Source organism: Dipodomys spectabilis, unplaced genomic scaffold (assembly GCF_019054845.1).
Source record: "Dipodomys spectabilis isolate Male_0828 unplaced genomic scaffold, ASM1905484v1 ptg000095l, whole genome shotgun sequence".
NCBI lineage: Eukaryota > Metazoa > Chordata > Mammalia > Rodentia > Heteromyidae > Dipodomys > Dipodomys spectabilis.
The window spans coordinates 34,792,382-35,345,841 of NW_024870772.1; the positions used below are offsets into that span (position 1 = coordinate 34,792,382).

At 40.3% G+C, this 553,460-nt stretch overlaps 3 protein-coding genes, 1 non-coding gene and 1 pseudogene across 5 annotated transcripts; 2 read left to right on the forward strand and 3 right to left on the reverse strand.

Moving 5' to 3' along the window:
* The first annotated feature begins 100,944 nt into the window (after nt 1-100,944).
* Fry (FRY microtubule binding protein) lies at nt 100,945-466,091 on the forward strand. Of its 2 annotated transcripts, XM_042685416.1 has the most exons (62): nt 100,945-101,216; nt 235,105-235,304; nt 260,778-260,831; nt 278,780-278,919; nt 286,129-286,219; nt 286,437-286,516; nt 286,637-286,717; nt 295,357-295,525; nt 299,460-299,552; nt 299,648-299,746; nt 302,210-302,311; nt 315,003-315,106; nt 315,983-316,091; nt 319,641-319,727; nt 322,435-322,606; nt 324,873-325,005; nt 330,254-330,361; nt 336,640-336,898; nt 340,124-340,306; nt 343,510-343,596; nt 345,928-346,187; nt 347,576-347,765; nt 348,363-348,487; nt 350,769-350,826; nt 351,705-351,796; nt 352,118-352,290; nt 354,355-354,515; nt 356,323-356,433; nt 359,404-359,558; nt 367,284-367,383; nt 367,579-367,750; nt 369,665-369,921; nt 370,877-371,023; nt 373,117-373,285; nt 374,557-374,647; nt 377,504-377,586; nt 383,747-383,897; nt 384,817-384,920; nt 386,500-386,685; nt 388,596-388,794; nt 389,914-390,035; nt 392,030-392,217; nt 393,550-393,644; nt 398,372-398,979; nt 400,372-400,469; nt 400,799-400,969; nt 403,122-403,262; nt 408,741-408,920; nt 412,612-412,773; nt 413,919-413,993; nt 417,312-417,482; nt 422,111-422,119; nt 426,189-426,389; nt 426,975-427,136; nt 430,924-431,090; nt 432,814-433,003; nt 434,070-434,219; nt 435,500-435,598; nt 437,928-438,011; nt 449,092-449,202; nt 462,497-462,699; nt 464,656-466,091. In XM_042685416.1, exons 1-62 carry the CDS (start codon nt 101,012-101,014, stop codon nt 464,912-464,914), a joined length of 9,186 nt encoding a protein of 3,061 aa, XP_042541350.1. In that variant the 5' UTR covers nt 100,945-101,011; the 3' UTR covers nt 464,915-466,091. The 2 variants fall into 2 exon arrangements, with proteins under 2 accessions (XP_042541350.1, XP_042541351.1); XM_042685417.1 differs by lacking the exons at nt 100,945-101,216; nt 422,111-422,119 and adding an exon at nt 182,092-182,176.
* On the reverse strand, nt 377,751-378,513 carry LOC122112568 (annotated as a pseudogene).
* Nucleotides 466,092-475,054: 8,963 nt separating the features above from the next.
* Nucleotides 475,055-486,039, reverse strand: Zar1l (zygote arrest 1 like). Its single transcript, XM_042685854.1, has 4 exons — nt 485,389-486,039; nt 484,537-484,629; nt 480,790-480,864; nt 475,055-475,321 (listed from the first exon to the last, which is right to left on the reverse strand). The coding sequence occupies exons 1-4, from the start codon at nt 486,037-486,039 to the stop codon at nt 475,178-475,180; spliced, it is 963 nt and encodes a 320-aa protein (XP_042541788.1). The 3' UTR covers nt 475,055-475,177.
* Nucleotides 486,040-487,596: 1,557 nt separating this feature from the next.
* Brca2 (BRCA2 DNA repair associated) lies at nt 487,597-551,326 on the forward strand. Its single transcript, XM_042685667.1, has 27 exons — nt 487,597-487,641; nt 488,163-488,268; nt 490,644-490,868; nt 495,381-495,480; nt 497,093-497,142; nt 497,229-497,269; nt 498,068-498,179; nt 500,124-500,173; nt 500,470-500,581; nt 501,771-502,874; nt 504,011-508,822; nt 511,013-511,108; nt 515,553-515,613; nt 519,771-520,189; nt 521,580-521,761; nt 523,571-523,758; nt 528,958-529,128; nt 530,106-530,451; nt 533,888-534,043; nt 534,155-534,299; nt 537,713-537,834; nt 540,749-540,947; nt 541,202-541,365; nt 541,459-541,597; nt 545,946-546,190; nt 548,224-548,370; nt 550,474-551,326. The coding sequence occupies exons 2-27, from the start codon at nt 488,202-488,204 to the stop codon at nt 550,993-550,995; spliced, it is 9,975 nt and encodes a 3,324-aa protein (XP_042541601.1). The 5' UTR covers nt 487,597-487,641; nt 488,163-488,201; the 3' UTR covers nt 550,996-551,326.
* Trnaa-ugc lies at nt 521,021-521,089 on the reverse strand. The gene has a single exon. It is a non-coding gene; the product is annotated as a tRNA-Ala (tRNA).
* Nucleotides 551,327-553,460: the final 2,134 nt, after the last annotated feature.

The window sequence follows — 553,460 nt, forward strand, 5'->3', positions numbered from 1 at the left end:
AAGGGGTGGGGAGGGGAGGGATGGCTGAGAATGTTGAAAGCAGTGACTTTGATCAGAAAACTGCTTTGCTACATGGCAACTCCTCTGTACAACTACTTAAAGATAATGATAAAATTTTACATTAAAAAAGAAATAGAAGACACTATTAGTAATAATAAGAGTACTAAAGGCTCTCCAAAACATGGCTCCACCCTTTGTTCTCAATGTCTTTGCCATTCTGCATTTTGGTGGAGACACTCTACACCTTATAATATCTAGAGTTGCTTAGTCACACCTACCCTCAATATAGAAAGCCATTTTTGCTTTGTGTCAAAAAAAAATCACCAATTTATAACAATAAACACGACTCCATGAGCAGTTACGTCAATGAATTTATAGCATTAATTTTTCGTGGAATAGTGTTTTTTTTTTTTTTTAAAGAAAGTCCCCTAAAACAGCATACCCCACTTAAAAGGTCTTTTTCCTTAAAAGATGCCTTTTGTTCCCCTGCATTTCAAGGTACTCTGTAGCTAATTGGGTTATAAGAAAAGGGTCACTGCCCTCTGGTTACATCTTGGATGCTAAGAAGGGTAATTTTGATTTAGGAACTACAGAGCACTTATTTCTGAGTGTGTTCTCCCTCTTGGCTTTATCAGTGGTGGCTCCCTCAGCAGTAGTGGTGATTTAGGCCCTTGGGACCATTGCAGCCCATTAGAATAAGCTATCAATAATGTTAAAAGCTTTCCCAGATGCCATCTTTTGCCAGCACTTACAGAATAGTGCAAATTGGATGAGTGCCTTCTTGATGTTTTCAATTTCTCCTCACCGTTTGTTAAACAGTCAGGGGCATTTGTCAGAAATGTCCATGGAACACACATATTAGGCGTTTGCTCCTTGTAATTTTTGAAGAAAATGTAGAAGTTGATTTCTTGTGGGATTATATCCTTTGCATCAGAAAGGAATACTGGAGTATTGCAAAGAAATTCAATGTGATTCACCCCAATAGTGGAGGAGTGAACCTTGGCACAGCCTTTCGAGCTTCCAGCCAGGGCCTACTGCTGGAGACTGCTGATCAGGAGGTAGCAAAAAGAAGGAGCCTGGATCTGTGCCCTGCTGCCAGTTACCACTAACACAGTGGTCTAGGCCCACAGCCCAGGGCCAGGCTGGGGCCTGTTAGACTCTAGGCTCAAAAATATGGATGTAACTCAAAGCCAGTAAGGTTTCTGGGGGAGAATGCTGCAGTAATGCTGATTTCATTTGGATCCTGATTGAGATTTGGGACATCAAGGACTTCTACCTTGATGTCAGGTGAAATATGGGCAAAATAAATACGTCCCTTTGTCCACTCCACTTCCCCCTTCTTCCCTTCTCCTTCCCTTCTTTTTCCCATCCCTTCTTTTTTCTTCCCTCCTACCTGTACTTTTCTTTTTGCTTTTTTCTGTCCTTCTTTCCCATTCTTTCCTCCTTCACTTCCTTCTTTCCCTTTTCCCTCCATTCTTTTCTCCTTCAAAGAAAATCTGTTATCTTTGATCAAGGTCTCAAAGGAATCCCTAATGCTATATATTTTCCTCCTTTAAATTCCCCCCTCCTCTAATACCTTCTCCTCCTCCATTGACCATTAGCATATTTTACTCAGCTTAATTCTGGAAGGGAAGACATTTATGATGGTATCCTAAATACTTGAGTTCAGCAACAAGTAGAGGCAGGAAAGAAGGCCTTTAAACCCAAATGTCTATCATCTAGAGACTCTACAAGAAATTATCAGACTGGAGGAGGGTTGGTGCTATGCACTGGTGATGCGGGATGAAGGCAGCTGAAAGATGCTGAACTGTGCAGTGAATAGTTCCAGCTGGCTGCCAAACAACATTTTTTGTGTATGTGCTGGGCCTCACATGTATTTGTCTTGCTTGCTTGGTGCTGTATCACTTGAGCCATACCTCTAGCCATGAACTTTGCTGGTTAACTAAAGATGTAGTCTTACAGTTTTTTCAGTAGCTAGTATTACAGGCATGAGCAGTTGTCTCTGGCTACGATCCAGTTTTACTTTATTATATTGGCTCAAGAGGACTAAGTTCCCAGAACTTTGGCTATAGTTCTGAACATGTAGTCTAAATCTACCTTCAGAGTTCTAAAATATACCTTTATAGTGCAGTAATTTTATTTTTTATTTATTGCTGGACGTGGGGCTTGAACTCTGGGGGAGGGTGGGTGTGCTGTCCCTGAGCTTCTTTTGCTCAAGACTCTACCCGTTGAGCCACAGTATCACTTCCAGCTTTTTGGTATTTATTGGAGATAAGAGTCTCACTGACTTTCCTGCCTGGCCTGGCTTCGAACTGCAATCCTCAGATCTCAGCCTCCTCAATAGGTAGGATTACAGGCATGAGCAACTGGCACCTGCCAATGCAGTGATTTTAAAATGTATGTTCTTATGGATCATAGGTACAGTGAGAATTGATTGTTTTTTTTAAAACACTTAGGATATTAGTTCCTTATGAGTACTCATGATATGAATGACATAAACATATTATCTCCTTTTAGAAATGACTAGTTGACATAATATGCATGAAAATGATGTGTAATACTCTAGCACTGTTTTCTGGGGTCAGTTAGACTGAGTACATGAGGACAACTCTGTCTCATACTGTGATTGATTAATATATTCCAGAAATATAGAAGTATGAGGCTTTCAGAGTGTGAAGTTTTTAATTTTTTATTTATATTTGTTATTGTTAAAGGGATGTACAGAGGGGTTACAGCTACATCAGTAAGATAAAGGGTACATTTCTTTTTGGACAATGACACCCCTTCCCTTTCTCTCTCCGTTTTCCCCTCCTGTCCGCACACACAACCTGTATAGTTCATTTTCAACATAGTGTCCAGTGAGTACCACTGCTACATTTCTTTACCTTTTGTCCCTCCATTTCTTTGCTCACTTACCCTCCCCAAACAAACAAGACAACGTGAAAACAACAGCAACAAAGAAAACAATCTCATTTCCATTTCCTAGAGTTTATTTTGATAAATATGATCAGATGTGATTTTTTTAAAAAACTGAATATGCTGTGCACCAGTGGCACACTCCCAGAATTCTAGCTACTCAGGTGGCTGAGATCTGAGGATCACAGTGCAAAGCCAGCCTGGGCAGAAAAATCTGTGAGACTCTTATCTCCAATTAACTGCCAGAAAACCGGAAGTGGTACTGAAGCTCAAAGTGGTAGAGTGATAGCCTTGAGCAAAAGAGCTCAGGAACCTAAGCCCTGAGTTCAAGCCCCATGACTGACTAAAAAAATAAATATAATGTCAATATTATAAGGATGAGATTCTAAGTAACTGTTACTTTGCATTAGCTATCTATCTGGTGAATTAAATTCCCTTCTAACTCTGAGTGCTCCTAGATCCACTGACAAGGCCTATTTGTGAACTTGGGTGAAGTTGGTGGATTTTCTGGATGGACTTATTTGTCTCAGATGCTTTGCAAGGTGGACTCTTTTTTTCTTTGATATGAACAAGAGGTATGCTTTGTTGAAAGGAAAAGATCATCACTGAGGATTAACCAATCAAAGCTGAAGAACATGGGGAATGACCATGCTGATCTAATTATTTCCTAGTTGACTCTAAGCCATTCCTGCTTACATATGTATTTGTAAATAAACCCTTCTATTTAAAAACAGACTGTACTTTCTTTGGCATCAGTGCTAGCTTAGTCCCATTTGGAGGGCCTATGCTCTCTCCTTTTATTAAAAGTCATATCATGCTTATTTTAAAGTGCTCTGGGATGGAACCTCGTGCCTTACATGTGTAAACATTTGCTCTACCATTGAGCTACATCTCTGGCCCCTCTCTTCTCTGCCTCCAGTTCCTTTTCTTCTTTATTTATGTTTTGAAGTATATAATTTACCACTTCCAGAGTACAACAAAGGGTCACTGATTTTAGAGGAACGTGTTCCAGTGTGCTCGTTTTTTGGATGACTTGTACTTGATCGTGAGACTTTACTAAAACACTGTTGCCCTCCTGTGTTCTGGGACAGTGCTCACTTTCCTTTCTGTGTGTGAGTGGCTGGGCCATCTGTGGATATAGTGATGGGCCTTTGGGGGTCTGTAAACCTATGAATGCAGAACTGTTTGCCCATTAAACTAAGTTAGCACAGATGTGTGTGCTTTCTTTTACTGAGTCTCTCTGCTTTTATAGCCTTTTTATCCTCGATGGATTGTCATGGTTACATGGCATACCTGCCCCAGCATCCTCCATACACAGCTATTCCTTATGCTTTAAAATGCTGCACTTCAAAGATTACTGAGAGAAATAAGGTCAACATCATTTTAGTTGGGCAGGAAGGCATTTAATTTTAAGTGGGGAATTTAATTTTCAGAATAGCCTCTGGTTTTTGCCACAATGAAACTAGGAAGTTTTGGAAACACACCTTTCAAATTTTCTAAGTTTTGAAGCTATCCATGATATATCTTGAGAAGTTACACATGCTAAGTCTCTCATACAGCTCTACTTGAAGTCAGCCTGCTAGTTGCACCATATCCAGAAATTGAGGCTGAATTTATCTTACATATTGTAAATAATATGAGTAACAATTAAATGAATCAGAGCCTAAAATTTGATAAGTGGGATTTACATAATTGTAACTTATTGTGATTAGTAAGAGAGATTTAAATATATTTAGAGTTATTTGTCTCTCAGACATAGGTACTGTCTAGGAACTAAATGACTTGACTACATAGATAGATAGATAGACAACAGACAAACACAGACAGATATATAGACAGACATGCACTAAAGAAATCATCTTAATGGTCCCTAGAGGCTCATGCCTGTAATCCCAGATACTCAGGAGGCTGAAAGCTGAGGATAAATACTCAAAGCCAGCCCAGGGAAGAAATTCTATGAAACTCTTAGCTTTAATTAGCTACCAAGAAGGAGAAAGTGGAGCTGTGGCTGACGTGGTAGAGCACTAGCCCCAGGACTGGCACACAAAAAATTAATGAATCATCTTTCCTAATAAATGCTTAAGAATCCAAAAATATTTGTTATTTATTTTCAATTACTTCTTTCCTGGAATGGATCCAATGCCTTCATATTTTATTATACCTCAGAATATTTCTTCCATTGTTCTCTTTTCAGTAGTTCAAGTAGATGTATTTTAGCATGTAAGAAATCAAACAGCTACAGTTTGCTTGCTTAAAACACCTATGTAGTTATGCTGAGCATGGCTGTAAATAGCATAATTAAGTGCTATTTTGTCGATGAAAACATATTTTAGTTAAGTAGAGAAGTCTGGTTCTATCCTGTCCCAGTGTGACATTTAACTTTCCCTTTTTTAGTTTAAGCCTAGACTTATTCATACAGTTTTTTGTTTCTTGGGTTTTTTTTTTTTTTGTTTATTTTGTCTTTTTTTTTTCTTGTATCAATGCTAGTGGAGGCAGGATAGTTGTTTAACAAAATGGTTTCTTCTACTGGTTTAAACTTAAGTCCCTGAACCATTCTGGACCCAAAAGACTTAATTGTTTTTCGTTACTGATCAAGTACATAATTACAAACTGTTCTTTTCCTTTTTGTAGGTTTGTTTATAGTATAAAAGTTTTACTTTCCTATTAAATTGCGGTCCATTTGATACCAACAGGAAAAATTCACAATCATTCAGTACCTTGTATACTTATTTTTCTGCCAAACTATTTCTTCTCCCTGTCTTCCTCACACCCTCCCAGTGAGCCTCTCCTGGGATTTGACAGTGCAAACTCTTGGCCTAATTGGATCTGGCTTTGAATGATGAGGAAAGGCAGCTCCTCCAGATTACCACGCACAGACATTTGACTTGGGGACTAACTTTCAAAGACACTTGAGCTATCTGGTTTTGGGGTTATGGAAAAATATAGATTTGTTCATACTTTCTCTGAAGTTTGGTCCTTACATTGGTGAGGGTCAGTGGTCAGCAAAAAAGAGGCGGAGAATCAACTGCTAAACAGTGGAACCAAGACCATGCAATTCCATGCTTTTTACCCCTGTGCTCAACAACTAATCTCCCCCTACCTCCTTGACCAGAACCTAGTGCATAATAGGTGCTTTGTTTTCTCATCCAAGATGATGATCATAATGTGTCTTTTGTAGGGCTTTTGTAGGGGGCCAATGAAAGAGGATGAACAGACAGTACCCCATGGAAGTAAGCCCTTTATCTGATGGGGGAAAAAAAAAGTAGACCTGTGAGAGCTGTAACCAGGGTATGGGCTCTGTGACTCCCCTGACACCATTCTTGTTTGTCATCCAGAAATCACTTAGGGGACACCACTGCCTCTGCTGTACTGGTGAGGGAGCCATCTTTTCGCCCATACCCTAATCTGCTGGGAGGGAGAAATCAACCTGGCAGAATGATTGTGTTGGTGGTGGTGAGTGGGTGTAAGTGACATCCTAATGACTCTAAAAATTACCCCAGGAAGAAGCTCTGGAGAGTTAGGCTGTGCTGAATTCCCAGTGTTGGGCTGTCTATTGTGTTTCTGCAGTTCTAATTGGATTAGCTGGAAAGTTGAATCATTGGAATTATGTGTTATATCTTGAGAGGGAAATGAAAAGAAAGACTAATGTTACTTGAGGAAATGGTCTGACTGGCTTTCCTCAGGAAGTGATTTCCTCTCACTTAGTTCAGTTCGGCCTACAGCAACCCTGCTCTGGGCTGTATATAATTAGAAATATAATATTCAAATGCAGATGCCAGGAAAAATACTGGTCTCATTTTCTCCACCCCCACATGTGCTATATTTATTTGGTTTTTTATCTTCCTGCTCAATGAGGAACATTTATTTAAATATGAATGTTAGAAAAAATCAAATGAGATGATTCATGTTGTTTACCACTTAGGATATATTTGACTTTTATACTAGTTAACGATGTTTTGGAACATAAGGCACAGGAAAGGTTTTCATGTAGCATTTATATAATGAGTTTTTTGCACATTGACATGTGTTCTATTGGAATCCATGAGACACGTATACTTCTATCATGGATACCTGCAAGGAAGACAGTGATTTCTTGTGTGTGGACCTATGTTTTGAGGATTGCAAGGCCTTGGATGCTAGCAAGTTGGTTTTATGTTTAGATCAAGCATTAGATCCTGAGGTATTTAGAAATTAACTACTACCAAAATGGCATCATGTTCACTAAAAAGCAAACTATAGCCTTATAATTTCTCAGATAATCTTTGTTAGATTCTTTTCCACAGCGGATTGTGGCTAGGTGATTAGAGTTGATGTTACAGTATTACTGACAACACTTTTCTTAGACTTCATGGTGCATCAAAGTCGTGTATGTTAATAGGTCATTCTAGAAGAATGAGCGTTCCCTTGGACCTCAAGGCTTTGCCCTTAGAACTTGCTCACACTTCTCAGCTAGCACACACCTGGGAGGCACAGTGATCAATTAGTATGGCTGTGCATCAGATGTATGCTGCTGCCTATGGAAAGTGGGAGATGATGGCCCTGGAGAAACTCAAGGTCATTGTACAGAGAAGATGAGCCTGTAAGAAACAATGACACTAGAAAATTAAGTATTCAGTTGTGAGAGGTTTAAAGTTGTTTTCATGTTCATAGGCATGGATTTGAATAGGCTGCTTTTGTCAGACACAAGGAAGGCCAAGCCTTATAACTCTCTGGAGACGACCCCCCCCCCCCCCCCACATATACATGGTGATAGGATGCTAGCACCAGAACCTGGCACCTTAGTACTGAAGTGTGGTTTAGTGTCTATCTACCTGATGGTAGATCTTGCTGGAATATCCTAAATTGTGTACTTAGATCTGTCTATGGTAGTTTAAAAAGAGCTGGTTGGCATCAGCCAAGAAGCTGCACTTGATCCTACAAGAAGCTGAGAAGCTTCATATAGATTGGTGACCTCTTTACTGAAAATGGCTTGATAAACAAAAAGTTTGTCACACCATCCTCCCAGAATTGGTGTGGGGAGAAGAAGAGGAGAAAAGAGAGAGAATACAGACACATGGGTAGAAGGAAGAAGGAGGAAAAAAGAAGGGGAAAACTAACTCATTGGTGGCTCATTCTTTCTAGAGAAATTTCTTACTGATTATAGCTTCTCAATTATAGAATTAAGTACGTAAATATGCCTGTGGTAGATTGGTGACCTCTTTACTAAAAATGGCATGATAAACAAAAAGTTTGTCATACCATCCTCCCAGAATTGGTATGGGGAGAAGAAGAGGAGGAAAGGGAGAGAACACAAACACATGGGTAGAAGGAGGAAAAGGAAGAAGGAAGGAAATAAGAAGGGAAAAACTAACTCATTGGTAGCTCATTCTTTCTAGAGAAATTTCTTACTGATTGTAGCTTTTCTTAATTTTAGAATTAAGTACGTAAATATGCCTGTCGTAGCTAATTTTTTTCTTTCAAGTTTTAGCCAGGATTTATTTTAATAGAACAGAATAAAATACAGACAAATGGAAAAGGCTCTAATGGGTTTTGTTTTTTGTTTTTGTTTTGTTTTGTTTTGTTTTTTGTCGGTCATGAGGCCTAAACTCTGGGCCTGGGGCACTGTCCCTCAGCTCTTCAGCTCAAGGCTAACAGCTCTACCTCTTGAGCCATAGCACCACTTCCTGTTTTTTCTGCTAATGTGGTACTGAGGAATCGAACCCAGGGCCTCATGCATGCAAGACAAGCACTCTACCTGAGCCACCTTCCCAGCCCCGTCTACTGGGTTTTGTTTGCTTGTTTTTTAGTGATGCTAGGTATCAGACTAGGACCTCATGCACACTAGACAAGTATTCTTATCAGCCTAGGAGTACCCTACTAACTATATCCCTAGCCCTGTAATGTTGGCTTCCACATCTATTTGATTTAGGACATCAATAGGGTAATGCAAGAAAAAGTGTGTATTGGTGTATGTTCAATAATAATAAAGAATACTCTGTGTCTGCCTCTTAGTTTGTGAATATAGAATGCATTCTTCCTGGAACCTTTCTGCCTGGAATACTGTACTCCAAATAAACATTGAACTGAACTATTTGTGCAGACTAATCAGACCCTGTAAAAACTTCTGGATCATTTGCTATAAAAGTTCCATATTTCACATGCTGTCATCTTCTGTTCACAATTTCTTTGCCAGAGTGTACCTTTAAATGATGCTGGGGATATCTTTTTTCTTCTTAGATTCACCTTTCTTTCCTTGTCTTAAGTGATTTTCAGTGGGGACAATAATCTAACACACCGAGGTTCCGTGTAAACAGGAAGTCTGGCAGCAGTAACTGGACCAAGGATTCACTTTGCAAAGCCAAGTTTTAATGAGTAATTTGCAAAGTAATTAATCAGGAGGCCATCATCCCTAGAAAATGGGCTAAATGTATGCCACACTGACTTGGTGCCTCTCTTGGCTGCTTGATGCTCCAGTGTGCCATGGTGTGATTTCCCTTGTATCCAGGCAGCCTTTTTTTTTTTTTTTTTTTGAGTAACCTATTATTTCTAAGATCCAAGAGGAAACACTTACAAACTCTAGAGATTTTGAGTCATAAAAATATAGAGAGCATGAAGCATTACTGCCCCATCAGTGAACTGGGAAATCAATGTAGTGAATCAAAGGCAGCTATTTTTAACAAAATTAAATAGAATAGATTAGAACTATCAAAGTGTATCATGTGTTGGTTTGTCAGATGGTTTGCAAACACATTTTTATACACATGTAAGTACGTGGAGATGGGTTGTGACACAGAATGTGTTTCTTCCCATGGTTCTTAGCTAAAGAAGTTAAGACCATTAATTACTTGCCTAGCATTTTTTGAATTCTTGAATTGCTAGCATTTTTGAATTACATTTTAGATATAAGGATACATAGGATAGTTATTTTTTGTGCTTAGATAGAAGATAGAGCTCTTTCAGGGAAATAATGAATTGGTTTAAAGTTGTTACATTCAGACAAAGTAACTGGATATGCTTATGTTGACCTCTAAGAACTATGAAAGGAAGCGTAAAGTGTTTGATATACGATTAGTTTAAAGATTCTATACTTATGTTTTGTTAAAGTAATATTCAAACTCATAAGGATGATACAAATAATATTTAATATTAAATAATAAATATTAAAAAGAATTTAAGCATCTTTAAAGTCTCAACAATAAAAAGAAAGAAAATCAAATATAAAGGCAAGAATAGAGTAAATCTGTAGTTGTTTATATTTTCAAGCAATACATACCTGAGCTATAATCAAAACTGCCATCAAAATATAGTTCGAGGGCTGGGAAGTTGGCTCAGTGCTAGAGTGCTTGCCTCCCATGCATGAGGCCCTGGGTTCGATTCCTCAGCACCATATAAGCAGAAAAAAAGCCGAAAGTGGCTCTGTGGCTCAAGTGGTAGGGCACTAGCCTTGAACTGAAGAGCAGAGGGACAGTGCCCAGGCCCAGAGTTCAGCCCCCATGACCGACCAAAATATAATCCCTTATATGTCAAGGTGTCTTGGAAAACCCTGTTGCTTGTAGTATTTGAGCAGTTTTCTTCACAACTGTTTCTTGTACAATGGAACATTCCTGTCCTGCCTTTCATTAAAATAGTATTATTTTTACAGAAAACATGTAAGACAGTACATAGGAATGTGCACACCAGATGTACGTGGGTGCAGTAACCTATCTCTTGAGCCGCAGCTCCACTTCTGGCTTTTTGCTGGCTTATTGGAGATAAGAATCTTGTGGACTTTTGTGCCTGAGCTGACCCTGAACTACAATCCTCAGATCTTAGCTTTCTGAGTAGCAAGGATTACCGATGTGAGCCACTGGCACCCCGCTAAGCCCGCTTTCTCATCCACAAAATGGGAAATAGCAGTGTGTGTGTGTGTGTGTGTGTGTGTGTGTGTGTGTGCGCGTGCGTGCGTGCGTGTGTGTGTGTGCGTGTGTGTGTGTGTGTGTATTACATGAATTGCTAGGTCTTTGCTGTTAATGCCATGCTTACTAAAACTTCAGGCATCCTGCAGACATTCACCATGTAAGGAGTGCAGTGGTCCAAACAGATTCCTACACAGTTGAATAGAACAGTTTGGAGTTGGGCCCGGGATATATTGTAATGGACTATTGGAATAAAATCTAGCTTCTTTAGCTCAGTGCTATTTCGACGGCTAACATGAAGTCCAATTTTTTGACATTTCCTTTGGACTTTTTCTCTGTCTAATTCCTGGCCTTTTCTTTCCTTGTGCCAGTCTCTCTTGTCTAAGGGCTTGGCCTTAATGGAGTTGTGAAAGGGCTGGAGTCCTGCAAGAGCTGAAGCTCATCATGTAGGACCTTGGTGGCAGTTGTGATTCCCAGAACCTATGCCAATCACAGGCACTACTGGATTTAGAAAGGGGAAATTCTGCTCTAGTTTCCAGACTTTGTTTCTATATCTTCCAAACCATCTCCTATGCAGTGCTTTAAGTACTCTTTAATCATATTGGATAAGTGGCACATGTCATCTGTGATTGTGTAAGCCTTGGAACATGCTGATTTCTTAGTAATTTGTCCCACTGTGTGTTTCCTCTCAAAGGTGATCTTACAAAATGGAAATTGTGCATGATTAGGATTGAAAGAGTTCTTTCAGAAAAGTAGATAGATGTCTCCTTGCTTAACTACTTTTGACCTTCAACTGTAGCAACCTGAATAGCAATCACTAGAGAGGCTCATGGTGGGACAGGGGAATCGTATTGGGCCCACACACGTGGAATCACAAACACGATTCTGTGATGGCTCAGAGGAATGGACGGTCAGTTGTGTTGGGCGAGGTAAGGATACTATTAGAGACACCTCCCCCCTCCCCCCTATTAATTCATTACCACAAGTAGCAGCCAGCACCTAGTAACTGAAGACTGATGTAGGTCACAGCACCTGGGGGCAGTATTACACACCATGATGGAGGGAGGGTAGGCCAAGGAGCCCAGAGAGCCACAGTGTGCCCAGTCCTGTTCACCCAAGGTTCCAGCTGAACTGAGGTAGTGTTACAACATCACTACACCTTCATTCACATTGTTTCCATTCCTAGATGGATGGCTTAGATATTATAACCATGAATACTGAATACTAAGAGTGACACATACTTTTGATCAATTTCTTTTCTTCCTTCCCTGCTTCCCTTCTGATTTTCCTTCTTTCCTTCCTTCCCCACTTCCTTTCTCTCTTCCTTCCTTTCTTCTTTCCCTCCTTTCTGGGGATCAAATCTAGAACCTTGATCATGCTAGACAAGTGTTTTACCACTGGACTATATCCCTAGCTCTTATTTTTTGAGACAGGTTCTCACTATGTAGCTCAGACTGGCCTCAAATTCATGATCTTGTTGCATCTACCTCCTTAGTGCTGGGATTACAGGCCAGCACACCCTGTTAAGATTATGTTCTTCTTATATAAATGGGTAATGAATACCTTGCTCATGTAACTGTAACCTCTCTGTACAGTATTTTTACAATAAAAAAGTATTTAAAAAAGAGTAATGAAATAAAAGTAAACAAATGCCTACTAAAATTACCCCAACTATCCAAATTACCACCGACATCACCACTAAAGCACAAATATGGTCCATACACAACCCTAGAAGGCTAACAATGGAATAGAAAGAGAAGCTTTGGGAGCTCCAAGTCAGGTATGAGAGATGTTCTACATGTGAAAAATGAATGTAAGATTGAAACTGAAAATAAGAATGCTAATTGGATTCAAAAGAGGAAAAAATTAAACTGAATAAAATGGAACCTGATTCATTAGGTGTTCAAGGTGCAAGAGATACTCAGCAGTTCCATCTGGGAAAGAGGAAGGGAGTTAGCTAAGGGGCCCAGTTGTGATCAAGTTGAAGGGGAAAAGGGGAAAAGCTTCAGGAAGAAGAATAAGGAGCTCCATTCATTATGCTCTGAAGAGAAATTTCAGTTTGGAATTAAGGAACTACCATGATGGAATTAACTCAGTTTACTGTGTGTGAAATAGGGTTAAAGCAATATGAGACAATTCCTTAAGTGTGGTGACAGAATATGTGTGTATTATGACAAAAACATCTAAGGAGGTCTGATAAGGGGCATGAAGTATAAAGAAAACAATGTTCAGGCACTGGTGGCTCACACTTATAATACTAGCTACTCAGGAGGCTGAGATCTGAGGATTCAGGTTCAGAGCCATCCTAGACAGGAAAATTCCATGAGGTTCTTATCTCCAATAAACTCCACAAAGCTGGAAGTGAAGTCCTAGGCTTAGCACCAAAACTTTAAAAAAGAGAGAAAAAAATAACAATGAACTGGGGGCTTATGGCTCACTTGAGAAGCTAAGAATGGGAAGTTTGTCACCCAAAGTCAGCCAAGTCAAAAAAAGTTCTCAAAACCCCCTTCCACACCCATTGCTGGGTACAGTGTCATATGCCTGTCATCCTAGCTATGTGAGAGGCTGAAGTTGATAGGTTTGTGGTTCCAAGACCAGCCCAGGCAGAGATTCTCCCTCAATAGAAGAAGCTGGGTGATAGTTTAAGCTGTTGTAACAGCTACAATAGGAAGACTGAAATAGGTGGATCATGGTACTAGAACTGACAGAAAGCAAGATCCCATCTCAAAGACAGCCAGCACAAACTAAAGGGCCAGAGTCCTAGTTCTCTGGTAGGGTACCTGCCTAACAAGCATGAGGCCTTGAGTTCAAATCTCCATACTGCCAAATAAAAGTAAACAATGACAAGAAAACCCTAACTTTTAGAGCACTGTACATATATAAGGTTTATGAATCAACTATAAGGCAAGGATTACCTCGTATTCTAGTCATACCAAGCCTCTGGGTAAACCTATCCATCTTTGCCATGAGTCTGGAAAAGATGTCAGATCTGAAAATAAACAAAAAAATTTTTTTTTAAAAATAAAAGATTCAGAGATGAAGGTTTTGATCAACTCAAGTATGGAATAGAAATAGAGAATGTCTTGGCTGCCAGAACACAGACAGTCATTGTTTTGTTTTGTTTTTATGTCAGCATTGGGGCTTGAACTCAAGGCCTGAGCACTGTTCCAGGCAGTGATAACTGTTAAGACTAATATACTACCACTTGAGCCACAACTCCACTTCTGGCTTTTTGGTGGCTAATTGGAAATAAAGAGTCTGTGGACTTTCCTGCCCAGGCTGGCTTTGAACATCAATCTTTAGATCTCAGCTTTATGAGTAGCTAAGATTATAGATGTGAGCACCTGTGTTCAGCTGCCCAGTTTTTTAAATTTTTTTTTGTAAGAATACTTTACAGAGGGGTTCCAGTTACATGAGTAAGGTAATGAGTACATTTCCTATTGAACATTGTTACCTCCTCCTTTGATTTTTTTCCCTATCATCCCTTCCCTCCCTATCCTCCACTGTTCATTTTCAACAGTGTTTTGTACATCTCATTGTGACAATGGGTCAACTTGTATCCTTGTTTCAGCATTTTGTTATTTCCCTTCCCCTCCCCAAATTAGAAAAATGTGTATATAAGATGCAGGGCACTGGAATCAAATACAGTGAAAACAGGGGTTATATCATGGGGAAGAACATACAAAGAAACAAAAATCACATAGTACATTATAAATATGTTAAAAAATAGCAAGAAAGAAAACCCCACTTATATCCCTATCTTGGGGTTCATTTCGCTTAACATCATCCTATATGGTCATATATACATAGCTTTTGAGCTGGTCACTTTTGACAGTAGGAGAAACTAGACCATATCGTAGGGTCCCTGGACTCCAGGCTTAGGGCTGCTTCTGTCTAGCCCTATGGGCTTATGAGGGAAGCACCCAATGTGTTTCTGCACTCTTGCTTATGAAAAAAAAGGAAAAAAAATAAATGAACTCTAAGGTCCTTCTGTACTTAGAGTACATAAAGAGCAGAAAAATATAGTGAACTCAGTTCTCATGATAAGTTCAGAGTAGTTTTGTAACTCAGGAAGTAAGCTATTAGGTTTCTGTCATTTAGTTAGATTCACTTACCTTTCCCACATTACCAACTCAGTCCTTACTCAGTTTCATAAAAAGAGAGAGCAGCCTTCTCTCAAAATTGAGCTGTTCAGAAGACTGAGATCTGAAGACCATGTTTTGAACCCAGCTAGGAGAGGCAAGTCCATGAGATTCTTACCTCCAAACAGCAAAAAGCTAGAAATGAAGCTATGACTCAAGCGATAGAATGCCAGCCCTGGCACAAAACAGACAAACAACAAACAAAAAAAACTTAGCTGTTTTCTTGGAATTCCATATTAGTTTCATAAGACTTCTTTCCAGTTTTTACAAAAATGGGCTGAAAATGATGGTATCCATTTTACAAGATTGTAGCTCTGGTACAAACGCCTGCTTAGGCATGCTAAAGCCTTGGGTTCAGCACCCAGCATCACCAAACAAAGAAACAGTTACAGCTATCATTTTCTTATTTTTCCAGATACAATTCTTACATGTTCAAGTGGCCTTAGACACACATTTGTGTGCACAAGCATGCATGCTTTTGGAAAAATAAACAGGAGCCTTTAGTAGAACAGTTTTAGTCATTTATTTTAAGTCTTTTTTCTAGTTAGGTGCCGGTGGCTCATGGGTCTAATCTTAGCTCCTCAGGAGGCTTGAGATCTGAGGATCAGAGTTCAAAGCCAGCCTGGATAGGCAATGAACTATGGAGACACTTAACTCCAATTAACCATAAAAATGCCAAAGTGAATCTGTGGCTCAAGTGGTAGATCACAAGCCTTGATCAAAAAAGCTCAGAGACTGTGTCTAGGCCCAGAGTGCAAGCCCCAGGACGATGAAAATGATGACGACGACCACTACTGCTGCTACTACTACTACTACTACTACACCACACACACACACACACACACACACACACACACACACACACACACACACACACACACAGAGTCTCTTTTTTTAAATGAAAGATATGAAAGATTTATAAGTATTTGATTTTTTATTGTCGTCCATGGGTACACCATAATTAACTACTATTAGTAAACATTTAGGCTTTTGCTATGCTTTTGCTATTATTGTACACTAAATTGTAGTTAGCATCTCGGTATTTTTACCTGTGCACATTTTTGAGTAATTTTTAAGAGCAGAATTGACATGTCAAAGGACATTTTTGAAATTTCTCAAATATTACCAAATTGCCTTTTTAAAAAGCTGTGTCCACTTTTTAAAAATCCAGCAGTGGCTCTAACAAGAACAAAATGGATAGGACACAGAATTTGGATGTATTGTTCCTGTCAGAGACACTTCTAGAGGGCTAGGACCCTCTCTGGGGCTGTCACTGTGTCAGAATGTACTCACCAAGAGTAGTAGAATGTTGCTTGATAACATCAGTTCTATTTATAAATGATCGAATGTAAACCATGAGGCACAAGTTGCCTCAAATAGTCTCTCTCCAATAGAATGTGATCACAACACAGCAATGCACATCACAGACCAAAGGAGGGGATGCCATTTCCACTGGCCAGTTAAACAGGGAATCATGCTGACATTGTGTCTCTGAGGTGCACATGCAACCCTCAGGTATCAGAAAAGTCTCTCTTCTTTAGAGGATCCAGAGAATGACAACTTATCAATAAGGACATTCCAGAGCTTTCCATAACAGCACAGCTTTGGTTTGATTGAGGCTCTGGGGCCAGAAAAGGGGCAAAATAATCACTGAGAAAAGTTAGAGGAAGATGCTAGAAAGGGGAGTCCCATGAGGAGCCTCAAGGGAAAGTCCTGTTAAGTAGTCCAATCTGGTCAGGTTACATTTGAATTGCTGATGAGCTGCCTCAGAACATGCTGCTGAGATGCCAGCGGCAAGATTCCTCAGGATGTTGCGATCTGGGGTGGACTGTAGGATTGGGGCCCTGCAAACGTAATGGTGGATGATTAAGTGCAGGTAACCAGTCAAGAACTCAGGGGCTAGACCAACTGTGGAAGCTATTCTAAAGAACCAAACCAAAACAAAACAGAGCATAAGAAGAAAAAGCAAAGTCTCTAAGGCTATGTCTACACTAAACTTGCAAGTGAAATCAGAGGGCCCAGGACATCTTTCAGTGTTCACTGCCATCCTACAACCTGGAGTTGCCCAAGAAGTTTTTGAAACGGATGCTCCGTCTGCATGCCAGGTAAGATACTTTGTAAGCTTGCTTGTTTACCTTGATTCCAACCACCCCCCCTCAGGTGAATCCCAGCAAAATGAATATACTATTCACTTTGATCTAAAAATCAAATACTCCATTTGATCTGTAGACTATTGGATTCCTTTGGAATCTGAAATATGAGCATTCTAATGTGGTTAAGGTTCTAAGTAACCTGCCATTGAAGAACAGTGGACAGGCAGCACTATTGAAAAAAGTGCCAGTCGAGAGACTCAGGAGATGCAAAGTCTATCCTACAAACTTCTTCCTATTGTGTGATGAAGATAAAGGTATAGCAGGAGCAATTGATATTATTTTTCTTAAATCCAGTTACTGACATTGGAAATTAAAAAGGTAAGTTAAAGAAAAACAATTAAAAAACATTTAGAAAACCACCAGAGAAGAAAGTGATGATTATTAAAGAATGTAATCATAGGTTTTTATTCAAGGGGAGGGGGAAAAAATGTGTCAGCCAAATGGCTAGTCCGGCTGTTGAAATCAGAGGAAGTTTTCATGGCAAAATTTCTCTGTGAAAGTGACGTGCCTAATTGAGGACATGGAAAGTAATAAAGTATTTCTTGCTGCTCCATTTCGTTGTTCAGTATTGTGTAAGATATATCAGGGTGCTCAAATTGTACAACATTTGTTAGCCTTTAGGTTGAATGCTATATATAGAACTGTTGGTTCTGTTTTGAGATTCTTGGCCTAGGTTGCTCTCATGAACAGAATTTTTTTTTGTCAGTCCTGGGGCTTGAACTCAGAGCCTGGGTGTTGTCCCTGAGTTTCTTTTGCTCAAGGCTAGTTCTCTACCACTTGAGCCACTTCTGGCTTTTTCTGTTTATGTGGTACTGAGGAATCAAACTCAGGGCTTCATGCATACTAGGCAAGCACTCTACCACTAAGCCATATTTCTAGCCCATGAACAGAATTTGAGATATATTAAATGATAAACAAATGATATGTCCTCCCCTTGGAGTTTAAATGAGGCCTAAAGCTTTCTTCCTCCCACCCTCCCTTGTCCCCGCACATCTCTCTCTCTTGTTCGTGTGTGTGTGTGTGTGTGTGTGTGTGTGTGAGAGAGAGAGAGAGAGAGAGAGAGAGAGACAGAGACAGAGACAGAGACAGAAAAAAACATGAGAGCGAGAGCAAGAGAGAATGAGTACTAGGACTTGAGCTCACTTGAACTCAGGGCCTGGGCACTGTCACTTTGTTTTTTCACTATGGCTAGTACCCTACCACTTCAGCTATAGCTCTACTTCTGGCTTTTTGATGGTAGTTGGACATATGACTCTCATGGACTTTCCTGCCTGGGCTGGCTTTGAACCATGATCCTCAGATCTTAGTCTCCTGAGTAGATAGAATTGCAGGCATGAACCACACTGGCTCATACCTCTTTTTTCCTTTCTTATTCCACAAATAAACTCTGTGAGTTTAAAATATTTCTCTTTTGTAACACTAAAAATATTCACTGTGTTGGCAGAGTGAAGGCTCAGTTGAAATTTTAACTCTTGAGATAGACTCATTTTTCCCTGGGCAGTACAGGCAAATCTACAGGAACCTTTTGTTGCCAATCAAATGGAAAAATCCTATTTTGAGAATCAATGCTATTTTTATATAGCTTTCAGTTGTTTCTGAAGCAAAGGCCTAGCTCTTGATTGGTTGCTGAAAGATTAAAGAAATATCTGAGCTTCAAGTGAAATGTCCAGAAATACTACTTTTTTTAAGGTGAAAAGTTATGTGGTTAATTACCTCTGAAGCATCTGAGATACATTTGTAGCCATTTATTTTTATTTTTTTTTTAATTTTATTTTATTTTAATTGAGAACATACTGTACAGAGGGGTTACAATTACATGGGCAGGAAAATGCATACATTTCTTACCAAGCATTGCAGCCTCCTCCTTTGTTTACCCTTCACCTCCCTTCCCAGCCTCCCCCCTCCCCCCCACCCAATCATACCCCCCCTCCCCCCCCCACCGACATTGTAAAGCTGGTTTTGACATGACATTTTGTACTTCTCATTGTTGCAACAGGTCTACCTGAATCCTTAAACGACTTGTTTGTCCCCGTCTTGTAGCCATTTATTTTTAAGGGATTTTTTTTTCCTGTTTTGGTAAATGTTTTTCTTCCATGCTTTTAAGTACTTTTTGGTTTATTTCATGAAAGGAGCATTCAAATTTAGTTTGATAATTTATTTACATTGAGATCTTTTAGCTGTGCTAAATAAAATGATTAAGACCTGGTTTGAAATGTAATGTGTCAAATCATGACCATGATTGATAGCTGAATATTTCCAAATATACCCATGCCTTTCGCTTAGGTGTAGTTTAATTGACTGCAGATTGAATAACAAATGGAACTGAGATGCAGGGGAAACTTGAAGCTCAGTTAGATAAAGAGCACTAGCATTACCCATTACCTGTGTGTGGACCAGAGTGGAGAGGAATCTGGGATTCTCATGTGATAGCTAACCCTGAAACTTAATGCCCCTAGCCTGTGAGATCTCATCATGTGTATGTACAATATTTCAATAGGAGTCTATTTTGAAAGGATTCTTTATGACTGTCTAGAGGATCAATACATCTAGATCATAATGTGTGTGTTAATAATAGTATTTTCAGAAATAAGAAGGAAGTATGAGAATATGCAGTTTATGTGTATGTCAATGTGTGTATAGATGTGTATTCACACAAAGCTGTGTGTGTATATTAATATTTTTAAATATATCCCAGATGGCTGGAAATTTCTCAAATTGTTTCCTTTCTTTTCAAATGCATTTCTGCACAACACAGAGGTGGCATATAGTTGTAAATATCCCAGACTCCCATACTATAGTGAAGAGAACTAGTACTGGATAGGCAATGCTTCAGCTTAAAACACATTTTTATGTTTTCTTTAATGGGTTTCCTATGAAACATAAAGCAATAGGAAGGTTGCTAAGTGAATTATTTTTGGAATTATTTTATTATTTCAGTTTTATGAAATGAATTGTTCTCAGGCCATATTGGGGGTGGAGGGTGGGGGGTAGAGACTTATCTCCGGACCAAACTCCTATTCTATTTTGAGATTAGCATTTCTAAGTTTTTTAGCATTTCTAACACTTCTAGCTCTGAAATGTAATTTCTCTAGAAGCTTATGGGTCAAATTTGAAGTGCTTAGGCTCACATCTGGAGCTTTCAAATCATTGTGAAGGGTTTACTATGATGAGGAAGAGCACCAGCTCTATGACCAGGTGAAAGCAGGAGGTGTGAGATAACCACCATTCTTCTGCATGGGATTTATCATTGGCCATTTCTCACTGGCTCTGAATCTATAACTTCTTCCCCAAGACTCTAGAATTGCTTCCAAATTATAGATAGGCAAGTGCACGTACCTGGCTTGGATACTGTGGGTTATTTCTCAGTATACCTTCAAATATGATTGTAAATATATTAGAAGGAAAGTAGTCAGGAACAGAGATAATGTAATTAGCTTTTTGATTGCTCCAATCATCAATACAGTCTTAATTCATGCACAGTTTGGAGCTGATGATTTGAATGAGATCTTAAAGTCCTCAACTTTTAAAATTGTATAATAGAAAAAATAAATAGCATGGACAAGAAGTCTTTCTTGAGGGAGTGATATAATCTATGCCTCTAAGAGCCATGTACCACATATGTGTAATCTGACTGACTTCAAGTATATTGGAGGTAGTCCATGCATACATTTCACCAGTGAGAAAGCTGGGGCTTAGGCTTTGAATGACTAGTCAAGGTTGTGTATCTGAGGAAGTGGCCTGAGAATGTACATTCAAGGTTTGGTGCTTCTTTGAGTACTGTGTCCAAGTCAAAAGACATTCATAATCCCTAACTTCCTGGCCAGTACACCAAATATGTTACCAGAAGGTTTAAGACAGCTAAACAACCTCAGTACTTGCATATGGCAAGAGAAAATTCAAGCCAGATGCAATTATTAGATAGAGATGATAGAAAACTTTATTAGAAAAGAGATATGACAGAGAAAGAGAACACATGGCACAAACATGCTATGGGAAGACAACACTTTAGACCATGTGAGCCACCTTGTGTCATCATGGGGGTGGGGAAGGGAGAGATACAGAGCGTGGCCTTGGGTTCAGTAGTGAGATATGGAGTCCCAGAGATGCCTTTCTGATTGGTGGGTCTCCTTTGTTTATCTTGTAAGGTCATGACACCAAAGATTTAGTGTCCCCTTCTTATTTCCTCTTTTGTCCTTTTTACTTCTGTGGCCCTATTTTATTGTCAGGCAGGTTTTGGTTTAGCAGCTTATCCTGCTATCTACATATTCTATAAGCCTCAATTCTCTGATAGGCTATTCTTCTACTAACTCCATTAGTACCATGCTGCTTCATAAGTCCCTAGAGTTTTTATTATTTTCCTTTTCCTTCCTTCCTTCTTCCCTTCCTTCCTTCCTTTTTTTCTTCCTTTCTTTGCTGGTCCTTGAACCACAGCACCACTTCCAGCTTTTTCTGAGAAGTTTATTGGAAATAAGAGTCTCACAGACTTTCCTGCATAGGCTGGCATCGAACTGTAATCCTCGGATCTCAGCCTCCTGAAGTAGCCAGGATTGCAGGCATATGCCACCAGGGCCTGGCTGGAGTTTTCCTTCTTTCATTCAACAGATATTCCCCAAGCAACAGCATGGGCTCATTGCAAGCAATGTTTGTTTGTTTTTTTACTATACTTACCAGCCTCCTTTGGGCACCAGAACAGTTCTCTTACACAGACTTCCTAGACAGGCAGAGACTCTGTGTCTGCATCTGAAATATTCATATCCTAGCAACTTATTCTCTTGAGACTCATATATATCCCCTTCGTTTAGCTTGTATGATCCTGAACCATTTCGCTAGATAGAGTCACTATTCACCATCAGACAGATTTATAGGGAAGATGTCACAAGGGCCACATCTTCACAGCTGTTGGCAGAGATGGAACATTTTCCTGCACTGAGAGCTGATGCTAGGATCAATAAAAATTTCATTGAATTTCAAGGAGGCAAACCTTTAGACTATTTTGAGTGTCAGGTAGGAAAGAAGCTATGGATATGTGTGCTTTTTTTAAAAAACAAGAGCAAAGACCCCCTGAGTTTGTGATACCTGCTTTATGGTCCAGAAAAGAGTTGGTATTTCTGATGGTTGAGTTCATAACAGAATGTAAAATTTCTGTCTCAGTTCTGGCTTCATTGGGCCCTTAGGTTCTTCAACTCCACCCCCTTCTTTTCTCCTATTAGTGTGACATAAACACAGTTAGTACTGAACTATACCAGATGGCCATGCATGGCTCTTATGTCATCACAGGACAGAGAGGTAATCTTGCTTTTCAACACGACTGTTATGATCATTGGGATTTCCTTAAAGTCTTTCTTGCATCTTTGTGACACCCTAAATTCTGAGAGCCCCACTGAAATGTCAGTGAATGGAGTTAAGCATGGACAGCAGCTACATTGGTATAATGAGACTGTAGCATTTATTGTTTAGGAAAAATAGCTCAAGAGATAGCTTATTTGCACCTATACCCATGTATATTATACTATGTGTGTGTGTGTGTGTGTGTGTGTGTGTGTGTGTGTGTGTGTGTTAGCACTAGAGTTTGAACCCAAGGCCTTATACTTGCTAGGCAGACAATGTGCCACTTGAGCCATTCCTCCAAACCTTTTTAAAAAATTTATATTTTGCTTGACTGGCACAGACAATGATTCTACTATACACAGCCTCTGCTTAGCTTTGATCACAGCTGTTTACTACCATGGTTACCAGCTTGATCCTCTCCATTTCCACCTCCTGAGCGGGTGAAATTACAGGTGTGAGCCACTACACTGGGTCTGACCTCACCATTTTCATTTCACATTTTTATCTTGGAAGAATAGAAATTTGTCATGACAAAAACCTCCAGGCCTATTATAAGCCAATGGGTTATGTTTTCCCTCACACTACTGGTTAGAGAGACTTGTGCCAACAGAGGTAGATCTAGGTAGCCCTATGCCATGATTTCATCTGTCCTGATCCATTGCATTAAGTACATTGTTTCATGTCCTGCTTTATAGTTTAGATCTGGGCTATACCTTAAAGGCTTAAATATTAAAAGCTTGGTCCTTAGCTTGGTGCTATTGAAAGGTGGCCAGAAAATTATAAGGAAGGGGATGGTGTTGAATGACAACTCCTTTGTGCAAGTAATTAAAAATAATAAAAATCTGAGCAGGGAGAGATGAGAGGGAGGGAGGAATGAGGAAGTAAGGGAAGGAAGAAGGAAGGAAGTACCAATCAAATACATAGAGTGCTCCTTTATAGAATAATTTGTGGCTCCTAGAATCTGGCTTCAGGTTATCTGGACATAGTAGAATATATATATATATATATATATGTATGTATATATATACACATATATATATGTATGTGTATATATATACATACATATATATATGTATGTATATATATATATATACATACATATATATATGTATGTATATATATATATACACATACATATATATATATATATATATATATATATATATATAAAATAGCAGGTCAAATTGGAAGAAAAGGGAACAGGAGAGCCAGAGCAGGAGGGGTATTTAAAAAAATACAAACTTCATAGTTTGTCTTCTTCTTGGGGAGGCTAGATGCACTTTCAGGAATTTCTCTCTTAGTTAAATGAATAAAGCAACATGAGAAATTGTACAATCTTCAGGTAAATGAGATGGGTGAACCAAAGTCCTGGCCAAGACATGGTTTTGCTTCAGATTGTATTTTTATTTTGGCCGTTTCTCAACTGACCACCTCATTCTCTCACACCTTTGTTTCCTTTGTGGTTTAAGTGAGTGTCATTTGGAAACATGTTTCCAATTATACATTTATGAGTTCTACACAGAGAAAAATTAGAATCTCAACTGATCTTAACATATTCCATTTCTTAAGGAAGTAGTAATAATTTCTATGGTTGTATCTCTGCCTCTCTGTTCTCTCTATCTCTCTCTCTCTTTCTTTCTCTCTCTCTTTCTCTCTCTCTCTCTCTCTCTCTCTCTCTCACACACACACACACATATGCATGCATGCAAGACCTCCTTATTCTTTGCTAAGAGTCTTGTACCACACCTGCTGGAAATTAATTTCAATTATCCTTTATTTAGTGAAATTTGAGGTCCTAGTGAAGTCCTAGAATAATGGCCCACTATGAAATACTAACTATGCTGGCAGTGTTTAAGTCTTTAGTGAATAGAATAACAACAATGATACTCATAAGCCACTATGTTGGAAATGAACTTTACAACTTCAGCGGTGGGGGGAGGAGTAGGGTAAGGAAGGGATAGTAGGAGAAAAACAAAGGAAGGAGTAACTATGTTCAACAAGAAATGTACTCATTACTGTACTCATGTAACTGTAACCCCTCTGTACAGCATCTTTATAATAAAATAATATTTTAAAAAGAATTGTAAAAAAAAAGCTTCTATGTAAATAGATTAGATTTCACTTTAAAGTGCAACATGTGACATAAACAAATCTGGAAACTTGAGTTATAACTTAAATATGGGGGAAGAAATGAGGGCTTAGGGCAAGGTATAGGTGTTATATTTTAATCACTCCATCAGAGACAAATAAATGGAATTTAAAATGACATAAGACCTAATGATGTCAGATTTTTTATGTGATCTATAGTTTATATGAATGATCAATTTCCCCTTGGGATTATTTTCTTGATTAATTTATGAGATGTGTGGTTGTACATTATAAGAAATTAGGCTGAAATTCACATGATAATTTCTTATGGGAGAAACTTTCAGATAACATTGCTCCAAAGAAGTAAAACATGACCGTGTATGCAATTAAAAAAATTTCAGTAGTCATATTAAAGCCATCATATATTAATACCTTTTTGTAATACTGTATGTGTAAAAAATTATCATTTCAGCATGTAATCAATATTAAAAATTATTAGTGGGATTTTTTCCCCCAAGTCTTTGAGATCTGGTGTGTGTTTTACACATTCAGCATATATCTCAGTTCATACTGCTATGTTTCTCTGTTCAGTAGCCATGAGTAACTGGTGGATACCATATTGGATTCCATAGCTTTAGACAAACACCAATGGAATAGAGCAGGCAAGAGAATAAAACTTATTGGGGTCACTGCCTGGGTCCAAAGCTGCCAGATTTTCTGATTTTTGCAATGACCCTAGAAATTAAGAGTCCTATAGGACATTCCTACTTTCCTTCTCCCCTCCGCTCCCCTCCCTTCCTCTTCCCTTCACTTCCCTCTCTCTCTCTGTTTCTTTCCTTCTTTCTTTCCAGCAGTACTGATGTTCTAAATACAGGGCCTTGACCTTGATAGGCAGGTGCTCTACCACTTAAGCCATGGCTCCAGTCCTTTTCACTCTAGTTATTTTTGATTAGGGTCTCAGATTTGTGTCCTGGACACCCTGGACCACAATCCTCCTATTTATGCTTCCTTCATCAAGGGAATGACAGGTATGCCTCATCATGCCCAGCTTTTTGTGTTGAAATGGTATCTCATGAACTTTTTGCCTGCACTGGCCTCAGCCTCCTGAATCCCTATTATTACAAGCATTAGCCACCGTGCCTAGCTGAAATTTCTTGGCTTGTCAGTGGTAGCAACTAATTTGAACTTTCTGAAGTTCATATTGAGTTGGGTGCCAGTGGCCTGATATTTTAGCTGCTCAGGAAGTTGAGATCTGAGGATTGCAGTTCAAAGCCAGCCCAGGCAAGAAACTCCATGAGATTCTTACCTCCATTTAACCAGTCAAAAGCTGGAAGTGGACCTGGTGGCTCAAGTGGTAGAGTGTTAGGGTACCAGTTAGTGGCCTCTGCTCCTATAACTCATGTAGGACTCCCCCATTCATTTAACATGCTATTGTAGATTTAGTTAAGGATAGCTGGAAGATCTCCTGTTTTCACAAAAACAAATACGTTTGAGGATATTTCAAGTTGTGTGCTAGCCCTTGACGCCTGTGTGACCACAGAGCCCACACCTGGGAGGGTTCATGGGTAACACATGTTATTGTTCCTGTTCTCTGCCTTCCTTTAAAATGAAAACAAACAAAAAACCCCACCCCATCTGATTGTTCTGGGTCCCTATTGCACATCAGACAACAGGGTTCTCAAGGTCCAGCTGGCCTCTTCTACCTGAGCCATGCTTCCAATCTAGCTTTCTGCTGATTATTTTGGCAATGAAGTCTCACAGGGTTTTCTGTCCCTGATCCTCAAGATTTCAGCTTCTTAAGTAGCTGGGATTAGAGATAATGTACCACTGGTTCCCAGCAACACAGATGAATTTTTAAAGCATTCTGCTAAGTGAAACAGACTTATCACAAAAGGGTAAATAATGTCCAATTCCACTTACATAAAGTAAAAATAGTGAAACTCATGAAGCCAAGACAGCAGCATGGCAGTTTCCAGGGGAGAGAGAAAGAGGGGGAAGGGGCAAGAGGAGGATTTTATTAATGAACATAGAGTTTTGACTTCAAGTTCCATGGATCTATAATCCTGGTGTTTGCACAGCAATGGGACTGTACTTAATCACTGAACTATATGCTTCAAAATAGCTAAAATAGTCATCTTTATGTAAATTTTAACATAATTGAAAAAAATTATTTAATAATCCAAGCAGGTTGACTGACTCATCTAAGATTCTAATACTCTCGTCTGGTGCTTTTTAAGCTGTCCCAAGCCATTGGTTAGCAGTGCGTGAGGGCACACTGTAGCAAAGGAAAGACAGAGCTGGTAATTTTTAGACCCAGATCTGGGTAAATTAGTTAGCTGGTTCTCTCATGCATCCCATCCTGTTCCTAACCAGTAAAATTACAATGATAAAATGTATTAGTTAATCCAGCTATTGGTGACTCACACCTGTAATCCTAGCTACTCAGGAGGCTGAGATCCAAGGGTCGCAGTTCAAAGCCAGCCCTGGAAGTAAGTTCAAGGGGCTTTCTCCAATTAATCACTAAAAATCCAGAAGTGGAGCTGTAGCTCAAGTGGTACTAGCCTTGAGTGAAAAAGCTCAAGAATAGCACCCTGGCCCTGAGTTCAAGCCCCACAATGAATAACAACAACAAAAACAGAATTAGACATAAGAAAAACATATGTAGCATATGTACTAGATCCACATGGGCTGGATTTGCTAGATGCTAGGAAAATGAATGTGCTATAGAGGTTGAAGGTCCCCTGATCATGAAGTAACTATGTAAGAGCTTCATTGAACTGAATCCCCAAAGTGCTCACTGTTCACTTCTAAAAATCCACTGAAAATAACATTTGCCCCAGCCACAGGGGACATGCTTTTCATCTTTATTGATGGTTTTATCTTTATGATGACGACAGTGATTTTATTTCTTCATCTTCCCTGTGTGCTGAAATGTCTTTGGAGTTGAATTCTTCTCTTCCTCTCAGGGTAAAGTGAGGTGGAAGTGAATCCCATATGTAATAGGATACAGTCTCAAGGCAGCCTCTTCCCCCTCCCCCTTCACCTCCCCCCCCCCCCCCCCCCCCGCCCATGCCCCCTTTGCCCAAGCCAGCATCTTCAGGCCTTCCCAGGCTCCTTGGCTAAGTGAATGTCTGGTATTCAAAGTCACCAGATTTCAACAGAAAGGGAAAAAGACATGACACAGTTACTATTTTATTCTCTAGAGATTTGCTCCGGTAGGAAAGCACAAGTCTCAGTTTTCTGTCACATGCTAGCATGTGCTGTAGTTGTCCGGCCAACACAGAGAAAGCAAACAAGAACCTACATTATCTCTCAATATTCGGCCCAGTTTATCCACACTGGTGTTGTAAAAATGAATGTAGTCCAGTGCCTTGCAAATTGCTACTTTACAGGTAGATTCTTCCCACTGCTCTGAGAGCCTTAAGTCACATCATGAACCAAAGTGAATTGAAGATTGATTTAAAAAGTTGAAGCAGAAAACAAAATCAAGAAGATCGATAGAAAACAAAAACTTGGTTTAAAAAAAGGCTTTCAAAGCAAAAAATCAATGAACAAGATTGCAAAAGGGGAAATTAATGAAGTTGACAACATGCAATGTAGTTCTATCAAAACTATGATAAAAATGTAAAGCAGAAAAAAAAGGTATTTGTAGCTAGGTGTATGCTGTACTCTAAGCATTTGAGAGGCTGAGGCGGGAGGATTGTGAGTTCAGGTCCAGCGGGGCTACACAATGCGCTCTGTAGGCCAGTGGATTACACAGGAGAGTCCATCTCAAAAAGAAAAAGGAAAAAAAAAAAAAGGAAAGGAGGGAGGGAGGGAGGAAAGAAAGAAATACAGAAGGAAGGAAAAAAGGTAGGAAAGAAGGAAAGAATAAAGGAAAATTGAACATACTTGCAAACATGATACAAAGCAATTAAGTCTTTCAAATCATTTAAAATCCTTTACCATCCCAGTGAAATAATGAACAAGAGACATAATGAGGGATAAGATTTTTCTTCAGAGAGAAGAAATGTAAATGGATTATCAATGTGAAAAGTTATTGACTAACAAGCACTTAGAACTTTAAGTATATAAGAATAATGCATAATGAACCCCAAGATAGGGACACAAGTGTTTTTTTCTTGCTATTGTTTCTGACGTATTTATAATGTACCATGTGATTTTTTTTTTGTTTCTTTGTATGTTCCTCCCCCATGATATAAAGCCTGTTTTCACTGTATTTGATGTCGGTGCCCTGCATCTTGTATATACACTTCTCTAATTTGGGGAGGGGAAGGGAAAAAACCATGCTTAAATAAGGATACAGGTTGACCCATTGTAACAGTGAGATGTACAAGACATTATGTTGAAAACGAACTTTACAATTTAGGTGGAGAAGTGGGGGAGTATAGTTGTGGAGGTGGGAGGGAAGGGATGGTGAGGGAAAAACAAAGGAGGAGGCAACAATGCTTGATAGGAAATGTACTCATTTCCTTGCTCATGTAACTGTAACCCCTATGTACAGTATTTTTACAATAAAAAGTATTAAAATAATGTGTAAAACTATAAGCAATTGCAGTTTTAAGAGCCTGTTCCTAGAAAATAATTGGAAAAATTAACACAAAGTTAGAGGTAGGATGTTCACTGCAGATTTGTTTGTAGTTAGGACAAGTCAAAGATCACCCAGCACAACAGATGTTAAATTATAGCTCATTAATGCTGATGCTAAAAATTAGGAGTTTTAAGAACAGTATTTATTAAAATAAATTCAATGTTTATTGAATGTAAAAATGTTCATTAGAATGTATTCAGTGTCATTTGTGCACAATAGAATAATGTGACATTGTGTAGGATTGGTGTATGAATGTATGTGATTTGGTATATGACTATATATGGTTGTACAACAGATATACTGTTGGTACACAGAAATATAGTGATGTTACTAAATATGTGTTATGCACTGAAAGAAAGCTAAATGGAAATCAGGAATATTTTGGGAACAGTTGTCTCTAGATGGCCAGATGATGAGTCATTTCAATTCTCTTTGTACTCTTGTGCTTGTATTCTCTAGAATAGAAGCATACTATTTTTATAAATGGAAAATAGGTTTCTAAAGAACTGAATTGTTTAGAGAATAGATTTATTATAAAACAGTCTCTTCTCTCTCCATAAACTTACCCCTCAGGCCCTCATTCACTTCATAGTTAATGACTCCATTTGTACTTCATTTCTGGAAAATTACCAATTCCTCCTCAATATGTATTTTACCTGGCTTTTCCTTTCCCCTCCTACAGTAGCCCAGTTGCTTGGTTTAGGTCCTTACTACTTCTTTGTTGGTGAAGAAGTCTTCTTTGGCTAGCCATTGCTCTTGCTTTAAACACTGACTAGTATTGGCCATTCTCAGTGCATGCTTCAGTCTCAAACCCCCCCGCCCTACCCCACTCCAGCCAGACTGTCTTGACACATACCTGTGCTCTCATCATCTCTGAGATGTTTATTCTTCTAGTTACTTTTCATCATCTCTATTCATTCAGCAGACATTGAGCAAATTTCATGGGCCAGGTGCTCTGGGGCACAGCAATATACACAAGTTTCTATCTTAAGAAAGGCTCCCGGGGAACTTGGGGGCATGTATTAGTCAACTTACTGTCACTACCACAAATACCTGAGATAATAACTTACAAAGAGTAAAGGTTCATTTGGCCCCACAGTCTTGGGAGAGGTTCCAGTCTGTGCTTAAACCCATAACTGCCTGTGATAAACAAGCCATCATGGTGAAAGTAAGCAGCTCATGGTCAGGGAAGAAGAGGAAGGGACTGGTGGTCCACACTCCCCAATGACCTGAAGACCTCCTGTGATTGGTTCTCCAACCCAGTGGCCTTTGGGGTGCATTTAAGATCTAAGTTATAGATGGCAGGCAGACAAATAAACCACTAGTTATATATTATACTTTGTATAATATATATATTATATATATTATATTAAACTGCAGCTGAACCTAGGTTTGAAGATCTCTGAAGCCATTGTGCTCCAAATGAAGGAAGGTACCTAGGTATATGTAGAAGGAGTCATAGGAGATGGGGCTGCAGTATTTCCCTGTGCATCCAGCTGAGGCATTAAAACTACATTCTGCATGGGGCTCCAATGGCTCACACCTGAATCCTAGCTACAGTTATCTTATCTCCAATTAACTATCAAAAAGCCAGAAATGAGGCTATGCTAGGATCAAGTAGTAGATCACCAGCCTTGAGTGAAAAAGCTAAGGGACAGTGCTCAGATCAAGTTCAATTCCCAGTACCCACATAAAGCCAAAACTAGAAAAACAACAACAAAACTATCCTCTTTAAAACTCAAATAGCAGTAGATAATAGCTAATACTCTATGCCAGATAATAACTAGTACTCCAAAATACTCTAAGTACTTTGTACATACAATGCAGTTAATCCTTACAACTTCATGAGGTAAGACAACTCTGTCTCTTTTGACAGATCAAGCAACTGAGGCAAAGGATGATGAAAACGATTATGCAGTATTACATATTATAAACTTCGCAGTCTTAACTCTTTATTGCTGTGCTTTGATAATTTTCATGTACTTAGTTGTCTTATTTCTGCAAATAGACAGTAATGAATGGCTGGAGACTGTCATAAGCACTTTTGTATCCAGCAGAGCTCAATTTTCCTAAAAGCACCATCATGCACATCCATTAAATACTTGAATGGAATGGAACCAGAAGTTTTCAAAGACTCTACTTTGATAATGATCCAGACCAATATTGTGAGGGGAAAGTGAAGAGAAAGGGACATTATGAATATTCTACATTGTTTGTCTGCATGAGACAGGGTCTTGTTACATAGTCCAGGCTGGCTTTGAATTCCAAATCTTCCCAGGCCTCAGCTTACCAAGTGCTGGGATTATGGGCCTATCCACCACACCCAACTATTCCACATCCCTTCAGAAATAGATAAGAAATTTGTGTTGACTGATTCCCACTCTAGAATCCCCATGTTGTAGAATCGGAGTCTCTTCAAGTTGCAAGCCATTGTAGCAGTCTGTTCAAAACTGCAACTACACTGAGGGCACTAAGAACATGATTCTGAAATGAGAGAGACTGACTTCCAAAAGTTTTTTTCTAGACCTGCAGATTTGGGGAGAGAGGTCGAGGAGAGAAGGGAGAAGGGAGAGGGGAAAAGAAAGGGAGAAGAGAAAGGAGAATGAGAGGGAGAGGGGGATGGAAGAGAAGGGGGAAAGAGAAGGAAGAGAGGAGAAAGAGAGAGATTTGTGTAAGTTTAAGGGGATGCTATGCAAAGGAACACTTGTTTCCCCACTGAGCTTAGAGATGTCAGCAACAAGCGCATAGACCATGCTGAATTTTGCACTATGTGGATTGGTGGGTGGAACTGCACAGCCACAGTAGGAATGTTGCTACAGAGTTGTGTGCCCATGTGCACAGAGTAAAATATGCTAAGCTCTTTCTCCTCACCCCTTGCCCTCACCCAGGCTCACAGTTGGAAAAGTGTAAGTTGTCATAGGATTAAGATCCTATAAGGATATTCTACACTTCTCATTCCAACCAGAGCTTCACAGGAGGGTGGAGGAGAGAGGAGGGAAGAACATGTTCCACACTCACCCCTATACTCCATGGCATCACCATAGCTTAATAACTGTTTTAGTCAGTTGCCAGAAATAAGGTTTTCAGAGAACTTCAGTGAATTGCTGAGGTCCCAAAGCCAGGAGCTGGAAGAGCCACGGCTCACATCCATGCTGTCTTCCTCTGATTTCAGGCTTTGGTCTTTTGTGCTCTGCTTTCTTAGCCTAGAAACCTCTGACCTCCAAATTCTCCCCGCTTCCTCCTCCAGCCAGAAATCATCATTCTTCCAGATTCCCACAGTGCATTAAGCTATGTTCTTTTTTTTTTTTTTAAGGAGACTTACCAATTTCAACAGCTTGTCATTGTAATGTATAAAATGGTTGCTTTTCCTTTGTAACTGGAGCATGGGAGCAGAAATCAGTCCTTATTCCGTGTGTGTGTGTGTGTGTGTGTGTGTGTGTGTGTGTGTGTGTGTGTGTGTGTGTGTGTGTGTGTGTGTGTTTCATGGTTCTCATATGAGCACCTGCCTTTTCTTTATCCATTGTTATTATAAAGGTGATGTTCAGAGGGGTTACAGTTACATAAATTAAGAGTACATTTCTTTTTGGACAGTGTCATCCCTTCCCTCACTATCTCCCAGTTTTTCCCTCCCATCTCTACCCATAAGTTTTTTGTATCGTTCATTTTCAACATAGTGTCTAGTGAGTACCACTGCTGCATTTGTTCACCCTTTTTCCCTTCATTTCTCTGCCCCCTCAAACCCTCCCAAAGACAGATAAATGAACAATCAAGGCCAAAAATAAAAGAAAGAAAACAACAGCAAAAAAACCCTCTTGTTTCCATTTCCAGGAGTTTATTTAGACATTATTTTATATGATCAGGTGCACACAAGCTTTGGGCCTTTTTTTGTTCCTCTCCTAAAGAGTATCTTCCTTTGGTCTCACTGTGTGTGAATACCTAGAGTCCTGTATCATTTACCACATCCCAGTATGTGTTAGATCTAGCTTCGGCATATGAGAGGAAACATGCACCATTTGTGTCTCTGAGCTTGGCTTACCTCACTTAACATCTAGGCCCATCCATTTCCCTGCAAATGATATATCGTTCTTTCTAGTGGCTGCATAAAATCCCATTGAGTATAGATACCACATATTTTGGATCCACTCATCTATTGTAGGGTTGTTTCCATAACCTACCTGTTGTGAATAGTGCAGCACAAACCATGAGTATTTAGTATTTACAGTATCCTGGCTTGTGATGCTCTGGGTAGATGCCCAGGAGTGGGAGCACCTGCCTTTTCACAGTCTGTAGTCATTCTTCAGTGCAAACTTGTGGTTTACTTTTTCTGCAAATAGGGCTCGAATATGGTACCCATGCCTGCCAGCTTGCCTGGTCAGCTGGTCTGTGCCTCCAAGCCCAGCTCTTTGATGGTTGATTGAAGATGTTTTGCTCTAGCTGGCTTTGCACTGTGATTCTATGCATCTCAAACCTCCTGAGTAACTAGAAGGGCAGTACTGAGCTACTAATACCTGGCTCAGATGTAGCAAGAAAGACAGAATCATGGTTTCCTTAATACATCAGGTAAATCATATGGCATGGCCTTTTCCTTAGTGTACTGGTCCCTTGCTGTTCTGGCAACACACTGTTCACAACGCTTTAGTGTCCCAGTCTGCTAGGAACTGTTCTCGTGTGTGATTCGGATTGGCTGCTTCTTGTCTGTGAGTTGGCTTTGTAGCAGCATTGAGACTTCCTTGGGTCCTTTATGGCGAGCTGCAGAGAAACCTCCATCTCCCTGCTTCCCATTCACACGCTGATACTGTGTTACACAAATTGGTATGCCACACCAATTTCAAATCCTTCTGCAAAAATGCATGCTGCAGCTGTTCATTATGCCAGAACTGCCCACTCTCCACTTCCCCTCTCTGTTTCCACCCATCTCCTTTGCCCCTCTCTTCCAAGCCGCTTCCCTCAGATCTTGCTTCTTGAGCTGTGACAAATGAGGAAGTGCTTCAGTTCACATCCTGATCCGGTTATTGGCAGAAAGAGAGTTGCTTTGAGGATGAACACAACTCTAATATCTCCTGTTTGCCATGCTCGACTGTCTTTCTCGGTGTATGGCTCAAGATATTTATGTTTTTATTTTTTCCCCTGCTTAACCATCTCCTAACCACTGTGTCTGAGCAATATTGGCACAGGATTGTGTTCATGATTTTGCATTAATATTTGTCAATAAATAAATCAGCAGGGGGGTGGTGTTGAGCAACAAAAACGCCCAGGTTCATGAGTAGAAGCAATGCTGGCCCTGCTCCTAGAATGAACACTAAGCAGATGCCCTGTCATAGAACCAATGTTAGTTCATCACAGAAGTGCTTAAACCTGTCCTGAAGTTAGCTTTGATACCTGTGCCACCTGATAGGGAGCACTGTCCACAGCTGGCCCACATTTTGCGGCCACCCACATCAGCATAGCAAAGATTTTTTTGAGTGGGTAATGTCCCTGCATCTTGCTTCAGAAAGCCACATACTCTTCTTTCAAAAGGAAAAGGATAGAATTTCCTCTGTGTAATGCTGGCTTAAACAAAGCTGAAAATAAAAGTATGGGCCATGTACCAGTGGCTCGTGACTATAATCCTAGCTACTCAAGAGGCTGAGATCTGAGAATTGTGATTCCAAGCCAGATCAGGCAGGAAAGTCTGTGGAACTCTTATCTCTAGTTAACCAAAAAAAGCTGGAAGTAGTATTTTGGCTCAAGTAGTAAAGTTGCCTTTGGGCCAAACCAGCTGTGCAGTCATGTAAATAGGGGAAGGGACCTCAGTCATTGAGTCCCACATATGTATTCCAAGTCACTTATCTTTTTATTTGTATTCATCTCTTTAGAAAATGAGCTGGGTATAATTGCCTTATGCCTGTAATCATACCTACTCAAGAGGCTGAGATCTGAGGATTATGTCTTGAAGCCATCCCAAGCAGGAAAGTCTGTGAGACTCTTATCAAGTGGAGCTGTAGCTCAAGTGGTAGAGTGCTAGCCTTGAGCAAAAGAAGCTCACGGACAGAGGTGAGGCCCTGAGTTTAAGCACCAAAATTAGCACACAAAAATAGAAAATGATTCATTACTGATATAAATTGTTCATGAAGAAATGTTTTCAGAACAATATTAATTTTTTTCCACATATCCAAACTTTTAATACATAAAACTGTTTATCTAAAAACAACGCAGACAGCCACGATCTAGCATTTCTCATGTAGAACAAGTCAAGCAGAAATTAAGATGACTCTAAGAACTTATTTAAACATGGTACATTGTGCCTCACTGGTGTGACACAATATGTTTAATAGTGCAGAAGTAGAGCATGACTGGGTGCCAATGGCTCCTGCCTATAGCTACCCAGGAGGCTAAGGATCACAGTTCAAAGCCAGCCTGGGCTGAGAGACTGCCATCTACGATTAATCTGCAAAAGAGCCAGAAGTAGAGGTATAGCTCAAGTGATAGAGCACCAGTCAAGCAAGAGTGCAAGGGTCTGAGTTCAATCCCCAGTGCTGGAAAAGGAAGAGAAACAAAAGGGAAAGAAAGGGAAAGGGGAAAGAAGTTTAATGTGGGACTTCTGTTTTTCAAAAAATGCATGCACGAGCTGGATACCAGTGGCTTATGCCTGTAATCCTAGCTACTTACAAGGCTGAGATCTAAGGATTGCACTTCAAAGTCAGTTGGGGCAGGAAAGTCTGTGAGACTCTTATCTCCAGTTAACCACCTGAAAACTGGAAGTGGAGCTGTAGCTCAAAGTGGTAGAGCTTTAGCCTTGAGCAAAAAAACTCAAGGCAGTGCCCTAGCTCTGAGTTCAAGCCCCAGGACTGGTAGGTGCATTCACACACACACACACACACACACACACACACACACACACACACACACACATACACACACACACACACACACACTGGTAGGTGCATTCACACACACACACACACACACACACACTGGTAGGTGCATTCACACACACATACACACACACACACACACACACACACATTAGTTGGGTACTGGTGTCTCATGCCTGTACAGATCTGAAGATTACTGCTCCAAGCCAACCTAGACAGGAAAGTCCATGAGACTTTTTTTTTTGTCAGTTGTGGGGCCTGAACTCTGGGCCTGGGCGCTGTCCCTCAGCTCTTCAGCTCAAGGCTAGCACTCTACCACTTGAGCCACAGCGCCACTTATAGCTTTTTCTGCTTATGTGGTGTTGAAGAATTGAACCCAGGGCCTCATGTATGCAAGGCAAGCATTCTACCACTGAGCCACCGTCCCAGCCCAGTCCGTGAGACTTTTATCTCCACCTGAAACCATCTAAAAAAACAGAAGTGGAGCTGTGGCTTAAAATGGTAAAGAGCTAGGTCTTGAGCAAAAAGCACAGGGACGGTGCCCAGGGCCCCTGAGTTCAAGCCTCACAAGACTCTCTCCCTCCCTCCAGGGAGGGAGAAACTCTCTCTCTTTCTCTCCCTCCCTCCTTCCTTCCCTCCCCTTCTCTCTCTCCCTCCCTCCCCCTCCCTTCCCCTCCCTCCCCTCCCTCCCCCTCCCTCCCCTTCCCCTTCTCTTTCTCTCCCTCCCTCCCCCTTATCTCCCCCCTCCCCTCTTCACTCACTCCCTCCTCTCCCTCCCCTCCTTCTCTCCCTTCCTCCTTCCCTCTCTCTCTCTCTTGCTCACTCACTCGTTCACACATGTGCACACACACACATTTAAAAAAAAAACCCTATCTTTGTGTATTACTTGCAGCAAGCCTCAGAAATGTTTAGAGATGTTGCAGAAAAGCTTCTTCAATGGAATTCCTGTCTGGAAGTACAAGTGTTCAGGGGCACATGTAAACAAGTAATGGGATATTTGTAAGATTGGCAAAGATTCACTCCTACTAAGCTCCTGCACTCAGCATCTGAGTCTAGGAGCTGCTGTTGGCATGTGCACATCACAGGCTAGGAGACACTCTCGTAACTTCTAACCCTCATTTTAAATTAGCCCAGCACTTAGTAACTATCAGATATGACAATTCATTTCCTTAAGACTGACTCAGAGTTGAAAGGAGATAAAATGAAAAGGAATACAACAGAGCCAGGTCTCCAGCCATTTCCTTTGTGCTTAAATATTAATAGACACTTGGCATGAAGCTTCCATAGCTTGGAGATCCCTGAGGGCAGTGGCAGGCTTCTGATTGGATGTGAACAGTTACTCAGCACATCGCGATGTCCTGGGATGATAGTGTGACAAGCCAGTGTCATTCAACAGGTAGAAGCCTGCGAAGGTGAATTTGCTATGGCACCAGCTTCTAGCTCTCCATAAAATATAAAGACAGCTGGGCACTGGTGGCTCATGCCTGTAATCCTAACTACTCAGCAGGCTGAGATCTGAGGATCGCAGTTCAAAGCCAGCCTGGGCAAAAAGGACCCTGTGAGACTCTTATCTCCAATTAACCACCCAAAAGCTGGAAGTGGCACTGTGGGCTTAAGTGATAGAGTGCCTGCCTTGAGCACAAAGAGTCTCAAGAACAGCGCCTAGGTCCTGAGTTCACGCCATACAACCAGCAACAAAGACAATCCATTTTTTAAAAATCTTTCCTTATCATTGTTTATAGAATAGAATACAAGTATTTCACTGAGGAGGAGAGTGGAGGTATAGATTTTATAGTTTGGGGTTTTTTTTGGTGTGTGTCGGGGGGAGTCATTCTGGGGAAACACTGGGAGTTGAGCTTAGGGCCTTATGCTTGCTCGGTAGGCATTTTACCACTTCAGCAATTCCTTGTGTTGGCTATTTTGGAAATCAGGTCTCTCTTTATGCTCAGGCTGGGCCTACACTGTGATTCTCACATTTGTACTTCCCTGTACTAGCCATTGGTTGCCATGAATGTTTGTGAGCTTTTTGTCTGTGCTGCCCTTGAACTGGGATCCCCTGATCTTCACTTCCTATATAGCTACAATTACAGGCTTGAGCTACTATGCCCAGCTAGGCTTTGTGTGTGTGGTGTTTTGGGGCTTTGTTTTGTTGTTATTGGTGTGGAGCTTGAACTCAGAGCCTGGGAACTGTCCCTGAGCTTTTTTGCTCAAGGCTGACACTCTACCACTTTGAGCCACAGAGCCACTTCTGGTTTTCTGGTGGTTAGTTGGTTACTGGCACCCAGCTAAGTAATATTTTAGATGCATTAAAAATGCAAAGCCTGCCTGGTGCCAGTGGCTCATGCTTGTAACCCTAGCTACTCAGGAGGCTGAGATCTAAAGATCACAGTTTGAAGCCAACCCAGGAAGGAAAGTCTGTGAAACTCTCATCTTCAAATAAATACCAAATAACTGGAATTGGAGAGGTAGTTCAAGTGATAGAGTACTAGCCTTAAGCACAAAAGCTTAGGAACAGTGCCCAGGCTCTGAGTTCAAGCTCCAGGACTGGCACAACAAAAATTGGTAATAATAAATTAGAGTATTACTTATCCATTGCAAGTAGAGAAGATTTTGAATGTAATCAACAGTTAAGAAACTGCTGGTAATACAAGTTGTTCTGATCACATATGTACATCAAACTATCACATTTGCATTCCCACAGTTAGGTACAAGTATTATGTCAGTTTAAAAAGTATTCAAGTAAATACACATTCCCCAAACAAATCCCTCTAGTGGAGGGGGAGGCGGCAGATTTAGGAGCCATGCCCAGACCAGCCAGGTGATGGTAGCCTGCTCACTACCCTCTGGATGTCTCTCTACAGCGTCTTACAGAGTCTGCAGAGGCATGCACACCTGGAAAGAATCTTGACGCTAAGCTTCTTGTCACCATCTGTTTTTATTGTCCTTTTATTGTCTAGTTAACAATGTTGTATAACCCCCATAATCTAACACGGATGGCCGCTCTACTGTTTCCCTCTTCCACAGATCTCAGGATTAATCGTCTAGAACTCTGTAAAAACTGCAAGACGTGTTGGTTGACAGGCCCCTCTCTTCCTTTTGAGCCTTTGTAGACCCCACCACGTTAGGATGAGCCTGGAAATTAGCTTTGAGCTAATCTTAAAGCCTTATCAATTATTTACCAGCCTGGCTCCTCCTTTATTTTATCTTCTAGAACCCACTGGGAACACCGCATCCCATTTCTTAAGCCTTAAGCTGAAAGTAATACATTAATATTAGATTTCTGTAGCCTTACATTAGTCTACATGTCTGCTGATTCTGGTTTTTTTTTTTCCTCCAAACTTTACTTACATGAAAGTTGATGTGATGGTTAAGAATCTAAAGCTGAGCACGATTTTCTACTTTTTTAGTGTCAACTAGATCCTACTTTTTAAAAAAGAAAAAGAAAACCTCGAGTTTGAACTTTGGATCTCACACTTGCTAGGCAGGTACTCTATCCCTTGAGACATGCCTCCAGCCCTTTTTGCTTTATTATTTTTCAGATGGAGTCTCATGTTTTGTTTTGTTTTTGTTTTTGTTTGTTTTGTTTTTGCTCAGGCTTGCCTGGTCTGTAATTCTTCTACAAACTAGGTGTGTACCACCACACCCAGCTTTTTTGGTGAGTCACAGTCTCCACCTCTTGAATTGCTGGGATAATATACATGAGCCACCACTGCCACGTATATTATACTTTTAGTGTATCAGTCATTTAACTGTAGAGAGAAAGGATGCCCTATATTAATAAATTCTGCTTAGCTTTTAACTACCTCATTGTTTGCAGCTTTGAATGAAAGAGTATGACATGTGTTCACTGAACTTTTCAAATAAATGTAATTTGGAACTGCACAGGTTACTTCCATCAACTGTTATGGCATATGAAAACAATTAGGTAAAATATCAGATTTCTAGGGATTGCATATAGGAAGCATAATTAATGTTAAGTCCATGACTGAGAAACAAGTGATATGGATATAAATTCATTCCATTTATCATTTTCATTCCCCTTGTCCCCATACTTTTTTTCCCCCCATGGATACAAGCAAAGTCCCATCTGAGGCTGGGACTGCGTGGTGCTATCAATTAGCTTGCCTCACAGGATAGATAATTACCCTCTAAATGTCTCATATAAAAGACCTGATGGTTCCTAGACAGATTTGAGCCAGTTCAGGAATAGGAGCAGTGGCTACAATGAGAATGTTAATTGTCTCAGTGTGTGTGTGTATGAGAAAGATAGAGAGAGACAGACAAACAGACAGAGATTTGGAGTGAGGCAGGTCCCCACGGTTCCCGCTGTCTTCAGTGCTAGGTGACTCCCACTCTGTAGTAGGTGATTTCTCATGAGAAACACACCACTGTTTTTATAGACACATGAGTTTATCAGTGCATCTGAAGATGGGCCCATGAGTGTGGCCTGTCACTCGGGTTGCTGCTGATTTGCTCATATTGGGAGGAGAGGCAATGAGAAGACTTTCTTAGTCTGAACAGCCAGAGATTGGAAGGAGCAACATTTCAAAAAACCAACAAACAAAATAAAACAGGCTTAAGTCAACCAACAGTCTACTGAAGGAAACTGGTAAAACCATGAATGAACAACATGGAATACTCTGTCCATACTCTGACATCCTCAGAACAGCAAGTATATTCTAAAGGCACATCTGTAGTGCCCTGTTACAGAACCACAGGCTGGGTTTTACTTTGCGTTTGGAAGGATACACTGTAGTAAAAAGAATATTTTGGAGTATTTCCACTTCTATGAATAACTGGGTGCTACTTTTCATTTCTCCTTCAAAGGAGTTTACTGGAAGGAAATTTTGCCAGGTGAGAGTGATTCCTTCCTATAATCCTAGCTACTCAGGAGGCTGAGATTTAGAGAATACAGGGTGGAAGCCAACCTGGACACACAAAAAAATTGTGAGACTCCTTATTTTTCTTTTAAAATAATTGTTATTATAAAGGTGATGTACATAAGGGTTACCACTTCATAAGTCAGGGAAATGAGTACATTTCTTTTTTGACAGTGTTATCCCTTCCTTCATGCTCTCCAAGTTTTTCCCTCCTGACTCTATCCACAAGAGACTATTTTTACTTAATCCCTAAAATGCTAAGCTGAAGGCATGGTTCAAGTGGTGTAGTGCCAGCCATAAGTAACCAAGCCAAGCAACAGTAGCAGTCTCTGAATTCAAGCTCTTGTACCAGCACTGAAAAGAATGTTCTTTGTTCAATAAACTTTTATTGAGCATCTAAGCTAAGCTCTGTTATGGTTGGGATAATGGTTTGTTAGTTCATAATGCTTGTTACATACAAGACTTGGTATTTAGTCCGTAATTGTATACAAAATGAATAAAATACACCCTTTAGAAACTTGATGAATTTATAATCTAGTATCTAGGTTGGGAGATGGAGAAGAAAGATACGTATTTAAAAAAAATCACAGTGGGGCTAAGAGTGTGACTCTAAAATAGAGCACTTTATTAGCATGTTCCCTAGCACCAAGAAAGGAAAAATATATCCAAAATGATGCTCAATTAAGGGTTGTAATAGATACTAAAAAGTATTGCAAAAGCAGGTGCTGGTAGTTTGGGCCTGTAATTCTAGCTACTCAGGAGGCTGAGATCTGAGGATTGCCATTTGAAGCCAATCCAGGATGGAAAGTCTGTGAGACTCTTATCTCTATTAACCACCAAAAAGGCAGAAGTGAAGCTGTGGCTCAAGTCCAGCCTTGAGCAAAAAACGCTCAGGAACAGTGCCCAAGCCCTGAGTTCAAGCCACCTTCTCCTCCCACCCCCCCCCCCCCCCACCTCCAAAAAGGAGTTACAAGTCAAAAGATGTAACCTGGCATTTACATTGATAAAAGTTTACTTCCAGAGGTACTTAGAGTTATAGCAAATTTTGTTTACAGGGGAAAATAAAGTGAGATATGATCAATATTACTTTCTCAGAAACAAGAATAGAATAGGAATTTGCATTTTGGGCACTACTAAGTCTTGAAGTTCGAGTTCATGCTCTCACTCAGCTTGCTTGCTTACTGTTGGTACTCTACCACTTGAGTCACCCCTCCAGCCCTGCTTTATGCTGGCTAACTGGAGATGGAGGCTTATGGACTGTTCTGCCTGGAGCTGGTTTTGAACTGAGACTCTCTAAATCTCAACCTCTTGAGTAGCTAGGATTACAGACATGAGCCACCCGCGCTCCATTAGGAATTTGCATTTCTAAAGTCATAATTCTCATGTTTTCAAATAATGGACAGAAATATCATGTGTAATCAAGCATTTAGCTGTAGTTAATTACCTACTCTTTTGTCTTATAGATTAACCTGTCATTTGACATCACATTTAAATTACATGATGTTCTGTTGAAGTTTCACCTTTGATGTTCCTTTTCTATATTTAACTACACTTGTTCAAAAGGTTAGGTAACATATAGAGTGGTAGAACTGATATTAAGATGGGTAGACTTTTTTCTTTTTTTCTTTTTGGTCATGGGGCTTGAACTCTGGGCCTGGACCCTGTCCCTGAGCTCTTCAGTTCAAGGCTAGTGCTCTACCATTTGAGCCACTTCCAGTTTGGAGATCAGAGTCTCACAAACTTTCCTGCCTGGGCTGGCTTTGAACAACAATCCTCAGATCTCAGCCTCCTGAGTAGTTAGGATTACAGGTGTGAGCCACCATCGCCCAGCTGGGTAGACATTTTTTGAGGGTAATTTTTTTTAATACTTAAGGTTTCTTGACAGCTTGTTTGAGAAACTTAGAATGCATTTTCTTCTTTGCTATCTCTCTCCTGTTGAAATGAGGTGAAGTAGGAATGCAGTGTAGAAATCTAGCATTGATCTGTCTGTGAAGACAAAGCCTTTTCTGGGTAATGTCTCATCTGTGTCAGCTGTTTTATTTTGATTTCCAATTAAAATGCATTAGGTGACCTGGGTACCAGTGGTTCATACCTCTAATCCTAGCTACTCAAGGGACTGAGATCTAAGGATTCAGGTTCAAAGCCAGCTGGAGCAAGAAAGTCCACAAGACTCTTATCTCCATTTAACCAGCAAAAAGTTGGAAATGGAGTTGTGGCTTGACTGGTAGAGTACAAGCCTTGAGCTAAAAAGCTAAGGGACAATGTCCAGGCCCTGAGTTCAAGCCTCAGTACTGGCACACAAATACAGAAAAATAAAATACATAAAGTGACATGACTTCATGTTCTAGTTTTGTTACTGATTCTTTACTTATAGCATGTTCATTGCTTGTACTGCACATATCAGAAATGTTCATTTAAACAGTTCTGGGATTAGATTTGCCTCCCAGCTAACCAACCAATCCTGCAGCTTTGGAGTGGGGTCCCCCACCCATAAAATGAAACCAATAAGGTTTTAAGAGGGACTAAGACAACTAATTGATGCTCATGCTGTGCATAGCACAGTGCCTTAATAGATGTAAATGACCAAGTATACCAAAACTGAGAAGTATACAGCTGAGCAGCTCTCAGTGTCAGCCCTGGTTAGTAGACTTTTGTTTTGCTCTGGAAGAATAGTGATCTGAGATTCAAACACTTGATTTCTACTCAAGGATTTTAGACCAGGCTTTTTAAGTTGGAACTTTAAGTTAGCAGAAACTTTGGGAAACAAATATAGTCATGCATGTCAGAGCAGTCAACCGTGGGGACTTGTTAGGAAAATCCTCCTCACTCCACCCCCCACCCCTGGGCCCTCTGTTGTGAAAGTGTCTTCCTTCAGAGGTGCTCATATAAAGTGACACTGTCCACAGAGCCAGGCCTGTAACCCCTGGTCTTTGTCTGTGTTCTTTTGAGAGGCCCTCAAGGCTCTACTGTGTGACTGACAGTTCCAGAAGAAGTGGATGCTCTAGTCAAGCAGGAAGTTGGACCGTCTGATGGCTTACTCTCCATAGCCCTGGGAGCCAGAGCATTTTCCCACCATTCGACTAGGACTCCACCCTGGAATTAAGTAGCCTTCAAAAAGGCTTAACTTGGTATCCCCCTGGGACTTCTGGGAGCAGGAAACCACAGCACAGTTTTGTCCCCACTGGGCATGGTTCTAAGACAAAAAGAGATCATTTTAGACCATAAACTTTGACCTTGTGTGTGATGTGAATAGAGAAAAATGGGGTAGAAATAACTCCTAACAAACAAAAATAATAGTAGGACTTAAACTGCTAGATTCTAAGATTTGACATAGTTTGGCTTTGTTTGTTGTTGTTCTCTTAATTCCCTGGGAACTAATATTAGAGAGTTTAAATCTTAAAGTGGCTGTCATTACATTTATTTATAGTGCTCTATGTATTAGAAACTGTCCAATACTACTATTTTGAAATCTGTTACTGCTTTACATTTTGCTTTGTAGAGACAGTACCTCATGCCCTACATTATCCTACTTTGAGTATATTAGGTTTCTCTGGCTGCTATAACAAATCTGACTATTGAGTGTTGCGTGAAGCAACGTGGATTCATTCTTGTATGTTTTTGGAGGTTAGAAGTCTATACTGAATCAGGTTAGATGTGCTTCTTCTAGAATCTCTAGGAAAGGGCCCTTTTCTGGACTATTCTAGCCCCTAGAGGAGGCCTGCATTTCTCAGCTCATGGTCCTATCCAGTCTACCTCACCCTATCTGACTTTGATTCTGTGGTTGGATTTTAGGATCTATGAGCCAATCCAAGATAATCTATCTCCCCACCTTAACCACTTCTACAAAGTTCTTTTTGCCATATAAGACAAATTTTGTTGATTAAGCTGTGGACATCTTTTAGAAAATCTGAGACCTGGGAATCCATGAAGACCAACAATCTAGACTAAACTTTAACAGTGGAGAAAGGGTGAAATACTGGAAGTAGAAGGTTATGCGGGCTAAGTTCACTCTTGTATAGAATTCCTTTCTTTAGTGAATGTGCATGTCACAAAGGAAAATATATTCAAGCCAGGTACTGTTGGCTCATGCCTACAGTCCTTTATACTCAGGAGGCTGAGATCTCAGGATCCCAGTTCAAAACCAAATTGGGCACATAAGGTCCATGACACTCTTACCTCCAATGAACCAGCACAAAGCTGGAAATAGAGCTGTGGCTTAAATGGTAGAGTTCCAGCCTTGAACAAACAAGCTAAGGGACAGCAGCATGAGTAAGTTCAAGCCCTAGTCCTGACTCAAACAATAACAACAACAACAACTACATATAGAAAGGAGCTTCTCCCTGAGTAAATAATTAAAGATGTGGACCCAGACCCTCCTTATTCTTCTACTGTTTGATCCTCCTTCTAGAATAACTAAGAGCCTGCTACTCAGTGGGTGCCGCTGTAAACACCAGGCAAACCACAGTCAAGGCAACTCATTTCCTTTGGGAACACATGGTATATTTGCCTTATATTTAGCATTGAAATTGGTTGTCAACCCTTTTCCAGTGACATGAAGTAGAACTTAGCATGCCACGTCCTTTGATGAACAGTACTGCCTTTCTGGATTTCCCTTGTGGCTCATGGAGCAGGATTGTGTGGAGATCTTCAGGAAGAGCATCCTCCTAGATGGGGGGACCACTAGCTATAGAGAAAGTCCTATCCCCACTGGAGCTGCTCTACAGAGGTCCTGTGTTGAGGTAGAAGGAAGGACTCTGTGCAGATGTGTTACTCCCTGGACTGTGAAGCCTATAGTACAAGCCACCTGCTGATCCTGAGAGCAGCAAAGTTGGGTACAGCTTGTTGCTGCACTGGAAGTACTTGCAAGCCTTGTCTTTCTCCATCCTGTCTCCCCACAGCTATCCTGGAAATAGCAGAGCTGCCCTTCTGGTGGACAGTGGGAAAACCGCTTGTGTCTTATGAAATTGTACTGAAGTTGTCATTAAATCCATCAAGCACAAACTTTGCTTGCCTTTGAGCCCATTGAGTGGCTTGCTGAATACTGGGTTGAACTCGGTGCCTGAGGTTTACAAGTCTAGTGCTCTACCAGTTGCACTTAATTTTCAAGCCAACGTTTTGCTGGTGTGTGTGTGTGTGTGTGTGTGTGTGTGTGTGTGTGTGTGTGTGTGTGTGTGTGTGTGTGTGTGTGTGTGTGTGTGTGTGTGTGTGTGTGTGTGTGTGTGTGTGTGTGTTGTACCAGGGCTTGAATTCAGTACCTCATGCTCTTGCCCAGCTTGCTTGCTCATGGCTCATGCTGTACTACTTCAGCCATGCCTCTAGCACAGCATTTTGCTGGTTAACTTGAGATGGAATCTCACAGACTTTTCTGCCCAGGATGACTTCAAGCCTTGATCTTCTGGATCTCAGCCTCCTGGGTAATTAGGATTGTAGGCATATGCCATCAGTGCCCAGCTTGAGTAAAAATTTTTAAGAAAATTCTAATGACAATGCAAACACTTATGAGGTAATTACATACATAAGTTTATTAAAAGCCCTGAGGAAGGATTTAGGAGATGGTGATGGCTGACATTAAGAACAGTTAGTAGCAGAGTAGGGATTGTAAGCTAGGTGAGCTATTCTATCTCTGTGCTGTAATAAGGAAATACACTGTCACTGTGATATAGGGGCAGCACTTAAGTTATATGCTAAGATAAAGGAATTGAATAAGATTGTGCAAAGCACTGTCATTTATGATACACAAAAATGAGTCCGTGAAGAATAGGTCTCTTTCCTGTCATTAGGGAACTTGCAGCTGAGCTAGAAGGCAGAGGAGAATTCATGGCAAGAGAACTTGAGGCTCTGGTCCTTCAGATATGTTACGTTCTGAAAGCACCAGGCAAGTCCACCCACCCTATTGACTTTTCCTTGGTTATCTGTACATATATGACAGTCTTCTTATCAGGATAATTTGTTGTGCTCCACAGAGAATAAAAGTCTCAGGAAATGTAGAACATGGTGAGGGTGTGGCTTACGTTGCAGATAAGACACATTCATCAGCAAATGGAGGGAGGTGAGGCCAGCACCAGAATCAGTAAGTGCGAATGCAGGGAGGCAGACAGGACTACAACAGGACTGCTCAGAGGGAAAGGAGGAGAGCCACGGGGAGCTGAAGGATGTGAAACACATTTGTAATGGGCAATAAGAGTAATCCTCCAAGACCTGTAACAGAGGGAGGAAGAAATGAGTGACTATGGAGGTGGGAAAATGATCATGTGTCTGAGGTTACATTTTTTCCTTAATTCTTAGGACAGCTTCATCCTGAATTCCATGTTATAAAGAATAGTTAATGAAAGAGTGGGTTGCATTTTTAATTTATGATGATGACACATGTGATTTGAGGGCAAGAAAGTGTTTTTGGAAGAAAGAAGATACATTCATGTTCTACTGCTGTAGGAAGAAAGACCATGCAGTGACAGAGGAGAACACAAATTTCTTCACAGTTGAGTAGATCAGAAGTTTAGCATGGAAGCCAGGCACTGGTGACTCACACCTGTAATCCTCACTACTCAGGAGGCTGAGATCTGAGGATCACAGTTTGAAGCTTGTCAGGAGCCGGGTACAGCAGTGCACTTAGCCCTCTAGAGACAGAGGCAGGAGAATTGTTGAGTTAGAATCTGGCTTGGTCTATCTATAGTAAGCTTCTGTAAAAAGAGGAGGGGTTGTGGGGAAGAAGGGAAAGAAAGAAAATAATGCTTATCAAATAAAAATGCTTCTAGATAAAAACGCGTTTTTATTGTTCAGAGGAAGCAAATTGTGATATAGTTATAAAGACACTGAAGAGAAAGACACAATTTATTAAGCTGGGCAGAGTGGGCAGAGTAGAATTGCATGTTGTTGTAAAGGCCCAAGATCTATTATATGTGTAGAATTCTGTCCTCCATATTTACTTTGACCCCATTATCGCAATGGGAGAATAGAAAACTTGGGCTGCACCAAATACCTGACACTCGCAGCAAAACAGGTTTCCATGAAAAACAGAAGATACAGGCAGATGGTCTTCTATTTATTTGTGCAAATTGCCTTCATCTTTCTTGATTTATTTTAAAACCCGGGTCGTGGAAATGGAAACAAGTAGAATTTCCTTTGTTGTTGTTGTTGTTTCCTTTTCTTTTCACCTTATTCATTCGTTTCTCTGTCTCTGTGAGGGTAAGGGGGTGGTACAAAGAAATGGAGGGACAAAGGGTGAACAAATGCAGCCGTGGTACTCACTGGACATCTGTGGAAAAATGAACTACAGCTTGTGGGTGAGGACAGGAGGGAGAAGATGGGAGTTCATGAGGGAAGGGGTGACATTGTCTAAAAAGAGATGTACTCATTACCTGACGGTTATCGCTCTATCTATCACCTTTACAAAGACAATAACAAGTTTTAAAGAACCAGCTCACAGGGCACTAGAATTTATGTTTCTAATTAAATATATCCAGGTTCTAGGTCAGATGAGGCAATCACTGCTAATTCTAGCTCAAGAGATACTTTTAAGTCTTCATATTCTAGAGCAGGTAGGCAGTCTTAGGCTGCTTTTTGCTTACTTGGTTTTATGTGTTTGTGTCAAGCACTCTGCTGGCCTTCCCTGTTTTCACATCGGTATAGCATTGGGCGTGACAGTATGCCATCCTGAGAGGAGCAATTCCCATCCCTTTACTGGTCTTTCATTCTGGCTTTGCCTTTCTTCCTTGACCATATGTAGCTTCAACCCTTCTCTGATGAATAACTCCTTTGGCTCAATGGCTAAGAGAAATGAAGTAAAACTTCACCCTCAAGTGTCTTTTAGAATTCCATTGTTGTTTTTTAATCAGACACATGAGTAAAATTCTGTCAACAAGTAGGACCAAAGGCTTACATTTAAATGCTTTTCATAAAGCATTGCCATGGTCTGTAGTTTTGTACTCTAGAACATAGGATTAGTAGTACCTTCCTTTCTGCTTCAACCAAGTGGTACAATATCCCCTAAATCATGGGAAAAGGACTTGTTTGGGATAGTAGTTAAAGGAGAGTCTGCTCAGGGAAAAGGCTTAACAGTGTTGGAGCTATAAATTTCAGACATTCTCTCATGATAGAAGTATAATGCTGGGGATTCTAGTCTGAGATGGATTAGTAATGCCTATATGGGTGCAAAATTTGAAAATGGAAATTATATATGTATATATCACATATTTTTCACCCTTGATAGATTTGCATGGCATCATCATATAACAGTCTGTTTCTTTCCTGTTTTATTATTAGCATGATTTAGCAGAAAAAAAAGAAGTTGGGCTCTGTTTGCAGATCAGTGAGAATCTACATTTTAATTACATCTTGATCTGGTTGCATAACATGCTAAAAGCCAGTTGCCTCTTCTGCTGTCTATAAAACTGGTATAGTAATATCTGTATTACACTGTAGTTGCAATAATTAGAACAATGCCCGTGAAGCCTGCGGAATCTTGCAGAGCCTTCACAAGGACTGTTGCACTCATTATTTCCATTGATCTTTCCACACCAACTTTGCAAAGAAAAGCCCTCAGGCCATCAGGTTCTAGTGAGAAAGAGATTGCTCAAACTATACCCATTGGAGGCTGTGCAAACATCAACTTCTGATTCCATTCACCTTCTCCTGCCCCTGGGGAACCTATGAACTTCAGCCTGGGAAAGAGAGGCGTTTTACTTCTGTTAGCATGTGGCCACAGGGATGTGGGTTCTCCTCCATGTGACAAAGGCCTGTCTGCAGGGGAGAGAATGGAGTTGACACAGTAGAAGACAATGGTTCCTTATAGCGGGGCCTCTGCACCAGACTGGACCTTTTCCACCAAGGCTGGAGAGTTTGGTTATTTTTTCCTTTGCTTGCTTGCTTGCTTGCTTGCTTCCTCCCTCCCTCCCTCCCTCCTTCTCTCTTTCTCTCTCTCTCTTTCTCTCTTTTGCTCAAGGCTAGTACTATACCACTTGAGGCATACCTTCACTTCTGGCTTTTTAATGGTTAACTGAAGAGTCTCAGGGACTTTTGTACTTGGGCAAGCTTTGAACTATAATACTCAGATCCCAGCCTCCTGAGTGGCTAGGATTACAGGCATGAGCCACCATCACCTGGCTTTTTAAAAATGTTCTTCACTTTAAAAAATTATCTTTTAAGTAATTGTACAGAGAGGTTTCCATTTAACGTGTCTGTTTATGAGCACAGTGCATCGTGATCCATGTTACCCCTTCCATCTTTCTGCCTCATCTCCCAGCCCCCACCATTCTCACATATAGACATTGCATATTATGACTGTTCATAAGCCCCTCCATTTTCCATTCATCTGCCCCCCGCTCTTGATGACCTTTCTTCCTGACAACACATGTTTCAGATTCCTAGTGTTCATTTGATTAAACTCTAAGTTAGCTGTTGGAAGGAGTTATGCCATTACAATCTTCCCTTGGGCATCCATCCTTAGTTCATATATCCAGCTCCATCCTCCACTCCCACCCCTACACCTCACCGGATGCTGAAGACATCTAATAATCTCTTATAACTTTAGGCTATATGTAGCTTCAAACTGGTTTTGACTTTTACACTAATGGTTATTATGCTAGGTTTAGGAAGTTTGATTTCTGTAGATCTATTATTTAAAAATGCTTCCCAGCATTTTTTTTTCTGTTTTCCCAGTATAGGGAAGCTTCAAAGTCTTCAATTACTGCCAAAAGGCTAGAAGTTGAGTTGCAGCTCAACGGTAGAACATCATCTTTGAGCAAAAATGCTAAGGGACAGCATCCATCCCTGAGTTCAAGTCCCAACACCAGCACACACACACACACACACACACACATGCATGCAAACACACACATACAATCTGATACAAAATTGTGCAAATCAAGCCAAAGTTCACTGAAGTAGAGCTTTAGTGGGTGCCCAGGCACGTGAGCTGTCCACAAGGTAGTGCCACTCCACTTCCTGGGCCCCCTGGGTCCACAGGGCCATCATAAATGTGGGAACTGGAATTGTTGTTCAAGGTCATCCAACTCCTCATCACCCCCCTTCTCCATTATTGGGCTGTGGTGGTTTTTCAGAAGTGTCTGACCATAATGAAAATAGAGAAAAGCACATTACATAAATGTATCTTTTCCTGACTCTCACCCCCAACAATGACCAGCATCATTCTGTCTGGCTCTTCTACATTCAAAAAAAGAATCTGTTCTTAACTATGGTAAGAAGAAATTTCATTTCATCTCATATTTCAGTCTAAATAGATTGCTTTTCTATCAAATCTGTTACCTTCAGCTTAACACACACATACACACACACAAACACACACACACACACACACACACACACACACACACGCCTTTGAGAAGTCTTCCATATTGTTTTAGAAGTCCATACACATAAAATGGTTGGAAAAGTCACAAATTCACAAGCTCTCATTGTTAAAAAAGCTAAACAGTGACAGCCACAGAGCAATCTTTTCTTTTCCATTTTTCTTACCCCGGTGTTAACTATGAGTAGACTTAATGTTAATTTATAAATTTATACTTTGACTGAATGTCCCTTGGTCTGTAATAGCAGCCCAATTCATTATTATAAAGAATCAGAATCGTTCTGAATAATATGTAGATGAAAAGAATAATTCTTTAGAGACTCTTCATGAACAAAATTTTAATTGTGCTTTGGTCATGATCCCTCAATTCCTCGATGTGTAATGATAATCTTTGATACTTGATAACTGCGTAGGGAGTCACAGGAAATGACTGTCAGGAACCCGGAGTCCGGTGGGAAATGCAGGAGAAGCTTGAAGATGTCTATAATTTCCCAAAGAGCATTCAAATGAATAATTTACTAAGCTTGCACTTTGAAGCTGCCATAGGTTGCATTGCGCAGGATGGCTGAAGGGACTACACAGAGCAACTGAGTGTGCTTGGGATCTGCTTAATCCAATTTCAGCCTTTTGTGAGCCCCAAGTCCTTAATCAGAATTCTTTGCCCTGAAAATGAGGGAACTGAAGTTCAAGGGAGCTGGGACCTCCCACAGCCACACACTTGCCTGGCCAAGGGCTGGACCTCAGACCCTCAAACTCCTGATTACTACCTTGCAATAATAATAATAACAATAATAATAATAGCATAGAACATTTTGCATAGTTTATCTGCTTGGTGTCACAGGGCTATTCAGTGTTAGAGGAGACAGTAGTGGCAGAGGCAGACAACCTGGCTTTGTATCCCAGCATTCCATCAATGACTGTGTGACCTAAGGAAGGTCACTCTGCCTTTGACTCTCATTTTCTTATCTGCAGCAAGATGCCAACCAACAACATATGTGTATAAACAAGCAGCGAGGCACCAGTGGTTCATGCTTGTAATCCTAGCGACAGGAGGCTGAGATCTGAGCATCAAGATTCAAATACAGACTGGATAGCAGAGACCCTGAGACTCTTAATCTCCATTTAACCACCAAAAAGCCAGAAGTAGAACTGTGGTTCAAGTGGTGGAGTGCTAGCTTTGAATGAAAAAGCTCAGAGACAGTGCAAAGGCCCTAAATCCTAGCCCAAGACTGGTGCACGTGCACGCATGCATGTACACACACACACACACACACACACAAAACCCATATATGTATATAAAATCATTAAAGCTCCAAGGGAAGATGAAGTGTTCTTTTTGTTGCTGAGACCTATTACTTCGAAGACTTTGTTGTGAACATCTACCCTACAGAATTTCTGGTATTTGAAGATGTCCACTGAGGAGATGCAAGATACTGCTGATTTTACTCTGCTGTTTGTTGAGGGGTGCACTTTGAAAATATAAAAGAGAAAGGCATGGTAGCACATGCCTATAATCCCAGCACTCTGGAGGCTGAGGCGGGTTGGTCACAAGGTAACACCACCCTAAACTACATAGTAAGAGAAACCCTGTCTCAAAATAAAAGGAAAATAGAAAAGGCTACTTTTACAGGAAGTTTTTCACAGAAATGTGCTTTGTTAAAAAAAAATGGCTTTCCATTTGAACAATCAAGAAACATAATGAAAAACCTGATTACTTTTTCAGCCAAGTATCCAAAAGATTTTTTTTTTTTACTATTTCCTTTAAGAATGGTTCTAATAGGTAACTTTCATTTTCCATCTCAACCCTTTGTTGAGTTTGTGCTCAAATCTGGCAGTTATGTGTGAATCTCAGTTAAGGCAGATAGTTCCCACACACCACTGGAAATGTTGACTGGATGCTATTACCTGCCAATTGGAGAGAACTAAATTAGGCATTTGGGAAGGTCTCTGCAGAGAAGTTCAAATATCACAATAACAATAATAAGGATAAGGACTGGAAACCAGGCCATCTCAGAGGCCATGGCTCCTGTGTTCCGATTAAAGACAGGATCAGCCACCAGCAACTTCACTCAGGGCTCCCAGAAATGGAATATTCCTTGGGTTCAAATGTGGAGAGAGTCCAGCCTCTAATAGCAGTTGGGTAAATAACAATATGAAGTGAGAGTTCCTGGATGGACATGTGTGTGTGTGTGTGTGTGTGTGTGTGTGTGTGTGTGTGTGTGTGTGTGTGTATACATGTGTCCATGTACTGGGGCTTGAACTCAGGGCCTCACACTCTCCCTTAGCTTTTCTGCTCAAGGCTGGTGTTGTACCACTTGAGCCACACCCCCACTTCCTCCTCCTCCTCCTTCTCCTCTCCCCACTCCAATCTAACATAGCCAAATCTATGTTACTGGCCCTGGTATTTCTCTCAACTTGTCAACTTAACAAGGCCAAAATAAAATGATTTTCTCAAATGCCTGTCTGTTCCTCCCCAAGACTTCCCATTTCAGTCTCATCCAACAACAATAATAAAACATCCAAAAGGAAAATCAGTCTTCTCCTTGATTAACCTTCCCCCCTTACTCAGCCATCCTATCCAGTCCACCCAAAGCAGACTGCCACCCACCAGCTCCTTGCTACTCCTAGCAGCCGCACTCCAGCCCTTGACACTAGTGTCTCTGGCCCTGACGTCTTGCAGTAGCTCCCACTTTTGTCTCCTTCATTGACTTGCCCCTTCATTGACTTCTCTGCCCAGAAGCCACAGTTATACCTAAAAATCACTAGTAATACTGTGTCACGCCCTCTCTTGTCTCTCTTACCATTATTCCCCAGTGGCATCCTGATACTACCTAGGCTCTTTTCACTGCTGATTAAAGAATTATTAAGGTGTTCAAAGCAGATGGAGCAAGGTTTTTGTTGTTTTGTTTTCTTTTTTGGAAAGTGAAAGGAAAGCAATGAAACTGACTTGACACAGACTCTCGGTAGAGAGGAGTTCCAAGGTGGGAGTCCACTGGAGTCCTCTTGGAGGACGGTTGTTATAGTAACAGGGCTCCTCCTATGTCTCCTCCCTTGGCTTTGCACTGATTACTTGAGGGCTTTGTTTTTGTATGTGTGTGGATCGTGGGCTTGAACTCTGGGCCTGGGCGCTGTCCCTGTGCTCTTCAGCTCAAGGCTAGCACTCTACCACTTGAGCTACAGCCCTACTTCTGGTTTTCTGGAGGTTTATTGGAAATAAGGGTTTCATGGACTTTCCTGCTCAGGCTGGCTTTGAACCACGATCTTCAGATCTCAGCCTCCTGAGTAGCTAGGATTACAGGCGTGAGCCACACGGGCACCTGGCTTGCTTGAGGGCTTTTGCTGCTCAGCCCCAGCTCTTTCCATTGTTGGAACAGGAACCCAACATTATGGGAAGAAGAAGCATCATGTGTTATCTGCCACGTTGTGTCTGCTATTTTTTTTCCAATCTACCTAATCTTTCTCTTTCTTTCGTTTTTCTTTCTCTCTCCCTACCTTTCTTTCTTCTTTCTTTTTCTTTCTCTTTCTCTCTTTTCCTTCATTTCTTCCTTTCTCCCTCCCCTTCCCTTCCTTTCTTTCCTTCTTTATATTTATCTATCCCAGCTCACTTGCAATACAATCTGTTCTTTTCTCTGGTTTACAAAGCATTTGCATCACCTGGGCCTGTCTTGGTTATCCAGTAGTATGTTGCATTTCTCTTCCCATTTTACAACCCACAAGTGTCACCCTGCTAATGTCACTGTCTGACACTTTTTCTGTTTATCTCTTGGTCTTCCTGTACATGCACACACAGGTACAGGAGAGCAGGCCTTGTTGGTCTTTTTTTGCCTCAATAACATCAGCGCTTGAAATGTAGTAAATGCTAAAGAAAAATATGATGAACAAATAACTGCACCAGGAAGAGCTGGTAAATGGAAATTGGAGATATTTTCTGTTTTATTTTCTAGAAAGATCTTGGTTGGCCATTCTAGTTAAATTCCCAAGGCCTAATGAAGAAAATGATGTTGAAACTCACTGTCCTTTGATGGATTTTGGTTCACTGGGAGCCTTTGTGATCCAATCCTCCTTTATAAGAAAGATACAGAAGGACCCTGTCAACCTGACACCTTTCTGACTAGATACTTGGAAAGTATCTAGTGATACATTCAGTGACATGATCCTTGTGATTTTACCTTGTTCATGGGATAAGATAAAACCGTTAACTCCGGGAAAGTTTTGGCAGGAATGGAAAGCTTGAGTACTAAGAACTACTTCCCTGTATGCCCCAATTCTTTTCCTGCTCCCCTGCTTTTTGCTGATGGTGCACTTTTCATTTCATTTTACAAGCCCCGTAGTGGGATCCAACCTGTGTGGCTGCAGGTGGGTGTATTTTCTCTGATTCCAAGCTAAGCTATATCTTTCCCGGAAGATATTTCTGAGGCCAGACCCAGGTACAGAAATCCAGAGGGAAGGATTATTCTGTTCATTTGTCTTCCAAGCCCTGTCTACGGCTTTCTAATCATTTGGCAATCTGACGACTGTAATTCCAAGTTTGTATTTGAGGAAAATATAGAATGGATTTTTGGTTTGACTTATGCTTTGAGGATTTAATATTGAAAGTCCTTTTATCTCTCCCTTCATCCCCTCAAAGCTAAATTACCTGGCCTTTGGCCAGTTCCCCATCCTTTCTTCTCACAACTGCAGACTGCTACTGGGTAGTTTCCCTTTATTTTGAGCCCTACCCTTTCTGTTGCTAAGCAGATGAACTGGATTATATAAATGAGAGAGTTCTCAACTGTGACAATTATTTTTTAAAAGGCAGCCAGGCCCAGTAATCCTAACTTCTCAGTAGCCTGGGGATCTTGGTTCAAAGCCAGTTTACACAAGAAAGTCCCTGAGGCTTGTATCTCCAATTAACCACCACAAAGCTAGAAGTGGAACTGTGGCTCAAATGAGAGAATGCTAACCTTGAGCAAAAAAAAAAGCTCAGGGACAGCACCAGAGTCCCGAGTTCAAACTCCAGGACCAGGACCAAAACAAAAAAATTAAAAATCAACAACAAAACAAAAAACCCAAACAAACAGACAAACACAGGACAGTACAGCAGTTGCCAGAATGAACACAGCTACTTTTGGTACTTGGGATTTAAGATTTGATGCTGAAGAGAACCAAAATCAAAAGTAAATTAATCAGAAACCAAAAAGTTGATGAAGTCACATACTAGAAAGGTTTGGGAACAGAACAACAGATATTCTCTCCTTGTTTTGTTTTCTTTGTATATGTTTTCAGAATTCCTGAGCAAGCACATTCTCCTTTTGAGATATTTATTTCCTGAAGTTTCTTCCCCATTCTGAAAGTAATTTCCTATATAATAGACAAAAAATTGCCTATGTCATAGGGAATTATACAAGAAAAAATGGACATGTAATAATTCTGCTAGTTTAATACAAAGCCTTATGGATTATGCTAGTTGTAGTAGGGGAAATTTTTGAAAAAAATTTACATGTTTGCACCTAGGTATAATTTTCATGCCTTTCCCCTTTATTTTAGAATATACACTGAGTTGCAATTATTTAATATTTCAGCTTAGTTTGACTTCTAATATGAAGTCAGTTCTAGGAATTATTCCAGGGTTTATTTATTGGTTGCTGTGTTTTGTTTGGCAATTCTAGGGATGGAACCCAAGGCTTGACAAGTACTCTACCACCCAGACCCTGAAGGCAATTCCAAATCTATATGTTTCAAAGCAGTGTCTTTGCATTTCTGGTCCACAAAACTGGACTAAAGTGACTTTTTAGCAATAAATTGCTCATTCACTCAACTTTCAGTTTACTAAAGCATGTTTAAATCAAGTCTCTGCTAAACTGTCTGCTCTCATCAAATCATTTGTTGCTTGCCTTGCAAATTTTCCACCAAACAAGTACTGCCCAGGATTGCAGAAATTTCCTTTTGGACTTTTACCAACTCTGCTCACTTGTGCAGTTCTAATATGCATAATGTGGCTCTGGCTTCCCAGAGCAGGGTATGTGTGCCCTGGCAAACAAGCACTCTGCCTGCTTGTGAGCTGTGAGGGATGTGGACATTCCTTGCAGACAAATTAATCGTCTCCTAGTATGCAACCACAGATGAGCTCAGAGCCGAGCTGCAAATAGAACACCAGAGGGCGCTAAAGTGCCATCACAATGTGCCTCAGCTGCCGGCCCCTGAATGCTGCCCTACGAAAGAAAAAAGCTTTGTCCCTTGAACACATTTATTTCAAATTAAACCACGTATAGAGTAAGAGTTCTATTCTTTGATTATTGTCATCATTGGTTTTCTCAAAGGAAGATCTTCACTCCTATGCAGAAACTTTAAAAAGAAAGGAATTGTAGCAACTGTCTCTTCCCAGACAGTTTTTAAGAACAAAAACCATGTTCTTATGTTCCCATGACTTTGCTGTCTTCAAATAGACAGCAATGTGTTAGAATGTTCCGTGTTCTGGTTCTTGTCTGCTGCCTATTGAAGAAATGCATCATTTCCAAAGTTGCTTTTAGAATCCAGTCCTCTGACCAGTAGTTGTCCATTGTTGAATTTAAAATCAAGATGAAGTTTCAGGAATGGTCCAAAGCGTGATTAGATACTGTAAGTACACTAAGGAGAATGCTACCATTTCAAGTCTAATTTAACTTAGCCAACAAATTTATATGTGGATATAATTCCAATCCTCCCAGATTACTAATATTTAAGGAAATTAAAAATATGGACTTCCTTGTGAAATCTTTCAATTTTGAAATACTGTAAACAAGCCTGCACAATTTCAGTAAACACCAAATATACAGTTTGGCAAAACAAATGCATGAGAAACACATGCAATGTACAATGTGGTGGGTAAATTTAGAGAATATGTACCTTCTGATGAGTAAAGCAGATGTTTTATAATTAAAAAAATCTTAAAGAAAAAAAAAAAGAAAACAGGCTGACAAGCTGGCACTTGGCTCAAACCTGGAATCCTAGCTACTCAGGAGGGTGAGATCTGAGGATCATGGTTTAAAGCCAGCTTGGTCAGGAAAGCCAGTAAGACTCTTATCTCCAACAAACCACAAGAAAAGAAAGAAAAAGAATGAGAGAGAAAGAAAGGAAGGAAGGAAGGAAGGAAGAAAGAAAGAAAGAAAGAAAGAAAGAAAGAAAGAAAGAAAGAAAGAAAGAAAGAAAGAAAGAAAGAAGTTTTAAATGGGGCTGTGGCTGAAGTGGTCAAGCATTGACCTTGATTGAAAAAAATCTCCAGGACAGTACCCATGCCCTGAGTTCAACCCCCAGGACTGACACAAGAATGGAAAGAAAGAAAAGAGCTGAAGAGAAGAAAGCAAGCAAGCAAGCAAGAAAGAAAGAAAGAAAGAAAGAGGAAGGAAGGAAGGAAGGAAGGAAGAGAGAGAGAGAGCTGATACTTATTCACAGACAAGCATATTGGTTTAAATAAAAGGCTGTACAGTGTCAACCCATCTTAAAAATTGGAAACTATTTTTGTCCAACAATTATTTAAAAGTCTGTATCGAGTGTCTGCTGGTCATATGCCTAAAATTAGTTTTGAACCATCCCTGCCTCAATCTTGGTAATCAACTTAATGCGACAAAAGATTCATATAGTGACTTAAATAATTCAAGAGATAAATAACACCCACCAAAACGTAAAGAGATTTTGAGGCAGGTGCAGGTAGCTTACACCTATTATTCTAGCTACTCAAGAGGCTGGGATCTGATGATTCTGGTTGGAAGCCAGTCTGGGCAGACAAATCTGAGAAAGACATCTCCAATTAACCAGCAAAAGACCAGAAAGGTGAGATCTGCCTCAAGTGGTAGAGCACCAAACAGCCTTTGATGAAAAGCTAAGAAAGACTGTGAATCTCTGAGTGCAAGACTTAGTAGTGGCACACATACACACAAACTTAACAGAAGATGGAGATTTGATAGTGCTGTACGGCTGAGTGGAAGAGCTGGATGGTGGGATGGAGTTGGGAGAGAACATGACTGCAGAAGAGCCACACATCCACAGAGAGAGGACAGCAAGACACAGGCACCTGCAGTAGGTCACGACAGGCATCCTTCCCATAAGAGGTCCCAGGCTGAAATGAAAGATGCCATTGTTTTCATGTTAGTGCTTTTGTGTTTATGTTGAGTTGATTTGGGTGTGGGAATTTGTGGCTTTCCTTTTTTTGGTTTCAGTGTAGAATGAGCTCTGTGCATTGTAGTAGTGATATACTCTTCAGGAAAAAAAAAATCAGGAAATGGCCAAACCCTCCCCCATTTCTGATGTGGCCATGCTTACGTGTTCATTGTTGATTTTGTTTCTGTTTTTGTGTCAGTACTGGAGCTTGAACACACTCTCTACTTGGCTTTTAAAACAAATAAACTTGAGATTAGGGCCCTACTACTTGAGCCACAGCTCCACTTCTGTTTTTTTTTTTCTTTTTTGCTGGTTAACTGGAAATAAGAGCCTCAAGACTTTTCTGCCCTGGCTGGCTTCAAACCATGATCCTTGGATCTCAGGCTGGCCAGTGCCCATCCAGTGCTGTAGTTTTTCTGGCCTTTCATAGCTCTGTCTCAGCTGGAGATGAGTGGATATGCATGTATCCTTGTGCTGGCCAACTGGGAGGTGGTCTCCGGGAGGCATGGGTGCTCAGACCCTCTGCCTTTCCATGACATATCATCCAAGTGATGTCACAGCCACACAATGCCCACACAGTGTCCAGTGTCCTGGGAATTCATCATTGCTCTCCAGAGAATGGAATTCCCAAGGTAGAATTGGGTCCTGATTGCAGTAGTCTTATGGTACTGTACCTGTTAAGAACTCAATAAATAATTCTTTATTTTAAATAAAAATATCTTTCTAAAACAAGAGCAATAGAAAAGTAGGAAATTTTTAAATGTGTATCATTAAACATTGTCTTGCAAAGAGGTGACATGAATCAAGATGTATTCTATTCCTAAGCTGCTTTGTTGAATGGCTATGCGATTGTACAAATCCTTAAAAAATAATAAAACGATAATTATAATTTTTTTAAGTTTTAGAAATAACTGTAGCATTACTATCTTAGTGCCTTCCTCTAAACTTTCTCTCTCTCTCTCCTCTCCCCCCCTCTCTTTCTCTCTCTCTCTCTCCCTCTTGAACTTGAACTCAGTAACTGAGGCTTACTTTTGCTCATTGGCTGGCACTCTAGGACCCGAGCCATGCCTCCAATCCCGTTTGCTCTCTTTCTGTTTCAATCTTTCTACTTTTCTTTTTCTAAATAAGGGTTTACAAATACACACTGTTTTCTAGCCTGTGATTTTCATTCTGCCCTGTCTCCATTTCCATGTAAGAACTGATCTCTGTTGGATGATTCCTCTCCATAAACTTGCTAAACATGCCCTGGAGAATTCCTGCTAAAAGGCAGGTTCCTGGTCCCAAGACTACATCCGCAGCTATACAGTCTTTAGGGATGCAGCTTGGTACTTTAGCAACCATCACATACCCACAACCCAGTCTCAGATCCACAGCATCCTTTCAGGGAGCCAGAGATGATGCTGTATATGCAGGACATCCTGCCCTTGCTTACCTAGTCTCCAAGGTTCAATTTTCTATTATTATGTTCCAATTGGCAAATATCGTGAAGTGATAAGCAGTGTGTGTTCAGATGGTAAAAATGCTAATTCCTTATAAGTATCAACACTGATCATAATTGTGCTAGTATAAAAAATTTAAATGCTCAGTAAGGAGTCTGGGAGATTTGTGATTACAATACCTCAAGACAAAAATGAATATAAAATGGCTTAAGCTAGATCCTGCCCTGGCAGCTCATGCCTGTAATTGTAATTATTCAAGAGGCTGAGATCAGAGGATGGAGGTTTGAAGTCAGTTTGGGCAAGGAAGTCCCTAGACTCTTAATTCCAATTAACCAGCAAAATGCCAGACATGGAGATGTGGCTCAAGTGGTAGAGTGCTAGCCTAATGAGAGTTGAAGGCCCTGAGTTCAAGGCCCTGAGTTCAAGTACTGGCACAAGAAACAAAAAATGGATTGAACTAAAATTACTGCCTGCCTGCCTGCCTGCCTGCCTGCCTCCTTCCTTCCTTCCTTCCTTCCTTCCTTCCTTCCTTCCTTCCTTCCTTCCTTCCTTCCCTTCTTTCCTCCCTCCCACCTGTCCCCACCCCAGTTATGGGCTTCAGGAATGTTAGCCTGGATGTGTGGTGTGTGGTAGCCACCTGACTCAGGTCACCCAATTTAGTGATTCAGTTTCCTCCTCTAGTTTCTGTGGACACTCGGTGAATCCCTTTGACATCTGCTGACAGATTTCTTTCTTACCACTGATTAAGTTATAATCAAACAACTCTGCCCAGCTTATATTACTTCATCCTAATAGGTGTTGCTATAACTATTCACTCCCAAGTTTTAGGCTGCCCCCAGGAAAAAGCCCAGAAGTTTGTTCTATATAGCTTTATCCTTGCAATTATTTCTTGTATTTCTCCCAGTTTTATGATGCAATGTCATTGGAATTAAGCTTGAGTAGCTTCAAGTTAAGTAATTAATTCTATGAGGCTTCAGTCATAATTACTAATTGGCCCCCACCTACTTGGGTGGCACCTGCTAGTGGTGAGTTTTATAGTTTCTCAAAGTGCAGATGGTTAAGCTCCATGTGACCCATGACTTACAGGACACTAGTGGCTCACGCCTGTAATCCTAGTTACTCAGGAGGCTGAATCTGAGGATTACAATTTGCAGCCAGCCCAGACAGGAAAGTCCATTAAACTCTTTTCTCAATTATCCACCCAAAATGCTGGAAATGGAGTTGTGGCTCACGTGGAAAAGTGCTAACCTTGAGCAAAACCTCAGGGTCGGTGTCTAGGCCCTGAGTTCAAATCCCAGGGCTGACACACAAAAAAAGTCTGAACCATCTCAGATGACCATTTATCGAACAGGCTCTATATGAACACCTATGTTCTATTCAATGCTCTATTACTGGATTCTGTTTGAACACAATGGGTAAGTTATTACATATCTGTTCATTTGTAGTTACTGAGATCTCATCTCTGGAAACTACGCTAGGCACTGGGTATTCTGTGGTTTAAAAAAAGGGAAATGTCCACCTCACAGAGATTTTATAGCCCATAGGGCATCAAGACAAAAGTCCAGGACCTTCCCATTGCACACAGGAGAGTATGTATGGGAAGGGCAGTTCATCTAATCAGTGGTCGGAAGATCTCTCCTGTTGTCCAAGGGACAAACAGGAATAGGTCTATAGAGGGCAGGAGACATCAAAGGCAAAAGGAACAGCATCTACAGAAGTCCAGGAGTCACCATAGCTCACTCAAGGGACTAGAGCATGGGCACTATGACGGGCACAGGGGGCAAGTTTAGAGCTGAAGCGATAACCCCGGGGAGAGTTTGGGTTTTATTATAAGAGCCAGGAGAGCCACAAAAGGGCTTGAAGGTAAGACTGTTTTCATGCTTTTGTTTTCAAAAGATCATACTTGTTGGATGCTGGTGGCTCATGCTTGTAATCAGGACACAGATCTGAAGATTGCAGTTTGAAGCCAGCCTGAGATGGAAAGTCTGTGAGACTCTTGTCTCCATTTTTTAAAATTTTTTTATTGAGATTAGGTGATTACATGCATTTCACATATTTCACAGTATTGTGGAATAGTGATACTTAAAGTCACAAACACATTTTAACCTTCACAAGGCAAATTGTCATTATCATGGTCTATAAAGTTGATGAATTCTATGAGCTTTGACAATACAACTATTTTTTCCACATTGGGTGATATGTACATTTCTTTCCTTTTGCTTAGTGTAAGCTGTTCCCTCTTTCCCTCTCATTCCCTCCCTCCCATCGCTGCCTTTGAGTTGCTTAGTTCATTTTCATCTTTGTCCATTGCAGCTGATGGGCCCCTCTGTTGTATGTTTGTCAGTTTCCCTCTGATTCTGTGTCCTCCTCCTAGCTTCCCTCAGATGCATGCATTATACCATACATGTGGTCAAAAACATGGAGTCACTTAGCGATGATATGACAAAATGAGTGGAAGTCCTTTGATTCTTGAATCCTGTTTACTTTGTCATATTTCCTTGCATTTTGGTTTTAGCATCCACATATCAGGGAGACCATGTGCCGTTTGTCTCTTTGCCCTTGGCTTACCTTGCTCAAAATAATTTGCTCTAGTTCCATCCATTTCCCTGCAAATGCCATTATTTCGTCCTTCCTAATGGCTGCATAATATTCCATTGTATATAGGTACCACAGTTTTTGGATCCACTCATCAGTAGTGGGGCATCTGGATTGTTTCCAAACCTTGGCTATTGTGAGCATTGCTGCAATGAACATGGAGGTGCATGTGTCTTTGTATACTGCTTCCTGTTGTTCAGGGTAGATTCCTAGGAGTGGTATGGCTGGGTCATAAGGGAGGTCTATATTTAGCTTTCTGAGGTACCTCCAGATTGCTTTCCAGAGCGGTTGTATTAATGTACATTCCCACCAGCAATGCAGTTAGGGTTCCTCTTTCTCCGCATCCCCTCCAGCATTTGTCGTTGGCTGAATTTAGGATGTGGGCCATTCTGGCTAGGGTAAGGTGGTATCTCAGGGTTGTTTTAATTTGCATTTCCTTTACAGCCAGGCATGATGAACATTTCCTCGTGTGTTTCTTTGCCATTTTTATCTCTTCTTCTGAGAAGTCTCTCTTTAGCTCCCTTGCCCAGTTAGTGATTGGTTTATTAGATTTGGGAGGGGTTAGTTTCTTGAGTTCCCTGTATATAATGAATATTAGGTCCTTGTCTAATATATTGCTGGTAAATTAGTTGGCTGTCTTTCTAGTTTGGTTGCTATTTCTTTAGATGTGTAGAAACTTTTTATTTTAAGGTAGTCCTATTTGTCCAGTCTCTCTCCAATTTGTGTGACCCTGGGAGTCTGTTCAGGAAGTTCCTGCCTGTGCCTTTAAGTTCAAGAGTCTCTCCTACTCTGTCCTGCAGTAGTTGCAGAGTATCAGGTTTGATGTGAAGGTCTTTAATCATTTTGAGTTGATGTTAGTCTTATCTCCATTTAACTAGCAAAAATCTGGAAGTGGAGCTGTGGCTCAAGTGCTAATGTATCAGCCTTGAGTGATAAGCTGAAGAACAGAGCCCAAGTCCTGAGTTCAAGTCCCAGGACCAGCACTGTGAATGCATGAATAAATCAATAAATAGACCACACTTGCCGAAGTTGGAAGAATGAGTTGAAGAGTTGCAAGAGGAAAGGCAAAGAAGTTAGCTGAGACCAGTCTTCTGATCCCAGAATTAAGACTGATGAAGCAGTCTTCTGCTTTCATCAAGTAAGTCTATTTTTTTTGCGGGGGGCAGTCCTGGGGCTTGAACTCTGGGCCTGGGTGTTGTCTCTGAGCTTCTTTTCTCAAGCCAGCTCTCTACCACTTGAGCCACAGCACCACTTCCAGTTTTGTGGGTTTTTTTAAAGTAGTTTAATGGAGATAAGAGTCTCAGAGAGTTCCCTGCCAGGGCTGGCTTCAAACCACAATCCTTGAATCTCAGCCTCCTGAGTAGTTAGGATAACAGGCGTGAGTGTGCTTGGCTGTATGTAACTTTTTAACATAGCACTTGCCTTGTACATTTACTGCCAGAAGCCAAGCAATGTTGTGTGCGAGAAGTCTCTGTCCTTTGCAGTTTACATTCTGAAGATGAGTGATAAATGATAACTGGTAAACACTTCTTCCATTGTTTTCCTCTGATGGGTTTTCTGTGTAGCCCAAGTTAGCTTCAGACTCACCGTCTTCCTATCTATTCTGCCCAGATGCTAGGATTCCAGGCATGTGCCACCACATTTTAAAAATTAATCCAAGAGCAGCATTATCCACAATAGCCAGTAGGTAGACATAACTCAAAAGAATGTTCATAGAAAAACGTGGTATTACCACAAAATGAGATATTATTCAGCCTTCTTAAAGGAAAGAAATACTGATACTTGTCTTAAAGACATTTTGCAAAGTGCAATGACCCTCTCCAAAGGGGCAAAACCATGTGCTGTTATCCGTCTGGAGAACAGACATAATGAAATGCAGAGATGAAAGTAAAACAGTGGTGGTCAGGGGCTGGGGTAAAGAAGAATGGAAAAATTACTGTTTACTAATATTAAAACCTTACTCTTGAGCTTGAGATATCTTCAAAGAATTTATTACAGATAGTAGCCAGAAAAAAATGGACTGTTCTTGGAACGAGTTTCCTTAACTACCAGCAGTAGATCTCTGAGAAGCTGCAAATATGGACAAAACCATTTTTATGTGGTGAAAATTTGGGGAAGGAAGGTATAAATTGTTCACCTTAAACCTACCCTGGTATAGAGAAGGGGTGGGATTATGCAAAGTGGAGGAGCTTTGATATAGGAAGAAAACCCATAAAGAAAAGTGTGTGCTGCTTCTGGATTGGTTGGGGCTGTAAGGAGGATGGGACAGCATCTCTAGGGAGTTGTGATGGGATTCCAGTTAAGATGTTTATAAACTGGCAGAAATGCTAAGTGGTCTTCTATTCTCTTCAGCCTATGGTTTATTAACTAGTGTTTCCATTTCTTTTCTTCCATCCCCTGACCCTTGTAATTAAGTTTAGAACATTTCAGAAGTTTTCCTTCATCCATCGGTATAGGGTTTCAGTTTGGAAAAATGAAAAGCATTCTGCAGATGGATAGTGGTGATTGGCAGGTGAATGGGAACATACTTAATACCAGCTGACCCATACATACACTTAATACCAATTACAGTGGCAACATTTGTGTCACTCTTTCCACAAGTTAAAAAATCAAAATAAATTTTGAAGAAATCTCATTCTCAGCTGGGTGCTGGTGGCTCAAGCCTAGCTACTTGGGAAGCTGAGATCTGAGGTTTGCAGTTCAAAGCCAGCCTGGGCCCCTGCCCAGTCTGTGACTCTCATCCGGTTAACCAGCAAAAATCTGGAAGTGGAGCTGTGGCTCAAGTGGTAGAGCACTGTTAGCCTTGAGCACAAAAGCACAGGGACAGTGCCAAGGCCCTGAGTTCAAGTCCCAGGACTGACAGGAAAATTAAAAAAGAAGTCTCATTCTTTCCCACAGACAAATTTTTTAGTAAGGTATGGTTTGTAAAGTAGATAGAAACTATGTTTTCAGGTATATCTGTTTCTAGAGGAAGAGTTAATACAAACGGTGATGGGCCCTATGCGAAGGAAAGCAGATTCTGGAGTGGACAATAGTTTGGAGTTGGGCAGGAACCAATTTGCAAAGCCTCACAGGCATGGAAAGGAAGTAGATCCTGTTCACTGTCCAGTGGGAGCCCTGAAAGTTTTTAGAATAGTAGAAATCAGATCAGATTTTTCTGAGAGAAGGTGAAGTGGGTGGGAGGACTCAGGTGTGACCCAGGGAAGGCTGGAGGAGGGCACCGCCCAGAAGGGGAGCTCCAAGGAACTCAGTGCTAACCTGATTCCTGAGGATTTCTGGATGAAATTGGGTGCTGCTCTGCTGGTCTACTGTGAAGCCTGAGTTTAGAATCTGAATTTGGGAGGAAACGTTAGGAAAAGGCAGAGCATTGGCTTCAAAGTCAGAAGGAAGGCACCTACGGACGCTCAGAAAGATGTTCTGTAATGTTCACTTGCTAGTTTGAAATGGAGCCAACAGAGTAAAATGCATAAGATGCAGTGGAGACCCTAACAATGATATATATGTCCTTTCTCTTTGGAGAGAACCCCCCCCCCCACCCCCACCAGTCTCATCAGAGGAAAATCATGAGCTCAAATGGGAGTGGTTTACAATCTTATCTAGAGGGTCAGGCAAGGGGATAGAATTCTGACAGACAGTTTCCACATGTCCCTACAGAAGCTGGGGGAACAAAGCCAACTAGTACACCTTAGAGAATCTGTGCTCCAAGACCAGCATATACAAGGTCAGGTAACAGACATCTACAGCGGTCTGACATCAACAACACAATGTTAAACCGTGGTGGAGCATGAAGATCTTATTTGTGATAAGAATGGCTAAAAGGTACTTAGGATGTGATCTAAAAGATATTCAAGTTCTTTTAGGGAAAAAGGACAAGATAGTGCTGTCAATAAAGGAAATGTGCTCCATATTTTTAGAAGGGAAGGTTCAGTAGGAAAGTTACTTCTTAGCAAATTGATTTAAAAACTCAATAAAATTCCAATCAGACTCCAAGCAGGCTTTGTGTGGGCATATGGAGAGTGTGGGATTTTACAAGCTGATCTTGAAATTCTGGTGGAAAATGTCAAAAACACAGAACAACAACAACCAACTAGGAAAGGCGTTTGAAGACCCGTAAGGAGAAAAATTTTTCCTATTAGAGATCAAAAGTTATTTTAAAGCGTTACTTAAGCCAGGTACCAGTAGTCCATGCCTACCTATAATTCTAGCAACACAGGAAACTGAGATTTGAGGATCAAGGTCTGAAGCTAGCTTGGACGGGAAAAGTCCAGGAGACTCCTTATCTCAAATTAATCACCAAAAATCAGCTCAAAGTGGAGGTGTAGCTCAAGTGGTAGGGCACAAGCCTTTAGGGGAACACTAAGGGACAGATCCCAGGCCCTGAGTTCAAGCCCTGATATACATACAGGCACACTATGCAATGTCTCCTGAGCCTCATCTATTGGGGGCTTCATTGCCAACAGAGGAGCTTTGGATTCTGAGGACTCTGACCTAACCAATGGATTAATCCTTTGATGGGGTTATGTTGCCATCGTAACACTTATTATGTTACCACTACAACAGGGTGGTTTTATTGGGAGTTGGTGAAAGAGAGGAGGTGAAAGTAGGAGATGGGCCTAATTGCAGGAAATAGGTCGTTGGGGTCATGGCCTTTGGGACTGTGTCTTTTCGGACCCATCTGTATCCCTTTTCTTTGCTTTCTGACCACCATGATGGAAACTACTGTGTTTTACCATTCTCTCTAATGGGTTGACACCTGTGAAACTTTGAACCAAATAGGTCAGTTTTTAGGCACTTTGGTCACAGCATTGAGAGCCACTTAATACAGTGGCTAAAGCTTTTAGGAGATCAAAATTGGGCTAGAATTCAGTTCTTAACACAAACAGGGTTTTGGAGGAAGTAAAATTTGGTTGAGTTTTGAGATGGAAGGTCCAAAACTTAGCCATGAAAAAGCCAGGGATCACCCCAACTAATACATAAGGGAAATCTTAGGAAGCCAGGTGGTGATTAAAAATGACTCATCAACCCTAAAGCACATTAGTAATAGGCAAGCTGAGCCTCACAGGGGAAGCAGTGCCTCTGGAATGATCTGGAATGATCTAGAATCTGGCCACCTCTGGCCCTGCTGTAGACCTTTCTCAGTCATAAAGAGAACTTCTAAAAGCCAAAAGTGGTATCACCCACGCTGAAAATGGAGTTTTTCTAGGTAATGCCTTTCACTCATCCCCTTAACTCAATGACTAGCACTCCACAGGCTTGGGAAACACCAGTGAACAACACAGAGACTTCTGTCCTCCCAGAGGTTACATTCCTAGGACCAAAGGATCTTCACAAATAAGTAGGTACATTACCCTAGGTCCTACTGAGGTAAAAAAGAATCTACATGTTAGTGAGTTCCTCTAGTGCTTTGTCTGCATAGAAACACTTTGAGTAACACTGTGTCGAGACTCACTGGCTTGTCCTTATGCAAATTCCCAGTCAGGTGAGTGCAGTTGACTTGGCTTCCTCCCAAACCCACCTCCAGCCCACGCTGGCTACAAGTGGTTGTGACATCCCACAGAGGTGGTAGTTGGAAGGGAACTTGGGAACCTTCTGATTGTAGGGCTACTTTGTTTTCCCTAAATGTGCTTGGTGCTCAGGCTAAGTAACCAATAGCTGGAAGTAAGGCAGTTTTTAAATAGCAGTCAGTGATTTTCTGATTTTTATTCACTGGGGTATTTTTTTAAATTGTTGGTTATGGAGCTTGAATTCAGGACCTAGGCACTGTCTTTAAGCTTTATTTCTCACGGCTAGCACTTTACCACCTTGAGCCACAGCATCACTTCTGATTTCCTGGTAGTTAATTGGAGAATCTCATAAACTTTCCTGCCCTGGTGGGCTTTGAACCATGATCCTCAGATCTCAACCTCTTGAGTAGCTAGGATTGGATTACAGGCATGAGCCATCAGCTCCCAGCTATACTTGGGTATTTTGAAGCAATTTATTTTAGTTCTGGTTTATCTGATTGTACCAAAACAAAACAACAACAACAAAAAATTTGCTAACAAAAGACATTTACTGTTTCCTTCATTATTATTAAAAAAAGAAGCAGCTAAGATTTGATCTCACTCAGTAAGCATAGCCATCATCAAGAATATGAACAACCATAAATACTGATGGGAATATGGGGGGAAAAGGAACCTTATTGCACTGTTGGTGGGAATGTAAACTAGTGCAACCACTCTGGAAGGTGATTTGGAGATTCCTCAAAAAACTGAGCATAGGGCCAGGTGCCAGTGGCTCACACCTGTAATCCTAGCTACTCAGCAGGTTGAGATCTGAAGGTCATGGTTCAAAGCCAGCCCAGGCCAAAAAAAAAAAAAAAGTATGTGAGACTATGATCTCCAATTAGCTAACAAAAATGCCAAAGTGGAGCTGTGGCTCAAGTGGTAGAGTTGAATAGAAAAACTCAGGGACAGTGCCCAAGCCCTGAATTCAAGCCCCAGGACACACACACACACACACACACACACACACACACACACACACACACACACACACACACACACACACACACACACACACACACACACACACACACACACACACACACACACACACACACACACACACACACTCTCCTAAATGTAGAACTTATTATCCAGCCATACCACTCTTGGGCATCTACTCAGAATGTTACAAGTCAGGATATAGTAAAGACACTTGCACATTCATATTCATTGCTGAACTATTCACACTAGCCAACTTATTGAAACATTCCTACAATCGATGCATGGATCAAGAAAATGTGAATTATTGATATAGATACTATATACACTTATATGGAGAATTATGTATTTTATACTATATAGAATTATATATAACATATGTTACATATAATTTTTATATATTATATATAGTATTCTTCCTCATATTTATGTACATTATGATATGCCAGTTGCATGGAAATGGATGGACCTGGAGAAGAATTATGTTAACTGAAGTAAGTCAGGCTCAGAGAGATAAAGAGTGCATGTTTTCTCTCATATGTAGCATTTAGAACTAAGGTATAAGCATACGTAAAAACATGAAATGAAGAGGCTGGCAGTATAGAGAGCCAGAGCTGAGCAGAGTGGTTTCAGGTGCTTTTTGACCTCCACCACTTCCAAAATGTGCTCCATTCATTTCCTGCCAGTTTGAATCCTATCCATCCTTTGGCATCCAGTTTCTTATTAGTCCCTTCCATTGCTCTCTTCATGCCCATCCCCAGATGAAGCAATGTCTTTCCCTTTCAGCTCATACAACCCTTACTATCTCTCTGATTCATTTTGAAATGAATCATCAGTGGACTTGCCATAGCTCTGTGAACTATGTCATTTACATCTTACGAAATATCACTTCAGCTTATATGATCACACTTTTAGACTATGTCGTCCCAGGTATCTCCTAGAGACAGGTACTAAAAAGTGTCTTCACACTCACTTTTTTGTGTGTGCTGGTCCTGGAACTTAAACTCAGGGCCTGAACCTGTCCCTGAGCTTTTATACTCAAGGCTATCACTCTACCATTTGAACCACAGATCTCCTTCTGGTTTTTTGGTAGTTAATTGGAGATAAGAGTTAGGTCGAAAAACAAACTTTACTTTGGTGGTTTGCTGGGGGGGGGGGGTCTGAGGGGGGAATGAGAGGGCAGGGATGGAAAGGGGAAACAAAGGAGGAGGCAACAATGCTTGATAAGAAATGTACTCATTACCTTGCTCATGTAATTGTAACCCCTCTGTATGGTATTTTCACAATTAAAAAACAAGAGTCTTCCAGACATTCCTGCCTGGGCTGGCTTCAAACAAGAATCCTCAAAGGCTCCTGAGTAGCTAGGATTACAGCTCAAATTCACCTTTTAGAAGTGCATTGTATTAGTCATTCCCACACAAACAGTGCACTAAAGGAGGATACTCTATCTATGGAAACGAATTCCAGGAACTGGAAATACGTTTTGTTGTTGTTGCTGGTAATGGTGCTGGTGGTGACACTTGATTTTGCTATTTTGTTGTTTTCGTTTGTTTGTTCTTTTTTCTGTCTTTTGGGTGAAAGGACAGAAACAGAGGGAGGAAGATGAACAAATGCATGCAAGTAGATACTGAAACACCAACTATGCAATGTGTGGGCAGAGATGGGGGAGGAATGCACAGAAGGAGTGACATTGTCCAAAAAGGAATGTCCTCATTACTCCTCTGTACTATACCTTAACAGTAACAATAAGATTATATATCTATTTTTAAAAGGACATCGTAAGCCTGGAACCAGTGGCCCGTGCCCATAATCCTAGCTACTCAAGAGGTTGAGATCTGAGGATCGCACTTTGAAGGCAGCATGAACAGGAAAGCCCATAAGATTTTTATTTCTAATTAACCAGCAAAAAGCTGAAAGTGGAGCTGTGGCTCAAGTAGTAGAGTACCAGCCTTGAAATAAAGCTAAGGAAAAGAATCCAGGCTCTGGGTTCAAGTCTCACTACTGTCATAAAAAAAATGGTGCATCGTACCCAGGTACTGGTGGCTCTAGTCATAATCCCAGCTACTCAAGATCTGAGGATTGTGGTGCAAAGCCGCTTATCTCCAGTTAACTAGCAAAAAGCCAGAAATGGAGGTGTGGCTCAAGTGGTAGAGCGTCAGCCTTGACTGAAAAAGCCAAGTTAGAGTTCAGAGCCTTGAGATCAAGTTCCAGGTTTGGCACAAAAGAAACAAACAATGCATTGTCTTATACAGAGGAGGCACGTGATAAACGCTAGTTGATTTTTAGCATGTGTTTGTTCTATGGGCGAAGACTGTTCTTGTAAAAGATTAGAATAGAGTTTATAACTTACACAATTTGGGGCTTATGGCACACACATATTTCCATTTCTCTTGGCTTTCAGCTTTAGGCAGTATTTGAAGGATTAGAGCTGAATCATACTTAGCTTGGAATGACATTTCTCAGTTTGCAAAATCAGAAGTCTATAAATGCTGGTGAGTTCTTAGAATGTGAGGTAGATGACAGGAGGTTCGAAGGGCAAAGGAAGTAAGTGTCCTCCACCATTAAAGGAAGATGGAATTCAAATTAAATGCCAGTCATAATTTTTAGCACCATGTAACCTGCATAATGTCATCATCTATAAGCCAAGTCTAAGCAGCGTTATCACAAAAGCAGAAAGTATGAAATAGTATTAAGAACTTTTTCTTCTGTAACATTGTAGAAAGTTGTATAGTTTCTAAGTAAATAGTCTAGATCACTACAGGGAACTGTCTAATCAGTGTATGCTTAGCTGTGCAGTTCACTACAGAAGGAAGACTCAGAAAGAAATGACTCAGAGATATCCTAGAGCAAGATAAAAGCTTATTCCTTAGCCAGGCGCTGGTGGTTAACACCTGTAATCCTAGTTACTCAGGATGCTGAGATCTGAGGTTCCCTTTTCAAGGACAGCCTGGACAAGAAAGTCTGTCACAGATTCTCAATTCAATCAACCACCAGAAAACCAGAAGTGGCGTTGTAGCTCAAGTGGAGCAAAAGGAGATCAGGGACAGTGCCAGGCCCAGAGTTCAAGTTCCAGGACTGACAAAAAGATAAAAAGAAGAAAAAAGATTATTCCCTATACATAACATATGTTTACTATATCCCTTTTCTTTCCAAAGATCTATCTTTATAATGATGGAAGAAAAGAAAGCAAGCTATACTACTCAGTTATTTGTTGTTTTTGTTTCATACTGGTACTAGAGCTTGAACTCAGAGTATGAGTGCTGTCTCTTAACTTATCTACTCATGGCTGGTGCTCTACCACTTGAGCCACAGTTCCACTTCTGGCTTTTAGGTCATTAAATGGGAGATAAGATTCTCATGGACTCTTCCTGACTGCTAGGAAGTTTTCTTGACTTTTCCTGAGTAGCTAGGATGTTAAGTGTAAGCTACTGCCTCAGGCAGTTTTTGTTGTTTTCCCTTCCCCATAGTACTGGGGTTTGAACTCAGGAGCTTATGCTTGCTATCTACGTATTCTACCACCTGAGCCATACTCTCAGACTCTTCTGTTTTCCTTTTTTGCTTCATTTTGAGGTAGTGTGGTGATTTTGTCCAGAGCCATTCTCTGACCATGACCATATATATATATATATATATATATATATATATATATATGAAATTGTGAAAATACCTTACAGAGGGGTTACAATTACATGGGCAAGATAATGAGTACATTTCTTTTTTTGTTTGTTTGTTTTTTGGGGGGGTCTGGTTGTGGGGCCTGAACTCTGGGCCTGGGCGCTGTCCCTCAGCTCTTCAGCTCAAGGCTAGCACTCTACCACTTGAGCCATAGCACCACTTCTGGCTTTTTTCTTTTTGCTTATGTGGTGCTGAGGAATCGAACCCAGGGCCTCAGGCATGCAAGGCAAGCGCTCTACCACTGAGCCATCTTCTCAGCCCAATGAGTACATTTCTTATCAAGCATTGTTGCCTCCTCCTTTGTTTCTCCTTCCCATCCCTTCTCATAACCCCCCTCCCCCGCCCCCCTACCCCATCCTCCCCCCCACCACCAAAGTTGTAAAGTTCGTTGTACATATAATCTTATATTTTTGTCTTTTAAGTAGTTGGGATTATAGATTTATACTACCACATCCAACTTACTAAGATTGAATCTCACTAGCTTTTTGCCCTGAGCTGGTCTCAGTCTTTAATCCTCCTGATCTCCCCATCGTGAGCAGCTGGGATTATAGACATGTACCACCACACTCAACCCTGCTCAGTTTATTCTTGAAAGCCTAACACATCATTTCTGCTACATTGGGCCAGTTGGAATCTCACTATATACTGAACTGCCAAACTTTTAAGTAGGATGAGCTGAGTTGTCTGTAGAATTAAATTTTTGGAAGATGGGAAAAAGCAAAAGAAAAAATCTGTACACTGAAAGTTTATTTTGGAAAACATATAAATTCCTTCTAGTCTATGACTTTTCTGGGATTTTTACACTAAATATAAAGTTTCATCTTATAAAAGCATATATCCCCTCTTCATGTAGCCCAGATAGGATCTTTGTGACACACTCAGTACTTTAGAAATCAGATTGCCCCACATCCTAGGCCTATACATTTCTTCAAGAGGTGGGAGAGCTGGGTACTAGTGGCTAATGCTTGTAATTTTAGGTACTCAGGAAACTGAGATCTGAGGATCATTGTTCCAATCCAGTCTGGGGAGTACGTCCTAGGTTCATAGGATTATAGTCCGTGAGATTCGTTTTTTTTTTTTTTTTTTTGGTCCAGTCGTGGGGCCTGAACTCTGGGTCTGGGCGCTGTCCCTCAGCTCAAGACTAGCACTCTACCACTTGAGCCACAGCACCACTTCCAGCTTTTTTTCTTTTTGCTTATGTGGTGCTGAGGAATCGAACCCAGGGCCTCAGGCATACAAGGCAAGCGCTTTACCACTGAGCCACCTTCCCAGCCCTAGTCCATGAGATTCTTATTTTCCATTGACTAGCAAAGAAACTGGAAGCTCAAGTGGTAGAGTACCAGTCTCGAGAGAAAAAGTGAAAGGATAGCAACTAGAACTTACAGGATGCTTAAGTTAGAACTTAACAAATCAAGATCTAGAACTAAATCTGTTTTTTCAAACCTACATATTTTCGGTTTAGGAAATCCTGTCTATACTGTGGACCTGGAAGGAAAAACCTGTAGTCCAGGAACTTGGGAGACTGAGGCAGGAGAATCCTGAGCTCAAGAATAAGCCAGGTTACAGGGTAGTAAGACCATGTCTTAATTAAAAAAATGAGTTATTTCTACTAATCTTAGCAACTATGACATATATGCAATACTTACATTGTTTTATTTTTATTATTAATTTGGTCTTGAAATTTATATCCCAGCCAATTATTGCTAGTATGTAGGAGAGCAATCGATTTTTCTATATTATTATTTTAGTGACTATTCTGTGTGTGTGTATGCGTGTGCGCTCGTGTGTGCTTGAATTGTGGAGCTCTTACATTCACTTGGCTTTTTTACTTACGGCTGGTGCTCTGCTACTTGAGCTACACCTCCACTTCCAGTTTTGTGCTGGTTATTTGGAAATAGGTGTCTCTTGGGTTTGTCTGCCTAGGCTAAATTTCAACTGTAATCCTCAGATCTCAGCCTTCTGAGTTGCTAGGATTACAAGTGTGAGCCACCAGCTCCTAGCAAAACTATATTTAACATTAACTTATAAAATAATTTGGCACAAATGACTTTAAGGATAAAATAACTGTCTTTTTTTAATAGTTGCTGCACTTCCTTCCTTCTTTTCCTTCCTTCCTTCCCTTTCTCTCTCTCTTTCTCTTTTTCTTCTCGTTCTTTCTTTCTTTTTGTGTCAGTCTTGGGGCTTGAACTGAGGACCTGGGTGTTGTCCCTGACCTTTTGTGCTCCAGGTTAGTACTCTACCACTTGAGCCACAGCTCCACTTCCAGCTTTTTGGTAGTTTCATTGGAAATAAGAATCTCACAGGCTTTCCTCCCTGGCTAGCTTTGAACTGCAACCCTCAGATCTCAGCCTGAGTATCAAGGATTACAGGTATGAGCCACTGATGGCAGCTGGTTGCTGCCTCTTCTTACATAATTACTGGTATGTTGGGACATCAGTGTTTCTTGTCTTACTTTGGTAAGATTTACTGTAAGGGTGTCTATTTATGTAAGTGCAGTGATACACCTCTGCAATCCCAGCACACGGGAGGCTGAGGCAAAAAGATTTTTAAAAAAGTTCATGTCTAGCCTGGGCTATAGAGTAAGACCCTGTCTCACGAAACAAAAGCAAAAGCCCAAACTGATCTAGGTGCAGTGGCTCACATCTGAACCCACTGCTACTTGGGAGACAGAGATTGGGAGGATGAGGTTGGAGGCCAGCCTGGGCAAAAGGATTAATAAAAGCTGGGTATAGTAGGTCATGCATGTAATCCCAACTTTGTGGGAAGTATAAATAGAAAGGTGGAGGTCCAGGCCAGCTGAAGCAAAATGTGAGATGCTATTCAAAAAGTTGACAAAGGCAGAAAGGGCTGAGGGTGTGGCTGGAGTGGTAGAGCCCCTGGTTAGCAAGGCAAGGTCCTGCTGCGCCCACCAAAACCACTAAGAAGATTATCAGTTCCTGACAAACTTTCAGACTGACTCATCTAAAGGATGTGTATTGTTGCAGATCAATTTCTGACCAACTTTCCCATTATTCAGTGGAAGGATTTGTGTTGTGCTTTGCTTTGTGGTTCCATTTCCCTTTTTGTTCCTAATGCAGTTATTTCTCCTTTCTCTCCAGTTAACTCTTTATTTTTTCCCAGATGTCTGGATCTTTTGTTGCTTTGAAGAGTCAGCTGCCCATTCATCATTTCTGAGTTTTTCTGATTTGGTAATTTTTGATTATATACAATCTTTTAAATCTTTCCTTCCCCTACCTCATTCATATCTTTACGCTATAGCTTTTCCTTCCTTATAGGTTATTTCTGTTGTCTTAACTCCTCATTTAAAAGTTTTACAAACACATACTTGGGACAGGAGGGAATGTCCTGCCAAACCCATATAATTGAAGCCATTTGTAAAAGTCTTGTCCAGAACATGCTAGGTGCAGAACTAAACTAAGGCTCAAGTGATTGTCCCAATGATCTGCTCTTTCCACTCCATCTGCTTCTTAACCCCAAAAGACAGGAGCATGAAGTGGGGGGGGGGGGAGGGGACGGAGGGGAGAGGTGAAGCAGAGGGCAGCGAGGGTGCATTTCAGATGGGATGGGACCTGCCATCACAGCCAATGGCCAGCTTAAAGTCTCAGCAAGCTTTTTTTTTTATCCCCTGTCTGAACACTGAGGTTAGTTCCTGTTGACCCAAGGTGAATAAATAAAGCTTGTGTTGATTCAGGTAAGGTTCAGAGCACCTGTCTTAAAGGAGCCATGGCGCATTCTTTCAGGTGTCCAGCTCAAAGCCAGACCTGCAGGTGAGGGAGCCTCCCTCTGCCCACTAGTGTTCCGGGAGAGACCACACCCTTCACTGGGTGTGTGGGCTCCCTCAGAGCCTCACTCAGTGTTTACCCAGAGCCACCACTGCAGGTGACTGCCAGCCTGCCAGTGGGAGCCAGGCTGAAGGGAAGAACACACAGGGCCTGAGCAAATAAATCTGCCCAGGTGACTGGCTGGTGCCCTGTGGCCTCTCTTCTCCTGGCCTGGCTGGCTGTAGAGAAAAGGTGAAGAGGCAGAAAACAAAGGAACAGGGCAGACCTTATTCAATAATGAAGCTTGCTTCCTTTTTTACTTGGAAAGTGATGTGATTGTTAATAATTTCATTTAAGATTAGATATTGATGAGCTCTGAAATAATGAAGGTATACAAAGATGGATGGGTGTGTAGTCACACGTGTACATGAAAATACATACATGCACATATATTTTCACACACACACACACACACACACACACACACACACACACACACACACACACACGAAAAGCCTGAAACCCAAGGTGGTCTTAAAAGGGAACATCTTCATGTAAAGTGAAGAGTGTTTTACTAGAGGAATAATTTTACTCTAAATGGTTTTTTTTGGGGGGGGGGGGGGTCTGGCTTTCCGACCTGTAGGTGTAAGATTTTAGCAAATTTCTTTTTGCTTGCCTTTTTTGTGGGGCTGCGATTGAACCTAGGCCTTTGGGCATGCTGATCCTGTACCACTGAGCTACACCCCAGCCCTCAATATGTGAGTTTTTTCAAAAGAAAAAAATATATGTTTTAATTGTTAAATTTTACTTTTGTTTACTTTTAGACTGCATGAAGATAGGGGATTTTATTTTGTTTTGGTTGGTGGTATCAGGGTTTGAACTTAGAGACTCGTGCTTGCTCAACTGTTGTTCTATCACTTGAGCCATGCCTCTACCCCAGCTTTTTGGTGATTAATTGAAGATGGAATTTCATGGAGTTTTCTGCCCAGGCTGGCTTTGAACCACTACCCTATTCATCTCAACCTTCTGAGTAGCTAAGAGTTCTTTTACTTGGAGTTACCTCTGAATTGGGGGATAGGGAAGGACTATTGAAGATTCAATCAACTGATATTTGTGAAGGCTCACTTCCATGCCAAGCCCTGTATCCTGGGACTTTCACAAGAAATATTTTGTTTACTCCCACACAACCACTTCCTGGGTAGTTGGTGTTGTCACTCTTACTGGCATGATGAAGACACAGATACTCGGAGAGCTGAAGATACTTACCCTAGATAACACGGCTGTAATCAATCCCAGATCTGATTTCAAGTTCAATGTTCTTTCTTCTGCCTGTCAGACCAAAATGATCACATACTGGAAGGTGGATTCCTTAATATCTAGGATCATGGATTGATTCCCTGCTAGCATTGCACCTTATTATCCTTGATTTTTATCACTGTATTACATAAGCATTCTTTGAGAGGCCAGATTACTATACTACAAAGCTGTTAAGACTATTCTTAACCATATAGAAAGAGTTCTTTGTTCTGAGATTATTCCAGTTTTTGATTTAGAATTTGAAAAGAGAGGGAATAAGAAATTGCTTTTATTTACTAACTACCATGTCCCAGTGACACTAAATAACTAACTCAGAGCAACTCTGCACTCTCTTCCCCCCACTGACTCAGTGTGGAATTCCAGTCTCTGACCAGGATGCTCAGAGAATCCTAAACACACTCCAGAACATCAGCGACATGGTGAACAAGGTGTTGGATATACCATGTGGAAAAGCCATCTGCTTTTCAGGACTTTTGTCTTCTAGTTTTATCATTAATTGATTAGATACTAATTAGACATCTTTGAAACAGAAGCAAATCTTTACCTAGCAGATTACTTTTAGGAATTCCTAGCATCTTCTTCCTAGGAACCCAGGGGTACCTCTTAAAGCTTTGTTTGAAGTTCTGAAACTTTTAAATTAGGTTTTTGTAGCTTTTTGGAAGAGATTAGTCCATATTTTTAGTACATGTTTGCAATCCAAAATACTGCATTTCCTACAGTCTGCAGCATGGTGTATACATAACCCTATGAACTTGAGGACAGTGGATCAGGCTGCTGTGTTTGTGAAATTCACTCCAAACCCTGGGTCATTGTTGGCACAAGAAATGCCCATCCATTTTTTTTTGGAATTCACTTCTCCATTAAAAAGGCAACTAAACACACCAAATGGAAACTGCCCTCTCTCCTTTCCCTCCCTCTTTTCCTGATCCATGGTATGCCCTGGCCTTGCTTTAGTATAACCAGGCAGTTAATCTAGTCTGTAGCAGTGTTCTCTTTCTTTCATGAAAGTGTTAAATTCATCAACTTTAGAAACTCTGCTTAATTCCTTTCTACTCTTTACACCAGGATGGATGAAAGAAGAGCCAAATAACCTGGATGCTGGTAGCTCACACTTATCATCCTAGCAACTTAGGAGGCTGAGATCTCTGAGGATTATGTTTTGAAGCCAGCCCAGGCAGGAAAGTCCCTGCAACTTTTATCTCCAATTATACAGCAAAAAAAGCCAGAAGTAGAGCTATGGTTCAAATGATGAGTAGTAGCCTTGACTGAAAAAGCTGAAGGACAGCTCTCAGGCCTTGAGTTCAACCCCCTATACTGGCAAACCCATGTGTGTATCCTCCACCAAAGAAAGAAAAAGCCCAATAAATGTTTGCTGCATTGACCAGGATGGAAGGATAACAGTTGGATAAGAGCCTCTTTTGCACATCCATGAGCCCCAGTGTGTGTGGCAGGCAAGTGCTTACAGGAGCAAAGTGGGGTCCATAGAGGCTCTTGGTTGTGGCAGTCAGTAAGTAGAGCAGAGTCGTGGCTTCCATAGTCCTGCCTATAACAAAGGCCTGAGCTTTAGTCCTGGCCTCTGCCCATCACAAGGGAATGCTGACATGGGCCAAAGCTACTTTTATTATCTAGAATCAAGATATACCAGTTCCCTGCTATACAACAGCTCTAGAATCTGCTTCCCTACCCCACTTGTACCCATAGTGGGGCTGGAACTCAGAACCTCATGCTCTTTCTGAGCTCTTTTTTTTTAAGTCAGGGAGATGTATCTCTAGTTCCACAGCCCAGCCTACAATTGCTAAGCACCTGCTATATGCCAAGCACCAGAGAAATAAGGATGTGTAAGTCATGAGTTACATCCCAGAGAGGCAGATTGCTGAAGTAAGCAAATAGTTGCAAGGCAGTCAATGTAGGAAACAGACTTCAGTGTGGATAGTTGTAGAAGAAGGGGGAGAGATCCCAAGAGAGCCAGAAATGGCTTCTTCTTTTTTTTAAAATTAATTAATTTATTTATTTATTGGTCATTGTGGGGCTTGAACCTGGGGCCTGGACACTGTCTCTGAGCTCTTTTGCTATAGGCTAGTGCTCTACCATTTTGAGCCACAATTCCATGTCCAGTTTTCTGGTGGTTAATTAGAGATGAGTCTCATCCACTTTCCTGCCTGGGCTGGTTATGAACTGCGATCCTCAGATCTCAGCCTCCTGAGTACCTAAGATTACAGGTGTAAGCCACCAGCACCCAGCTCTTATTTTATTCTATGATTACTTATTTTGTTTTTATATTTTGTGGGTGTGCCAATCCTTGAGGCTTGAACTCAGGGTCTGTGTCCTGTCCTTGAACTTTTGTACTCAAGATGAGCACTTGAGCTACAGCTCCACTTCCAGCTTTTTTTTTAGTGATTAATTGGAGATAACAGTCTCTTAGATTTGTCTACCCAGACTGGCTTTAAGTCACGGTCCCCAGATTTCAGCCTTCTGAGTAGCTAGAATTATAGGCATGGGTCACGTGGGTGCTTGACTTAATTTTACTATTTGTATGTCTGTGTGTGTGTTTATGTCTGTGTGTGGCACTGTTCCTTAATTTCTTGCTCAAGGTTTGCACTCTACCACTTGAGCCACTCTTCCACTTCCAGCTTTTTGCTGTTTAATTGGAGATAGGAGTTTTGTGGATTTTTCTACCCAAACCTTAATTCTCAGACCTTTGTAGATAGGAATATAGGCATGTGACACCAGTTTGTGGCTCAGAAATAACTTCTTTAAACATTGTTTTGAACTTTTTTCTTATTTTTAGGTAATGTATAATACCTTTGTGCAATTCAACATCTCAGTCTGTGAGTTCAGTGCAGAAATAAACCCTTAATGGAGAATCAGAAAGGGTGGGGAGGAAGACTATACAATCTAATCCAAGGAGGGAAGAGATGAAGGATTGAACAGGGAATTACATAGGACTCCAAGAAGCAATGAAGTCTGAGGCAGGTAGTATCAGAGAGCTAGCTAGGGTAGAAAGTACTTTAGGAATCCCTACATACATTTGAGTCCCTGAAGAGGCCATGGGACGAGATGGGAGTACTGAAGTACTTGGTCACAGAGGAGAGTTTTGCCATAACAAGATATAGAAATAGAATTGGTCCTGATTCTCCTCCTGTAACTTAGAGGGAACGGTGAAAACCATTTGGGTTAGCAGAGTGAACTTAACCATTTGCAATGTCGATTTGGCCATTTGGCACAGGCATTTCAGTTATGTCTGGGAGATGAAGATTCATGAAAGCTGGTGAAAATTCCAGGCAAAGGGATTCTGCCTCAGGACAAGGGTAACAGGAACAGAGGAAGCCAGGGGTTTTAAAAAGTAGAGCTGTGATCACTTATGTAGTAGTTGGTCCATGTAGTAATCGTGAGGGGATGGGATTTAAGCTGATTTCCTAAATTAGAAACTCAGAGACCAAGAACATGTGGGATGGGTTGCAGTGTAGAGATCAGGATGATTTCCCATGTGGGTGTGCTGAGTTGTAAGTGATCCAAAGTTTCCAGATGAGGCAGGCACCAGTGGCCCATGACTATTATCCCAGCTACACACAGAACTGAGATCTGAGCTCAAGGTTCAAAGCCAGCCTCAGCAAACAAACCAAAGAGATTCTTATTGTCAGTTAACTACCACCAAGCCATAAGTGGAGCGGTGGCTCAAGTGAGTCAGCCTATGGGCAAAGCAAGATAAAAGATAGCATGTCAGCCCTGAATTCAAGGTCCAGTGCTGGTGCACGTGCACACATGCACACACACACACAAATACACACATGTCCAGATGAGAAGATCAGCAAGTGGGCTGGCTCTAAGAATGCAAATCGGAAGCAGTAACATTAGTTTGAGAATCATGTAGAGCTGAAGAACGGACAGTTCAAGATTGAGAATGAGAACACCTATTTAAAAATCCAGGGCCACTGACACACAGACAGAAATACAGATGTCTAAATTTATAGATTTGTATGTGCGCATGCGTGCGTGCGTGCGTGCGTTCGTGCGTGTGTGTGTGTGTGTGTGTGTGTGTGTGTGTGTGTGTGTGTATGTGAGATTTGCAGGAGCAGTATCGACAAGACATATTCTGTGAAGCATTGCATCAGAAAGGCATTTGCTAGGAATGAAGACAAAAAAACAATATTAACCTCAAACCACACACTTGCTCCAAAAAAAGAATGATGTGGGGAGAAAATTATAGTTCTGAATTACAGCTCTTGTCAAGGAAGTTTTGACAGCTACAGGAGATGGGAAGAAAATTCAAATGACTAATTTGTTTAGTCTGATGAAAGATGGGAGTGTGTTTGCACCAAGTCAGAATCCCTTGTAGCTTGCACAGAGTACTTTAAATATACCCTCCAATCCTATGTGTTTAATATGCCTGCCAAGCTCTGGTTATTTTCTCCTAGTAAGTATAGAACTACAGTATATAGCTTCTATTTTATCTAAATGACTTCATTGAAATCCTTTGAGGTTTTTGAGCTAGAAATTCAATTATAGACATTTCCTAGGGAAAAACAAGTTGGTACATACCTGTAATACTAGTTATTTTATAGATGGCTATCAGGAAGATCACAGACCAGCCTAGGAAAAAAGTTGTCAAGATCTCATTCAATCAACAAGTCAGGTATGGTGATCCAGGCTTATCATTCCAGGTATGTGGGAGGCATAGGTTTGAGGATCACAGACTGAGGCTGTCCTAAGCAAAAATCAGGGAAAAGAGAAAAGCTTTCTAATGTGTTTTATGAGGTATGACGGTGGGAGAGGGTACAAGCCTCTAAATATAAGGCATTCTTGAACTGATATATATTATACATCAAATAATACAACATAGCATAACAATATAACATATAGCAAAGAAAACAAGGAAGTGACATGCTAAGTGATTTAGAGAACTTTGTGTTCTGATGCTTTTTCTCCTGGAGTGGTCAAAGAATAAACATTTCTAACAGTTGGTAAACATTATATTTGAGATTTAAGATTCCAGCCTCATTTTTTCAAAATTCTCAAAAATTTCCAAAAGTTCTAAATGTCTTGTTATGATCAACTTCTGAAAATATATCTCAACTTAGTCAAGAAAAGTTAGAAGAGCTACAGTTGAATACTTTCAGATAAATATTCAAGTAGAGGAGGGGAAAACTGATTTAAAACAAAAGAGTTTGAAGAACTCCCAGTGAATGTATTCTTTTGCGAATATGAGAAGAATTATTGTGAAAAACGGGAAAACCACAAAATAGTCGTTATTATTAACTAGTCAAGCGGCTGTGTGTCTGTTAAAGACCAAAGTAAAACCACAGGCAATCCTGGATGGAAAAACACTGACCTCTGAGTGGAATAGCTTTTCGTGAAGGTGGTGTGACAGCTGATCTTTTGTGGAGAAACTTGTTCAACAACAAGAAAAATACAGGTTTGTGTATCACAGGGCGATTACAGACTTAGTGAGAGCATTGTTGACTTGTAATTATTTTTCTACTCGAGGATTATCTAGGAAACCATAACTTATATTTTAACATCCTTTGCCCACCTGCTATGGTGAATATATGGCAGCAAAGTGAAAATTGATTTCTTTTTCTTCGTGTGTGTGTGTGTGTGTGTGTGTGTGAGAGAGAGAGAGAGAGAGAGAGAGAGAGAGAGAGAGTCCTGGGCTTGAATACAGGGTCCAGATGCTGTACTTTAGCTCTTTTGCTCAAGACTAGTACTCTACCACTTGAGCCATACCTCCACTTCCAGATGTTTGGTGGTTAACTGGAAACCAGAGTCTCATGGAGTTTCCTGCCCATGCTAGCTTTGAACTGTGATTCTCATATCTCAGCATTCTGAGTAGCTAAGAATACAGACATGAGCCATAGACACCAGCTGAAAATGGATTTCTTTATCTGCCTTATGTACATTAGAGAATAGAAGGCAAAACTTAAGGCAAATCCTAAAGTTGGTTTTTTTTCTCCCATAATCCCAAGTGGCCATTAACAAACTGGCTGTGTGTTTAAGGAGCCCTTTCCAAACTTTATTTTGCAGAGTGTAAGGTCAGAAAAATATTAAGAGTTGTTGCATAGGAAAAGAAAAGAGGAAAGAAAGTCTATATTCAACTAGGTTTGGGAAATACTGATGAGACAAAGTAAAGCAGTGGTGGTTTTTGGCTACAGGTTCCAAGAGCCTTGTATAGGACTCCTTGCATGGTGCATCTCCAAGAGAAGATAATGGTTTACAGAATTTTCTAGTCATTCTTTACCCAGATGTACCTTAGACACTGGGACATTCATGAATCCACTCTTTAAATCAAGTGAATTAAGACACTGACTCCAGATGTTCTGTGAAAAGTCTTCCTGTGTAACCCTAGGAAGAAGAATGGGGGGGAATAGAGACTCCATTTGATGCACAGTTTAGGCTATTTGGCACACTGGTGTTTTGAAAAACCTAAAGCCAGCCAGGCACTGGTGGTTCAGGCCTGTAATCCTAGCTACTCAGGAGGCTGAGATCTGAGAACTGAGGTTCAAGCCAGCTCAGGCAGCGAATTGGTAAGAGGTTTTTATTTATAATTAACTAGCAAAAAGCCATCAAGTAGAGGTATGGCTTAAGTGGTAGAGCACCAAATTTGAGTAGGGAATATACAAAAAGCATGATTCTGAGGTCCTGAGTTCAAGTCCTAGTTCTGGCACAAACTCTTCCTTCCCCCCCCCCAAAAAAACCCCTAAAGCTAACATTTGAAAATTAGGATGTTTTGTGATTTTTTAAAAATCAGGTTACACATCTCTCTTGAAGAACTGTGAGGGCAAAGCAAAATTGGATCTTCACTCCTTCAGAGCCACAGCCTGCTTGAAGATGCTGGGACCCACTGCCCTTTTCCAAGAGAGATGGTGGTTCCAGTTTCCATAGTGTTTTCTATGGAAACCTTATACCACAAAATAGTGGGAGATTATGTTTTTTGTTTGGTTTTATGTGTGCCAGTACCAGGGCTGGAACTCAGAGCCTCAAGATCTCATTTGTTTTTGTTTTTTGCTCATAACTGGTGCTTTGACACTTGAGCCATGTCTCCAGTCCTGAATTTTGCTGGTTAATTGTGAAGATAAGAGTGTCATGGACTCTTATACCTGGACTAACGTGGAACCTCAGTCCTTAGATCTTAGCCTTCTAAATAGCTGGGATTACAGGTGTGAGCCACTGGCACCCAGCCACAAAATAGTTTTGTTTTGTTTTTTTTTCTATTAAATGACTAGTCAAGCCTCCATGTCTGTATAAAGGCCAGAGTAAAAGCATAAGCAATTATTGGTGGACAAACACTGACCTCTCCCATAGGCTAGTATGTTGTAAAGGTGGTGAGACAGTTGCTCTTTGTGGAGAAACTTGTCTACCACCCCAGCTGCATTCATTTGGGTTTACCTGCACTTGGATAACTCCATTGGCTCCTCCCAGCCCTGTGATTCTCTGCAGGGCTGATTCCATCCAGTCTAACTGAATCAATGGTGGAGGGACTGACAAGTCTAGAGTCTAAAACCAGTTATGCTAAAACTAAGGCAATGCTTGTTTTGATTTATGTAATAATAAGATTTGTTTTTCTTGCTGCCTTTTTTTATTGTGAAAATACCGTGCAGAGGGGTTACAATTACATGGGCAAGGTAATGAGTACATTTCTTATCAAGCATTGTTGCCTCCTCCTTTGTTTTCCCTTCCCATCCTTTCCCATCTCTCCTCCCCCCCCACCCCCCGCCTGTGTCCCCCCTCCTCCCCCACTGTTTCCCTTATTTGCAATAACTAGTATATGTCTGAGACAAGCAGAAACGGTCAGATAAGTTGACGTTGGGCAAAATGAACCCCAAGATAAGGACTCAAATTTTTTTTTCTTTCTTGCGATTGTTTCTAACATATTTATAAGATTATTTCTTTGTTGCTTTGTATGCCCCTCCCCCACAGTATAACCTCTGCTTTCACTGTATTTGATGTTGGTATAATTTGTGGAGGGGAAAGAAAAAAACAAATTGTTTAAATAGGGATACAGGTGGACCCATTGCAACAATGAGATGTATAAGACATTATGTTGAAAAATGAACTTTACAATCTTGCTGCCTTTTAAGATTTCTAAATATCCAAAAATCATATGTTTCTTTTCTTATCAAAAGAGAGAAAAATGTGTGTATATATACATATGTATATGTGTGTATATATACTATATATACATATATACATATATATACTATACATATATTGATAGATAGATATAGATATATATGGAGTTGTTATCATGGGGCTTAAATTCAGAGCCTAGATGCTGTCCCTGAGCTCTCAAAGCTAGTGCTCTACCACTTTGGGCCACAGCTCCACTTCTGGTTTTTGAGTGGTTAATTGGGGATAAGAACCTCAAGGGGAGTTTTCTGTCTTAGAACTGAGATCCTCAGGGCTGGGATGTAGCTCAGTGGCAAAGCGCTTGCCTAGCAAGTGCAACATCCTGGGTTCGATCCCCCGTACCAAAAAAGAAAAGACAAAAAAAAAAAAACTGAGATCCTCACAGTCTCCTGAGTAGCTAGGATTACAGGCATGAGCTACTGGGGCCCAGTGAGAGAAATATTTTTTAAAAAGCTTTAAAAATCTGGGGTAGGAGTGAGGGGTGTAGCTGAGGAGGTGGGAGGGCAGGGATGGTGAGGGGAAAAACAAAGGAGGAGGCAACAATGCTTGATAAGAAATGTACTCATTACCTTGCTCATGTAATTGTAACTCCTCTGTACAGTATTTTCACAATAAAAAACATTTAAAAAAAGAAAGAAAAAAGAAAAAAACAAGAAATTAAATGATTGTAGATCAAAAAATCTGAAACGTGGATGTTATGAAGTATGTAGCTACTATGAAAACTATCCTCCTTGAAATTACCATTGCTAATAGTATTAGTAAAAGAAGTATGAATTTGATACAAAGAAACCAAAACCAAATCTGTTTCAAGCATTAATATTTTAAGATGCTGCCTCCAGTTCTCATCATACATTAATAACATAAATATATAGTTGATTTAGCTACTATTGAATGTGGTTCTTTTTTTTTTTTTTTGGTCCAGTTGTGGGGCCTGAACTCTGGGCCTGGGCGCTGTCCCTCAGCTCTTCAGCTCAAGGCTAGCACTCTCCCACTTGAGCCACAGCACCACTTCCGGCTTTTTCCTTTTATGTGGTACTGAGGAATCGAACCCAGGGCCTCAGGCATGCAAGGCAAGTGCTCTACCACTGAGCCACTTTCCCAGCTTGAATGTGGTTCTTGATATTTCAGGTTTTCCTACATTCTCATATATGGGATTCAAGTAAGCTACCTTTCTACCTAGAAAATGGATGGGAAAAAAGTATCTAGATAGGTAGATCTATCTGAAATAATGGCAGTGCAAGAATTGAAATTGAAAGGGAGGGCCGACCACCTTCTTGGTGAAAGAGTTCTAGTTTCAATCATGTTTCTAGATGCTCATTCAGGCTCAGTAGAAACAAAGAAGGCGTACATCAGCATCTTGCATAATACCTACATGTGTGTGGAATCTGAGCTGGGCAGAGGTAAGACAATGGTGGTGATTGTGTGTGTGTGTTCATTGAGAATCCATTTTGGGCAACTCACTGTACTATTAAATATATTACCTAGAGTGTCATAGAGCACATCCTTTCAGACCTGTGTGGACTTTTACACTAGCCAATAAGTTATAGTAAATAGTAAAACCTAAAAGCCAGGCACTGGTAGCTCATGCTTGTAATCCTAACTACTCAGGAAGCTGATATCTAGGGATCAGGGTTCAAAGTCAGCCTATGCAGAAAAGTCCATAAGACTCTTATCTCCAGTTAGCCATCAAAAAGCTGGACATGGAGCTGTGACTCAGTGGTAGAAATGCCAGCCTTGAGTGAAAGCTAAAGGACAGCAACTTAGGCTCTGAGTTCACACCTTAGTTCTGGCACTGGAAAAAGAAAAGAAAAAGATATTTAGGATTTTAAAAAGTCCTTATCCAGTTCCTTATCCCTAACCTCTTTGTTGACATTGTGGAGTTCACATTTTCTAGATCTGTACATAAATGGAATCACTCAATATGAATGCTTTTTGGTCTGGATCATGATTATTCTGAAATTCGCCTGTGCTAGAACATTTTTGTTGGTAAATAGTATTTTGTGGCCAGATGACCCAGGGTACCACATTGACTTGTTGATGGATGTTTTGTTTTCAGTGTTTGCCTAGGTAGTATCATTTACCTCCTTACTGTTCGTGTTAGTTACAAGTCTTTGTACAGACACAGGTTTTCATTTCTCATGAGTAAGTACCTCAGAAAGGAATAACTGAATCACATGGTAGACATATGTTTAGATTTTCCAGACTCTCTCCAACTTTTTTCCCCAAATAGTTTTACTATATCTCATTCCCACCAATACTGTATTGTGAATTCTGGTTTCTTCCTGTGCTTGATGAGGTCATTCTCTTCATTTTAGCCATCCTAATTGGTGAGCAGTGGTTTGTCAATGTTTTCAATGTGCCTTCCTTTAGTGATTAATGATGCTGAACACATTTGCATGGACTTATTTGCCTTCTGTTTTGCTGCAGTGCTTGGTCATATGGTCTGCCTGGCTTGTAATTGCATGGTTTATTGTTAATGTTGAGTTTTGAGATTTTCTCACTCGTTCTAGATACAAGCTCTTTATCAAGCAATGTCTTAGAAATACTCCCAGGACTTTGTCTTTGCAGTCTCTTCACAGTTATGTTTAAAGAGTAGAGATTTTAATTTTGGTTAAGTCCAATTTATTAACTTGTTTATGCATCAGAGGTTTGTATGTATTTTCTTCTAGAAAAGTTATAGTTTTAGAGTCTATGTTTAGGTCAGTGAATTTTTTTTATTGTAAAAATACCGTACAGAGGGGTTACAATTACATGGGCAAGATAATGAGTACATTTCTCATCAAGCATTGTTGCCTCCTCCTTTGCTTCCCCTTCCCATCCCTTCTCATCCCCCCCTTTCCCCCCACTGGGACCAGAGTTTGGGCTCAAGGCCTGGGTGCTTGGATGATATCCATTAGCTTTTTTGCTCTATCACTTGAGCCACAGATCCACTTCCAGATTTTTTGCTGATTAATTGGAGTTTCATAGACTTTCCTGCCCAGGCTATCTTTGAATCACGATCCTCAGATCTCAGCCTCCTGAGTAACTAGGATTATAGGCATGAGCTACCAGCACCTGGTAGTCTGTGGATCCTTTTGAGTTAGTTTTTCTATGGAGTGTGAGGAACAGATCAAGTCACCTTCTCCTCTCTTTCTTCTTTTATTTTCTTTGGCATAGATGCCCAATTATTCTCTCACTATTTGTTGACAAGACAACCCTTCTCCACTGAACTGCCCTCAATCTTATGAATTATTTGCTCACTTATTGTTCTATTTCTGGACTCTTTATTTTGTCCCACAGAGTCTCCCTTCTATTGTTATGTCAGTACTATATTGTCTTTGTTATATGTTTATGGCAAGCAGTGAAATTGGCACTATTAACTTTATCATACTTTTCTTTCACAAAGCTGCTTTGGCTTCTTGGGTACCAGTGGCTCACACCTGTAATCCTAGTTACTCAGGAGGCTGAGATCCAGAGGATCACAAGACAAAATAAGCAGCAAAAAGGTGGGCCAGGGGCTGGGAAGGTAGCTCAGCGGTAGAGTGCATGCCTTGCAAGCATGAGGCCCTGGGTTCGATTCCTCAGCACCACATAAACAGAAAAAGCCGGAAGTGGCGCTGTGGCTCCAGTGGTAGAGCACTAGCCTTGAGCTGAAGAGCTGAGGGATAGCACCCAGACCCAGAGTCCAGGCCCCATGACCGGCAAAAAATAAAAAATAAAAAAATAAAAAAAAATAAAAAAAAAAAGGTGGGCCAAAAGAATGGATTAACTGGTAGAGTTCCAGCTGAACACTCAAGCTGAGTATGCTTGAGGCTCTGAGTTCAAGCCCCATGATAATAATATTGGGTCCTCTGATATGGATATGATGTAATCTCTCTATTTAAGTTTTATTTAATTCCTCCTTAGTAATATTACTTCCTTGGTGAGGTTTATCCAAAATATTTAATATTTATGATATTGTCTAATTTAGAGTTTTGTATTGCTTATATAGAAATACAACTGACTTTGTAGCTTTACCTTTTATTCTTCAGCTTTGCGTAACTCACTTGATTAGTTTTGAAACTTTTTTTTTCAGTTGTGGGGCTTGAACTCAGGTCCTAGGTACTGTCCCTGAGCTCTTTCACTCAAGGCTGATGCTTTACTACTTTGAGTCACAGTGCCACTTCTGGTTTTCTGGTGGTTAATTGAAGAAAAGAATCTTTGGCCTTTCCTGCCTGAGCTGGCTTCAACCACGATCCTCAGATCTCAGCCTCCTGAGCAGCTAGGATTACAGGTGTGATCTGCCAGTATCTGGCAGATTTTGAAACTTTGCAACAAATTTTCTACAAAGACAGTTATTTTACCTGCAAGGACAGTCACATTTCCTCCTTTCCAATTCCTTTTTTCCTAGCTAGAGAGCTCTGCAGAACACTGTCCTAGGAACAGTGGTGAGGAGAAATGAGAAGACCAGACATTCTGTCTTGTTCCTGACCTTGGAGAGAAGAGTTTAGGTACAATGCCACTAGCAGGATTTTTGTAGATATCATTTATTTTTTTTAATTTTAATTTTTTTATTGTGAAAATACTTTACAGAGGGGTTACAATTGCATGGGCAAGATAATGAGTACATTTCTTATCAAGCATTGTAGCCTCCTCCTTTGTTTCCCCTTCCCATCCCTTCCCATCCTCCCCCCACCCCCCCCCCACCTAATCTTCCCTGCCCTCCCACCAAAGTTGTTAAGTTCGTTTTCAACATAAGGACTTGGACTTCTTATTGTTGCAATGGGTCTACCTGTATCCCTATTTAAACGACTTGTTTTTCCTCTTCCCTTCCACAAATTATACCTACATCAAATACAATGAAAGCAGGGGTTACACTGTGGGGGAGGGACATTCAAAGCAACAAAGAAATAATCTTATAAATGTGTTAGAAACAATCGCATGAAAGAAAAAAAAACATTTGAATACATATCTTAGGGTTCATTTATTAGGTTGGAGAAATTTCCTTCTGTTCTTCATTAAGTGTCTATCAGAAATATTACCCTGTAATGAGATGAAGTTTATAAAAGGTGATATTATAGTCATCAAGTATCGTGTCATATTTTTCTGGAAAATTTACTGGTGCCTTTTAGGGAGTGAGGATCAAGTGGTAGAGTACCTATCTAGTTCAAATCCTGGTACCACCAAAAATAATACCTTTTAGCATTTGTGTATATTCATCTAATTTCCAAGCTTGCTGTTACTTATTATCTATTTTATATACTTAACATTGTTTTTCTTTAATGACACTAGTCACTATTTACAAAAGTTACTTCTTTCTATAGATCAGAACATCTAGGCATCAGACTTTGAATATGCTTAAGTGGCGTAGTGATTTCCTTAGCAAGCACAATGCCTGAATTCACACCCCTTTCCACCAAAAATAGCTTAGTCTCAGTAAAAAGTGATTTGTTTATCCAGATCCAAAATGTATAGATTTAGTTATTTGTGTATGTGTGTGTGTGTGTGTGTGTGTGTGTGTGTATACTAGAAGCAGGACTTGAATTTACACTCATAGCTGTGTGTGCTAGAACCAAGACTTGAATTTACACTCATAGCTGGTGGTCTACCACTTGAGACATGTATCGGTCCAGTAGTTTTTGCTAGATAGTTTGGAGATAGAGTGTGGAGGACTCTTCTGCCCAGGGTAGCTTCAAACCAGTATCCTCAGGAAAGAATAGTCTGCAGGAAAAACTAAAAGTCATTATATTCCATTAGGAGATGCTGGGCACTAGTGCCTCATGCCTGCAATTCTCACTACTTGGAGGTTGAAATCTGAGGATCACTGTTTGAAGCCAGCTTGAATAGGAAAGTCCATGAGACAACTCATCTCCAGTGAACTTGCAAAAAGTCAGAAGGGGAGCTGTATGTAGTTCAAGTGGTAGGAGTTTACCTTGAGTAAAAAGCTCAGGGACAGTGCCTACACCCTGAGTTCAAGCCCCAGGACTGGCACCAAAAAATAAAAATAAAAAAGATACATAGTGTGCATAGTGTTTATATCTTTAAGGATTATCAAGGCTGGTTAGCACATCTGAAATATTCTTTCCCTTCCTTACCACCATTTAAAAGTAGGAGGTAGGCTAGCCAGGAGTAGTGTGCTAAGGTATGCAGGATCAAGATGCCATGTCAAAGGTGGAATGCATAAGGAGCTGAGCTTAGAAGTGGCCAGATCTGTTGGGAATCTCAGGCAATAGTTCAGGAAAGAGGTAATGAAAGCTCCCATTGGGTTGTAACAGCAGGGTGGGGGACACAAACCAACATATGTTTGAGAGGTAAATATGGCCTGCTTTCGTCAGCGTAATTCCAAGATTTCTGGCTTAGGTCACTAGGTAAATGGTGACACCCTGTCAGTAAAGTCAGTCATCCAGAAACTCAGGAGTGACAGGTCTGGGAGCCAGTTAGGAACACACTGAATTTCCACAAAGAAATGGGGAGATAGGCACTTGAACATAGAGACCTAGGACACTGAAGATACTTGTGAACAGGCTGGGCCTAAGCTGTCATCAATGTACAGATAGAAGTTGAAATTGCAAGTGAAAATGGCTGATGATGACAGAGCCAATAATGCTCCAATCAGCTCCTTTGAAATTCTCACCAAACTGGTTTGGGGAAACCACCTTTCTCCAGCACAGAAAATTTCAATCGGATAAGACATTTTAAGTCATGCATTGGCGACACACCTGCAATCCTAGCTACTCCTGAGACTGAACTCTGAGGATCCAGTTTCAAATCCAGCCAGAGCAGGAAACTCCATGAGACTCTACCTCCAATTAAACACCACTTAAGCTGTAGCTTATAGTGGTAGAGTACCAACCATGAATGAAAAAGCTAAGGGACAGAGAGCGCCCTGACCCTGAGTTCCAGCCTTAATACTGGTACAGTCAATCAATCAAATAAATATACAATCTTCCATTCTTTTATGGATGCAAATTTCAGTTCAATCTCTTAAACAGAAGAATAAGACATAAACTGTGAAGTATTTTTCCTCACCAGATGCATCAGAGGTAGTAACTGAGAGAAAGCATTGTATTGTATCCTCTTAAAGAGATCCACAGAAGCCCCCAAAATGTGCCCTTATGCTTTACTTTAGTTTGAGAAAAGGCCAAACAGTTACGGGTGTTTTGCTGAGACTTGCAAAATTGAATAAGGAAGAACATGAGCACAAATGAAGTTGGATTGTCAGTCAGTCGAAACTGGTTCTGAAGCTTTTATAGAATGCTACAGTCTACATGGCATTATAAACTCATGCCGAGTCTGCGCCAGCAAACCCATGCATCACAGTTTCTGGGATAAATAAAGATGGTTCACGAGAAAGGTTAGCGACTAGAGCTAGACTGTTTTTAAATGTCTTTCTTACATTTTTGTTACAAACTACCAACTTGGTTTAAGAAGTTGGTGCCAGGTTTTTTAATACACACTTTTAAAATGAAGTTATCTTCTAAATGTATAATTTAAGCTGGTGTTTGAAATATATATATAGTAACATCACTAATGGTTTTTCTTTCAAACACCACCCTCCCCCCCCCATCCTCTCCCTCCTGCAGAATCGCTCAAACTTGTTTTTCCTAAGGTGGGTATTTTGCATGATGGAAGGCCCTGTTGTAGATATAAGATTGCTAGGGTCACCCTTCAAGGAAGGGGCTCTAGAACCTTCCCCACAGGTATCAAACCCCTCAAGGCCTTTATAGAATTATAGGTGTGTCATTTGTGAAGAGTCTCGCCTGCACTTTAAATCATCTAGCATGATTATATCTTCTATAGAGTAAATGCTATGTAAACACTTGTTATGCATTGTCCACAGACAAAAATCTGTACACATTTAGTACTGATGCAATTAAAAAGAATCTTTTCAATCCACAGCTGATCGAACATGTAGATGTGGAAGTCAAGGGTAGCATAGGTTAGGGTACTGTCTGCAGACACCGCTGTGTCACACTTACAAAGGTCCCTTCATGTGCCTAGGATTTGAACTCCTCCTCTGAGACCCCTTCCCTGTCCATCCCCCACTCCTTGGGAAAGAGTTGACCAACTTGCTTTTTTCCGTGTCACCTCTGCACAGAGTAGTTACTCTGTATTTCAGTAACTTGGTTACTACTGGTCAGTTTCCTTCTTACTTTTTTGTCTTGTTTTGTTTTTGTGCCAATACTTAGGACCTGGTGCATTTCCTTGGCCTTTTCACTCAAGGCTAGTGCTCTACCACTTGAGCCACATCTCCATTTCTTTTTGCTGGTTAATTGGAGATAAGAGTCTCACAAACTTTCTTCCCCAGGCTGTCTTTGAACTACAATCTTTAGATCTCAGCCTCCTGATTACAGTCATGAGCCACTAGCACTTGGCTTATTCTTTTTTTTTTGGTTGGTCATGAGGCCTAAACTCTAGGCCTGGGTGCTATCCCTTAGCTCTTCAGCTCAAGGTTAGCGCTCTACCACTTGAGCCACAGCACCTACTTCTGGCTTTTTCTGCTTATGTGGTGCTGAGGAATCAAACCCAGGGCCTCATGCATGCGAGGCGAGCACTCTACCACTGAGCCACCTTCCCAGCCATTATTAATTATTTTTAAGAGTAGACACTATGAAATTTGCATGACACCAGACATGCATAGTAGGTACTTAATAAATGGACTTTCCAAAGGGAAGAAAGGAGAAGCCACTCATACACAAGAATTTGAGCAGAAGGAAACTGAAACAAAGGGAACAATAACTCACAAGAGATGATCATCACAGGAGAGCCAGAAACTTGACCAGTCCTCAGGCCTAATACTGCCAGTATTCTTATCCTACCCAGCCAGCTTGTCCTGACAATACCAGGAGGTTGCTGACCTTTCGAGAGAGAAATCAACGTTGTTGCTTGACGTGCTGATATGATATTCATCATCCTGACATTTGTACTATTTTCTCCCCCCTGGTGGCCCATCTTTTGGATAATAGTCCCTTTCAGTTTGTAAATTGTAAAATAATAGTTTAAAAACGAAACATTTACAGATGGGTCAGGCAAAGATTCAGAAGCTAGTTTGGTGAATCCTAATAGCCTAAAACCTTGATGGTAGATCATTCACAGGAAGACAAATAAAGAGGAAGAATGCTATAGGTAGAAAGTTAGATCAATTTCGTTGTAGCTTTCTAATGAAAAGCAAAACATCCATATGCTCATGGCTTAAACCTATAATACTAGCTGGATGTTAAGTTCTGAGGATTATGGTTTGAAGCCAGCCTGGGCAGGAAAGTCAGGGAGATTCTTTTATCTCCAAGCACCCAAAAAAGCCAGGAGTGGAGCTGTGGCTCAACTGGTAAAGTGCTAGCCTTGAGCAAAAAAGTTTATGGACAGTACCCAGGCACTGAGTTCAAGTGTTAGGACAGGCATTAAAAAATAATAATAATTCAGAAATGCTATTGAAAAGCTACCAAAATTCACAAAGAATTTATGGATACAAACTGAGAAAATGTTTATGTGTGAAGTATTGAAGCACTGTAAGTACTAAAGACTGAAAGCAGAAACTGCCCATGAGATGGTAATATCACTTAAAATATAAAATATACAACTTTTTTTCAACTTTATTTTTTTATTTTTTAATTGTGAAAATACTGTACAGAGGGGTTACAATTACTTGGGCAAGATAATGAGTACATTTCTTATCAAGCATTGTAGCCTCCTCCTTTGTTTCCCCTTCCCATCCCTAAAATATACAACTTTTTGAAGTATAAAAATTAGGATAATTTAAGAGATCAATCCATTGGATTTATAGGAGCATAGAAACCTTTGTAATTGTTACAATAAAAGAAAATCCAATAATATATTTATAATTACTTAATTATTGAATTTGATCATCTTGTTAGCCTGGAGTCTAATATCATCATCTTTTTTATTGGCTTCCTAGGGAGAAAAGAGTGAAATTTGACTTTTGGCTGTTAATTACAAAGAGCAATAGTAGACTGAGCATTATGGCGGAGGACAAAACCAAACTAAATTTTGTGTGGTTTGTTGATATTCATGTTACAGCCAACTTTAAAAAAAAAATATGGGTACTGGGCCTTGAACTCAAGGTCTGGGCACTATCCCTTAGCTTTTTTTTTTTGTTCAGGGGAGTGGGGGTGGGGGTGGGGAGGGACCGGGGACAGAGATGGTGGTCATAGGGCTTGAACTCAGCGGCTGGGGACTGTCCCTGAGATCTTTTGCTCAAGGCTAGAACTCTACCATTTTGAACCATAACACCATTTCCAGTTTGTGGTGGTTAATTGGAGATAGGAGTCTTCTCAAGTCTCACAAACTTTCCTAGTTGGGCTGGTTTTGAACCATGATCCTCAGATCTCAGCCTCCTAAGTAGCTAGGATTCCAGGCATGAGCCACCAGCATTTAGTGTGTCTCTTAGCTTTCTCAATCAAGGCTGGTGCTCTACCACTTGAGTCACTTCACTTCTGGCTTTTTAGGGGTTAATTGAAGATAAGAATCTCTTGGATTTATTTGCCTGAGCTGGCTTTGAAGAGTGAACCCCAGATCTCAGCCTCTTGAGTAGCTAGGATTATAAATATGAGCCACGCGCACTCAGCCCATGCTAGTCTTTTAAAAATCTTTTCAAAACCCTCTGAGTTATGGTGGATCAACTTTTCAAGGCCAGCCCAGGTAGACTAGATGGCTAGACTTCATCCTCAAATAACCAGAAAATAAAGCAGGGATGGAGATGAGGTTCAAATGGTAGAGCAGTACCAACCTAAGCAAGTACAAGGGCCAGGATTCAAACCAACAAAAACAAAAACAAAAACTTCCTAAAGTCAAGGATTGTTCTATAAAACTAGAGATTGTCAGTTCCTCTTAGATATAATTCTCACCCTACAATGCAGTATGTAGAAAAAGGTATTTGCATGGAGCTTTTTAAAAATATTAATTTTGTTCTTATTAATGACTTACCATTGCATAAGTCATGTAATGTGTATGTTGCTTTTTGGGAGAGTTTTACAGTCATGCGTAATCTGGACAGTAGGCTCTATATCTCAGGGTATCCATAGTGAAAAGGGATGAACTCAGTGAGCTCAGTGAGATAATATGTGCCAAAGCTTCCGCTTGGGACCTGATGGTAGTATTAACCTGCCATAAATGACAGCTATTATTACAGTGTGCTTAGATGCACATGTACTTAGCTCTGGGTGTCTAGGCAGCTTCTTAAAGGCAAAAGCAAATTATGTACATGCACTGCATAGATGTACCTTCCATTCCCTGTGGTTGATAACAGCATCTTCCACTCACTGCATGTGTGCTCTTATTTACTCCCATAATGACACTTGAACTAGGAAAGAAGTAGTCACTAAATTCTGTACTTGCCATATATTTCCTTACTATACCAGCCTTTTCTGCCCTAAGAAGTGTGTGTGTGGGCGTGTATGCGCACTGGGTCTTGAACTCAGAACCTGGGCACTACTGACTGTTCAGATTAACTGGAGATAAGAGCAGAGACTCCTGTTCCACCCTGACTGGCTTCAAATTGGGATTCTCAGCTCTCAGCCTCCTGAGTAGCTAGAATGACAGGCATGAGCCATAGACACTTGTGTGCCCTAGGACTCTTATTTTGCCATGTATTTGAAAATTCAATAGTTTTGATGTTTAAGTTATAGATTTTTTAATTATCATTATCTCAAATTTTGCAAAGTGCTTTACTTTTTAATTTCTTTACTAGGAAAAAAATTGTTTTTGTTCGAAGTAAGGTAGATTCAAGTCTCCTGGGCTTTTTTTTTTTCTTTTTCTCCTCCTTCTCTTCCTATTGCTCATCCTCCTCCTCCTCTTCACCTTCCTCCTCCTCCTTCTCCTCCTTTTTTCTCAGTAGGAGGTCTGGAACTCAGGGCCTTGTACTTATTTGTCTTGCTCACTCAGCTGGCATCTCATCAGTTAAGCCATACTTCTAGCCCAGGTTTTTGCTGGATTTTTTGTTTGTTTTGTTTTGTTGTTTTGATAGGACTGGCTTTGAACTGCAATCTGTTTTCAGATCTTAGTTTTCTAAGTAAAATTATAGACATAAGCCACCCACATCAGGCTCTACTGGACATTTAAGAATGATTGAATATAAGCTACTCATTTTTCAAAGCTTATGATGCATCAATTTGCCACTGTAGTTCTAAGGCTTCAGAGGACCACATGTGGGAGATTCTCCAAACTGGTAAAAAACGAAGTTAATAATCCAACATGTAAATATGACTTCAAGATTATAATAGTAATTCTAGTGTGAACATACTTGCGTAAAAAATGTTTCTCTTGCTGGGCACCGGTGGCTCACGCCTGTAATCCTAGCTACTCAAGAGGCTGAGATCTGAGGATCAAGGTTCAAAGCCAGCCCCGGCAGGAAAGTCCATGAGACTGTTATCTCCAATAAACCACTAGAAAACCGGAAGTGGCGCTGTGGTTCAAGCTCTCGCCTTGAGCTGAAGAGCAGAGAGACAGCGCCCAAGCCCAGAGTTCAAGCCCCATGACCGACAAAAAAAGTTTCTCTTCAGAAAAAAGATTCTGCCATTGTTTGAAGACCTGTTATGGTCAAGGCATAAGGAAAATAGAGAAAAAAAGACTTCTATTGGTATGGAAATATATCCTTGGTTAGGTAAGGAAATTTAGCTCTCAAATTTGAACAAATACTAATGCCTGCTTGGCATCCAAGAAACAAAGTAAACAGGGATCCTTGATATTATTTGTGCCTCCTGATCCCTGGCACAGGGAGGAAAAAAGATGATGTCATCTTCTAACTCACAGTATAACCAGACAGCAGCATGAGGGTATGTAGGGTGTGTGTGTGTGTGTGTGTGTGTGTGTGTGTGTGTGTGTGTGAGGGGGGGAGGGAGAAAGGGGGGAAGACAATGACACACACACACACATACACACATGCATTGCTGAAGGACACAGTCCTGGGGCATGATCAGGGAGGATAAATTATAGCTATAATGTAGGACATTGACACATAAATAGAGCAGAGGGGAAAGGGACAAAGGACAGAGAAATACAAACTCCAGAACAGAGGGAACAAAATAGAAATATGTCACCAGGACAAGTAGGACGTGGCTTGTGTGTTTGATCACCAGACCAAATGACTGATTTAGTTGGAAAATGGGGAGGGTCCCCATGGGGAGGGCTGGGCAGTGAGGGAGTAACATTTACCTTTTGTGCATGTGTGTGCCACTACAGGACTGGGGCTTGAATTTAGGAACTCCAGCTATTACTTGGCTTTTTCTGCTCAAGGCTAGTACTCTACCACTTTAGCAACAGCCACTACTTCTGGCTTTTTTGGTGGTTCATTGGATAAGAGTCTCATGGACTTATTTATTTATTTATTTATTTATTTATTTATTGGCCAGTCCTGGGGCTTGAACTCAGGGCCTGGGCACTGTCCCTGAGCTTCTTTTGCTCAAGGCTAGCACTCTACCACTTGAGCCACAGTGCCACTTCCACCTTTTTTCTGTTTATGTAGTGCTGAGGAATTGAACCCAGAGCTCCATGCATGCTAGGCAAACACTGTACCACTAAGCCATATTCCCAGCCTCTTGTGGGTTTTTATGCCCAGGCTGGCTTTGAGCCCCAGTCCTCAGATCTCAGCCTTCTTGTCTGTTGAGTAGTCAAACTGTCTGAGGACAAAGCTTGTTTCATAGATCTGTGACACCCCTTCCAGGCAGCATGAACTTCTGGCGAAGTCATCTGCACAAGCCCACAAGCAGTTGCTTCCTGGTCTCTCCAGCCATCTCTCATCTCCCTCTTCCAGCCAATGTCCTAGTCAGCTGCCTGCCAAATCATGAGGGGAGAAGGGCATTTGTCATGCATTTGCATGTGGTTTGAAACAAAAAAGAAAGAAGAGAAATGATTATAGTTCATAAACCGCTCTGTTCAGTGGCAACTCCTTTGTACAACTACTTGAAGATGATTTTAAAAAATGCTTTTCAGAAAAACTATTTCTTGAAGCATTAGGGAAATCATAGGGAATGTCAAAACTTTCGATGTGCTTTGGGATTTGTTCTTAGCAAGTTGTGTTTATTTTTCTGGCATTTACACAGCTGAACCAGAACTTCCATGTAGCAATCATGACATGAGTTTTATTGCCATCCACCACAGCTCAGTCTCTGGGTCACATCTGTGCACATTCCCCAGTCATTGGCAGCACCTAATGGGTTTGTTTTTGGTTTTTTTTTTTTGGATCCCTCCTTCTCTGTGCTATTAACTGTTAAGGGAGGAGCTACTTCGTAATTCTACACCTGTTCATGTCCACGCCCAGCTACTTGCTAAGCTTCCCAAACAAGTACTGGGCAAAGCATGAGAACCTCCCTTCTGGAGCAGAAGAGGTGGCACAGCTGCCCCGGGCTGGATTTGACTTTGGGGATTTTTGTTCTGACTCTCCAATGAATCTGCTACGATGGCTGTTGATGACAGTAATTTATATTCCAGAACGAAGGACAAGCTAACTTCACCCCAAAATGATTACAAATCGTCAAGAAGGAGCAGCCTACCCCCTGAAATACTCTTAGGAAATGACATTAGAGGAAGACTTCAAAGAAACATTAAGAACTTGGAACCTTTTCATCTAAGGCGTCCCAAAAAGAGACCATCCATCTTTCCAGGTAGGAATTACTAAAATGTATGCCTTCTAGTAGAATTAAGACAAAATAGAAACTCTGTATCAGTTATTGAAATCAGGTGTTAAAATTACCTGTTGAGAATGTGAAGTGTCCACATAAACAGGTCCTAAACAAGTTGGAACAGCTCTTCAGTTGGAAAACCTTCTCTCCTCCTTTTATTTTTCTTTATTGGTTGTGACATCTTTACAGATCTGGAAACAGGTGGCTATTTTATGACAGTGAGACTGATTTTCTTGCAATTCTGGAGACTTCTGTGTGGCTTGTCATTCTCTGGCACATCTTCTTTATTTTACAAGATTATTGAATTGCTGAGTGAAGTTGATGTTGATGTGCACCAGAAATTAACAACATAGCATACTTCCATGCATGCTTCAAATTCCTGTCTTGCATCAGAGCTTAAAACCATTTGTAGTAAAGGGCTCAATTAAACAATGTGGATGGTGAAATGTATTAGAGAACTGGAGACACATGGATCTCAGTCTTGATAAGGGGACTCTGATGTCTGCCTTTGATGTTCTTGTGTGGATGATTACAGATATGCAGACATCTGCTAGGACCCTAACTGCGCTAAGTGACCACTGTGGAGTGGGAATTTCCTTGACAATTTGATTTCAGTACAGGAACAAAATAAACTGGAAATGGCCTTTTTGTTGTGGTTGATGGATTAATTGGAGCTTTTGAAATGGAGGATAGATTTGAGCCAACTGCAGAGAGCAGACTCAGTGATAATAGAAAATGAGAAAATAATTCAGTCAGGTAGTATCATTTCATAAAAATGATACTGACATTCTCAATAGGTCACACTTTTTACCACTTTAAGAAATATCTAAAGGGAGGAATGAGAGGGAAAGAGGGAACAGCTTCCTCTAAGCAAAAGGAAAGAAATGTACATATCACCTGACATGGAAGAAATAATTGTATTGTCAAAGCTCATAGAATTCACAAACTTTATAGACCATGATAATGACAATTTGCCTTGTGAAGCTTAAAATGTGTTTGTGACTTTAAGTATCACTATTCCACAATACTGTGAAATATGTGAAATGTATGTAATCACCTAATCTCAATTTAAAAAAAAAGAAAAGTGAGCTAAGGAGTGGGTTAGGAGCAATGGGTGACATTGTTGTCAGACACTTTGTATTCATATACTGTTTTGTAGAATGGGAACTTCTTTGGACAACTACTTAAAGATAATTTTAAAAATTTAAAAATGAAAAAAGAAATATCTAGCTTGTCTGCCTCCAATAGCCCATGCCTTTAATCCTAGAAAGAAATATCTAGCTGGGCACCATTGGCTCATAACCATAATCATAGCTTCTCAGACCTGGAGGACTACATTTTGAAGCCAGCCTGGGCAGAATAGTTCCCTAGCCTCTGTCTCTAAAATAATCAGAAAAAAAAAAAAAAAACCAAAACAAGCAAGCAAACAAACAGGGCTAGAGGTATTGCTCAAATGGTGGAGCACTAGCTGAAGCCTGAAACTCTGACTTCAAAACTCCAGTACTGCCAAGAAAAAAAAGATCTAGAAGATGATTTAGAGATACGAAGCATCATGGACTAAAAGTTACATATCTTAAGGAAATTCTGTGTGTTTGTGTGTGCACGCCTGTGTACAGGCCAGTCCTGGGGTTGAACTTTGAACTTGGGGCCTCAAACTCTCTGGTAATTTACCAGTTAAGCCATGCTTCCAGTTATGGCTTTTGCTGGTTAATTGGAGATAAGAGTCTCTCAGATTTGTCTGCCCAGACTTGCTCATTTGGGTTGAGGGGGAGGAGGAAAAGCCAAGCCTGGACTGAGCCAAGCAGTATGAATTTGTAAATGTATTAAGGATTGAAAGGAGGAATATTTAAGTGTCTAAAGTAAAACCTTTAGGCCTGTTCAGGAACTCAGATCTAAAGCCCCTGACAGGAAGCATTTCATAGGAATGAGTTCACTCATCCTCCAGAATGTTTTTTAAGAGCTATTCTTCACCTTCTTCTTTTTCTTTCTTTTTAAAAAAAATTTGTTGGCTTACTGTATGTTACAATTCAACCTGTTTTTCTCCACTCCCACTACTACCAGCCCTGCCTTTACCTTTCACACCGCTGCCTCCTCCTTCCTGGTTCCAGGAGGACCCCTGGCTCCTGTAGTCATTGCTCTCACTTCCTGGGTGCTCGCTCAACCCTGTTAGCTGTAGCCACAAACCTGTGAAATGTCTTCCTGGCTTGAGCCTTACAAAAATTACCCTTCCTAAGAGCTAGCTGGCAGAACTGATTTGTCACAATGGAGTTTGGGAACAAGTACTGAAATTGCAAAGTCAAGTTCTGAACATTGTCCCCAACTACCTGCAGGAGCTTCCAACCCTTCATGGACTTATGTCTAGTGCTCCAACTGGGTCCTTCATTTTGGCCTGTTTCTGTCCTCAGGGATGCCCTTGGGGACATCAGCCAAAGATGGCCTCTTCCAACTCCTCTGCCCACTTGCCACCAGGTCTCCCATGGGCAAGTTACAGAGTTAACCTGCCTGAAGTTTAAACTACACTGGTTACTGGATTTCTAAATCCATGACTCCACTGTCCTGTGAGTTATAATGATAGCTTTCTAAAGCAGATGATTTTAAGACATTGCTGGGCTACAGATTCTGGCTCAGTGCCTACAGACCACCTGCAAAGAGAAATGTACACAGAGTGTAACAACACTTCCCATTTTATGCTGCTAATACAGTTGCATATAAAGAGTAGATGTCAGGCTGGGAAGGTGGCTCAGTGGTAGAGTGCTTGCCTTGCATGCATGAGGCCTGGGGTTCAATTCCTCAGCACCACATAAGCAGAAAAAGCTGGAAGTGGCACTGTGGCTCAACTGTTAGAGCACTAGCCTTGAGCTGAAGAGCTGAGGGACAGCGCCCAGGCCTCATGACTGACAAAAAAAAAAAAGAGTAGATGTCATCAGGTGTGGTAGCTCATACCTGTAACCCTAGCTACTCAGGAGGCTGAAATATGAGGATGGAGGTTCAAAGCTATCCCAGGCAGAAAAGTCTATTTAACCAGCAACAAGTTTGGACTGGAGCTATGGCTCCATGGTAGAGTGTCAGCCTTGGGTGAAAAAGTCAAATAAGAGTGTAAGGCCTAAGTTCAAGCCCAGTACTAATAGGAAAGAGGGGAGAGGGGGAGAAAGGGAGAGCAGGGGGAGGGGGAGGAAGGGGAAAGGGGGAAAAGAGTAATGGTTGTGGGAATGGAAAGTTGGAGAAATTCAGATGTATTTCACAACTAATAGATTAGCAAAACTAGGGATCCTGCCCAGGTCTTTTTCACATATCCGTGATTTCCACTATTTCACTACCCTCCATTATCAACCGTGGGGATAATTTGTCTTCAGAGACTCAGTAATTGAGGATCCATTGGTATTTCAATGAGCATTCATTCTGACCCCTTCACGCACGCAATTCTTGACTCCACATTCAGTGTCATGTTTCCAGTCCTGCACTGAACAACTGATTGGTTGATCCTTTCATTCATTCATTCACCAACTATTTACTTCATGCATTATGTTGGGAATAAGTCTTCCAGACTTTAGCTCCATATCCCTCCTCCCTCTTTTTTATTGGTGCTAGTACTGGGGCTTGAACTCAGGGCCTGATACTTGCTCAAGACTGGAACTCTACCATTTGAGCCACACCACCTCCATTTCTGCATTTTTGGTGGCTAATTGGAGATGAGAATCTCTGGGATTCATCTGCCAGGCTGGCAGTCTTCTGGGTAGCCAAGACTACAGGCGTGAGCCACCAGCTGCCAGCTCCCCTTTGATCTTATCCTTTTCTCCTCTACGCCTGCTCATACTGCACATAATCATCTACTTAAAATGAATATCTGTTTGTATGAGATGTACAAGACACTGTATTGAAAAGGAACTTTACAACTTCGGGGCAGGGGAGGGAGGAGTTGGGGAGGTGGGGAGGGAAGGGATGGTAGGGATAAAACAAAGAAGTAGGTAGCAATGCTCAATAGGAAATGTACTCATTACCTTACTCATGTAACTAACCCTTCTGTACAGTATCTTTACAATCAAAAATATATATTAATGAAAAGGAATATCTGTTTGTTTCCTTCCCTGTCTTAAGGTTTTGCAAAATGGAAAGTGGTACTGTAGCTCAAGTAGTAAAGCAGTAGCCTTGAGCACAAAGAGGTTATGAATAGTGCCCAGGTACCCAGGCCCTGAGTTCAAGTCCCACAGCAGACAAATAATAGTAAGATTTTTTTCAAGGTGACCTCCATACACAGGAAAAAGCTTAAGCCCTTTAACATGATCTTCCCTGGCCTCCATCCCCAGTCCTTTACCAAACATTCCTCCTTGTGATCCACAAACTCAGCCAGCTTCAGAGACCTGTGACCCCCTCCTGCACATGCTACCTGAAGTTCCCCCCAACCAGGTCCTTCCTTGGCCTCAGGTGATGATTTCACATCTCTTTCAAGAGGAGATTGGGGGCTGGGAATGTGACTCAGGGGTAGAATGTTTGTCTAGCATACATGAAGCCCTGGGTTCAATTCCTCAGTGCCACATAAACAGAAAAAGCCAGAAGTGGCTCTGTGGCTCAAGTGGTAGAGTGCTAGCCTTGAGCAAAAGAAGCTGAGGGACAGTGCCTAGGCCCTGAGTTCAAGCCCCAGGACTGCCCATTCCCCCCCCCCCCCCACCAAAAAAGAGAGGAAAGAAGAGATTAGGTTGGTACAATTGAGGCCCTTCCTTCTGAAAGGACCTTAGACTCTTTTCTCTGACAGCTCTTATCACCCTGTATTGTAACTGTGTGTCTGTGTGTCTTTATTTCCCCTTCCTCCTTGCCCTCCCTCCCCCACCCCCAGCCAGTTATCCAGTGCCATGACAGGCTGGTTATCCTTTGTATACCAAGTGCCTGGCACAAGGGCTGGTGCGTAGCATGCATTCAATAAATAGTTATCCAATGATCTCTAATTGCACTGAAGAGAATGTGCCCCTGATCTATCCTTTGTCCTTTCTGACTTCCTCCAGACACTGCTCATGGCATTCTTGTCATCTCCCAACATCACACACACACACACACACACACGCACGCACACACGCACACATGCACGCACACATACATACCCACATACATACTTGCACACTCTCATGCACCTGCATTCCTGTGAAGCCCTTTCTTGGATTCTCTGGAAGGCCCTTTCTAGTCCTCCATCTTCTACCACTGACCTCTTTTTGACCTCTTTGACTCCTTTATACCTTCTTGGCTTCAGTGCTACATTATAGTGGTACCTTTATGTATAGATTGTTTATGTAGAAACTCCATAAAAACACAGATTATGTCTTACTTCCTTAAATTGTTCAAAGTTGGTGTCCATTCACCATCTGGTGGTTAGTTACCTCATGTGTGGGGCATTGTACCAGTCTAGAGTTCTTATCTGATTCTAGCTCCAAGAAAGAATTGGTTAGCAGATAATCATTGTCAAAAGGGAATGACTTTATAGTGGTTCAATCACAGCTTAAACTCCAGATGGAGGAAAAAAGGAGGTAGGATTATCTCATGCATTCGTTTAAAAAAAAAAAAAAAGAAGTGTCAGAGCTGGATGCTAGGGACTCACATGGAGATCTGAGGACTGCAGTTTGAAGTCAACCTGGGCAGAAAGGTCCATAAGATTCTTACCTCCAATTATCTAGCAAATAGCCAGAAGTGGAGCTGTGGCAAATGTGGTAGAGTACCAGCCTTGAGCAAAAAAAGCCAGGTGAGAGAACAAGGTTCTAAGTTCCAGCCTCAGTACCGACACATACACACACACGCACGCACACACACACACACACACACACACACACACACACACACACACACACACACACACACACACACTCTGCTACAAGCCAGGAACTATTCCAGGCCTTGGGAACCAAGCAAACAGTGATTCTATTTTTAGTCCAGGCATATGGGAAATAATTTTTCTAACAAGATGTTTGTATATTGCACAGCTCAATAAATACCTCTTGATAAAGGAAGGAGAAACTCTAAAGTCCTCCATCTTAGATGAATCTTAGAAAACTACAGAGTAGAAGTTTTATTTATATCAAAACCAAGCATTTTATCTTCTTTAAGAGAAGATTTATCAATAGTCATTTGGCTAAGGGTCTGCAGTTCCGGGTCTCAGAGACTAAGCATTAGGATTTGAGTCTCCATCGGGCACTATTGGCTCACACCTGGAATCCTAGCTACTCAGAAGGCTGAGATCTGAGGATGGCAGTTCAAAGCCAGGCCAGGCAGGAAAGCTTCTGAGACTCTTATTTCCAATAAACCACCAGAAAAGTGGAAGTGGCACTGTGGCTAAAATGGTAGAATGCTTGCCTTGAGCTGAAGACCTGAGGGACTGCCTAGCCAGTCAATGAAGCCAAGTCCTCTGGACACCAGTGGATTATGCCTATAATCCTAGTTACTCAGGATGCTGAGATCTGACGATTGTGGTTTGAAGACAGCCCAAGCAGGAAAGTCTGTGAGACTTATCTCCAATTTAAACATTTAAATAAATGAATGAATAAATAAATAAATAAAAGCTATAATTGGAGCTGTGGCTCAAGTGGTAGAGTTCTAGCCTTGAGCAAATAAACTCAAGATTCAGAGACAACACCCAGACCCTGAGTTCAAGCCAGGACCTGCACCCCCCCCCCCACACACACAAATCATGTATCTAGAGAGAAGTGGTCTAATGTATACCACACCCACAGGCCACAGGCATACAAAGGAGCATCTCAGCCTGGAGAAAGGGACACTGGGGCCTAGCATCATAGGTTGTTCCTTCCTCACTTTTGAGCAAACAAGTTGTGTTTAATCAGCTAGTTCTTAAAATACCCTACTGCCTTTACAGTCATCTGTTGTATGAAGCAAGAAGCCATCTGCTTGGAGGAAACAGGCAATTCCAGGTATTTCCACGTCACGTAGGCCGAGGACAAGTGTGATTAAGAGCTCCTGGCCAGCAGGAGAGGACGCTGACCTGAAAGAACACAGCTGAATCACAACATGTGGCCAAACATTGTTTCTTGTTTTTAAAATCAAATTTTGGTTCCAAGCGAGGCTTAGTGGGACCTACCTAGAATCCCAGCCCTCAGAAGGCTGAGACAGGAGGATCGTAAGTTCCCATGCAGCTTAGGCTACATAGAAATTCTGTTCCTAAAGAATGTTTTTTTTTTTCTTTCAAATCCATAGTCTACAAAAAGTTGATTAAAATTAAGACTCTTTATTTTTATCAGTTGTAGGGCTTGAACTCAGGGCCTAAGCACTGTCTTTGAACCTCTCTGTGCTCAAGGCTAGCACTCTACCACTTGAGCCACAGCGCCACTTCAGGTTTTGGAGATAAGAGTCTCATGGGAAACATAGGTCCCATGGTTTCCCTTATTTGCAATAACTAGTATATGTCTGAGACAAGCAGAAATGGTCAGATGAGTTGATGTTAGTCGAAATGAACCTCAAGATAAGGACTCAAATGGTTTTTCTTTCATGCAATTGTTTCTAACATATTTATAAGATGATTTCTTTGTTGCTTTGTATGTCCCTCCCCTATAGTATAACCCTTGTCTTCACTGTATTTGATGTTGGTATAATTTGGGGAGGGGAAGGGAAAAAGCAAATTGTTTAAATGGGGATACATGTGGACCCATTGCAACAATGAGACGTACAAGACATTATGTCGAAAAACAAACTTTACAACTTTGGCGCAGTAAGATTTTTGGGAGATGGGAAGGGATGGTAAGGGGAAACAAAGGAGGCGGCAACAATGCTTGATAAATATACTCATTACCTTGCTCATGTAATTGTAACCCCTCTGTATGGTATTTTCACAATTTAAAAAAAAAGAGTCTCATGGGGACTTTTCTGCCTGGGCTGGCTTTGAAAACCATGATCCTTAGATCTCAGCCTCCTGAGTAGCTAGGATTACAGGTGTGAGCCACCGGCTCCTGGCAAAATTAGGATTTCTGAAGAAAAACTGCTTCATTCTTTTCTTTGCTAAATGAAGGTTTTTATTTGTGTCTGTTTTTGTGTGTGCCAGTATTGGGGCTTGAACTCAAGAACTGCTCACTGTCCTTTAGTTTTTTTCACTTAAGGCTGGAGCTCTACCCCTTGCCCCACAGCACTAACTTCCAGCTTTCTGGTGGTTAATTGCAGATAAGAGTCTCATGGATTTTCCTATCTGGGCTGGCTTGGAACCTTGATCCTCCTAAGTAGCTAGGATTACATGAGTGAGCCACCAGCAGCTTATACATGAAGATTTTTAGTGGGAGCCTGGTTCATTATCAGAACAATAGCAGCTAGTTTTGCATTCTGACCTCACTGCAAGCAGGAGATGATGAGAATAGACTTCTGGTCTAGAGGCACCAACACAGGAACAGCAAGGGACACATGGATTAGGCATGCTGACTCCAGGAGAGGTTGAGCATTAGTAATCCCCAAACTCCAAAACTACAACACTCCTAAATCCAAAACATTGTGAGCACCCACATGACACAAGTTAGTAGAAAATTCCACATCTAGCCACTTAGAATGGTCACACTCAAAACCCAGGCTCCCTAAAAATAGTGTATAAATTCACCTTGAGGCAATGCATGTAAATGTTGCATATGAAATATCAATGAATTTCCTGTTTAGACCAGAGTCCTGTTTCCAGAGAAGTCATTGTGTTTATGCAAATATTGCAAGTGTCAGGGCAGAGCTAGTCCCAAACATTTCAGTCAGACGTTACACAATGTGCACTATTCTCTATTTAGCATTCTGTCATCCCAGAGCCCTGGAGAGTGATGGGTTGGATGGGGTCAGTGAGATGGATAGACTCCATAAAGAGCTTGGTCAGAGCCCTTATGAGCGCTTGCTATGACAAGTGCTTCCTAGGTTGTGTGCTGTGTCCAGTGTTGGATGGTTATACCTTGTGATGACAGAAACTATGTCTCACACCCCCTGAGATTTCTCACAGCACCTACCCACAGTGTTTTGCCTATAGCAGGTATGTCAGAGCCGCTCAGACATGGTGGAAGATGTGCCTTAGGTCATGATCCCTCCACTTGCCCATCTCTGCTCATCTGGTCCCATGATTTCCTTCAGCATTTCACTTTCAAGGCAGGTCATGTTCGAAGGCTAAAGCCAAAGGGTCTCCCAGGCCAAACTTCCTGGCTCACCTCTCATCAAAGGATCACAGCCTGAGAAGTTCACAGCCAATAGCTACTTCTCATCCTGGTTCTCCATCTCACCAAACCCAAAATGGACACATCTCTCAGTACCTGTTTGGGTATCTGTGAAGTGGGATTATAAACAGCATTTATGTAGGTTGTGTAAAGCTCAGATAAGATCATTAGCATCATCATCACCGTCACCATCATCACCATCACATTGTGATGATCCTGGAGCTTAAACTCAGAGCCTAGGCACTATCCATGAGCTTTTGTGCTCAAAGCTAGCACTATACCTACTCAAGCCATAGCTTCATTTTTGGCTTTTTAATGGCAATTAGAGACAAGAGTCTCCCAGACTTTCTTTCTTAGGCTGACTTCAACCTTGATCCTCAGTTCTTAGCCTCCTGAGTAGTTAGGATTACAGGTGTAAGCCACTAGCACCTGACTCCAAATAAGATTGTGAATAGGAAATGATATACAGTTAAGGTTAACAGTTATTCTTACCTATTTTTAGTAGCAAAGGTTTGATTCTTCACAATGAATGCTTTTTCTTCTAATAAGTGGGTGGTGGTTACCAATACATCTCATTGGGAAGTCCTCTGTTGCTAATCAGTCTCTCTGGTTACGTGAAGTTTTACATAATGAGATACTAATAAAAGGCCCACTCACTTTAACTTTTTTCACAACAAATAGAAAAACCTCTTGTTTCCATTTTCTGGAGTTCATTTCAATAAATGTTATTTTAAATGACCAGAGGCACACAGGCATTGCGCCTTTGTGTTCCTCTCCTAAGAATGTCCTCCTTTTGTCTCACTGTGTGTGAATGCCTAGAGTCCTGTATAATTGATCATTTCCCCATGTATTCTAGATCTAGCTTCTGTATAGGAGAGAAAACATGCATCTTTTGTCTCTGAGCATTTAAAAAGGGGAAGGCATGGAAACTCTTATTTGTAATCAATATCCATATGTTTTCTCAGTGATGCTTCACTTTAAGTCTTGTCTTGGGAAGTCTCTGAAAGTCGGACAGTATTAGAAATTACATTATCTAAGTTTAATAATCCTACTGCATGTGATATTTTTGCTTAATTTTGTCTGATTAGAGCCCTGCTTTCAGAAGTTCAGCCCTCAACTTTTTCTTCGAACACAAATTTGGAGTGAGACAAAAACTCTTTTACAACCATGATTTTCAAAAGCAGCTTGTATATAAATATAGTCGACACTTGAAATGCTGAAATAGTGAGAGGCTAGACTTCAAAAACTTTGAAATTCAATACGACATTTTGACTTAAAATTAGATAATATGCACAGTGCTGATGGTGCATGCCTATAATCCTTGCTGCTCAGGAGGCCGAGATAAGAGGATTGCAGTTTGAAACCAGCCCAGGGAAGAAAAGTCCTTCAGACTCTTATCTCCAATTAACCAGCAAAATGTTGGAAGTGGGGATGTGACCCAAATGGTACCAGATTTGTGTGAAAAAGCTAAACAAGAGTATGAGGCCCAGAACTCAAGCCCCATACATACACCAAAAAATTAGATATTATGACATTTCTTTTTTTTATTGTGAAAACACCATACAGAGGGGTTGCAGTTACATGGGCAAGGTAATGAGTGCATTTCTTATCAATAGTACTGATGCAACAAAAAATGAGGTAACCTCTTTACTTCCATGATACCATTTATTTATTGGAGTGATGCAATTGCGATTTTTATCCTAAAGAAACAAAACAAACTTCATAAGAACATTATACCCAGCTATTTTTAAGTAAAACAAGATGATAATATTAAGATATATGATTAAGATGCATGATTTGTGTGTATATGGACAAAGGAAATATTTTATACTTATGAAGGGCATACAGTGAGCCAGTATATTAGATTTATCCCTCAATTACAGGATTTTTTCCTTCTGGTAAATATATATATATATATATATATATATATATACATATATATATATGTATATATATATATGTATATATATATATATATATAGTGAAAATATATGTACAATAATTAGATAGGTAGGTAGGTAGGTAGATAGATAGATAGATAGATAGATAGATAGATAGATAGATAGATAGATAGATAGTAGATGATAGATGCACAACTATAGTTCCAACTTTAGGGTATAAAGTGACTTAGACTGATCCAACCTAAAAGTAAGTTGCTTCCTTAAAGATTATGTATACTTAGATTTGAGTATTCCCACACAATTTCTTTCCTATTCTGAGATAATGTTCTACATATGTATTTGCACTGACTATAAAAATATATACAGACATATATGCATACATATACTTTCATACACATACATATACACATGTATAAATACATACTTTTATATTTAGTCAGTTTACTTTAATGGTACATTTTGAGTACTTGTCATTGTATAAGTTAATATACTTTGAAGAAAGAACTGTTTGGGAAGAGATCAGCCATTCAGTTATTCAGCTACATAAGAAATGGCTATACTCTATATACTCTATATAAATGGCTCTAGTCTTTGCACTGGTTGCTCTCACTTGTAGTCTTAGCTATTCAGGAGGTTGAAATCTGAGAATCACAATGCAAAGCAAGCTAGAACAGAAAAGTCCATGAGACTCTTATCTGGAAGAGGAGCTATGGTGCAAATGATGTAGCACCAGTCTTGAGCAAGTGTGAAGCTCTGAGTTCAAGCCCTAGTGTGGACAGGACACACACACACACACACACACACACACACACACACACACACACACACACACATGAATTAGAGGAAAGTGCTGCCTAAAGCATGTTTAGCTTCACTATTTAACTATAATGCCTTCTTTTCTTTGCAATCCAGAAAAAAAGTGGATTTGGAAAGGAAGTTTGCAGGATGAAAATAAATGGATGGTCACTTTAGGTTATGTGAATGTAATACCTCTTGTTACAAAGATGGTTAGGGTATTTTCAGTGATAAGTTTAATTTTTTTTATTTTTCACCCTGAGTGGAGTTAAACCTTTTGTGTTGAATAATAGGATTTTAGCTCTATGTCTGACATCCCACTGGTTCAAAATGTATGGATGGAGGGAGTTCAGGATGCTGTATGATTATGTATGCGAACATCTACCCATAAATATATATGTGTCTGCATATATGTAACTGGCAGTACTGGGGTTTGAACTCAGAGCCTTGAACTTTCTAGGCAGGTACTCTACTAATTAAGCTAGGCCTCTAACTGGTATGTGTTTTTTGTTAGATCAGATACACTAAGGGTGTTCCTCAATTGTCAAGTAACCTCTTTCCTACCAAGACACTTAAGAAAGACTGAAGTCATCTTTGTGAATAATTGATACAGGATTGAGTGTCAGAATAACTGTTTTATTTATGGATAAGAAAGGTATGCTTGTTTTTAGATGTTACGTGTCCAAAGGTAAATGCAAGGCATACATGAGGAAACAACATCGTAACTGCCTTATCCTATGAAATGCTGAGCCTGGACTCAAGAATCTAACTATGAAGACCTGGATGTTCAGGGATCTGATTTTCCTGTCTAATGTATTACCAGAAGAGCCGAGCTCATGCTTCTCTGGGACTAGCATTTTAGCCTACACTTCTAATGGCAATCCTGACACCACATTACCCAGTATAGAAGCCCTAATTAGCCATGAACTATTTCCCTACAGGACAGTCCCAGAGCGTCAGTTGTCCTTTTCATCAGGATTTCTTTGTGTTGGGGTGTGGTTTACTCTGTGTAATGTATGCCTTTTCCTCACCCTCTGAAAACTACCCAGTGAGAAAGGGCAGTGAGTCATGTCCCTTTTCCAGTCTTGCAAAGTTCTCTGAACTCATATGTGAGTTAAGCTGGTGTTACTAACATACAGCACTGTTTCTCCAACCATTGCAAATCTGAATTCTACCGGAATATTTCAGGAAACACAAGCCCTGGCCCTGAAGATCGGAGTCTTGTCAGTTTAGGTGCAGCAGACATGTCTGATAAGTCGCTGGTCACTAGTGACTTAGGTGGAAAAGATCCTAAATGTCTAAATAATCCACCTTTCATGTTTGGAAAACAGGAGGCAACTATGCCTTGTAGACCTACACCATACCAGGCCCTTGCCACAAGAAAAGCCCAGCATGATCTCGGGCAGAAAGATAATTTATGTTTTCCCAAAAGGGCTCTGACTTGAGGTCTATCATGTACGAATCTCCCTGGCTCCAAGTCTTTTTTATTTTTTCTGGGCCTGAGGCTTAAACTCTGGGCTAGACATTGTCCCTGAGCTTTTACCACTCGAGCCACAGCTCCACTTCTGGCTTTTTTTTGTTGGTGGTAGTAGTTAACTGGAGATAAGAGTCTCATGAACTTTACTGCTTGGGCTGGCTTTGAACCTCATCCCTTCCCACTCTTAATAACTATACAAGTAGAAGACTGGAGCATAGTTCTGGGCCACCCATCTCAAGGTGTTTATCCTAACTCCTGAGTACAGCATTGGGATTCTGTGTGATTCTGTGTCTCTTGATCAAAAGCTAATACCACAAACAATGTTACAAAATATAGAAGCACTCAAGGAAGAAGTTAATATCATTTGCAACTGCCAGTCCTATGCAGAAACTGCATTTGCAGAGGCAAGATAAACAATACATACATAAGTTTCTGGTTATTAAATCATATGCATCCAAAATAAATAGCAGTCTGTGCAACTTCTAAAAATAGTATTTCTGCAACAAGGATGCTACAAATCAATGTATAATGATTTATATAAAAGACAAAATAACCTTGTAAGATGTGAGCATTGCAAAGCGATGGCTTGCACAGTGCTTTAATTTTTGCTAACTTAGAGCTTCTCTATGTCAAATATACCCAAATTCTTCAGGTCTTCCTCAACAAAAAACAGCTGAGTGAAAACTATGCCCACTCATGCTTAAGGTAACATTTACAGTAATGACAGAAGTGATTTCATTGGCAATAAATCACTTTCTGACTTCTTCAGGAAACACTCCCACATGCACAAACATAGACAGGAGGAAGGGAAATAGAAATTATTTCCTTCAGAAACAGCCTAGATCTGTGAAGAAAAAAAAAAACCATGTGCCATTTAGGGATGTGGAAGAAAGAGAAAATAAACCAACTAGAAATGTGTCAGCAGAGAGAACTTAGAGAAACAATAGGACTACAACAACATGGCACCTGCCCACTTCCATGAGCACCTCCCTCATAGGAAATCCATGATGAGGTGTTTTGTTTTGATAAGTTTGTTGACACAGAAAGGACAAGACAAACGATGGCCATGGAACTGGGTGAGATGCTTGGCCGTGGGAAATGCAAAGCCCCCTCACTGTCACCAAGATGGTTAGAGGAAAGGGAAGCAAGGGTAGAATTGCTGCTTATGTCGCATACATGTGAAAATGATGATGAAAGAATGAAATGAGACAGGAAGAATGGAAAATTTGTTTTAGCCGCCCTCTAAAACAACAAAAACAAACAATAGATCCAGAGCTCTCTGCTGTGGAGATTTTTATAAGGTAGTTAGAGTATGTAGGGAGGAAAAGACAATGAGAGGTTGAAGGCTGTGAATGTCTAAGGCTTCTCTGTGTTTCTCTCCTCTTTGGGTGGTCTCCACTTTCTCTGTCCAATGTAGGATCTAAAGCTGCCGCCACTGGGCAGCCGAGGTAGACATTATTAATATATGCTGCAACTTTGGTGTTCAGATGGAAGTCTCACTGCATATTGTAGTTATTATGTGTGGAAGGAGTGTAAGTAAGTATGTGGAAGGAGATAAGTTAGGAAATCCACCACTACTTTTCAGGAACTATACTGGTTGTACTTTTTTCAAATATACTTGAGTGTTGCATTTATGGTTGTACTTCTTTCAAATGTGGAAGTTTGGGATTAATCAATAATATAAAATAGACTCGAAGGTAAAAGGTACGCACAAAGTACACATTAATCTGTTTGATGGAGTTCTGCCCTTATCCTGAACCACCGTGTTTATACACCCTTAATCCCCTGTACTCTGTAATTACAATCTCAATGTGTCACATTGCTGCACTCTGCTTACTGCCGAATGGGCTGCTGTTTAAATGTTGTGTAATATAGCTATGGAATAGCTTTGGGCTTTATTTCTAAGTTATAAAAATCTGAAAATGCCAGGAATTTTGTCCAGAGTGGCAACATTTCTCTAGTATGCTTTTAAAAAAATATGCTAAAGAAGTATGCTTGCCTTCGTCTGTTTTCTGCTACTATAATTGAATGTCACAGACTAGATAAATTATATATGACAGGTCTTTATTTGGGTCACAGTTCTGGAGTCTGGGGAATCCCAGAGTATGGTACTGGCGTGTGGCAATGGCTTCTTGCTGTGTCCCATAGGCAGAAGGGCAAGGGAACTCACGCGAATGAGGAAGGGTCATGCTGACTTACCTCTTACTGGAAGCTGCTCTATTCATGAGGCTCTTAAGTGTCCCACCTTGTGTGTGTGTGTCTGTGGGGAGGGTTGATATTGTTTTATTTTGTTGCAAGACAGGATCTCACCATGAAATTCAAGCTACCTTGAACTTGTAAACCTTCTGCTTCAACCTCCAAAGTGCTGGATTATAGGCATGCACCACCACCACTCCACTTAATACCATCACAGAGGCAGTTAAATTTTATGATAAGATTTAGAGGGGATATACAAACCATAGCAATACTCCACTCCCGGATTATTATAATTTAAGTTCGGGAAAATTACACGCTTGGGAAAAAGACCTGTGAGTTCCGTAGCCTTGTATCTTGCCCAGTGAGTCTGTCATCACCTATTCCACCAATGAAAAGGCATCTGGGAAATCATATGACATTTCCTCAAAAGTTTCACTCCGATTATTCTTCCTGGTTATTATTGTTATAAACAAGCCTTTGAGTTTGGGAGGCTCACTTTTTTTTTTACATGGATTTAACTGCAAGAAGTGTTTGGTGGTTGTGTTGAGGCATGCACACAAGGAAAAATATCCACCTGGCAGTGAGCACACTGGAGAATCTAGAAATAGATGAATTGTGGATCTGAAAGAAATCATCACATTAAATTCAGTGTGCTCAGTTGATAGATGAATAAATGCAGACTGACCAGAGAGCTTTCATGGATGGTCTCCTGACTCCTGCACTAGTCTATGATGTCATCCTTCATGAGATTATTGCAGAAATCCAGGTCATCTCTGGGTCATCTTAGTGAGGAGAAAATGACACCCACACCTTCCTTTCTGTTCCAAAGAATTATGGTTAGCAACCTAGACACTAACCTATGTTTACAAACACCCACATGGCCATCATTGTGATACAGGCACTAGGGTGGACAAGGAATGGGGGGGAGGAAGTGGAGGGTGGAAGTTTTAAAAAGCACATATCCATGATGAGACACCTATGAGGAGGGATTCAATCTAGTCTACAGATCAAGGCTTCAACAGATCTCTGTCCTTAAGAGGGAAAATCTGGGGCAGGAGACACGGCTCATTTGGTAGAGTACTAGCAAATGGCTTGAAAGTGTTAGGAACTGAGTTCAAGTTCCAGTCTTGGACCAAAAAAGAAAGAAAAAATAGGACAAATTTGTTTCTTTGTTGGAAATGGTCATCACACCAAAGAGAAGGGGTTTTAGTTCATGGTAATTTGAGTTGAAGAAAACCTGATTCTCTTCACAGATAGGATTCAGGAGGTTACTAGGCTCCTCGGTAACCTTTTTCTTGTAGGGAAATGGAGTAAGGGTGTGTTCCTTTTGAAAGGGAAGAGTCTACTTCATGTTAATGGCTTCAAAGTCAGAGAGACATTCTATTCCCATGTCTTACTGGGGAAGTGGGCATATGCAAAATGATACAGTAAATGCTAAGAACAAGTTCGAGACAGGGCAAGAATTGCAACTTTTTAGTTTTATGTTTACCTTCACACTAATTATTCTTTAAAGAATTTTTTCCTGTTCTTTTGTTCAAATAGATAACTAAAATCAGTGTTACAACAATATACTTTAGTAATTAAATTAATAAGGGATCATATTTTTACACATAGATCACAACCAAATTCCTAATGACTAACCAGTTAATACACCTCTTGATTAAAAAAGCAATGAAGGAAGGTGGAAAATTTGGTCTAAATATGGGTTGGAGCAGCTAGGGGGCTGCATCTGTCATTGAGCAGTGAGCACTTTCCTCATTTGAGAGAAATAAATTCATTTTATGCATTGTCAAGGTTCAATTTTAGCCCTTGATAAGGATAGCACCCAGCTGGGTGCCAGTGGCTCATACCTGTAATCCTAGCTACTCAGGAGGCTGAGATCTGAGGATTGCAGTTCAAAGCCAGGGCAGGAATGTTTGTGAGACTCTTATCTCCAAGAAACCATGAGAAAACTGGAAGTGGCGCTGTGGCTCAAGTGGTAGAGTGCTAGCCTTGAGCTGAAGAGCTGAGGGACAGCACCCAGGCCCAGAGTTCAAGTCCCACAACCGAGAAAAAAAAAAAGGCACCCAAGGCCAGATACTGGTATCTTATGCCTATAATTCTAGGTACTGAAGAGCTAAGATATGAGAATAGAGGTTCAGAGCCAACTTGGGCAGTAAAGTCTATGAGATCCTTATCTCCTATTAACTAGCAAAAGAAAAGATGAAAGTAGCACTGTGTCTTAAGTCATAGAGTGCCAACTTTAAGCAAAAAAAAAAAAAAAAAAACAGAAACAAAAACAAAAAAAAAAGTGTGGAGACCCCAAGTTCAAGCTCCAGTACCAGTACCAATGAAGAAAACAAAAAAGGTGGAAGGATTTTGCATGGCTTTTAGTTTGAAAAGATCTCCAACAGAAAGCTCTATGATGAGACAGAGATGTAACAAATAGTCATTGCTAAGGGAAAAGCCTTTAAAAAGAGCACCAAAGCAAATTTCAAAAACAAATACATACCTAATTTCCCAAAGTACAGTCAGTAATTTGTTGTTGTTTTTTGTTTGTTTTTCTGCCATTTCTGGGGCTTGAACTCAGGGCCTAGGCTTAGTCCGTGAGCTTTTTTGCTTATAGGATTATAGGCATGAGCCCCCTGCACCCCGCTTCAAAGTATAATAATTTGAAGAGAGCTTGTGCTGTGATTCAAATATTAGTGCAATTGCAGAAACAGACAAACAGACAGGCACACACACACACACACACACACACACATGGGTACTTGTTTCAGACTTTAAGTCTTGCTATTCCTGTTTTGTTCTTTGGGACTCTTAATGGGTTTTATTCATTATCGCTTCTGTTCAATATTTATCTGTTTTTCTCAAGTAAAACTCAACCATAAAAAGTGTCTAAGAAGTGGTACTGTGGCTCAAGTGGTAGAGCAGCAGCCTTGAGCTGAAGAGCTCGGGCATAGCACCCAACCCCAGAGTTCAAGCCCCACGACTGACCACAAAAAAAAAAAAAATTACACAAACTTTAAGGTGGGCACCAATGGCTCACACCTATAATCCTAGCTAAGATCTGAGGATTGCGATTCAAAGCCAGCCTGGGCAGGAAAGTCCGTGAGACTCTTATCTCCTATTAACCACCAGAAAACCGGAAGTGGCACTGTGGCTCAAGTGGTAGAGTGCTAGCCTTGAGCTGAAGAGCTCAGGGACAGCACCCAGACCCAGAGTTCAAACCCCACGACCAACAAGAAAAAAAGTAACTATATGCAGTGGAACCCAGGATTAAGATGCTTGTGTAGTAGAAACAGCTCTGATGTAATGGCAGTCCTTCCTGTTTGTATTTTGTTTATCCTTTTGGTTTTGACTTTTTTTTGAGAGTCTAGCTATACCTTACTAGAGCCCATGAGCCTCCTGCAACTGCTTCTAAGCACAAGGATTACAGCCATGCATCACTGCACAGGGCTGGATGTCTCTGTCCTTGAAAAGCTTTCTCAACCACTCCCCCATTTGCGATTTCTCGATACTTGTTCTATTGGTGTTCTTTAACGTCTGTCCCTCTTGGTGGGTTTTTCATCTTTTTCTTATATTTTCTGTCTTTTTCTAATTCCCTCCTCCTATAGTGTCCTTAGAATTTCATCTCTTCCCCTTCTGCTGTATTGGGCAATTCTGTTCTTTCCTGTTCTGACTTAAAGCTCTTTTTCAAAGCAGTTATTGCACATCCATAACTAATAGAGGTGCTTGTCAAAATGCAAAGGCCAGCTAACACTATGTCCTTTAAGTTTGTGGTCATCCTAAGAGTACATGAGAAGCATCTGCAAATCTCTTTTTCGTTGTGTTTCGTTGTCATTTTAGTTTTTTGCTTTAGTCTTGTTTTTTTTTTTACTAGGGTCTCACTATATAGCCTGTGCTGGCTTCAGACACCCTGTGTAATCTAGGCTGGCCTTGAATTCATGATCGTCTGCTTTGAGTGCCGATATTACAGGCAGCTTTCACCATACCTGGCTTGTAAGATAAATCTTGTTAAAAATTCAAATACTGAGCCACCTGTAATCCTAGTAACTCAGCAGGTTGAGATACAAGGATCACAATTCAAAGCCAGCTTGGCCAGGCAAGTCTGTGAGACTTATCTCCAATTAACCAGCAAAAGGCTGCAATTGGTGCTGTGGCACAAGTGGTAGAGTGCTAGCCTTGAAAGATAAAGCTAAAAGGCAGTGCCCAGATGCTGAGTTCAAGCCCAGTATCTCACCCCCACCCCCACCACCACACACACACATACAAATACTGGTTGCTAAGGTTTGGGGTTGGTTTAGGAATATGTACTTTTAATATTGACCATGTAGTTCTGTTAAAGGGAATCTTCATTCACTGGAAAGCTTTATAGTCTAACAAGATTTTCCTGTGCTGGAGCAATTGGAACTTAGGGCATTTCCCCCTTCTTTGTATATGCAGTAAAGCTGGTTCTTAGCCAGCCCTGGAAAGTCTGCATCATGACTAGGGATCAACCAAACCCCATATTCTGTTACCTGGACCATCTTGCTCACCAAAGATCACACCCTTGTTGGAAGCTGTCTGGTAAAACTTCAGTTCACTCATTATTAAGGGATAAGACTCAAATTTCTCCCATCTTGAGAGGATTTCCCTTGTTAGATGCCTGGCAGTGTTTCATTGAAGAGGCTCAGTGAACCATTTAGCTAAGGCCCAGGGAGGATGAAACTTGTTCTGGGTCAGTCCAGGAAGCTTAGGTCATAATCAACTCGTGAATGCAACTGAGCATAGTCTCAGAGTACCTTGGAGATGAACAGAGAGTGCTATTTTCTATTTTCAGGATTCATTGTAGTTTGTGGTAAGTTCACATCAAAACTACTCAATGAGAGTGTTGGGGTTTTTTCCAACTCAAATTATAGGATACCTGTGTTCCCTTTGCAAGGTAACTTAGGTATAAAGAAAATCAGAAACTGAAAAAAACATTTAAATACATATCTAAGGGTTCATTTCCCTAACATCACATTATCTGACCTTTTCCGCTTGACTCATACATATACTAGATATTGCAAATAAGGGAAACCATGGGACCTATGTTTCTTTGGGCCTGGCTTACTTCACTTAATATAATTTTTTCCAAGTTTTTCCATTTCCTAACAAATTGGGCAGTGTCATTATTTCTGATGGAGGCATAGAATTCCATTGTGTATATATACCACATTTTCTTGATCCATTCATCTACTGAGGGGCATCTGGGTTGGAAAATGAACCCTTAGATATGTATTTCAATGTTGTTTCTTTCATGCATTTGTTTCTAACGCATTTATAAGATTATTTCTTTGTTGCTTTGTATGTCCCTCCCCCACAGTATAACCCCTGCTTTCACTATATTTGATGTCAGTATAACTTATGGAGGAGATGGGGTAAAACAAGTCGTTTAAGGATACAGGTGGACCTATTGCAACAATGAGAAGTACAAGTTGTCATGTCGAAAACGAGCTTTACAACGTTGGGGGGGGAGGAGAGAGGATTGTGGGGGAGAGGCTGAGAAGGGATGTGAAGGGTAAACAAAGGAGGAGGCTGCAATGCTTGATAAGAAATGTACGCACTATCCTGCCCATGTAATTGTAACCCCTCTGTACAGTATGTTCACCAAAAAAATAAATAAATAAAATAAAAATTAAAAAAAAGAAAAAAAATCAGAAACTGATTAGAAGTTTATTGTTAAGTATATAAACTATTTACAGCATGAATTTATAAATTGTATATAGTGCATTTGAAGTAATATGTTAATATGTTTCACAAAAGGGTGAGGTAGACTTTCAGAAAAAGGTCAACTTGATTGTGTATATATATATATATATATATATATATATATATATATATATATATATATACACACATATATATACATATATACATATACATACATACATACATATACATAGTCCTTGTGTGCATAAATACATATAGACACATATATGAATGCACACATACAAATATACACATACAATGCATGCAATATGTAAACATGCATGTCATGTACATGTGCATATGTTCATATGCATATATTTTCATTGCATATATATACATATACATATATGTTCACATACATACACATACATATATGTATATACATTCACAAATAGATGTGCATACATTCCTATTGTGCATATATGCATGCAAGCACATATACATTATATACTATATATACATGTACATATTTATATACTATGTATACACACATACATATACATTACTTTTGTAAATACATACACATGAAAATACATGCATATACATATATATGTTTGTATGCATATATACTATATACATGTATACATAATAGGTTTCTTTTGTACATATATTCATATATATTCCTTGTGTACATATATACACATATACATCTTTATATACACATTTATACATATATGTGTGTCATGCTTCTGTAATAATCCTACTTTAAATCATAGTTTTTTTGAGTGGAGAAGATGTTTTCTACTGTTTGATCTTTCAGAGACCGAGTCATTTCTATCCATCATGAGTGCTCAGCTGGGGTAAAAATAGTAGGTGATTACAGGAATTAACCTCCAAAAAGTCGGGCACCATATCCCTGAAGTAGGTCTCTCAGCTACCCAGATTCATCTATTAAATATGGGATATTTTGTAACGTTCTGCCATTTTCTTTTGGGTCATGTCTCTCTCATAAAGCCCCTTTGCTTTAGAATCAAGCCCACATTCTTAAATGAGGCATGAAAGACCCAAGAACCTTCTAGCCTGGCCCCTTGCACAGATCAAAGGCTTGTGTCTCTGCTCCCAGTCCTTCCCTGAATGGTGCACCAGCCACACTGGCTTCTCTTAAACCTACAGTCCTTCCTCAGACTGTCTCAAATACTAATTTTGCTTTTCTCTGGTTCATATTCAATTTCAAGATCAAGCTCCACAGTCACCGTATGTGTCAAACTGTCTCTTACATTCCCACCCCTAGATCATTTACTTGAATTCTACTGTTTATTTCATACATAGATCTTTGAACACTGTTCTCTTATGATATTTAATTCTGTACATATTCTTGGTGTCAGAACTCTCAACTCAGGCACCAACCCATTTGAGGGCAGAATTCATTTATCATGTGAGTGGGTAGATGAACAAACAAATGACTGAATGAATACTTTGCTTGTCTCTCTCTTAGCCATCGGTAATATGCACAGAGCTGTCATTTTGTTTTTAAATGACAGGAGTCTTCCTTTGGTTCATTTTCTGTTATAATAGTTTCCTCTCTTCTCTCCAAATCCCTTATCACTTGCATTCCTCTTATTTTGCTCTGGCTTTAATATACCTCTGCTGAACAGTAACTTTGCAGTATGTTGTGACTTTAAGTCTTGTTCAGATTTATGTAACTGATAAATGGAACATAATACTCTCCAAATAGCATCTAAGCCAAATGAAATCTTTTCCCATCAAAGACAGTATTACTTTTTCTTTCCCCACCCCCAACCCTGGACAAAGCAGATGTCAGTTCTTCACTCATGTGTCAAGTTGCTTAACATTTTTGAGTCAGTACACTTTACTAATTTATCTGGTTCCCATGTATAACTGTCTACTTGGAAATTTCTTTTTTTGGCTTACACAAAATTACAAAATCAAACTCTCTCTCTCTATCTATCTCTCTGTTGCTAGTGGGGCTTTTTGTTTGCCCAGATGTTTTCTTAACGGGTGCTTTACCATATGAACCATACCCCCAGCCCTGCTTTTTGTTAGTTATTTTGAAAATGAAGCTTCTTGAACTTTTCTGTCCAAACCGACCTCAAACATTGATCCTCCAGATCTCAGCCTCCTGATTTGCTAAAATACAAGCATGAGCCACCATTGCCTAGTGGAAACTAAAGTTTTCTAGTGCACTCCCTCTTTACTCATATCTTGATGGGTATTGCTATTCAGAGTTGTGTTTTTAGGCAGGAACCCAGAAGAGCGATATGAAAAGATGAACATAGACTAGGCAGAGAGATAACCTGAAACTCCTCAGAGAATAAAATTGAATTTCCTAAAGTTAATATGGTGAAGAGTATACACAGATTCAGCCTTGAACAATCAGTTGTAAATTCTCAGTCTTAAGAAAGCTTATTTGAATTGATAATTCTTTAATATACGGAGTGAATTGTTTGTCTACTGAAGCAGCACAGCAGATCCCTCCAGAAGAACCTGCTTTCCAGCAGACAGCAAACCCCTGAGGGTAAGGACTTTATATGTTTGGCACAATTATACCCATTGTGCATTGGTGCTATTTAAATATTTAATCACAGTTCCTCCCACACCTATTCCTGGCAGGTCTGGCCTTCCTGACTTGTCATGTCCATAATCAAATATGCAGTTGTACATTAATCATTTGAGGTGTGGTGCCACTTTTAAGCCCAAGTTAGGTAAAAGATATATCTTGTCTAAGTCTGGCATCTGCTTCTGGTGACAGCAATATAGATAATTACCTATGATTATCAATCAGTGTTCTTTTTTTTCTTTTTTAAAATATTTATTTATTTATTATGTGCCAGTACTGGGGCTTGAACTCAGGGCGTGGGTGCTGACTTTAAGATTTTGTTTTTGTTTTTTTCTTTTTTGTTTTACTTAAGATTAACCCTCTACCGCTTAAGTCACATGTTCATTTCTGGCTGTTTTCTTGCCTGGGGTGGCTTCTAACAGTGATCCTCTGATCTCAGACTCCTAGGGTTATAGGTATGAGCCACAGGTGCCTGTCTCCTTTTCCCCTTCCTCCTCCTCCTCCTCCTCCTCCTCCTCCTCCTCCTCCTCTTCCTCCTCCTCTTCCTTCTCCTCCTTCTCTTTTTCTTCTTGTTCATCTCCTCCTCTTCTTCTTAAAAAAATCACCTAAATTAGCCAGGAGCTGGTGGCTCAAACTTGTAATCCTAGGTACTCAGGAGGCTGAGATCTGAGAATTGCAGTTCTAAGTCAGCCTGGGCAGGAAAGTTCATGAGACACTTATCTCCAATTAACAGCCAGAAAACCAAAAATAGAGCTGTCGCTCAAATGCACTAGCCTTGAGCAAAGGAGCTCAAGAACAGTGCCCAGGCCCTGAGTTCAAGCCCTGTGACTGTCAAAAAAAGTCACCTAAGTTTGAGAGCTAGATCACTTACAGAATGAGCTGCATTTCTGTCTAGATAAAAGAGTTACTGCTGGGCGCTGCAGGCTCACGCCTGCAATCCTAGCTACTCAGGAGGCTGAGATCTGAACGAGGTTCAAAGCCAGCCCAGGCAGGAAAGACTGTGAGACTCCTATCTCCAATAAACCACTAGAAAACCAGAAGTGGCGCTGTAGCTCAAGTGGTAGAGTACTCGCCTTGAGCCGAAGAGCTCAGGGACAGTGCCCAGGCCCAGAGTTCAAACCCTATGACTGACCAAAAAAAATAAACAAACAAAAAAAAAAAAAACAGTTACTATTTTGTTTTTGTTTGGTTTTATTTTCCGGTCATGGGACCTGAACTCTGGGCCTGGGCGCTGTCCCTCAGCTCTTCAGCTCAAGGCTAGCGCTCTACCACTTGAGCTACAGTGTCACTTCTGTCTTTTTTTGCTTATGTGGTGCTGAGGAATCAAACCCAGGGCCCCATGCATGTGAGGCAAGCACTCTACCACTGAGCCACTTCCCAGCCCCAACAGTTACTATTTTGGAAGGTAGCCTAGGACCTGGACTCCATCCTCCAGGCTTCCATCAGTGGTGATGTGACTTTGGGCAGCCCATATTTCCTCTCTGGAGGTCAGTTTTCATATCAGCAAAAAGATCCTTGCAGAGGAATCACAGTTGCGGATGCTTCCCTTGGAAAGTTGGAAGCTACTAGTCTGGTCTGGTGTTTCACGTTTTCTGACAGGAGTACCTCATCTGCATGGGCTCACATCCTCTGCCATCCTCTTGTGACTTTTGCCTGTTTCCTGGTATCTGGCCATGTTTGGACTCCCATTTTTTATCATTTTGTATGAGCATTACTAATCACTCCACAGAAGGATTGAATCTGCTGTTTGTTTCCATCCAAAGTACTTCCCAAAGGTTCAAATTCCCAAAGCTTCTGCTCAACATAAAATTGTTAAGGCCCCACGAGAAGGCTGTGACAAGTCTTTTAACTTTGCTCACCTGGCTTCCTCTCTTTTCTTGGAGGTCTCAGTCTCCAGTTTTGTTTGTGCATGCTGAGATTTCCAAGGGTGACTCAGATGAACTGCAAACGTTTGTTTTTGGTGCAAGCCAACATCAGGCTCATTTTTGCCAGTGGCTGCTTTCCCTTTCAGGGAGTGAAACTGGGAAGTGAGCCTCTCTTATGTTTTTCTGCAGGAACCATCAGACTCTGCTCTCACTCTGTCCTCGGCTAGGTAACCTACAACATCTAAAAGCAGACTGCTCAGCTTCCCTGCTGTGCTTTATGCTGTGTTTACTTTTCACATTCAAATTATTAATATATATATCAATGCATGGGCACACTCAGGAGCATGTATACCATGTACACATTTTTTAGGTACCATATGTCTTAGTTATCCTTTTGAACCCCTTTAGAAATGCATTATTATTCCAAGAAGTTCTAAATACTAATCATGACCTTTCCTTCATTGACTAAGATTAACTTGCCTAATCCAATCTTTTTCTGCTAATAGTGATTATAATTTTATTGTTATGATCATTTATCTTTGTTCTTTTTTCTGTCTTTTTTTTCATCAGACTCCATTATTTCAAAGGATAATTTTAAATTTCACTAATTCCTATGTCTGTGCACATGCGCATGCATGCGTGTGCATGCTGGTACTGGGGCATGAAATCAGAACCTGCGTACTGTCCCTTAGCCTTTTTGCTCAGGACTGGTGCCACTTGATCCATAGTTCCACTTCTGGCTTTTTGCTGGTTAACTGGAGATAAGAGTCTCATGAACTTTCCTGCCTGGGTTGGCATAGAACCGCGATCCGCAGGTCTCAGCCTCCTGAGTAGCTGCAGAACCACCTGCATCTGGCTGTTTTTTTCTTCTGCATATTCAAAACTGCCTCTACTGAGTTTTTCCTGTTGTTGTTGTTGTTTTGTGAGACAGTCTCACCATGTAGCCCAAGCTGGCCTCAAACTCATGTTCCTCCTCCCTCAGCCTGACTTTGCAGGAGAAGACTTGTCATAATACCACCAAGGGGCTCTCAGACTTTCTCTTGGGATGTATCTTCCCTGAGCCCTTGTGCATCATTTTACCCAATCCCCCCATCACCCTACTCCTCATATGGATGAATGCCTTTTATGTGCCCTCTCTTAAGCGTCTCAGCCTTGCTTCTTTGCTTCTTCTTGCTTCTTCTGCCCATGACCTCTGGTTCTCACAAGCACAGTCTCCCTGTGCTTCTCCCAACCCACTGCACCTGCCTCTCGTTCCTACCACCGCCAACCTGGGATCCAAATCATGCTTCCATTCTGTCTAGTACTGCTCATCAGGCGAGACAGAAACCAGTCCTTGGTGCAGCAGCCAGATCAGCGAGACCATGGCGATCAGCTTCAGCTCTCCCCCTCTGTCCTGCAGGAGGAAACTGGGACTGGGCAGCCCAAACACAGAGCAGAGGAGGGACGTGTACAGGCAGGGCCAGCAGAAGAGTCATGAAATAGCTTTTGGTTTAGAGGGCAGCTTTTTCTTTGGTGATGCATTCACTCACTTGCTGCAACTTTAAATATATATATATATATATATATATATATATATATATATATATAGTATTTTCATTATCATTATCATTAATTTCAGTTCATGGTGTCAGTTTATGAGTACAATGCATCTTGATCTATGTCAGCCCTTCCATCATTCTTCCCCATCTCTCTCAGCTCTCCCCATCCCTCAGATAACCTGGTTCTTCTTTCACATATATACATTTATATTTATAGTCTCCATTTATCCGCCCTTCCTCCCCTTGCACTCCCCCCCCCCCATCCTGACAACATATTTCATCTTCCTGGTATTCAGAGATAAGAGTCTCATAGACTTTCATGCCTGGTCTCACTTCAAAGTGAGATCCTTACATCTCAAGCCTCCTGAATAGCTAGGATGAGCTACTGGTGCCTGGCTGAATGACAGGTCTTATTAAGGTTTCTAAAGCTTATGTTTTTAGGCTTTCTGAATCTTACTTTTCTCAACTGAAATAGGACAGTTATCAAGACTGAACAAGATAACACTTGCACACATTTGCCTGTAGATAGCAGGCAACTGGATAAAGTTAGTTTCTTAACTTCCATACACTCTCCCTCACAAAGGTGTCTGGATCATGCAGCTCAGTGGTGGATGGTGATGCTACTAACTAGGTGCTAATAGAGGGAAAGTGAGACAGTCTTTGGGTTTGTTTTCACTTTGAACTCTCATGCTTTGCTAATGATATATATTACATAGGCAATGTAGAAGGAAGTATTTGCATCTATGCTTATCTTTTTCAAACACATTGACTGAAGTATCCTCAAAATATTATTGGAAGCTGGGCACCAGTGTCTCATGCCTAGAATTGTAGCTACTCAGGAGGCTGAGATCTGAGGATCAAGGATGAAAGCCAGACACAAAAGTCTTTGAGACTTTTATCTCAGATTAACCAGTAAGAAGCCAGAAGTGGAGATGTGGTTTAAGTGTTAGAGATCTAGTCTTGAGCAAAAAAGCTATAAGGACAGGGCCCAAACCCTGAGTTCAAGCTCCAAAACTGGCACCAACATACAAAATTAAATAATTCCCCAAGTACTGGCAGGGTACAAGGTCACTTTTAGCATACTGGCTGGCTTCAAGTTATTGGCTAATTTGGAGCAAAGTTATACACATAATTTCTGTCTTCTGAGACAATGCCATGTTATCAACTCATTCCTTTTAAGCATTCTATGACAGTGTTCTCCAAAAGGCTCTAATTTGACAAGTTTACAGCCAGGTTAATGCCACATGTGGATTTATAATGGCATTTTAGGTGTTTTCTTTAGAGATTGTGAAAAGAGAAATTGAAAAAAGAATTTCAGAAGCCCCTACTCTGCTATGGCACTGACCTTTGAATAACATTATGTTTCCATTGGCTAAGATCCAAATTTCCACCTGTACAAGACAGATAGCATAGGTATAAAAGGTATACAACATTGTAGCTCTCAAAGAATGAAAAAGATTCTTTTCATAATTTTTGTTGTGTTTGTATGTGTTGGTACTGGGCTTAAACTCAGGGTCTGGGTGCTATCCCTTGGCATTTTTGCTTAAGGCTAGGGCTCTTCCATTTGAGTTTTTTGCTGGTTAATTAAGAGTCTCACAGGTATTCCTACCCAGGCTGCCTTCAAATTGTGATACTTAGATCTCAGCTTCCTGAGTAGATAGACTTAGAGGTATATGTGACTAGTGCCTGGCTGTTCACATGCTGTTTTAAAAATAACCAGGAAAAGCTGGGTGCCAGTGGCTCACACCTGTAATCCTAACTATTCAGGAGGCTGAGATCTGAGGATCATGGTACATTTTTAATACAAAAAATAACAAAGCAAGGGTGGAATTTGCATGATTCTTTCTTCTTTTGTACAGAGAGATATTTCTGTGTAGCAAAGTCCTCAGTAACTACAGAGACTCAACTGTTGCGACTACTGACATCTCAGTCCATTGCCACATGTCACATTATGTTATTTGGATCACAAGGCTGTGGTTGTAAGCAGGGACATGGGACATACGTTTACCTAGGAAACCTTTATCTCCTAGAAGGCCTGGCTTAGATGATAAGCTTTGTACCAGAAAACCAAAAGTGGAGCTGTGGCTCAAGCGGTAGAGCTGTAGCCTTGCGCTGAGGAGCTGAGGGGCAGCACCCAGTCCCCAAGTTCAAGACCCACAACCAAAAAAAAAAAAAAACACAGGAAAATTGGGTTAGCACTTGATGAAGGACAGTTCCAACCTATGCATCAGATTTTAATAGGTGGTAGTGGATACCTCCAGATAGTTTGTTCCAGTAGGAGAATTATCTGTTGACACATATACTGTGCAAGTTCAGAGGTTGGGGTAATGCAGGCTTCTAGCTGGAGTAGATGGGCTTCTAGGCTCCCACCTGGGCTCCAACTTCCAAGCTATACCCCTCCTCCCACAACCACCCAACATGGAACTTTCCTGAGTCTTGCACTGCATCTATCATATTATCTATTCTGAATTGTTTTCAAGAAAAGCAAAAGATAAAAATATCAAATAGCAGCATTTTCTTTTCTCCTTATCCTGATGATGTGATGATACATTTCCTGCCTCATGTCTCATCTCATAAAGTCACCAAATATGTCAACTAAATGTCACCTCCCATAGCGAAGTAACAAGTACATTTTTAATACAAAAAATAACAAAGCAAGGGTGGAATTTGCATGATTCTTTCTCCTTTAGTACAGAGAGATATTTCTGTGTAGCAAAGTCCTCAGTAACTACAGAGACCCAACTGTTGCGACTACTGACATCTCAGTCCATTGCCACATGTCACATTATGTTATTTGGATCACAAGGCTGTGGTTGTAAGCAGGGACATGGGACATACGTTTACCTAGGAAATCTTTATCTCCTAGAAGGCCTGGCTTAGATGATAAGCTTGCCTCATGAGTCTGCTGGATTCCCAGGCTCCTCTGCATTCCAGAATGAGCTCTGAGCAGCTCATGTAGATCAGCTCACCCTGTCCTTCACCATCTGTGGCTCCTACGTGGTCATTCAGTACCTGCTCTCACTTCTGTGCTATGCCAAGTGACTGGCATAGACTTCCTCCCTCCCTGGTCCACCGGTGTCCCCCTTGTCTGTACAAATTTCAAGGCTCTTTGAGGACTCAGCTTAGAGGTAAACCCTTCTGGAAGTTACCTTGACTTCCAAAAATGTGTTGATTTCTTTCTCCACATTTCTTTGCTTTTTTTTTTTTTTTGGTCAGTTGTGGGGCTTGAACTCAGGGCCTGGGCACTGTCCCTGAGCGTACATGTATTCATATGACAGGACCATAAAATACTGCACTATACAGAAAATGCCAGAGACCCTTAAACACAAAAATGAAAAACAAATACAACTAATACAACAGCCCTATGCTGATCTGCTCATACAGATTGTGTTCTTATTCTGCTGTTATTTCAAAATCAAGATTACCCACAATGCTGAGCCTCCTGTAGAGTATTTCTTGTGACATTCCAACAGCACCTTCGAGTTTACAAAGTCAAAACACTGATTAGAATAGCCATGTGGCCCTCCATATTCTCCTCATCCATTCAGGATATAGCTTCCTTTGTTCTCTCCAAATTAATTGTGCCTTTTCCTGAAACCCTAAGATATGATTTCCTTGATTTATTTGTGTTCATATAGGATAAGGGTTTGGACTCCTCTGTGTGTGTGTGTGTGTGTGTGTGTGTGTGTGTGTGTGTGTGTGTGTGTGTGTGTGTGTGTGTGTGTGTGTGTGTATGCCTATAATATGAGCTTGAACTCAGGTTCTAGATGTTGTTCCTTACCTTTTTTGCTCAAGAATGGCACCCTACCACTTGAGCCACAGCTCCACTTCTAGCCTTTTGCTGGTTAATTGGAGGTAAGGAGTCTCATGGAACTTCTGACCCTCAATAGCTTCAAACTGTAATCCTCAGATCTCAGGTTCCCGAGTATCTAGCATTACAGGTATTAACTACCAGCACCCAGCTAGATTGAAAGTTTTTTCATTTAAATTATAAAGTACCATGCAAAAAGAAAGCTTTTCCCTCTCCCTTAAAAGATACTAATGTTTAAGAACTCAAACCTCATATAACAGCTAAATTTCCATCCTTTCCCTCATTCTTTCCTCCTAAGAGATAACTATAGAATACTGACATTGGTACTCTCCCTTCCTTTGGAGTGTTTTTGTATTTGTATATTATATGTGTATATTCAAAAATCATATAGTTTTGTTATTGTCCCAACACCCTATTCTTGCTTCCCAGTACTGGTTCACACACACCAAAGATTCTGTGGGTTGTGAACTAAGATATAACCTAAGATAATGATATACATTTAGGACCAGACAAAGGTTTTACTATACTTTACCTATCAGCACAATAGCATAATCTTACAGCAATTTTATGATTAAAAAAAGGTATTTCATTCCCCCTTTAAAAATATACTTCCTCAAACTGGCTATACATATTTTTTAAAAGACGTGATCATGAAGTATAAAACTATTTAATAAGAGAACAAGTTGGTTTTAGCAATTTTACATTCTTTTTCTTAATAGTGGATATTTTGTGTTTCTTTACTAACAAAGCTTACTTTTAGTCAAGGTCAAAATAACATGTTTTTAATTATAAGTAATTTTTTATGTATTTGAGGGAGTTGAGCCTGACAGACTACTAGAAGGACGAAACAACAAATTTTAGTGAAGAAGTTTCACCAAAACATTCTGTTCTGACAGAGTTCTTTTGCCTTTAAGAAAATCTGGCATGAGACTCCGATCCCTGGGCCAAATGACATCTATGTCTTCCAATGTCCCTGATGCTTTACTGCAACTTGTATGTTGTTTGCTGAAAGGCTTGAGATGTCCAGGAACTTTTAGCCAAAATGAAGAATAAAATTGAATAATTCAAACTTATCTCTGATTAAATGTGCATTGGGAGATTTGGGGGAAAGAACATGATTCTGGATCTCTGCCACCCATCACCATACACAAATACACAGCCACAACACTGTCAGAATCAGGGCAGCCTACTCTAGCAGTTCCATAATAGAGGTTTTCCATGGCCAAAGCTCTGAAAACCCAGGAAAAGGAAGCCTCTTCCAAGTTTTCCTGTCCTAGTAACAGAAATCAGCATTCAACTTCAAACCATGACTGTACTCTAAAAACAAAACAAAACAATAATTCCAGACAGTTTCTCCATTAGGAAAAAACTATGAAACACATCTTTTATTCACTTTGGGGATGACAACAAACCAGAAAACTAATTCTGGTGGAAAATAAAGGGCCTATGAAAAGGGACCCATGGTAGGATGATCTGGCAAAGGATTCTAGAAGATTTAGAAGATGTGTATGGGGGCAGAAAGCCTGGAGGGAAACAAAAGTCTGTAAGTTTCTTATCAAGCACCAGTAATTGGACTTCCCCTTTGGAAAACAGATAAAGAATTGAAATTCGGCCAGTGCTTGTGGCTCACACCTGTAATCCTAACTATTCAGGAGGTAGAGAACTGAGGATTGCTGTTCAAGCCTGAACAGGAAAATCCATGAGACTATGAGACTCTCATCTCCAATTAACCACCAATGGAACTGTGGCTGAAGTGGTAGAGAGCTAACCTTGAGTGAAAAAGCTAAGGGACAACACCCAGGTCCCAAGTTCAAGCCTTCCCCTCCAAGAAAAAGAATTGATACAGGTAACTTGGCTTCTAATCTTGACTTGGCTTCAGAATATCTATATCACATAGGGAGGATATAGTCTGTGTGGTCCAGAGTTTTCTTCCACTGGACATTAGGTGGGAAGACATGGTAAGTTGTTGCACATTTAATGTGCATATATATTTTGGATACCTCTCAAACACAAATGATTTAAATTGCTTCCACCTCATGGCCAATCACTGAGCCTTAGATGCTCCCTGGAGCCATATTGTCTCCTACAGCTCCATTTCTTCATGTCTTTATAATAGTTCATTGTTGACATTGACTTGTGGTTTTGTTTTTTTGTTTGTTTGTGGTACTGGCAGTTGAATTCAGGGACTCACACTTGCTAGGCAGACACTCTCTCATTTCAGCCACACCCATAACAATTCTCATCTAACTTAATTGCTCAGGACATCACAGCCATTGCCAGTGTTCCAGTCTCCCCTCCATTCCATTGATTTGCTCCTAAATAAAGTTATTTATTCATTCAACCAACATTAACTACCTCCAGTGTACCAAGTCTTCCATGAAGTTGGAATTTGGTATACAAACTGGCCAAAGAACACAGACCCTTAGGAGAGGATTCCAAAGGTGTAACTATCTTCAGCAATTAACTTATAGTTTAATAACAAAATGATTATGAAGATGCTGAAACTTGTGATAGTTGGGTAACATAATGGGGAGGGGTACACAAATGGCAGAAGAAGGGTGAAAGAATGCAGGCATGATATTCAAGTATATTTGTGAAAATGGAGTTAGGAAATTTGAGAAGATGGATGTGGTTAGGAAAGATGGGGGAGAAAGATGGAAGGGGAGACACTGATCAAGATGCATTGTACTCATACAACTGACACGTTGACTTGAAACCTCTCTGAACTGCTTAAAGATAATTTTTTCTTTAAAAAAAAAGAACACATTCCCTAGGCGCACACACACGTGAAATGTTTCAGGAAAGGTCATGAAGGTGACATGGACCACACAGGAGGCAGCTCTCTGCCCTATTTTGTATCTGAAATCAAAGATCTTGAGCCTTCTGGCCTTTCTATTCACTGTTAGCCAATGAGCCCCATTCCCCATCTTAACTCTTCATTTGTTTCCATATAATGGAATAGCTCCATTCTTCCTTATGGTCCACTTCCTATTGAAATGTAGTCACTTTCTTCTCCATCCTTTGTCAACGTCCTAGAGTATGTGGTAGTTAGATGGGGTAGGGGGCTTAAGTGGTGTAGCACTTAGAGAATGATGCCCTGAGTTCAAACTCTAGCACCGCCTAGACAATGATACCTACATTTATTTCTCTTTCCTCAAATGAATATCATGAGGAAAAATGTCACAAAAATGAGCTATGTTTGGAAAACAGGCCACACAAAAATTAGTTAGACTTTGTATTCACTTGTAAACCCATGCAAATTACAGATAAGATTTTAATTTTTAAGATTTGCATTCAGAATTTGTCTTCATGTGTCTATGGATATGTGTTCTAAATAACCTACTTTCGAGGTATTTTAATCCTGATCCGGTAATTTCCGTGATAGGAAACTTGCTTACAGTAGCTAGATGTAAATAGGAAAAGCAGGAAAAAAAAGAGATCTGAATGGAAACATGGTAATTAAAAGCTGTTTTCTGTAGACTCTCTTTAGTTTTAACTGTAAAAAAATATAGGGCAGTCTGAGCAAGCCAATGTCTGGTGAAAGAGAGTCACTGAAGGCTAACAGTTTAACCAATCTGAAAGTGAAAGAGAAGTTTAAGATTGAAAATAGAGTACTCAGGGCTGAAGACACAGCTCAAGTAGTAAAGTGCTTATCTAGCGCAAGCTAAGGCTGTGAGTTTGAATTCTAGTACTCCCTAGAAAGAAATAAAAAATGAAAAAGAAGGGCTGAGGGAGTGGCTCAAGTGGTAGAGCACCTGCCTTGCAAAGGATAGGTCTTGATTCTAAACCTCAGTACTAACTACCAAATAAAATAATAAAGGATGAAAAAAAAAAGAGAAGAGAGACAGAAAAATAAAGGAAGGAGGGAAAGGAGGAAGGGAGGAAGGAAGGAAGGAAGGAAGGAAGAAATGAAAGGAAGGAAGCAAGCAAGGAAGGAAAGAAGGAAGCAAGCAAGCAAGCAAGCAAGCAAGGAAGGAAGCAAGCAAGCAAGCAAGGAAGGAAAGAAGGAAGCAAGCAAGCAAGCAAGCAAGCAAGCAAGCAAGGAAGGAAGGAAAGAAGGAAGCAAGCAAGCAAGGAAGGAAGGAAGCAAGCAAGCAAGCAAGCAAGGAAGGAAGGAAAGAAGGAAGCAAGCAAGCAAGGAAGCAAGGAAGGAAGGAAAAGAAAGGAGACAAAAGAGACAGAAGACAGAAGGACAGGGGAAGAGAAGACTCAGCTCTTTGTTTCACCCCAAGAACGGCCTCCATAATTGTTAAATGGTTCTTCAACCTCGTTTGAAATGTTCACTGTCAAGGAGCTTCCTTCAACAAGTATACAACTCTTGTGAGAACCTTTTCTTCATCCTATAACCTATCTCCCCTACCTGTACCATCTACTGAATTCTACACTCTGAAGCCACATGGAGTAAATCTTGTCTTTCTTCTCCTGGACAACTCTGTAAATGCTTTAAGAAAGTGGTTGTGTTTTTTTTCTAAGTTCACCTTTTTAACTGAAAGTCCTCCCCCCTTTTTTTCTTTTCTTTTCTTCTTCTTTTTTTTTCTTTTTTGGTTGGTTGTTAGGCTTAAACTCAGTGCTTGGGCACTGTCCCTGAGCTTCTTTTGTTCAAGGCTATCACCCTTCTACTTTGAACTACAGCTCCACTTCCTGTTTTCTGGTGGTTAATTGAAGAGAAGAATCTCAAGGACTTTCCTGCCCAGACTGAACCACAATCCTCAGACCTCTGCCTCCTGAGTAGTATAATAGCTAAGATTATAGGCTAGAGCCACCCGTGCCTGGCCTAAAATCATTCTTTGTAAGAGCTTGTCTCCATAGCTGTTAATGTCTTTGTCCTCAGTCTGTTAAGATCCCTTTACAGTGGGGTACTAACCACAGTGGATGAGCACTGCCTATCTGGCTCAACATTCTATTTCCTTTGGAGGGTGAGGTCTGTTAAATTCATGTCTCTGAAGAGACATTAGTACTTCCTTCTCAACCTCTCTGAGCTTTGGATATATCTATTCAGTGTAGTTTTGTTTCTATATAATTCATAATCTCTAAAGAGCACTATGTTAGTTCCGGCTCAGTGTTGGGCCCTAGGGATTTAAGGTAAATGTAACATATCAAAACTAATTACAATATGCTGCTTGGTACCAATTTAAAATCAGTGCCCCCAAAGCATAGGATTCAGCATGAACTGCCTAGGGAAACTAGTAATGGTCAATCATTCATTCATAAATAGATACATTTATATCCACAATCTCCCATGTGCAAAGTACATAATACACATCATTTTTTGCTTATGAATCCCCCAAGTAATAGATCTGTGATTTGCAAGATTATCGTTGACCTTAAAGAAATATTTTTGTGAATTTCCATGCTACATTTGCGTGATATTTAAACCTAGCAGTTCTACAAGGATATGAGAAGAGGTAATTATGGTGCACAATTATGAGTTCCTAATAGCTGATTTCGAAGTGCCTAAAAACTATTTGTCTTAATGTTCCTCTGGGATGAATCCAGCCAGCTACTGATGGCTCATACCTGTAATTCTAAATACTCAGGAGGCTAAAATCTGAGGTTCAAAATTCAAAGCCGGTCCTGGCAAGAAACCTTTGTGAGATTCTAGTCTCCAGTTGACTGCAAAAGTGGAGCTATGGGGCAAGTAATAGAGTGTTAGCCCTGAGCAAAAGAACTCAGGGACAGTACACAGAACTCAAATTCAAGCCCTAGTACTGGTACACAAACACACACACACACACACACACACACACACACACACACACACACACAATTGAATACATATTATAATGTCTGTTTTAAAATTGTACATTTTTTCTTCCTTTTGGAATTTATCACTTCTTTCTTTGTTATAATTGGCCAAGACCAACAGCAGCAGCATTTTTGTGATCACATTTACAGGGTTTTTGCTGTTGTTGTTCGATTTTGTTTTGTTGTTGTTGTTTTAACAATTGCTCCTTAGTGATTTTTGAAGACTTTAGCTCTAGTTGGCACTGTATTCTTTTACTATCTCTTAACTTATACTTGGTTTCATCTCATTTATGCTGGTTTGTGATTTAAAAATAAAGTTCAAACTAGATGCCAATAGCACACACCTGTAATCCTAGTTACTCAAGAGGCTGAGATCTGAGGATCAAGGTTCAAAACTAAACTGGGCAGAAAAGTCCATGAGCCACTTATCTATAGTAAACTACCAGAAAGATACAAGTAGGGTTGTGACAGAAGTAGAGGAGTGGTTGATCAACCAGCTCTAGGATCATAGGCATGAGCCACTGACACCCAACATGGTAGGTGTTTTGAATTATACATGATCAGGACTCGGTAGCCACATGAGACTTTGGTACCATATTGGATATACAGGTCTAGATTAAAATTCAACTGGTCCTCTAAACTATGTCTTCTGTCCTTAGCACAAAATATGCCTGGCATGTAGTAAGTATTCAATAAATGTGGGAGACAAAAAGTGAAGGGAGAAATCTATACTCATATATATATAAACATATATAAAACGGGGTTCATCTTCATTAGGCAGCCTTTCTATTTTGCATTTTTACATATTAAATCTCTTCCTAGTTTATAAAGAGCACCTTTGTTTTGAGAGGGTTATGTTTGTTACAGTATAAATGCAAAACATAAAAAGGAATGTAGTAGTTAGATTATCTAGAATTATCAAATGTTTGGATTTAAGAAATTAGATTAAAATTGCGTATAGATCATATACAACCTAATTTGTAACTGGAATTTAGCACATTGAACCCAAATATTTCATAAAATATCTGAAAATACATATCACAAAGAAATTCATATTTTGTTTTACACTGTTCAGAGAAAATTGAGTTCAAGACTCAGTACCAGAATTGATTGATAGATGTTTTATAAATAAAAGAAAAAAATTAAAAACATTAAATTTTATATTTCGTATATTTCTTCATGTACTTACTGTGCTGCCTCTGAGGCTTGAGCTCAGAGCCTGGACAATGTCCTTGAGCTTTTTTCACTCAAAGCTAGTACAGTACCACTTGAGCCACACCCCACTTCTGGCTTTTTTGAGTCTTAAGAACTTTCCTGCCTGAGCTGACTTTGACCTTGATCCTCAGATCTCAGCCTCCAAGTAGCTAGGATTCCAGACTAAGCCATTTGATTTTTTAATTATAAATTTTAATAACAGTGGATTCTTCCTTCATGTTTGTGGTTGTGTGTGTGTGTGTGTGTGTGTGTGTGTGTGTGTGTGTGTGTGTGTGTATGTGTGTGTATACAAGTCCTAGGGCTTGAGATCAGGGCCTGGGAGCTGTCCCAGAGCTTTTTTGCTCAAAGCTAGTGCTCTGCCACTTGAGCCACAGCTCTACTTCAGCCTCTGTGTTTTTATTGGAGATAAGCATCTCACAGACTTTCCTGCATGGGCTAGCTTCAAACTGCCATCCTTACATCTTTGCCCCCTGAGTATCTAAGATTACAAGTGTGAGCTGAGGGTGCCAGGCTCTTCCTGCACTTTGATCTTTTGATGGGTTCTAAACTCTGAAAGAATGCTGTCTATCATATGCGAATGGTATGGCTGGATGGGAGGAGGGGAGGATTGGGCATTATGGAGTGAAGACAAAGGCTGGCTTGTTGCTTTTGTTACTAAAAAGGAACATTGTGGCCAGGTGGGGTTCACAGAATGAAGGAGAACACCTGAGCAAACATGTGTTGAATTCAGAGAATGCCTGCAAGTCTGTACAGGGCTGCATTTCCAAGGCTCCCAGTCCTGCCAGGCCCCTTCTCCAAAGCCAGCATCTCTCCATGTCTGCATGAGATGCTTCTAGAAGTCACCAAATCCAGTGGTTTTTGTTTTTTTTGTTTGTGTTTTTCCTACACACTTCATTGCACAGTTCTAAGCTTGTTAATTATATTCAGTGAATAATTTGGGATGGTGAAATGAAGCTAGCATTTCCCCCAAATCATGCCAATAGTTGTGGGTAAAGGAAATAAAAACTTGCAATGTACCTACATCTGAGAAACTGGACTCAGCCTCTCCATTCTGATGGCCCCTAGTGGGAAAACAAGTCCAAGGTGAATTAGAAGTAGTAATGTGAGAATACCATCAGTGAAATAAGAAACGGAACACCTTATCTAAATTCCCGATTGACGCTTAGCCTTTTAAATCATACATGGGGAAGCTTTGGCACTTGGCATCGCCTTCTGGAAAGTGCCACCTGTAGCCTCTTCACATTGCCATCTTATTTTGCATTGATAGAATGTAGAGAACATCCTGAGTGACACAAGAGCTTAACACACTGTTAGCCTGCAATGCAGGTGGGCCTTGGCATACACACTGGATGCCTATTGCATGGCAAATGGAGGTCGCCATCTTTCCCCACTGTGTGTGATTTCCCCTTATGCATTTCTATCCACTCAAACACCTGCATTCCCCATACTCTGGGTCACGATGCTCTCAAGAAATCAACTGGTAATTGTACAGAAAAGAAGCAGAGCAAGCTTTCTCCTCCAAGGCTTCACTCAAGAGTATTACGGGTTTCTGTAGCATATATACAAACATACATATATATATATACATATATATATATATATACACACACACACAAATATATACATATATATATATATATATATACATGAGCTGATTTCTCAGGGGACAAGGAGTCTGTCTGTCTGTCCTGCTCTCTGACCTTTTCATGGGGATAAAGAGGATGGATTAACTCGAGAGGAAGAATTATGACTTGCCATGGACAATGAGCTATTCTTTCTAAGAAGTAAACTGGAGTGGATTTGGGGACTTGGAGCCTCTCTCCTGGCTTGGTTTTCTTCTTTATGAGCTTCCCATTGAAACAGAGTCCAGTGTTGGGTTTGCGCACAGGATGGGGTGGGGATAAATGGAAAGCAGAGAGGTTCACTGTGGATCTTCTCAGGCAGGAAGGGGACCCAGCTGCAGGACTGGAAGAGAAGGAGCCCAAGAACTTGTGGATGCCGCCTGTGAGACAGGTCCCTGGGAGGGATGGGGCTTGGGCTCCTGTAGGCAGCCATGAGGCCTGTTCTTCAGAAGGCTCAGCAAGGCTGGCTTCACATAAACAAGGGGAGTTACTATGGGGAAATTCACATCAGAACTTCCCACTGTGCAAGGCATGAAGGGAATCATGTTCCATGTAGAAGAGCCATTTCAGAGCCCCCAGGGGCCCTGTGCCAAACTGCAGAACTCTGGGGCCGTGATGAGTTCAGAACTAACTTGTGATAAAAGTTGACCACTTTATGATGGTTAATTTTTAGGTATATGAATTCCACATCACTTTAACAAACAAAACAAAGCTTTATCTGTGAGGGTTCAACTCTGCTCAAGAATCAGAAGCCTGGCAAGCCATTTTTTGAACTCAAAAGCCACGGAAGCTTCTAGAATACTCCAAAGGTAGGAACGGAAATGCCCGAGCTCAGGAAGCATCAGTGAGAGCAAGAGCAGGTATCGGCTTTGATTTCACTGGAGAAGAAATGGTGTGATATTTATTTCACCCTCAGTGTTCTGGCACGATGTACATCTTCAAACTTCTAACAACTTGGGTGGCTCCCCAACCCCACAAAAAGTCTCAGACTACTTCAGCAGCATTGTAGCTCCGCTACATGAAGCTCCAAGTCTTTCCCCAGTCTTACTTCCTGCCATTTTATCAAACCATTGATCATTTTTGTCATTTCTTAACCCGATATGCTTTTCATTTGCCCAGCAATCATTCAACAAATCCAGCAAGGAATGTGCTGGGTTCTAGAGATACAAAGATATGGTCCCATGAAAGTCATGCAACCCTGAAGGAAATCAAGAGAATCAGTCCCCTAAGAAGGAAATTTACCTGGAACGTGAAACTTTTCATCCCTAATGGAAACTTTGTGGGGAACTACTGTGAACTATATGCATATGTCTGTGAAAAATGTATATGTTGGAGTTTAATCTTGAATGTGATAGTAGTTGAACTTGGGGCCATTGAGAGATGATTAGGTGTGGAAGGCAGAATCCTCATGAATGATATTTGTGCCCTTCTGAAAGGGGCCTTGGAGAACTCTCTTATTAGTTCTGTCTTTTGAAGACATTGGAAAAAGACTAGATGTTTATGAACCAGAAGCCAAACCTTTATCAGACACTGAATCTACCAATCCCTTGATGATGAAATTTCCAACCCCAGAATGTGGAAATGAATTTCTATTGTTCAAAGCCACTTGGTCTATGATAATCTTGTTATAGCAGCCCAGATGGACTAAGAGACAACAAATTCAAGATGCCAAACACCAGTGGCTCACTCCTTCAATTCTAGTTACTCAGGAGAATGAGATCTGAGAATGTTGATTTGAAGCCAGTATGAAACAAGAAAGTCCATGAGACCAACCAGAAGTGCAGCTGTGGCTCCAGTGGTAAAAGGCCAGTTTTAAACAAAAGAGCCTTGAGCCCTTGAGTAAAAAAGGAGAGAGAGAGAGGCCCTGAGCTCAAGCCCTAGTAGTGACTCAAAACAAAAGAAAAAGAAAGAATACGAATGACATAAAAATAGTGAAGATCTGTTTATGTTTACCTTATTGACACAATATTATTCAGTGAAATGATTGAGTCTTTCAAAATAATTCCAAGTCAGCTGTTTGGTGCCTTCTTCTTTTTTGTAGACACAGTGATTAACAGGCCACCGTCTGAAGTACAGTCATTCCCTTCCTCTTTCCAGCCTGTTGTATTTCTGCTAATCCAGTGCTCAGCGTAGTGCCTGACATCCAGTCAGCAAGTGGTGGTAGGAGTGATGTGGCCATAATAGGAGACCAAGGGCATGCAGGTGATAACTGGAGAGAATCCGGATGGAACCAGGAACACAAGTTCCTTTTAGGTGCCAAAGGAAGGACGAACAATGCCTTGGACTCTATCCAATTGGAATAAACATTATATGAGAAAAAAAAACAAAGACCAGAACTTTGATTTCCTGTAAAGATAAAAACCTGAGTGGTAGAGGTGACTGTGTCTGCTAAAGGGCAGACATCACTTGGGGAGATGTCAAATACTTCTCAAATTAATTTCTCTAGTTCTATACAAGTATTTTCCTGTGGAGTAGAGTCTATTGGTAGTTATTTATTGTGAAAAACAGAAGCACAATAAAATATCCTTAATTCTGTGTGTGTGTGTGTGTGTGTGTGTGTGTGTGTGTGTGTGTGTGTGTGTGTGTGTGTGTGTGTGTGTGTGTGTGTGTGTGTGTGTGTGTGTGTGTGTGTGTGTGTGTGTGTGTGTGTCCTGGGGTTTTATCTCAGGGCCTAGGCATTGTGCCTAAGCTTTCTTTGTGCATAGATAGCTAACACTCTACCACTTGAGCCACAACTCTACTTCTGGCTTTTTGGTAGTGAACTGGAGATAAACATCTCAGGAACTTTCCTTCCTGGACTGGCTTTGAACCTTGAGCTGCCAATCAGCCTCTGGAATTGCGAGGATTAGAGGTATGAGCCACTGGTGCCCAACTACTCTCCTATTCTTAAGAATGGTCTTTGTCTCAGCTCTTCCACCTCTTTTCTTGAAGACTTCCATCACTAGTATTCTTTGGGGAAAAAATAATAATTGAAGCAAACAGGCTGGGCCCACTCTGGGTCTGGGTTATTCTAGGACAGGGAGAATATCAGCATTTAGCCTGTGCCTCGTTTTGATCCATTCCACTTTAAAAAATAATACTTTTATCCTAAAGTACTCCATCTTGAGGGTTAAGTGCCAGCATGGGATGAGTTTGATGTTGTTTATGCAAGTCAACAATTACCATCTGTCGGCACATCGTGAGACACAGAACTGGTAAGCCATTTATTTATGCCGAAAAATAATTACATCAGGAAACATATCAAAACATATCAGAAACACCAGGTATGAACATCCCAGACCCAGTAATTTAGGGAGTTCCCTCATCTGAATTATATAAAAGGAGAGATTCCTGGCCCTGAGGTGACCTGACACCAGACCATCTGACTCCTCTCAATGTCCTTCTGAACACCACTCACTCACATTGTTGTCCCTTCAGATCTGAAAAGACTGGATTCAACTCTACTTAAAATCATCTCTTCAATTCAACTAGCACTGCTCCTTGAAGTAACTCTACATCTTGACACTGCCAAACCTCAACACCTCTGTGACTACTCTTTGAATTCTTACTAGTATCTACTGGCTCTCTGCTCTGATCTTTGGCCAGGCCTCTTTAAACCCAGCCACTACTTGAACTCTTTCTTAATCTTTCTGTAATCTCTCTCTTGTGAAGGGTACTGTGTGATCTGAGTGTTAATATTAGGAATTAAGATTAGAGCCAGATACTAGTGGCTCATGCCTATCATCTTCAGGAAGCTGGATCTGAGGATGATAATTCAAAGCCAGCTTAGGCTGGAAAGTCCATGAGATTCTTATCACCAACTAACCACCTGAAAGTAAAGGTAGGGCTCAAGTGGTAGAGCACTAGCTTTGAGCAAAAAGAGCTCAGGGGCAGTGCCCAGGCCCTGAGTTCAAACCTTAGCACTGGTACCCCACACAGGCACCAAAAAAAAAAAAGATTGGAATAAAAGAACCATTGTTGCCAACCAACTAGCCTATTGAGTGATCTCTGTAGTACTTGGCAAGTTAATACTAACAAAATGGATGTATCTTGTGATTTGTTGTTACTCAATAAATTCTGACACTGTGGAAAGACACAGCTGGCTGGCACAGTTGCGCAATCATGTTTGAACCTCTAAGATATAATATTTCTGTTCGGTCTTTTCTCTTTGCATACCTAGCAACCACCTTGTATCCGGGTACTTTCTGAGGGTCTTTTTTCCATCTCTTCCGCAGCATGAATTCTTTCTGCTTATAATTCAGTTTCATTGGCAAGCTCAGTGGGAAGAATGCTCAAGTAATATGTCAAAATGTCATTTCTAGTCTTCTAGAACTGTAATGAAATTTTGTGTTCACATTTCTTTTCTGCTCTCTTCCTTGTCTCTTAATCTCATTCACATGCTCTTTTCTCTGTGTCGCATTCTGGATTATAGCTTCACGTATATCTTCCATGCCATCGACTCTTCAAGCACTGTCAAATTTGTTCTTAAATCTGTTCATTGATTTCTGACTTCAATCAGTAACTCTTACTTCTAGAAGTTCCTTTTTCTAATATATTTTGATTTTTAAAATCACAGTTTCATACAGTTTCAAACCTGTCATTACTGATACATAGTAAATAGAGGTATTTGGTATGGTCTGTATCGAAAAAGTCCCATTATGTAATATCTTGGAGGAATCCATTTCTGCTGTTGTTTATGCAAATTGTTGTTCATCATTCCTGTTTCTTTAAAATATGACTTTTTTGTGCTCACTGTCTATTTTCCTTGGAATTTTATGTATGAGAATCCTTGAAACTTTGGGAAAAGAGAGTAAGACTAGACATATAGTCATACTGGTCACTGTACATATGTGAAAATTGTCCCGACCCGCAGGATGTCAATGAGGGCGATGAACCTAAGCGAGAAGGAATGAAGGGACAAGAGACACGAAGAATGACAGCAAGACAGGGATTCTGATCAAGCTGCAAATTTTTATTTTTCACACGGGTATTTATAGGCTTGGAATAAGGAAGCTTTTTCATTGGCTGTTAAGGAAGCTTTTTCATTGGCCGTAGCAGCTGGGGGATGTTTGCGTAGGGCAGGGTGAAAGGGTGGTCATTAGCAGGTGCAGGATGTTTGCGTAGGGCAGGGTGAGGGTCGGATTCCTGAGAGTGGTTCTGTAAACTCAGCCTCAAGATGTTCCGGTGAGATAGTCAAGCCTATAGACTCCCTTTTGGCTCCCGACAAAAATGGAACCAGGTAACCTGAGGGGATGTGTAGGATTGGGAGAGATGGAGCAGAACCATGAGAGGGATGACATTGAACATAAATGCATTGTGCTTGCTGGCTCCTACCTGTGATCCTAGCTGTTACTTAGGAGGCTGAGACCTGAGGATCATGGTTTGAAGCTAGTTTGGGCAGAAGTCTGTGAGACACTTATCTCCAATTAACCATTCCAAAGCCAGAAATGGAGGTGTGACTCAAGTGGTAGAATGCCAGCCTTGAGCAAAAAAGCGAAGAGACGTTTCTCAGGCCCTGTGTTCAAGCCCCAGTACACACACACACACACACACACACACACACGTTAGTATGAATTTGGGCTTCAAACTAGTGTAAAGACCAGCTTGTAAGTCCAGGTACCTTCTCCTTTTTTCTCTACTCAGTAGAGCTGAAACTCTAGGAGCACACACCCCTATAGGGTAGAAAGTAGGTGTCATTTTCCATTCATTTACCCCAGGGGCCTTTGCCTTCACAGTTTGGCTTGAATGCTGGAGAGAAACTATTATTAGCCATACTCCATCCCAGGGTTATCTCTAGGTTTTTTGCCTGCACTCTGTGGGATCATAAAAAAGCAAAACTGAGTAAAGTTCATGCAGTTTAACAAGTACCCCAGAAAAAAAGTCAACCACAGGTTTTCAATAAATTCCGAGTTCTTTTATTTAGGTTTTAGGTCCAGGAGTTATTTCCTATCCTGCTACTTCATCAGTGCACTTCAGATGTTTTCAGTGTTTTATCCAGAATTTACAAGCAGTATCCAGTACAGTGGGTCCAGATATATAATATAGAGATAACATATTTTATATATATATATATATATATTCCATTTTATCCCCCATATTTTTTGTCAGTTCTAGCTTTTCTTGCAAACTTTGTAGTACTGTCACCTTATAAAAAGAAACAATCCAATAAAAAATAAGAAATGTGAGTAAGCAAAGAACTTGTTACACCTTTTAAAATTTTATTCCACGGGGCTGGGAAGGTGGCTCAATGGTAGAGTGCTTTCCCCGCATGCATGAGGCCCTGAGTTCGATTCCTCAGCACCACATAAACAGAAAAAACTGAAAGTGGTGCTATGGCTCCAGTGGTAGAGCGCTAACCTGGAGCTGAAGAGCTGAGGGACAGTGCCCAGGCCTAGAGTTCAACCCCCTAGACCGACAAAAGAAAAAATGTATTCCTCCTGTGCACCTGAGCTAACTCTATAATTGCTGTATGAAAATGAGACACCCACACTGCCTTTGCTAAGGCTGATGCCCTATAGATTCACATTGCTCAGTCGCCAGTGTTCTAAGAGGTCTGAAAGCCTCCGCCTCTGGCGTGGTGGTGCCCAGAACTGCACAGAACTGCTCAAGGACTTTTCCCCCAACCAGGGCAGAGGGTGTATAAGAATAAGAATAGAATTGTTGGGCAAAGTGAAAGTTATTCAAGTTCTAAGATTAAAGGTCCAGCAGATACCTTCCTCAGAAAGCAGAGCCTGAACCAGGCATTATTGGCTCATACCTGATTCCTTGCTACTCAGGAGACTGAGATCTGAGGATCCTGGTTCAAAGCTAGCCCGGTCAGACAAATCTGAGAGACTCTTATCTCCACTTAACTACCAAAAATCTGGGAGTAGAGGTATAGCTTAAGTGTTAGAGTGCCGGCCTTGACTGAAGAAAAGCTAAGGGACAGTGCCTAGGCCCTGAGTACCAACACCAGTAGCAGTCCCAAAAAAGAAAAAGAAAAGAAAAATGAGTCTGCCATAATCAAGCTAATTAAGCCCCTTAATAGCTTGCTAGTGCTTTTTTTTTTTTCTTCAGTACTCAAAATCTACCACTTGAGCCCCACCAGAATTCTTTTGCTTTTTTGAGTTTCAAATAGAGTCTTGTACTTTTGCCTGGGCTAGCTTTGGACCATGACCCTTCCACCTCTGTATCCCAAGTGGCCAGGATTCCAGATGTGCACCACCCTGCCTGGCTCCCTGCTGCTTTCCACTGGAGATCTTCTCCCCTTGATCCTCTGCTTCCAAACAGCGACTTTCACCCTGTCTTGACAAGGCTTTATCTACTCAGCCCTCTGTTCTGCCTCTGCTCTGCTTCCCTAGCCCACCATCATTTATCAAGCAGAAAAATCTCCCTCTATAAATAGGCACGCAGATCTTCCTCTGTGGAGAAACTTTCATAACCTTCAGAGCAAAAGACACAGACATATTTGGAGTATGAGGTTAAGGCAGTAGTTCCAAGGTTTAGAAAAAAAATCTGGATTGGTTGCATGGTTAGAAAATGATTAGCACAATTATAAGAGTGTATTTACCTTTTAGTTTTCTCAACAGGAACATTTTTTAAAAATCAGAGGTGATTTAAAACATTCCATGCTTTTCTTGTTTAGGCCTGCTCACCTGGGGCTGAGTGGTTTTCACTCTCGGGTCCTGGACCATTGGTGCGTGCAGTGAGGAGGGTGAGGTCTGCCCGTACTCTCAAGAGGCCTACCCTGGCCTGTTCCTGCGGTGGTCAAAGGGTCCCCTGTAGGGCCTTCGCTAATGTCACAGTGGCCAGAGCAAGGCACCAAGACCAGCCCAGATTCCAAGCATAGATAGATTGTCCATCCTGATGGAGGAATTTCCAAGTCACATTGCATAGAGTGTATATGTGGATGAATTTGGGACCATTTGTGTTGCCATCTGTTACAACCAAAATCATCATTTCATAGAAAAACATCACGTTTCAGAAAAAAGGATACAAACTTTCTCCAAATGTATCTAGTTTTCAGGGGGTGGGGGGGGAGAGGGAAATAATATCACCACATTGCTTTTTTGTCTCTTCTTTTCTCTTCTCTTCTCTTCCCCCTTCCTTTTCCACTTTCCCTTCCCATTCATCTTCCCTTCCCCTTTCCCTTTTTTCCCCTTTCCCTCCCCTCTCCTCTCCTTTCCTCCCCTTCTCTCCTCTCCTGTCTGTCTTCTTTTAGGGGGTGGTACTGGGGGATTAACCTCAGCACCTCCTGCTTGCTTTGCAAGTGCTCTACCACTTGAGCCACTCCCCAGCCCCTTTTGCTTTCATTCTTTTTCAGATTGGCTCTCTTGCTTTTTGCCCAGCCAGCCTTGAACTTCAGTCCACCTGTCTGTGCTTCCCTTATCACTGGGATTATAGGCATGTGCTACATTCATCTTCTTTTTAAAACAGCTCATACCTGGATCAATGCAAGCTTCATCCCTATCAGCATTTTTCTAGAGAACAATATTTAGAAAAAATGACATGAAAAAACTGAATCTAAGGCAGGAGCTGGTGGTTCATGCTAGCTACTCAGGAGGCTGAGATCTGAGGATTGCTGTACAAAGCCAGCCCAAGCAGATAAGTCCATGAGACTCCTAGTTCCAGTTAATCACCAGAATACTGGAAATGGAGCTGTGGCTCCCAAGTGGTGGAATGCCAGCCTTGAGCAGAAGAGCTCAGGGATAGCACTCAGGCCCTGAGTTCAAGCCACAAGAACACACACACACACACACACACACACACACACACACACACACACACACACACACACACACACAAATAAAAGACTGAATCTGACAGCATTGTGCCTAGGATTAGGGGAAAAGGTAGGGACTCCAGAGAAGTCTAGATAAGAATCCACTTGAAAGATAAGGACAAGGTACAAAGTAGGTAAGTGAGCATGGGGACTGAGTAGGTGGGGGAACTATACCTTAGAAAACAGAGTTTAGTACCAGGACATGCTGTGTGTGTGTGTGTGTGTGTGTGTGTGTGTGTGTGTGTGTGTGTGTGTGTGTGTGTGTGTGTGTACATTAGAATATTAATTCTAGAACCTCTACTTGAAAATAACTCCAAAATTTGATAACCAGAATTAGAGGTAGGGTTCAAATGGTAGAGAACTAGCCTAGAACAGGAAAAAAAAGTGAGAATGGGAAGCTTTGAGTTCAAGCCCCAGTACTAGCACCCAAAAAGAAAAAGAAAAAAGAAAAAATTTGATAACCATCTACAATGATTTTCTATTATTATGTGACAAGTTGCTACTAACATAATTTTAAAAGGCACTCCGTATCTCAGAGTTACCATGGGTAATGACTCCAAGCATAGACTGTAGCCTGATCTTCTTTCTGCTCGAGCTCCCTCAAGGCCAAATACAAGATCTCAGCTATGCAGGGATCTTACCTGGAGACTCTTCTCCAGAGCAGAATCTGTTTCTGTAGTCCTAACTACTCAGAAGGCTGACAGAAGTCAGCTAAGACAGAATCCATGAGACTAGCAAAAAGCTGGAATTGGAGGTGTGGCTTAGGTCATAGAGTACCTGCCTTGAGTGAAAATACTAAGACACAGGGCCTAGGCCCTGAATTCAAGCTGTAGTACCAGTGTGTGTGTATACACACACACACACACACACACACACACACACACACACACGAGAGAGAGAGAGAGAGAGAGAGAGAGAAAATATATATTAAGAAGATTCTTTCATGAAAAAAATTCCTTTTTACAGTTGTGTCACCTTCTTATAGGATTATTGAAAAATGTGAATGACTAAGTCTAAGAAAAGGCATTGCACATGGAGAGCCCTTTAGGCCCCACACCACTCACAGTGAGCAGAAGAGAAGGACAGCTGTACTGGAGTTTGAGATTCACTCCACTACAGGCTGAATGGCTGCAAACATCCCTCTTTTCCTCTTTTATTAGTTGTCACCACTAGAGGTCACTTAAACACCTGGAAGAAAGATAAACGTTCCCAAGCCAGTTTCCTCTGCTGTAGAGACTAATTTGGGGGAGACCTGGGCTGCTCCCGAGTTGTGGATTTCAGAATGGGCCTCTCATTCCTGGGAGAATTCAGAGCCTGGCATGAGCTGCACAGTTGCCTTGGGAAGGTGCTTATGCAGCGAGATGCAGGTGATTTGCCCTCCTTCACCTTGATTCTGTGGTCCAGGTCAGAGCTGTGAAGTATGTTCCCTCTCTACCAGCTTCAGTGGGAAGGTTTGGCAACCTTGAGATAGGAGTGGATGGAACAAGGCCAAGGTGAAAAGCTAAATGCAAGCCAGGCACTGGTTGTAGTCCTAGTTGCTCAGGAGACTGATTTGGGAATCATGGTTCAAAACCAACCAGAAAAGGGCAGAAAAGTCCGAGAGACTCTAGCAAAAAGCTGAAAGTAAGCTGGGTACCGGTGGCTCACGCTTGTAATCCTAGCTACTCAGGAGGCTGAGATCTGAGGATTATGGTTCAAAGCCAGCCTGGGCAGGAAAGTCGGTGAGACTCTTATCTCCAATAAACCACTAGAAAACCAGACATGGCGCTGTGGCTCAAGCGGTAGAGCACTTGCCTTGAGCTGAAGAGCTCAGGGACAGTGGCCCAGCCCAGCCCAGAGTTCAAGCTCCATGACCAACCAAAAAAAAAAAAAAATAGCTGAAAGTAGAGCTGTAGCTCCAGTGGTAGACCACCTGCCTTTAGAGGAAAAAAGCGAAGTTAGAGTCTGAGGCTGCAAGTTTAAGCCCTGCTACTCACACACACACATACACACACACTCATGAAATGATAGCTTTCTTCCCATGATTTAAAATAGAGCTGGTCTTGTGAATTATTCCTAGAAGCAGAGGTCTGCAGCTTTTTGTGTCTGCTTTTGGTGGTGCTGAGCATCAAACCTAGTCCTCAGATGTGCTAGATCTACCACCACCACCACGCCCCACCCTGATCCCCTGCATCTTTTTTATTACTGTCTCAAGATACTTTATTACTTTCTCAAGAGCATTAGAATATGAGGACATGGGAAATAGCAGGAAAACAAAATGTTATTTGTGTTAAATCTCTGCCCAAGGAGCTAATGCAGCCACTAAATCAAAGCATGAAGGGCTGAGGAAGGCCTGCAGTCAGCTGCACCTGTACCTCAGCCTCCTGAAGAATCCACAAACCCTCCAGCCCCTGAAGCCTGACCTTTCTCTGGGCTGACCCACCTGCATGCTGGTAAATACCTGTTTCTCTATTTACTTGTGACCAGAACATTAGTAACAAGTACGTTCATCATCGCTCCCTTTCTATGAACAGAATTTATCATTTTACCCTGTCCTCAGACCTGTCTACTCAACCATGGCAGGCCACAGTGAGTCAATTAATTGTATTTGGTGAATGAGAGCTGTCCAGAGTTTGCAAAGGAATACTAGTGACTTGTGGCTATTCTTAGGGAAGTCACTAACATTTCAGCTATATGGAGGAACTGCTCATCTTTGTACTTTTCTTCAACTCCCCATTTCAAAGGCAGTACTGGTGTTGCAAAGCCTGAGCTTTCTACCTGGTAAATGACTCTTTTTCCTGCTTAAGGACTATATCAAACCTAGAAAGTCATCATACACAGACATGAGTATAATACATCATTTGTGTATGTGCATATGTGTGTGTGTGTGTGTATGTGCGCGCGTGCCTCTGTGTGTGTGTGTGTGTGCCTGTGTGCCTGTACTAGACCTTGAACTTCTTAGGGTCTTATAGCTGATGCTCTACCACTTGAGCCATACCACCAATTCCAGCTTTTTGCTGGTTAATTGGAGATATTAATTTCTCAGATTTTTGTCTGCCCAGACTGGCTTTGAACCTCAATTCTCAGATTTCAACCTACTGAGTAGCTAGGATTATCTGTGAGCCACAGATGCCTGACTACATTATGTTGTATCCAATATTATCATTAATATGATTATAGTTTAGAATTCAGCCTTAATAAATTGATGAAGCCTAAATTCCATTTTTCCTTGTAATTATCATGTGATTATTTCTGATACAGAATTCATTTTAGAGTTTCTATAAATATTGTGTTGTCTTCCTGGCAGAGATTTTCTGAGTTTTGTGTTTCCCGTGGAGAGAGAATTGGAATGGTGCTTTCCTTGTCATCTCTAAGATGGCATCTCTGGGAATATTTCAAGATAAATTCTTAATCATGTGAAATTAATTCTTGCAAGAGCAGAGGCCAGGAGAAAAATGTTTCCTGGCCTTAAGGGAGTGCCTTATTTGTACATGATAATAGCACTTGTGTTTTGTTGTTGGTTGTTTTTTTTTTTTTAATCCTCCCAGATAGTTTGAGAGTGTGGGTTACCGGGTTGAGTTATAAGAACACATTGAGAACACAATAAATCAAATCTCCTCACTTGTGCATCCTTGAGTGTCTCCTTAGCTCAGGGTCTAGCTCAGGTCTAGTTGCATAGCTTGAGCCTGCTAGACAGCGACAGCCTCAGTGTCACTTCAGAGATAGACAATGGGCCAGGATGTTCTCCATCCAGATTTAAAAGGGCCAGCAATGAAGGTGGATCACCCTCCTGATTCTCAGTACGAACTTTGGTTTTTCTTTCTTTTAAAAGAAGAAATGAAGAATTGTATTGGTCTCACCAAAAAAAGGAGACTTTTTTCTTCTCCCCAGTTAGAGTTCAATCTGTGTATAAAACACTTCTATAGCTAATGACACATCAAGAAGCCATTTTTGTTGGCTAGCATTATCTTTTTCTTTCCAATAAAATAAATTTTCAGCTGAAACTTTTGTTCAGATTACTAACTTGTCATGTTTTTCTAGCTTAGCCAGGATATTTTTTTATTTGGCCTTGGTATAGTGCCATGATTTTTAATATGCCTCAATTCCCACTGAAACTTCCCTAACTTAATATTTTACACTAATGCTAAAAGTTCAAAATCCTCAATATAATCAACATGCATTGACACTTATTTAAAGCAAAGGTTTTCTTCTTTCAAATACTTAGGATCTCATTTCTACTTAATATAAAATTTCTTTAAAAAGCCTGTAATTGTGGCTACCCAGGAGGTTGTGTTCTGAGGATAGCAGTTAGAAGCTAGTTTGGGCAGGAAACTCCATGAGACTTTAATACCAATTAGCTAGCAAAAAGCCGGAAATGGAGCTGTGACTCAAGTGGTAGAGCACTAGCTTTGAGCAAAGAAACAAAACAAAAAAAAACACTCAATGCCAATACCCAGGCCCCAAGTTCAAATCTTAGTTCTCCCTCTCTGTCTCTCTGTCCCTCTGTCCCTCTCTCTCTCTCTCTCTCTCTCTCTTTTTTGCTGGTCCTAGCACTCTACCACTTGAGCCACAGTACCACTTCCAGCTTTTCTTTCTCTGTTTATGTGATACTAAGGAATCGAACCCAGGGCTTCATGCATACTAGGCAAGCACTCTACCACTGAGCCACATTCCCAGTCCCAGTGTTGCTCTTGCTCTTGCCCTGTCATCTGATTCCTCCTGTATTGCATCTCAGGACGAACCATCTGTCTACCAGGGGCCAATCAGCAGAATCAGTCCTGGGAACCCTGTTTTTATAGGGTTTTTACAGTCTTCTCCATCAAATTCAGTTTACTAAATGTCAGGATCCTCCTTGTTTGCAAGGAACTGTATATAGTATTTTCATATTTAGTTTCATATTTAGCTCTAGGAGACAGGGATGTACCTTACAGTTTTTTGAGTTTCCATTGTTTAATAAACATATCTTAATGGCATAAATTACAGTATCTTCATACACTGTGACACCTTGTTTGACTGAAGGTTTTTATTCCTATCTGACTATACTAGTTTCTTCTTCTTTGTCATTAAGTTACTTTGAAGGGCCCAGAATTAAAGGTTTTCAACCTTTAGTTGTATCCAATGTTGTATCCTATCTCATTTACTATGCTGACATCAATTTTTTTCTTCTTTCTTTTCTCTTTCTCTCTCTATTCTCTTCCTTTCTCTCTTTCTCTCTTTTTCCCATCCTTCCTTCTTCCCTTCCTTCCTTCCTTTCTTTTTTGGCAGTAATGGAGCTTGAACTCAGGTCTTGAATTTACTAGGCAGATGCTCTACCACTTGAGCCATACCCAGCAGGTTACTACCTGAAAATTAAATGCCAAGAAAATTAAACAACCCTAGGCATATAACTTTTGTTTGTTCTTGCTATATAGACCAGGCTCCCTTAAAACTTGCAATCTTTTCCTCAGCCTCCAAAGTGATAGATTTATAGGTGTACCATCTTTCCCAGTTCATAACTAAAAAAACAAACAAACAAACTGCTGGGAGCCAGAGGCTCATGTCTGTGGTCCTAGCTTCTTGGGAGGCTGAAATATGAGGATCACGGTTCAAAGCCAGCCTGGGCAGAAAAGTCCCCATGAAACTCAAATCTAATCACTCAAAAACAGAAGTGAAGCCTTGAGCAAAAAAGCTCAGGGACAGCACCAGGTCCTGAATTCAAGCCCCCCAAAAAAGACTGGAAGAAAAGAACCAGTGTCGCCAACAGGCTAGACTATCAAGTGGCCTTGGTAATACTTGTCAAATTCATACTAAAAAACTTATGCCTTGCCACTAGACTATAGGCCTGTTGAAGGAAGTGGCGCTGTGGCTCAAGTGGTAGAGTGCTAGCCTTGAGGTGAGGAGCTGAGGGACAGCACTCAGGCCCAGAGTTCAAGTCCCATGATGTCCCCCCTCCACACACACACACATACACACAAATCTATTCTACTCTGGCAGAGTCCAGATAGTCCAATGTCATATCAGGCAGTTGGTACTCACTAGCTGTTAAATAAATAAAACCTTGCCAATATTTTCAGGTGAATTCATACTATTTTCATTAATAATAAGTACATTTTTAAAAGCTCCATTATTAAAGTGTTACTGTTATGCTGTTCAATGCTGAATTGTACAAGTGTAGAAAAATAGCAAAATAGCTGAGCAGAGCTTAGTTGCAGAAGTTCTTGGGTAACTATTTTATTATTATTATCATGCAAGAAAACAGATACTAGCAACATATATACAGTGAATTTTTCCTTTTAAAAAAGATTTCTCTTCCACTGTTATATAAAACTATTGAGAACGTCTTGGCTAGAACAGTTATGTAGTGAAAAGCCATATACATAGGCTCTTTCCCCAAGGATGATGTTATCCATTTAGAGAGGTGAACTGTACATCTAGAGTCATTAAGCTAATAACCAAGTGCCACATGGATAAATGATGTACATAAACATAGCAAAACATGCGGGAAGAAGTCAGAAGTCATCAGGATAGTCAGAAGGTTTCTGGAATGTAGGACTTGGCTACCATCTAAATGGTAGATAGAATTTTAATAAACTGATATTAAAAAATCTTAGGCAAAAGAGGATGCAACAGGGATTTATAGAGGTAGTTGGTATGGTAGGTGTGGAAGAGAGACACCAGACAGTGGCCAGGGAGGATTGTGGGTGGGAGGACAAATGTGCCTGATGGGGGAAAATGTGAAGACGGTTGGTTGCTTGAATCCTTATTCATTCTGCCTTGTTTCATTTGGGCCAAATTACTTTGAAAGATTTGATGTTAATTGCTTGCTGTATTTAAAAAAAAATCTTCAAAGGATTATTTGCTTGTTTTAAAATGTACGTGTGTCAGTAGAAATGAGAGGTTCATGGTTAGATTTTGGAATGAATGTGAACTAGTGCACACTAAGCAAATGTCCTTAGGCAAAAAATAAGCTACAAGAAAAATGTTAGCCTCAGATCTCTGCCTCTGGAGCAGCTAGGACTACAGATGTGAGCTACTAGTGCCCAGCTTTGATCTCCTTTTTAAAGTAATGAAGAGCTGACTGGCTTTTAAGAAAACAATTTACACCAAATGTCACTTAAAATTTATGTATTTATTTTTGAGTTAAGAGGTACCATGAGTGGATAATATACTCAGGTTTAAGAATGTAAATATTCAGTGTATGGAACTGATTTTTTTTTTTCTTTTTCGTGTGTGTCCCTATGACAAACTGAGGATTGAACTCAGGGCCCCACATTTTTACTTGGCTCACTGGTGGCTCACGCTTGTAATCCTTGCTACTCAGGAGGCAGAGATCTGAAGCCAGGCAAGAGTAAGATGCCTTGAGCTCAAACCTTAATACAAGCCCCAAACAGAAAACAAAACAAAAGTTATCTTGTTGTTATTTTATGATTATATCTTTTTACTCTAATACTTTATGGTTAGTATTGCCTTCGTTCAGTTCACTATGATAAAAACAGACAGGAAAGCTAGATGATAAGTGAAGCTTGAGTTGGAATCAAAAGTCATTTATGGCTCTGTTACTTTAGTTAATAACTTGACTGTGATGAACTTTGTTTTCTTGTCCTTAAAGGGAACATAATACTTCATTCATGAACACAAATATGGGTCTTTGGATTAAGGGCAAAAGCAAGTATTAAACAGCTCATGATGTGACATGTGACCCTCAGGCACAAAGTCCTCTCCCCTCCCTTCAATTCCCCTTCCCTTTCCTTCCCTTTTTACATGCCAGTACAGGGACTTGAACTTGAGTTCTTGCTTGGCTTGTTTGCTCAAGGCTGGCACTCTACATTTGAGCCACACCTTCACCTTCACTTCTGGCTTCTTGCTGGTGAATTAGAGATAATGAGTCTCATGAATTTCCTACCTGGGCTGGCTTCAAACCTCCATCCTCGGATCTCAGCTTCCTGAGTATGATTACAGGTGTGAGCCACCAGTGCCTGACTTATCTCCTGTTTCTCTTCATTGTCAGATCAGCAGCTCTAGGTGAGACTATACTTAGATTGAGGCTCTGGTTCTCAAGCAGTGTTTATATTCTGCCCACGGATTTCTAAACTGCATATGAGTCAACTTTTAAGGGGGAATTTGTAGGAAAGTCTTATACTGCAACAGCCCTTCATAGAGTTCCCTACTAGCCACCGAAGAGAAATCAAATACAGCCATTGAGTCTAGAAACTCCCTCTTGTTTTCTGTGCATGTCTCACAGCCTTCATGACTGCCCTGTAAGTGATGGAATGTGGGTGGAAAATTTGACTGCTACAATGTATCCCAACATATCTACCTTTTAGTATTGATAACTCTTCCCTGTAATTATAAACATGTTTGATTTATTGCCATCTATTTTCAGCCGACTTTTAAAATCTGATTGCCAACTAATATTAAAACTGTTTCTAGCCAAGAGCTCATGGTTCATGCCTATAATCCTTGCTACTCAGGAGGCTGAGATCTGAGGATCACAGTTCAAAGCCAGTCCAGGCAGTAAAGTCTATGAGACTCTCATCTCCTCCAACTAACCAGAAAAAAGCTGGATGTGGAGCCGTGGCTCAAGTGGTAAAGCATCTGTCTTGAATAAACAAGCTAAGTGAGAATGCAGGATCCTGAGTTCAAGTCCCAGTACTGGTACCCGCTTGTCTTCCCAGAAATAGTGTCTCTGGTATCAATGAGAGGGATAACATTCTATGATGATACATAGCTAAAGAAGGAGGAAAGTTTATTGCTAAAGTTGCTGCCCTAGAGTCATGTATAAGATTCCCCTGGACACACAGCAGAGCTTTAGCAAGTTGGAAAGAATGGAAACAGGCAAATGTTAAACATGCACCAAAGTGAATTATGAAACTATATATATATATATATATATATATATATATATATATATATATATGGAAAATGTTTGTACTTTTTCAATTACCTAAACGTTGTCCTTCTCTGTATTCTGAGCCCTGTGTCTTGACATTGCCATTAAACTTATGCTCTCCCATGGAATAGGGTGAGGGACTCCTGTCCTCCTTACTCTCTTGTTTTCAATGACAAGGCCTATTTTTTTCCCCAAAGCTCTCTAAGGTCATCTGCTAACTTTTGTTTTTAAATGCTGAATTGCTGGGAGAAAGTATACAAGCTCATCTGCTGGCTCAGAGTCTGTGCCAAATGAACCTTTGGAACAACAACAGCAAAATTCATGAGATTCCTGTGCGTTTCACTCTGTTATGTGAATGCTGGCTTCTTTTAAGATCTATGGGCAGCCACAGACAGGCACAGCAAGAACTGGCCACTGCCAGAATCTACCATCTGCTGTTCCTCTTGAGATATAAGGAAATGATGATAATTTGTAATATTATTAATTATTCATCACTAGATAGTTATTAAGTCTCCACAGTCTTCTGGTCTTCTTGGAGCTCAGGATCTAAATTAAACAGGCATAGAGAACTAAGGAGATTGAATAGAGGGATCAGCTTGTGAAGGATAAAAAGAATAATGAAAAGGGTGATACCATTCATGGTGCATTTACTCATAAATTGACAAAAGGAGCCAAACTGGAACCAGAAGTGTTGATCTCTTTTTTTAATCTTTTCTGCCTGAACTGGGGCTTGAATTCAGAGCCTGGGCGTTGTCCTTGAGCCTCTTTGTGCTCAAGGCTAATACTCTACCACTTGAGCCACAGTGCCACTTCTGGCTTTCTCTGAATAGTTTATAGACTGACTTTGAACAATGATCCTCAGACCTGAATGTATTGAGTAGCTAGGATTATAGATTATAGCACCAAGCTTTGATCTCCTTTTTAAAGGAATGAAATGCTGACTGGCTTTTAAGAAAACAATTTACACCAAATGTTGCTTAAAGTTATATGTTTATTTTTGGGTTAGGAGGTACCATGGGTGGATAATATACCAGGTTGAAGAATGTAAATGTTAAGTATACGGTGCTGATTTTTTTTCTTTCCATGTGTGTGCCTATGCTAGAACTGGGGGTTGAACTCCAGTCCCCACATTCTTACTTGGCTCAAAGCTAATGCTCTACCACTTGAGCAATACCCTCCACTTCTGGTTCTGTGTGTGTGTGTGTGTGTGTGTGTGTGTGTGTGTGTGTGTGTGTGTGTGTGTGTGTGTGTGTGTGTGTGTGTGTGTGTGTGTGTGTGTGTGTGTGTCTTAGGGCTTTGATTCAGAGCCTAAGCACTGTCCCTGAGCTTTTTTGCTCAAAGATAGCATTCTACTACCTTGAGCCACAGCTCCACTTTGAGCTTTTGGGTGGTTACTTGGAGAAAAGAGTTTCATGGACTTTTCTGCATAGGCTGACTTCAAACCATGATCCTTATCTCAGCATACCATATAGCTAGCATTACAGGTGTAAGCCATCATCACCTGGCTGGTGCTTAAATCTTGACTAGAGTACTTAGATGAGGACCACGTTTTAATGTACATATTTGTGATGGGGAATGGTGTTCATTCATCAGTTCAAGTCTGGGCAGAAGAATAAAATGTCAGCTTTGAAAAGGACCAACCCACTTTCATCACTCCTGCACACCTACAGTGTGCCTGATTGTATGGGGCTTATGTCTAGCCAGAAGAGTCAGACAATCAGCCATAAATCCAGTAAGTAATACGTAGATCCTAATACCTTGGGGGTTATTCCATTTTCAGGTGTCTCTTTCTACCAAAAAGTTTCCTCTTTTATTTTCTCCCATTAGGATGATTGTTTTGTTAATTAGCACCAATTAGTTGTGTACAAGGAGTTCATGTTGACATATCCATGTATGTGTATAAAGGATGACTTGGAGGTGCAAACATAAAAGGGATCCAAATAGGGAAAGATGAAGTAAAACTCTCCCACTTTGCAGATGACATGATCTTGTATTTAAAGAAACCCACGGACTCCATTCCCAAATTACTTAAGCTGATTCACAACTTTGGCAAAGTAGCAGGGTATAAAATCAACCCTCAAAAATCAATGGCTTTTCTGTATGCCAACAATGAGAAAAGCATAGCTGAAATCAGGAAAGCAACTCCATTCGTAATAGCCCCACAAAAAATAAAATACCTAGGAATTAACTTAACCAACGAAGTGAAGGACCTCTATGATGAAAACTTTAAAAACCTGAAAAAGGAAATCCAAACAGAACTTACAAAGTGGAAAAACCTCCCATGATCCTGGATTGGAAGGATCAACATTGTGAAAATGGCAATAGTTCCCACGGCTATCTACAAACTCAATGCGATACCTATCAATATTCCAACCTCATTCTTCAAGGAAATAGAGAGGGCAATCCAAAAATTTATATGGAACAAGAAAAGACCCGAATAGCAAAAACAATCCTTAACAGAAAGAACAATGCTGGAGGAATATCAATACCAAATTTCAAACTCTACTACAAAGCCATCGTAATCAAAACAGCTTCTTACTGGGCACAAGAACAGACCCCAGGACCAATGGAATAGAATTGAAAACCCAGAAATGAACCCACAGACCTATAGCCATCTACTCTTCAATAAGGGAGCTAAAAAGATAGAATGGAAGAAAGACAGCCTCTTCAGTAAATGGTGCTGGCAAAATTGGTTAATCACTTGTAGAAAACTAAAGCTAGATCCTTATATATCACCCTGCACCAGAATCAATTCCAAATGGATTAAAGACCTTGGAGTCAAAGCAGACACTCTGAAAACATTACAGGATGGAATAGGAGAAACCCTAGGTCTCCTTTGCATAGGCCGAAATTTTCTGAATAGACTCCCAGAAACACAACAAATCAAAGAAAGGTTGGACAAATGGGATTGCATGAAGTTGCAGAGCTTCTGCATGGCAAAGGACATAGCTAGCAAGATCAATAGAAAGCCCACTCATTGGGAGAAGATCTTCACTAGCCATACAACAGACAAGGGTCTCATATCTAAAATATATCTGGAACTTAAAAAATTAAATCCCCCAAAAACAAATCTTCAAAGAAACAACTGCTCAATAACTAAGTGGACTAAAGACTTAAAGAGAAACTTCTCTGAAGAGGAAATAAGAATGGCCAATAGACACATGAAGAAATGTTCAACCTCCCTAGAAGAAATGCAAATCAAAACAACATTGAGATACCACCTCACCCCAGTTAGAATGGCTATAATCAAGAACTCTAATAACAACAGATGCTGGAGGGGATGTAGACAGTAGGAAACCTTACTGCATTGTTGGTGGGAGTGTAAACTTGTTCAACCACTTTGGAAAGTAGTATGGAGGTTTCTCAAAAGACTCCACATAGAGCTCTACTATGACCCAGCAATCTCACTTTAGGGCAAACAATACCATACTAAAGCTACCAGCATGACTATGTTTATTGCAGCATTATTTACCACAGCATGACTATGTTTATTGCAGCATTATTTACCATAGCTAAGCTATGGAACCAACCCAGATGCCCCTCAGTAGATGAATGGATCAAGAAAATGTGGTATATATACACAATGGAATTCTATGCCTCCATCAGAAAGAATGACATTGCCCCATTTGTTAGGAAATGGAAAGACTTGGAAAAAACTATATTAAGTAAAGTAAGCCAGGCCCAAAGAAACATAGGTCCCGTGGTTTCCCTTATTTGCAATAATTAGTATATGTCTGAGACAAGTAGAAACAGTCAGATAAGTTGATGTTAGGCGAAAGAACCCCAAGATAAGGATTCAAATGTTTTTTCTTTCTTGCGATTGTTTTTAACATATTTATAAGATTATTTCTTTGTTGCTTTGTATGTCCCTCCCCCACAGTATAACCCCTGCTTTCACTGTATTTGATGTTGGTATAATTTGTGGAGGGGAAGGGAAAAAAACAAATTGTTTAAATAGGGATACAGGTGGGGCTGGGAAGGTGGCTCATTGGTAGAGCGCTTGCCTTGCATGCATGATGCCCTGGGTTCGTTTCCCCAGCACCACATAAGCAAAAAGGAAAAAAAGCCGGAAGTGGTGCTATGGCTCAAGTGGTAGAGTGCTAGCCTTGAGCTGAAGAGCTGAGGGACAGCGCCCAGGCCCAGAGTTCAGGCCCCACGACCGGACTCCCCCTAAAAAATAGGGATACAGGTGGACCCATTGCAACAGTGAGATGTACAAGATGTTAGGTCGAAAAACGAACTTTACAACTTTGGCCTGGGGGGAGGGGGGGTTGGGATGGGAAGGGATGGGAAGGGGAAACAGAAACAAAGGAGGAAGAAACAATGCTTAATAAGAAATGCACTCATTACCTTGCCCATGTAATTGTAACCCCTCTGTAAGGTATTTTCATAATAAAAATTTTTTTAAAAGAGTATGACTTGGATGCTTAAAGAAATGATGATGTCCTCTCAACCTCACTTTCAAGCTGTGAACTCCCAGTTGGCTTTAGGCAATTACTCATGTGTACTCATTTTCTAAAGATGTTGAAACACAGTACTACAAGCTGGACTAGACATTGATATGGTTCAGCTCTGGAGGCTGGCAGTCCAAGAACAAAGTGCTTGCTGGTAGGGTTGGCTCCTCCTCTAGCTTGGAGGTGGCTGCCTTTTCTCTGTGACCACACAGGATGGTCTCCCTGTAATTGTGTATGTCCTCATTGCTTGATCCTGGAAGTCACTATTTTTAGTATCTCCTCCCTTTTGCTTTATTCCTCAGTGTAGTAAGAACACCACCTCTGAATTCATCCCCATCATGAATAAAAACTTCAAACAGCTCAGAACAGTACCATCGTGACAGAATTAACACTAGTCACACTAGTTTCACATAGCTAGAGGTTTAACCGTGGCTTATTAGGGGGAACACTCATTAGAAATATTAACAAGATTAAAGCTGCCCTCAGCTAAGGTTGTTTTTTTTTCCTATTTCACTACCTGAGTCTTAAATGTCCTTCTGGCTGTGTCACATCTATAACCAAAAGCCTTTCAAGTTGTCTGCCTAATGATTATTAAAAGGTCAGATCCGTTTAGTGTTTTACTCTTTGTGTCTGGGAATGAAAGTTGTGTTAAATCTAGCCAGAAAGGATACCATTGCAAAAAAGAATGCCTACATTTTTTTTTAAATCACAAGACCCAAAGGTGATGTCTACCAACTCCCTTCCAGTGGGCTTAGTGTGCTCACCTAGAACCCCTGCAGAAACCTGAGGAGGGCCCACATTTCCCTGGACCAGGGCCACAGTGCTTTCTCTCTCCCCATTCTGGGCAGAACCACCAGTTCTGCACAGATTGCCTTGGTTCAACCTGCATGATCAGCCCCACCTGTGTTTCCTGCCATTGTACCCAAAGGTTTAGGGGAAAGACATCCTGCATCTCCCACCTGCCAGTCCATTTTGAATGACTCTTTTTAGTTAGGATAGGAGGAGAGGGTGAGAGTTCACCAAAATCAGAAGCAGATCATCGGAGCAGTCTCTTCAACCTCGACTGCGAAAGGATGACTGATGCAGATGCTTCTATCGGGATAGAAGTGACAAGAGGAAAGGTGTGTGGAGGTAGCTGAACCTGGACTTTACTTTAGTATAGCCCATAGACTGTTGCAGTATATAAGCAGCGAGGTACTGTCCCAAGCGTGTATTTCTGTAGCTATCATGTGACATTTGTCTACATGCTGATTTGGCATATTACATTAAGCACACAGTAGATTGCAACGAACTTCATTTCTTTGTCATTCATTCATTCACTGTCTCTCTAGCACCACTCATACTCCAGGTGTTGTCCTGGGTACTAGAATTTTAACAGAAAATGAGACCGCATCCCTGTTTTCACAAATCGTATAGTCTAGGGGTAGGAGAGAGACTATGAACGTGTAAAATATGGGTTGATCTGAGAATACAGATGTTTTGAATAAAATAAAGCAAGGGAAGGAGGTTGCAGTGACAGGCTAATGACATCTTTATGTCTAATTAACTGGGAAGACCTTGTTGATAGGCAGGAATCCAAAGAAAGACAGAGAACAAGTCATGTGGATATCTGGGGACAGAGAGAGTGAGTTCAGGTAGAAGAGGAACAAGTGCGAAGACCCTGAGTTCAAGCCCAAGTGTTGGCACCAAAAATGTGTCTCTAATGAGAGTGACAACAATTCTGTGAAAATATCTATTTTTGTGTACAGTTAACATAGGAAGGTACTTTCTGTATTCAAGCCTCCTCATGTTATATTGTCTTAGAGTCATATGCAGGATTCCATTGGACACATGGCAGAGTTCTTAGCAAGTTGGAAATGACATTTATGTGTGGACTTATGCTCTGACTATAACTGCTTTGATTTCTCTGTGAAATTTATAGACATTGTGAACCTTGAGGTGCATCAGGTGTATTAATTAAATGCCTTTTTGGAAAGGAAAGCATCCTGGAAATATGTCATTGTCTTCCTTGTTTGAGCTGCTGCTTTGGGACTAATCAGTAAATGTGGTCCAGAAACATGAAGCCTTGCTACTGACACTTGTGGGAGAAAATTATATAATGTCATAGGCGACAGCCTGCATCTGCCTCTTGGTTTTCTAATGGTCCAAACGTGGTACTTAAATAAATTTGTATCTCTTGGTTGGATATTTGAATACAAACAAGATATTCTAGATTGTCATGATTTTAGCTTTTGGTCTGTATGAAACAACTAGTTGTTCTCCTTTTGTTTTTGTAGATTTCTACTTTTAAAAAAATCATGTGAGCCAGGCACTGGTGGCTCATGCTTACATCCTAGCTACTCAGGAGGCTGAGATCTGAAGATCATGGTTTGAAGTCAGCCCAGGCAGGAAGGTCCATGGGACTCATCTCCAATAAACCACTCAGAAAAAAGCCAGAAGTGGGACTGTGGTTCAAGTGGTAGAATGCTATCCTTGAGGACAAAGAGGCTCAGAGACAGTGCCCAGGCCCTAATTCAAGCCACAGGACCAGCAAAAAATAAATAAATCAAGTGACAGATGCCCACCAAAAAAAATACATTAAGGAGGGGTGTGAGAAGGTGTATGAATGCACGCATGCCTATATTGAGGCTTGAACTTAGGATTTAGGTGATTTTTTTTTTTTTTTTTTTTTGCTCAAGGCTGCTATTCTTACCACTTGATCCACAGCTGGCTTTTTGGTAGTTAATTGGAGATAGGAGTCTCTCAGATTTCTCTTTCCTGGGCTGGCTTTACATTTCAATCCTCCAACCTCAGCCTCCTGTATTGCTAGGATTAGTGGCACCCAGCTGAAAACAGTAGAACGAATACTCTGCTTTGAATTGCATAGCTATGAGATGACTCCAATAGGGGGGAAATCTCTCCCTTAATTTGCTAGAAGTTACAGGATGGCCATCCTAGATTCCTTGTAATTGGCATTTGGCGGCATGCAAAAGGGCACTAGGTGCTTGACCTGAGGAGTCTCTTCCAGCCTAGCCTTGAGATTCTCACCCTCCTCTCCTGTGAATTTGATGTGGTGATTCCTGAGGGCTTCCCTTCCCAGGTCTACTTGATGTGGATCCCATCTTCAGCCTGTATGTTTTCTCTTTCTCTAAACCTCCCACGCTTGGCCTCTCTTCTCCCTCCATAGCACTTGTAGATTCCTGGTACGTGGGGTTGAACTCAGGTCCCAGTGCTTGCTAGCAAAATGCTCTACCACTGGAGCCACATCTCCAAGCCCTGTCTTGCTTTTAAGATGAGAAGTTTTGAATATGTGTCTCTAGAACCTGAAAAGGTCAAGATGCCAGAGACCGCCGGGAGGGAGGGATGTGGGGAGGAGGGAGACATGGGGTCAGAAGAAGGAGAGAAGATGGCTGTGGTGGCAAAGACTAGCAATGGCTATCTGGTGCCATGGAGCAGGCAAAGCCATTTCTGAGAGCTGCATGGATGGAGAAGCAGGAAGAGTGCAAAGAAGAGAATAACAGACAAGTCCTTCAGAGGGAAGGATGTTTGCTGACTCCAGAAAGGTCTGCTGGGGAGCTTGATTTCCTGTCCCTGCCCCATGGAACCCCTTCCCCCTCACCCCCCAAGTATAAAAAAACCTCCTTTTATGTGTGGTTCTGCATTCCTAATTTTCAGTTATGTACCGTTCCCATTACCTACAGTCAACCGTGGTCCAAAAGTACTACATAGAAAAGTCTAGAAATAAATCATTCATGAGTTTTAAGTGGCATGGTGTTCTAAATCATTTGCAGAAACCTCATGCCATGCTGTGTGTCCCACCTGGGATATGAATCATCCTTTTGTCCAGTGCACCCAGGCCATATGGGTGAACTGTCCATTAGTCACTTAGTTACTGTTGACATTATTGGAGAGATTATCACCATATTCAAGTGCTTCTGTTTGATAGTAGATAAGGTTCAATAAATATTCTTGGTTTGAAGGGAGTCTTGATGTCAGGCACTGGTAGGTTATACCTGAAATCCTAGCTACTTAGGAGGCTGAGCCCAGAGGATCACAAATTTAAAGCCAGCCAAGGCAGACAAAACTGAGACACTCTTATCTCCAGCTAAGTAGCAAAATGTAGAGATGTGGCTCAAGTGGTAGAACCCCAGCCTTGAACAAAAAAGCCAAGGGAGAGTGGGAAGTCTTCAGTTCAAGCCCCAGTGCTGCCACAAAACCAAACAATACATAAAACATAAAGAGAATCTTGGAACAGATCCTTCAAAGATATGGGGGCACCACTGGGATATATGTTTACTATCTTGATTTTATTTCCTGTCCCTTTTTCAATGCCAAATTGTACAACCTTCTAGGAGTTCCTATAGATTCTAACATGAGAACAATACTTTCTGCTTTGGTAATTGTACTGTCTATTGCAAATTAATTTCATGACTCTTTCTTCCATGCTTATTGCTTTTTGAATTGCTTGTGCTCTTTGGGCCCCATCATATGAAAATCTCTTGGTTTTATGTTTGTCTGTTCTGTAAGGAACCTATCACAATTCAGTCTGCCATCCATCCCAGTTTTATGGAACATGTCATAAAGTCAGAATATTTCCTGTAAACCCACTTGTAAATATATCCAAATGCATTGCCTTGTGTATGTTCATCTTAGCCTCTCCCTCCCTCTCCCTCCCTCTCACCACCTCTCTCACTCTCCCTCTCCTCTCCATCTCTCCTTCTCTCTTTCTCCCTCTCCTCTCCCTCTTCCTCTCCCTCTCCCTCTCCTCTTCCCCCCCACCTGTCTTGAAGTTGAAGTCAAGGCCTCTTGCTTGCTAGGCCAAAATTCTTAATAGCTGATCCCCTCCCCCCTCTCCCATTCCTCTTCCCCTCTTTTACCTGCAGGCAGCAGGCTTGGGCAATACTAGCTCTTCCTTTTCTTTCTCTCATCCCAATCCTGCTGGGCACCTGCTGTTCACTTAGGCTCTGCTGCTTTCATCTCTTGGCCTTATATTACATTGCATTTCTGTCCTGGGCTCAGTGCTTGTGCTTTCTGTTCTTCCAAGAATCACTCCAGATCCCTGCCACTTTGCTCCGGGAACCCACAGTCATTGTCTTTCTACCAAGAGCAGAAGAACTCTTGGAGGACTGTTTTAAGATTTGATAAGTCCTTTCCACATATCTTTAGAAATCCAGAAGAGGCTGGTGCATTGGATATATGGATATATATATATATGTATGTATGTATGTATATATATACAGAAAGGAGGCCATCCAAGGCTAGCCTCAGGCAAAAGTGCAAAAACCAGTCTGAAAACTAAAGCAAAAGAGATCTGGAAAGGCATAGAGTACTGTCTTGCAAGTACAAGACCCTGAATTCAAACTCCAGGACCGCCAATAATAAAAATAAAAAGGAAACAATCTCAGAGAAATTCAGTCACAGAGCCCATTCCTGTAATCTCATCTGTTCAGGAGGAAAAGATTAGGAGAATCACTGGGGCCTGCCTGGGCAAGTGAGACCCAAACAATAATCCTTGCATGGTGGTGCATGTCTGTGACATGGAAGACATAGATGGGATTGCAACCTGAGGCCAGCTTGTGCAAAACCTAGAGAGATGAAAAATAAAAGCAAAACAAGAAAGAACAACACACACACACACACACACACACACACACACACACACATCTCTTACATACAAAACATAGGTCCATCGCATGGCTCAAGTGGGAGAGTATCTGTTTAGCAAATGAGAAGCTCTGACCTCAAACTTCAGTACCACCAAAAGAAAGAAAGAGAAAAGAAAAGGAAAATTTAGAAGAGCAGTGATGAAAATAATTAGTATTTTGGGAGAATCTTGCCATATTAGGTGCATTTATCATCTATCTTTTTACGATATATTTTTATTGCTATTATAAAGATGATGTACCAAGGCATTACAGTTAAAGTGCAGTTAAGTACATTTCTTCGTGGACAATGTCACCTCTTCCCTTGTTCTCTCCTAAGTTTTTCCCTCCCATCCCCATGCACAAGTTATATAGTTAATTTTCCACATCATATCCGGTGAGCATCACACTGCATTTGGACCTTTGGTCCCTCCATTTCTCAGCTCTCTTTCATTAATCTTACAGCAAAAGAGGGGATTGTTCCCACTTTATTAGTGGCTTAAGCCAACTCCCCAAAGTTTTCAGTGACTTGCGAGAAATCTTTCAGGCCTGGGACTGCAACTCATCTTTTGGTTGCTGTTGTTGTTGTTGTTGTTGTTGTTAATTCCTGGCAAAAGATGGAAGTGGCTGATAGTTGTGCTTGTGCAGACATTTTACCTGAGGTGTGGGCACTGTCTCTATGTCAGGGAAGGGAACAGCCTAGTGTCCTGGTGGGCAGTCATCCTTAATCCTGGAGCCCCTGGAGGAAATGTTTCACCACTAGATGGGGATGGAGCAGCACATCAAGGGGACACAGTGCAAATGGAGACCCAGACATAAGCCTTCCAGAAGAAAATGGTGAGCTGAGTGCTGGTGGCTCACCTCGGTCATCCTAGCTACTTGGGCGGCTAAGCTTGGGAGGATCATGGCTCAAGGCCAGCACAAGCAGTTTGTGAGACCCATGCTCAATAGAGAACTGGACATGGTATGGCGTCTGCCTATTATACTAGCTATGGCTAGAAGTCTAACATGCATGTATCCCTCCCAGGCACCTGAGTGAGAGCATCAAACTTTGAGTTGAAAGCGTTAGTACTAGCATGCGTGCACGCACCTGTGTGTGCATGAGCATTCATGTGTACGCCTGCACACACACAAGTTAGTGGAGAGAGTAATGTGTACTTATTGCAGGTTCAACCTTTTAGCCAACAGATTTCTCCAAAGGCCTGCCATCGTCTCTTTCTCCCAAAAGTGTAGCAAAAGGCCATTGTCCTTGTACTTACTTTCCTGCCACCCGTTGTTGTAATAAACACACACATCAACTATGTGTGTAAAGAGTAAGATTCAAAGATAATGAATTCTTACATTTATAGACCAACAATTTCTAAAAATAGTTCCAAAGGATAAGGAAAAGAGAAACTTGCCTCGGGGAGCAAAGAAGGTGGAAAAAAAAAAAAAAAGGCTTGAGGTAGGGTGGAGTATTTCTCCGAATACAGTTTCCACCCATCCTGTATTTATCCAGAGACCAGAGTGGCATTTGGATAAGACCCAGGCAAACCACCAACACATTCCTGGAGTGGGTGACTGCTACTTACAAAGCAACACCCCTAGCTTGTCCCTAACCCCAAAACAAAACATTGAGCAGGCTAGAACAATGACCAAGAAGGTGCTAGTGTTTTCTTTAGAATGAAGAGATGAGGAGGGGCCAACCACCCTCTTATTTATCTTGCTCTTGTCCATGGATCCCTACACATCCAATAGTAGCACTCTGGAAATACAAAGGCCTTCCATCCTGAGATGGAACTTTATGTAAAAGGCAGACAGGTCACAGAACTAGGTGGATCACTGTCACCAGCACCTAGGAGAGTAGGGGATGACGCTCCCATAAGCTTGGATTTCTCCACTGCTAATACTTGAGGGAGAAATATTTAGACCCTCCATCTCCATCTCCACCTCCATTTCCCAGGGCCTCTCATAGTGACCTCATGCAACCTTGCCTGTCTGCAAAGCTCATTACTCACACGTCCCCTCTGACTCCTTCCTACTCTGAGCTGGGCATTTGGAGCTGCTCTCTCTCCCAGCAGCCTCCTCTGAGAAGGAGCCCCTCCCTCCTACACAAAGCTCTGCCTGTCTGCTCCAGCAGCTTGGTGATTTCCCACCCTTTCTAAAAACACGCCTTGCTAGACTGTCTGCAGACTCCACTTGCCCCTTCTCCTTTCTCGGTTACATTTGCTAATGCTTCTGACAAGGGGGGGGGGGGGGAGGAGATGTTCTTATATCTGGGCCCTGCTGTCCTCAGGCAAACACTAGAGTCTTCCAAAAGGCAGGGACGACTGGGTCTGCACCAGGAGGCGCTAAGAACAGATGGCCATTTGGAAGACTTGGAAGGTGAAATCCTTGCTGTTCAGGGAAGCCCGCACTTCTTTTTAGAGTGGACACTGCAAAGGAATGATGCTGCCCATACCTTCCGTTCTTCAGTGCTGCTGCCCTTCCTCTCAGAGATGGAACTGGGCTTTCAGCTTCTTTAGCTTCTGCTTGCTTCTTAGCTTTTAGCTTCTGACCCTCCCTTCTCCCACTCCTGTTAACAAGGACTTGCTCAGTATATCTATTCTATCCATTTCCTCGAAGCCCAACACACTACCTTGAAACAGCCTCAGTAATTTCATAGTAGATGCCTTGGTCATTTGCATATTATCTCTTTCTCATGCCCAGTAGTTTTTTTTAATTTATTTTCTTGCAAAGATGATGTACAGAGAGGTTACAGTTACGTCAGTAAGGTAATGAGTACATTTCTTGTCAAGCATTGTCACCCCCTCCTTTGTTTTTCTCCTACCATTCCTCCCCTCCCCAGAGTTGTTTCCAGCTAGTGTCTTGTGAGTATCAATTTTGCAATGGGTCATCCTGTGTCCTTTTTGGGGGGATCCTCAGTCATCTTCTCCTTTGAGTCACCCCATATGTGTATCTTCAGGGGGTACCCTTGACATTTCTTTATAAAAACACAGAGGCTCATGCTTATCATCCTAATTACTCAGGAGGCTGAGTATTATAGTTTGAAACCACCTTGAACAGACAAGTCCATGAGGTTTTTACTTCCAGTAAAAACAAAAACAAAAGTAGAGCTGTAGCACAAGTAGGAGGGCAAAAAAGCCAAAGGAGAGCAAAAAGACCTGAGTTCAAGCCCTAGTACTGGGGGAGGGGGAGAGATCAGAAGGCAAATCCATTGTCCCCAAATTAAATAATATATGCCAAACATTTACAGAAAAAAGTTATTATCTATTATTCTACTTCTCATGTGCTAGAGAGTTTCTACTCAAAGTATAGAAGAGGTTGGTTTTCCCAACCTCTTGATGAGATGAAGTATTCTACATTATATAGAAAAGCTTCCTTTTCTTTAATCGTTCCTTACTTTAAAAGTTCCTTCCTTTAATATTTTTTTACATGAAATCAAGAGTACTGGTGATTTTTTAAAAAGGAATATTTGCTCATAGTCCTAAAAGGATTTATTTTTTTATCAATGAATCCTAGAAATAGTGATCATTTAATCATTTGAATGCAACTAAATATTCATTCATGCAGGAAAGAACTGTTAGTCTTTGGGAAAGGGTGGTTATGGATATAAATAAATTGTTCTATTAAGCATTGGTTATCTGTGTACTTTCATTAAATATCAATATGCAAATCACGCACTGTCTTCTGTTGTGTCAGAAAGACCTAATCCCTTTTTGTTTCGTTTTTTGGTACCAGTATGGGGCCTTGACCGAGGCCTCTACCTCTCACTTGGCTTCTTTGCTTAAGGCCACTGCTCTACCACTCGAGTCACAACTCTACTTCTAGCTTTTGGTGGTTAGTTGAACATGAGAGTCTTCAAACTTTGGTCCTCAGAGCTTAGCTTCCTGTGTAGTAGGATTACAGGTGTGAACCTCCTGGCTCAAAACTTAATCTTTTATAACTACGTATTTACAGTCGGTATCCTTTGCTGATAGCTATGTTAAACCTGTTTGCATCTGAGTGTAAATAACTTCTCTGGTTGTTGCTGGTGTTTGCGGATAAGATATAAAGTTGTCAGTAATCTGGTGATAGGGGTGTTGGGAAAAACTTTTCCTGTATTTTCTCTCTGCATATATGTCCATAAATATAGTATTACATGTTGAGTATGCTGTAACTCAACTCTATAGATCTTTGAGGTCAACTCTTGGTATGGGCAAAATATATGTGAAAGATAGTCTTTCCTGGTTTTAACAATGGATTGATAATAGTCAAAGACACAGATAAAGTCTAAATTAGGTGGTATGTCTGTATATGTGTGTGTGTGTGTGTGTGTGTGTGTGTGTGTGTGTGTGTGTGTCTGTGTGTCTGTGTGTCTGTCTGTCTGTCTGTCTGTCTGTCTGTCTGTGTGACTGACTGTCTGGGTATATATTAAGCTAGAACTCAGGGCCTGGGCACTGACCTTTAACTTTTTTGCTCAAGTTTGGCATTCGTATCACTTGAGTCACACCCACACTCCCTGCTTTCCTGCTGGTTAATTGGAGACAAGAGTCTCATGTACTTTTTGCCCAGGCTGGCTTTGAACCATACTCCTCAGATCTAAGACTACCTGAGTAGTTAGGATTACAAGTGTGAGCCATCGATGCCTGGCTTAAATCAGGTTAATTTTGAGATGAATCTAAACTATCCAGAACCTCCACTCAGAGAGAGGTGAACACTGGGACCTCAGTTGCATATATATATAAATATATATATATATATATTTATATATATACTAAATATATGTATATATCATTTACCTTCAACTTTATTGGCAAGTCCATCTTACCTTTGTAGCCATCAGGGGTGACCGGGGATGGGGGATCCCTCTATAGTAGCAGCGTCCCTTTCTCTCTCTCTTCCTAAACTGACTATGGACTTAAGGGGACATTTTGTGCTATGTACTCTGGCTCCACTACTGCTAAGTGTGTATCATCTATCTGCACATTGGCTTAATCTTCAAAATGGACGCGATGAACACTAGTTACAGATGCTTGAAAACTGTGTTAGAGCAAAGACTCAGCTTTGATACACAATGTCACTCCCCTCCTAACAGCTTTTGAGTATTTGCCCTTGAAGTCACTATTCTGCTGCATGGAGCAGAGTACAGGAAGTGGTCTGATTTTCTTTTCCCAGGGCAGAGGCTTGGGATCACAAGCCTTGATGTCACAGTTCTGCTTCATTCCCATGAGGTCATAATGCCAGGTTTAGAAAGATGCCCAGCAAGTGTGCCCTTTCGTGCAGCCTTGTCCTCTGAGAGACAGCCGAGGCCTCAACAAAGAACTTACAAAATGTCAGTCTTTGCCTTGAGTGACAATGGTTTATGGGAGAGGGGCCCTCCATGCACCGAACACCAGTGGGTGATTCCAGCCTTTTCCCTTGCCCCATGTTGCCTCTTTGTTGTGGCCACCAGCTCCTTATAAAACTCCTTTGCAGAAGAGCTGAGTAGGGAATTAGAAAGGTAACAACAGCTGAGTATCAGTGACTCAAGCCTGTAAATTTTAGCTACTCAGAAAGCTGATATCTGAAGATCATGGCTCCAAGCCAGCCAGAACAGGAAAGTCCATGAGACTCATATCTCCAATCAACTACTAAAACAGTTCAAGTAGAGGAGTGGCTCAAGTGGTAGAGCACCAGCCTTGAACAAAAAAGGCAAGGGACAATGCCCGTGCCCTGAATTCAAGCACCAGTACTGACAAAAAATAAAGACAAAAATATCTGGGTTCTGCTGCTATTGTTTTTTGTTTTTGTTTTTAATGCAAACTATTTTAGGGAACATGAGTTCTTGTTTCTTTCTATGCAGAAACAGACTGCATCAATGAAATTCTGTGGTATTCAAAAAATTTAAATGTGCTCCATTGAAAAAGTTATTTGCAGTGGATAGTAATGAAGTAAATGTTTTCAAGACCTACAGATCTATTTTTGTGATGTCTGTATCTGTGTGTTGGATATTGTAAAGGAATGGTTATTGCATTTTTAGGCAGGGCTATGTGAGCACCGTGAGCATCATTTTTTTTTTCTCTACTGTTTCATAGAATGTGAGCGATCAGCCCAAACTGTGCATTTAAAGTAGGTCAAAAGAGAAATCTGTTACTTATTTTAACACATTGTTCTTCAGGTGATCTCTGCAAGGCCTCTTGTTCATTCTAGAACTCAAAGAAATATGAAATCCTTTCTCCGTATTTGTCACCAAATGATGTCTGCTGCTTTCATTTTAAACTCTCTAGGGGCTGCTTATTTTGATTGGAAACAATCCTTATGCAACAATGTATAATTGTACGACTCTCATATACTTAATTCTTTTTTAAATGTGAAATTGCTGATTGGATATTACTAATGCATATATATATATATATGGCTATTTTTTCTTCTAGTGATTTTTCTTTGTTGCTTGTGAGGCACATCTCTGTTATATGTATATGAATGTGGGTGTCACTCCATGACAAGGATTATACATGTGCACCCCTCCACTGGGAAAGGGGGCAGACTCCAACCCTAACCCAACAACTGGCTCTGTAGGTGGGCAAGCTTCCATTCTGCCTAGCTTTTGTTTCACTTTTTTCTTAACACTATGCATTTTAGCTTGAAAAAAAAAAGAATTCCAAGGTGCTAGGAAAGCTGAAATGAATCATGAATCAAAACACAAACCAGCCAGGCACCAGAAGCTCCCACTTGTAATTTTAGCTACTCAGGAGGCTGAGATATAGATATATATAGTGTGAAGCCAGCTACAGTAGAAAAATCTGTGAGACTCTTATCTCCAATTAATCTGCAAAAAGCTACAAGTTGAACTGTGGATCAAGTGGTTGAGAACAAAGCTTGAACCAAAAAGCTAACGGACTGCACCCAAACTTTGTGTTCAAGTCCCACTGCAGATACCAAATACAAAAACAACATATGCAAAAAAGAAAGAAAGAAAGAAAAGAAACCACAAACAGATTGCATTTCTTTTATTTTATTGTTTTTATTGTTATTTTAAAGGTGATATACAGACAGGATACAGTTATATAAGTCAGGTAATGAATAAATTTCTGTTTGGACAATGTCATCTCTTCCCTCACTCCCAGTTTTCCCTACCTGTCCCCACCCACAAGCTGTATAGTTCAGTTTCCACATAGTGTCTAGTGAGTACCACTGCTGCATTTGTTTACCCTTTATGCCTCCATTTGTGTTCCTCCCCTTACCCTCCCAAAGACAGATAAACCAACAAGACAAAAGGGAAAGAAAACAAAAACAGCAACAAACACAAAAAAGCTCTTGTTTTCATTTCCCGGAGTTCATTCCGATAAATATTATTTTACATGACCAGAAGCACATAGTCATTGTGTCTTTGTGTTCCTCTCCTAAGAACGTTCTTCTTTGGTCTCACTCTGCATGAATGCCTAGAGTCCTGTATATTTTTCATGTCAGATTGCACTTCTGTTGCATATCTTTCTCCCACAGGCTGCAGATAATCTTAGACAGGCATGGTCTGCCTGGTCCCTCACTCAATGAACATGTTTATTGCATGAGGACTTATTATGTGTGGCAAGCAGAGGGGATTACAAAATGGAGGAGACCCAGGTCCACTGGAAAGAGGAAAGGACTAGGAAGCATGGCAGGAGGGGGACAAATGACACCGATTGTGAAATATGGCCTCTTTTCCTCTTCTATGCTGTCACCCAGCAAGCTGAGGCATAGGGGATGTTGGTCATTATCTTCACTGTAGTCTCTTGCTCTTCTACCCTCTCTAGCCTGTTTGCCATCCTATACAGCATCCACATCACCATATAGGCTACCCTCCCTCTACATAGAGTCTTGAGCTTATGCAGTCTTGCATTAGTGTTCAGAGCCAATCCTCACCTATGACTACTTTGAGAGCTGAGCTCAGGCCCCATTTCTCACGGTGTCCCTGAACTTCTGTACTCTGGGTTAAGTATCCCTATAGGGACCAAAACCTGTATAATGAACCAAATTATTATGGAGAGAAAAGGAACTCTTCTCCCATTTCCTTCAAAAGACTACAGCCCCGGGGATCCATTTTTTTTTACCCTGGTAAAAGCTAGGCTGGAGGGAGGAGAGGAGTCTAGTAGAACAGATAGAACCTAAAGTCTCTTCATCAGTGATAATAGAAGGTCTTGACATCTCTTTCTGAAATTCTCTTAAGAAATTGATTCTCAACTTTCTTGTGATTCAAAAGTACTGCTATGACATCCATTGATGATGATGATGATGATGATTGGTAATGATGATAATGTTGGGGGGGGGGGAAAGTGACTCTAAATTGGCTAGACCTAGCATTTACCAGCCATATACTTTGACCTTATTTAATGCTTCTTTAAGCCTCAGTTTCCTTGTCTGTAAAATGGGATAGTAGTAAAATGTATCTCATAAGTTTCAAGTAAAGATTAAATATGATTTAGCCCAGCATTTGTGTTCAATGAATATAGATGGTATCATTGATCATTATGACTCAATATCTTCTTTCTACCTTGATGCCATTTCCTTACCCTTCTTCTGTTATCTTTCCCTCAGCTCCAATTTCTCAGCCTAATTTCCTGCTTAATGATACGTGGTAGGTTCACCCAAGATTTTAAAGGTAGGATCACTTGTTTTACAGGAATGAAAGCTCAAATAGCTTTAGGTCATTTTGAATGACTTCTGAAGTCAGGAAACAAGCCGGGGACAGATTCCTGAAATAAACCAGGATCTTTATTGTGTTTTAAAGTACCTTGGTCCAGGTGCTCCTACCAACCACATTATTTTAAATAAGTTCCCCCAGAGAAAGAGAGGGTCTATGCTTTCTTCTAGCTCATTGCAGGTGTCATTCTCTTTGATTTGCAGACCTTTCAACAGAACAAAGGCCTTTTCTGGTTGTCTTTTCCTTCCTTCCTTCCTTCCTTCCTTCCTTCCTTCCTTCCTTCCTTCCTTCCTTCCTTCCTTCCTTGTTCCTCCTCCTCCTCCTCCTCCTCCTCCTCCTCCTCCTTCTCCTCCTTCTCCTCCTCCTCCTCCTCCTCCTCCTACTCCTCCTTCCCTCTCAGAAAGTACTTGAATGAGAAAAAAAGTAGAGAAGCTTTGGGGATTGACAGACAGAAATCCATCTCCCAGCTGCTGAAACAGGCTTCACAGGAAGACCTAGATGCCATTAAAGACATTCCCTTCTAAATAGTATTTAAAATTTTATGATAGTTTCCTTTGAATTTATGTATGATTGGCCTTCTCTGCAAGTTAGTAAATTTATAGTAGTATCAAAAGCTTTAAAAAAAAAAAAAAAAAGCTAGTTCAGATCTCTTTTTATGAACACTTAGAGAATCTCTGTATGTTTTAGTCATGAGATGGAAGAGCTTGTGTGCTTACAGCAGTTGAGTTTACATGTCTCCACCTGCCATCCCAAATAGTTATTGTTGGTATTCCTGTATAAATGGTTTTTTAAAAAGTATTTTACTAGCCGGACATCAGTGGCACACGCCTATAATCCTAGCTACTCAAGAGGCTGAGATCTGAGGATTGAGGTTCAAAGCCAGCCTGGGCAGGAAAGTCCATGAAACTCTTATCTCCAATTAACCACCAGAAAACCTAACGTGGTGATGTGGCTCAAGTGGTAGAGCACTAGCCTTGAGCCAAAGAGCTGAGGGACAGCGCCCAGGCCCAGAGTTCAAGCCCCATGACCAAAAAAAAAAAAAAAAAAAGTATTTTACTTTGACTGGGAAGGTGGCTCAGTGGTAGAGCGCTTGCCTTGCATACATGAGGCCCTGGGTTCAATTCCTTAGCACCACATGAGTAGAAAAAAGCCAGAAGTGGTGCTATGGCTCAAGTAATAGAGCGCTAGCCTTGAGCTGAAGAACTGAGGGACAGCACCCAGTCCCAGAAGAGTTCAGGCCCCATGACTGACCCTCCCTCCTCCCCCTAAAAAAAGAGTATTTTACTTTAAAACAAAACAGGTTGGTAGGGATAAAAGTGGTGGACAGAACACGTGACAGATAACATGTGACTCAACATGATGCTCTAGTTCCCTAGAGGCCTTGGGCTCCTGCTCAAATGTTTCTTCTTCCCATAATGCTTTGAGTTCCTGTTCAAACATTTCTTCCCATAATGACGTTGGTGCCCACACAACCAATGAAAAGCACCAGGGCAGAACATGGACAGGACATCAAGCAATCATCACAAAGCATGGGGAGAGGAAATATGGGAGGAGCTCACACTATCATAAACTGCTTTCCAGGAGGAGTACACTGGCCTCCCCTTTTGGGGCTCCTCTCTTTGCATAGTCTTTTGATACTCTCCTTTCCTTGTCAAATATACTTGTTTAATCTGCTTTTTTAAAAAAAATTATATTCTTGCTAGGCCTGGGTAGCTCACGCCTGTAACCTTAGCTATTCCGAAGGCTGAGATCTGAGCATTACAGTTTGAAACCAGCATGAACAAGAAAGTCTGTGAGACTCTTGTCTCCAGTAAACTACTCAGAAAAAGCTAGAAGTATCTGTGTAGCTCAGGTGGTAGAGCACTAGCCTTGAGAAAGAGAATTTCAGGGACAAAGCCTAAGCCATGAGTTCAAGCTCCAGGATAGCAGGGGCATGTGCATACACACATGTGCACGCACACACACACACACACACACATACTATATATATATGTATATACACACATATAGATGTGCATATATATTCTTGAGTACTTAGGAATTCCTAATATGAATGAGCAGGAATAATAATAAAGTTTAATAATAAGGAATAGAATAGGATGGCATGTTTATATCAAATGGTAGCATCCATCCTGAGGGCTTTCCATACATAATGTCACTTACTCTTTAGGACAACTGTAGAAAGTGGGTCCAGAGATGCTAATTTCCAAGTGAAAGAAACAAAGCCTAGTAGCCAGGTTAGTAGCTTTCCTTAGGGCTAAAAGATAGGAAGGGCTGATGCCTGATGGGAACCTGGGGCCTTTCCTTGAGGGCCAAAGCACTGTGCCTCCTCTTTCATTGCCACTTAAAATAGGACAGACAGCAGCTAAGGGAGGAGGTTACACAAGTATTAAGGAGTTGAGATAGATGGGAACAGAAAATGATGTAAGGGGGTGACATTGATTGAGATATGTTATTCTCATAAATTGACATGAAATCCCTTCATAAATAAATATTTCAATTCATGAATGAGGGAAATTTCAGTTCATCAATTTGAATTGAAGCCTTTTTGTACTACCACTTAAAAGAAAGATCAAAAATTTGTTTTCAGATGGAGTGATAGTTTTGAAGTAAAACCTTTGGACCTTCTTTTACTTAGAATCCATAGGAAGTCCAGGAGATAAAAGAAAAGGAGTTCATCAACCTTAGCATGCATATGAATTAGAAAGAAGTCTATAGCCAGGCACTGTTACAGCCTGTCTATAATCCTAACTACACTGGAGGCTGAGATCTGAGAATGTTTGTTTATCATTAAACTTTATTTTAATGAGCCTCAAAATTCTTTTGACAGCTGTGTGTGCGTGTGTGTGTGTGTGTGTGTGTGTGTGAGCAGATTTTGATCTTTAAAGCCAGTAAGGGCAGAAAACTCCAAAAGACTTTTATTTCCAGTTAACTAACAAAAAGCTGGAAGTGGAGGTGTGGCTTATGTGGTAAAACATCAACCCTGAATGAAAAAGCCAACCCAGAACCTGAGGTCCTGAGGTCAAGCCCCCAAAGTTAGAAAGAAGAAATTAGAAAGAAAATTAGAAAGCAAGCAGGAAGAAGGAAGGAAGGAGGGAGGGAGGGAGGGAGGGAGGGAGGGAGGGGAGAGAGGAATGGAAGAACGAATCCACAAGGAATCAATCTGCTGAGAGATTTCATGAGAATAAAATGCTGTGAGCAGAGTCTGGAGGCAGAGTGGTCCAGCGCTTGCCTTTGTTTAAATGGAAAGAGTTTGGAAAGTGCATTTTCCTAATAAACTGGGACATTTCAGAACATAGCTCTAGAAATGCTATTTAGTATTCAATTGTTGAACCTGTTTTATCTTAAAAGCACCTTGGCAAGGTGCACTGTATTAATAAACCAACATGTTGAATTAAAACCCCTTTCTGGGGCTGGGAAGGTGGCTCAGTGGTAGAGCGCTTGCCTTGCATGCATGAGGCCCCGGGTTTGATTCCTCTGCACCACATAAGCAAAAAGAAAAAATAAATAAATAAAACCCCTTTCTGCAGATACTTAAAGATTTTTTAATTAAAAAAGTAAAAGTATATTCATTTTCCTTCCATTTCTTAAGATAACTGTGAATCTAGGAAGGTGTGTGGCGGGGAGGGTTGCCTAACATGTGTTATGTTAAATAATTTTCACATAGTCTTATTCTTTTAGAAAAGGTTAATATAAATGTCCCCATGGGATGGGGAGGGGGGGAGTTGAGATTCGCTAGGCCAAATATCACCTGCTCAAGCCTCAGCCTGTCATTCTTAAAATACACCAGTTTTCTCTAATACCCCAGTACAGCTGAATGATCATGTGAAACAAAGCTCACACTGAAATCAGAACACTTGATATCGAGAATTCATGAAGTTAAAAAAAAAAAGCCTTTGTACACCGAATGCTTTGGCTTGCTTCTCTTTTTACTACATATAACATCAGCTTCATGGGGCAGCAGGATTCTTAGAAATTGCGAGGATTGAGAAATAGGTCCGCGATGGAATCCCTGGCATTCCGTAAACAAGCAGGGTGCACATGTCAGGGCTTGGGGGGGCCTCCTTGGAAAAAGCCTCGCATTCTGGGAGTGAGCAAGCGAAGGCACACACCACCTGTGTGTGTGTGTGTGTGTGTGCGTGCGTGCGTGCGTGTGTGTGTGTGTGTGTGTGTGTGTGTGTGTGTGTGTGTGTGTAGCTTTTCCATCACCAAAGGAGGCTGCGACCAGATGCGATTGTGCAGCCTGGCTTACCGCAGCGTGCCGCAGTTGTGTAGATTTCAGAGACAGACAGCAGGGGAAGTAGCAGGCGGATCCTCTGCCCGGCCCGGCTTGGGCCCTGGAAGCTCAGAACGGCCCTGCTGAAGCCGGCAGATTTCCTCCTCCTCCTTCCTGCAGCCCAGGTTGGAGGCCGAGTGAGAGCGCGGTGGCCCCAAGTGGAGACCCTCACTGGGCAGGGGCAGGGACAGAGAGGGCAAGGGGCGGAGTTCCTGGGCCTGTCCCTCAAGCCTGGGTGTCTACGGTGTGTGGGCAGGGAGGAGGCTGGCCAAGAAACCCTCCCTCCCCTCCTCCCCCTCCTTCCCCCCCACAGAAAGCGGATCACGGTTCAGGTGGGGACTTCCTCGCTGCTACCCTACCTGGGTTGGAGCAGAGTCTGTGGGCGGACCCGCAGCAGGCATTTCTGGTTATGGTAGCCCAGAAATGAACACAGAGCCTGCCTTCTGGGAGGACTGCAAGGAGATAGATCAGCACTCGGCAAGCAAGAAGCCCGTCCTGGCCCCAGAAGAGGAGGAGGAGGAGGAGGAGGGGGAGGAAGAAGAAGAGGAGTGGGAGGAGCAGTGGCTGAGCATCCCTCTTAGGCTCAGCGATGGGCTTTAAATGAGGGCTCCCTGCCCGCGCTGGAGGTGGATCTGCAGAGCCTCCCTCCCCGCTCTGACCCGTCGCTTACATCACTAACCCGTGTGACAGGCGCCTCTCCACGCCTGGTACCTGCTCCTTCAGCAGCCTCCCGTCCGTCCGTCCCTCTTTGTATGCTGCAAACATGGCCAGCCAGCAAGATTCCGGCTTCTTTGAGATCAGTATCAAATATTTGCTGAAATCTTGGAGTAATAGTGAGTACTACAAAATAACCTTTGTTTGTGTGTGTGTTTGTTTGCTGGATGTTGCGTAAGGTTAGAGAAATCAGATCTGCACCACTGTTAACACATATCTGTGTGGGCCCAGGAAGTTTTATTTAATTATTTATTTATTTGCTTCCATCTGCTGTGGGGGGAAAAAATCCAAATGTCAGGGGCTCAACTAGCTTTGCTTAAGTGCTTGGGAGCTGCAGTGGAATGACAGACGATCTTGTTTGCTTAATTTTCAAGTGGCTATGTGGCCCTTCTGACTGGCGAGTGTACGTTCGGGCTTCGAGGGCTGCAGTTTCCTGGCTCGGTGTTTATTTGATTTGCTTAGAGCATTATCTAAATATTTTGTGAAGTGCAGTTTAATCAAAGGGGTGTGGCAGGGTTTCTGAATACTTTGTAATTGTTTTATTAGGGTATTGTCTGAAGAAAAAACACTCCTTACTAGCCCAAAACCTGAAGGCTTATCTTTTTATATTATTATCATTATTATCATTATTATTAATATACCCAGAGGCAGTTACATATGTTTTGTTTTAGAATGCCATTTAATACTAGCATTACAAAAATCTTCATGTTTCTTCTAGTCCAAATAAAGTGCATTTTTGTGAAATATAAACAAATGAGACTTGGCCCCAATCATTCATTCATTAGGCTATTCAGAGAATATTATGGCTTCTGAAGTTCTATTTCTGACCTACATATAGATTTTAGCAATACAATTTCAAGAAGGCAACCTCTAACCCATTCCTAATACAGGGTCAGACAAGAAAGAAAAGAAAGAAAAGAAAGAAAGAAGGAAAGAAAGAAAGAAAGAAAGAACTGAGGCCTTCAGGTGATCAGTGATGTCTTGTATTTCTCTGAACAGTTTAAAAACAAAGTCTTCTGTGTTTAACCAACAGTCTTTGTACATGCTTCAGATGAAAAGATTGGTTGGCATTATAGATTTTGAATTGCTTTGCATTAAATTTTTCCCCAAGAAAAATTTGAGTTTTATTTGGTATATACTAATTAGCCTACCTGAATCGAAAGAGGTGTCAATTAATGATCTCTACAAATGACCTGGGGCCAAGGTTGTTCTTAAGTAAACAAAACCCTAGTCTGGAGAAAACCTGGGTTTATAAATGGCTTAGAGAAAATGATGACAGTACCTTCATCCTGAAAGTATGGGATTATGAGGTTCTCAATGATATCCATAGAAACCATTTTTCCCAGGGCTTTTTCACACTCTTGTATACATTATGGAGCTTGTGTGCAGCTGTTTTTCTACAAATGGGAAGCCATTTGGGAGGCATAAGGTTGCCCAAACACCACTCTCTTATTGGTTAAAACCATAATCATTTAACTTGAATTCATTATGTGTATACTTCATGCTCAAGAATGAATCTTCCTTTGTCTACTCTTTGATTAATGAAAAGAATCTGATATACTAGATACCTTATAGCGCATTTTTTTACTGAAAAAAAAACTTAAGAGTTTGACAGTAGTGTGTGATCTTTAATCACCATTTAATTATTTCTGACTATTTTTTCCCCCATCAGTCTTTGTCATTGCCTAATTCAATCTTAAAACATCACGATATGACAATACTGAGTCTGGTGGGATTTCTTTTCAAATCACAGCCCTGATCTATTATCAAATGACTCTAGACAAAGCATAAGTTCTTTCCTAAACTCTTTTCCTTCTCCCAGCACACATATCCCAACAATGATTAAGAAGGACTGTTCAAGTCTCCTTCTAAAGTACCTGTATAGTTTCAAATTCTCCCAATTGCATCAGCCAAACATTTAGCTACAAGAGGTGGCTAAGGTACAACCCCAGAACTCTGTATCTTAATTCCTTTATCAAGCAAGACTGCCCTTTGGTGAATCTCCAGTGTTCTTGGGGGAGAGGAGGCCAGAATGTTTTTTTAGTCTTTTCTTGAAAGAAAAAAAATATATGGTCCATGTTTATCTTCTTAGAGCTTGTTACAACACTTGCCTGATTACAGCCTAACATAGTTTTCATTGCTAAGTTTCACATAGTTTCAGTAGCAAGAAGAAAAAGGCATTTGTGCTGAAGGCAAAGTAGGAAACAGCAACCTTAGGGCTCAACCTCCTCCTAACTTTGCCTGGAGGAGGCACTGGATGAGGCACTAATTATGCCTGCCCATGCTTGTCTACCAGCCGAGGTTGGAGAGGTAAAGGTGCCCGCCCACATACCTGAATGAAGAACCTTCCCCCTAATTGTATGATGTGATTATTTACAAAAGCACAGCAATTAAAAAGCAATAAAAACAACAGGGCACCAGTGCCTCACACCTGTTATCCAACTACTCAAAAGGCAGAGATCTGAGGATCACCATTGGAGAACTCCAGGAAATGCTTCTCTCCAGTTAACTATGAAAAAGCCAGAAATGAAGATATAGTACAAGTGGTAGAATGCTAGCCTTGAGCAAAAAAGATAAAGGACAGTGGCCAGCCCTTGAGTCAATCTCCAGTGTAAGCACCCCAAAAAAAAAACCCCAAAAAATACAGTGAAACAAGCTCAGTTGCTATGGCTGCTTGCTTTGCTAGATGATAGTAAGAGGAAAGATGATTTCCTAAGCATTTTCTGGTTAAAGTTTCCATTTAAAAAAAAATGTCATATTGTAGAGAAAATGTAATTTTATGTACCCGTGTCTCCTTGGAAGAATTAGCAAGCCAATTAAGTAAATCAGTCGTTCCTTGGCAAGTTGTAGAAGCTTTTTATTCAGTATTCAGTTTGACGTTCTCCTCTTCCTTGCCACGCCCATCCTGTCCGGCTGCCCTTTAAGTTTGAATGGGCAGAGCTGGAAATCAAATGCTTTGATGTCTGGAAAACGTGTCCTGTACACACCTCACTGAAGCACCTCCTTACGCCCTGGACACCTGGCTTGTTGCTCTTTCTTTCCTTTCCCCCCTCTTCCCCTTCCCCTTCCCTTTTCCCCTTCCTTCCCTCCCTCCCTCCCTCCTTCCCTGCCTCCCTGCCTTCTTCCCTCTCTCTCTCTCTCTCTTTCTTTCTTCTTTCTTTCTTTCTTTCTCTCTCTTTCTCCTCTTCTTTTCTTTTCTTTCAATACTGCTCTTGTCTAGCAGTCTACCACTTAAGCCATTAACTCCATTTCTAGCGTTTGGGCATTTAACTGGACATAAGAGTCACACCAGCCTTTCTTGCTCAAGCTGGCTTCCAGTCATATCCTCCAATCTCAGCCTCCTAAGTAGCTAGGATTACAGGCATGAGCCCCCAACACCTGCTTTCCTTCCTAACTCTTTTTTTTTTTTTTGGGTCCTGTCATGGGGCCTGAACTCTGGGCCTGGGCGCTGTCCCTCAACTCTTCAGCTCAAGGCTAGCGCTCTACCACTTGAGCCATAGCGCCACTTCCGGCTTTTTTCTTTTTGCTTATGTGGTGCTGAGGAATCGAACCCAGTACCTCAGGCATGCAAGGCAAGCGCTCTACCACTGAGCCACCTTCCCAGCCCCTCCTTCCTAACTCTTGTCCCAATCTTCCTCCTTGCAGAGCAGTACCCAAGCTAGTGCCCCTTGCTATCTGTGGCCACAACCACCCTTCTCAGTTTAATCTGGACTACTTAGTTGTGTCTTGATAAATGAAAGGCCCCTCTTCCACTGAGTGTCAGTGGCCAGCATTCAGGACCCTCTTTCAGCTCTAGGCATTCTTTTGTCTTCCTTTTGTCTTCTTCTCTGTCTTCCACCCACTGATTTGCTCCCACGTTCATTCCTGTGCACGTGTCAGCCCCTGATCTTCCACATCCTCACCAAGAGCACATAAGGTACACTGCCAGATGGGCTTGTTTCTGCTCCCCAGCTCCTGTACTTGTGTGGCCTTGGAGAGTTTATTCATGATTCCATGTCTGTTTCTGCATCTGTGAAGTGGAAGAAAAAAAGGGGGAGGGTGCTCCAGCAGAGCCAGTGAGGTGTGAAGATAGCACTTGGCATACTATCTAGCACACTGTAAATGCTCAATAAATGTTACAATAATACTTGTGTGTTCAAATGCTTTCTTCTCTGCTAAACTCACTGAAAAATTGGGCTTGGGCCATTCTTCCCTTAGCCTTGGCATCCTCAGTGGGTTATTTTATGAGTAGTCAGTTCTGGCTACACCACTGGAGAAGGGAGCTACGTGAAGAGATGCCAGTAAGTTATTTGCTTTGGGTGATTTTTTTCCCCCCTCAAGATCTACTTTTTAAAATCTCCCACCATTTTACTTTATTTTTAATTGATGATGATGATAATGATGATGATGTAGTTGCCCAAAAGCGTTATGAGGACAATGCTTCTTAGTTAATGTCACCCCTTTCTTCATTCTCCCCCATGTTCCCCTTTTCATCCCTGCCCATGAGTTATCTAGTTCATTTTTCATTCGATTTTATTATTTTCCTTTCGTGATACAGAGGACCAAACTCGGGGCTCTACTCTTTCTCAGCTACTATCAGAATATTCCTACATCCCCTAAGTACGTACCTTCTAGCAGCATAGGAGTTGGCCCAGGAATTTCTCAGTAGCAGAAAAATCACCTTGGGCTTTTAGGTTTACTACAGAGTGAAAAGTTCCAAGCTTTTTTTTTTTTTTCACAGGGAGGGATGGCTTTCCTGGCATTGCTGCACAGAGCTGGTGTGTGGGCTCTTGCAGTAGTCTGAAAGCTCTAAATGGCTTCCTTGTGTTTGTAACTCCCCTGCCACCCCAGGATGCCCAGTGAACACTGGCCCAATGAGTGAAGGTACATTAAGATCCATTCAACACCTTGTTTTTTCCACAGGGTAGTCTCCACCCTTCCTATAATATTTGACAAACCTTGCTACACCATGGTGGAAATCTTTTGCATGCACATTAACCTCTTTCAGGTTTGTAGAAGCCATTCACAAATAGTCGTGTGATGGGGGTAGAACTGAATCATCTTGGCAGTAGGCAGAGGTCGGTGTGCATTGTAGTAGGTCCAGCGTTGCTCTAGAAATACTTGCATCCATTCATTGAAGACTCAGATGCAGTGTTCTTCAGGTACGTTGCAGTAAGGGCATTTGTATTTGTGTTGGTAAAGAGATTCTGTAGCATAGAAATGTTGGTTTGTGTGGTGTTGAGTTTGCTCTGGAACCAAAGAGAAATTGTGGGCAAGTATGGATGTAATGCATCTTGAACTGGTGACAAAGCAGTGGTTTGGTTTTCTTTTTGTTTGTTTGTTCATTTTTTGTTGTTTTTGTTAGACCTGCAGCTTGAACTCAGGGCCTGGGCACTGTCCCTGAGCTACAGCACCAATTCTGGCTTTTTCTGTTTATGTGGTACTGAGAAATCGAACCCAGGACTTCATGCACTCTACCACTGAACCACATTCCCTGTCCCAAAGCCGTGCTTTTAATGCCTGGTTGTATGATGGCAGAACTCCAAGAATCCTATGAGAAAAACTTAAGAAAAAGTTAAAGACTAATGTTAGGTTTTTGTCATTTTGTTTTGGTTTTGATGTTGGTACTGGGGCTTGAATTGAGAACCTGGACCTTTGACCCTTAGCTTTTGTGCCCAAGGCTTATGCTCTACCACTTAAGCCACAGCTCCACTTCTGGCTTTTTGGCAGTTAACTGAAGATAAAAGTCTCATAGACTTTCCTGCCTAGGCTAGTTTCCAAATGTGATCCTCAGATCTCAGCCTGCTGAGTAGCTAGGATTACTAGCCTGAGCCACCTTACTCTAACGTTAGTTTTACTCTAACAATGAAACCTACTTCAAACATACTTTACAAGTTTGTTTTGTTTTATTTTGTTTTAAAGAAGGGGATAACTAAGAAGATTCAAAGAGTTGCCTAAATCCAGTTAGGTGGTATAGCTCCTGCTCTAGCAAGCACACATTACATCCTTTTGTGTGAGTGTTTTTGTGTGTACATGCTGCTCTTGTTGTTTTATTTTTTGTTTACTCTGGTTTGCCTTGGGTTTGTGGAAGTTTGTCATTTGTTTATTTGTTTTTGGCAGTGCAAGTTATGGGATAGAATGCCTCACCCATACTAGGCAAGTGCTCTACCACTGAATTATGTCCCCTGCTCACTTAGTCCTTTTTATTATTATTATTATTATTATTGGTGCTGGTACTGGACCTTGATCTCAGGGTTTTGTACTCTCACTTTTTTTTTTTTTCACTCAAAGCTGGGGCCCTACCACTTGAGCCACACTTCGACTTCTGACATTTTACTGGGTAATTGGAGATAATTATCTCTTGGATTTGTTTGTCCCAACTGTCTTTGAACCGTGATCCTTTGATCTCAGCCTCTTGAGTGGCTGGGATTATAAGGGTAAGCCTTCAATGCCAGGCCCACTTAGCTCTTTTCACAGAGGAAAGATCTAGCACTGTTCGGGCAGGGGAGTGGTTAGTGTCCCTGCAGCTTACAAGGTTGACTCAGTGGTTTCACTCAGTCTCCAGGACTGTTAGGTCTCTTCTCCTAGAGTAGCTTGCAGATCTTATGAGAAGTAAAATCCCATATCAGCGCTTACACTTTCCAAATGGAAAGGGGTTTATATCTCTGGGCTATGGTCAGGACAAATCAGAGATATTTGATTTCATATCAATGCATGAATAGCCCTAGAATAACAGTAACTGCCATCCTGTGTCAACTCTCATGCTTGGGACTCAGATATAGGGCAACCACATAATTATTCATTCAATCTGGGACAGTTGAAAGTGAAAGTTAATGATTATGCTGGAATATGGGATGTCATCTGCCACTGCCCTGGGAAAAAGGGACCATCTGACCTCTCTGCTTGTTGTCTTTGTTTTCTTCTATACAATGAGATTTTATTGTTAGCTACATTGAATGAGGGGTGGGAGGGTGGGGGGAGTGAAGGGGGGTAGAAGGGGTGGAGACAGGACTTAGGAAAATTATTTTCTCAAAACCAAGGGATCTTAAGTACCATGGACTCCCCCCTCTCCAGTTTCTCTCTCAATACAACAAATAATTTCACTGTTTTTGTCACCAAAGGGGAGAAGATCAAGAACACTGTTGGAAACTGTAGGTATTTACATTTTCATTGGCAATACCCCTCAGGCCCCTGAACGGTCTGTCTCTTCCCCTTATTATAAACACTCAAAAGTCTTCCTGTCCCTGTAATCTTTTCATTAAACACGTGTACACTCTCACAAAATAGTATTATAGTAACATGGTGTGCTTTTGTTAAAAAAAATTTTTTTTTGGTGCCTGCCCTGGACCTCAAACTTGGGTCTGTCCCTGAACCCTCTTTTTGGTCATGGCTAACACTATGGTATTTGAACCTCATGGACCCAGTACACTGCCTTTTTGGTGATTCATTGGATAAGAATCTCTGGCTGAGCTGAATCTGCCTGAGCTGGCTTTGAACCATGATCTCAGCCTCCTGAGTAGCTAGGACTGTAGGCATGGGCCACCCAGGCTCCTGGCTCTATTAAAAATATTTTATGTTGATTTTTAACAGGTGTACATGAATGTATAATTCAGATGGCTCCAGAACTGGGGTGGGCACCCATGGTGACTTACTTTGTCCATATGAGGCCCTGGCTTTGATCATCAGCCCTAATAAACAATAATAAAAAAAATTATGTGTTTGTGTATGTGTGTGTCCACTCACACGCGCATACATGTGCCATGAATACATTCAGGTCTTTATGTTTGCCTGCAATAAATGGCTAGAAGAACTAAACAAACAAACATCTGTATGGCTGGGTACCAGTTTCTCATGCCAGCTGAGATCTGAGGATCATGGTTTGAAGCCAGCCTGGTCAGGAAAGTACACAAGACTCTTATCTCCAGTAAATGACCAAAAAAGCCAAAAGTAGAGATGCGGCTGAAGTGATAGCGTTCTAGCCTCAAGCAAAAGAGGGTCAGGAACAGCACCTAGACCCCGAGTTCAAACCCCAGGACTAGCAAAAAAAAAGATGTTTTTTTAAAATTTTTGTTTCTTTTGATGCTAGTTTCCTTACATTGTTACATTGTTGAGATTTCTCTAATGGCTTATATTTCAGTTTAGGAAACAGTAGCAAACTTACTTTACCTGCTAGATATGGCCTGTTCCTCCCTAAATCCATCTACAAGACTGGCAGCACAAAAGGATTGAATTTCACCTTCTTTGCCCTCTTTTGCATGCTGCTTAGTAAAGTTGCCAACAAGAATTGAAATACTTCAGGGCACAAGGCAAAGAGCAGTAGGAGATGACCTGCATAACTTGACAATCTGGGAGAAAGTTGCCAGTATTTTCATGTTTCAGTGGATACAAATATTCTCTTTATGTAAAAGACATCTGTTTCAAAACTCATTTATTTACACATTTTAGAAAAGTGTCTTGTGTGTTGCAATGAAACCCAGGCCCTTGGGCATGCTAGACAAGTGCTCTACTACTAAACTAAGGCTCCAATCAGTACAGTTCAAGGACTTGAACTAATTGGCTAATATACAGATTGTCTTATGATGAATGGCTTCTGCATTTTCAAGTCTCAGGTGATTTTCAGAATGAGCTGAGCTCTGATGTACATTTGGGCCCATGAGGAATGACTATTCTGTAAACTGACAGCCCCATCCATGAGTTTTCTCTTTGTGCAGATATCTTATGGGTATTGAGCCTTACATTTATTTAGCTCCTGGTGGTAGGCTCAGTTGCTTCAAGCACCTCACCTCATTTGATGAGTGAGATGCACTGATTGTGACTAAGCCAGCTTCTTAAAGGTACCCAGTGAATGAAGGTAAGATTTGAGTCTTCTTAAGTAGAGTTTCTATGGTAAAAGATATTCGCATGGTGTATATTTCATGAAGTGTATAAATAAAATGTTCTTGGTCCACAACTTTTGTTTTGTTTTTTGTTTGTTTTTTTGGTACTGAGGTTCGAACTCAGAGCATCATACTTGCTAGGCAGGCACTCTACTACTGAGCCATGCCTCCAGCTCTTTTTTGTACTAGTTGCTTTCTTTCTAGGTACTTGCCTAGACCATGATCCTCCTATTTTTCACTTGATCCTTCTATTTTTCACTTCACACTGTAGCTGGACATGTACCACCATGTCTAGCTTCTTCCACTGAGATAGACTCTGTGGATTTTTCTGCTTATGCTGGCCTAAAAATGAAATCCTCCTTATGTAAGCCTCCCAAGGATTACCAGCATGGAATACCACAGTTTTAACCTTTGAATGAAACTTTATAAAATACAGTAAGGTTTGTATTCATCACTTCAGTTGTTAAGAAGTGAATCTATCTCTTAAGATATGTATTAAGTTTTTTTTTTTCTGGATTTATTAGCTTCTTTTTGTTAGAGGAGAGGGGAATCAACTCCAGGTCTTCCTGCATGCTAGTCAGGTACTCTACCACAGAGTTACACCCCAGACTCTAGCTTTCTTTTCCAAATATTTAATGGAGAGAGGAACAGAAGATGATTACATGCATAATGTTCAGATATTCACACTCATTGTATGTATATAAAAATGGAACTAGGTAATTTGAGAATATAGGACTGGGATAGGTGGGTAATAAGAGAATGATGCAAGGGGTAACACTGATCAAGATGCATTATATTCATAAATTGATAGGTTGAATTGAAGCCAATTTTGTACAGTTTTTAAAGATTAGAAAAAAGGTAAATTAAGCAAAAGACTTTCCACAATGTGGTATCTTCTGGGAGCCACCACTAAGAGCAAACTACCCCAATACAGAAGGCAAGAAGTTGTGGAACAAGATAGTACACAACTTAGCTGGCATTGGTGGCTCACACCTGTATCCCAGCTACTCAGGAAGCTGAAATATGAGGACTGTGGTTCAAAGCCAATCTGGGCAAGAAAGTCCATGGGACTCTTATCTCCAATTAATCAGCAAAAAAAGGTCAGAAATGGAGCTGTGGCTCAATAGGTGGTGCCCAGCCTTGAGCAGAAATAGCTAAGGGACAATGCTCAGGCCCTGAGTTCAAGCCCCCATACTGGCATGTGCACATGTGTACCCCCTCCATTCCTCCCCTACACAAATAGTACATAACTTCACTTCTTTCTTACTGATCTCTCCCTTGCTAGAAGCTATTCATTATGGTCATTTCAACAGTGCTCCATCTCAGAGCTGTAGGACACATGATAAGACAGCAATAGGATGGAAGGTTGCATATCCCTGGTGTGGAATAGCAATGGGGAATAGCCTTAGTCTATAAGAGCATCTTTTACCTACTTTCAGTGGTGGCATACACTACAAAACTTCTACCTGAACTTAAGTTTATGCTGGTTATTATGCCTGCCTGTTTTGCTATTCAGCAGTGTCTCAGGAGCACTTTAGTATCTGTTTACTACTGAGCTTCAACTATGGAGAAGACACATTCTGAGAGCTATACAGATGCACCATACTCAGATGCTATGCCGAGGCCCATGGACCCTCTTGTCCATCCTTGTTAGATTGGGAATTCAGGTCTTTTAATACAGAGGGACCCAGGCCTTTCAGAACTCTGGGGTGGAATAATCAAGTCATATTCCAGAGCCAATACAGATTCTGGAGGATTGTAGTTGAGAGGTTATGTTTGACTTTGACACTGACTTTACAGATTTGTACTTCTCCCACATCAGAGAAGAATCAGAAGGAAGCCTAATGCTGGCAAGCTGAGTTTTATAAAAGTGCTAAAATATTTCTCCTAGCAAGATGGCTAAAGAAGACATGTAAAACCATATTTCAGAATATGAGGCAGCAGGCATTTCAGAGAGACATTTTGTACATTAGAAAAATGTGAAGAGTTGCCATGTTTTTGTTTTGCCATCCTGTTGGGATCAGGATATTCCCAGGTTATTCAGACTGATCTCTTGACTAGTGGGCACTAGAAATCCTTCTACCTAGACCTTTAGAGAGCCAGGAATCCAGATATACCCAGAAAGTTTCCATGCATACCAAAATTTTGCACATGGGACAAACGTAAAGACTATTATCTATCATTCTGATTGGTTTTCTTTCTCTTACCTATATTTGGGAAGTTAAACAGGGAGGGGGTGAAGAGAAGGGGGTGAAGGAGAGAGGGAGACAGCTCCTTTCCTTCCTTCCTTCCTTCCTTTCTTCCTTCCTTCCTTCCTTCCTTCCTTCCTTGCTTCCTTGCTTCCTTCCTTCCTTCCTTCCTTTCTTTCTTTCTTTCTTTCTTCCCTCCTTCCTTCCTTCCTTCCTTCCTTCCTTCCTTCCTTTCTTCCTTCCTTTCTTTTTTTCTTTCTTTCTTTCTTTCTTTCTTTCTTTCTCGATTCCTTCCTTCCTTTCTTTCTTGATTCCTTCCTTCCTTCCCTCCTTCCCTTCTTTCCTCCCCTTTCCTCCCTTCCTTCCTTTTGTGTTAATACCAGGATTTGAATTCAGAGACTGGGTACTGTCCCTTAGTTTGTATTTTTTTTTCTTTTCTTCAAGGCTGGTGCTCTACCACTTAAACTACACCTACCTCTATGTCTGGATTTTTTGTTTGGAGATTAGAGTCTATGGGATTTGTCTGTCTGGGCTGGATTCCAACCTCAATCCTCAAATCTCAGTCTCCTAAGTAGGAGTACTGGCCTGTGCCACTTGTGCCAGGTTTGAATTATATATTTCTGCACATCAATTTTAATGATTATATATCTCACCCATAGTCCTACAAACATTTTCTCTTTTTTTTCAAGGAACATATAAGCACGTGTTAGTCACCCAAAATTCCAGATGCTAAGAAGTGGAAGTTTATATTCTGCCAGCATATCAGACTCTGTAATGAGTCTGATTTGTTTTAATTCCTTTCTACTGTTTAGTCATTTGATGAGCTGCAGATGGAAATTTAAGCCAAAGCCGTAACATTTCAGCTAATACTTTTTATACTGCTGTAAGGATTTGTTGTTGTGTCAATTTAAGGAAGTTGAAAATTTTTTTTGAGGAGGCATTCAAATCTACATTAAGTGCTTTTATCAACCCTAATTTGGTTGATAACTCTGACTGTTTCTGTGGTTCTTAATCAATTGCAAAGTACGAAGTAGTTCCGAAGTAGAAGACAGCTTTGAAATTCTAGGATTTCTCAGCTAACAGCACAAGTGCAGTATTATGGAACTATACAATTAAATTTTCATTACTTTTTCCCACTCTCTGAGCTTAAGAAACCTTTACTGGGGACCAGTGGCTCACACCTGTAATCCTAGCTACTCAGGAAGCTGAGATCTGAGGATCCAGGTTCCAAGCCAGCCTAGGCAGGAAAGTCCATGAGATTCTATCTACAATTAACCAGCAAATAGCCTGAAGTAATGTTGGGGTTCTAGTGGTAGAGCTCCAAGCTTGAGTGAAAAAGCTAAGGGACAGTGATCAGATTTCTGAGTTCAAGCCCCAGTACTGCCACCAAAAAAAAAAAAAAGAAAGAAAAAAAGAAAAGAAACTCTAAGGTGATTGGATTAGCCTTAAATAGTGAAATATGTACTTTGGTTACTATGAAAAGAATAGTGTATTAAAATTCCATTTGAATGTTATATTTATGCATACAAAACTGGACCAATTGATAAAATGGCTTGTTACCTAAGAGTCAAATCAATAAAAATACTGCAACTGTGCAAATAAGGATTGGGTGTTCTTCCTGATCTTTGGTTATCTTTTTCTATTTATGACCTTGGTCTTGTCCTGTCATTTCCAAATGAGAAAAGAATAAACCTGACCCTTCTCTTGCTGATGAACAGGAAGGGTTTTGAACTCCTCCACTGAGAAAATGTGGTATATGTAAACATCTTACTGGTGTGTGTTTATGTATGTATAATGGTAATGGGGCTTAAACACGGGGCCTAGGCACCATCCCTTAATATTTTCGTTCTACCACTTGATCTATGCTTATGCTTTTTGGCTTTTTGTTGGTTAATAGGAGATAAAAATCTCACAGACTTTCCTGCTTAGACTGGCCTTGAACTGCAATCCTAAAATTTCAGCCTCCAGAGTTACTAGGATTACAAACTTAAGCCACCAGTGCCCACCTGTAAACATCCTGTTTGCCATTTATTTATCCCATACCATTAAAGCCAGACCAAAGGAGACTGAGTCATACATTGTTGAACATGACTGACATATTGAGGCTGACTCTCAGACCTGGCTTTTCTAAGCTTGGTCTGCTTCTTAGACTAGTTTGCTTTTCAGTAGTCCAAACAAGTAAAAGTTGTCACCCTGTGCGGCGTTATCATACTCTTCCTGTTGTCATTTTTTTTTACAGCAAAGTGATTATGTATCTATTGTGGTAAATTGGAACACTCCAGTCTGAAGTGGCAGCGTTCTTGGTTCAGAGATACATGATTTGTTTCCTATGAACCTGCTAGCATTTTTGGAAATTGCTGGCAACCCAAGTTTTAAGATGAATAATGATACAGCTGAAGATATTCTTTTTTATATTTTTAATTTTATCTTTTTTATATATGTTTTTATTGTAAAAATACTGTACAGAGGGGTTAGAGTTACATGAGTAAGGTAATGAGTACATTTCCTATGGAGCATTGTTACTTCCTCCTTTGATTTTCCCCTTCCTTCCATCCCTACCTCCCTAACTCCTCCCCCCCCCCCCCAAGTTGTAAGTTTTGTTTTCAACATAGTGTCTTGTACATCTCATTGTTACAATGGGTCAACCTATATTCTTATTTCAGCATTTTGTTATTTCCCTTCTTCTCCCCAAATTAGAAAAATGTATATACAAGATGCAGGGCACTGATATCAAATACAATAATTTTTTTATTTCTTAACTTTTCTTTTTTTCTCCATAGCAATTGACTCTCCTAGCCTTATTTGAAAGGCATCTCAATGGTGCTATCTGCTATAGTTTATTTTTATTTTTAATATATATTTTTATTGTAAAGATACTGTACAGAGGGGTTACAGTTACATGAGTAAGGTAATGAGTTCATTTCCTATCCAGCATTGTTACCCCCTCCTTTGTTTTTCCCCTATCATCCCTTTCCTCCCCTCTACAACTCTTTCTCCCGCCCCCCACCCCCATGCATCTGAAGTTGTAAAGTTTGTCTTCAACATAGTGTCTTGTACATGTCGTTGTTACAATGCGTCAACCTGTATCCCTATTTAAGCATTTTGTTTTTTCCTTTCCCCTCCCCAAATTAGAAAAATGTATATACAAGATGCAGGGCACCGGAATCAAATAAAGTGAAAATGGGGCTTATAGTGTGAGGGAGGAACATACCAAAGGGAAAAAAACCCACATGGTACATTCTAAATACATTAAAAACAATAGCAAGAAAGAAAAACACTTGTGTCCCTATCTTGGGGTTCATTTTGCTTAACATCATCTTGTATAGTCTTATATACATAGCTTTTGACCTTTTCTGCTTGTCCTAGACATATACTAGTTATTGCAAATAAGGGAAACCATGGGACCTGTGCTTATTTGGGCCTGGCCTACTTCACTTAATATAATTTTTTGAAGATTATTCTTCTAAGTCTTTGTAGATGCCACTGTGCCAGTTTGACCCTGTTAAAATTCAAGAAAGCTTCTGGAGACTATTTTTAAAAATTGGAAACATTGTTATTATCATTGTTTCATGTCTACAACAAAGCAGAAAGTTCAGTAGCTGTTTTAAAGAATTTTAAAACGAAAAATTGTTGTATTAGGTGAATATATTGCCTATGAACTCAGTGAATTATATGGTTATTTTAATATTTACAAGTAAGAGCCACCAGCTATATGACAGTGAGTGGGAGCATGTTGCAAAACACTTATCTCCAAAAAAACAGCAAAAGCCAGAAGTGGACCTATGGTTCAAGTGGTAGAATGCTAGCCAAGCATAAAAGCTCAAGGACAGAGCTCAGCCCTGAGTTTAAGCTCCAGTACTGGCAGAAAACAAACCTGGTCGCTCATGTAACTGTAACCCCTCTGTATAGTATTTTTACAATAAAAAAAGTACCAAAAAAACAAACAAACCTGTATCTTATCCCCAGTTTCAAAAGAAGGAACACTTCTTGATGTCTGTCTGCCTTTCCTTCCTTCCTTCCTTCCTGCCTCACTCCCTTCTTCCTTCCTCCTTCCCTTCTTCCCTCCCTTCCCTTTCCTTTCTTTCCTTCCCTTTTCTCCCTGCCTCCTTCCCTGCCTCCCTCCCTTCCCCTCCAACCTTCCTCCTTCCCTCCCTCCTTCTTTCCTTTCTTCCTTGCTTTCCTTCTTTCCTTCTTTCTTTCCTTTTCCTTCTTTTGTTCAAATCTGGTGCTCTATCACTCATGCCACAGCTCCCTTACAGCTTCTGGGTGCTTAATTAGAGATAAGGATCTCAAGGACTTTCCTGCCCTGGCTGACTTTGAACCATAATCTCAGATTCAGCCTGCTAAGTGGCTAGGATTACAGGTATGAGCCACCAGTCCTCACCTTGATCCTTTCTTTCTTCTACCCACTCAAAAAACAAACAACAAAAAAAAAAGGTGCTCTTTAGGTGCAGCTCAAGTGGTTGAATGCCTACCCATCAAGTGTGAGGCCCTGAATTCAAACCTCTTCTGCCTCAACACAGAAAAAAACGTAAACTGTTTGGCAGACTGTTATTCATTTAGAAACTAAAAACTTTTAAGATTGTATCAAATTCTCAACTGGAAGAGACGAAAAACAAAGGAATATATTAGATCTACTGAAATCAGCACTTCTTGTAGAGGGTCATTATGATAGAAAATGAACTGTTATTAGTGATTCCTTTTTTTACTAAAAGGACAAAATATTTTCTTTTTTTTTGGGTCCGGTTGTGGGGCCGGAACTCTGGGACTGGGCACTGTCCCTCAGCTCTTCAGCTCAAGGCTAGCACTCTACCACTTGAGCCACAGTGCCACTTCCGACTTTTTTCTTATGTGGTGCTGAGGAATCGAACCCAGGGCCTCGAGCATGCAAGGCAAGTGCTCTACCACTGAGCCACCTTCCCAGCCCCGACAAAATATTTTCTTGCTTTCAGATATTGTCATTTTGTCTGGAAGTGTCAATATTTTCCAGTGGAGTTTAAATTTTAATCTTAATTGTTCAGACATAGTTATTAAGTTATAAAAGGTGTTATCATTCTGCCTTTTCCTCTCTAAGCTAGTTCTTGAAATGATTTAATAAGGAGACATTAGTAGCCTTATTGAAGGACTAGTATACTTCAGCCACAGTGCTAAACAATGTGCATTTGAACTTCACCAAATCCTACTGAAGTACGATTTTTCACAAATGAAAAACAAAAAGCTAATACTCTTTCTTTCTTTTTGGTGCCAGTATTGGGAGTTGAACTCACGGCTGACTATTGTCCTTTAGCTTTTTCTCTCAAGGCTGGCACTCTATCTCTTGAATCACAGCTCTTTCCCCAGATTTTTTAGTGGTTAATTGGAGATAAGACTCTAAGGGACTTTCTGCCTCAGCTGGCTTTGTACTAGAATCTTAAGATCTCGCCTCTTGAATAGCTAGAATTACAAGCAGGAGCCACCAGCACCTGGCCAAAACTAATATTCTTGTAATCAACTAAAGAAGAGCCTTCCCACTTTTCCTCTCCTTATTTCCCATCAGTACACCTGAATGATCCAGATGTTCAATTCCTTAGTCTACCATGCAAGATTGCAACTGAAATTCAGTTGCTGGAGAAACTTCTGGGGAGGATTTTTTTTCTGAAAATTAAAAAAAAAACATTCTGGTTGACTTGTTGCTTTCAGCTTTTGGAATATTTGTGTAGGCAGCAAATAAAATAAACTTGAATACTCAGATAGTTTAATATTGAACATAAACCAAGTTCTTGACCTTTAGAATATTGAATAAAAAAAAGATTGTGATGGTTAATCTTGATGGTCAACTTGATTTGATAGAGAACAGTCTAGGAGGTTACTAAAGCATACTTCTGGGTATGTCTTTGAAGTTGTTTCCAGAGACAGGATTAACTAAGGGGATAAGACTACCTTGAAAGGAACTCCCCTGGAAGAAGCATATTCTCTCTCTCTCTCTCTCTCTCTCTCTCTCTCTCTCTCTCTCTCTCTCTCTCTCTCTCTCTCTCTCTCTCACACACACACACACACACACACACACACTTTCCTCTCCTCTCCCTCTTTCCCTCTCTCCCTCTCTCCCCCTCTCCCCATCTCTCTCCCTCCCTGTCTGTCCTTCTCCCTCTCTCCCTCTCTCCCTCTTCTCTCCTTTCTCCCTTCCTCTATCTGCCTCTCCCTCTCCCTGCCCTTCTCTCTCTACCCACTCCCTCTCCTTCCCCTCTTCTATGTTCTCCCCAGTATGATACCCTGAAAAACCTAAAATCTTGCCCTCTTTTAGGTTGTTTATGTCTATTTTTTGTCACAGAGAAAAGCAAGCTACCTAATCCAAAGATCTACATAAATCAACAATTATGAACGATGAGCAGTCATCAACCCTATGAAATGTGAATGGTGTAGGGTATAAGAGACAAGTGTTTATAAATGAATATAACTTGGTCCACAGTTTCCCTGATATTTCCCTGTATTGTTCATTTATGTCAGCAGTGATGAGAAGCTATGACTTGGTTTCCCTTCCTCAGGTCCCTTATGGTGATAAATGTTGCATTTCACTATTAGAAACTGGAGCACCTTTCAACCTTGCATCCTTGGTTCATCCAGATCACTGCTAAACCCTGGTCATGTTTTCCATCTCAAATGACATTTCCCACATCTGGGTCTTTGTCTACATCACCTCAGCCAAGGCCTGGTTCCAGATCTTCATCACTTCCCATCCTGAGTTCTCACAACCCCTTGCCAACTTCCTGCCACCATTGCCATTCTGGGTGGGTCTAGTCTTTCCCATAGCTTTGAGTAGTGACCTTCACCTTTTCTCTTTTAATTATGTATCAGCTTCCACTGGCTAGGATTGCATGACTGATGCTTTTGATGTTGACACACCCAGTAACTACAATGTCATTCGGAGCCAGTCACCAATGGATCATGCCTATAATCATCGTTGAGATGTGAAACTCTCAGTTCAAAGCTAGCTCTGGCAGACAAATCCAAAAAAAACTCTTTATCTCCAATTAACCAGCATTTTGCTGGAAGTGGAGATGTGGCCACGTAATAGAGCACCAGCCTTGCTCAGAAAAATTTAAGAGAGACCTTGAGCCATGCCCTGAGTTGAAGATTCAGGATTAACATGTACACAGAAAATATATCATTAGGAGCTGCCAGTCATCTGAATTTATTATGGTTGTTGTTATTATTGTTATTATTATTTTGTAGTTGTAAAAAGAGGTTTCAATTTCCTAAGTCAGGTGATAAGTACAATGCATCTTGATCAATGTCACCCCTTCCCTCATTCTCCACCATTTCCCCTCTCCCATACCTGCCATGAAGTTTAGTAGCTCACCTTTTACATAATGTACTTTGAATGTAATGAGCACACTTACTCATCCTTGCTCCATTCCTGTGCTTGCTCTTTACCCACCCCTCAAAACATAATTCTGCTTCCTGGTATTCATTTTGTTAGCGAATTGTTAATTGTTTAGAGGAGCTGTACCATTAGACTCTTCCTCTAAATATGCTATCCTTTAGTCAGTTTGTTTTTGTGTATATACATAAAACCCCATATATGTTATCCTGCATGTTTATATTTTAGATAAATTCCACATGAGAGAAAACATGCACCATTTGTTTCTGTGATCCTGACTTACTTACCATAATCTTTTCTAGGTTTATCCATTTTCCTTCTAATGACATAATATTATTCTTTCTAGTGGATGAGTAAAATTCTATATGTACACGTACAACAGTTTCTTGATCTACGTAGGGTATCTGGGCTGTTTCCCTAACTTGCCTGCTGTGACTATTACAGCAATGAACATTGGAAGCGCAAGTGTCTTTATAGTATCCAGGCTTGTGATGTGCTGGTGGATGCTCAAGATGACAAGGTAGTTCTGTGTTCAGTTTTTTTTGAATCTCCACACTGCCTTCCAGAGTGGTTGTACAAGTGTACATTTCCACCACTAATGTAATAGGGTTTTCCCAGCATCCCACCAGCATTTGTTATTGTTTGTATTTCTCTTGTATTTTCCATGCTGGCTACTGGCTAGTCTTATCCCAATGTTGTTATGATTTACATTCATTTTTTATCCTAAGTATTCAAACCATTTGTTTGATATTCAGATGTACAGATTGAGGAGTTATGTGGGGCACAAAGGAAAGCTCAATCCCTAACTCATAACCTGTCATCCAAGTACTGATGTTAGCCAAAGAGTGTCAGTCATGGTGGTTGACCAGGACAGTGTAGGAATATGAATGAAATGCTGCAAACACAGTTTAGGGTTAAAAGAGGGGGGGAAAGCTACTACTACATATTTTTATGCTGGCAAGATGTAAAGTGCTTCAATTTTAAGTGGCATGGAGCAAACTAAGTAAAGGGCCAAAGGCTCTAAATAGAATTCTCTGTTTAATGTATGAAATGAGCTCGGGCAGAGGCCAGAACTGCTCATGAAGCGTACACACTCCAGTGATGGAAGGCCCACTCAACCAGACTGAAGTGTCCCTCATACACAGAATAGCAGCCATCATACTGATCCAGTGAGCTAACTAAATGTCATATTGTTCTGCCAGACAAGGCTTTTGTTTTAGGGAGTGACTAAGAGACTGTCTTCATCCAGGAGAATGAAAATACTCTTAGGGCTCTGGGAAAGGATAAATTGTTGATCCTGTTCCTAGAACAGTCCCTCCACATTTTCATATGCGATTGGGCTGTGTTTTACACTGGAAGATGACTGTGCAGCCCACTTAGTCAGCTGTGGGAATATTTATCTGTTTTTCTGTGCTGGTGCTGGTGCTGGTACTGAATCCAGAGCCTGGGTGTTGACCCTGAGCATTTGTGCTCAAGCCTGGCCCTTACCAGTTGAGCCACATCTCCATTTCTGGCTTTTTGTTGGTTAGTTAGATATCAGAGCCCCTTGGATTTGTCTGTGATCTGCCTATCTCAGCTTGCTAGGAAGCTAAGATTACAGGCATGTGTCACCAGCTACCCTCTTGGTCAGCTATGTTTTCATGAGGTACTTGCTATTGACCCAAACAAAGAAAAGAACTTTAGGATTTTCTTTATGGACAGTGTTAAATTGATGGTGCCTGGCAAAGTACTGTGAGCTTGGGGCTTGAGTCCAAGCCTCTGTAGCCTCTACTCAAAGTAGAAAGTTAAGACTCTGGAAGAGTCAGCCAGGAGTATCATCGCATTTGGGTTCTTTGCCTTTATTCTCTCTTGCTGAAAACAGAAGTGAATCACAAGATTCATTGAGCGTCTGCAGAGGGAAATGATGCAACTCAGGTCACATGACACAAAGAAGAAAGGCCCATTATACCAACCCGGCTCTTTATTGTGTGCTAGTGTAAGGAGAGGTTCTGTGCCCATACTGGGAAGCCATACACAGTTGTAGTCCTACCTTTTCAGGGCTGAGGAGTAAACCCAGGGCCTTGTGCATGTAAAGCATTTACTCTACCACTCACAGCTACATCCTAATCTGAACCTGGGATCTTTGTACATGAAGAAGGTATAAGAGTTCACTTATTTCCATCATTCTTTTAGTTTTTCTGACCTTGTAACCATTAGATCCATTATTTTTTTTCTCCTCCTCCTCCCCCTCCCCTTCCTTCTCCCCCTCCCCCTCCCCCTCCCCCTCCTCTTCCCCCTCCCCCTCCTCCTCCTCCTTCTTCCTGTCAGTTCAAAATGTGAAAAGAATTGAGCTAGGCTTATTTACCCTAGTTTTGCTAAGTAATCTGAAACAGGTGAAAAACTGTGCTTTGCCTCAGCCACAAGTGACCTTAAATTCTAATAAAAGCTCCTAAGATGAAGAGGCTATATATGATGGGTGTATTGTATTATATGTATGTGACATTTATATACCTACCCACAAATCCATAATATTTAAATGAGTTAATCTTTATGATGTGTTTGTTGTAATTGCTTAATAAATGATAGCCATTATTAATTTTCTTAGTACTTAAGGGAATTAATACTAATATCTCTAAAGAGTTAATGGCCCGTTGCCAAGACAATAGGACCCGGAACAGAAGAGTCCTGGATTGTCTTTGTGACATCGTCCTGGCTTGGTGTTCTGAACCTTACCGCTCCCTAGGGAGTACATTAGGTACCAAGGAATGTTTCTGGCATCTTAGGAAATCAACCATCTGAAGATGTTCAAGATGGAATATCTTTTCTCCATATCCACAGCTGGGCCTAGTGATTAAAAAGTAGCAAGGCAAGAAGAGTCTCTGCTATATTTGCAGCATTTTCTGTGAGAGTCACATGAATTAGACCTGAACAATGAGCCCTTCAGATCTGTACCAAACCCCTGTCTTATATGTGAGTTCAAGTGTCACTTTTGGGGTGCAGTCTTCTGACAGGACATATTTCTCCTACAGTTTCTAGGTACCTCTCTTGTAGCAATGAAGACATTGTTATGTAACTGTGTTTTATGTAAGCTCCTCTTGGACTAAGAACCAACTGTCATTTCATTTTTTATGCTCTCCGGGATACTCTAGAGCATATTGGCTCTTGTTAATAATGATAATAGTAATCTGCTCAATGTTAACTGAGTGGTAGAATCATCCGAATGAATGTGGTAAGTTTATGGACAAGATTAACTAGGATTTTATCTCTGGGGTTCTTTTTTACTCCAAGCACAAACTCATCATTGAATCACTATCAGCTGTGAAGTTTCCTACCTCTTCTTTCCCTCTCCTGATTTCTTGTCATGGATTCAACAAGCTAAACTTCAACGTTGTTCTCACAGAGAACCTGGCACTCAGAAAAAAAGTTGGAGTGAAACCATTCTTATGTGGGTGTTGATCAGCCAACTTGAGAGAGTATTTCTGAGATAATTTTTTGTTTGTTTTGTAATCAGTTGGTGCAGTCATGGATTGCGCTCTGTAAAAATATTAACTTCATCTTACATGTCATTTAAATTACATGGATTTAATTTACTTTCAAACCTTCCAGCCACTTTTGCCAAATTGGAAGGAAACTGTGCTCGGTGAAATCCACTGAGTTAATTTAATCCTTTACTGACTGATCAGTGTCTTTTTTTTCCACATGAAGGATGCTGCCATTTCATATTAATTTGGAGAAAAAAATGCCTTATTAGGAAAAATGAAAAGAAGGCCTGAAATCAAAGATTTTTATCACACTGAATAAGATGTCCAAACTCCACTCAAGCTGGACATGCCCAAATAAGCATTAGAAAATGCCTGAGAATGAATTACAGTTCTCCCTTTCCTTTCTTATCAAAGAAATAAATGTATATGATGTATATATAATGGTAATGATATATAATAATTATATAAAGAGAGGGAAAGGGGAAGAGAATACTGATACTGGGGCTTGAACTCAGAGCTTCTTGCTCTCCCTTAGCTTTTTCACTCATGGGTGGTGACTTAACTACTTGAGCCACAGCTCCACTTGTGGTCTTTTTGGTAGATTTTTGGGGATAAGAGTTTCACAGGCTTTCCTGCCCCGGCTGGCTTCCAATTCTGATCCTCAGATCTCAGCCTCCTGAGTAGTTAGGATTACAGGTGTGAGCTACTGGCACCCAGTTCCTCTTATTAATCCTTAATGCAAGACACTGTCGTAGACGGATTCTGTGGTGAATGGGCAGACCCAGCCTTGTATGGGGCTTTGTATTCAGGCAGTTTAACTCAATCTAGAGGAGATAAAGATGAGTTTAGATAAAACAGAAATGTTGATTAAATGGTTATTGTATCTGTGCCAGGTGTTTATGCTAGGACCCAGGGATACTGACCTAAATGAGCCTTCTGAAAAGGAAATAATTCATCATTTTAACTGTGGAGTCCTGGAGGCTGTGGCATTTGAACTTGAAGACAACCACAGAGCAGAGGAGAAAGGCAGAGGGAAGTGTGTGTGCCCTGCAGGGAGGAGAGAGAGAATGCCTCAGTGTTTCAGGGAGAGGACACGGGACCTCAGTGTCCCTGAGGGGGAGTGACAGATGGTATGCCCAGACAAGCTGGGTTATATGACTATGAGCACTGAAGGTCCTGCCAAGGGGTCCTGGCTTTATCCGGAAACACCGGACAACCTGCAGGTTTTAAAGAAAGGAACAGTGCAGTCACATTCCATTTTAGTCTGGAAGGCTTAACTGGAATGGAGGTGGGAGAATCTCTACCAAAGTGGCCAGAAGAGAAATAAGAAGGAATCTCAGTAACGGGATTCATAGAACAGGAGGTGAGAACTGGAGGAAAAGGCACATATTGAAGTTCTGGTCTCAGGTGGAATTGTCAGGGTTTCTTATGTGCCCTGGTTCCAACCTGTGTTTTATCTTAATGTGTGATTTTTAAAAAATATATGATTGTGTATATCATTGCTTTTAAAAAGTAAGAAAAGCCAGGCACTGGTGGCTCATCCCTGTAATCCTAGCTAGCTACTCAGGAAGCTGAGATCTGAGGGTCACAAGAAGAAGGAGGAGAAGGGGAAGGAGAAGAAGAGGAGGAGGAAGAAGAGGAGGAGGAGAAGGAGGAAGAGGGAGGGGAGGAGGGGGAGGAGGAAGAAGGGGAGGAGGAGGGAAAGCAAGAAAGAAGCTGGGTACCAGTGGCTCATACCTGTAATCCTAGCTTCTCAAGAGGGTGAGATCTGAGGATCCCAGATCAAAGCCAGCCCAAGCCAAATCAGTGAGATTCTTATCTCCAAATAGCTAGCACAAAGCCCAAAGTGGAGTTGTGGCTCAAGCAAAGAACCAGCCTTGAGCAAAAAAGCTAAGGGACAGCACTCTGGTCCAGAGTTCAAGCCCCAAAGCCCCAATTCTGGCATGCACACGTGCACGCGCGCGCACACACACACACACACACACACACACCATCATCATCATCATCATCTTAGACGTATCGGTGTGACATGTCAGCACATCAACTGAAAACACTCCTTAATTAGTATCTTTCATTCAAGTAAGCAAACCTATAGAGACTGAAGTATTAAGCAGAGGTTTGCATTCACATAGAAACATATTTAATGCTTTCCACCTCCTCTGACTCAGGAGCTCAAAATTATTTCATCTTAGGATGTTGTTGGGTGGAGAAAGTAACGTTTCCATTTTATTTGTTTAAGGGTGGTTTTGTGGGATATTTAAAGGTCTTTGAAGGAGAAGATAGGTTGGCAGGATGGAGGGAAAAGATATGTCAAGCAAAAAACAAAAAAAAAAACGTGTGTTTGAGAGTGGAAGAAGCTGAGGAAGGGAGTGGTGAGGTGGCTGGCAGGAGCAGATGGAAGGGAATTACTGAACTACTCACCGGATTGAGAAAGGAACCAAGGGAACGTTTGCCAGCTTGGCTTTCCTCTTGGGTCCTGGGCCTGTTTTCCCCAGCACTCACATTGGCCCTGGGCTTTCAGATGGACAATGACTCTGGACCACTAAAATTTCCTTGTACTTGTCATCAAAAATTATACTGTGGTAGTGGTGAGAGTCAAAATACTGAATGTGCCTGCTTGGGAAGTTTGTATTAGCAATTCAGTTCTTCAGTCCAGTTTTGCTAGCTTGACTTCCTATGTTGATATGTTTCTTTTTTTAATAAATAAATGACAGAGGCTTGGGGGTGGGTCAGGGAGTGTAATTTGTTAGTAAAGCTTGTGCTTAGCATGGGCCAAGCTGTGGATTCAATTCCAAGCACAAAAGAAAAAGAAAAAGACTAAAAATCACAGATTTAGCTGGGCACCAGTGACTCGTCCCTGTAATTCCGGCTACTTAGGATGCTGAGTGAGACCTGGAAGATTACATTTCCCAGCCAGCTAGGCAGAGAAGTCTTTAATTAGTCAGCCAAAAGCTAGACTGGAGGTGTGACTCAAGCGATAGACCACCAGCTGTGAACAAGAAAGCTGAGCAACAGCCCACAGTCCTGAGTTCAGAAACCGGTACTAACAACAACAAAAAAAAAATACTCATTGCAGACTCACTGTTGTGCATGCACTGTAGTAGTAGCCAGGTCAATTGTCAAGAAGTGGCAACTATTCTCAAAGAAGCAGCAAGGTTGAAATATAGACTTTAAAAATGTATGCATATAATTTATGTTACTTATATTTATATTCTTTATATATTATTATATATTATGTATTATATGTATGTAGTGTATAATATAAATATATAAATAAAAAATATAATCCAAGTGCTAGTAGTTCATGTGTATAATCCTGGCTCCTCAGGAGGTTGAGATCTGAGCATCGAGGTTTGAAGTCAGCTCAGGCAGACAAATTTGAGAGACTTCTTTTCTCCAACTAACCATCAAAAAGCCAGAAGTGGAGCTGTGGCTTACATGGTAGAACACAAGCCTTGAGTGAAGAAAGCCAAGCCCCAGTACTGGCACAAAAATAAATAAAAATAGATATGTATATATTAATAATATTTTATCACATGTTTGTGAATACTCATGATTGTATATGTTAACTTATTCATCAAAACACAGTCCTGTGGCATTTTCATAATGCTTTCCATATTTTCCCATGAAAATTCTTCCTCAATTGTCTTGACTTTATAAAGCAGCAATTGTTCTACAATAGTACATTCAATTGAAATATTATTTATGTATATATGTAAGTTTTACTGTCCACATTAAACAATGCTTAAATATTTTAACAACTTATTTTATCTACTTCAGTAGATCTAAAATATTGTTAACTAACACAAAAATGTTTTACAGTCCTCCTTGGAGGAAATAATTCTTCAGAATCCAATTTGTATTTTATCATATTGACCCACCTGAGTTTGAACACCAAATTTATCCAACACACTTGATCTGCATTTCAATTTTCTTAAAGATTTACAGTTGAGAAAGTAGTTTCACATATATAAATCGTGCTAGGCACACTAACCAGTTTTCAATCACTGAGCAGATGTTAATTTTTAATTTTAACTTAATTACAATGAAAATTAAAAATTCATTATGTTGGCTGTACTAGTGACATTTCCAGTGCTTAATAGCTACACCTATGACTATTAGTGCAGATCGAATTATTATGAATTGTCAGCTCTAGGACCTTTAGGTATCAGACCCATGTCATAATATAAAGTAATGGCATTCGCAATCTGCATTTCATTTTGAGAGCTGCCTTTGGTTGATGATGCTTAGTGGTTGATGTCTCTAACCCAGAGGTTCAAGAGACTGGAGTTATGGCTTCAGTGGTAGAGCACCAGCCATGAACAAGAAAATTAAACAAGAGGGGCTAAGAAGATGGCTTAGTGGTAGGATGCTTGCCTTTATGCATGAGGCCCTGAGTTCGAGTCCTCAGCACCACATAAATAGAAAAAGCCAGAAATGGCGCTGTGGCTCAAGTGGTAGAGCACTAAGCTTGAGCTGAAGAGCTGAGGGACAGCACCCAGGCCCAGAGTTCAAGCCCCAGCCCCCCCCCCCAAAAAAAAAACTAAGCAAGAGTCCAATGCCCTCAGTAGATCAAGCCCCAGTTTCAAGCACCCCAAAAGTTAACAAAGAGAAAAAAGTACCGAAGTCAGCACAAGCAACACCCAAGTTTATTTTATTTTTCAATTCCTTATTACAGTATATGTGAGGTTATCAGCTAGATAACTCTGTTTAAGAAGGGAACTGCATTTCATTTATCTAGGCAGTACTGGGGTTTGAACTCAGGGCTTTGTGCCTGCTAGGTTCACATTCTACTATTTGAGCCACTGAAGATGGAAACTGTTCTGTACCCTCCCATGCATCCCTTCACCTGAGGAAATGATTCTATAGGTTTCTCTGTAACTACTGTGCTCTGGAATCTACATTTTTTAAAAGCTTCTCAGCCTTGTAAGGCAATGATGTGTCACTGTGACAAAATGCCTGGGGTAATCAGTTTCTTCTCTCTTTTCTCTGTTCTGTTCCTTTCCTTCCTTCCTTCCTTCTTTCTTTCCTTTCTTCCTTCCTTTCTTCCTTCCCGTCCCTTCCCTTCCCTTCTCTCCCCCCTCCCTCCCTCCTTCCTTCCCTTCCTCTCACCCTTCTTTCCTTCTTTGTTTCTTTCTTTGTTTCTTTCTTTCCTTCTTCCTTCCTTCCTTCCTTCCTTCCTTCCTTCCTCCCTTTTTGATGCCAGTACTGGAGATTGATCTCAGGACCTTGTGCTCTCACTTGGCTTTTCTCCTCAAGGCTGGTGAGCCACACTTCCTCCACTTTATGATAGCTAAATGCAGATTATAGTCTCAGTATTGTTTCTGCCTGAACTGGCTTCCAACCATGATCGTCAGATTTCAGACTCTTGAGTAGCTAGGAGTCTGAAATAGGGGTGAGCCATTGGTGCCAGGCTAATTTGTACTTTTTTATAGAGCTCCCCAGCCATGTTAGGGAACACTGTAACAAAATTCACGAGAGAATCAATTTTTTAAGTAGGAAACATTTACTTTGGCTCCCAGTATAGAGGTTTCTGTCTGTGGTAGTTTGCACACATGGCTCTGGGTTTGTGGCAAGGTCATGTCAGGGAGCACTTAATGAAGTTCAGGTCATAAGGGCCAGAAAACAAAGTGATAGGGAAAGGAAAGGACCAGGGACAAAATACATCCCTCAAGGGTATGTCCTCAATAATTGCCCTCCGCCAACGGAGCCTCACCTTGTAGTTTTCACAGAGTCCCTTTAGACCTTTAAGCCATACATCTAAACATGGATCAATCCATTGATAAAGACAAAGCCTTTGTGATTCAGTCACCTCCCCTAAGGTCCCACTCTGGGCACAGCTGCGCTGGAGAGACATACGAGTTTTTCGGGGACATTTAAGATCCAAATCATGTTACCAGCTTTGGGTAAACTTTGGGCTTTTGTCAGGACCCTCTGTGGGAAAAGTGGAGTTGTAGCCAAGAAATGGCCTCTGTGCAATGGTAGAATAATGAGATTAAGAGTGAGAAGGGAGGGGGATATAAAGTTAAAAATGAACATATAGAAGCCAGGTGCCAGTGGCTCATGCCTGTAATCCTAGCTACTCAGGATGCTTGAATCTAAGCATCACTGGCTCTATGAGACTCCTATCTCCAGTTAACCACCAAAAATTTTGATGTGATGTGCCTCAAGTGGTAGAGCACTAGCCTGAAGAGAAGAAGCCAAGAGATAGTACTCAGGCTCTGAGTCCAAGCCCTAGTACAAACACACACACACACACACACACACACACACACACACACAAACTCACCTATGGGACAGCTTTGGGAGGTCTATAAGCTGATAAATGAAAATCATCAGGGAAAAATCTTTGGAGAAAAAGCATTTAGAAAACATTAGAAAAAAGCATTAGAAAAAGCATTTCTAGATGCTAAGTGCATTCACTTGTGTGTGTGTGTGTGTGTGTGTGTGTGTGTGTGAGTTGTGGGGCTTGAACTCAGGGCTTGGGCACTGTTCCTGAGCTTTTGTGCTCAGGGCTTAGTGTACTACAACTTGGAGTCACAACTTTACTTGTGGTTTTTGAATAGTTAATTGAAGAGAAGTGTCTCATGGATTTTCCTGTCCAGACTGGTTTTGAACCACAGTCCTCAGATTTCAGCCTCTTAAGTAGCTAGGATTATAGGCGTGAGCCACCAGCACCTGGCTTATTCATTTTATAATATAGAATTTCCCTGTGAATCTAGGATAATGGGGCCTGGTAATTTCCTGTAGGATTTGTGGCTCTTGAAGAGTTAACATGAGCTTCTATACAGAATTGGACCATCTGTACCTAACTGGTGTGGTGCAGTCATTGGAGAGAATACAGAATACTGTATAACCAGTGACTTGCTTCCAGAGGCCAAAACAAACTAGTATTTCCTAGAGGCTATCCTGGTAAACATTTTCCAGGTGCATGTGTTTGCCACATAGGTCTTTAGGTAAGGACATGCTTGCCAAATGCTACCTGCAACTAGAAGCTTGTTGGAAAGTCAGTATCTGCCTGCATGCACAATGTCCCATTGTCTTTTAGGGGCTGGCAGCTTTTATTCTTTTCCCTGGGGCAGAGCTAGGCTGCAGGTGATGTTTGCCCATGCCATGGCCCCCTTCCTTAAGGCAGCCTCAGAAGTACCTTGGCTCTGAAAGATTTCTTAACTCTAGAAAAATTGCAAAAAAGATATAATCTAGGCTATGGTATCAATTATTTTTGTTTTTGTTTTTTGGAGGGGGTGTTTTTGGTGTATGTGTGTGCTGGTATGTGTGTGGCTTGAACACACTTCCAGAGCACTCTGCCATAGCTTTTATCATTCTAGGATAGTTCTTGACCACTTGAGCCATACCTCCATGCCAGCTTTTTGCTGGTTAATTGACATAGAGTCTCTCCGACTTATCTGCCCCAGCTGGCTTCCAACTTTCACCCTCACATCTCAGGTTACTGAATAGCTAGGATTATAGGCATGAGCTACCAGCACTTGGCCTATTATTAATTGCCATATTTCCATGATAACACTTTAACACTGTCAACCAAGATTCTAGGAAAATTAATGTGTCTAAAATTAATGTACATATATATATATACAAATAAACACAAACATTATTGTTTGAAATATTTGAAATATTTTATAGTTGAAATATTTCATCAAGCATCCTGCAGAGTGGTTCTAACACCTGAGTTTAGAAATAAGTGTTGGGTTTATAAGAGCAATAATAAGGAAATAATAAGAATCATCACCTCCTAACATTTCTTCTCACTTTCGGGTTCTGAATATATAGGTAATGTTACAATGTCATCATTTTGAATATTGACTTCTCCATGAGTTTTTGTGTAAGCAGTGTTTCTTGTTTCCTACAATAGAATAGGGTGAGTAGACATTACCTGAAGGTAGGGTGGTAGAATTCAGTGGGTTACAATGAAGTAAAGAGAGAAGTTGTATAGAATACAGAGTAGGTAAGCATGATCAGCTTTAGGCTTCTAAGTAGTTTTGTTGGAGAGTATCCTTACAACACTGCTTCCAGAAAGAATGAGATAAACTAGACACATTAACAAACTTACTTGGGGCATTTAAGCCCTTGGTACTGGAGACTTGGGGTTTTTGGCTTTCACCTGTACTTAATTTGCTACCAGGCCACAAAGAGAAAGGAGATTTATTTATAAATAATTTGATAACTGTTAAAAGAAATGAACTTTAAATTTATTTGTTCCATGACCACTAAAGAGTTTTATGGGACTGTCAATTAAACATGCCAACAATCCACTTTATTTATTTTGTGTGTTGGTTAATGGGGCTTGAACTTACTCAGGGCCTAGGCACTATTCCTTAGCTTTTTTGTGCTCAAGGTTAGCAGTATACCACTTGAACCACAGCCCTGCTTCTGGCTTTTTGCTGGCTAACTGAAGTCTTACGGACTTTACTACCTGAGCTGATTTTGAACCTCAATCCTCACATCTCAATCTCTTAAATAGGATTACAGGCGTTAGATACTAGCATCACTTTCTTGTTTTGTGGGATTTTGTTTTGTTTTGTTTATTATTATTGTTAAATAGAGATCTCAGTATAGTTTAAAATACATAACATGTATTTAGAATCAGTAGGGAATAAGCGATCTATGGGCAAATCTCAATTTAACAATTTGGAAGAGAGTCTTTTCTGAACTTCATTTTGCTATTCTCTTTACCTATAATATCAAATGTATTATTAATTCTCATGTTTAAATGAATTTGGGTCATCAAGAACTGTGTTAATTCTGTAATATATTGCTACCTTCAGACTTCTTGAAATGGGAAGATCTGTCCTCTCCTATTCTAAAATATCTGGGGCTGGGAAGGTGGCTCAGTGGTAGAGTGATGCCTTGCATGCATGGGGCCCTGAGTTCGATTCCTCAGCACCACATAAGCAAAAAGAAAAAGCCGGAAGTGGCGCTGTGGCTCAAGTGGTAAAGTGCTAGCCTTGAGCTGAAGGAGCTGAGGGACAGCGCCCAGGCCCAGAGTTCAGGCCCCACGACCGGACCCAAAAATAAATAAATAAAATATCTATAGGCCCCTATCTGATGTAAGTTTTAAGTTCTCATTTTGTTGTTATTTTCTGATTTCATTGTCCAATTTGGCCATCAGCTGACAGTTGTCTCTGTATACTGTCAGTGAGCTTGACTTTAGGAACATTTGCACCATCCATGATTTGTTACTTTTAGTCTAATGTACAATGGGGTTGGGAGATGAGATTAGAATTATGTCTAGTGTAGGAGAAAATAAGCTCTAAACGAGGATACACTGGGAGAAGTGGAGAGCAAGAAAGAAGTGACTGTCTGGAAGTCAGCTAGACCTCTGGTACGCGAAATTACACTTTTATTGTTTTTGTTTTTGTTTTAATGAGCCTGATGCTGGGGTCTCACACCTGTAATCCTACCTACAATTAGTCAGGAGGCTGAAATCTGAGGATCTATGTATGTAATCAACCTAGTCAGAAAAGTGTGTACAAGACTCTGATTAACTAGCAAAAGGCTGGAAGTGGAGCTATGTCTTAAATGGTAAGGCGCCATCCTTGAGCAAAAAAAGAAAAAAAAAAAGATAAGCTACAGCATGAGACCTTGAAGTCCCAGTAATATTTTTTTAAAAATAAAAAGATGAAAAGAAAGAAAATATGTGAGGGTAACTTTTAAATGCATACCGGCAAAAATCTCTCAGGCTACCATTATTTAGAAGTTCAACTCATATTAAGAAAAATTCTAGAATAAATATGAAGAAATGTAGAGGCACTGAAGTCAGATTTGAATGACCTTCAGAAGTTTTCTTTTTATTCCTTTTCAACTCCAGTATGGATGCTGATGTCTACTTAAGGTTGATGAGAATGTCTGAATCTAGTTCTGTGCCCCTATAAAGATTAGTTCATTTTTCTCCTTTTTTTTTTTCATTTCATTTCCCTTAAATGTTTGGTAATTATGATCTGTAAATACATTAAAAAATAAGATGATAAATCCTTTCATTTATATGTCTGTGAGACATATAAACATTAAGCAATATTCTTCTATTAGTTGAGTGACAGTCTCATCATTGGCTCCTCCAAAAATAGCACCACAGAAGAGACTAACAAAGGGCAAATTTGTACTTGGTTCTCAATTCCAAATTAATTGAAAGAACAAGATTGGGCTGGGCACTGGTGGCTCATGCCTGTAATCGTAGCTACTCAGAAAGCTGAGATATGAGAATTGAAGTTCAAAACCAGCCTGGGCAGGTGTATCAGCAAGACTCTTATCCCTGGTGAACCACTAAAAAACTGGAAGTGGACCTGTGGCACAAGTAGTAGAACACCAGCCTTGTGAGAAAAAGCCAAGGGACAGCTCCCAGGCCCCAAGTTCAAGCCACAGTATTTAGAGAGAGAGAGAGACAGAGACAGAGATAGACAAAGAAAGCAAAAGAGGAGAGGGAAGGAGAGGAGAAGAGAGAGGATAGGAACTTTTACTCTCCCCAGAACAGACACCTCCCTGCAGACAATGTTGTCTTTGCATTGCTGTGAATCCTTTAGTAAATGCCACATGACCACCACAATCAGCACTTAAAAATATAATCTGAGCCTCAAATGTGAGGGTACAGCAGGCCAGGGAGCAACTTTGCTAATGTTTAGTTCACCAAAATCCCTTCAAGTGTTCATTGTAGTAATTTGGACATTTTTCCCCTTCCTGTGAAATGTTTCAGTTCATCAGTCAATTCTCCTACCATGCTGTTTTATAATTTCAACCTACATTGCTAAAGAAAAACCTTCAATTACCTCGAGTCAATTGAGAATAGAAAATTACTCATGTTTCCTGCTCCTCACAACTGTGGTAGTGAAGAAATAGATTTTGATTGACCCTGGAAGGATTCTAGTCAGATATATTGCCACTGAAAGATCAATTCGTTACACGCTTTAATTTTGTTAAGTAACTTTGCATTTTCCTTCCCAGTTTCTTCACTTAGCTTACACCTGTTTTCTTTTGAAGATGGCAAATTTTACTTGACTAATATTGCTTCTTTTTGGTTTCCTACATTAAGCTTTTCTATCAAGCCAGTTTAGGCCATGTCTTCAGATAATATCATTGGAGACTTCAATCCAATCACTGTTCTTTACAAGTTCTGCCAACAGATGTTGAGTGTTTCATTTTTCTTAAGGGTGTGTGGTTTCTCACTGACTCTTGGCTTCAAATAGGAATTCTCTGCTGTTGGTTTTGTCTGGAAGAATAAGAAGCTGTTTAAAGCTGTCTGGACTCATGGCTAAGGGCCTTGAGTTCCCAAAGCAACAGTATGTCACCCACCTGATCACTCTTTGCCCTGAGATTTAGGCAGCCCTGGAACCCAACACCAGCCAGTGAAATCGCTGGGGTAGCACGTGTGTTCGGTATGTGTGGACTGTTTATGAGACTGTTTGAGTCGGGCTCATGTTCCTGGAGTGCTTTGAGCAGCTTTGCTAATCAGTCAGCATAGTATGTTCTTGTGGATAAATATAGACATACGGGTACTCTGCAAGTTGTAAGTCACTGTCTTACTGTGCAGCTAAAAATTGTCCCATTGGTATGAACTGTCTGCTCCGGACGGAAGGCCTGTTTTTAGTTTGCCTTCTACTGTAGTCTTTTTGCACCTGACTAAAAATACACCTTGGACTAAAAATATAATAGCCCTACCTTGTGGCTGAGACACTTTATGGTGGCATGAGCAACAGGATCATGGAGCCCGTCATTATGCTTTTTTGCTTTGGAACATAGTCTCTGTAGCCTGTCCAGACTGCTAGTTTGGATTTCTTCTCAAGCTCATGGAGATTACAACAGCTTGTTGGAGACGATCCTGTGTGATCAGCCTCATCAAAGGGCTGGGTAGGTATGAACTACTGGTGTGTGTGTGTGTGTGTGTGTGTGTGTGTGTGTGTGTGTGTGTGTGTGTGTGTGTGTGTGTGTATGTGTGTGTGTGAGAAGGCTGACTGGGTTATCAAATGCTGAGTGTTGGAGGACTACTCTTCTAAAGGTTTCAATGGGCGGAGGTGAGGAGCCTGGAGCCTGGTCTTTGGGGTTATAATATCTCAGGGGAAAGATTTCATCTTTTTTGTATATGAGTCTGTGAACAGACAGCTGGGATGTAATGGATTTTTCTGTGCACTCAACTTTCACTAAAAGATTTTGTATTCCTGGGCTGAGAAACTGCTGACCTATAAAAACAGCTATATGTATTTAGAAAATAGTTCATACAATTGAGTTTAATATTGGGGCTTACGCTTGATGTCTTAGAAATATTAATATAATTCTTCTTCCTTGTTTTGTTTTTAACATGGCAATCGGCCTAAATTTAGCATTTTTCCCTTTGCTACTGGCTTAGCCTTCCCCATCATTAAAAAAATAAAATAAAATGCTTTTCTTTGTTGATAAATTTAAATACGGGGCACCATGTGTTAATTCTTCAGTGAGGCTAAATTGCCTGCCACCACTTTCCTTTAGCAGAGAAGTTGAGATAATCTCAGCTAACATTTGAAGCTGCGTTATACAGCAGTTCCAAAAGATTAATGAAAAGAAATACCACAATGTGATTCCATGGGAAAGTTGATTCGTATGTGCTAAAGGCTCCACACATTGCTCTAAATATTTTGTTTATTATAATAATGTCATAATATATAATATAATAAACATTTTGATTATTAAAGATTTAGGAGATTGAATTACTGATTCATTATTCTATCATGGATCTCTAACAAAACTGTGAGATACTTACAGAGGATGGAATGCTGTTTCCATTACTTATGTGGTTTGTATAACTTAGGGAACTATTTTCTCCCTCTTAAAAAAGTTTAATGTACAAGAAGCAGTTGTTTAAATGATAAATCTTATGATTGCAGGAATTTGGAGGAAAAATACTGCAACGTAATAGGACATGCATGAAATGATTACTCTCTGTTTCTAGCATGAGGTTTTCTTCAGGGACTCTTTTGTGTTCCAGCTGAATAGAGTTCTTCCAGGGTCTCACCACTTTATCGTTCCGCACTTGCCTTGTCTTTGTCTTTTGATTGTTGCCGTTGGTTGATGACGTTTTGTTTTGGTGTTTTGGTGTTTTGGTGGTGTGTGTGTGTGTGTGTGTGTGTGTGTGTGTGTGTGTGTGTGTGTGTGTGTGTGATAGTGATGGCTTTTCATTTTTCTGTTTTTGATGTTTTTAAGACGGGGTTTTGCTCTGTAGCCCTGAGTAGCCTTGAACTCCACTCTCCCTGCCTCAGCCCTTCAAGTGCTTGAGTGCTAAGATTACAGGTGTGTATCACCACACCTGTTCCCTCATTGCCTCTGTGTGTGTGTGTGTGTGTGTGTGTGTGTGTGTGTGTGAGTGATGTGTGAGTGGTGTGTATGGGGCTTACCTCAGGGCCTGGGTGCTGTCCCTGAGCTTCTTTGGCTCAAGACTAGCACTCCACCTCTTTAGCCACAGTTTATTGGAATTTTCCTGCCTGAACTGGCTTCCAACTGGGATCCTCAGATCTTAGCCTCCTGAGTAGCTAGATTTACAGACATGAGCCACAGGCACATGGCACACTCATTGCCTTTCTTGTTCAGAATATATAAACATTACTTTTAGAAAGGATTATTAAAAACAAGTATGTTTCAGTGGCTTGGTAAATTTTTCACTATCTTACATTAAAAACTTCTGATAGGCATGTATTAAATGAATTCAATATAGGCATTCTATATTTGTATAACTATTTAAGAAAATAACCTAAAATATTTTTATTAAAGGGGATAGGTTTTTTTTTTCTTCCTTTTTTCTCAGTCATGGGGCTTGAACTCTGGGCCTGCATGCTGTCCCTGAGCTCTTCAGCTCAAGGCAAGCATTCTACCCCTTGAGCCACAGCGCCACTTCCAGTTTTCTGGTGGTTTAGTGGAGACAAGAGTTTCATGGACTTTCCTGCCTGGGCTGGCTTTGAAGTGCAATCCTAGGATTACAGACATGAGCCACTGGCTTCCAGCTAAGTTTTTTTTCTATTGCTAAAAAAAATATATATATGAAACAGTAAATGGTGAAATGTGTAGTGTTGATAAAAGCACATTTGAACCACAATTTTTTAAAAGACTTCATTTACTCAGTTAATACATTTAACAGAAGTTTATGAAGCTCAGTTAATATATTAAACAAATGTTTATTAGTCCTGGAAACCCTTCATATGCTATAGAAATGTACATTGTGACCCAGGTGCTGGTAGCTCACATCTGTAATCCTACTCCTCTGGAGGCTGAGATCTGAGGACTGAATTTCAAATCAAGTCTGGGCAGAGACTCATCTCCAGTGAACCAGCAAAAAGCCAGAAGTAGATCTGTGACTCAAGTGGTAGAGTGCCAGCCTTGAGTGAAAAATCTAAGCAAGATCACAAGGCCCTAAGTTCAAGTACATACATGCATACACACACACACACACACACACACACACACACACACACACACTGTGTGTGTGTGTGTGTGTATGTGTGTACTTATATGATGCATATCCATCTCTATTACATGTACATATGTGTATGTTACTTACATATGTGCTGGTATATGTGTTATTGTAATGTATACTCTGTGTGTAATTTTAGAGTACAGCCTGTTTTTTAACAAAGACATGTGACAGGCTAGACTCACCTTCAAATTACTCCTCACATGATGTAATCCACACAGGGGTCCTCGAGGAGAGAGCTATAGCATTGGTTTACAGACTTTCTTTGTCAGAATGTGGCGGCTGCTGGCCCGGTCCTTGTGCCAGCTTCCTGCTCACCCAGCCTGCAGTCTTCACTGGCCTTTCATGTTGCTCTCTGTGGAATGTGCCTTCCAAGTTTTTCTGTACACTGTCACATTGGGCTTATCCCTTGCCCTTGAAGCTTGACTTTCAGTATACATCTAATAAAAATAACTCAAGAAGACAGATTAAGAGAATTGTACGAATGTCTGCTGTCCCTCAGTTTGCACAGCCTTTTGACCTTGATGTATAGTAGGAAACACATTCCTCACTAACATGCAGAGCACACATGTATGTGTCCCCACACTCTCGCACATGAGCACACACATGCCTATAGAAACAGACAGAGACTGAAGACAGAGGCTTTATGAAACAGGGCCTACCTTCTCTAGATAGGATGCTATCTTTTGCTACGTTCTCTTCTCCTGTCCTCTGTTCTATTTCAAGAAATTTAGCTTAAACTAAGTTGGTTTCATTATCTAGAAATGGACTACAAACTGTACTTTGCCAAACTTAGCTTTTAATATTATATAAGTTGGGCTGGGCACAGTGGCTCATGCCTATCATCTCAGCTACTCAGGAGGTATAAACAGGAGGATCATATTCCAGGCCAGGAATCCCATCCAAAAAAAATAACTAAAGCAGCAAGGTCTGGGAGCAAGGCTCAACTGGTAGAGCAACTGCCTGGCAAGTGTCAGACCCTAAGATCAAACCCCAGCCCCATCAAAACAAGAGATTCCAATAGCCAGGCAGTTCCAATGCACTATGAGTCATCTTCTCAGCTGAAATGATCTGCTCTTGTCTTTAATGTGATGTTCTAATCCCGGAGCTAATGGTGCTTTATTTATCAGAAAGTGTTGCTTGTTTACAGAAAGAGCTCTCCGGTTCATCCTGATGTGAATGTAAGGTTGAATGTAAGATTTCCAAGCTGGAGACAAGTCTTGTTCTTGCTAATAGTTCCTTATTCCTTAGTGCAACATATATTTGTTGAGTGTTGAGTATTAAGCCTAGGATGGTGCTGGAAGGTGAAGATACAAAGGCATCAGATTCCTTGCCCTTTTTGCATTGAAGTATCACTGTGGAGATGGAAAGCACATATAGAATGTGTTATGGTGTATCGGGAGGCTTGCAGCCCTCTGGAGTGATATAACAGTGAAGCAAACAATGAGCAAGAAGTAGGAAGGAGTCATTGGCCATCATAGCCTCTCATAAAACTGGAAGGGAGCAAGCAGGTGAGCTATTAATATGTAGTTTTTTTTTCCTCATATAATTCCTCAAGCTGTCTGTATTCTGCCCTGAAGCCTTCCCTCATTGATCTGTCATCTGTTATTTCTAGGTGTCCACATCAGTGTCACCAACTGAGAAAATCCTGCCCTCATGATGACAGACATGTGTCTATAATCTGTGTCTGTTTCTATGTCCTGGCAACACCCTACATTATGGTTAGGTCTGTGTATCTGGGATGAGGTACCTATGTCCCTATACAGCCCCTGAGATGTATGAGGGCAGGAGTCAGGTTTGGTTTGTACCCTGCAGATATCACAAGGACTCAAAAGGAGAGTGGCCTTCAGTAGACAGTCATGACTGAATAAGTCAACAGGGGAAGTGAGGAAGGATGGAAGGGCTGGAGGGAGCTGGGGAGGGAATACATATTGACTAGCCATTTAACCTGACTATACTGCTTTTGTCTGTTCAAGCTTGCAGCATCCTGTAGTGGGATGTGTAAAATTTTAAGTCTTTCCAACTGTCTTTTTAAAGATCTCTTCTGATATTCCTCCACAGCACTTCTTGGATTGCCTTGTCCATACTAGGCCTCAATCAGAGTGTGTTGTTTAATTAATTGATTAGCTAATTTCATTCATGGCCTTCTGAGATAAACTTTATTTCTGAAAAGGTCCAACACATAACATCACATGAGCATGATCAAGCCTGTCTGTGCCTTTAAGCTTAGCAGGTGTGGTGTGAATGCCTCAAGATCACACTTCTCAGTCCAGTCTTAAGTTATGCAGTAGTAGGATCCAAATGAATCCTAAGGAACACTCTTGAACTTTCAACCTATGTGATCAAATCTGGGTTACAGATAGGGTCCCATATTTTATATAATAATTCAGTTTTATCAAATCAAGTTTCTAAAATAGCATTCCTTCACTGCTGTCATTATAAGGTTTAGAAAACATTTTAATAAATGAATCTTAATTTATTTAAGGTGTGTGTGTGTGTGTGTGTGTGTGTGTGTGTGTTGATATTGGAGCTTGAAATCAGATTTTTCATTCCACTTTCTTACTGATACTGAACCACCACTTGAATGATACCTCCAGCTCAGCTTTTTTTCTGGTTAATTGAACATGGAGTCTATCAGGCTTTTCTGCCTGAGCTGCCTTTTGAACTTCGATCCTCCAGGTCTCAGCTTCCGGAGGAGCTAGGATTACAGGCGTGAGCTACCAGATCATGCCTATTTTAGTGTTTTTGTTTTTGTTTTGAGATGGGGTCTTGCTGTATAGCCCAAGTAGCTTGGAACTCACTATGTAATCCAGCCTGGCCTCAAACTGGTGGTATTCCTGCTTCAGCCAACCAAGTTTGGAATTACAGGCATATGCCACTATAGCTGGCTCATGTTTGTTTGTTTTAACAAGGCATTTGATTATGAAATGTTTCAAACGAACACAAAAAAATATAAACACAGTGTATTTTCATCACTCAGATTCAACAGTTGTCAGATTTAGTCACATTTGATTTATCTAGACCTTTTAAAATATATTAAAGTATTTTGGATCAAGTATAGGTATTGCTTCAAGCATCTCTAATATATAGTCTCAAAAGAATGCTTACAGTATAATTAACATACCTAACAAAACTTGATCATAACACCTAAGTATAACTGAGGATCAGGATTCAGAGAATGTTACAGGTTACATCTGGTTGTTGTATACCCCTTCATAGTTTATTCTTTCATCATCCATCTCTTCATCAATACCATTCACTTGTAGACATTACTGCCCTTGTGTTACAGAATGAACCTGGTTCAGCATTGTCTTGTTGGCTTCCTTATGGTGACGTTTAACTTGAACCTGTATCCTTGCTATTTCTCCTGCCATGGACATCATCTCTAATATTGAAATCTTGAAAATCATGGAAAGAGCACAATGCCCAATTCCTTCTCTGCCATAATGCCTGCCCTTTCTGTTGTATCACTGAGAGGCTGAAGATTGGGCTGTCATTCCCAGGTAGACATAGCCAATAATTTTCAGTGTTTGGGTACAAGAACTCTGACCAATATCCTGCCACAGGTAGTGAGTTTTAAGACAGTGTTATGAGTCATTATTCTAAAAAAGCTTCTTAAACCCTCAATCATCATAACATCTCAGCTGGAAACAAATCTTGCCTGTTTCTCTCTCTTGCGCTCTCTCTCTCTCTCTCTCTCTCTCTCTCTCTCTCTCTCTCTCTCTCTCTCTCTCACACACACACACACACACACACACACACAGAGTGGGCAAGGATTGTATAACAGAATTCCAGATCCATTTGACATTCTAGATTCTAACCTTCATTACCTTTGTGGTAGATGGCCCCCCTCCCCCCCTCCTCTCTCTCCCCCTCATGAAACCCACTACATTGCAGCCAGACACAAGAGGAAGCCTTGGCTTTATTTCTGGTTGTTACCTCAAGGCTCAATTGAACATTTTTAAACACATATTATGTGGTAGGTATCTGTGTTTCCCAAACTCAGGGTTAGACCTGCCTCACCTCTGTATACCCAGATCTCAAAGTCCACATAGGGTTCTGAAGCATGGCGCTGGGAAAGAGGCAGCTGGAGTGGAGGGAGAGCGTGGAAGGTATGTGGGGACATCTCTCCATTCCCTCCCCCTACTCACCTTGTCTCAGCATGCATGCACAGCCTTTGTCTTCAACTAGGGACTCTAGAGTCCTGGGGACAGGACCAGGCGGTGTTTTCCTCCCCAGCACTTGGCACAGGGCTTGGCATACTCAGTTGAATAATGGTGCTTACTTAATATTCTTGGATGCAAACATATCCAATTCTATAATGCAATATTTATGTGATGCAACTTAAAACATGGACACAAAATAAACCCTAAGTCCTAAAAAAGTGTAGGGTTTAGAGTTGGGAGCATGGCTCACGTGGTTGTCTGCCAGCCTAGCAAGTGTGAGGTTCTGAGTTAAATTCCCAGTACAGCCTACAACAACAACAACAGCAGCAACAAATGTAGGTTTTAAACTTATCCTACCACTAGAATTAAAGTCTTGAATAGTAAGAAAATGAGTATGGATTTATTTGGGGGGGGGGGGCAGGGGGGGTGGGGGCAGAGGAGATGGAAGTCAGTAGGCTTTCAGGATGAATGGTGATCTGGTGTTGCTATGTAGGATGGGGTAGTAAAGGGCTATTTGAGGGACAGCACAGATTTTAGAAATGAGGTAAGAGGGGAAACAAAGGAGGAGGTAACAATGCTTGATAAGAAATGTACTCATTATCTTGCCCATGTAATTGTAACCCTTCTGTACGGTATTTTCACAATTTAAAAAAAAAAAGAAAAGAAATGAGGTGAGGCAGGAATGGGAGGGGGAACTGGGAGAAAGTGAAGGAAAAAGAAAAAAAAGAAAAAAGAAACATACTTATTACCTGACTTGTGAAATGGTTCAGTGTGCTTATCAGTATTTTTTGCCTAAAAGCACTAACTTCATTAGTTACACAGTGTGTCAACTGAAAGCAACTTTGTTAACTGGATTGATTGTTCTCCCTAGCTTTCCTATTGATTTACCTCTAGTGTTCAGAGTGTGTGATCACTGGCCCGTGCCAGGTTCTGGTTAGAAATGCCGACTCTTAAGCCAGGCACATGGCTGCCTCAGAGGCAGAGGCAGGAGGAACTGAAGTTCCAGGCCAGCCTGTACTCCATAGGAAGACCCACTCAGTCTGAAACAAAAGCAAAAAGAAAAGGAAAAGCAAACTCTTCCAGCACCACCCCACACCCTGACACTGAATCAGAAGCCTGGGCTTCTTGGTGAACCCAATGTGATAAAGATTCTGAGCAAAAGCTGGAAGCCAGTGCCTTACATATGTAATCCTAAAAGTGAAGATCTGAAGATCACAGTTCAAGAAAAATCTGTGAGATTCTTATCTCCAGTTAATCAGCAAAAAGCCAGAAGTAGAAGTATGACAAGTGGTAGAGCATCAGCCTTGAATGGAAAAAGCTAAAGGACAACACCCAGGCCCCAAGTCCAAGCCCAAGTATTACCACCAATAAATAAATAAACACATAAATAAATAATAATTCTGATAAAAAAGGATTGTGATAAGTGTGCAAGTCTTTTTTTTTGGGGGGGGGGGGGGTGGTCCGGTCACAAGGCCTGAACTCTAGGCCTGGGCACTATCCCTTGAGCTCTTCAGCTCAAGGCTAGCACTCTACCACTTGAACCACAGCGCCACTTCCGGCTTTTTTCTTTTTGCTTATGTGGTGCTGAGAAATCGAACCCAGGGCCTCAGGCATGCAAGGCAAGCGCTCTACCACTGAGCCACCTTCCCAGCCCTGTGCAAATCTTTTTTAAACTTAATATCAGAACATTCAAAATCTTGTCCAAGTATGACAAAGTTTGAATGCATGCAGTTCAAATTAGTGAGGTTTTGCTGTGTAATGTGAGCAACCAGGGGAAGCAAATAGAAAGGAGAAGAAAATGAGAGAAGGGCAGGCAGGAGGGCCAAGGAGTCAGGTCCCTTGAGGAGATGGAGGAAGTGGAAAATCAGGATTATCCTGCCTCTAGCAAGTTATTCGATCTCCTTTTGTAGAGAAAGGACCTTGAAATGTCACTGTAACCTCATCTTCCTTTGCTGGCAGGTCTTGGCAGACACTCTTTCAGGCTCTGATGACAGTACCTACTTTGAAAATTGGGGGGAAGTCCATGTAATTGCATCTTAGCAGGTGACAGACATTTATAAAAAGAAGTCACTGAAGTGTTGCTGTCATTTCTCTAAGATAAAATACTGGAAGGCTCAGGAAGACAGAAGAAGAAAAAAACAGGCAGTGACTTGATGCCAACCTTCCCTTTGTTCAACGGCTTCCTTCACTCTGCAGTTCTTGGGGAGACTAAAACAGGGACACAGGAGGAAGGAAGCAAATACCTGTTCTTTTAACTACTCGTGTCCCTAGTCTGAACAAGAGGCACTGAGAGGCTCTTATCACCAGTGTTCTCTAGGCAAGAATACCAATGACTGTTGTGAGGTACGTCATTGGTCAGATGTCAGTTATTTTCCTGTATCTGCAATGTTTCACTCATTCACTCATTCCTTGTGCTGTACTAGGGCTTAAACTCAGGGTCCTGTACTCTGGCTCACTTATTTTTGCTCACAGCTAGTGCTTTACCACTTGAGCCATACCTCCAGTCAGGCATTTCCCTTACTGGTTAATTGGAGATAAGAATCTCTCTGACTTTCCTGCCCAGACTAACCTGGAACCCAGATCCTCAAATCTCAGCCTTTTGAGTAGCTATGATTACTGGCCCAAAGCCAGGGAAACCTGGCTTGATCCTTTTTTTATTTTTTTTGTACTACACATTGCTGTTCCTCAGTGAATGAATGCCTTTAGTTGGAAATCTGATAACATGGTAGGAGGGGCCCCTAAGGCCCAATAGAAGTCCATGGAAAATCTCATTCCCCAAATCACAACATGGATGTTTTATTCATCCTCCTCAGAAGTTCCAACAGTAGGGTAGCCGTGCCACCTCATTTAATCGTCATAACATACAGATAGTCTTCCTGAATTTGAGCATTCTTTTTCTACTCTGTATTATTGGGAAAGCACTCATCTTGGGAGCAGGTAGAACCGTTTCTTTAGGGGCAGTGAATAGAGAAAGGCAACTTGATCTCTTATCTGCACTTTCTTCCCATGAAGGTTAGGGTCTAGATTTATTTTTTATTGTAAAGATACTGTACGAAGGGGTTACAGTTACATGAACAAGGTAATGAGTCCATTTCCTATCAAGCATTGTTACCACCTCCTTTATATTTCCCTTACCATCCCTTTCCTCTCCCCCAACTCTCCTCTCCCCACCCCTGCAAAGTTGTAAAGTTCTTTTTCAACATAGTGTCTTGTACATCTTATTGTTACAATGGGTCATCCTGTATCCTTATTTCAGCATTTTGTTATTTCCCTTTCCCTCCCCAAATTAGAAAAATGTATATACAAGATGCAGGACACCGGAATCAAGTACAGTAAAAACAGAGCTTGTGTCATGGGGGAAGAACATACAAAAGAAACAAAAAAAATCACATAATACATTATAAGTACATTAAGAAGATCAGCAACAAAGATAAAACCTCTTGTGCCCTATCTTGGGGTTCATTTCACTTAGCATCAGGTTATGTGGTCTAGATTTTTACTAGGTTTTTTACTGGGGGTTGAATGCATGAATGACATCACTAGAGTTTTTCATGAGAAGGGGAAGAGTTTCCAAAGGGCAGGGTGCTACTTCTTATCTTCCCTAATTAAACCATGCTTGGATCTGTCCATGGCACCAATGGGTATGCTTACCATTGTAAGGAGATTATACCGAGCCCAAGAGTACCCAGAGTGCCAACCTGGTATTGGGGCCATATTGAATTGTCTGGGGAGCTCTCTCTCTCACCATAGAGTTTGGGAATCTGTGACAATTTCATGGGGGACAGCTGAGGGCATGGTATTCTCAACAGCCAGACTTGAATTTTTACAAGGAAGCCACATAGAAGACCGAGTAAAATGGGGAAGTTTACAAGATATACAACAGACCAACATAGACTCAGAGAATGAGTTAAGTTCTCTGTGACATTGGACAAATCACTGAACCTCTGTCCCTGCATGATCTTATTAATAAAAAGCAGATTTTTGGCCTTTCGGGATTATGTTGAGGATTAAATATACCAATCATTCTGGAGCTGTCTCGTGGACTCTGAAAAGGAACATACCATGAGAGAACTGAGAGAATGGAGGGATGTGTTTCATCCACAAAAATGAGAGAAATGTTTCACATCATTAGAATTTCATAGAAATTACTAAACAGAACTGAATGTGCCAGTATAAATACTTGTCAAAATTTGTTTCCGGGTATTGTTTTTACCCAATAATCTTTACTTACCTTGGAGTATGCAAATTATTTATGAATAATCCAGTATACTTAAAAACATCTGACTTGTTGAAGCAGTGGTGGTTTTTTTGGTACTCAAACTGATTTTCTTTTTTTTTATTAATACTTTTTTTTATTGTGAAAATACCATACAGAGGGGTTACAATTACATAAGCAGGTAATGAGTACATTTTTTATCAAGCATTGTTGCCTCCTCCTTTGTTTCCCCTTCCCATGCCTTCCCATCTCCCCCCATGTATCCCCCCGCACCCCCAAAGTTGTAAAGTTCATTTTTCTTTTTTTTTTTTTTTTTTGGGTGTGGGGCTTGAACTCTGGGCCTGGGCGCTGTCCCTCAGCTCTTCAGCTCAAGGCGAGCGTTCTGCCACTTGAGCTACAGCGCCACTTCCTGTTTTCTGGTGGTTTATTGGAGATAGGAGTCTCACGATCTTTCCTGCCCTGGCTGGCTTTGAACCGCGATCCTCAGATCTCAGCCTCCTGAGTAGCTAGGATTACAGGCGTGAGCCACCAGCGCCCAGCGTAAAGTTCATTTTTCGACACAGCATTTTGTACATCTCATTGTTGCAATGGGTCCACCTGTATCCCTATTTAAACAATTCGTTTTTTTCTTTCCCCTCCCCAAATTATACCAACATCAAATACAGTGAAAACAGGGGTTATACCATGGGGGAGAGACATACAAAGCATCAAAAAAATCACCTTATAAATATGTTAGAAACAATAGCAAGAAAAAAAACCATTTGAGTCCTAACCTTGGGGTTCATTTCACCTAACATCAACTTATCTGACTTTTTCTACTTGTCTCAGACATATACTAGTTATTACAAATAAGGGAAACCATGGAGCCTATGTTTCTTTGGGCCTGGCTTACTTCACTTAATATAATTGTTTCCAAGTCTTTCCATTTCCTAACAAATGGGGCAATGTCATTCTTTCTGATGGAGGCATAGAATTCCATTGTGTATATATACCACATTTTCTTGATCTATTCATCTACTGAGGGGCATCTGGGTTGGTTCCATATCTTAGCTATGGTAAATAATGCTGCAGTAAACATAGTTGTGCTGGTAGCTTTAGTATGGTCTTGTTTGTGATCATTTGGGTAAATGCCCAAAAGTGGGATTACTGGGTCATAGGGAGCTCTATGTGGAGTCTTTTGAGGAACCTCCATACTGCTTTCCAAATTGGCTGAACACGTTTATACTCCCACCTACAATGCAGTAGGGTTCCCTTCTGTCCACATCCTCTCCAGCATCTGTTGTTGTTAGAGTTCTTGATGATAGCCATTCTAACTGGGGTGAGGTGGAATCTCAGTGTTGTTTTGATTTGCATTTCTTTTATAGCTAGAGAGGTTGAGCATTTTCTTTACTCTTCAGAGAAGTTTCTCTGTAGTTCTTCAGCCCACTTATTTATTGGGCAGTTGTTTCTTTGAGGATTTGTTGTTGGGGGGTTTAATTTTTTGAGTTCCAGGTATATTCTAGATATGAGACCCTTGTCCAAATGGTGCTGGCAAAATTGGTTAATCACTTGTAGAAAACTAAAGCTATATGTCACCCTGCACCAGAATTAACTCCAAATGGATCAAAGATCTCAAAGTCAAAGTAGACACCTGAAAACATTACAGGAAGGAATAGGAGAAATCCTCGGTTTCCTTGGAAAAGACTGAAATTTTCTTAATAGATACCCAGAAACACAACAAATCAAAGAAAGGTTGGACAAATGGGATTGCATGAAATTGCAGAGCTTCTGCACGGCAAAGGACATAGCTAGCAAGATCAATAGAAAGCCCACAGATTGGGAGAAGATCTTCAAACTGATTTTCTTATCTCAACCTTTCCCCAATTTTTCTCTTCTTTCTCCTCTTTTTTTCGCTTCTCTTTCTTTTTTTTCTTCTCTCTTTCTCTTTCTTTTTTTATATCTTTTTAAATGATTTTTTAAGAAGTTGTACAAAGGAATTTCAATGCAATATTTCAGTTTATAACAATGCTCGATAGGAAATGGACTCATTACCTTGCTCATGTAACCATAATCCCTCTGTACAGTATCTTTACAATAAAAAAATATATATTTAAAATTAAAAAAAGAATAATGTATCTTGAGCGATGTTACCCCTTCTACCATTCCATCATTCTCCTCACATTTCTTTTTCTTTCTTTCTAATTTTTTTTGAGGTACTGAGGTTTGAAATCTTGCTTCTACTAAATCTAGCCCAGACCTCCATTTCTTAATATTACTCTTTAGAGGAAAATAATTCATTTTATGTGTGGAGGGTTTTATGTTTTCCTTTTCTCAACTTACTTTACCTAACTTCCAGTCTCTGTAATTTTGAGAATTTACAGTATGTTTTAGCATGGTATTTCTAAGCACCCTCATAAATACATTAGTAGACAATTTATTAGCACTCTGTACACAGTATGACATGTTCTCACGGTAGCTGCGTCATCCTTGGTGATGATTTACGAAACACTCCTGTCATGGAAGTAAACAAAGACAGCCTTATGGGAGCAGAGGAGGGTTGAGGGTGCAGGGTAGCATGTTTCTAAAGAACAAGTTCTCGGTAACTCACAAGTGGACTCTCAGCACCTATCAAACCAACAAGATGCTGAAAATCATTTTTACTCAACTGTGACCAATGGCATCTTATCAATCTCCCCCGCCAGGTGAAAGATAAGGTTACACTCATCTCTAGAACAAAACTTGTTTAATCAGACCCCACTTTGAACATGATTGATACTGCACATTATATCCAGAATGCATTTTAATTTATTTTATCTTTTGTGTCTGCTCTGGGGCTTAAACTCAGGGTCAAGGCCCTCTCCTTTATCTTTTTCCACTCAAAGCTGGTGCTCTACCACTTGAGCCACACCTCCACTTCTGGCTTTTTGCTGCTTTAATTGAAAATAAGGGTCTTCTGACTTTCCTGCTTGGGCTGGATTTGAAACTCAATCCTCAAATCTCAGTCTTCTGAATAGCTAGGATTTATAGTCATGAGCCACCAGGGCCTGGCTTTTCAGCAAAAAAAAAAACAAAAAAACAAAAAAAAAACCTAGTTTTTAGGTTGTTGTTTTTTTGGTTGGTCATGGGGCTTGAACTCTGGGCCTGGGCGCTGTCCCTCAGCTCTTCAGCTCAAGGCTAGCACTCTACCACTAGAGCCACAGCACTACTTCCAGCTTTTTCTGCTTATGTGGTGCTGAGGAATGGAACCAAGGGCCTCATGCATGCAAGGCAAGCACTCTACCACTGAGCCACCTTCCCAACCCAGAAACTAGTTTTTATTTCAAATGTTTGGAGTCAGATTCTAGGAATAGGAGAATCAGGAAAAAATAGTATTAAGTGTTTTAAAAATCTACTCTTGTGTTCCTCTGTCTATAGACTGGGGAGAAGCAGATTGGAAACAACCCTGTTGTGTGAGGGAGCTGGGGGAAAGTGCTTTGTGAAGGAAGCTCTTGCCCATCATGTTTCCACGCAAAATGGCACACAGATATGTTGTCAAAAGGACAGATAAGAAGAGCTAGTCCTGCTCCACCAAGCCTATTTGCATTACCCTTAGGTAATAAGGCCAAGAATGCTTCCAGATTCCATTTCTCTGTCTCTGTCTCTCTGTCTCTGTCTCTGTGTCTCTGTCTCTGTCTCTGTTTCTCTCTCTCTCGTTCTCTCTCTGTGGAAATCCACACTCCCAATGCCTTTGGGCGGGTATTACAAGAGCAGGTTTCCTACTCTTCTAAGTAAGAATCAGTCCCTCTGCTTAATTTTTCCTTTCTCTTTTACAACGGTCATGGGACGTACTGTGTATGCACGCATGCATGTGAAACTTCTGGTCACCTTAACCCAGGCTCAGTATCAAGGAAGAATCTTATTCCTCTTCACCATCTTCCTAGTGCCTAGAAGAACATAGCCTGGAATCTTGGCCCTCAATAAATACTGAATTAATGATGGAGGGAGGGATAGGTGACAGCTAATGAGATATAGAATTACTTCTCTGAAAATCTGTTGGAGAAAACCAGCTGCTTTCCTGTCACATAGCCTGCCACTGGTGTCTGCGAGCTGGTGTCTGAGGTCTCATAGGAGGGACATGCAATCTGGCATTTCCTTTCTCTGCAGTGGCACAATAAAATGTAGCAAAACAACTGATTGTGCAAGAATATTTATTTGTCTCCGCAGGTAGGTGGTTAGACATTCCTAGAAATGTTGGTAACTTAGAGATATTTTACTGAAAACCCAAGCCAGCTAAGAATAGCAGCCTACAAGTTAAGCCATTGAGTCAATGAAATTGGGGGAGTGGGGAGAGGTTAGATAATGTTTCAAACTCATGATCATCAGTTGTGATTATAAATAGGTAGCTCTAATAAAGAGAAAGTGAGTCCCAAAGCCTGAAACAGACTTTTAAGAAATATTTTTAAAATTTGTCATTATAAAGATAATTGAAATAGATATTTTACAAATTAAGGAATAGATCCAGTTTGATAAAAGATGGAAAACCATCTTCTGAAACAAGCCAGTAAGGCAGCAGGCACTTTGAAACTGCTGTTGATAAAAGTACTGGCTTGACTTGGACCTGCAAATGTCCTAAGCATAACTTCAAGGAGCTTAAATACTAGGCCTGTTGGCCTCCATTTCCCATCAGTCTCCTTGCTCTACGCCAGGCTTTCCTGCAGTCACTGGGTTCCAGGTACTACAGGACTGAGGGATAAACATCTTGTGACAAGAATCCTCTCTGGCCCCCAGGAACCAACCACTGTCTTATTATAACAAGCACTCATCTGATAATGGATAACATGATGACACCTTAGAACACAGCTTTGACTCCAACTACCTTACTGTGCAGACCTTCACCCGCCTGCCTCAGTGCTTCTCTATTCAAATCTAAAGTTCTAGTCAGTACTGAGGAAGGAGGGCTGAAGAGCTAGCTCGTTCTCTTTCTGGATTGCAGGATATGTTAATAAATCTCCTTTCTCTGCCCTTTCACCACTTCTTGTGTCTGTGATTTGTGTATTTGGAGCAAGTGTATTTGGAGCCCCTGAGGGAGGCCTCTGGCTTAGGACTCTGGGCACAGTAGATACAAAATTTAGAACAGCCAGGCACCTTTTGGCTTTATTTTTTAATCACAAATAAGTTTCAGTCAAAAAACTCAGGCCTAAGAAGAAATAGACTGATGGTTGAGAACTAGATTCTGTGGAGTGATAACTGACTCTTAAGTATTTTTAGGTTTTTTTTTTTTTTTTTCTCTACTTTTCGGTGCAGGAACTGGACATTGTCACCCATTTTGAACATTAATTATATCATCAGGCAGGATAGAGTGAGAGTTTATCCCAGCATTTTGGTCTGTCCCACTGTCAGGCCAGCTGCATTTCTAAGTTCTGGTGGCTTCCTGGGTTCCGCTTGTTTTCTTTTACATCCTCGTCCTGATTGGTTGCATGGAATTTATCTTACTCCCTCATAATTTTCTGTTTCCAAACTATCATGGAATTAAAAACTAGACAAATTGGCTTAGTTTTGTCAAATTAAGGAAGTGTCTAATGATTTTCTTCCTTTCTCTTTTCTTTCTTTTTTCTTACTTGTTTTTTTGGTCTTGTCCTTTTGGGAAATGGGGATCAAACCCAGGATGTTGCACTTGTTAGGCAAGTCACTGAGCTACCTCCCAGACCTTCTGTCATTTTCTTTTGTATGTGTTTGTGCCCACTTGTGATGGTACTGAGTAAGTACCAATTGGTACTAAGTAAAGTGCTTAGAAGCCCATGAATTTAGCGCCTTCAGCTCTTGCTCAAGTTTGTTTCCCCACCTGGTGGTACTCTACTGCTTGAGCCATGCCTCCAGTATAGATTTTTGCTGTTGATTGTAGATGGATGCTCACCATCAGTTCTGTTCAACTGGCTTCAAATCACATCTCCATGTCTCGCCTCCTGAGTGGCTAGGATTATAGGGCTGAGCTATCTATTCTAATGGTAATGCTTGGGCGAGGGTGGACTTTGTGGCTCAGTTTTGTGGTTAAAAAACATGAATTCCTTGGCTTCCAAATATATAGTCCCCAAACAATTGATGAACTAAAAGGGGCTATGTCACCTGGGTGCTGGTGGCACATGCTTGTAATCTTAGGAGGCTGAGATCTGAGGATCAAGGTTTGAAACCAGCTTGGGCCAGAAAGTCCCGGAGTCTTATCTTTCATTAACTACCCAAAAGCCAGAAGTGGAGCTGTGGGTCATGTGGTAAAGTGCTAGCCTTGAGCAAAGAAGCTCAGGGATAGCACCAAGAACCCAACTTCAAGATCCAGGAGAGGCACAGAAAAAGAGGGGGTACTATATCATAATGTTCACTTTGGAAAATCATACTAACAAAAAGCTTGTTAGGAATTTATTATGGTATGATAAAAAGAAGTTACTGAAACTCAGGAGTGGAACCAATTCCAGAACATTCATCCTGTTAACACTTACTGTGTCTGTCTCCATCCTCCCAGGCTGATGCGAGTGACACTTAGGGTGATGGGTGTTGTCCTCTAATTCCTCCCTGCTCTAAAGTTCCAGCTCACTCCTGCTGTTCACACAGACTGTGATACAAAATCTTCATGTCACAAAGGCTTTGCAGTACAAGTGCATTGTGTGCGCGTGCACACACATGCATGCGTGCACGCATGCGCTAGTTTGAATTTTAGGTCTTGCTCCCTTGACTGGCTTTTTCTGGATCCACCACTTGAGCTACAACTCCACTTCCAGCTTTTTGATGGTTAATTAGAGATGAATCTCACAGACTTTTCTGCCTGGGCTGGCTTTGAGCATTGATCTTCAGATAACAGTGAATTTGTACTTTGACGGTGTAAATGGAAGATGTGTCTGACAGCTCTGGTTCAAGTGCAGCTTTGCAGGGAGACTGATAAGGATCACTTTCCTGGACATCTCTCACTGGAGTATTTAATGGTAACCCCTAGAGTCTTGTGATTATGGATATGGCCTTGAGACTGTATTTTATATCAACTCAATATACTTGCCATCCAGAAATGGATTCAACCTTATGAAAAACCATAGATCAGAAAGAGTGGTGGCCTAAGAGGTTTTAAGTTTCTATTCCAAAGGCATGATGCCCTTGATAAGAAGATAGCTTGTGGAGATACATGGTCTTTTGTGAGTTGCAATGGTAGATAACCTGCTCCAACAAGGTGTTTTCACTGGAGAGATGAAGAGGAGGTAAAGTTGAGGCAGGAGGCATTTCATTGTAGTTCCTTGACCTGGAGCTTACCCTATTAGAATGAATAATCTCTTTGAGAAAGCTGCGTAAGTGACAACTCCTTTGGGGGTGTTTCTGACTGGCCTAGGGCTTGAACTCAGGGACTGTGCTCTTGCTTAGCTTTTTTCTCAAGGCTGGTGCCCTACCACTTGAGCCACAACTCCAGATTTTTGTTGGTTTGTGCTAGAAATTGATCATTTTTCTTAAGACACGGGGTCTCATTATGGTACCTAGGCTGACCTTGAACTCCTGAGCTCAAGTGGCTGTCCTGACTGAGCTTCCTGAGTAGATGGGTCAGTACACCACCAAACCCAGCTATATGCTAGCATGTCAAACAAAGTAACATTAACTGTAGAGAAATGTAAAATTTACACTTAGGGTCCAAAGAAATTGAAACAGTTGTATTCTGAATGGAGGCCACTACCTGGAGTCCTGGTAGCTGCCTCTGTTAAAGATCTAATCCAAGTGGGACTTAATAATAATGATATATTTTTAAAGATTTATATGAGCTACAACTAAAAAAATGGCATTGTAACTTGACCTAAAAGTGGTAAAAGTGAAAAACTAAAACCATACTTTAGACAGTACAAACAGGGGACATCCTCAGACTTTTTCTTTCCAGCTAAGATTTGAAAAATTGGCTCTTAGAGACTTGTTGAAGAGATGACCCCAGAATCTTGACCTCACAATCTTTTTCAATGTTTCATTGAAACACAGAAGACAGAGAGTTCTTATTGTCAGGAAAATCTAGACAAGATGTCTCTTTTTTCAATATTCTCTTACTCTATTTGCCTGGAACATGAAATAGAAGCCCAAACATCTTAATATTTATAGGGTTTATCAGCTATATCAATGTGATAGAAAAATTTTGACATTATCAAATGTGATATAATGCAAACACAACATAAAGAAAATAATAACATTCCAACATGATTTCTTTTCTTTTTTCTTTTTTGTCATTTTGGGATTTGAACTCAAAGCGCTGTGATTTCTAAGTATGTATTCTTACCACTGAGTCACAGCTCCAGCCCTCAAACACGATTTCTTAAAGTTTCACATAATTTGTCTGAATATTTATGATGTTTATCCTCAGCCAGTAAGAAATTTTCATTGTTTTTCAGCATCTCCAGTCGGCAACGGTTATATCAAGCCTCCAGTTCCCCCTGCTTCCGGCACACACAGGGAGAAGGGGCCACCAACCATGTTACCTATCAATGTGGACCCAGACAGCAAACCAGGAGAGTATGTCCTCAAGAGTTTATTTGTCAACTTCACCACTCAGGCTGAACGCAAGATCCGCATCATTATGGCTGAACCATTGGTGAGTATGGGTCATGACATCTGCTTAAGTTCATCTCTACACTGCAGTCAGTCTCCTTATCTGTGGGCTCTCCTGGTAGGGATTGAACCAACCTTGGATTGGATTGATAACATTTGCAAAAAACAAAAAAGGAGAATTGCATTTGTGCAAAAAATGTACATTTTTGTGTCATTATATCTCAAACAGTATTTTATAGCAGAGGGATGCCAGTAATCTTAGCTATTTAGGAGGCTGAGATTTGAGGATCACAATTCAAAGGTAGCACAGACAGGAAAGTCCATGAGACTTTTAGCTCTAGTTAACCAACAGAGAGCCAAAAGAGGTGGTATGGCTCAAGGAGTAGGGTGCCACCCCCAAACCAAAAAGCAAAAGGACAATGCCCAGATCATGAATTCAAGCCCCAGTATTGGCAAGAAAAAAAGTCAGCTCCTGTAGAATTACACCTGTAATTCTAGCTACTCAAGAGACTGAGATCTGAGGTTCAAAGCCAGCCCAGGCAGTAAAGGCCTTAAGACTCTTATCTCTAATTAATCATCAAAAAACAAGAAGTAGAGCTATAGCTCAAGTTGTAGAGTGCTAGACTCGACTGAAAAGGCTCATAGACAGTACGCAGGCCCTGAATTCAAGCCCCAGCACAAAACCAGCACAAGACCAGCACAAAAACAAAAAAAGAAAAAAAATACATTTTAACATTGTTTACATAGCATTTATATTATTTACATAGCATTTACATTATGAATTATCTAGAAGTAATTTCATGTTCAAGAGTATGTGCACTGGAAACAGGAAAATATTGTGCTGTAAGGAACTTATCCATCTGCAGAATTGATGTACAAAAACAAATGTTCTGGAATTGGCCCTGACTATCCCGGGACTGTATGCTATCTTCATGTAAAGGATGGGTTACTATTCCCCTAATTTGCAAAGATGTTTTTTTCTTAATATCATAGGTGATTTTATTAAAGATTATATGGAAGTTTACTAATTTAAAGGGAAAAAGTTGAATGTTAGGAACTTTAATAAAACAAATCTTCAGCAATAACAATTTAATAACATGGTGAAACTCTGCATTAAGAACTAATAAAACAATTTAACCAGAATTAGCATTAAATAATGGAAAACTGTATTTAGAGTCTTTGCTATGTGTATAGGTTTTTGTTTTTTGTTTTGTTTTTGTGAAGTGCTAGAGCTTGAACTCAGGGTCTCAAGCCTCTTACTGGCATTTTCTGCTCAAGGCCAACATTCTACCACCTGAGCCACAGCTTCACTTACAGCTTTTTGCTGGTTGCTTGGAGAAGAGAGTCTTGTGAATTTGTCTACCCTGACTAGATTTGAACTGTGATCTTCAAATCTTAGTTTCTTAAGTAACTAAGATTGCAGGCATGAGCCACTGATGCCAGGCCTATATATGCTTTAAGAAAAATCTTTTATCTGATTTTTAAAGCAGCGTTTTTCAAGTGGCCATCACACTTTTACAGTGAGAACATGTGGTACAGGAAATGTTTATGTGAGGCATTCAGAAACCCCACTTCAGCCTCTGCAAATCAGAAGTAAATACTTGGCTCCCAGACATTTCTATCTTTTCTTACATGGAGGGTGCCCTTGGACTTCACTGTCTTCCTTTGCAGATGCTTCTGCTAGACATCAGGCGTCATGATCTTTATGGTAATGGCTTTACCAGGGCTCTGGGAGCACTGAGTCCTAAGGACAGTGAGGAAGGAAGAAAGTACAATGGGTAGAACCAGATGGCTTGTGTTTGACCTTGATGGGGGCTACATACAATACAAGAAAAGAAAAGGAATTCAGAGAGAAGTAGCTATTACTAGGTATGTGGCTTTCTACCTCCTGTGAAGAGACTGGAGTAGTAAGGAGATCACCCAGAATCTGCTTTGAGAACTATAGCTTCAAACACCTACAGACAATGTCATTGAACCCACCAAACAGATCTCTGAAAATGTGTATCAACAGACACATCATCTACTCAAAATGACCTTTATAAAAATTACTATTTTAAATTTGAGAATTCTAATTCCAGAGTTTGGTACATGCGTATCTGAAAGCTATAAACTTTGTATTTTTATTATTCAATCAGTGAAGGCTATCTTTATATATTCTGCTTATAACATTCTATTCAATAGCTAACTTTCTATAATTACAGAAAAAAAAATTTCTTGTTTAAGTCACTTACATTTAAACCAGGTGTTGGTGACTCAGACCTGTAATCCTAGCTACTCAGGAGAATGAGATCTGAGGACCACAGTTCGAAGCCAGCTGTCACAGACAAATCCCAGAGCTTATCTACAAATAACCAGAAAAAAAAAAGCTGGAAATGGAGGCATGGCTCCAGTGGTAGAGTGCCAGCCTTGAGCAAAAAGGCTAAAGGACAGCGTCTGAGTTCAATCTCTGAAATGGGCAATCAATCAATAACTCAGTATAATGCCTTTTCCTTAATATAGTGTCCTTTCCCCATTGACTCATGTTTCTGTGTTTCTTCTATTTGTGTTTTGAATAGCTAATGCCTACAGAGTACTTAGTGTCTGCCAGAGATGGTGCTTAGTTTATTACTTTTTCAATAACCTTAGCTCATCTCCCACTTATAGGTGGGCAAAGTTGGCACAGGGAGAGTTAAGTAATTGCTTAAGATTTAATGTGGACTCAGACTGGGTTACACCAGAATCCTCCTCTGGTCCACAGTAACTATACTCTATTTTCAGTCATTGCATGGCCCTCGTTACATAAACAATTTACACTCACTTTTTGTGTGTACATGTATGTTGGTCTAGGGACTTGAACTCAGAGCTTGGACACTGCCCCTGAACATTTTATGCTCAGAGCTAGTGCTCTACTACATGATCTTCAGCTCCACTTCCAGGTTTTTACTGATTAATTGGAGTCTTACAGACTTTCCTGCCCAAGCTGGCTTCAAACCATGATCCTCAGATCTTAGCCTCTTTAGGATCACAGGCATGAACCATCAGTGCCAGGCAAGCCCAGTATTTTGCTGGTTGTTTTAGAGAGGTATTCTTGTGGGTTTTCTGTCCAGGTTACCTTGAACCATGATCCTTTAGGTTTCAGCCTCTTGAGTAACTAGGTTTACAGGCAGGGATCACCAGTGTGTAGCACACACTCAGCTTTTACACCAACATAGGACTGTGTAGCAATTTGAGTCAGCCAAGACAAGTTCCCAAAACATTGCCTAAAGCAGTGTCGGTCTTTGCTCAAGGGAAGGAAGTTGCTTTGAGGTCAAGGACATGTCAGGGAGAGAGGTCTAGAGAACAGAAAGTGGTAAGATGAAGTGAAAGTTCATTTTACTCCTTTACCCGAGAAGGCAAAAAAAAAAAAAAAAAGTGGGAATTTGGACTTAATTTTTTCATCTTTACTCAGTTTACAGTTTGTTACTGTGGTCATTTTTGTTTGTTTGTCTGTTTGGCTTTTTTTGCCTCTACTGGAGATTGAACTCAGGGACTGGTCACTTTTTCACTAAAGGATGATGCTCTACCACTTAAGCCACAGCTCCACTGCCAGCTTTGCTGATTAATGGACATAAAAGTCTCATGTATTTTCCTGCTATGAACGGTGATCTTTACATCTCGGCCTCAGTAGCTAGGATTGCGGATATGAGCCACCAGCACACAGCTTTTTTTTTCTTTTTTTTCCTTTTTTAAGTAGAACTAGGTCTAAGCAGCTTACATGTACCACAGCCACCTTCTAATTAGAGGGAGACATTGTATGTTTCTATGACAAACCCTCAACCTTCTCCTTTACCCCATTTTTAATAAGTTTTTTATTGTGAAAATACTGTACAGAGGAGGGGTTACAGTTACATGAGCAAGGTAATGAGTATACTTCTTATCCAGCATTGTTGCCTCCTCTTTTGTTTTTCCCCTACCATCCCTTCCTTCTCATCTCCTCAACTACCCCCTTACCCCCCACCCCCGACCTAAATTGCAGCATTTGTTTTTCGACAGTGTCTTTTTTTTCATTTTTTAATTAATAATTTTTAATTGTGGAAATACCATACAGAGAGGTTACAATTACATGAGCAAAGTAATGAGTACATTTCTTATCAAGCATTATTGCCTCCTCCTATTTAAACAATGTTTTTTCCCTTCCCCTCCACAAATTATACCAACATCAAATACAGTGAAAACAGGGGTTATACCGTGGGGGAGGGACATACAAAGTAACAAAAAAAATCATCTTATAAATATGTTAGAAACAATAGCAAGAAAGAAAAACCATTTGAGTCCTTCTCTTGAGATTCATTTCACCTAACATCAACTTATCTGAACATTTCTACTTGTCTCAGACATATACTAGTTATTGCAAATAAGGGAAACCATGGGACCTATGTTTCTTTGGGCTTGGTTTACTTCACTTAATACAATTTTTTCCAAGTCTTTCCATTTCCTAACAAATGGGACAATGTCATTCTTTCTGATGGAGGCATAGAATTCCATTGTGTATATATACCACATTTTCTTGATCCATTCATCTACTGAGGGGCATCTGGGTTGGTTCCATATCTTAGCTATGGTAAATAATGCTACAATAAACATAGTCATGCTGGTAGCTTTAGTGTGGTCTTGTTTGTAACCATTTGGTAAATGCCCAAAAGTGGGATTGCTGGGTCATAGGGGAGCTCTATGTGGAGTCTTTTGAGGAACCTCCATACTACTTTCCAAAGTGGTTGAACACTCCCACCAACAATGCAGTAAGGTTCCCTTCAGTCCACATCCCCTCCAGCATCTGTTGTTATTAGAGTTCTTGATTATAGCCATTCTAACTGGGGTGAGGTGGTATCTCAATGTTGTTTTGATTTGCATTTCTTTTATGGCTAGGGAGGTTGAGCATTTCTTCATGTGTCTATTGGCCATCCTTCTTTCCTCTTCAGAGAAGTTTCTCTTTAAGTCTTTAGCCCATTTATTTATTGGACAGTTGTTCCTTTGAGGATTTGTTGTTAGGAGATTTAAATTTTTGAGTTCCAAGTATATAGACCCCAAATTTTTAATGCATACATTTTTATCAGTAAATAATAGCTAGGTACTACTGCCCAAAAAATGAACTTGAAGTTATTTTCCTGAAGAAATGTACTTAAACCAAATTTTTTAAGTAACAGATTACTTATTTCCTGCATTTTTGGCAGAGATACACACTTCTGTGTCATAGCCATCTCATCTGCTGGAAAAAGCTTGGGAATATTTTTATCCTTACATTTGTTTACTTATAAGACAGGAACTATAAATGAATCTGTGTCTTGTTAGTTGACTCGAAAAGCATAAATGTGCCTTTGACATATTTGTCCTGTCACCATTACTAGAGGTGTTTTTGTCGTTACTGTGGTGGTGGCTTTGTTTTTGTTTTTTTGCTGAAGATGGGACCCCAGGGCCTTGTGTGTACTAAGCAAACATTTTACCACTAAGCTACAGCCATAGCCCAAAAGGTTTTGTTAGTTGGGGGTTTTGTTTGTTGTTTTTCATGTTGGTCCTGAGCCTATGCCATATCCTTCAGCTTTTGTGCTCAAGACTAGTGTTGTATCTCTTGAGCCACAGCTCTACTTCCAGAGTTTTGGTGGTAGATTGGATGTAAGAGTTTAATGGACCCCTCTGTTGTGGCTGGCTTCAAACCGTGAGCCTGGGATCTCACCTTCCTGAGCAGTTAGGATTGCGGGTACAAGCCATCCACAACTCTCAAGGTGTTATTTTAATGTGTGTGTGTGTGTGTGTGTGTGTGTGTGTGTGTGTGTGTGTGTGTGTGTGTGTTTGTGTGTATGTGTGTGTGTTTGTGTGTAGTACTTCTGAGGGAACTTTTAATAATTTTTTCCTGAGCAGTTAGGATTGCGGGTACAAGCCATCCACAACTCTCAAGGTGTTATTTTAATGTGTGTGTGTGTGTGTGTGTGTGTGTGTGTGTGTGTGTGTGTTTGTGTGTATGTGTGTGTGTTTGTGTGTAGTACTTCTGAGGGAACTTTTAATAATTTTTTCTGATTTAACCTCTTTTGGAAAGACTAAATCATTTAAAAACCTGAGTTACTAATTAAAGCCTAAGCAAGTTTGGGAGTTTTCTGTTGGTCATGGGGCTTGAACTCTGGGCCCGAGCACTGTCCTTGAGCTCTTCAGCTCAAGGCCGGTGTTCTACCACTTGAGCCACAGTGCCACTTCTGGTAAAAAACAAAAAAAAACAAAAAACAACCTGAGTTACATTTGCAAACAAATCACAAAAATTATATTCTGTGATCCTTAGTATGACTAAAACTTGAAGCAGTAAAAGTTACTTTCAAATATTTGGAAGTACAGATTTATTATTTGGTGGGCTATATAGAAATCAGGTGCTTTTTTTAGGTCTGTAAAGGATTGACTTTCAGCTGGGCACCAATGGCTCATGCCTGTAATCCTAGCTACTCAGGAGGCTGAGATATTAGGATTGAGGTTCAAAGCCAGTCTGGACAGGAAAGCCCATGAGACTCATCTCCAATAAACCACCAGAAAACTGGAAGTGGCGCTATGCCTCAAGTGGTACAGTGCTAGCCTTGAGCTGAGAGCTGAGGGACAGTGCCCAGGCCCAGAGTTCAAGCCTCTCAACTGACAAAAAAGGAAAGAAGGAAGGAAGGAGGGAAGGAAGGAAGGAAGAGAGCAAGGGAAGGAGGGAGGAAGAGCGTAAGGAAGAGAGGGAGGGAGGGAGGGAGGGAGGGAATAAGAGAGGAAGAAAGGAAGGAAGAAAGAAAGAATTGACTTTGAGAGCCGGGCGCTGGTGGCTAGCTACTCAGGAGGCTGAGATCTGAGGATCTCGGTTCAAAGCCAGGCCGGGCAGGAGAGACCGTGAGACTCCTATCTCCAATAAACCACCAGAAAACTGGGAGTGGCACTGTAGCTCAAGTGGTAGAGCACTTGCCTTGAGCTGAAGAGCACAGGGACAGCACCCAGGCCCAGAGTTCAAGCCCCCACGACCAACAAAAGAAAAAGAAAAAAGAATTGACTTTGAGAATGCGATACTTTTCCCAGACCCAGGTCTGAGCCAATCAGTTTTCAAATGCTGGCCAGAAAGAATCAAGTGTCTTCAAGGGCTGATATCTGGATAAGATAGAGGGGCTATCATCTTGGAGCCTCAATCTTGGGGCATTTAGGGATGCAAAAGGCAGGAAGGGCACATGCTAAGAAAGGTCTTCATCCATGGCAGGCATGGATGATTTATTTCTCTTGTTGGGGCTGGGTTCTATATTTTCTTCCATTTAAGGCAATCAACATGTTTTGTGTTCGTTGATACACAGAACTAAAGTACAAGGAGCAAAGTTATACTTTGAAGTTATCTGTAGGTTACCAGATAACAATATAAAGAATAATGGTTAACTGGATGCCAGTGGCTCAAGCCTGCAGTTTTAAGTACTCAGGATGTTGCAATTAGAGGTTTGTTGCTCAAAGCCAGCCTGAACAGGAAAGTCCATGAGACTCTAATCTCCAATTAACCAGCAAGAAATAAAAAAGTGGAGTTGTGGCCCAAGTGGTAGAGTGCTAGCATTTGACAAAAAAGCTCCAGGAACAGTCCTCAGGCCCTGAGTTCAAGTCCCAGAACTGGCATCACAAAAGAAAAATGTAAAGAAGGATGTTGTTGCTGCATATTGGTGGAATCTTAGATACTCAGGAAACTGAGATTTGAAGCCCGCCCAGGCAGAAAAGTCCATGAGATTTGTATTTTCAATTAACTAGCAAAATGCTGGAAGTGGAGCTGTGGCTCAATTGGTAGAACCCCAGCCTGGAGAGAAAAAGCAAAGTGAGTTCAGGAGGCCCTAAGTTCAAGCCCCAGCATAGACACAACAATGATAGCTTTTCAAACTTAATGGGTTCAAGGTAATCCCTACTTGGGAGTCGTTTCTATCTTACTGTTGCTGCAATTTGGCCAGTTTTATTGACAGACTTCCTCTACCTGACCTGTTAGCATCCTGACTCAAATGTGGAATATTACATGAACTGAGATATCTTATCACAGCACTGAACAAAATCACATGGACAAAAGATGATTGGTGTGGTATCATTAATTTAGAGGGTACCTGCTTGGTATCCTATCAGCTTGGTATCCTACAAAGGGTTCATACTAGAGGAACTAAAATATCAAAACGGCAACAATTAACATCATAGTTTATACATACTTAGTTGTATGGTGATCAGTAAAAGATCATGAGATAGATGTCACTTGATTGAATTTTGACTTAGGACACAGTTTTTCAAGTAGTCAAAAGATTGATATCAGTCAATAGTACACAAGAAATTCCTTTGATAAGTAATATTTTCTAAGTCACTTTTGGAATATACTTAAGAACTTCTGGCTAGTTTTGTTTCATTATAATAAACATGACCTAAGAAAAATCTGTAACAATCATTTAAATTGCAGCCAATCTAATCACGTTATTTTATTGTAAATTCTATCTATTTACCTATATTTGAAAACATACTCTCCTACCCTCTATTATCTACTTGAAGTTTCTGAGGTTTGTCTTAATTTTTTTAGTAACCTTACTCTTTCAGGATTTTTTCTTACACAAAAACATGAAACCTTTTCAAAGAATGTCTTTCTTCATATGTCTTCATCTCCTCTTCACTATCTTTTTCTTTAGTTTGTATTTTTAAGGCTTTATACTTTGTAAAGCTTGTATTTAAAAACTTTTGAACTCAGATAACAGTTATAAAGGAAATAAAATACTATATATCTAGAACAAAAAAAAAAACAATAACAACAAATGATTGTCTAACAGTTAACATCTTAATCATTTAGGTTCAGTTTCTCCTTAGAAGTTAGAAAGCGAGGCAAAAGGAATAGCTTGTAGTCTTTCAAAAGTATAAGGAGGGCCAGGCCCTCATCTATAATCCTAGCTACTCAGGAGGTTGAGTGAGATGGAGCATCTCAGTTTGAAACCAACCCAAGCAGGAAAGTATCTCATCACCAGTTATCCACCAGAAAACTGGAAGTAGTACTGTGCCTCCAAGTGGTAGAGCACCAGCCTTGAGCAAAAGAGCTGAGGGTTCAAGCCCCATGACTAACCAAAAAAAGTATAAGGAAAGGATTTAACCTTGCAGAAGGACAAAGGGAAAAGAATCCAAAGTAACTCTACCAAGTACAACTTTGTTGTATCAGTGCCTTAGATTGTGCATAATAGATTACATGCTATGTGTTAGTGTTTAAAATTTTATTTACAATGTTCCTATATCCAAATAGCCTAAAAGTATAGGAAATAAAATCATCATATAAAAAGCAGATTTTATATTCTTTATAAATATCTTTGTAATATCTTTCCCTTGGGCAACAGTATTGCTCTTTGTACCTAAAGATGCTCAAGTCATTAATATTTATGGATAAGTCAATAATTTTATTCTACTTTTATGGCTTCATGGGGACATTTGATAGCATTTGCTCTTGCTCAGTCTTGCCATTATTTTGCCTTTCCCAAGTGTCCTTAAACAAGTTAAATAGGGTCATTTCTCTTGTTTTTATATTTTTAATTCAGAACATAACACAGGAAGAACCAGTGGGTGGTAAATAATTCAGTCTTGTTCCTCTAGATGTCTTTATCTCCATCTCATTTATAGTTCATCTCCCAGTGGGATTCTGGGTTAACGTTCACGCTCCCTCTAGACATTAAAGCTGGTATTTCACTGTGGCAGCTCTATCATTGTTGTTGAAAAGTCTGTCATTTTTATTTCTTAGTGAATTTTTGCTTTTTAATTGTTTGCTTTTGTATTGTTTCTTTTTCTCTTTGCCATTTTGCCTTTTTTACTACAATATGTTTGGATGAATTGGTGGTGGTGGTGGTGGTGGTGGTGATGATGATGATGATGATGATGATGATGATGATGGTGATGATGATGATGATGGTTTTGTTTGAAACTCCTATGCTGCTGCTGCTGCTACTGCTTATTTGCAGGGGAAGGGTAGTTCAAGATTCAAAGTTTGAACTCAGCCTTTGCTTGGCTTGTTTGTCTGGCTGGTGGTCTATCAGCTGAGACATTCCTCTATCCCAGCATTTTGCTGATTAATTTGGAGATGGAGTAGCATGAATTTTTCTGCCCAGACTGGTTACCACTACCTGGCACCTTGTGCTTCTTGAATTGAGGATTTACACCTTTTATAAATTCTGGAAATTTTTTTGACATAATTATCTGAATGATTCCATCCGTCACTTTCTCTGTTCTCCTTTTCTGGAATTCCTATTCGATATTCCTTGTGCTTCTTCATGGCATACGGCATAGGTTTTTACTATCTTTTATTACTGGCATTACTGTGTCTCTTTCTACTGCATTCTGAATAATTCATTCAAATCTTCCAATTCTTTAACACTGCCTTGAGCTATATCCAACCTGTTGCTTAACCTTCTCATTAAGAATTTTAATTTTGATGATTATTTTTCATTCCCATAAGTGCTGTTTGGTTTTTGCTTTTAAGACCTATTTGCAGGTATGTTTTGTGTGTTCCTAAAATTCACAACTTTTAAAAAATGTATCCAAATATTTTTGATGTATTCAAGTATTTTTATTTTGTGGGATTTTTTTAATTTTATCTTCTTATCAGTCGTGGGCTTGAACTCAGAGCCTGGGATCTGTCCCTGAGTTCTTTCACTCAAGGATATTGCTATACTACTTTGAACAACAGCTCCACTCCAGGTTTCTGGTGGCTAATTGGAGATAAGAGTCTCATGGACTTTCCTAACTGGTGTGGCTTTGAACCATAATCCTTAGATCTCAACTTCCTGAGTAGCTAGGATTACAGGCATACGCCACTGATGCTCAGCTTCAAATGCATTGCATAAAGATGCATTTTCTGTCCTCTTTTTAATTATTTTTATATCAATATTTGAAGGCCTTTACTTTGGTTTGTTACATCTAACTTTCGGTCTGTGGTGTCTAACTTTTGCCACTGATAGATTACTTTTTATGTATTTTACAAATTTTCATTGTGAATTCTTTTTTTTCCCTTGTGATATATGTTATTCTGGATTGAACCCATGAGCCACATGAACACTTGGCATTTTGCTTTCTGAAATAGGGTCTCCCTAACTTTACCTCTGCTGGCCTCAAACTCAAGTACTCATTCATCTATCTCTACCTCCTAAGTAGCTAGGATTACATGCTCAGTTCATTTTGAGTTCTTTCAGGGGACTTATTTTCCTGTGCCTTCCTTGGCAGCTGTGATTCGTCAACAAAAGAAAGACTTTTGCTTTTTGCTTTTGCTTCTGTCTCTAGATTCTGAGTTGTTACTGAAGCCACATTTTTGGTTAGTTGCCTTCTTGGTTTGGGGAATTTCTATATTAGCAGGTGATATAATATTGTAAGATTTGGCCGTACATTCTTACATTGGTTACACATTCTTGATGATGCCCCTTTTTTTTTTGTTTCTTTGTTAATTGTTCTGCTTTTCCTAGCAGGTGGGCAGAAATCACTGTCATTACTTCTCATCTTCCAGTACTGGTGGATAGATTATTCCCCAGCTCATTGTTTCACTGTTTAGGACCAAACTTTGTATAAGGACATCTTATTTCCCATGCCCTTCACTTCAAAGCCCAAAGCTTTATTTGTAGTCTCCATGTAAACTACAAAAACATGTCTCCACAGTAAAGAAACAAACAACCCTCCTCCCTGGGCACCACCAAGTCTCCTCATACTCTCCTGCTGTTCCTTTCCATTTGCCTGTTTCATGAACTCATTCCTACATTTCTTAAGGCTGTATTCCATTCAGCAGCTTCAAATATTTATTGCATTTGGGGTTATCATAGTCCGTTATTCTCCCAGTCATGGAATTCTTGATTCTTCTATAGATAAATTCAAAGTATGCTTCTGTGCTGTGAGTAAGGCTCACCTGTAAGCAGAAGTTTGCACAGCAAGGTAGGATGTCCCGAGTGGTAAGTAAAAGGAAGACTATCACTAGTTCTTTCTTCCTTCTTAGATCCCATCCAATCAGTCTTCCCTTTGTGTGTGTGTGTGTGTGTGTGTGTGTGTGTGTGTGTGTGTATGCGTGTGCATGCGCGCGCGCGCGCGCACAAGTGCTGGTATGAAGGCTTGAACTCAGGGCCTAACACTTTCACTTGGCTTTCGTGCTTGTGGCTGACACTCTACCACTTGAGCCACATCTCCACTTCCAAGGTGGTTAATTGGAAATAAGAGCCTCTTGATCTACCCAGGCTGGCTTTGAACTGCTATCTTTAAGGCTCAGCCTACTGAGTGGCTAGGATTACATGTGTGAGCCATCAATGCCCGGTTTGGGCTGCTTCTTTTGGTCACCCTACTTCCTGTCACGTGGCTAATACACGAGACACTTGGCTTTGCATCTCAGTCTGCCACCAACATGTGTTTCTGGCAAAGGCACTTCCATGGGATCTATCATTATTTTTACTTGTGTAACATGGTAGCATCCGGGGAGTGTGTTTTAATGAAAATGCATGTAACACGAAAATGGAAGAATTAACTCTTGCATCTCTGACTTAAAATTCAGGACTGTTGACATCCATCTTGATCCAGTCTTCCTCCATTCCTCCAAAGCTAATTTGGGAACTGGACCAAAGAGTTCATTTTGATCCAGCATAAAATGTCAACATCCTGTTCCTAATCCACCAAAGAATTAGAAGGAAAGTAGTTGAATCTCTTTTGACTTTCTATCTTGTGGGGGAGGAGGGGAGGAGAGAAGGAGAAGATCTGTGCAATTTCAAAAGAAAACAACACATCTAACTTTTATCTTGTCCTTCAGCAAATACTAAGAGGTACAGAGGCAGAGTACACTTCTCTTTTCCTTTTTTCTTTTGTGGTGCCAGTCCTGAGGCTTGAACTCAGGGCCTGGGCACTATTCCAGCACTTTTGTGCTCAAGGCTAGTGCTCTACCACTTGAGCCACACCTCCACTTCTAGCTTTTCTGGTGGTGTTTTGAAAGTAAGAGTCTCTCAGACTTTACAGCCTGGACTGGCTTTGAACTGCAATATCTAGATCTCAACCTCCTGAGTAGCTAGGATTATAGGCATGATCCACCAGTGCCTGTCTAGAGTAGACTTTTCATTTTCCTCTGAGGATCTGGAATTGAGAAAAGACTTTCTTCTTTCTTTTTTTTAAATAAGTTTTTTATTGTGAAAATACTGTGCAAGGGGTTACAGTTACATGAGCAAGGTAATGAGTACATTTCTTATCTACCGTTGATGCCTCCTCCTTTGTTTTTCTCTTACCATCCCTTCCCTCCCATCTCCACAACTACACCCCCCACCCCCACCTAAATTGGAAAGTTCATTTTTCGGCATAGCATCTTGTATATCTCATTGTTGCAATGCGTCAAACTGTATTCCTATTTAAACATTTTACTTTTTCCCTTCTCCTCCCCAAATTATACCAACATCAAATACAGTGTAAACAGGGGTTATACCATGGGGGAGAGACATACAAAGCAACAAAAAAAATCACATGGTATACCCTATAAATACATTAGAAACAAGAGCAAGGAAGAAAAAAAAACACTTGTGTCCCTATCTTGGGGTTCATTTCACTTAACTCTTTCTTTCTTGCTTGCTTGCTTGCTTGCTTGCTTGGTCTTTCTTTCTTTCATTGATTCATTAATTCATTCATTTTTGCCAGTATTGGGATTGAACTGAGTGCCAAGGAGTTCTCCCTTACCTTTTTTGCTCAGTGCTGGTGCTCTGCCACTTGAGCAATGCCACCACTTCTGATTTTTGGTAGTTACTTGGAGATAAGTTTCATGGACCTTTCCGCCTAGACTGGCTTCAAACTATGATCTTCACATCTCAGCTCTGAATAGCTAGGATTACAAGAGTTAAGCCACTGGCATCCAACTCAAAAGACTTTTTTTTATAAGAAATTTTATGAAAATGGGATTTTCACTACTGAGTGTGCTAACGTCTGGAAATCCTTCACACATACATAATCTCTACTGCAGGCAGGGCTTTTCAGATACTGGCCCTATGCGTGTGGAGCACGGGTGTGGGCTGGTAGAAGTGGTGAGAATTCATAGGGATGCTAATTGTGTCATCCTGGAATGGAAGCATAAAAGTCACACAGCATGAAAGAAAAGATGAAGGGGATTTCTGTTCCATAATAAGATTTAATGAATCTATTTTCATCTGGTACAAAGTCTTTGCAGAATCCAGGATGGCAAACTGCACTGCAGCACCCAGCATGAACGTGCAATGAAATATGTCATGCCTTAAAGACCAAATGTGTAGGAACACCCGGTGTGGCCAGCTGGCACCAACACCTAGAGGCCAAGCAATTAGCTAATGACAGCATTACTGCATGTTAATATCGTTCCAGGTTCACGCAGTAATGTCTGCTGACATACCTGCTCTGCTCTCAGGCTTCAGCTCCTCCTGGGTTCTGATGGTGGAGCTGGCATAAAGACTAGTCTCCAGTTTACCCAACATGAGGCCAGAGGCATGGGGCTGGAAGAGTGTAACCCACAAGTCCACCACTCATCAGCCACATTGAACCAGAGGTTCAAGCAGTTCTGAGAATGTGTGGCTGTAAAGGAGCCCACGAGTGAGTGGAATACATTCATCCCAGCTTCCCCTACGACTTCAGTCTGATGAGAGGAACAGATTGAAATTGAGATGCTAGACCCTGTTTGAATATATTAAATCTTTATTACTGGAGAGGTGGAATACTTGCCTAACATGCACTAAACCCTGAGTTGAATCCTCAGCAGAAATGGAATAAAATGAAATAATGAAATGAAAAAAAAAAAAAAACAAAGCATATAAAAGAGCATTACTTCCCCACTCTGGCTCACATGAGATGAACATTCAACCATCATCTTGCAGTTCATCCCTCACGTGCCTCGTCTGCAGTCTTCCAGATATCAGAAAATATCAGATCTTTTCATCTGAAATCTCTTCTAATATTGAAGGAATTAGGAAAATGAGAAACCCTTCCATACTAATGGACACAATTACTGCCTCTAATTAACTTTGGATCTCCCCATGATGGACCTTCATGCAGTTGATCATAGTTAATCACATTTTCAGTCCTACAGCCTTACCAACATCCATCATGGCATAGTTCCTGTAATAGTTCATCACCCCTACGGTTGCAAAGGGTGATTTTTCTGCACCATTGAGCACGCCAATCTTTCTGGGCTAAGCAAATGCTACATGTCTGTTGACTAAGGATGTGTAAATAGTAGAAACACACCCTTCATGTCTCCATACTCTAGCCCCAAGTCAGACTTCCTGTAGGACAATCAACTCATTTTTCTGGTTAAACGTCTCACGAAGCAGAGGTGACTATTACTTCCACAAACCTAATAAGAGAAATATACAGAGTATAAAAATCATTGGTAAGTCTAGGTATAAGGATAGAAGCTGGGCTGGGAAGGTGGCTCAGTGGTAGAGTGCTTGCTTTGCATGCATGAGGACCTGGGTTCGATTCCTTAACACCACATAAGCAGAAAAAGCCAGAAGTGGTGCTATGGCTCAAGTGGTAGGGTGCTAGCTTTAAGCTAGCACTCAGGCACAAACTTCAGGCCCAACGACCAAAAAAAAAAGAAAAAAGAAAGAAAGAAAAAGGATAGAAGTCATGGAAGGCTTTCTAGAAAGGAGGCTAAGAATCAGTCCTGATCAGATAGGGAATATGTATATCTCATGACAAAGTACTAGCTCGTTTTTCAAGTTATAAAGCAATATGTAAATTCTGTGTGTGTGTTTGTGTGTGTGCGTGTATGTGTTTGCTAGTACTAGGGCTTTAACTCAGGGACTGGGCATTGTCCCTTAGCTTTTTCACTCATAGCTGGCACTCAGCCACTTACACAGCTCCACCTCTGCCTTTTTGCTGGTTAATTGGAGATAAAAATCTCATAGATGTTCCTGTGGATTTGAACCACATTTCTCAGATCTCAGACATGAGCCACCTAAGCCTAGCTTGTAAAAATACTTTGAAAAAGCTGTTTTGTAATAAGACATTGCCCGTCTTTTTCTTTCTTTCTTTTTCTTTTTTGGAAGGGTGCCAGTTTCTGAGCTTTTTTGCTCAGGGTAGTGTTCTACCACTTGTGCCACAGCTCCACTTCCAGCCTATTGATAGTTAATTGAAGACAAGTTTGACAAGAAATGTACTCACTACCTTACTTATATAACTGTAACCCCTCTGAACATCACCTTGATAATAAAATTATGAAAGGAAGGAAGTAGGAAGGAAGGAAGGAAGGAAGGAAGGAAGGAAGGAAGGAAGGAAGGAAGGAAGGAAGGTAAGAAGGAAGGAAGGAAGGAAGGTAGGAAGGAAGGAAGAAAATCTCACAGAGAGTTTCCTATCTGCACTGGCTCCAAATCGTGACCCTCAGATCTCAACCTCCTGAGTGACTAGGATTACAAGCGTAAACTACCTATGCCCAGTATCTACATTACTTAATTTTTTTTAATTTCAAGACTATAATTTGTTCAAAGAATGGATTTCATGATGGAAGATTATTTCATTTAGTAAAAATAATTGGAGAATAATGCACATTAAGTTACACAGTACAAAGTGAGCAAATAATATGGCAAAACCATATATTACTTAAATTCCAATATGTAAAGTAATATCGATCATATTGATGGAATTGTCAAATAAAAATTTTATTTCAAAACTGATACATAGAACAGTTGATACAGTTGAAAAAATAAAAGTACCCTTTACTTCCACATAGCACTTGATATTCGGTTTGTCATTGTACTTTAATCAGATATATCTAACAATGAAAAATTGTCTTATCTTTTCAATTTGTAGGTATTTGTACTTTAATCTTTTAGAATTCAATGATCACACAGTGATGATATAATCTTACTCAAAATTGGAAGGTATTTAAGACATCAATCTGATTCAGATGTGTAATTTGATGTTTCAAGATATGACAAATGAAATTGGCTTAAACATTGTTTTCTGTATCATAGTTCAAATTTTTCTAAAACTAATGAGTGCCAACAGAATGAGAGATAAAATAGATAATTCAGTTTGGTGTTTACAAGGTAAAAATACTTTTGGATTTATAGAAAAATAAGCACTACTGTAGAGTATCTTAAAATTCTCTTTTTCAGGTTTATGGATTTCACTAATGGAGAATGTTCTAAGCGGTCATTATCTTGAGAAAAATGTAATGAATATTCTTATTAATATAAATTTTATTAGTCGAAGTATACATATTGAAAAATACAAGGCCAGTTTATTATCTAGATGCTGTGTACTATATACTAGGTATTTTATAGTTCTTCCTTGCTTTTTATCTTTTTCTTGTAAATATAATCCTAACCAGTTTATAAAACATGCACAAACTTCTTCAACAATGCAAAAGTAGATTATACAAAAGCTTTATCAAACTTGATGTGTGTATCTATACTTAATCTATGTAACAACCTACTGAACTGCTTCTTTTTTTAATACTTTTTTATTGTAAAAATACTATACAGAGGGGTTACAATTACATGCGCAAGGTAATGAGTACTTCAAGTATTGTTACCTCCTCCTTTGTTTTTCCCCTACCCTCTCTTCCCTCCCACCTCCACAACTACACTCCCCTCTCCCCCTTCCCTCCCCCCATGGCCCCACCTTCACCTAAATTGTAAAGTTTGTTTTTCAACATGGTGTCTTGTACATCTCATTGTTACAATGGGTCAACCTGTATCCCTATTTAAGCATTTTGTTTTTCCCTTCCCCTCCTCAAATTAGAGAAGTGTATATACAAGATGCAGGGCACCGATATCAAATCAGTGAAAACAGGGGTTATACCATGGGGGAGGAACATACAAAGAAACAAAAAAATCTCATGGTACATTATAAATATGTTAGGAATAATAGCAAGAAAGAAAAAACCACTTGTGTCCCTATCTTAGGGTTCATTTCACTTAACATCATCTTATCTGGTCATATGTACACAGCTTTTGACCTTTTCTGCTTCTCCCAGACATATACTAGTTATTGCAAATAAGGGAAACCATATAGGACCTATGATTAGTTGGACCTGGCTTACTTCAATTAATATAGTTTTTTCCAAGTCTTTCCATTTCCTAACAAAGGGGGCAATGTTATTCTTTCTGATGGAGGCATAGAATTCCATTATACACACACACACACACACACACACACACACACACACACACCCCACAGAGCATCTGGGTTGGTTCCATATCTTAGCTATATGGTAAATAATGCTGCAAGAAACATAGTTGTGCTGGTACCTTTAGTATACCTTTGTTGGTGATCATTTGGGTAAATGCCCAAAAGTGGGATTGCTGGGTCATAGTGGAGCTCTATGTGGAGTCTTACGAGGAACCTCCATACTGCTTTCCAAAGTGGTTGAACATGCAGTAGGATTCCCTTCTGGCCACATCCCCTCCAGCATCTTCTGTTGTTAGAGTTTTTTATGATACCCATTCTAACTGGGGTGAGGTGGTATCTCAATGTTGTTTTGATTTGCATTTCTTTTATGGCTAGGGAGCTTGAGCATTTCTTCATGTGTCTATTGGCCATCCTTCTTTCCTCTTCAGAGAAGTTTCTCTTTAAGTCTTTAGCCCACTTATTTATTGGGCTGTTGTTTCTTTGAGGATTTGTTGTTAGGGGATTTAATTTTTTGAGTTCCAAGTATATTTTAGATATGAGACCCTTGTCCATTGTATGGCTAGTGAAGATCTTCTCCCAATCCGTGGGCTTTCTATTGATCTTGCTAGCTATGTCCTTTGTCATGCAGAAGCTCTGCAGTTTCATGCAATCCCATTTGTCCAACCTTTCTTTGATTTGTTGTGTTTCTGGGTCTCTTTTAAGAAAATTTTGGGCTGTGCCAAGGAGACCTAGGGTTTCTCCTATTCCTTCCTGTAATGTTTCCAGGGTATCTGCTTTGACTTTGAGGTCTTTGATCCATTTGGCGTTGATTCTGGTGCAGGACAATATATAAGGATCTAGCTTTAGTTTTCTACAGGTAGTTAACCAATTTTGCCAGCACCATTTACTAAAGAGGCTGTCCATTTTTTTAGCTCCTTTATCAAAGATTAGGTGGCTGTAGGTCTGTGGGTTCATTTCTGGGTTTTCAATCTTCTTCCATTGGTCCTCAGGTCTGTTCTTGTGCCTACCCTACTTAATTTATAAAGATATCATCAAGGGATCCAAACACTTGCCCCAAACCATAAACAAAGCATCATTAATGGTTCAAACTAAAGATAATCATTAAAAGTTCCACCTAATAGCTGAATCAGGTGTACTTCAGATGAGCTCAGTGACTATAATTAAATCTAAAGTTTATAGTTAGCCCATAATAAATTATTAAGAATAAAAGAATCCTGTAAATCAAAAACTGTTGTTCTATTACTTCTGAACATGATCTTCAGAATAAATTTTAATGTATACTACTATAGTTGCTTCATAGAGCTTGAACTCAGGGCCTGGATGCTGTCCCTGAGCTTCTTTTGTTCAAAGCTCTACCATTTGAGCCACAGCTCCTCTTCCAACTTTTTTTTTGGTAGTTTAGTGGAGATAAGAGTCTCATAGGCTTTCCTTCCTGGGCTGGCTTTGAACCATGATGCTCAGATTTTAGCCTCTTGATTAGCTAGGATTACTGGCTTCATCATTTTGCTAATATCCCTACATTTTTAGACAGCCTTATTGTTTATTGTAATAGTGTAGCATGTCTGACTAGCACAGGTCTTGATTTTTCATCCTGATTAGCCGTAATATGACTCAGGTTTTACTGGGTCTCATGTATGTAGCACATTCCAACCTTAAAGGTAGCACCTTTTGCTCATACCAGTAATCATAGCCATTCAAGAGGATCCTGATTTAAGGCCAGCTGGGCAAAAAGTTTCTGAGACAAAATTTCCACTAATAACTGGGCATGGTGCTGTGCGCTTGTCATCCTAGCTATGGCCAGAAGTATAAAAAGGAAGATCACAGCCCAGAACCTAGACCAAAAGTGATAGCCTACCTCAAGCCACCTAAGCAAAAAAAAAAGGATGGGGATCTGGTTTAAACAGTAGTTTGTCTACCAACACAAAGCCCTGAATTCAAACCCTGTCCCTGCCATGCCTAATTAATGATATTTCTTTATCCCTTTGGGATTTTCCACTCCATCTGTCAGCTGTAATCACACAGGTTGAAAGGAGATGGGCCCAGAATGTTCCAACCAGGAGGCTTTCACTAGCTGATGCAACCCTGGGGAATGTAAACACTGAAGGAGATAGAGGCCTCTGATGGCCACAGAGAAGGGATAGCTAAAGAAGCAAGATGAGAACAGGCAGGAGATGGGGTGATTGGAGTGGGAAGAAAGGAAGGATCACAACGTTTCATTGCAGCTGAAAATACAGAGAGAAAAGTCTTTATTATTATTATTATTACTTTGAAAATTCTGTACAGAGGGGTTACAATTACATGAGCAAGATAATGAGCACATTTCTTATCAAGCATTGTAGCCTCCTCCTCTGTTTCCCCTTCCCATCCTCCTTCCCCCCACCGAATCATCTCCACCCCCACCAAAGTTGTAAAGTTCGTTTTCGACATAACGACTTGTACATCTCATTGTTGTGATGGGTCCACCTGTATCTCTGTTTTAATTATTTGTTTTTTCCCTTCCCCTCCACAAATTATACCAACATCATATACAGTGAAAGCAGGGGTTATACCGTGGGAGAAGGACATACAAAGCAACAAAGAAATAATCTTATAAATGCGTTAGAAACAATTGCATGAAAGAAAAAAACATTTGAATACATATCTTAGGGTTCATTTCCCTAACATCACCCTATCTGACCTTTTCTGCTTGACTCAGACATATACTAGATATTGCAAATAAGGGAAACCATGGGACCTATGTTTCTTTGGGCCTGGCTTACTTCACTTAATATAATTGTTTCGACGTCTTTCCAGGGAGAAAAGTCTTGAAAAAAAATGGCCACCAGACTTGTGCCATTTGGAAAATTCCTGGGTTCTCTAGGGAGACTATTTTTAGTAGTGAGATAAAAGCCAGAGTGCACTGGTTGAGACAGAATAGAAGAGGAAGGGAAGGAGCAGTGGACCACATGTTGGAGAACTGAACATAAGGGCGTAGAAAGAGGAGGACGTGTGGTTGGGGAAGGTACAGAGATGAAATGGGCTCAACTTAGTGATATCTGCAAGAAGGCAGGATGTGCTGAAATGTACTGAGAGCCCATTCACTGAGCTCAGTATGTGTAGCGAGAGGAGCAAGTTGGGACCAAGAAATACTGTTGGGTGCTGGTGGCTCATGCCTGTTACTCAGAAGGCTGAAATCTGAATATCTTGGTTCAAAATCAGTCTAGGCAGGAAAGTTTATGAGACTTTTATCTCCAATTATCCAGGGAAAAAGCTAGATGTATAATTGTAGTTCAAATGGTAGAGTACCATCCCTATACCAAATAATTCAAGTGAGAGGGTGAGGCTCTGAGTTCAAGACTCAGTACACACACACACACACCACTTGAAAATATCAACAAAAGAAAGTAACCCAGAAACAAAATTGTAAATGTTGTATCATATTTGTTGGTAGCTATTATACTGTAAAAAAAAAAAGAAAAAGAAAAAAGAAAAAGAGAGAAGAGGAAGTGGAGGTGTACCTCAAGTGTTAGAGCACCCGTCTTGAGCAAAAAATCTAGCAAGATCTCAAGGCTCTGGTTTGAAGCCCTAGTACCAGTACAAGGGAAGGGAAGGATGGAAGGACTGAAGGATGGAAGGATGAAGGGAGGGAGGGAAGGAAGGAAGGAAGGAAGGAAGACAGGGAAGGAAGGAAGGAAGGAAGGAAGGAAGGAAGAATGGAAGGAGAGAGAAGGGAGGGAGAGACAGAGAAAGTGAATCGAAAGAAAGAAACAGAGATAGTTACTGTATTTGATTCTAGTACCCTGGTATTGTATATATGTTTATTGGAATTAGGGAAGGGAAGGAGAACAACAGAATGGTGAGACAAAGGACAAGGGGGGACCAATGCAACAGCGACATACACAGACAATATGTTGGAAACGATCTGTACAAACTGGGGGTTGGGGAAGGAAAGTAGGAGAACATTGAGGAAGGGATAACCTGGTTGGAAAGAAATGGACTCACTCCCTTACTTATATAACTGAAACCCCTCTGTATATCACCTTGACAATAAAAAAGAAACAGAGAAAAGGAAGATTAAGTAAATAAAAATGAGAAAGGAAATGGTGTCTGTGACCCTGTAAGAGCTACTCTTTATTTCAATTAAAATGAAGATTAACTTTGTAGCAGAATTTAATGGAAATTTCCCCTCTACTGTTCAAATAATGGATTTGTTCTTGGGTCTTTTAAATTTGGCTGAGAAATAAACTTTACCTAAGTGAACAGAGCCAGCTGCAAAAGGATTATTCTGAGTTTTCTTTTTTCTTTCTTTCTTTTTCTTTTTTTTTTAAGTACCAAAGTAGTCTAACAGCTTTGTATCTACCTTTACATTGTTTATGCAATCTGTACAGCATCTTACCTGCTGGTACCTGTAACTTCTTTGAGACAGTCTCTAGATGACTCTCAAGTGCTCTACACTTGAGTCACAACCCATCATTTTTCTTTTAGTTACCTTTTAAATGAGAGTCTCTAACTTTTGCCTGGGCTGGACTTGGACCTTGATCTTCTTACTTCCACCTCCTGAGTAGCTGGGATTACAGAAGTATACTAACACACCCAGACCTCTTAATCATACTTTTGACCTTGATTTTTTTTTCTCTCTCCACTGTTTTGGGTGAAAATCAGCAAATGTTGTTTTGCATTTGTGAACTCATTTTACTAAGTAAAAGAATGAAAGGAAACACATCGGTTTCTATACACACACCCTTCAACAAATCTCCAACGAATATTCATCAGTTCTTACCAGACACTACTTAAGGATGTCATAAAGTGGTGCTCATGTTTACTTGTGTGCAAACTGAGGCAGGCATCAACGGGGCTGTAGTCAGTGACTCATGCAAACAATAAATATAGCAGAAAATTTCTTGAAGATGATCCCCCATATTGAATTCCTAACTGCCCTTCACATTTGAGTCATTTGGGGTCAAAGGTCAGTGTTCAGAACTGTATGTCCCTAGTCTCACTCCTCAGATGTGTTTCCAAAGTCAAGTCAAAGCTGGCACAAATAAGATCTGAAGAGAAAAATACAATGACAAGTCATGAACCTGTTTTCTCCTCGGCTCAGACTGAAGGACGAGGATGCTTAATAGTTTGGGAAGAAATCCTTCAGTGGTGTTATAGCAGCTGGGTCCCCAGCCCTGGGTCTTTCAAGACACAATCACCGTGTCAACAGGGCTGCACCTCTTAAGCACCTGCCTGTGAAGAAGGGACCTTCTAATTGTGGGAGTTGAGTTCTGAACTTTTTTGCTAATTGCTCAGACCAAATATGAGTATTATCCATTTTTACTGCAGATGGTATTCATAGTCTTATTATTAATAACTATGTTTCTATCATTTAAAATGCAGTGCTATTCCTAGCTGGGCACTGGTGGCTCATACTTCAAAACCTAGCTACTCAGGAAGCTGAGATCTGAGGACTGAGGTTCAAAGCCAGCCCTGGCAGGAAAGTCCGTGAGACTCTTATCTCCAATTAAGCCAGAGGTAGAGTTGTGGCTCAAGCAACAGAGTGCTAACCTTGAAAAAGAGCTTAGGAACAGTGCCCAGGCCTTGAGTTCAAGCCACCAGTATAAAAAAAAAAGTAGGTTTCAGATTTGAGAAGCCTGGTGATTGGTTCTTTTGTTGATGTTATTCTTAATTTGTTTATTTCTAAAGCCACCCCACCATTCATTTCAGAGATTTTCTGTAAATTTCCTATTGAGAATTAAAATCATTATAATAATGTCAGCCTTTTTGTTTTCTATTAGCAAAGGGGCAATTATTCTTTTATTTAACAAATACAGGATGTATTTTTTCTTTTGCACTTGAATTTTTAATTAGCATACATTAATCTCACAAGCCAGGATGTCAATGTGGCATCTTCCTGCACACATGTATACAATGTATCCTTTTAACTGAAAGATAATAAATAGCATTTTGTGGAATGAGAAATCAAGCTAATTAACATTCATCACCCCATAGTTATTTGTTTGTTTGTGTGTGTGTGTGTGTGTGTGTGTGTGTGTGTGTGTGTGTGTGTGTGTGTGTGGTTGTATTAGTTGTGGGGCTTGAACTTGGTGATTGGGCACTGTACTTCAGCTTTTTCACTCAAGGCTGGTGCTCTACCATTTGAGCCACACCTCCACTTCCAGTTTTTGATGGTTAAATTGAGGTAAGAGGTTCTCAGATTTGTCTGCCCAGGCTGGCTTCAAACTGGATCCTCAGATCTCAAACTCCTGAGTAGCCAGGATTATAGGCATGAGCCACTGGTGCCTGGCCTGTAACATAAGGATTTTGAAGGACACATTTAGACCATACAGGAGTGAGGTACCTTTCTTCCACCAGGCACCATTTCGATTTTTATGGCATCATTCCAAGGCCATACAAAACTGTCAATACAGGCAGAGGGTCATGGGCAGAAGACAAGATGCACATGTGTTTGTCCTGTTATGTACCAAAAGATTTCAAGCATATGTTCATCCTCCAGCTGTGGATTTCCCACCTTTCAATATACTATTATTAACATAGTTACCACAGGACTTCAGAACTTATTCCTATGCTGTGACTAAAATCCTGGGCCTCTAACGAATCTCCCCCTACTTCCCCTATCCATTCCATTCTCTGCTTCGGAGCTCACCTCTTATTTCTCATGTGTAATGAGATTGTAGAGTATTTGGCTTTCTGCGTGCTGTCACTTAGCACAGTGTCCTCCAGTTTCATCCTTGTCTCAAGTGACAGAATCCCGTGTGTGTGTGTGTGTGTGTGTGTGTGTGTGTGTGTGTGTGTGTGTGTGTGTGTGTGTGTGTGTGTGTGTGTGTGTGTGTGTACTGAGGCTTGAATGCAGATTCTGGGCACTGCTTCTTAGCCTTTTCACTCATGGCTGGCACTTTACTACTTGATCTACACCGCTACTTCTGTTTTGTTGCTGGTTCATTGGAGAGAAGAGCCTCATGGACTTTCTTGCCCAACTTGGCTTTGAGCTATGATACTCAGATCTCAGCCTCCTGACTAAGTAGGATTTGCGATATGAGCCACCTGCCTTTGACTCTCTTCCTTTTTTCAAGGTTGTGTGTGTGTATGTGTATGTGTGCTCACTCCTCTGCCTGTGCCTATACCTGTGCCTGCCTATTACCCACCCACTGATAGACATTTAGGCTGGTCCCTTTTCTTGACTATTGTGACTAACTGTGACTCAGTAAACCTAGGCATCCAAATACTGGTTTCATTTCTTTTAAATCAGTGATCAAACACTGTAAGTTAAGATCACACTGGCTAAGGGAGACTTTCTTGCTTATTTAAGAATTGGCATCTCTATATTCTGAAAAGAGAGAAATGAATGAGAGAACTGTAGCCACTATAACATTTTGTTTACTATGTTTCAAAACATTTGATAGTTATTCTTGTATATGTTCTTTTTCTTTTGCAGGAAAAGCCATTGACAAAGTCTCTGCAGCGTGGAGAAGACCCCCAGTTTGATCAAGTATGTGCTATTATCTAAGTTATATGTTTTTTCTTTATTTCAAAATGTAAAAAGACAAAGCTCAATGCTCTGTATTGTACTCAGGGACTTCCACAGGAGCGTAGAGGTGTGTTGTTATAATAACTGTGTGCATGGTAGCACTTACAGTTGCCATTTCGAAATGTTTAGTAGTTATTGTGTGTGTGTGTGTGTGTGTGTGTGTGTGTGTGTGTGTGTGTGTGTGTGTGTGTGTGTGCTTTTCTTCAGGCTTGAATTCAGGGCCTGGGCATTATTCCTGAGATATTTTTGTTCAAGGTAGCATCCACCATTTAAGCCATAGCTCCACTTCTAACTGCTTGAGTGGTTAATTGGAGGTAAAAATCTCATAGACTTGGGGCTGGGAAGGTGGCTCAGTGGTAGAGCGCTTGCCTTGCATGCCTGAGGCCCTGGGTTCGATTCCTTAGCACCACATAAGCAAAAAGAAAAAAGCCGGAAGTGGCGCTATGGCTCAAGTGGTAGAGTGCTAGCCTTGAGCTGAAGAGCTGAGGGACAGCACCCAGGCCCAGAGTTCAGGCCCCACGACCGGACCAAAAAAAAAAAAAAAAAAAAAAAAAAAATCTCATAGATTTTCCTGTCCTGGTTGGTTTTGAATGGGGATGTTCAAATCTCAGCCTCCTTAGTAGCTAGGATTACAGGTAGGAGCCATGAGCTCCTGGCAGTAAATGTCTTTTAATTTCCATTAGAAAGAACTGGAGTGTATGGGAATAGTATGCATTCAATTCATTGTTTCCTAAATCTCCCATGCCAAAATTTAAAAACAAAATTCCACTGACAAACTTGAGATTCTTCTGAATAAACATTACTGTGTGATGATCATGATCCTGTGAGAGAGAAAAATGCCCAACAGTCATTATAAAAGTATAAGACTTTAGATCCTATTTGAAGTGATGATACCTACATGAAACAGTTTCAGACAGAATGGAATGTAAAGAGAGTCCTTTGTATCCCAACTGAAAACAAGATGTTATCAACATAATAGGTAAGTAGTAAGACTCAGAGATACTGGGTTTGGAACGTAGGGAACTTTGGGAGCATTTAAGAGCGATGAAGAGCAGGATGCTGGAGATGGGCTTGTGGTTTCCTGAATGTCTGCAGTAGAGGATGGGAGAACAGAGTGTCTTCAACAACCCCAGATGGTGCCAGTGTCCGAGGCAAACACAGCTGGATGTACTACAGCCTAGTTTCCCATGGGGCTTTTTATGGCTTAATGAAGAACGCACAGAGCGTACACTTTCTGTAGAGCTTTGAAATTGCCTGTAATGTGGAATGTGGAGGAAATAGCTCGGGCTGCACATGTCCCAACTTGGGTTCCAGAAACCTCATATAGCAGGGCAGAGACAGAGCTCTCTGTTTTCCTGGGTTAGGACTGTTTCCCAAGAGACAACCCCTCTGGCACAAACTCATTCCCTTCCCCCACTTACCACTCCCCCCCCCCCCCATCACACACCACCACCATGTGAACACAGCTCTGGGGTTTGCTATGTGACTGATAGAACTCACTGTTTTCTTGAATGTATGGGGAGATGGACCATGGTCCCTATTTCTCTCTGCTGTCATGCTGTCGTCCTAGTCTTATTTAGGTACCTAGTAGTTGCTGGTGTGGTCAGAAACCCGCAGTGAATAGATTTGTAATGATTGGTGTTAGCATTTTGGAAATGTGGCAGGTGTGGTGGCTCTTTTTGTTATCTAGAAGAGTGCTAATATTCATCCTCTATCCGTGTGTGTGTGTGTGTGTGTGTGTGTGTGTGTGTGTGTGTATACTGGGGCTTGAACTCAGGGCCTCACACTCACACTTGACATTTTTGCTCAAGGCTGGTGCTCTACCACTTGAGTCATACCTCCACTTCTGGATTTTTGTTGGTAACTTGGAGATATGACTCTCTCAGATTTCTCTGCCTGGGACTGGGTTCAAACTTGGATCCTCAGAGTTCAGCCTCCTGTGTAGTTAGGATTACAGATGTGAGCCACTGGTGTCTGGCTCATCCCCTTTTCGTATATATAAAAATTTTCACCTCAGAGTTTTGTCTTTCTATCATTGTTGCTGCCTTTGCCTCCAAATTTTTGTGTCGTTTTTTTCCAGCTTCATGTATCTCATATTTTATTCTCTGGAAATATAGTTGTAATGTTAACAATGCAGTTAATAGTTATTTCAAATAAGTAGGTTTATTCAGATTTCTTTTTGTCATTTTAACATTTTAACATGAGAGAGAGAGAGAGAGAGAGAGAGAGAGAGAGAGAGTTTCAGATAGTCCAGACCAGCCCAGAACTGGAGATCCTCCTGTCTCAGCCTTTTGAGTGTGGGAATTATAGGTATGCACTTCCAAGCCTAGCTAATTCCTTCTTTTATTTTTCTTTTAGCTGAATTGAAGGTTGAACTTGCTAAGCAAGGCATACTCTATCACTTGAGCCATGCTTCCTAGTTTCTGTTCTTGTAAGTTACCCAGAACTGGGTATTTTGGTGTAACATCACAAAATGGACAAAGCCAGGGCCTAACTGCTGTTTGCCAACACAATTTATAAGGCCCATGGTTGCACTGACAAGTCCATGACTGTATCAAAGTCTCTGAGTCTTTGGGAATTAAACATTCACATTAAGTGATTGCCCTCCTTCTGATTTCAAACTCTAGGATTTGAATCTGGATTCCCATAAAGATTTGTGGGTCAGCAGAAAGGTGCTTCACTGGTTAAACTCCACGACTAGAGACTAGCTTCATGTAATAATAAAACAGCATTTATATAGCACTTTCTAGTGATATATAAACAAAATGGTCCCTGTTGAGGGGATATTTGCATCAATTTCTTCCTTTTAAATGTCACTGGTGTGAATGACAGGTAGCTAAAGTTGAGTTATACTGTCTCAACCTTCAGGATCCTGTTCACTCCTTTGCATACCTAGCCATGATTAATTTTCTTCTTGCTAGAAATAGAAACTAAAAACAAATCATGTAATACTACTTTAGAGTTTATGAATGAAGTTCCTTCTCACATGCTCTCAAAATAAAATATCAGGAAGAGGAGGATACCATCATTATCATCACCATCACTATCATCATCATCTCCTCCTCCTCCTCCTCCTCCTCCTCTTCCTCCTCTTCCTTCTTCTCCACTTCCTCCCCACCTCCTCCTCCTCCTGCTTCTTCTTTCTTCTGTATAAGGCTACATTTAATGGAAATGAGTATCAAAGTAAAGCTGTCCAAGCTAGGTGCTGGTGACTCATTCCTATAATCCTAGCTACTCAGCAGGCTGATATCTAAGGACTGAGGATCAAAGGCAGCCTGGGCAGACAAACCCTGAGAGAGACTTATTTCCAATTAACCACCAAAAGCTGAAACTGGAGGTGTGACTCAAGTGGTAGAGTACCAGCCTTGAGCAAAAAAAGCCAAGGCCCTGAGTTCAAGCGCCAGTCCTGGTACCAAAAAAAAAAAGTCATTGCCTGATCTTATATTTTGCCTGAAACAGCCAACACTAGAATCCACGTGCTCTGATTATAAATCCTGTACCTTTTTTTCTATAAATTGTTTCTAAAAGAGACTTTGATGAGAATTCAGAGGGGAATTTTCAGCAGGCAAAGGATCTAAGATTCTATTTGAGTGCCAGGGGCAAAATGATAGTAGCTTGAACAAGACAGAAGTACATTTCTCTCCTGGGTTCAAGAACTAGAGGAAATCAATCCAGGATTTGTTTTTCTCATGTATTGCTTACAGCCCTAAGGACTGGTATAGCTGCTGGGGTTTAGGCATTATTTCTGTTTTAGGCTGCAAGAAGCAAAGAAAGATGAGAAGTACTTACAGAAAAAAAAAAAAGAAACAACTTAGAGCTCCCCAACTCTGCACTACCCATTTCTGCTTTTGTGCACTCAGCCAGATCTTAAGTGCATGGCTGCAAGTAGCTGTAAGAAAGATTAGAAGATTCACATTCCACAACACTGTGTCCCTCTAAATTTAGGGCATGTTATAACTGAGAAGGAAAAAGTGAAATTTTGGTAGTAACTACCCATTACTGCTGGATATTTTGCCAAAATGTCCAATGAGCCTAAAATAATTTGCACTTATGTGCCTCTATTTTTCACTCTAGAATTCTCAAATTTGCCAGGTTTTTTGTTTGGTTTTAGATATACGCATGTATGGAGAGACTAAAGCTTCATATTTTCTTTTATATATATTTTTTTCACATGAATCAAAAAATTTAATTGTTCTGCTTTTGCCTTAAAAGGGACTTAAATATCTTCTCATCCACTCCCAAGTGAATACCAGCATCCTTAGGAAGGGGTTGGGTTGTGTAAATCAACAAATTTGTTTTTTTTCTTTGGTGCCAGAACTAGGACTTGAACTCAAGGCCTTGCCTCTTGCTTGTCTTTTTCACTCTAGACTAGTGCCTTACCACTTAAGTCACAGCTCCACTTCCCTTCCCATTGATCCTTTTTTTTTTTTTTTGTCGGTCATGGGGCTTGAACTCTGGGCCTGGGCGCTGTCCCTCAGCTCTTCAGCTCAAGGCGAGCGCTCTACCACTTGAGCTACAGTGCCACTTCCGGTTTTCTGGTGGTTTTTATTGGAGATAGGAGTCTCACGGTCTCTCCTGCCCGGGCTGGCTTTGAACTGTGATCCTCAGATCTCAGCCTCCTGAGTAGCTAGGATTACAGGCGTGAGCCACCAGCGCCTGGCTCCCATTGATCCTTTTTTTAAAATATGTTTTTATTGTAATAATAGTGGACAGAGGGGTTACAGTCACATGAGTAAGGTAATGAGTACATTTCCTATCCAGCATTGTTACCTCCTCCTTTGTTTTTCCCCTACCATCCCTTCCCTCTCCACTTCCCCATCTCCTCCTTCCCTCCCCCCCCCACAAGTTGTAAAGTTCGTTTTCAACATAGCATCTTGTACATCTCACTGTTACAGTGGGTCAACCTGTATCCCTATTTAAGCATTTTGTTTTTTCTCTTCCCCTCCCCAAATTAGAAAAGTGTATGTACAAGATGCAGGGCATCAGAATCAAATACAGTGAAAACAGGGGTTATACCATGGGGGAAGAACATACAAAAGAACAAAAAAAATCACATAGTACATTATAAGTACATTAAAAACAATAGCAAGAAATATAAAAACATTTGTGTCCCAGTCTTGGGGTTCATTTCACTTAACATCATCTTATATGGTCATATATACATAGTTTTTGACCTTTTCTACTTGTCCTAGACTTATACTAGTTATTGCAAATAAGGGAAACCATGGGACCTATGTTTCTTTGGGCCTGGCTTACTTCACTTAATATAATTGTTTCCAAGTCTTTCCATTTCCTAACAAATGGGGCAATGTCATTCTTTCTAATGGAGGCATGGAATTCCATTGTGTATATATACCACATTTTCTTGATCCATTCATCTACTGAGGGACATCCATATCTTAGCTAAGGTAAATAATGCTATAATAAACATAGTTGTGCTGGTACCTTTAGTATACCTTTGTTTGTGTTCATTTGGGTAAATGCCCAAAAGTAGGATTGTTTGGACATGGAGGAACTCTATGTGGAGTTCTTTGAGGAACCTCCATACTGCTTTCCAAAGTGGTTGAACAAGTTTACACTCCCACCAACAATGGAGTAAGGTTCCCTTCTGTCCACATCCCCTCCAGCATCTGTTGTTATTAGAGTTCTCGATTATAGCCATTCTAACTGGGATGAGGTAGAATCTCAGTGTTGTTTTGATTTGCATTTCTTTTATGGCTAGAGAGGTTGAACATTTCTTCATGTGTCTATTGGCCATCCTTCTTTCCTCTTCAGAGAAGTTTCTCTTTAAGTCTTTAGCCCACTTATTTATTGGACAGTTGTTTCTTTGAGGTTTTGTTGTTGAGGAATTTAATTTTTTGAGGTCCAGGTATATTTTAGATATGAGACCCTTGTCTGTTGTATGGCTAGTGAAGATCTTCTCCCAATCTGTGGGCTTTCACTAGTTATATCGTTTGCCATGCAAAAGCTCTGCAGTTTCATGCAATCCCATTTGTCCAACTTTACTTTGATTTGTTGTGTTTCTGGGTCTCTATTAAGAAAATTTCGGCCTGAGCCAAGGAGACCTAGAGTTTCTCCTATTCCTCCCTGTAATGTTTTCAGGGTGTCTGCTTTGACTCTGAGGTCTTTGATCCATTTGGAGTTGATTCTGGTGCAGGGTGATATATAAGGATCTAGCTTTAGTTTTCTACAGGTGATTAACCAATTTTGCCAGCACCATTTACTGAAGAGACTGTCTTTCTTCAATTCTATTTTTTTAGCTCCCTTATCAAAGTTTAGGTGGCTATAGGTCTGTGGGTTCATTTCTGGGTCTTCAGTTCTATTCCATTGATCCTCAGGTCTGTTCTTGTGCCAGTACCAAGCTGTTTCTTTGTAGTAGAGTTTGAAATTTGGTATTGATATTTCTCCAGCAGTGTTCTTTCTGTTAAGGATCATTTTTGCTATTTGGGTTTTTTATTGTTCCATATGAATTTTTGGATTGCTTCTTTTATATTTTATACTGTTTTAGTCTGAAGTATTTTTCACTAGTTGCTTAATTCATCAGTTAATCTAATGGCAATCCACACCTACTAGGATATGCCTGAAGAAAAGACCTCGTTTCTTAATTAGATATCAATTAGGGGTGTGTGTGTGTGTGTGTGTGTGTGTGTGTGTGTGTGGTGTGTGTGTGTGTGTGTGTGTGTGTGGTGTGTGTGTGTGTGTGTGTGTGTGTGTGTGTGTGTGAGAGAGAGAGAGAGAGAGAGAGAGGCTTAAACTCAGGACCTGAGCACTATCCTTTAACTTTCTCACTCAAGGATGATATTCTACCATTTGAGCCACAATTCTACTTCCAGCTTTTTGCTTTTAATTGAAGATAAAAGTCATATGGGCTTTTCTACCTGGGCTGGCTTTGAACTGTCACCTTCAGATTTCAGCTCCTAAGTAGCTAGGATTATAGGCACTAGCACCTGGCTTGGTTTCTTTTACATAATTAACTATCAGGATTTTACAAGCAAAATGAATTTGGGGGGGAAAAAACAACTTGTCCTGGTATTGAAGTTCTCTTTTTAATTAGAATACATTAATTTTAAATGCATATGCATGTTTACGCAGGAAGCTCTATGTAGAAAAGAGAGCTATAAGAGCTGGTGCCCCTGGAGCCTAGATCCCCAGGGATAAGATCACATTCCAGAAACTTCTGATCCAGAAGCACCTGGGTCCATCTGTCTAACACATGCCATGTAAATGCTTCAGACCATGAATGTTTGAGATTTCAAATTCAGGTGTCCAGTAAAAAAAAAAATTGAAAACACTGAAACAGAACCTGAGTACTGGGAGCTCTCACACCTGTAATCCTTGTAACTCAAGAGGCTATCTAAAGACTGAAAATACAAGCATGGTAGGGCATAAAAATCCGTGAGATTCTTACCTCCAATTAACCACAAAAAAGTCAGAAGTTGAAGCATGAAAGAAAAAAGCCAAGTGAAAATGTAAGGCCCTGAGTTTAAGACCAGGTACTGGAAAAAAAACACAAAACACAAAAATCACCTCAATTTCTTGGGTGACTGAAACAACAGAAAAGTACATTAGAAGTTATTTTTGGGAACTGATAAACAGATCAATTTATTGGAAGCAAAAGCATTGTATTGTTATATCTTTAAAAACAGGCCAAGACCTGGCGTCAGTGGCTCACGCCTGTAATCCTAGCTACTCAGGAGGCTGAGGTCTGAGGATCATGGTTCAAAGCCAGCCCAGGCAGGAAAGGCTGTGACTCTTATCTCCTATAAACCACTCAGCAAACCACAAGTGTCACTATGGCTCAAGTGGTAGAGTGCTAGCCTTGAGCTGAAGAGTTGAGGGACAGTGCCCAGGCCCAGAGTTCAGGCCCCAGAATCAGCAAAAAAAAAGAAAGAAAGAAAGAGAAAAAGAAAAAAAAAGGCCGAATCATGACTCATACAGAAAAAAGGTATTTTAAAGACTTTATTTGACTTAGTATTAGTGAGGAATATTAGAACCAATTCCGGGGTGGGGGAAAAGATATCTAGAAAGCAGACACATTTCTGTACCTAGAACATTGAAATCAAAGCTCACTGAGAAGCAAAACCGGGGTTTTCCACGTGGAGGTGAGCAGTCAGTAAACCTGCATTGGACAGTTTTGTCACCATCTACAGACAAGGAGTCTTCACACTGCTCTCAGTTATCTACCATTCGAACAGTTTTAAAATAGCTCAAAGGCTTCGGAAGGTCCTCAGACTCAGATACCCCTGAGAGATTTAAAGTTTCCATTGAAACAGTTTTTCCTACAGTGTAGGGTATCAGGAAAAACAGGAGCCTACCTAGGCAAGGAAGGATTGTTCTCAAAAACCTTAATGCAAGCAGGATGAGACTTCATCCTTCACACAGCAGGACTGAGGCAATCCAGAAACACTTCGGTGTTGGCCCCAAGGAACAGTATTCATGGAGGAGCAAGGAGAGACCCTGAGCTGGAGGCATTGAAGGAGCTGGCCAGTGAATAACACTGAAGGCTTAAAGGGCCTGCGGTGGAACAGAGGCAGGGAAACTTGTAGGGAAGAACAATTATGAACTAAATAATACAGGCACAAGCCATGCACTGGTGGCTCACACCTGTAATCCTAGCTACTCAGAAGGCTGAGATCTGAGGATTATGACTCACAACCAGCCCGAGCAGGAAAAGTCTATAAAACTCTTCTCTCCAACCAACCACCCAAAAGCTGGAAGTGGAACTGTGGCTCAAGTGGTAGGGAGCCCAGCCTTAAGCAGAAAAAACAAAAGTAGAGCACCTAGGCACGAGTTCAAGTCCCAGGACTAGCACAAATAAAATTATAGAGGAAAAATTGGTAGTGATTAAGAGAAGGAGAAAGGCAAGTAACTAGTTTAAGCCCATGATTGGGAGTGGTGCTTGATCAAGTCTACCAACATTGAGTGTCTGCAACATGCTCACCTGGCACAGATAGGAATAAGACCAAATCTTGTCCTCTAGGTATTCTCAGTCCACAAATAATTCTGCCCGGGAAAGCCTAGGGATACATGTTAAAGATGCTGCAAGGCAGCCGGTAATGTTGCAAGGACAAGGGGGCAATCTGGCAGGAAGCAGCTGAGGAGTGGCATCGTGTTCACCCAGGGGAACACGACGGGCCAGACTGAACTGAAGTCAGTTGGACAAAGAGGGGGCAAAGGTAAAGAGAGCAGTGTGGAAGGATTGGGGCTGGCAGCACGAAGTCAGGGAGGTGGACTGCAGCTGTGGCAATGTTAAGGTGTGTGGACTGTAGTCTACAGATTAGGCTCCTGTCAAGCAGAGGGAGCAGGGTACGATGATGCGGGAATGGAAAATGGGGTGGGCTTTACCGTCGTTTTATGAGTACTGTATTTTCAAGGATAGGAGAAATGTCTTCCAGAAAGATTAAAGAAAGTAGAGCAAATGAATGGAGAATATCACAGGGAAATATTAAAAGTTTAAAATTCAAGCCTGGCATGTTGGAACACACTAGTACTCCCAGCAAGCAGGAGGCTGAAGCAGGAAGATTGTGAGTTTGAGACCAACCTACACTACATGGAGAGACCATATTTCAGAGAAGAGAGATAGAGGGGGCACAAAGAGCGGGAAAAAGAAAGAGAGAGAGAGAAATATGAGAGAAGGCTGGTAAAGAATAGAAGTGTAAGGAGTTAAAGAGAGGTTCTGATTCTGATGAGAACGTGTTCTAGGCCAAGGGTTAAGCTTGCAGCCATGACTGAAAAGAAAAGCCATACTATTCAAGTACCTACCGGGGTCACATCTAGACAAGAGCTGTTCAAGAAATGCCCTAGACCTGGCCCAGTGATCACATCACATAGGAACAGGAAGGTTCTGTGGATGGCAAGGCACTGATCAAGTGTGGCCCGTGAAAGAGAGAAAACAGTGTATTGTTGGAAGTGCAGAGGCCAACTTATGCAATACTGAGACAGAAAGAGAGAGAGAGACAGAGACACAGAGAGAGAGAGACAGAGACACAGAGAGAGACAAAGAGAGAGAGAGAAATATGGTGGCCACCATAAAAGTAGGCCATATATTCCCAGGGGAAGATGGATGCACAGATGGCCCAGTGTGGCAGCTGGTAAAGGAAAATCTAGAGGCTTGGCATCTAGGAGCTCGTGGAAAACCAGGTGTGGGGTAGTTCTTCATTACCATGTCCAGTGCATTTTCATAGTTGATAGGTTAATTACCTGAATGTAATTTTTGTTTAGAGTGGCAGGTCATGCTTGGCAACACTTGAATTAAGAATCAGGGAGCCCAAAGTGAGTCATGATGTACTGTCCTGTGAAGGAGAGGCCAGTCAGCTCGTCATTTTATTGCCCAGCATTCTTCTTCTGTGGTCAAATTTTATCAACTTTTGTTGTTGGTGGTGGTGATAGGGCTTGAACTCAGGGCCTGGGCATTGTCCCTGAGTTCTTTTGCTCAAGGCTCGTGCTCTACCTCCTTGAGCCACAGCACCACTTCTGGTTTTGGGGCGGGGGGGGGGGGTTGTCTTTGTTATTTTTTTTTGAGTGGTTAATTAGTCTCCTGAGGACTTTTCTGCCTGGGCTGGCTTCAAACAATAGTCCCCAGATCTCAACCTCCTGAGTAGCTAGGATTACTGGCATGAGCCACCAGTGCCCAGCTTAGACATTTTAAACTTTTTAAAAATTGTCATTATAAAAATGATGTACAGAGGTGTTACAGTTATGGAATTGGGGTAATGTCACTCCTTCCCTTGCTTCTATAGACCTTTTTTTTAAAAAAATGTATTTATTTTGTGGGTGATAATGCCAAGGTTTGAACTTGGGGCCTTTTGTTCTCACTTGGCTTTCTTGCTCACTGGGGCAAGAGCTGGGACTTTGCTACTGGAGCCACACGTTCAGTACAGCATTTTGGATGTTAATTGATGATAGAGTCTTTCAAACCCTTCTACTTGCTTCCAGCCTCAAATCTCAACCTCATGATTGGCTACTAATGCTGAGCTATCAGTATCCTTTGTAGTTGTCAGGCTGAGGCCTGTGATGTTGGTTCTTCCAGTGAAGCAATAACTATTTAGGATGAGGGTGGACCTGGATAGGTGATGGTCAGGTAAATCAACCCTATTTAAAAAGTGAAAAGCAAGCCAAGTACTGGTGGCTCACGCCTGTAATTTGAGCTACTCAGGAGGCTCAGGTCTGAGGATCACTGTGTAAAACTGGCTTTCAGGGCAGAAAAGTCTGTGAGACCCTTATCTCCAATTAATCACCAAAAAAAAAAACAAACCAGAAGTAGAGCTTTGGCTCAAGGGCCAGTAGGTAAAGTGCCAGTCTTGAGGGAAATAGCTATGGGACAGGGCTTAGACCTTGAATTCAAGCCCCAGAAGCAGCACACAGGGCTGGCAAAAAAAAAAAGAAAGAAAGAAAAATCTAATAATGAAGACCTTTCTCTAATTTTCAAGAGAAATACATTTGGTATAAATAGATTTTTTTATATTTTCAAAGTTTTGTACTAGATCATTTAATCTTTAGTGCCTCTGTTATCACTCACAAATATCTAACAATAATGTAGTATGTAATTGAATAAGAGTGAAATACATTTGCAAGTGCTCTATTGTGAAAATACTGTACAAAGGGGTTACAGTAACATGAGCAAGGTAATGAGTACATTTCTTATCAATCATTGTTGCCTCCTCCTTTGTTTTTCCCCTACTACCCCTTCCCTCTCACCTCCTCAGCTACACCCTGCAAGTGCTCTAATATATCAAGTATTTTCTGGTATTACACCATCAGTAGCCTGGCCACAAGGTTTCTTGGCCACCTGAACTTGAGAAATTATCACTAGAGTTTCTTTAAAATTATTCATACAATGCATCAATTGTGGCAAGCCTGCCCAACTGCTATAAACTATGAAATGACTCAACTAATTCTTCAACCATTTATCTGTGGAGTTTCTGTGTTTGCAGTTAGTGAGTAGATTAAAATGCTTATGAAAAAAAAAAACCAACCTATTGACTACAGCCTAACAGAACGGGAGTATCTCTTATAGCCTATTTCTACAGAAAAAACAAAGTCAACCTGAGATTTACAAAGTTTGTTTAGGAGGCCCCTCTGACCACCCCCCCCCCCCCAAAACAAACCTGCTAGGATGAAATATTTGAATGATCAGTGGGTGTACTCTGTGTCCTCCTGTGCCCAACGCCTACCTAGTACCTCCATGGAGAAAGAATGTGATCATTTAAATGCACAAGTACATCTTTGTCAAGGGCCTGCCCTCTCTCTGGCTCAGCACAGAGCTCAAATTCATCTGGTCATTGGCTCTGCTTCCCGTAAGTGAGGAGTTGAGTGAGCACCAAGCCAGCTAGACCTTCCTCCCTTCCTGAGCTTTGAGGGCCAGGTCTGTGTGTGCGGATTCCACCCTTCCTTCCTGAAAGGCGGCCTCCCCTGGGCAGTGCTGGAGATGGAAAACACATCCCCCACAACCGGCCTCCCACCCTTTCTGGGATGACCCAACCCCCCCCCCCCCCCTGGTGTTTGCTGGGGTAGGATACAGGGGAGATCTGCACAAAGAGGGACTTCCAGGTGAAACTTGGATGCATAAAGAAAAAATATCTTTTTAATTTTTTTTTTCTTGGTGTGGTTTTAAGAGCACTATGGATATTCTCTCTGGAGAATGTAGGTGACACCTAAGTGAACTAGCTGCAGAGTGTGGAAACAGACAGAAGTTTCTATCTTCTTCATGGGCCTAGAAAGGGAAAAAAATGAGGCTTATTAATGTGCATTCAGGTGTGTTTAATGAGCTTTGTTTTAGCATAGTTTAGAAAATACAGAGAATTGCCAGGATATTAGTGTCTGATGTTACCATAATATATGTCACAAATAGTACAAGCCCTTAAAAGCTAAGCCCTATACTCTATATTTGGTTAGTTTTTCTGTACTATTTTATTTTTCTATTCAACGCTACTATCTAGAATAAATACCATGTTATATTTAGTCTTCCTGTCTCCTTACACCCTCCAGATTTATCAAAGTATTTAAAACAATACTCAAATATAAGCTGGGATCTGGTGGCTCATGCCCATAATCCTATCTACTTAAAAGATTAAGAGCTGAGGACTGATGATTGGAATCCAGCTCAAAAAGAAAAGTTCTTGAGAATCTTATCTCCAATTAACCAGTAGAAAGCCGGAAGTAGAAATATGGCTCAAGTGGTACAGCACCAGCCTTAAGCAGAAAAGCTAAGGGACAGTACCCAAGTCCTGAGTTTAAACTCTATTACTGGCGCTATAAACACACACACACACACACACACACACACACACACAATTGAAATCTAATTGTCATTTGGAAATTTTATTATACATGTCACAATTAAGACCACAAACATAGAGTTAGAGGACTCTAAATTCTGAGTCCTTTTTTCTTCTGGAAACAAATCTCCATGTCCCAATTCAAAACACTCATTTTTTTAATTTGCTTATTTATTTTTGTAGTTTTAGGGGTTGAACACAGGGCCTTATAACTATATTCCTAACCCCAATTCAAAAACATTTTAGATGATGGTAACTTGGGGAAATATTCTTTCTTGCGCTAGAATATCTTTAGGAAGAATTAACTCCAGCATGGCTAAAATTGACCCCAGCTACATCCGTGAGCACAGCAGGAGAATAGAGTATGGCTGTGGATGTAAGCAGAGCAAGGGAGGAGGGTGATGTTAAGCAATTGTATTGTTTTTAATTTCTAACGAAAAGCTAATGGTGACTGTGTTCACAGGGCATCCTGGATGCAATGGATTATTAATTTTTAACTTCTACTGTTAACCTATGGCTAAAGATAATCTACAGTCTTGCCAATGTAGATATGATCATTTTATATGTATACACACATACGTGTATACAAGACAAAGAGGCTAAAATAGGATATCAAGCAATAGAACTTAGCCAGATGCTAGTGGCTCATGACTATAATCCTAGCTATTCAGGAGGCTGAGACCTGGAGGATCCCACTTGGAGGCCAGCTCAAGCAGAATAGTTTGCTGGATTCTATCTTCAAAATTAACCAGGGCTAGGGGATATAAAAGTGATAGAGTACCAGCCTAGCAAGCATTTGTCCCTGAGTTCAAATCCCAGTGCTACAGAAAGAAAGAAAGAAAGAAAGAGAGAGAGAGAGGGAAGGAGGGAGGGAGGGAGGGAGGGAGGGAAAACCTGAGGAAGAAAGCCTTGATTGTATTGCTCAAATTGTTCAGTGTTAAGAGCATCTTTTCAAGGTAGCAGTGGAAAAAAAGAGCCCGTTGACAAGAAACCCTTCTGCTCCACAAACTCTCGTTTCCTCTTAGGAGGAAAGAAGCCCAGACTGCTTAACTGAGCATGTAGGAGGTCTGCAAGTTTCTGTTTCTCCTACTGCTTTCTCCACCTGACAGACATCTTCACATGCCTGGAACCTCGCAGTACCTCCTGCAGATCCACCCCATCCCTGCTAGTTCAACCCTCCCAAATTCCTTTCTTTATGGGCTGAGTTCTTGGTTCAAAAGTCTGTAGGGGCTTCCCAGTTGTAGAGAAAATACTTTCAGTATTACCACCCTCCCTTCTGGCATACCAAACACCAAGTAATTCTTTTATGCCTTCATTACTATAAGCTTTTCTGTTCTGCATACTTGTCTCTTTAAAAAAACAAAAAAGTTTTGGTGCTGGTATGGAGCATCAGGACCTGGGCACTGTCCTGCCCCTGAGTTTTTTTTTTTTTTTTTGCTCAGGGCTAGCATTCTACCACTTGAACCATAACTCTACTTCTGGCTTTTTGGTGATTAATTGAAGATAAGAGTCTCATGAACTTTCCAGCTTGGGCTGGCTTCAAACCCTAGTCCTCAGATTTCAGTCTTCTGAGTATCTAGCTAGAATTATAGGTGTGAATACCAGCACTCAGTTTGTATGTATTCTTTCCTTTACTCTCAAATCTCTACTGTCTATTTTAAATCTCAGGTAAAATTTACCTTCATTTTTCTTAAATTCATACCTCCCCATACTGTCCAGTGCTCGCTCGCACGCTCCCCCCCTCCCCCCCCCCCCCCCTCTCTCTCTCTCTCTCTCTCTCTCTCTCTCTCTCTCTCTCTCTCTCTCTCTCTCTCTCTCTCTCGGAAACCCTGGTTTCAATGTGCTCTATATGTTGGTGAATTTGCATACTTACCAGACTGATTAAATGATTTTCCATTCTTTTCTTTTCTCACCTAACAAAAAAAGGTGTTTATCTCATGAACCATTTGGTGTCATAAATGGGTTTTTTTATTTGTTTGTTTGAGCTGATCCTGAGGCTTGAACTCAGGACCTGAGTTCTGTTCCTTAGCATTTTTGCTCAAGGCTAGCAATCTACCACTTGAACCGTACCACCACTTACGGGGTTTTTTGGTAGTTGATTAGAAATAAGAATCTCATGGGCTGGCTTCCAATGATAATCCTCAGATCTCAGCCTCCTGCATAGCTAGGATTATAGGTGTGAGCCAATGTTGCCCGGCTTTGGACCATCATATTTCTGAAACGTAATTTTTAATGATTTTTTAGATAGTTTTGTGTGCCAAATTCCACATTGTATTAAGGCATTTGTCTATACTTTTAGGTTGTTTCTGGGGATTTTAGTGTTGTTGTTTTTTGGTATTGGAACTTGAACTCAAGGTCTTCTGTTTGCTTAGGCTTACGTGCTCAGGTGGGACTTTACCACTTGAGACATGCCTCTAGCTCTGCTTTATTTTGTACCAGTCCTGGGGTTTGAACTCAGGGCCTGAGCACCATCCCTGAGCTTTTGTGTTCCAGGTTAGTAGTCTACTACTTGAACTACCACTCATCTTCTAATTGGAGATAAGAGTCTCTTGAAGTTGTCTACCTGACCTGTCTTTAAACTAGGATTCTCAGATCTTAGCCTCCAGAATAGCTAGGACTCCAGATGTGAGCCACTTGTGCCCAGCTTAGCCCTGCTTTTTGATAGTTCATTGAAGCTAAGAGTCTTATGGGAATTTTCTGCCCAGGCTGGTTTTGACAGATCTGAGACTCTTGAGTAGCTAGGATTACAGGCATGAGCCACCAGCATCAAGCTAAAAGTAATCTTGAGAACGCTTTTTCTTGGGTTATTAATATGTATTTCCACATTAATCTCCAAACATGAAATGCCAGTTTTTCTCTATTGGCAGTATATGAACCCATTATTATTGCTTACCAGTACAGGTTATTGCCATTTACTTATACTCTTTGTTAATTAAGTATTTAAAACATATTGTGGTTGTACATGTAATGGACACAAGACCTTTCTCAGACAGATGTTCTGTCTTTCCAGGGTTGGAGGTGTGGCTGAGCAGTATCACATCAGCTTAGCCGATAAGAGGCTCTCAGTTCAAAGCTCAGTAATATAAAAAAAAAAAAAATCCTCCAAGTCTCTAACATGCTTTATAACTTTCTTGACAGTATATCCTACAGTTAAAAGGTTTTCATTGTAATGATTTCCATGTATTAAATTTTGTATGACACTTTCCTTTTTGGAGTGGGCAGAAGAGTCCTGCCTGTAACCCAGACTCACAAAGAGTTGGGCTTCACTGACTCAACTTCAAGCCTATAATCCTAGTAATTCAAGAAACTGAGATTGGAGGATCTAGGTTTGAAGTCAGCAGGGTCAGGCATGTCCATGAAACTTTTTTTCCTATTTCCAGTTAACCAGCAAAAAGCCTGAAGTGGAACTGTGTCTCAAATGGTAGAGCACCTGCCTTGAGCAAATAAGCTAAGGGGCAGTGTACAAACCTGAGTTCAAGCCACAATGCTGGCATAAAAACAAATTAACAACAACAACAACCCCCCAAACTCACAGATTTTCTCTTCTGTTTTCTTCTGAAGTTTTATTATTTTTGGCTCTCTGCTTGGATTTATGACTCATTTTGAATTAATTTTGCAGACAGCATGAGATCTAAATAGAGGTTCATTTTTTTGTGCATGGTAATTAGTAAATGATCAAGAATCTTTCCAGATAAAAAGATTAGAATTAAAAGTCTATCAAAGGAAAGGATCTATAATGGGACCTACTCATTTCAGTCGACTCTAATTGCATCATACCTCAACTAAATGTTTACCAACAAAAAACAATAATTATTATCATCACATAGATTGTTTGGAGGATATCCATTGTTTATTTCACCTAAGTGATATGAGATAATTGCATTAGTAGATTTTTTAATACAATAAGCATTTTTTAAAATCTAACAACTACAAGGTACTTCTTATTCAAGGTACAAGTTAGATGCCTTGGGAAAATAATTTTTTGCGGGTTCCCTAATAACTTGATTGCAATTAACATCTGATTTCTAGAATGAAAGGGAGTCAAAGTAATTAACTTTCTTGAACCACAAAGTTATTACTATATGAAGAATGTCTGTCAGCACTTAAGAGACTTGGACTCCTGGGAGTGTACTAATTAAGATTATGAAAGAGCTGTCATAAATGAGAAAGTTTTGTAGTGAATGTTGCTTGGGGTAATTTGTGACATAGAAAGTTTCTCAGAGCTGGGAGCCTATGGCTCATGCCTATAATCTTAGCTGCTCATGAGGCTGAGATCTAAGGATCAAGATTTGAAGCCAGTCCAGGCAAGAAAATTCATAAGATTCTTCTTCAATTAACTACCAAAGTGGAACTGGGACTCAACTGGTAGAATGTCAGCCTTGAGCAAAAAAGCTAAGCAAGAGCAAAAAAATGCTAAGGAAGAGCATCCAGACCCTGACCTCCAGCCTCCATGCCAACACACACACACACACACACACACACACACACACACACACACACACACACACACACACACACACACACACACACACACACACACACACACACACACACACACACACACACACACACACACACACCAGTTTCTTAGTAATTAACAAGCCTGTTAATGGCCCACATCTTTCCCTGTAGGTCATCAGCTCCATGAGTTCCCTGTCTGAGTACTGCCTGCCTTCCATCCTGCGAACATTATTTGACTGGTATAAAAGGCAGAACGGCATTGAGGATGAATCACACGAATACAGACCAAGAACCAGCAATAAATCAAAAAGGTACATTTCTTTCATAGAAGATTCTGATTTTGTCATTGTTGTTGTTATTGTTAAGAAATATAAATACCAGGCACTGATGACTCACTGCTATAATCCTAGCTATTCAGGAAGCTGAGATCTGAGAATCCTGGTTTAAAATCCTGGTATACAGATCCAAGAGACCCTTATCTCCAATTACCAGCAAAAAGCAGGAGTAGAGGTGTGGCTCAGTTGGCAAAGCACCAGAGTTTAGCAAGTAAATTAAGCAAGAGCACTAGGCCCTGAGTTTAAGCCCTAGTGGAAGGAAGGAAGGAAGGGAAAAAAGAAGGAAGGAAAGGAAGAGAAAGAAAGAAAGAGAAAGAGCAAAAGAAAGAAAGAAGGAAAGAAAGAAAGAAAAAGAAAGAAAGAAAAGGGAGAGAAGAGAAGAGAGAGAAAGAAAGAAAGAGAAAAAGAAAGAAAGAAAAGAAAGAAAGAAACAAAGAGAAAGAAAGAAAGGAAGGAAGGAAAGAAAATGAATCCAAGTGCCAGTGGCTCATGCCTGTAATCCTAGCTACTAAGGAGGCTGAGATCTGAGGGTCATGGTTCAAAGCCAGCCTGGGCAGGAAAGTCCATAAGACTCTTATCTCCAATTACCCCCACACACCCTCCCACCCCCCTCATCCCCGACCCCCACCCAGAAAAAAAGTGGCACTGCACTGTGGCTAAGTGGTATAGCATTCACCTTGAGCTGAAGAGCTGAGAGACAGTTCCCAGGACCAGAGTTCAAGCCCACCACCAAGAAAGAAAGGAACAAGGGAAGGAGAGAGGAAAGGAAGGAAGGAAGGAAGGAGGGAGGGAGGGAAGGAGGGAAGGGAAGAAGGAAGGAGAGAGAGAAAGGGAAGAGAAGGAAGAAAGGGAGAGAGGGAGGGAAAGAGAAAGAGAGAAAAGAAAAGAATCCTAAATCAACCTGAGAGTTATATCTTATCTATGCTGTCCAGACTTTCCACAAGAATGCCTAGGGCCATCTGGTCTGGAGCTGATAACACCTTGGAGACCCAGGCTGAAATGACACCCAGCCTTAGTTTCACATTGGTGGGTCTGTAGAATCACCATCCTTCCCTCTTCTTTCCTCTGCTGTCCATCTCCCCTGTGGTCTATTCCAAAAGCAGAAGTCTGTCACAGGCCCCAGATGACAGGCTGAGATAGTTTAGTCCTGGTGCAAATAACCTTGAGAGCTCAGTGTAGCGCAGCGGGCAGGTGCTGGGTGTCAGGCTGGCAGGAATCCTGGGTTCAAGGGCAGTTCCCACCTCTTTGTCCCTTAGTCTGCTGGTGAGCAAAACAGAAGTTAGAGTCACGCCTCTGATTTCTCCGGCCAGATGAGAATTGTGTGCTCGCTCTGTGGTTCCCCCTTCCCTTGGTGGGTGTCTCAAAGGTGGAATTTCCAGCTCCACAAGTAGCCATGGAACTTGAGATTCTAAAATGATCAAATTAATGTCTGCTCCCTCCAACACACACACACACACACACACACACACACACACACACACACACACACACACACACACATTCACACACACTCAGAGCCCACATTTTAGGTAAATACATTTAATTGCATATGTATGTAATCAACTCACTATAGCATGTCATTAGATAGAAGAACGTTTAATGCACTTATTTTTTTTAAGAACCAAGAGGTTATTTTTAAAGCATATTTTTTTTCCTGCAGGAATTGATTATGCATTTTTAAATGCTTGTAAAACCAGAAAACAAATTAAATACTCAAGAGCAGACATTAACTATTTCTTCTGAGTAGTTTTATCCCTTTCATTTTTCTTACCAGTTCTCATCTTTTTAAAAAAAAATAGAGAACAGTTATAATGATATAGATATATATAGAAAATACAGAAATAAAATTATAGAAAATATGGAAGAAGAATGTTGAATAATCAATCACAAGTAATCACACATGTAATCATGGCTACTTGGAAGCGTGAGATTATGAAGCTCACGGTTCGAAGGCAGCACCACCAGGAAAGTTCACAAGACCCTTCTTGCCCCTGCTCAGCCTATAACTGGGTTCAGTGGTGTGTCCCTCTTGTCCCAGCTATTATGGGAAACCTAAAATAGGTGGACCTCAGTCCAGCTGTATACCTAGGCAGAATTCAGATCCCATAAATGTATGTATCACAAATATGTAAGTGAAGAATTTCCTTGAAATTGGAATTCCGTACTTTTATTGCACCTTTCATCCAAATTGGCAGTATAAACTTACACTCTGCTGGAGTTTATCCAAATTTCAATATTTATCATTTTGAAGAGATTGATAATGGTTTTTTCATACTGAGTAAAATTTTAGGTGAAGAGGGAAAGTTTTTAACAAGATGTAATTTTTTTTTAATCGGTTGTGACGCTTGAACTCTGGGCGTGGGTGGTGTCCCTCAGCTCTTCAGCTCAAGGGTAACGCTCTACCACTTCAGCCACAGCGCCACTTCCACAAGATGTTATTTGTATAGTAAAATCGTTCACTCTTTTAACAAGTTTACATTCATGCCGAGTGTCAGGTAGTTCACCCTTGTAATCGATCCCCATCTACTCAGGAGGCTGGATCTGAAGATCAAGGTTCAAAGGCAGCCTGGGCAGGAAAGTTTGTGACAGAAAAAACCAGAAGTGATGCTGTGGCTCAAGTGGTAGAGGGCTAGCCTTGAGCAAAAGGAACACCCAGGCCCAGAGTTCATGGCAAAAAAAAAACAAACAAACAAAAAACAAAAGTTGTATTTTCAGAACTGTACAACCATCATACCACTTAACTCCAGAACTTTTTATCACTCTCCAAAGAAACCCTATGCCCACATTAGCAGTCTCTCATCCATGACACATTTTGAAATTTATAAAAATTTGAAGGTAAAATGTCCATTCTGTGTGTGAAAATGGTCCATACTGTGGAATCAGTAAACAATTGCAGTCTTACATCTTAAGGTGTTTGGCAATCCTTCCCACATTACATGCTGGCTTGTGACAAGCCAGGCACTGGTGGCTCACGCCTGTAATCCTAGATACTCATGAGGCTGAGATCTGAGGATTGCAGTTCAAAGCCAGCCCAGGAAGGAAAGCCTGTGAGACTCTTATCTCCAATAAACCACTCAGAAAATCGGAGGAAGTGGCGCGTTGGCTCCAGTGGTAGAGCACTAACCTTGAGCCGAAGAGCTGAGGGACATCATCCAAGCCCAGAGTTCAAGCCCCACCACCACCAACAACAAAAAAAAATGATGGCTGGTGACTTCCCTCAGGGTGGGCAGTGCAGCAGTTTTTGTGAGTTGAATTCATTTTGTGTTGTTTCTCTGTTTTGCCATAATTTATTTACGGAAACTCGTTTTCACATGCATTTCTGTCTTGTTTTCTTCTTTCCCTTTCCTTTTCTTTCCTTTTCTTTCTTTTTTCTTTCTTTCTTTTTTTGATGCCAGTCCTGGAGCTTGAATTCAGGGCCTGGGCACTGTCCCTTAGCATGTTTACTCAAAGCTAGTGTTCTGCCACTTGAACCACAACTCCTTTCCCAGCTTTTTGGTAGTTCATTGTATATAAGAGTCTTACCATCTGTTGGCTTTGAACTACAATCCTCAGACATCAGCCTCCTGCGTAGCTATGATTACAGGCTTGAGCCATTTTTTTGATGGATTGAAAGTAGACTTTTTAATAATGCTACTAATTTGTGTATGTGTGTGTGAGAGAGAGAGAGAGAAACAGAAACAGAGAGAGATATCGGAGCAACTACTGAAACCACATGCCTACAGAATCAGGACACTAAAGTTCAACCCAGTAACACTTTAGTTACATTTGAATATTTAAAATGAGAAAATGGCCATGCCCCAGTGGGTCACACTAGTAATCCAACTCAGGAGGATGAGATCTGAGGATCATGATTGGAAGCCACCTCAGGCAGAGAAGTCCATAAGTCTTATTTCCAATAAACCTCCAAAATAAAGACTGGAAATGGAGCTGTGGCTCAGGTGGTAGAGCATTAGCCTTGAACAGAAAAGCACCGAGCCCCTGAGTCCAAGCCTCAGGACCCCAGAACTGGCACAAAGTAAAATAAAATAAGAAAATTTATGCCTGAGAAGCTGTGCACGGTGGTATATGCCTGTAGATACAGCATTTGGGAGGCTACCAACAGAGAATTTCAAGTTGAAAGTCAGTCTGAATTGTGCCACCAAATGCAAGTCTAGCCTCAATTACATAGTAAAATCCTGTCCAAAGAGAGGAGGAGGGGGAGAAGAGAAAAGAAGGGAGGGAGGGAGAGAGGGAGGAAGGGAGGAAGGAAGGGAGGGAGGGAGGGAGGGAGGGAGGGAGGGAGGGAGGGAAGGAGGGGAAGAAAGAAGAAAGAGAAAGAAGGAAAGAAAGAAAGAAGGAAAGAGGAAGGAAGGAAGGAAGGAAGGAAGGAAGGAAGGAAGGAAGGAAGGAAGGAAGGAAGGAAGGAAGGAAGGAAGGAAGGAAGGAAGGGTGGGAGGGAGAGAGGGAGGGAGGGAGGGAGGGAGGGAGAGAGGGAGGAAGAAAGAAAGTATATCTGGGAAAAAGCCAAAAGAACAAGGATTTCAAGAACAGAGCATGATATAGAAGAACTTTAGGGAGGAAGCTATGCCACTGAAGATAGTTGCGGGGAAGGGCTGGATACAGGGTGAGGATTTCTAAGATTAGTATAATATCAACAATTTGGCTGCCAAATAAATTTGTCAGATGCCTCTGGCTCCTGGCAAGTGAGAACACAAACCAGCAATAAGGTTGAATTTTCTATTAGAAAAATGCATGTCTTATTTTATTTGTAAGCACAACTTGATTTGTTAAATTACATAAAATTCGAAGTTTATTTATTTATTGCAAGTGTTGCTCCTTGCTCAAGGGTTCTCTGGCCACCTTTGAAGATCCCTAATGTCTTGTGACACACAAATGATGTCTGCTGTTGCTAAGGGTCGTTGCAAGCTCTGTTACTCTCAATTTCACCTTCCTGCTTCCTTCTCCCATGATGCACACACACAAGGCCTGACAAGCAAATATTCTTCTGCACAATCCATTCTGTACTGGAGTTTCTGTTTTCATGGCCAGTAGGAATATTTTCCTATTCTAATATTTGTTTTTGATGCCTATCCTGGGACTTGAACTCCTGGCTTAAGTGCTAGCTCTTAGCTTTTTAACTCAGAGTAGATACTCTACCAATTGAGCCACGGCTCCACTTCCAGCTTTTTGCTGTTTAATTAGAAAGAAGAATTTAATAAACTTTCTTGCCCAGACTGGCTCTGAACAAGGATCCTTTCATCTTTAACTCCTAAGTAGCTGGGGTTATAGTGTGAGCCACTAGCACCTGCACTACTAGGTCTTGAAGGACTTCTGAAGTGATCCTAAACGAGTCATTTCTGCCTCACAAATACATTTCTACTGGGGAGCTAAAACTATAGCTTTCCTTGTCAACTCATTCCTCATTCCTCTTTCTTAATCTGGCTCATCCAAGATTATAGAGCACCCCTAATCTCCGTGCTTTTTTCCTCATTCCCTCTGAAGACAAGAGTATATAAAATTCGGGCTGGGAAGGTGGCTCAGTGGTAGAGCACTTGCCTTGCATGCCTGAGGCCCTGGGTTCGATTCCTCAGCACCACATAAGCAAAATGAAAAAAGCCGGAAGTGGCGCTGTGGCTCAAGTGGTAGCACGCTAGCCTTGAGCTGAAGAGCTGAGGGACAGTGCCCAGGCCCAGAGTTCAGGCCCCACAACTGGACCCCCCCGCAAAAAAAAAGAGTATATAAAATTCAAAATCATGTTAAATCATAAAACATCTGCTTGACAAGCTCAAGTCTTGTCATCCTTCCTCAACAAGTAAGTAGTAAGCCATTCTGTGTTAAAGAAGTTATGCTAAAAACTTCACATGCTTTATCATCTCTAAACTTGAAGTAAGTACAGGGTGAGCATTCCTAACCCCAAAATCCAACATCTGAATTTTGGGGGACATCTACACGGTGTCATAGGTAGAAAATTCCATACCTGATCACAAGAGACAAATCATAGTCAAAACCTAAATACTCCACCAATCACTAGTGGCTCACACTTGCAGTTCTAGCTGTTCAAGACACTGAAATGTGAGAATCACAGTTTGAAGCCAGTCTGGTCAAGGAAGTTCATGACACTCTTATCTCCAATTAAACATCAAAAAGCCAGAAGTGGGGGCTGGGAAGGTGGCTCAGTGGTAGAGTGCTTACCTTGCATGCATGAGGCCCTGAGTTCCATTCCTCAGCACCACATAAGCAGAAAAAGCCAGAAGTGGTGCTGTGCTCAAGTGGTAGAGCCCTAGCCTTGAGCTGAAGAGCTGCGAGACAGCTCCCAGACCCAGAGTTCATGCCCACATCTGGGGGGAGAAAGAGCCAGAAGAATGGAGCTGTGGTACAGTGGTAAAGAGCTAGCCTTAAGCGAAAAAGCTAAAGTACAATGCCCAGGCTCAGAGTTCCAGTCCCAATACTACCCAGATACTGTAACATCGCCTTTTGGATGTGTAACAAAAGTATGTATGTGATACAAATGAACTTCCTGTTTAGGCTTGGGTCCCATCCCCAAGATAGGTCATTATGTCTGTGCTGAAATCTGAAGAAGTCTGAAATGTAGAACAGTTCCAACATCAAGCATTTTGAGTAAGCAGCACTCCACCTGTACTCTCCATTTTGCAGCTGGAGAAATGTCTGGTAGGGAGAAGAGGAGTGGTCCTAAGCCAAGGCTGTTGCACACTGTGATCGTGTCCATCTCCATCCTTTGCTCAGGGGCCTTCTTCCTTCATTGAGGTTCAAACACACAGTCAGGCTTAGTAAGTACAAAGGGCTGGTCCTTTCACAGTTCAGTTTCTGCCCCCTAACTTTTGATTGAGTGCAAATGACTTCCTTTGCCTCTTCTCTATTTTCTGTCCACATTCCCCCCGCCTGCCCTCTATTCTGGAACCTGAACTCAGGGGCTGGTACTGTCCATTAGCTTTTTGCTCAAGGCTGGCTGTCTACCACTTGAGCCACAGCTTCATTTCTGGCTTTTTGTTGGTTATTTGGAGGTAAGAATCTCAGACCTTTTTCTGCCCAGGTTTCAATCCACTATTCTCAGATTTTACCTTCCTGAGTAGCTAGGATCACAGGGGTGAGCCACTGGTACCCAGCTAGAATCCTAGATCCTTAATGTGTTCTATCACCCTGTAAGTCTCTTCACTCCCAACTAATGTGATATTTTAAACTTTACAGTGATGAACAACAGCGGGATTATTTAATGGAAAGACGGGACCTTGCCATTGATTTTATCTTTTCTTTAGTATTAATAGAAGTTTTGAAACAGGTGAGTAAATAATTCATTGCTACTGTTATTTAGTATTTATTCATCTAGGAACAAGCTTTGAAAGGCCATATTCATTACATTGTTTATGATTGCCAAATACTGGGTCCTATGAATTTTATTTATGGATTGTCACAGGTCGTGAATAGTTAGGGCGGAACACTGTAATGATGTTTTTTCTGGTTCCCTTTTTAAAGTCAGTTTTTTTTTTCTGTTTTAGATTCCACTTCATCCTGTAATAGACAGTTTAATACATGATGTTATTAACTTGGCTTTCAAGCACTTTAAATACAAGGAAGGGTAAGGTGATTTCTTTTCTTAGAGTGTTGATGAAGTTTGGTGCTTAAATTACACAGGCTTTGCTGCTTTTTCAGATGAACTGGGCTTGCTAACTTACTTGTCTAATTATGCCTTTCTTAGGTACCTTGGTCCTAACACTGGCAATATGCACATTGTGGCAGACCTGTATGCAGAAGTCATTGGAGTGTTGGCACAAGCTAAGTAAGTGAGCACTGGAGGGCTTGACCATGAGAACTGAGCACCTCTCACTTATGGAAGAGTGGGGTGTGTGAGCTCACAAACAACCAGGGCTGCTTTAGGCATGAGTACCCCATCCCCCATATAAACACTCTTCAAGACAGGTACTCAATTTCTCATTAGCATTTATTAAGAGACTCTATCAAGTGTATAGATTTTAAACTACTGATTCAGAGAAAGCCTTGGACTAATTTGATGTCTTTTCTTCTTACACAAATGTCCAAAGAACTTTATTCTGGGGTTTTGTTTTCTATATTCCATGAGTAAGTGGCTACAATCTATCATCTGTGAGTGGGAAAATTCCATTCTAGAATGTCCTCTTTACTATAGACCTTACTTAATTCAAGTGAGCTAAAAATGTCCCAGACTCTGTCATGGAAACAAGTCAGGGGGAGAATTCTCATTGCTAAATTTAACTGGCCTCATAATGCTACTTAGCAAGCTAGAACAAACTAATGTTAGACAATTAGCAGTAATATACTTCTTCCAAAAGTGAGGTCACACCCTACTTACCCATCTTCATTTTATCCAACCCTGAGGCATATTGGGAAAGCTAACTGAATGTCTACTTTAAGCCACAAGACCTAGAGACATACTATGAATTCAAGCCAAGCACCAACTTACAGCAACAGGGATGCGGGATCCTGTGAAATGCGGTACTCACAAAGAGATTTGTATCTTCAAGAAATGGAAATTTCCTAACTTTGTAGCATGGAAGCAAACAACTTATCAACACACACACACACACACACATGTTTACAGTATGTACTTAATCAACCTTACCTAATTAACACATAGAATAGAACTCCGAAAAACTCAAAAAGGTTCCAATTACCTTTCTTATTCTAACCTATTTTCTTTGCTTGTTTTAACAACCTTTTCCCCCTCTAACAAACACATGACACAGTGTTAGAAGGTGAAAAAGGAAATTCTAGAGGGCAGTGCACTGACACCAGTGGAAAACATCAAGGTCAAAGGCTGACAGAAACAGGGTAGAATGAATCTGGCCAAAACATAAATAAAAACTCCCCAACAGAGTTATTTGGACCACTGTGCATGAGACTATATTGTACTTTTATTTGTTTACTATGATCATTGTGGTTTATGAATCACAAAGGAAACAAGGAATAATGCATTTGGGAAAGATTTCCATTGCAATTGAGTAATAAATGTGTCGGCATTTAACTAGATAAGTTGTAATTAATTACCTGACAATTAATTTATGTGTCTACCTCAGTCTTAAAAAAATGTGAGAAAGGAGACACTATTATATGTACTTGCTTATTTGTCAAGCTGTGAAACTCTCAACCTATCCCTTTGTAATTATCCTACTGTAATTTCCTTAATGCTACCATTTGGAAGTATAATTATGCCAAAAAATTGTCTTTTGTGTTTTTCTTAGTTTTTATGCATTATGTAAGACAATACAAGATCCTGACAAATGACCTGCTTTAGCTACATAGATTATGAATGAACTGAGAGATGTTTAACAATCAAAGGTTTCAGGAATTTCCACATTTGTTTAGATTTATGATCCGCTGAGCCAGTATCTTTTAAATACATTTTTATTGTAAAAATAGTGTACAGAGAGGTTATAGTTACATGTGAGCCAGTATTTTTTTACCAATAGTAGTTTTTAGTTGTTTTTTGTATGTTAATGATGTCCTGATTCTTCAGTCATTGAATTTAAGAAATGTCTCAGTTTAGACAATGTTCCAGTACTTTCCAGTCACAGATGAACTCTTCAATTCCTGTATCTAAGGGAATATTTTTTTTTGCTGTGACATTCACACATAGTACTGACTTTCAAAATACAAGTAGCTTGGCCAGTCTGTTCTTGGTGTACCCATAGATTCAAATAGCTCATAATATGTTCTCACCCTGGCAATTTAGAGTTAACCTTTATTTGACAGATGAGACAATCTTAAATTAGTGCCATACCATGAATTACCTCATTACTACTCATTTCTCATAAGCATGCCATGAATGTTAATTTAGAAAAGTACTCCCCTTCCTTTGTTGTCAGGATGAAGAAAAAAAGAATGTGTGCTTATTTGGTACAATGTGATTTTTTTTTCTTTTTGCAAAATTAGAATAATAGAATCATTCTAATTTTAGGTTGTATGTCTAGCTCCCAATGATAATACATAGAAAATAAATTTTACTCATTATGACTTTAATAACTGAGACATTCTGTCTTTCTCCCTCCTTCCCTTCCTTCCTTCGTTCCTGCCTTCCTTCCTTCCTTCCTTTTTCTTTTGGGTACTGGTCCTACTTGAACTGAGGACCTAGCTGCTATCTCTGAGCTCTTGTGCTTAAGGCTAGTAATATACCACTTAAGCCACAACACCACTTCTGGCTTTTTGGTGGTTAATTGGAGATTAAAAAAAAAAAATTCTCACAGGGGCTGGGAAGGTGGCTCAGTAGTAGAGCGCTTGCCTTGCATGCCTGAGGCCCTGGGTTCGATTCCGCAGCACCACATACGCAAAATGAAAAAAGCCGGAAGTGGCGCTGTGGCTCAAGTGGTAGAGCGCTCGCCTTGAGCTGAAGAGCTGAGGGACAGCACCCAGGCCCAGAGTTCAGACCCCACGACCGGACCTAAAAAAAAAAAAAAAAATTCTCACAAACTTAGTCCTGCCCAAGCTAGCTTCAAACCATGATCTTTAGATTTCAACCTCCTGAGTAGCGAGGATTACAGGCATGCGCCACCAACACCCAGAACATTCACGGTTTTAATCTTCCTAGTAATAATGCCTCTTACTATCTGCCATTAACCAGCAAAATTCGGGGTTGAAATTGTGGTTCAAGTGGTAGAGTTTTAACTATGAGCAAGAAAGCCAATCAAAGGCAAGAGGCCCTGAGTTCAAGCTCCAGTGCCACCACATACACACACATACACACACATACACACACACACACACACACACACACACACACAGTGAAAGAAGATGGATAAAATGAATACAAAGTTTAGCTTTGAAAGTGGCTTTGCATCAGCCTAGTCTGGTGTCCTCTGCAGGTGCGCTCCTCAGCCACTGGAGATCTACCCACTCACTTAGCTCTTGCGTACCTACCACGTGTCTGATCTTGTGGGGTTTACCTCTAGCCAGAGGAGTCAGACAATCCACAGTACATCAATAAATGCATAAACTCTCATGCACTGGCGTTCATTCGGTTCTCAAGCTCACCTTGTGTCAGGAAGTGTTCCCATTTATGTTCTTCCATAGGATGATGGCGCTTGCAGAGAGCGCTTGTGGCTCTCTCAAGTCACCTCACTTTCAAGCTGCACACTCCCAGTTGGCTTTAGGCAGTTACTCGTATGCATTAATTTGCAAACGATACTGTAACAACGTGACACTGGCAAACAGCGTTTATTCCTTACGTACTCTGGAGACTGGAAATGCAAGATCTGTGTATGGGCAGAAGTGGTTTCCCCCTAAGCAATTCTCCCCATAGCTCATGGGCAGACATACACACATGTGCTCGTACATGTGTGTATGTCTGTGTTCTGAGGTTACAAGCACTTGAAGGGGCCCACTTTAAGGCCTTACTCAACTTCCAGGTCCCACTGGCTCATACCTGTTATTCTAGCTATTCAAGGTCCTGAAGTCTGAGAATTGCAGTTCAAAGCCAGCCCAGACAGGAAAGTCCCTGACACTCTTATTTCCCATTAACCACCAAAAAAAGCCAGTAATAGGGCTGTGACTGACTTAAGGGAGAGAATGTCAGCCTTGAGCAAAAAAGCTCAGAGACAACACCTAGGACCTGAGTTCAAGCCCCAGTGTTTTTTTGTTTTGTTTTTTGTTTTTTTTTTTTGGTATGTTTTTTATTGTAAAAGTACTGTATAGAGGGGTTACAGTTACATGAGCAAGGTAATGAGTACATGTCCTATCAAGCATTGTTGCCTCCTCCTTTGTTTTTCCCTACCATCCCTTCCCTCCCATCTCCACAACTACACTCCCACCTCCCCACCCCTCTAACCCCCTCCCCGCCAAAGTTGTAAAATTCGTTTTCAACGTAGTGTCTTGTATATCTCATTGTTACAATGAGTCAACATGTATCCCTATTTAAGCATTTGTTTTTTCCTTTCCCCTCCCCAAATTAGAGAAGTGTATATACAAGATTCAGGGCACCGACATCAAATACAGTGAAAACAGGTTATACTGTGGGGGAGGAGCATACAAAGAAACAAAAAAATTACATGGTACATTATAAATACGTTAGAAATAAAAGTAAGAAAGAAAAATATTTGTGTCCTTATCTTCAGGCTCATTTCACTTAACATCATCTTATATGGTCATATGTACATAGCTTTTGACCTTTTCTATTGTCCTATACATGTACTAGTTATTGCAAATAAGGGAAACCATGGGACCTATGTTTCTTTGGGCCTGGCTTACTTCACTTAATATAATTGTTTCCAAGTCTTTCCATTTCCTAACAAATGGGGCAATGTCATTCTTTCTGATGGAGGCATAGAATTCCATTGTATATATATACACCACATTTTCTTGATCCATTCATCTACTGAGGGGCATCTGGATTGGTTCCATATCTTAGCTATGGTATATAATGCTGTAATAACCATAGTTCTGCTGGTAGCTTACTATAAGCCCCAGTATTGATATAGATAGATAGATACATAGATACATAGATATCATAGATATATACATAGATATATACATGTATATACATATGTAGATATCATAGATATCTACATATCAATAGATATATCTATGATATATCAATAGATATATCTATATATATCGATAGATATATCGCTAGATATATCTATGATATATGGATATATCTATCTATCTATCTATCTAGAGAGAGAGAGAGAGAGAGATTTGCTAACCATAATCATTTCTTAGATCCTGTCTCCAAATATAGTTACATTGCAAGGTATTGGAAATGAAGACTTTAACATATGACTGTTTTGGGATTAGTATGGCATACTAGTAGGTCTAGGTAGAAACCAGAGACTGCATTGCTATTACATTTCCAGGTGCTTTCCCTCTAGGAAGCAGGCTTTGACAATCACCAGTTATATAGAATGTACAGCATGGAAATTAAGAACAGATTCTAGAGCCAGGCATGGCCTCCTACTCTCATCTCCACCACCTATCAGTTACACGGCTTTATTGGATTATTATTGGATTATGAAATCCCTGTCGTGTGGAAGAGTGTTAGAGTAGCACTCTTCAGAGCCCTGTGATCAAGGTGTACTCTGTAAGTAAACTATGCCTGGCAATGTTGGCTTGCTGCTTGCTACTGTGCTATTCCTCATTTCCATCATCAATATTTTCTCTAAGGCAGGGGGAAGAATGGTGCCCCTGGTGCTTGGGATTCTACTCCAAAATATTCAAGAGTACACTTTTTTTGGTGACGGTCTTGGGGCTTGAGTTCAGAACCTGGGCACTATCCATGAGCTTTTTTCCCATTGCTAGAAATCTACCACTAAGCCACAGCCCCACTTCTAGTTTTTTGGTGGGTAATTGGAGATAAGAGTCTCACAGACGTTGCCAGGCTGGTTTCAAACCATAAGCCTCAGCTCTCAGCCTCTTAAGTAGCTAGGAATAGCTCACAATTATGAGCCATCAGCTCCCAGCTAAGAGTCCACTTTTAAATTTTCATTCAAGATGATGTTACCTGATACCAAATCAAGTTTTTGTCTTTTTTTTTTTTGGGGGGGGGGGTCCTGGCCTGGGTGCTATCCCTGATCCTCTTTGTACTCAAGCCTAGCACTCTACCACTTGAACCACAGTGCCATTTCCCATTTTTTCTGAGTAGTTTATCAAAGATAACAGTCTCTCAGACTTTTCTGCCCAGGCTGGCTTTGAACCACAATCCTCAGATGTCAGCCTCCTGAGTAGCTAGGATTATGGGTGTGAGCCACTGGCACCCAGCTGAGTTTTTGTCTTTTTTAATCATATATTTTAATTCTCCTAATTTCCTCATCTGAAAAATTAATTCATAATTTTTTACTTCACCTCCATGATGCTTTTCATTTACAAGCTCAGTACTTTGTCTTTATTTTAAAATAATATTTAAGATATGTCAGAATGGGCCAGTTCAGATTGCTATGTTGATCTTTGGTAAAAGTCTATAAAATGCTGCCACTGAATAGAAATTATTCTAAACTAATATTGAAATAATCTTAACTATATTAACAATCACTAGTAGAATACCTCATTCATAGGGGGTAACAATGTTCAACAAGAAATGTACTCATTACCTTACTTACGTAACTGTAACCATTCTGACATCACCCTTACAATACAATAAAATTGAATTCATAAAGTGTTTCTCAAACTTCCTTTAAGCTATTCATTTTCTGCTCCATTCCTTTCTTGTAAGATTTTTTTTAATTATTATTTTGTTGTTATTATAAAGGTGATATGTAGTGGGATTACAATTACATGAGTCAGGTAATGAGCACATTTCCTTTTGTACAGTGTCTTCTCTTCCCTTAGTCTTTCCCAGTCCCTCCCTTCCATCTCCATAAAATCTTTTTAAAATATATGTAACAAAAATATACAGAAAATGTGTAAAGCATAAAGGTTAACAAGTTGTTATAAAATGGGAAGTAGAAATGTGGCTCAAGTGGTAAAGAGCCAGCTTCAAGTAGAAAAGCTAAGGATGCCAGGCATTGGTGGCCTATGCCTATAATCCTAGTTACTAAGGAAGCTAAGATAAGAGGATTACAGTTCAAAGCTAACCTGGACAAGAAAGTCTGTGAGTCTCATCTCCAGTTAACTACCAAAAAGTTGTGAATAGAGCTATGGTTCAAGTGGTAGAGTGCTAGCCTTGAGCAGAAAAGCTTAGGAACAGTGACGAAGTCATGAGTTCAGGCCCAGGACTGGCGCACGCATGTGTGCGCGCGCACACACACACACACACACACACACACACACGTGTGCGCACACACACACACACACACACGTGCGCACACACACACACACACGTACACAAGCTAAAGGAGACTATGAGGCCCTGAGTTCAAGTTGTAGCACTGGCATGCTCTCCCACACATTGTTATAAATGAACGATGAGCATCATGTTAAAAGTGCCCTTGATGCTTTCTTTTATGAAACACATTTGCTGCCTTCATTGTAGACCCTACCGTCTCTATTTTGAGGCATGTGTATGTTTACCTTTAACTTTTTGTTATCACAGATTTCTAAATTAGGGTCACTACCCCCTTTCAGTTGGAAACCTCCAAGTAACAGACTCAAGAAGCAATGCAGAAGTTCTACATTTTCTTTACCTAATGATCAAACCAACCCTATCTCAGAAGCAATTTGGAGAATTTTTATGTGTGCATTCCTTTACTTTTAGGCACTTTCTGTCCTTCAAATCTTTGTTTTTAAAAAAAAAAACTGCCTGTCATTATAGTTATAATAAGTATGCTTTTGCTTCCTTTCTTTTTAAAACTTAAACTTTATGGTAAAGGTGATGTACAGAGGGCTTGCAGTTACATAAGTCAGGTCATGAGTACATTGCTTTTTTGAACAGTGTCACCTCCTCCTCATTTTCTCCCACTTTTTTCCCCTCCCAACCCCCCTCTCTGCCGAGTTGTAAAGTTCACTTCCAACCTGTGTCTAGTGAGTATCACTGCTGAATTGGTTCACCCTTTGTCCCACCATTTCTGCGATTCCTCTCCCCTTCCCTGTTATTTCTTTTTTTTCTCCCTTTGGTTTATTCCATTTTGTCACTGCTTTTGATTTCTGTACCCTTTGTCTTGTATATGTTTATTCTTTTGCTTTCAAACAACACAAATACTTGAAGTTCTTTGAGAACAGGGATTCTGTTGTCTGTTTTTCATTCATCATATCAAATGTTAAAAATTCCTTACATGTAGCATACACCTACTCATCTTTAGATTGTGTGTATGTGTGTTACTGTCTTATACATGCTAAGCAAGCACGCTACCCCCTGGCTTTTGGGACAAGGCGTTTGTTATGTAGCTCAGTCTACCCTTGAATTCAGCATTCTCCTGCCTCCTGAGTGCTGGGCTTGTAGGCACACAACATTATGCCCAGCTTTATTTTTATCTGTTACCTATTTGAATTTTTCCATTACTAGATTTTTTTTTCCTTCAACTTAAAAATAAATTTTTCCATCATCATTATCCTAAAATTATAAAAAGAATCACAATAGAAAACTCTGGACTTATTTGGAGTGTGAATCTAAAAATCATTTGCTGTGGCCATGAAATAGCTGAGTCTCTTATGCTAGTGCTCAGATACTCACAATTGAATAGTTCTGGATTGCAGAGTCTGCAGGTGTTTTGAAAATAGCTAAAGGTGAGGACATGAAGTTTTCTTTCTGCTCAGTTTAAGAGCTAAACTGAGTGGATCTAAGTAGCACTGTAACTACTCTCTAGTCTAAGGGAGATGTGAATCTGGTAACAGGACAGAGATGACTGCATTCTGCCAAACCCCAAACATCACCTCTTCAGGAAATGATGATCATTGTACTTCAACTGGGGACCCTCCCCCGCCTTGTCATCAAGCTCAGTTACTCCTAGATGCTGGAGGCCGCCATCACATTGACTCCTTTGCCTGCCACTGGATAATTCACTTATGTTCTCTTCTTAGGTTCCCTGCTGTCAAGAAGAAATTTATGGCAGAGCTGAAAGAATTACGACACAAAGAGCAGAACCCATATGTGGTGCAAAGTATTATCAGCTTGATAATGGGAATGAAATTCTTTCGAATTAAGATGTATCCAGTGGAGGACTTTGAGGCTTCTCTTCAGTTTATGCAGGTAACACACTGGACAGGAGAGCTAAGGGGTGATGGCTTGGTAAGGATAATTCCTTTACCAACATGGCATACCTGGAATGTAATCTCTTTACTTCTATTTAGTACCCAACACAGGAAAGTTTGACTTAAAGTATATTGACCTTAAATTTGTTTGAAAGCAATACATAATTAGTAGAAGCCATATTTTAAATTTTCCATTAGTGTCTTTCCCTGGGCTTCATGTTATATGCGGTCCAATTCTGTCACCAGTCTGGTGATCATAACAACCAGTCAGTTTCCTAATAGCAGAAGGAAACCACTGACGTCACCTTGCGATGTTCCTCTAAGCTGCATCAGTGGTAGAGAGAGATATTAGGTGCAATTTCCTCTTACAGTATTTCTAACTTGAGACTTAGCAAGACTTACCAACACTGTAAACCAAGGAGCAGTGTAGAAAAAAATCTTCTCCTCAATGATTCATGAATTGACATAACCAAATAAGAAAGTTATGGTTAATTTTCATGGTTACATTTCATACCATCTTTGAAGTAGGGCATACAATAAAATTGCTTATTTGTTGGCTTCCTTTTCTCTCTTTTATCTATTGGTACCTATTTTAAATAAAAGAAAGCTGTGGGGGACATTAAAAGGGAAAGGGTAGATGAATGAAGAGAGGAAGGAAGAGAATATATTCATAATATTCAATGTATAGTCAGTGAAATTGAGGGGAGAGGTTGTGTTGGGAGAGATGGAGGAGAATAATGAAAGGGTGACATCAGTTAGTATTCATTGTACTTATAAACTGATTTGCTAAATGGTAACATTTTTGAATAATAAAAATATTTAAAATCTATAGAACTTTAAAATATATTAAAATATATAGGATATATTTTTTTAATCATTAGAATCTTTTACTTTTTAGAATCAATAGCATTGGGTTGGCTATATTAACATTCACTGGCATGAGAACTTCAATTAAGAAGTTGGCTTTATTTTTACTGTAATCAGGAAACGTGGTTTGGTTTGGTTGTTTTGGTTTTTTTTTTTTTTTTTTGGTTTGGTTATTGTTTCTTGTGCCACTACTGCGACTTGAACTCAGGGCATCTTGCTCTTGCTTAGCCATTTTTTTCTTTCTGAAGGCTTCCACTTGGATCATAGCTCCACCTCCACTTTTTGCTGGTTAATTGATGACTTAATTAATAAGAATCTTTGATTGATTTGCCTGGGCTGGATTCAAACCACAATTTTTAGATCTAAGTCTCCTGAGTAGATCGGATTATACAAGTATGAGCGCCAACACTGGCTAAGAACCCCCCCACCCCACATACACATGCACACACTCAACATGCACACACATCAACCAAATTATATCCATCTGTTGTCCAGTGTTCATCATAGTATATAACAAAAAAACATAGTTCTTAATGAGAATTCATAGCTCTACTAAGCGTTTATAAAGCTTTGGTATCTCAGGAGATTTTTCTCATGTCACTGCAGTGATCTTTCTAGAGGATTTAAATCAAGGGGTTATGAACATAGACTTACCATGTGACAATCACAGTTCCTCAAAAAGCTAGATGTAGAATTATCAGATGACCCAGAAATTCCACTCCTCTATATACACCCAAAAGGAATGAAAATATATGTCCCAACAAAACTTTGAACACAGATGTTCATAGCAGAATTGTTCATAGTAGCCAAAGAATAGAAATATACTAAATGTCTCTAATGAATGAGTAACAACAAAAAAAGAATATGTCTATACTAGAGAGTATAGTTTGGTCTTAAAATTAATGAGCTAGGTCTTAAAATTAATGAGCTAGCCAGGTGCCAGTGGCTCACATCTATAGTCCTAGCTACTCAGGAGGCCGAGATCTGAGGATCACAGTTTGAAGCCAGCCTGGGCAGAAGAGTCCCTGTGAGATTCTTATCTCCAATAAACTACTCAAAAAAGCTGAAAGTGGCACTATGGCTCAAATGGTAAAGCACTAGCCTGAGCACAGTACTCAGGTCCTGAGTACAAGCCCCAGGACTGGCAAAAAAAAAAAAAAAAAAAAAAATGAGGTAACCAGGTGCTAGTAGCTTACACCTGTAAGCTACTCAGGGCTGAGACCTGAGGATCACAGTTCAAAGCCAGCTTATGTAGGAAAGTCTGTGAGAGTCTTATCTCCAACTAACTACCTCAAAACCTGAAGTGGAGCTGTGGCTCAAAGTGGTAGAGTGAGTACAAAAGTTCATGGACAGCACCCAGACTCTGAGTTCAAGACTTACAACTGATGAAAAAAAATAAAAAGCTATGAGGTACTGATATATGCTTAAGCATAGATGAACTTTGAAACATGCTGAGTAAAAGAAGACAGACATGCAACATGAATATATAGCAACATATTACATGAATTCATTTACATGGAATTTCAGAGTCAGCAAGTCCATAAAGACAGAAAGTAGATTGGTGGTTTCCTGTGGCTCAGGATAAGGGAACTGATGGTGACCAGTTACTTTGGGAGTCATTAAAAGGTTATAAATTTGATTATTATGGTCATAGACATACAACAATGAATATACACAACAGATGAATTAAACTATTTAAATGTTTAGATTGCATGGTATGTAAACCATAAACTAACAAAGCTGATCTGTATGCATGGAGATGAAGGGAGGGAGAAATGGCTTCCATCTATCAAATAGCTTGAGTTTAAAAACAAGCACCAGTACTAACCAAGACCTGTGACCTTGGCCAGTGTGTCTTAACCCCTGACTTACCTTACCTGCAAGGTGGTAAACAATTTCAGTGACATTTTAGGCTGGTATTACTCAACCTGGATGAGATCTTACTACGATCATCAACCAGTTGCAGACCTCTGCCTGTCTTGCATTAGTGGCTATAAAGGATAAAGCTAATGTAGATATTAATATATCATCAAATATAGGTAGCTTTGGGCTCTTGGTTGAAAATAGCTCCTTGTAGAGACCACAGTAAGCTATTTACATAAGGCCTAGAGGAAAACAGTGGCTGGCAGAATTCAGGGCAGACCAGATTACTTACACAATGGGCAACCAAAACTATGCTTACGTAGACAAGACTTCTTGCCTGGAAAGGTTTCCTTGTCTGAGGTAAAGGGAAGCCTTCCAGGTTTTCTTATGAAATGACTGGAATAATAAACACACCTCAAATGTCAGGGTGAGCAAGTAAACAGCTCTGTACATGAAGCTGTCAGGCACAGGGCCTAACACAAGTCTGCTGTCTTTTTACCTCTCTTCCCATGTTGACCTTGGGGATTGGTGCCTGTGAGCTCCACATGAATCCAGGGCCCCACACAGGGTATAGAATCAATGGATATTTATTAGGAATGAATGAATGACTTATTCAACCAGCTGGTAACTCAGTAGATGACTGTGTATTTACAGGCATAGATTCTTTATCCTTTCTAAAACATGATTTGAAATGGAAGTAGGAGAAGAAAGAGAGAACAAATCATTGGGGACCTTGCAAGCATTTAGATTTTGGGAGGTTTTGATCATTGTTGTTTATTTTTATTTTGATGTTGATACTGAGGCTTGCACGCGGGGCCTGATTCTGTCCCTTTAGCTTTGTCACTCAGGTTGTACTACTTGAGCTGCAGCTCCACTTCCAGCTTTTTGGAAGATAAAGAGTTTCATGGCCTTTCCTGCCTGGGCTGGCTTTGAACCTCAATCTCAGGCTCCTGAATAGCTAGGATTTACAGGCATGAACCACTGGTGCCCAGTTTAGACTTTGAATTCTGAATTCAGTTGTTTGTAATAGTTTACAGAATATGTTGGTAGGCATGTTGGTAGGCATGACTGAATAAAGATCTATTGTCTTAAGCTTGCTTAAATACATTTTACTTGCACATGGCAGTCTAATCTCTGTCCCTCCCTCCCCTTTTTCCTGCTGCCTTCCCACCTTCCCTCCCTTCTTTTTCATTATTTTCTAGGAATGTGCACATTATTTCCTTGAAGTCAAAGACAAGGATATCAAACATGCTTTGGCTGGGCTTTTTGTGGAAATCCTTGTCCCTGTTGCTGCTGTGAGTTATGTTTTCATTTCTGAGACCTTCTTCAAAATGGATTACATACTCAACCTTGCCATGAACAAAAGTAGTCACATACATCTCTTTTGCAGGCTGTTAAAAATGAAGTCAATGTCCCATGCCTTAGAAACTTCGTGGAAAGTCTCTATGATACCACACTGGAACTTTCTTCTCGAAAGAAGCATTCCTTGGTAAGCCACTGAGAAGATCCAAAGCACAGGTGACATTTCTGGGCAGAAATCAATGAGTCATGGTATTTGACAGATGGGAGAATTACCTGTAGCTCCCTCAAAAAGTCTCAGCATTTCAGACTCCAGAACTCACACTTAGCACAGCACTAGGAGGTGAGACTACCTCACTTCACGCAGCCCTTCTAATCCTATGGGTTCTGCTGTTTATTTTAAACATTGGTTAGCTTCATTCTTTTTTTGAATTTTCTTTTCCAGTCTGAAGGCTAAAGGGGTGTGCGTGTGTGTGTGTGTGTGTGTGTGTGTGTGTGTGTGTGTGTGTATCTGTGTGTATCTGTGTATGTCTGTGTATATCTGTGTGTCTGTGTCATTACTGAGGCTTGAACTCAGGACCTAGGTTCTGTCCCTGAGCTTTATTGTTCAAGACTAGAACTCTACCAATTGAGCCACAGTTCTACTGCTGGCTTTTTTGGTGGTTCATTAGAGATAAGTCTTAGGCACTTTCCTGCTGAACTGTCTTTGAACTGTGATCCTCAGATCTCAGCCTCCTAAATCGCTAAGCTTACAAGGATGAGCCACCAGTGCCCAGTTTTAAGGCTAGAATTTATAGTAATAGGTTCTCTTCTCATTCCAAGGAGCCTATTCTGATACTAAGAATCAAAACTGAACCAGGCAGGGAAGGGAAGACAAAGGTCTCTGAAGGTTGAAAAACAAAAATTGGGAAGACGTAGGAAAAGCAGCAAAGAGGCTTAACTTGCTACCACCTTTTGCCCTCCATGTCAAAAAATGAGCTTCTAAACCTAGCAAGCCTGGATCAGCCATAATTTTGATAGAATGGTATTAATAAATCAGGGTGGCCCAGTTAATTATAAGTATAAATACAACCCTAATGATTTGAGCAGGTCCTCAGAGCTGCTTTGTTGGCAGTGGTGATAAATTAGCTCACTTACATTCTGTGACAAGTTCATTGTGAAAAGTCTTGTGTATTTTTCCTTTAAAAAAAAAAAGCCAGGCACTGGTGGCTCACACCTGTGATCCTACCTACTCAGAAGGCTGGGATCTGAGGATTGTATTCTAAAGTGAGCCTGGGCAGAAAAGTCCACATGAGACTCTTATCTCCAATTAACCACTGAAAAGCCAGAAGTGCAACTGTGGCTCAGAGTGATAGAGGGCTAGCCTGGAGCAAAAGAGCTCAGGGACAGCACCTAGGCCTCTTTCAAGCCCCACAACCAAAAGCAAAAGCAGAAAAGAAAAACAAACAAACATTAAAACCCTGAAAGATCCTTGGCCAGCCACTGGTGGCTCACACCTGTAATTCTAACTACTCAGGAGGCTGAGTTCTAAGGATTGCAGCTGAAAGCCAATCCAGGCAGCAAAGCCCATGAGTGGTACTCTTTTATGTCCAATTAACCAACCAAGTCCAGAAGTAGAGCTGTGGTTCAAGCGGTCAAAGCACTAGCCTTGAAAACAAAAAGCTCAGGGACAGTGCCCAGGCCCTGAGTTCAAGCCTCAGGAGTAGCACACACACACAAAAATAAACAAAAAACATTACTGCCTGCCATTAGAGTTGCATTCAATCTGAGCAGTAGTTCAGAATTCTCTAAAACTAAGCTAATGTAAAGAAGGAAGAACACCAAGTTAATAGCTGTGGGCCCTGAATCTCCCCCATTGGCCATTGTTTCTGGCTAGTTCAAGTTAAGGCATGAGCCAGTTCTGCTTCTAAGTCTTTACCACCTTAATTCTTAGGGAACCATGGCTGTGATGCTAGCAGGATTGGCCAAATGGTGACAAGTCCAGCCTATATATTCTTTGGGTGACTGCCCAGTAGCTTTTTCTATCTCCTCCAGTTGCTGTGGGAAACTGGCCCAGACAGTCAGGAAGAGCACAGTAGCACCTCTGTTTATTTGGTCCTAAGCAAATTCTTCTGTGGTTTTTGTCTTGGTAGAGTTTACCAATGCAGCAACGTTTCTTTTAGGAATCTGGAAAGGTTGCATGCAAAATAAAATATACACACCAATCTCTAAGACAGGGATAAAGGAGTCAATGTTTATGAGCAACAACAACAACAAAAAGCAAACAGCACTTGAAAAAAAATTAGTTGTACCTTCCTGCTCTCTTGGTTTTGGATTTCAAGAGTGATCTAAGATGGTGGGTTTGTTTGTAAAGTTCCTAAATGAAGACTAAGCTGGGGAGTCATATTTCCATGTTACTGTGCACACAAAACATATGTATGACTACACCCTGGCCCATAGTTCTAGATGGTTCCACCCCCCCCCCCACAACAGTATCAGAAAGCACTTGTAAATGCTCACCCTTCCTAGGCACCCACGGGGCCTCATGTTACACTGCATCCTGTTTATCCTGGCCCATTGGATACAAAGGGAGGTGACAAAGCAGTGAGGGAGAATGTATTTCCTGGTTTGTTGAAATGTCAGTCATCCTCTGACCTCTGCCCTTTGTTCTCAGGCCTTGTACCCCCTGGTGACCTGTCTGCTGTGTGTCAGTCAGAAGCAGCTGTTCCTGAACAGGTGGCACGTTTTCCTTAACAACTGCTTGTCTAATCTTAAGGTTGGTATTTGTCAACTCAACAACACCAAAATCCCTCATAAAAAGATTTAACATATAATTCTTTCCTTTTTTCCTTTGAGACAAGGTCATTAGGCTGGCCAGACTGACTTCCAACTTGTAATTCTTCTGCCTCAGGAGCTGGGATTACAGGTCTGAACCACTGTGCCTAGCTTTACCAGACAATTCTTAGGCTGGCATATGTGCTTCTTACTAGAGAGGAGAGAATTTTTGTTTCCAGTTTGGGGAAAATAAATCTATTCCAATAAGGCTCACTGTAAAGTTAGAATTAAATGCTACTCTAAATACAGGTATTGCTATATTTTACCTAACTGACATGCTTAGGCTGACCTAAGCTATTTCCTATGCTCCATGCTTCCTTCAGTAAATATTTCAGAAATAAAACTCCGTCCTGTGGAAAGACTGACCTAGTATCAGAGATCGTGGACCACAGGGTCAGAGCATTCTGCTCAAGCCACATGATAGTAATCAGTCCTAGGCCTGTGCTGCTGTCCAAGTAGACTGGCATGAGAAACAAAGCCATAGTCTTTGAAACCAAGGAGCCTGCAGGGAAAATCACTGTCATAATTATCATTAAAATGTGCTTTATGGGGCTGGGAATGTGGCTTAATGGTGAAGTGCTTGCCTAGCATGCATGAAGCCCAGGGTTCAATTTCTTAGTTCCACATAAATAGAGAACACCAGAAGTGGCACTGTGGCCCAAGTGGTAGAGTGCTAGCCTTGAGCACAAGAAGCTCAGGGACAGTGCTCAGGCTGAGTTCAAGCCTCAGGACTGGCACAAAAAAAAAAAAGGGTGTTTTATCTCTGGTGCTAGTGGCTGACACTTATAATTCTAGCTACTCAGGAGGCTGAGATCTGAGCATCACATTTCAAAGCCAGCCTGAGAAGGAAAATCTTATAAAACTTGTATCTCCAATTAGCCACCCAAAAGCTACAACTGGCTCAAGTGATAGATTGCTAACTTTGAGCCAATAAATAAGCTCAGGAACAGCACCCAGGCCCTGAGTTCAAGCCCAGTACCAACACACAAATACACACACACAAACCTATACATAAAATAGGCTTTATCATTTTGAAATGGGAAACAGTTTCAGCGTGTAGTGAAAAACTGATAAAAGCCAAGGAAATGAAAACCCTCTCTAGAACTATAAATGGTATGTATTCATCACACCTGTGGCCAAACTGAACCAAAGCCATGGTTCAGTTTATTTTACCAGTGGAATGTTTGCTGTTTTAAATACTTACTTAGAATATCTTGGATATGCTTATACATGTTGCCTTGTATTGTGTTTTTTCTTAAGACATTTTAATTTGGTGAAGTGATTAAGATTAATTATATTATTTTGACATTTACCGTAATTACACAATAATCTGCATTAGAGCTTGTTTTAAGTACCAGCTATGACCTGGCTCTAAAAGCTGATTGTGAAATTCAAGATTAGAATCACTCTTGCTTTTTTTTTTCAAATTGGCAGGGAAATATAATAGCAGGGGAAAGACAATGTAGGTTTTAAGTACTCAAAAAAAGAGCTTTTCAGGGTTATCAGCTGTTAGGAAATAGATGCCTTAGGTCTTTTGTTTGAGGGCCTAGCCATCTGCCCTGCACCCTAAAATACAATCCAATGTTCTTGTTAGTATGCAATCCGCCTTTAAGTAATCCCGTTATTAATTCCAGTATTTGTTATATATTTTACACAGATACAAAAATGGCCGTTGTAAAAGAAAAATGACCAAACATAGTATAAATGCAGCTTCTTGAGCATATTATATTTAATAGGTTTGTGATGATTTTTTTGGTTAAAATTAAAACATGTGCACTGTTCACTACCCAAAGGCCAGAATTTACTTCTGTGAGCCAATGAGGTTAAAAGGTTTTTTGTCTGTTTGTTTTGTCCACAATTGTTTTTGCATCTAGCCGAGGAGCTTACTTTAGAACTGAAGTATTTCCAAATTGGAATACTGTTTAGTGCTCTGATCGAAGCCTACTGGAAGAATTTAATAGAAAGCTTAAAACTAGAAGGGGCTGGATGCTGACAGTAGTTTCCTACATAAACATTTCACACGTTAGGATCTGGAGAGGGGATTTTTGGTAGCAGTGGGGTGTTCCAGCCCTCAACTTTGCACTTGCTTGGCAGGCACCCTACTTCCAGTCCTTTTTGCATTAGTTCATTTTGAGATACTGTCTCAAATTTCTGCCTGGACCAGCCTGGACAACAATCCTCCTGTTTGCTCTTTCCATGAAGCTGGGAAGATGGGTGCATAGAACCTCACTCAGCTTTTTATTGGTTAAAATGGAATCGCACAAACCATGTGCCCTGGCTGGCCTCAAACTGTGATCCTCCCGTTCTGCGCCTCCCATGTAACTACAATTACAAGCCTGAGCCACCACAAAGAGAAGATGGGAAATAGTGTATAGAATCAGTGCTGTGGAGAGACTGAATGAGATTCAGATTCAATTCATTTCAGCAAGGATTTATGTGTATTTAATCCTTATGTGAGGACTTAGGCAAAGTGCTAGAAGAGGGGAGGATGAGGGGAAGATAAGTAAAACTAGATATAGAATAGAGTCCCTGTCCTGGGGTACTTAGCATTTTCTTGATTCATAGGAAGTAAAACAGACTTCTATTTATGTAAGCTGGGAAGAGGAAGCTACCTGTGTGATTTATAGATAATGATTTACAGAGCTCTTTCACTCCATGAAGCATGTTTTGTTTCTGTTTGGTTTTATGTTCATTGTTGTTCTTGAGGCAGAGTCTCCTTGTATGCACCAGACATGCCTCAAACTCATTCTGTAGCCCAAACCTTACACTTACAATCTTCATGCCTACTAGAACGATTATGAGCATGAACTACCATATCTGGCAAGAAGTATTTATTAGGCAAAATGAAAGCAAGAATGTTTTCATCTTTAAGTAATAAACTGTTGGAATTCACCAACACAAGGCCAAAAGATTGTAAAAAGATCCTTGAGGAGTTATAAACAGATTAATACTATATTATACATGTTGAGAATTGAACCCAGTAGGCCTGTGAATGAGGTGAAAGAAAAAACATCTCATTTGTCTGGTTTTATTTTGTTATATTTTTGTTTGTTTGTTTAGACAGGGCCTTACTAGATAGCTCAGACTGGTCTCAAATCCAATCTTCCTACCTCCACACATGCTAGGATTACAGGGCTATTCTACCATGCCCAACTACAGATGATTTTTAAATGTTATTAATATATAGTAAGCTTTCCAAACCTTCTCACACAGTCTTAGTAGGGGAGGAATACTTAAGGACAGACCCATGTGGCTTCTGAGGGACACTTGGCCTTGAATAGCTTCCACGTTTTATGCTGTGTAGAAGCAATTATATTTTATTAGGGACCAGCTATCCAGCCTTTTCCCAGGCACAGCTTCCTTCCCAGTTCATCCCCGAAGCTTCAGGAAAAGGAGCTTAGGTGTGTCATCCACACTTACTTGGTTACCTTCTTCCATATGAGCTGCAGAGGTAAGCTTTCCCAGCAGCTATACAACAAAGGCAGAGAAGGACAGTCACATGTTTTTAAAGGAAGCAAGCTGTTGGATTCAGCACTCAATAAATGTCAGTGCGGTGGCTTCTTCTCAGGATCTGCCTCTCGTAGGCAAGTTGTTTAGGGAGCACCAGCCTGACTGCTTTCATTTAAACTTAATTAACTTAGTCCATCATATATTGGCAATTGGTTGTGTTAAAGTGATGGGAAATTTATGGCACCTTTTCACCAAGACATTTACTTTATTCTGGAACTCTTAGTAATCAGTGACCATTCCCTATTTTCTTCTTCTTTGTATTTTATATCAGTGTCTGAACATATTGAGGTAATGTTCAGCATGGTGTATTCCTTTAATAGCTGTGGGAAATTGTCTAACTTTGAAAGCAACTAAAATAGGCTTTAAGAACTTGATTTAAAGGGTGGAGAATGTGACTCGGTGGTAGAGTGCATGAAGTCCTGGATTCGATTCTTCAGTACCACATAAACAGAAAAAGCTGGAAGTGGCGCTGAGTCTCAAGTGGTAGAGTGCTAGCCTTCAGCAAAAGAAGCTCAGGGACAGTGCCTAGGCCCTGAGTTCAAGCCCCAAGACTGGTATTTAAAAAAAAAAAGAACTTGATTTAATAGATTTGGGGGGCAGGCAGGAGGAACTTTCTGGTTTTGGTGATATCAAAGTTTGAACTTCTTGAACCACACCTCCAGCCCTTTTTGCTCTGAAACTGTTTCTTTAGATAAGAGTCTCACATCCCCCTACTTTCCCATGGCGTACTTTGTATGGCAATTCTCCTACTTAAGGTCACCTACCATCTTACTATGGTTAAAAAGCACCGACACTGGTTTATTTATTGAGATTGGGCCTTTTAAGTTAACTTTTTGCTCAGCTGATCTCAGATTTCACTTCTCCCATCTCTACCTCCCAAGTATTTGGGTTTACATGTATGAGTCACTGTACTCACCTTGATAGTTTGTTTTTTAATGTGATATTTGTTGCACTCATAGTAACTATGTGCTAATTTCTTAGCTTTCACAAAAAGATATAATTGGGTTATTTTTACTTTTTTTCAAAAATGAATATACTGCACTTAAAAAAAAAGCTCAACTCTAGGCTTTCATATACAATGAGACCAAAGGGAGACACTCTTAAGACAGAAACACAAAGGCCCAATGCCTGTGTGTATCTGATCATATAAAATAATATTTATAAGAATGAACTCCAAGAAATTGAAAACAAAAGAAAGCTCAATAATTTAAGAAAAGCATTTATGTGCTGGTGGCCCATGCCTGTAATCCTAGCTACTCTGGAGGCTGAATCTGAGGATCCATGAGATTCTTATCTTCAATTAGCCAGGCAAAAGCCAGAAGTAGAGGTGTGGCTCAATTAGTAGAGTACCAGCCTTGAGCACAAAAGCCAAGTGATAGTACAAGACCCTGAGTTTCCCTAGATTATCACGAGGTCATGATAATACCACAGGCTGCACTGAGCTCTGACAATGTTCTTAGTGTTTACATAGAAGCAATTCATCTTAAGGTTAGAATTAATTGGCCTAGTCTTCATCTTTGGAAAAGCCACAATACAGAAGAAGAAACAGTTCTCGTTTGACCCCACGCAGCACTTGCATTAGGACTGGAATTCATGCATAGATTCAGTCTGTAATGTATTGTTCAGTTCTGTACAAGTGTGACCCTGGCACCAGCTTCAGTGGTAGGAATTCAGGATGGCAAGGGCAGTAGTAATCCCTGCTCTCATAGACTATAAAGGAAGGGAAAGAGACAGAAAAGCAAGCAGGGAGAAAGGGAAAAGGGAAAAAGAAAAACTGCAGACCATGATAATCCTCTAAAGAAAATCAGTTAGGATATTATTGAGACTCATGTGTTTAGGGACAAGAAAGGGAGTTCAAGCAAGGAGCTTGGTTCTAGTAGGAATCCCTAAACAAGCCAGGTGCTAGTGGCTCACCCCATAATCCTAGCTACTTAGGAAGCTGAGATCTGAGGATTGTGGTTTGAAGTCAGCTCATGCAGGGAAGTACTTGAGATTCTTATCTCCAGTTAACAGCCCAAAAGCTGGAAGTAGAATTGTGGTCCAAGTGGTAGAGTACTATCCTTGAGCAAAAAAAACAACACCCAGGCCCTGAGTTCAAGCCGTAGGACTGGCACCAGAAATAATTAGAAAGAAGAAGAAGAATACCCAAACAAGTGTGGTGCCAGAAACATCCTTGGTGAAATTTGTCTTCTGTACTTACAATATTGTATATAATAATTACAGTAATGTTTAAAGGATAAACTTTTTAAACTTTCCGTGTTATTAATACCTTTTTCTAAATGAAGACATAGAATAATATATTAAGTTTTGCACAGTTGTTGCCTGAATGCAGTAAAATATATGGCATGATTTAGTTTTCTTTTTTGAAAATTTTCTTTGTTTTGTTTTGGTGGCACTAGAAATTGAGCCCATGTTTCCTAGGCAAGTATGCTACAGCAATTGAGCCAGGCCTCCAACACAATGTATGGCATCAGTTACATTTTTTTATTTTATTATTTTATTTATTTTATTTGGGGCCGGGTCGTGAGGCCTGAACTCTGGGCCTGGGCACTGTCCCTCAGCTCTTCAGCTCAAGGCTAGCACACTACCACTTGAGCTATAGCACTACTTCTGGCTTTGTTTTTTTTCTGCTTATGGTGCTAAGGAATCGAACCCAGGGCCTCATGCATGCAAGGCAAGCACTCTACCACTGAGCCACCTTTCCAGCACGTTTTTGAAATTTAAATTTAATTTAATTTTACTGTAAAGGTGATGGACAGAGGAGTTACAATTACATGGCATCATTTTCTTTAACTGTTTTTTTTTTCTTTTTTGGTACTGAGGATCAAACCCATGATGTGACACTTGCTAGGCAAGCACTTTGCCACTGACCATCCCAGACCACATCATTTACTTTAAAAAGACAATTTTCTTCCTAAATACTAAGTTTAAGTAGTATAGTATTACCTATTTTAATATTAGTTTTTAATTAAATTATTCTGCTCAGTATTCATCTTATTTCCATAACCTTGAGAAAAACATTTTTTTGAGAAAATCTCCTTGATTGAGAAAATCTTTCTAATCCACCTATTGAATAGAAAAATCACAATTCATAAATTGTTGGCCTATAGATTCTAGAGACCTTCCTAAAGGTTAGCCATGTGTTACTTGGACACTATGCAGTCATCCAAGTGGGATAATTATGAACCAAATAAGCTGATTCATGTATCCCAAAGAAATGTCCAAAAGAAGGCAAATGTTGGCTCTCACATGCAGCAAAATAGGACAGAGCAAAGTGGATTTACTTAAATGGTTTTCGTGGAAATGGAAGATAAAACAAGCCAATATTTGAATGTAGCAACTACAATAGATGAATGAAATGGTTATCCATGCAGGTCAACCTTAATGCACTCAAGAATCTTTAAGGAAGCTTACTAAATCTTAGCTCCAGGCTTTCAGGTTCAGACGAATGTATGTGTAGGTGAGTGGAGGGAGGTGAGAGCTGCCCAGGAATCTGTATATTTCTAAGCATCTGTTGATGACTGGTTTGTACCAATGACCCTTTCACCAGACCAGTCATCAGTGAATCCAACTGTGCCTCTTGTGACCATCAATTCAGAATTCCTTTAAATTAGTAGCAAAATTTACAGCAGGTGAGCATGTCATCAGACAGGGTAACACGACACAGGAAGGCAGTGACCAGCCTGGAGGTGAGATACAGGGGAGTGTGAAGTCCACTAGAACTGAATTAATTACCATATGAAACTATCTATAATTAATTCAGTAATTAATAGAGAGGGAGTCCAACAGAAGAATAGGCCTCTGATCTTGGGTGCTGAGACCTTTGACACAGAAGCAGTGGATGAGAATATGCTAAGAATGTCTACTCCCTGGGAATAGACATTGGCCTGCTGTTATGTTCTTGGCTAAGGAAAAACAAAGGAAGAAAAACAAGAAATCAGTCCTGTCTTCAAGCACAGAACTCAGCGGCATATTTGAGCAGCCTCTCTGTAAGATTAGGCAAATATGGAGCTGTAGTCTTTATGAAAACACTGATGCCAGATTACCTACATTCAGATTCTGACTGCCAGTGATTAGCTATGTGACCTAGAATAAGTCATTTGACTTCTCTAGGTCTTGATTTCCTAATCGATAAAATGAGAACAATAATAGTATCTAGTCCATGTAGTTTTGTGTAACTTTAAATGAGTTAATGAATGTTATAAGCATTATGTCTGTCAGCTTTCAACCATAGCAAAATTTCTGAGATAATTGATAAAAAGGAAAAGATTTCTTTTGACTCAGTTTTGGAGACTCTGAGCGATGATCAAGTAGCCCTCTTTCTTTGGGCCTGTGGCAAGGTAGAACATCATGATGGTAGCATATGGAGGGCAGAACTGCTCTCCTAACTACAAAGAAGCAAAAGAAAGAGAGACTCGAGTCCCACAATTCTCTTTGAAAGAATACCACTAACAACCTAAAGACCTCCCCGTGAGGCTCCACCTCCTAAAAGTTGCACCTCCCGGTTGCTCCATGGAGACCAAACCTTTCACCTATAAGCCTTGATAGTAAGTTATAACACATACCTTCAAAATTCTGAGAAAACAATTCTCATTAAAGCAGAGTCCCAGCTCTCATGTCGTTTGAAGCCTGAACAATCTATTGGCTCTCTCTCCATTATAAAATTCCTCAACTGATGTTATATGGAAAAGAGTTTTTGAAATGCCCAACTGCCATATAACTACAAGGTACTTACTGTTGTATTATCACAAAGACTAGCTTTAGCTACATACTAGGGATGGTTTTCCACATAGGTTCTTTATAAAGAATTCTTACTATGCACCAAGATGTTTAGCACCTACTCAGTTTGTTTGCATTTGTAATGTTTATTCTGCTGTCTAAACACAATGGTGAGCAAACCAAGTTGGTGACCATGGAATGTAAAAGAGATTGAAAACATTGTAGGAGCTGAATGCTGATGGCTCATGCCTATGATCCTAACTGCTTAAGAGGCTGAGATCTCAGGATAACAGTTCAAAGCCAACCAGGGCAAGAAAGTTTGTGAGACTCTTATTTCCAATTAACAACAACAAAAACCCAGAAGAAGGGCTGTGACTACAGTGGTAGAGCATCAGCCTTGAGCATAAAAGCTAAGAGACAGCACTTAGGACCTCAGTTAAACCCCAGTACACATACTCTCTCTCTCTTTTTCTCCCCCCCCTCCACACACACACACACACACACACACACACACACACAAAACAAAAACATTGTTGGAAAGAGCGAGGGCACTGCCAGGAGCAGGGAATAGAAACAAGGAATATAATTAGAGGGATGACACCAGACTCTTGCTGAGCTGTAGGAATTTTCCAAGTAGAGAAAGGGCAGGGAGGCATACCAGACAATATGAGAATTGCAAAGGTCTATTACTCTATAAGATTTACTGACCATGAGGTAAAGGCCTAGATATCCTGGGCAGCTAGACACAAGAGTGTCGTGTTATGGCATGAAGGCATTATCTATTAATTTATCAAAAGCCACTGAAGGACTTTAAGTGGCAGGGAATTAAGTAGGCATGTGTGTAGTTTAAGAGTATCATTTAACCATACAGGGAATGAATGAGAAGCAAGGAAATTACTTTAGGAGACAGTTGCAGTGAGATTATCCGCAAGTGATGAAAGTCTATTACTAGTACATAATGTATAAGACAGAGCAAAACCAAAAGCCACTCAGCTCTTTCAGTCTCTATCAGAGCAATCTCAGTCATAGTATTTATTTATTAAGTTTATCTTTTTATTTTTCTTTTTTGCTGGTACTAGGACTTGAACTCTGGGCCTCATGTTTTTGCTTAGCTTTTCCATTTAAAGCTCACACTAAACCATAAGTTTTTTTATTGTGAAAATACCATACAGAGGGGTTATAGTTACATGAGCAAGGTAATGAGTACATTTCTTATCAAGCATTGTTGCCTCCTCCTTTGTTTTTCCCCTACCATCCCTTCCCTCCCATCTCCACAACTACATTCCTCTCCCCACCCCCCACCCTCGACCTAAATTGTAAAGTTCATTTTTCAACATAGTGTCTTGTATATTTCATTGTTGCAATGGTCCACCTGTATCCCTATTTAAACAATTTGTTTTTTCCCTTCCCCTCCCCAAATTATACCAACATCAAATACAGTGAAAACAGGGTTTTTTTTAATATATGTATTTGTTTCTAAAAAGTTGTACTATTTATTTTCCCAGAGCTGCACAATTTATTTGGAGGGATAAGCATGCAAGAATGTCTAGAAAATCCCTTATAATAAAAATATTATTAAAAGCAATAAGCAGTAGAATGTAGACATACTATATACTTAAATACACTATAAAACCTTAACAAACTAATACAATACTAGGGTTTGAATAAGCAAGGAGAACAAAAAAATGAGAAACAGACCTCTTTGCATACAGAAATGTAGGCTTTGAGAATGATAACCACAATAAAAAAAAAGTTGGTCTTAAATGACATACATTGAGTAAATTTTTCTTCCTCAAATCTAAAATTGTCTTACTAAGGTCTTTCCTGTAGAGTTCATTTCTGTGGCTCATCTTTAGATAGTTGCAAGGTAAAATTTATTCTCTATCATTTCTGAGCAATTATAAATCCTCCCCAAATACATTCACCATATTATTCTACAAAGAAAAAAAAAGCAAGGAAAAGGTAGAGAATGGAGAAGGAAAAAGAAGAAATGTAAAGGAAAAGACCTAAAAGAAAGAGATTCACACTGAAACACACACTGCTTTCTCTCCTGCCCACAAACAGGCATTCTTAGAAATGCAGCAATAAGCAATGCTCCCACACTCAAGATAGAATTGTTAAATTGATTGGTTGATTGCAGTACTGGGAATACAACACAGAGCCTCTCCCATTCTAGGCTAGGCTAGCTTTAATGGGATTAGGTCCAAAACATCAAAGAGGAATGACAAGGCTTCACAAAAGACACTCAAGTCAACCATACAGAAGTAGGGTAGGTAGGTGTGATGGGCACACCTGTAAATGAATGAATGAGTTGGTGGATGGTTATGTGGATGGATGAATGGATGGAAGGGTTTATATGGGAGAAAGATGAATGGGTTTCTATGGGAGAAAAGAATGTGGGGAGAGGTGACACTCCTTACATGAAATGGAGGGAACAGAGCATAACTAGTTTATGGAGCTGTGAGAGAATAACTGGATGAAACCAAGTACTGGTGTCTCACACCTGTAATCCTAGCTACTTAGGAGCCTGAGATCTGAGAATCAAGATTCAAAACCAGCCTGGGGGAAAAAAAGTCCATGAAGGTCTTATTTACAATTAACCAGCAAAAAAAAAAAAAAAAATACAAATGGAGGTTTGATTCAAGTGGTAGAATGCCAGCCTTGAGCAAATAAGGCCAGGCCATGAGCAAAAAAATACCAGTACCAGCAAAAAACAAACAAAATAAATAAATTAAAAGAATAACAGGGTGGCAGAAAATATTGGTTAGAGCCAAAAACTGATGAGCAGGTATGCCATGCCTAGAAAGGTTAACTCACTCATAGGATCAGGAAGCCACCCAGTCAGATTTCTAAATAAAGAAAACTGTAATAGCTTCAGCTAGGGCCACGGGAAGGAATGAACTTAATACAGTTAGGAGGTTCCTGCCCCAGCCCAAGTGACAGTGCTGAGCACTTACCTGTAGCACAGGAAGTGGTGATAGAAGTGTTATCATACTCCAGAGAAAATCTACAAGACTGATTAACAGGATATAGTAAGAGTAGAAAGAGAGAGATGAAGGTGACGTCCATCTAGTGAGAAAACCTGTGCTCTTCTCTCTGCTTCCTGTCACCCAGCAGGTCTCCCTGCCTCCACTCCATTCTTCATACTCTGGACTCCAGACTTCCTGCCTGTCTCCTTGATGTCAGTAACCATGTCACCATCCTGAGAGGCCTGAACCCCCTGTGGAAGTGGCCTTATCAGCCACTGCTCCTTCCCTTTGGCCTTCTACACTAGCCTTTACCAGCATACAAACCATCCCTAGGTTCCAAATCAGCCCTCTCCCTCCTCCTTTTGGCCTCCAGGGCCTGCTAACTCCACCTGAGACGCTCTCCTACCCACCAGGATTTCCACACCTTTCAACGTTTCTCATGCCTAGCACAATGGCAGACCCAGTGTAGCCACTCACATATGTATTGAAAGAAGGAGTACGTGAGTTAATGAAGGAGTTAAATGGAGGAGGATATGAATGAAGGAATATGTATGTGAATGGGTTGATAGTGAATTTTCAGCTATAAATCTTTCCTGCTCTGTAGAGTTTGCCATGGTTTGCCTGTCTTCTGTACCCTAGTTCTTATCTACCAGTTTTTTTGGACTGTCTTTGTGTGTGTGTGTGTGTGTGTGTGTGTGTGTGTGTGTGTGTGTGTGTGTGTGTGTGTGTGTGTGTCCGTGTGTCCCCACATGCTGGAACTAGACCTGGGATGGGTCTTGAATTCAAGGCCTTAGCTCTCACTTGGCTTTTTTGCTTTTCATTCTTGTTGTTGGTCATAGGGCTTGAACTCAAGGCCTGGGTGCTGTCCTTGAGCTCTTTTGCTCAAGTGGTAGCACTCTACCACCTTGAGCCACAGCGACACTTTCAGTTTTTGCGTGGTTAATTGGAGATGAGAGTCTCATGGAAACTTTTCTGCCCCAACTGGCTTTGAACTTCAATCCTCAGATCTCAGCCTCCTGAATAGCTAGGATTATAGGTATGAGCTACCAGTGCCCAGCTCACTTGGCTTTTTTGCCCAAGGCTGGCATTATATCACTTTATCCACACCTTGGCTTATACTATCTTCGAGCTTACTATTTTTTGCCTGTCTCTCACTCCCCTCCCACTCCAGAAAGTAGAACATCTTCAGAAACAGGGTATTCTATTTTCACTGTAATCCAGGTTCCAACATAGGGCCTTGTGAGAGGGGAATCTGATGGGGTTGGCAGGGAGAAGAGGGGCTGTTACCAAACCATACCCAATGGGTCCCAGATAACAGGGCATTCCTACAGGCACCCACCACCCATCTGGCCTCTCTTTTTAGCCATTTAGAGAAGAATCACCTCTTTAGATGCCCACTTAATCACTAATCTTCTCTTTTGGTTTCTGTTGTAGAATAAAGACCCCAAGATGGCTCGAGTTGCACTGGAATCTCTCTACAGATTACTTTGGGTTTACATGATTCGAATTAAATGTGAAAGCAACACAGCTACTCAGAGGTGAGGAGCTGGATTGTACTGATGGTGTTGTGCCACTGAGTTAATCATTATAATCATACTGGCCAGCCACTTCAGAGGTGTTTTCTTTTCCTTCTTTTCTTTTTTGTGGATTATCTATTTATTTTTCCCCAAGTATTTGTACAAATGGGTTTCAATTCAATATGTCAGTTTGTAAGTGCCATGCATCTTGATTAGTGTCATCATCTCATCACTATCCTCCATTTCTCTCAACCTCATCCACCCCCTCAATTTACCTACTTTTATTTTCATATATGGACATTGAATATTATGATGGCGCCGGTACTGGGGCTTGAACTTGGTTTCATGCTATCCCTTGGCCTTTTCATTCAAGGCCTGTACTCAACACACTTGAGCCACAGCTCTACTTCCAGCTTTTTGCTGGTTATTTTGAGATAAGAGTCTCCTGGATTTGTCTACGTGGGTTGGCTTCAAACCACGATCCTCAAATCTCAGCCTCCAGACTGGCTAGGCAGAGGTATACCAGCACCCAGCAGAGTGTATTCTTTAATTGGTATCTACACTAACCCACCTAGAGCCTGTTGAGAACAGAGAGTTTCTAAAAGGCACAAGTGCTCTGCCATTTGGTACTTGGTTTCACAGCCAGTGGCTGACAGGTTGCATTTACCACATTGGCACAGGAAAGAATTATAATTTTTCTAACTGATCTTAGTTGTCCAGGAAAAAAAAAACTTCTCATCAAGTAATTATGCTAATGGAAAGGGATGAGGTGTTTTGTTGTCTTGTCCTGAATTCTCTGGTACTTAGATAAAACAAAAATATCTGCCATTTCCCCCTGGAAGAACCGGAACTCAGCCAATCTTGCTTATTTTCTCTTCTCCCCTCCTTCTTTTCCAGCCGACTTATAACCATCATCACCACACTTTTCCCCAAAGGGTCCCGAGGTGTTGTACCAAGGGATATGCCTCTGAACATCTTTGTGAAAATCATCCAGTTCATCGCCCAGGTAACCCAGAAGTTTCTGAAAATGAGATTCTTCTAATTGCTTTTAAGTAGCCAATCTCCTCCCCATGAAGTTCTAGCAAACAAAACATCTAAATGATTACCTTACGTGTTTATGCTTTTCAGAAAGACTTGTTTGTGTATGTGTTTGCACACATAGCCTCTTGCTTTACTTCCAAACAAATTGTGCCTGAGTCTGTCAAGTGTTTTTAGCATCTGACAAAGAAGCCGAGAGACAGTTGAAGTCTAATGTCACAAAGCCTATTAGAAAAAGAGTGTCTTGCCTCTCTCTCCCTTCCTTTCTCTGGTCCTCCAATCTGAATGCTACCACCAAATGAAAAAGCAACCACTCAGGTGTCGTCTGATATTTGTAAGGATTTCTTTTTCTTCTTCTTTATGCTGGTGCTAGGACTTTAACTCAGATTCTCACTCTCTCTTGCCTTTTCAGCTCAAGGCTAGTGCCCTTTACCACTTGAGTCATAGCTCTACTTCTGGCTTTTTGCTAGTTAGTTGGTGATAAGAGTCTCAAGGACTTTCCTGCTTGGGCTGGCTTCAAATATCAGTCCTTAGAGCTCAGACACCAGAGTACCTAGGATTAAAGGTGTGAGCCTCCAGCACCCAGCAGAAACATGTATGTCCCTCCCCCACAGTATAACCCCTGCTTTCACTATATTTGATGTCAGTATAACTTGTGGAGGAGATGGGGAAAAACCAGTTGTTTAAGGATACAGGTGGACCTGTTGCAACAATGAGAAATACAAGTTGTCATGTCCAAAACGAGCTTTACAACGTCGGGGGGGGGGGGGGGGGGGAGGGGGGAAGGAGAAGGATTGGGATTGGGGGGGAGGGGGGAGGCTGGGAAGGGATGTGAAGGGTAAACAAAGGAGGAGGCTGCAATGCTTGGTAAGAAATGTACGCATTATCCTGCCCATGTAATTGTAACTCCTCTGTACAGTATGTTCACAAATAAAATAAAATAAAATTAAAAAAAAAAAAAGAAAATAATTTAACCCCTGTTTTCACTGTATTTGATGTTGGTATAATTTGGGGAGGGGAAGGGAAAAAACATTGTTTAAATAGGGATACAGGTGGACACATTGCAACAATGATATGTACAAGATGCTATTTTGAAAAACAAACTTTACAACTTTTTTTTGGGGGGGGGGAGGAAAGTAGTCATGGAGATAGGAGGGCAGGGATGGTAGGGGAAAAACAAAGGAGGAGGCAACAATGCTTGATAAGAAATGTAGTCATTACCTTGCTCATGTAATTGTAACCCCTCTGTATGGTATTTTCACAATAAAAAAAACTTATTAAAAAATAAAATTTAGTGAAACTTGAGGAAAACATAATAGTGTTCTAATTTTCCTCTATGGAAAAAAATGAAGAATTTTATACAGAGTTTAGCAATTATCAAGTTAAATTCAGTGGTGGGGTGGTTGGTTTTTTTTTTTTTTTTTTTTGGCCCCAAACTGTTCTAAGCTATTTTTGTATAACTATATCATGTATTAATGCATTCTAAAACTGAGTCCAGTAACATTTAAGTAGTTTCTATATGGAATTTGTTATTTAAATCTGAGATTCTTGTTTTCTATTTCTTCTTCTTTGGAACTGACCGTTGAAGCCCAGGCCTCAGCCAAGCTAAGCTAAGCACATACTCCCCACTTCTTCCAGTCCCAGCTTTGACTTTTTAAAAAAAACTTCCTAGGTAAATGCTGTTACGTCAGCAGTGAGGTTTGTTTGCATATATGCATGCTTACACGCAGGGCCTAGTTGCTCTCACTTGGCTTATTTGTTCAAACTAGCACTCTCTTACTGGAGCCATGGCTCCACCTCTGACTTTTTGTTGATTAATTGGAAATAAGAGGGGCTGGGAAGGTGGCTCAGTGGTAGAGCGCTTGCCTTGCATGCATGAGGCCCTGGGTTCGATTCCTCAGCACCACATAAGCAAAAAGAAAAAAGCCGGAAGTGGCGCTATGGCTCAAGTGGTAGAGCACTAGCCTTGAGCTGAAGAGCTGAGGGACAGTGCCCAGGCCCAGAGTTCAGGCCCCACGACCAGACCCAAAAAAAAAAAAATGGAAATAAGAGTCTAAAGGACTTTTCTGCCCAAGCTGGCTTCAAGCCACAAGCCTTAGATCTCAGCCTCCAGAGTAGCCAGGATTATGTGCATGAGCCACCAGCACCCAGGTAGGAAAAGATTTTTATTCCAGTCCAGTCTCTACCATGAGCAGAGAACATCTTCTTCTTCTTTTTTAATCAGTTATTTCTTTATCTGTAAAATAAGGGTAGATATGCTTGTCCAGTATGCCTTCAAATATGGTTTGGATAAATGGAAAGAGGAGGAGGCATTAAAAGGCTGCTGGGGCCAAACACCAGGGGCTCTAACCAGTTTGTAATTCTAGTTACTTAGTAGGCTGAGACCTGAAGGATCATCATCCAAGGCTGGCCCAGGAAGAAAAGTCCTTGAGATTCCATTTCCAATTGGCCAGCAAAATGACTCACTAGAGGCATAGCTAGCAGATTCTAGCTTCTAGCCCATCAGACAAACAAGCCAAGCAAAAGCTTGAGTACAAGCCCCCTTACTCTCTGCCTTTCTTTCTCCCCCTGCCCCACACACATGGTTCAGGGATGACTTAATTTGTATTTCTTGCTGCATTGAGTACAATGAAATATGTCTGTAATAGGTGTACATTGAGAATGTACGTTGCTTGCTATACAGAAGGAAAATAACTTTCTACAAATAGTTAAGAGGTGCTGAGGGAATGCTTTGATTATTCTGGAAGGTTTTTAATAAAGTGAACATGTCCTACTTGGATAGCCACTGTTCTGGGCTACCATAGCCAAGCTTAAGTGTTCTCAATTAAGCGTCATGCTGATGGCCAGTGGCTCATGCCTGTAGTCCTAAGTACTCACAAGGCTGAGGTCTAAGAATTGAGGTTCAAAGCTAGATTGGGCAGGAAAATCTGGGAAGTCTTATCTCCAATTAACCGGCAAGAAGTGGAGATAGTATACAGCCCTGAGTTTAGCCCCATACTGGTATCACACACACACACACACACACACACACACACACACACACACACACACACACACATACACACACACACTCACAAAAGATGTCGGTTAAATATTCTTAATATATCTTACTTTTGGATTCATCTTCTGACCCGTCAAATTGTCTGGTGTGATATGAACCAGAGGATTAGGGTGACATTGTATAGAGGACAATGATCATTAAAAGTAGCTTTTAAAGTTGTTTGACCAAGTCACTAGCATCTGTTCTGCAAATACAATTTGTGCTGATCCAGATGTGCATTCAGCTGTCCTTCTGTGCCCTGTCTTTCCCCACACAGCAGACAGAGGCCAGCCTGGCTCAACCAGCAGCTCAGATGGGCCTGTTCCTTCCTCCAGGCTTCTAGGTGACCCGTAAAACTTATCAGTCCCCCTCTGCCGTCAGCAGCCACCTGTTCGGTACATAAAATGGAAAAAAAAAGCATTTCATGTTCAATTTGCATTTAACATTTTCATTTTGTTTTCTTGTTTTTCCCTCCAGGAACGTTTAGATTTCGCAATGAAAGAAATCATTTTTGATTTTCTTTGTGTGGGAAAACCAGCCAAAGCTTTCAGTCTCAACCCAGAGGTATGAAAGATCCTTTTATGTACTAGTAACACAGTAACACAGACCTTACCTTTGCCTCTGTCAGGTCTTTTATTTGCTTCTGTTTCTGACCAAATGCAGAGGAGAGGGCTTCTCAAGTACAGTATTGAATGAATAGATTTAGGATGATGAACAACTGACTGGCTAACATAGTCTCTTCTTATAAAATGGAATAATTGTTATCCAAAATGGTTGTCTATGGCCCATGGCCACTGGCTCACACCGATAATCTCCTAGCTACTCAGGAGACTGAGATCTAGAGATCCAGCTCCAAGCTAGCCCAGGTAGGAAAGTTTGTGAGATTAGTATTTCCACTTAACCAGCAAAAACCTAGAAGTGAAGCTGTGGCTCAAGTGACAGAGTGCCATTCTTGAGCAACAAAATAAAGAGACAATGTCCAGGCCCTGAGTTCAAGCCTCAGCATGTCACAAAAAAAGGAAAGGAAGGAAGGAAGGAGAGAAAGAGAGAGAGAAAGAAAGAAAGAAAGAAAGGAAGGAAGGAAGGAAGGAAGAAAGGAAGAGAGAAAGAAAGAAGAGAGAGAAGGAAGGAAGGAATGAACGAAGGAAGGAAGGAACGAAGGAAGGAAGGAAGAAGAGGGAGAGAGAAAGAGAGGGAGAGAGGGAGAGGAGGGGAGGGGAGGGGAGGGAGGGAGGAAGGAAGGAAGGAAATGAATGAAGGGAGGCAGGGATAGTTTGTTACTATAAGTCAAGTTGTTTTATTTTAGAAAAGTTTAGGAAAAGAATTATCTTTTAACTAAATTGATAAAGGTGAATAAAATTTAGTATTAGAATGTGATGAAACAAATTAACAAATGTGTGTAATAGTAAAAATATGAAAACATAGTGCAATTAAATTAATAATCTATGCACATGTTTTTGTACTAGAACTCTAGGTAGGTTGTAGGAAGGAGTCTAAGCTATTGATACAATGCTATACTCTGCAAAGATTGTCTCAGGCTGTTCTCTTTATATAGAATAGTCAGGGTTATATAAATCAATAGCAAATTCAATTTTAAACTTTTAAAACGGTCAGAAATGCATTTGCTAGGCAAACATTGTACCATTTGAGCCATACCTTCAGCCCTTTTTTGCTTTGGTTATTTTTCAGATAGAGTCTTGTTTTTATCTAGAGCTAGTCTCAAGGAACAAAGCACAGTCTTTCTAATAAATGTCACTGAGCAATTGGATATCAACCTGCAAATTAAGTAACTCTAATCCATAATTGGACATATATACAAAATGAACTCAAAATAGATCCTAAACTTAAAAAGTAAAACCCTGTACTGTGAATATCCCAAGATAGCTGACGTCCAAGTAGTCAAAGATCTAATTCTAGGATGTTAGGTTAATAAAAGAAAAATTAGATGAATTGAAAATATTTTTAAGTTTGTACTTTAACACTATTAATAAAGTGTTCATTTCCAAACCCTTAACTGTACAAGTACTTCTATCTAGAATACATATATTTAAGAAACAAAACTCCTTCAAGTCAATAGGAAGAAAATAAGCACCCCAATTAAAACTAGAAGCCAGATACCACTGCCTCACACCTGTAAAATCCTAACTACTCAGGAGGCTGATATCTGAAAATCTCAGTTTATGCAGACAGATCTTGAGTGCAAGCCCTAGTACCAGCACAAAATAATAATAATAATAATAATAGTTAATAGACAAAAACAATCTTCTTCATCAATAAAGGAGACAAAGGCCAATAAGCCCATGAGAAGCTGTCCAACATTATTGGTCACTAGGGAAGTATGATAAGAAGCCACAATGGGAGGGCTGGGTAAGACATAGGCACCTGGAATTGGTACTCTTGTAGGGAGAAGCCACTTTAGAAAGCAGATGTCTGCTTAGAGCCAATATCATGCCTTACCTTTGCTTATGAGCATTTCTTCTCATGTGCCCATATATTTTTATCAGTAATAAGTTTTGTAGCATCTATTTTGTGTGTGTGCACAGGTTCTGAGGCTTGAACTCAGGGCCTGGCCACTGTCCCTGAGCTTTTTGGATGAACACTGTCACACCTGTACTTCCCACTTTGTTGGTGGTGGTAGGGTTAATTGGAGATAAGAGTCTTAAAGTCTTTTTCTGCCTGGGCTAGCTTTCAACAGAGATTCTCAGATCTCAACCTCCTGAGTAGCTAAAATTACAGGTGTGAGCCATGGTCCCATGGCAGTATCCAACTTTTAAAATATGTGCACTAGCTTTTGTGAATCAAAAGTTAAGATCTGCAATTCAGAAAAAGGTTTATTTCATAGTTCATGTTTGGAACTCTGACTGGTTTCACTAGGTCTTTGTTAATTAACACATGGTGTTTCTCTCTTTCTTGAAGACATAAAGATCCCATTGTGTTCCCTCAGTTTACCTGATTGCATCTGCTCCCAGAATGACCACCTGTTCTTCTGAGACTCCCCGCCCCTCACCCGAACAGAATGTGGTCTGGGACCATCTCAAACATGCTCTCCATGTTTAATGAAAGATTTGCCCATTGTTTTCTATTGATATGGCAACAAAGCGACAGAAAGTTTTATTTTCATAGCTGGCTTCCACCGTTGTCCCTTTTAATTTTTTAGTATTTTCCCATACTAGATGACAAACCAGGCTTAACTTCCTGAAAAGATTGGCGGCACAGTTTCCGTACTGTAATTGGGTCTTCCCTTTGATCACAGACATATTGTCTCTTACAGAGAATGAACATCGGTTTACGAGCATTCTTGGTAATAGCCGATAGCTTGCAGCAGAAGGACGGAGAACCTCCCATGCCAGTTACTGGGGCTGTACTTCCTTCTGGAAATACATTGAGAGTAAAGAAAACATACTTGAGTAAAACTCTTACTGAAGAGGAAGCCAAAATGATAGGTGGGTTTTAAACATGTGTTAGAGCTGTTCATAAGGCATTCAAAATCAACTCTAGATGTTTAACTTTAACAAAGTGCACTTTAAAAAGAAATCTTTATACAAGTATCTGATGAAACATTCCAGTGTTAATTGTGTTGATTGGTTCATGATGTGTTTTGTTCTCCTGCCCTTTTAAACTTCTTAGAGCTTCCTGGTAAGTATTTTGCCATTTAAATATTAAGGCTTTCATCTGGACATTTGTAAACCTCTATTATTGATTGTCTACATTTTATAGTACATGTCCTAGACATCTATGTACTTTGGTAAATCATCTTGTGTATCATTCATTCATATATGTTTATACTTATTTTTCTTTATTTTTCATTTATCTTTATTTTCATTAACACTTCTCTAATTTGTATTTGAAACATGACAAATCTCATAGGGAAAAAAATTTTATTTTAAACATGACAAATCCACATCAGGTTATATGGTAGATTTTCTTTTTAATTTAAATCTGCAGAGGTGATTCTTTTTACACTTATTTCTGTATGCAAATGTAGGAACCTATTCCAAACTGTTAAGATAATTATGGAAGCTCAACAGCCACAATGGTTTATATCTGCCATCATATCTATGAAAGGGTAGAGATCAGAAATGTTGCAGTTCAAAGCCACCTCGTACAAAAAGTTTATGAGACCCCATGTTGACTAATAAAAGCTGGGTATGGAGATAGTGCCTGCCATTCTCGCTAGTTGGAAGGCTAAATTAAAGATTGAAGTCCAGGCTACCCTTAACTAAATTCTATTCAAAAAATAACCAAGCCAGGTGCTGGTGGCTCCTGCCTGTAATGCTAGCTACTCAGGAGAGGTCTGAGAATAGCAGTTCAAAGCCAGCCTGAGCAAAAAAGTCCATGAGACTCCTATCTCCCAATAAAGTACTCAGAGCCAGAAGTGCGCTATGGCTCAAGTGGTAGAGCACTAGCCTTGAGTACAATGAAGCTCAGGAACGGCACCCAGGCCTTGAGTTCAAGCCTGAGGACTAGCAAAAAAACAAAAAACCTAAAGCAAAAAGAGCTGAGGTGTGGCTCAAGTGATAAAGTACCTGCTAAACTAGTATGGCTTCTAAGTTCAAACCCTAGTACAAAGATATGAGGGAAATATATCCAGAAACTTTTTGCTTTAAAATGTTAATAACTTAAATGAGTTAGAACAATTTATTTTTTTTAATTTTTTTTATTGTGAAAATACTGTACAGAGGGGTTACAATTACATGGGCAAGATAATGAGTACATTTCTTATCTAGCATTGTAGCCTCCTCCTTTGTTAGAACAATTTATATGAGGAGTAATTATTAATAATTATTTCATTAAGTACAAGTTTTTATATATATGTATATATTTGTGTCCTATATTTTTTTGTTTTCTCCTGTAGAATATTGACAGTATACTCAATGAAAGTAGTCAAAATAATGTAACTTAAAAAACACTTTTTGTTTTTAAATGTATGGCAAAATTATTTTTGTTTTTTAAACTTTTAAGAAGCTGCACAAAGGAGTTACCATTTAACAAATCAGTTTATAAGTATGATGCATCTTGAGGTCATTTTGTTTTATAAAAAGAAAAAGAACTACATATATATGTCAGAGAATAATCTGAAATGATGAAACCTTTATCTCTAAATGAGAATTATCATCTACCCACATAATCTCTAGTAATAGTGGATTTTCTTCTAGCCAGAAAATTTTCAAAAGATTTGCATTTCCTTGTTTACTTTAATGATTAAACAGTTCCACTAAAGTATTGGCATTCTTTTTCTTTATTTCTTTATTTATTTTTGTGTGTGCTTCAACTTGTGGGCTACTGTCCCTTTGCTTTTTCACTCAAGGTTTACACTCTACCACTGGAGCCACAGCTCCACTTCTGGCTTTTTGTTGGTTAATTGGAGAACAGATTCTCACGGACTTTTCTGCCTGGGCTGGCTTTGAACCAGAATCCTCAGATTTCAGCCTCTTGAGTAGCTAAAATTACAGCATGAGTCACACAGGTACCCAGCAGGAAGTATTAGACTTCTAATTGATTTAAGTAATTGTTTGGTGAACACCTGCTAAGTGCAGGGCACTTTGCCAAGTGCCACATTAGCAGATATTGACTCAGATTCAGCTCCTCTTCTGCTCAAGGAAATCAGTTAACGCATGGAGCGCTTCAGTAAAAACTGTTAGAAATATGCCAGGACATTATTCTTCAATAGATTTATTCAAGCATGTAACTGAAATGTACATTTTTCAGGCATGTCCTTATATTACTCTCAAGTACGAAAAGCTGTGGACAACATTTTAAGGCACCTCGATAAAGAAGTGGGGCGATGTATGATGCTTACTAACGTCCAGATGTTAAACAAAGAACCTGAAGATATGATCACGTGAGTACAGTCCAGTCTAGAGCCTCGAGGTATGGATGAACCACAGACGGAGTACCTATTCCTCTCATGTGTTCTTTCCATTTATTCTGGTTTGATCTCATCTTTTTAGAGTCAGAATCCTAAGGCATTTTAAGGATAGAAAAAAGAACCAAAGATGTTGACAATATTTTGGTTAGATCTCTTGAGCACCATTTGTCCAGTCACATAATAAATGGGACCCACAACTCCTTTACTGGTCCACACTGTTGAGAAGTGACCTTTTTACCTCCAAGTTATATCACAACCCACATATTCGGCGACATGCCCACCTTACAGACATGCCATCTTTATAAATCTCAAGTTCATTGGACTGGGCAGACAGACCCTGATTAGTAGTTTCTTTGCAACTATGCTATTTATAAAGCTATGTTGTTTTAAAAGTTGAACTCAAATGTTCTCATCCAAAATCTAAAGAACATGGTTTTCAATTAGGGCTTAACTTATTTTTGCTATTTTTGAACAATTTTGACAGGAATTAAGGTTAGGCTATAATTCTGTATCTTAAGAAACTTTCAGTTTTGTCGTTGGACCACAAAGTGAATTATATTTAACATCTTTGGCATAAATTTCTAAAAATATAATTAGGAAGATTTCCTTTGTCAGTCAGTATATCCAGCCTCAAATACCAAAATTAATCTGAAATTGCTACCCCTTTGTAAATGTACATTGTTGTTGTTTTTTTTTAATTATGGTGGTAACATGCTCATGACTAAAAATGAAGAATTATTTTAAAAATATATCTTTATTAGTAACTAAACTTAAAGTGAGCCCAGTATCTGTGGCTCATGTTTATAATCCCAGCCACTCAGGTGCTGAGATTTAAGAATTGCAATTTGAAGCCAGCCTAGAAAGACAAACCTAAGAGACTCTCATCTCCAATTAATGAGCAAAAAGTCCAAATTGGAGAGGTGGCTCAAGTGGTAGTACACCAGCCTTGAGTGAAAAGGCTTTGAGAGGGCTCAAGGCCTGGACTTGATGCCCCAGAACTGGCACTATATAAATTAATCAGTCAACCAATCAACCAATGAACAAATAGCTAAATTAAAAAGTAAATAAATAAGTAAAAAGTTAAAATGAAGGCTTTCTTTCATAGCCCTACTTAAAATCAGTGACCATTCCTTTGTTTCTGTGATTTCTTCTGACCTCTCCCCTATCCATATGCATGTACACACAGCTCATCCTCAAATGATGGCAGGGCCCCATCCCAGTAAATCTGTAGTAAACTGAAAGTATCATAAGTTAAAAATACCTAACTTCGGCATTTTTTGGGCAGTACTAGGGTTTGATCTCAGGGCCTCATGCTTGATAGGCAGGTTTTTTGCCACTTGGGCCACATCTCCAGCCCTGAATATACTTGACAAGTAGTTCAGAAACACAGGAGGTAATTGTTGTTCCCCGTAACTACAGAACAGACTAGAAGCTATCCCCCCAGATAGCATCACAGGAGATCTAGCCCTAGAAAAGACACAAATTGAAAATTCCAAGTCATGGCTGTTGAGTGAATCACTGTTCCATCATGGGAAAGTCAGAAATCCTAAACCAGGAGCCATCTGTATTTGGAGGGGTGGAGGAGAATGACAAAAATGAGATTCCACAATGTATATTATCTTACGGCTTTCCAATCACTTGGTCTCAATGATATGAAAATAATGTTACATTATACTTTTCAACCAAAGTAATAGCACAATTGAGACGTCCCAAATTAATTCCATTGTAAATGTCATAGTTTTCACAAATTGTCAGATTATCAGTAAAGCTTTAACCACATCGCTTTATCCTGCTTGAAAATAGTAGTAAGAGTAATTTCTCTTTATAATGCAGAAGATATAAGATATGTTTTTAAAAAAAAAAACTTTTAAAAATTTATCTGTTGGTAGTTGTACAAAGAGGGTTCAAGCTGGGTACTTGTGGCTCACACCTGTAATCCATGGTACTCAGGAAGCTGAGATCAAGGTTTGAGATTCCAATCCAGCCTATGAGACTATGAGACTAATATCTCCAGTGAACCAGAAAAACACCAGAAGTAGAGAGGGAGCTGTGACGGAAGTAATAGAGTACCAACAATGAAAAAGCCAAGGGATAGCACAATGAAAAAAGCCAAGGGATAGCACCAAGTCCTGAGCTCAAGCCATGGCACGGAAAGGGGAAGAGGGATTGAGGGATTGATTGAACATGTCAATTTATAAGACAGTGCATCATGATTAACATTATCCCTTCATCATTCTCCCCTATTTCCTCCCAACCCATCCAGACCCTCAAGTTACCTGGTTCATTTTCACTTATGTACTTTGAATATTATGACCATGCTTGACCACCCTTTCTTGTTCCTTTTGTCTTCTCTCCTTCCGTTCACCTGTGTTTTAGCTTCCTGGTGTACATTTTATTAAACTATAAGTTAGTTGTTCAAAGGAGTTACACAATTGCAATCTTCCCCTATGTTATATACCATACGTTAGTCAAATTGTTTGTGCATATGACTCTGTATAGGTTTACATATACATATCTATGTTTATAATTTAGATTTTTTTACAAGAGATGCTTTTCAAAATTCTACCACATAACCATTTCCTCTAAAAAGAGTGAGGAATTTAAAGAGCTTTAAAGGAAACCTGTACTTCAAATCAGTAGACACTGTAAGATAGGTTCAGGACTAACGTGATAAATTCAGAATAATAAAAACCACAGGTTTAAGTATAAATATATAAAGTAAATATTTTATTAATGTTTCAACCAATGCTTCCATTTTCTTCTAAGATTGTTTTTTTCCCATTCAACCATCTTGAGACTGTCCTAATAAGGCTAGAAATACTTTTTCCTGTTAGACTCTAAGGCAGATCTCTAAGGCAGATCCCTGAATGGAAAATAACTCTGCTTCATTTCTGTAATAGAAACACAAAAAGCAAAAAGTGTTAGGGAATCATATAAACATTTAGAAGGGGGTGGAGGCCACACAGTCATCTAAGTTGGTATTTGAAGCTGGTCGGGCATTTTCCCAGGCCCTGTTTATGGTATTATGGTGTGAACTTGAACATTCTATGCTGTTCAGTCTCCATTTCTTATTTATTTTGTGGCTAGTAAAAAAGAAAACAGTGGAAGATGAAAATAATTGTAATTTCTGTTCATGAAGTTTCTCAGTTATATTATTTTGAGGGATTCACATGCTTCCCCCAGAAGCTTAGGGAGCAAAGACAGCAATAGATAAAGGAAGTCATATGCTAATTAGCCTCTTATCTAGGCCTGCTTTATCAGTTTAGAAGTTTGGCAGAGTTTGTCTTACACTTAAGGCTAAGCAGTGTCATCTGTTTTCCAACAGGTTTTTTTTTTTTTTTTAATCCCATCTGTTTGGAACATCTGATGAGTAAGCTAGAGAACTGCTTGAACTCCCTGTTAAGATGAACAGTTAGAAGCCATCACTAGGCATTTGAGACATCTCTATCTTACAGTTGATTGGGAGCCACTAGACAACTGCTTCTGTTCAGGAATTCTCCTCTAGCTGTGCTAAACAGTATGGAAAAGGAGAGAAAATGATCTTACAGCTTTTCACAAAAGCAGAATATTTTAGCCGGGTGCTAGGGGTTCATACCTGTAATCCTTGCTATTCATGAAGCTGAGATCTTAGGATCGTGGTTCAAAGCTATCTTAAGCAAGAGAGATTCTTATGTCCAATTAACTAGTAAAAAGCCAAAAATGGAGATGTTGCTCAAATGGTAGAGCTCTAGTCTTGATCAAAAAAGCCAAGAGGGAACATGAGGACTTGAATTCAAGCCTCAGTACTCATATACACACACACACACACACAGAATATTTATCAGTCATTGTATGTGTCCCCTTTTTTATTTGATCAATTTCATATTCCTTCTAAACAACCATAGTGAAAGAGAAAGATTCTGATCATTAGATATGGAGAGTGTAGATTCTGTTTGTTGCCTTTTTTCTGGCCAGTGTTACTGTCCCCAGAAGGGATTTCTTTTGTACTGTTTTGCATTTATTATTGTGTCTGTGTCCTACAACTGCATTAATTTGGTTCCAATTTTATATTTATCTTCAGAAGACCGAGTAGTTAGAATTTAGATATGTTGTTATATGTTGTCACTAAGGTTATGTGAAAAACTTAATGGATAATTTAACTTCCCTAAAACAATGATACAATAAGTAGCCAAAAAAATTTTTTTAGGTTACCTAATAAAACAAGTAAGAACTGATTTACTGCTAAACACAGCAGTCCTCTAATATTTGTGGAGGATGGTTTCTAGGATCTACCCACAGAGACCAGAATCCCAGAATGCTTGATTCTTTTATGTAATATGACATATAATTTGGTTTGAGTAAAAACTAAGTGCATCCCATATGCTTCCAGTCATCTGAAGATTACTTATAATATCTAATATGATATATATACCATATAATAAAATGTATATACCATTTAGTTGTTATGTTCTTTTGTTTAGGAAATAATCACAAGAAAAAAGTTTGAACCAGGTGCTGGTGGCTCACTCCTGTAATTCTAGCTCAGAAGGCTGAGATCTGAAGATCACAACTCAAAGCCAGCACAGGCAGACAAATCGGAGAGATTGTCTCCACTTCACCAGCAAAAAGCCAGAAGTAGAGGTGTGGCACAAGTGGTAGAACTAGAGCCTTGAGTGGAAAAGTGGAGCAAGAATTCAAGTCCCTGTGTTCATGCTTTAGTATATACACACATTCACACACACAACACATACAAACACACATGAGACTGTACAGGTTCAACAGGGAATTGTTTTCAACCTATAGTCCTTAGACATGAAGGCATTAAATCTCAAACATCAATGTTTTCAGGAAGGTAACTAAAAAAATAGGATTCTCCATAGAGATCAGTGTCATTTTAAATCAGAAATGGGTACACAACTGTTCCCTTCATTCTAGGGTTTTACTTGCCATTATAAAAGACTTGTTTCTGAAGCACTTTATTTATTTAAACAGGACCCGGGGCTATGGAGGAAAAGGATAAATCAGCGAAGCACCATTTCTTGTGTATTTTTAAATCCCAGTTTCAAATAACAAACATAGGAATGACTTCGCATATGTCTTGGTGTAAATATGTGTAGGCATTTCTATGAGTCCCATGACTTAAATGCAGCCTATGGAGACCAGGCCTCATAGAATCTAGCTGGGCAGGGAACCTGAGGTAAAATGTACCACAACCATATGAAGTATTCTCTTTCATCTCTAGGGGTGAGAGAAAGCCCAAAATAGATCTTTTCAGGACCTGTGTTGCTGCTATTCCTCGGCTGCTTCCGGACGGGATGTCAAAACTTGAACTTATTGACTTGCTGGCCAGGTAGGTGAGAATGATGTTGGTTTTCACTTGCTCAAAACTGATTGTAGTCTTTTATCATGATTCCTAAAAAATAATGTTAACATAAAATAGAATAACTATTTATGATTGATAGATATGTACTGAATAAGAAATTATTAATAAATTCTATGTATGGATAGGAAGGAACAGTGTAATATGATATTATTATTATTATTATGTTGAAGTTCAGTGGGAAGCCATTACTTTAGACCCAGGAAGTCAGCAAATACCTCTGGAGTTTAAAATATCCTTTGACAGGAGGGTAGAATGTAGAAAGGTCTGTCTAGTTCTGTCTAGAATTTTACTCCCAGTCTGAAGTCAAAGAATATCCCCAGGGAGCCAAAAGAAGCTGGTCATGAGGATTCTAAATTCATTTTAGTACTTCAGACAGCTGCCAAAGCTCATTTCATCATCCTGACCATTCTCTGTGGGAAAGCATGGTCCAACTGGATCCTAAAATTTGTGTGAAATGAAATTATTTCATCATACGTTAGCAAACTAGCTGCTATTGATCAAAAGATGTAGTTGATAGTTGCATATTTAACTTAAAACTCAAATATACATTACCCAAGGATAATGTAGAATGCAAAAGTCATTAGACTCATGGAGTAGAAGGAATGAAAAAGAACAAAAGTCATCATTAGGTTGGGGGCAATAAAAGAAAGAAAAAGGAGTTTAGAACCTCAGTGTTAGAATGAAATAAAAATAAGCCTAGAGAAGTAGGTGTGTGTGTGTGTGTGTGTGTGTGTGTGTACATGCGGAGACTTCCGGGTATCCTGGGTCATCTCATGGCTTTGTTACTATGACATGGTCCTCTCTTGCATTGTAGGCAAATTTGGGTGATTTGGTTGATCCCCCCTAGATCTCAAGTAATCATTCTTGCAGCCTGTTGTCCTCTTCTTTCTCCTCCACACCACTAGCACAAGACTGATGCTGGCCGTGAAGGTTATAGAAGGTACACTGCCTTCAAACCACCATTGTAAGCCTTGGTACTCTCTGACCAATCCTTCTACTTGTCTAGCTGACATCTATCATCTGCTATCAATCACTGTAACCTGTTCTTTGCTAACATCAACAACCTTCAGTGCATGATTTGAACACACTTTAAGAAGGATGTAAGGTTTTATCAGTTACAGCTTAGGCTCTTTATCTAAATGACCAGCAAGTGAATTCAGAGATATGTGTTAGTTAAATGCAGGGAGATAGAGGGAAAAAGGAAAAAAAAAAACCATATTGAAGAAAGATTTCTAATTCTGGGTGAGGAGACCCCATAAAAACAAAGGATGCGTTTCAAAACAATAATAATAATAAACACAGTGATTCAGGTAGAAAGAGGCACTGAGGTATAAAGAGAATTAGATACTATAAGAGTCATCTACACACATACCAAGTCTTCCAGACTGAGAATGAAGAAAAATGGTGACAAATTCCAGAATGATCCAGAAACATAAAAGAGCTGCTTTCTCATTTTCTGTACATAACACTCCAACAGGAAGACTTAGAAACATGTTCCTATGGCTAAGGTTGAGTGTGACCTTGAGGAATTAGTAACAAAGACCCCTCTTCTCCACTCTATGGACCATTGATGACAAGAGGCAACTTCCTGAGAGATGGAGGAGGTGGTATGGGAGAACAGGAAGAAGATAGAAGCATCTAGAAAGCCAGAATTTGTATCCCTGCTTGCCTTTTTTTTTTTTTTTTTTTTAACTATCTGTGAAATCTATACATAACCTCTCAGCCTAGCTGGATTCTTTTTTGGTAAGATTTTAGAGAAATTAGAATGTCACTGTCTATCTTTTAGGACGTTTGAGATGTCTTTGTTCCTGGGTTAGAGTGGGGATAAAAGACAGTTCTCAGTTTAGTGGAATTGGCAGGTGATTCATTCAATGATGGTCTCACTAGTGATCGTGTACAGGAGTCCCTTTGAAATGCCAGGTTTGGGTTTTGTTTTGTTTTTAATGACATCCAGCATTCTGGGAGAAGCTCTAATGATATTTTGTCATAATGTTGCATAGAAGGTTCTTACCTCTGTAAAAAATCACCTGGTTAGCCTGACCCTGAAGACCTGAAGACTAGAGCCTGGCAGCTTGTGGGGAGGGAATTCTGAGAGGCAGGCTTGGAATGTGAATGCTATTTATAGCATGTCCTGTTTATTATTATGTACATTCTTACAAAACCCAAAAGCCCTGGGTACTGTTTGCTTTGTTGTTGTTTTTTTTAATGAGGGAAAAGAATAAATATTCGTGAGAGTTCAAGAAAATGACTGAGCTACATCAGAAGCTGTAAAGAGACATTTCTCATAAACTTCAAAAGAAGCCAGAGGCTGTACTCCTCAGGGGGCCGGAAGTGGAGCATGTGACTTGCACACTGGGAATGTGTACCTCTTTAGATCCCTCAAAAGGGTCAAAGAACAAACGTGAAGTTAGCCAATCCCAATGAACCTAGACGTCAAGAGCCACACAAGGAGTCTTCACTTTGTACCCCCAAAGTCAGGCACGTTTCCATGCAGTTGACTTGGAATCATCTAGATGGTTTTGCCAGAAAGCAAGTGATACAGAGAGCAAGCGATAGAGAGAGAGAGAGAGAGAGAGAGAGAGAGGAGAGAACCTGTGATTCTGATTTCAGATATTCACATACTCATATTCATGATAGATTTTTACATAAAAACTTGGTTCTCTTCATAATTGGCAAATTTCATGCTTACTCAGTGTCCCTGCTTAGTTCTATAGAAGGACTTGTAAGAATGTGTCCAACATAACTGCCGCCCCTCCCCCGGGACTTGTCACAGTGTTTCCAATTATAACTGGATGTCAGACATTCAAACCTCAGGCTTATGCTGCTATATTGAATATGCCAGCAATGTATGGAATGAAGCTGGTAAGCCTCCATCTCCCAGTTACTAAATTTCTGATTTGGCCGGGGTTGGGAAGGGGCGGGGGGCCGGGGTCAGTATTTTGTTCAGCCAGTTCATAAGGGCTGTGGGCTCCATGGGTGGTGGTGTAGGCCTTCCTAACATGGTGGTGCTGCCCTCCTGCCCTTACTAAATCCTGTCCTGCTCAGCTTTCTGGGACCCCCAAGGATTCTCCACATATAAGGGGGAAACTTGCTCCTCAGCTGAAGTCACCATCTTTTTTTTTCCTTACTCCCCTCCCAGAGGTATCCTTCCTTTAACCACTAATGACCTTTTTACCCAAAGTCCATGTCCCCTGTCACTTTCTGAACCCTTATACACTATGTGCATTAAAGGTTTGATGTTTAATATTTGCCCTTCTCAGTTTTTTTTTTTCTTTTTGTGCTGGTCCTGGGGCTTGAACTCAGGGCCTGGCACTTTTAGTTTTTATTTGCTCAAGGCTGGCACTCTGCCATTTAGCTACAGCTCTATTTCCAGCTTTTTGGTGTTTACATGAAGATTAAAAATAAATCTCAGCCTGGCGCCGGTGGCTCACGCCTTTAATCCTAGCTACTCAGGAGGCTGAGATCTGAGGATCACGGTTCAAAGCCAGCCTGGGCAGGAGAGTTCGTGAGACTCTTATCTCCAATAAACAACTAGAAAACCAGAAGTGGTGCTGTGGCTCAAGCAGTAGAGCTCTCGCCTTGAGCTGACGAGCCCAGGGACAGCGCTCAGGCCCAGAGTTCAAGCCCCAAGACTGACCAAAAAACAAAACAAAACAAAAAATCTCATGAGGACAGGGATGGTAAGGGGAAAACAAAAAAAAAATCTCATGGACTTTCTTGCCCTGGTGGGTTCAAACCACAATCCTCAGTTCTCAGCCTCCTGAGTAACTAAGATTGCAGGCTTGAGCCATTAGTGCCCAGCTTACTTTTCAAAACTTTAACTGCATTAATAAGACCATCTCACAAGGTTGTAAGAATTAAATAATATATATGTCACTTTCCATGATACATAGCACACATAGTTATTATTTTTAGGTATCCATCATACCTAATAATACCGGAATAATGTATACCATGTCATACCATGATGTATGTCACATAGTTGTGTTAGGTAGGCTTGGGAATATACTAATCTTCATTATTTTTTCTTTTGTGCTGGTTCTGGGACTTGAACTATGGCCTGAGAGCAATCTACTACATGCACACAATTCCACTCTGGTTTTCTATGTGATTAATTGAAAATAATAGTATCTTGTGCTTTCCTGCCCAAGCTAGATTTGAACCACAATCCTCAGATCTCAGCCTGATGAGTAGCTAGGATTATAGGTGTGAGCCACCAACACTTATATGTATTTTTGAGGCAATAAATATATTCTGTGACTCAGCGTAAGTCTGTGGACTACGGAACTTCTCAGCTAGTTTCTGTGGTCAACTGTGAACCAGTTCATTTTCTTAAAGCATTAGAGAATAAGAAAAAAGCTTGCCTGTCTCTTCAGGATTTTAAATGCTGTCTACTCAGTAGCTTATAACAGAGGAAACTAGACTTGCCTTGTGGAGGAAAAAAAATGGATTGAGTTTTAGAAGTCTTGGGTTTGAACACTGATTGTTCCCATCATACAAGGAAGGGATGTGACTTGGAGACATTTCTTTAACCAGCCCAGGCCAGAGTTTTCTTCTCTTTGTTGGGGATAGTATCTGCCCTTTTTGTGGAGGCTGCATGGACCATGTTTTCTTCTAGGATACTGAATCCTAGGAATTCTGTCTTCTAAACATCCTTGATCCCCGGGTCACCCATCCTTACTGCTCCTCCGTTCGGGGTCAGGCCCTTACCACATGTTGACTGTCTTGCTAACAACCTCCTGGTGGTCTTGTTTCATCTCCACAGCACCTACCCCACTCCCACTCCTGCTTGCTTGATTCTGGTTTCTTTTTCTTTCTCCAGTGTGACTCGAACCATGTAGCTTCCTCTCTAAATTTCAGCATCTTCTAATACCAATAGCTAGTTTCTGAGTGCTTGCTACACGCTCACTGAGATGTGAAACACTGAAAAGGTATTCTGATGAATCTTACTAGTTTATGAGATCCACTCATTAGTATCTCATGTTATACATGAGGGATCTGAAGCTTGGATGATGTAAGAGGTCTTGAGGTCAGACAGTATACACACTGATCCAGACATGCTGGTACCAAAGTACACATGCTTAACTGTTTCAGTGCCATATTGCCTCCCTCAGTGGCCCACAGACATTTTCAACTCTTTTCAGCGCTGTCTCACACCTTCTCATGAAGCTCCCACCCCTGCCCGAGGAGACACAGCCATGTTGAACCCCACATACTAGGTGCTATACTCAGTAGGTATGGTGCCTGAATCCTAGGAGACTCTCAAGTATTTATCTATTAAGTAAAAGAATCTGTGAAGCATTTTGTTAAGTATAATCCTCCATACCAATGTCAAGATTTAATATCATTATGTTTTGATTAAACCATGAATACACTGAAATCGTTCAGTTGATTCATTTCAAGTTTTTTGGCACTATCAGTTTTTTGGACTAGATTTTTTTTTTTGCCATCAGGAGCTGTCTTGTGCATTGTAGAATTTTTATGCTGAAGATCATTAGCTTATACCCACCAGAGATTGCAGTAACCTGCCCCAAGTTATATGACCAGGAGTATCTCCTGACATTGCCGAATATCCTCTGAGAAGCCAAACTGGTGGAGAATCGTTTGGCCCAACTCTGTTCATTTTTACCGAACTTTTCTCTACGTCCTTTGGCTTTCAGGTTTCTTGTCTTTAAAAATAGTCCTGAACACCAGGTGCCATGGCTCATGCTCATAATCTTAGCTACTCAGGAGGCTGAGATCTGAGGATCACAGTTTGAAACCAGCCTAATAAAAGAAGTCCATGAGATTCATCTCCAAATAACCAGCAGAAAGCCAGAAGTATAGCTATAGCTCAAGTGACAGAGTACTAGCCTTGCATGAAAAAGCTAAGAGAAAGAATGAAAACCTTAGTTCAAGTTTCCAGTATACTCGCCCTCTCTCTGTGTATCTATCAAGACTCTGACACACACACACATACATATGCAGAATAAATATATTCTGTAGTTACTATTGTGACAAAAAACTATTCAACTATACCTAATATAATGTGTTGTCTTATATTGCATTCTGAAACAGAAAAGAGATACGAGTTGAATAACTAATGAAATCTGAATTAAGTCTCTAGCATTGCACCAATGTTAATATCTTAGTGCCAATAAGTAAACCATGACTACTTTAGATATTGACATAGGGGTAGGCTAGAAAGTCTCTAGAAGAAAAATGCATCAAGCCAGTAATCTTACTGCTTTTCATTCACGTCCCAGGCTGTCTATTCATATGGATGATGAATTGAGACACATTGCACAGAACTCTCTTCAGGGTTTACTGGTTGACTTCTCTGATTGGAGAGAAGATGTCCTATTTGGCTTTACCAACTTCCTGCTCCGGGAAGTAAACGACATGCACCACACTCTCCTCGATTCATCGCTGAAGTTGCTCCTACAGCTGCTCACCCAGTGGAAACTGGTCATACAGACGCAAGGGCGGGTCTGCGAACAACCCAGCAAGATCAGAAACTCAGAGGTGATTTTCCCAGTCTTCCACAATAATCTGTATCCTTTCCCCTCCCCCTCATACCCCACCCATTTCTGTATATTGAACCCAGGGCCTCACTCATGCTAGCCAAGTACTCTACTACTTGAGTTATGCCCCAGCCTTATTTTATTACTTTTCTTTATTATTTTTATTTTATTTACTTTATTATACTTTATTATTTTTAAATTTTTTACTTTCTTCTGCTTTTATTGATTTTGTTTTTTCAATTGTTACTATGAAAGTGATATACAAAGGGGTTACAGTTACATAAGTCAGGTAATGAATGTATTTTATTTTATTAAATTAATAGGGTATGCTGGGAAGGTGGCTCAGTGATAGAGTGCTTGCCTTGAATGCATGAGGCCCTGGGTTTGATTCCTCAGCATCACATAAGCAGAAAAAAACAGAAGTGGCACTATGGCTCAAGCAGTAGAGTGCTAGCCTTGACCTGAAGAGCTGAGGGACAGTGCCCAGGCCCAGAGTTTAGGCCCCATGACTGAAAAAAAATGAATAGGGTCTTACTACCTTTGCCCAGACTTACTACCTTTGCCCAGAAGTTTCAATTTTCTTGCTTCCACTTACCAAGTAACTGGGATTTCAGACATATGTTATTATATTCGGCCTTCTTTTATATACTAGACATGTGGATAACTGGCAGCCCAGGAAATCTTTGGAATTCTTGAGTTCTCCTTTCTAACCACTTGGGAAATTTCTCTAGTGCTGGCCCTTAGTTCTTTCTTAGCACAGAAAACTTATCATGCTATACCACATCAAGTTAGATATGTTAACACTAACAAAGTCAACAAAAAATATGGTGGGTATTTTCTTAAGAATTATGATTACCAGGGCTGGGAAGGTAGCTCAGTGGTAGAGCGCTTGTCTTGCATGCATGAGGCCCTGGGTTCGATTCCTCAGCACCACATAAGCAAAAAGAAAAAAGCCAGAAGTGGCGCTGTGGTTCAAGTGGTAGAGCGCTAGCCTTGAGCTGAAGAGCTGAGGGACAGCGCCCAGGCCCAGAGTTCAGGCCCTACGACCTTATCCAAAAAAAAAAAAGAATTATGATTACCAATATATTTACAAGAGCAGAGCAGATTAGTATTGGACCAAGAGCCAAAACTAGCTACAGATATAGGTGTGAGTACATAAAGGTAAGCTGTCCACCAGGTTTCTGTTCCTAGTCAGCATCACATTGGTTGTTTTGTCTAGTGTCCTCAGAGAAGGAAGAGATATTCAAGTGGTTTTTTGATCCTTTTGTGCCTTGATAATGAAGGGAAAGAATTCATGGCAGCATATTGGGGAATGCCCTTGGGGAGGAGTGTTGTCAGAGGAGAAACAGGGTTCTCAGTGCCAGGTGGCAAACTGGCATTGGCAGTGAACAGACAGGTGGGCCTGGGTGCAGAAGAGCTACACTGAGAGTCTCAGGCCTGTGGAGGCTTAGAAAGCACTGCAGTCTTCAGGAAACAGTGACAGTCTTAGGTGTGCTGACCTTAGAGATGCAGTTCAAGTCCCACCTCCCTCCTTGCGTTCTACATATGCCAAAAGATGATGTTAGGTTATATCTGCTTGGGAAATGGTGGCAGAAATGGACTCTGCTGTATCATGGAGCTGATTTTGCTTTTCACTCACTTCTTTGTATATGGGGAACCTTCAGAACTCCTAATATAAACATTGATTCAGACTGTGCACAATCTAGATTCCATTGATCTAACATTCAAACAAGGACGTAATTCAAAACAGAAAGTAAAATAATTGAAAATTTGATTTATTTTTTAATAGTTTTAGTATTTTTTTTCATTTGTGCCAGTTCTGGGGCTTGAGCTCAGGGCCTGGGCACTGTCCCTGAGCTTCTTTTGCTCAAGGCTAGCACTCTACCACTTGAGCCACAGCACCACTTCTGGTTTTTTCTGTTTATGTAGTTCCAGGATTTCATGCATGCTAGGCAAGCAATCTATCACAAAGCCACATTCCCAGCCTGTTGGACACTGTTTTTAAGCTTTTGTGCTCAAAAATAGCAGTCTACTACTTGACATAGCTTCACTTTCTGCTTTTTGGTGGTTAATTGGAGATAAGAGTCTTGCATACTTTTCTTCCCCCAGCTGGCTTCAAACCTCAATCCTTAGATCTCAGCCTCCCAAGTAGGTAGGATTTCAGGTATGAGTCAGCTGAACTTGGATTTTAAAAAAAAAGTATCTGTAAGTAGTTGCATAAATAAAGGAATTTTAGTTCAACATACTAGTTTATAAGTTCAATGCATCTTGGTCTGTGTCACCCTTCCATCATTCTCCCCATCTTATGCAACCTCATCTATCCCCTCAACTTACATGGCTCCATTTTCACATATGTACCCTGTATATAATGGCTTGGTTGACCTACCCTTTCTCTCTACATTTGTCTATCCCCCACCTTGACCTCACTCCCCTCTACAAGACATGTTTTATCTTCCTCGTATTTATTTTGATCAACTGTCCAATAGTTGTTTAAAAGGATTACACCATTGGAATCCTCCCTCTCAGTATGCCAAACTTGAGTCAATAGGTTTGTGTGTGCAAGCTTTTGACCTTGTATATGTTTTCACATAAGTTAATTTTTAGATCTAACTTCCACATGTAAGAGAAAAGATGTGCCCTTTTGTCTTTCTGAACCTGACTTGCTTCATTTAAAATAATTTTTCTAGTCCCCCATTTCCCTGCATGAACATTCAGTTTAACAGGCTATCTCTTTTTCTCTTTGAAAGTGTTAGCATGTAGCTCAGACTGGCCTTGAATCCAGGATCCTCTTGTCTCAGCCTCCTGAGTGCCATAATCCAAGGCATACGACATCACTACCACTCTACTTAACAGCATCTTAAATCCTACAGAGAATTCAAATGAAACAAATGAGACCATTTTGGTTGCATATACAGTATAACCCACAATGATATGAATAGAAGCAGCTCTGTTTTAATTACTATTAATGGTGCTTGCTGAGTTATTTCTCATCTGAGTTAGATAGCAGATGGTGGATGTTATTCCAGAGCAACAATTGATCTGAAAAACAGAAAAAAGGGATCAAGGGTATTTCACGAATAATAATCCATTCATAGACACATCTGTTTTTCTGAGCCATTATAATTTGTTTTAATATCACCATGTCAAATGTGCTGGAAGATGTACATTTTTCGTGCCCATTCTGATTTGTTGCTAAATCCAGAATGTTATTGTCATTGCATGACAGCTCATTGCAAATGGCTCCAGCCACAGGATGCAGTCAGAGCGGGGCCCTCACTGCAGTGTCCTCCATGCTGTAGAAGGATTTGCACTGGTTTTACTCTGCAGTTTCCAGGTGGCCACACGGAAGCTCTCTGTGTTGATACTCAAGGAAATCCGCGCTCTATTCATGGCCCTGGGCCAGCCAGAGGTATGGATTATTCTTATACATTTTTCTTTTCTTTTTTTTCTTTTATATTGTTGTTGGTTGTGGGCCTTGAACTCAGGACCTGGGCACTGTCCCTGAGCCTCTTTGTGCTCAAGGCTTGAGTGCTACCACTTGCGGTTTTCTGGTGGTTAATTGGAGATAAGAGTCTCGTGGACTTTTCTGCCCAGGCTGGCTTCAAACCACGATCCTCAGATTTCAGCCTCATGAATAGCTAGGATTACAGGTGTGAGTCACCAGTGCTCAACTCTTACACATTTTTCATTCATTTCTTACCACGCTTTTGAAATCTGAATTACAGATCATGAACAAAGCATTTTTGTGTATATGTCAGTACCTACTGGACTGTAGAATTTTTAATTATGCAATAGCAATCTTAACCTAGTAGAGGTAAGTCTTATTTTCTAGGACCAATGGAGAGGGCCATTCTTGGTTCACTAAGGGGCAATGCTTCTTTGGTTAATAAAGAACTTAGCTTAGGAGATTGGAGATTGAGCTCAGTGGAAGGGTGTTTGCCTGGCAAGTGGAAGTCCCTGAGTTTAGTCCTCAGCCCTGCAAATAAATACATACATAAATAAATATCAAAACAATTTAGGTTATGGATCACTTTCTTCATTGAGTTCAGCATTTTTATTTTTTGTAATAAACTTGAAAAAATTACATGCCATTCAAAATGATCAAAGTACCACCAGCTTTTCTAATATCTTGATAATGGTAGTAAAGTGACTTTGTTGGAAATAAGTCCTCTTGAAATGGGAGACGGCCTCGTTTTTTTCATGCTAGTACTGGAGCTTGAACTCAGGGCCGGGGCACTATTCTCTAGTTTTTTCACCTAAGGTGGTTGCTCTACTACTTGAGCCACAGCTCTAGTTCTGGCTTTTTCCTGGTTAATTTGGAGATAAGGGTCTCTCAAATTTGTCTACCAGAGCTGGGTTTCCTCAAATCTCAGCCTCCTGTGTAGCTAGGGTTACAGGCATGAGCCACCAGCTGCATCTGGCTGAGAAAGCCATTTATTAAGCATGGTCAATAAAGCTAGCCTCCCACTGTCAAGTGCTATACACCCTTGTGTAGGTGCTATGGCGCATGACTGGTGCACAGGTAGCCAAACCCTATGAAAGAAAGGTTGTCTTTTGATGTGATCCTTAGCATGGTCATTGTCTCTTCAAACTCACTCATCACAGTCCTTTCTGTTCCCCTTTCTTTAGATAGCGGTCTGATGGATTTCAGGGCCACATCTCTGGCTTCTGGTAAAAGGATCACTGAGATACACTATAGTTCAGTGAACCTCCAGGATATTTCTAATTATGACAATAACTGACAAATAAAGGCCATACTTGCACATAGCTGGCATGGTGCAGAGTGCTTTATACATATTATCTATTTAACTCTTACAATAAACAGAGGATTCATTTTATTATCCTAATATGCACATGCAGAGCTGAGGCTTTGAGAGGTTAAATGAGTTACCCAAAGTGAACAGCCAGAATTCAGAGCCAGATAAGTATGTCTCTGAGCAGAGATGGCCTGAATACAGGTCCTGCATGTGTTTCTTTGCTGCCTGTAACCCATCTGCCTGGGTTGATCATTTTGAATGGCTGGCGAATAATATTATGCATGTCCAAACTGCCTTTGCCAGGAAAAGGTCCCCCATGCCCTAAGTGAACCCATTTTCTTACTGGCTATTCATCAACATGGTGTCAAAGATGTGTCTCATCTATTGCTTTCTTTGACCAGACATAGATTTTTATTTTTTGTTTTTATTTCTTTATTTTTGTGCCAGTGCTGAAGCTTGAACTCAGGGTCTCTTACTCTTGCTTAGCTTTGTTGGTCAAGGCATTTGAGCCATATGTCTACTTCTGGCTTTTTACTTGTTAATTGGAGATAAGAGTCTCATGGATTTTCCTGCCCAGGCTGGCCAAGAAGCACAATTTTCAGATCTCAGCCTCTTGAATAACTAGGACTACAGGCATAAGCTACTGGCACCCAACTCCAGCCACAATTTGTTTAAAAAACAATTTCCAGGGACTAATAAGGTGGCTTAGTGGTAGAATGCTTGCCTTGCATGCATGAGGCCCTGAGTTCGATTCCTCAGCACCACATAAGCAGAAAAAGCCGGAAGTGGCACTGTGGCTCAAGTGGTAGAGCGCTAGCCTTGAGCTGAAGAGCTGAGGGACAGCGCCCATGCCTAGAGTTCAGGCCCATGACCAACAAAAAAAAAATTCATTCATAAATGAATAATGAGGCTTTTAAGTCAATTATTTTATCTTTCAAAATTTCTTCATAAGAGATGACAAGTCATACACATTTATGTGTGCACATTTTTACTTGCTTGCAAGTTTTAAAATGTGAAAAGTGGGAGTTTTGTTGTTGTTGTTGTTGTTGTTTTAACCTGGATACTGGCTCATGTCAATAATCCTAGCTGTCCTGCCATCCCAGGAAGACAAGTTTGAGACTCTTATCTCCAGAAAAAAAAGCTGGAAGTAGAATTATGGCTCAAGTAGTAGAGCACTAGCTTTGAGCAATATAACTAGGGACAATGCTCAAGGCTTGAATTCAAGCCTCAGTGCTGGTACACACACACACACACACACACATGCACATACTTCATGTAAAAGAATTTCTGTAAGATATTCTCTATTACTGTTCTTTTCTATTTGCTTTTTTGTTGTTCTTTTAAATCACATAACTGTGTAACACATAGTTATAGCCTCATGAGTATGTGTGTTTAGTCTCCACTGTGTTTTCTTTGGGACCAAAATTCAGTGACAGTCAGCATCAATCAGTTATTTTTAAAGGCCATTGGCTTAAAATAAGTTGCATATTACTGGCCTGACAAAGAACATTCTTTGCAAGTCTCCATTTCTGAAGATTAATGACAACAGCAATGGTTCTCTGACTGTGATAGTGATTTAGATTCTCATGTACACTCCAGTGTGAAATTCAAAGATATGTCTTTTTACAGCAATGTGAAATTGGAGCTCTAATCATATTCCACTGAAACTTAAAAACCAAGCTTAGAAACCTGGGGAGTTCTATTCTTTGCATTGTACCATCTTGGCCCTCACTTCTGTGTGAGAAGACTGTTATCACTATTGGCAACCAATTCTGCTCCATGTACTGATAAGGCAGTGGGGTGGGTGGGAAGGATTCATTTTCCCATGGATAGTAATCACCTCCCATTTGTACAGGAGGATGAAAGGCCAATGATTGATGTCATGGACCAGCTAAGTTCTTCCATTCTCGAGAGTTTCATTCATGTCGCAGTTTCAGATTCGGTAAGGACATATTTGTTTCTGATGACTAATTGTTCTTCAAAACAAACTCTAGAACTTATAGAAAAGAGAGCAAGAGAGAGAGAACACCAAGAAAATATTATATGGGGGAATTTAAGAGTTTTGTATCAGATTAATCTAGTGATACAACAGTACTTAGGAAAACAAGTCTAGTTTTTCAGATGATAGATGACAACTAGATAAGTCTCCAGCAGAGTTTGAGCCTTAGACATATAGATAATATTTTTTTCTAATTTTAATTTCAAGAACAATTGCTCAGCATTCTGAAAATTAATTGGTCTTAATCATTACATTTAACAGTTAAAAGATAATTAATTTTGTACTTAACATTCAATATCCTATTACCTTGCCCATGTAATTGTAACCCCTCTGTATGGTATTTTCCCAATAAAAAAAAGAAAGAAAGAATATAAAAAACATTCAATATCCTGTTATAATTCTTAATATGTATCTTCTGTCCATGTATTACTTTACAGTTTGCAAGGTGCTTTCATATGTATTGTCATCTGACTCAAATAGTTACTGAAATACAAACATGTTAGATGGGAACTCAGTGGTAGGATTCAGGGTTCATGTACACAAAGCTTGGATTCCATCCTCAGCACTAAACATAGTGAGTTACCGAGAGCAGGGAGGGTTAGAGCTCAGACTTGCCCCTGTTTGGACTTTGGATCTAGCACTGCTTTATCTATGGTACCAATATATTCTTTTTAAAAAGCCTCTTGGAAGCTTTCAATTTCCTGAGCAAGTAGAGGAGAAATTGAAACTGATTTTAGTTATCTGACTTTTTAAAATAAAAGCACACTAAGGAAACAGATTCATTTCCGCTGACTAGCTGGAAAGAGGGGCAGGGCAATCTGGTTCATCTAGCCGAATCCATGTTGCTGGCTCCTGATGCAGCTCCTTATCAAATATAATGGTGAATATAAAGCCACAGGACACCTCTGAGCCCTTCATGGCCTTTTCTCCCTGACACAAACAGAAAGCCCTGTGTTTAATGGATTTATTTTCTGTTTGTTTTGTTGTTTCCAGTGCTGAGGTTCAAACCCAGGACCTAGCACCTTACCACTGAGGTACATTCCCACCCTTGGCAGCCCTATTCTTGCTTATGGTCTTAATAATGATTGGCACTAAGATTATTAGTGAGGCTCTACAGTTCTTACCATTGATAGTGAAGAAATTCGGTTGCTGTAACATGAAATAAAATAGTCGATGTCAACAATTTACATGAGTATCTTACTTTCCTGCAGACAGCTATTAATATATGTGCATGTGATTTTCTTCAGTTTACTAGTTTAAAATCCTGAGGCTGGGTTACCAGGTCAGCAATCCTGCCCTCCGGAAGTTGCTCAGCACAGAAGGGAGGCATGCTAGCTTTGGCCAGGTGTTTCTACCTGCATTGTCTTAACATGTAGTAGGCAGAAAGTGTGATGTTCAGTGCCTTCCCAGATCATGCAATCTTGTGACTTAGACTCTGAAGCTCTAGCTCCTTCTAATAACCACTAAGGTCCCATCTGTAGTACTGTGCCCATGGGAGCTTGTAGAAGCAATAGGTAAAATGGACCACTTGAAATGCCTAAAAAACAGGATGGCAATTTCCTTTCCTACCACCGCACCAAGATTACTTGAAATGTAGTGTCCCCTAAACATTGATATTTGGACTTAAAAGAGAAGGAAATGTTAAGAATTTATCTATATATCTATATCTATCAATATCTATCTATCTATCTATATCTATATATATATATATATATTTCAAGAGATTGTGAAATATATTATTTTGGCTAGATCCTAAGACAAGAATAAGTAGATATTTAAATATCAGTAGAATGACATTCATAAAAGAGATTGTGCTTAGCCATTTCTCTAATTCAAAGGAAAACTATAATAGTATAACTAAAGATACAGAAATTAACAGCAAAAATATGCACATATAAACATAGTAATGGAAAGGATAAAAACACATTTATCTTCAGAAATAAGTCACTTCAGGTTTTAAAAATGGTAAATCTGTGGCTGAGTATAAATTAGCTAATGTTATGGGTTGTTCTAATGAATATTGAATGACTATCTTCTATATACTGATACACAGTCCTATATGAGATCAGAACTTTGAAAACTTGATCTTGAGCACTTGACACTTCTTACCAGCCGATGCACAGGGTGCACAGATGACTACTACCAGTGCTGTATGTAGGAGGGGTATTTCGGATCCAAAGCTGTCATAAGGCATTGATGGTCAGGATAGGCGCTCTAGTGAGGATGGGTCATCTCAGTTCAGCTTTGATTCACTGCTTACCTCTGTGCCAGCAGGCAACATTACCGCTGACCCACAATGTAGATCTTCAGTGGCTGGTGGAATGGAATGCAGTCCTGGTAAACAGTCATTATGATGTGAAGAGCCCTTCCCACGTCTGGATCTTTGCACAGTCTGTGAAAGACCCCTGGGTCCTCTGCCTCTTCAGTTTCCTTCGGCAGGAGAACTTGCCAAAGCACTGCCCCACGGCCCTCAGCTATGCCTGGCCTTATGCCTTCACTAGGCTACAGTCAGTGATGCCACTGGTGGACCCAAAGTAAGGCACCTGTATGTTTTTCTCTGTCTTGTTGGCTTTATATTTCTCTGCTTCTATTTTAATTTTATATAAGAAATTAGAATAGTATGACCCTCTTATTTCTTAATTATCGAATCGTTCCTTTGTGTGTGCCAGTACTCGGGCTTGAACTCCAGATTTTAGCTGGATAATTGAGATACGAGTCTCATAGACTTTCCTACATGGGCTGGCTTCAAACCGTGGTCATCAGATCTCAACCTCCTGAGCAACTAGGATGACAGGTGTGAGCTACCAGCAATGTGAACTACCAGCACATAGCTAAGATTCTTAACACTTCATCTTAAAAAGTTTTATCTAAGGCTGGGAAGGTGGCTCAGTGGTAGAGTGCTTGCCTAACATGCATGAGACCCTGGGTTCAATTCCTCAGCACCACATACGCAGAAAAAGCTGCAAGTGGCTCTGTAGCTCAAGTGGTAGAATGCTAGCCTTGAGCTAAAGAGCTGAGGGACAGTGCCCAAGCCCAGAGTTCAGGCCCACAACCAACAACAAAAACAAAAAAAAAAGTTTTATCTAGAGCAAGTTTTTGTCCCTTCATAATAAATATGGCTGTCTATGTTTAGAATCTCAGACTCTTAATGATGAAAAGAACCTTAAAGTTCTTCTATTCAGCTTCTACTCAGTGTAGGTATTACTTGAACAACATCCTTGCTGGACAGCTGTCTTTACTGGAATGCTTCCCATTAAGAAGTGATGCTTGCTGGGTTCTGGTGACTCACACTATAATCCTAGCTACGCAAGAGGCTGAGATCTGGCGGTCGTGGTTCAAAGCCAGCCTGGGCAGGAAAGTCTGTGAGACTCGGATCACCAGTAAATCACCAGAAAACCGGAAGTGGCGCTGTGGCTCAAGTGGTAGAGCACTAGCCTTGAGCTGAAGAGCTGAGGGACTGCTCAGGCCCAGAGTTCAAGCCCTGCAACCCACCCCCCCCCCTAAAAAAAAACGATGCTTAAGCTGGGCACCAGTGACTAATTCCTGTAATCCTAGTTACTAAGGAGGCTGAGATGGGAGGATCACAATTTAAAACCAGCCCAGACAGGAAAGTCTCATATCTGCAATTAAACACCAAAAAGCAGGAAATCGAGCCGTGACTCAAGTGGTAGATTGCTATCCTTGAAAAAAAATGCTAAGGGACAGTTCCCAGGCCTTAAGTTTTCAAGCCCCAGTGCCAGCATACACGCACACACACACGCATACACACACACAAAAGAGGGAGTAGGGGAAGGGAAAAGGGGAAAGAGTAGAGAGAGGAAAAAGGAGAGAAGAGAGGAGAGAAGGGAAAAGAAAAAAAGGTAAGAAATGTTTAAAATTAAGAACTTAGTTTTCCTCTTATTTTTTGACTCCATATTTCTAGCAGCCCAATTAATGCCAAGAAAACCAGCACTGCAGGCAGCGGAGACAATTATGTCACCTTGTGGAGAAATTACCTCATTCTCTGTTTTGGAGTCGCAAAGCCCAGTATTATGAGCCCAGGACACTTAAGAGCTTCTACTCCAGAGATTATGGCGACCACACCTGATGGTACAGTGAGCTACGATAACAAGGTGACATGACATGCTTCAGAAGAATTATTCTGTAAGGTTTTTTTTTAGCTTGTTTGTCTAGAGTTCCCAGTGCATACTGCACTGTGCCTGCCATCTGGAGTATTATGGGATCAGATTTTCATCCTACACATTTCTAAATTCCATTGAGCATTTGTGTGAATAATTTATTGCACCTCCCTGGCAGGAGGGGCACGGAAGAGAAAGAGAAGATGAGAAACTTGCTGAAGACCACAGACTGATGATGTCCATATTAGTGTCTTACATTCCCCATTTCTCTCCCACCTCACCTTTAAGCCGTGCTTTGATTCAATTACCTTGTTAATGATGGTGACTTAAACAGTTAGAATAAACAAGCGTATGTTCTGTTTATTTTTCTTTAGAGTTTGTGTCTAAGGTGTGAAATCCCTTCATTGTTGTGTATGAACTTTGTGTGTCCACCCGTTTCCCTCCTCTACCCTCCCCCCCCCAAAAAAAATGATGGCAGTGCCCTTGGGATGTGCTCAGTCCTTGAAACTGTTATAATGGAATCATTGCATGATGACAAGGAACATCGGTTGCTGTGTTACCTCTTTTTCACTTCTAATCAACTTGTTTCAGGCCATCGGTACCCCATCCGTGGGCGTTCTGTTAAAGCAGTTGGTGCCTTTGATGAGACTAGAAAGCATTGAAATCACAGAGTCCTTAGTTCTAGGATTTGGGAGAACAAATTCCCTTGTTTTCAGGTACAGTAGTCCTCGTGTTCTTCTAAATCATCCATGCCGCTGCTGTTGTTGCTTTCTTAACTTGAGCTTGTGTATATATGTCAGCATGAGCCCGGAGAGCTGATCGGCCAACCACCAGCTCTTTATGTCCTCCTCAGTCCATGTGCGTGCACACAAAGAAACATTCCTTACATCTTTCTCACATTTCCCTTTAGGCATTCTGATTTTACCTCCCGGATTTGATTTCACTTGCAAGCTCTGTCCTAGATAACTATAAACTAGGATAATACCTCATCCATCCTCAGTTAGCCAGGCTGATCAGAGGCCATCACATTGAAGTAAAAATAGTGTGTGATCATCAGCCATTTACACAACAGCCTCTGAAAGGGGGATCATGGCTTTCTGCCATCCTGAATTTTGTACCTGCAATCAAATTCTATTTGAGACAATGTGAAAGCCTTCTGAAAGGTATCATATAATGTTGCGTCTGATAACCTCAGCTAAAAAAGTCTCTATGGAGAGAACAACATTTTTCATGCAAAGAGAAAGGGGCCAGCCCCAAATGTCTGTGAGAAAGAAACTCTATTTGAAAAATAAAGATTAATGAGATATTTTAGACACAACTAAAAAAAGCTCCCATTGCATTATCCACTTGTTAGAGTCAGATTTTTATCCTCTAAAGTATAATAATCGTGGCTTCTCATTACTTGAGTGCCATCCAGCCAGAATTTTACTCTAGTGTTATTAATTTGTTATAACTAAACATCACATAGACATACTTTAAGGAAGGTAACGACAATTCCTAAAATCCCTAAAATGCTTTTCCAAAGAATACAAAGCTCTTTTGCATATTTTTCCTTAGTAGGCAACATTCACTTGACCACAGCCACATAATTCTGGAAAACATGGTGTCTCTTGGCCTCAATTTTTTCAACCCTAAAACTGGTTTAACAAATAAAAAAATACCACATTTCTGTAATAAATAATTTAACAGAATCCATCTCAGATTTGTTGAGAGGACATAGTACATGGGAATGTGCATGAATAGAATATTTGGTAAGTAGTAGCTGTTGGGTAGACTATTTCTTTTTTTTGGTGGGGGGCAGTCTTGGGGCTTGAACTCAAGGCCTGAATACTGTCCCTGAGCTTCTTTTTTTACTCAAGATTAGCACTCTACGACTTGAGCCACAGCACTACTTTTGGCTTTTTCTGTTTATGTGGTACTGAGGAATTGAAACTGGGGCTTCATGCATGCTAGGCAAGCACTCTGCCACTAAGATTTCATTTCATTCATCCCATCCCAAGATTTCATTTTTTGGGGGGGGGGGGGGTTCGGTCATGGGGCCTGAACTGTGGGCCTGGGTGCTGTCCCTCAGCTCTTCAGCTCAAGGCTAGCGCTCTACCACTTGAGCCACAGCACCACTTCCAGCTTTTTTTTTTCAGCTATGTGGTGCTGAGGAATTGAACCTAGGGCCTCATGCATGACAGGCAAGTGCTCTACCAACTGAGCCACCTTCCCAGCCCCCAAGATTTCATTTTTTAAAATCAACTCTGAGCCGGATCCTAGTGGCTCATGCCTATCATCCTAGCTACTGAGATCTAGCTGAGATTTGAAGATCAAGGTTCAAAGCCAGCCCAGGAAAGAAAGTCTATGAGACTCTTATTCCTAGTTAATCACCTAAAAAGCGAGAAGTGGAACTATGGCTTCAGTGGTAGAGTGCTAGCCTTGAGCGGAAAAAGCTGAGAAACAGTATCCATGCCTGGTCCAAGTCCCAGTAGCAACATTAGATAGACAGGCAGGCAGACAGACAGACAGACAGACAAACAGACAGAAATTAATTACTATGAACCCCAAAGGTAGTTCCATAGTACATGCTTCTTTCCCTCTAATTGGACCAAAAGTTTTTCATGTGTAGAGATTCAACTTTATTTACTTTCAATTTCATATGGTAAAGTTCCTTGAATTTAGTAGCTACTTGGAAAATGCTATTGTGTTGTTCAGACAGGTTGTTTTTGTTGTTAATTGCCACAGAGATCTCCAGACCATCAAATCAGAATTAAATAAACAAGTGTATTTTGACCCAAAACTATGTTCATAGCACTGGAATGAAGATCAATAATGGAAAGTATAGGTCAGTGTGTGTTTGTAGTTTCCATAGGATTGGGAAAGGAAGTGGTCAGGGGAGATTTCTGACAGAAGACAAGTGAAGAATGAAAACTATTTAGATGTAAATGGGTATATTTTCTGATACATTTTCTGCCAAAAACAATGAATTTAAAATGTGACCTCTTTCCTCAATAGAGAATTGGTAGAAGAACTCCATCCCTTAATGAAGGAAGCTCTAGAAAGAAGACCAGAGGTAAGATTTAGAATTTAAATAATGAAGGCTTGGCTTATTTTGGTGGTGGTATGAATTAAATCAAACTTGACAGTTCCCTATTTAAAATATATATATATATAGACACCTCAATAGGTCTTTAACAATAAATTTTAAAATTTTAACTCCTGTCATGTTTACTGCTTTTCACCATTTGTTTAGCATAATATGGTTATTATTTTAATGGATTTTAAGTCCTAAATGTACAAATACAAAACAACTTATGTGGGCATGTCTGTGTTATTGCATTCTTTCACCAAGGTTGGCGTTAAAGTTTAATTTTTTGTTACCTTTTTTTAACCTGGAGCCAATGGCCAAGAGTATCATTTGTCTCATTTAATATATAATACCCTTTTCAACATTATTTCCCATGAAGTGAATCCATTTCAGAATTTATTTATAATGTACCAAGACTTTTACAATAAGTAAATAAGAAGAGTGAAAAAATGCTCCCTATATAGTAGATATGAAATAAGTAGATAATGATCCAGTCACAAACATTTAGCAGTTTTAGAACAGGAAATATTATCTTGTGAGCACATTTAGTGGATATTCTGAGTCCCCTCTCTTTCCACTCATTTCAGATGCTCAACCTTTCAACAGATAATGGGAGTTGCTGGGAAATGAAGCTTTATACTTCTAAACATTTCCATCTTATTCACATTTATTGACCCACTTATAATCTCCCTTATAATCACTTATAAGCCAGTAATAGCAAGCAATGCCTTTAATGGTTAGGAAGAAGGGGAAATGCATGTCTTATGGTTTAAAAAATTATGCCCTTCTTTGAAAGTTACCCAAAACACAGTTTATGTTCTTTTGCCCATGGCTCTCAAGCAGTGTTCCCTCTTCCCACACAGAACAAGAAGCGTCGAGAACGACGAGACCTGTTACGGCTACAGCTACTTCGAATATTTGAACTTCTGGCTGATGCTGGTGTAATAAGTGACAGGTGGGATCAAAATTCTGCTAAATTGATCTCAGCTCACTAAAGTAGTCATCTTGTCTATTTAAACCTCTCTTTGTCTTTTCCTTGAAATATATTTTTTTAAGATTTTTTTTAAGGGTGACATTATCCAAAAAGAAATGTACTTATTACCCGACTTATCTAAGTTTGCCTTTTCTGTTTCATATCCTTTGTATACTGCATATAAGGATCAAATTTATTGTATAAATTCTATCCTTGTTTTTCATGAAGCATATGCTGGCTACTTTGCTGTAAAGACGTGTGGGTATTCTCAGCATCCTCTGAATTTCTTTCACTTTGTTCTAGCACAAATGGGGCCTTGGAACGAGACACCTTAGCCCTTGGAGCTTTGTTCTTGGAATATGTGGATTTGACTCGCATGCTCTTAGAAGCTGAAAATGACAAGGAAGTTGAAATTCTGAAAGACATCCGGGCACATTTTAGTGCCATGGTCGCCAACTTGATTCAGTGTGTTCCAGGTGCAGTGCTATGCCATTTCAAATTAACCTTTGAGCTTCGAAAAACATTTGTGTTCCTCATAATTATGCTTTCCTCTTGAGTCCTTTGCGGTCTGCACGCAGGTCTGGGAGAGGATGCTTTATGCATCTTGAGATTTTTAGAAATACACATGGGAACCGGTCACCCCATACCAAGACACAAAGAGAACAAGAGGAATAAAATTTGATTTTGTAATTGTCATTTCTTTTTTGTCGGTCATGAGGCTTGAACTCAGCCTGAGCGCTGTCCCTCAGCTCTTCAGCTCAAGGCTAGTGCTCTACCAGTTGAGCTACAGCACCAGTTGGTTTTCTGGTGGTTTATTGGCGATAAGAGTTTCACGCACTTTCCTGCCTGGGCTGGCTTTGAACCATGATCCTCCGATCTCAATCCCCCTGAGTAGCTAGGATTACAGGCGTGAGCCACCGGTGCCTGTCTTTAATTGTCACTTCTAACTTTGTTTTTATTCCCATCTAAATATGTCCTTATGTGATTTCCATAGCAAAAAAAAATAATTCAGAAAAAAATATCATATTGTCTCTATGCTAGCCTGTGTAGTCATAATTTCAGCACTGTTTACTGACTGCACTCCCATTAGCACACTAGGTAGATTTCTGTACTGATTAAAACACCTTACATTTCATTAGTTATATTATTGAAAGAACTTTCACATGACTTAGAAGATCATGACTGGAAGCCAATTTAGGAAACTCTGTGAGATACCATCTCCAAATATCTAGCAAAAAAAAAAAAAAAAACTGGGCTGAAGGAGTGATTTGATTGGTAGAGGCCAGCCAGCCGAGTAAGCAGCTAAGCAAGTTTGAGTCCTTGAGTTCAAGCCCCAGTACTGGAAATACAGAAAAATAAAACTGAACACAACTATTGGTTTTGGCATAATTAAAACAAGCTGTAATGCAACTAATATCATTATTATTTCATGTTATTAGCCTTCTTACAAGTCATTCTCATCTTTGATGATCCTAAATTGAGATTTGTGTTGATTCCTTCATTTCCAATAAGGCACCTTTGTTTGAATTGGACAACTGACACTGCCAAGCTAAGCAGCAACAGTCAAGAAAACTCATTCTGTTTACATAGTACCCAAGTGAGAAGTCATAGTTTTCCTAAAGATCAATTAGAAAAGAGTGTTGGAAGGTCCCTATTCTGAGTCAAGGTGTTACTGGCTGCAACTTGAGGAGAGAAAGAACACATACATGGGAAGGATAATCACTCTAAAACACCTTAAAAAGCCAGGTTTCATTACCCAAATAAGAAATAACTGTAGGGCCAGAAGTGACAGTGTATATCTACAATCCCAGTTACTTGGGAAGCAGAGGCAGGAAAAGCACATATTCATGGTTCAGTGAGACCCTCTCTCAATAAAGACCAGGCAGGGGCTTGGTAAGTGGCTCAGTGGTCAAGTGCTTGCCTTGCATGCATGAGGCCCTGGGTTCGATTCCTCAGTACCACATAAGCAGAAAAGGCTGGAAGTGGTACTGTGGCTCAAGTGGTAGAACACTGGCCTTGAGCTGAATGGCTGAGGGACAGAGCTCAGGCTCAGAGTTCAGGCTCCATGACTGATCCCCCTAAAAAGACCAGGCATCTATGGCTCACACTTATACTCCTAGCTACTCAGAAGGCTGAGATCTAAGAATCATGGGTCAAAGCCAGCCCAGGAAAAGGAAAGTCTGTGAGACACTTATCTCCAATTAACTACCAAAAGGCCAAAATTGGTACAGTAGCTCAAAGTGGTAGAACACTAGCCTTGAACAGAAAAGCTCAGGGACAGAGCCCAGGCCCTGAGTTCAAGCCCCAGGACTGGAAAAAAAAAAGACCCAAAAATATAAAATAAAATGGAACAACTGTGGAAAGGGGGAAGCAAAATGGTAGAGAATGTGCTTAGCCTGCAGATGGTAGGTATAATTCTCAACACTAAAAGAAAAAGTAAGAAAAATTAGAATTAGTAAATGAAATTGTTTTTCAGTTCAAAGCCTGAGAATTGGGTGTAATTGTGATATGACTCTCCAATTCTGTGCTGCTCTCCCTAGTTCACCACCGAAGATTCCTCTTCCCTCAGCAAAGCCTGAGGCACCATCTCTTCATCCTCTTCAGCCAGTGGGCAGGACCCTTCAGCATCATGTTCACTCCTCTGGACCGTTACAGTGACAGAAATCATCAGATTACACGATACCAATATTGTGCATTGAAGGTAGGTGCTTGTTTTCCTCACTCATTTCCCAACCTGAGGCTCTTCGTCCTTAAACAAACATCATCCCTTCAAAATAAAGTAAAAACAAATAATAGGCCATGATGCAAACAAGTAAGTGCAGGTGCTGAAACTCAAATACCCACCCCCTCAGAACACACATAAATAGACATAAATTGATTTCAGAAATTCCAAACATATAAATAAAAATGAGTGAACATGTGCATATGTAAATAGTCCACTTGAGCTCATAACTGAAAAAACAGTGTTCTCTATTTCCACTTGTTGCCAATGCTTCTCTTCTCTGTAAACCATATGGTTTTGTTCATTTAACTCTTAAGTGGCTAGCTTCCTTGCCATTTAAGTTCCATCCTAAAAAAAGAAACAGATGTCACCTCAAGTTCAAAATCAACTAAAAGCCACATTCCTGTTTTAGTACCTCCTACCCTAGCACACAACCACAAATGAATTTCCACACTATGAATATGGTTCAAAATCCTCCCAGCATAGTCTTACAGCCTAATGATGTCCTTTAGAACAGTGACTACCATGCCATCTTACTCACATGCACTGTAAGTTGCTGTTTGGGATTAGCTTTTGACTCCATAGGGCCTATAAAATTTGTCAAAATTATTATATGGGAACTCTCTTAACCTGATAAAGAGTACTGCATTAGAATGAAAGTATTCCCAGTTGCTCTGAAATCAGGCAAAGATGTCATCCATAACTGTAACTAACAGGGGCCCTGGAAGGCCCAGGGATCTGCCAAGGACAAGTTAGTCAAGATCTGCTTTTTATCCTCTTTTCTTTTCCTCATTCCTCCCTGCCTTAAAGGAACTAAAATTCATACACTTTATTTTCTTTTGATGAAGAATCATAATGATTTTATCCCTATACTTTACAGTTTGTCAGTTCATACATGAACTCACTATTAGTCCTAAAAGCAAATTTTAGCCAGGCACTGGTCGCTCATGCCTGTTATCCTAGCTACTCAGGAGGCTGAGGTCTGAGGACCATAGCTTGTAATCAGCCAGGCCAGGAAAGCCCATGAGACTCTTATCTTCTATTAACTACTTAAAAGCCAGAACTGGAGCTGTAGCTCAAGCGATAGAGTGTTAACCTTGAGCAAAAAAGCTAATGGATAGTGCCCAGTCACTGAGTTCAAGCCCCAGTACCAGCAAGTTTTAAACAGCTGAATTTATCTCAGTTACTTGAAACTATTGAAAGAATCTTTATTTGAAATATTGTAAAATGACTACTTTGCTTTAAAGTAAATTTTATCATAAATATTTGTTATAAACCTAAAAGCAAATATTCACAAAGCTAAAGTGAAGAGATTTTAGATTTTATAAAAAGAAACAAATTGGAATCTGGTGGGATTTTTTTAACTTGATCTAAGAATTAAACCAAGGAATTCTTTGAAAAATTGGAGGAAAATCTGTTTTTAAGAGCCACCACCAGCCAGGCACTGGTAACTCACACCTGTAATCCTATCTACTCAGGAGGCTGAGATCTGAGGATTGCGGTTCAAAGCCAGCCTAGGCAGGAAAGTCTGTGAGACTCTTATCTCAAATAAACCACCAGAAAACTGGAAGTGGCGCTGTGGCTCAAATGGTAGGGCGCTAGCCTTGAACTGAAGAGCTGAGGGACAGCATCCAAGCCCAGAGTTCAAGCCCTATGACTGACAAAAAAAAAAAAAAAAGAGCCATCACCATCTCTCAATCTGATAATTATGTTTGGTGAAGTCAGTTGTATATGGATACATGATGTTTCAGGTTTCCTCTCCATGTTTTGTTGTTTTCATTTACAGGCAATGTCAGCGGTGTTGTGTTGCGGGCCTGTTTTTGACAATGTGGGCCTTTCTCCAGATGGCTACCTCTATAAGTGGCTTGACAACATCCTGGCTTGTCAAGATTTAAGAGTAAGTAATACTTGTATACAGGGATGGGTGAGAGATCGCAAGGGGAGGGGAGAGGAGAGGGAGAAGGTGACAGGAGTGAATAAAAGCCATTATATTTTTAAGAAGAGCATAATGAAACCCAGTAAAACTGTTATAACAGGAGGGAGGTGGTTAAGAAAGATAATAAACCAAATAATGGTATCTATAATCCTGGCTACTTCAGGGGGCTGAGATCTGAGGATCACAGTTTAAAGCCAGCCTAAGCAGAAAACTCTTTATCATCAATTGACTACCAAAAAGCTGGAAGTAGAGCTTAAGTTGGTAAAGTAAAAAAAAAGCTTGGGGACAGCACCTAGGATATGAATTCAAGCCCTAGGATGGGCACAAAGAGAAAAGAGAGGAGGGGAGGGTCCTAGAAGGGGTGAAGGTATATTAGATCAAGGTATATTAGAACAAGTCTCAGTGCAGAGCACATGATTGAAAGCATGCAAGCTTTGTTCTCTATCCCCAAGTAGCATTCATCATTAAGTAATAAATAATAAAAAGATATTTTTAAAAAATGTCCTTCCACATAGCCCGTGAATCTGACAATAAATAATAATGGAAACTGGAAAATGTTTCTTACTAAAGAATAATGAAAATACTGAATGCTAAGTATGTAGCCTATAAATAAAGCTTGCTTAGAATGAAATGTACTTAATTAAATACAGAGACTAAAAACAAGGCTGATGATTATCAGTGACTAAGCATTTACCACAGGAAATTAGAAAAAGAATAATAGCACACCAAACTCAAAACAGTACAACAAAGAAAATACAAATAATAGCAGAAATTAACAAGGGTAATGAGTTTTAAAGTAATACTAAAGCCAAACGTTCAAATCGTTAAAATCTGTTAAGAATAATAAAATTCATACATCCACAGAAAATTCATGGTGGAGGGGCAATAGAAAGGGAACATCTCAGATTAAAACTGAAAGAAAATACATTACTTTCTTTGGCTGATAAACTTGAAAATGTGTATAAATAAATTCCTAGGAAAACACAACAGAAGAAGAAAAAGAAAATCTGCATGATCACATAAATAATAAATAAATTGCATCAGTAAACTGAAAGTCTTAAAGAAAGGGAATATTAAGACCAGATGGTTTCACTGATGAATTCTACCAAGCATTTAAGGAACAAATTGTACTAATTAAATACCAATTCTTTTTTTTTTTTTTTTGGGGTCCGGTCGTGGGGCCTGAACTCTGGGCCTGGGTGCTGTCCTTCAGCTCTTCAGCTCAAGGTTAGCGCTCTACCACTTGAGCCACAGTGCCACTTCCAGCTTTTTTCTTTTTGCTTATATGGTGCTGAGTAATCTAACTCAGGGCCTCAGCCATGCAAGGCAAGCGCTCTACCACTGAGCCACCTTCCCAGCCCCTTAAATACCAATTCTTAAAACACATGAAAAGGAGCAATACCCAAACTCACTTTATGGGACCAACTAACCTTGACAATCAAACTGGACAAGGATGCAACAAAAAAGAAAATGATCTCATTAATAAGCATAGATACAAAAATTATAAAATGGGAAATTAAATTCAGTGACAATTTTATTTTTATTTTTTTAAATTTTTTTTTGGTCAATCGTGGGGCTTGAACTCTGGGCTTGGGCACTGTCCCTGCGCTCTTCAGCTCAAGGCGAGCGCTCTACCACTTGAGCCACAGCACCGCTTCCAGTTTTCTAGTGGTTTATTGGAGATAAGAGTCTCATGGACTTTCCTTGTCTGGGCTGGCTTTGAACCGAGATCCTCAGATCTCAGCCTCCTGAGTAGCTAGGATTACAGGCATGAGCCACTGGTGCCCAGCTAAATTTTTTTTTTAAAGATGAAGCCAGGCACCAGTGGTTCACACCTGTAATCTAACTATTCAGGAAACTGAAGTCTGACACAAATCTGATTTCTAGCCAGTATGGCTCAAGGGGTAGAGTGATAGCTTATATTGAAAATTCTAAGCAAGATTGAAAAGCCTTGAATTCACGCCCAGTTAGATACTGGTACCAAAAAACATGACTCATGATCAACTTGGATTTAGTCAAGAATTTCAAAGTCAGCTTAACATTCATGTATCTGCCAGCTCACTAGTACATTAATCATATGAATAAAATCATCAAGGGAAAATATCATGTGATCATCTCAATAGATACAGAAAATATAGCTGATAAAATTCTTTGTTTATTCATGAGAGAAACTTGCAAAACAAAGAATATTAAAGAGTGTCCCTCAATTGATAAGAGGTATCTTTAAAAAAAAAAACACTCTGATATACATTCATCATCTATGGTCAATGTACATTATGTAAAAATTGAACCACATAATTTGAAGGTAGGGATAGGAAGGGGACTAATGGTAAAGAACAAAGGAAGGGGTGATATTGACCAAGATTCATGGTAATAATAAGCTGACATATGGAACTGTAACCTCTTTGTACAACTCCTTGATGATCATTATTTTTTTAAAAACACCCTTTAGTAAACATCACACTTAATATTTAACATTGATTATATATCATCTGAGATTAGAATGACCCAAGGAAACCCACTTTTACCACCTCTTTAAACCTTGTACTAGAGAACAGATCTTAGGCAGTGAATTCAAAATGAAAAGATGAAAAGAATTAAATTGGCACACACCCACAAAAAAAATTTTCAGAAACATTTAATATACAAATAAAAACCTGCCAAAAAAATCCTTTGCCATCTTTTCAGAGTTGAAACATGAGAATGAGTGACTCCCATATAACAGACTTAGAATCTATATGTTTTCTACATTAAAAATTTTCAGATATAACATTGCCTCTTTTTAATGAATGGCATAAAAATTAATCCCAATACTCAGTCTCCCCTTACGTTTTACTCAGTATATGTTAGCCAGAATTGATCTTATGTTTTCCCTCTCCCCTAGAACAACCTTTATTTAAATCTCAATTATTCCTTTGCCCCTATGTGCAGGTTCATCAACTTGGTTGTGAAGTGGTTGTCTTGCTGCTGGAACTTAATCCTGACCAAATAAATCTTTTTAATTGGGCCATTGACCGATGCTACACAGGGTCCTTCCAGCTTGCATCTGGGTGCTTCAAAGCCATAGCAACTGTGTGTGGAAGCAGGTATGAATTGCTGTGCCTAGTGGTGAATGGCGAGTATATGAATGATTGCAAACCAACTGATTTTTCAATTGTCTGAGCAGAGTACATGCTGTGAGAAAACAAAATGCCCCACATAGAAACTACTCATAAGTTTACAGTTACATTATTTTTTCTTGTTTGATCAGAAGAGATGAAGGAGGAGGCAACAATGCTTGATAAGAAATGTACTCATTACCTTGGCCATGTAATTGTAACCCCTCTGTAAGGTATTTTCACAATACGAAAATAAAAATAAAAAATAAATACTTAAAATGTTTGTGACAGGTGTGAATGAAAAACCACTCAGCCATCTGTAGACTACATCAATGCAGGAAATAGCCTACTGTTTAAGTCCCCTTCGTATCAAGCTAGAAAGGAAAATAAAAGGTAATGAGTTACCTTAGAGTTTATAGATGTTTATAGGTGTTGAGGATTAAATACAGGACCTCATGCAAGCCGACCTTGCTTTCTACCTCTGATCTATATAATGAATGTAGTAAAGCTGATTCAGCACTATGACCTACTAAGTGAAATAACTTCATAGCCAAGGTGAAAGAGTTAATGAAGATTCCTCAGATTTCACAAGTTGTCCCTAAGGAAGATTTGCATATTAGGAATATTTGGAAAATACAGCTGGAGCATTATTTTAACAGATTTATGTAGGCTGTGGATATTTTTTACCTTTTAATTAAATGTTGCATTTTAAACAGTTATCTTGAATTCCTAGATCAAGAGAATCAAAGGAAATTAATATAAAAAATTCCAGTCCATTATAGGTCTAGATTAATATGAACAATATCTTTGAGGGCATCTATTTTTCAATAAACATAAAATGAGCATGTTGTTTAAAAGAGACAGGCTTTTCTATAAAATGTTTACCTTTCTGGTATCACAATAGTTGTAACTTTTTATGACTAAAGCTTTTCCTATAATGTTAGTAGTGGAATTTGTGTTATGTATTTGAATCTCCATAAAAGTTACAATAGATGCCGGGTGCTGGTGGCTCATATGTGTAATCCACTTCAGACCTCCGGAGAGGGAGACAATCCATCAGGCACAGACAGTGAAAAGTGAACAAAAGAAGTTCATTTACACTATTTACACCAGAAAAGGGTCCTGCGACTACCCTGTCCTGGGCTAGATACGCAGAACCAAGAGCAGCCTCGACCACCAAACCTCCAATAGGCAGCCTTCAACCCCCCCCCCCCCCCCCCCCACACACACACACCTTTATTAGTCTGCAAACCTCCAACTCCAGACCTCCAGAGCTCCAAACCTCCAAAGGGGAAGGCTTTTCCCTTTCTGCCCTTCCTCCTCCTCTGCAGGCCTCTCTGCTCTCCACAGACCTGCCCTGCTCTGGTCCAGCAGGCTTTCCCCTCCTGCTGTCTCCCCCTCCATTCCTCCCCTCTCCTCTGTTGCTCTCCCTTCCTCCCCCAGGACTCCCAGTCTTTCCTCTCCTCTCCTCAGGACTCCCCTCTCCTCGCTCCGGACTGTGTTCCCCCTAACCTTCCCCTAACCTCTCCCCAGGCCTGGGAGCACACAGCCTACATATACCCAGATAGGCCGTGCCCCTCTCCCACTGATGGGTTCAAACCGCCATTCGTGCTCCTCCCCCAAGCTGCCCACTGTCCAATCCCAATAGGCAGCTCACCATTAGGACTTGACACCCCACCCCTCCAGTAGCACGCCCCGCCCTTTTCAGTGGCGTGCCCCACCCCTTTCGGTGGCATGACACGCCTCCAGCGCCACACCCCATGGGGCGGTGACGTCAGCCTCTCAGTGCCCTCCTCTGTCCCAGGGCCAGGTCTGAGGAGCAGTGAGGTCGCCTCTTGATGCCCCGCCCCCTCCAGTGGCTGGGCCATAGGGCCATGCTGACTACTGGGCCCTGCTGATTATTGGGACATCCCTCACCCCCCCCTTATTACATAATCCTAGCTACTCAGGTAGCTGAGGTCTGAGGATCTGAACCAGTGCATACATAGATTGGATTACACCAGGACTCCAGCAAGTTTAGAAATAAGACCAGGAGAAATGAGGGCAGAACTTATGGATCTAAACAGCCAGGCAAAAAAAGTCCCCATGAGACTCTTGTCTCCAACTAACCACTTAAAAACCAGAGCTGTGGAGCTGCGGCTCCCTGAGCAAAAAGAGCTGAGGGACAGTGCCCAGGCCCTGAATTCAAGCCCCATGACTGACAAAAAAATGTTACAACAGATGACAGTAACTGATCTGACTTTCTACGAAGTTTGATTACTTGATATAAACCTGTTTTAAAATGTTATCTATCTCTTGGACAATATGGAAATGATGCTGTTACAAATATCTCCTTAGAATATTTTAATTTCAAATATTTCAGTACTCTAAAAGTCAAAGTTTATTCACATGACCCTTAAAAGAGTCATAATCTATGTTTTGAACCCTCTGTGTTTAATACAAATAAGAATAATAAAAGTCCCCTCTTCATTCCCTTCCTCCCAATGACCTTGAACGATTGCAAGTTTATTTCATTGAATGATCATCTCATAAAATAATACACTGCACTCTTTTGACAAGTCTAGGTAACAAATAACTGCCTTACAAATATAGCAATTCAGCTTCATTTTCAGAAAATCTTAGGTCCTAGAACCCTCTGTGTTCCATGTGTTTTGTTGGTGGTGGTGGTGGTGGTGATGGTCGTGGGGTTTGAACTCTGGGCCTGAGCGCTGTCCCTCAGCTCTTCAGCTCAAGGCTAGCACTCTACCACTTGAGCTACAACACCACTTCCAGTTTTTTCTGGTGGTTTATTGGAGATAGTCACACGGATTTTCCTGCCCAGGCTGGCTTTGAACCACGATCCTCAGATCTCAGCCTCCTGAGTAGCTAGGATTACAGGAGTGAGCCACTGGCGCCCGGCCCATGTGTATGTTTTAAGGTCACATCTTCCACTATTGTTCTCTAAGATCATTTCTCACCACAAGCTCCTGGATAAACTAGACATGTCCCAAGCTAGGCTTAAGAATTCTTTGCATTTAATGTTTATTTGTGTGTGTGTGTGTGTGTGTGTGTGTGTGTGTGTGTGTGTGTGTGTGTGCGCGCGCACGCGCGCGCATGTGCATGCCAGTTGTAGGGCTTCAACCCAAGACCTGGGTGTTGTCCCTGGGTTTCTTTTTCTCAAGACTAACTTTCTACCACTTAAGCCACAGTACCACTTTCCTCTTTTTCTGAGTAGTTTATTGGAGATAAGAATCCCATGGATTTCCCTGCCCAGTCAGGCTCAAATCGCCATCTTCAGATCTCAGTCTCCTGAGGAGCTAAGATTACAAGCATAAGCCATTAGCACCAGCTGTATTTAATCATTTTCAACCTCTATTTTCAAGAGCAATTCCAGCAGTTTTCAGCTTTCACTGTTTTGGTTAGTTTTTGTCTTGGCTAAGACAAGGTATTTGCCTTATCTTAAGAAATATGTTCCTGAAAAGTTATACATAAACTGACTCATATCTGCAATTTCTCATAATCTATACAGAAATGTCTACACATCATTTCCTGAAGCAAAAAAACCCTTCTTGTAAAATAAATAATTACTTTCTCCTCTTCAAATGGGAATGATCATATACTGAATTTATTTTTTGAGAAATATGACAGTTTATAAGCAGATTTGTTTATTAAGGATCTCTTATAATTGAATTTAAAACACTTAAAAGATTGAATTTTGTGTAATACCCTTGTTAAATTCTGTTTTCTACCTTGAGTTTTAGCCGATATGACTAGCCATCTCGCATAATTGGTATCAATCCCTGCATTCATCAGACATGGCACTGGGAAAGAGTTGTTTCTCTACGTTCTTCTTTTGGGTTTCTTTAGTAGAAGCAAAGGAAGATGTATGACCTTGTACCTGTGTCTGCTGGAGAACTTAACCAGTCCATACAAAGATTGGATTACACCCTGACTCCAGCAAGTTTAGAAATAAGACCAGGAGAAATGAGGGCAGAACTTATGGAAAAACCAGCAATGTCCATTTTGAAGAATTTTGCAGAAAATATGCATGAACATTTCATTCACAATTGTGAAATGCAGTCAGGTACTGGTTGCTCACACTTGTGAGGCTAGCTGAGATCGGAGAAGAGTTTCAAAGCCTGCCCATGCAGGAAAGTCCATGAGACTCATCTCCACTTAGCCACTGAAATGCGTGAAGTAGATTTGGTTCACATAGTAGATAGAGCCACCAGCCTTTGAGAGACGGAAAAAAAAAAAGCCATGCAAAAGCATGAGGCCTTGAGTTCAAACCCCAGTACCAGCACAAAATGGAAAAAAAAAAAGTTATGAAAAGCAGCACCATGTTACAATGTAGCACAAAAGAATAGCTTACCTTTCAGGCGGTTTTAATTAAAATAACTGTTGAGCTTCTGTGCTTGTAAGCTTCCCTTTAACTGCCACTGACATCAGTATGTAACAGATAAGAACATTTCAAACAAGCCTAAAAGGCTTCCCAAGGTTATGAATCAAGATAAACATTCCACTCCTTATTAAAAAGTACAGGGCCATTTCCAGTCACTAGCTTTGCTTGCCAGAGAGGGTTCCCGCCCACCCCCCCCACTCCCCCACTTAAGTACTTAAGAATTCAACTATTTCTATTTTTACCCTGCAATATATGAAAATATGTTTAGTAGATAGTCTCAACTTCTGTTGAAGATTAAAGTTTTTATTCTTTTATGAGCTTTTGTGTTCAAGGCTCTATTACTTGAGTCACAGATCCACTTCTGGATTTTTATGCGATTAATTGGATATAAGAGTCTCTTGGGCTTTCCTGCCCAGACTGGCTTCAAACCATGATCCTGAGATCTCAGCCTCCTCGTAGTTAGCATTATAGGCCTGAACCACTGTTATCTGGGAAAGTTTTAATTTTTAATTTTTGTTGAGCTTCTTTACAGAGGTGAATTATATTATTCTTTTGTTTCTTTTGCCTTGATTTGGTATATTAGCTAATTTAAATCAAACCTAGAAAATGCATTGCTATAAGTAGACCGCCATTTTTTACAGATTTAATATCCCTGGGTGAACAAGGTAGATTCCTGGATCCCAGTATGGTACTGGCACAGCGGCTGGGGAGTTGAGTTCTAGAAGTTGACTGCTTTGGGTTCAAAGTTTGTGTTGGCCTCTAAGTCAGGTTGTGTGTTCTTGAGCAAATTACTAAATAGCTGATTCACTTGCAAAATAGTGATGATGGTAGAATAAGGCTTATACATAAAGCCCATCTCTTGGACTAAGGCCATTGACCAAGAGGCACTCTGTGAACACCAATAATATTCACTAATTATTGGAGGAAGTGATTCTCTTTACCAGTGGATACAAATCTGTTTCTCCTCAGAACTCCTCAGTCAGGCTGAGCTTAGTTGTTTCATCTTAAGGCTATTTTTTAATCCCTTGTTTCTTAATGTTTTTACATCTTTTTGAAATTTTTGTGTCATACTACCTCTCCTACTTATTTTATCATTTGATTTTATTCTGCAGGATCACAGTTGTGGTGTTTTTTGTTGTTTTTTAATATGCTTACTACCTGTGTAGAATAATAATACTGAGCATAAACCTTTCCCTTTTTAAGCCTGTTATAAACATCTAGGTATAGATGTTTTATGTACACTTGAAGGGCATAGTAAAGAATATCAAAAACAAAAATAAACAACCAGCCGGGTGCCGGTAGCTCATACCTGTAATCCTAGCGACTCAAGAGGCTAAGTATCTGAGGATCACAGTTCAAAGCCAGCCCGGGCAGGAAACTCCATGAGACTCTTACCTCCAATAAAGCACTAGAAAGCCAGAAGTGGCACTGTGGCTCAAGCAGTAGAGTGCTCGCCTTGAGTTGAAGAGCACAGGGACAGCACCCAAGCCTAGAGTTTAAGCCCCATGACGGACAAAAAATAAAATAAAATAGGGCTGGGAAAGTGGCTCAGTGGTAGAGTGCTTGACTTGTATGTAGGAGGCCCTGGGTTCGATTCCTCAGCACCACATAAGCAGAAAAAGCCAGAAGTGGCGCTGTGGCTCAAGTGGTAGAGTGCTAGCCTTGAGCTGAAGAGCTGAGGGACAGTGCCCAGGCCCAGAGTTCAGGCCCCACAACTGGCAAAAAATAAATAAATAAAATAAACGACAACAAAAAATCCCTTTCAGCCAAGGGACATCTGGGAATCAGTCTTAGCATTGGCATAGGCAGACCCCTTTGGCAAAAGACAGGGAGTTAACTCAGGAAAGTCAGCTACCAACACTATAGAACATCACATGACACCCCACAGCACCCACTATTATAGTAGTAGCTCATGACACGGCCACATCGTAGAAGTCTACACAGCTGTTAAGAAGACTGAAATGACCTCATCACATAAAAGCAAATCATCAAACAACACACAGGCAATATAATTACATTTATGGAGCCTGGGGGTGGAGCTCAATGGTAGAACATTTGTGAGGCCCTGGGTTCTTTCCCAGCATCGCAAAAATAAAATTCATGTTTAATTTCCTGTGCGTTTGGGGAAGGGTATTTAGATGCACGAATATGTATGTATACTTAGAAAAGAGACAAAACACTCACAGTGGTTGTCCTCTTTTGGGAGGGGGTGGCCAATGGGGTGGGGGGGAACAGCTGGGAGATAGGGTACTTCCATATTATCTTCCAGTCAATTCTCCACAACCAGAGTCCATGCTTCAGCCCTGGGTCTTGTTTGAATGTTTTAGAAGAAAAATGCATGCATGTATCACTAGTATCCAAACGTAAATATTTAAGTAATATTCAAAAGAAAAAAGTAGAGTCAAGCACTGGTGACTTTTACAGAAGCTGTCTTACTGCTTTGTTCTTATAATCCTTCAAAATGCTTTTCTCTTTGCCTGGAACCCTCTTTGATCTACAGCCACCATAGTCTGCCAGCACTTCAAAACTTGATTTCTTTATTTCCTTCTAAGAAAAGCCTTCCCAAGCCTATATCTGTTGGGGTTCTTGTCACCTGTTATGGATACTCCTTCTAGAACATTCACTCAAACCACACTGCTCCTTTGTTTCCCTTAACCAAACTGGAAGCCAGTCCTACTAATTTAGACATCTATATTTCACACATGGTTCATAATGACTGTTTTTTCATAAATGTATATGGATCAGTCCCAGCTATTCAGGAGGCTGAGACCTGAGGATCACAGTTTGAAGCCAGCTTGGGCAGAAAAGTCCATAAGACACCTTATTTCCAATGAACCAGCTCCCCCTCCCCCCAAAAAAGCCAGAAGTAGGTACGTGTGGCTCAAGTGGTAGAGCACCAGCCTTGAGCAAAAAAAAGATTGTATAGTTCTTCTGAGTTCAAGCTCTAGTATTGGCACTACATGAATGAATGAATGAATAAATAGGTCAGATGAAATCATCAATTCTATGAATTACTGAGAAATGCAGCATAAATTCTCTTTCCTGTCTTCTTATTTGTGTTTAGTTTTCATTAAAAATCTATTTGCATTAGATTGATTTTTGTGTTCTTCTACTGTGGCATTATAGTATTCTACTTTAAACAAAAAATTGGTTTTTTTTTTCATTTCTTGTGGAGAGTGAGAGAGAGAAATGGGCAAAGGGCATAAAAATGTTACTAGCAAGCGGCCAGGGTCAGCGTGTCATCTAAAGTTGCGAGAAGTAATAATCTATCACCATTGCTAGCACACCATCTTATAAAGTATGCTGGTGTTTCTCTTTTCTTTTTCTTTTAGGAACTATCCCTTCGACATAGTCACACTGTTAAACCTTGTTCTCTTCAAGGCCTCTGACACCAACAGAGAAATCTATGAAATCGCCATGCAGCTCATGCAGGCACGTATGACTTATAGTCATGGACATTTTCCATCCTGAGTGCTGAATCCATTTGTTTGTATCTGCATATCATGAGTGAATACATGCCGAGTGAGAAGAGAAATCTATACCACTTCTCTTCTTCATGTGTCTACCCCTCGCCCTTTGACCCTACCCAGTTATGGTTTTTTCACACAGTGTCCTACCTCTCTGTAGATCCTTGAAGCAAAGCTTTTTGTATACTCGAAGAAAGTTGCGGAGCAAAGGCCTGGCAGTATTCTGTATGGAACTCACGGCCCACTGCCTCCTCTCTACAGTGTGTCCCTGGCCCTCCTGTCCTGTGAACTGGCCAGGATGTACCCCGAGCTCACGCTCCCTCTCTTCTCAGGTACAGTGCTATTGTCAACAGTGACGTATGTGATTGTTTCTTCTGCTCTAAATTCCAACATAGGTTGCTAAATTGGTGTATCACAATCGTTGTGGCCTAAATCCAGTTACAAATGAAAGTCAATTCTAGTTGTATTTTAAATGTCAATTAAAAATTGATTATGTTACTCTAAGGTTACACATACAACAAATACAAAGATGGCTAGATTCACACAAATATACATTATATTTACATTGTATATTTACATTTTAATTGCTCAAAGGGATTAAATATGGCAGTATAACTTAGAATGTCTATGCTGGCTTATATAATAGCAGGGAATTGTTCGGTGATGGTTGTTATGGTGGTGATGATGTTTTGCAGCTTATATGTTGCCTACAATGGAATTCTTGGCCCATTTTTAAAACAATCTTCATGAGTAACTTTTGTTAGTTAAATTCTTTCCCTAGCATGTGTATTCCCTTACTGAAAGGCAGATTGTAGTCTCTTCATTTCCCTATCTCTGTACCCCTGACCCAACCCATCCTCTACATTGCAATTCAGCCTGTATGCTAACCCAAGTTGATACAGTGTCTCTCTATAAATACTTCCCTGCCCCATTGCCCTAAAATATTTTTTAACCATAATAGCTTCCACTTAATAAGCTTTTTGACACATACCAGACTCCTGTCTAAACCCTTTATGTGTATGCTATTTCTCATCTACTCTTTTCAACTTCCATGTGGTTTAAGGGTTACACACAGAGCCTGCCCCCCCTCACCCTGCATTTCACTAGCTGTTTAGCCTTGAGCAGATCACAGAAACTCTAAATTCTATTTCCTTATCTATAATAATGAGAACCACCACAGAGGGATTAAGGATGACAATGAGCTAATTAAGCAAGGTGTTGACCTAGTCTTAGCATGCAGTTACTACAATCCACCACCACCATTATTACTATCAACACCACCATCACCACCACTACCAACATCATCACCAACACCATTACCACATCACCATTTCCACCATTATCACCATGGTCCTTACCACAAGGACTACCACCATCCCCACCATTACCAATATCACCATTAATCTCAGCACTAACACCATCACCATTATCACTATTACCACCATTGTCACTACTATCACCACTACCACCACCATCATCACTAATACCATTATCAGTACCACTGTATTTCTACCATTACCAACAACATGCTATATCACCACTACCACCACCACCATTGTCACCAATACCAACACTAGTATCATCCCTAGTTTACAAATGAGAAACTGATGCTTAGAGTTGTTAAATAATTTGTTCAAGACAAGACAGAAAGTAATTAAGCCAAAATTAAATGTAGTTCTTTCTCCAAAGCCAGTGTTATAAGATTGGAACTTCTGAATTTATTTTTAAAGTCCTTCTTTTCTTATTCTTTTCATCCACAAACCCTCTACTCCAGTCCCATCTGACCAGGCCCTCTTGTAATCCTTGCTTCTATATATGACTGCATAGTCCTCTGCTGGGACTGATTTCCTTCCTCCTCCTCCTGACTCTAACCTTCCTAAAGATCTTATTGAAAATCTGCCTCTGATGGATGGCCCTTACTGTATATCTGAGCCAGAATTAGTCACATAGTATCTGAAACAATAGAGAGAGACGTAAGAAAGCCTTTTTATAAAAGTAAACTAATAGCTGAGCCTGCTGGTGGCTCATGAGTGTAATCCTAGCTACTCAGGAGGCTGAGATCTGAGGACCATTTGGAAATACAAATCCCATGAGCTTTTCTGACTGGGCTGGCTTCAAACCACAAACCTCCCATCTCAGCCTCCTGAGTAGCTAGGATTACCAGCATGAGCCACCAGTGCCAGGATTGTTATTTTCTTTTGATCAAATAACAACCTATGACTCTCTGTTGCTGCCATTCTCTTTAGAGGTGAGCCAGCGATTCCCCACCACACATCCAAATGGGCGTCAGATCATGCTCACCTACCTGCTACCCTGGCTACACAACATCGAACTGGTGGACAGCAGGCTCCTCCTCCCTGGCTCAAGCCCTAACAGCCCAGAGGATGAAGTGAAGGACCGGGAAGGAGACGTAACAGCCTCTCATGGACTGAAGGGCAGTGGCTGGGGCTCTCCAGAAGCCACGTCACTGGTCCTGAATAACCTCATGTACATGACAGCCAAGGTAACCATGACAAGCACCGCTCCATCAGCAGAAAAACACTGGGACTGAATCCATGTTGCAAACCCAGGGACAATGGTGTTTATCACAAAGTCACACGGATAGGCATAGACGGATGGCTGCACAGCAGTGTACAAATAGTAAATGTGTGTGTGTGTGTGTGTGTGTGTGTGTGTGTGTGTGTGTGTGTTCGTACTAGAACTCAAACTCACAGCCTGTCTTAGCTTTCTCATTCACAGTTGGTCCTTTACCACTTGAGCCACAGCTCCACTTCTGGTATTTTGTTTCAATATTGGTAGTAGGAGTTATATGGACTTTTCTGCCTGGGCTAGCTTTCTAACTGTGATCCTCAGATCTCAAACTCCTGAATAGCTTGGATTAGAGGTGTGAGCCACCAGCACCAGATTTGCTATTACTAAATCTTAACTTTGAAAGGGTTATGATGAGGGCTGGAGGTTGGCTTAAATAGTAGACAGCCTGCTAAGCAAATGTGAAGCCCAAGTAATATGCGCACGCATGCGTACGCATGCTCACACACACACACACACACACAGTTATGGTAAGAGTGGGAAATGAAGCTCCATGGCTGAGCATTTACCTAGTATACACAGAGTCCCTGGGTTCAATCCCAGACTTGCTTCAATCCCCAGGACCTCCAGGGGGGATAAAATAATTTGATGAATGCAAACTTGATGCTATATGTATTTTAATCACAAGTGGAAAAATAGAAGATAATAAGCCTAACATTAAAAAAAACATGCATGGGTATTGATGTGCATGTCACCTCGTTATCCCCTGAAAAATGGCACATGTCTAATAAATGACCACATTATCCCCTTCTTGTAATTTGGAGATGGCCACAAGCTCCAAAAGTGCTCTCCCTCAGACAGCTTTTGCATCATTGCGCCCTTCATGCGTATCATGGGAGCCCAGTTTCATTTCTGTTTGCTTGTTTTAGTATGGAGATGAAGTTCCTGGACCAGAAATGGAAAATGCGTGGAATGCATTAGCCAACAATGAGAAATGGAGCAACAACCTAAGGATCACCCTGCAGTTCCTGATCAGCCTGTGTGGGGTTAGCAGTGACACCGTCCTCCTACCCTATGTGAGTGGCTCACACCTGTAATCCTTGCTACTCAGGAGCCTCAGATCTGAGGTTTGTGGTTCAAAGCCAGTTTGGGCAGGAAAGTCCATGAGAGTTATTTCCCATGAATCACCAGAAAACGGGAAATGGTGCTGTGGCTCAGAGTGGTAGTCTTTAGCAAAAAAAGCTCAGGGATAGTATCCACATTCTGAGTTCAAGCCCCAGGACATTTTTGCATGCATGTATGCATACATACATACATACATACATACATACATATATACAATAAAAATAAAAGGTTCCCTCTATCTGCAAGACTAAACTATGGATGCTTGTAACAACTTTTGTCTTCTTCCAATATACTATGAAGTATAGGAACCTACTCAGATGGGGTGAGTAAACATTAGTGCCAATATATAATAAATACCAGGGGAAATATCACATTATTGCTAATAAAAATGTGTCTGAGCTGCATTATGGTGCTACATGACTGTAATTCTAGCTATTCAGAAGACTGAGATCTGGAGGATCACATTTAGAGACCAACCTAGGCAGAAAAATGACTCCATCACCAGTTAACCAGCAAAATACCAGGCTGGAGGTATAGATTAAGAAAACAAACTGAATGAGGGGAGAGGCCCTGAATTCAAACCCTTATACCAATGCCCCAAAAGTGTCTGGTTTACTTCTTGATGTTTTTAAAACAGAACAAAAAATACAGAGAATCCACCAAAAAGGTAGAAGGAGAGCTTTGGCTCAAGTGGTAGAGTAATAGCCTGGAACACAAAAGCTAAGGGACAGGACCGACAATGTGACATAGTGGTAGAGTGCTTGCCTAGCATGTATGACGCCCTGGGTTCAATTACTCAGTACCACATAAACAGAAAAAGCCAGAAGTAGTAGTGTGTCCCAAGTGGTAGAGTGCTAGCCTTGAGCAAAAGAAGCTCAGGGACAGTGCCCATGCCCTGAGTTCAATCAAGCCTCAGGACAAGCACAAAAAAAATTAATATATAAAGGGAAGAACTAAGCAGAGACATTATATTTAAAGATATAAAATCATGAGAATAACAGCATTTTAAAGGTGCAAACTCACTCGGTATTTCTATGTGGCTGTTTTTGTGGGTGCTTTGAGCCACATAAGACCTATCCCAACACACAGCTCATGTTGAGCCATCAAGAACAATAATCCAATTATTTTTAATTTTTTGAATTTTTAAAATAAACTGGGTGCCAGTAGCTCATGCCTACAATCCTAGCTACTCAGCAGGCTGAGATCTGAGGATCAGGTTCAAACACCCTTGCAAGAAAGTTCATGAGGTTCTTATCTCCAGTTAACCACCAGAAAAGCTGGAAGTGGAGCTATGGCTCAAGTGGTAGAGCACCAGCCTTGAGTGAAAAAGTCAGGGACGGAACACTGCCCTGAGTCTAAGCCCTAGGACCAGCACAATGTTTTTCTTAAATAGCTATGTCTCATTTCTAATGGAGAAGAAGAAAGAAAGGCAATAGGTTCCTTTTTAAACAAAAGCAGCTAGCAAGGTTTATCTCAGGGTTCTTATCAGTAAAATTCTTTCTGAAAACAAGACATGTTTGTTGTTAATTTGTATTGTTATCATAAAGGTGTATACAGAGGGGTTGCGGTTACAGAAGCCAGGTAATGAGCACATTTCTTTTTTCACTAGCTCTCTCCCACTTTTTCCCTCCCATTCTCGCCCATAAATTGCACCGTTCATTTTCAACATAGTGTACAGTGAGTACCATTGTTGCATTTTCACCCTTTGTCCCTCCATTGTGTTTTTGTTTTTGTTTTTAGACAGTGTCTGGCTCTGTCTCTCAGGTTGACTTCAATCTTACAATCCTCTTACCTCAGCCCTGGAGTCCTGGGATTATAGGCATGATCCATCATGCCCAGCTAAGACCCATCCTTTCATGACAGGCTTTTGGGTTAGTTGGAATCAATGTGCCTCAGGGGTAACTTTCTACAATTAAACCATTAGAAAAATGGGAAGGCATGTCTGACCGGGATGACCCAGGAAGATGACATGTTTTCTAAAGTCCCGGCTTCCAGCCCAGCAGGACAAGGCTCTGGAGAGTATCCCTGTTTGTTTTCTTCCCAGATTAAGAAGGTGGCGATATACTTGTGCCGTAACAACACCATTCAGACCATGGAGGAGCTTCTCTTCGAGCTGCAGCAGACAGAGCCAGTGAACCCCATCGTCCAGCACTGTGACAACCCGCCCTTCTACCGCTTCACCGCCAGCAGCAAGACCTCCGCAGCCGCTTCCGGTACAGAATAGAACGCTGAAAACTATGTGTCTGTTGCTTTTTTCTTATTGCTGTGGATCCATGCACTTAAAAGATGGCTTTGACAGCCCCGACTGGAAAGTCCGTCAAACTCTTATCTCCAATTAACCACCAGAAAACAGCAAGTGGTTCTGTGGCTCACATGGTAGAGGGCTAGCCTTGGGCTGAAGAGCTCAAGGACAGCACCCAAGTCCAGAGTTCAAGCCCCACAACCAACAACAACAACAAAAAAGATGGCTTTGAGAGATGCTGCCTCAGACTCTTCTGACATTATTAGATTAATGGAATGACTTTGTAAGGATGACAAAGAATCAGTGAAAGAACCAAGAAACAAAAAAAGCAACAAAGTGTAGCTCCCATGCCATGGACTTCTTTTACTTTAGAAGGGAAGGAAGGAGGGGAGGGAAGGAGAATGGAGATGAAAGGAAGGGGGGGGGAGGAAAAAGGAGGACAGGGAAGAGGAGGAGAGGGAAGGGGAAAGGGAAGGAAAGGAAGGAGGAGATCAGAGAAGAAGGGAAAAAAGGAGGGATGGAGAGGAAGTACGGAAGAGGGAAGGAATGCTAAGAGATGAGGGAAGAAAAATAAGGGAGAGGAGGAGAGGAAAGAAGAGAGAAAGGGAGGGGAGAGGAATAGAGGAGAGTAAAGGAGAAGTGGGAAGAGAGAAAGAGGGAAAAGAAAGGGAGAAGAGAGAAAGGAAGGAATGTGATGAGGTAAACCCAACAGTAAGACTGGCCACTAGTTTAAGTTCAAGCCTGTAATGCTAGCTACTCAGGAGGCTGAGATGAGGATCCTAATTTGATGCCAACCCAAGGCAGAAAAGTCAATTCAACTCTTATCTCTAGTGAACCAGCAAAAAGTTAGAAGTGGAGATGTGGCTCAAGCGGTAGAGTGTCAGCCTTGAGCAGAAAAAGCTAATAAGCAAGAAAATGCTCAAAGCCTTTAGTTCACACACACACACACACACACACACACACACACACACACACACACAGAGAGAGAAAGAGAGAAAAGCATGTAAGATGTTGTAGCTTCACCTTTTACAAGGGAGTTAAGGAACTTAGTATGGCCATCACAGATGACTAAAATTCTCCTGTTTCAGTGCTGTAGACTTGTAAGATTGTTTAGAATGTTTGAGATTGTACAGAAGATGTAAAGACTCTCAAACATGGGCTTTGACAGGAAATCCTCTCCTAAAACAACTTGAGGCTTGAGCTTGACCTCTCCCGTGCATTTTTCTCTAATCCGCTCCTCAGGGACGACCTCCAGCAGCAACACAGTGGTCGCCGGCCAGGACAGTTTCCCAGATGCTGAGGAGAGCAAGATTCTGAAAGAATCTGACGAAAGGTGGGTGTGCATTCACTATTCAGAATGACTTTCAGCAGTTAGCCTCTACAAACGAGGAACAGATACAAGTTTATGGTATTTCCTACATTTCCCACACACACCAAAATCTTTCTTTATTCTTAGCAACATAGGCAGGCTTTCCCCCTGTATCCTGTACATCACAGACTCACATATGTGATCCTAGCTACTCAGGAGGCTGAGATCTGAGGATCCTGATTCAAAGGCAGCCTGTGTAGACAAATTCAAGAGACTCTTATCTCCACGTAACCAGCAAAAAGGCAGAAGTGAAAGGGTGTCTAAAGTAATAAAGGCCTGTCAAAGCCAAACAAGAGAACAAGGCTCTGAGTCCAACTTCCAGAATTAACCTGGAGATATATATACATATATACATATATAGTATACATAAAACATACATATATATGTCATTCCTTTTTCTGTGATTGGCACAGACCATTTTGAATTAAAGGGAAATTGACATGTGAAATGGTTACATCTCATTACTGAATGATTTCTTAGAGTAATTGCCTTGATGTGGGATTAGCTTTTTCTTACAGTCTCTTTACATGGATCCCAAAAGGGAAAGGGAAGAATGGCCATCTGCTTTCTAGTTCCTGCCTCCTTGCCTCCAGTGCATGGGTAACCACAGGGGTGATGGAGCTCTCCCCTCCTGCCAATCTCCAGATGTGGAGTTCTTTCCCCAATCTGCTTTCCTCCCTTTCTGAATGTCTGGGCTTAGCGTGCACTGTTTATAACATTACTTTATCAGAAGAATATGATTAAGAAACGTCTCCGGAGGGTAATGGGTATATTGCTTTTCTAATCTCAGAATCAGACCACTGTGTGGTCTGAGTTATAAGAAATTAAGCAGATGACCCAAATATTCTGTTATATGCATTCACAAAGTCATAACCCCAAATGATACGACACTGAGGAATATTTGTACGCACTGGATATGCAGCAGTGTCTGCAGCAGAAAAGTAGGCTTTCATAAACATCCAGGAAGCAAACATAACCAAAGCCAGCCTGTGCCAGTGGCTCACACATGTAATCATAGCTACTCAGGAGGCTGAGATCTAAGAATCCAAATTTGAAGCCTGCTTGGACAGCAAAGTCCTTGAGACTCCAATTAACCACCAAAAAGCCAGAAGCAGAGTTGTGTCTAAATTTGTAGTGCAGTAGTCTTGAGCAAAAAAGCTAAGGAAGAAAACCCAGGTATAGCTTTAAGCCCCAGTCCCAGTCTCCCTCCCCCCCCCCACCCCCACACCATTATAGCTGATTACACTTCTATAGTTCACTACTGATGTTGTATTGTAAGATCATAAGTGCAGGACAAGGTAGCATCAAAGAGGTACATGTCCAATACATTTTCCTGAAGCCTTTTTCTACAAATCCTCATGAGGACAGCTACATCTGCATCTCCCAATAAGGTGCTGGTCTGTTAAACACTGACAGAACACCCAACAAGAATTTAGAAGGACACATCTGTTTTCTCATATTTGTGTGTGTGTGTGTGTGTGTGTGTGTGTGTGTGTGTGTATCTGTCTGTCTGTGTCTGTGTTTGTGCATATCTGTGTGTTAGTACTGGTCTTAAGCCTAGGACCTCAAGCTCTCAAGGATTGGTACTCTGCTTTACTTCTGCTTCTGGCTTTTTTCTGATTAATTGAAAATAAGAGTTTATAAGAATTGTCTGCTCTGGCTGGCTTTGAACCATGATCTTTATATCTCAGCCCTCCTGAATAGCTAGGATTATAAGCATTAGCCACTGGCACCTGGGAAGGTTTCTGATCATTTTAGTTCTTTGACGTGGCTACATACATTAAGTGGATTGATTATATAAAATATTTTATATAAAATAAATACCTGTATATGTATACTGTGCATGGGATAGCTCAATGGTAGGATGGATGCCGGGCATATGTGAGGCCCTGGATTCCATCCCTAGCACCACAAAAATAAAAATAAACAAGCACATATCCCCTGAACCACACCCTTTGTCCCACCGTGCAGGTCTTGGGCGAATAACATGTTATCACTGGTCAAGTTGTTTAATCTTCCTCAGCCTTGAGTAAAATAATATTTAACTCAAACTTTAGGAGATGAAATGGAATGATGCAGGAGGAGTTACTATACCATATGCCACAAGGGAGACAAACACAAGTCACTTCAATCATGTGATTTATTCTGTTACGCTCCACCTAGTGGCTTCTCCTGAAAGTTCTCAGACAATTTTAATTTAACCACAAACTGGACATAGTCTAAGACGTGTTATAAAATTATCTTGAGTCAGGCACTGGTAGTTTGTTCCTAGAAGATGTGAGGACTGTGGTTCAAAGCCAACCTGGCCAAGAAAGTCCTTGAGACTGTTATCTCCAATTAATCAGTAGAAAGCAGCAAGTAAAGCTGTGGCTCAAGTGGTAAGACACCAACCTTGAGTGAAAAAGTCAAATGAGAGCACAAGGTTTTGAGTTCAAGACATATTACACACACACACACACAAACTTATTTTGTCCATTTCCAACTCTATCCATTATTTGTTCATTCAGCAAATGTTTATTGGCCATGTGCCATGTGCTATGAATAAAAGAATACTATTATTGAGCATCATGCATATTTTCTTTCCAAAGCAAATGTCCTAATTTTCTAGTTCAATTAAACTGATGTTAGCCTTAATATTACTGTCTTTTCAAGGTTTATCCTTTTGCCAGTGTGGGGGATAATTGTTACAATACTCTTTCAAGAAAGCATCGCCCTTTGAACTAGCTGCCAAACAATCACCCACTAACAGTACTGCCTGTGAGCAGCTGCGTGTATACCTCCACATTCCTGTTGTGTGACTGTTGTTTCTCGTGTTTGAAGGTTTAGCAATGTCATCCGAGCACACACGCGCCTTGAGTCACGATACAGCAACAGCTCAGGAGGATCATACGATGAGGACAAAAGTAAGTAGCAACAGGTTCTGGGCTTTCAGAGGGAATGCATGTGCATGGAGAAGGAGAAACGCATTATTTTGATTCTTAGTCTGATTGCTACAAAGGGTTTACAAATCAAATCATTAAGGCATTATTCACCTCTGAAGTGCACGTGGCATCTCTGTTTTTGACAATTAAGGTCTTATTCATTTGTTATTTATAGACTCTTATTTTTGACTGGACTCAGACTTAGAAGTAGAAGCTCTCAGAGAGGACAGCCTTCATCTCTTGGCAATCTGTTCCTGCTGTTTTTCTTTGGCTTCCTTCATTTTCTTAGCCAAAAGCTTGCATATTCTGCAGCTTCCTCCTCATTTTTCTTAGTGCGTTGTTTCTTCAGAGCAATAAAGTGGCGTTTGTGTTGCAGGACATATGGAGTCACAAGATGCTGAACCTTGGGTGTGTTGGTCATGGGTTTTTTCAAACAACATATTGGCAGACATCATCTTCTTTAGAGAGATTGCAGATTCTGCTAGCCCATTTGGGTCCAGATGGTGGGGTACAGTAGTATCTGTCAGTCCAGGAATATATTTTTCTCCTTTTTTTTTTTTTTTTTTTTACAATAACCAAGTTGAGAACACTCAGATTGGCATCCACAATGCAACCCCCAACAGATTCGCGTTTTTTTCTTTGTCCCTTGCTCAGTAGCAAGTGAACTCAGCCATAAGTCAAAACACCTCCTTCATGGGAAAACCTTGTTCGTCGTTCCCACCACTGATTCGGACCACATAACCCTTCCATTCTTCACCCTGAGCATCAGAGGCAACTTCTGTGGCCATAGGCTTCTCATAGAAAGTACAGAGTTTGCGTTCATCATCTACTTCAATGAGTTTCTGACAGCCAGAGGCTGGGAAGGAGATGTTCAGCTTCATGTTGAAGCAGCTGCTCATGTGGGAGGCACCATGGGGGGGGGGGGGGGGAGAGGATAAGACAACACATGGCATCTTAAATGTAAAAAAAGAAAAAGCATCAATCACAGGTGGTTCATAACTATAATCCTAGTTACTCAGGAGGCCAGAGCCAAGGTCCAAAGCCAGCGACAGAAAAAAAGTTCATGAGATTCCATCTCCAAGTTATCCAGTACAAAGGAAGGCTAGAAGCTTGGTTTAAGCAGTAGAGCACCAGCTGTGCACAAGAGAGCCTAGAGAGAAAAGGAGTCCTTGAGCTCAAGCCCCGGTACTGACAATTAATAAATAAGCAAACCAAAGAATGCAAATCAAAAGTTAACTGTTATATAATCTCATATTTTATATTTGTGGCACTTTCTATGGTGATTCAGAGTTGGGGAAAGACGAATAAGAAATTGTCCCACTGGAAAAAAATCATTGCAGTTCAACTCTCAACTTTTAGCCATGCCCCAAACCCCCTTTATTGATTTTGTGTAAAATCTAGACAACTGTCAATATAGAGCCTGGGTAGAGGGCTAATTGGTCACAAGTTACAGAAATTCTGGAACTAAAGAACACTCCCAGTATGCTAGTGAAACCAGTAAACTATCTGGTGGGATTTATTTTGGTAAAAACTGTTAAGTATGAATATATTTTGAGTTGGAGTCATTTTGTATGTCAGTGTGCAAGGTCTCTGTGGTTGCCTTTTAAATATTTTTGTGTATTCAGAGCCTTGAATTCAAGCTTGTTTCTCTTGCTTATGGCTGGTGCTCTACCACTTGAGTCATGCCTCCAGTCTGGCATTTTACTGTTTAACTGGAGATGGAGTCTCGCAGGTTTTTCTTCAAACAGCAATCCTCCAGCTTACAGCCTCGTGAGTTTTTAGGATTATAGGTGTGAGCCACTTGTAACCAGTTTCAATTGTTCTGTTTTTATGGGAAGTTTGCTGTGTCAGATCAGAGCAGAGTTCTTCCTGTGACACCACATTTTAGATGCCCTGCTCTCCCTCCTAATGGTATTCTTGGTTCTCTGAAATTCTTATAGAAGGAATGTTTAAATATCCATATATGATTGTCATTCTCATAGGTTCCATTTCTCCTGTCCCTAAAAAATTGTGCTAGGACTGTATGACTCAAGTGGTAGAGGGGCTGCCAAATAAGTTCAGACTCCAGTGCTGCCAAAAAAATACAAGCAAAACTGTGTACTGGAACTCATCAATGGGAAGTAAAAAGCCATGTGTATTTATCTCTTTTCTTTGCCAAAAACTGAAGAAAGGACCAAATTTTACAGATGAATGACGGGTTGCACTTGAGAAATAGAAAGTTGTTGGTTCCAAAGAAATCTGGTTTCTATGGCAATAGTTACCCAAAATGTAGGGACATGAAAATTGAATTGTGAAGATGTTAAACTGCCTAGTACTGATTTCCCCCAGGATGTCTGGTGTGGTGTGACAATGTCTGCCAGGCTGTGGTGGTGAGGATGACACAGAGGAAAACTGCTGTTCTTTGGCCAGTTGCTTCCTTAAAGTGTACCTTGGTGTTCTGCATACAGGACATAGACTTGGGTAGAAATACCATATTTGGAAATACCAAACATTTTGAAAAAACATCTTTAGTCGGGTATGGTGGCTCAAGCCTGTAATCTTGGCTACTTGAGAGGGGAACATGGGAGAATCACAGTTCCAGACCAGCTCAGGAGAAAAAAAAAGTTCTCAGGACTCCACGTTAACCAATGAATGGTGGGGTTCAGTAGCACACCCCCTCATCCCAGCTACAGGGGAAGCACAAGTAGGAACACTGCAGTCCAGGCCAGCCCTGAAAATAGAGGGTCTGAAAAGGGGAATCGATTTTTTATATATTTATGCATTAGGTGACGGGACTTTTAAAGGTTTGAATTTATTAGGACATAAACTAAACAGTGCTCTAGGGAACAGTTGATCGCAATCTAAGAAAAGTTAACCCTTGGGAATTACGAGAAGCTAAACAGTGCAACTAAAACATTTGTTAGTTTTGTGTTTTGAGAGCAGTTTTATGTATAAATTATCTTTTTTTTTTAAATTGCTGGTCCTGGGGCTTGAACTCTGGTCCTGGGCACTGTCCCTAAGCTCCTTTTGCTCAAGTCTAGCACTCTACCACTTGAGCTACGGCACCACTTAGAGCTTTTTTCTGTGATTAACTGGAGATTAGAGTCTCGTGGATTTTCTTGCCCGGGCTGGCTTCAAACTGCTATCCTCAGATCTTAGCCTCCTAAGTAGCTAGGATTACAGGCATGAGCCCAGCTCAAATATTTATACTTAACTAAATGTAAGGTATGAATTATTACATATTTAACTATTCTTGCCCTGCCTAAAAAAATAAATAAGTGGCAAGGAGCTGAAGGTGGCAGGCTCAAATGGTAGAGTACCTGCCTAGTAAGCATAAGGCCTTGAGTTCAACACCTCAAAAAACAAAGTAACCTTTAGAGTCCTCTGGCATTGAAGCCTCAAATTCTTTAATTTGTGAAAGTAGAGAATTTGAGAAGATAATTACAAGAAAATGATGCATTAATTATGTCATTATAGAAGACCTTCATACTGACTAGGAACAAAAAAAATAATGTAATAGAAGTATCTGTGTTAGGCACAGGTGGCTCATATCTATAACTCATATCTACTTAGGAGACTGAGACCTGGAAGACTGAGTTTTGAGGCCAGCCCAGGCAGACAAAGCCTCAAGATTCTTTTTTTTTTTTTGGCCAGTCATGGGCCTTGAACTCTGGGCCTGGGCGCTGTCCCTCAGCTCTTCAGCTCAAGGCTAGCCCTCTACCACTTGAGCCACAGCACCACTTCTGGCTTTTGTCTGCTTATGTGGTGCTGAGGAATCGAACCCAGGGCCTCATGCATGCAAGGCAAGCACTCTACCACTGAGCCACCTTCCCAGCCCTCAAGATTCTTATCTACAGTTAACTAACAAAAATCCAGACGTAGTGGGAGCATGGCTCAAGTGGGGAAGCACCAGCTGTGAGCAAAAAAGTCAACCGAAAATGCAAGGCTCTGAGTTCAAGCCTCAGTACCAGCACACACATAAAAAATACTGAGATTGGCAATGTGACATAGTAGTAGAGTACTTCCCTAGCATGTATGAAGCCCTGGGTTCAATTCCTCAGTACCACATCAGAAAAAGTCAGAAGTCGCATTGTGGCTAGAGTGGTAGAGTGCTTGCCTTGAGCAAAAGAAGCTCAGGGACAGTGCCCAGGCCCTGAGTTAAAACCTCAGGACTGGCAAAAAATGTTGGACTGGAGGCATGGACCATGTGGGTCATCTGTGAGCCAGCAAGCTGAGTGAGCGTTAAGAGTAGATTGCTTCATTCCTGGATTTCTGGGGGGATCTTCAGAGGGAGAAAGGATCAAGAAGGTGTCAGAAGAGATCTATCAACCCAGTGCTTCATAATCTGGGTTTATCCAAAAGGATGGAGTATGTGTAGCCTCAAAACTGCATTTTACAAATACACATTATAGACACTCTCCTGGGAGGACAAGCAAAGTAAGTTAGACCAACGTTTATGAAATAGCATTCTACCAATAGTATGCAAGCTTTTCTTCAGAACTAGTTTAGACATCTAGATTATTTTCCAAGGCCCTGAGCTAATATGGATGATTTTAAGGACATGTCTAGTTAAGCTGGGTATCAGCTGAATGGTAATTGCAGAAAACCAACCTTACACTATCATAATCTTTCTTGGCATATTTTTGCTGACTGCATATATATCCTAAGGACATCACTAAAACCCAGACATACGAATCTCACTTTTAAAAAAGTCTTTCGTATTCTACCCTCTCCTTTTTCCCCTCTCTCTTCTTCCTTTTCAAGTCTTATTAAAGAGTAGCTAGTTCCTTTAAAACGGATCCAGTGGATCCACTCCAGAGACTGGAGAAAAGAAAGGGATGTAACTAAAGGAGTGATTCTAGAGCACAGAGTGTGGGCAGGGTCAAAGGTGGAAGCAAGGTGACAGGAAGGAGCTATTGAGAGAGGAGGGAGTCTTACTGATGGGGATAGGGACAAGTACCAGATGCCGGATTTATTGTGGAGGTAGAACACTGAATCTGTTAATAATAATTAGTCTCAGTTTCCCCTCAATAAAACAGGCAAGTCAGGTGCTGGTGATTTATGCCTGTGATCCTGGCTACTCAGGAGGCTGAGATTTGAGGATTGCAGTTCAAAACCAACACAGAGGAAACCACCAGAAAACCAGAAGTGGCACTGTGGCTCAAAGTGGTAGAGTGCTAGTCTTGAGCAAAAGAGCACGCAGACAGCACCCACACCCTGAGTTCAAGCCTCACAACAGACAAAAAAAAAGAAAAAAAAAGACTAATTTTTTGCTGCAAATGTGGCCTAGTGGTAGAGTGCTTGCCTAGTATACATGAAGCTCTGGGTTCGATGCCTCAGCACCACATGAACAGAAAAGGCTGGAAGAGGCGCTATGCTCAAGTGGTAGAGCACTAGCCTTGAGCACAGAGCAGCTCAGGGATAGAGCTCAGGCAGACAGAGGCAATTTTGAACTCTTCATGGGTATAGTGCGTAGAACAGTGCCTGTCTGACAGAGTACTCAGTCCCTAATGTCATTAGGTTTTGTTTCATTTTTGTTTTTTTTTTTTAGTTTTTGTGCTGGTGCTGGGGTTTAAACAGTACCTTGCACTCTCATTTGGCCTTCTCTCTCAAGGCTACAGCTCTATGTCTTGAGCTATTCCAACACTTCTGCCTTTTTTGCTGGTTAATTACAGATAAGAGTCTCATGGACTTTTTCTGCCTGGTGTAACTTAGAACTGTGATCCTCAGATCTCAGCCTCCTGAGTAGCTAGGATTACAGGTGTGAGCCACTGGTGCCCAGCTATTACTGTAGTTTTCTCATGAGAGTTGGCTGTGGAATGTGAGGGGGTGACGCAAGCTCTTGCCCAGAACAAACTGTAAATATAGAACTGCATTTTACTATTGGAAGGGGAACCCACGTGATTTCACATTTCACATGACTTTAACATTCAACTTGTATTGCCGTCTAGTAGGTAACCATTCATTTTCAAACAACTAATCAAGTAACTGTCTAATGATTCTGACTTATTTGATCCTGTCATTCATATGCACCAAATCGGGTGATTAGAAAGTTATTTTAACAAGCTTGCATTTGTAAGATCCTTCCTAAAAACACGAAGTAGAGAAAACACACGTCTTCTCTCCCAGGAAATAAAGCACACTTGTCTTTCTGGCCCTACAGATGATCCAATCTCTCCCTATACTGGCTGGTTATTGACTATCACAGAGACCAAACAGCCACAGCCCTTACCCATGCCATGCACTGGAGGGTGCTGGGCCCCATTGGTTGACTATCTCCCAGAAACCATCACTCCACGGGGGCCACTGCACAGGTGAGCAGCATGTTTGAGTGGAAAGAGACAACCACGTAGCTTTGTGAGACCTCTCTCCCTATGAGAAGAGAGAAACATATAGAGATCCCACCAAATTAGATGAGAGAGAGAGTATATGTGCCTGCCTGCCTGCCTGCCTGCCTGCCAGTACTAAGGCTTAAACCCAGGGCCTCATGTTCTCATGTGGTTTTATTTCTCCAAGACTTGAGCCTACCTCTCCCTACCACTTGAGCCACTGCTTCACTTCCAGCTTTTTGCTAGTTAAATGGAGATCAAGGGTCTAAAAGACTTTTTTACCCGCCTTCAGGCTGGCTTCAAATCACAATCCTCAAATCTTTGCTGTCTGAGTAGCTAGAATTGCAGGCATGAGCCACCAGCTCCTAGTACATTAGCAAAATTCTGTTAAATAGCAATCTTTATGCTAAGCTGCCTGTGGCCCTTTGAATGTCTCCTTAGCGTGACCTTGATAAATGTGTATTCTTTTTGTTGTTGTTGTTGTTGTTGTTGTTGTTGGTCATGGGGCTTGAACTTTGGGCCTGAGCACTGTCCCTCAGCTCTTTAGCTCAAGGCTAGTGCTCTACCACTTGAGCTACAGCACCACTTCTAAGGTGTGTAGTCTATAACAAACTTTAGACAGTGCACCAATATTCAAGAGGAACTTGTCTTCAATTCCTCCTCATTCTTTAGCTCCTATTGTTTTGTGACTAGCACACTGTGATGAAATGAGCTAAACAGATGTTTTCCTCTTGTGATGGGACTCGGAACTTTGAAACAAGTTAACTCTGTTTCTTTGGAATAAAAGTTTGACCATAATTCCTCACCAAGCCTTAATAGTTGCCATTCACAATGACTTCGTGATCGATTGGTATTTTTCTGCTCTCTTCAGAAGTTACGTTAATTCTGTCATGTTGCTCACTAGGTGCAACATCGCTGTGATTTTTATGACGGAGATGGTGGTGGATCACAGTGTGAGAGAAGATTGGGCTCTTCATCTTCCATTACTACTTCATGCTGTCTTCTTAGGTAAGACTAGGTCTGCTCAGTGGGAGTCCCCGGGTCTGCTCATTGAGAGTCCGTTTCAGATTGACATTAATGTTTTTCATTTCAGAAAGTCTCTTCCATTTTTTCATGGCTCTTGGGACATCCACTAAATCAGACATCTGTTGTCCAGTCATTGTTTGAAAATGTCATATTTCCACACTATAAATGCAACATCACATCCTAATATCTTTTTATAAAGCCATCCAATGTAAGTTGAGGTTTGAGTCTTTTGCTGAGGAAATACATTGAAAGCCATGTAGTGAGCCAACCAGTACAATCACTGGACAGATGGAAGGAGAGAAATAACATGGAACATGCCAAGCACTGAGCTTCAACTGCCCAAGTTGTAGAGGATAAAATATTGGAAGAAGAACCCAGACAAAAGATCAGTTAGAGATATAAAGAAAAAGTTTTCAAAGCAAGCCTGATGATGCATTCTGCAATCCCAGAGCACTTGTAAGACTCAGGCAAGAGGATCATGAGTCTGAGTCCATCCTAGAATACATAGTGAGACCATGTCTCAAAATAAATTGCCTCCTTTGTAGGCACCATACTTCTTCTGGGGAGATGAGATGCATGCACACGATACTACATCCTGCTCTGGGCTGGGCCCTCCAGGAAACTCTTCCAATGATTCTTTTTTTTTTTTTAATTGGCTGTGGGTCTTGAACTCTGGGCCTGGGTACTGTCCCTCAGCTCTTCAGCTCAAGGTGAGCGCTCTACCACTTGAGCCACAGTACTACTTCCATTTTTCTGGTAGTTTATTGGAGATAAAGAGTCTCAGGGACTTTGCTGCCCAGGCTGGCTTTGAACCATGATTCTCAGCTCTCAGCTTCCTGAGTAGCTAGGATTACAGGTGTGAGCCACCAGCGCCTGGCTCTCCAGTGATTATCTATGGCCCTTCTTCCTAACATAGCCACAGATTACAGTTCATTTGTCCTTATGTAGCCACAGTTTAATCCATAGATCAGCTCTGAGAAATCCATCCCTCTTCCAGGCATGCCAGCAAAGGAAGGCAGCCGCATTTGTTAGTGAATAACGTTACCATATCTTCTCTGAATAACTTCACAGTCTTTGTAAAGAATGCAGAGCTTATTTAACACACAAACACCAACAAGACAATGCACAGAAATAAATTCATATGGACAGGTGATGCTGTTCAATATGTGTGCCTGAACAAATTTGCCTTTAATGTTATATTGTAAATATTGTTAGAAATTAAAAAAAAAAAGCCCTAGGATCCTTCAGTACCAAGGAGATCCAGGGAAGAGACGCTTCTCAGGAAGGATGAATATGAACGACCAATCAGATGCTTCCAGGTCAGAGAGGTCAAGAATGATCCATCCATCAACATTTCATGGGAACCTTTTATTTCAAAAGTAAAGCATTTTATTTTTCCTGAGCCCAGGGTCCATATGCTGGTGTGCCAAACAATTACAAAGAAACACTAAACATTCTTTCAGCCTGTTCCTGCTGAGTATTTTGGAATCTTTACTATCCCTGGAATCTAAAGGCATTTCACATATGTTTATACTAAAAAGATTCCACTGTTTTGTTCCAGGTTTGGACCATTACCGGCCTGAAGTCTTTGAACACAGCAAAAAATTGCTTCTTCATCTCCTGATAGCCCTTTCTTGTAACAGCAATTTCCATGCCATTGCCTCTGTGCTCCTGCAGACCCGAGAGATGGGTGAGGCCAAGACATTAACCGTCCAGCCAGCCTACCAGCCGGAATACCTATATACAGGTAACAGGAGAAGGAGTGGCAGGCAGGCAGCCTGGTCACAGGTGGGAAGGTAACAGAGGTGACCATGGAGGCCAAAGTAACTCCCTTCACTCTATTGCTTTCAACTTTCCACATAATTGAGTGAATAAAAGTATAAGGGATAGGAACTATCTTACTTGATGTGAATTTGCTTCTTGAAAAGCCACCTTCAGGCTGGGGAATGTGGCTTAGTGGTAGAGTGCTTGCCTTGCATGCATGAAGCCCAGGGTTTGATTCCTCAGTACCACATAAACAGAAAAAGCCAGAAATGGTGCTGTAGCTCAAGTAGTAGAGTGCTAGCTTTGAACAAAAGCAGCTCAGGGACAGTGCCCAGGCCCTGAGTTCAAGCCCCAGCACTGGCCAAAAAAAAAAAGCCACGTTCATTTATCTATTTATCTATTTATCACTTATTTATCTATTTATTCATTTATTGTGCTGGGACTGAGATTTGAATTCAGGGCCCCATACTCTCACTTGGCTTTTTCCTAAAGACTGGTGCTCTACCACAGCTATTCCACTTGCAGATCTTTGCTAGTTCATTGGAGATAAGAGTCTCATGGACTTTTCTGCCCAAGCTGGTTTCAAATCTCAATCCTCAAATCTTAGCCTCTGGCAGTAGCTAGGATTACATGTGTGAGCCACCAGCGCCTGACATTCCTGACTACTTTTACATGTACTTTCATCATTATATCATTATTATAATTATGACTGCTGCTCTTATTGATGAGACTCCTGTCGGTGCCTTGAAATTGATATCGTTCCATTGGTCAAGAGCATCAGTCTAGAATACTGAAGGGTGAAGAGAAGGCAGGATGGTGGTTGGTCCCCCAGTGAAGAATAGGCCACAGCTAGGGTGCCCAGCTTCTGGGTTTCATGAAAGTGTTTTCACTTCACAGAATAGTTGAGTCTATTCCAGAAGGTACTATTTAATGAGAACCTATTAAAAACCGTTGGTGTTTAAGGGAAGTCTATTAGAAACCATTTCCCTTTTAAGAGCAGGGGAGAAAGCATTGGCTGAGCTAGAGAAATTACTCTGGTAGGTCAAGCTATATAAGGTGGCCATGAGATTTTTTTTCTTCACCGGGGATTTTTCACGGGTAGAGCTACTCATGAAGACTTCCCCCAAAGAATCGGTCAGTGGTTGCCATTTAGAACAATAGTGTTTGACATTTTCTTTCTTTTCTTTGTGGTACTGGGATTTGAACTCAGGACTTTGTGCTTGCTGGGCTTGCTTGAGCCCACTTTCCAACACTAGAAAAATGATATTTGAAATATCTTACAATGGTGATGAAGTTTACCATCTCATAGAGTTTTATGTAAAAACGCTATACATGTTATACATTATGGCAGTGGGTCTGGCTGCATTTCACATGTCACTGGTACTTCATTCCTTTAAAAGGGAATGGACCTGCCATTCAACTGTCTTGCCTGTCTTGCCTTCTAACAGAAAATAAATATGAAGTCATAATTAACTCTGCGGTATAAAGTCTACTGATCTCCATTTTTAAGCTCTATATTTTGAGCCAAGCTACACAATTGAAAACAACCCCTCTGTGGCCTCTGAGAGACACCCAATGTTCTTTTCAATAGATGCTAATTCAAAGACTATTAAAAGTTCTAGTTCAAACTCTCCAGGACAAAGATGTATTCCAGCAAGTATATGGTTAATTGGAGATGAGTCTCAGATTTGTCTCCTTCTGGCTGACTACGAACTACAATGCTCATACCTCAGCCTCCTGAATAGCTAGAATTATAGGCCTGAGCCAGTGACATCCAGCTTCTCCTCAAATTTAAGTATGATCACATTTCTGTTATGTTCTCCTCAGGTCTCCGTAAGCATGCTGATAATTACCCTTCTTCTACATCCTTCCTTCTCTTTCTCATTCCACTAGGTGGCTTTGACTTCCTGAGAGAGGACCAGTCATCACCAGTGCCTGACTCGGGGCTGAGCTCCAGTTCCACCTCCTCCAGCATCAGTCTGGGCGGCAGCAGTGGGAACCTCCCACAGATGACCCAAGAGGCCGAAGACACTGATGCAGCTGCAGAAGCGGATGAGAAGGCAAACAAGCTCATTGAGTTTCTGACCACCAGGTAACAAGTGTCAGGAGTCAACAGTGCTGTTTTCAGGACATTCTTCTGGAAAAAGTTCCAACACTGTAAAACACAAAGAAAAGTGATCCTAGAGTTCTAACCAACTCCTCTGTCCTCTCTTACCTTGGATCTGCTGAACTCTGTATAAAAGAAATGGAAAATGGTTCTCTTGGGCCCCACCTGTTGACAGTAATGTTGATAGGCAACAGATATGCAGGGAACATTCGGCTAAAATGATATAGCAGACGAGATGGCAGCACCCTGCCATGAGTATGACTTTAAAATCATCTCTTAGAGGTACAGATCTGATTGCTCTTGCCCAAGAACTTTGCTCTGAGAACCAACAATACTAGCCACAGTCAACCCAGGAGCGGCTGCTAGCAAAGCACTGGTTGCTCACATGCTCCCATGAGTCCTTTGGGATCAGGAGTCAGAAACCAGAAACCATGGCAAGCATGATAGAGAAAGCATCAAACTAAGCAGAGGTCAGCATTAAGGAAAGCTGCTAGGGAGCTTGTCCTTTTGGATCTTCCAGTTCTTCAAGTTCACTGTTAGGCTTTAGAATGTTTAGCACCCTGGGGTCCAGTAAAGGCAGGTGGTCAGGACATATGCTCTCCTTTCTCAGGTTTGTGTGTGTGTGTATGAGTGTGTGAGTGTGTGAGGGAGTGAGGGTGAGGTGGGTAAATGGATCCTGAGGCTTGAACTCAGGGCCTAGGCGATGTCCCTGACCTTTTGTTGTTGTTGTTGTTATTGTTGTTGTGGTGGTGGTGGAAACTATAATATACTTCTGAGTCATGTATGGATTTTAAAATACAGAATGAGTCAGGTACCAGTGGCTCAAGCCTGTGATCCAAGCTACTCAAGAGGCTGAGATCTAAGGATGGTAGTTCAAGTCAGCCCAAGCAGGATAACTACTCAAAAAGAAAAGCCAGAAGTGGAGCTGTAGCTCAAGTGGTAAAGCACTAGCCTTGAGAAAAAAAAAAAAGTTCAGGGACAGTGTCCAGGTTCTGAGTTTAAGCCCCAACACTAGCACACATACGCACATGAACACACACACAAATACAGAATGGCAATTAGAGTTTTGACATTTTATGTGTGTGTGCATGTGTTTTTTTTAAGGGCATTTGGCCCACTTTGGTGCCATGAAGACATCACACCCAAGAATCAAAATTCCAAGAGTGCCGAACAGCTGACTAATTTTCTACGTCACGTCGTATCTGTGTTTAAAGATTCCAAATCAGGTATTCTATTCTGTTTGCCCCAATCCCTCCTTTATTGTTTTTGTGTTATGGAATTTCCTCTATCAATGAGGACACCACCTGCAACCTGGTCATAAACTCATTCATGGGTGAGTTTCCAGATGCTGCCTGTGTACCTGAATCATAGTTGAGTACATGAATGGCCAGGACATCACTACTTGTATTATGGTCTGTTAAGTACTTTTCTCACCCTGTTTTTTTCTGTTTCTTTTACCTTACTAGATTAAACTATACCCATACTACTAATTTTTTATAAAATCATGAGGCACAACTCATTCATGGCCATTTTGTCTCAACTGTAAATATCAGTTCTCCTATTTTAATAGCTAGTTAAAAGGATCAAACTGTTTTGTTTTGCCTTTTTTAAGGATTATGAAAGTTTGGAATGGAGCTCTTGCCTAGAATGTGTAAGGCTCTGGGTTTGATCTCCAGTATCAAAAATTAATTGATTTTAAAAAAATGAATCGATGATAAAAATTGTTGGCTTTATTTTTTCATTTGCGTTGGTGTAAGAGCTTGAACTCAGATGCTCACACCCTTGCGTGGCTTTTGTGCTTGATGCTGGCACTCTACATCTTGAGCCATACTTCCACTTCTAACTTTTTGCTGATTAACTGGAGATAAGAGTCACATGGAGCCTGGCGTCAGTGGCTCACACCTGTTGTCCTAACTACACAAGGGGCTGAGATCTGAGAATCGCAGTTCAAAGCCAGCCGGGGCAGGAAAGTCCGTGAGACTCTTATCTCCAATAAGCCACTCCGAAAACCAAAGCGGCACTGTGACTCAAGTGATAGAGCACTTGCCTTGAGCTGAAGAGCTGAGGCACAGCCCAGGCAGGCCCAGAGTTCAAAAAAAAAAAAAAGAGTCACATGGACTTTTCTTCCCAGGCTAGCTTTGAACTGAGATCCTCAGATCTTAGCTTTCTGAATAGCTAGTATTATAGGCATGAGTTATCAATGCCTGACTAAACATTTTGGCTTTAAAAGTGTTTGCTAACAATACTTGTTTATCAGAGGGTACCTACTGAAAAATAAAAATTTCTGACAAGCTGAAATTGGAAAGTCAGACTTGGCATTTTGATTTTACCCTTTGGAATTCATTTGAAGTATTAAGATCATGGGCCAAGGGCATAGTTCAAGTGGTAGAGCTGCTTGCCTAACAAACAGAAGGCCCTGGGTTCAAACACCAGTACTGACAATAATAATCCAAAACACCAACAATAATTAGAGGACTTCAAAAGCCACTTAATTTTGAAGGTAGCCCGAAAGAAGACACCTAAAATTTATATGTGAGCCACTGTCAAAAATACTTGATTATACGAAAAATGAAAAAATATATGAACGCCTTGTCCTGAACTCTCAGAAGATACATCAGGCCATTTCAAGTCTGTCTTTTTTTAACCCCTTCTATGTCTTTGCACATCCTAGCTCTCAGCCTGTGTTTGCTGCACACACCCAATGTGTTCCTAGAAGCATGTGTATTAGAATTGCTTAGCTGCTAACACAAATACATTCTAAGCTGAGAGTGTAACATGTTGAAGGTTAGTCCTTGGTCCTTTTGGGTGTGGGGCAGGTAACCTTGTACAACCTATGGCTCTGCATCTGCCAGCCTCAATGCTCTGCTCCCAGCCAGCAGGTCAGATAGTGGAGGAGAGGGTGAGAAGCAGAGTACTCAGGATGCATTTTGAAGCACTGGACCCTGCTTCCCACAGTCCACTGGCAGAAGGAAGGCACCTGGCCACACCTAACTGCAAAGGGAAATGGGAAATGGGGACATTGTTCCCTCAGGGGTAGAGCCCTGCTGTCTCACGTGGAGACATTTAATGCTTTCAGGTCTATTGTCATTTGAACAATCTTTTGTTTAAAATAATTGACTTTTAAATAAGTGTCACTTCCTGGTCGCTCTGGGCTTTGGGCCTGTTTTCAACCCACAGATGACCCTGATGCTGACCCACTCCCCGTCTCCTCCGGCTCTAGGTTTCCACCTGGAGCAGCACTTGAGCGAAGTCGCACTGCAGACCGCCCTGGCCAGTTCTTCACGGCACTACGCAGGTCGGTCCTTCCAGATATTCCGGGCCCTCAAGCAACCCCTGTCAGCACACGCCTTGTCGGACCTCCTGTCCAGACTGGTGGAGGTGATCGGAGAGCATGGAGATGAGATTCAGGTAACGGAGGGAAGCCCTCTGAGGTCAGGCTGAAGGAATGCTCTCTCTGTCCTTTCAAGCGTTGAGTAAGCCGCTTTCTCTTTACTTGAAAAACTTCCAGACGTCTCACAACTTCAAGAATCATGGTTGTAGAAATTCTATAGCTACTGCTCTGTTTTATACACAAAACTGAAAATTCTTTCAGGAGATCTTTTTTGTTGTTTTTGTCAGTGAGCTTGTTTTGGTCTGTTGTTGTTGTTTTCTTGATTTGGGATGGGGTCTGGTGATGTGTGGTCTGAACTCAGGCCTTTCGAGTGTATTTGGCAGGTGCTCTACCATTAGTCCTTTTTAGTTCTGGTTATTTTTGAGTTAGGTCTCCCTTTTTGCCTGGGCCATCCTGGACTGTGACCCTATGTATTCTTTCTTCTGTAGCTAGAATGAGGCACACACTACCACGCCCATCTTTTTTCTGTTCAAATGAGATGTCATGAATGTTTTTTGCTTGGGCTAGTCTGGATTGAAGATGACTCTTGAATCTATCCTTGTGTGTCCTAGCTACGATGACAGGCACAGCCACTGTGCCCAGCTGTTGGCTGAATTTTTTTACCTGGATTTGCTGACCTTGAGCTGGATTGTCAGTGGTTTTCTTTGGTAGATATGGGGATAGACTACTTTATATTGTTTGGATTTTCTCCCACCACTATAGATGCAGTGATGCCATGTTCCCACCCAGAGTAAGGAATATGGCATCTGTCCTCCACAGTCTCTGTACAAAGCATTACCCTATATGGAGGCGAGCTGTCCCTAGAAGAGCATGCAGGAAGAACCCTGGGGAACTAAGCAGATTGAAAAACAAGGCCCATTACAGGGTCTAGGGCCAATACCCATCAGACTGTTCCTGTATCTCAGGAAACCTGCACACCTGTGCTAAGGGTGCAACTTAAGTGGATGAAACCTGTACACCTGTAGGCTCTACCTTTCTTTCCTCCTCACCTCCTAGCCATCTGTGTTGAGATGCTACTGAGGCCCAATTAATGGCTGTACCTCAACTTGTCAGCCATCGGTGCTCTGCATCTTACTTGCTCACCCTAGCTCTCAGCAGGAGGCTGGCTTATCCCCACCACCTCCAAATATCAGACCCTCTTGAGGCTGTCAGACTTAGAGAAATAAATCTGTTAACTCCTAAGCCACCTTTCCATTTCGTTTTGAGCCTTCGCTAATGCAACAATTATTCTCTAGCTTTGAGAAATACTAACCTTGTTAAAATAAAGTCTGCCTTCATTGAAGTGGTATTCAGGAAGTTGGTAGTGGAGATAAGCGTGCAAGAGTGTTGATGCTCTGTGTGATTGGCAGGGATACGTGATGGAAGCGCTCCTGACCTTGGAAGCTGCTGTGGATAACTTGTCTGACTGCTTGAAGAACAGCGACCTCCTAACCGTGTTATCTCGGTGAGAATCTTCTTATTGACCTTCTGAAATCAAATTCACTATACTGAATATTTGGGAGAATATTTGAGCAGAATACCAACAACAAATCTAGTTTGTGAAGTTTACTTCTGACCTGAAAAAAGTATGCATAATTATTTTTTAAATTTGGGCTGAGTATCAGCTTCAACTCAGGGCCTGGGCACTGTCCCTTAGCTTTATCACTCAGGACTGGTGCTATTCGACTTGAGCCTACGCTCCCAGCTTTTTGGTGGTTAATTGGAGATGAAAGTTTCATAGACCTTTCTGTATTTTTCTAGCTTTAGTTGTATCATGAGACTATGTACTTGAGCAATTTCTGTTCTCTGTATGTAAGCACTAAAAACTATAAACTTTCCTCTCAACATTTGCTTTGCTGTATCCTTGAAGTTCCGGTGTATGTTTTCATTTTCATTGGATTGCAGGAACTTTCTGATTTTTCCCCTTATTTTTTCATGACCAGCTGTTATTAACTATGTATCATTCGGTCTCTTTTGCTGTTGAGTTCTTATTTAATACAATTGTGATCAGGTAGAATACAGGAAGTTTATCAACTTATTTGAAATTTTCCCAGGCATGTGTATCCTAGAATATGAAGACAGTTCCATGGACTGTTGAGAAAAATGTATATTGTGTGGATGCGGAGTGAAATATTCTGCAGATGTCGTCTATTAAGTCTACTTGGGTTATAGTGCCAGTTAAATCAGAGGTTTCATTGTTGACCTTTTGTTAACCTGTCCTTTGGTGACCGTGGGGTGTAAAACCCTCCCACTATTATCATATTGGGGTCTATCAGTTTTTGTAAATCTAAGAATGTTTAATATATTCACGTACTCCACTATTTGGTACATATGTATTGACCAGTGTAATTTCTTCTTCATGGATCATTCCTTTTATTAATATGAAATGTTCTTCTATATCTCTTCGTATTGATTTTGATTTGAAGTCTACTTTATCAGATATCAGTATGGCTACTCGGCTTTCTTGCAGGATACATTTGCTTCAAAGATCTTCTTCCATCCCTTCACTCATTTATCTTTGGCCATAAGATGTGCTTCTTGGATACAACAAATGTTTGGGTTTTGTTTTTTTAATCTAGGCTGTTGTTCTATGTCTTTTGACCAGATAATTGAGCCTTTTGATATTTAAAATTACTATAGAGATATATACCATATATCCTGCTATTTTGTTGTTTCTGTGTTTTTTGCTTCTTTCCTCTTACTGTTTTACTAAACTAATCCTCTAGTGGTTTTTATTCATGCTGTTTCTTTTATTTTTATTTTCTTCTCCTGATACATGCTTCTTTTTAGTCCTCTTTAGTGTTGGTTTCATGTTCATGAATTTCTTTAGTTTTTATTGATCATGGAAAGGTTTAGTTTCTCTGTAAATTGTGAATAATAGCTTTACTGAGTATATTAGTATCGGTTGACAGTTGTCATTCTGAACCAGAATTATGTCACTTCAGGTTCTTATTGCATTTAGAGTTTGCATTGAGGTATCTATAGTTCTTCTAAATCTTCTTTCCATTGTAGTGAAGTTCTCTCTTTGATTTTTCTGCCTTTAAAATTAATTCCTTATTTTGAAAGTCAAAAGATCTGACAACAGGGCTGGGAATGTGGCTTAGTGGTAGAGTGCTTGCCTAGCATACATGAATCCCTGTGTTCCATTCCTCAGTACCACATAAACAGAAAGGGCCAGAAATGGCACTGTGGCTCAAGTGGTAGAGCGCTAGCCTTGAGCAACAGAAGTTCAGGGACAGTGCCCAGGCCCTGAGTTCAAGCCCTAGGACTGGCAAAAAAAAAAAAAAAAAAAAAAAAGATTTTACTACAACGTGTCTGGGAGTATTTTTTCTCTAGTCTTCTCTGCTTGGAGTTTTGTATGTCTCTGTCAGATGGTTAAGATTCTCTTTCTTGAATTTGGGGACATTTTCTGTTTTTATTCTGCTGAAGATGTTTTCAGTGTCTTTAGTTTTTCATTCTTCTCCCTCATCTATTCCAATTATATGTAGTTTTGACCTTTTGGCAGTCCTCTAGTTCCTACCCCCCCTTTCTTCCCCCCTGTCCCTACCCTTCTACCCTGGGGCTTGAACTCAAGCCCTGGGCACTCTCCCTGAGCTTCTTTTGCTCCAGCCTAGCACTCTACCATTTGAGCCACTGCGCTATTTCCAGCTTTTTATATTTATGTGGGACTGAGGAATTGAACCCAGGGCTTCATGCATGCAAGGCAAGCACTCTACCACTAAGCCACCTTCCCAGCCTTCCAGTAGTTCTTGAATGTCCCTTTGGTCTGTTCTGAATATTTTTTAATGCCTTTGACTGTTCTAACTCCTCTGCTTTATCTTCAACCTCTGATGTCCTGATTTCAACTTCTTTTGTTCTACTGCCAAGGCTTTCTACTGTGCTTTGTAATAGGGAGATAGATCCCTTCATGCATCCTAGTTCTTTACTGATGGTTTTACTCATGTCCTTCATAGAGCTCTTCATGCTTTCTATAGATATCGCCTCTCATATCCTACATTTTCTTTTCTTTCTTTCTTTTCTTGAACTCAGAATCTAAGCACTTTTTTCCTCAAGGCTAGCACTACCACTTGAGATACAGGGCTATTTCCAGCTTTTTCTGTTTATGTGGTGCTGAGGAATCAAACCCAGGGCTTCATGCATGCAAGGCAAGCATTCTACCACTAAGCGACATTCCCAGCCCCATGTCCTACATTTTCTTCTTTATATCATCCCACTGTTTGTCCGACTTGTTTTGGTATTCTAGTTTTTTTAAGGATTTGCTCTCTTATTTTGTTAGGCACTTCTTTCATCATTGCTTTAATGAGTCTTTGGTATCTGTGAAGTCCTCCCACGTGTTGTTGTTGGTTTTTGAGGATGGCACATTATCTTGTGAATTTTGTGATATCTCTTGCTGTGATTTATACATCTGGATTCAGGGTTTGTGAAGGCCCTTCACTGTAGGTACAGATTTCCATCATGATGAGGAGCAGTGATGAGAGTTTAAGCATGGTGGTGAGGGTTGTTGCTGCCTTCTCCCTGGAGTCCTTTGAGGACTTGCAGTGACTTTTCCCCCTGCGGGGGGAAGAATGTGGAGGCCCTTTGTTAAGATGCCTCCCTTAGGCCTTCGGAGAGTGGTGAGGGCTGGGCATTTCTAGCCATTGTTTCTGTTGTTTTCCAAGCCTTCAGGTCCAAAGTTGTTGACCTCTGTCTTTCTGGTGGTTAGGTGGCCAAGCAGGTCTCAGAACCAAACAAAACCCTAAATATTATTTTTAAGTGGATAGATACAAGTTTATCTGAACCATAAAAAAATAGTTGGAATAAATGCTAACTTAAAGAAATCTCTACCTTAATATCTTTTTTTGTTCCTGACAATATTTTATAACCTATTTTAAATTTATTATTTCATGATTTTACAACTGAGATCATCTTCCTAGAAACTGAGTCAGTAAAAATATTATGCCTTTTGGAAGTTGTGTGTGTGTGTGTGTGTGTGCACGCATGCATGCATTCCATTTCTGGGGCTTGAATTCAGGGCCTGGGTACTGTCCCTGAGCTTTTTTGTTCAAGGCTAGTGCTCTACTTCTTGAGCCACAGCTCCACTTCAGGCTTTTGGGGCATTTAATTGGAGATAAGAGTCTCATAGACTTTCCTGCTCAAGCTGGCTTTGAACCATGATCCTCAGATAACAGCCTCCAGAGTAGTTAAGATTACAGGCATGAACCACTAATGCTCAGCTGTAACTTGTTTTATTCTTAAATTGATTTTTTGTGCTAGTACTGGGGCTTAAACTTGGGGCCTATGTGCTGTACCTTAGTTTTTTTTCTCTATAGTGTTCTACTACTTGAACCATACCTCCGCTTTCAACTTTTTAATAGTTAAGTTGGAAATAAAGTCTGACAGACTTTCCTACCTAATCTGGCTCTGAACCTGGATCCTTAGATCTCAGCTTCCCAAGTAGCTAAGATGACAGGTATGAGCCACCATGCCTGGCAAGTTGAACTACTATCAAACATATTTTTCTAAATGAACCTACAAACTTATCTAAGGCAGTAAAAATTGAACTAGAATTGACTTTTCAGCATAAGTAGACAAATAATTTTCACTAAATTTCAATAGGTAAAAAAATACCTTTGACACGAATATTTACTTTGCTCTCTATATTTGAGATTCCTGATCAGTTAACAGAATATTAAAATGTGTGCTCATCAGGTAAATTTTATTCCATAATTACTCCTGTCCAAATTTGAACCAAAAAAATGCTGATTGTTTGAGATCGGCCTTCAGTAAGTAGAGTCAAAATTAGGTTTTGTTTTTTATTCTGTAAGAGAAAGTTTTTCTTTTAGTTTTTTTGACAATACTGGGTCTGAACCCAGAGCCTACCTGGGCTGGTGCTCTACCATGTAACTCACACCAGCACCACTTTTGTTTGTGTTTTGTTTTTGAGAAGGGCATCCAAGTAACTTTGCTGGGACTGACCTCACAATCTCAATTCTATTGCCTCTACTTCTAGTAACTGGTGTTACATGCATGGGTTACCATGCCCAGTTCTTGTTAAACTCTCTGCTGAGGTTTATTTTTCATAGCTTTAAAGATAAGGAAAAGGAAGCTGGTAGAAACAGTATGCACTCTGGTGTTTTCTCGGTGGATTTTTGAGGACTGGCTTTTTAGGAAGCATGCTGGCAATCTATTGAACTTACCTATTTTTATACCCAGCTCTTCATCACCAGACTTAAGCTCCAGTGCTAAACTAACAGCAAGCAGGAAGAGCACAGGACAACTAAATGTGAACCCAGGAGCCACCAGTGGCAACCCCACGACCACAGAGAGGAGTCGACATCAAAGAAGCTTCTCTGTGCCCAAGAAGTTTGGAGTTGTGGACCGATCCTCCGACCCACCTCGAAGTGCCACATTGGATAGAATTCAGGCTTGTACCCAACAGGGCCTCTCCTCAAAAACCAGAAGTTCCTCCTCCTTGAAGGACAGTCTTACAGACCCATCCCACATAAACCACCCAACCAATCTCTTGGCAACCATATTCTGGGTCACAGTGGCCTTGATGGAGTCTGATTTTGAATTCGAATACCTCATGGCCTTGAGGCTGTTGAATCGACTGTTGGCACATATGCCACTCGATAAAGCTGAGAATCGAGAAAAACTTGAGAAGCTCCAGGCACAGCTCAAGTGGGCTGACTTCTCAGGGTTACAGCAGTTGCTGCTCAAAGGATTCACATCCCTCACCACCACAGACCTTACCCTGCAGCTCTTCAGCTTGCTCACACCAGTGTCTAAGGTATCCATGGTGGATTCATCACAAGCTATTGGTAAGTCCAACATCATTCCCTCATATAGTTTGTCTCCAGTGGAATAAGATGATAGGGACTTAGGTGATTTTAACAATTCTAACGGGAATATAGGTATGTTTGGTAGTCAGTGTTTTGCTTTTGGTCTTTTTGCTTTTTTTTTTTCTGTCCTAGTGTTAGAGCTTCAACTCAAGATTTGGAAATTTGTCCCTAAGCTTTTTTTGCTCAAAGCTGGTATTCTACTACTTGAGCCACACCTCCACTTTTGCCTTTTTGGTGGTTAATTATAAATGTGTCACATGGACTTTCATGCCTATGCTGGCTTTGAATTAAAACCCTCAGAGCTCAGCCTCCTGAGTATTACAGGATTCAGTCTGAGGATTACAGGTATTTGGTCTCACTTTTTTTTTCTTTCAAAATTCTATATGATGAGCTGTGATATGGTTCATTGGTAGATCACTTGCCTAGCACAGATACATGCACATGGCCCTGGATTTGAACTTCAGTACTGAAAAAAAAATATGTAAACTTTATTTACATTATACAAAATACTTTAAGGTAATATCAGAAAGGTCACAGAAATTATATATAAGATATTAGTGCTATTTTTATGCTCTCCAGATCAAGTTTCAGATACTGTTTATTTTTGCCTTACTCTTGTACGTTACTTAACTTCTAAATCTCTTCTTTTTCTTTGCTGTTCTTTTCCTCTTGAAATTTGTTTTTAATTAAGGAAGATCAACTTTTAACACCATAGTAAGTAGCCCAGAATCATACCAAGAAGTAGATTTTAACTCAGATATATCAAGCAATTCTTTCTCTTTATAAACTATGTGGCTATCCACTGATGGCTCACGCCTATAATCCTAACTACTCAGGAGGCTGATATAGGAGGTTTTAGGTTGGAAGCCATCTTGAAATGGTTATCTCCAACTAACCAGCAAAAAGGTGGAAGCAGAGGTGTTGCTAAAGTTGTGGAGCACCAGCCTTACGTGTAAAAATCAAGGGATGGAGAGTGTGAGGTCCCAAGTTCAAGCTCCTGTAATAGCAGTAAATAAATAAATAAATAATCATGTGACTATGACTTAAAAATAATTGGCCTGTGCATCATTGTTTCATTTCTGTCTGTGCCAATGAAACTGTACCCATAGTCCCTATTCTCAGTCAGTCCCTGGCAAGATGACCAGTGTCTGTTAAAATTGTATGTCTGGTTCAGTTCCTCCTTTGCAATTGTTGCCATTGTGGTTAAAATTTTATAATTATTTTCACAGATTTATTTTTGTCATATCATATTTAGGCTTCTTCAAAAGACTGTTTAGCCTCATCTGGGAATAAAATCTGTGAAATACCTTCCACTACACCAGTTAAAGCGTACTATACTCCGCTGTCTCCATTGTGTCTTCTCTCATCCAGGGTTTCCTCTGAATGTCTTATGTCTCCTGCCCCAACTGATCCAGCATTTTGAAAACCCCAATCAGTTCTGTAAGGACATAGCAGAAAGGATTGCTCAGGTATGTCTTATGGTTCTATGTTCAGGCCATCAGGAAGGCCATGCCAGGTAGGAATTACCACCTTAGAGAAGCAACGATCACCTCACCTAAAACTGCTAGTGCATCTCTGAGTGGCTAATCTAGCTGTCATCTTTGCCTACATTCTTAAGACAAGGGAAAAGAATTTTTGAAAATTGCATTAGCTAATTACTTAGCTAACCACTTCTGTAGTGACCAAAAAAATGTATGCCAGTCGACTTTGCAGACTGTCAGAACATATAGCAAAGTTGTTGATGTTTCTTCTAATCACCAGAAGACTGTCACCCTAATTGGTTCTGTTGCCTTAAAAGGTTTGCTTGGAAGAGAAAAACCCCAAACTTTCAAATCTTGCACATGTGATGACTCTTTATAAAACACACAGCTACACAAGGGACTGTGCCACGTGGGTCAATGTGGTCTGTCGCTATCTTCACGAAGCCTATGCCGACATAACCTTGAACATGATCACCTACCTTGCAGAGGTAAGTCCTCAACTAAGGATAGCCTGGCTCATAGCTTCCATCATCCACCTGTTAGACACTTGGTTTTTGTTTGTTGGTTGGTTGGTTTTGTTAAATCAGTCCTGCGGCTTGAACTCAAGCTCTGGGCACTGAGGTTCTTTTGCTCAAGGCTAGCACTCTGTCACTTGAACCCCAGAGCCACTCCAGCCTTTTCTCTTTATGTGGTACTGAGAAATCAAACCCAGGTCTTCATGCATGCAAGCACTCTATCACTTAACCACATTCCCAGCCTAGACACTTGTTTTTATTGTTAATTATGTATTATAATAGATACTAAAACAATCATTTTCCTTGCAACAAATCCATGAGTGCATTATATTCTTTTATAATACAGAATCTGAGGTTCAGCCAGGTTAACAATGTACCCCACTTTCAAGGCAGCAGAGCAAGCCTCCAGCTTTCTGTCAGTGCCTGGTAAAGATGAGAAAATGTTAGCCTGAATGTTCAGATTGTATTACAGAACTTCTTTGTGGCTTGAGATGTTAAATGGGTATTTATTCCAAATTACATAACACAGCTTACTTTTATTCTAAAATAAGCTTGCTATAATTATCTTTTGTATTTACAAAGCCAGAATCAAACTTTTATCATCACACCAATGAGTTTCTATCAAGTTAATCACAAGCCTGTTTCTCTGACTTCTGTGTGTGTTGGTGCTAAAACTACATAGCAGCAAAGATGATGAAATGTATTCATTTAGCACCTTCTGTCCCAACCATGAACACACAAGGTCCTGAAGTCTATGGGATCCATGGGTGATAGGTAACCACTAACTTATTTCAACAACTTTAGTCTTGTTTCGCCTTCTGCGATAAGAGTTTGCACAGTTTGTTATGGCATTTCCAAAGAGAATGGGGACATCTGTCCTAGCTTTTCTTTTAGTTATGTCACCAGTCCAAGTCTAAGTAGGTTAAAAATAATCATTATCACCAGAAGCTCATGCCACTTACTACTCCTCGTAAGTAGCTAAGATTACAGGCATCAGCCACTAGCACCCAGTTTCAGCATGTAATTTAACATTAACTTACACATTCATTTCCCTACAATTGAACATTTCAATTGCTTTATGATTTTTTACCATATAAATAATGTCTTGGCAAAAAAATCTTGTAGATAAATTATGCTATTTCTGGCTTGGAAACAATTCCTCAAAGTGTAATTTCTATTTCAAATGTGTGACCCTCAGCTGGACACCGGTGGTATAATCCTAGCTGCTTGGGAGATTGAGATCCGAGGATCTTGGTTCAAAGACAGCTGTGGCAATAAAGCCCGTGAAATTCCTATCTCTAATTGACTACCAAAAGTTCAGAAGTGAAACTGGGTGAGCTGTGGCTCAAGTGGTAGAGCACTATCCTGGACTTCAGAAGCTCAGAAACTGTGCCTAGGCTTTGGGTTCAAGCCCCAAGACTGGCACACGTGTGCACACGCGCACACACACACACGCACACACACACACACACACAGATATGATGCTCTATAGTGCCCTGACCTCAGTTGCCGAATCATCCAATTTACATCTCTATTGATATTCAACTACCCATTTCCTTAACTTCTTACCAATATTGAATATTATCAGTTGCTACTCTTTGCAGTTTAATGATTGACAAATTATTATATCTTTTGCTTTAATTTGTAATTTTTTGTATGGTGTTTTGGGGTTTTTGTTGTTGTTGTTGTTGTTGTTTTTGGCCAGTCCTAGGGCTTGAATTCAGGGGCTGGGCACTGTCGCTGAGCTTTGTCAGGATTTTTCTGAGTAGTTCGCTGCAGATAAGAGTTTCACAGACTTTCCTGCCTGGGCTGACTTCAAACCATGATCCTAGATCTCAGCCTCCTGAGGAGATAGGATTGACAGGTGTGAGCCACTGGTGTCCAACTTTTAATTTGTAATATTTGATGATTAGTATTGTTGGGTGCTTTCCTTTTGAGATTTTTTTGTTTGTTTTTTACATTTTATCGTGTGACTTTTCTCTGTGTCCTCAGAATTTTCACATTGCCTTCAGTGGCCTCTTCATGGCTTCCATAGTTAGGATTTTGTTTTGTGAAAGCATTGCAAAGCCTGGTGCTTCTCAGGGAAAATGGGGTTAGGGCTGACCGCTGGCTCCCCTTTCCACAGCTTCTGGAGAAAGGGCTCCCCAGTATGCAGCAGCCACTCCTCCAAGTGATCTACAGTCTGCTCAGCTACATGGACCTCTCTGTTGTTCCTGTGAAGCAGTTCAATGTGGAAGTTCTCAAGACCATTGAAAAATATGTGCAGGTGAGTGCTTGGATAGTGGCACTGGTTAGCCAGAACTATGGGAAGACTGGGTACCCAACCACATGGGCACCGGCCTACACACTCATTCCTTGATGCCATCAGTGTTCAGGATCACAGCCTGAGTGACATTCCTGAGGAGAAAGGCAGAATACGGCCTTGGCATGCTTATTTCTTCAGAGGACAAAGTTCTGCTTTTTAGGGCTCACAGGCTGTGCATTATTGTGAGGATCTGGCTGGTTATTCTGTGGTGAAAATTTCCACTTGGGGGTTAAGGAAACTGCAGTGAAGGAACTTGGATAAATGTACTTGAAAATATTCCAGCAAGCAGGCTAGGTACCAGTGGCTCATGCCTGTAATCCCAACAGCCCAAGAGACGGAGATCTAGAGGGTCTCCATTTGAAACTAGCCTAAGCAGAAAACACCCATGAAACTCCCATCTTCTATTAATCAGCAAAATGCTGGAGGGGAGGCATGACTCAAGTAGTAAACACTGGCTTAGTGAATGTGAGAGTCCTTGAGCTCAAAACCCCAGTACTGCCTGATGGCTCATGCCTATAAACTTAGCTACTCAGAAGGCTGAGATCTGAGGATGGCAGTTGGAAGCCAGCCCAGGCAGGAAAGTCTGTGAGACTCTAATCTCCAATAAACTACTCAAAAAATCCAGAAGTGGAATTGTGGCTCATGTGACAGAACACCAGCCTTGAGTAAAACAAACTCAGGGACAGAGCCCAGGCCTAGAGTTCAAGCCCCAGGGTCAGCAAAAAAAAAAAAAAAATACTGCCAAAGAAAAAGAAAATATTCTGTCAAACAACCAAAAAAATAGTTAGAAAAAAATTATTCATGATGTATAAATAATTGATGATGTACAATGGGGTTCATTATTGCTAATCTCTATTTCCATACCAAATAGCCTAAAAGTTTTAATACAATTAGGAACAAATAACCCAAGATACTAACACTAGGATCTCAATTAGTAGTGAGTGGAGCTGGTATTTGAAGCTGGCTCCAAAGCCAGCGGTTTTAGTTTCATTGTAGCAGCCACCTTCCCATCAGGACTCTGGTAAACATCAATAAACACCTGCACACTGCTAAAGTCATACCCTGAGATAAAACCAGAAATTTAAAATAGCAACCCAAACTACAAAAGGTTTCTAGAAACTTGGAAGTTAATCTGAAACACAGAACCTCAGACTGAAGCTGGAGGAGGCCACAGTTAACAACACCGACACCTTTTTCTCCAGATCTTAGATATTCCTTTTTTATCTTAATTTCACCAGCCATATGACTTACAGAACTTTTTCTTTAACTTTTAAAGTGATTTCTAAACTATCTTTTTCATTTTTCAAGGGCCACATTGTGGGCATCTGGTGACCACATCTTTCCGTGGTCCTATAGTATGTGGTCCATTTCTCTATGATCTGACAATGCCCACATTGCCTTAGGCCTGCCAATCATCTCTGATGCTTAGTGTTTTGCCTTGAACAATGATTAATTTCATTTTCAGAACATAATCTTCCTTGTGCATAATTTAACAAGGAAAGAAATATATAAGTGTAAAAAATCTATGTGCATCTGATCATATAAAATATTTATCAAAATGAAGAGGAAATGGAACAAGATTTTTTCTTTGCTGTTGTTTTCTGTTTTCCTTTTGTCATATTGGTTCATTTATCTGTCTTTAGGAGGGTACAGGGACACAGAAATGGTAGGACAAAGGGTGAACAAATGTAGCAGTGGTATTTACTAGACACTATATTAAAAATGAACCAGGCTCCAGGTGCACGTAGCTCAGGCCTGTAATCCTAGTTACTCAGGAGGGTGAGATCTGAGAATCACAGTTCAAAGCCAGCCTGGGCAGGAATGTCTGTAAGACTCTAATCTCCAATTAGCCACCAGAAAACTGGAAGTGGCACTGTGGCTCAAGGGGTAGCACACTTGCCTTGAGCTGAAGAGCTGAGGGACAGTGCCCAGGCCCAGAGTTCAAGCTCCATGACCGGGGGGGAAAAAAGAACTATGCAATTTGTGGGTGGGGATGGGAGGGAAAACTGAGAGGGAGGGAAGGGATGACATTTTTCAAAAAGAAATGTACTCTATCTGACTTAATGGAACTCTAACCCCACTATACATCTTTATAATAACAATAAAAAATTCATGAAAAGAAAAAATTATAATTTTCAACAAATTGGTTTACCTATGTTCAATATTTTAATTTCAGTCTGACCTACTTCAAAGGCCTGGTCAGACTGAGGCTTTTCAGGGAAACAAAGAAGGTAACACAAACTGAGTTTTTGATAAGCACTAAGAAAAGGAAAGGCCATCCAGGATTCTGGAATAGCATGAGGACAAGCATACAGGCTGAAGAGACTTGGCCTGGTTTAGGATACTCTGAGTTTTGAGTGTGAACTATACCCTTTCCACTAGAGGGTGCTCATTAAGAGATTTCAACAGAAAGGTGGCTTGGTCTACCAAGTTCTTGAAAGATCACTGTGGCTAGGGTCTTGAGGCCTGTTACAAGGCCCTTGATATAGTCCAGGCCAACCAGGAGAAGATTCAGCTGAGTTGCAAATCTGAATGGAAAGAATGGGACAGATTACTGGGACAAAAGGGTCTCATATCTAAAATATACCTGGAACTTAAAAAATAAAATCCCCCAACAACAAATCTTCAAAGAAACAACTGCCCAATAAATAAGTGGGCTAAAGACTTAAAGAGAAACTTCTCTGAAGAGGAAAGAAGGATGACCAATAGACACATGAAGAAATGCTCAACCTCCCTAGCCAGAAAAGAAATGCAAAACAAAACAACATTGAGATACCACCTCACCCCAGTTAGAATGGCTAAAATCAAGAACTCTAATAACAACAGATGCTGGAGGGGATGTGGACAGAAGGGAACATTACTGCATTGTTGGTGGGAGTGTAAACTTGTTCAACCACTTTGGAAAGCAGTATGGAGGTTCCTCAAAAGACTCCACATAGAGCTCCCCTATGACCCAGCAATCCCACTTTGGGGCATTTACCCAAATCATCACAAACAAGACCACACTAAAGCTACCAGCATAACTATGTTTATTGCAGCATTATTTACCATAGCTAAGATATGGAACCAACCCAGATGCCCCTCAGTAGATGAATGGATCAAGAAAATGTGGTGTATATACACAATGGAATTCTATGCCTCCATCAGAAAGAATGACATTGCCCCATTTGTTAGGAAATAGAAAGACTTGGGAAAAATTAAGTGAAGTATGCCAGGCCTAAAGAAACATAGGCCCCATGGTTTCCCTTATTTGCAATAACTAGTATATGTCTGAGTCAAGCAAAAAAGGTCAGATAAGTTGATGTTAGGGGAATGAACCCCAAGATAAATATTCAAATGTTTTTTTGTTTTTTTTCCTTTCATGCAATTGTTTCTAACATATTTATAAGATGATTTCTTTGTTGCTTTGTATGTCCCTCCCCCCCGGTATAACCCCTGCTTTTACTGTATGGGATGTTGGTATAATTTGTGGAGGGGAAGGGAAAAAACAAATCGTTAAAACAGAGATACAGGTGGACCCATTGCAACAATGAGATGTACAAGTCATTATGTCGAAAAATGAACTTTACGGGGCTGGGAAGGTGGCTCAGTGGTAGAGCGCTTGCCTTGCATGCCTGAGGCCCTGGGTTCAATTCCTCAGCACCACATAAGCAAAAAGAAAAAAGCTGGAAGTGGCGCTGTGGCTCAAGTGGTAGAGCTCTAGCCTTAAGCTGAAGAGCTGAGGAACAGCGTCCTGGTCCAGAATTCAGGCCCCACGACTGGACCCAAAAAAAAAAAGAAAAAGAAAAATGAACTTTACAACTTTGTTGGGGGAGTGGGGGGAGGATTGGGTGGGGGTAGGAGGGAGGATGGGAAGGGATGGGAAGGAGAAACAAAGGAGGAGGCTGCAATGCTTGATAAGAAATGTACTCATTAACTTGTCCATGTAAGTGTAACCCCTCTGTACAGTATTTTCACAATAAAAAAAAAAAAAAGAGAGAGAGAATGAACCCGAAAAAAAAAGAAAAAGAAATGTACTCGTTATCTTGCCCATGTAATTGTAACTCCTCTGTACGGTATTCTCACACTAAAAAAATAAAAATAAAAAATAAAAATAAAAAAGGTAGGAGAAGAGTTTGTAGTGGGGAGGGCAGTGAGACCACTCAGTCTATGGTGAAAATGTAAATGATTTTATTGAGCGAAAAGTGCTGATGCGCCTGGACCACACCTGGAGTTGGGATCCCAGGAAACAGTCCTGAGTGCCAGTCCACATGGGCTTTTAAGCATTTTGGGCTAGGGCGGGGAAAGGGGCAGGCTGGGTGTTGGTTTTAGCCAATGATTGTTACAAGAAATTCTCACCTAAAGTTTACATTTCCTGCCAAGGTTTTGCTGGTGGGAAGCAGGGGAATAGAACAAAGGGTGGTGACGGTTCAGCTCACTTTGGGTTAGGGTTAGGGCTCACATTGTTCAGAAAACAGAGAAATGGAGTTACAGAGTTACAATTACAGTTACTAGCTAAAATGGCTAGTTACCAGGGAAGTCTTATCCACAGCACACTTACACTTATATCTTCAAATCATTCATTATCCATTTTACACAATCCAAGTCAAATATTATATTCCATCTTTACTTCCTCTACCATATCAAGTTAAGGACTTTCAGATTATTGGATTGGGTAATGAAGACGATAAAAAGGTGAGGAGGAAAAGAAATCAAGATATGCAGGAAACAAATGGAATAGGGAGACCCAGAAAACTAAAAGGAAGAAAGAAGACTGGGACCTGGAGGTAGGAAGAACGTTGAGTAAGAGGCAATGTCACCAGCATAATAGGCCTTAGAGATATCTGTGGGAGGGTATGTCCACACTGGGGCTTGACCTCAAGGCTTTGTGCTGTCCTTAAGCTTTTTAATTCACAGCTGGCACTTTACTACTTGAGCCATCTCCACTTCTGGCTTTTTGCTGGTTAATTGGAGATAAGAGTCTCATAGGTTTTCCTGTCTGTATGGGCTTTGAACTGGAACCTTGGATCTCAGCCTCCTCAGTATCTAGGACTACAGGTATGAGCTGCCAGATCCTGGCTCTTAGGAACATTTTTTAAAATCAAATTAAGGAGACAGTGAGCACATTTGCAAAAGTGGTATCTTGTTTGAAACCCCAATTTACTAGAATGTGGCCAAAATGGATTGTTTCCTACATCTGGCTTATGTGTGTGTTTGTGTGTGTGTGTGTTTAAATATTTATATACATATGTGTATATACATATAGTATATATATACATATAGAATATATAATTAATATATGTATTAGTACATGTACACATGTACATTATATAATTTTTATATTTGCCCTTTACTTATCACTGACTTCTGACAGGTCATGAGAGGTTTCAATAGTGGCCCAGTAGATTACAAAAATGAAATAACTGTGTTGAATGACTTCAAATATTTTGTTTCATGCAGAGTGTTCACTGGAGAGAAGCTCTGAATATCTTGAAGCTGGTTGTTTCTCGATCGGCCAGTCTGGTGCTGCCTTCTTACCAGCACAGCGACCTGTCCAAGCTAGAGATACACCGAGTGTGGGCCAGTGCCTCTAAGGAGCTACCAGGAAAGACTCTGGATTTCCACTTCGACATTTCAGAGGTACTTGGCTGGGTGAACTCTATCTGTGCACTTGAACATAGATTGGTGGTGGAAAAGGTTATAAGTAGTTGCCTGGACAAATGCTAATTATTGTAAATGAATACTTCTGAGATCTAAGTTATGTTCTTTTAACAGAACATTTTAGGTTAAAAATGTGTTGAGAACCCAGAACCACTGATTCATACCTGTAATCCTAGCAATTCAGGAGACTGAGTTCTGAAGATCATGATTCAGAGCTAGCCTGTGCAGGAAAGTCCATAAGACTGATCTCCAATTAACCACCAAAACATTGGAAGTAGAATTGTGCCTCAAGTGGTAGAATGTTAGCCTTGAGGAAAAAAAAAACAACTCAGGGACCAGCACACACATACACAGAGAATGCTTAGAGTATTGAGCTTTCAGTTGGGAACTTAAAACAGAAACTGACCTCAGTTATTTAACAAAAATAATAATTAAAAATAGAATGATGAGCTTGGAATGTGGCTTAGTGGTAGAGTGCTTGCCTAGCATCCATGAAGCCCTGGATTCAATTCCTCAGTACCATATAAACAGAAAAAGCCAGAAGTATTACTGTGGCTCAAATGGTAGAATGCTAACCTTGAGCAAAAGAAGCTCAGAGTCTGTACCCAGTACCCCAGAGAATCTCAAATTCAAGACTAGCATGGGCTAAAAATTGAGATCTTATATGAAGGGGAAAAAAGCATGACCTTCCTTCATTATTTGTCTAATAATTATTGTATCATATCTTGTTATGCACAATCTATTTCCATGAACTATCACTAGACTAAGAAATGTCTGAAATTTGTAGCAATATGGTGGCTTCCCCAAGCCACAGTGATTTTTTTTTTTTTTTTTTTTTTTTTTTTTTTGCCAGTACTAGGGCTGGAACTCAGGACCTGAGCACTGTCCCTTAGCTTTTTTACTTAAGACTAATGTTCTACCACAGCTCTACCTTGACATTTTTTTTTTTGTTTTTTGGGGGGGTCCGGTCGTGGGGCCTGAACTCTGGGCCTGGGCACTGTCCCTCAGCTCTTCAGCTCAAGGCTAGCGCTCTACCACTTGAGCCACAATGCCACTTCCAGCTTTTTTCTTTTTGCTTTTGTGGTGCTGGGGAATCGAACCCAGGGCCTCAGGCATGCAAGGCAAGCGCTCTACCATTGAGCCACCTTCCCAGCCCCTACCTTGACATTTTTGTTGATTAATTAGAGATAAGAGTTTCTCCAACTTTCCTGCCTGCTTCAAGCAGCAATCCTCAGATCTCAGCTTCCAGAATAGCTAGAATTACAAGCATGAGCTACTGGCACATTGCTTGTAAAACATATAAAATTAGGTTATTGTCTTAAGTGAGAAAGAGAGATCCTAGCAGCCCAAACTAAGAAGTCAAGAAGAAAAGAAAAAGCAGAAAGTCACCAAATTGGTGATTTGGGGCAGTCTGTATTTAAGCATTTTGTAAGTCTAAGGAAGAAAATAACCTGGCTTCCAAGTTTTTATTACCCTCATGATACCTAAAAAGAAATTGGCTGGTGCGGCACCAGTGGCTCACACCTATAATACTAGCTACTCAGGATGCTGCAATCAGAGGATTGTGATTCAAAGCTAGACCAAGAAGGAAAGTTATGAGACTTACCTCCAACAAACAAAAAGCCAGAAATAGAAGGTGTGGCTCAAGTGATAGTGTGCCAGCCTTGCAGAAAGAAGTTCAAGGACAGCACCCAGGCCCTGAGCACAAGCTCCCAGACCAGGACCAAAAAAAGAGAGGGAGGGAGGAAGGGAAGAGAAGGGAAGGGAAGAAAAAAAAAACAAATTGTACCTTATTGGACTTTATAATCAAGGCCTGGTGGTACCATGTCTGGTGCATGGATCACTAATATATATTTCTGAAGCACTAACAAATGTATAAGCTCACTAAGAAATAACACAGAGCTGCTTACTATGGAACTCACTTGTATTATTAAATAGGTTGGCTTTTGTTATCCAATAGTATCCACTGATTTTTCACAGATAAAATACTGAATCAAATCAGATTCTATGTTACCCAAGGCCAGACCAGCATCTATATTTAGTATATAAATGATATTAATGGGGCTGGGAAGGTGGCTCAAGTGGTAGAGTGCTAGCCTTGAGCTGAAGAGCTGAGGGACAGTGCCCAGGCCCAGAGTTCAGGCCCCATGATCGGACCCCAAAAAAAATGATATTAATGTATTGATTCACCCCTTTGTATATAAATTATGTTTTAACACCATTAGGAGAGAAAGCTGTTTTTCTTGAGTTCATTCTCTTCTAAAACAAGTATAAAAATGGTGTGGGCAGTGAACCACATTCCTTAACTCAGAGACCCAGAACTGCTCCAGAGGGAGGGGCCTTGGGAGCCAGGATGAGAACTGCAGAACTGCTGGTTGCTCTCTGCCCCCTCAAGGCCCTATGATCTGATGTCTCAAGGAGAGACCAACTTGGAGCTAAAGTTTAAGAGATGCTGCCTACCAGGCCACCGACCCTGCTCTCAGAAAGAAAGAGAGATTTCTTAAGTGCTACCCAAGCCCCCTGCCATGACCTCATCTATTTAAATAATTGAAAAGAAATAAATTATTTAAGTAAAATTTTCAATTAATGAAAGCATATAAAACCAGGTATCAGTGGCTCACACCTGTAGTACTAGCTACTCAGGAGACTGAGATCTGAGAATCATAGTTCAAAGCCATCCCTGGGCAGGAAAATCTGTGAGATACTTATTTCCAATTGACTACCAAAAAATAGGAAATGGTGCTGTGGCTCAAAGTGGTAGAGCACTAGCCTTGAGCAAAAGAAGCTCAGGGACATTTCCCAGACTCTGAGTTCAAGGCCCACTACTGACAGAAAAATAAAACTAGATAGATAGATAGATAGATAGATAGATAGATAGATAGATAGATAGATAGATGATTAAAGGTAGGAGAGGTAAGATGGAATTTTTAATCCTTTGTTCTAAGGAACTCTCTCAGGATTAAACACCTAAAACCTTACTAATGTTTTCTTGTCATTACCAGTGGCTTACAAAACATATTGAAAGATAAGTCATTACACTTGCTTCCTGCTGCTTAAGGAGTATGGGAAAACATTGGAAATGCAAAATGATACAGAGTATTTATTTGGATGTGGGGAATAACCAGTCTATGAATAGCAATGAATTTCTCCAACCTGAGTATTATTCATTCCATCAGTTTTTGGTTTCTTCTATGTAGATTCCTTATCCCACAGATCTCTGTGTGTGTGTGTGTGTGTGTGTGTGTGTGTGTGTGTGTGTGTGTGTGTACATACATATATGTCAGTACTGGGGCTTGAACTCAGGGCCTCACAAAGGCTTTCTCAACACTAGCATTGTACCACTTAAGCCACACTTTTATTTCTGTATACCACAGAATTTTTTTTCTTTGCCAGTACTGGGGCTTGAACTTGGCCTGAGCACTGTGCCTCAGCTTTTGTGCTCAAGGCTAATGTTCTATCTCTTTGAGCCACAGTACCATTTCTGGCTTTTTGATAGTTAATTGAAGATAAGAATCTCACAGATTTTACTGCCTATGCTGGCTTTGAACCAAGATCCTCAGATTTCAGCCTCCTGAGTAGCTATGATTATAGGCATGAGCCACTGATACGTGGCTACCATCAAGTCATTAATGAGACAGAATAATGTGTGCTTTTGCATTCCTTTCTCAAGACACCAATCATTGGGAGGCGATATGATGAACTCCAGAATTCTTCTGGGCATGATGGGAAACCCAGGGCCATGGCAGTCACCAGGAGTGCATCATCCACCTCTTCAGGCTCCAACTCCAACGTCCTTGTTCCTGTGAGCTGGAAAAGACCCCAGTATTCTCAGGTAGACAATTGTAGGCATGGAGCATTGGAATGGAGTTTAGGGGATCTATAGAGCCCCACTGCCCATGTGATTCTGGATCCCTCCCTTCCCACCATCCCACTGACCATCTAGACCACAGTGCTTCCATGAGGGCTCACAGCATCCCAAGCACACTCACTTTTATCTTTGGACAGCTCATTGTGTTGACTTGAAAGCTGGCTCTGTTGCCTCTCCCCACTGGCTGGAGTTCTCACAACACTTAGAAAAATCTGATCTTTTGCCAAGTGCTGGTGGCTCACGCCTGTAATCCTAGCTACGCATGAGGCTGAGATCTGAGGATCACGGTTTAAAGCCAGCATGAGCAGAAAAGTCTGTGACACTCTTATCTCCAAATAAACACCTCAACACTAGAAGCGATGCTGTGGCTCATGGTGGAACAGTAGTAGCCCTCAGCAAATGAACTCAGGGACAATGCCCAGGCCCTAAGTTCAAGCCCCAAGACAAAAAAAGAAAAAAGAAAACAAAATCTGGGGCTGGGAAGGTGGCTCGGGGGTAGAGTGCTTGCCTCGCATGCATGAGGCCCTGGGTTCGATCCCTCAGCACCACAGAAATGGAAAAGGCTGGAAGTGGCGCTGTGGCTCAAGTGGTGAGTCCTAGCCTTGAGCTGAAGAGTGCAGGGACAGTGCCCAGGCCTAGAGTTCAGGCCCCACAACCAACAAAAAAAGAAAAAAGAAAAGAGAAAGAAAATCTGATCTTTCATATGAAAGCCCTTCAAAGAAATCCTGCCCTTCCACCACTCAGAATCTTATCTCCAAATAACTTATCCATCATTTTCAACCAGTTCTACGGTGCTTCATCAGCCTTAGTACAAACACAATGAATGTGAGCCTGACTTTGGATTCTCTTAATAATCATGGCTTGAAAAAAATGAAAACAGGCAAAAAAAAACCCATTATAGTTAACCTACAAAGTCTAAAATACTGCTTCAGCATGGTCTTGGTACTTTATCAATGACCTGTTTCACATGTGTATTCTGCAACTCAATTCACCATGGCCCCACTTCCAGCAGTCACCTTTCTTCTGTACTAGTGCCTACAGTATTGGGGCAGGTCTGCTCCCAGAACCCCATAATGGAAAATGAAAACTTGCCTGTGTTTCCTTTCCAGAAGAGAACAAAAGAAAAGTTGGTGCACGTCCTTTCTCTGTGTGGCCAAGAAGTAGGACTAAGCAAAAACCCCTCGGTAAGTTTCATCTCCAATTAACCAGTAAAACGCTTGAATTGGGGTATGCAGAGTGTCAGCCTTGGGTACTGAATTGAAAACCCAGTACTAACAGAAAAGAGAGAAAAGAAAATGATGACAAATTAACAAAAATGCTATTATTAACAAAATGACTATTAACAAAAATACTATTAAATGATAGATTAGTCATGTTTTTTTCTCATATAAATTTCACTAGTATAATAACACCAAGCTTTTGACTACACCAAAGACTGATGTATATATGTTTCTGAAACTTGTAAAATTCAGACTACTCAAATTGTGAGTGTGAGCATCTCCTAGCATGTTTTAGCAGAATTGGTAAGCTTCTTGGGTCTGGTTTCACTATATAGTGCAATTGTTTAATTTTCCACATTAAAACTTTTCCAAGGGCTGGGGATATGGCTCAAGTGGTAAACATCTACCTAGCAATGCAAGGCCCTGAGTTCAAACTCCAATACTGAAAAAAGTAAACACACACCCACAAAATTTTTTTTTGGTTGGTCCTGGGGCTTGAACTCTGGGCCTTAGCGCTGTCCTCAGCACTTCAGCTTAAGGCTAGAGCTCTACCACTTGAGCCACAGAGCCACTTCTGGTCTTCTGGTGGTTTTATCGGAGATGAGAGTCTCATAGATTTCCTACCCAGGCTGGCTTTGAACTGTGATTCTCAGAACTCAGCCTCCTGAGTAGCTAGGATTACAGGTGTGAGCCACTAGCACCCAGCTAAAAATTCACTTTTAAATAGAAAGGTTAAGGTCACAGCAAGCCAGGAACATGATGTCCTTCCATTGCTGGCACAAGGTGGCACAAAGAGAGACTTTGTAACAACAAAAAGAAAAGAAAACGAAGGAAGGAAGGAAGGGAGGGAGGGAGAGAGGAAGGAAGAGAGGGAGGGAGGGAGGGAGGGAGGGAAGGAGGGAGGGAGGGAGGGAGGGAGGGAGGGAGGGAGGGAGGGGAAAAAAACAGTACAGATCAGTAAGGTTTCATCTGTACACTGAAACCAAGTTTAGTCTTTCTTTCCTAGAAATGCACCTTTATAATTTCCAAAAAAATATCACAAACTAAGTAATTGGCCAAATAAATTAGGAATTAACAGATTTCTCTGTGGATCTGTTTGTAAAATTCCAAATGTATCTATTTATGTAGTTCGTGAGTGGGTAGACACTCCTAAATAGTTCAAGTATAAATTGATATTTCTTTTGGGAAAGCAACTAGCCATCAGCTAAATTTGGCCTCTCTATGAGTCATCCTTTTGGTGGTATTGATGAGTGGGGTTTGCTGCTGTTCCTCTGATATTACTACAGGCAGGGGACCAAGGCAGGAGGGGCAGACACATTTCGAAGCCCATAATGAAGAGAATTCAGGGCTTTTGCCTTGCAATGGCCCAGCCAGCCATGGCTCTCTTTTGTTGCCTTTGTAGGTAGCAGCCTCCTAAAGATTCATACTGTCTGCTCCTCTACTGAGGCCTCACCCACTAGAAATACTTTCCTAGAGCACTTTATGAATAAGACAGGCAGCACTGACTAGAAATGAGAAATGGGAATTCTAGCCTGTCTTCTTGCCTTGACTACTCCAGGGACTCTGTGTCTCACATCCCAGTCCAATCCTAGTTCCAGACTCTGCCATGACAGTCTCATGACAATACAGGTTTAGTAGCCCTTATCTGAAATACTTGGGACTAGAAGTATCTCAGATTTCAGCCTGGGGATTTGGATATAGTTGCATAGACTGAGATAGTATCCCCAATCTAAAAACCCAGAATTCTCTAAAACTTTTTTTCCCAAAAATTTTTAAACTTTTTTTTATTGAGCATGTCAACACTGAGAAAGTTTCCAATTTCAGAGCCTTTCAGATTTTGGATTTTTTTCCAGAGGTTTTCTGGGCCACTCAGGCTATGTTGTATGTATAATGATTGTTCGTCAACACTAGAGCAGCAATACAACACCTGAAGTTCATTCAGTCTTGTTACTTAATTCTTATCAATGATTTGCATATTTTTCAATGACGATGAGGCCATATGTTAATTTTATTTCATACCCATGTCTGGTGGAGATTGGCTAGGAAAGAAAATATTTCACTTCATTCACAGGGTATTATTTCTGAAATATTTAAATGGCCCAGTGGGAAGAACCTAAACACATTAGTTTTGTACTTTTGGGCTTTAATATCTACTTACTATTACTATTGTTGTTGTTAAATTATATTTGTAGTGTGAGGGGGTTTCACAGTGATATTTCCATATGTGCATACAGTATAATTTGGCTTTGGTTTATTCTTGCAAGTTCCTGGATTATCTCTATAGAAAAGAAAAGAAAAAAGAAAAGGAAAGGAAGGAAGGAAGGAGCCATATGCTGGTGGTTCATACTTGTAATCCTAGCTACTCAGAAGAGGCTGAGATCTTGTTGTCCAAAGCTAGCTGGGGCAGGAAAGACCACGAGACTCTTATCTCTAGTAAACTACTCAGAAAAAGCTGGAAGTGGCGCTGTGGCTCAAGTGGTAGAGAGCTAGCCTTGAGCACAAAGAGTCTCAGAGAAAGTGCCCAGGCCCAGAGTTCAAGCCAAAAAAAAAAAAAAAAAGATTTAAATCCTTTGCTCTCCTGGGTTATACTACAAAAAGAAAGTATTGGGCTGGGAAGGTGGCTTAGTGGTAGAGTGTTTGCCTCACATACATGAGGCCCTGGGTTCGATTCATCAGCACCACATAAGCAGAAAAACGCCAGAACTGGTATTGTGGCTCAAGTGGTAGGACACTAGCCTTCAGCTAAAGAGCTGAGGGACAGTGCGCAGGCGCAGAGTTCAGCCCCCAGGACGGACAAAAAAAATTATTGGCATAGTCCTTAAAATACAAATTTGATTGTGTGTGTGAATGTGTACAATCTCTAATCTCAGTCATCTCGGGAACAGTGGAAAATTTTAGCTACTCCAGTTTGTGACTGCATGCTCATTTGTTTTACACACACACACACACACACACACACACACACACACACACACACACACACACACACACACACACACACACACACACACACACACACACAGGGTCCCATCTTATCTATTAAGAGGCAACCAGTCAAACTTTTGAACATTTTCCTGGTGCATGAACTTGCGTGTCTGTGACGAGTTCAATCCAAAGGCACCTGTCCAACATAAATAATGAAAGAACATTCTAAAAATATCCACTTAAGGAATTAGGTGTGTACTGGAAATTCAGTGCTACAAGAAGCCAATTAACATTTCTCCTAACATAAACAAGCAGAGGGAGACGGATGTCTCAAGAAAGAGCTCTCTTGATTCACAGGTGATTTTTTCCTCGTGTGGGGACCTGGACCTGCTGGAGCATCAGACGAGCCTGGTGTCCTCAGAGGACGGAGCCCGGGAGCAGGAGAACATGGATGACACCAACAGCGAACAGCAGTTCAGAGTCTTCAGGGACTTTGATTTCCTCGATGTGGAGTTGGAAGATGGAGAGGTACAGCATATTCTCTGTATAATAATAATAATAATAATAATCCTCTCAGCATGTTCTTCACTAACCAAACCATGGCTGATTCTGGAGCAAGGTTTTTAATTGGAAAACTGCAAACTGTATTTAGAATCAACTTTTATTCAGAGTACAGCTGCTTAGCTATAGCAAAAATTACCACACCCTTCCTGTCTGCACCCATGGCAAAAGCTGCCAACTTATTACTAAATGGCAAAGATCTGAGTTGTAATGACCACACAAAGACTGTGTGTGTGTATGTGTGTGTGTGTGTGTGTGTGTGTGAGAGAGAGAGAGAGAGAGAGAGAGAGAGAGAGAGAGAGAGAGAGTCTCCAGAAGGGAACTCAAAAACACTGAAGATCTTAGCCTGATCACTGGCACCTAGCTAAAATATGCTAGGCATTTAATTATTTTAAATGTAAAGTTGCTCTAATTCAGTGATTTCAAAGCTTGCCTGCTTCAACATGAGATCAGATCAGATTTTTGTGCTACGTTTGATGAAATGATTAGCAGTTAAAATATAAAGTACAGGAGGGGCAAGACAGAGAGGAGGAAAGAGAGAGAGGAGCTCTTTGCTCTGTTTTAGTGGCTGAATTCAAGTCTCAGCAGGCACATGTAGATGTGTTGATCTTGAATGATAATCATGGTAATAAGATGCCTTCTGCTATGAATCATGTGTCTGAAACAGTGTCTGGAAGGAGTAGCAATGCTGTCAGTTACCCTCATTTCTATAGCTCAGGGGCTTACTGCAGCAAAGAAGCAGTCATTTTCTCATGAATGAAAACTCAATTCACTTTTGGTGAGATTGGCTCATATAAAGGTGCTTGGTACTGAGCCTGGCACATGGTGGTGGCATACAACCTTGGTCAGATTTTGTGCAACTAAACATGCTGAATTTTCCAAAGGGCTTTCTGCTGGTCTTTTTTATATGTCTGCATGCCAGTACTGGAGCTTGAGCTCAAGGCCTGGGTTCTGTTTCATAGCTTTTGCACTCAAGTCTATTGCTCTACCACTTGAGCCATAGCTCCAATATCAGCTTTTTGCTGGTTAACTGGAGATAAGAATTGCAAGTACTTTTCTAATCTGGCTGGCTTTGAACTCTGATTCTCAGATCTCAGCCTCCTTAGTAGCTAGAATTACAGGTATGAGTCACCAATGCCTGCTAGGCCTCTACTGGTTTTATAATTAAAACAGAAGCTTCAATTCAAGATTCATTATATCTTATGGCAGGAAGTCAACCCTACTGTAACTATAAGTTTGTGGAGAAACAATACTTCAAATAGCTTCCCTAAATGTACATGACTTCTCCAGGCACCACAGGCTCACACCTGTAATCCTAGCTACTCAGGGGGCTGAGATCTGAGACTTGCAGTTCAAAGCCAACCCAGGCAGTCCATGAGATTCTTATCTCCAGTTAACCACCAAAAAAACTAGAAGTGGTGCTATGGCTCAAAGTGGTAGAGCTCTAGCCTTAAGCAAAAAAGCTCAGGGACAGTTCCTAAACCCTGAGTTCAAGCCCCATGATCAACAAGAAAATAACAAAAGTATATGACTGCATGCCAGATGCCAGTGGCTCATGCCTCTAATCCTAACTACTCAGGAAGCTGAGATCTGAGCATCATGGTTCTGAAGCCAGCTCAGACAGGGAAGTCCATGAGAATCTTATTTTCCACTAAACTACAAACAAAAAAAACAAAAACAGACATGGAGCTCAAGTAGTAGAGCACTAGCCTTGAGCAGAAAGAAGCTCAGGGACAACACCAACGCCCTGAGTTTAAGCCCGAGGACTGGCACTAAAAAAAGGAAAAGCATATGGCTGCTGACCAGCTAGCTTTGTGTAGCTGAGGCTTGAGAGCTGCCTATTGTCACCTTCCCTAGCTATGAGTACCCTGATGTCTGCAGTAGGCGAGATGTACCCATGTTTGCAGATGAACAGTGTTTCTTCCGTGATTATTCCACTGGAAGTCACACTGATCAGACCCAGTTTGTAAAGAGCATAAAAGCGCTGGCTGAGGCAGGGGTCACACTCCATGATAGAGTACACATCCAGCATCGGCAAGGCTCTGGGTTCCATTTCCAGCACTAGAAAACAGAAAGAATAACAAACAGCTAAAAGCAGAGCGAGCAAGGCATGCTTCAAATAAGGACCATCTTAAATTTCACTTTAGAGGGTTCTGGAACCAATAAAAAGGATTGCAGAGGTTTCTATTGACCATAATTAGTAAAAGAGAAAACATTCAGTAAGGGCACTTACTCCTGCCCTAGCAAGCATAAGTCCCTGAGTTCAAGCCTCAGTACCACCATCAAAAAGGGGGCAGTGGGGCGGGGGTAGGGGGAAAGGAGCTCAACAATCTAAAGCAAAATATGCACCTGCTTTAAATACTTACTATGTGCTTCTGAGCCAGAGCTGAGTGCTAAGCTAAGGTTAAAAGATAGTTCTCTGATCTGTAGCTGACCAAATGTTGTTCTTAGCTAGAAATGACCCTCTTCATGCCAAACACCCTCTTCATGCCAAACTTAAACTAGAGAAGAAAACTGACAGAATAAGAAATATATAATTTTCCTGTCTCAGCCAGATGAAAACATTCTGCTGAGCAACCTAGCAGGAATGATACAAAGTGGAGGAATCAATTTCAGAGCAATTAATAAACATAATTTCTATTAAGGGTGGAGGCTTAATCTGAGGCATCTGGGGCTCAAGCATGTAATCCTAGCTGATGAGGAGGCTGAGATCTGAAAATGGCAGTTCAAAGCCACCTTGAACAGAAAAATCCATGAGACTCTTTTCTCCAATTAACCAGCAAAAAAATGTCGTAGGGAGATGTGGTTAAAGTGGTAGAGTGCCAGCCTTGAGTAGAAAATGTCAAGGCAAGCAGCCCAGAGTTAAAGCTCCAATACTGGCACAGAAAAAAAAGAAGGTGGGGCTAGGATTGATGTAGTTCAGTGATAGAGTAACTTAGCACCTGTGTTCCTATTTATCTAGCATAACAAAAACAAACTACTAAAAATCATTCCATCTCAACATCTTTACAATAATTTTTTTTTTTAAAAATCAGTCCATCAATAAAGGTAAGAAAGGAGAGAGGAAGGAAGGAAGAAGGAAGGAAGGGAGGAAGGAAAGAAGGGAAGGAGGATTAGGAAAGAAAGGAGTGAGGAAGAGAAAGGGAGGGAAGAAAAATAGAGGGGAGAGAGAGAAAAAAATACAAAGCAAACAGGCAGATGGTGGCTGGGGTTTGGCCCAGTGGAAAGGGAAAGAGGGACTGGAAAGAGGAACAATGTTTCTTTCTTTAAAAAAAAACAACAACAAGTATACTAGTATTTTCCAGGTACAAGTAAGAACAAATAGAGATCATTTTGTCTTTTGTGATTAAGCTGTTGTAAGAAACTCAAGGGAATGAGAGTGCACTTTATCCAAATAAAATAATTTGAAAGCCAGAGCACATCTGTATTCTTAGAGGCTTGAAACAAGAAGCTGAGGCAGAATAGTTGTTTGGCCCTCAGAGTTCTAGTTAAGCTGAGATAGCAGAGCAAGACTGCCCATCATGCATGGATGGATGGATGGATGGATGGATGGATGGATGGATGGATGGATGGATGGATGGATGGATAATAGAGATAGACCGATACATACATACATACATACATACATACATACATGATGATAGATGGTAGACACACCAGTTGAGAATGTCTTACTACTTCTAAACATTATAGTAAATGATACCCAGAGCAGTACAATTTAAAGCATTTGAGCTTCAGAATCCATCAGCTCCAAGTTTGACTCCCAATTCTGCAAGTGATCTAGCCATATGGCTTAAGCATGGGTTTAGTTCCTTTTGGTTTCTACGTGCCCATTTGTCCAACAAGCATACTGAAACACGAATAAAGCCTTGCAGAGCTTCTAGTATCGTGTCAGAAGTATGACTGGTGTTCTCCAGCCCTTGTACTCACATCGGTAAAGAATTAGGTTTTATCCTTCTTGGAGAAAATCAAGTATATTGAACTTCTCAAGAAGAGCACCATTGTCAAAAAAGAAATATGAGTCATTTTTGTCGTGTCTATTATTCACTAAACAGTCTGGGAAGTTCATGGGTAATATCTGTAGAAGTTTTTGCCCTTAAACTTTTCAGAATCTTTTAAGGTGTCATGTCTTTGCTATTAATTGCGCATCCACAGTGAGCATTGTGATTACAGACACTTTGAGCTTTGTGAAAAGCGTCAGGTGATTCCCACCTTTTTTTTCTAGTTGATGACCCTCTTTCATTTACTTGTGACATTCAACAGTTTCCTCAGGAATAATTCTTTAGGCATTCAAAAGCAAAAGTATTGAGGACAAAGTAGTCACAGAAAGCAAAGCTACTTCAGAAACTGTGTCTATGATTTATTATCCCGACTATATCACTCACCATTAAGAAGTGCAACATTTCTGATGTTTAATCATAATTTTTCTCTTTGGAGGTAATACATATTTCACCTTTTTCAGAATTTGCATCTACTGAAGTATATATTGTTAGCACTGTTGTGTTAAAGCTAAGACAAATGCATTTGAATATCTTATGTCATCATTTTAAATAGACCTTTTATTTGTTTTTTTGCCCATTCTGTCTGCTCCCCAGGAACTCCAGGTAAGATGATGCTATTTTTAATTCTGATGTGCTAGTAGATGTTTGGCATCATTGCAGATTTATAACAATGTAATTGCTTTTTTCCTTCCTTCCAGCAAGCATATGCTTATTTGCGTGTATATTTCTGTTTAGATGTGTGTGATTTGAGATATTTGTTCTTGGCTGCTCTAGTATAGATATATTTTCTAAAAACTAGAAATGCAGGATTTAAAAAAAAAAAGTCTTCATATGTATAGTTCTGGAAGTTGCATGATGATATCTCTTGAGAAACAGTGGTGTTTCCAATGTAATTCATGGAAATCCTACATTTTCTCATGAAGCAACTAAAACTGGATGAGTTTGGTTGCTAAATTATTTTATCGAGTGAAACTGGGCTAGGGGTGTGATTCAGTGGTCCTATATGTGCTTAGACCCTAGGTTCTAGCCCAATCTCTCTCTCTCTCTCTCTCTTTCTCTCTCTCTCTCTCTCTCTCTTTCACACACACACACACACACACACACACACACACACACACACACACACACACACACACACACACACACACACACACACACACACACACACACACACACATACATCTGAAGCCTGAGGCTAATGATATACCATATTTGCTTTTAATGAAATCTTTTTGTTTTCTAAAAATTGGAAAATATCTCCGTATGGTGACTAGATAAATTTTCATCTAAACCAAAAAGAGTAAAATAATAATGAACACCTAGATATAATTGGCATAAACCAAGGCCAGCCTTAGAAAATTGACTTATAATCACTCTATGGCTGTCATATCAGAAACAACTCCAGGAAGTTTCATTTGGGGGAACGTACTTGATCACATACACTCCTTCAACAATACCTTTTGGATTAGGGGTATGGCTTAGTGGTAGAATGCATCCTTAGCCTACATAAAGCCCTGGCTTCCATCCTTAGTACCACCCATAAGATAATTCTTTTTGAATATTTCTATTTGAATATTTCTAACATTTCTAGAGTATTTGTTAATAAATGTCTATCCCAGTGTAAGTCCTGTGTGCTACATTTTAGCTTGATAACCATATGTACACCCAGCCATCCTTTACATTTTCTCACATAGTATCTGCCATTCTCAGTAAAACACTATTTGACTTTTAACTTTTTATGAATGAAAATGCAAATCTGACATTTGGGGAAAGGCAGGATGGAGGGTGGCTGCATCAGGGGTGTGTCCCTGTGCCATTCACCAAAGCCTGGCCTATGACTTCATCAACATAGACTTTTTTGAGGTGTGCTCAGGATTGAACCAGGCCTCACATAAGTTCTAACCATGCACCACCACCACCCCAGCCCCTGTCACCGGGGACTTGAAACTAGAGTGATATTATCTACACTAGCTCAGGAAAGTTAACCAGGGACAGTTTTGATGCCTTTGCCTCTAACAAGGCTGTTGTATTTTCAACCAGAACAGATCTTATTCCTGCAAGAACTGCTTTCCCTGTCTCCCTGTCATCATGCTCAATGAGCACTCACTAGAGCTTCCTCCAAGTCAACAGTAGCAACCATCTGTGTCCTTCACAATGTACTCATACCCTAGACATCTATGTTGTTTGGGAGGTTTGTGACTGTGCCTTTAGATCATTGTAAGAGAAAACTGTTGCTTAAGAGTTAATGCAACCCATCAGTTCATTTAGTACAAGGATATCTATTTTGTGACTTTGTATATTTCTTGCAGTGATTTTTTTTCCATTCTTGTATGTCTTTTTTATCTTTTTTTCCTTTCTTCACATATTGAATTTTCCTTTTTTCCAAAGACTTCTTACTCTTACATATTTTTCTATTTTTCTACTGTAAGTTATTTATAAAAATCAATGTAGCATTAGTCTTTTCCACCATTTAAAAAAAAAGTGATTACTGGGGCTGGGAAGGTGGCTCAGTGGTAGAGTGCTTGCCTTGCATGCCTGAGGCCCTGAGTTCGATTCCTCAGCACCACATAAGCAAAAAGAAAAAAGCCGGAAGTGTGGGTCAAGTGGTAGAGTGCTAGCCTTGAGCTGAAGAGCTGAGGGACAGGCCCAGGCCCCACGACCGGACCCAAAAAAAAAAAAAAAATGATTACTTATCACAGCAAACAAAGGTAAAATCAAACACAAGTTCAATGTCCCTTAACCAAAATGCTTATAACCATTTCAGATTTAGGAATTTTTTTCCTTTTGGATTTGGTTTTTGTTTTGTTTCAAATTTTGGATTTTTGCATACACAATGAGATAACTTAGAGATAGGCCCCAAATATCAACACAAAACTTCCTATATGCTTTATACATATGCATAACCTCTGGAGGTAATTCTCTACAGTATTTTTAGGTATTCTGTGTTCTGACTGTCAACTGATCGTATGAGATCCAGTGTGAAATTTTCCACTTGAGACATGATTGTACTTCAGATGGTTTGGATTTGGGAGACTTCGGACTTTGGAATGCAGAAACCTGAAGTCAAGCTATAGATAAAGATGAGACAGCAGATACAGAGGATGAAGTCTTCTGGGTCTGCTGGCCTTGTGATCAAATGCCCTGATAGCTGTCATGATGGGGAGGAGTAATGATAACCTTGGTACTATCCAGAATAACATGTTTAGGATACTTACCTATTCCCTTCACCCACCAACAGCTAAAACAAACTTTAGAAAAGCTAAGCAGCTGATACCACAGATCTGTGATAACAGTAAATGTTTTATTAGGAACCAAAAACAATAGACTGAAACCAGAAGAAAAGGAACAAGTGTAATACTAAATTTAACCATCATTCCCATTTCTCATATGATTACACTGTTCACTGAACTCTCATCAGGAAAGTTACCTTATTTCAGTCAATCATTATGCTGTGCTTCAAATTACCCAAAAAAAATGAACATTGCATCAGTGGCTCATGCCTGTAATTCTAACTACTCAGATCTGCGTATCTGACTATCTGAGATCTGAGTATCAAGGTTTGAAAACAGCCCAGGCAGAAAAGTCCAAAACTCTTACTTCTACTTAGCCAGCCAAAATCCAGAAGTGCTGCTGTGGCTCAAGTGGTAGAGTACCATCCTTGGGAAAAAAAAAAAAAACAAGAGTGTGGGATCCTGAGTTCAAGCCCCCAGTCTCAATACTGGCACAGACACAAAAATGATAAGTGAAAGATTGTAGAGCTACATTTTATTCAAATTGTGTTTTTCTTTAGGTTAAAATTTGCTTATCAGTGAAATGAAGAATACCCCTTTCCTTTATTTCTTTCCTAACAGAGAAAAAACCCAAATTCAATTGTACAAAAAAAAAAAAATTAATACTAAGCAACTTTGTTTAGTGTCTGATGAAGTATAGAGAAAGAAACCAAGAGCTTTAACACTTACATGGCCATTTCAACCAGTGGTCAGTAAATCAGAATGTATAATTGGGCAATAATCTTTCTTTCAGGAAATTAACTAGTTTCAAGTTTGGGACAATTATTTTAAAAAACACGTCTAAAGCAAAAGCAAAGCCATGGCTGCTCTGGCCTCTGCATAGTGCATGATCTGTCAACTTTGCCCCATTCTCTGACAGTCTTTGAACTCTGCATTTTATCTGTGAAAATCGCTGTGGCCGAACCGGCTGGAATGTTTACCTAATGCTCTTCCACTTCATAGCCAAAGGATTCCGGAATGTGCTGCAAGCATAGTTCCTACATGTCTTTCCTTCCAAAAACTACTAAACAAGGCTGGTGGGGGAAGGGAGAGAGCATACTTCTTTTTTGTTTGTTTTGGTATTAGAATTTTCTTTCTTGAAGATTTTGGAAAACACAGATCATATCTAGGGTTAACAAAAATCAACTTTAAAAAAACAAAACAATACATAATATCCAGCATGCCAAAGAAAAGGATACAATCACTTCTACCTCTGACTTAACACACATCTACAGGGCAACAGTCTGCTTTTGTGTCTTTTCACATCAGGTAAAGTACAAGTGTGTATACCCCAGCAGATGAGGGCTTGAGAGTTGATGAGGATCAGATTTGTTTCTAAACCGGCTGTGTGAAAGCTATGCTGGAGAATCAGGGTGTAAAAGCTGGCTGTGCTGTGATTTCAGGGGGAGAGCATGGACAATTTCAACTGGGGCGTGCGCAGGCGTTCTCTGGACAGCCTGGACAAGTGCGACATGCAGACTCTGGAGGAACGCCAGCTCTCAGGAAGTACTCCCAGCCTCAATCAAATGAACCACGAGGATTCTGATGAATCCTCCGAGGAGGAAGACCTCACCACTAGCCAGATCCTGGAGCACTCAGACCTAGTAAGTAGCAACTCTCCCACTGGAGGAACTGGGAGCCCTGGTTTCTGTAATCAGGGAAGGATTTCTGAATCTAGTTCCCAGCTAAAGAAACTTGAAACCTGTCACCATTGCTAAACTAAAATCTCAGCTGTCAGGTGGTCCTGGATTCTAAGTAGATTCTTCTCTGGAGGTGACAGATAAAAACAATTGCTGGCGTCCATGTGTTATACTCTGAAAGCTTTCCAGTCTTGGTCCATGTTGTATATCCAGTAAAGCCATCCAGCCTTACTTTTCCCCAAATTGTTATGATGCCAGTATTTTCTTTTTAACTTCTCGAGTAGCTAACACTTTAGGAAATATGATAGTTATTTTAATGAGGTTCTCTGACAATGCAGCAACTGGTGTTTTAAGGATACCAGATTAATACTAGATTACCTGTCGCTATGTTTAAGGTCCAATAATGGTGACATATGGAAGTTAGGAAATTAAAACCTGTCAGCTAGCAACCAGAGAGCAACAGCGTGAGGTCTTATGAAAGGAACAGTTAGAGCTCCTAAAGAATGGGACACTCACATACTGTTTTATTTCCTTTGCTTTTGTGAACAGATCATGACCCTCTCGCCCTCGGAGGAGACCAATCCCATGGAACTGCTGGCCACTGCATGCGACTCCACCCCCGCCGACCCTCATTCCTTTAACACCAGAATGGCTAGCTTTGATGCTGCTTTGCCTGATATGAATAATCTGCAGATTTCAGAGAGTTCAAAGGTGAGATTTGGGGCAATTATGACAGTTTCCTTAAGGAAAAAAGTAGTTTTCATTTTCTGAGAACTAGAGAAAAGGAGCTTAAAAGTAGAAGGACTTTTTTTTAAACTGTCTGGTTAATGAAATAATTGAAGCTTGTGCATCTGAACTCATGGCTTCACGTTGTTTTACACTGCCTAATTCAAGAAGCCATCTACTTGGCTGAAAGAACTGATCAGAAAGTACTTGGTAAAATGAGAGGCTTTGCATGAACCCTGCTGATGGAGGTCAAAACAAAGTGGCATATGTCTACGATTGATCACTGTGGCTGAGGAAATGCTCTCTGTCTTGGCTTTTATGAAACAATATGCTAAGGAAGGTGTGGGTGGGAGGGCCTGTATTTGGGGAAAATTTTTTCTTATGTAGGAACCAATTATACAATTTGCCCATTGATTCAGTGCTAGCCTTTTGGCATGCTATAGGAATTTCTTAGTGTCAATCACAGTACTATGTGAAAGCTCTCCTAGTGAGACTCTCCAAGTAGGAAAGTTAACTAATGAATATAATGTCCTCTTTTGAAAAAGCTAACAAAGTTGGGAATGCAGCTTAGCATTAGAGTGCTTGGCTAGCATGCATGAAGCCCTGGGTTTGAGTTCTTACAACCACATAAGCAGAAAAAGCTACAAGTGGTGCTGTAGCTCAAGTGGTAGAGTGCTAGCCTCGAGCAAAAGAAGCTCAGGGAGAGTACTCAGGCACTGAGTCAAGCACCAGGATTGGCAAACACACACATACACACAAAAAGATTCATTTTATCATAATTTCCAGAAAATATGCTGTCTATAAAGCCATCTTCTTGTTAATTTCTCCTATGAAACTTCTATGCCTGTCAATATAGAATTTTATGTCCTATTAAAAATCCCAAAATAATCTGTTGCTATTAGGATAAAATCTTCTTTAGCCTGAGTTTGATTGTGTAACTCCAAAAGAGAAAATAGGAAAAACTTATAGAAATATATTTCTTCAGATACTTCTAAAGACAAAGTACAATACTCTCTACTCTACATTATTTTACAAGGTGTTATTAGAAAAACAGAGTTGAGAGTGAGAAAAACCTACATGCAACCACCAAAAAGCAATTGCCTAAAAATGCAGAAGCTTAAATACATATTTTTGAGGTGGGCACTGATGGGTCACATCTGTAATCCTAGCTACTCAAGAGGCTGAGATATTCCAGGGGCTAGTTGCTCACACCTGTTATCCTAGCTACTCAGAAGACTGAGATCTGAGGATTGTGGTTCAAAGCCAGCCTAAGCAAGGAAAATCCAGGAGACTCTTATCTCCAATTAACCACCAGAAAACCGGAGGTAGTGCTATGGCTCAAATGGTAGAGTGCTTGCCTTGAGCTTAAGAACTCAGGGCCATTGCCCAGGCCCAGAGTTCAAGCCCCATAACTGACAAAAAAAAAAAAAAAAAAAAGGCTGAGATATGAGGATTATAGCTCAAAGCCAGCCTGCACAGACAAATCTGAGAAACATAGTACCTCAACCAGCCAAAAGCCAGGAAATAGAAATTTGAGTCAAAAAAGCCAAGCAAGAGTGTGAAGCCCTGACTTCAAGACTCAGTACTGGGGCGTGCGTGTGTGCGTGCGCACACAAACGCACGCACGCACGCACGCACGCACGCACGCACACACACACACACTCCCCTTGAATGGGACTGTAATCGGGACTCTTAGATTAGGCAGAGTCCTTTTTTAGCCAAAAAGGAAAAAAGAAAACTTTTGTTCTATGTTAAAATATCAGAATCCTAAAGGCTAAAAAATTAAATTTCATGCTAGGTGTCTATAAATACTCCTAGCTACTCAGGGGCTGAGACCTAAGGATTGTGATTCAAAACTAGCTTGGGCAGGAAAGTCCATAAGACTCTTGGGTTTTTGTTTTATAGTTATAGGCTTTAACCCAGGGCCCCATGTATGCTAGAAATCAATCTACCACTAGAACTATACCTCCCCCAAGCCTTTTCCTTTATATATTCTTTATATTCTTGTTTTTGAAGCAGTCTTGATTATTTTCCCTATGCTGGCTTTGAACTTTCCATCTGCCTCCCTCCACTTGAAGAGTAGCTGGAATTAACAAGCATGTAACATCATGTCCAGCTGGTTGTGTCTCATTTTCCTATTTTTCTCATGAGCTAGGTTTCTGTGGTGTTTGATATGTGTTTATGCTAAAGGGGGGGGAAGGTGCTTTTATGAGAACTCAGCCCTATCTGAATAAATTCATGTGCACTAATAACTGGAATAGTCTTCGCAGAAGCCAGTATCATTGAACAGCAAAGCAGATGCAACAGTTATAAGCAGTTCCTTCTAACACATGCGGTAACCTGTTCTTCTAATACATCTTCGTGCTAATTAACATTCTTGTTAATTTACCCCTATGAAACATAGATTCAAAATGCCATAAACTAAATGGGTGGCTACATGTTAACCTGTGATAAAACTCTAATTCATACACATTTTGTTTTTTAAAAAAATGACTCAAACATGTACGGGTATATTTCCTCTCCTGTGGTGTGTAACCAGTTGCCTTCCTTCCTCTCATAGAGAACAATCGGTTCTCCAGCTAATTTCCCCCTGGCCCAAGTTCAAGCCCAGCCTCTTTGTCCATTTTACTGGTTATGTCTCTTTCCTGCCTGTTACTGACCCCTGTTCTGTCTGCCCTAGAGTTGTTTCCTGTCCCCACTCATTCACATGCTATAATAGAGCAAAAGCATGCATGTATTCAGATATGCTATCTTGAAGCCATATGTACATTATATGTGCAAGTGGACATTACAATTTTCAATATAGAAAAGCCTGCTTGGGCACCAATTGCTAATGTTAATACCTGTAACCCTAGCTTCTCAGAAGGCTGAGCTTTGAAGATCACAGGTCAAAACTAGACCAGGTAGATAAATCCAATTAATCTTACCTCCAATTAACAGTAAGAAGTGGAGGTGTGGCTCAAGTGGTACAGTGCCAACCCCAACAACAACAAAAAAAAAACAAGCCAGGTGCCAATGATTCATGCCTGTAATCCTAGCAACTGAGATCTTGAGGATGTTTATTCAGAGCCAGACCATCGGGGACAAAAGTGCTTGACTTTTATCTCCAATTAACCAGCAAAAAGCTGGAAGTGGAGCTGTGACTCAAGTGATAGCTTTTTTGGCTCAAGGCTAGTGCTCACAGGGATAGTACCCAGGCCCCAGTAACAGCACCAAAAAATTAATTAAAACTGAGCAGGCCTTTGATCACTTGAGCACAGTACTGTTATTTCTTGAGCATTTACTGTACCACAGGCACTGGTAATTCTAAATCCTACTTCCTGTGCTTCTAAAACTCAGGTGGCAAGCGTGAGGAGTTCTGAATCCAAAGGCCGTGTTCCTCTTCCTAGCTCCACTCTTATCAACCTCCCGACATTAAGGAGCCTCTTTTCACATGCTCGTCTCTTGGCCCAGGAATTCTCTGCAGACTTTTCCAAGTTTACCATTTATACTCCATAAGCATTAGTTCAATATGATAATTACTAAAAGCCCGTTGGGAGGCCTGAAAAGAGACTGAAAGGAAGATAATGAACACATGGCACTTCCATTTCTGAACCTACTTCTAGCAATCGATTGTGTTGTAACTAGAAAACAAATGTCCATTTCTACCAGTCACTTTCAGCATTTTATTTCAACAGGATGTCTTCATTCTCAGTATTGTATTTTCTGCTATGGATCAACAGGATATCTTGTCTGTGTGCTTATGTAGAAGGATTCTTTTCAATCCCTTTAGGCTGACACTCTGCAAGAGGAAGAAGACACCACAGTGCACGAGGATGATCTTTCAGGTTCCATCAATGAGCTCCCTGCAGCTTTTGAATGCAGTGACAGCTTCAGTCTGGACATGACTGAGGCAGAGGACAAAAGCAATCGGGGCCTGGACCAGTTTACCCTTGCAAGGTAAGGCCACCCCTGGCAGGAACGAGTTGTGAGAGCATGTGAGTGTGCACAGCACATGGTGCAGCCCTCACACAACCCACGTGCAGTGCAAAGCTGTACTGCTGGGGCCTCCTAACAAAGGAGCCCACACCCCTCACTGACAGTCCTCCTACCCAGTAAGGGCCTGAGTGAAACCAAGAAAGGACCAAGAAAGGCATTTATAAAACAATTTGAAAAGCCAGAAAGAAGGGCCTGGAGACATGGGTCAGGCCTTATAAGCTTTGAAGACAGGCAAACATTTTGGCAATGAGTTCTTTCCATTTTGAGTTAAAAGACACAAACAAGAGACTCTTGCTGGGCACCTGGCTCACTCCTGAGGATCTCATTTTGAAGCCAGCCTCAGCAGGGAAGTCCATGAGACTCTTACCTCCAATTAACCAACCAAAAGGCTGGGTGCAGTGGCTCATGCCTGTAATCCTAGCTACTCAGGAAGCTGAGATCTGAGGATCATGGTTTAAACTACCCCAGGCAGAAAAGTCCACGAGACTCTTATCCTCAATAAATTATCCCCAATAAATTAACCAGAAAAAGCCAGAAGTGGCACTGTGGCTCAAGTGGTAAAGCGCAAGCCTTGAACAAAAAGAGGCTCAGAGACAGTGCCCAGGCCCCTCAGTTCAAACCCCAGGACTGGCAAAAAAAAAAAAAAAGAAGAAGAAGAAGTAGACTGTGGCTCAAGTCCCAGGACTAGCACATTTAAGAAAAGCCAGAGACTCTTATCTCTATTTAAACACCAAAAAGCTGGAAGTGGAGGTATGAGCAAAAAGCTAAGGGACAGCACCAAGGCAGAGGTTAAACTTCAGTGCTGGCAGGTATACACATACCAGAAAATGCTCTTGACACACTACTTTTTTGAGACAAAGTCTCACTATGTAACCCAAACTGTCCTTGGACTCGAGATCCTGCTTTCTTAGCCATCTGAGTGCTAGGATTACAGGCATGCATCACCATATCTGGCAATATTACTGTTCTCTTAAGTGGGCATGTTTCATTCAGCCTTGACACTGGTATCTTTGAAACTAGTGAGCTATATGAATAGAAAAGGGAAACGGAATAATAACATTCTACCTAAGTTCAGCTTCTAGCGTTAAGTCACAAGTTATAATGTTATAGATTTACTTCAGAGTCAAGATCCTAGAATTCCTCTTCTGAAAGCTGAAAAATGAGAACTAAATATAAATTTCTGACCTGGTTAGATGAAGACTCTGTCATGATGAGTCATAACTGACCCATCAAAGGAAAAAGCTGAGACTCCTGGAGAGGAGTTTGACTTTTCACTTTTTCTGTGCCAGTCTCTTATCCTGCATTTCTCTTCTTTCATTTCTTCACCTTCTCCCCTTCATATCCTGATCATTTATTCATCTCCAGTCCTTCTCCATAAGGGACAAGTTAGAAGAAACAAAACACTCAGTATAATTCATTCATAGTAGGGAAAAATGAAGATGAAATGAAGTGCAAGTACATGGGAACAAATGTTTCCTTTTTGGGGTATGGAGACCCTTGCGGATGGCTAAAAGGAGTGCCAGGTCTGTATAAGGGAATGAGAAATCGAGCAATCTCCTAGAATCAAAAAGTATCTCAGATCTCTGAAGCAAGCCAAATCCCCACAACCCCTTTGGGGGGGAATTTGTACAGCCAGGCAAAAGATGACCTCACTTCCTGACACACTGGTTTGCATGTTTTCCAGCTTTGGAGAAGGTGACAGGGGAGTGTCTCCCCCGCCCTCGCCTTTCTTCTCTGCCATCCTTGCTGCCTTTCAGCCTGCAGCCTGTGACGATGCTGAAGAGGCCTGGCGCAGCCACATCAACCAGCTCATGTGTGACTCCGATGGCTCCTGCGCCGTCTACACCTTTCATGTGTTCTCCTCTCTGTTTAAGGTACAGGGGTCATCAGATGACTTTAGAGAGAAGGGTAGCTTTAGGTTCCAAAATAGGGTGCTGTTTCATTTAAGAATTATCCTGTTATCTAGATGTCCCTAAATTCCTCTAGCTACAATTTCTTCTATTCAACCCTCTCAGGGTGGCAATAAATGCAGCAGATTTTAGGTGTGCTGATACGGAATACCTTGAACATCTCCCACTGTAGCATATATGGCCTTTCTTATCTTGGGTGACCATGGCATCAGGACCATTAAAGTTCTTACCTCCCTCACACACCCCCAGTCTTCCCTGAGAACCTATGCCATCAATATTTTTTTTGGTTGGTTGTGAGGCTTGAACTCAGAGCCTGGGCACTGTCCCTGTACTCTTTTGCTCAAGGTTAGCACTCTACTATTTTGAGCCACAGCTCCACTTCTGGTATCTGAGTGGTTAGTTGGAGATAAAAGAGTCTCAGAGGGACTTTTCTTCCCAGGCTGGCTTTAAACCTCGGTCCTCAGATCTCAGCCTTCTGAGTAGCTAGGATTACAGGTGTGAGCCACCACATCCTGGCTCCATTAAATATTTTGATAAAGATTTTAAAACATAATGAGGCACTGGTGACTTAGAACAGAAATCCTAGCTACTAAGGAGGCTGAGATCTAAGGATCACAGGTTGAAGCCAGTCTGGGAAGGCAAGTCTGAGAGTTTATTCTCCAGTTAACCAGCAAAAAGCTGGAAGTGGGGCTGTGAAGTAATAGGGCACTATCCTTGAACAAAAAAGCAAAGTGCCAGGCCTTGAGTTCAAGCCTCAGTACTGGCACACACAAACAAAAGATTTTAAAACATGTTTTCTATTAGTAAGGATTTTTTTAAATGCTAAAAGACTGGATTTTGAGGGTCTTTTTTTTACCGCAATAGCAATAAATATGTGAGATAATGGACAATGTTCATAGCTATATTTATCCACTCCACAATCTATATTTCAAATCAATTTTAAAGTCTCACCACTAGCCCCAAAAAAGGTTTTCTCTGGTGCCTAAGTTAAACTTGACCTTTGCAAATGATTGCTAATCCTGCCCTACAGAATATTCAGAAAAGGTTCTGCTTCCTGACCTGTGATGCAGCCAGTTACCTTGGAGACAACCTCCGGGGAATTGGATCTAAATTTGTCAGCTCTTCCCAGATGCTCACCTCCTGCTCTGAATGTCCCACGCTGTTTGTGGATGCTGAGACCGTGAGTATCTCAGCCCTGCTGTGGCAGCGAAGGGCCTGCCACTGCCCAGCTGGGCAGTGTCACTAAAACCACTACACTGTTTGTGTAGTGGTTTTAAAGACATCTTCTTCAGTGTTGGGAGAAGTGTCATGTTGGTATGACTTCCAAAGTCCTGTGGGTCTGCAGGGCCATCCATGTACATTGCTATCCCAGGCCAAGCCATTTCAGAGAATCAGGAGTAAAAAAAAGTCTACCTCTGTTGTCCATCCATGTCCTTGGCATATTTTTTTTCTGATCCTGGGGCCTGAACTCAGGCCTGGCCACTGTCCCTGAGCTTCTTTTGCTCAGCTATTTGAGTAGTTAATTGGAGATAAGAATCTTACAGAGTTTCCTGCCCAATCTGGCTTCAAACCATGATCCTCAGATCTCAGCCTCCAGAGTAGCTAGCTCCTTTTAATGATTCTGATTTTGCAGCTGTACCTGTGGTTTCATAACTTTCCCTCATACCCAGCTGGCTAGCCTGATGGGTATCTAGAGCCAACTTGCTCTCCTTTTCCTGTACCCATCTCAAACCAGCCCAAACCATGAATGATGAGGGACTAGAGGATGATTAAGACAGTTTCAGACCGATTGAATTATGATTTTATAAGCACAACTATAACTTTGCAAAACTGACAAGCTTTTTGAGGGCAGGGTTACAGCCCTATCATGTTGGCAAAATAAACTGAGGAGGTTCAGAACCAATGAGGATATGCAATGGACATTTTTAAAAGACAAGCTCTTGCTATGTGGTCCAGCTGGTTGAGAACTCTTACCAAGGGCTGAGATATAGGCTTGTTCCACCATGCCTTGATATTTACAGTCCCTACAGAGTCCATCTTTCCAAAAACCCAATTGCTGGTTTTGCTGCCTTGCAACAAGGAATACAGCAGAACTAATTCTCCCTGTGATTTCAAATCAAGGTTAAATACAAAGTCAGTTTGAAAGCCTCAGTGGAGGTCTGCTCTCATACTACCTGGAATATTACTGGACTTCGGGTTTTTCATGGAATTCTTGGGAAGTCTTGTCTGTCTATACTAATATAAAAACATGTTTTGCTAGGCTTGGATTAGCAAGCTAGTATTATCAAGTCCAAGTACAGCTGGTAGTAAATTAGGTAGTGCATTTTTTTTATTAAAATGCATGGTTCTTCTGCTCCCATTTACCTAATTTCTAAAACCATTTTTCCACATGTGTAGCCACATCTTCATGTGAAGTAGTTCCTTAGTTGTTTTAATACAAATTATTTTCCTGTCTTTAAGCTCCTTTCTTGTGGACTTCTGGACAAGCTCAAGTTCAGTGTCTTAGAATTGCAAGAATATTTGGATACCTACAACAACAGAAAAGAGGCCACTCTCTCAGTAAGCTTGTGTTTCATTCAGATAAAAACCAAATGAGCCCAACCATGATGAATGTTTGGAAGATGCTACGAAATAACCTAAAATGGATTCTGCAGAGAGAAGGCAGATGGCACCTTTTCCTCTGTTGGAATTACAGTTCCTATTGAGAGGTGGCAGAACTGCCTAGATATAGAGAGACTATATATAATTAGTTCCCTAATGTCTGTAAACAAGAAATCACAGTTTATCTTTTGTGTCTGCTTCATAAGTTTTTTTCAATGTTACAACTTTTCTTTCATGAGAGATATGAATTTATTGTTTACTTCCCCACCCAAAACTCTTAAAGGTAATCTCCATCTTCTTGCCCTCTTAACTGCTCTAGGTAGCTACTTCTCCCTGTAGCTTCTCTGGGCCTTGGCTCTTACTCCCTTCTCTTCCCTCATAGATCTAAGTGGTAAAATGTTAAGAGGTCTAGCTTTCCTTGTAAACCTCTGTTTTCTGAAAGATGAAGGCCTAGAGAATTTGGTGATTCAATGGTAATTTGCTTGGAAAATGGATTTTCAAGTCAAATGGACTTGGGTTCGAATCATAGCTCAGTTACTGAGCCTGAATATGTTATTTACCTTCTCTAGTCTCAGATCATCATCTGTGAGCCAGTGCAGAATTGTAAGGATGTACAAGTTATAACAGTCATAGAAGCTATCGTATCTGAGTCCATTCTCTGTGCCCAACAGCCTTCTAAGTGTTAAATGTCTTAAATTAAGTCACTGAATGCTGCCAATTCCAGGAAGAATTGCTAAGAGATGCTATTATTATCCTCACTCCCTGAGGGAATGGAGGAGTGTGGTTAGAATGAAGATCAAGACTCCAAGGTTCCTATTTTTAACAACACAATAACATAATATTTTCCTGAAAATATCAATAATATCTGAAAACTTCCCAGCACATTGTTATAGTTATTAGGTTTGGGTTTGTTTATTGCATTGTTGTTATTGATCTATCCAAAAGCAAGAGTTCTGATGTTGCATCCTTTGCAATCTGTCTTCTATTTTTATATCTCTTTGCCTGTCATATATCCCATTTCTCAGTCATCATCCAATAAGTACAATCCCTTCATTTTGGCTGGTGAACCGAACTAACTTATTAGTGGCAAGTTCCAGGTTCACATCTGTATGAATTACTATTCCAAATGCTTAAGATTTACAGAATCTCCATAGTTAAATAGCTGAGCTTTGCTGTTATTTCCTTTCTGTGGATGAAGACCTGTCCCATAGAAATTGTCTGACCATAAGAGAGAACTAGGTATGTCCCAAGACAAGAATTGCAGTCTGTGAGGAAGTGTCAGTCCCACTCACTAATCTAAACCATGCAAATAGTCTCCAACCATGGATGTATTCATTTTCATTTATACACAAATTAAGAATAGTCTGTTTAGCCAGACGCTGGTGACTCACGCCTGTAATCCTAGCTACTCAGAAAGCTGAGATCTGAGGACTGCAGTTCAAAGCCAGCCTGGGCAACAAAGTCCATGAGACTTTTATCGCCAATTAACCACCAGAAAACCAGAAGTAGCATTGTATATTGTAACTCAAAGTGCTGGACGCCCAGAGTTCAAACCCACGACTGACAAAAAAAAAAAAAAAAAGTCTGCTGAAACCTCAAAGCAATATATTGCAATTTTAAATTATTTTTTTGTGCAAGTAATGGAACTTGAACTCACGGCCTAGGCACTGTCCCTTAGTTTGTCTGCATTTAAGGCTAGTGCTGTACCATTTGAGCCACAACTCCACTTCCAGCTTTTTAAATTTTTTGTTGAACTCTAGGCATTGGAGCTGTCCCTCAACTCTTCAGCTCAAGGAGGGCACTCTACCACTTGAACCACAGTGCCATTTCTGGTTTTCTGGTAGTTAATTGATGATAAGAGTCTCATAGACTTTCCTGCCCAAGATGGCTTTGAACTGCAATCCTCATATCTCAGCCTCCTGAGTAGCTAGGATTACAGGCATGAGCCATCCACTTCCAGCTTTATGATGGTAAATTGGAGGTAAGAGTCCCATAAACTCTCTTGCCTGAGCTGGCTTCAGAGATCCTCAGATTTCAGCCTTTTGAGTAGCTAGTATTATAGGCACGAGCCATCAGCATGAAATATTTTTAAGTGACGATCACTGAGCCCAAACAGATATTTAATTTCAGTTCCTCTTTACTGACTTTCAGGAAAGGCTCAAAAGATTAGAGTAAAATTTTACTACCATGAGATAGTTAATTATAAATTCTTCCGGCAGAGCTTGTGTTTTAAACATTTTTCAAGCCATCTCTGAATGTGCCTGTTTGTCTCTTTTTCCGACCACAGTGGCTTGCAAATTGTAAAGCAACATTTGCAGGAGGATCACGAGATGGAGTAATTACATGCCAACCAGGAGACTCAGAAGAAAAGGTAATAAGGCCTATTCAAATATATACCTTCTGTGCTCTGACTGTGTTAGTTTTAACTCACCTAAGAAGCATGGAAGCTGAGGAAGGAGGAGGCAGAATGAGACATCTCATGCATTCACATGAAACCAATAAATAGAGTAAGACAGCATGACATTCAAGCCATGCATGACTGTGTGATGGGATTCCAGAGTTCTTTCCCATTTTTGAAAACTAGAGGTATAAAAATACACTGTGTAACCAAACTAACTGTCCCCTTAGAAATTCCTTCTTCATGTCAGAATATTAAATTAAATTTCATTATTCTCCACTTAACCACTTCAATGATGAAAATCTCTGTTGACCTTTTACCAATCATTGGAAAATAATTTTCCCATTTAGAATAGCTTTCAGTGTACGCCACCTGGCTGGCAAATGTGTGGCACACTATAAAGGAAATTGGGCAAATGAGTGCAAATGGATTACAAGCACCCATTCTGCAGTTAGGTATGAAGTGACTCCTATTTGTTTCATATGGTAGATGAAATAGAGAACAACTTACAGAGCGTCTCATCTGGTCAGGGAGACAGACAAAATCAGAGAAGCATAGACTGATAAGTGCCACTGAGAACAGGAAAGAGCAGTAAGCAAAGCATTCTGGGAAGGTTTGTCCACAAGTGTGTTTTCTCAGATATTCTCTAGCTCACATCTAAAAGATGAGTTAGAGTCAGCTGAGTGAAGAAGAGCAAGTGGAGAGCTCATGTAAAGCTCCTGGAGCAGGAAGGAAATGGGTTTCCTAAGAGCTTGGAGTGCCAAAAGTGCCAAAAGTGACTTGGAGGAAAGCTGGAGAAATCTGGAGACATTGACAGAAGCCTGCTCATGCAGGACTTCATATGTTGCTTCAAATGCAAAGTTGTAGTGGTGTTTATTGTCAGGTAAGGCTTTCAGTTCTATCCACTGTGGAAAGAGACTGAGGGCAAGAGGGGATAAGAAAATGTAGGAAGTTAATGTCAAGTTTAGGCAGAAAGACAATGGCATTACCTTAGAATTGCCACTTGCCTAGTTGTAAGACTTTTTTTTTTTTTTGTCAGTAGTGGGTCTTGAACTCTGGGCCTGGGTGCTGTCCTTGCACTCTTCAGCTCAAGGCGAGCGCTCTACCGCTTGAGCCACAGCACCACTTCTGGTTTTCAAGTGGTTTATTGGAGATAAGAGTCTCATGGACTTTCCTGCCCGGATGGCTTTGAACCGATATCCTCAGACCTCAGCCTCCTGAGTAGCTAGGATTACAGGCGTGAGCCACCGGCGCCCGACTTTGTAAGACATTTTTATGTTGCATAACTGCCAAAGGATCTGAAATCAGTTTCTCCATTAGAAGCAGGACTTGACTAATAAGGCAACAATCAAGTAAAAGGTTTCAACCCAGTAATTTTTTTCTGAACGAGTTTACAGTCCTGAATAACTGTCTAGAACAGCACTGAGTCTCTTGGTGAGCCCTTTTCATGCTTTTTCTAAACACACCAGAAGAAAATAATAATATTAACATGTAGTTTCTGCCCTTCTTGATGACACCTATTTCACTGAATGGTTTATGGAGAACTTTTCTGTCCCTTAAGTCATTTAATCCTCTCTAAATGGAAAGCATGAAAGTGGCATTTATCCATGCTGTGGTTGAAAAACCAAAGCTTAACCTATCTAAGTTTCTCTGGCTAATGAAATAAAGATAGAACTATAGTTTGGTTACAAAGTAAGAAATTATAAGGAAAAATGTAAAATCGTTGATGAGCAGATGAATGTGCAGCTTCCAGTCACAGTGAACTCTAGCATGTGTGACATGATGCTTTGGGATCATCTGGATAACCTCTGACATTCACATTCCCCAGAATATGAAGTACTGCCTGGGTTCAGGGGAAGAGGGTGATATGTGTGCATGCATGCACATGCTGGTACTGGGGCTTGAACTTAAGGCCTGGGCACTGTCCCTTAGCTTTTTTGTTCAAGGCTGGTGCTCTAGTTTAACCACAGCTCCACTTCCAGCTTTTTGCTGGTTAATTGGGGATAAGAGTTAGATTTCTCTGCCCAGGCTGGCTTTGAACTGGAATCCTCAGATCTCTGTCCAGTAAGTAGTTAGGGGTACAGGCCTGAGCTACCTTACCACCCCTCTAGGTTTCATATTTTATGGCTACCAGTCACACCTACCCCTGATTCCAGCTCAATCCTTCCACTACAGTACAGTGCTGCTCAAATCCAGTGCAGAAAACAGTTTCCAGGTTTGGATTACTGCTAGCACCAGCCCAGTTTATAGTATAGTGTATATAGCATATAAAAATAATTAAACATCCATCTTTAATCATCAAATCCTACTAATCACTTTTGAAATAAAAATTCTTATAAAAATGCATTAATATATTCTATATTTTTAGAACCAAATGACTCATTCATTTAGAGCTTTCTGGTTAATCCTATACATAAGAGGAAAGTCTAGTTAAGCTACTCTATTGTCCTAATACACTACTTCTGTTAACTTTTTTGTTTAGTTGTTCCCTTTTTTTCCCCTCTTGGCTCTTCATCTTCCTCCATCAAAGATGTCCCTGGTCTTCCTACTCATTTCTAACTGTATTTTCTAACACCTGTATTTTTCTTTCTTAAGTCGTGTCACTTAATGATAGAGATGACCTGAAGGCTCCAACATCACTGGGTGGTACAATGTTATGGGATGGCCATCATATATGTGGGTTTGGTTGACCAAAACATTATTGTGCAGCACATGACTAAGTTTTGTCCAGCTTATTCCTCTCCATCCTTTTTCTCAACCCAAGGATTAGGAAAATTGAATCTATTTTCTTTCAGTTATATAGGACAACTCAGCATTATAGTAAAGGACTGAAAATATAAAAATGGGAAAGGAAAAAAACTAATATTTTTCAAGTTCCATTCACATATAATCTCATCTGATCCTCACAGTAATCCTATGAAACAGGGTTTTTCATTTTGCAGATAGAATACTAAAGCTAAGAGGCAGACTAAAGATCTTTCCATTTGTCCAAGCTTATTCTTACTTATGGAGGGAAAAAATGGAATACATAAGAACTAGAGAATAATTCCCATATAAGAAAAATGTCTTAAAGCCAGGCGCTGGTGGCTCACGCCTGTAATCCTAGCTACTCAGGAGGCTGAGATCTGAGGATCGCGGTTCAAAGCCAGCCCGGGCAGGAGAGACCGTGAGACTCCTATCTCCAATAAACCACCAGAAAACCGGAAGTGGCGCTGTAGCTCAAGTGGTAGAGCGCTCGCCTTGAGCTGAAGAGCTGAGGGACAGCACCCAGGCCCAGAGTTCAAGCCCCACGACCGACAAAAAAAAAAATAAATAAATAAATAAATAAATAAAAATGTCTTATATGTCAGCTTCCTTCCAGATTTTAGGAATTTGCAAGTAATGTGAGTCCATAAAACATCTAAAAGTAGTGAGTTCTGGGATTTGTAGGAAAAGAATGACAGGAATGCAAATTTCTAGTCTAATGTTCCCAATGTTTTTGTAAAAGCAAACTAATGTTGACCCACTGTTAGTACTAGCTTGGTGTTTCACATCTCCTAAGTGGTTCCTGGAAACATGGGTGACCAGAGAACTCAGGCAGTGACCAGTTGTTATGAGGAAGATGCTTTCCACTGTAACTATTCTGGGGTCTGAGACTGATCTAGAAAGCAAATTATGTCACCAAAAAGGGAGGTTGGAAATTCTAATGTATCAGGAAAGGTTAGGTGGCTTGATATGGATGTTTAAATTTCTTGATTGCTTAGTGCACCCTGGAAGGAACCTGATCACAGAATCACATACTCTCAAACCACCTGCTCTTTATTCCACCAGCCTGACTAACACACTGCTGAGCCTGAGGTCTGGCTTTTTTTAATCAGAAAATGAGAACACCTTGGTTCCTATCACAGGTGACAGACAAGGCCAAAAATGATCTATGAGAGCAAACTGGGGAGAAATCTTTACACACAAAAGGCAGGCTTGAGGGCCAGGTGCCAGTGGCTCATACCTGTAAATCCTAGCTGCTCAGGAGGCTGAGATCTGAGGATTGTGATTCAACTCCAGCCTGGGCAAGAAACTCTATGAGACTCTGTGATCTCCAATAAACCACTAGAAAACTGGAAGTGGTGCTATGGCTCAGGTGGTAGAGTGCTAGCCTTGAGCTGACGAGCTCAGGAACAGCGCCCAGGTCCAGAGGTCAAGCCCCATGACCTGCCAAAAAAAAAAAAAAGGTAGGCTTAACGAGAAATGAATAGAATGATCTTATAACCAGAGACTTTTGCCAATTAGTATTCCATCCCCAAGGCAAAACTCAACAAACACTTGGCCTCCAAATAAGACAGTTTTTTTGAGAAATATGATATATATGAAATATAGATAAAAGAGATCAATAAATAACTTACAAATCCACATCTGGATGGATTTGCCAAGAGTATGTTTTAAAGAAGTGTGCACCTTGCAGAAAGACTAATATTTTTTCCTGACTAAACCTAGCAAAGTAAATTCCTAAATAGAAATAACTATCTGTCAGACATTGTACCAGTGTGCTTTCTACCTTCAAGACCTATCCAATCTGATTTTTGCCAGTAGCCAATTTCTCTCTTCCTGCTCCCCCAATTTAAAAAAAAAGCCTCTGGGCCTTGGTCTCTGAGCTTTTCTACTCAAAGCTAGCATTCTATCACTTGAGCTACAGCTCCACTTCCAACTTTTTATGGCTAATTAGAAATAACAGTCTCTATAGACTTTTCCTGCCCAGGCTGACTTTGCACTGTGATCCTCAGAGCTCAGCCTCCTAAGGAGCTAGAATTACAGGCATGAGCCACTAGCACCTGGCAGTTTCTATTCATTCTTAAATGATATAAGTGAGGGTTGCTGGAAGTTGAATATTTTTTAGTTGTTCCTTTAAAAGTATTTCAAATATGCTCAAAATAGGATTTCTGGGGTCTCTAAGAGGATCAAACAATATTAGGCTACCTTTCCCAAGCGGCAACAATAGCTACCACTAAGTTGTTCGTATAGACCTCATCTGGCTGTCTTTTGAATTCCTCACACTGACGAGCAAGGTACCAATAATATCACTATGCTTAGATGAATTCTCTTCCTAGAAAACTATTCCTCTAAATGCAGAACAAAAGCTAGGTGAGTTTTTGTTTTGAAACACAGGAAAAAGTATTATCCTTTGCACATGTGAGAAACAGTTCTGTCTGTGATATATGCAAGCATTGCTTGGCTGAGCTTATTTACTAAGGAAGTATGTTTGAGTAGTTTCAACAAACCATGTTTCAAAGCAAAGTATTTATGACCTTTGGGAAGTGTATTTGGGGGGGAAATTTTGGTACCAGGGTTTGAGCTCAGTGACTGGAGCTTGGTTAAGTGCTACTCTACCACTTGAGCCATGCTTCCAACCTTTTCACTAGTTATTTTGAAGATAGAGTCCTGAAGACTTTTCTTCCTGGGCTGGTCTCAAGCTTTGGCCCTCCAGATCACAACCACCTGAGTAGGTAAAATTATAGGCGTGAGTATCCAGCTTGGGGGAAGAATTTTTTTAATACAAATATGACTGGTAAATGATTTAGGCTTCTTGGTGATTATAATAACAATTCTTCCCGAACAAGATTCAGCTATACACTAAATAGGAAAGGAAACAAGGCATGTGACATGAATGGGTCACATCAGATCAGTTTCACTCTTTTATATACATTGCCAATATTTTCTCAGCCTATGTCTATCAAGAAATGAGAAAAATTTCCAGGTACCATAATCCTAGTCACACATGAGGCTGAGACCTGCAGAGATTGAGGATCCAAGCCAGCCTGGGTAGAAAGGTCTCTAAGACTCTTATCTCCAATAGCCACCAAAACTTTGCAAGTAGAGCTATGGCGCAAGTGGCAAAGCACTAGCCTTGAGAGAAAAAGCTCAGGGACAGCACCGAGGCCCCGAGTTCAAGCTCAGTACCAGCATTAAAAAAATTTTCACTACTTACAACCAGCACTTCTAATTTAGGACTTTAGTTTCCATTGACCTTTCCTTTCCACTAATCAGTGGCTTGTAGGTCAAGGAGTAGTCTCTTGATGACCTTCATTCTTGGCCCTGTAACTACTCAACACAATTCATCTTTCCGGGTCTCCCAAAGTGTCCCCAGGAGATCGAAAGCCATGTCATTTGTCATAAGGGATTGTAGTTGACATATCCATCATCTACAAGGTATTTCTAACCACTTCTTGCTCATTTGGCTAAAATTACATGCAGTATCAAATGATTTTTGTCAGTTATGGGGCTTGAGCTCTGGGCCTGGGCGCTGTCCCTCAGCTCTTCAGCTCAAGGCTAGCACTCTACCACTTGAGCCACAGCACCATTTCTGGTTTTCTGGTGGTTAAGTAGAGATCAGAGTCTCATGAACTTTCCTGCCCAGGCTGACTTTGAATTGCAATCCTCAGTTCTCAGCTCCTGAGTAGCTAGGATTATAGGTATGAGCCACCAGTGCCTGACTTCAAAAGATATTTCTAAGCACTACTTAGACTTGGATTCAAGTCCAGCAGTTTTGTTTTTTTTTTTTTTTTTTATCATTGCAACCATCAGAGTCCCTCTAGACCTTGGCCTTAGGTACACCTCTCCTATCCCTATATAACCTATGCATGAGAAGCCTGTAACCTATTACCTTATACAAGCTGAATAAGTTAAATGTGAAATAAAACTGTTCCCTATCTATCCTTTAGTCATATATTCACTATAAAAGTCTACAAATCTTGTTTACAGTTTTCTTGAAAATAGTTGAGTACTTCAAGATATATATCTATATCATAGGCTTAAAAAGGGTCTTATTTTTCCAAGCTTTGAAAGGTATTCATGATGAATGTCCAAATCTGATTTTATAAATCAAGCTATGTTAGGAGAGCAGTAACAGGGCTTGAAGAAACTCCTTTTGGTCAAATCAAACAATGACAGCTCCCAGAACATGAACAAAAAGAACTTGAGGGCAATGGGACACAGATAAATACAATCCATTTAGAAAGCTTTATGAACTTAAAACCAGGAAACAGGAAAACAGCAACACGGGAAAAAAGTAAGCTTTTACCTTCTATGAAACAGCCCCTCAAAAGGCATTTTTCATTATCTTTTTGGACTTCTAAATACAAATAAGGGCCCAGTGTGTGGCCTAAAAAAGGATTCTAAGGATAAGAAATATCAAGGAAGCTTGGACTAGCCTTCCTAAAAAGGAAGATTACTGCAGCCTGGCTCTGATCAAGGTTGGCTGTCTCTCAAAGAACTCAGTATGTTGTGTTCTGAGAGCCAAGGGGGAAGTACAGTGACATTCCTAAGCTCCAAGCTCAAGTTGGAAAGTTTCATTTGCTTTTATTCATAGAGATTTAACTTGCCTGGGTTTGATGAACACCTTGGATTACCTTGTTTTGAAAAACAGTAGGAGGTGGAGCTATGGTTCAAATGGTAGAGCACTCATCAACGTTGAGTAAAAGAAGGCAAGTGAGTGTAGGTTTAAGGCCTAATACTGGCACAAAAGAAAGAAAGCACTTTCTACCAATAAACATATTAAATACTTCCATTATATTTGATGCTTTCCAAAAACAATCTTTAAGGTGGAAAATTAGAGTACAGAGAGATGAAGACTGTCTATGTATGCCTGTCTGAGATCACCTTATATTTCAGTATCTAAGGTTTGGTTGCAAAAACTCTATAGACAAAGAATGTTCTTATAAATACCAAATCTCTCTAGCTATGTAATGTATATCACTGACTTAAAGGTGTTCATATTTCAAAACTTTAGGAGATATTCCTGCTCAGGTCTAAGAAACTACTCATTAATGTGTGAGCAAATGGTCAGGGAATCCCAGCTTCTTAGGAGGCTGAGATCTGAAGACTGCAGTTCAAAGCCAGCTGGAGCAGGAAAATCCATGAGACTATATTTCCACTTAACTGACAAAAAGCTGGAAATAGAGGTGTGGTTCCAGTGGTAGAGCACCAGCCTTGAGTGAAAAAACTAAGTGAAAAGTGTGCCCAAGCCCCAGTACCCTCGCCAAAAACAAACCTTAGATAATGCTAGAGTTACAATATGGTAGCATCAAAAAGTGGTACCTATAGTTAAATATTGCTCAGTTTAAAAATGAATATTATTTTGTACTAATAAATTCTAGTTTACTTCTCAAAATTGTCTACCAGTGCTATTATAAAAATAAAATGCAGTCAGGTGCCAGTAGCTCACGCCTGTAATCCTAGTTACTTGGGAGGCTGAGATCTGAGGATCATGGTTCCTGCCCAGCTGGGGCAGGAAAGTCTGAGAGACTTCTATCTCCAATTAAATCTCAGAAAAAGCCATAAATGACGTTATGGCTCAAGTGACAGAGTGTTAGCTTTAAATAAAAGAAGTTCAATGACAGCACCCAGGCCCAGAGTTCAAGCCTCAGGACCAGCAAAAAAAAAAAAAAAAAAAGTAATTTTTTAGCATTTTATTTATCATTTCTTATATTTGAGAGTATACAGTATTTAATCCTTTGAAATTTATTAGCAGTCCTACAAAATATTCTCAATATGGAAGACAATCCAACTAAAGAAAATACCGCTCTGGGATTCTTGATTATATTTAGTATTAATTGTGTGGTCATAGTTTAGTAGATATAAAAATCTTACATTTAAAAGTCTAATATAGGCTGGGAAGGTGGCTCAGTGGTAGAGTGCTTGCCTTGCATGCATGAGGCCCTGGGTTTGATTCCTCAGCACCACATACGCAAAAAGGAAAAAGCCGGAAGTGGCACTGTGGCTCAAGTGTTAGAGTGCTAGCCTTAAGCTGAAGAGCTGAGGGACAGCACCCAGGCCCAGAGTTCAGGCCCCACAACCGGACCCCCCTCCCCCCAAAAAAGGGATAAAAGTCTAATATAAAGCAATACTAAAATGGGGAGTGTGGTTTCCAAATTACTCTCTGTCCTCATTACTTTACTATGTTGACATAACTGCACACATTTATGCACTAAAATCTACAAGCAGTGAGTTCGCTCTTATCTCCAAGATTAACTTGACAAAATCGGAACCAATTAATCAGAGATACTAAAAGACTAAAAGTTCTGTTTTGTCAGTGATACATGTTCCATTAGAGCTTGTTTTAACTGGAGCGCTGTGCATGTTTCAGGGTACAACATTGGCCCATTGATCAACTTTGGGCCAGCAATGCTCATACTGCTGACAGTTCTGCTCTTGGAAGAGGGCCTTGCTTTCTGTTGCATGCACACACTGACCCTGTACTTTCTTTCCTTTCCTTTGTTTCCTGTGCCATGCTTGCTGTGTAGCAAATGGAATCTCTTGCAGTAAGTTAACTTTCTTTCATACTCTTTCTCCATTTAGGCATGGACCCATAACAGGCTTTATTTTATTTACTGTTAACTACCATTTAGCATGTTTTCCCTTTTTTATTTAATTTTATTTTCTTCAGTAGATTGAGACACAGCAGCTTATGATCAATAGCATTTGGGGATGCTTTTGCACCAAAGTTCAAACCTACGTTGCTATGAATTCTCACACTACCAATGGGATATTTTAAATTGTAACTACTATTATTTGGAGGAAAGCCAGAGTGTTCATAACTAGGTTTCAGCCTAAATTGGAAAGGTAACATTGTTTGTAAACAATACTTGGGCATTTTTTTTTGCAAGCACCTCGCAGCTATCTTCTGTGGCAGACTTCAAAAGGTTTCCATACAGAAAAGTTTAAATGACCATAAAACAGTGTTTTACTAATAGATCCCATTTGAGTTAGTCAGTATTTCTATTTCTTTGAACTTAAGCTAATTAAATCCATCTAATTGGAAAAGATTTTCCCCTAGGAGCAAGGAAGAGAGAACAAGAGAAAGGTTAGAAAGGAATTTATTAAACATAGTCTTTGTATGATTTTTTTTTTACATTTAAAAATCAGGGTCAAAATTTTATTCATAGTGTCAATGGCATATACTACCTAAAACCTAAATTCTTTTCCATCAACTTATTTGAGAAAAACATTTAAAAAGTACTTCAAGACTCTCAAATCTGAGTTGAGTTCATTTGCAACGGTCTGTTAGTGAAAGGAAGGCACTATTTACCCTTCATTCATCCCACTGAAAAACTGACTAGTGAAGCATTTTTTAAAACCATGTATTTAATCTACTTTCACTGGGTAACTGCTAAGCTGTGCAATCCTACCAGGTGAAGTCACAGAATCCCACCACTATCGAGCTAACCCATTACTGAAATAAAGTAGGCAAAGATAATACAGTTCAGAGTGCAATGATCATTGATGATGGATTACAACTTGTGAATGCTTTTGCATCAGACTTTATAGAGGCCATGGAAAGAAACATTAACATTTCCAGAGAAACCTATTAAAATAAGGGCTATTTTGTACAGTTGCTTTTTCTTATTCTTTGTGCAGAAAGTTCTAGAGGTTTTTGAGGGTTTTTTAATTTTTCTTATAGAAGTTTTGCGGTTTTTTTTTTTCCTTAAACAGTTTTGGCCCCATTTCTATCTCTTTAATTCAGTAAATGCTTCCTAAGCACTGAGTAGGAGGCTCATCACTCAAACTGACAGTGCTCCAAGACCATGTGGCTTGTCTTGAGTCTCATCCTGGAAGGCAACAACTGTTCTGCTACACAGTTATCTCCCAGACATCTTCTCAATTTACAAATCTAACCCCTAGAATTACTTCACATTTTGCCTTTCAACTATGCTTATAATGAAAACAAATTCTTTGTTTTTAAGGCAATTGTTGTGTACAAAAGTGTACACAGCCACTCAGTTACAATTTATCTGTCGTGAATTGGCAAATACAAATAGAAATGTGGTGGCTTGCTTGGTCCTTTTTATAGCTTCCACTCTCTAATTAGCCATCTTCCACTATTTAGAATATAACATTCTGTATTACCCTGTGAATTCCTCATTGATACTTATTGACTGGATTTTTTGTTTCATTTGAGAATGGTAACAGCTAGTTATATTTCCTTAATTTAAAAAAAATGTGTGTTGTGTGTCCACTGAGATTCACTAGATATATCAGAATGATCCTTAATAACAATTTCTTCCCCTGCACATTCTCTCTTTAGCAACTGGAACTGTGTCAGAGGTTATATAAGCTACACTTCCAGCTGCTGTTGCTTTTTCAGTCCTACTGTAAGCTCATCGGCCAGGTGCATGAAGTGAGCTCCATGCCGGAGGTGAGTCCCTCTGCCTGCCCACCCCGCATCCCGCCACAAACACCATCAGTGTATGCTTTGTTCTGTGTCCTCCATTCCTTTTACAACTGCCCAAGTGATTTGATAATTATTTTGCTCAAGTACAGGTCGGAAATAAATGGCTCAGATTTATTTCTGTTTCTCCTTTTTCAAAGATTTTTCCAGAGCAGACTACTAAATTGAAAAACATGAGATAGCCCTCCATGTCATACTCTAGGTGCCTTACTTGAGTCACGCTGCTCCCAGCCCTGGGTCTGGACATCCTTTGAGAAATGTGCTATTCCTTCTTTACACTTGTCCTTACCTTTAAGAAGGAAATGATCGTGTGCTGCCTGGCTGTCTTCAGTTTCTCTGATGCTTTGATATTATTAGGTGTAAAGTGCAAAATAATGTGACTATACTATTTCCAAGTGGGCCAAAGTTTTCCTAGGAGTGAAAGAAAGTAATTAGTGATGTGCACGAGGCACACACATCTAAAGTTGACAGAGGCCAAAGAGATAGCAATCTTAAAACAAGAAGTAGAATGATAGAATTGAAGTTCAGTAAGAACAAAAGCATTTAGGTAAACGTGGTGAGAAAGAGAAAGCAACTGCAAGCAAGTTGTATTGCTAGACTATTAGATACCAATGGAAAGGGGGTGATGATAGAAAACAAAAAAATCAGAGGTAAGGAGAAGATGCTACATTGCATTTTTTGCAAGACTTTTACAATGTAGAAGATGGATTTGTTGACAAGTAGACTGGAGATGTGGAGGCAAGATGTGAACCTGCTGAAGTCAACTAGCACAGAAGTGTTCAGTGGATATGGAGAACAGAAATAGGACAAAAATTAAAGAAACTCTGGGAGGCCAGGGGCGGGCAAAGTTAAAACCCTATCTCAGATGAGTCAGATGTGACCAGTGGTTTGACAGCTGACACGTGTTTATGAAGGACTGTGAGGCAACTGTACATTCAGGAAGTCAAACCTTCTCCCTCAACATAGTAGACCTATATACTGGGTTTAATGACAACTTACAAGTGGTTAGATATGGGAATGTGGCTTAGCAGTAGAGTGCTTGCCTAGCATGCATGAAGCCCTGGGTTCGATTCCTCAGCACCACATAAACAGAAAAGGCTGGAAGTGGCTCTGTGGCTCAAGTGGTAGGGTACTAGCCTTGAGCAAAAGAAACTTAGGACAGTGCCTAGGCCCTGAGTTCAAGCCCCAGGATTGGCCAGGGGGTTGGGAGGTCTAAATGAAAGTTACTGATGCAGTCACTATACTAGATAGGAGTAGATGGCCTCACCCACTAAAAGAAGCTGGAGCCTGGGAAACCATACTGTCTCGCCAGGGGACAAAGGAGAAAGAACCACAAAAGAGACTGAGAATGATAGCCATTTTACCATCTATCACTCAGTTTGACAAAAATGGAAAGACAATATAACTTTCAGTCAGGTACACTTTCAAAAGCCAGCACAAAGAAGGTAATCAATGTCAAATCTTGGGTTATGAATTAATCACAAACCAGTCTTTCTCTACCAAATTATATAAAAGATCCAATAAAAGATAAAGATTACTCTTAACACGTCTAAAAAAAGTATTAAGATCCTTAGAGTGTGTCTTTTCTCAAGAAATAGAACATGCAAACTAAACTCACACTCCCATCTTTCATATTAAAAAAAGCAATTAGAGATGAGCGCCAGTGGCTCAGGCCTGTCATCCTAGCTACTCAGGAGGCTGAGATCTAAGGATCACGGTTCAAATCTAGCCCTGGCAGGAAAGTCCATGAGACTCTTATCTCTAATTAACCACCAGAAAACCAAAAGTGGTGCTGTGGCTTACTTGGTAGAGCACTTGCCTTGACTGAAGAGCTCAGAGATAGTGTCCTGGCCAAGAATTCAAGCCCCATGACTGACCAAATAAAAAAGGGGAAAAAAAGGCAATTGGAGCTGGGCATCTGTGATTTATAAATGTCTGTAATCCTAGTTACTTAGGAGTCTGAGATCTGAGGATCAAGGTTTAAAACCAGTTCAGGCAGGAAAGTCTCTGAAACTCATATTTCCAATTAAGTCCAAAAAGCCAGAAATGGAGCTGTGGTTCAAGTGATAGAGTACTAACCTCGAGCAAAGAAAGCTAAGGGATAGGGTCCTCTTTAGGGCCCCTTTCCAAATGGAAGAGGGGCCTCCTTTTTTTTGCCAGTCCTGGGGCTTGAACTCAGGGCCTGGGCACTGTTCCTGGGCTTCTTTTGCTAAAGGCTTGCACTCTACCACTTGAGCCATAGTGCCATTTCCAGCTTTTTCTGTTTATGTGGTACTGAGGAATCAAAGCCAGGGCTTAGTGCACGCTAGTCAAGCACTCTACCATTAAGCCACATTACTAGCCCTCCTATGTTTCACAGCTTTCCCTTCCACTTTCAAATACACTTGCCCTATTAAAAAAAAAAAAAGGTATGGGATAGTGCCCAAGTTCTGAGTTCAATTCCCACTACTAGCCAAGGAAAAAAAAAGCAATTGCAGCAAGATGGCCAACTAGAGGGGTCTGATGCTTTCAAAGGACCAACAAACAAATAACTATATTACAAAGGAGAGCTGAGGCCAGCTTAGAGCAAGGGAATAGTGGAAACCCTGAGGAACACAGAACTTCCGTGCCCATCCAGAACTTCTGCTGCCCATCCAGCCAGTGAGATCGATTCAGGACCCAGATGGATTTTCCTGTAGGGAATAAGTAAGCAAGAGGTTCTCAGCAGGCTTCTTACTGGTACAGATACCCAGTATCAGTTACTGGAGAAGCCTTCCCACCCTCACAGGCCTGGGAGCAACCGTGCTCCAGAGACAGCTCACGTCCTCTTCCTCAACCTCTCAGCTCCAGCCCCATGACCCAAGCTACTACTAGTCTGCACCATTTTGAAACCAGTTGCTGCTAGAGGATTCCCTGCCTTGGAAGACACTAATCACAGGATTTCTCCATCTCTGAGACTCTGCCCAGTTAACAAAAGCTAGGTGTGGTAGCTCACGCCTGTAATCCTAGCTACTCAGGAGGCTCAGATCTGAGGATTGAGGTTCAAAGCCAGCCTGACAGGAAAAGTCCATGAGACTCTTATCTCCAATAAACCACTCAAAAAACCAGATGTGGCATTGTGGCTCAAGTGGTAAAGTGCTAGCTTTGATCTGAAGAGCTGAGGGACAGCACCCAGGCCCAGAGTTCAAAAAAAAAAAAAAAGAAAAAGAAAAGAAATAATCACCATTATAATCAGCCATGCAAGAAATTCTTCAGCTGGGATTGTAGCTCAAGTGTATAGCAACTGCCTAACCTGAGTTCAGACCCCATTATTGCCCCTGAAAAAGAAATTTAATGAGAAATGCTTTTCCCAGAAGTAAAAGACAATCACCACCACCATGAAAACATGAAAGTAACTACAGTAATGTTGGACATCAATGGCTTATGTCTATAACCTTAGCTACTCACAGGGCTGAGACCTGAGGATCATGGTTCAAACTCAGCCCAGGCAGGAAAAGTCTCTGAAACACTAATCTCCAATTAACCTCCAAGAAGAGCTAGAAGTAGAGTTGTGGCTCAAATTGTAGAGGGCCAGTCTTGAGCAAAGAGATAATAGCATCCAGGCCCTAAATTCAAGTCCCAGCATGCATGCACACACACACACAAATAACTACAATAAGTTATGCTGTTAAGCCACATTCAGTACAAAAAGATAAACATCATGACAACAAAAATTGAGAGTTTAAAGTCATTAGTTGGTGGTCTTTTTGTGGAAGAAGCATTAACGTGCTAGCCTTGCACATGCTAAGATGAGTGTTCTACAATTCCAGCCCTTAGACCCAGTCTCAACCAATAAAGTCTGGGTGACATGTGTCTAGCACAGTTTTCAAGAGCATAAATAAGCTGATCATGGTTCAATCCAGAACCAAAGTTAAGGTATAAGCTTAAAATAGTCTACTATACTTCATATAACAATAATGGTAACTACAAAGCAAAACAAAACAAAAAAAGATATGGTAATCAGTTTAGCACACTGACAATTATTAAACCACAAAGGCAGACAACAATAGACAAAGAAAAAAATCAAAGACTCTACAAAACTACTCATAATTAGCTAGTAAGGAAGCCAAGATCTAGAGGATCAGAGTGAGGGACCAACTCCAGGCAGAGAAAAAAATAACAGGAAAAAGCTGGGCTGGAGATATAGCTCTGGTGGTACTGCACCAGCTGAGCAAGCAAGTGCAAGGACCTGAGTTCAAACTCCAGTACCACCGAAACAAACAATGAACAACTTTAAAAAAAATCATCTACCATTCTACCTTACACAGTTAACTTTGGATTTAGTTCCAAAAGAAAAGCAAATAAGCCCAGCGCCAGTGGCTCATGCCTGTAATCCTAGCTACTCAAGAGGCTGAGATCTGGGGATCATGGCTCAAAGCTAGCCCAAGCAGGAAAGTCCGTGAGGCTTTTTTTAAAAAATAAGTTTTTTATTGTGAAGATACTGTACAGAGGGGTTACAATCACATGAGCAAGGTAATGAGTACATTTCAAGCATTGTTACCTCCTCCTTTGTTTTTCCCCTACCATCCCTTCCCTCCCACCTCCTCTTTTGTACGATTTTATTGTAAAAATACTGTACGTAGGGGTTACAGTTACATGAGCAAGGTAATTAGTACAATTCCTATCCAGCATTGTTGCCTCCTCATTTGTTTTTCCCCTACCATCCCTTCCTTCCCACCTCCACAATTACTTCCTCCCCTACCCCCCCCCATGAGACTCTTATCTCCAATAAACCACCAGAAGTGGCACTGACTCAAGTGGTAGAGCTGAAGAGCTGAGGGACAGTACCCAGGCCTAGAGTTCAAGCCCCACGACCGACCAAAAAAAGAAAAAAAAGAAAAGCAAATAACATGGCTGGGAATGTGGCTTAGTGGCAGAGTGCTTGCCTAGCATGAATGAGTTCAATTCCTCAGTACCACATAAACAGAAAATGCCAGAAGTGGTGCTGTGGCTCCAGTAGAGTGCTAGCCTTGAGCAAGAAGCTCAGGGACAGTGCCCAGGCTCTGAGTTCAAGCCCCAAGACTGGCAAAACAAAAATGCAAATTAAAAAATCAGATCAAAAATTAGAGAACAGAAATATCATTTTAAATGACAGTAAGGGTTGATTCTTTGAAAAAGAAAAAATTTAAAGCTTAGGTGGGCCAAACATTGTGGCTCACATCTGTAATCTCACCTACTCAGAAGGTAGTAATTAGGAGGATCACAGTTAAAGACCAGCCCTGGCAAAAAAGAGTCCATCAAACCCAATCTCAACCAATAAAGGCTGAGGATGGTGATGTGTGCCAATTCCAGTTTTCAGAGGAACATAAATAAGCAGATCGTGTTCAATCCAGCGTGGACATAAGCAGAACATCCTATTTTTTAAAATAAAGCAAAAAAGGGCTGACAGCAAGTGATACAGTACCTGCTGAGCAAGCACAAGGCCCTGGAGTTCAAACCTCAGTATCAAGGAAGAACAGAGTGAGCGAGGCAATGGAGGGGATGGGGAGAAGAGACAGATAGACCTAGAAAGGAAAAGAAAAACTCAAAGTCAGAAATTCAAGTAGAGGGGCTGGAAAGGTGGCTCAGTGGTAGAGTGCTTGCCTTGCATGCACGAAGCCCTGGGTTCAATTCCTCAGTACCATATAAGCAGTAAAAGCCACAAGTGGTGCTATGGCTCAAGTGGTAGAGCACTAGCCTTGAGCTGAAGAGCTGAGAGACAGCACCCAGGCCCAGAGTTCAGGCCCTATGACCGACAAAAAAAAAAAAAATTCAAGTAGAAAGATGGACACCAGTGGCTCACCCTGTAATCCTAGGTATTCAGAAGGCTAAGATCTGAGGGTCAAGGTTCAAAGCCAGCCTGGGCACACAAATCCCTGAGATGCTAATCTCTGGTTAACCAGCAAAAAGCCAAAAGTGAAGGTGTGGCTGAAGTAATACAACATCAGCTGTAAGCAAAAATGCTGAGAAAAAGCATGAGTCTCTAGTCAAAGGCTCAGTATTGGCACAAAAAAAAGGGGAGTATAGTTAAGAGGAAGGGAGAAGAGGGGATAGAAAAATAGATGTCTCAGAAATAAAAAGAATCATACAGGACTATTATATACAATTATATGTTAACAGACAGGATAGTGTAAAGGAAATAGACAAGTTCCTAAAAAATGCACCCCACCAAGATTAAATTAGGATGATATAGAGAGCCTGCAGCACAGACCAACAACAGAGAGACTGAAGAAGTAGCTCAAAACTTCCCACTACAGAAAAACCTGCATTTCAAGGCTAACTTCTACCAAACATGCAAAGAAAATCTACTACCAATTCTTAAAGTCTTCTCAAAAATAGAGGTAGACAGCTAAGAGCCTCTGGCTCATGCCTGTAATCCTAGCTACTCAACAGTCTGAGACCTAAGGATCGCAGTTCAAAGCCAGCCCAGGCGGAAGTCCATGAGGCTCTTACTTCCAATAAGCTACTCAGAAAAAGCTGGAAGCAGTGCTGTGGCTCAAGTAATAGGGTGCTAGCCTTAAGCAAAAGAAGTTCAGGGACAGTGCCTAGGCCCAGAGTTCAAGCCCCAGGACTGGCAAAAAAAAAAAAAAAAAAAGTAGAGCTCCATGCCAGATACCTGCAGCTCAGGCCTAGAATCTGAGCTACACAGGGAGGCTGTATATCACCATTAGAAGCCAGTCCAGGCAGCAAAGTCCATGACTCTTATCCATCAAAAAGCTAAGCAAGAGTGCAAGGCCCTGAGTTCAAGTACCAATACAGTCACACATAACAAAGCCCGGTTCATGCTTGTAATCCTAGGCTGAGATTGGAGGATCACAGTATCCTGGACAGGAAAGTCTAAGAGACTCTTCTCTCCAATTAACCATCCCCAAAAAATGGAAGTGGAGCTGTGGCTCAAGTTGTAGAGCATTAGCCTTGAGCAAAAAAATGCTCAGGGACAGCATCCAGGCTCTGAGTTCAAGCCCAAGGACTGGCATGCACATGCACACATGTGCAGACACACACACACAAGATAGAGCTAGAGAGAATACTAACAAACACATTTTATGAAACCAACATCACATTGATACCTAAATAGACAAAAGCACTATAGGTAAATTACAGGCCAGTTATCTCTGATAAACAGCAATGCAAATATCCTGTATAAAATATTAGCAACCAGGACTGGGAGTGTGACTTAAATGGTAAAGTGCCGGCCTAGCAAAGGAAAAGCACTGAGTTCAAATTGCAGTACTGCCAAATAAACTAAAGAACCAAATTCAACAACCCATCAAAAATCCCACATGACCAAATGGGATTTTATCCCATTTATTTAATATAGTCAAATCCATCAATGAAAATACATCATATCAACAGAATTAACCATTAAAAGCACCAATTAAAAGTCATTTTAATTAATTAAAAAATGGGCAAAGTTCAACATCCTTTATTGATTAAAAAATTCTAAACAGTTAAGGTATAGGAGAGTTTCTCAACATAATAAAAATCATTTATAAACCGGGTCAGTGGCTCTCACCTGTAATCCTAGCTACTCAGGAACTGAGGATTGCAGTTCAAAGCCAGCCCAGGCAGGAAAGTCCATGAGGTGCTTATCTCCAATAAAGTACTCCAAAAACTGGAAGTGGCACTGTGGCTCAAGTGGTAGAGAGCTGAGGGAAAGCACCCAGGCCCAGAATTCAAGCCCCATGAGTGACAAAAAAAAATCATTTATAAAAACTCACAGTTGGACTGGAGACATGGGTTAAGTGGTAGAGAACCAGCTGAGGAAGCAAACCCAGCAAGTGCAAAGCCCCAAGTATAAACCCAGTACTGGCAAAAACCAATTACATGATCAATGAAGAACAACTGAAAGCTTTCCCATTAAGATCTGATTTAATGCAGAGATACCTACACTCATAGCTTCTACTCAGCAGAGTACTAGCAATAGTAGCAGGAGCAATCGATGAAAAGAAATAAAAGGCAAGAAATACAAAAAAAAATCTCTATTTGCAGATGACATGCTGCTATATGTAGAAAATCCCAGAGATTCCACAGAGAAAAATAAACTAGCACTATAAGTATATAAAATCAATAGCATTTTTGACACAGCTGAAAAAGAAATCAAGAAAACAATCACTTTTATGAAAGCACACAAATGCACATACATATTTGGCTACATGAAATTGTGCAGGCAAATCAATGTAGTCAAGTATATTTTTTTCAACTAGTTTTAAACATAGATATCAAGATGACACAATGGAGAAAGGATAGTCTCTATATGTGGTGTTGAAAAAACTAGCTTTCCACACGCAAAGAATGAAATACGGGCTGTGGCTCAAGGCTGTAATTCTAAGTACTTGAGCTAGGCAGAGATAAGGGGATTGCAGTTCAGAGCCAGCCAGGCAAAAAGAGTTTTAAAAGACTCCATCTCTGCCAATGACTGGGCACAGTGATATATTTGTCAGCTACTGGGGTAGCACAATGTCTGGGTGCAATGACACACCATTATCATCCCCAGAAAATCAGGGAAGCATAAATAGGAGGATCATAGTCCAGGTTGGCCTGGGCATAAATCAACAACATACCTCAAAAATAACCAAGGCAAGCCAAACACCAGTGACTCATGACTATAATCCTACCTATGCAGAAGTCTGAGATCTGGAGGAGCAAGGTCTAAAGCCAACCTGGGCATAAAAGTCTGTTGAGACCCATCTCTTAACTAACCAGCAAATACCTAGGCAGGAGGCATCACTCAAACAGTAAGCACCTGCAAAACAAGAAGGTTAAGTGAGGGCTGGGAATATGGTTTAGTGGTAGATTGCTTGCCTAGCATGCATGAAACCCTAGGTTCAATTCCTCAGTGCCACATAAATAGAAAAGGCTGGAAGTAGTAGATTGCTGGCTTGAGCAAAAGAAGCTCAGGGACAATGTCCAGGTCTTGAGTTCAAGCTCCAGGACCGGCAAATAAAGCTAAGTGAGCATGAGGCCCTGAGCTCAAGTCTTAGCACCAGCAAAAAGGAAAAACTTTAAAGCAAAAGAGGGCTGGAGACATGGCTCAAGTGGTAAAATACCTGTGAAGCATGAGGCTTTGAGTTCAAACCCCAGTGCTGCCAAAAACAAATGAGTGAAAATAAATCAACTCAAAGTGGTGAATAAAATTCCGTCTATAAGACCTGAAACCATAAAACTCCAAGAAGAGCTTCTCAACCCTAACCTTGATAGTGACTTTGGAGATCACAAAGCAACAAGAGGTGTCTGGGAGCATGGCTGAAGTGGCAGAGCACCTACTTGACAAGCATAAGACCCTGAGTTCAAACACTAGTACCACCAAAAAAAAAGGCTATAAAAATGAAATCTATAAATGAGACTATATCACAAAAAGAATGCTTTCTGCACAGCAAGAGAAACACCAACAAAATGAAATGCCAGGTATGGAGTGGAAAAAAAGTATTTACAGACCATATATTTGATAAGGTCTTAATATCCAAAACATGAACTCTTACAACTCAATCTCAGAAAAACACATGACCCACATGAAAGGGCAAATGACTTGAACAGACATTTCTCCAAAGATGACAAAAACAAAACAATGGTCTATGAAGAGATTCACAAATTCACTAATCATCTGAGAAATGCAAATTATAACCACCACAAGATGTCAGTTCATTACCAATAAGGATAGTTATTTTGAGAGAAAGAGAGGGAAAAACACATAAACACATTAAAAAAAATGAACATTACACTGCTGGTGACTTTGCATTGGCACAGCTATTACCAAAAGCTGTATTGAGATTCCAGGGAAATTAGAAATAGAACTACCATCTGACTAACCGTCCCTGTACTGTGTGCATGCCCATAGGAGATGAAATGATCACTTCATGCAGGTAGCTGCACTTGTGTGCACTGAGGTCACTAAGACCTTTTTGGTCTGTTGAAGTCATGCCTTCTGACAAAAATTATACATTTGAGGGTTCTAGATTATAAAATAAAACTAAAATTAAACAACAAAGGTTACAACAAAGATAACTAAGTTTATCTTCCAATCCATGCTCTGCCTCCCTGCAGCTCTCTGCTCTGAGATGCCATCTCAGACCTAAGGCTGAACCTTGTGGGCCTAACCCAACTAGTCCTTTTCTGCTCTGTTCAAAACTACCAGCTGAGGGGCTGGGAAGGTGGCTCAATGATAGAGTGCTTGCCTTACATGCATGAGGCCCTGGGTTCAGTTCCTCAGTGCCACATAAGCAGAAAAAGTCCGAAGTGGTGGTGTGGTTCAAGTGGTAGAGCACTAGCCTTGAGCTGAAGAGCTCAGTGACAGCACCCAGGCCCAGAGTTAAGGCCGCACAACAGACAAAAACAAACAACAAAACTACCAGCTGAGTCTAGGGTCCACCATTTGCCACTGATCTGGGGAAACACCCAAACAAGGTATGAAAAGATGCCAAGTTTATTCAGAAACAAAATGGTCGTATAAGACCAGTAAGCCAAGATGATGTTCCCCTTACCTGCCCAGAACCCATTCCCAGCAGTTGAAGGGTAATCTTAACATGCTGCATCTCCTGCAAGTGCACACAGGCTTCAAGAGGAAGGTCTCCTCTGAGTGTACCACTTCATAGTCAAATACAACTGGTTCACTTCTTGGTAAGTGCAAAGCCAAAACAAATAACTAAGAAGTGAAATCAATTACCTGCCTCAAGTAAAAAGAGTGTGGGAATTAATTTCCAAAGCAATGCCTTCCAATAAAATTTACATTCAATAAAGTAAGTTGACTGTGGCTTTAGTAAGTTGTTACATAGCAGGTGTTATTTTTATACTTACATATTATTACCTGAAGTTTTGTAGACTTACAGTGAATTTCTCCTCAAAGACTTCCTTGGCTTAAGATCTTTAGAGAGAAACTCACTTTTTCACATTTAAAACTAGACACAAAATGCAGGTATTCTAATATCCTTTTTGTTGTCATTGTGGTTGGTCCTGGATCTTGAACTCAGGGCCTCAGCACTGTCCCTGAGCTTTTTAGTTCAAGGCTACCATTCTATCACTAAGCCACAGCTCCGCTTGTGCCTTTTGGGTGGTTAACTGGAGATAAGCATTTCATGGACTTTCCTGTCTGGGCTTGGCACTGAACCACAATCCTCAAATCTCAGTTTCCTGAGTAGCTGTGATTGCGGGTTTGAGCTACCAGTACCCCTCCAGGGCTTCAGTTTTACAGTACAGACAGTAAGCTGGGGATGAAGAGGAAAGGTGAAGGTGTTGAATAATAACTTTCCAAAGGAAATGGGCATCATCAATGCATTTCAAAAGAAATATCCCTTAGCTCGGAGCTGGTGGCTCATCATACCTGTAATCCCAGCTACTCAATAGGCTGAGATCCTAGGGCTGCAGTTCAAAACCACCCTGAAGAAGGAAGAGCTAAGAGACTCTTGACTCCAATTAAGCAACAAGAAAGCCAGAAGCAGAGCTGTGGTTCAAGTGGCAGAGAGCTAGTCTTGAGAAGAAAAAAAACCTCAAGGACAGTACTCAGGCCCTGAGTTCAATCCCCAGGATCTGGAGAAGAGAAAGAGAAAGGGAAGGGGGGAGGAAGGGGGAAAGGGAGAAGGGAGAAGGAAGGGAGGGAGGGACAAAAGAGAAAAGAAAGAAAAGACCCTTAAATATCATAACAATGGTTTTTAATGTTCTCTAAGAGCAAATCATGAAATGGTTATCTTATATATTTTGAGGAAACTTGAAAGTGAAGCTGTGGATTCTCTCTTGGGATTTACATTATAACACTCTGGGATTTTTTTTTCCAGTCTTTTTTTTTTTTTTTTGAGACCAGTCTTGCTATCTTCCCTAGCCTGCCTTTGAACTCCTAAGTCCAAATGATCCTCCTGTTTCAGTTTTCCAAGTTGCTGGGACTACAGGCACATGCCACTTTGCTGGCTTACTTCCAGGAATTTTGGGGGAAATACCCTTTACTTCTGTAACATACTAGGATTACTTAAAAATTATTCTTTTCACTCTTTCCTAAAATTGTGTTTTCAGGCTTCTTCCAAGGCATAGAACAAGCTGGGAACAAGTGGTTAGAATACGGATCATGTTCATTTACTGAGCACTTGTGTGCCAAATTGCACTACATATTTAACATATATTATTTCAGTTAGTCTTTAAAATAGACCTGTGGGGTGGGTAATATCAGTCTTCCCAATGAGAAACATGAGGCATGTGAAAGTCTATTTACTTGATTTCACCCACATAGTGTGTTAGTCAGCCTTCTATTGCTGTAACAAAATGCCAGAAGCCAGCAACATTACAAAGATGAAAGATTTATTTAGCTCACAATTTTAGAGGCTCCAAGTCCAAAGAGCATAGCATAGGTTCTAGCTGCCACCACATCATAAAAGAAAGCCCTATATATCTGTGTAAATTCTCTCCCTCCTTATAAAGCCAACAGGATTCAATTACTACCATTCCACTGGTATGGCTTAATCTAAACACTTCCCAAAAGCTCCACCTCTAGCCACCAGAGTCAGAGGCCAATTAAATACTCTTTGTACACCATCAATGTCAGACTTTGGGGGCTAACCTCCTGCATGAGTTCAAGGGACAAATCAGATCCAAATTATAGCAGTAGAATTGCTCCCCTCTCATCCCATTTTGCTTTCCATGCTCCCAGTTACCCACAGTCAACTTCTACCCCCACAAAAAAATATGAAACGGAAATTTCTGGAAGAAAATATACATTTTCAATAACTTTTGCTTCAATGCATTGTTATAATTAACTAACAATAAAACAGGAACATTTCTTACTGTGTATAATTTGTACATCAAGCTTTGTCACAGATATATATATATACACATATATATGAAAAAGCATAGTATATATCATGTTCAGTAATATCCAAGGTCTCAAGCATCCACTGTTTTGGGGGGATGGGGGTGGGAAGTCTTAGAACTTATCTCCTACAGATAAGGGGGACCAGGGGACCTTGCTGTCCTACAGGTTGTTAATCGAACCCTGATCTGCCCTACCCTTAAGTGTGTCCCCTTTTGCATTTTATGTTCTTCCCAAACAAAAAGCATTTTCAACAAAGTCCTCATCATGTGTTGGTTGATATGTAAAGTTATTTAATATTGATAAAGTTATTTAGTGCATTTTAAAATATGCAAAGCTTTAGATGTGCCAGGTAGTGCAATCATGTTTTTATTAACTGAGATATATTGTCAAATTTCTTTCCTTGTGGAAGGAAAAACCCAACCTGTATGTAAAATATGGTCTTTGGGTTTTGTTTTTTTTCTACACAAACAGCTGCTGAACATGTCCAGGGAACTGAGTGACCTGAAGAAGAACCTGAAGGAGGCCACTGCAGCCATTGCTGCAGACCCGCTTTACATAGAGGGAGCATGGTCCGAGCCCACGTTCACATCCACTGAAGCTGCCATCCAGTCCATGCTGGAGTGCCTGAAGAACAATGAGCTGGGCAAAGCCTTGCGGCAAATCCGGGAATGCAGGTCATTCTACTGTTTCTTTTAGATATCATTTATAGGAAATGAACCCAATCTTGACTTTGCATGGTTAGGGATGGATAGATTCACGGTGGGGGGGGGGGGGGGGGGTTCTGAGAGAGAGAGAGAGAGAGTACGCACCTGATCTTGACTTTGCCATGGTTAGGAATGGATGGATTAACCACAGGAAAAAACTAGGGGGGTGGTTCTTTTCCTCCCATGTGTGTATATCCGATCTTGACTTTGCCATGATTAGAGATGGATTCACCACAGGAAAAACTGGGGGGAGAGGGGGGGGATGTAGTTCTTTTCCTCCCTACTCTGTGTGTGTGTGTGTGTGTGTGTGTGTGTGTGTGTGCACGTGCACACACATGCACACATGTCAGTACCAGGGTTTTAACTCAGCGTTTCAAACTATCCCTCACCTTTAAAAAAAAAAAAAAGACAAGAAAGTCCAAGTTTACTTAAATGGAAAAAAGAATAAAGTAGGAATATACTCCACCACATGGGAGTGGGGGTGAAGGCTTCCCTCTGCTTTAAAGCCTAGCTGGCACTCTTCCACTTGAATGTCATCTCCAGCCTACCATTTTGCTAGTCTTTAGAGATGGAATCCTGTGGACTTTTCTGCCCAGGATGGCTCTAAATCCTGCTGGTCTCAGTGTCCTTAGTAGCTAGGATTGTAGGTGGGATCCACCAGCTCCCAGCTCTCTTTACAGTTTCTTTTTTATTTAATTTTATTGTGAAGGTGATGTACAGAGGGGTTACAGTTGCATATGTAAGATAATGAGTACATTTCTTGTTGAACATTGTTGCCCCCTCCCTTGTTTTTCTCCCACTTTCCCTTACCATCCTCTCTGCATTTTTATACTATATTCCAATTCATTAGCACCAGAGTGCCACAGTAAATTAGATGGTGGCTCACACCTATAATCCTAGCTACTCAGGAGGCTAAGATGTAAGGATCACAATTCCAGACAGAAAAGTCTCAGTGAGACTCATTTCCAATTAACCACTCAATAACTGGAAGTGGAGCTGTAACTCAAAGTAGTAGAGCTCTAGCCCTTTAGTAAAGAGCTCAGGGACATTACCCTGGCCCTGAGTTCAAACCCCACGACTGACAAAAAAAATTCCATTCTGATATTTGCATACTCTTACAGGTTTATGAAAAACAATAATGTCCAATCATAGTATTGGTACAACTCTGAATATATTAAAACCTAAGGAATTGTATACTTGGGCTTGGGCAAATCATGTTGTATCTCAGCCAGGCAGATGTTGGCTCACTCCAGTAAAACCTAGCTACTTAAGAGGCGAAGAGCTAAAGGTCCCAGTTCAAAACCAGCCTGGGGCTGGGCACTGGTAGCTCAGGCCTGTAATCCCAGCTACTCAGGAGGCTGAGATCTGAGGATCTCAATTCAAAGCCATCCCGGGCAGGAAAAGTCCATGAGACTTTGTATCTCCAATTAACCACCAGAAAACCAGAAGTGGCATTGTGGCTCAGGTGGTAGAGTGCTTGCCTTCAGCTGCAGAGTTGAGAGATAGCACCTAGGCCCAGAGTTCAAGCTCCATGACCAAACAAAAAAAAAAAAAGAACAGAAAACAACTGGGCAGAAAAGTCTGTGTCTTGGCTCCAATCAACCAACAAAAAGCTGAAAGTGGAGGTGTAGCTCAAGTGGTACAGCACGATCCTTAACTGAAAAAAGTTAAGGGATAGTGCTGAGTTCAAGCCCCAGAATCAGCACAAAAATGTTTAAGAGTTCCCCACTCACTCGCCCTTTTGGCAGTACTGGAGTTTAAACTGAGGACCTCACTTTTGAAACGCAGTTACTCCACCACTTGAGCCATACCTCTAATGGTAGAAAGCATTTTTCAAAGTAATATTCTTATACTAATGATGATTCATGACCATAGCCTTTGTGAGCAACAGCTCCTCTAATCTGTGTTGTTCTTTCTTGACTTCAGAAGTCTTTGGCCCAATGACATCTTTGGAAGCAGTTCCGATGATGAAGTCCAGACACTACTGAATATTTATTTCCGTCACCAAACCCTGGGACAGACGGGTACCTATGCACTGGTGGGATCTAACCAGAGCTTAACTGAAATCTGCACCAAGCTGATGGAGTTGAACATGGAGATTCGGGACATGATCCGCAGGGCCCAGAGTTACCGAGTCCTCACTGCTTTCCTCCCAGACTCCAGTGTTTCTGGCACTAGTCTCTGACAGGAGCCACCCATCCCCCATGCTTTCCAAGCTGGGGGTGCTGCCATGCTGGGGCCATGTCTTTCAATGTCTTCACAGTCTTTACAAGGCTTGGACAGACTGTTCTCCCTCTTGTTACCTGTAGGACTTTTTCTAAAGAAGATGGCAGAACTTCCAACATGTAGCAATACTCTTAAGAACCAAGGTAGCCTAGGACCTCTGGAGACAGACTCCACCTACCCTGCTGTGTGGCACCGGTGTGTTTTCCTTTCCTGAGCACATGCAACTCACAACTGAAGGAGTCACTTACATCGCATACCAAAGCCGACCCTGAACAATACCTTCCTTTCTAGAAGCATCTTTAGATTGGCAAAAAAGTGCAATGTTTTCTTCACTAAAAAGTTTTATATTCTAAAACTTGTACATTCGTTCCCCTTCTCCTTTATCTTTTTTTCCTTTGTTTTTTTGTTTTTTGGGTGTTTTTTTTTTTTGGTGGACTGAGAAAGAGGGCAGGCAGAATGAAGCTGGACACTGAAAAAATTGTAAGATGGTCAACAGCTGACAAGCCTGTGTATTTGAAAAGGGAATTGTAAATGGACTACAATTTAATGTACACTGTTATTTGAATACAATTACTGTATCTAAAAGGAGCTGCTATGAAGTACCTTTCTTATGTTGCTAGGCTACTGTTTCTAAAGGGCCCAGATCTCTTTGCACCGTAAATGATCCAGAGAGACTCTTTTTAAAGATCTTGGCTGCTTTTTACTAGAAGGTTGCTTTTATGAGCATATTTATACTACAGAAGGATGAGTGTTACTTTTAATTAACTTTGCCATTTTGTAGAGAAAAGTTACTCGCATTATCAATTCTATGTCTTTTCACCTGTCACGCATGCATATTTTAATATCCATTTGATAGCCAGAATCATAATGGTAAAATATGAGTTGTCACTTTGTTTCCTAAGAATGTCATATTTTATTTATAATATATATGTAAAGGGCCATTCTTGAGTTTTCTCCTGAAATTTATGGCTGTCAAGTATTAGATGTGTGCATGTGAATCTGTTGCACACCAGAAACATATTCAAAGTTTATCTATGTAACTTATTCACTCTGTAAATACATTTAAAGTTTTTGTGATGTGATCTTGATATTCTGTTCAGAACTTTCTTTAGACTAAAAAAAAAAAAGACAAAATACACGGTGAGCATGCATTTTCTTTCTGGTTCATGAACACGGTTTGCCATGCAGGATGCCACAGTTGACAACTTCAGGGTGGCACTCACTGGGGATGTGGCATGCAAGGCCCTTGATCAAAGATTATACCTCTGCAATAGTCACAAAAAAAAAGACTGGGCCCTTCATCAAATTCTCTGTAATCAACCACAGAGAAAGCCCAGAGAAGAATGAGCACTCTGGTTGTCCAGAAACAAACATTAGGTTTCCATATTTAAAACCCTCAAATCGACTCTATCTACTCAGTAGGACTTTTCATTTTGTCCCTGATACCTCCAGACACACATAGTAATCTAATTTACACTGTCTCCCTACTCTTATTTTACTTGAAATAACAAATCTAACTTGCCTAATACATTTATTAAATCACTGGTAATTTTTTTTCCATCAGTCATGGGGCCTGGGCACTGGCCCTGAGGTTTTTTAACTGAAGGCTAGTGCTCTACCACTTTGAGCCACAGTGCCACTTCCAGTTTCCTGGAGGTTAATTGGAGAGGAGTCTCACAGAGTTGCCTCCCCGGGTTGACTTCAAACCACAATCCTCAGATCTCAAGCCTCCTGAGTAGCTAAGATTACAGGTGTAAGCCACTGGTGCCCAGCTATTAGTAATCATTTTATAGGAGTATTATGCAGGAGGGAGGGAATCTAACCCAAGTGTTTTGTTGTTGTTACCATAGATACAGCTACAAATATATCTCAAGGGCATTCTAGATTATTTTCAAGATTGGTCTTTTGGTGATAGTGACAATGGATCAAACCCTGGGCCTCATGCCTACTGGCCATGCACTCTTACCACTTGAGCTATGCCTCCAGCCACCTCTCAAAGTTTGTTAATGGGAGTCACAGTAAAAAAGGACTAGGCAGTCATAATAGAGAGCTTTCTCTTATCTAACAAGGAACCACCATGATGGCTGACTCCTTAACAAAGAAAGGATGTCCACAGTATGTTGTAACCTATCATAAGAAACAGTGGAGGGCTGGGAATGAGGCTTACTGGTAGAGTGCTTGCCTATCATAAATGAAGTTCTGTATGTACCACATACACAGAAAAATCCAGAAGTGGCACTGTGGCTCAAGTAGTAAAGTTCTAGCCTTAAGCAAAAGAAGCCCAAGCCCTGAGTTCAAGCCCCAGACTGTCAAAAAAAAAGAAAAAGAAAAGAAAAAAAAGTGGAGTTTGTCTTTTTCTTTAGTTTCATTTTAAAATAGATGTTGTTAGTGGGTTTTTCTACTTTCCCACTACATCTTCACCATTTCTCCCTTAAATGGAGAGGGAAAAACTGTGAGGAAAAGGAATCCACTTAGCTGAGCCTCGCAATGGCTCAGTTCCCCAGGTCAGATCTCCCTGGTATCATGTTGTGCCTCTGTGACTGAGCATTCATTTTCACTGAGTTCCTAAGGCAAGAGAAATGAGTGCCAGCAAAGAGAGTAGCACCCGACAGATGCTCCAGAAATAGGGAATTTCTTCCTTGTAGTGCAGTGTTATCTAGATCCAAAACATGATGGGGTTTTTTTCTCTCTTTGGTTGGGGGAAGCGGGTATATAGGCTGGTCCTGGGTGCTATCCCTGTGAATTTTTGCTCAAGACTAGTGCTCTACCACTTGAGCCATGACTCCACTTCTAGCTTTTTTGGTGGTTAATTGGAGATGAGTCTCACAGACTTTCTTCCCTGGGCTGGCTTCAAACTTTAATCTTCAGATCTCAGCCTCTGGAGTGGCTAGGGTTACAGGCATGAACTGCTGGCACCAGGCTCATGATATACACTTTTGGTCCACTACTGGAATGAAGCAATCAAAATAGGCCTCCTAGAACTTGGACATAATTTGATTAAAATTCGAATCTCAAATATGGCAATTTTGAAAAGGCATTACACCTTTTAACTGTGTATAAATTTCTCACTTCCATCTATTGGTGAGAATGTCTAGAAGAGAGCAGCTGTGAAATAAATATGCTTATAATTGCTGCAGCCACATAGGTTTTAGGGTTCCTGATACTGTCTTACTAAACATTGATCCTTTTTGGTGAACTGTAGAATTCTAGACAGAGGGGTATCTCACAGTGCTTACATCTACTTTTAGATACCTACCTGAACACTGTAAATTTGGCCTCTCCAGATGAATATTATGGCATGTTAATTATATTTGTAGAAAAGTGCCTGAGAAAGAAGAAAGATGGTGATGTCTGAGCATGGATATCTGGGAGAAAGAGGCTCCAAGTAGGGAGGAACAAGATCAAAGACCCAGGCTCTTGTAACCCTAGTTACTTAGGCAACAGATTAGAAGATCCAGGTTTGAAACTGACCCAGAAAGACAAATCCATGAGCCTCTTATCTCCAATTACCAGCAAAAAGTTGGAAGTGGAGTTGTGGTCCAACTGGTAAAGAACCAGCACAGCGCGCACACTCGCACACCTGCACGCACGTTTGCACGCACGCATGCACACACACGCACACATACACACACCTAATTTAAATTTTTTAAAAGGAACCTACTGTTTTTAGGAGATTGTAGAAGGGCAGAAGCACAGGTTTGAAGGCAAGGAAATGGAGCAGGCAACAGGTGCTCTGGGCCTGGTTAGTAGAGGGCATACTCTGGACATACTTGAGAGGTAGAACTGGTATGACTTGCTGATGACATGTGTTATGCGAGAAACCTGAAAGATCAGCCCAGACAACTGAAAGAATAGGGTTGCCATTTATGGATATGAGAAATACATGTCTGTTAGGTAGAAATCAGCATGTCAGCTTTGAGAGGAATAAAGAGGAGGGACTCTACAAGTCTTTTGGAGATAAAGAGAGATGATATTGAAAATTCTTGAGGGAAATCCAGGATCCTATTTGGGACAGGGATCTTTCTTGTAAGAATCAATGGTGGACAAGGGGTTCAAATATGTATCTGCATGTTAAATTACTACAGGAGAACTTACAATACCAATTCCTAGGCTCTTCAAGGGATTGACTTCATTGACTGCAAGCTGACTTCACAGTCTAGTTTTATTTAATGCTGTTCAAGTGAGTCAGTTCACTACCAAGACCAACACTGCTTTCCGAGGTGCTTTGTCAAAAAGGCATATTTTGAGCCAGACACCAGTGGCCTATGCCTATAATCCTACTCAGGAGGCTGAGATCTGAGGGATTAGGGTTTAAAGCCAGCTCTGGCAGGAAAGTGTGAAAGTCTTTATCTCCCATTAGCAGCAAAAATTGAGAATTGGGACTGTGGTTCAAGTGGTAGAACATTAGCCTTAAGCTAAAGGAAAGCAGCACCTAGGCCTTGATCTCAAGCCCCAGAACTGGGAGGGAGAGGAGGCTGACTCTAACTTTTTTTTTTTTTTTTGTAGGCTGTGGGGCTTGAACTCTGGGCTTGGGCATGGTCCCTGTGCTCTTCAGGCTCAAGGTGAGTGCTCTACTGCTTGAGCCACAGCACCACTTCCAGTTTTCTAGTGGCTTATTGGAGATAAGAGTCTCACAGACTTTTGTGCCTGGGCTGGCTTTGAACTGTGATCTTCAGATCTCAGCCTCCTGAGTGGCTAGGATTACAGGTATGAGCCACCAATGCCCAGCAAAGGCTGACTCCTTTAAGACACATTTTGTTAATTCCAGAACGAGGACTTTCAATCATTTTAACAACCATCTCCTTAAAAGAAATCAGAACACGAAGCAAGCTACTGTACAGCTAAAGTGTTCTTAAAGCACACCCCAGTCATTCATATAGTGGCTCTCCCCTAAGCTAACACTTTCTCATTTGAGGTCACAGGAATTGAGTGGCTAGAGTTTAATATTCAACACAAGCCAGATGCCTTCTATCACCATATCTTCTTACCTGGATCCTGATTTTAACACAAATGACAGAATTCATGATTCTAAGAACCTAAATACTTGCTACAAAGGTGACAGAATATGAGCTGGGAGGTAGCTCAGTGGTAAAGCACTTGCCTAGTAAGTGCAACATCCTGAATTCGATCCCCAGTACTGGGGGGAAAAAAAGGTGACAGAGTTCCAAGGACAGGAAAAGATGGAAATTCTCCTTGTTCCATTTATTTTCAGCATTTCTTTCTCCTTATTTCTATTTCAAAAAAGCCCCAAAATCTGTAATCCCAGCACTCCAGAAGCAGAAGGATCTCAAATTCAAGGCCAGCCTAGGCACCTTAGCCAGACCTTGTATGAAAACAAAAAACAAAACAAGAGACACTTTTGAGATTTCATACTTCGTAGTAGTGCCAGTCATCTTTTCCCTCTACTCCATCACTGATTCCAATCCTCTGCTACCATTGAATCAACAATGAGGCTTTGAAAAATTCTGAGTCCCAGACCCTATGTCACAGCCCTTAAACACCATGAAAGCTGGGCCTCCCTCTGGGTAATTTATAATGCTTCATGGGTGATTTTCACTTGCCACTTTCCTGCTCACTTCCCTTTCTTTAAGCTTACCTTCTCTGCCCCAATGTAAGGGCTTTAACATCCTCCAGATAACCTATACGAAGTCTCCATCCTATCAGTCTGTTCACATCCGTATTTCCAGAGACCCTCACCAGGTTCTAACTTAGCTACTCAATTTCAAGGCTATCTCTCAGCCTTACCATAGTTCTGAGGGTACCAGCTCCAGAATTTCACTTTCTAGTATCCCACTCTGCCTCCAGCCTCAAACCCTCACAACTCTCTCACTACCATGGGTAAAAATCCACAGCCCTCATATGACACCACCTCACTTCTGCACAAGTTTAAATTGCATGGGCCTTTCAAATCACTCCCATCACCCCACCCCACCTCAGCCCTGTCTTGGCTGGCTCAACCTAAGGTCCACCTGTTGCACACCTCATCATATGTGAGATGTGGCATGCCTAGCTGGCAAATACAATCACATCTGCTTCTCACACAGCTCCAAGCTTCCATCTGTGAAACTTATTACACAGTTACACCTTTCTGCCCATTTCACTTTCCCAATACCCAATTTCAAATATTGCCCTCTTTCCTCAGTTTCCCATCTGTCTCAACTGATGGCTTTATCCCATAGTTCATTGAGCAAGCAAGTCAGGCAGTCTCATCTTCACTGCCATGTCTATAAATTATCTTTAGCCAGCAGTATCACTGCTCCTGTGAAGGACTGAGCACTCTACTTGTGCTCCAGACTGCACCTCTTCTTTCTTTCCAAGAGTTGTTCCTGTTGGGTACTTAGATCTCATGCCTGTAATCCTAACAACTCACGAGGCTGAAATCATTACTCTCAATGTTGGTACATATCAGGTTTCTGGGCTCAAGGCTTTAAATATCAATATAGATAGTATAAAAATTTTAAATAACTTCATTAACTTAAAAGTTGAAAACACTTTGTTTACATTTGTAGAATTAATAAGGTCAATGCCTACTAATGGCTGTTCAAATACAGGAACTTGAACCAGCTACTTGAATTAAAAGATTTTTAGGTTAAGTATTATCACCATATTGTTCATTCCATAATGAATATTTTCTTTGATCTAAGAGATGATCTAAGCAAGAGCAGGTATTACCTGGATCCAGACATCACAGCTCCAGATGAATCAAATACATAAGAGCAATTTAAAACCAATGGAAAGACAAATAAGAGAAAGCAAATGAATTTGTGCATTCCCACTACTACACATAAAATTTTAAATAACTGAAAATATCAGTGGGTGAATAATGTATTCAATATGTTAAAGAATCAGTATTATAGTTTCATAGGCCATCTTTTGAATGAAATATTTAGTATCTTAGTAAGAAATTCTTAGCAAGGTGGAGGTGAGCTGGGTGCTAGTGGCTCATGCCTGCAATTCTAGCTACTGAGAAGGCTGAGATCTAAGAACTGCAGTTCAGAGCCAGCCTGGACAAAAAACAATCTCCAAATAACCATTTTAAAAAGCTCATTCGTACCTGTAATCCCAGCTACTCAGGAGGCTTAAAATCTGAGGATCTTAGTTCAAAGCCAGTGCAGGAAGGAAGTCTTTGAGACTTTTTTCTTCAATTAAGAACCAAAAACAAACAAGACACACAGAAGTGGAGCTACATCTCAAGTGGTAGAGTGTTAGCCTTGAATATAAAAGCTCAGGGATAGCTCCCACACACTGAGTTCAAGCTCCATGACTGGCACACACACCAAAAACAAGTCAAAAATGCTAATAACTACCAATGCTGGAGGGGATGTGGCCAAAAGGGAACCCTACTGCATTGTTGGTAGGGATGTAACTTGTTCAACCACTTTGGAAAGCGGTATGGAGGTTCCTCAAAAGACTCCAAATAGTGGGGCTGGGAAGGTGGCTCAGTGGTAGAGTGCTTGCCTTGCATGCATGAGGCCCTGGGTTTGATTCCTCAGCACCACATAAGCAAAAAGAAAAAAGCCGGAAGTGGCATTGTGACTCAAGTGGTAGAACGCTCACCTTGAGCTGAAGAGCTGAGGGACAGCGCCCAGGCCCAGAGTTCAGGCCCCACGAACGGACCCCCCCCCAAAAAAGGACTCCAAATAATATAGTCTTGTTTGTGATCATTCAGGTAAATGCCCAAAAGAGGGATTGCTGGGTCATAGGGGAGCTCTATGTGGAGTCTTTTGAGGAACCTCCATACTGCTTTCTAAAGTGGTTGAACAAGATTACACTCCCACCCACAATGCAATAGGGTTCCCTTCTGTCCACATCCCCTCCAGCATCTGTTATTAGAGTTCATGATTATAGCCATTCTAACTGGGGTGAGGTGGTATCTCAGTGTTGTTTTGATTTGCATTTCTTTTATGGCTAGGGAGATTGAGCATTTCTTCATGTGTCTATTGGCCATCCTTCTTTCCTCTTCAAAGAATTTTCTCTGTAAATCTTTAAAGCTACCAGCACAACTATGTTTACTGCAGCATTATTTAGCATAGCTAAGATATGGAACCAACCCAGATGCCTCTCAGTAGATGAATGGATCAAGAAAATGTGATATATATACATACATATATATATATATATATATATATATATATATATATATATATATCACATAGCATTCCATTGTGTGTGTGTGTATACACACACACATAATGGAATTCTATGTCTCCATCAGAATGACATTGCCCCATTTGTTAGAAAGTAAAAAGACTTGGAAAATATTATATTAAGTGAAGTAAGCCAGGCCCAAAGAAACATAGGTCCTATGCTTTCCCTTATTTGCAATTACTAGTATATGTCTGAGTCAAGCAGAAACGGTCAGATCAGTTGATGTTAGGTGAAATGAACCCCAAGATAAGGACTCAAATGGTTTTTCTTGCTTGCTACTGTTTCTAACATATTTATAAGATGATTTTTGTGTTGCTTTGTATGTCCCTCCCCCACGGTATAACCTGTTTTCACTGTATTTGATGTTGGCATAATTTGTGGAGGGGAAGGGAAAAACAAATTGTTTTACTAGAGATACAGGTGGACCCATTAGTCCACTTCTGGTTTTTTAGTGGTTTATTGGAGATAAGAGTGTCACGGACTTTTCTGCCTGGGCTGGCTTTGAACTGTGATCCTCAGATCTCAGCCTCCTGAGTAGCTAGGATTACAGGTGTGAGTCACTGACCCCTGACTGTGTATGAGATTCTTATTTCTAATCAACCACAAAGAAGCCAGAAGTGGAAGTACGGCTCTAATGGTAGAATACCAGCCTAGAGCAGAAGCAGCTAAGGAACAGCGTCCAAGCCTTGAGTTGGAGCTCCAGTATTGGCATGTGTATGCATACACACACACACACACACACACACACACACACAGAAACAAATAAAATCTGTCACTGCCTTGTTGAAACTACTTCATGGGTTTTTATATACTTGACTACAGCCTGTCTTTAGATTTATGCCCCACATTAACCTTAGGGTTTTCTCATTCTTAGTACATCTAGTACATACTAAGCACATGCCTGAGACATGCTAAGAACATGTCCCACTTCATGAGGATTTTTTTTGTGGTATTTGGGATTTTCTTTTTTTGCCAGTCCTGGGGCTTGAATTCAGGGCCAAGGCACTGTCCCTGAGCTTCTGCTACTCAAGGCTAGCACTCTACCACTTGAGCCACAGCACCACTTTCGGTTTTTTCTATTTATGTGGTACTGAGAAATCGAACCCAATGCTTCATGCATGCTAGGCAAGCACTTTACTACTAAGCCATATTCCCAAGCCTCCTGAGGATATTTGTTCTTGCTGTTTCCTTCGATCAAACCATCTTCTCAGTTCCCCTCATCCTGTATATCATAATCCCCATGTCTCTTCTCCCAATCTAAAAGAGTTATTCTATTAGAGTACCTTGTTTCTTTTGTGGCACATACCAACAATCTGAATTTTAGGAAAAACAAACATAGAACTTATAAACATGGCACAAATCATTATCTAGTTGAATTCACATCCTGACTCTATACTGTGACCTCTCTGTCTCCATGTCTTTTCCTACATGATGTGTTACAATGTCTGGCTTATGTCAGGTGCCGACTCAGCATTTGAGATAAATATACAGGAAAACAAGGACCTAGTCCCTTTGATCATTTCTATATACCCACTACTTATAAAATTTTGTCAAAGCCAGGTGCCATTGGCCCACACCGATAATCAATCCTAGCTACTCAGGAAACTGAGATCTGAAAATCACAGTTCAAAGCCAGCCTGGGCAGGAAAGTCCATGAGACTCTTATCTCCAATTAACCACCAGAAAACTAGAAGTAGCCCTGTGGCTCAAGTTGTAGAGTGCTAGCCTTGAGCTGAAGAGTTCAGGGACAGCACCCAGGCCCAGAGTTCAAGCCCCACACTGACCAAAAACAAAATAACTTTGTCAAATAAATGACCAGTTTTCTTCTTCATTTTCCCTTTACATAAGTGACAGCATCAACCATCTCCCAGTGCTATGGGATCACCAATCAATGTGTCGTCAAGGTCTAGTTTACATGCACTTATTTTATTCTATTTGCATAGTACAATTATACAACCTACGGGAAAAAAAAGTACAAAAGCCTTGTTTGTTTTCCAATGCCAAGTCAGAGCCAAACTGTGAAAAAAGGAAGACAATGTAGTAAGTTGTAAGATTCCACAAGTCACAGTGACCGCTATATGATGTATTTAAAGCTGTAAATATTGCCACAGGAGAATTTCTTGTCTTTGCAGCGACCACACAGTTCCTGTCGATGTGGCTTCCTTAGATCAATATGTCTTTTCTTTTGAGTACAGGAACAACGAGACTTTGAACAGGTCTTTAGGAAACAAGGAATAAGTTGGACAGTAAATTATCAAATTAGTGCTTCAAGTAGAATCCTCAAATCAAAATATTCTCCCTACTAATCTTAGCCCAGATATTTTGATCTTCCTTGTATCCATGAGAAGACTATGAACAAGTAACACAAAACCACTTGTGTCTCATCAAATATCACACATTTTTTTCCAAAACAAATGATCAGAGAAATGCCAAAACAACATAAAAGTTAAAAGTGTGGCTTGGGAATGTGGCTTAGTGGTAGAGTGCTTGCCTAATATGCATGAAGCCTTGAATTCAATTCCTCAGTACCACAGAAGTGGTGCTGTGACTCAATTGTTAGAGTAGTAGCCTTGAACAAAAGAAGCTCAGGGATAGTACCCAGGCCCCAGGTCTGGCAGAAGAAAAAAAGTTAAAAATAAAGCATTTTGTACTGTCTATGTCAATTTGTATATTTATGCCTAGGTAATGGTGAGGGGCTGTGAGTGAATATTAAGTGATTTATCTAAATAAGAACAATAAAAATATAATAAAGCAACAGTTGTCTCAATGGTGATTTTCTACATACACACACACACACACACACACACACACACACACACACACACACACACACACACAATATCTTGGCAATGCCTGGAGATATTTTGGGTTATTCAAACCAGGAGGAAGGGGTTTTCTAAAAGAAGGTTGATTCCTTTCTTTCCAGATATTCCCAATCTTTATTAATTTCTTTTCTTGTTTTTTTGTTGTTGGTGGTGGTGGTGGTCAGGGGCTTAAACTCTGGGCCTGGGCAATGTCTCTCAGCTCTTCAAGGCAAGAGCTCCACCACTTGAGCCATAGTGCCACTTCCAGTGGTTTATTGGATATAAAAGTCTCACAGTCTTTCTTGCCCAGGCTGGCTTTGAACTGTGATCCTCAGATCTCAGCCTCCTGTGTAGCTAGGATTACAGACATGAGCCACTGACCGGGCCCAATCTTTACTAAAATTTAAAGCAGTAACTTCCAATAATTATCCCAATCCGACCAGTTATAGGTTTTTTAAAAATACATTCTGTAAGACTACACGTTATGTCGAAAAATGAACTTTACAACTTTGGCTGGGGGGGGTGGGGGGGGAAGGGGGACGGGGGAGGGAGATGGGAAGGGATGGGAAGGGGAAACAAAGGAGGAGGCAACAATGCTTGATAAGAAATGACTCATTACCTTGCCCATGTAATTATAATCCTTCTGTATGGTATTTTCACAATAAAAAAAAGACTATACTACCCTGCTCCACCATCTTACCCTGCCAATTTTGAAATTATAGTCATTGCTCTATGTCTTCTGAAGGTCCCAAACTGTAAAAAGGGGGCAATGTCATTTTTCAAGTAGGAATTTTAATAGTGTTCATACATTTTATAAGATGTAGACAGCATTGAGAGGTACTCCAGTTAAGAGTCATGTTCTAGAGCCAGATTACCTAAGATGACCTAAACACTTCACTCTTTCATTGAGAAGTATCCTTCCCTATAAGAACATTCTAATAGCTAATACACTGTGCATTACATACCTAGCACTGCTCTAAGTATCTTAAGCAGATTAAGTATATTCTCACAAGTTCTTTTTGAGGAAGAAAATATTCTAAAGATAGATTCCTTCTTCTGGCAATGATAGACTAGGTAATTCTAGCCAGCACAATTACAAAACCTGAGCTAAAAATAATTGTTCAAAGGCACTAGCAAATTGTCAAAGCATTAAAGAAGGAAACCTATAAATAGAGGTGAATCGCACAAACAAGACCATACTAAAGCTACCAGCACAACTATGTTTATTGCAGCATTATTCACCATAGCTAAGATGGAACCAACCCAGATGCCCCTGTACATGAATGGATCAAGAAAATTTGGTGTGTGTGGAATTCTATGCCTCCATCAGAAAGAATGACACTGTCCCATTTGTTAGGAAATGGAAAGACTTGGAAAATTTATATTAAGTGAAGCCAAACCCAAAGAAACATAAGTCCTGTGGCTTCCCTTATTTGCAATAACTAGTATACATCTAGAATAATCTTACCAGACAAGCAGAAAAGATCAAAATGCATGCCAGTAATCCCAGCTACTGAGAAGGCCATAAGTTAGGAGGAATCACAGAAGTCTGGTAGAAAATCACCTGACTGAAGCAAGGACACACAAAAGCATAGAAACAGAAAAATATACAAAAAAATCCCTATGAAACAGAAAGCAATATAGTAAAATGTTTATTATAAGAAATGCCAAGAATAGGAGAATACCAAATAGATAAATTTCTTAAAAGGGATAAAAATCTTCAAGCCACAGATTCAAGAAATAACTCACAGATATAATAAGTAGAAAATGGAAATAAACAACTCATCACATTACAGAACTATTGAAAACCAAAGCAGAGAAAAATATCTAAAAAGCAAACAGACTTAAGCTAGGCATAGTGGTGCACATTTGTGATCCCAGTGCTTGGAGACAGAGGTAGGAAGAGCAAGAACTGTAGGCTAATAGGTATGGTTCAAATGGTAGAGAATTAGCTTGAGCTGAAAAGCTAGTGGGAGAGTGAGGCCCTGAGCTCAAGCCCCAGAACTGGCACACACAAAAAAAGGTATCTAAAAATAAAAATTTTTGAAAATTTAAAAAAAGGTATCTAGGCCAGCCTAGGCTACATAGCAAGATCCCATCTCTGGAGAAAGAAATAAGGGAGGGCTAGGAAGTTGCCTCAGCGGTAGAGCACTTGCCTCGCATGGATTCGATTTCTTAGCATCACATAAGCAGAAAAAACCCAGAAGTGGCACTGTGGCTCAAGTGGTAGGGTGCTAGCCTTGAACTGAAGAGCTGAGGGATAGCACCCAGGCCCAGAGTTCAGGCCCCATGACCAGAAAAAAAAAAAAAAAAAAGGAGAGTAGAGTGAAGATAGAATAGCATTTGGCACCTTCACACATTTGTACCACAGAAAATATTAAAATGTGTTTTCCAAATAAGAAGAAAATTTTTTTAAAAAAAGAAAATAATCCCAGATAGAAAAGACAATACAAAGAATAGGTAACTAATACTAAAAGAATGCTGACAATATAAAATAGTATCTCATACAGTTTAAAATTACACTACAATATCATGTAAGTTAGGATGAAGCAATGTGGAATTTGAGTGTTGTAAAGTCATTGTATTGTTGAAGAGAGGCAAATTTCTGTAGATTTCAATAAGTCAATTACGTTATCATCTCGATGGTAATCACCTGAAGAACATTCAAGAATGAATAACCACCAATATTAAATCAAATGGAAAATGGAATGTTTTTTAGAAAAATCAAGTGAACATAAGCAAAAAATTAAAATGGGCATAGAATACATTTAAACCCAATTTAGTAGGTAGTCATATTGCACATAAGACAACTAAGAATCTCAGGCTAGAAAACCCACTGACAAGGCTGTAGCTGGGGCTCAAGTATTAGAGCATTTGACTAGCATGGTGGGGGGGGGGGGTAGGCACTTCCAACTTAATAAGGGTAAGCTCTTAATAAACTAGTTTAAAATAGTTACTTCACTAATTACAGAAGGAGAGAAGGATTTTGTTTGTTTTGCAGTGCTGGAAAGAAACTCAGGGCCTCATACATACTTGACGAGTGCTCTATAACTGAGCTATACCTTCAACCCCAGGAAGAAATTTTTTATTAGCTTAATTACACAGGAGGGATTTCACTGTGACATTTCCTCCCTGGTTTATATTGTATTTCAATTAATCTTATGCCCTCTATCACTCTCCCTTGTCCTTCTCCCCCAATTCCTAGAGCAATTTCAAAAAAGATTTCATTCCTACTTTCAGATAACCTACTTGAACCATATTCAACCCACAAGAGAAAATATGCTGAAACAAAGGATTTCGTTTTTACAATCAACTTCGTGAGTGTGAATGCAGCTCAGTAGTAGAGCAGCATGTAGCATTGCAAACACAGGTTTGGTCCCCACTGTTGCCTAAAAAGAAAAAATGCTTCTTGATTATGAAAAAGCATTGTCACTCTTTTCTGAAAGCTTAAATACAAGTTTCCTTCAAGCTGGTTTAAAATTTTCCTCACGAAAGTCAAAAGGACTTATTAGGAAGTTCAGTGGCCTTCTAAACACTGGAAAAAACAATCCAATAACAGATTTAATCATATCAGTCTAATCTTAAGCCAAAGTTATTTCAATTTAATGACCTCAGCTTTTGGATCTGTAAAGTAGGAATAATGCTTGTTGCAAAGGTTAAGACACAGGAGATAATCTATGTAAAACACTTAAACCAAAGTCTGACCACACAGTAAAAACCAAGTTACTTAATAATTTCCTATATTTTAGTTGTACACAGGTTATTTTACCAAAAAAAGTACATCAGATATAAACATGCTATATGGGCTGGCAAGGTGGCTCAGTGGTAGAGTGCTTGCCTCACATGCATGAGGTCCTAGGTTCGATTCCTCAGCACTACATAAACAAAAAAAGCCAAAATGGTATTGTGGCTCAAGTGGTAGAGCGCTAGTCTTGACCTGAAATCTGAGGAATAGTGCCCAGGCCCAGAGTTCAAGCCCCACAACTGACCAAAACAAACAAATAAACAAAGATGCCAATATAAACAACTCAAAATAGTGAATTTCTCTTTGAGAAAGCAAATCAGATTATGCTTTTTCTTTTTCTAAAATACTTTACATAATTCTAAATACTTAGGAAATCCAACACTTGTTTCTTTTAATTTTACCCCCTCCAGGCATGGGTGGCTCATACTGTAACCTTAGCTTAGGCACTAAAAAGCAGGACTGAAGGTATGGCTCAAACAATAGAATGCACCAGTCCAGCAGGTCAAATGGGGAGGGGGGGGCGGCTCAAGCTGGCTCAGACTAGCCAATGAGAGAGTGTGTCAGGTACTGAGTTCGCTCAAGTCCCAGTCTCCGTAAAAAATAATAATAATTTTGCCTTTTCTTTTTCCAATCCTGGGGCTTGGTCTCAGGGCCTGGGCACTGTTCCTGAGCTTCTTTTTGCTCAAGGTTAACAATCTACCACTTGAGCCACAGTTCCACTTCCAGTTTTTCTGTGTATGTGGTACTAAAGAACCAAACCCAGGGCTTCATGCATGCTAGGCAAGCACTCTACCACTAAGCCACACTCCCAGCCCCAAACAAAATTTTAATACAGTATTTTTATGGTTATTATAAAGGTAAGGTACAGAAGAGTTACCATTTTATGACAGGAAATGAGAACATTTCTTTTTGAACAATGTTACCCCTTCCTTTTCTCTCGCCCAGTTTTTCCACCAAACAGAATTTTAAACTCAGGGTCTTATACTTGCTAAGAAGGTGCTATATTACTTGAGCCATACCCAGTCCTAAAAACTCAATACTCCTGTGCTAACATGCAAGTCTACAAAAATCCTAGCACAGAGGTTTCATGTTGAACACAAGCATTAAAACCACAATGAAAATGTTGTATGTTCTTACCTGACACTGGATCGCTTCTACTCGGTAAGGGTTAAAGCTCTTTTGGCATTTGCAGCAGAGTTGTTTGAAATAAACCTAGAGGGAAAAATGCTTTTTAATACAAACTCATATATGCTTGTAGCTCCTAGTCTCCTAGTTCTTAAATTTAAGTAATCCATATACTAATATTCTACTTTGATTTTAATCCAACCTTGATCCTTAAGAGTCTTTCTTTGGGGCTGGAAAGGTAGCTCAGTGGTAGAGTGCTTGCCTTGCATTCATGAGGCCCTGGGTTCGATTCCTCAGCACCACATAAGCAGAAAAAGTTGGAAATGGTGCTGTGGCTCAAGTGGTAGAGTACCTGCCTTAAGCTGAAGAGCTCAGGGACAGGCCCAGGCCCAGAGTTCAGGCCCAGGCCCAGAGTTCAGGCCCCACGACCAACAACAAAATAGTCTGTTTTTTCTGGGGTGGGAATGGGGGAGGAGTTAAGTGTCAGTCCTGGGGCTTGAACTAAGGGCCTGGAGGAGTCATCCCTTATCTTTGTTCCTCAAGGCTAGCACTATACCACTTGAGTCACAAATCCATTTCTACCTTTTTGGTGGGTATTTGGAGATAACAGTCTCATGGACATTCTGCCCAGCTGGCTTCAAACCATGATCCTCAGATTTTAGCCTCCTGAGTAACTAGGATTAGGTAGAAGCCACCAGCCCTTGAAGTTTTAAGCTTTACTAGACATACTAGTCCCTTTCACTTACCTGTCAAATTGGATACTACTTTTTTCTATAGTTTGTTAACTACCCAAATATAGAAACAAAGAATCATCCTGGTAATCAACAGGAAGTAGCTCTTACTATAATTGTATCCATTTTGTGAGCCAAACCCTTCTTTTTTTCCCAGTCTACTGTTAGCCCAGACATGTATTTGAAAATATCTGAACCATTTGAAATTATCTATTGAGACTATGTGCTTTCTAGATTTTGTGCTACAAGTCCTCCTCCTGTTGATTATTTAAAGTCCTGTTTGGACATGATGATGCTGACTCTCAGAAAAGTGAATCACCCCTCCTGTGTAATTTCTGTTCCAACTCTATGCCATGGATTCCACTATACCCAGCCCTCAATTGAAATTTTGTTTGCATCATTTCATGCAGAATAAGAGTTTGAACTCAGGGCCTGGGCACTGTCACTTGCTTTTTCACACAATGCTGGCACTCTACAACTTGAGCCACAATTCCCCTTCTGGCTTTTTGCTGGATAGAGTCCATAAGACTCTCATTTCCAATTAACCACCATGGAATTCAAAGCCAGGGTGGCTTTGAACTGCAATCTTTACATTTCAACCTCCTGAGTAGCTAAAATCGCAAATGTGAACCACCAGCACCCAGCCAGAGTAAGTTTCTTGAGGACAAGTTTTTGGCTGTATTCTTTGTCCTAGAACCTTATACTACCTAAATTAAACCCCTGAATAAAATCCTGGCATGAGATGGGCAAGAAGGAGCAAGAAGAAAAAAACTGAATAACAAGAAGGTAAAACAGGCTTGAAAGAAGAGACAACAGCAGGAGAGGGAAAAACTAAGAAGGTGAACAGAGCCAATGCAGTATAGTACATTTTCATGTATGAAAATAGAGCAGTAAAACCTGTTGAAAGTGTTTTAAGAAGGGAGAAGTAGAATGAGGAAGAGTGATATATAGCTGATGTTGATTGGGATACTTTGTATATATGTATAGAAATGTCATAACTAAAGTGTTGTGTACAACTAACATGTGTTAATAAAAAGAAATACGGAAAAAAAAAACTATGTGTAGTGGTGCATGCCTGTAATCTCAACACTCAATAGGAAGAAGCAGGAATATCAAGAGTTGGAGATCAGTCTGAGCTACATAATTAGGTCCTTTCTCTCTCTCAAAACAAAACAAAACAAAACAAAACAAAACAAAAACAAAAACAATAGGGAACTGGTTGCTCATGTCTGATTTACTAGCTACTCAAAAGCCCATGATCCAGGGTCAAAGATAGCCTGGGCAGAGAAATGTGAGAAACTCTTAACTCAATTAATCTAAAGGGCTAGAAGTGAAGGTAAGGTTCAAGTAGGGCAGTACCATCCTTAAGTGAAAAGGCTAAGCACAAACATGAGGCCCTGAGTTCAAGCCCTACTATTGAGTCTAGTAAATGGCTAGTCAAAACATGGAGTTGTTTTCATTCACTCTTAGCATGCCTCTTAACTCCCTCTCCCTCTCTAGTGCTTTAGTCAGAACTGCAGCACAAACTCCAATGTCCTTAGAAGCGAATGAAACAAGTGCTGGTTGTAGTAACACATACATGTAATCCAGCACTTGGAAGGCTAAGTCACAAGGATCAAGAGTTTCAGGCTGGCCCTTTCTCAATAATAATAATAACAACAACAACAACAATAATAATAAGGGCCTGATTCTAGTATGACACCTATAATCCTAGTTATTCACAAGGCTGATATTTAAGGATCCAGGTCCAAAGTCAGCCCAGGCAGGAAAGTCTGTGAGACTCCTACTCTCCAATTAACTCCCTCTCCCTCTCTAGTGCTTTAGTCAGAACGGCAGCACAAACTCCAATGTCCTTAGAAGCTAATGAAACAAGTGCTGGTTGTAGTAACACATACATGTAATCCAGCACTTGGAAGGCTAAGTCACAAGGATCAAGAGTTTCAGGCTGGCCCTTTCTCAATAATAATAATAATAACAACAACAACAATAATAATAAGGGCCTGATTCTAGTATGACACCTATAATCCTAGTTATTCACAAGGCTGATATTTAAGGATCCAGGTCCAAAGTCAGCCCAGGCAGGAAAGTCTGTGAGACTCCTACTCTCCAATTAACCAGCAAGAAGCAGGAAGTAGTACTAAGACTCAAACAGTAGAGTTTAGCCTACAGCAAAAAAAAAAAAAAAGAATACAAGGCTCTTGCCCAGCACTGGTGACCTCACTCCTACAACCCTTACTACTCAAGAAGTTAAGATCTGAGGATTGCAGCTTAAAGCTGGCACAGGCAGAAAAGTCCCCATGCGATTCTTATCTCCAATTAACCACTCAAAAACCAGTAGTGGTGCTGTGGCTCAAGTGGTAGAGCTCTAGCCTTGAATACATAAGAGGCCCAGGCCCTCAATCCAAGCCCCACAACTGACTACACACACACACACACACACACACACACACACACACACACAGCTCTGAGTTCAAGCCCCTGTATTGATGCAAAAATAAAAACAAATTTTATCAAATAAACCTAAGCATAGTTGGAAAAGGAAGTATTCAGGGCAAGCAAAACCAGACAGAAGTTGCACAGTGGCAGTCTAATCTAGTCATTCTGATAGGAGGGTCCATGATAATGTGGAAATGCAGAATAAAGTGTCTCCTCATCTTGGTATATTGACAACTCAATTTGGTGAAAGGGGGACTTATTCTCAGTATGTCTCTTATTGCCCCACCTTGTGGACAAACTGGAAATCTCCTCCAGCTAAGGCCTAAAGTGTAACACATGGTTGCAGAATGTCCAGTGTAAACAAGCGCAAAAGTTTAACTAGAAAACCTGAAATTTTGTATAACAAAACAACTGAGCCACATACAATATTAGAATACAACTCAGGGACTGGACCGTATCAAATTCAGATGAATTTGAACATTCACTGTGCACTCACTAAAAGCTTAACAGAGGAAGCCAGAAAGAATGGAGCTGTGAGTCATATTTCCATCTAGATAAATGTGTCCACTCCATTCCCCTCACTTTTACTTACCTTATTAGTTCCAGAAATACACCACACATAAGCGCTCTCCCATCTGGTATTACAATCTTTACAGTGAAAGTAGCCATATTTTGCTTCCAAAAACTGAAGAGAGGAAAGAGTTTTTTAATATATCAAGGGAAAAAATCTAGAGATTCTCTTTTAATTGATTTGCATTAAAAAAAAATCACATTTGCTTCAATGCAACCCCATTAATTTAGTATCTTGTCTCTCTAGGATTTCTGTGTGGTTCTTTACACTGCTATCATTCATTCCTTCCCAATCTATTTTCCACCCGCACTATCTTAAAATGAAAAATCTGCCGTTGTATTTCTCACACTTGAAACTCTTTTTCACCTCACTCCCCACTCCAATGGTAGCCAGATTCTTGGTTTCACAACTTTAAAAAGTTAGAAGCTTAAAAAGCTAGAAACTTGCAAAACCCACTTGTCATGTAGAAGACGTGTCTTCAGAACTCCTCTTCCCTTACTAAATAAAAGGCAGGAATGAGAGAAGACATGCCTTTTATTGCCTCAAAAGTAGAAAACAAGACAGATGCAGGTGGTTCACATCTGTAGCTACTCACAAGGCTGAGACCTTGAGTCTAGTAAATAGTGAGGATCATAGCTTCAGACAAGGCTGGGTAGAAAGGTTTGTAAGATTCCATCACCAACATAACCAGGGGCAGGAGTAGGAAATCAGAGCTGGAGATGTGGCTCAAGTGGTAGAACTCTAATCCTGCAAGAGCTTGAGGCCATGAGTTCAATCCCTAGTTCTGCCCCGCAAAAAGAAAAAGAAATAAGAAAACAGATGATAGGTAGGGTTGGTAGAGGGTGGGGAACTAACAGAGAAAACAAAATCCACCTGGAAGTTGGGTTTCTGAAGCAGATCTGTGTCTGTGTCTCCATGTTCCTGCTTGCACATCTTTTCCTCAGAACCCGCAGCATCTTCCAGCTCTTTGAGCTGTTGGAGTTCCTCCTGCTTGTTATCTTCAGCCTCTGACTTTGGCATTGATGTTGGCCGCTGGCTGGCCTCCTCCGGGCCTGAAAGCGCCTTGTTTTTCCCATCCTCCCTATTGCGCAGCCGTATTAAGCTGCTTTGATGGGTCACTTGTGAATAGGTGCCCCAGCCTGTCCTGGTTTCCTTGTGACCAGTTCTGTCCCAAGGGGAGCAGCTTCGCAGGGTTCGAGGCCCCAGCGAGCACTGTACGGACTTGTCCACCCGCAGGCTCACCTGTATGCCTACCTCTTTGGTGTTGGCCTTGCCCCGTCGTAGACCAGGGTTGGAGTTCATCTGGGCGAGAATAGCCTTGAGCTGAACCCTCTTGTAAGGGTCCATGTAGTAGTCAGAGGCATTTGCTGGCATCAGCATCCCTGGCCTGGCCAGGAAAGTTGGGGGACCCATGTTTTGTCTCCAGTCCAACTGTTTGTGCCCTGCAAGTCCAGGCTGGTTCAAAGGCATTGTGTTTCCATAACTCTGGTATAAGCCATAGGGAACACGGACAAAGCGCTCCATCCCTTACCAGGTTCTCAGACCTAATATGATATCCTCCCGCACTTGGGGCCCTTGCCTTTGCCTCGCACCTTCATCCGCCCCTTCCTTCTCTTGCTTCAGGTTCATCGTGGATTTCTCCATTTATTTCAGAATCTAACAGGAGCTGCAGCCTATTACACTAATTGAAGGAGGGAACCGCTATCTACCTACAAAAATCTCATTGCTACTTGATTCCTCATTGCTTTTTCACTACCTCTTCAATTCGCTGGTCCTGCATCTTTTTCAAAAAGCTGCTTTTCATTTCTGACTCATCCATTCTGCTTTAAGGAAGTAATTCCATTCATTTATTGTTTAACTGATCATCCATTGCACACTGTTGGTGGAAATGCAAATAAGTACAGCTTTTTTAGGAAACAGTATGGAGGTTCCTTAATAACTTAAAAATAGAATTACTGGGAAAAACTTGGAAAGAGCCAGGAAAGAAGGGACATTGTCCAAGAAGTAATGCACTCATTAAGTGACATGTAATTGTAACTCCCTCTGTACATCATCTTTATAATAATTTTTTAAAAGTTAAAAAAAAAACCACCACAAAAAACATATGATGGCACAGTCCCAACACTCTAGAGTATGCCTGAAGGAAATGAAGTCAGAATCACAAGAGATTACAGCATTCCATCCTTAGGAGAGTCAAAACTAGGAAAAGCTGTGTCTGCTGACAGATTAAAATTGCGACATTGTTATGGGAATGTTATTCATCCTCTGAAACAAAAGGGGGGAGCCAGGAGTGGTAAGGCACACCGGCGATTCCAACGCTTTAGAAAGAAGGCTGAGGCCAGTCTGGGATACACGGCCTAGACTTTGACTTACAGGATGAACTGGGGAGGTGGGAGAGAACTGCTATTTGCCACACCATGGATGAGCCTGAAGGACATTAGGCTCAATGAAATAAGCCCGACAGGAAAACTACTCCAGGAGTTGAACAAGGGCCACCTGAGAGCCAGACACTCACAGACAAGCCCCTTTCACGACCACAGAGCCTGGCCATCCACAACCACGCACAACTCCGAAGCTTTTATTTGGTTTTTGGGGCTTTTTCTGAAGGCTGGCCTACTTCATGGGCCAGGCCTAAGCTCTGAGCGCATAACAAAAGCTGCTCAAAGATCCCATGGAGAGGGGGTCCCCAGAACGGCGGGGTGGTGCAGGGAAGGCCCGCCCAGTGAAAGGAGGAAGCCTGGTAACCGCTCGCTTCTCCACTTCCTCACGGCCACCCGGAACTCCGTCTTTCCTTCGCTTAGAACAAGCAGCGTCGAGAGCCGTAGCCAACAGGGGTCGACGACTTCCACCCGACTTCCGGGAGGAGACGACGCGTACTCTGCGCGCTGGGTTACGACGTCGCCGAGTCATGACGTCGCGCGTCACCTGACCAGCGCGGGCTTTTTGGCGCGCGGCTCCGCGAGGAGGCGGCGGAGGCGGAGCTGTGCGGTCCGGGTATGTGGTGGGTCGGCTCTGAGGTGGCGTGTCGCCGAGAGGAGAAGCTGTGCGAGCGCGGTTTTTGTCAGCTGTTCCGGCTCCCACCACCACCCCTCCCCTCACAAAAGAGCTGGGACCTCCGGAGTGTGGGTTCGTCATGTGTGGGGAGGGGACGGGCGTGGGAGCCGGGCCGAGCCTCGCGCGCCCCTGGGTGGGAGCCGCCCCGTGTGACCGGGGTACGTCCCACCTCTGGGATCCGGCGACCCCAGGGCCCAGGGAGGGCCGCCCGAGCTTAGCGCCAGCCGTCACAGTTGTCCCGTTCTGAAATTTCTCCTCGGCGCCCTGTTTCTGCCTTCCCTAACACCAATACATTTCAATATTCGCCATTTTCTGACTGAGAGTTCCCAAATAACGTCTACGACTGTGCAGCCACCAGTCCCCATAAGACAGCTAGCTAAAATTATGGTCCCCTGTTCCGGGGGTTAATGTGACTAACGATTCCTTGATGGGACAGGACGATTGCAGAATATCGGCCATCCTCGCCATTTCTGTTTTAAAGCTCAAAGCTGGGACTTATCACTGAAGACCAGCTTACCAGTGCTGATTTTATTTCATTCTCTCACGCAAGAAACGCATCCGTGTCAAGAGTATTTTTATCTTCTCTTTTGCAGACTTGGTAACCAAGCATTGGAGAAATACCACAGAGAAAAATGCCTATTGAATCCCCAGGGGGGCCAACATTTTTTGAAATTTTTAAGACACAATGCAGCAAAGCAGGTATTAATATATTTTTTAATGAAACTTGATAAACGACACAGAGAATATGTTCTTAGAAAAATAAGGGCTGGGAAGGGGGCTGAGTGGTAGAGTGCTGGCCTCGTATGCATGAGGCCCTGGGTTCGATTCCTCAGCACCACATAAGCAGAAAAAGCCGACAAGTGGCGCTGTGGCTCAAGTGGTAGAGCGCTAGCCTTGAGCTGAAGAGCTGAGCGACAGCACCCAGGCCCAGAGTTCAGGCCACATGATGAATAATTGCTACAAAGAACTTAATACTTCACAGCTTGCTTTACATTGTAAGCTATTTTTATGGAATTGTAAATGCATCTGGAAACATAATAAGGAGACTGGCCCCTTAGCTAGCGGTGGGAAGACCTGTTTGTCAAATACTACTAGCAAATCAGAAGCATTGATACTGTTTCTAAATAGCAGATACTATCAAATCTTTTTGGTTTCATTAATCCTTTGATACATGGAAAGAGGAATTTCTAGCTTTTCATGCTAGGAATTAAAACTAAGAGATTATTAGTTTACATTAATTGTACAGAAGGGGATTTCATCAGTACAGTTCCACAAGTTCACAATATATTCCAGTCAATCTCACCCTTTCTATCATTATCTACCTTTGTTTTTTGAATCAGTCTCACTAATGAAGCCCAGGCTGACCTGGAATTCCCTACAGAGTTCTGGCTGGGATTGAGCTCTTGATTCTCCTGCTGCCTCCTTCCCAGTATTGAAATTACAAGCATGTACCCCAATACCAGGCTTGTCCTGAACCTGTGTGTTTATATGTGCCTGCCAGCACTTGTTTGAATTCAACCTAGATGCTATCCCTTAACTTTTTTGCTTACGGCTGGCACTCTCAGCTACAGCTTCTTGTTGATTAGTCGGAGATGTGTCTCACAGACTTTCCTACCCAGACAGGCTTCTAATTAGGATCCTCAGATTTTAGCCTTCTGATTAACTGGGATTACAGGTGTGAGCCTCGGACATCTGGATTGTTCTGAACATTTAAAGGTCCAAAACAATTTTTTTAACCTATTCTAAAACCAGTGACATTTGGTTATGTATAAAATTGTGGACTTAAAATTTCCCTCAGAAGGGCTGGGAAGGTGGCTCAGTGGTAGAGCGCTTGCCTTGCATGCTCAAGGCCCTCAGCACCACATAAGCAAAAAGAAAAAGCCGGAAGTGGCGCTGTGGCTCAAGTGGTAGAGCGCTAGCCTTGAGCTGAAGAGCTGAGGGACAGCGCCCAGGCCCAGAGTTCAGGCCCCACGACCAGTCCCAAAAAAAAAAAAAAAATTTCCCTCAGAATTGAAAATTTAGATGACAATTGAATTCTCATATCTATATCTGCGACTGTTTATACTTTGTTTTTCTTGGTAATACTGGTGTTTGGTAATACTCAAGACTTTATGCTTCCTTGACAAGCATTCTACCACCTAGTCACATCTCAGCACTTGTGTATTACACCTTTGTTGTTGTTAGTTTGTTTTTGGTACTGGTACTGGGCTTTGAACTCAGGGCCTCACTCCACCACTTGAGCCAGTCTCCTCTACTTCCATTATTTTACTAGTTATTTGGAGATGAGACACTGATTTGTCTTCCCAAGGATTTTATTGAAGCTTACTCTTCAGATTTTAGCCTCCTTAGTAGCTAGAGTTATATCATGAGCCACAGGGCTTGCCAGCTTTTGGTTATTTTTCTTCCTAGTCCTGGGGCTTGAACTCAGGGCCTAGGCACTATCCTTGAGCTTCTTTTGCTCAAGGCTAGCACTCTTCCACTTGAGCCACAGCACCTCTTCTCACTTTTTCTGTTTATGTGGTACTGAGGAATCAAACCCAGGTCTTTGTGCATGCTAGGCAAGCCACATTCCCAGCCTCTTTTGGTTATTTTTGAAATAGCATTTCAAGGTTTTTCTTAAAGTTAAAGCTGTACTTCAGTTCTTCTGTTATTGATTGTCACAGATCTGGGATGACAAGCTTATGCCACCAAATCCAACTTTTTGGTTAAGATGAGATCTCAAACTTTTAACCAAGAATGACCTCTAATCACTATCCTCCCAATCTCTGTCTCCCAAGTATTAATGATTATAAGTGTGAGCTACTGGGCATACCTTGCAATTTATTGTTGTACAAGTATTAAGAAAATCTAATCTCATGCCGGTAATTGGAAAGAGGAGAATTTTAAGTTTCCAGTTCTTTGGTAGTTTACTTAGTCTTGAACTTTGAGTAGAACTTCTAGATATTTTGATAGCCCTGTCCATATTGTAACATCATGCCATGATTACTTCCAAGATTGGTGTTATGAATTAGAAATTGCAACTCTGTATATTGTAGTTGATGAAAATTAAGATGGATTTTATTTATTTATTACAGATTTAGGACCCATAAGCCTTAATTGGTTTGAAGAACTTTCTTCAGAAGCTCCACCCTATAATTCTGAATATGCAGATGAATCTGAATATAAAATCAACAGTTATGAACCAAACTCATTTAAAACACCACAAAGGAAACCTTTTTATCAGTTGGCTTCAACCCCAATAGCATTCAAAGAACAAGGTCAAACCCTGAGAGTACAGCCATCTCCTTTAAAAGAATTAGGTAAATAATTGATTAGACTTGGGTAAGTAAATGGGATGTGTCGTAGACTGGGGGAACTTGTGAACCAGGAATTGAGTGAACCTGTGTTCAGATTTCTGCTCTGTCATTAACCTTGTTGTGTTGTGCAAACCCATTTTATCCCTGCCTAAAAAATGGAGATGGTGAAAATGATGCCTGGAAATAATAGCAGATGAATAATTTAACCCAATGAAAAAATTCAGGTACTTAATGTTCATTTTTTTTTCTTCCCTCCTGCCACCTGAGATTTAATAGATAACATCTTTCTTACTGGAAAAAAAAAAAAAGTATTCAACTGGGGGAATGCATCAAGTGATAGAATATTTGCCTAACAAATTCCAGACCTTTAATTATATTCCCAGTATGGAGCCCAGTGATGAGGAAAGCACGACTTGGATTGATGTTAATTAAGCTGTAGTGGGATCAATATTCAATTTGCTATATCTTTTAGTTTGGTGACAGTTTCTTTGACCAGGGTGGCATATGTTTCCAAGCAATTATGTAATAAGGTGGTACTTATTGCAATATTTACCTACTTGACATAAACTATTTTCCCTTTCTTTGGAAGTACAGGGAATAAAAATAAGTATATAAATAAAGTATTCAAATAAAATATAGCATAAAGTTAACTGTACTACATACCAAAAGAAATAATTGTTTTAAAGTACAAATAGATTTGAGAAGGAAGAGAACAAATAGTATTAGGGTAAGGTAGGCTCTCTGCCTCTTTGTATGTATTGTTACCACTGCCCACAATTTCTTTTTCCTATCTTTTCTCTAACTAGTTTATATAGTCATCTTTCAGATCTGTTTCCTGACCTCTGCTTTTGAGAAATAGTCTGTTTGCTTTGTCTTTCTAGTGAAAGAAGCAGACAGAAGCAGTTATAGCATATGGCACTTGGAAGTACATATATAAGGAAATAGGTAATGGCTTTTTATATGCCATTAGCTACCAAGTGGTATACATCATGAGGAATGGGTAATAGCAAATTATTTTCTTATATGCTATTAGATATCCAATGGAATACATATTGTATTTGGGAAATATTTATAAGCTTCATATATTTTCCTTTAGAAATTTGACTAGTAGCAGTCTTTGGAGACATGTTTTCAAAATCTAATGCCCTCAGAATTATATGGAATGCTAGTTGATAGGGTAGATTGCAGGTCTTAGTCTTTAGAGTCTCTGGGGACAAAACCCTGTGGTGTGTATGTATGCCTGTGTGTATGTACATATGTGTGCGCTCATGTGCTCCTGTCCTGGGTGCTGTCCCTGAGCTGCTTTTGCTGAAAGTTTGCATACTACCATTTGAGCCACAGCTCCACTTCCAGCTTTTTTGGTAGTTTAGTGAAGATAAAAGTCTCACAGACTTTCCTCTCTGGGCTGGCTTCAAACCACAACCCTCAGATCTGAGCCTCCTGTGTAGCTAGGTTTATAGGCATGAGACTACCAGCACCTGGCTAAAACCTTATCTTTTTTTTTTTTTTTTTTGCCTGGGGCCTTAACTCTGGGCCTGGGTGCTATCCCTCAGCTCATCAGCTCAAGGCTCAAGGCTAGCACTCTACCATCTGAGCCACAGGGCCACTTCTGTCTTTTTCTGCTTATGTAGTGCTGAGGAATCCAACTCAGGGCCTCACGCATACAAGGCAAGCAGTCTACCACTGAGCCACCTTCCCAGCCTGACCTTATCTTTTAAACTACCTAAGGATTTATTATAGGAAGGGAAGATTGACATTATCATTGGGAGTATGTTATTAACCCCTCCTCCCCCGTCAAATGCAGTTTGAAAATATTAAATAGAAAATTCTGTTTCAAGCCGGGCGCCAGTATGTCACACCTGTAATCCTAGCTACTCAGGAGGCTGAGATGTGGGGATCATGGTTCAAAGCCAGCCCGGGCAGGAAAAGTCTGTGAGACTCTTATCTCCAATAAACCACTCAGAAAACCAAAAGTGGTGCTGTGGCTCAAGTGGTAGAGCACTAGCCTTGAGCTAAAGAGATGAGGGACAGCACCCAGGCCCAGAGTTCAAGCCCCATGATGGACAAAAAAAAAAAAAAGAAAATTCTGTTTCATTCAATGTCTGAGCTCGCATGCACTTATCATCCATCCCCAATGACATGGAAAAACCTAAGTAGAATTGCAGCCCAGGCTGATCTGGGCATAAAGTGAGTCCCTACCTCAAAAAATACTATGTAAAAAGGTGCTGGAGGAATGACTTAATTGATATAATAGCTGTTTAGCAAGAGTGAGGTCCTGAGTTATACCAGTACTATTTTAAAATGGAACTGTAAACTGTCTTCTAATGTAGGTATATTATTTGTGTTCTATTAAGCAGTGAATTAAATTCCTATTACTCTCAGTTTCCCTTATTAACATTTGGTGTTGTCACTGTTTTGGATTTTTGTTATTGGTATTTTTCTTTTTGTTTTTAGACAGGAATTCTTGATGTAACTCATGCTGGCCTCAAACTCAAGATCTTTTGACCCAGCCTCCCAAGTGCTAGAATTAGATATGCATCACCATGCCCAACTTGGCTCAATTCTTTTAAACCTTTTATTGAGTTGTCTATGATAGTGCATAAGTGTAATCCTAGTTGGTGAGGAGGTAGAGGTTGGAGCAACTAGAGTTCAAGGCCAGCCTATGCAAAAAGGTAGTGACACTGTCTGAAAAATAAAAACCAAAGGCTTGGAGTTGTAGCTGAAGTGGTAGAGCACTTTTCTAGCACATGTTAGGTCAATTCCCAATATCACTAAAGGCATATCTTTTAAAAAAAAAAAAAAATGTGGCCTAGTTAGTTTTTATTATCTTTACATCAAAATCATATTAAAGAGGCTAGAAAGGTGGCTCAATGGTAGAGTGTTTGCCTTGCATGCATGAGGCTCAGGTTCGATTCCTCAGCACCACATAAGCAGAAAAAGCCAGAAGGGGTGCTGTGGCTCAAGTGATAGAGCACTAACCTTCAGCTGAAGAGCTGAGGGACAGCGCCTAGGTCCAGAGTTCAGGCCCTACAACCAACAAAAAAAAGATACTGAGTGGTATGTCAAAGTGGAGATTGAAAGCCATGTGTGGAATTTCATGCCTATAATCCTACCTACTCTGGTGGCAGAGACGAGTTTTAATGCCAACCTGTACAAAAAAGTTCACAAGACCCTATTCAATAAAACTGATGTGTACTTGTTAGCCCAAGCTATTTGTGAATCATAAATAGCATTAGGGTCCAGATTAACCTCATCAAAATGTGTTATTTGAGAAATGAGAATATAATGAGAAAATTTGCTACTTAAGATAGTTTTGAGTTAGGGGCTGGGAAGGTGGCTCAGTGGTAAGAATGCTTGCCTTGCCTTGCATGCATGAGGCCCTGGGTTCGATTCCTCAGCACCACATAAGCAAAAAGAAAAAAGCCGGAAGTGGTACTGTGGCTCAGGTGGTAGAGTGCTAGCCTTGAGCTGAAGAGCTGAGGAACAGCGCCCAGGCCCAGGTTCAGGCCCCACGACCGGACCCAAAAAAAAAAAAAAAAAGATAGTTTTGAGTTAATTTGGTCTTCATTTTACTTTAATAACATTGATGCATTTTATTTTCTCAAAGATTCTTCAGAAACTATACGGCTAGTTAAAGCAACTGTTTTTAACAGTTTTGCTTCTTTTATTTCCTGGCAAAAAACTTTGTAACTTGTTCAGGTATCAAATATGTAGTCACCAATAAGCAGTAAAAACATGAATAAGTACTTAAAGCCCTGGAGACTCTGATATCCTGGAATATATCATAGGAACATAGGAATGCTGAAAAATACAAAATTGGATATGATAGTGAGATTTCTAAAGCTATTGGCAATTCTGTCTGTGTTTTATTGTCTTAGAAATAGATAGATTCAATAAGAATGGAATCATTGTGTGTTGCTGTCTGTAACATCCTCTGATTTTAACTTACTGATTCAGCCAGTATTTGCAGATTGACCATAGCATGATGGATTGTTGTAGTTGCTAGTGATAGATAGAGTGATGAGATATAGCCTCACAGAAACTCAAACTAATAGGAAAATTGGGAATAAGGTATGATACATGGAAGGGACAGATACTTATTCTCACCTTAGTGGTTACAGTTTCCTCGATGAGGTCAGATCTGATACTTTGGATGGTTTTCAGTTCATATTTTTTCCCCTGATCATATCATCCATGTGATACCATGGTACAGTATGAAACTTAATAGTAGGATATATCCTTTTCTACTTGGTATTCTGCATGAATACTTACTAAATCATGAACTCTTGGAAGCAGAAACCCAGAGAGCCTTGAGCATTCCGGGCTTAATTTGGATATATAATGGGAGAAAAAAAATCTCTTGAGACATCCCACTTTTGGAAGAATCAATTCCCCCATATATTCACCTTCTAAGTATAGATGAGACATTTTGTTTTTAAGTACTTTTTAAAAAATGACAACTCAAAATTCAAAGTATGTGTGTGTATACATACTGAATTGTATGTACTCTTTCAGGAAAGGATATTGCCAATAATGAACATAAAAATTGCCACACTAAAGTGGAACACATAATTGATGTTACCAGTCCATCTCTTAATTCCTGTCTCAGTGAAAGGTATGGTGCAGCTTTTATTTTAGTTTTTTTATTTATTGTTATTACAAAAGTGATGTGCAGAGGGGTTACAATTATATAAGTCGAGTAAAGAGTGCATTTTTGGGAGGACAATGTCACCCCTTCTCTTATACCAACTTGTATATTATAGTTTTTAAGTAAAACATTTGCCAACATATTTGTTTCATAGAAATGAATCTAATTTTCATCCGAATTGTTTTGGCTGAGTGCCTGATGGAAGATCTTCTATGTTTAAGTTGTCTTTTCAGTTGATTGCTTTAGTTCAATATTGTATATTTATTTTATGATACTGGATGACACAGTGCCTCATGCTTGCTCTAACACACACACACACACACACACACACATCTGAAGGAAAAAAATATTTGCTCAGCACCAGTAGCTCACATCTATAATCCTAGTTTCTTAGGAAGCTGAGAAGAGGTTCAGAACCATCCTATCAAACAAAAATTAATAAAAAGCTAGAAATGAACATGTAGCTCAGTTGGTGGGAGCAGAAAGCTAACTGAGAGCCTGAGATCTGGAGTTTGAGCCCCAGTAGTGTTATCAAAGAAAAAAACAAACATTTACTTAGTTTTCCTTGTAATATTCAATCATCTGTCTTTTCTCATATTTACTAGACAAGCACTCTACTTAACATCCCATAGTAGCTCTTTTGCTCTTCGGATATTTTTAAGATAGTGTCTCACTTTCTGGCTAGGTGCATATCTAATCCAAGAATATCCTATTTTTTTCCTTCTATCATAGCTGGGATGACAGACCACTACACCCAACTATTATTTCAGAAAATCTGTAACTTTTTTCCCTGAGGTCTAGTCTCCACCTACAATCCTCAGGATCTCAGCTCTCAAGTAGTTAAGATTATAGGCGTGAGCACCAGTGCCCAGTTTACTTGGTGACTTCCTAAGTAACAAAAATATTCATGATAAACAGCAGTAAGTACTTAAATATTAGTTTAACAGTAATGATTTGTTTACTTTGAATCTTTTGATGGAACATGATCTATTTTAGATTCACTTTCATAATTAAAAAAAAAATCTACCTACACATACTGCTTTCAATCAGTGTTTTTTTTGTTTTGTCAGTTGTGGATCTTGCACTGTGGGCCTGGGCACTGTCCCTCAGCTCTTCAGCTCAAGGCTAGCGCACTACCACTTGAGCCATAGCACCACTTCCAGTTTTTTGGTGGTTGATTGGAGATAAGAGTCTCATGGACTTTCTTGCCCAAGCTGGCTTTGAACCATGATCTGGGCCTCCTGAGTAGCCAGGATTACAGGTGTGAGCCACCGGTGCCCCACTGTCAATCAGTGTTTTAAACAACATGAGGCTTACTTTCTTCATGAGAGATTTCCTTTTAAAAAAAAATTAGCATTAAAAAAAAAGTGAGGGCTGGAGGCTATCAGATCTCAGAATGCCTGCCTAGCAAGTATGAGGTACTTTGTACTTAAAAAAAAAAAAGACAGATAAAAAATATATATGAAAGTGCCATAATTCCAGCATTTTATATGAGTAAGTATCTTTGGGAAAAAATAAGGTTAGCATTTTGTCTCTTTTACAATTATTCTTTTAATCCGAGGAATTTCATTTTGTTTAGTCCTCTTGCTCTACGATGTACACTTGTCACACCACAGAGAGAAAAGTCAGGTATGTTTAAAACCAAAACTTCATTTTTAGAATCATAGAAATGTCAATAAAATGAAATTAATAATTTTCTGTTTTTCCATCCCTAGTGGTATGTGGGAGTTTACTTTATACACCAAAGCTTGTGAAGGTAAATATTTTTCTTGAATTATTTATAATGCACCAATTGAGATTTTGTTTTGTTATTGAGATAGTCTTGCTTCATAGCCTAGGCTGGCCTGAAACTCCCTCAATCCTCTAGTTTGTGCTAGGATTCCAGGTATGCACCAAAGCGCTCAATTGAGAATTTGGTAATGAGATAATATCTTTATCTAATGAGATAATAGTTTTACTCTGAGATTTGGAGGTTTGTACCTAGCATATTGTGTCTCATATGCATTTAGCAAATGATGAATAAAGTGTAATCACTTCTGGCCCACCCCTGTAATCCTAGCTACTCAGGAGACTGAGATCTGAAGATTATTTCTGGAAGCCAGCAGGGACATAAAAGTCCTTGGGACTCTTATCTCCAGTTAACAAAATTTCAAAAGTGGAGCTCTGGCTCAAGTGTTACTGTGCCAGCTTTGAGCATATAAGCCAAGCAAGAACACAAGATTCTGAGTTCAAGCCCCGGAACCAAAAAAAAAAATAATAAATAAAACTTTTTTGTTGTTGTTGATGATGTTTTGTTGTTTGTTTGGGGTTTTTTTTGCCAGTCCTGGGGCTTGAGCTCAGGGCCTGGGCACTGTCCCTGAGCTTCTTTGTGCTCAAGGCTAACACTCTACCACTTGAGCCACAGCACCACTTCCAACTTTTTCTATTGATGTGGTATTGAGGAATCAAACCTAGGACTTCATGCATGCTAGGCGACCATTCTACCATTAAGTGAAACAATGTTTTAAATTATCGTATTTCTATGAAATAAATGAACTGCTGTCTGTCTTTCTAGGATAAGAAGCCAAAACACATTTCTGAAAGTCTAGGAGTTGAAGTAGATCCTGATATGTCTTGGTCAAGTTCTTTAGCTACACCACCAACCCTTAGTTCTACTGTGCTCATAGGTAATAATAGCAAATGTGCATTGTGTAAGAAAGAGTAGACAAGGCTGACAAATTGTCATATCTAATGCTTACATTGAGAGGAAAATATGAAAAAAATTAGATAAAACTGTCTTGATGAATTTTTGATAGTTTATAATTTCAATCTATTTCATGTGAAATGGTATTAATCATATATATATTTAGTGGTGTTCTATAGAAGTAAAATATTCAATATTGTCCTTGATCTGTAAAAATGCATACTCGTTTACCTCCATATCTAAGCATTTAAGAACTAAAACTTTATGTAATTGTTATTTTCTTTTATAAATAATTTTGATACTTTAAATATTAAAAAACTTCAGTAAGCTTTGCTCTCTTCACTTAAAAATCTACCCTATTGATCTATATTGCCAGTAGTACTGAATTGATAACTTAAATTTCACAATTATTTACACATCTATATGTCATCTGAAATGTTCATTTTACTCATTTTTTGTACTTGATTAAACTCTATGCAGGCTCACCATAGTTTCTTAGCACATAGGTGGCATTAAACAACTCTATGCAAGTGAATCTACTTTAAATTTCATTGCCAAGTTTTAGACATTTAGAATATCAAACGAGTCAGTTAATAAATATTTCATTAACTTAGAAGGATCTAAAAATATTTCCTCCTATAAATAAGGTAAAATTTCTGAGCACTTGCAATTTGCAAATCAGGACTTAATATTTGAAAGATTGATTGTTGTTTTGTAATTTTATAAAATTAAACATGTATATGTTTTTTTAATATCTGTAAATGTGATTAGAGCATGAGCTAGTATTTGGAAGTTTATTGAAATAAACACCTCATAGTTTATAGGCAAGGCATGAAAAATTGGATAATGAGAAAAACAGTATTTACTAACTCCATTATTTCACTCAGAAGATTCTGAGCTAGATCATTGTTTATCAAATTGTAGACCATGGCACTAATAGTTATGAAATTTATCACATACCTATTTTTGTTTCTAAAATGAAATAAAAAGAAAAAAATATATCACATAGTTAGGTTTACCATATTTCTCTGTAGTTTAGTCTAGTTTTTAGTATATAATTTCATGAATTATACTCAAAAATTATTCATAGTTTATCTGAAATTCATATTAAATATTTATCTGAGATTCAAATTCAATATTTTGTACTTTATCCAGCTTTTCTATATATAGTATAACTTACAAAACTTTTAGTTGTATGTGTATACATATGCAGTATATATCTGTGTATATGAGCATATGTATCTCTGTATGTATGTATATATACACAGTAATATATTATGCTATATAATATGCATATGTATATATGTGTACATGTTTATATATGTGTATGTGTATATATATATATATATATATATATATATACATATTTTTCTTATTTTTTTACATTACTGTGGGTTGTACTCAGAGCATGAGTTTTCACTTAAACCAGGATTTTAACATAATAACATTCCATTTGATTTCTTTTTAACTGGAAGTAATTTAACTTTTGTTATTTATAGCAATAATAAAGGTGAAAAGTATTTTTTAAACTATGTACTATTTAATATAAAATATGCCTTCAGTCTGTCCTTCTCTAAATAAATGCTGAAGTCCCAACATAGCTTATAACTCATATTACAGTTTTATCTGATTTCTGAGTCACTGTTGACATTATCAGAAAGTAAGACTACCAACCAATTGTTTCTTACCACTTTGTGACTGGTAATAAGGACATAAATATAGCTTATTAACTGTGTTCATTGGCCTTTCATTCTTTTTCAGATGTGTCAATCAAATTAGATTCAGATGTGTCAATCAAATCAAAAAATACAGTATTGTTTTAAGTAAAAATATGTACGCTTTTGTGGCAATTGTAATATGTAAATATGTAATATGTAAATGTGTATTATATATTACAGTACAGATAAATTTCATATTTATTTTACAGTTAGAGATGAGGAAACATCTGGAACTATATTTCCTAATGATCCAACTGTTGTAAGTAAATATATTCAAATTGATTGTACTGATGGAACTCATAATTTGACAAATCGACTGTCCTACAGTTTTTGCTCTCTAATTTATAGTTTACCTAAGCTTTTTAGAAAGTCTCTAAAGTTGACCCTGTATGTACTTTTGACAAAACTATGTTCCTTATTTAATAACATTCATATATATGTATATTTATCTATACATATATGTGTATATTAGATATATATCTTACCATATAATATATATACACAGTTGTGTAATGACAGTGTTTATACTGGTAATTTTGAAAAATAATTTTGCAGATTTTGAAAAACTATTTTTCCAAACACAAGGAAAGTCTGAAGAAAAATTATCATTTCATTCCATCTGTAACCAATAGTGAAAACAAAAATCAAAGAGAAGCTAGCAGTCATGGTAAGTTTTGTCATTTTGTTTAGTTGAACTAGTGTTTTTTAATAATTTCTAATTGACAACATTGCTTTTCTTTTCTCCCTCTCACTTTTAGTATTAGAACTTGAACTCAGGTCCCTGGGCTTACCAGGCAGGTACTCTACCAACTTGAGCCACACCCTGAGTCCAGCGATTCTTTTTCTTGTAGAGAAAACACAAGTCTTGTGCTTTATTGACTACTGAGGTCAGCATAGTCAAGAGAGAAACTATTTAAGTGACACTATTTATTCCTAGCACTTGATAGGTTAAAACAGGAGGTTCATAGGTCCAGGACAGCTGGGCTACATAATAAGACTCTGCCTAAAAAATATAAATAAATTTTATAGCAGTTTTTAAAAGTTAAGCTGCTATAGTAAATTACTGGGCAATCTCAATACTTGAATATGGAACATGTACACAGGGAAAAATATAAACATTGCACTTGATAAAGCACTGTATTGTAAGTAGAAAATGCAGTGTCTTAAATATATTTAAAATTGGCAAAAAAATATAAATAAATTTTAAAAAATTAAATGCCATGCTAAGGCAGAACTAGTCAATATGTGACAGAAAAGCAAAACCTATTACTTCAAGTTTTCTGAAGTTAATAAAACTATACAGTCCTTTTTTTCTAACTAGAAAGTAAATATATAACAAATACAGATATATTCCGGGTATTGATGGCTCATGGCTGTAATCCTAGCTACTCAGGAGGCTGAGATCTGAGTCGCCGTTCAAAGCCAGCCTGGGCAGAAAAGTCCATGAGATTTTATCTCCAATAAAAACTGCTCAAATAATAGAGTGCACTACTTAAGCTGAAGAACGCAGAGACAGAGCCCAGGCCCAGAGTTCAAGTCCCTTGACTGACCAAAAAAAAAAGTAAAATTTAATTCTGTAGAGCTGGTAATGAGAGATTATCAGCTATTGGAGCAGGAATAAAAAGGATTTGGTTAGTTACATTGGCATTAGGATTTATTTAGAAGAATAATTTAAAAAAAAAACTACCATCCAAAATAACTATATATATATATATATATATATATATATATATATACATACACTCATATATAGATATAAATTATATAAACTATTTCTGATAAAAATTGTGAGTAAAATAGATTACATGGTTATAAAATGTCATTAACGTGGGTTTTTTTGTTTTAAATTTTAATAGGATTTGGGAAAGTGTTAGAGAATTCATTTGGTAAAGTCAGTAGTGACAAAGGTGACTTTAGAACATCAATGACAGATACCCAAGAAGATGAAGTACATGAAACAGTTGCAGATTTTTCTGAAGAAGATAGTTTTTCATTATGTTTTTCTAAAAAGAGGACAGGAACTCTACAAAAGACAAGATTGGATAAGACTAGAAAAAAAATTTTCTGTGAAACAAGCACTGATGAATTCAGTGAAAAGGATAAACAAGTTAAAGAAGATAAATATTCATTTGCATCTGAAGTGGAACCCAGTGATGATGATCCTTTAGATACGAACTTAGGAAATCAGAATCCCTTTGGCCATGAAAGTAACAAAACCTCCAAGGAGGCTGTACCAATTTCAGACTGTGAATGGTCACAGCTAAACCTCTCAGGCCTGAATGAAACCCAGATGGAAAAAATGCCTCTATTGCCTATTTCTTCTTATGACCAAGGTAATTCAGAAAATAACTTAATAGACACTGAGAAAGAATGTATGACGTCTATTAATACAGAAAATTCTTTGCTGCATATTTCTAGTCTTCCGCAATCAGAAGAGATATTACAAGAGGAAACACTGATAGATAAGAGAGATGAAGAGCAACAGCTTGAATCTCATGAAGATTCCTTTCTTGTAGCAAAGCAAATGGTGCCTGGAACTTCCCAAACAGTTTCTCCATTTCCAAGTATCAAAAAATCTTTATTCAGGGTAAGACAGCCATCTGAAGAGACTTCTGATGAAGTTTTCTCAGGTAATCTGACCAAAACAAACTTTAAGGAAGAAAGTGGAACACTTGAAAGTGGAATGGAAATACGTGCTATTTGCTCCCAGAAGGCAGATTCTTTATTTCCTAGCTCACTTGATAGTGAAAACCACCCAGCCACTAGCACTCATACTTCTGTCACTTTGAAAATTGAGGGTTTAATATCCAGTTTGAAAAAGAAGAAGAAAAAGTTTATTTATGCTATAGATGATGAAACATCTTGTCAAGTAAAAAAATCACAAAAATTGCAGAAGTCAGAACCAACAAACCATTCATCCCAGTGTGAAGCACCACTTATATTTACAGATGCTCACTCAGGTACCTTTTCTGTGTTTCCCAAATCGTGCATATTGTTTTATAGAAGTCCATTTGTTTCAGTCTTTAATCTTAAAAACATATTGCCTGCTTTTCTTCTGTTGCTTTTTCTGTGTTCTTTATATCCAATCTCAAAATACATCTCAATGTGTATATTTCTGTTTGTTTTTTTTTGGGGGGGGGGATCAGTTGTGGAGTTTGAGCTCTGGGTTTGGGTGCTGTCCCTGTGCTCTTTGCTTAAGGCTAGCACTCTGCCGCTTGAGCCACAGCACCACTTCCGGTTTTCTAGTGGTTTTTATTGGAGATAAGAGTCTCACAGACTTTCTTGCCCAGGCTGGCTTTGAACCGTGATCCTCAGATCTCAGCCTCTTGAGTAGCTAGGATTATAGGCATGAGCCACTGGCACCCTGTTCAATGTGTATATCTTATTGTGTATACATGTACATGTTGTTGTTGAAGCTTTTGATTACCAATGGGTGTTTGTTTGTTTTATAATACTGGGATTTGAATTTAGGGCCTGAAACTTGCTTAGCCAAGTGATCCACCACTTGAGCTATGCTCCCAGAAAACCAGTGTTTAGAATCACATCATTAAAACCTATCCGACTAGTTTGTTCAATAAATATATAACTATCTCTCTCTCTTTTTTTTTTTTTTTGTGCACTTAAGTAATATTGAGAGGATTGTGATTCCACCCCTGGTGAAAATTTTATGAGAACCCCTCCCCTTTGCCCACCTCAACATAAAAGGTTGGTTGGGGGTGGTGATGCACACCTGTCTTCCTGATACAGCAGTAAAGGAAATATAAATAGGAAGACTGTGATTCGTGTTGGCCCTGTCTTGAAAATAACCAGAGCAAAAAGGGCAGGAAGACAGTGTTAGAATGCCTGTCTAATGAGCATGAAGCCCTGAGTTCAAACCCTAGACCCATCAACAGACAAAAAACCTTGACCCTTATTCATGTTCAGCTATAACAACCAATAACCTCAAAATAGAGTATTTATAACTCATCTTTTATCTGGCATTCACTTTTTGTTTTGCATACCATCCTCATTTTACATACTTACATTTTTAAGAAAAGATAATTGTTGAGTTGGTTTAATAGTACTTTATTTCATAACTTTGTGTTCTTATATTTAGGTTCATCGCATTCTTCTATTAGAAGAAACTGTTTACAGAGTGAGGCCAAAGAACCAACCAACTCTTTTAAGACAGTTCTGAGGAAATATTCTGACAATGAAAATAGTTATGCTAATGTAATAATACCTGAGGATCTTAATTATAAAGAAGCAAAAATTAAAGAAAAGCCAGGAACTGATTTTCTGCCATGCTTTCAGGAAAGACAATGTGAAGATACTTCAAAAAGCCAAAAGGTTTCATATATAAAAGAAAAGGTATTGGTTGCAGCATGCCATTCTGTAATACAGCCTGCAGAAATGGAATGTCATGGTTTTCACTTTGAATCACAGGGAAGTTTTTTAGATGTTCTTCCTAACACCAGTACTCCTACTTCCAAAGGTCCTCTTTCAAATCCAGTTGTGGTTTCTAGAGGAAAAGACTTATATGAAATGCCAGAGAAATTTAAGGTTAAGAATTATGAAACTGATACTGAATTAACTCAAAACATTTCTTTGGAAAAAAATCCAGAAATATATGTTTTAAATGGAAGTTTGAAAAAAGCTGAGATTTTGCCACCTGAAAATTGCATAAAAATAGCATCACCTTCAGTGAAGTTGGAATTTAATCAAAATAAAAATCTAACAGTAAACCAAAAAGACCAAGAAGAAACCTCTTTAATTTCAGAAATAAGTGTCCATCTAAATTCTGAAGAAGGAATTTTCCCAGGCAATGAGAATAACTTCATTTCTCAAAGAACGAGGCAAAGAAACAGTCCTGTTTTAGGAACTACTGAGGAAGCAGACCTTAGTTGTATAAAAGAACCCATTTTTAAGAACTGTATGATGGTAATTGATACAGACATAGATGATAAACAAGCAGCCCATATTTTGATTACAGAAGGTTTTAGCTCATCAGATAATATCTATGATCTTACAGAAGAGAACAAAAATAGTGCAAAGCAGAATTTAAAAAGAACTCTCAGTCAAGAGTTAAAATCAAATTCTTCCTTGGATATAAAAGATATAAAATCAAACCGAAATAATTATTATGAAGACAAATGGTCAGGGCTCTTAAATCCACTTACAGATCATAGTTTTAGAGGTGGCTTCAGGACAGCTTCGAATAAAGAAATAAAACTCTCTGAACATAACATTAAGAAGAGTAAAGTGCTCTTCAAAGATATTGAAGAAAAATATCCTACTAGTTTACCTTGTGTTGAAATTGCAAATACAAATACCTTAACATTAGATCACCAAAAGAAGCTAAGCAGACTTAACATATCCAACTCAAAGTTAGTTAATACTGTTTCTCCATCTGTTCAGAGTGGTACATTCATTCCTGACTGTGAAAATAATCATACATCCCCTTTAAAGCAAGGTATCAGTGCAAACCATAATTTAACACCTAGCCAAAGGGCAGAAGTTACAGAACTTTCTACTATATTAGAGGAATCAGGGAGTCAATTTGAATTCACACAGTTTAGAAAACCGTGCCACAGAGCACAAAATCTTACATATGAAGTGCCTGGAAACCAGATGGCTGACTCTAATCACACTTCTGATGCTTCATCTCAAGGTCAGGTAGATAGAAGTGAGAAACTTAAAGATGTTGCCGGAATTAAACAGACCTCTGCTTGCTTACTGAAAAACTATAACAAAAGTACAGGTGAAAGTGAAAAGGAGTTTCGAGGCTTTTATTCTGCTCTTGGTACAAAACTCAGTGTTTCTACTGAAGCTCTGCAAAAAGCTTTGAAACTATTCAGTGACATTGACATTATTCACGAGGAGACTTCTGTAGAAGCAGAGCCAAGATTTTCTTCCAGTAATAGTCATGATTCTTTTGTTTCAGCACATAAGATAGAAAGTCACACCAATAATAAAAATTTACATGAGAAAAATAGTAAATGCCAACTCATATTACAAAATAATATTGAAATGACCCCTGGCATTATTTGTGAAGAAAATACTGAAAATTACATGAGAGATACTGGAAGTAAATGTAACAGATGTACTGATATGAGCAGAAGTATTTGTAAATTACAAGAATCTGATGGCACTGACTCAAGTAGGAATGATGATAAAGTTTATATTCATAAAGATGAAAGTAATTTGCAGTGTACTGATAGGCATAATATATATGTCAAATCAGCTAGCCAGTTCACAAAAGAAGGAAACATACAGACTAAAGAATGCTTGTCAGACTTAACTTGTTTGGAAGTCATGAAAGCTGAAGAAACATGTCTTACCAATTCCTCTAATAAAGAACAATTAACTGTAGGTAAGAAGGAGCAAAATATAAAAGATTTTGATAAAACCTTTCAGACTGTAAGTGGGAAAAATAATAGAGTCCCTGAAGAATCTTCACGTGAAGTTTCAAATTTCTTTGATAAACACATGGGAGAAACAAGTAACTTTTCAAATTCCTTTAATTCTGAATTACTTTCTGGCATCATTAAGAGCAAAGTGGATATTTCATGTCATGGGGAAACAGACATGACTGAAAACAAAATATCAGAAGAAGGTATCCCAGTTGGTAATGGAAAGCAACCATCTGACTATAAAATGGGAAAGATCAAAGAACATACTCTCCTGGGTTTTCATACTGCTAGTGGGAAAAAAGTAAAAATTGCCAAGGAATCTCTGGAAACAGTGAAAAATCTTTTTCATGAAAAAGAAGATGTTGGTAAAATCTCCAGTTTGGGTTATCAAGAAACAAAGATACTAAAGTACAGAGAAGACTCTAAAGAAAGGCTTGATTTAACATATGAGAGAATTGAAATAACTGTCCCCAAATGTGAAGAAATGCAGAATTCTGTAGATGATAAAAAGTTTGTTTATAGGGAACCTAGGATACTACCCAGGCTAAGCGATAATTTGTATGAGCAAACTGAAAATCTCAAAACCTCAAAGAATATTTCTTTGCAAGTTAAAGTACATGAAAATATAGAGGAAGAAACAGAAAAAAGCTCTACAGCTTGTTGCACAAATCAACCTACAGCTTTGGTGTTTTACACAGGACATGGTAGAAAAATTCCCGTGAGTCAGTCCTCACTGTCTAAAGCAAGACAATGGCTTAGAGAAGAATTGGATGATCATCTAGAAGAAATAAATACTGCCAAAGTTGTACGTGCAAACAAGTACACTAATGATTATGTAGGAAAAGTGTCATATGAAAATAGTTTAAACCGTATTGTAACTGAAAATGACAAAAATCATCTCTCTGAAGAGCAAGATTCAGCCTATTTAAGTAACTGTAGTATATCTAATAGCAGTTCATACCATTCTGACTTGTGTCATTCCAGTGATCTATACTCAGGACATTCTTCAAAAAATAACAGTGTTTCTGGTATTGAGGCAGTCATAAATGTCAAAGACAAGAAAATCACTTGTTTTTCTGAAGTAGTATCTGCTATTAGAGAAGCAAATATACACTTGCAAACTGTAAATGAAAATACTTGTGCTCAGAAACTTGTGACTGACTCTTCACTGTGCAAAAATAAAAATCCAGCCATGAATTTGGCTACCCCTGATCCAAATAATTTTGAGATAGGGTCACCTACATCCAGTACAGCTACTGGTAAAATAGTCTGCATTTCAAATGAAAAAATTAAAGTGGAAGAAGTATTTACTGACAACTGCAAGAATATAGTCAAGCAAAGCACTGAGAATAAACTAGATACTTGCCAAACAAAAATCGTGGCAGGTAAGGCATTAGACGATTCAAAGGCTGTTGTCATTAATAACTCTGCAGATAATGACTTCATGGATTCACATAAGGCCTTTGCTGACATTCAAAATGAACGCATTTTACACCATAACCAGGATACATCTGGATTGGAGAAAGCTTCTAAAGTATCACCTTGTGTTTCAGAAATTCCAGAGAAGTGTGAACTTAATATAGGGATGTTTCCCCCATCAGTCTCTTCTAAAAATACTTTTGGGATTTTTAGCACAGCAAGTGGAAAATCTGTAGAAGTATCAGATGCTTCATTACAAAAGGCAAGACGGGTGTTTGCTGAGATAGAAGATAATACTAAGCAACTTGCTTCCACAGAATCACTTAAAAATAATGAGCATTCAGAGAGATTTACAAGAGAAGAAAAGACTATGGCGCATTTTCCCCAGAATGAACTGTCACCCCCCAAGTCCTTTTCCTATAATGTAAATTCAGCTGCTTTTTCTGGATTTAATACAGCAAGTGGAAAACAAGTTGTGGTTTCAGCAAGTGCCTTACACAGAGTTAAGGGTATGTTCGAGGAATTCGACTTACTCAAAGCTGAACATACCTTGCAGCATTCACCTACATCTGGACAAGAAGCATCAAAAATACTTCCTTGTACTGATAAGAGAACCTCAGTACACACTATAAATTCCAAAATGCAAAGGGCTATTAATAATGAATTTAAATTATTATATAACTTTAATATTGAAAGTGATTCTTCAGAAAATCAGGCTATTAAAGTTTCTCCATATTTGTCTAAGAAAGACAAACAATTGGCAGTACAAACCAGCCCATCACTTGCTGAGAATCTTTTGGGAAAAGAACAAGCTTTGCCTAAAAACATAAAAATGGAAGTTGGCAAGAAATCTTTTTCTAATGTTCCTGTGAAAACAAATGCAGAAGATTGTTCTACTTACTCCAGAGATCCAGAAAACCATTTTGAAACAGAAGCAGTAGAGATTGCCAAAGCTTTTATGGAAGATGGTGAACTAACAGATCATGAACCATCAGCATGTGTCAAAAAGTCACTGTTTACAGGATCCAAGAATGAGGACATTGTTTTGCTAAATTCCAGAACTGGGAAAAGAAGAGGAATTGCCCTTAACTGGTTTGGTATGTATTATTTTTATGGTTGTGCAAGTGTTTTGTTCATCCTGGCCCTAGTAATGCTAGCAATTATAAATCTTGTGACAATATCCTATTTTTAGATATTATTGATATAGTTATAATTGAGAAGTTACTGTTAAAAGTTTGACTTTTAAGAAAGCCTGCCTAATGCTAACTTACTAAATGTTTTCATGTATGTAACAGAGTAGTGGTAACTGACTCTTTAAAAACTTGAAAGTTGGGCCGGGCACTGGTGGCTCACGCCTGTAATTCTAGCTCCTCAGGAGCCTGAGGTCTGAGAACCATGGTTCAAAGCCAGCCCAGGCAAGGAAAGTCTGTGAGACTCTTATCTCCAAATAACCACCAGAAAACCAGAAATGGCACTGTGGTTCAAGTGTTAGAGCGCTTGCCTTGCATTGAATAGCTCAGGAACAGACCCCAGGCCCAGAGTTCAAGCCCCATGACCAACCAAAACAAAAACTTGAAAGTTGGGTTTCTAGTTATTATCACTTTCTGAGTGCTATATTCTATTCAGTTATACTACTTTCTACCACCTATTTAACTTCTCTGAATCTCAGTTTCCACATCTATAAACCATAGCTAATAGAGTGAGGAAAGGGGTGATGTCCAAAAAAAAAAAATGTGCTAATTACCTGACTTAATATAACTGCAGCCCTTCTGTATATCACCTTTATAATAACAATAGATAGATAGAAACTACCTCTCACAAGGTAATTGTGAACATAAAATAGTGTATGTAAATTAATAGTGTATATAATAGTATATTAATAGTGTATTAAAATATTGTATGTCAATTTGGTAAATGTTGGCTTGCTTCATATTTTTCATTTACAAAGTTTTCTAGCAGTTGCTATTACTAAGTAACAGCCCATTCTTAGTGCTATTTTTGACTATAGTCTAAATTTATTTATTTATAGAGGTACTAGAGACTGAACTCTTAAGCAATATCCCCAGTACTAACTTTTCTTTTAATGATTTAAGTGAAGGAATTTTTTTTTTTTTTTACTGGCTGTACGAGAAATGTCAAATTATCAAATCTATCAACTAGTAGTTACAATTAAAGTAAATATTAAAACTAACTCTTCAGTTCCCAAGTGGATAATCTTGAAAATACTAGCTCCATTAAAATCTGTAAATTCATAGACTATTTGAGTTATATTTCTCCCTATTATATCACTAAAAAACTTTGAAGCCTATCACTTTCCTCATCTGTCTACAGTTTTACTTTGTCTAGTGTTCTTCAGGTCACATTCTATGAACCTTACTACAGGAGCACAGCATAGGAATATAATACCTTAAATTATTTGTTGTTCCTTAAAACAAAATTCTAAAGTACATATGCTTTAAGATATTCATAATTCTTTTGTGGGAAATGTTGGCTTTATAGCAACCCATCCTATTCTGTGTGTCTGAGTGGGGTGGCTTTCTACCACCTTGGACTTCTACACATTCTTACCAGTGACGATGTGTTACTATTTAATTTTCCTTGCTTCTGTTCTCACTTCTATATAGCTTCAGCAGCCTCTGGTTATTTTCACCACACAGAACCTTTTCTGAACCACTTTAAAATATGGATCAAGCCTTACATGGATATTTTCACTTATTAAATCTTACAAATTCATTCCCCATAAGAAAGCATAAAAAAATGGAAGTGCTGTTGCCACATAACTCAGTGGAAATGCATAATTTGGCATGGAGATGCATAATTTGAGTTGTGGTTTCATCTTAGCCTCTGTAGAACTTTTAAGTAAATGTTGCTATTCCTAATGTTTTAATATAATTTGATAATATTTTAAAAATCTATTTACTAACTTCAAAGCCCTATATAATAACTTCATTTCTTGAGTTTTATATTCTCCCAAAAAGAGTTTGAAGAAATTTTGTATGTCCTCATTGCCAGTAAACCTAGAATTACATTTAATCTGGTATATGGCAATATCTGTTCATCCTGTAGGCCTCATTAAATAGTAGTATTTTAAAATAGTAGTATTTTAAAAGTAGTACAAGTTAAATTGACAATTTTTCTTTCAAAGTACAATGATTGCTTTTTAAAATTATAATTATGTAATTTAACATAATGTAAGAATCAGTACTTTAGTTTTTTAAAATGAGCTATAGGCTTTTGAAAAATGAGAGTGACATACTTAACAAACATGTATTGAAATTTCTTTTTAGAAGAACCTCCAATCAAAAGAAACTTGTTAAGTGAATTTGACAAGATAATGGAACGTGAAGAAAAATCTCTAAAGGCTTTAAAAAGCACTCCAGATGGTAAAACTTGCTAAATAACTATGCATAGTATTCTTTTTTTTTTTACTTTTCTTTATTAATTTTTTTAAAATTTATATTTTATTGTGAAAATACTGTACAGAGGGGTTACAATTACATGGGCAAGATAGTGAGTACATTTCTTACCAAGCATTGTAGCCTCCTCCTTTGTTTCCCCTTCCCATCCCTTCCCATCCTCCCTCCAACCCCCCCACCCCCCACCAAAGTTGTAAAGTTCATTTTCGACATAATGACTTGTAGTTCTCATTGTTGCAACAAGTCCACCTGTATCCTTATTTAAACGACTTGTTTTTCCCCTTCCCCTCCACAAATTATACCGACATCAAATACAGTGAAAGCACGGGTTATACTGTGGGGGAGGGACATACAAAGCAACAATGAAATAATCTTATAAATGTGTTAGAAACAATCACATGAAAGAAAAAAAACATTTGAATACATATCTTAGGGTTCATTTCCCTAACATCACTTTATCTGACCTTTTCTGCTTGACTCAGACATATACTAGATATTGCAAATAAGGAAAACCATGGGACCTATGTTTCTTTGGGCTTGGCTTACTTCACTTAATATAATTTTTTCCAAGCCTTTCCATTCCTAAACTATGCATAGTATTCTTGAAGTTACCTTTCTCAGTTGTTTTGGGTGTATCTATTAGAAAAGATTTTACAGTGTGGCTTAGCTGGTAAACTTACATCTTGCCCTGTTTGTCAAGTGGACTTTTCCTAGTATGATGCTGAGGTTGTTTGTAAGTGGAAATTGTGAAATTACTAAAATACTGACAATTTAATAAAAGGCTAAAAGATTTTGGAAAGCAATTTAGTAAATTCAGATCTCAGGTTCCTGAGTCCAGTTAGACTTGATGTCTGTCATTCCACAAAAATCAGCTTTCCTAAGTCACATGGTAGACTTTATCTTGACAGCTGGACATTTCTCAGTCCTTATTTGACCTTTTCTTTCAGGTATATTAGACATAGTTAAATCACTTTTTCCACATAATTAGTCTCTTTTTTCTCTTATATGACTGTTCTCTTACAGTCTTCTTTTTAGTGTCTGCACTGGGGCTTGAACTCAGAGTTTGGGCACTGCCCCTTAGGTTGACCCTTTAGGTGAGCCACAGCTCCACCTTGAGCTTTTTGGTGATTAATTGGATATAAGAGTCTCAGAGACTTTCCTTCATGGGCTGGTTTCAACACTATCCCCAGTGTGATTGCATGTGTGAGCTGCCAGCACCCAGCTCTTACAGTCATCTTTATGGTTCTTCCTTAATTCTTTCCTTACTCTAAACAAGAATACCCCAGGGATCCCTGTGTCTCTTCTAAATTTCTTTAGCTTTGTATCTCTGTCTAAATTTCATTGGCTACCAAAGCTATATCAGTAAGTTTTAGCCTGACCTCAAGCTCCACACTCACTCTTTTGCCTACTTACACATCTAATTAAAATACAGTGAATTTCATCTCAAATTTCCTATGGCTAATGTTGAATCCTCATTCCATTCGTACTCCAGACTTGTTCTTTGTGTTGTTTTTCCTTTCTCAATACTATTCTGCCAACTTATCACATCAAAACAGGATGTTATTTGTATTCTTTTGTTTTCTCATTCCCCATACCCAGCCCATCACTAAATCATGTAAGTTCTACCTTCAAAAATATAAGAATTGGGTCTGGGGAAGGTGGCTCAGTGATAGAGTGCTTGCCTTGCATGCATGAGGCCCTGGGTTTGATTCCTCGGCACCACATAAACAGAAAAAGCTAGAAGTGGCGCTATGGCTCAAGTGGTAGAGTGCTAGCCTTGAGCTGAAGAGCTGAGGAACAGAACCCAGGCCCAGAGTTCAGGCCCCACAACTGGCAAAAAAAAAAAGTTAGATAGATAGATAGATAGATGAATTGAGTAGAGCACTGGTGGCTCACACATGTAAGCGTAACTACTCAGGAAGCTGAGGTCTTAGGATTGCTATTCATGGCCCACCCAAGTAAGAAAGTCTATGAGACTCATCTCCAGTTAACCACCCAAAAGCCATAAGTGAAGCTGTAGCTCCATGATACTGTGCTAGCCTTAAGCAAAAATTGCTCAAGGATATTACCCAGGCCTTGAGTTTAAGCCTCAGGACCTGTATGTGCACACAAACACACACACACAGTGTGTCTGCACACACACACACACACACACACACACACACACACACACACACGATGTGTCTACAATGCCCTGGATTCAGCCCCTAGCACTGAAAAAAAAAATTACTAAGTGTAGTACATGCCTATAATTCTTGCACTGGGGAGATTGGTTGAGGCAGTGAGATCATGAGTTAGAGGCCAGCTCGGGGTATATAATGAGTTTTAAGGCTACCTGAACCATATATTGAGACTGTCTCAAAAAAAAGAAAACCACAAGTTCTGCTCTCCATTAGTATTTGAGATTATAGGCTGATCCACCATGCCCAGCTTTAAATTTTTTATTAGGAACATTTCACATACAGAAAAATTAAGAGACTAATATGAATGCCCTAGCACCCTCATTTCTACCACTAGACTGAACAGTTTCTGTTTTGTTTTTTAAAGGAGGAAGCATGCATTTATTTATTTACTTATTTGGGGGGGGGTCCGGTTGTGGGGCCTGAACTCTGGGCCTGGGCACTATCCCTCAGTTCTTCAGCTCAAGGCTAGCACTCTACCACTTGAGCCACAGCGCCACTTCCGGCTTTTTTCTTTTTGCTTATGTGGTGCTGAGGAATCGAACCCAGGGCTTCATGCATGCAAGGCAAGCGCTCTTACCACTGAGCCACCTTCCCAGCCCCGAGAGTTATTTAGTATTAAGATGAGTTTTTTTGTTATTGTTTGGTTGGTTTTGTTTTGTTTTGTTTTTGCCAGTCCTGAAGCTTGAATTACAGGCCTGGGTACTGTCCCTTGTGCTTCTTTTAGTTCAAGACCAGCTTGAGCCACAATATCATTTCCAGCTTTTTTGGTAGTTTTCTAAGAGTCTCACAGACTTTCCTGCCTAGGCTGGCTTTGAACCACAATCCTCAGATCTCAGCCTTCTGAGTAGCCAGGATTACAGGCATGAACCACCAGTGCTTGTTGTGTTAGCTTTAACAGCTTGGATCTTCTAAAAGGGCTGTGTGTACTCTCCCTTAGTTTTGTAGGCTTCCTGTTGAGAATCTCAGTATGTAAATAAGTTTCAAATTCATAGTATCAATATTGGCTACTAACGATAAAAATACCTGGGAAATTTAAGAAATTCTTCAACCTTAGAATGCATTAAGGATATATTGTCATGTTAAGTGAAATAAGCCAAGCTCAGAGAAATATATGTCACATGTTTCATTCATATGCAGATTTACACTACTAAAAAATAATATGACATGATTGTGAAAGAGGTACTGTTTAGAGGAGACCAGCAGGAGAGGATGGTGAAGGGTGAATATAATAGAGGTACATTGTATATATGTATATTAAAAAGGAACTTTAGCAGAAGGAGGGATACAAAGAATAATAATGGCAGTGAATTTGAGCAAAGTATATGTAAATATCACAATGAAACATCTTTGTACAATGAATTAAAGAATTACTGTTAATAAAAATATTTTCTAAAAATTTTTCTGTAGTTTTCTATAGTTGGAATACTTGTGTTCCAGTGTCAATATGAGTAATTCTTCTGTGTAAGTTTACCTTTACCAATTTGATCATTAATCTTGTTTCCTTCCATTTGTTTCCAGTCTAGGATTTTCTGTTTCTTGTTTAGTTTTACATTTGAATAAGCAAACCATTTCCATAATACATTTGTAGACATATAGAAAGATATACTTGGAGTAGTCTTAATTTCATCCCTGTCACTTCATACTATTTTTAATTTTCTCACCTCTTTTTTCATGGCTTTCAATTTATCCTTTTAACGTTTCTTTTTGTAAAAAGAAGTGTATATGTGGGTGTCTGTGTGTATACACACTCATTCTCATCACTTTTCTTACATTTTTGTGGTTACATAGTGCTTGATCACTGGCTTTATCAGTATATCCTAATCAGCCAGTCCTAATTAAATGACTAACTAGAGGTTTGATGGGTATAAGTTACATAATAAAAGTGAATAAAGCTTTACATTTGAACCTTTAGATCTGATATTTACATTGGCAGTTGGCTAATACTTTTGAATTATGATTATTAACATCAACTGACAAAATTTATAACTTCCTCTATATGTTTGTACTGTGATTTGTTATATAGTCCTCTATATGTTTGTACTGTGATTTATTTGGTATATAGTCATAATTTGAAAATCAACTATTTTAATAATTCTTATTTACTAAATATCAATTAAATGCATTGAAAATTTCAAAGTCTGAAAATTTGGGGGTGAACATCTATAATAATGTATAATAAAAATAGAAAATAAAATCCATTTTCATTAATAGTGAAATTTTTTTTCTAGGCGTAATGAAAGATAGGAGATTGTACATGCGTCTACAGCCAATTACCTCTGAACCCTTTGGGTAAGATGTGTTTATAAATTTTTGTGTCATCTTTTGTTTTTTTGTGTGTGTGTGTGTGCTGGTGCTCATGAGGCTTGAACTCAGGGCCTATACATTGTCCGTGAGCTTTTCAACTCTAGGCTTGTGCTCTACCACTTAGGCCACAGCTCCACTCTGAGTTAATTACCCTTGAGTTCAAGCTTCAATACTGGCACAAAAGAATAAGTCTGTATATGTTCAATACAAACACAATTATTTTTATTAGTTTTCTCAATCATTTTCAATCCATTTTTGGTTGAATCTGCAAATTCAGAGTCCATGAATATAGAGAATCAATTATATTTCCTTCCAAAAATTTACCAAAACAACACATTTACAAAGAGATAGGGAGACTAGAAAAGAAGGCCACGACCTCAATTTTTCAAAGAATTCAGAAAACCAATTTGATGCTAGCTAGTATTGAGGATAGAAGAGAATTAGCCATTTTACATCATAAAAAGTCTTGCAGCCAGACATGGTGGTGGAAGCCTGAAATTCTATCTGTGCTGGAGGCCATTGGTGGTAGTAGTATTTGAGTTAGAGGCCAACTTAGGCAAATGGGAGTCCCTATGTGAAAAATAACTAAACCAAGAAAGGGTTGCAACATGGTTTTAGTGGCCTGAACTCAAACCCCAGTAAAACACACACACACACACACACACACACACACACACACACACACGCACGCACACACGCACGCACGCATGCGCACACGCCTCAAGAGTCAGGAATTGGTTTCATGTAACTTCAGAAATGAGTGGTGAAAAAGGGAGCCAAAAATCAGAAGATCAGTTGATAATAGGTTTATGAAACAGTTATAAACCCATTCTTTTTCTTAGTGAGCTATAAAACAATCTTTGGCTCACTCTAGCAACACTAGTGGTTTGTGCTTCAGACAGGCTATACAGAGCTTCTTTATTAGAGAACAAACGAGATAAAAAGGAAGGCAGAAGTCGTGCACCAAAGGCAAGAGAATAATTTAATATGTATTCTTTCAGTGTTGAGGAACAATGCTCTATCCCATTCCCCTCAAGTCCTCTTCCTGCCCACTCAACTTCTGGAATGGTAGTAGCTAAACTTTGGTTCTTGAGGACTTCTGGTTAGTCTACAGCATAGCTGACAATCAGCAAGTGCCATCTTTATTTATTTATTTTTATTTTTTGCCAGTCCTGAGGCTTGAACTCAGGACCTGGGCACTGTCCCTTAGCTTCTTTTGCTCAAGATTACCACTCTACCACAGCATCACTTCCCACTTCATCTATTTATATGGTACTAAGGAATTGAACCTAGGGCTTCATGCATGCTAGGCAAGCACTCTACCACTAAAACATATTCCTAGCCCAAGTCCCATCTTTATAGCAAGAACTTCCAAACAATCTTTGACTTCCTAGTCTTTTTTTTTTTTCTTATCGGTTGTGGGGCCTGAACTCTGGTCCCTCAGCTCTTCAGCTCAAGGCTAGCACTCTACCACTTGAGCCACAGAGCCACTTCTGGCTTTTTCTGCTTATGTGGTGCTGAGGCATCAAACCGAGGGCCTCATGCATGCTAGGCAAGCACTCTACCACTGAGCCACCTTCCCAGCCCCTTCCTAGTCTTAAATATGAACAGAATATAGATTGGCATCAGAAAAAACAAAAATAAAACAACCAAGAATAACTAATGAAAACAACTTAAACACTATTTAGGAAGAAGGGTTCTTTTTTATTTTTATTTTTTTACTTTTTAATTATTTTACTTTTACTATAACCATTCAACTTATAGTTTATGAGTACAATGCATCTTTTTTTACTATCTTTATGTAATTGTATAAAGGAATTGTCTCTCAGCAAAGCAGTTTATGAATACAATGCATATTGGTCCTGCCCCTTCCTTCACTTTTCTTTTTTGTGGGGGGAGTGGAAGGAAAGTGGGAAAAAAATGAAAGAGGGGGGTAACAAGTTTGACAAGAAATGTACTCACTACCTTATGTAAACTGTAATCCCTCTGTACATCACCATGACAATTTTTTTAAAGGGAACTTTTAAAAAATATACATTCATATATATAGGAAAATATCCAAATATGAGGAAATGTATGTATATATAGTTATATAGATAAGTGAGGAAGTAGTCACCTTGAATTTAAAGTGTCAGTAACCCTAATAACCCTATACCTTCTTAACGCTTTTACAGTTTTAGAAGCATCTAGTTAAGCCAAGCCATTACTATCTAAGCTACAATTTCTCACAGTGTAAAGTTGAAAATAACAGTGATGATATTAACAGTTAATATTCACTGGGCTTTTTTTCTGTACTAGGCATTCTTCTTTGCACTTTATTATATCCTGTTTAAAGATCATTGAACATTAACAGATCTAAAGAACTGTCTCAACAGATGGCAAAAGTTGTAAGATAGGAAATATACTAGATGTTGATACATATACCAGTGGCTCACGCCCATAATCAGTTGTACCTACTGAGAAGGCTGAGATGTGAGGATCATAGTTCAAAACCAGCTTAGGAAGGAAAGTTCATTAGACCAGGCCCTTAGTTTAAGCCCCAGGACTGGGATGTTAGGAGGAGGGAAGAGAGGGAGACTATATATTTTACAATAATAGAACACATTTATCTGTAAAATATACCTAAAATGTGCTTTTTTGCAGTTGTAAAAAGTTCCCTTCTTCCATAACATAAATGTTACAAATTGACTATATACTTTGGGAAGCTGGGGAGAAACATGAGAGAAAAGGATGGAGAATGCATATTATACTGTGGTGATGGTAGTAACAAAGCTAAATCATCATTTTCCATAGTGGGAGATCTTTAGCAACTTTATTGAGAACAATTTCTGTCAATACTAGGCAAAAGGAGAGTTCACGGCATGGAAATGAGGAAGTAAAAGAAATAAAAACAGCTAGTATAGTCAGGTGCCTATTATCCTAGCTAATAGAAGGCTGAAACCTAGAAATTCACAGTTCAAGGCAGAAAAGTCTCCATCTCTAAAATAAACAGCAAAAAAGCCAAGCTGGATATGTGGCTAAAAGTGTTATCATGCCAGCCAAGCAAGCAAGCTGTTTGAGCATACAGCTATCAGTTCAAACCCTAGTACTAGCAAAAAAAGAAGAAGAAAATAACTTGATATAAATACTTTCTTTAAGAAGATTGAACATAAAGGGTAGGTTACAATGAGTATTAGCTTAAGGAAGAGATAAAGCTAATAAACAAAACTGGGTTTTTGGTTTTTTGGTTTTTGCCAATCCTGGGGATTGAACTTAGGGTCTAGGCATTGTCCGTGAGCTTTTTGCTCAAGGCTAGTGTTCTACCACTTAAGCCATAGTACCACTTCTGGCTTTTTCTGTTTATTTGGTACTGAGGAATTGAACCTGGGGTTTCATCCATTCTAGGCCCACATTCCCAGCCAACAAAACAGTTTTTTGTGGGTTTGGTTTTTTTTGTTTTTTGTTTTGTTTTGTTTTTGTCAGTCCTGGAACTTGAACTCTGGGCCTGTGTGCTGTCCCTCTGCTCTTCAGCTCAAGGCTAACACTCTACCACTTGAGCCACAGCACCACTTCCGGTTTTCTAGTGGTTAATTGGAGATAAGAGGCTCACGGACTTTCCTGCCACAGCTGGCTTTGAACGGCCATCCTCAAATCTCAGCCTCCTGAGCAGCTAGGATTATAGGCGTGAGCCACCAGCACCTGGCAACAAAACTGTTTTAAGGGTAAGACTTTTAGAACTAAAAGATGAATATACAGGTGAAGGAAAGAAAGTAGGATAATGGCTGACAGAGTAAGGCTCCCAAGGGGACTGAGTTATTAAGTGGGGCTGAGAGTTCCAGAGAAGGTGGTAGTCATACAGAAGAGGAAGGATAGGTGTTTCTCTAGTAAAGGAGGTAGGAATACTATGGTAGAACTGGAGAGTCCACACACTCAGACAGTTCATGTTGGGCAGGTCCTTCTGTTGTATGTTGTCAGATGCTGGGATGAATATGGAAAGAGTTGGTATTGTTTTACAGTTGCAATTGTGACAAGTACAAAGTAATTACCAGAATAGGATTGCCATTAAGCATTTGAGGGTCTACCAAAAAATATATATATATATATTCCCAAATATTATGTACATGTGCCAGTAAATAATCAGACTTACTCTCTTCCTAATGTAGCACAACTAAAGAACGGCAAGAAATGCAGAATCCGAATGTTACTGCACCTGATAAAGGATTTCTGTCTAAACCTCATCTTGACAAACACCTGGAAAAATCTTCAAGCAATTTACCAGATTCAGAACAGTTGGTTCATAAAATTCCCAATACAAGAAATGAAACTATGAGACAATCAGTTACTACAGGCAAATTGGCCAAAGTCTTTGTCCCACCTTTCAAAGTGAAATCACATCTTCACAAAGATGAACATCATGTTAGCAAGCATACTAATTTTGAAGAAGAAAAACAAAAACAAAGAAAAATAGAGGAATGTGGTTCCAGTGATTGCAAAAACATTAACAGTGAGATTCATCAGTTTAGCAAAGACAGCTCCTGTCAAGAAGCAACTATGATTTTCACAAAGTGTAAAGAACCTTTAGGTATTGCATAATAATTTGTGTGACAGTTTTATCATTTGGTTAGATATTTTTCTTACTAAATAATATCCCAAGTTTTTTTTAAATTTCTTTAAACAGTGCTGACACCTCACACTTGAGTTAAGCTAGCATATACTTCAGCCCACAGAACCTTTTCTTATGTTTCAGGTTTTCTAAATTCAAGGATTAGGTTCAAATTAGTCTTAATATTATCTTTTCAAATATAACTACTTGTAGAATTTCTTCTTCCTTTTTCTCCTTTCTTTCTTTCTTTCTTTCTTTGCTGCCAATCCTGGACACAGTGCAACTTCTGGCTTTTGGTACTGAGAAATTAAACCCAGGTCTTCATGCATGATAGCAAGCACTCTACTACTAAGCTACCTTCCCAACCCCTAGAATTTCTTTAAAAGTTGGGGAGGGTGGCTGTGTTAGAGTGATTGCCTAGCATGCATGAGGCCCTGGGTTTGATACCTCTGCACCATATAAACAGAAAAAGCTGGAAGTGGTGCTATGGCTCAAGTGGTAGAACGCCAGCCTTGAGATGAAGAGCTGAGGGACAGTGCCCAGGCCCAGAGTTCAAGCCCTGCGACTGAGGAAAAAAATAAATAATGCTAGAGTCAGCCACATAATGGGACAAATTTAGAAAGCTATGTGACATACATCCCAGGACTGCTCTTATTAGAATATACTTTTTTTTTTTTGGGGGGGGGGGGGGTCCGGTCATGGGGCCTGAACTCTGGGCCTGGGCGCTGTCCCTCAGCTCTTCAGCCCAAGGCTAGCACTCTACCACTTGAGCCACAGCACCACTTCCAGCTTTTTTTCTTTTTGCTTATGTGGTGCTGGGGAATCGAACCCAGGGCCTCATGCATGCAAGGCAAGCGCTCTACCACTGAGCCACCTCCCCAGCCCCTAGAATATACTTTTTTTAAATGGTACTACTAATTTTCTTCCAAAATGGGGATACAAATAATACATTTATGCTAGGCACCAGTGGCTCACACTTGTAATCCTAGCTACTAAGGAGGCTGAGATCTGAGGATCGTGGTTCAGAGCCAGCCTGGTCAGGAAAGGCCATGAGACTAATCTTCAATTAACCACCAGAAAACCAGAAGTGGCATTGGGCTCAACTGGTAGAGCACTAGCCTGAGGCTGAAGAGCTGAGGGACAGCCCCAGGCCCAGAGTTCTAATCCCATGACTGACAAAACACAGCAAAAATAATTGTTTATATAGTTGAAATTATTTCATCTCTAAAAACTTAAAAAGGATAGTGACTCCCTTTTTCTCTGCATATAAACAGACCAAGTTGAAATATATAATTTTATAAAGTAGGCTGTGCTTTTAAAATTGACATTCTTTTTGTGTTTTTATTTTTTGCAAATTATTGTTTAACAGATTTAATTACAAGCCTTCAGAATGCCAGAGATAATCAGTCTGCACGAATTATGAACAAAGAAAGGCAACGTATCTTTCCACAACCAGGCAGTCTGTATCTTGCAAAAACATCCTCCCTGCCTCGAATCTCTCTGAAAGAAGCTGTAGGAAACCAAATTCCCTCTGCATATTCTCATAAGCAGGTACCCATTTGTCTGCAATGCTAGTAGCTTTTGTAGCAAAAGGAAACTTTTTGTTATTAATTGGGATCTCCAAATTGTGTTTAAAGAATGAACAAATTGCCAGTGTGAATGAATAAAATCAACCTACAGTAGCAGGTTCCCTTTCCTTTGCCTTACCTTGCAAATGTAATCTGTTTTGTTTTTCCCTCATACTGTAAGGGCTTTCAACTAGGCAGAAGAGAATAGTCATCTTGAAGTAAAGGACAAGTGATTGATACCCAAGCTTTCTATGTTTTAAAAAAATGACTCTGGGCTGGGAAGGTGGCTTAATGGTAGAGTGCTTGCCTAACATGTATGAAGTCCTGGCTTCCATTCCTCAGTCCCACATAAAAAAAGCTAGAAGTGGTACTGTGGCTCAAGTGGTAGAGTGCTAGCCTTGAGCAAAAGAAGCTCAGGGACAGTGCCCGGGCTCTTGAGTTCAAGCCCCAGGACTGGCAAAAAAAAAAAACAAAACTTTTTTAAATGACTCTGGTTAAGCCACTACTACATAGGAAGAATTTTTCTCAATGGAAAGTTGGAAAACATAATAACTTTAACAACTAAAATTTATTAAGGCTCTTCTGCATGCTACACACTCTTAACACTTTACATGCATCAGTCATATCTTGCTTAATCCTCATAACTCCCCAAAAGAAAAGACAACATGATTTTGTACATTATTTAATTTAGTCAACAATTAAAACCAGGAGGGCCATAATTCCAAAGCAAGGATCTGCCTCCAGAGTTAAGCACTGCACAAAGAAAAAGATACGTTGGGTTCAACATGAGGATTGACTAGGCCCATGTAAAAACACACAAGCTTTTCCCTTGTTTCTCCTTTCTATTTTGAACTTAGGAGTCTTCATTGTGTGAGTGTACATTCTCACATGAACACGTTCCACCTTGTACTAGGTCTTGAACTCAGGGCCTCCTGCTCTTTTTCATTCAAGGCTGGTGCTCTACTACATAATCCACATTGCCTGTTTTTTTGCTGGTTAATTGGAAATTAACCAGGATTGTCTGCCCAGTCTAGCTTCAAATGGATTTTTTTCTTTTTAAACCCAGTGTCTCCCTTTTGCAGATTTAGCAAGAAGGAATAAAGAGTGCAATGAATTATTGAATTTATAGGTCACATACAATACATTAGAAATTTTTTAGCTTTTTTTTTTTTTTTTTCATTGTGATGCTTGAAATCTGGGCCTAGGTGCTCTCCCTGAGCTTTTCGGCTCAAAGCTAGTGCTCTAATATTTTGAGCCACAGCACCACTTCTGGTTTTCTGGTGGTTAATTAGAGGTAAGAGTCTCATGGACTTTTCTGCCTGGGCTGGCTTTGAACCGTGATCCTCAGATCTCAGCTTCCTGATAGCTAGGATTACAAACATGAGCCTCCGGCACCCAGCTCTTTAGCTTTTATTATACACATTTTTTTCTTGAGTATGTGTGTGCATATGTGTGTGTTTCACATACCAAATCCAGGGCTTTGCTCAAGCTAAGCACATAATCTGCCACTGAATTATATCCCTATAGTAGTAAATATTTTTTAATATTAAGATGTTGTACGGAAGGGTTACCATTTCATAAGTCAGGTAATGCATACACTTCATTTTTTGGACAGTGTCACCCCTTCCTTCACCTTTCCCCAAGTTTCATCTCTTATCCCTGCCCACCTAAATATTTTTATTGTTAACAATTTAGTATTTAAATGCAAAGTTTTAAAAGGTTACTTTCAGCTTAATTGTTTTTATTCTACAACTTTATGTATTTGACTCATTAAATTTTTGTATTTCTTCAGCTTTATATGTATGGCATTTCGAAGCATTGTATAAAAATAAACAGCAAAAATGCTGAGTCTTTTCAGTTTCACACTGAGGATTATTTTAGTAAGGAAGATTTACATTCTGGAAAAGGAATTCAGTTGGCTGATGGAGGATGGCTCATACCGTCTGAGGATGGAAAGGCTGGAAAAGAAGAATTTTATAGGTACTGTATGTAAAAGGAGGTTTTATGTTAACTTTTACATTTTCTGTCTTCCCTGTCTTCACAATTGCCTTTTTTTCTTTTTCATTATGGCTCCTGAATTAAAAAGTTGGCTAAAATTTGTGTGTGTGCCCCTGGGCACTGTCCCTGAGCTATTTTGCTCAAGGTTAGCATTCTACCACATGAGCCACAGCTCCACTTCAAGCTTACTGCCTGGGCTGGCTTCAAAGCATGAGTCTCAGATCTCAGCCTCCCAAGTAGCTTGGACTACAGGCAAGAGCCACTTCACCTAGAAATCTTAATTTTTTAGCGTAATTATGAAATCTAATTTTTATGCTTCATATTATTTTAGACAATGATTATGAATGTATTTTTATTGTTCCTATGCACTTACAAAAAAAAAAAACTGATGGGGAAAGTTAAATTTAAATTGGCCTATGGTAGACCCAAGAATATGTCTTACTCATTTATATTGTAGATTTAGTGAATGTAAAATACAACTATGCCAGGCACCAGTGGCTCACACCTGTCATGATCCTAGCTGTTGAGTAGGAGAGCTAAGGTCTGATGACTGCAGTTCAAAGCCAGCCTAGGCAGGAAATTCTATGAGGCTCTTATCTCCAATTATCTACCAGAAAGCCAGAAATAAAAGTGTGGCTCAATGGGTAGAGCATCAGCCTTAGGCAAAAAAGATCAGGAATAGCACATTTGATTCTATTACAGTATGGAAAATATATTACCACATTTGATTCTATTGTTTACACAAACATAATTTTCTCTCTATCAGGATATATTACCACATATTAATGTCAATCCTTTCTCCAGTACCATTCCTCTTGAAAATCTCTTTCCAAATTTAATGTCTTTCCAAAATTAATAGTTTTGGGACCATAGTAAAACTTTTTTTTCCTGAATTTTCAAGAAACTTTTTGGAGTGTTTTTGTTGTTTTATTATTATTTTTATTTTGTTAGTTTTTTTTGGTGTTGGTCCTGGGGCTTGAACTTGGAGCCTGGAAGCTATCCCTGAGCTTAAAGCACACTACCATTTGAGCCACAGTTCCACTTCCGACTTTTCTGGTAGTTTATTGTAGATAATCGTCTCATGGACTTTCCTGCCCAAGCTGGCTTCAAATTGTAATCCTTAGATCTCAACCTCCTGAGTAGCTGGGAGTATAAGCGTGAGCCATTGGTACCTAGCTATTGATTGTCTTTTGATCATTCAAATATTTGTTGAGCACCTTCTATGTACAGGTACTATTCTGAGAACTAGGATAGATAATAAAGCAAAACAAAAAGATCTCTGTCCTATTGAGTCATATTTTAGAGGCGATAGAAGACAGAAAGATTTTTAAATAAATAAACTGCATGTTAAAAGTTAGAAAAGTGGTAGAGTAAGGGAAATTACTATTCCTGTATCATCCCAAAAGCATCCCTGAGTCAGTGACATTTTATAAATGGCCTGGAGGTGTTACTGAAAGTTATGACAGAACAGTCAGGGAACACGTAGGAGGCTTTGGTGGAGGAAGCATACTTAAAGTAATCAAGAAAAAGAAGGAAATTAGTATAGTTGGAGTACAGGGGGAAGAAGACAGTAGAAATAGGTGAGATGGGAATGTAGCTCAGTGCTACAGTGCTTGTCAATATGCACATGGTCCTGGGTTTGATCCTTGGCAACGCCAAAAAAAGGAGGGGAGTTTAAAGCAGAAAGAGGGCTGGGAAGGTGGTAGAGCGCTTGCCTTGCATGCCAGAGGCCCTGGGTTCGATTCCTCAGCACCACATAAGCAGAAAGAAAAAAAAAAAGCCAGAAGTGGCGCTGGGGCTCAAGTAGTAGAGCGCTAGCCTTGAGCTGAAGAGCTGAGGGACAGCGCCCAGGCCCAGAGTTCAGGCCCACGACCGGACCCAAAAAAATAAATAAATAAATAAATAAAGCAGAAAGAAACATGAATGGTTGGAAGAGGAGAGGCAGAAAGATGGGACCTCAGAGATATTCCTGAGAAACTTGACATTTATTCCTTAAGTATTTATTTATTTATTTTGTCCGTCATGGGGCCTGAATTCTGGGCCTGGGCGCTGTCCCTCAGCTCTTCAGCTCAAGAATAGCACTCTACCACTTGAGCCACAGCACCACATCCAGCTTTTACTGCTTATGTGGTGCTGAGGAATGGAACCCAGGGCCTCATGTATATGAGGCAAGCTCTCTACCACTGAGCCACCTTCCCAGCCCAAGTAGCAATTTTTTTATTCTGAGTAAACCATTAGAAAGTTTAAGAAGGTGATGTGGTCAGACTTATTTTCAAAAACAACTGTGACTGCCTTGGACCTTGGCCTGTAGAAATAGGAACAAGGGTAGAAACTGAGAGTTGTTATAATCAAAATGTGAGATGGTTGATGGGACTCGGCTTGGGAGTTGGTAAGATGCAATTTGATTCTGAGTGTTTTGGGAAGGTGGCATCCTCAAAATTTGCTCAAGAATTGTATCTAGAGTATGAGAAAAGGATAACAGTGCCCCCAAAGATTTCTTTTTCAAATGGCTGAAAGAACAGAGTTGCCATGTAACTGCCAGACTGAGAAGAGCAAAAGATGGAAGGGAAATTGAGAGCTCATCTCTAGATATTTGAAACTTGAGATGTGATAGTAGACGTAGGTAAACATTTTTGGAGTATGAGAGAAGTTCGAGAGTTGTCAGCATATAGATGGAACTTAAAGCCATGAAAAAGAGAATGATACCAGACATGGTGGCACATGCCTGTCATCCAGTGTTTGGGAAACTTTGGCAGGATTGTGAGTTTGAGGCCAGCCTGGACTACATACCAAGCATCTGTCTTAAAATTTAAAAGGAAAGAGAGAGGGAGAGACTGACAGACTGAGAACGACCAAAAAAGTTAGAAATAAATGCAAGAAAGTATAGTGTACTTATTGCATGTACACGATCAAGTTTCAGGAATAGAAAATATCTGGCTATGACAGTTGCTGTTGGAGAAAATTGTTAAGATGAAGAATGAGAATTGACCCAGTGCCTTTACCACTGTAGAGATTATTCAAGTTTTAGTAAAAAATAATTCATTAGATTGGTAGAATGAAAGTCTGATTAGAGTACAGTTAAATGGCAATTGAAGAAGAGGAGTTAGAAACAATGAATACAGTTGCCTTTTCAGGAATTGCCAAGCAGAAAGGTAGAGAAAGGGAAAGTATTTAGAAGGCAAAGTAGGAACAAAAGGTGGTTTGTGTGCTTTACAAAAAAACAGAAAATGTGCTGGTAAATTTTGCCAGATACAGAAAGAAAAATTGGTGATGTGATATATGTGCTAGTTATATATCTTATGTATCTTTCTATTTCTGTAACAAAACCCAGAGATAATCAATTTAGAAAGAGAAAATGTTTCCCATTTTAAAGGTTTCAGTTTATGATTGATTGGTGGGCTCTTAGTTTTTGAGTCTGAGACAAGGCACCACATAATGATGGGAGTGATGGAGGAGAACCCCTTACCTCATGGCCAGAATGCAAAAGAAACAGGGTCCCATTATCCCCTTCAAGGACAGACCAGTATACCTTGCCTCTTCATATATCAGGGTTAAGTTTCAACATGAAGTTTGGAGAAGTTATTTAAACAGGCAAGGAAATGATACTCAGAGGAGCTGTATTAAAAGGCATTAGTTTACTTATGTATTTTAATGTAGCAAAGAAAAATCCCTTTTAATGTTAATGGATACTGTCCAGTAAAGAGGGAAATATTAATGATACATTTGCAGAGGCATGTTCTAAGTATATGATCTTGATTACATAACAGTATGGGAGCTAGTACACAAATAAGGGAGGTGCCAAATGTAAAGATATAGGTACTATAGGTGTAGAGGGGGAACTGAATTCAGGTTCTCTTGATTATTCCTGTTAATACTAAGCATAAAAACAAGAAATGTGGCAGAATTAGAAATTTGAGAAGAGAGGGAATGGTATCAAGGAAAACACCAGAACTATAGCAGATCATTTTTTTTATTATTGTTACAATACATTTTTGTATTGTACATTTTTATTATTGTTATAATACAATTACATGAGCAAGGCAATGCAATTTTTTTTTTTTTTTTTTTTGGTCATGGGGCTTGAACTCTGGGCTTGGGTGCTGTCCCTCAGTTCTTCAGCTCAAGGCTAGCACTCTACCACCTGAGCTACAGTGCTACTTCTGGTTTTCTGGTGGTTTATTGGAGATAAGAGTTTCACAGGCTTTCCTGCCCGGGCTGGCTTTGAACCTCGATCCTCAGATCTCAGCCTCCTGAGTAGCTAGTTGAGCCACCAGCACCCAGCATGAGTACATTTCTTATCAACCATTGTTACCTCCTCCTTTGTTTCCCCTTCCCATCTACCCCCTCAACCCCCCCCCCACACACACACATAGCAGATCATTCTTGTATAATTTCCTTTTTTTTTTTTCTGTCAGTCACGAGGCCTGAACTCTGTGCCTGAGCGTTGTCCTTCAGCTCTTCAACTCAAGGCTAGCACTCTACCACTTGAGCCACAGCACCACTTTAGGCTTTTTCTACTTATGTGGTGCTGAGGAATGGAACCCAGGGCCTTATGCATACAAGGCAAGCTCTCTACCACTGAGCCACCTTCCCAGCCCCTCTTGTGTAATTTCTAAAAACTATTCTCTTTAATAAGAAAAATAAAGCTGGGTTCTGGTGGCTGTAATCCTAGCTACTCAATAGGCTGAGATATGGAAGATGGTGATTCTAGGAAATCTTGGGCAGAAAAGTACACTAGATGCCATTTCCAAAATAACCAGAAAATTGAAAAAACAAAAAACACTGCTGAAGATGTAGCTCAAGTAGTAGAGCCAGGTTAAGCAAGGGCAAGGCTGTGAATTCAAATCCCAGTATTGCTGAAAAGTAAGAAAATAATCTAAAATAAAATTATTGACTCATTTTCCAGAAACACCTCTATGAGTTGAAATTATTATTTTGACTGTTTTCTTAAATGGAGTTTTCATTCATATGCTACATCATTAAATAATTTAATACTTTATTTGTATGCTCTGTGTTATATTTTTCAAAACTATATTTATAAATATATTGTGGATTATATGTTCACTCATACAAACTTACTGAATGATATTGCACAGTTGAGTCTTTTATACAGGTAATAATCATTGTTGTTGAATCCAGTTTCATACTATGTGGTTTTCATTATTCTGTTTGTTTGTTCAGGGCTCTGTGTGATACCCCTGGTGTGGATCCAAAACTTATTTCTAGAGCTTGGGCCTATAATCATTACAGATGGCTTATATGGAAGCTGGCAGCTATGGAATTTTCTTTTCCTAAGGAATTTGCTAATAGATGCCTAAACCCAGAAAGGGTACTTCTTCAACTAAAGTACAGGTAAGTTGAAAGCATCGCTTTCAGTAATTATATACTGCTGTATGATTCAGGCTCTTTTGTAGCCTGCAACTTTGTGTGAAAGATAATGTAAAAAGCCAGATGCTGGTGACTCAGCCCTATAATCCTAGCTACTTAGGAGGCTGAGGCCTGAAAGTCAAAGGTTAACACCTGCCAGACAAACCTGCAAGGTTTTTTTGTTTTTTGTTTTTTTGTTTTTTTATTGTGAGAATACCGTACAGGGGAGTTACAATTACATGGGCAAGATAACGAGTACATTTCTTATCAAGCATTGTTGCCTCCTCTTTGTTTCCCCTTCCCATCCCTTCCCATACTCCCCTCTCCCCCTGCAAAATTTTTATCTGCAATTACCAGCAAAAAGCCAAAAGTAGAGGTGTGTTTCATCAGCCTTGAATGAAAAAGTATAGCAAGAGCTCAAGGCCCTGAGTTCAAGCACCAGTACTGAAACCAAAAAAAAAAAAAAAAAAGATGTAGAAGCCAGTGGTCAATTACAGCTCCCATGGCACACTGTTAATTCATGTTGTGTAGAGCTGTTCTCTCATCACCTCTCAGATGCCCCCTTATTTCCCCTTCCCTCCCTGCCCCCTTTAAAAACTTCTTGGTTGTTGGTTTTTTTTTTCCCCAGGGCTGAGGACCGAACCCAGGGCCTTGTGTGCGCCGGTGGGCGCCCTTCCTCTGAGCTAAACCCCCAGCCCCTGAAAACTTCTAGGAATATGAGAAGAATATGAATTGCTAATTTGAGCCATGATTTGGGAGTCCCAAATAAAGTATTTTTACCTTTAGTATGCATATTTTAACAACATAAATCTTAATACATATCATTTCTCGATAAAAGTGTTTAAATCATCCCAGCATTTCTTTGACAAATTAATTTTTATTCCCAATATTTCAGTGACTTTGTTTACAATGAAGTTCTGTATGCACAGTTTCTAAAGTAGGCATTTGGTTTTTACTTTTAGATATGACATGGAAATTGATAGAAGCAAAAGGTCAGCCATAAAAAAGATCATGGAAAGGGATGATACGCCTGCAAAGACACTGGTTCTCTGTGTTTCTGACATCATTTCAAGTACATCTGAAACTTGTAGCAACAAAACTGATGGTGCAGATACCAAAAATGTGGCCATGCTCGAACTTACAGATGGATGGTATTCTGTCAAGGCCCAGTTAGACCCTCCGCTCCTAGCTCTCTTAAAGAATGGGAGATTGGCTGTGGGACATAAGATCATTACTCATGGAGCAGAGCTGATAGGCTCCCCTGATGCCTGTGCACCTCTGGAAGCCCCAGATTCTCTTATGTTAAAGGTGAGTTCGGTTAATGTGCACTCTTCTAAGAAGCAGTCACTGAGTCACTTAAATTCTAGAGAAGTTTTACACTTAATATCATTAAGGATGCTGCATTTCTTCAAAGTATACTGGTAATCTTAATATAAGCGGCAGACAGTTTGAGTTATTTGAGGGAGAACCAGAGTTATTTCTTGAGCTAATGTAATTTGAATTAGAGAGCAAAAGTAATTGTGCACCAGAATTGAGTTTTGGTACCTAGATCCCTTATTGCCCTTTATTCTCCTAGTTTTGCTTCTCCCCTTTTTCTTGACTCAGTTCCTATTCCAGTTACACCGTAGAGAATTAGATTTAAGTACTTCTCAAATATGTAGTAATAAATGAACTTTCATCACTGTGTAGATTTGAAACCATATTCGCAGGGTATTGTGTTGAATGATGTGCAGTGTTGCTGTTGGAAGTTATTTATGAGGTAACACTGTTGATGATTTACTTCTCTTGTATTTTCAATCCCTCTAATTAAGGAAGGCATTTTGTAAATTAAGCATGCTTAAGGTAAAATACTTATTTTGCTTTAACTCCATGTTGGGCCATTCCCCCCTCAGTCCCTTTCTGAGGATTGCTACCACGGCCTGGTATATGAAAGGCAGGTGAACACTGAGCTATATACCCAGCCTCTGATGCATGTTTTAAAAATATAAAATATAGGGGCTGGGAAGGTGGCTCAGTGGTAGAGCACTTGCCTTGCATGCATGAGGCCCTGGGTTCGATTCCTCAGCACCACATAAGCAAAAAAATACATAAAATATATTAGGATTTATTTATATATATATATATATATATATATATATATATATGTGTATAAATATAATCACATACACAAAAGTACATAAAGGATTATAAATAAGACACAAAAGCCTGATGTATAGCATTCCTAGCTGTGGCTAACACCTGAAACATACACTGACTACATGAAAAGAATACAGGCTTAGGCTTTGGTTCATTTCGTTGCATTGCCATTTATTACCATAATTTTCAGGCAGCTTATTTAGCTTGTCATCCTTTTACAGAAAAGGCAGATAAAAATGCCTCCTTGCAAGGTAGTTGAATGCTTTAGAAAGAGTAACATGTAAATCAGGTTACACAAAACAAAAGCTCAATAAGCAATAGCCAGGCCTTGATGACTCATACCTGTAATTCTAGCTACTTAGGAAGCTAAGATCTGAGGATCTCAGTTATAAGCAAGGCCAGATAGGAAAAATCCATGAGGCTTTTTTTTTTTAGATTTTTTTTTTTTATTGTCAAGGTGATGTACAGAGAGGCTACAGTTATATAAGTAAGGTAATAAGTACATTTCTTGTTAAACTTGTTACCCCTTCCTTTGTTTTTCTACTTTGCCTCCCACCCGCCCTCCCTCCATGAGACTCAACTCCAATTACCCACAAAACAGACATCCAGAAGTAGAGGTGTGTTTTGAGTCTTTTTTTTTTTTAACTGAATTTACTCTCATTTTTCTTTTTCTGGATCTCCTGATATTTGGGCAGTAGGCCTCCAAGATTGTTCTTCTAATTTTCTGTGTATTTTCTCCTTTTTTGTTGTTGTTGTTGCTTTGGGTTGTGGGGCTTGAACTCAGGGCCTGGGCACTGTCCCTGAGCTCTTCAGCTCAAGGCTACTGCTGCTCTACCAGTTAAGCCACAGTGCCACTTTGGATTTTTCTCATGGTTATTTGGAGATAAGAGTCTCACAGATTGTCCTGCCCAAGCTGGCTTTGAATCATTATCCTCAGATCTCAGCCTCCTGAGTAGCTAGGATTACAGGTGTGAGCCACTGGCGCCCGGCTTCTATGTTTTGTCTTCTGCTCTTTTCCTGCTTTCTAGAGTAATTTTATTTTTTCTTTAAATCTTTTAAGTGAAGCTTGTGTCTCCCTTTTATTATTCCCTACATTTTTTTGTGGTCATTACTACATTTGGTTCTTATTTTGTAGATTTCAATCTCACTCCATGTTTCTGAAGTTGTTGAATAATGTTGAGTTTTAGGTGTGTTTTGTTTCTTTTTCCTCTCTGCCATTTTTACCTGTGAGTACCTCTTTTTCTGTTTGTTTGGGTCTCTCAGGTCAGAGACTTGCCTTAAACCCATGATGACAGTCTGATAAGTCATCTTCCAGAGAGAGAATCAGTCAACTGACTGGAATTCATGGCAAAGTGAAACTTCTCAGTGGGACATTAGTGACTATTAAGAGTTGAACAAAATAAAGATACTAATAGAGGAACTTGTCAGCATATGGGTTTTAGTTTTGTTTTCAGTATAACAATACATTTCCCTTACCCTTTGCCACCTTTGTGGTCAGGTTATATGTGGCTCAGTCTCTCCAAAAAGAGAAGCCCCCTCAGTTGGTTTGTAGTAAGGCAGAGGAACAGCCACCTGGATGCTTAGGGTCTGAGCTACCTGTACAGACTTTAACTCTTTCCAATCCTGTCTTTTGCCCCGCCTTATGCTCCTACCTACAGAAGTACTTTTAGCCTCCAATTTCTGAGTGTGTTCTTTGAATTATTTTGTGTTGTATAGGCTTCTTACAACAAGTTTGTTGGCTGAGTAATCTTGGCCAGGTTAAGTGATTTTTCTTTATACTTTGGTTTTATTCTTTGTGAAGTGGAGATAACTTTCAGCGTTGTGATAAAGATTAAATGTTAGTACCTAGCAAGGTTCTGGTGGCTCACACCTGTAATCCTAGCTACTAGGAGGCTGAGCTCTGAGGACCCCAGTTTAGCTAGCCAGGGCAAGAAAGTTCATTAAACTCATCTCTAGTTAAATTCAAAAAAGCCAGAAGTGGAGCTGTAACTGAAGTGGTAAGAGAGCTAGTCTTGAACACAAAAGCGCAGGAACAGCACCCAGGCCCTAAGTTCAAGCCCCTCCCCCCCCCCAAAAAAAAAAACAAATAGTAGCTATAAAGCACTTAACACCATGCCAAGTATCAGGTACCACAGTAAGTACTATATCACTGAGCTAATACCCCTAGCCCAGTGTTTGCCGTTTTTATTAGCCATAATTATTCTCAGACTGCTTTTGTCATTTACTTGTCCATCAAATACTTAGCTTCCAACCTTTTGAAGATGTCTCATTTTCTGTGTTTTCTAGTTCTATTTATACTTGTGGGATTTTAGGAAATCTAGGTAAATAAATACATTTTAATCCACCATGTCTAAATTGAAGTTTTTTAACCAGTAGAAATATTTAGGTAACAGCCTTAGAAATATTTTTTACAGTTGGTAAATAAACATCAAGGTTCTATATTTTAAGTACTGTTTTGAAATTATTTTTATTTTTCCACATAATCACTTTTTACTAATCCTCATGAGATTATTAAAAGCAGACCTAAAAGCATGAAAACTTATGAAAGTTCTAATACAGTTGAGCATATTTTGAATTTCTAAAGTGATTTATTCATGAATTTGTGCAGATTTCAGCTAATAGTACTCGGCCTGCCTGTTGGCACACCAAACTTGGATTCTTTCCTGATCCTAGACCTTTCCCTCTGCCCTTGTCATCATTATTCAGTGATGGAGGAAATGTTGGTTGTGCTGATGTCATTGTTCAAAGAGTATATCCTATACAGGTATGATATTGTTGAAATTTTTTTAATTTTTTAATTTTTTTTTTCTTTTGGAACAATTAATTTGAATCTTCCCTCTCTGTTATACTTTTTTCTTATACAACTCTTCTGCAGTGGATGGAGAAGACACCATCTGGATTGTATATATTTCGAAATGAAAGAGAAGAAGAAAGGGAAGCAACAAAATTTGCAGAGGCCCAACAAAAGAAACTAGAAGCTTTATTCACTAAAATTCAAACAGAATTTGAAAAGCATGAAGGTAAATGAGTTAGTTAAACATTATACAGATTTTTTTCATGTAAAAATGTTTTAGAGCTAAGCACCAGTAGCTCACACCTATAATCCTAGCTACTCAAGAGGCTGAGGTCTGAGGATAGCAGTTCAAAGCCAGCCTGGGCAGGAAAGTCCATGAGACTCTTAGCTTCAATTAACCATCAGAAAACCGGAAGTGGCACTGTGGCTCAAGTGGTAGAGTACTCACCTTGAGCTGAAGAGCTGAGGGACAGTGCCCAGGTCCAGAGTTCAAGTCCTGTGACAGACAAAAATGTTTTAGGGGGCTGGGAAGGTGGCTCAGTGGTAGAGCACTTGCCTTGCATGCCTGAGGCCCTGGGTTCGATTCCTCAGCACCACATAAGCAAAAAGAAAAAAGCTGGAAGTAGTGCTGTGGCTCAAGTGGTAGAGTGCTAGCCTTGAGCTGAAGAGCTCAGGGTCAGTGCCCAGGCCCAGCGTTCAAGTCCTATGACCACAACAATAACAACAACAACAAAAGCATCAGATACTGAGTTCAAGTCCCAATTTCAGGGAATAAAAACAACCAATGGAAGCCGGGCGCTGGTGGGTCACGCCTGTAATCCTAGCTACTCAGGAGGCTGAGATCTGAGGATCACAGTTCAAAGCCAGCCTGGGCAGGAGAGACCGTGAGACTCTTATCTCCAATAAACCATCAGAAAACCGGAAGTGGCGCTGTAGCTCAAGTGGTAGAGCGCTCGCCTTGAGCTGAAGAGCTGAAGGACAGCGCCCAGGCCCAGAGTTCAAGCCCCACGACCGACAAAAAATAAATAAATAAAAACAACCAATGGGGTTGGAGGCATGGCTCAGGTAATAGAATGCCAGCCAGTCTTGAACAAAAAGAGTCTGAGTCTTGAACAAAAAGAAGAAAATTACAGAGACTTCTAATTCAATATTTATTATTAAGCAACTTGTCTTTGAGTAATAGATTCTCTCTTAATTCTACCTCTGAATTTTATTTATAAATATTATATCTTTCAGAAATAACATTGAACTGATTCTGAATTATCTATCTTCTTTCAAAACACAAAGCTTTCAGATACTAGTAATTGTCTTGGAGAGTACAAAATAACATGCTTCAGCATTCTTCAGAACCTTAAGCAAAGTCTTTCTTAAGATTCAGGACTCACATATCTAGAGAATCCGTTTTTAATATTAGGAAAAAAGGAGCAATGACGGAGAGAATATCAGGTTACTTTCCCTTTCCTATAAGCCTTTTTTTTTTTTCTTTTTCTTTTTATCAGTCCTGGGCTTGAACTCAGAGCCTGGGCACTCTCCCTGAGCTTCTTTTGCTCAAGATTTGCACTCTACCACTTGAGCCACAGTGCTACTTCCAGCTTTTACTGTGTATGTGATACTGAGGAATCAAACCCAGGGCTTCATGCATGCTAAGCAAGCACTCTCCATACCACTAAACCACATCCCCAACTCCAGTGTTCTTATTACATCACTATACTTCTTTCATTGGATTTAGTTTTCATGTGTTGATGTACAAGGAACTAGAACATAATACCTCTGCAGTATCAACTTGCGTAATAAAAGTCAGTGCTTTTATGATTAATTTTGTGTGTCTGCCTGTGCATGCATGCACTCCATAGTTTGAACTCAGGGCCTCAAGCTTTCACTTGGCTTTATTTTTTTTCCTTTTTTGGTGCCAATCCTGGGACTTGAATTCAGGGACTGGACACTGTCCCTGAGCTTCTTTTCTTTTTTATTTTTTTTGCCAGTCCTGGGGCTTGAGAAAGGGCCTGGGCACTGTCCTTGAGCTTCTTTTGTTCAAGGCAAGCACTCTACCACTTGAGCCACAACACCACTTCCAGCTTTTTCTGTGTATGTGGTACTGAGGATCAAACCCAGGGCTTCATGCATGCTAGGCAAGCACTCTACCACTAAGCCACATTTTCAACTCCTGAGCTTCTTTTCTTACTCAAGGCTAGCCCTCTGCCACTTAAGCTACACCTCCCTCCACTCTGGCTTTGCAGTGGTTAGATGGCGAGAGAGTCTCACAGACCTTCCTGTCCAGGCTGGCTTCAAACTACAAGCCTCAGGTCTCAGCCTCCTGAGTTGCTAGGATTATAGGTGTAAGCCACCAGTGCCCAGCTTCACTTGGCTTTCTTGCTCACCACTGGTGCTTTATCACTTGAGCTATGCCTATAGTCTTGTCATTTGACTACTTAATTGGAGATGGAGTCTCATGTTTTTATCTGCTTAAGCAGATAAGCCTCCTATTTCAGCCTCCTGTGTAGGTAGAATTACAGGCAGAGCCACCAGAATCCAACTGTATTTTTATGTTTAAATGACATAAATGTACATTTTTAAATCTTCCTGTTTGTTGAAGATTCCCTTTTTATAACTTTATATAACTTTATAAGCTATGTAAATCTATAGATAGGTTAGATTTTCAGTATTTTTTGGGGGGGCGGGGCGGGTCGGTCATGGGACTTGAACTCTGGGCTTGGGCGCTGTCCCTGCGCTCTTCAGCTCAAGGCAAGCACTCTACCACTTGAGCCACAGTGCCACTTCAGTTTTCTAGTGGTTTATTGGAGATAAAGAATCTCGTGGACTTTCCTGCCCAGGCTGGCTTTGAACCGCGATCCTCAGATCTCAGCCTCCTATAGTAGCTAGGGTTATAGGCGTGAGCCACTGGTACCCGGCTTTAGTATTTTATTTTAAAGAAACTTATTTTCATGACTAAACAAGAGACCCCTTCATTCAACTAAAATTACTCTAAACTTTGAACAATTACAATAGGTTCAGTTTTTCAAAGAAAATTTTGTAGATTTTATTATTTTTTAATGTTTTAATCTCCCCCTGAGGTCCTTTTACTTGACTTGTCTTTGTTTTAACTAATTAGTGGTGTGTGTGTGTGTGTGTGTGTGTGTGTGTATGCTAGCGCGCGCACATGTGTGTACATGAGTGTGCATGGATGTGCGTGTATGTGTGCACACCTGTTTGGGGCTTAAACTCAAGACCTGGGCATTGTCCTTGAGCTTTTTTGCTCTATCACCTAAGCCACAGCTCTACTTCCAACTTTTTTGGTGGTACATTGATGATAAGAGTCTCATGGGTTGGGCACCAGTGACACTATAATCCTAGCTATTCAAGAGACTGAAATCTGAGTATCATGGTTCAAAGCCAGCCCAGGCAGGAAAGTCCATGAGACTCTTACTGCCAAATAACCACCAGAAAACCAGAAATGGCACTGTGGCTCAAGTGGTACAGTGCTCGCCTTGAGCTGAAGAGCTCAGGGACAGTGCCCAGGCCCAGAGTTCAAGCCCCACAACCAACAACAACAATAAAAGAGTCTCATGGACTTTCCTACCTGCTCTGGCTTTAAACCATGAGCCTCAGATCTGTCAACTATGATGCTTTTTGTTTTCCTAGAAAACATGACAAAACCAAGTATGTCATCACATGCACTAACAAGGCAGCAAGTTCGTGCTCTTCAGGATGGAGCAGAGCTTTATGAAGCAGTAAGGAATGCACCAGACCCAGATTACCTTCAGGTGAGAGTAAGAGGTAGATGACAGAAAGAAAAAATATACTTAAACACCTAAAAAGATAAAAACAAAGATCTTATAAGGTCTTAATTTCTTTGTCCTCATCTCTTTGTCAGTTTGTTTTAGGATTTTTCACAGTATGCCTTAAGCATATTAAAATGAGAATCTTTCAGAAGCTGTGAACTATTAGAAATAACATGGGCTTTAGAACCACAGGTTTATTGCTTATTAACTAAGCAAACTGGAAACAAAGTAGCTATAAAATGAGACTATAATCCATACTTTAGGATCAAATTAGATAATGTATCTAAAGATTCCACATAAAAAATTAGATAAGCTGGGTGCTGGTGGCTCACGCCTGTAATCGTAGCTACTGAGGAGGCTAAGGTCTAAGGATCACGGTTCAAAGCCAGCCGGGGCAGGAAAATTCATGAGACACTTATCTCCCATTAACCACCAGAAAACTAGAACTGGCACTGTGGCTCAATCGGTAGAGCTCTCGCCTTGAGCTGAAGAGCTCAGGGACAGCACCCAGGCCCAAAGTTCAAGCCCTACAACCAACAACAACAACAAAAAAAATTAGGTAAGTGTTCCATATAAGTGTAATATACCGGGCTGAGAATGTGGCTTAGTGGTTGAGTGCTTGTTCCTGGGTTCCATTCCTTAGTACCACATAAACAGAAAAGGCCAGAAGTGATGTTGACTCAAGTGGTAGAGTGCTAGCCTTGAGAAAAAGGTTAGTGACAGTTCCCCGACCTTGAGTTCAAACCCCAGGACTGGAAAAAAATAAATAAATAATACCTCTTAAATTTCAACACCTTGATGTCTAAAACAATATAGGAGGAGGGAAGGAAAGAGAAAAATTTTAAAGTTCAAGGATTTGGTAGATAGGAGAGGGATGGTACATGTTAGGGAAACTGATGATTATTTATTGTTCTCATTTACTTGATGATTTAATACATATTATGAATGATTTCAACTTTCTTAAATAGTATACTATAAAATAGTATTCCATCAGTAAGGTGAGCAGTTCTATCTTAATAGAATTCCTTCAGTTCTCCAGTCTTAACAACTTGAACTTGTCCTGTGAGAAGTGAGTCTCGTTTTAAAGCCTGTAAGTATTCTTGCTGGAAAACTCTTAAATTTAAGCTTTATTTGTGGAAGCTCATATAGTTTCGTCTACAAAAAATTAACAAAATATTTATCAGATCTCCTTTTATGGCATTTACCTATATTATAAGAAGGAAATAGGGGACAGAATGAGATCTAGAAGACTGAGTAGCTGAATAAGCAACTTATCGTTTTTTTTGTCAGTCATTGGCTTCAATACAGGGCCTGGGCGGGGGGAGGCTGGGAAGGGATGTGAAGGGCAAACAAAGGAGGAGGCTACAATGCTTTGATAAGAAATGTACTCATTATCTTGCCCATGTAATTGTAACCCCTCTGTACAGTATGTTCACAATAAAAATAGAGAGAGAGCCTGGGCACTGTCCCAGAGCTGCTGCACTGAAAGTTTGTGCGCTACTACTCTGAGCCACAGCACTACTTCCAGTTTTCTGGTGGTTAATTGGAGGTAAGAGTCTCATGGCCTTCTGTCCAGACTTGCTTTGAACTTCAAACCTTAGATCTCAGCCTCCTTAGTTGGTAGGATTACAGGTATGAGCCCTCTGCACCTACCTAGGATTACAGGTGTGAACCACTGGCTCCAACTTAGCAACTTACCTCTTAAGTCCCCATTCTTACTCATTTCTTAGGGTTTTTTTCCCATCTTCTATCAAGTGAAAACTTAAAAAGTATGTTATTTCTAAGGCACTAACACATATGATTGAGATTTTGAGTTAGATAAAATTATTATACTTCTTAGAGGAGAAAAAAGCCAGAAATTTCTAAAATAGCCCTGTTAAAAGAACTTGTTTATACTGGTAATGCTGAATGTATAGACCTTCACAAAATACATATTAGAAGAAAAATTCATGTTCAAAGTAAACATTGTCTATGTATTTAGGAAAACATCTATATGGTATAAAAATTGTATCCCTTAGGAATATTCCCTGAAGATGTTCAAGTGTATGACAACAGCAGTCTAGTATGTTAAATGTCTAGATTCCATTTCCTGTTTTACTATTCATTTATTATTTTTGTTAAAGTTTTTATGATCCCTCAGTAGGAGAAAAGGCAGAGCTAAAAGTGCTTGTAGCACATGTCTTTTAAATTATATCTACTCTTCTGACAAGTTATTAAATTATATTACAGAAGCTAAGAATGAAGGGTTTTGAGTCAACCTCTCCCTGTGTCCTGTGCAGCCATTTATTCCCTGTGCCTCAGTGTCTTCAACTGTAGCATGGAAACAACTTACATAGTAATCTGAGAACCTCCACCCAGATCACATGAGTGTTGTGAGGATTAAATGAATGAGTACATATACCAAACAGAAATCTTACTTCTCAAATACAGTGTCCATTCATTGTTAGCCATTTATTGTGTAGTTGGTTAAGATTATGATTAGAGTATGTCTATATAGAGAGGCTTAAGAAACCCAAATCTGCCTGGGCGCTGGTGGCTCAGGCCTGTAAATCTTAGCTACTCAGGAGGCTGAGAGATGAGGATCCCAGTTCGAGGATCCCAGTTTGAAGACGGCTTGGGCCAAACAGTCCCCGTGAGACTCTTATTTCCAATTAACCACTCAAGAACTGGAAAATGTGTTTCAAAGTGGTAGAGCGCTAGCTTGAAAGAACTTGAAAGAACCTTGAAAGAACTCAAGGACAATGCCCAGGCCCTGAGTTCAAGCCCCATGACTGACAAAAAATCTTTTTAAAAAATTAAATCTGTTTGATTTTATTCCTATTTAAATCAGTCTAGTTACAGTAGGTGGGACTTTTTGCTTTGTTTACCCTTTATTTTAATGTTTAAATGGTCACAGAGTTACTTCAGTGAAGAGCAGTTAAGAGCCTTGAATAATCACAAACAAATGTTGAATGATAAAAAACAAGCACAGATCCAGTTGGAATTCCAGAAGGCGATGGAATCTGCTGAAAAGGGGGAAGAACGTTTATCAAGGGATGTTACACCTGTGTGGAAGTTGTGTATTGTAAGCTATGGGGAAAAAGGAAGAGATGCAGGTTAGTATGCAAATTTTTGTTTTTGTTTTATCTTTTATCCTTTTGTTTTTATAGTTTCTTAATTTAAAATATAACTTTAATGAAATGATTGCTCATCAGGTAGTCTAAAATCAGTGTGAATCAAAGGTGCAAATCAGCTATCAGTTACTCACAAAATAATAATCCAATATTTTAATCTTCATTATTTGTCTGTGTTTACTTTTAACCAAATGATTACCAATTCTTCCCATTGTGTCTTCTTCATCTTTCCATAGTTACCTTGAGCATCTGGCGTCCATCGTCAGCCGTACTGTCCCTGTTAACAGAGGGAAACAGATACAGAATCTATCATCTTGCAACATCAAAATCGAAATGTAAATCGGAAAGAGCCAACATACAGTTGGCAGCAACAAAAAGAACTCAGTATCAACAATTACCAGTACCGTCCTTTCATTATAATTTTTCAATTTTGATAAGTTCCTATTTGTTTATAGAATCTTCATATACTGAATGTTTGTTTTGTTTTCTTTAGGCTTCAGATGAAATCTTATTCCAGGTTTACCAGCCAAGAAAGCCCCTTCAGTTCAGCAGACTATTAGATCCAGACTTTCAGCCACCTTGCTCTGAAGTGGACCTAATAGGGTTTGTAGTTTCTGTTGTGAAAAAAATAGGTGAGGCACAACATGCTTAATCATAACTTTTTGAAAAACTTGTCTTTTGAGCTTCCTTTTCTTAATAATTAGTTGAAACTAACAGCTGGCAATTTTCCTAACTTAGTGATGTGAATAAGACCTCTTTTTAACCTTTATTTTCCCTTTTCTTTTTTTTTTTTTTTTTCCCCAGTCCTGGGGCTTGAGACTCAGGGCCTGGGCACTGTCCCTGAGCTTCTTTTTTGTTCAAGGCTAGCATTCTACCACTTGAGCCACAGCTCCACTTCCAGCTTTTTTGGAACTGATGAATTGAACCCAGGGCTTCACGCATGCTAGGCAAGCACTCTACCACTGAGCCACATTCCCAGCCCTCTATTACTTTTCTTTCATAGTACTGAGATTTGAACTGTTTCATGCTTATTGAACTGATGCTCTGACACTTTGAGCCATACCTCTAGCCCTTGTTTTCGTTGGTTATTCTTTTTTATTAGCTTACATTATACAGGGAGGGATTTCATTGTTACTTTTCCACCCATGTTTATAATGTTTTCCAGTCAAACTTTATCACTTTCTCTTTCCTGCTTCCCAAAACAGTTTCAACAGGTTTTACTGTCCTCTTTTCATTTATGCAAATCATCTATTTCATTCTCATATTCATTCTCTTCCATCCTCCTTTTAGCCCAACTCCCTCCCACTATCACCCACTCCCTACAAAACTTATTTCTCCCAACTTTTTTTTCTGGTTATTTTGAAATTACTTACCTATTTGTTTATTTACTTACACAGCACTTGCTTTCACTCTACCACTGGACCCATTTGTCCAGTCCAATATTTTGCTGGTTTCTTGGAATGTCATGGGTTTTTCTGCTATCCTGACTTTGAACCACATCCTCAGATTTTGGGTTCTGGAGTAGCTAGGATTAAAGATGAGAACCACCAGCACCTGCTAGAATTCTTAACACTGGGTAAATGACTGGAGGATAGCTTAGTGGCCAAACTTTTGCCACTTTCAGCCACAAGGCTTGGTTCCTTAGCACTGCTCAGATAGAGGAGAACTAGCTGTGGACGCTTGCATTGAATTGTGTTGGTGTCATATGTTAGCTGAGGGGAGGGCTGGTCAAGGTTAGTTACCACTTGTATGCTGTTTCCACCACCGAAGTTTCTTTTCTTTGTGTAGTAGAAACCACTGCTGGTGGCAAAATGGTAGGCTTGGCCAGTCAAGATCCCATTTGCTGAATAGGTTCCTCTGTTTGTGGAACTCATGGTGTTTCCCCTAGTGTGCAGCCGCAGCAGGAACAAATACCTGAGTTCTGTCCTTATGGTGGAGACTTTGGGATATACTGGAGGATCTGTACCTGGGTCCATTGTAGATATATTCTGAGACAGGGATTCCATGCCTTGTTAGAATGAAGAATTGATAAAGCCACCAAGAATTTGTGCACGTTCAGAGTAGCTCACACTATAAGAGTACAGAACATTTTTCTTATTCTTTTGATTTCAGAATGATTTAATCCCACATTCTAAAGGTATTAATGTTAAAAACTTCTTCCAGAACTATCATGATGGTTCATGACTGTAACCCTAGCTACTCTGTAGGCTGAGGTAGGAGTTTCTGGATTTTAAGACCAGCCTGGGCAACTTAGTGAGATTCCTACCTCAAAATAAAATTCTTCCTAATGGAATGGTTCATACAAGATGCATTGAGGTTAGAGAAATAACTAAAAGTTTTCATGCAATTTAATTCTAGTAGGAACCTCTCCCTGTGTATACTTATTTTCATTCTTTGTGCTATTTTAAATATTTTTCAATAAGCATATATTGTTTTCAAGGTTGGAGAAAACAAGGTATTTTAAAGAAGACATTTGAGAGGACAGTGATACAATCAAATTTTGAATATAATTAAAGGCAGATTCCAAAATTAGGAAACTACATGTGTTTGGTAAAATATATCTATAAGCAGTAGATTCACTAAATAAATGTATAAAGTGGGAGGTGAGAGGTTTCAGTGTGATAAATCATTACGTGAGAATGACAGTGCTTCTGTTCCTACCATTTATTGGGGAAAGGAAACTTTCAGAGTAAGAAACCCTAAAGGATTAGATGCTTACTGCCAAGAACAACAAGAGCTTTCATTAGCCTCAGTGCTGCAATGCTGTTGTGGCTTATCCAATAGCATTTTGCCTCCTTTTTTTTTTTTTTTTTTCCCAGTCATGGGTCTTGAACTCTGGGCCTTGGGTGCTGTCCCTGAGCTCTTCAGCTCAAGACAAGCATTCTTCCCCTTGAGTCACAGTGCCACTTCCAGTTTTCTGGTGGTTAATTGGAGATAAGAAATTCAAACTGACTTTCCTATCCGGGCTGGCTTTGAACTACAACACTCAGAACTCAGCCTTCTGAGTAGCTAGGATTACATGCATTAGTCACCAGTGTCCAGCTTATCTTTGCCCATTTTTTACATTAGAAATTTCACTTTTTTTTGGCAGTAGTAATATTTGCACTCACGGCCTTGTTAGGCAAGCTGTCTATGCTCACAGCCCTTTTTTTCTTTTCCTTTCTTTTTTCTTTCTCTTTTTTTGAAACTGGGTCAGCGCAGGCTGACTTTGAACTCATAATCTCCCTCCCTCAGCCTCCTGAACACTGGGATTATAGGTATGTGCCACCACACCTAGCTATCTTATATCTGAACTAATTCCGGACATTCAGAAAAACTTATAAAAACAGTTACCAGGTACTCCTCACTCACTATCTGCTGTTACCTTGCTTGTCTGTGGTAGTTACTAGAATCAGAGTTGACATTGGCACAGTGCTCGGACCTATGCTGCAGACTTGTTTACATTATTTGAGTTTGAAAGGAGTTTGAGCTTTTTAGATTGACAAGCCTCCTTCACGTTTTGAACACTATTGCTTTTTGGCAACCCTTGAGATCCCAGGTTCGTCATATGTCCCCTGCCCCAATCCTGGAATCAACCAATGTTCTTTGGAACACTGGTTCTCTTTAAGAAACTAAATTTAAACTGATTTAAACTTAGTTTTAAGCTGATCTAGAACCACATTCCATTAACTGGTTGTAAGAGTCAGACCTATATAAACCCTACTCCTCACTTACCAGTGTTGCCTGCTCCTGCCACATACTGTCCCTCCGCTCCTGATTTAGCCTTCCTCTATTTCTTCGCTCTGTTGTACACGTGCACATCTTTTCTTCTATCTCCTTTCTTACAAAGTTAACGTGTTTCAGCCTTTCTTCTTCACTTAATACTATATCCTGTAAATCAGTTGTTATGCTGATTTAATATATATCCAGGTGCTGGTAGCTCACACCTGCAATCCAAGCTACTCAGAAGGCTGAGATCCAAGGATTACAGTTCAAAGCCAGCCCAGGCAGAAAAGTCCCCCATGAAACTCCTATCTCCAATTAACTACCCAAAAACCAGAAATAGAACTGTGGCTCAAAGAGGTACAAGGCTAGCCTTGAACGAAAGAGCTTAGGGACAGTACCCAGGCCCTGAGTTCAGGCCCCATAACTGACAAAAAAATAAAAAAACTTAAAAAATATATATATATCCCATACACATGCCATGACTGACAAAAAAACAAAACACCATACATATATAAATATATATATATATTCCATCATATATACCATACACATATATACACAGCATATATATAAAACATACATGTACATACTATGTGTATATACTATTAATAGTATAATGGCTGCAGCCTACTTCACCCAACCACACTGTCCTGTATGAGCTAATCACTACAGGAAGCACAGACAGTTCATTCCCAGCCATGACCTTTGTTCATGTGTACATTACTATTGGAGATTTGGCTTCAGAGTAGACGGCTACAAGTGGGATTACTGTCCAGGGAAAGCTAAATGCATCTGTAGCTTTGCTGGCATTGTGAAATTTTCCTCTAGAAGGATTTCACAAATCTGTATAGTCCAGCATTATATGTGTATATCTGCTATCCTTTGGCCTTGGTGACTGAATGTATTGGCATTGACATGTTAACATTTAATCAACATGTCATTTTTTAATCCTGAGGTTTCTCTAAAATTTGTTTTTTTGGTTTTTGTTTTTTGTCAGTCGTGGGCCCTGAACTCTGGGCCTGGGCACTGTCCCTCAGCTCTTTAGCTCAAGGCTAGTACTCTACCACTTGAGCCACAGCATCACTTCCAGCTTTTTCTGCTTATATGGTGCTGAGGAATCAAACCCAGGGCCTCATGCATGCAAGGCAAGCACTCTACCACTGAGCCCTTCCCAGCCCAGTTATTTTGTTTTTAACCATTAGCATCCACTAAAATAAGCAGGCATATTAGTGGTCCCTTGCACTTTTAAATTAAATTAGGACTTTTTCATTCTAGGTCTTGCTCCCTTGGTCTATTTGTCAGATGAATACCATAATTTATTGGCAATAAAGTTTTGGATAGATCTTAATGAAGATGTTATTAAGCCTCATATGTTAATTGCTGCAAGCAATCTCCAGTGGCGACCAGAATCCAAATCAGGAATTCCTACATTGTTTGCTGGAGATCATTCCATGTTTTCTGCAAGTCCAAGAGAAAACCACTTTCAAGAGAGATTCCACAAAATGAAAAATACTGTTGAGGTAAAAATACTTTAACTCTTACTACACAGTGAAGTCAGGTGACTTTTAGGAAAATTAAGTAGTTCAGGGTAATATGTAAGGTGAGGTTTTATCATAAGGTAATTTCCCATGAACCTGGATAGGGAAGTGGGAGATAACAGCTACTATGGGGCAAAGAATGGCCTGGAGAGAAAAGTTTGAAGAAGATATGAAAAGAATGCTCAGAGTTACAAAGCATGTAAGCAGAAATAGGAAACCAGAGTCAACTGAGTGGCTTGTCATCATACCAGTTGTCAGGATGATTTGTTAATAATGTATATACTCGAGTTTGCATTTAAATTCTGTATTTTGTCTCTTGCACCACTTATATCTCTTTGATTTGAATTAATCCCAAATAGGAGATGCGAAAATATTTTCCCTAGATCATAATGTATTTTAAGTTTATTCATACATTATATAATAATAGTAGTATTTATTGAATCTTTACCATGGGTCAGGCATTCTAAGCTTACCTCAAATAATTCTTCTAACAGCCCTAAAAAGAAAAGACCCACTTTTCCATTTTGTTGGTGAGAAACAAATTATCTGGCTTGCCCTGGTTGAGCCAAATTGGTAGGACCATGATTCCTATTTAGGCCCTCTAAATACAGAAACCAGAGTCTTAATTACTGGACAATGTTGCCTCCTCAGAAACTTTTAGATTTCAAGCCAGGTGCCAGTGGCTCACGCCTATAATCCTAGCTACTCAGGAGGCTGAGATCTGAGGATTGCAGTTCAAAGCCAGCCTAGGCAGGAAAGTCCATGAGACTCTTGTCTCCAATTAATTACCAGAAAACCAGAAGTGGCACTGTGGCTCAAGTGGCAGAGTGATCACCTTGAGCTGAAGAGCTCAGAGACAGTTCCATGACCAACCAAAAAAAAAAACTTAGATTTCAAAAAAATTTGTAATATTGAAGAATACACAAAAAGCCTAATTCTATAGTTTAATATTTAAAATGTATGGTATTCAAATTTTTTGTAAATTCCATTTAAAAAGCATTTGAATAATTAGTTATATAAAGCTTAGGTTATATTAATATTTTACTCATTATGCACCTAGTGTCAGTAGCTAACACCTAGAATCCTAGCTACTTGGGGTAGCTGAGATCCAGAAGACTGTGATTTGAAGCCATTCCAGAAATAAAAACGCATGAGACTCTCTAAAATAACCAAACCAAAACACTATATGCAGAACCTGAGGTATGACTCAAGTGGTAGAGCACCATCTGACTCATCAAGCAAAGCAAATACAAGGCCTTGGGCCCTGAATTCAAACTCCAATACTAACAAAAACATAAAAACAAAAAAATAGGCTCAATATGCATACATTCTGATGTATCTAATTTCTGAATTGGGAATGAGAGTTGCATTTATTATTTGCCCCCTTACAAGGTCCCTATTCTTTACATCCCAGGTTCTTAAGCTTTTGCAAAATACTCTTGATATATGAGCTTAAACCATGTGAAGTTGTCAGTGTTTGGCCAGTTGGGACTCCTCAAACATCAATTTTATGTAAACTACATTATTTCAGTTAATTCTGAAGACAGACATGAGGCAGGCAAGGTAGTTCTTTCATATTACTGCCCTAAGGAGATTGTGAATGTGTTAGCTCCCAGCTCTTAGGGAGTAAATAGACCTGGAACACAAACTCCAGCCCTCCAGCTCTAAATTCAATAGCATGATACCTTGCAGAATAAAGTATATACCTCGGCAGAGCTCCTACAAGCTCTTTCCTCCATACTCATTCATTCCTCTCCCTCCACAGCCCTTTGCCCTGACAAGTAATTTCCCCTAAATCACTAGTGTTGATTTTGCATTTTTGCAATATGCAAATGTAGTTTCATAGTTGCATTATTTAATCCAGTTTGACAGTTCTTATTAAATTGGGATGTCTCATTCTTTTGTTCTAATCAGAATATTTTATTTATGGTCTTAAATACTGACATTTTCCTGAAAATATTTTGTATTTATTATATGAATTTACAGCTTACAGAATAACTTTTCTATTTTCTTAGAATATTGATGTACTTTGCAATGATGCAAAAAAGAAGCTTATGTCTCTACTTAATGCAAACTCTCCCAAGTGGTTCAACCCAACTAAAGACTACAAGTCAGAGCCCTGCCCGGCTTACTCAGCCCTTGGTGTAGACAATGAAGTTCTGGTAAGTCAATGTAAATGTAATAAATGTTGTATTTGGAGGCAGCAGTATATTCTGATACATACTAGCCAACATAGTAAAATATAATTAAATCTAATTAGAAAGTGTAATTTCTTATATGTAAGGCTCTTTGGAAATTATTTCTTATTTATTGAAATAAAAAAATGTAAAAAACCAGGCTGGGAAGTTGGCTCAGTGGTATAGTGCTTGCCTTGCATGCATGAGGCCCTGGGTTCAATTCCTCAGTACCACCTAAATGAAAAAAGCTGGATCAAGTAGTAGGGTGCTAGCCTTGAGCTGAATAGCTGAGAGATTGCTCCCAGGCCCAGAGTTCAGTCCTTCCCCCCCCCCCCCCCCCAAAAAAAAAAGTAAAACAACTCAGAGCTGAGTGCTAGTGGCTTATGCCTGTAATCCTAGCTACTCAGGAGGCTGAGATTGAGGACTGCAGTTTGAAGTCCACGGAGCAGTAAAGTCCATGAAACTCTTATGTCCAGAAGTGGAGCTGTAGCTCAAATGGTAGAGCACTACCCTGGAGCCAAAAAGCTCTGGGTGAGCACACAGGCCCTGGGTTAAAGCCCCAGGACAAGTACACACAAAATAAAAACTCTAGGGGCAAACTTTACAAGCAGGTGCTTTCATTTTTAGCATTCCAAGCTTGGAAAGCTCTTTTTTTGCTTAAAGCACTATTCCATACTGTCAGGGTTGTTTCTAAGCTCAGTTTAACTTGTTAAATCACAAAAATTGATACTAATCAAACTAAATTCTGTGATTGGCTACACAGCTAACACTAAGTGTAGCTGTATGAACTCATTTAATCCAACAATCCTATGAGACAACACATGAGCAAACTCTGTCATCAGAAGAAGTTAATAAGCAACTGACCCACAAGGCTAGAAAAGTAAGTCTTGGAACCCAGGCAATGTATATTCTTAAAATGGTTTTTCAGTGCTTCTCTCACTTTAACATGTTAATTATAAGAAAAGACTTGCAGCATAAGTGATGACTCCTCCTTTTATTGTCTTATGTTATGATTCCTTTCATATACTGTTATTTTTTTAATTTTTTTGGGGGGTCATGGGGCCTGAACTCTGGGCCTGGGTGCTGTCCCCCAGCTCTTCAGCTCAAGGGTAGAGCTCTACCACTTGAACCATAACACCAGCTTTTACTTTTTGCTTATGTGGTGCTAAGGAATTGAACCCAGGGCCTCATGCATGCAAGGCAAACACTGTACCACTGAGCCACCTTCCCAGCCCATATACTATTATTTTGTGTGTGCGCTGGACATGGAACTTGAACTCAGGGCCCAGGTGCTATCTTTGAGCTTTTTTGCTTAAGGATAAAACTCTTATCAACTGAGCCATAGCACCACTTCTGACTTTTTGGTGGTAATTGGAGATGGGTCACATGGACTTTCTGAATGGACTGGCTTCAAACCATGATCCTCCAGCTTTTTTTTTTTTTTTTTTTTTTTTTTGGGTCTGGTCGTGGGGCCTGAACTCTGAGCCTGGGCACAGTCCCTCAGCAATTCAGCTCAAGGCTAGCGCTCTACCACTTGAGCCACAGCGCCACTTCTGGCTTTTTTTTTCTTTTTGCTTATGCGGTGCTGAAGAATCGAACCCAGGGCCTCATGCATGCAAGGCAAGCGCTCTACCACTGAGCCATCTTCCCAGCCCCTCCTCCAGCTTTTTGATACTATCTTTATCCTCTTCTGAAAAATAATTTATTTTGTGAATAGGAATAATGATATGAAATGTTGTCGTTTTGGTTGGTTCTGAGGCTTGAACTTGTGGCCTGGGCACTGTCCCTGAGTTCTTTTTGCTCAAGGATAGCACTCTACCACTTGAACTACAACCACTTCTGGTTTTCTGGTGGTTAATTAGAGATATACAGACTTTCCTACTCCAGCTGGCTTCAAACCACCATCCTCAGATCTTGGCCTCCTGAGTAGCTAGGATTACAGGAGTGAGCCACCAGTACCTAGCCTGATATGAAGTTTTTTAAAATCATCAGCTAGCATGTGCATGGCTAAGTATTATTAAGGAAAGGTTAATTTGATTTTGTTTTATATACTAGTACATAACTATGATTATGCCTTTGTTTTATTAGAAGTCTTCTCCTAGTAGCAAGCAAAATTACCAGAGTCATCTATCACTTTGTACACCAAAAGAAAAGTGTTTGCCCAACCCTGTTTCTGCCCAGATGATCTCAGAATCTTCACATAAAGAGGAAAGAGAGATTGATGACCCCAAAACGTGCAAGAAGAGAAGAGCCTTGGATTTCCTGACTCGACTGCCTTTACCTCCCCCTGTGAGTCCCATTTGTACATTTGTTTCTCCAGCTGCACAGAAGGCGTTTCAGCCACCACGGAGTTGTGGCACCAAGCACAGAACACCTACAAAGAGGAAAGAACTGAATTTTCCTCAGGTGACTCCGCTTAAAAAGGTCAGTGAAATTTCTTTTTTGGAACGTGACTCAATAGCTGATGAAGAGCTGGCATTGTTAAGTACCCAGTCCCTTGTGTCTGATTCCATGGGAGAAAGCCACTTGCTCATCAGGGAATCCAAGAGGACTACTCCGTCTAGTACCCAAGATCACCTTGGACAGAAAAAACAGCAGATGAGTCCCTGATGGGGGGACAAGGGAACCCCCAAGCTGGCACCAAAGAATGTGAGAAAGTGACAATAACTTGGTTTTTGTACAACATAGACAGTTTCCAAGTGCACACAGTATTTGTGTAACACGAAAAGGCTTGAAACAGTTTCAGATTTACCTAAGTGTTGTATATCATAGGGATTCTTTGCTTTGTTCTATACTGATGTGTTTTTATTTTAGTTGTCTACCATACAATTGACTATTTACTATCTACTCAAAAACTCTTGTTTAAAGTTTTTTTATTAAATCTGGTCACTACTAGTACTATTTTACAAATCAAATAAACATACCTTGTTCTTTCACATTATATAATTGAAACAAAATTTTTGAGATTCATTATTTTGGCCCAGGTAATTCCTTAAATGTTTAGTCCCTACTTTAGAAGGTTTTGTATGAAATCATTTCCTTAATGAATGCACTGACTCAGACTAGATTTCCATTCTGTTCAAAAGTCAGAGTGAACCAAGTACCAAAGGCTCAGGCCTGTAATCCTAACTATTCAGGAGGCTGAGATCCAAGGGATCATGGTTCAAATAGCAAGAAAGTCTGGGAGAACTTTACCTCCAAAAAGACATAGGTGGGGCTGTGACTTCCGTGGTAGAGCACTAGCCATGAGCAGAAAAGCTCAGGAACAATGCCCAGGCCTTGAGTTCAAGCCTCATTTCTAGCAACAACAACAAAAAAAAAAGTAAAAAAAGATATTTCAATTCTTCGTCCTGTAGTTGACATGACTAGAAGAAAAATACAACTTTCCGGGTAATTCCTTGTATGAGACCAGTATGATCTCAGTACTTGAACTAAAAAATCAAATACTCCCAAGTCAAAAACAGATTGCATAGTTTTAGGGTATTTTGTTTTGCTTTAAAACAGTTAACCAGACTGCAGTTTCAGAGAGCATCTTGCTGCTAGATATTACTGATTGCACCTGCCTTACCTTTCTCACAGTGACAGGATATGGATTGTCTATCTGCTAACCTGTCTCCATCGCAGAAGAAACAGCAGAAATTTAAGGCAGTGCCTTCTCTTACTACTTACATCTAATAGAGAAAAGGGATCAAGCAGTTGGAACTCAGAACTAGTAGCATGAAGCTGTCAAATCCTTAATGTTTCGTAAGTTCATATATAATCCTGTGCTTCCAAACCTCATTATAAACAATGTCAAAGTCAAAAACAAATACTTTTAAAAATGAACTTGTTTCTTTCCTTCTCTGTGATCCATGAATTTAAGTCTAAATCACACAGTGATCCACTCTTACCTGGAATAAAACTGAAGTTTCAAGCCAGGCACTGGTAGCTCACGCCTTTACTCCTAGCTACTCAGGAGGCTAAAATCTGAGGATCATGGTTCAAAGCCAGCCCGGGCAGGAAAGTCCATGAGACTTATCTGCAATAAACCACCCGAAACCAGAAGTGGCAATGTGGCCCAAGTGGTAGAGTGCTAGCTTTGAGTTGAAGAGCTGAGGCCCAGAGTTCAAGCCCCGTGACCCAAAAAAAACTGGAGTTTCACATTAATTAGGAAGAATTATAATTTAACCTGCTTTTTTTTGGATCTGCTCTTTTTGGATCCTAGGAACAAATTCTATTACCTCCCCCATTCTCATTCATACCATTTATATAGACAAACCTACATGAACCAAGTGTGAAGCTTGAGTATGTGTTTATATTATCCCCCTGAAAGTGACAGTTTAATGATTATTAAGTCCACGATGGAAATTTCCTGGCATAGGGTAAATGGTGAAAGCATTCTGTGTAACTCAACAATCACTTAATGAGCCTATTCTGTACAGTCTTCTTTGCCAGCTCTTTGAGTAATGCAGACTGTAATACAAAAGTAATTCTAGTCGGTATTGGATATTCATAAGATCTTATCAATCAGAAGCCAGGGGAATGGAAACAAAACATAGATCACTTCTAGGTGGGATAAAATTGGTAGCATTTAATCAGCTAATATTTATGCTTCCAAAGTATTTAATGATCATCTAGGAAGAGCCCTTAGTAGGGCAGGAAACTCTCAGGGCTCTACAAAAGCTTTGGATCTGTGGCCCAGAGCCATTGATAGTCACTCATATCCCAAGTGAACCAAACGATATGCAGAGATGCAGCCAAATCAAGACACTTAACATCTGTCTCTATAGACCGCTCACTTCTGTGGACTCACAGGCAGTTCCCAGTTTGGGCTGTGACACTTCCGTCTACTACCTAGACAAGCTGAGTCACCAACATGGAGGTGACTGCGATAAGCACAGTGACTAACACTCAGATCACCTAGACCTGGAAAGCAGAATTCATTGGGTTATTGCTATCATAGGATCACTCTGCTATTCTTAAGCATGTAGAATTTGGCAAAAGTTTAATAGCTTAAATTCATTCAAATTTACATTAATCTGCCAAGCTTTCTTACTCAAAAGAGATGCCAACTTAAAAAACATTAATAAAGAAAA

Coding starts and splice junctions, on each gene's coding strand:
- Brca2 (XM_042685667.1), top strand. CDS start 488,202: ATGCCTATTGAATCCCCAGGGGGGCCAACATTTTTTGAAATTTTTAAG. Junction 500,582..501,770: donor AAGAGAAGCTAGCAGTCATG/GTAAGTTTTGTC, acceptor AAATTTTAATAG/GATTTGGGAAAGTGTTAGAG. Junction 515,614..519,770: donor ATTACCTCTGAACCCTTTGG/GTAAGATGTGTT, acceptor TTCCTAATGTAG/CACAACTAAAGAACGGCAAG.
- Fry (XM_042685416.1), top strand. CDS start 101,012: ATGGCTGTTGATGACAGTAATTTATATTCCAGAACGAAGGACAAGCTA. Junction 392,218..393,549: donor AGCATGGAGATGAGATTCAG/GTAACGGAGGGA, acceptor TGTGATTGGCAG/GGATACGTGATGGAAGCGCT. Junction 434,220..435,499: donor TGTTTGTGGATGCTGAGACC/GTGAGTATCTCA, acceptor CCTGTCTTTAAG/CTCCTTTCTTGTGGACTTCT.
- Zar1l (XM_042685854.1), bottom strand. CDS start 486,039: ATGGAGCGCTTTGTCCGTGTTCCCTATGGCTTATACCAGAGTTATGGA. Junction 484,630..485,388: donor TTCAGAAACCCAACTTCCAG/GTGGATTTTGTT, acceptor TCCTCTCTTCAG/TTTTTGGAAGCAAAATATGG. Junction 480,865..484,536: donor GTATTTCTGGAACTAATAAG/GTAAGTAAAAGT, acceptor TTTTCCCTCTAG/GTTTATTTCAAACAACTCTG.